Source organism: Rattus norvegicus, chromosome 8 (genome assembly GCF_036323735.1).
Source record: "Rattus norvegicus strain BN/NHsdMcwi chromosome 8, GRCr8, whole genome shotgun sequence".
Taxonomy (NCBI): Eukaryota; Metazoa; Chordata; class Mammalia; order Rodentia; family Muridae; genus Rattus; species Rattus norvegicus.
Genome location: NC_086026.1, coordinates 28,238,604 through 28,772,823, shown reverse-complemented (window position 1 = coordinate 28,772,823; position 534,220 = coordinate 28,238,604). Strand labels below are relative to the sequence as shown.

General features: G+C 49.5%; 19 protein-coding genes, 3 long non-coding RNA genes and 1 pseudogene across 102 annotated transcripts; 11 read left to right on the top strand and 12 right to left on the bottom strand.

Annotated features, from left to right (window-relative positions):
- Positions 1-2,452: 2,452 nt before the first annotated feature.
- On the top strand, positions 2,453-7,086 carry Epor (erythropoietin receptor). 6 transcript variants are annotated; one of them, XR_010053928.1, is made up of 8 exons: positions 2,453-2,698; positions 3,581-3,713; positions 4,074-4,249; positions 4,337-4,494; positions 5,121-5,274; positions 5,354-5,519; positions 6,124-6,211; positions 6,305-6,355. XR_010053928.1 is itself a non-coding variant. In NM_017002.2 (8 exons), the coding sequence occupies exons 1-8, from the start codon at positions 2,584-2,586 to the stop codon at positions 6,914-6,916; spliced, it is 1,524 nt and encodes a 507-aa protein (NP_058698.2). In that variant the 5' UTR covers positions 2,502-2,583; the 3' UTR covers positions 6,917-7,078. The 6 variants fall into 6 exon arrangements, 4 of the variants coding, with proteins under 4 accessions (XP_063120959.1, NP_058698.2, XP_063120960.1 ...); NM_017002.2 differs by having other exon boundaries at positions 2,502-2,698; positions 5,354-5,441; positions 6,305-7,078; XR_010053927.1 differs by having other exon boundaries at positions 5,121-5,519.
- A 456-nt stretch (positions 7,087-7,542) lies between these two features.
- On the bottom strand, positions 7,543-10,071 carry Swsap1 (SWIM-type zinc finger 7 associated protein 1). Its single transcript, NM_001108755.1, has 2 exons — positions 9,755-10,071; positions 7,543-9,184 (listed from the first exon to the last, which is right to left on the bottom strand). The coding sequence occupies exons 1-2, from the start codon at positions 9,767-9,769 to the stop codon at positions 8,591-8,593; spliced, it is 609 nt and encodes a 202-aa protein (NP_001102225.1). The 5' UTR covers positions 9,770-10,071; the 3' UTR covers positions 7,543-8,590.
- A 7,197-nt stretch (positions 10,072-17,268) lies between these two features.
- Positions 17,269-30,037, bottom strand: Plppr2 (phospholipid phosphatase related 2). Of its 7 annotated transcripts, none has more exons than XM_063265053.1 (10): positions 29,280-30,037; positions 27,934-28,103; positions 27,106-27,185; positions 25,557-25,810; positions 25,290-25,425; positions 22,464-22,735; positions 21,494-21,670; positions 19,312-19,434; positions 18,952-19,003; positions 17,269-18,561 (listed from the first exon to the last, which is right to left on the bottom strand). In XM_063265053.1, the coding sequence occupies exons 4-10, from the start codon at positions 25,749-25,751 to the stop codon at positions 18,218-18,220; spliced, it is 1,299 nt and encodes a 432-aa protein (XP_063121123.1). In that variant the 5' UTR covers positions 25,752-25,810; positions 27,106-27,185; positions 27,934-28,103; positions 29,280-30,037; the 3' UTR covers positions 17,269-18,217. The 7 variants fall into 7 exon arrangements, with proteins under 7 accessions (XP_063121123.1, XP_006242690.1, XP_063121124.1 ...); XM_006242628.5 differs by having other exon boundaries at positions 25,557-25,745; XM_063265054.1 differs by having other exon boundaries at positions 25,557-25,670.
- Positions 30,038-30,177: 140 nt separating this feature from the next.
- Ccdc159 (coiled-coil domain containing 159) lies at positions 30,178-38,836 on the bottom strand. Of its 15 annotated transcripts, none has more exons than XM_063265048.1 (13): positions 38,700-38,836; positions 36,949-37,052; positions 36,611-36,837; positions 34,873-34,906; positions 34,417-34,505; positions 34,259-34,340; positions 33,144-33,336; positions 32,516-32,583; positions 32,357-32,433; positions 31,891-32,012; positions 31,602-31,684; positions 30,836-30,934; positions 30,178-30,668 (listed from the first exon to the last, which is right to left on the bottom strand). In XM_063265048.1, the coding sequence occupies exons 1-13, from the start codon at positions 38,708-38,710 to the stop codon at positions 30,664-30,666; spliced, it is 1,194 nt and encodes a 397-aa protein (XP_063121118.1). In that variant the 5' UTR covers positions 38,711-38,836; the 3' UTR covers positions 30,178-30,663. The 15 variants fall into 15 exon arrangements, with proteins under 15 accessions (XP_063121118.1, XP_063121117.1, XP_063121119.1 ...); XM_063265047.1 differs by having other exon boundaries at positions 36,919-37,052; positions 38,703-38,832; XM_063265049.1 differs by having other exon boundaries at positions 38,703-38,832.
- Positions 38,837-38,915: 79 nt separating this feature from the next.
- On the top strand, positions 38,916-44,652 carry Tmem205 (transmembrane protein 205). Of its 2 annotated transcripts, none has more exons than NM_001106804.1 (4): positions 38,916-39,740; positions 40,066-40,174; positions 40,264-40,427; positions 44,308-44,652. In NM_001106804.1, the coding sequence occupies exons 2-4, from the start codon at positions 40,075-40,077 to the stop codon at positions 44,611-44,613; spliced, it is 570 nt and encodes a 189-aa protein (NP_001100274.1). In that variant the 5' UTR covers positions 38,916-39,740; positions 40,066-40,074; the 3' UTR covers positions 44,614-44,652. The 2 variants fall into 2 exon arrangements, with proteins under 2 accessions (NP_001100274.1, XP_006242683.1); XM_006242621.5 differs by having other exon boundaries at positions 39,103-39,128; positions 44,308-44,648.
- A 2,792-nt stretch (positions 44,653-47,444) lies between these two features.
- On the top strand, positions 47,445-58,118 carry Rab3d (RAB3D, member RAS oncogene family). 4 transcript variants are annotated; one of them, XM_006242594.5, is made up of 5 exons: positions 47,445-47,654; positions 49,680-49,943; positions 50,401-50,519; positions 50,611-50,735; positions 54,963-58,118. In XM_006242594.5, the coding sequence occupies exons 2-5, from the start codon at positions 49,716-49,718 to the stop codon at positions 55,148-55,150; spliced, it is 660 nt and encodes a 219-aa protein (XP_006242656.1). In that variant the 5' UTR covers positions 47,445-47,654; positions 49,680-49,715; the 3' UTR covers positions 55,151-58,118. The 4 variants fall into 4 exon arrangements, with proteins under 4 accessions (XP_006242656.1, XP_006242655.1, XP_017450911.1 ...); XM_006242593.3 differs by having other exon boundaries at positions 47,465-47,754; positions 49,705-49,943; XM_017595422.3 differs by having other exon boundaries at positions 47,472-47,754.
- A 36,378-nt stretch (positions 58,119-94,496) lies between these two features.
- Positions 94,497-96,608, top strand: LOC120094090 (uncharacterized). The gene is made up of 2 exons (XR_005487987.1): positions 94,497-94,696; positions 95,130-96,608. It is a non-coding gene; the product is annotated as an uncharacterized LOC120094090 (long non-coding RNA).
- Positions 96,609-102,082: 5,474 nt separating this feature from the next.
- Positions 102,083-154,301, top strand: Dock6 (dedicator of cytokinesis 6). 9 transcript variants are annotated; one of them, XM_039081850.1, is made up of 50 exons: positions 102,098-102,253; positions 107,729-107,816; positions 108,304-108,479; positions 109,537-109,605; positions 109,821-109,950; positions 110,911-111,123; positions 112,253-112,338; positions 113,535-113,601; positions 113,842-113,991; positions 115,897-115,977; positions 116,076-116,229; positions 116,348-116,475; positions 116,581-116,674; positions 116,895-117,057; positions 122,332-122,449; positions 122,536-122,606; positions 122,812-122,950; positions 123,059-123,160; positions 124,073-124,159; positions 124,377-124,608; positions 124,823-124,984; positions 125,562-125,725; positions 126,367-126,471; positions 129,913-130,005; positions 130,252-130,347; positions 130,686-130,826; positions 132,843-132,956; positions 133,067-133,237; positions 134,173-134,312; positions 134,401-134,570; positions 136,875-137,035; positions 137,349-137,561; positions 138,272-138,398; positions 138,729-138,813; positions 139,581-139,677; positions 139,818-139,952; positions 140,896-141,048; positions 141,307-141,465; positions 142,537-142,637; positions 143,854-144,046; positions 144,130-144,273; positions 149,569-149,700; positions 149,790-149,804; positions 151,384-151,509; positions 151,598-151,687; positions 151,884-152,120; positions 152,628-152,771; positions 152,863-152,969; positions 153,171-153,332; positions 154,060-154,301. In XM_039081850.1, exons 1-50 carry the CDS (start codon positions 102,210-102,212, stop codon positions 154,100-154,102), a joined length of 6,372 nt encoding a protein of 2,123 aa, XP_038937778.1. In that variant the 5' UTR covers positions 102,098-102,209; the 3' UTR covers positions 154,103-154,301. The 9 variants fall into 9 exon arrangements, with proteins under 9 accessions (XP_038937783.1, XP_038937782.1, XP_038937778.1 ...); NM_001394344.1 differs by having other exon boundaries at positions 102,176-102,253; positions 137,379-137,561; XM_039081852.1 differs by lacking the exon at positions 126,367-126,471.
- On the bottom strand, positions 118,243-120,269 carry Angptl8 (angiopoietin-like 8). Its single transcript, NM_001271710.1, has 4 exons — positions 119,952-120,269; positions 119,653-119,814; positions 118,639-118,748; positions 118,243-118,530 (listed from the first exon to the last, which is right to left on the bottom strand). Exons 1-4 carry the CDS (start codon positions 120,246-120,248, stop codon positions 118,503-118,505), a joined length of 597 nt encoding a protein of 198 aa, NP_001258639.1. The 5' UTR covers positions 120,249-120,269; the 3' UTR covers positions 118,243-118,502.
- Positions 154,302-155,611: 1,310 nt separating the features above from the next.
- On the top strand, positions 155,612-185,054 carry Kank2 (KN motif and ankyrin repeat domains 2). Of its 4 annotated transcripts, XM_063264709.1 has the most exons (14): positions 155,629-155,911; positions 156,548-156,758; positions 157,199-157,343; positions 158,171-158,285; positions 158,647-159,867; positions 171,797-171,946; positions 172,038-172,140; positions 172,585-172,821; positions 176,256-176,343; positions 177,190-177,409; positions 178,930-179,072; positions 181,489-181,689; positions 182,064-182,153; positions 182,891-185,053. In XM_063264709.1, exons 4-14 carry the CDS (start codon positions 158,249-158,251, stop codon positions 182,942-182,944), a joined length of 2,544 nt encoding a protein of 847 aa, XP_063120779.1. In that variant the 5' UTR covers positions 155,629-155,911; positions 156,548-156,758; positions 157,199-157,343; positions 158,171-158,248; the 3' UTR covers positions 182,945-185,053. The 4 variants fall into 4 exon arrangements, with proteins under 4 accessions (XP_006242651.1, XP_006242652.1, XP_063120779.1 ...); XM_006242589.5 differs by lacking the exon at positions 156,548-156,758 and having other exon boundaries at positions 155,612-155,911; XM_006242590.5 differs by lacking the exons at positions 156,548-156,758; positions 157,199-157,343 and having other exon boundaries at positions 155,621-155,911.
- A 6,288-nt stretch (positions 185,055-191,342) lies between these two features.
- Positions 191,343-196,415, top strand: Spc24 (SPC24 component of NDC80 kinetochore complex). Of its 3 annotated transcripts, none has more exons than XM_039082256.2 (4): positions 191,361-191,707; positions 194,674-194,818; positions 195,054-195,158; positions 196,117-196,415. In XM_039082256.2, exons 1-4 carry the CDS (start codon positions 191,548-191,550, stop codon positions 196,331-196,333), a joined length of 627 nt encoding a protein of 208 aa, XP_038938184.1. In that variant the 5' UTR covers positions 191,361-191,547; the 3' UTR covers positions 196,334-196,415. The 3 variants fall into 3 exon arrangements, 2 of the variants coding, with proteins under 2 accessions (XP_038938184.1, NP_001385801.1); NM_001398872.1 differs by having other exon boundaries at positions 191,525-191,707; positions 195,054-195,235; XR_010053991.1 differs by having other exon boundaries at positions 191,343-191,707; positions 194,674-195,158; positions 195,987-196,306.
- Positions 196,416-203,748: 7,333 nt separating this feature from the next.
- On the bottom strand, positions 203,749-226,633 carry Ldlr (low density lipoprotein receptor). The gene is made up of 18 exons (NM_175762.3): positions 226,413-226,633; positions 218,938-219,060; positions 218,299-218,421; positions 217,092-217,475; positions 215,731-215,853; positions 213,746-213,868; positions 213,111-213,230; positions 212,829-212,954; positions 212,311-212,482; positions 212,006-212,230; positions 210,021-210,139; positions 209,543-209,682; positions 208,723-208,864; positions 208,368-208,520; positions 206,297-206,524; positions 205,722-205,799; positions 204,705-204,862; positions 203,749-204,028 (listed from the first exon to the last, which is right to left on the bottom strand). Exons 1-18 carry the CDS (start codon positions 226,477-226,479, stop codon positions 203,993-203,995), a joined length of 2,640 nt encoding a protein of 879 aa, NP_786938.2. The 5' UTR covers positions 226,480-226,633; the 3' UTR covers positions 203,749-203,992.
- Positions 226,634-237,752: 11,119 nt separating this feature from the next.
- Smarca4 (SWI/SNF related, matrix associated, actin dependent regulator of chromatin, subfamily a, member 4) lies at positions 237,753-334,454 on the bottom strand. 11 transcript variants are annotated; one of them, XM_006242598.4, is made up of 35 exons: positions 328,712-334,454; positions 312,292-312,541; positions 310,497-310,629; positions 309,398-309,802; positions 309,035-309,133; positions 307,301-307,559; positions 305,936-306,062; positions 305,300-305,473; positions 303,186-303,359; positions 301,652-301,819; positions 301,500-301,550; positions 296,075-296,205; positions 295,912-295,969; positions 285,855-285,976; positions 282,850-283,000; positions 280,512-280,675; positions 275,754-275,820; positions 274,451-274,561; positions 272,930-273,172; positions 271,039-271,152; positions 270,414-270,521; positions 269,600-269,686; positions 267,826-267,872; positions 266,681-266,847; positions 264,412-264,575; positions 261,983-262,210; positions 261,610-261,708; positions 261,268-261,345; positions 260,528-260,746; positions 253,460-253,713; positions 240,985-241,093; positions 240,763-240,864; positions 239,991-240,123; positions 239,747-239,889; positions 237,756-238,189 (listed from the first exon to the last, which is right to left on the bottom strand). In XM_006242598.4, the coding sequence occupies exons 2-35, from the start codon at positions 312,511-312,513 to the stop codon at positions 238,157-238,159; spliced, it is 4,944 nt and encodes a 1,647-aa protein (XP_006242660.1). In that variant the 5' UTR covers positions 312,514-312,541; positions 328,712-334,454; the 3' UTR covers positions 237,756-238,156. The 11 variants fall into 11 exon arrangements, with proteins under 11 accessions (NP_599195.1, XP_006242660.1, XP_006242661.1 ...); XM_006242599.4 differs by having other exon boundaries at positions 240,985-241,090; XM_063264830.1 differs by having other exon boundaries at positions 253,460-253,723; positions 260,529-260,746.
- LOC134480145 (uncharacterized) lies at positions 249,530-251,522 on the top strand. Its single transcript, XR_010054327.1, has 2 exons — positions 249,530-250,159; positions 250,915-251,522. It is a non-coding gene; the product is annotated as an uncharacterized LOC134480145 (long non-coding RNA).
- A 14,030-nt stretch (positions 334,455-348,484) lies between the features above and the next one.
- Positions 348,485-351,454, bottom strand: Timm29 (translocase of inner mitochondrial membrane 29). Its single transcript, NM_001108129.1, has 2 exons — positions 351,105-351,454; positions 348,485-351,025 (listed from the first exon to the last, which is right to left on the bottom strand). The coding sequence occupies exons 1-2, from the start codon at positions 351,217-351,219 to the stop codon at positions 350,337-350,339; spliced, it is 804 nt and encodes a 267-aa protein (NP_001101599.1). The 5' UTR covers positions 351,220-351,454; the 3' UTR covers positions 348,485-350,336.
- Positions 351,369-355,570, top strand: Yipf2 (Yip1 domain family, member 2). The gene is made up of 10 exons (NM_001014208.1): positions 351,369-351,449; positions 351,591-351,651; positions 351,943-352,097; positions 352,181-352,261; positions 352,694-352,781; positions 353,767-353,883; positions 353,962-354,128; positions 354,209-354,391; positions 354,480-354,605; positions 354,684-355,570. The coding sequence occupies exons 2-9, from the start codon at positions 351,621-351,623 to the stop codon at positions 354,591-354,593; spliced, it is 936 nt and encodes a 311-aa protein (NP_001014230.1). The 5' UTR covers positions 351,369-351,449; positions 351,591-351,620; the 3' UTR covers positions 354,594-354,605; positions 354,684-355,570.
- Carm1 (coactivator-associated arginine methyltransferase 1) lies at positions 354,768-399,454 on the bottom strand. 2 transcript variants are annotated; one of them, NM_001030041.4, is made up of 16 exons: positions 399,155-399,454; positions 376,373-376,498; positions 371,539-371,645; positions 370,607-370,711; positions 366,519-366,629; positions 365,518-365,695; positions 362,823-362,913; positions 362,523-362,604; positions 357,983-358,068; positions 357,704-357,793; positions 357,223-357,360; positions 357,048-357,137; positions 356,863-356,975; positions 356,680-356,757; positions 356,333-356,401; positions 354,768-356,203 (listed from the first exon to the last, which is right to left on the bottom strand). In NM_001030041.4, exons 1-16 carry the CDS (start codon positions 399,375-399,377, stop codon positions 356,064-356,066), a joined length of 1,827 nt encoding a protein of 608 aa, NP_001025212.1. In that variant the 5' UTR covers positions 399,378-399,454; the 3' UTR covers positions 354,768-356,063. The 2 variants fall into 2 exon arrangements, with proteins under 2 accessions (NP_001025212.1, NP_001029260.1); NM_001034088.3 differs by lacking the exon at positions 356,333-356,401.
- Positions 399,455-401,017: 1,563 nt separating this feature from the next.
- Positions 401,018-435,195, bottom strand: C8h19orf38 (similar to human chromosome 19 open reading frame 38). 9 transcript variants are annotated; one of them, XM_039082180.2, is made up of 8 exons: positions 434,949-435,195; positions 427,508-428,114; positions 417,915-418,032; positions 415,777-416,097; positions 406,303-406,330; positions 405,700-405,743; positions 404,811-404,848; positions 401,018-401,637 (listed from the first exon to the last, which is right to left on the bottom strand). In XM_039082180.2, the coding sequence occupies exons 3-8, from the start codon at positions 417,985-417,987 to the stop codon at positions 401,521-401,523; spliced, it is 621 nt and encodes a 206-aa protein (XP_038938108.1). In that variant the 5' UTR covers positions 417,988-418,032; positions 427,508-428,114; positions 434,949-435,195; the 3' UTR covers positions 401,018-401,520. The 9 variants fall into 9 exon arrangements, with proteins under 9 accessions (XP_038938108.1, XP_063122246.1, XP_038938107.1 ...); XM_063266176.1 differs by lacking the exon at positions 427,508-428,114 and adding an exon at positions 410,304-410,393; XM_039082179.2 differs by lacking the exon at positions 434,949-435,195 and adding an exon at positions 410,304-410,393.
- On the bottom strand, positions 429,027-430,733 carry Pigx-ps1 (phosphatidylinositol glycan anchor biosynthesis, class X, pseudogene 1; annotated as a pseudogene).
- Tmed1 (transmembrane p24 trafficking protein 1) lies at positions 429,971-436,752 on the top strand. Of its 3 annotated transcripts, none has more exons than XM_008765940.4 (5): positions 429,971-434,364; positions 434,795-434,836; positions 434,960-435,057; positions 435,195-435,378; positions 435,891-436,752. In XM_008765940.4, the coding sequence occupies exons 1-5, from the start codon at positions 434,182-434,184 to the stop codon at positions 436,107-436,109; spliced, it is 726 nt and encodes a 241-aa protein (XP_008764162.1). In that variant the 5' UTR covers positions 429,971-434,181; the 3' UTR covers positions 436,110-436,752. The 3 variants fall into 3 exon arrangements, with proteins under 3 accessions (XP_008764162.1, XP_006242706.1, NP_001013450.1); XM_006242644.4 differs by having other exon boundaries at positions 434,732-434,836; NM_001013432.1 differs by lacking the exon at positions 434,795-434,836 and having other exon boundaries at positions 434,177-434,364.
- Dnm2 (dynamin 2) lies at positions 436,527-518,480 on the bottom strand. Of its 15 annotated transcripts, none has more exons than XM_006242614.5 (21): positions 517,967-518,480; positions 487,145-487,218; positions 478,682-478,831; positions 476,553-476,756; positions 473,881-473,979; positions 471,044-471,204; positions 469,721-469,863; positions 467,824-467,959; positions 466,266-466,333; positions 465,605-465,743; positions 463,105-463,191; positions 458,872-458,942; positions 455,231-455,282; positions 454,359-454,370; positions 450,774-450,887; positions 444,786-444,895; positions 442,742-442,853; positions 440,470-440,634; positions 439,577-439,809; positions 438,565-438,816; positions 436,527-436,886 (listed from the first exon to the last, which is right to left on the bottom strand). In XM_006242614.5, exons 1-21 carry the CDS (start codon positions 518,125-518,127, stop codon positions 436,847-436,849), a joined length of 2,583 nt encoding a protein of 860 aa, XP_006242676.1. In that variant the 5' UTR covers positions 518,128-518,480; the 3' UTR covers positions 436,527-436,846. The 15 variants fall into 15 exon arrangements, with proteins under 15 accessions (XP_006242676.1, XP_038936845.1, XP_038936846.1 ...); XM_039080917.2 differs by lacking the exon at positions 465,605-465,743 and adding an exon at positions 464,094-464,232; NM_013199.2 differs by lacking the exon at positions 436,527-436,886 and adding an exon at positions 437,142-437,950 and having other exon boundaries at positions 517,967-518,235.
- On the top strand, positions 478,828-479,567 carry LOC134480146 (uncharacterized). The gene is made up of 2 exons (XR_010054328.1): positions 478,828-478,979; positions 479,371-479,567. It is a non-coding gene; the product is annotated as an uncharacterized LOC134480146 (long non-coding RNA).
- Positions 518,481-522,840: 4,360 nt separating the features above from the next.
- On the bottom strand, positions 522,841-532,831 carry Qtrt1 (queuine tRNA-ribosyltransferase catalytic subunit 1). Of its 4 annotated transcripts, none has more exons than XM_039082069.2 (10): positions 529,788-532,831; positions 529,645-529,713; positions 529,415-529,553; positions 525,625-525,703; positions 525,377-525,492; positions 524,369-524,507; positions 523,970-524,045; positions 523,786-523,895; positions 523,624-523,711; positions 522,841-523,182 (listed from the first exon to the last, which is right to left on the bottom strand). In XM_039082069.2, the coding sequence occupies exons 1-10, from the start codon at positions 530,151-530,153 to the stop codon at positions 523,030-523,032; spliced, it is 1,335 nt and encodes a 444-aa protein (XP_038937997.1). In that variant the 5' UTR covers positions 530,154-532,831; the 3' UTR covers positions 522,841-523,029. The 4 variants fall into 4 exon arrangements, 3 of the variants coding, with proteins under 3 accessions (XP_038937997.1, XP_038937998.1, NP_071586.2); XM_039082070.2 differs by having other exon boundaries at positions 530,015-530,115; NM_022250.2 differs by having other exon boundaries at positions 522,846-523,182; positions 529,863-530,117.
- Between the last annotated feature and the right edge of the window lie 1,389 nt (positions 532,832-534,220).

The window sequence follows — 534,220 nt, the reverse complement described above, 5'->3', positions numbered from 1 at the left end:
CATGTGTGTATTATGTATGTGTTACATATACATGTATCTATACATGTATCTATACATGGGTCTTAGTTACTGTTCTATTGCTGTGAAGAGACCCCACAATCAAGGCAGCTCATAAAATAAGGCATTTAATTGGGGACTTGCTCACAGTTTCAGAGGGTGAGTCCATTATCATCATGGCGGGAAGCACGGTGCTGGAGCATTAGCTGAGAGCTTACCTCTGATCCTGAGGTTTACACAAGGGAGACTGGGCATGACATTGGCTTTCTTTTTTTTTTTTTTTTTTTTTTTTTTTTTTCCGGAGCTGGGGACCGATCGACATTGGCTTTCAAAACCTCAAAGCCAACCTACCAATGACACACCTCATCCAACAAGGCCACAACTTTTTTTAAAAAAAGATTTACGGGGTTGGGGATTTAGCTCAGTGGTAGAGTGCTTGCCTAGCAAGCGCAAGGCCCTGGGTTCGGTCCCCAGCTCCGAAAAAAAAAAAAGATTTACTTTTATTGTATGTGCATTGTATGTCTGTGTGAGAGTGTTGAATCACCTGGAGCTGGAGTTACAGTTTCGAGCTGCCATGTGGGTCCTGGGAATTGAACTCAGGTCCTCTGGGAGAGCAGCTACTGCTCTTTACCCCTGAGCCATCCCTCCAGCCCTTAGGGTCGTACCTTTTCTTAGTGCTTCCTAAGCAGTTCACCAACTAGGAACCAAACATTGAAATATATGAGCCTATAGAAGCCATTCTCATTGAAACCACTGTATCATATATGCATGTATGTATGTATGCATCTATCTGCCTACCTATCTGTCCATACATGTATCTATGCATGTATGCATATATGAACATATCCATGCATGTATCTATGTGTATGTGTATATCCAAATATGTGCCAATTCATCTATGTATGCATCCATGTATCTACCCACATGTCTTAGTCCACAAACATCATGACCAAGAAGCAAGTTGGGGAGGAAAGGGTTTATTCAGCTTACACTTCCACATTTCTGTTCATCACCAAAGGAAGTCAGGACTGGAACTCAAGCAGGTCAGGAAGCAGGAGCTGATGCAGAGGCCATGGAGGGATGTTTCTTACTGGTTTGCTTCCCCTGGCTTGCCCAACTTGCTCTCTTACAGAACCCAAGACCACCAGCCCAGGGATGGCGCCATCCACAATGGGCTGGGTCCTCCCACCTTGACCACTAGTTGAGAAAATGCCTTACAGCTGGGTCTCAAAGGCATTTCCACAACTGAGGCTCCTTTCTCTGTGATAACTCCAGCTTGTTTCAAGTTGACACACAAAACCAGCCAGTACAACCATGTATGTATGTATGTATGTATGTATGTATGTATGTATGCATGTATGTATGTATGTATGCATGCATGCATCCACTTATCTCTATTTTCATGAATCTGGGGATAAATCCAGGGCTTTCTATCAGTTAAGCGAGTGCTGTACCACTGAGCTGTGCCCTGTTCAGCTGTTTTTTTTTTTAAGGGTAAGAAGCACAGATCTGTGATCTCAGCTCTCAGGAGCCTGAGACAGGAGGATTGCCCCAGTTCCAAGTCAGTCTGGGCCATTCAGTGACACCCTGCATTGAAGAAAGCAAAACAACACTGGGGCTATAGGGTAGGCAAAGCACCTGCCCAGCGTGGTTGTGGCTCTGGGTTCCATTCCCAGCACCACACAGACTGAGCACGGTGGTGCATGGCTGTCAGCCCAACACCCAGGAAGTGGAGGCAGGAGGACCAGAAGTCTAAGATCATCCCTTAGTTATACAGGGAGTTTGAGGTCAGCCTGGAGTACAATGATACCTAGCTCAAAAAATCAGGACTGGTGAGACAGCCCAGCTGTCAAGGACTTCTCTGTCAATACCGAAGACCTATGCCCAATAGCAGAAACACACGTGGTAGGAGAGAGCTGACTCCCACAGGTGTTCTGTGCTGTCCATACGTGTGTGCCCTGCCGCGTTTGTGCATGCACACCCACGTGCACACAAATAAATGCAAAATTTAAAATCATAAATGATACTTCGTATTCCCAAACCCATATAATTCATAAACAGAAAACACCGTGGCACGCGTTTGTCACACTGCATGGCCTGTTCCACTCACTCACCAGTTGCTAGTGGTCTTTAGGATTCTCATTCTGAGCTGGGCTGGGGAAGAGATACTGGCTCGAGTGATAGCCTCACTTCCGTCTGTGACCTGCTGGCCGGCTGTACAATGGCCTAGATTCACAGACGCCCTGACAAGACCGTGAAGCAAAGTCACCTGTTCATGACCACATTAGCAAACCCACCCGAAACAAACCCTGCTGTCTGCCCCACCCCCTACACTGGTTTAGGCAGCGGCTGTGCCCAAGAGGGCCCCTGTTCCCTTGGAGGCCCGTAGCTTATCTGTCCCGGACTGCTAGCTGGCCCCGCCCCCTGGAGGGAGCTGCCACTTAGAAGCTCCTGGTCAGCTGTGTCCGGCAGCTGCTGCTGACCCAGCTGTGGACTAGGGCAAAGGAGAAAGAGGAAAGGGAAGGGGAGGTGGGGGGCAAAAGAGGGGGGCTGGAGCCCTGAGCTTCCTGAAGCTGGGGCTACATCATGGACCAACTCAGGGTGGCCCGCTGGCCTCGGGTTAGCCCCCTGTGTCTCCTACTTGCTGGGGCAGCCTGGGCATCCTCACCCAGCCTCCCGGACCCCAAGTTTGAGAGCAAAGGTAAGAGCTGTACATGGCACTTCCTCATTAAGTCCCAGAGGGCAATGACATGGCCTGAATTCCCAACCAGGGTCCCAGGGGCTAAATGTCCTTCTGAACCTTCAGAGGTACTAGGGGCCAAACTGGTGTCTGAATGGCCTTAAATTGCTAAGATTAAAGGCATGTGACGCTATGCCTGTATTGTTTTTGTTTTTGAGGTACGGTCTGTGTAGCCAAAGCTGCCCTCAGACTCATGTAACTGAGGTTGAGCTTGAATTCCAGATCCTCCTGCTCCCACCTCCAGTTGTGGGGATGACCTGCATGAGACATTCGTCTCTGTTGTGTGTTTTGAGGAGTCTGGGATGAGGTAGAAATCGCAGGGATAAGGTAGTACTGGGTCCGATCTCCTGGGGCAGGTGATCACGCTCACAAAGACTGCAATAGATCAGGTAGTACTAGAACAAGACGCGCTGCAGACGACTGTAAACACAGTTTGGCGGGCGGATGGTGCTCGATTCCTTGGACGGGTGGCTGGGAGACGGAAGGGGGGCGGGGGACACGGTTGGCGCTATCGGAGGGCAGCCGGGTGCCTGTAGGAACCGATAGGAGGCCGAGTTCTCTGCGCGCACACACACCCGCTAGGGCGGGGCCAGCACCGCTCAACTTGCAGGGTGAGTGGGCGTGCGCACACGGGTGGAACAGGGCAGGCGGGGTCGCTACTCTCCGTAGTTCTAGAGGCGCCACTTTTGCAAGACCCCTCGAAGGCCCTTTTGAAGAAGAGGGCGGGGCACTATAATTATCGGATCTGCACAGGCGACAGGAGGGAGGGTAAGGGGACTGTGGAAGATAGACCTGGACTCCCCTGATCCCCCTTCCCCCCACCATGACCACCCCCTTTTCTAGCCGCCCTGCTGGCATCCCGGGGCTCCGAAGAACTTCTATGCTTCACCCAGCGCTTGGAAGACTTGGTGTGTTTCTGGGAGGAAGCGGCGAACTCCGGGATGGGCTTCAACTACAGCTTCTCTTACCAGCTCGAGTGAGTACCCCAGGACTGGGTGGCCTTAGGAGGGGGTGGGTGTAGCAGAGCTTCCTGAATGTCATAGCCTGGAATGGTTCCCTCAGCCTGGAGACTAGGTTAAGGGTGGGAAACACCGGGAACGGAGGCGGGAATGGGAGCGGTACGGGTGGTGTGGAGGTCGCCCCCCGGTGGCCGGGGCTGGAATAATTCTCCATCAATGGGCTCCGGGATTATGTTGGAATTAGGACACTACCTAGTCGAGGTAATCAAAATGCTCTTGTCCCCACGATATGGGCCAAAGAAATCCGAAACTCTCCAGTCACCTCCTGCCCTCCCTACTTGTTCAACCTTTTCTCCCCGGTTCCCCCGGCCTCACAGAGGTGAATCAAGAAAGTCATGTCGCCTGCACCAGGCGCCCACCGTCCGCGGCTCCATGCGTTTCTGGTGTTCACTGCCGACCGCGGACACGTCGAGTTTTGTGCCACTGGAGCTGCAGGTGACCGAGGCCTCCGGATCTCCTCGCTACCACCGCATCATCCATATCAATGAAGTAGGTAGGTGAGAGGGGATGGGAGCGACATCGGCCGGGGGTGGGGACGCGACTGGGTCCCCGCCTACAGGATCCACTTCACTTTCTGCAGTGCTCCTGGACGCCCCCGCGGGGCTGCTGGCGCGCCGAGCAGAAGAGGGCAGCCACGTGGTGCTGCGGTGGCTGCCACCTCCCGGGGCTCCTATGACCACCCACATCCGCTACGAGGTGGACGTGTCAGCAGGCAACCGGGCTGGGGGGACACAAAGGGTGAGAACAGCCCCACCCAATCTTCCTGAGTCCTGGCCCAAAGTCCCACTCCTTCAAGTCCCTCTCACAGTGCCCAACATCCCATTGCTTTTTTAAACGGCTTTCTTGCCTGACATTTAGACATTTAAAAAATTATATTTATTTATTTGTGTGTGTTTGTGGGGGGTGCACAATTGCAACTGTGCACAAGGAGAGGTCAAAGGACAACTTCCACGAGTTTTCTATTCCCACCATTTGGGTCCACTGAACCATACATCGGAACTCACGATAGGTCACTGTGCCCCCCCCCCGCCCCCACTTTGCTCATGCCTCTGGGGCAACCCATCAGAGCCTCAGCCCCTCTTACAACCTGGTGCAAATTCTCAGACATCAAGGAGGCATTCTCTGTAAGGTGTCTGCCTCTGCCTTTACGTGGCCCAGGGACAGTTCCTGACTTTAGGGTCCTCTCTCTCTGATTGGCTTTGAGCCAAGAACCGGACTTAACAGTTGATACCGGTACTTGAGCCGCCCTGCCCCAATTACCCTTCCCATAATTAGGGTGCTGACTAGATGCCTCCGTGCAAGCCCTCAAATCCCCTCCTCACTGGATGTATTGGTTAGCTGTCTCCTGGCTCCACCGCCCCCAGGTGGAGGTCCTGGAAGGCCGCACTGAGTGTGTCCTGAGCAACCTGCGGGGCGGGACGCGCTACACCTTCGCTGTTCGAGCACGCATGGCCGAGCCGAGCTTCAGCGGATTCTGGAGCGCCTGGTCTGAGCCCGCGTCGCTACTGACTGCTAGCGGTGAGGCCACAGTTCCTCGGGGTGGAGGAGGAGCTGGGCCAAACACCAGGCAAACCTCCCTGACCTTCTTGCCTCCCAGACTTGGACCCTCTCATCTTGACGCTGTCTCTCATTCTCGTCCTCATCTCACTGTTGCTGACTGTGCTGGCCCTGCTGTCCCACCGCCGGTGAGCCCCTTACCTGAGCTCTAACTTACATCGTCCCCTGGGATCTCCCTCTCTAGAGAGAGCGAAGCTCAGATTGGGGTGAGCATTTGCGCAGAGTAACAAACACAGCCTGTCGGTACTAGAATGCAAGTGAGACCACACCCACTTGGAGCGTCACTCCAGCACCTGCTGGAGTTCCCTGGACCTTAGTGATGGCTCCTTCCTGCATTCCTTTGTGGGTTCCATTTCCCAATGTCGTCAGCTTTGTCAAGTCAACCAGAAAGTTTAATGGAAAAGATTTAAGCCAGTGGCTTTAATGATCTGACCAGTCAAGCTGAGGTATTTATAATTCCCTGTACACTCAAAGCTGTGCCCTTCCGGTTTTTCCATAAGTACACTTCCTGTTTGCCTTTCATGGCCTTATTTATTCATTGGGAAACATGCACACTATTTTGTTGGTTCTGGGATCCCATCCCCAGCCTCTAGAAAGGAATGATAGAGTGTGAGGAAGCATACACCAAACTCCTATGCATCCTTCAAAACCACCAGTTCCCCTTTGGTAGGGCCTTGCTAATGCCGCCTTCACAGGCTGTTGCCCATTCCTGCAGGGATGCTGGATGTCATTGTGGTGGTGGGGTTGAGAGGGCACAGGGGAGTGTCCAGTGTCACAGGCCCCTGGACTTGTTTCTAATGATTTCGACAGGGCTCTGCGGCAGAAGATCTGGCCTGGCATCCCAAGCCCAGAGAATGAGTTTGAGGGTCTCTTCACCACCCACAAGGGTAACTTCCAGGTAGGTAACCTGTTTGTCTTCTCTGTTCCTGGGGCTGCCTGCTGCCACATGCTGGAGCCCATGCCTCTGAGCCCACAGGCATTCTCTTTCCAGCTATGGCTGTTGCAACGCGATGGCTGTCTGTGGTGGAGCCCAAGTAGCCCCTTCCCTGAGGATCCACCTGCCCACCTAGAGGTCCTCTCAGAGCGACACTGGGGAGTGACTCAGGCTGGGGATGCAGGGGCAGAGGACAAGGGGCCCTTACTGGAGCCAGTGGGCAGTGAGCGGGCCCAGGACACCTACCTGGTATTGGATGAATGGTTGCTACCCCGGTGCCCATGCAGTGAGAACCTCTCTGGGCCTGGGGACAGTGTAGACCCTGCGACTATGGATGAAGGTTCAGAAACATCTTCCTGCCCCTCTGACTTGGCTTCAAAGCCCAGGCCAGAGGGCACCTCGCCTTCCAGCTTTGAGTACACCATCCTGGACCCCAGCTCTAAGCTCCTGTGCCCTCGGGCACTGCCTCCTGAGCTACCCCCCACTCCACCTCACCTGAAGTACCTGTACCTTGTGGTGTCCGATTCCGGCATCTCAACAGATTACAGCTCAGGGGGCTCCCAGGGAGTCCACGGGGACTCATCTGACGGCCCCTACTCCCACCCCTATGAGAATAGCCTTGTTCCAGACACAGAGCCTCTGCGGCCCAGCTACGTGGCCTGCTCCTAGGACTCCAGCCTACAGCCTGTAGTTCCTAAACCTACAACTTCTTGAAGAGGATGGCTGAGGCCATATTTAAAGCCCTGGCCCTCTGCCCAGGAAGTGACAGCCTTGCAATGTTAAGATGGATAGTTATGTCTGTATATAGAAATATATATATATTGATTTTTCTACTGTGACTTTGTCTTATTTGTGTATATATGATGTGAGTGTGGCTGTGTGTCTGCCTCCGTTCATGCCTGGAAGTTGATTCTCTCCTCTCACCTCAAGGGAAAGCACCTTGTTCCTGCCTTACTTCCTGTTTCAGGCCAGCTGCCTGTGCGCTTCTGTTAGTCTCTTCTGTCTGCCTTTGGGTTGCCACAAAGACTGCGGACTGCACCACAACCCTCCCTTCCGGGTACCCCGTCTTTGCCTGGACCTAGCCCATGGAAACAAAGAGTGAGCACTGAAATTTTGGATCTGGTGATATGAGGACAGACTATAATGGTCAGTGTACATTTCGCTAGCTGCTAATATATGCTGCTCCAAAACCTAATGCCTTCTCCATGGTTGGTAACACTACCCCTGTGGGACATGAACAGACGTCTACTTGACAGATAGAAAACCCACGTACACATACCACCAAAGTCCAATTTGGTGAACCAATAAAGTTTTACTGGAGTTATGCAGGAACATGGGTGAGGGATTATTCAGGGAAATGACTCAGACACATGCATAACCAAAGCTGACTCGGTGACAGAATTCCTAACCACTGAGCTCTCCCTCCAGTTCTCTAGTTTTTGTCCTTGTAGCCCTGGTTGGCCTGGAACTTGGCACATACACCAGGCTGGCCTTAAACACATACACACAGATCCACCTGCCTCTGCACTAGGATTAAAGGCCTGTGCCACACCACACCTGGCCCATTTTGGTTTTTGGAGACAGGATCTAGTGTAAGTCAGCATGGCTTCCAATACCTTATGTAGCCAAGGTTAGCCTTGCATTTGTGACCTCCCACCTCTACCTCCCAAAGCTGGCCTTACCATTTTGCACACCATGATGCTCAGCTTCCGTCAAATGACTTTAAAAATGTATGTCCTAAGAAAGCTAGATGTATGCATACTCTACATGGAACGAATCCACTCCCAACTGCACACCCTGAGTGCTGTGTAAGCTCATGTGTATGACTAGACCCTAACAGTCGGTAAGTCAACACACAGAGGTAACCGGGATACAGGCACCCATGGAATGTGCAAGAGGAGCCAAGAATAGGAGCATACACCATAGGCCCCACCCTCAAGAGATGAGGCTGGAGGATCAGGAGTTCAAGGACAGCCTCAGCTACGTATCTAGTTTGAGACTAGCCTGACTTACGAGAGAGCCATTCTGGGTAAAAAATGCAGCAGATAAAAAGAAATGAACTAGGAAATATGGCTGAATCTCATTAACAATGGTGAGTGGACAGAGGAAGGCTCCAGCGATCTTATTTGTCTTAAAGGTTTCATTATTAATTTAGTATTATTATTAGTGTGCAGGGCATGTGTGGAGGTGAGAGGACAACTTCCAGGAGTCCGTTCTATCTTTCTACCACGTGGGTCCTGAGAATCAGTCATCACGCTGGTGGCCAAGACCCTTGACCTCCTAAGTCATCTTGCCAGCCCCCAACAACAATGATGCTGGTTTATAAACAGGAAACCTACATTCTCAGGTCTTTGAATCTGCACCTGTCCCTGAGGTAAGTATTCCATCCAAGGGAAACCTGGGACTAGGGAGGTTGTCACACCCCAAAGTTAAAGACTGGCTTCCAGCACTTGAACAGTTTTGGTCTGGGCTGAGCTTAGAAGCCTGGGCAGGCCATGGGGTGATCTTCATCTCTCCACCAGGTAAGAAAGTCACTGACCACTCTGTCCTGGGGCTCAGCTTGCCTGTCTCTAGGCTAGCTCGAAGGCAGCAATGCTGTCCCAAGCCTAGGGCATCTGGCTGCAGCCGGCACTGTGCAGGAAAATAACGCTGAAGTAATGCCAGATGTGGGACATCACCATCGGCTTCTTTTTGGGTTTCAAGGGCCACCACAAGCCCACAGTTGCCACTGGCTCCAAGCCGGTGGCTGAAATAGGCAGCAGTATCCAGAAGCAATGCAGCCAAGTAGGCGGTGTCCTGTGTCCCTGGGTCCTCTGCTAAATATTCTTCCAGGCCATCCAGGAGTAGAAGGGATGGGACAGGCGCTGGGGCCTCATGGGCAGAGGCTAGCAGCTGGAGAAGCTCCTGAATTGAGGATGGGTACTGGAATCGAATCTTCTAGAAGATAGGAAAAGGCTAGATTTAATATAGGAGGTCAAAACTCTCTATTACGGCTACCTCACTTCTTCCATACTTTCTGGTCGAGGCTCTCATGGTCCATTTGGAAAGTTCCAGGATGAAGCACCAGCTCAAATATTCACCTTGTTACCCGCCCTTTTCCAGCACTTATCACTGCCCAAAAAAATTTTCTTTAATGCAGAATCTTATGTAGTCCAGGATGATCACAAACTCGTTTTGTGAACAAGGCTGGTCTGACACTTCTGACCTCCTAAGAACTGAATCCCAGGCATATATTACTAAGTCTGGTTAAAGAGATAGAAAGAACCCAGGGCTTCGCACATGTTTTTGTTGGTGGTTTTTGGGGGGGGGGGTTGTTTGTTTGTTTGTTTGTTTTTTGGCTTGGCACCCATGCTCAGCAACACCGCAGGACGGTCTTTCATTTAATCTTCAACTAAGCCGGCACTGTCCCGTCCCAGGTGCCTACTTCGCTTCTTCCACCCACCTCTCCCATATAGACTTTATGACGATTTAGCAGTAAATCTACGATCCACACTGCCATTTACCTACCGAACTGTCACTCATGAGCAACCTAGCCCGCCATTGGGTGACGCATAGCCAGGTCCAGCCCTCCGGTTACCTGGAGCCGCCAATGGTCTCGCGCTGCGGGTGTACTGAGAGGCAGGCTCTGAAGAGGCCTTCGCGTCAGGAAGAGGACGGGCCCGCGGCCTTCCCCTGCTGCCTCAAGAGCCGCGGCAAACAGCAGCGACGTCTGCGCAGAGCGCGGAGCGCCGAGCAACAGCAAGGGCGGCCCGGGGTTGCTATCCTCTCCGGGCCCTGCCGCGCGGCCCGCATTTAGTACCCGCCTCAGCGCCTCCGCCATTTGCTTAGTACCGCTGTCCAATCAGAAGCGAGATCTCATCTTGGGCCCGCCCACACCGAGGCCTCATTGGCTATAGTTCACTGTCTAGGTTCGTTGCTGGAGCTGTCGGCAAATGGTCAAAACAAGGAGAGTGGAGGAAATGGGTACTTGAGGGAATCTGCTGCAAGAAGCCGCGTGGTCCATTAAAAGGAAGGTCGAGCGAGGGTCCAAATGCGCTCCCCAGAGACGCTCAGGCTCTCGGTCGGAGCTGGAGAGAATGGCTCAGTTACGAGCACTGGCTGCTTCTCCAAAAGACCCACGTTCAGTTCCCACTACCTACTAGGTGACTCTCAGCCATCCATAACTACAGTTTGAGGGAATCCGACGCCCTCTTCTGGCCTCCGCTGCACGTGGCACACATTCTAATGGCCCTCCGGGTGCGCGCGCGCGCACACAAACACACACACACACACACACACACACACACACACACACACACACACACACACACACACACACACGTAAAAATAAATCTAAAAATAAAAAAGTAGAAGCCGCTCGGCGCACTTTTAATTCTAGCACTTGAATGGTGGAGGCAGGCGGATCTGAGTTCAAGACCAGACTACAGAAACCGTCTCTTTTAAAAAAGAAAAAAAGTAGGTCCCCTCAACAAATGTTGAGGTCTGCAACCAGCCTGAGCTACATGAGCACCTATCTTTAACAAAACACTAATAATAAAAATCAGACTCGGGGTTGGGGATTTAGTTCAGCGGTAGAGCACTTGCCTAGCAAGCGCAAGGCCCTGGGTTCGGTCCCCAGCTCCAAAAAAAAGAAAAAAAAACAAACAAAAAAACAAACCAGACTCTTAGCTTGCCCACCTGCAAAATAAATATTGTGATTCTATGTGATCATTACAATATGTTGGTGAGAAGATTTGCTAAGGTCACCGAAGGAAAGTTCACAGGTGGAAAGGGATAGCTGTCTGCTAGTCTCTGCATATTGGAATATGGGGGTGGTTTTTACGGGCTACAGACTCATAGATTTGGCCTTTTTTTTTTTTTTAAGGAGGGCCCCAGACATTTTAGCCTATGCCACCGCGATAAATTCATGCAAGGCTGAGGATGAAATTCAGGGTTTTGTACATGCCGAGCAAGCAGTCTAGAAACTCCCATGACACAGGGTGCATGTGCTCTGAGGACTAGTTCCGGGATGGGATTCAGTTCTTTCTCCCTCACCATGTATATTCCCTGGATGGCAGACCTTCAGGGCTCAGAATCCCCTAAGCCATCTCACTGATCCTGATTTTTGTTTTACTTTTTTTAATCTTTTTTTGTGGGGGCGTGTGCAGGATCGCCTGTGTCACCCTGAGTGTGTGGAGGTCAGTCCTTGCCTTCTATCTCATTTGCAATACTGTGTCTTGTTCATTGCTGCGTGTGCCAGACCCGATGGCCATCACAGCCGCAGCGCGAGACCCATGCTCCCTCTCGAGCTCCCTGTATGAGGGCTCTTGACAAGGTCTGTCATCTAACTTTCTCTTTGGTCTAGGGTCTTTTTTTTTTTTTTTTTTTTTTTTTTGGAGCTGGGGACGGAACCCAGGGCCTTGCGCTTGCTAGGCAAGCGCTCTACCACTGAGCTAAATCCCCAACCCCTAGGGTCTTCTTAATGCTTGCTTTTATTGACAGAAGAGAGAACATTTCTCAGGACTGGGAATGGGGAGGGAGAGGTAGAGGAAAAGGGAGAGGGAGAGGGAGGGAGGGAGGGAAGAAGAGAGGGAGGGAGGGGGAGAGAGAGAGAGAGAGAGAGAGAGAGAGAGAGAGAGAGAGAGAGAGAGAGAAATTGGAGAGAATAAGAGAACAAGGGCTTCATTCACAAGAGTCTATGACCATACTGGAGACGTGCGATCCTTGTTAAGTCACTGAATGGAGGAGGAAGAACTGAGGAACCAAGGTGAGTGATCCTGATTGCTCAGCCAGTCTCTTCACCCAAACTTGGCTCTAAAGCTGTCATTCAAGCCTGAGTTTCCCTGGAAACCTCGTCTCCTAGTAACTTCAAAGTGGTACGGTTGCCTGGAGACCCAGGAACAGGGCGGAACTGTGATTTACTGAGCTCACTCTCTCCCTCTGGGGACAGAAAACAGCTCCACAACATCCCCCAGTACTCCCACACACACAGCTGGGCACCTTCACCCTACACACACACATACACACACACACACACACACACACACACACCATGCACATACATACACCCTGCACACACACACACACACCATGCATATATACACACCCTGCACACACACATACCATACACACACACATACCATGCACATACATACACCCCATACACACACCACACACACAAACAACATGCACACACACATGTGCACACACACACGTGCGCGCGCGCGCACACACACACACACACACACACACACACACACACACACACACCAGGACACAGGTTAAGATGACTATGTGATTGGGATTCTGCTTACAAACGCACATACACCCTCAGCACAGTTATACTGTTCTAGAAAGTCTGGTGCTTCAGCCTCCAGCTCCCACCCCAGACACAGCCTGACACTGCAATTGCACAAGCCCCAGGTCACAGGAGCACACTCTCCAGAGGTCCTTTCCACGTCTTCCTCCTTGCCCTGGAGAGCTGGCTCTAAGGGCTCTCTCTGTCTAGCTCTGGGTTTGTTTATTTGTTTGTTTGTTTGTTTGACTGACTGGCTGGTTGCTGGTTGCTCTTCCTCCCTTTCTCTCAGCACACAAGGCCCTACATGTGCTAAGTGAACATTTGCACACCGAGCTAAACACAGCCCTGGCCCTATTTTGTTTTTTGTTTTTGTCCCCACTTAATTTTTTGTTTCTTTTTGTTTTATGGCTATAAAAGTTTGCCCGCATGCATTATGTGGTATTACGTGTACCACATGAGACTGGTGCCCTTAGAAGTCAAAACTGGGCCACCATGAGTGCTGGGGACTGCATCCAGGTCCCCTGCAAGAGCAGAGTGCACTGTTCTCCTCCAGCCTCCCTCCCTGTTTATTTTACTCCATATTTCTTTTTTCTTAAGCAGGGCTTCTTTCTGTAGCCCTGGCTGTCCTGGCACTTGCTCTGTCAGCTCAGAGATGCACCTGCCTCTGACCCCTGGGGGCTAGGATTAGAGGTGTGCACCACCACTGCCCATCTCTTTTTTTTAAATTTTTTTCCAAATGTATATGAGCATACTGTAGATACTGTGAACACACCAGAAGAGGGCATCAGATCCCATTATAGATGGTCATGAGCCACTATGTCGTTGCTGAGATTTGAACTCAGGACCCCTGTAAGTGACAGTCAGTGCTCTTAACCACTGAGACATCTCTCCAGCCCTTTTTTTTCTTTAATTTTTAAGATTTATTTATTTTATATATGTGAGTACACCATCGCTGTCTTCAGACACACCAGAAGAGGGCATCAGATCTCATTAGAGATGGTCGCAAGCCACCATGTGGTTGCTGGGATTTGAACTCAGGACCTCTGGAAGAGCAGTCAGTGCTCTTAACCACTGAGCCATCTCTCCAGCCCCCCTTTTCTTCTTTCTTTTGTTCTTTTCTTCTTTTCCTTTGAGTTATTTATTTGTATTTTATTCATATGGCTGGTTTTCTTACATGTATGCATAAATGTGTATCTGATGCCTGCAGAGGTCCGAAGCGTCAGATTCCCTGGAAGTGGAGTTGTGGACAGTTGTGGGTGCTTAGATTGAACCTGGGTCCTCTGTAGATGCAGCAAGCGATTTTAATCCCTGAACCAACTCTCCGGAATTTACATTTTAAAACTTTATTCATTCTTCTGTGTACCCATGTGTGGCCCTGTACCCGTGTGTGGCCGTGTACCCGTGTGTGGCTGTGGGTGCTGTAATGCTGCACAAGAAGCAGAGGGTGGCCTGTGTGAGTGGAAGTCAGTCCTCTCCTTCCACTGTGAGCCCTGAGACTTGAACCCAGGTTGCCAGGCCTGGTGGCAGGCCTTTTTATCTGCTGAGCTATCTCGTCGGCCCCCACTTTTTCTTTTTTAACTTCATTTGAGTCTCTGACTATCGCCTGCTTGTAGAGGCTTTGTTTGTAGAGGTGTCCAAAACTAATGTTCCTTCATTTGTTTTTTAAAGATTCATTTCCTTTAAAAGTTTGTGTGTGTGTGTGCATGTGTGTGTGCATGTGTGTGAGTGTGTGTGTGTGTGTGTGTGTGTGTGTGTAAGCAGTGTACTGTGTATGGACCTTGTGTCCCCAGAGGCCAGAAGAGGGCATCAGATCCCATGAAGCAGAGTTGTGGATGGTTGTGAGCTGCCCTATAGGTGCTTGGGATCAAACCCAGGGCTTCTGAAAATAAACCAACAGCCTCTCCAGAGCCTTAAATTCTTTCAGCCTCAGCATTACCATTGTTATTATTAGTGTGTATGCCTGTGTGTGTGTATGTTTGTGTCCATATGTGTGTGCCTGTGTGTATCCATATGTGTGTCCATATGTGTGTGCCTGTGTGTCCCTATGTGTGTCTTCGTGTGTATGTCTGTGTGTGTCCATATATGTGTGCCTGTGTGTGCATGTCTATGTGTGTCCATATGTGTGCCTTTGTGTGTGTCTATGTGTGCATGTCTGTGTGTCTGTGTATGTCTGTGTGTGTCCATGTGTGTGTCTTTGTGTGTGTCTGTGTGTGTGTCTGTGTGTGTGTATGTCTGTGTCTGGGTATGTCTGTGTCTGGGTATGTCTGTGCATGTGTCTGTGTGCATGTGTCTGTGCATGTGTCTGTGTGTATAAGTCTGTGCATGTGTCTGTGTGTATATGTCTGTGCATGTGTCTGTGTGTATGTGTCTGTGCATGTGTCTGTGTGCATGTGTCTGTGCATATGTCTTTGTGTATATATCTATGCATATGTCTTTGTGCATATCTCTGTGTGTCTGTGTTTGTGTGTCTGTGTGCACATGCACACACTTGGGCAGCTACTCCATGGCAAGCGTGTAGATGTCAGAGAACAACCTTGTCTATCTGGTTGTCTCCTTCCACTTTTCTCTGGGTTCTGGAGACCAAACTCAGGTCAACAGGCTTTGCCACAAGCACCCACGGTTGCTGAGCTCTCTCCCCTGCCTGGCTTTGTCTTTTGTCTCAGCCTCCAGGCTGGCCTGCAACTCACTGCATTGCTGAGAACAACCTTCAGTTTTGAATCCTGCTGCTTTCGTCTCCCAGGTGCTTGGAATACAAGCACACATCATCACGCCTGGCCACATGCATTGTATATGGGGGATGAAATATAGACAAATGATCTACCACTGAGCTTAACTCCCAGTCCTGGAGAGATTTATGGGTTAATTTGTACTGCCTACCTGGTTATCCACTTGGGATGTGCATCTAAACAAGAGTATGCCGCAACCCTCCTCAGCAGGCCAGTTCTCTTCCAAGCCTTTAAGATCTTCCGTTGACCTCCCACAGAGTCAGCACCAAGGACAGAGTCGCTCTAGCGCTGTCCGCGGTTCTGAACCAGATTCCCTCCCTAACAGGCCTTAAATGAAGTGTATGAGCTTTGCAAGCAGCCCTGGCGGGTCAAGATAGAGGTTCTATGATCATGGTGGAAACCCCGTGACCAGTGGTCAGTCCCTTCACCTCATCCTCCTCTGCTCTGTCAATCACAGAGCCCCAGACACACAAAGGTCCTAGTTCCTTCCTGGAAACATCAGGCATGGGTCTCAAGCCTCAGGACTGACTTACTGTCGCACATGTGGAGATTCTGTTTCCGTGTCAGAATTATCGCACGCACTCCTTTCCTGATGACAGGCTGGCTTCTAACACACAGCTTAGCCAAGGACCACTGCTTGTCTTCCTGCTCCTCCACCTCCCAAGTACTGAGATCATGGGCACGTGCCACCATCCGCTCTGAAAATGTTTCATTGCCTTTATTTACCTAGTGCATGGGACATGATACCATGTTGAGGTACGAGGACTACTTGCACGAGTTAGCTCTCTCTTCCCACCCAGTGGTTCTGAGGCAACAAACTCAGGTTTGGCGTGTCTTTACACATGGTGAGTCATCTCTCCAACCCCCCCCCATTTTTTAACTTAAAAAGAAACATTTAAACAAATTTTTCTTTTGCCTGTGTATGCCACGTGGATGTTGGTGCCTCAGGGGGTGGAGGAGAACATCAGATCCCTTGAACTTTAATCCAGTTGTGAGACATCCTACATGAGTGCAAAACCTCACTCACCCACGTCACCAGGACTCTTCTTCTTCTTCTTCTTCTTCTTCTTCTTCTTCTTCTTCTTCTTCTTCTTCTTCTTCTTCTTCTTCTTCTTCTTCTTCTTTTTTCCGGAGCTGGGGACTGAACCCAGGGCCTTGGGCTTGCTAGGCAAGCGCTCTACCACTGAGCTAAATCCCCAACCCCATCACCAGGACTCTTAAAAACATCATCATCACCACCACCATCACCATCACCACCATCATCACCATCACCATCGACACAATCATCACCACCACCAGCAGCAGCACCATTTTTAGGGAAGGAACAGGGAGGATTATCACATTGAACATATGAAGCTCCCTGTCCCTTCCTCTCACCCTGGGTTCTGGGGCTGGTACTCAGGTCATCAGATTCTGAGAGAAGTGTGTTCACCTGCTGAGCCATGCCCCAGGCTCCCACCCCACAGCTCTTACATCATCTTACCTCCCTGGCTGGAGTTTTCTATGGATCAAATATCAATACCTAACATTTCGGAGATCTTAAACCCAGGTATTGGGTATCCATCTGTAACCCCAGCACTCGGGAAGCCGAGGGAGGATGGTCATGGGTTACACACTGAGACCCTTCTCCAAATCAAGCGAATAGAAGTCTTACCTAAATGAACCTAGAGTCTTACCTAAATGAACCACGGGTTTCAGATTTGAGGCTTTTGTGGGAGGTGGTTAGCAGGGTCTCAGGTAACCCAAACTGACTTCTAACTTGCTATGTAGCCAAAAATGATCCTGAACTCCAGATCCCTCTGCTTCCTCCTCTCCGTGCTTTGTCTATAGCCATGTGTCACTGTACCACATTCATGAGATGCTGAGGACCTCACTGGACTCATGGCCACACTGCCTCTCCATATTTGTCCTTAGTTACAGGGGACGGCCCACCACACTCATATCCACTGCCGTCTAGAGCCGAGGTTACGGTCTCGTCCTTTTCCTAACACTCGGGGGAGGCAGGCAGAAGGCCAAACTTCTGTTACAAACAGGTCTTTATTAAAGATGAGGAGGGGGCAGGAAAGGGGGACAGTGTCTCATCTGCCCACTGCTTTTGGCTATTCAGGGTAGGGAAACCCCCTTCTGCTCCACCCATGCCCCCCAAGATGGCACAACTGCATGAGGCTGAGGCATGGGGGCAGTGTGAAGAAGAAGGTTGGGTTCCAAGAAAAGAAAGTCTTTTTCCACAGCCCTAATAAATAACAGAAGGTTTGGGGGGGGTGCCCTAGGCACAGCCAAGGGAGACAGCATCCGGAACTCCAAAACCTGTGAACTGGGGCAAGCCCTACATAAGTAGGGAGTTGGAGGGTATGAGATGGTGCACCTGGGGGAAGGGCTAGAAGGGAAGGGGTGCCGCAGGACCCTGCTGTGGGGGAGCCTGCCCCCCCCACCCTCCAGCTGGACTCCGTGTTCCCGGGGAGAGACTGGATAGCTCTCCTTGGCTTTGACTTGGCTTTGACACGGGCGGTCCCCCATTGACTGGAATCATTCCCACCCACTCTCGGCAATTCTGAACGCCAAGGGCTCTTATTGGCTGTTTAGACACTGAACACTGGCCAGAGTAGCACCCTCTTGCTTGAGGAAGCTAAGAAGTGAGAGGTTCCCATAAACTTTTGTAAACTTTTGGGTTGAATTCTGAGAACTCGGAGCTCTCACTGGATAGGCAATGGCTAGTTAGGTCAAGCTTCAGCCGTTAAAAGGGCAATCCTAGGGACATGGGCCCAACTGGTTATTTTTGCCCACCCAGATGTCCCAGAAGGCCAAAGAGCAGCCAAGAGATTCCCTGCCTTGAAGCGTCCCTTACAGCCATCTTCTGACGCTGGACCTGGCTGGTTTGGAGGGCAGGGGCCTTTAGCACTCACGTGCCACACGCACGTATGGCAGGGAGGAAACGGGGGACACTGGGTAGATTTTAGGTGGTGGATCTCACAGCAGGTGGTCGCGGCTGGCAAACAGATAGGGGCTGAAGTTGTCACGGTGGAAAGGGGAGGGATGGAGTCCACTGAGGGTGTACAGGTCCCGTAGCAGGGGCGTGGGGAGCAGCAGCTTCCGGCCCCGCCCACCTCCCCCACCTGGGCCCCCGGGTCCAGGGGAGGAAGGCGAGGGACCCTGGCTGGGAGTCGGTGCAGGAAGGGGCAGCGGCAGAGGCAGGGGTGTTGGCTCAGACCTCAGTCGAGGGCGGGGCACACGGGGCGAGGAGCACATCGCTGGTGCCCTGGAGGACACACAGCTGGGAATCAGGTGGCCACGGCGGGCACAGTTCTGCGGCTCTGAAAGTGACAGTCAGAGATCAAGAGATTAGCAAACCTGGGAGGGTAGTACAGAAGCCCAGGCCAGATGAGACCTCCTCTACCCACCTGAAAGAGCCCCCTGATTACCCTCCACCCTTTACCCCTAACACACACACACGCACGCACGCACGCACACGCACACACGCACGCACACACGCACACACACACGCACGCACAATGCACGCACACACACACGCACACGCACGCACAACGCACGCACACACACACGCACACACACGCACGCACACACGCACGCGCACACACGCACGCACACACACAGACACGCACACACACAGACACGCACACACACAGACACGCACGCAGACACGCACACGCACACACATAACCACACACAACCCCAACACTTACTGGATGGGGTGAGCCGTGCCGGTGTCGAATGCGGCCTGCAGGTCTCGGGTTCCTGGGACAAAAAGTAAGAGGGGAGGGGCTAGAGGATCCCAGGAGCCCACAACTTGGTCAAAAATGTCTGATCAGCCAGACGCCACCATGGTAAACACAACAGAGATCTCCAGATTATTGATGCAAATTTGAGAGGGAGAGAGGAGTGTAGCCTTCCATTCAGTAAGGTTGCTTTCATCCCCAGGGCCGTGTGGCTCCTCTACCCCCCATCTCCGCAGACAATGATACCTCTGGCTTGACTTCCTACCTCCATGGGCCTCCTCCACCCACCACCCTCTCCAGCACGGAGTAACTCCTGGGCCCCCTTACCTGGGCCACACTTAACTTTTCGAGGGGGCTGTCCATGGTGGGGGCCTGGCTGAGGTCCTCCCAGGGGGAGAGCCTTCGACCAGAGAGGGGTCGGCTCTGGAAATTGTGCACAACACAGGTGACCTGGACAAGATAGACAGGAGCAGGTTGAGGACTGAGACCAACAACACAAAATTATGAAAACACCCTCTCCATTTTTTGGGTAGAAACTGAGGCTCGAATTTCCAGACACATACAACCTTTCTTGACAATTTAATTTTTTTTTTCGGAGCTTTGGACCGAATCCAGGGCCTTGTGCATGCTAGGCAAGTGCTCTACCACTGAGCTAAATCCCCAACCCCGACAATTTTACTTTTTACTTTTGATTGTTTGGTTGGTTGGTTTTTTTTTTTTTTTTTTTGAAACGGGGTCTCTCTGTGGCTAACCTGGAACTCTCTGCGTAGACCTGGCCTGCCTAGACTCCGACAGAGATCCATCTGCACCTTCCCCAAAGTGCTGGGATGCATGCACCACAATGCATGTGTTTGACATTCGGGATACTGCAATGATCTGGCATGGATATTGACCTTTTAAAACATTTTTGAGACTTACCTTTTTTTCTGTCTATATGTATTTTGCATGTATGTCAGTGCACTACTGGTGCCCCTGGTGGCCAAGAAGGCCAGAAGAGGGCATTAGATTGGCCTGGAACCTGAGTTACAAATGGTTGTGAGCCACCATGAGAGTGCTGGGAATTGAACCTAGATCCTCTTCAAGAAAACCAGTGCTGAGCCATCTCTCCAGCCCTGAATATCAATTTTTTTTACTATCTCAAAAGTATTATTATATTTTATTATCACTACTCACTGCATGGGAGGATCACCCACAACACGCGGCATTTGTGGGGGTCAAATGAAAACCTCCTGCTCTTAGCTCCTTTTACCCATCGGGACCCAGGGTGGAATTTAGGCTCGAATGGCAACTGCCTTTACCAGCTGAGCTTTCTCACCAGCCTTTCCCCACATGTTTGTCTATGAGTGGCTAAGTCGTGGCTCACTCCATGAAGACCTGGGTCCCATCTTCAGCACCACAAAAACAGGTCATTGATGGGACATAGCTAATCTCAGCACTGGGGAGATGAGGCAGGAGGATGAGAAGAACAAAGTTATGCTTGAATGGATAGTTAGTTCAAGGATAGCCTGTGCTTCACGAGAGCCTGTCTTAAAAACAAAACAAAACAAAACAAAACAGTCTTGCCAGGAGTGGTGGTGCACAACCTTAGACCCTGTACTTGAATGGCAGAAGGACACAAATCTCTGTGAGGTCAAGGCTAGCTGGTCTACTCATTTGCATTCCGAGTCAGCCGGGCCTGCATAGTGAGACCCTATAGACCAAGACGCCCTCAAACTCAAGAAATCTGCCTGCTTTTGCTACCCAAGTGCTGGGATTAAAGGGGTGCCACCATTACTGGCCAAAATATACTTTACAAATGTATTTAGGGGTCTTGGAAGGTGGCTCAGTGGTTAAGAGCACTGACTGCTCTTGTGAAGGATCTGGGTTCTGTTTCCTGAACCCTCATGGCACCTCACGACAATCTGCAACTCCAGTTCCAGTACACTCTTCTAGCCTCTTCAGGCACCACACACACACACACACACACACACACGTTCATGTTCACACTCACACATGATGCTCATACACGCACATGCATTAGCACACATATCTAATGCAGGTGAAACACACAAAATTAAAACTAAATAAATCTTTAACGCATTTTTCTATTTTTAAATGTATGGGTGATATTCGTGCAGGTGCATGTGGGTGTGTATGCGAGACCAAGAGTACACACATGCAGGTGTGTCCATGTGTTTGTGGAGGTCACAGATTGGTATGTATGAAAGGTGGGGGTCAAACTCTGGTATCATTCCTCAGGAGTGGTCCACCTTGCTTTTTGATACGGAGGCTCTCACTGGCCTGGAGCTCCAGTGTAGGCTGGCCGGTCAGTGAGCCCCAGGAACCATCCTGCCTCTGCCTTCCTGCTACGGAGATGGCAAGAACACCACTTCTGCCTTTTTTATGGGTGCTAGAGAACGGAATCAGATCCTCAAAATAATACCCTTCAGCATCCTTAAGCAATTCTGCCTCTTGTGTCAGGGACCAGATGAGAGGTCTTCATAGAGAGACTGGTGGGAAGGGGACTTACCAAAAAGGTGGCTATGGCTGCTCCAGTCAGAAAGCCAGCCAGCACGTCCGACCAATGGTTGCGATACTCTGCCACGCGGACCACGCCCACCAGGAAGGCGGGGCACAGCAGGGCCAGGCAGAGGGAAGGTTTCACTAGGCGAGAACCCTTCACGCGAAACACTAGGGTCACGTACATCTGTGGGATCCAAACCGATCAGAGGATTAATCCATGCCTTTCGGACCAGAGCATGGGAGGCTTGAAAGAGTCAGCTCCCCCCACCCCCGGAATGGCGCAGGGCTCCGCAGAGGTGAAGAGGTAGCCACGCAAGCAGAGAAAGAAGGGGTGCTTGGAATTGGGATGACAGTGGATCTGTATGCAGGTAGTGTGGCCAAAGCGCCAGAAAGGACGAGTGAGGACCTACGGAATATGCTTCCCGAGACAAGGAAAGATGCTCGCTGCATTAAAGCATGAATACAGAACCAGGGTGTCCAATCAGCGCCAAAGAGGCAGGTTCGAGAGCTCCAGAAATGGCCTCAGAACCTCAGGGAGCCACAGAAATTATCTAGGGCGGGGAGACCGGTGGCATCAGTCATTCCAGAGGCCGGAAAATGGAAGAAAACAAAGCAACAAAGCGCGGGAATAGAGGAAGGCAAGAAACCGAACTCATTTTAAAGGACAAGGGGTGTGACCAAATCAGCAAAGGGGAGGGGCGAAGGCCCCAGGAAGCGGAGTCAAAGCCCACAGGCTTAGTCTTCTAGCCATAGTCCAAGGCCTTCAACTTCTTAGCAACTCCAAGGGCCGGAGTACCAAAGGGCAGCGTCCAGGACAACAGGGGAGTAGTGAGGGAACTAGGTAGGGCTGAGATGCAACACGAGAGTGTGGCCTCAACCTTAAGGCTCCATTTAGCGGGCATGACCTCCTTTCCAGACTTTCCCCGGGTCAAACCCCCTCCCCCTTCCAGACCCCTGGCAGCTCCCCAGGGCCTCACCGCTGTATAGGTGACGGCGTAGGCGCACAGGGCCGCATCCTTGCAGGGGAAGGCGCGGCGTGCGGCGGCCACCAAGCTGGGACTGCCTGCACAGGCGCTCTGGTCGGTGACGAAGCGGTCAGGCCCTGGCCGGTCAGGAGACGGTGGTGGGCAACCCAGGGCCGTGTAGTTGGGGCGACATACCGACAGGAAGTGAGGTGTGGGGTTACCGGTCACCACTTGTCCCGCATTTGCAAAGATGGTCGTGGTGAAGAGGCCAAAAGAGTACACCCCTGGTAATGGAGAAGAAGGAGGTCATGCCCCTTCCACTGGATTCCTCCCGAGTGTCCTACACGGCTCCATTAAGCCCCTTGTCTGTCTCTTTAAATTAAAACATAAACGGGGCTGGGGATTTAGCTCAGTGGTAGAGCGCTTGCCTAGGAAGCGCAAGGCCCTGGGTTCGGTCCCCAGCTCCGGAAAAAAAAGAACCACAAAAAAAAAAAAATTAAAACATAAACAACACAGGTGGCACTCGGGAGACAGAGGCAGGCAGATCTCTGGGCGACCTATCTGGTCTACACAGTGAGTTCCAGGACAGCCAGAGCAATACAGAGAAACCCTCTCTCGGGGAAAAAAATGTTTTAAACATTTATTAGGGGTATATTTGTATAGGCATCGTTATGCTTTGTGTGGAGGTCGGAGGACAGACAACCTGAGGTATTTAGTTCTCTTCTTCTACCACAGGCTATGGAAATCTAACTCAACGTTGTCAGGCCTGGCACCAGGCTCCTTTAGATCAGTTGCCCGTCTCCGTTGTCTTGCTGGGATGGTCACTCAAGCCAATTTGGAGCCCTGTGATGACTAGGCTGAAGTCCCCTTACCTTTGGTGCCACCACAGCCCCTCTCCGCCCCCACCTAGTATATATCTATAGTCTGTCTCTAAACAATATCCTATGTCTGGGCAGGCTCCATCACGGCTACTCTGGGACCCCTTAGCAGCATTGCATCATGAGTTTGGGACCTGCTAGAAAGACCTTATTGGAGTTTCTGGGATTTCTGCTCTCCTTCCCCTTCTCTTCCTCTTACATTTTTTTAAAAGAATTATGTTTATTTGTGTGTGCTTATGTGTGTGGAGGTCAGAGGACAACTTGGGCCAGACCTATATGTCTGTTCTTCTAGTATATAGGTTCTAGGGGTTGAACATCACCCACTGAATCTTCTGACCACCACGCTCCTTTCTCCAATGCTCCTCCCCTCCAGACAGAGTCTAGCAATGTGGCCCTGACTGGCCTTAAGCTACACACACACACACACACACACACACACACACACACACACACACACACGGCTAGGAATTTTCAACCTAGCTTGAACTTTTTAAAGATGATTTACTTATTCTTTTCATGTGTATGGATGTGTGCCTCTATGAGTTTGTGTGCACCACATGCATGGGGGTGGCCACGGAGGCCAGGGCCAGGCAAATCCCCTGGAACTGAGTCATGGCCAGTTATGAGCTGCCATGAGGGTTCTGGGACCTGAACTCTGGTCCTCTGCAAAAGCAAAAGGCACTCTCCACCACTGACCCAGCCCTTGGCCAGAACTTTGAATGTTGAGTTTATAGGAATGGGCCAACCCACACGGCTCTCTTCCTTTCTTTCTTTCTTTCTTTCTTTCTTTCTTTTGAGATACTGACTCACTTTGTAGCCCAGGCTAGCTTCCAAACTTGAGATCTTCCAGCCACAGCCTCCCAAGTACTGGGGTTACAGATGTGTACTGCCACACAGGCCGGAACGCTGTGTGTACACATGCATATGCATATTGTGGAGCTAAGAGGACAATTCCAGTTGCCATCTCTCTGACACCTTTACATCTGGTTTGAGATAGAGCTTCTCACAGGCCTGAAATTTTGCCAAGTAGGTCAGATTGGGTGGCCCGAAGCTTCTGTGACTCCACCTGTCTCCACCTCCCATCTTGCCATTCCTGGGACAACAGATGTGTGTCATCTCTGGCTTTTAAAAAAGATTTTCTTTTATTTATGTGTGTGTGTGTATGTGTGTGTGCGTGCGTGTGCACGTGCATGTACATGCATGCATGTGAATATCTATGTGCATGAATGCATGCATGCATGTATCTATGTCTGTACATGTCTATTTCTTTCTTTCTTTTTTTAAAGATTTATTTATTTATTGTATATAAGTACACTGTAGCTGTTCTCGTTACAGATGGTTGTGAGCCACCATGTGGTTGCTTGGATTTGAACTCAAGACCTCTGGAAGGGCAGTCAGTGCTCTTAACCACTGAGCCATCTCTCCAGCCCTTTTTTTTTTTTTTTTCCGGAGCTGGGGACCGAACCCAGGGCCTTGCACTTGCTAGGCAAGCGCTCTACCATTGAGCTAAATCCCCAACCCACATGTCTATTTCTTCGTGTATGTGTCTATGTATGTGTGCAGGCCTGTATCTATGTGAGGGTACATCCATGTATCTATAATGTATGTGTCTATGAATGCAGCCATGTGTGTGTGCAGGCATTTGTGTGTGTGTGTGTGTGTGCGCACGCGCACGTGCACATGTCTGTGTCTACTTATGTGTGTGCATATATGTATACGTGTGGGTGTGCACCATATCTTGAGTGCAGTCAGAGGACACGAACTGCTTCTCTCCTGTGACCACGTGGGCCTGGATAATCGAACTCACATCGAGCTTGGTGGCAAGCACCTTACCCACTGAGCCATCTTGGTTCACTGGCCTGAGATTCTTTTGAGGGTGGAACTGGACTATATTCCTTTGTCTCTGAACTCACCTCCCTCCCCAAGACCATTGGACCGACCCCCAGGCTGCATTTCTCACCCAGGAATCGGACCAGCCTCCGCAGTGGGGGACTGAAGCGGCAGCAGGCCCCGGACACAATGGTGCTTTCCCCACTGACAGGACTGGCGGAGGGTGGCGCAGGGAAGAAGGCACGGGCCAGTTCCCCCAGAAGGATCTGTGGACAAGACCAAGATGGCGTTTTCCTGGACTTCAAAGGCCAGGGCTCCACCAGCCCCAACCCGGCCTTCCTGCCTTGTTCGAGGTTTTACTCCCTGGCGTTCAGACTGGTGCCCCACACCATCTCACCGTGAGGGTGGGCCCAGCAGTGACCAGGGCATAGATGAGGGCGGGGGGTGCTCGGCTGGCAGCCTCGGGCCCAGGGTACGGCTTGGCATAAGCGCTGTCGTAGCAGAAGAAGCCCTGCGTGTGCACGGGGAAGGTGTCCGTGAACTCCAGGCGGTACGCAAGAAGGATGACGATGCCCAGCAACACAGACTGCATGCAGCCAGTCAGGGACCGGAGAGAAGCAAAGAGAGACAGGACAGGAGGAGGTCAGAGGCCTTGAGGTCAGAGACAGAGACAAGGAAATGGAGAGAGATGGAAGGGGAGGGAAATTGGAAGATGGATATTGAAATCAGAGGAGAGGAGGGAAGGAAAGAGTTAATACATTTTAAACTTCCCAACCACTGTGGCAATGTGCCCTGTTTTCTTGTTTCTGTTTTGTTTCTGTCCTGTTTTTGTTTTGTTTTTGAGACAAGGCTTCATTTAGCCAGTATAACTTAAAATTCACTATGGAATTGGGCCTGACTCCTGATCCTCCAACCTCTACCTCCCTAATGCTGGGGTTACAGCTGTAGGTCAGTACACCTTGTTTATTTAGGGTTGGGGATAGAACCCAGGGCTTTGTGCAGGCTAAGCAAGTCTCTGCTCACTGACCCACACCCTCGACCCCATTTTTTATTTATCTATTTATTTACCTATGATTCTTAGATGATCTCATTATGTGTCTGGGGCTGGCATGGAAATCACAGACGTTTTTGTTTTATTTGAAATAAGGTTTCCACAGCTGGCCTGGAACTCACTATGTAGACCAGGCTGGCCTGGAGTTGGCCAGAATACACCTGCCTTTGCCTGCCACCTGCTGTGATTAAAGGTGTGTGAGCACACCTGGTTTGTTTGTTTGAGACAGGATCCCATCCACAGTCCTAGCTGGCCTGACCATGTATAAGGCCTGGCCTTGAACTTGCAGAAATTCTGTGGCCTCTGCCTCCTTCTCCCGAATGTCAGAATTATAAGTCTGCATTACCATGGCTGTGCCCTGCGATTTTTTCTTCCTCTTTTTGTCTTTATCTTTTTTTTAAAAGACAGTCTCATGTAGCCCAGGCTGGCCTTAACTTCCCTGAAATCTTTCTCCTTCAGCCACCCAAATGCTGAGGTCACACATATGTGCCCCCATGCCCTGTTAATTACGCACATTGTAGAGATGAAGAAACTGAGGCCCAGGCATGCAAAGTTCCAAACTGTGAATGGATTGGGGCAAAATGGGGCCAGAACCAGAGAGGAATGCTTCTGATTCCAATCCTGCCACCACACCTCAAGAGAGACGGGTAGCAGCAGAAGTTCTGAGGTAATGGGGTGGAAGAGGTCCGACAGCCAGAGGCAGGAGTGACTAGAGCCAGGAAGGAATGTGGGGAGATTCATATATATATATATATATATATATATATATATATATATATATATATATATATATGAAAGAACTAGGCCAAGAGCAGGGAGACAGGCTAGGCAGGGACAGAGGGACAAAGGGACAGAGGGACAGAGCCCGTTCTCAGAGTGGCTCTGAGGTTCTCACCTCCACGAAGACAAAGCAGGGGATGATGGAGAAACTCCGCTTCAGGTGAGGTCTCCCTCCAGCCATGGTGACACCTGGGCCTGTGGAGGGAAAGGAACGGGAACTCTGGGGCCACATCACTGAGTAAATGAAGCTTCATAGAATTCTGGGTCTGCTCTTTAACCTGGCCACGCTCAGCAACCGGACCCCACCTTACTGGCCCCTGATCCTGCTCACTGGACTTCCCTGCCTCTTCCCAGGGCTCTGAGGTCTACCAGAGAGCTAGCCTTTTTTTTTTCTTACATGTATTACATGTATTACATGTGTTACATGTATTCTTTGTTGAGTCTCTGTGCACGTGTGCCACACAGCTCATGTGGAGGTCATGCTGGAGGTCAGATGGCAACCTGTACAAGTTGGTCTCTCAGAAGGTTCTACAGTGACCTCTTCTCTCTCTCTTCAATTAAAGAAATTCCACAGACCCCATTTATGGGAACCTCTATTCAGCCTTTAGAGAAGGGGACTCTCTCCTTGGTCCCCTCTGTCATATTTTAGGGAACTTCATCTTCTTTGCCCAGGAGATCCCATGCTTCTTACCCTCTCCCTTCTCCAAGTCTCTTCCACCATGGCCTCCACATCCCCCTCCCTGTCCCCATGGGCTGTGGTATCTGGTGTGGGCTGATAGCCAGATACTCCCTCTCTCCCAGCTGCTTCGCACCCCCCATCCTCCCAGGCCAGCTGCCTCTCCAGTCTCCTCTCACTACCCCTCCCCCACACCTAACTTCAGTTCCCAAAGCATCAGTAGCCAATACAGTCATGCCAGTGTGTACCCAGTGACTCCTGTCTCACCTGTGAAAGTGCCCTAGGGCTTCCGACAGGCATCCACCTCCACCACCACCAACTCACAGACACTCCTTGAGGTCAGCAGGGCAAGGACACTCATCTCCATTGCACCGATGTGGAAATTGAGGCCCAGGCAGGTGAGGGTGGGCACTGTACATCCAGGGCTCCATTGAGGCCTACTCCACAGAGTGACATGTTGGAGTGAGGGTCACCACAGGTCTCAGATGTACAGAGTCACCCATATGAGCACTCCCACACAAGATATAACCCAGGCAAGGCTTCCATCCCAAACACCACACACGGGGACATCTCAGAACATGACATCCCTCCATTTCACAGCAAGAGCCAAGCATACTGTGTGGGGTGCCTGTTTCATGCTGAGCAAACCAGATTTGCTCATTCACACAAATCCCCAGTACTTCTAAACACACACACACACACACACACACACACACACACACAGTTTGCATACGGCCTGTCATAGACACCCACACGGATGGAACATACTCCCTCAAACACGCAGTCAGAGAGGCACACAGAGAGACACCCCAGCCCCCCACAAATCCTTGCCCTGATACAGTCACCCCCATAGACTCAAGGCTGCTAACCACTTAGAATCACAGAGTCACTCCACACAATGAGACTCACAGAATGGGTCACAGAGTCACACCCCCAGTTACAAGGCGCTCAATGACAATCACACACATGAACACCCTCTCCACAGTCATAGGAGAGACAGCCTGCCACCCACAGCCTCAGCCACATGGTCAGGTAGGGATATATGTGACTTGCAGCACACACAAAAGGCACGTAAGAGCAGACACCTGCCAGATTGCAAAACAGTCACACAACATCAGAAGGAACACAACAGTAACTACAAAATGACAGACCACACAACTAGACACCAACACACACACACACACACACACACAACACACGGAGTACATGTTTTCTCTCTCTCTCTACACACACACACACACACACACACACACAGACATTCAAAATCAGTGGACACACCCGAACCCATCACAGCCAGACAACCACACAACCAGTTACACAACCACACACCGACAAGGGGCAGCTACACCATCATTCATCCACAGCCACCCTCGCAGCACTGTGGCCTGGCTCTTGAGGTCCCCGGTGGGGGGGGGTCCCCTTCTCCAGGTTCCCCTCCCCCAACCCCATCTAAAGCCCTAGATCACCGCCTCCCCTCCCCCTAGCTGCCCTCCCCTCCGCAATGGACCCGCAGGGAAGGGATCGGAAAGACCCACGTCCATGGTATGGTCCTGCGTGTCCAGGATGGGCAGCCCCCGGGCTAGAAAGAGGGGTCGCCCACGCTTCTCCCTCACCCTGTCTAGGCCGCCGCCGCCTGAACCCTCGCTCCCTCTAGACGGTCCCGGCGCCGCAGAACAGTCAGACAGATCGCTGGTCAGGCAGGCGGACAACGAGAAGAAGCCTGGACCGCCGGACTTGCCGCTCCGCGCAGACTCCGTGGCCGAGGCAGGGGCGGGGCCACAGGGTGCCTTATTTGCATAACCCAGTGGGGCGGGGGCAGGAGCCATCATTTGCATAACCCGTGGGGGGCGGGCCCAAGTCTCTTCTTCACCAGGTGGGCGGGGCCTTTGGGTCTCATTTGCATAACACAGAGGGGCGGGGAGTTGTGAGAATAACGGGGCAGGGCTATATGACGTTCATTTGCATAACTCAATGAGGCGGGGCAGGACGCGTTGGCAGAGATTTGAAGGGAAAAGAATGGAAATAGAGAGTAAGGACAAGGTAGGATAGGCTGAGGGAAAAGAGGAGCTCAGCCTCTTCAAAGAACACCCTCTGGCACACCTCTTCTCCATTTGGCATCCCAGATCCATTTTTGTGTTTGAGACAGGGTCTCACACAGATTAAGCTACCAGCTCAAGCTCCAGTTTTCTTTGTAGCCAAGATTAGCCTTGAACATTGGGTCCTCCTGCCTCATCTCCTTGCGTGCTGGAATTTCACACCTGTTCCACCACATCTGGTTTGAATGATGGGGTTGGAACGCAAAGCTTCCTGCATGCTAGGCAAGTATTGCCCTGATTTTGTGTTTTTAAGTTTTTTAAGTTGCATTTATTTGCTGGGCAGTGGTGGCCACACGCCTTTAATCCCAGCACTTGGGAAGCAGAGGCAGACAGATCTCTGTAAATTCAGTGCCAACCTGGTCTACCGAGAGAGTTCCAGGACAGCCAGGGCTAGAGAAACCCTGCCTTGGAAAAAAAGGTTTTAAGAACATTTATTTATTGGGGTGTGTGTCGGTGTGCATTTATAGGTTGGAGGACAACTTGCACGAGCCAGTTCTCTACCACCATGAGGGTCCCTAGGATCAAACTCAGGTCTTCAGACTTGGCAGTAAGTGCCTTTACCCAGTGAGCCATTTGGCAGGCCCACTTTGATTTTGAGACAAGGTCTTCTGTAGCTCAGGCTGGTCTCATACTTGGCTGTGTTAACTTTAAAGTGACCTTCCTTCCACCTACCTCCCTAGTGCTTGTATCACATACATGCCCAACTAATACACCCTAAATCTTGATCACTGTCCACACATCCTGAAAAGTGCCTCCTTTGAGATACCAGAGTTATCTGGGGTTGGCATGGGGAGGACCCCAGACTCTTGAACCAGCAGGTGCAAAAGTCCAGGGTGGACGAAGGTCTCAGCTAGTTTATTTTCTCTCTGGAGGGGTCTTCAGGGCAAGCAGTCCCAGCTGCTCAAGCTATGGGGAGAGAAGGTAGGTCGTGGTCTGGTTTGAACCAGGAGAACTCAGGGTTGCCAGCCAGGGACCAAATGCCCAGGTACAGTGCTAGCCTCAAGGCCTACACTGTGGGAATCACAAGTGGGCCAGATGGTAAGGGATGGAGAGGGGTTGAGTAGGGTCTGTACCGGGAGGGTAGGATCCGCTCTTGCTGAAAGGTCTCTCCCAGTCAGAATCGGAGTCCCAGGAGGGGCACTGAGAACTCTGGCACTGGTGTCCTTTCTGGCCTGTGGGAGAGACATGCCATCCTGGCCCTTCAGGTCCTCAATATGACCCTCTAGCAACTTCAGAATATGAGCTCCACATCTCTTGAGATGAAACCTCACTGATTTATCATCCAGACACACGCATCCCTTGGTTGACCCAAAGTAATACCAAATTATATCAATGATTCTCAGCACCCACAGGGTGGCTCACAAGCCTCTGACACCTTTTTCTGGCCTGAGGCACTAGGCACAGATCTATGGAAAACGCCCACAAACATAAAATAAAATACATCTAAAAAATTCCTATAGTGCCAGGAATGGTGGCTCACATCTGTAACTCCAGAATGGGGGGGTGGTGGATGTAGAGGGGATGGGAATTCAGGTCATTCTTGAATACATAGTGAGTTTAAATTAATCTGGGCTATGTGAGATTATATCTCAAAAACAGAAAGAAATTCTCACAGATCCTAAATGTGACCCCAAAGTAGCTTGCTCATGAAACACCCATGGATTTGAGGTCCTCTTTCACCCACCCCCTAATTTCTGGGGTTCTGCCTTCTTCGAAATCTCAACCAGTTCCTCAGCTTTCTAAGGTAGCCTTGGAACCCCAACCTATGTGACCCTCTTAAAGGTGGCCTCATACACGCGGGGCTGGGAGTGATCCCCCCCATTACATCCGGCTCCTCACCCCTGAGACTGGAAGCCTTTGGTCTGGTGCCCATGGACAAAGCAAGACAGTCGATGGAGCTCTGCAGACTGTGAACAGCAGACCTGTGGGGAGACAGAGAGACAGGGCCCCAAGAGATGTTGGGGTATCCGGGGTACCCCTGAATCCTCGCTAGGGCAAGGGCAGCTGTAGAAAGAATGATTCCTAGAAGTAGGAGGGATTAGAGCCAATTGAGTTCCAGACGCAGCCGGGAGAGAGGCAGGTCAGAGGAGGGTTAGGGGTCAGAGGTCACACCGGAAGCTAGCCTCACCATATGTCACTCAGCTCCTTCTGGAGGTCATCCTTCCAGCAACCACCGCTGTCTGCGGGCACCCCCTCAGCCTCTGGCCATGAAGATGAGTCACATGCCTGCTGCTTCATCTTGGTAAGAACCTGGTTCGGGAGGGGGTTTGGGGGAGCAAGTGATTAGACACGCAAGTAATGATGACCATAGGAAAAGGTAATCATGATGTAGCACATCAATTCCAGGCCGTATCGACAGTATGGAACCCTCAGGGAGCACAACTTTCCGATCCGGGAGGAATCGCAGCTATTACACCCGTTATATGGAGGGGCAAATCGAGCCCGGAGAGGCAAAGTGATTTGCCCATAGTCACACAGCATTAAGTAGCAGAGCTGGGCTTTGAATTCTGCCTCCTAGATCGAGTTCAGAGGTGGAAGCCGGAGGAAGCGCCTCTTGGCCCGCTGTCCCTCAGGCACTCGTTTTCTCAGCTCACCTTGCGGCACTTCACCTGTGTTTTCTGCATCTTCTGGATATTCAGGAGATTCTCTGAGATCTCGTCCTCCTGGTTCTCTGTTGGGGAAGAAGGCTCAGTGAACGGGGAAAGCAGGGTAGCCCCACATCCCTTCCAGGCTGTGCGCTTCCAGGAACTCACGGAGCTTCTGATAGATGAAAGTCACCTCTTCCCGCACCAGCTCCAGTTCCTCCCACAGGAACTTCTTGCTGAAGGGAGAGAGGAGCCTAAACCCAGACCCCGGGCCCATTCCCCAGGCCTCCATACCCTCCCACGCCCCCACTTCTCAGCACACCTACAGCCACAGGTTCCTCCCACCGCCCTAGCTCCTACTAGGGCATCAGGCTCTACCCACCACCTGAGGCCCAGCCCACAACCTCAAAATGGGTCCACAGCCCGAAGCTCCACCCAGTGCAAGGCTCCGCCCACAGCCCCAGGCTCCGCCCACAGCCCCACCTTTCAGTCTACTTTCTCTTTCCTGGATCTTCCCAGGGTTGTTTTCTCTTGACTTTACTCTCCAGTCTCTCGGCCTCCCTAGTCTTCTGATTCCCTGCCTCCTTCCCCATCCCACCTCCATCCCGCAGTCTCCCTAACCTTCTAGGTCCCTTAGCCTCCTCAACACCTACTCTCTAGCCATCTATATCCTCTGAGCGTCCTTTCCTGTCCCTGTGTTGTGTCCCCTAAGCCTTCCACTTCCTGCTCCATTAAGTTTCTTCAATGGTGGCCTGCTTTCTTGAAACCTCTACGCTGCCTTCCTGCCCACACCCACCTGTCCCGGATCTCCTGGGCCAACAGCTGCAGGCAGCGAGTGGTACGGGACCGTTGCAATTCCTCACCTTCCTTCAGTGTCTTCTGCAACCCCTGCAGGCCTTGAGCCAGGGCCCCATACAGCTCGTGTTGGGTCTGCTCTTTGCTCCACTTACGGCCATCCTCTCCTTGGCGACTCGTGGGGTTCAGCACTTCTGTAGAGATGGTGGGATATCCTTGGTCTTACTTGTGCGTACATGGGTCTATGTGCATGTGCATGTTCACGCATGTTCGCACAGGTGTGTGCACCGGTATACAGGCTGTGCATGAGGTAGGGAGGTAATTCCTCTCCACCTTGTCTTTTGACACGGGGTCTCTTACGGAACCCAAAGCTTGAAGGTTAGGGTAGACTGGCTAACAAGAGAGCCCAGGAGTCTTCTTGTCTCCAACTCTGAAGAACCCGGGATTAAGTGTGCCCCGCTGACCCCGGCTCCCCCCACCCCCAATCTGAGTTCTAGAGATGAAATCAGGTCCTCCTGCTTGCACGGCAAGCATCTTAATAACAAAGCTATCTCCCCAGCCCTAAAACAGTTTTAATTTTTAAAATTACTTATTTTTATTATATGTAGCTTGTGTTTGGTGGGCATTTTGCCTGGTACCATGGAGGTCAGAAGAAGGTGTCCTATTCTGGAACTGAAGTTATAGGTGGTTTTGGCTACTGCGTGGATACTGGGAACAGAACCTGGATCATCTGCTCGAGCAACCAGTGCTCTTACCTGAGAAGCCATCCCTCAGCCCGGGGCTTCTGTTCTTAGTTTTTATTTCCCAGACAGAATCTCCAGCCTGGGCTGACTTTCAACTCCCTAATTAGATAACCTTGAATGATCCTCTCCTAAGTGCTGGGATTGCAGGCACACACCACCTGGTCCACTTTTATTCGAGGCTGAAGATGGAACCCAAGACTTCATAAATGCTAGGCAAGTGTCCTACCAACTGGGGCCCCACCCCAAAAGGGGAACTGATGTGGGCCTGAGGCTAGCTTTGACCCCAGCCTTTTAAGCTGTTCCAGCCTTGACCTGGAACTTATTTTCCAGCCACCACAAATTTCCTCAGACCCTGGCTCCGTCTCACCCTCACCTTCGAGCTGCTGGATCTTGATCTGTTGCAGACAGCTCTCCTTCTCCAGCATGGTTACGGAGTGGTTCAGGAACTCGAAAGCCTGGAGGGACAGGAGGTGAGGTCCTGGAGTGGGGAGCAGGATGAGAACAGGGGTGCAGAAGGTGGAGAGGACTCACCTTGCTCTGAGCCTGCAGCTGGGTCCTGAGGGACTCCAGTTCACATCGCAAGAGCTTCTGAGAGTCAGGAATCAGCATGGTGTTCTTAACTGTGGGCAGAGGAAGGGTGAGAGCCATGGCTGAGGTAAGATCAGGGCAGAGATGGGAGTGACAGAGGAAGTAGAGGGGCAGGCCTAGGGCAGGAGACCTCCCCTGAAGCGTTGAATAAACATGGGCCTTAGTACTGGAGAAGAAGAAAGTGGAAAGTGGCCCCGCAAGGTGGCTCTGTATGTGGTGCTTGCCACTAGGACAGGTGACTTGAGCTTGATCCCAGGGACCCACAAGGTAGGACAGAGCCAACCCTGCTAAGTTGTCCCTGACCTTCAGTGTATGTGCCATGGCAGGGAGTAAGTATAGAAGTAAAAACTAAGTGGGGATAGGAACCCAAATGTCTTCCCCGTCCAGTTTCACGCTCACCTTTTACTTTGGAAGAGCTGGGCTCCAGGGATTTCTGGGGCAAGAGGAGAGCAGTGTGATAATGTGTTCTTAGATAGTTTACCTTATCGCAGCTCTACCCAGAGGGTAGGGCAGGAGTGGTTCTCCTGAGTTCCGGTTATCCCAAATCAGGCAAAACTGTGTCCATCCACGACCCCTACCCCCAAATTCATCATCTGCACATGCTCAGAAGTGCACTGTGCGCTTCATCTCTATGGCTATGGACTCTGGGTTGACCTCGACAGAAAGCAGATGCCAGGCTGTCCCTGGTTTGATGTTTCCCCTTTGGAGTACAGGACAACAACTACAGCAATGTCTATAATAAAAAACCGCCAGCACTTGCTTGACACACCACAAACTGTGTTTGTTTGTTTGTTTGTTTGAGACAGGGTTTCTCTGTGCAGCTCTGGCTGTCCTAGAACTCACTGTGTAGACCAGGGTGGCCTCAAACTCAGAGATCTGCCTGCCTCGGTCTCCCAAGGGCTGGGATTAAAGGTGTGCACCACCACCACCCAGCCACGAGCTGTGCTTAAACACAATGAGCCATATAGACACACAATTTGAGTCACTAGGATGAGTCTCACACAATAAGAAACCATATATGCAAGGCCCTGGGTTCAGTCCCCAGCTCCGAAAAAAAGAAGGAAAAAGAAAGAAAGAAAGAAACCATATAGATACAAAACCAAGAAAAACCAACCAATTAATCTAACAAACAAACAAACAAAAACCACAAAAATTCAGAAATCCTCTCATCTGACGAGATACACCAATGTACTGGTCTTTCAGAGACCTAAGACTTCATTCCAGCATTTCTGTTTTCTGAGGTTGAGGTGGCCTACAACCACTTAAAACTCCAGCTCCAGGATACCCAATGTGTTTTTCTGGCCTCCACAGACACCTTGCACTAAAGTACACACACACACACACACACACACACACACACACACACACACACACACACACACGGGAGGCAGTAGCTAGTGGATCTTTGTGAGTTTGAGGCCATCCTGGTCTACATAGTAAGTTTTGGAGTTTGTTGTTGTTGTTGTTGTTGTTGTTGTTGTTGTTGTTTTTAAAAAGGCATAATGTTCTTGAAGAAGACCCAATTATCTAGGTCAGAAGGTTCACAACTACCTACCTGAATTTCAGCTCTAAGGATATAATGCCCTCTTCTGGCCTCTCAAGGAATTGCACTCATGTGCACAAATACACACACACACACACACACACACACACACCTTCAAAAAAATGAAAATCAGGCCAGGCAGTGGTGGCGCACCCCTTTGATCCAAGCACTTAGAAAACAGAGGCAGGCACATCTTTGAGTTCCAGACCATCCTGTTCTACAGAATGAGCTCCAGGACAACCAGGGTTGCACAAAGAAACCCTGACTCAGAAAACAACTAACAAAGACATAATGTCTCCATCCTAGAATCCTAGCATTCAGGAGATACAGGCATAAGAAACAGGAGTCAAACCCAGCTTTGGCTACAGAGCAAATTCAGAGTCAGCTTGGGCTACAGCAGACACTGTCTCATGATGAACAAGCAAAGACGCGCAAGTAGGATTCCTCCGGGTCCTTCCACCCTCCTTCTGGAGGCGCTGTTCTAGGTGCTGAAACCGAGCGCAGTCCCTGACCTGGAGACCCTTCCCTATGCTCCACAGTAGTACACGGAAAGGTCATTCTTAGTTTAAAGGGGGTTCTCTGAGTAGGGGTAACCTTGACTATGCTGTGGTTCCTCTTCACAAGTTCCTGGTCATGACATTGGTCCTTGCTCAAGTCTGAGTTGGAATAGGATGTAGCCTCCTGAGGCTGAGGTGCTGAATCCCACTCCTTCTGCCAGGCCACAGACTTCACTGCTTGTTCAGAAGCAGTGTTTACGATCTCAGGCTCCAAGGTCGTGGACCAGTGGGTCATACAGTCCAAAGCCTTGTCTGAGGAGGACCCTATGGGGACAAAGTGTTTCTTCAGGGACAAGAGAAAGAGATGTGTAGTTGGCAGCCCCGCCCAGGCCCCTGAATGTCTACCAGGCTCTCCAAGAGGTGGTGAGTACTTGCCCCTCTCCTTAGCAGGCCAAGATGTGATGGAGAGTGAAGGAGATGAGCAGAGATGAGAAACACAGTAGTCAAAGTCCCGGGGTAGGCCAGCCAAAAGAGGGTCACTGCAGAAGGGGGATGGGAGGAGCTCTGAGACCAGTCTCTAACTCCCAATCCTTTTATTTTTAACTATATATTATTTTGAGACGGAGTCTCATGTAGTCCAAGCTGGCCTCCAATTCATTAGGTAACCAAGGATGATCTCAAACTCCTGATCCTCCATCTTCTACCTCCCTGGTGGCTAGGATGTGTCACTGTGTCCAGTTTATACAGTGCTAGGGACGGGACCCAGCTACACGCTAGGCAGGTGCTCTAACAGCTGAGAATCAGCCCCAGACACCTAACCTCTTTAAAGTCTCCACAAAGAGACTCCTCAGAGGTGTTCCAGCCAGAATCTTTTCAGTATTGGAGGAGTGGAAGTCAAATGGAAAAGGTAAACTCAAACATAGAGGTGGGGTTGGGTTATGAAATCAGACTTCCACATAAAGACATGAGGCCTTGGAGGGCTGGAGACAGGGCTCACAGAGTAAAGTGTTCGCTGCCATGCCTGGCAATATGAATGGATGCCGAATGATCAGCTTAAAGGTGGGAGGAGAGAAGAAACAACTCCATAAAGTCGTCCTCTGACATGTGTGCCATGACACATGCGCACTTAAGACATACCTCACGCACACACAAGAGTAACAATTGTTTATATTAGAATGGGACATAAAGCAGTCACTGCCTTTAATCCCAGCACTTGGGAGGCAGAGGCAAGCAAATCTCTCTGAGTTCGAGGCCAGCCTAGTCTACTTAGTGAGTTCCAGTCCAGTCAGGGCAAGAGACTCTGTCAGAAATGCCTTTTTTTGAAAAAAAAAAATGGCTTGGGGCTGAAGAGATGGCTCAGTGGTTAAGAGCACCGACTGCTCTTCCCGAGGTCCAGAGTTCAAATCCCAGCAACCACATGGTGGCTCACAACCATCTGCAATGAGATCCAATGCCCTCTTCTGGTGTGTCTGAAGACAGCTACAGTGTACTCATATATAATAAATAAATAAAATATTTTAAAAATGGCTTGAAAGTTGGTTTAGCTGCTTTTCCTGAGTACCCAAGTTCAATTTCCAGCACCCATATGATGGCTCACAACCTTCTGTGTCTCCAGTACCAGAGGACTTGATGCCCTCTTCTGACCTCTACAGGCACTGGGCACGAAAGCAGTGCCCAGACAAGCAAAACGTTAATACACAAAGACAAAATTTAAAACTCTGAAACAAACATAAAGGACAGGATGTGGCAGTCCATCCCTTTTAATCCCAGCACTCAGGGGATCCCCGAGTTTCAGGCCAGCCTTGTCTACAAAGCTAGTTCCAGGCCAGCCAGGGCTACACAGTGAATGGGGGGGGGGAATATATACTTTATTGGGCTACCCTGATTACAGATTTAGTCCAGCGCTTGGTAAACAAAAATTTGTTCTAGAATGTCACCTGAGGACCACAGATACCCTAGAAGATTAGAACCGGAACGAAAGAGGAATTTCAGAGCTTCACCAACAGAAGGTCCCCAACCGTGCCTGCCCTCTCCCAACCCCAATTGAATCTTCGGCTGTCCCCTTCTCCTGAGAATTCTTCGAGCGAGGGGGCGTAACCATTGCTATTAGCCCGGCCCCTTGTTCTGTCAATCTAACAGCAACAGTCTCCCAATCCCCTCTTCCATCCCCACCTACTACCGCATACCACCTGTTCATGCTCTCCCATCAGGGACCACGAAGCCAGTCCCCAGCTGTGACGCTGAAGTTTTGATCCCCCGAGGACACCATCGTTGGAAAACGCGGGGAGGCCAAAGGTGGAGTCACAGAGAAGGGCGTGGTCCTCCCTTAAGCCACGCCCGCCCTCTCCGGGTAAGCGCGGAGCTCATTGGCGCCTGAATTTCTTCGGTGTGACTGAAGTTCGGGGAGGCGAGATGATTCCCGAAGTCAACTGGGCAATCCCTAAGTGGGCGAGTCCAGAGGAGACGGAGCTGTGATTTTATTGGCTTCTGGCTGTCTGGGAGGTGGGGCGAGGCCTGAGGGGCGGAAGAAAACCTGGGAGGTCTCAGGCCAGCCGGAGCTGCACTGGAGCTGCTGGGGCTCTTGGTCCCTTCACCTGACCTCCGGTGCTCCAACGGTGGGATCAGATGGGGGGGGTCCGGGGGTGCTTTGGGATGTTTCTAGAATATCTCAGGTTTCCGGATGAGGGCTCTTGAATGTCTGCAGAGCTAGGGTAATCCCTGAAGACCTAGGAATGTGAACTTGAGCTGCTGGGATTCAAGCTTCTGGGGTACAGTGGACATTGGTGTGTAGAGAGAGCCTTTTGTTCTAGGATTTGGGTTTTGAGGCAAGGCGTCCTGTGTCTCTGGTTGGCCTCCACATCCTGACTCTCCTGTCTCTACTTTTGTGCTGGAATGACAGGAGAGAGCCAGAGCCTGTTTTATGAAGAGCTGAGGATGGAACGCAGGACTTCCTGCACGTGAGGCAAGCGCCTTGCCCCCTGAGCCACTAGCCCAGCTCCAGCCTGAGATGTTTGTTTACATATTGAGAGATAGCCTCACTGTATCTCAGGCAGTCCTCAAACTCAGTGATTTTCCTGCACCATCCTTTGATATATTGGGATTACAACTGTGAGTAACCAGGCCGTTTCTATGTTTTTAAACACTTTTTGGAATTGAATCTTTTTCTAACCTTGAGCTAGAAAACTGGCAATCCCCGTCTCCGACTTCCAAGTGTTGGGGATTTACAGGTATGAGTCTTCGTGGTGGGCTGAGATTTTTTATTATTATTATTATTACTATTATTTTGCAAGTATGGAGGAGAGAATGTGAGGCCAACACCAATGAAGTCCATGTTCTCAGAGCCACAATTCCAGCCCCAAGCCTGAGCCCAGATGGACTGGTTGGGCCTGAGATTTTCTAGGGACTATTTTGGTCTTGCAACTGCCTTTCTCAGACTATTTTCTCTCATCTTTGCACCAGTGTGAGGCTAGCCCTATGCACTCTGTACCAAGGCCTCAATGCTAGTGGGCAAAGGTTGAAGGTTAAGCTGAGTCACCGCTGCTTCCTTCCCAGGGCGGCAGAATGGAAGAAGGTGAGGACCCAGGAAGTCTGATTAAAGTGATCCACTTGCTGGTCTTGTCTGGTGTCTGGGGCATGCAGATGTGGGTGACCTTTGCCTCAGGTAGGGACCCTCCAACCTGTTATTTAGGACTGAATGGGAGGGGGATCCAGAAATGTCCTAACGGGTGATTGTGGCCCTCCGCCTCCCAGGCTTCCTGCTTTTCCGGAGCCTCCCGAGGCACACGTTTGGACTTGTGCAGAGCAAGCTCTTCCCAGTCTATTTTCACGTCTCCTTGGGTTGTGCCTTCATCAACCTCTGCATCTTGGCACCACAGCGGGCCTGGATCAACCTCACGCTGTGGGAAATCAGTCAGGTATGAGGATTTGAGGGTCCCCGAGAGAGAGAGAGAGAGAGAGAGAGAGAGAGAGAGAGAGAGAGAGAGAGAGTATGTTTGGATGTGTACATTTATATGCACATGATGTGTACAGTCATATATAGAGAGAGACCAGGGGTTGATGTTAGGTGTCTTCCTCTAACATATATATATATATATATATATATATATATATATATATATATATATATATATATGACTTCTTTTGAGACAGGCTCTCTCTATGTAGCCTTGGCTATCCTAGAATTCACTCTGTAGACCAGAATGGCCATGAACTCAGAGATCAGCCTGCCTCCGCCTCCTGAGTGCTAGGATTAAATGTGTGTGCCGCCACCACCCGGCTTATTTATTTATTTACTTATGTTCCTCTGAGACAGGGTCTCTACAAAGCCCTGGCTGTCCTGGAACTCACTTTGTAGACCAGGCTGGCATTGAACTCACAGAGATCCACCTGCTCCTGCCTCCCAAGCGCTGGGATTAAAAGTTTATACACCCCCCGCCCCACCCCCCACTTAGCTCGTTTATTTATTTATTTATTTGGAGACAGGGTCTCTCGTTGAGTCTGAAGCCCTCGATGATTTGGTCAGACAAGCCGGCAGGAAATCTCCAGGGAGCCCTCTAGCTTTGTCTCCCCAGCATTGAGATTACTGACCTGAGCCTCCACACCTGGCTTTTTAACATGGGTGTTGGGCGATTGGACTCAGGTCCTCATGCCTACATGGCAAACCCTCCCCCAACTGGATCTCTCCAGCCCTTTAGTTGATGCTGTTTTTCAGTGCTGGAGATAAAACCTAGAGTCTTGCATATGCTGGGCATGTGATCTGCAAGGGTATTGAACCCAGCATGTGGAAGGTGAGTTTGAACTTCTGATCCTCCTGGCTCCTGAAATCGCAGGCATGTTCTACTACCCATAGTTTTATGAAGCGTTGGGAATGAAGTGTATGCCAGATGGGTTCCTTACCAAATTAGCTCCATCGTCCGCGAAAATCTTTTTTAAGGTTTGTTTTTATTATTTTCCTTTTTCTCTGTTTCCCTGGCTGTCACTCAGAGGTCCACCTGCCTCTGTCTCCCGAGTGCTGGGATCAAAAGTGTCCGCCACTGCCACTGGGCCTTTATTACTCTCATTTATGTCTGTGTGTAAGTATGCACGCACGTGTGGGTACCCGCCAAGGCCAGAGGTGACAAATTCCCCTAGAAGTGTCATTCCAGTTAGCTGTGAGTGCTAGGAATGGAACTCAGCCTCTGCGAGTAGTATGCCCTCTTAACTGATGAGCTATCTCTACACCACTAAAGGGATAGCCCAGGCTAGCCTCAAACTTGTGATTCTTCTGCTTCCAGTTCTCCAGGGTAGCCTACTGGCAGAAATGCTTCTTTTTCCTAGCGAAGATGGAACTGGTCACTGGGTATCCTTGGATGGCGCACACATCCTGCATAGCTACCCCAGCAGCCAATCTTCTCTGTCCAGCCTTATCTTCCCCACTAGCTCCTATTTCCTCTCTGCCCAATAGCTGGGCCTCCTGCCAAAGCGGAGTGACTCAGCTGAGCCGAGGCGCTGACCTCCGTTCATTGTTTAAAAACTAGACAGACTGGGAATTTAAGTCTCCCCACTCCTGTCTATGCATTCCCTCGGCCACAGTGTAAGGAACAACGCCTCCCATCTCAGCTTTCTCCACCCTCTCTCCCTCTGCTCTCAAAGTGTTCAGATGTGGGCGGGCGAGACCTCATGTGTGTTTCGAAGGTAACCCATCAGTCTCACGGGGTGGTATACATATCCACATGTCACCCCAGGAGGCGGGAGGTTGCCAAAGTTCCAGGCCAGCCTGGACTATATAGTGAGACTCTGTATCAAACAACAACAAAAACTAGGCAAGTCTAGTGGTTCTTACCTTTACTTCCAGCATGCTGGAGGCAGAGACAGAATTTCTGTGAGTTCAAGACTAGCCTGGTCTACATAGAGAGTTCTAGGACAGTCAGGGCTGCAAAGAGAGACCCTGTCTCAAAACAAAAGCAAAACAAACAAAAACAAAAACAATTAAGTAAAAGTAAAAATTTAACTAAAAAGAACAAGGCTGATGTAATGGAGACACCTATATCCTCACTTGGGAGGTAGAGGTCAGGAGTTCAAGGCCAGGATCAGTTGCACAGGAAGTTTGAGACCAGCCCGAGCTACGGATATCCTGTCTCAACCTGTTCCCTCCAAAAGAATAATCTCCTAGAGATCAGAGAGGGTTAGGGGTAACTGGTATTCTCCAGGTGTTTAATTCATTTCCTGTTAGTCCAGTGTCCCTTCCGTGGGTCTGAGATGGCATCACAAAAGAGATTGGCCCCATTTTAGGCTGTGTGTTTGGGCATGGAGAATCAAAGGAAATTAATCTTGTCTGTCTCAATTTGGGGAGAGAGGATGGGTAATCCCATCCTAACTATTTGGGAGGCTTGAGCATGAGGATTACAAGTTTAGGTCAGCTTTGGCTACACAGAGAGTTCCACTCCAGCCCAAGCAACTTAGTGAGACCTCGTCTCGAACTGAAAACAGCGGAGGCTGGGGGATGACTCGGACAGAAGAGTGTTTGCTATGCAAACATAAGACCCAGGTTTGAATCCTCTGCATCCATTCAAATGACAAACACAGAGGTGGTACCCAACATGGGAGGAGGTGGGACTCAAGGGTGAAGACAGACAGGCTCCTGAAGCTCCTTGGCCAACCAGTCAGCATAGCTTCATGAGGCGGTTCCAGGACCAATGAGGGACAGACACTATCTTAAAAACTAAGGTGGGTGGGTTAGCAAGCTGTCAAGCCTGGTGACAATCTGAGGTTGATCCCTGAGGGTCTACATGGTGGAAGAAGAAATATGACTCCCTTAAACTGTGGTCCAGTCTGCACATACATACTATGGCTTACACACACACACACACACACACACACACACACACACACACACACACGCAAGTAAATAAATTCAATAAAATAAAAAACAGAAAATAAGGGGGTTGGGGATTTAGCTCAGTGGTAGAGCGCTTGCCTAGGAAGCGCAAGGCCCTGGGTTCGGTCCCCAGCTCTGAAAAAAAAAAACAGAAAATAAGAGCTTGAAGGGGCTCGAGACCCCATATGTACAACAATGCCAAGCAACCAGAGCTTCCAGGGACTAAACCACTACCCAAAGACTATACATGGACTACCCTGGACTCTGACCTCATAGGTAGCAATGAATATCCTGGTAAGAGCACCAGTGGAAGGGGAAGCCCTTGGTCCCGCCAAGACTGAACCCCCAGTGAATGTGATTATTGGGGGGCGGGCAGTAATGGGGGGAAGATGGGGAGGGGAACACCCATGTAGAAGGGGAGGGGGAGGAGTTAGGGGGATGTTGGCCTGGAAACTGGGAAAGGGAATAACATTTGAAATGTAAATAAGAAATACTCAAGTTAATAAAGAAAAAAAAAAAACAGAAAATAAGAAAACAGAAAGCCCAAAAGCATCTTCTGCCCTCTGCAAAAACACACACACCTGTGAGCAAGCATTGCACACACATGAACACACACCCCTGCGAGCACACCTTGCACACACATGAACAAGTGCATATACAATATCTGCACAAGAGGAAAGAGGGCAGGGCGTGTAGCTCAGCAGTGGGACACTTTCTCTTTGACCGAGGCCCCAGGATCAATCAGTTCTCAGCTCTTGTTTTGAAGAAGTTTTCAGTGTTTGGGGAACAGCAGCAGAACAGATGAGAAAAGGCTGTAGGTAGATTCTTTCCTAGGGACTGCTGTTTTCAGGAAACTCTGGACTGTGAGGATGCAGGCATGCTCTCTCGGGTCCCTAAGCTTCACCCCCCTCACCTTACCTCCCTGTCACTGTCCTCAGCTTACCCTACTGCTTCTGAGTCTCACACTGGCTACCATCAATGCTCGCTGGCTCGAGGCTCGCACCACAGCTACCATGTGGGCCCTGCAGAGTATAGAGAAAGAGCGAGGCCTGGGGACAGAGGTGCCAGGCAGCCTCCAGGGCCCTGACCCCTACCGCCAGCTGCGGGAGAAGGACCCCAAGTACAGTGCTCTCCGGCAGAAATTCTTCTACTACCATGGCCTGTCTTCCCTCTGCAACCTGGGGTGTCTGCTGAGCAATGGTCTCTGCCTTGTGGGCCTCGCCCTGGGGCTCAGGAGCCTCTAACATGGGCCCTGTGTTTCAATAAATGTTTCTTTGGAGATGGTTGTGGTCATTTTTTTCACCCCAGGAGAAGCCAGGGTGTGTGTGTGTGTGTGTGTGTGTGTGTGCTTGTATAGTACTCAGAGCCTCAAGTTGCCCCATTCCTGCTGCCTGACACATTGGAGTATGAGCTATTGAAGTTCCAGCATATCTCCTCTAATAGTGACCATATATTGTGTGCCTTCCATATACCTGGCTTAGTTCTAACCATTGCGTTCCTGTGTGTTACTACAGCAATAGCAGGCTCCCACCTCCCAGGCACAATCATGTTTCCTATCCTGCTGACACTGGGAGTGACATCATGACTTGCTTTGGCGGATGAGATGTGAGCAGAAGTGGCATGTCTTTATAAGAAGTGTTTACAGGCTAGTAAGATGGCTCAGCGCTTAAGAGCACTGACTGCTCTCCCAGAGGTCCTGAGTTCAATTCCCAGCAACCACATGGTGGCTCACAACCATCTGTAATGGGATCCAATGCCCTCTTGTGTGTCTGAAGACAGCGACAGTGTACTCACCATATACATAAAATAAATAAATCATTTTTTTTCCGGAGCTGGGGACCGAACCCAGGGCCTTGCGCTTCCTAGGCAAGCGCTCTACCACTGAGCTAAATCCCCAACCCCATAAATAAATCATTTTAAAAAGGTGTTTACAACACAGGATAGAACTTCATCTTTCCTCAGCCCATAGTATTCATCCCAAGATGTGAACCTAGGTGAGTGATATCCTGGAGGCTTTGGGGGCTGCTTGTTTCTCAGAATAACTCAGCTCTTCCTAGCTGATACACTCCAGCATAATTCATATGTTAAAGCTTCGGGGGGCAGCTTTTGTTCCCTTAGGCATCTGGGTGAGCAGAGAAGTTCGAGTTGCTGTGTGTGTGTGTGTCTCTGTGTGTCTGTGTATCTGTGTGTGTTTGTATGGTGTGTGTACAGTATGTGTATGGTATGTGTGTATGGTATGTACGTATGATGTGTGTGTCTGTGTGTGTGTATGGTATGTGTATGGTGTGTATGCATATGGGGTGTGTGTGTGTGTGTGTGTGTGTGTGTGTGTGTGTTTTGAGGCAGAGTCTCTAGCTCAGGCTAACCTGGAATCCTGTGACCCAGGTTGGCCTGAAACTCAAGAATTCTCCTGCCTCGGCCTCTCATATGCCAAAATTACAGGTGGTAGCTACTATATCAGTCTCTATATTTTTGTTTTGAGACAGGTTCTTACTGTGTATTCAATCCGATTTGAAACTTACTATGTGGCCCAGGCTAGCCTCAAATTCATGGCAGTCCTTCTGCTCAGCTTCCCAGGTTACTAGGGTTACAGGTATACACCATTTCACCCTAATAGATACAAATTGATTGTTTGTAGTGTGTGGAGGTCAGAGGACAACCCGTGTGAGTTGGTTCTCCCTGGAACCCTCTCCTCTCATCAGGGCTTAGTGGCAAGTGCCTTTACCCCCTCGTCCATTTTGATTTTTTTTTTAAACATTTATTTATTTATTATGTATACATCATACAGCTTTCTGCCTGCATGTATGCAACTACAGGCCAGAAGAGGGCACCAGACCTGATTATAGATGGTTGTGAGCCACCATGTGGTTGCTGAGAGTTGAACTCAGGACCTCAGGAAGAGCAGACAGTGCTCTTAACCACTGAGCCATCTCTCCAGCCCCCATTTTGATTTTTTTGAATTCCAAATCTTGACAAGTGGACTCAGGCAAATATCTATCTTTCTTTAATCCTCAGTTTCCTTATTTCTAAAACATGGTTTAACTCCCAAGGGCTCTTAAGAGTATTGAACAGCAGGATCTAGCACCCTTTAGACTCCCACAGGGGAGAGGGAGTATGCCTAAGATTCAGGAAGCCCCAGCACTGAAAAGAAAGCCGGCTGGGGGATAGAATGCCTGCTCAGTCTATGAGAAGCCTTGGGCTCCATCTCTAGCACCCTGTAAACCAGCATGGTTTTGTACAGCTTCAATCCCAGACCTTGGGAGGTAGAGCCAATCAGTTCACATTTATTCTTGGCTACATAGTTTGAGGCAAACCTGAATTTTTATTTTTTCGATTTTTAAATTTTCCTTTACGCGAGTGTCTTTTTACACGAGTGTGTTGTCTCTGCCTCTCTGCACCACGTGGGCTCTTGCAGCTTGATAAAGTAAGAAGGGGAGGGGTCAGGACTCCAGGAACTGGAGTTATGAGAGCCTCTTGAGCCAGTGTTTAGTGCTAAGACTCAAATTCATATCCCCAGCAAGAACAAGTACTTTTAACCGCCGAGCCATCTCTCCAGCCCCAAAATTAAAAGAAATAAAAACATGGTTACACAAGTCTTGTTATGAACCACTCGGCAAATGGAAAAATTAAGGTTGAGAGAGGTTAAATATGTCCGGAGTCACAGTCCTAGAAGTGGGATGTGGGGCTAGAACTCAAGCTGCTGAGGTTTTCCTCTTAACCATGCAGTACCTAGACGATATTTTCTACCTGTAGTTAGGCTATGATGGAACTTAATACCTCTTCCCGCTCCTCTGGGCACTAGCTCAGGACCATACAGTCGCACTCTCTGACCCCTACTACCCCGCACCCAGGCATCCCTGCCCCCACCACACTACCAGGTTCCACCGCCCTCGATTCCCCGCCCGCCTCTGACGCCTCTTGAGGTGGTCCCGCCCCTACCAGACCTCACCTCCGCCTGCAAGGCTAGCCCAAAACGCTAGTACTCTTGCAGCAATCCTGTCACCGACAGGCCACGCCCATCTCTTGGCTCCGCGGGCCGTGCCCCCACCCATAAGACCACGCCCACCTCCGGGCGCCAACTCTCACGACGCCCCGCCCCTTCTAGGCCCCACCCGCGCACCTCTCCGACTCTTGCCGCGGCCTCGCCCCCGCCACCTGGGCGGAGCCGGCGCGGGATCCGGGTGTCAGTGCTGGCAGCAGCGGCAGCTGTGGGGCGAGGGTCGCAGCCCTGTGCGGGCCATAGCAACTTCGTGGGCGGATCCTTGTGTGCGAGGCGGGACCCGAGGTGAGCCCAGGAGCGGGTGCACCAGCCAACCGGCCGATTCGCCTGTGCATTATGACAGGGCTGAACTGGGGTCCGCGCGAGCCTGGGTCCCACACCCCCAGTGAGTGCTGCTGGCTCTTCTGGGTTCCCCGCACCCCGCAAGCTCTGTGAACGGTGGCGGGGTGGGCGAGAAGCCCAGCCGAGGGGCGAGCGAGGGCTCCATATGGTGATGGGGGAGGCACTTGCTGGTGCACACAGTGCAGTGACAGTTCGGATGCCAGCCTTGAGGGCCTGGGGACCCTTAAATGGCCCGGAAGAGAAGCCTTGGTGGGGCGGGGGCCACCCTGGAGGCCCAGCCCGACGGACGCTTTGCAGTCCCTCCTCAAACCCGTTCTCCCGGAACACAGGGTGGGGTTGGTTGTGTTCTCCTTAGAAATGCACCAGGCAGAGAAAGAGAAAAAAACGAAGGCCGTTGAGAAATACTTTTGCTTGGGCTTCGGAGAGCGACTCTAAGCTAGACAGCTGGAGAAAGTGAAGCGGGGGCGGGGGATGGGGGAGAGCTTGGAAGGGCACCCTGGATTCGGATAAAACAGCATGCTGGAGTGTGGGAAGATATAAACAGCAGGATATAGGGTGGTGGGTTTTATGATCACTAAGTGGCTAGGGAAATTCTCTTGGATTTGGTGAATTTCAGTCCTGTCTTTGTGGACCATGGCTGGGGTGAGTCAGCTTTGGCCAAGAGGGAGGCCCAGCCTCTTTGACAAATAAAATGGCAGGTACCCACTTGGGAGTCTAACTGGGCCTTTAAACCTTATGCTATATTTTTAGAAATTCCCTTTACCCTGGGGGACAGGGAAAGGGTTAAAGTGGACTTGGAAAGGACATAACAGGCACTCCAGTGGCAGGCACCAGCTAAATTCAACATCCAGGCCCTGATGGAAGGGGCTCTGTCTAGTTGGCAGTCACCCCCCCCTCCGCCCCAGCTCCAGCTCACACCTGGCTATACCAGCTGCTTGCACTGGGCAAAGTCCAGCCTGGAGCCCTGCAACTTCCTCACCACCACGCCCCCGACCCCCAACTGGCCCTGAATTTTTACCGGTTACCTGGTCCTGCATCTGAAGGGAGAAGATCAGAACTTTCTACTATAAAGGTTCAACTTTTCTTTTCTTTTCTCTTTCTTTTCTGTCTGTCTGTCTTCCTTTCTTCCTTCCTTCCTCCCTCCCTTCCTTTCTTTCTCTTGAGACAGGTTCTCATATAGCCCACCCCAGTTTGGTACCAAACTTCCAATGTGGCACAGGATAGCTTTGAACTCCTGAGACTCTCTGTCTCTACTCTGTAGTGATGGAATTACAGGTGTGCACATCACACCTGGTCCTGGGTGCTGGGGCTGAAACCTGAGTTCAGTGCTCTACTAAGTCATCCCCAGCCTCAGCTTCACCTTTGTGTTAAGATTAAGCAGCAGCTACAGCTCTCTCGATGTGGCATTGGTCTGTCTTATGCACAGCTGTGTCTCTTCAGAGACCAGTGCCTGGTGCAGAGAAGGACTCGAAGAAGTTTGTTGGTGAATGTGACAAGAATCATTAAGAAGGGCACAGTGGTGCACGGCTGTAATCCCAACTCCAGAGGCCGGGATCCACCACATGGGGAGTTTGAGGCCAGCCTGAGCTACGTGAGACCTTTTCTCAAAGAATAAAAAAGGAGAAAATGAGTGGAGAGAATGCTCAGCTGTTAAGAGCGGGTCTTTCAGACAACCTGACTTAGAGTCTTAGAGCCCAGGTCAGGCAGTTTACAGCTGCCTTTAACTACAGCCCCAAGGTGGAGGAGATACCTGTCAACCCCATACCCTAGTCACATATGGAGCCCTAGTCTGGCTCCGTAGTCAGACCTTGTCTCCATAAATAAATTAATTAAGAATAAATAAAACTAGGGCTAGGGATGGCTTTGCAGGAAATGGCACTTGCTGCCCAGCCTGATGACCTGAGTTTGATCTCAGATAACCAATGGGCCCAGACCCACCCCTTACCGGAGTCCACTCTTTCACTGTAGGATTTCTGGCCTCCCCTCCAAACAGATCCCACCAAGATGGCATCCGCTAGTGAGCCCCCTGCCAGCCCACGGGACGCTGCCGACCAGAACTTTGACTACATGTTCAAACTGCTTTTGATCGGGAACAGCAGCGTAGGCAAGACCTCCTTCCTGTTCCGCTATGCCGATGACTCCTTCACCCCCGCCTTCGTGAGCACAGTGGGCATTGACTTCAAGGTCAAGACAGTCTACAGACATGACAAGAGGATCAAGCTGCAGATCTGGGTGGGCTGAGCAGCCCTGTACGGAGTGGGAGGGCAGTCGGTAGAAAATCAGACCCCGAGTAGTTCCCAGCAGACACAGAGAATAGCTTGGGGCAGGGAGGCGTCTTTTATCGCTGAGGGAAATCCACCAGCGTATGGAACATACCTCCCCTGGGTATCCTAAGGAGGGATGAGGTAGGCTGAAGGCACATGTTGGTTTGAAGTCCCAGTGACTATTAAGGAATAATTTGGAGCCATCTTGACTCCCATGAGGTTACCAGACTCAGGGTCATGTCTCCCCCTCAGACTGGGTCATGAGGGAAGACCAGTTTTCCTCCAATCAGATTGGACTGTGAGGGTGGGTCCCTATCTCCCCATCACACTGGGCCACAAGAGTAGACCTGTCCCTTTCAGGGTCCTGCAGAGTCAGGTGGGGAGCAGGTGACCCCTACCTAGCTGACTGACTGCTGTTTGCCCAGGACACAGCAGGCCAGGAGCGCTACCGGACAATCACCACGGCCTACTACCGTGGAGCCATGGGCTTCCTGCTGATGTATGACATCGCCAACCAGGAGTCCTTCACAGCTGTGCAGGACTGGTAAGTATTGACCAACCGCTGACCTGGCACGGGGCCATTGTTCTCCCCTTCCTGATCTCTAACCGCACTCTCGATGTCCACAACTCCACAGGGCTACGCAGATTAAAACCTATTCCTGGGACAACGCCCAGGTCATCCTTGTGGGGAACAAGTGTGACCTGGAGGATGAACGGGTCGTATCTGCTGAGGATGGCCAGAGGCTCGCTGGTGATCTTGGTTAGTGCCCAACCTGAGCCACAGGCCCGGTCTCCTGGCTCCATACCTTTGTCTTTACCCTTGAATCCCAGACCCACAGTGGTTACCTGAGGATCTGGCCGGGGGTGGGGGGGAGATTCCCATGTGTTGGGGCTGGGGAGATGGCTTAGTGGGTAATCGAGTAAGAATGCTTTTGTTGTGCAAACATGAGGCTCTGGTTTAGAGTCCCCAGCACCCGCATGAAAGGACACACAGACAGACAGACAGACAGACACACACACACACACACACACAGAGACACACAGACACACAGACACACACACACACACACACACACACACACACACACCCCTTCATGCCTATAACCCCAGCACTGGGATGAGGATCACTGGTACTTACTGGTTGCCCTGGTAGCTTTAGGTACTGTGAGAGATCCTTTCTCAATGGAATGTGTGACAGTGTGAGAGAGCAGACCCCCTGATGTCCTTTCTGCCTCCAGTAGAGACTCATACCTGCACACAAATGTGCACATACACCAAACACACAATCCAAGATAACCCACAAACATGCCCATACATCAGCCATGTTCTCTCACATGGGGGAATACATGCCCTGTCCTAGGAACCCAGTACCTTGACCCTGGTGACCTCTTCTCATTTTTTCTTCATTTCTATAATAAGTATTAATATACCATGGTTTTTATTTTTTGTTGTTGTTTTGAGGCAACATGTAATCCTTGTTGGCACAAAACTCAGTCATGTAGGTAAGGCTAGCCTCGACATCACACGGGACCCACTTGCCTCTGCCTCCGAAATGCTGGGATTCAAGGTGTGTACTTACACACCCAGCATCTAGTACCTATTTTCTATGCTCTCTGAAACAGGAGTGAAGTGATTCTGTGATTCTGCTTTTTTGGGTTTGTTTGTTTGGTTGGTTGGTTGGTTGGTTGGTTGGTTTGAAGAGCTGAACCCAGGGTATCTTAAGCAGGCACCCTATCACTGAGCAACACCACCAACCCAGGCTTTTATTTATTTATTTATTTATTTGTTTGTTTGTTTATTTATTTATTTATTTATTTGTTTGTTTGTTTATTTGGACAGCCTCACTAGCCCAGGCTGAACTTTGACCTCATGATCCTCAGATCGCTGGGACTGCAGGCTTCCCCCTAATTCATTTGTTGTAGGATTTGCCTGTGAACCTCCGAGTGTAGTGGGTCTCTCCTAAATTCTACATCACGGTTCCATGTTGCAGGAACTTGCGATGAAATTGCCCTGAGGTTGACCCCAGGATACATACCGAGACATTCTCTTAAGCAGAGAAACAAGGGCTGGAGAGATGGCTCAGCAGTTAGAACTTTTTCTGTTCTTGCAAAAGACGTAGGTTCAATTCCCAGCACCTGTGTGGCAGCTAACAAGGTATTGTGGTATGTACTTCTCATCCCGGCACTCAGGAAGCAGAGGCAGAAGCAGGAGGGAGGATCAGGTTCAAAGTCAACCTCAGCTACATAGTCCAGGCCACATGGGGCTCTGTGAGACCTTGTTAGAACCAAAGAAAAGACACTTAGAAGGCAGAGGTTCAAGGCTATCCTGGGCTGCATTGCAAGTTCTAGATCAGGCAAAGCTACAATAGTGAGGCTCTCTTCAAAAAAAAAAAAATCCCAAAACTGTTACAAAAGAAATATGAAGAATGCGGATGTGAGGGGAGGTTGGCACGTTGATAATAAGACACCAAATTTACCTGGGAAGACAGTAGAGCAACACAGATTTTACCAGGTACGTAAGAGCTGATTCATACACCCCATAATAGTCACCATTCAGTCACTTGGTGAGTGGCTTCTGAGCATTTACTCAGGGCTGCAGCTTAGCAGTAGAACACCTGCCCAGAGTTGCCCAGCGAGGGGCTGGGGGCATGGCTCCGGGGTAGAGAGAGCCTCTGTCTCCAATTGCCCAGTGAGGGGCTGGCTCCCTGGTAGAGAATCTGTCTTGCCCTGGTCTCCACTCCTGCACTGAACAATGCCCAATGCCTCCTCCATACAGGTTTTATATCAGGGACCAAGAGCTCCAGGAAGAATCACGCCCTCCTTGGCTGGTCCACTCTAGTAGCAGAGATGACTATAAAGTGGGAAGCATACACTCACCTAACCAGGGTTACACTTAATTCTAGAAATCAGACGGACTTTCTCACACTGAGCATCTTTTTTCCCTCCAGCTCCAGCTTTACAATATGTCCTTTCTGAGCTGGGGGTTGAGAGATGGCCTCAATATAGCCCAGGCTGGCTCTGAGCTTTCAACATTCTCCTGTCTCAGCCTTATGAGTCCTGGGATTACGAGTGTGTGCCATTATGCCTAGACACACACACACACACAACACACACACACACACACACACACACACACACCATCATATTGAAAATGTACTAATTTAATTTTTATGTCCCTTTAAAAGTTATCTATTATTAGTGTACAGCTCAGTGCATGTGCAAAGGACAACTTCAGGAGTAGCATTTTGCCTTCCCTGTGTGTTCCAGGGCTTGAACCCAGACAAGTGCTTTTGTGGGCTGAGCTATCTCACTGAGTCTCTCTTTGTTGATCCCAGGTCTGGAGGTCAAACCCAGGGCCTTATGCATGTTCCATGTACCAGGTACCGGGGATCTGAGCCCAGGCTCTCATTCTTGCGAGGCAAGCTCTTTACCATCTGGGCATCATCTCCCTGGCCCCCACAACACTGCTTTAAATACAGTTATCTCCACTTCACCGCTGGGGGCAGGTTTAGAGACAGTGTTTCTTGGGGTAGCCCTCGCTGTCCTAGAACCGGCTCTGTAGACCAGGCTGGCCTTGAACTCACAGAGATCCACCTGCCTCTGCCTCGTGAATGCTGGGATCAAAGGTGTGTAGCAGCACTGCCTGGCCTCTCTTTTTAAATGTGTGTGGGCGCTTTGCCTGCATGTATGTCAGTGCCTCATGTACTGCAGAGTCAGGTCCCCCAAAGCTGCAGTTACAGATGGTTGTGAGGTGCTACACAGGTGCCAGGAATCGAACCCAGGTTCTCCGGAAGAACATCCAGTGCTCTTGATGGTTCATCTGTCATCCTCCATTATTTCTCTCTCTCTCTCTCTCTCTCTCTCTCTCTCTCTCTCTCTCTCTCTCTCTCTCACACACACACACACACACACACACACACACACACACCTGTGGAGGTCTTGTAAATTTTGGAGATTAAACTCAAATCATCACCAGACTTGGTAACAAATACCTTTACCACTGAGCCATCTGTCTGTCTTCTGAAGAATCTTAACTGGGCATGGTGGTATAACCTGTAATCACTGCACTCTGACAGCAGAGGCAGGAGGATTGCTGAGTTGGAGACTCTATGAACTATTTCAACATTGCTACACAGTGAAATTTTTCTCAGAACTTTAAAAAGGTTGACAGAGGCTGGGAAAGACCCTAGAGTCTATATTCAAACAATCCGACCTGGCAGTGTACACGTCATCCCAAGGAGCTTTGGGCAAGCCAGCCAAGCCTGCTTGGTGAGTTTTAAGTCATTGAGAGACCCTGACTAGGAAAAACAGTGATGTCATCGAGGGACACACCCATGCACACATGTTCAGCCACACATACATGTGTACCCCACATGTGCATGCACACATGTGCATACACAACGTGCACACACATGTGCACCTCACATGTTCATCCACATGCATGTGCATCCACATACACACATGTGTACCCACCCACATACACATATGCATACACACATGTGTACCCCACACACATGTGTACCCATACACACACCCCGCACACGTGCATACATACATAAGCACCCTCTACATGTGCACTCACACATATGTGCACCCATACATATGTGCATCCATACACTCACACACTCATGCACTCATACAAACATGTGTGTACCTTACACATGTGCATCAACACACGTGTGTACATACATTGCATCCCATACACATGTGCATCAACACACATGTGCATCAACACTCATGTGAACCTGCCACACACATGCACACACAAACATGCATCCACACATGTACACACATATATGCATTCACACACATGTGTGCCCACAAAAACACACATGTGCACCAACACACATGTGCACCCTTCCCCCACACACACATCAGATCAGGCAGGAGTGAACTTAGAATGCGGGTTTGAACAACTCCACTTTCTAGGTCCAGTCCCTGGGGTCTGACATGACTGTGCAAACTGTCCCCACCTTCTTCCCATCCAGGTTTTGAGTTCTTCGAGGCCAGCGCCAAGGAGAACATCAACGTGAAGCAGGTGTTCGAGCGCCTGGTGGATATCATCTGTGACAAGATGAATGAGTCCCTGGAACCCAGCTCCAGCCCAGGCAGCAATGGGAAAGGCCCAGCCCTCGGGGATACCCCACCCCCTCAGCCGAGCAGCTGCGGCTGTTAGGTTCGGCCCTTGACCTCCCCACACCTGTCCTTCTTGCCTCTTCATGGGCAGCGGCCAAGGTGTGAGCTATGGGGACTGTCTCAAAGCTCAGGGCACCCCCTTGCCTCTGGTCCACGTACCCCTCCTCTTGCACAAGTTCAGCTCCCTTTCTCTCCATGTCAGAATGCTCAGACAGTCCTGGTTAGAGCCCACGCCCCGGGGCTCTGCTCAGCATTGTCTGGGGTTGGCACACCCACACAGGCATTCAATGGAGGTAGCTATAGGTGCCATGGCCTTTCCTGATGATGGAAGGATGTCCCATGCCTTCCGCCTCAGAACCATTTCCCAGGTGTGTGATCTACTCCTCTGTTGTTGGCTGAAGATGTCACCTGGTGTGGGTCGCTGTCCAACTTAGTCCTGGTAGCCTCTCCATCTCAGGTCCACCAGTTTGGCCTTGAAATCTGCCTATGAACTGGCCGCTGCCAAGGATACAGGCAGATCTGCCATCTCCATCTCTGCCTCTCTGGCATCGACTGGAAAGCCTGCTTTCCCGTTATAGAGGGATAGAGTCAGAGCCCCTGACACCCGGGACTCTCCAAAGTGCCTTCCAAGCTTCTCCTGAATCCATGCCACTCCCAGAATTAAATTTTGGATTATTCAGGGCCCTATCCATGGAGGCTGAGAATTGCCTCACCCTTTACAGTACAGCTTTCTGTCAGTTTACCTCAGAGCCAGGGAACTGAGGCTGCCCAGCCAGGTCCCCATCTGTCCCGTGTTTTAAGCAAGAGTTTTACAAACCTTACATCCTGTGTAGAAACGGAAGTGAAGAAAGCAACCCACAGAGGGCGTGCCCTTGCTAGTCGGTTTCTCATGGCAGGATTTGGGCTTCTCCACCCGAGGACTCATGTATAGACCCAGCGTTGGCATCATTGTCACCATCAGTTGGCCCAGGGACACTGGGGTTGTGGGGAAGGATTGGGGAGAAGGCATCAGTGGGCAACCCAGTGTTTTTGTTTGTACATCATGGGAGCAACAGGCCCTCCTGTGAGTTAGGGATGGGCTTCGGGTGTGATTGATGTCTCTACAAAGCTTGAGACTTAGCCCCTAGGATACTCGACTCACTCCAGCTAGGAAGTCTTTTGACTCACCGACCAAACTCCCCTAAACGCCATCTGACATGCTTGGTCCAGGTGACAGACGGTCGCTCAGAGTCACATACCCCTGATTCTGTATCAGTGTGTCCTCCTTCAGTCCCCAGAGCCAAAATCATTCTGCAGCCCTACTGAGCACAGCCTCTTCCTGGGGTGCGTACGACCTACGGTGCCTGCTTCAGGTCCAGATGTGTTTCTAGGCCTGCCAGTGGCTGTCTTCATACAAAGTGAGGGCGTCTGACTACTGGGAGGAAAGAGTCATTTTTTTTTATGTTGCTTTATCATTAAATAGTCAAAACAATGAAAATTATGTTCTTAAGGTTCCACAACATGCTGGGTATGGTGGAGGAAATGTTTGATCCCAGCACTTTGGAGGCAGAGTTTGAGGGTAGCCTGGTCTACAGAGCAAGTTCCAGAACATCTGGGGACAAAAGAGAAAACCTGTTTTGAAAAACAAGAGAGAGAGAGAGAGAGAGAGAGAGAGAGAGAGAGAGAGAGAGAACGCAACTAGGCTGGAACCAGCCCACTTGCCAGCATCTGCCTACTATTTTGCACAGGGTCCTGTCTTGAAGGCCCAGCACCACACAAACTAGGCACATGGTCCAGGGATGTCATCCTAGTAGAGGCAGGAGGATGGGAAGTTTGGGGTCACCTTTGATTACTATCTAGGATGTTTGAGGCCAGCCTGGAGCTGTAAGAGACTGTCACAGAAGAAAAGAAAGACCTGTCAAAGATTCTGTGGACCAGTCAGTCCATTGCTCCCAAGTTCCCAAGCACAGTGGTGGAGAGCCTGCCCTTAGTTAGCTAAAGCTCGTCCTATCAATTTGAGTCAACTAAATCACCTCTGACTGGATCATTGGACTTAGTCTCAGCTTCCTGTGGATTGATGAGGCTCTCTCGGTTCTACTCTGAATACCAACAGAGGAAACCACCTTGTGGTTTTCTTACAACTGGGGATTTGGCTGGCAGAATGGCTCATCTGAAGACACTTGCCACCAAGCCCGATGACCTGAGTTAGATCTCAGGATTTAAGCCACCCTCTCACCTTCACACACATTATGGCGAGCATAGGTGTGTGCAGTCAATGTCAAACAAAAAAACCTTTTGTGAAAACTGAATAATGTGGAAACTTTGTTATTTCTTCCTCCAATGAAGGGTGATCTGAACTTGTCGATTCTTCCATTAGGTCTTACCAAGGATGGGTGAGGGGGTCATTAAGTGAACAGAGGCTGTGGTCTGGGCAGATGGCCAAGAAGGACGGGAGCCTGTTGAGTTTATAGACAGGAATGCTTCTGCTCTGCAGGAAAAGGCCCAGGAGTAGCCAGCCTCCAGCACCTTATCCCTGTGTCCCCCGGGGAGGAATGACCATGGCAGCAGTGGTCTGACGGTCTGGGATTTTTAGGTTTGGTTTTTGTTTTTTCTTGTTCTTGTCTGTGGGTCTCATCATATAGACCAGGCTGGCCTTGAACTCACCAAGATCCATCTGCTTGTGCCTCCCTAGTGCTGGGATTAGAGGCATACATCCTTATGTCCGGCTGACATTTCTGTCTCCTACGTAGTGGAATTATAGGCTGCACCACACACTGTTTGACGCAGGGATATGGATGGAGCCCAGGACTTCCTGCATGCTAGGCAAACATTTTACCAACTGGGCTTGGCCTCATCCTGGCCTCTGTTTCCAAGTGATGATTCTGCTCCTGGCTCCCTGCTAGCAATTCTGAAACAAGACTGAGTCAACTCTGGTCTGGTGCTGCCTAAACTCCCCATTGTCCAGTCCAGGAAAGAATGTATACTTTTTTTTTTCTCAATGTAATAAAATAAAGGAAGCCATAAAGGAAGCCATTATGCCTGTATATTGCTTAAGTTCACTGCAAAGCCAACTGTTGTTTGTGGTGCAGAGTCCTCAGCAGATTTAGGGGTGTCTCTAGCTAGGCCCCGGCCACTACCTTGGCTCCAGAAAGTTTCAATTTGTGAAGATAGCTCAGTGAGTATTCTCCCAGTCTGGTGATCCAGTTCGATTCCTGGAACCCATGCATTAGAAGTCAGATTCCTACATGTTGTCCTCCTGTCTTAGGGTTTCTATTGCCGCAATGGAACACCAAGACCAAAAAGTAAGTTGGGGAGGAAAGGGTTTACTCAGCTTACACTTCTACATTGCAGTCCATCTTTGAAGGAGTCAGGGCAGGAACTCAGGCAGGACAGGAACCTGGAGGCAGGATCCGATGCAGAAGCCATGGAAGGTGCTGCTTACTGGCTTACTCATCATGATTTTGCTCAGCCTGCTTTCTTCTAGAACCCAGAACCACTAGCCCAGGGCTGGCACCATCCACAATGGGCTGGGCCCTCCCCCGTCAATCATTGATTAAGAAAATGCTCTACAGGTCTGCCTACTGCCTGATCTTATAGAGGCATTTTCTCAACTGAGGCTCCCTCCCCTCAGATTATTCTGACTTGTGTCAAGTTGACATAACACCAGCCAGGACACTTCTGACCTCTACATATATGTTGTGGTACATTTGCCCAACCCACCCCCAAAGATAAATGTATAAACCCCATTTAAGAGGTGTTTGCTTGGGGTTGGGGATTTAGCTCAGTGGTAGAGCGCTTGCCTAACAAGCGCAAGGCCCTGGATTCGGTCCCCAGCTCCGAAGGGAAAAAAAAAAAAAGAGGTGTTTGCTTGATGTCTATGTTTGTCCTGCTTATATGTATTATGTATGCTGCTTCTAATGCCCACAGAAGTCAGAAGAGGGCGTCCAGATGTCATGGAACTGGAGTGATGGATGGTTGTGAGACGACATTCGGGTGTTAGCCGTTGACCACAACTCCAGTTCTGTTTCTTCTGATCTCCACAGGCATCAGGCATGTGCACAGTGCACAAACATACATACCACCAAAACATGCATACACATACAATGAAATAAATATTTAACAACAGCAAAGAAGAAGAATAAGTGTGCCAGGCAGTGGTGGTGCACACCTTTAACCCCAGGACTCGGGATGCAGAGGCAGGTGGATCTCTGAGTTTGAGGCCAGCCTGGTCTACAGAGTGAGTTCCTAGACAGCTAGGGCTACACAGAGTAACACTGTCGAAAGAAAAAGGAAAAAAGAAAAAGAAAAAAGAAAAGGAAAGAAAGAGAGAGAAAGAAAGAAAGAAAGGAAGGAAGGAAGGAAGGAAGGAAGGGAGGAAGGAAGGAAGGAAGAGAAAAGAAAGAAAGAAAGAAAGAAAGAAAGAAAGAAAGAAAGAAAGAAAGAAAGGAAAGAAAAAAGAAAGCAAGCAGGCTGAACAAGCAGTGAGGAGCAAGCCAATAAGCAGCATCCCTCCATGGCCTCTGCTTCAGCTTCTGCCTCAAAGTCTTAAATTCCAGCCACATGGAATCACAGATCCTTCTGATCTCAGCACACACCACACTTTTGAGTGGGACAAAATGGCACCAAGCACCATCATGTGCCTGAGGACTGGGGGAGGTTAAGACAAGTCCCAGATCACAACGCTTCCTGTCCACAGGTACAATTTGTCCTAAGGCATATGGACTCAACTTCTTGGATAGAAACCATGGAACTTCTTCCTCTGTCCCTATGCTATTTTGGGCCTACCTCCCTAGGCATCATGTCCTCCTATATCCAAACTAACCCATCTAAGGTGTTTTGTCTTGTTTTTAATGGATGAAGCGGTCTACATTTAATCAGTGTTATGTGTGGATCCCACAGGGACTTACTTATTCCCTGACAAAGGATAGACTCACTTTACCATGGAGCTGACCTCATGAGCTGAAACTAACAACATGTTTTGTCACTATCTTGTTTAATGTCACCATCAAAAAAATGGTGTATATCATCGGACTTCACCACCATCTTGGTTACTGTACCAGCATGACATAAACCAAAATGGCAGCTGGGCCCTCAACGGTTTACCCCTTTTGTGTTAAGGAGGCATCATAGCACATGTCTGTTTTAGGCTTTTGTTTTATTGTCTTAATTTTGACACATTGCTCTACCTGATAAATTTACTGGCCCCTAAGAGAGACCTAAAAGTAGTCCCAGCCGCGTGCCTCCCACATGAGCCAGGAATCAAAGGAAGCTGACACTTTGAAATGGTCAGACTTGGGAGGCTCATTTGATCAAGCCAGAGCCAAGTCTTGGGAAAGCACAGAACTCAAAGAGAACTAAAAGAATAGGTGGTCGGGTACTGCCAGTGGGCAGCTACGACAGCTGTGGGCAAAGAGGAATCCTTGTGGCGTAGGGAGCCTGGGGATACAGGCGGTGCTAGGTCTCAGCGCCTGCTCTTTCTGCCGGAATCTCTGAGCCTGTTTTTCTCTAGGATACATGGGACTCCTCCACCTTTGCTGACCACTTGAGCCTGCCCCAGTGTGTCCTGTAAACCGAATGGTTTTCATGTTCTAATTCTTGTGACACAAACACACGGGAAAAGAACATTCTCCATGTGGAAAATTATACTAAAGCCTCCTCATCCACGTACTTGGACTTACGGGAAAACTTTAAAGCCGGGGCATTTGGCCTGAGTCCTGTCATGCTTGCCTCCTATCGAGACTGGAAGAAGTAATGGGGCTTGTCAGATAATCAATTTGAGGAACACGGTTCAAGGGAATATTTAAAGGATATATTGGGAACTTGACCCCCAATAGAGCCAAACCCTCCCTAACTTACACCCATTAAGTGTTTGCTGATTGCTTTGGCATGTGAGGCCCAGTATATAAAATCAGCCAGACAAAATACAGAGAGAATTGAGTAAGGTCACAGGTATTAAAGTGTCCACTATAGGAAATGGATGATCCAAACAGTCTGATTGTTCGTGGTCCCTAATGAAGGGGAGGACACAGGAGTCCGGGATCACATTGGCAAAGCAACTGACCTGATAGTGTCTCCTCTTCTCAAAGACCGAGAGCTAGAACTGTCCAGAGGACTCTCTTGAGGAGCCGAGGGAGCCCCGTCTTTTGTCTAACGCATGGGTACCGTCAGTAAAGACTCCCCCACTGTACCTTTTCCCAGTGGGATCCATCCATGAGCTTTAAGAAAGACATGGCTGAACCTGGTGATGGTGGCACACACATTTAATCCCAGCACTTGGGAGGCAGAGGCAGGCAGATCTCTGAGTTCAAGGCCAGCCCGGTCTATAGAGCGAGTTCCAGGACAAGCCAGGACTACACAGAGAAACCCTGTCTTGAAAACAACAAAAATCTAATAGTTTTCTTACACAGGTGTGGCCTAAGTGTAAGCTAGAGGGTGAAAGGTTATTATAGCAAAATAACAGAGTACCGTGCTGTCCTGCAACCTCATCTCCTTTAACTGCCTTCATTACAGTTAAACCCAAAATGACTGCGGGTACTGGTCACCCAAGTCTACTGAGGGAGGGAACCGGTGCAGACAATTCTGAAGGCAGATACCTCTGTTTGCTTATCTTCCTTGAGCATGGGTGCTAACTGCTACTCACCCATGATAAAGATAGTAGATGTGACCCTTCAAAAGAAATGTTGAGGGGTTGGGGATTTAGCTCAGCGGTAGAGCGCTTGCCTAGCGAGCGCAAGGCCCTGGGTTCGGTCCCCAGCTCCGGAAAAAAAAGAAAAAAAAAAAAAAAAGAAATGTTGATCCCTGTTCCCAGTACATAACACAATGGGTGGATGCTAAGACTCGTGTGAACAAACAGATACAGGTTGTAAGGACAGCAGGAACCTGTACTACTGTTTACTGGACTCAACAGCAGCAAGTCTCTTGTTCTGGGTCAACCACTGAAATATCAGTTACTGGCTTGCTCTTCATGGTTTGCTCAACCTGCCTTCTTTTCTTTTCTTTCTTTCTTTCTTTCTTTCTTTCTTTCTTTCTTTCCTTCCTTCCTTCCTTCTTTCCTTCCTTTTTTCTTTTTTTTTCGTTGAGACAGGGTTTTTCTGTATAGTTCTGGTTGTCCTGGAACTTGCTCTATAAACCACATTGGCCTCGAACTCGGGATCCACTTGTCCCTGCTTCCTGAGTGCTGGGCAAAGGTGGGCACCACCATGGCCCAGTGCCAATAGGAAACAGTTCCCAGGGATTCCTTAGCTGAGTTTTGATGAACGTTGTAAACGCCGTTTGATGTTGCTTTGCTGTGTTGGTTGCTCCTGTGTATCTGTTCCCCACACTCCTTCAAAAACAAAAGCAGAGTTATGGAAGTGACCCCACGTACTGTGAAAGACTGTCCTGTGTTTTCTGTAAGATTTACACAGGAACTTTCAAAGTCTCGTTTAGCAGTGTATACCCAGGTAATATTAACTCAGTGCATTATCTTATGCATGCAGTTGCTGTCCATCTGTCTTTTATTAAAGTGGTTTTGTGCTAGTCATGGTACCTACCTTTAATCTCACACCTTTAATCCAATGGTTAATGGAATTTGATTTGGACATTTTAAAGTACTTTCCAGACACCAGGAACTTACTTTCCTCCCCACATCTGAAACTTGGTCTATCTAAAAGCCCCTCTGGAGGAGGACCCCAAAACTGCTACACTGAACACCCCCAAATCATCCTGAACAAGGCAAATTGGACATCACCCCAATTCCACACTGGTAGTTAGGGTTAGCTCTTCAGAAGAAAGAGGGCCGACAGGCACAAGAAGTAGAAACTGGCTAGACAATGTAGGGTAAAAAGATTCCCAAAGTGACCAGTTTCTTTCTTGACTAAAAGCTAGAAATGTCCTTAGACTCTCGGCAGTGTAACTGACTTCACAACCATTCGGGGCTTGAAGTCAGCACATACCGAACCACCAGCCAAAACAAAACACAGACCTAATCCCTCAAAGCCCAAAGTTCTGGAAAACTCTCTAAATGCACAAACCTTGCTTGGGGGCTTCTATAGTTCTGCTTCTGGTTAACCAAAGAATGACAGCCCAGAATAGGGTTTTCATGCTGAAAAGCTCACCCTGAAAAAGGCTCGTGAACGCACCCAATCCTGAGTACCCAGTGTAGTCACTGGCCAGGAAAGACTAGGAAAGGCTTCTGCCAGCTCAAACCCGTCCCCAAGCACCCTTCTCTGGTGAATAGCTCACGGCAACAGCTTCATCCTTCGCAGAGGCCCAAGATGCCAAATGTGTTTTGGGAGCTCTGAGCTCTAATTCCGGTTACCTCTTTAGTGAGGCAGAAACTAAAGTAGCAATTGTGTTTAAAAAAAAAAAAAGCCTTTTCAAGGGAATAGAGTCTCTGGCCTAAATGCAGACCTAACATTCCATTGGGGCAGGGTCTCATTCTTGTAGCCCTTAAAAACTTCTCTAAAATCTACAAGGGGATGGAGAGGTGGCTCTGTGGTTAAGAGCTCTGGCTGCTCTTGCAGAGGACCTGGGTTTGATTCCCAGCATCCACGTGGTGGCTCACAACCACCAGTAACTCCAGTCCCAGGGATCTGATGCTCTCTTCTGACCTCCACAGATACCAGGCACACACACACACACACACACACACACACACACACACACACACACACACACAGTGCACAGACATACATTCAGGCAAACACCTGTAAACAAAATGATTAAATAAATCTCCAAACCCAGAACACACTGGGCTTACCCAGAATCCACTGGGCTTACTCCTGGCCTTGCAGCTTTGCACTTCATTAGTTTAGGAGTGGGAGAGGCAGAGAGAGTAAACAGGAAAGTGAGAAAAGAAACCAAATCGATCTCAAGGATGAGACTGTTTGAAAAAACATGGAAGGACAGAGGGATAGGCACTCTCCTGCATGACGTCCTGCATGTGAGGGAAACCGGTTAGTCTAGAGATAGATGAGGGGCTTGGGGTTGAGGGGGCTATGTGCTGGCCTGTGGTATCTCCTTCCTCAGATTGTTTGCTCGAGGGGAGATCGGCTGTCTCAGAAGACACTTCTCTCTGAGCTGACTGATGATGGTTGAGCAAGGCCAGCTGTAACCTCACGGGAATTCTGTTTTTTTATAATCAAGGTACTCTATCACACTCTACACCCCACAAGTAGATAAATGCAAGGAGATTTAAGTTTTTACAAACAGTTGTGAGTCATGGGACAAGGTGGACAATCTGATGTCACTCAGAAATCAGTTGGATTGGATCTCCTTTTTGGTATTTCCTTCTGTAGAGTACATTCCCCCATAAAAGTGAGGGGATGTCAAAACCAAGTGAGTGCCTGGCCTGGTGTTGAACCTGGGGCAGAGTCAGGTGGATATCTGTGAGTTTGAGGACAGCCCTGGCTACACAGTAGCCTGTCTCAAACAAAACAAAACAAACAAAAAACAAAATCAAACTACAGTAACACAAACACCCTAACACAATGCAAATGATGCTGTAATAACGCCAGGCTTTTTGAAGATGCAAACCATTGTTAGTGTGCACACTGGGAGATCGGGAGATGGGGACATGGGGATACCGGGGAAACCGGGAGATCGGAAGATACGGAGAATGCCTGGTGCCTTAGTTTTGCCACAGGAGGACCAACCTCAACGGAGCTTTAAAGATGTTTAACCACAGAAGAGCATTCTGACACACCCGGAGTTAGCCACAAAGATACAACGTGTCCCCTGTCCCACAGGATCAATCTTTTAAAAGCACCCACCCTCAGGCATTCATTTCATCCTCGCAAAACCTAGACTCACGCACACTGTTACACTTAGCTGTTCCAAGTTCATATCATCGCCAAGAATGAGCACAAAATAAAAACCAAAAAAGACAAAGGGACCGATAGCGGTTTTTTGGTATTTTATTATCAATTCCTCCTCAAAGAGCAGTGAGCGCCCCATAGAAATAAAAGAAGAGACTCAACCCCCAGCAGCCAGGTGGGATTGCTACAGTTTGTTCTCTGACCTCCATACGTGTGCAGTGGCACACAGTGCCCACCTCCCCACAGATTTTACAGAATTGTTTTTATGTGTATGGGGGGGGGGTGTGCGCGCGCCCCGTGTGCTGCCAGGATCAGAAGAGAGCATCAGACCCCTGGAAACCAGGGATGGTCCCTCGTCATTGGTCTAAAGCTGGGAAGATAAGAGGCGGAGAAGAGGCTCTGTTCTCTGAAACTTTTCGCTAATACTCTGTAACTAAGCCTCCATCTGAATCAATAACTCTTGCCTGGCACTTTGCCCCGCTCAAGGACTACATTTCCCAGAATCCACACAAGGATTTCCTATCAGACTGCGCCAATAGAAGACTCTCTTCGCTAACTTCCGTTAATGGTTACAAAATGGAATCGTGGGTGGGAGATGCATGTAAGAAGGAGAAATCTTGGAACGACTGTTCCCACGCCTTGTCTTCAGCTCCGCGGTTACAGCTGTGGAAAGATGTGTTCTTCTGTTTTCTTGTGTGAGATCCGTTATTTTGTTATTTTAGGCAGTGTCGGGGTAGAAATCTCGCTTCCCGACAAACCACACCAAACTAACGGTTCCACATGTAGAAATTTAATGAGAGAAGAAGAGTAGAAAAGGGGAGAAGTAAAGGCCGGCCATGAGCACGTGGAGGGAAGGGGGAAGGGGAATGGGGAGAGAAGGAACAAAGAGGAAGAGGGCAAGCAGCCGCTTTTATAGTGTCAGGCAGACTTGGCTTTTGCCAGCTAACTGTAGGGCAGAACATGACTGACTATTGCTAGGTAGCTGTGGGGGGTGGAGCTTAGACAGAATACCAACAGGCAGGGTCTTAATATGGGTCGAGGCTGTTCTGAAATTCACAATGTAGTCCAGGTTATCCTTAGAACTCTAGAGATCAGCTTGTTTCTGCCTCCCGAGTGGGCCACTACGCCAGTCTGTAACCCAGGATGACAAACTCCTGATTCTCCTGCCTCCCCTCCGGAATCCTAGGATTACTGGAGAATTCCATCATGCCTGGCTTTTGATCACATTTTCTTTTAAAATCATTATTACTTTCTTTACTGTATGTGACCACTTGTATTTGCACATCTCGTGATATGAGTTTAGATAGAGGTCAGAGAACAACTCTGACAGTCAGTTCTTTCTACCATGTGGATCCAGGAAAATTCAGCTCATTTGACTTGCAACAAGCAAACTTGCCAGCTGAACATCTTGCTGGCCCCTCTTTTGTGTGTGTGTGCAAGCATTGGGAGTGTATGTTTAAACACGGGAATGCAGAGGTCAGACACTGGTGTTTGCCATCTTCGTTTAGTTTACACCTTTCGCTTTTAAATTATTTCATTTTTTCATTTGGGGTTGGGGACAGCAGGTAAGCCACAGCACAGATGTGGAGGTGTGAAGAGACCCTGTTGGTGCTCCGTCCCTCTTATGGGTTCTAGGTGTCCCAAATCAGCTCATTGAGCTTGTATTGCGAGCATTTTACAGGATCGGACCTTGAATTTTTTTGCTGTTGTTGTTGTTTTTATTTTTTTTGAGACAGGGTTTCTGTGTAGTCCTGGCTATTCTAGAACTCAGTATGTAGTCCGGGTTAGCCTTGAACTCAGGGACCCAGCTGCCACCACCATGTCCATGTATGTCCTTGTGCTGGAATTACAGGACTTGCCACCACAATGGGCTTAAATGAGAAATTGATTTTCAGAAGGAAAGCCTGGGCTTCTGTTTAAAAATTAGATCTAGGCATAGTGGTGGAAACCTTTAATCCCAGCACTCAGGAGGCAGAAGCAGGTGGATCTCTGTGAGTTTGAGGCCAGCCTGGCTACACAGTGAGATCCTGTCTCAAAACTAACCATGTTGGGGGATAGTATAATATTTATTACTTGATCCACGTGAGCAAGACATACCATACTTCAGTTTTTTACAAGTCTAGGTAATATGTAAAAAATTAAAAAAAAAACAGGAAAAAAAGGTTTTTGTGGCTGTTTGCCTGTGTGTATGGTTCGTGCACCTGTGGGCAGAGGCAGGGGAGTGTCTTGCTCTATCACTCTCTGCCTTAGTCACTAGAAGGGAGTTTCGATGAATCTGGAGCCGGCAGTGTCTTGAGGTCCTTGTTTGTAATCCTGCCCAGGGCTGGGACTGACAGTGTGGCCCCAGTCTTTAAGGTGGTCATCTAGGGGGTGACTAGATCTGCGAGTAGGATAATCATTTCCCTCAGGGGCTGAGTTCTGGTGGGACTTGGATGACTTACAACAAGAGCAGCTTCTCGTAAAATGAAGCTGTCCCCTGTGCCATACTTTCTAAATACATCTCTCTGCCCTCCAGTTTTCTGCCCCAACCTTAAGCAAAAAGCTCTCACCAGAAGCCAAAACAGATCCAGGGACACCTAGCTGCCAGACCCTTATCCAAAAGAAACCCCTGGCTGGGAGTAGGGACATGGTGGGTGATTCATGTCCGTCATCCCAGCTCTTGGGAAGTGGAAACAGGAGGATGAGAAGGTTCGAGGTCATCATCAACTACATAGTGAGTTGGAGGTCTTCTTGGGATACAGGAGACCCAGCCCCACGCCCCAAAAAGCAAGAGTTCTAAAGCCAGTTGTGGCAGCACACAATGAGTAATCTCAGTACCAGGGAGGCTGAGGCAGGGGGGTTTGGTCACTGATAATGGTCTACACAGTAAGCCCATATCTCAAAATCCCCATACTCCAAAACACCAACAAAAATGTCTGCACCTCATGTCTGCAGTCTCTGTACTCAGGAGGCTGGAGCAGGATTGCCTTGGGTTTGAGGCCAACCTGGGCTACATATGGGGTTCCAGGCTGGCCTAGGCTATGGACTAAGACTGTCTCAAAAAGCAAGAAAAGAAGAGCTTGAGGATGTTACTCAGTTGGGAGGTCTCTTACCTAGCATGGGTAAGACCTGGGTTCCAGCCCCAGCCCCCTGTTAGCTGGAGTGGCAGTGCATGCTGTAAGTCCAGCGCTGGGGAGGTAAAGGCAGGAGAACCGGGAGTTCAGGATCATCCTAAGATAACTAAGGAGTTGAAATTGGAAAAGGAAAAACAGTCAGGTACATGCCTTTATTCCTAACACTCAGGAGGCAAAGGCAGGTAGATCTCTTTGGGTTCAAGGTCAGTCAGAGATAAATAGTGAGAGACCCTGTCTCTCAAAAAAAGAAAAAAAGAAAGGAAGGAAGAAAGGAAGAAAGAAAGAAAGAAAGAAAGAAAGAAAGAAAGAAAGAAAGGAAGAAAGAAAGGCTGAATGGAGTTGGCACACATCTTTAATCCCAGCGCTTTGGGAGGCAGAGGCCAGTGGATCTCTGAGTTTGTTTTGTTTCTGTGTGCTAGCCCACCACAGCCTGCACGCATTCAGGAGCAGAGGCCAGAGCATTGCACCCCTGGAACCAGAGCTGTGGGTGCTGTTGACCCTCTGACCACCATGTCCAAGAGAGATGTGGTCTCACCTCCTCAGGCACTGGGCCAGATGATGCCTCCACAGAGAAACCGGTCTAGCTTCCTTGATGCTCATATCTCTTTATTTCCAAGAAAATGTTTTCAGTGTTTTTACTTTGTTTTGAGACAAGGTGTTGGTGTCAAGTAGCCCAGGCTAGCCTAAAACTCACTACCAAGGATGACCTTGAACTCTGGTCCTCCTACAGAATGCCGGGATTATAGACATTTGCCACTATGCTAGGTTTATGTGATGGGGGTGGAGGGGTGGTTAGCCAGACCTAGCATACACCGACCCACTGAGCTTCATCTCCTGCTCATGGCATTGAGAGCTTTGAATTGAGACTTTTTTTTTCCTTTTTCTTTTTTTTTTTGGAGCTGGGGACCGAACCCAGGGCCTTGCGCTTGCTAGGCAAGTGCTCTACCACTGAGCTAAATCCCCAACCCTGAATTGAGACTTTTATTGTTGGGTTTGTTTGTTTGTGTTCGTTGTGTTTATAAAAGGGGGATATGTTTTATAGAGGTCTGAGGAAAGGGGGTGCCTCAGTGGGCTCTTGCTGAGGCATCCCTTCCCCTGAGGGACCAGCCGCACGATGGTATAGTATAGAATAGAGTTTATTCAGGACATGGGGAGGGGAGTTAAGAGGGCAGTAGGGCAGAGAAAGAGAGAGAGTAGAGTAGAGGCCAGCCATGTGCAGGTGGAGAGAATGGAGAGGGGAATGGGGAGAGAACAGGCAAAGGAGAGCAAAAGGAAGCAGGAGCAAGAGAAAGAGGAGGGTGCAGGCAGCCCCTTTTATAGTGTCAGGGAAACTTGGCTGTTGCCAGGTAACTGTGGGGGTGGAGCTTAGACAGAGTGCTAACAGTGTTGTCCTTTTTCTTTTTCTTGTTCTTTTTTTTTTTTTTTTTTTTTTTTGAGACAGGGTTTCTCTGTATAGTCCTGGCTGTCCTGGAACTCACTCTGTAGACCAGGTCAGCCTCGAACTCAGAATCACTTGCCTCTGTGTCCCTAGTGCTGGGATTAAAGGCACGTGCCGCCGCCGCCACCGCCGCCCAACTCAAACTGAGATTTTTATCTGTTTTCTCGTGACTCTTGGCTCCACCACAGCAGAGATTTCAGACTTTCACTCACTGTCATGTCTCTGGTGACCAGACACCATTCAGCATTTTCAGTGTACTTTTATGATTTGAGCTGGCAAGATAGCGTGGCGGGTAAAGAAGCTTGTGGTCAAAACTGATGATCTGGGGCTGGAGGGATGGCTTAGTGGTTAAGAACACTGACTGCGGGGCTGGGGATTTAGCTCAGTGGTTAGAGCGCTTACCTAGGAAGCGCAAGGCCCTGGGTTCGGTCCCCAGCTCCAAAAAAAAAAAAAAAAAAAAAAAAAAAAAAAGAACACTGACTGCTCTTCCAGAGGTCCTGAGTTCTATTCCTAGCAACCATATGGTGGCTCACAACTATCTGTAATGGGGTACAGTACCCTCTTCGGGTGTGTCTGAAGGGATCAACAGTGTACTCGCATACATTAAATAAATAAATCTTTAAAAAAAGTAAAAATAAAACTGATGATCTAAGTTTGATTCCTAGGATCCACATACTGGAAGGAGAGAACCAACTCTAACAAGTTGACCTCTGTCTGACCTCCACACATGCGCTGTATGGCATGTGGTGCACAAAATAAATCAATTGATATAATTTTCTTTAAATTCAGCTTATCCTAGAGACTGGTTTTTTTTGTTTGTTTGTTTGTTTTGTTTTTTTTTTTTGGTTCTTTTTTTCGGAGCTGGGGACCGAACCCAGGGCCTTGCGCTTCCTAGGCAAGTGCTCTACCACTGAGCTAAATCCCCAACCCCGAGACTGTTTTTTTTAAATATTTTTTTAAAGATTTATTTATTTATTATATATATAAGTACACTGTAGCTGTAGAGACTGAGTCTTAGCGGCACTGTTGCCGCCAGAAAGAAACCCTGCCTCACAGTGAAGCTCTGGGTCCTGGAGATTTTCAGAAGTTTGACAGAGCAGATAAGCCAGAGCTGTTAGCAGCTCAGGGACTCTGGGGCTCTCTGAAGCCAGCCCTTTGGACAGCCCTGGCCCTGTGGAAAAGGCGGGGCTCCGTGGTTCTTTCCTCTCTGAGCAGCCTGCTTCTCACTCCCTTCTCCCAGTCTGTGCTGGACAGTGGGTGTGGCCAGTCAACCGCATCCTTATAGGCTGTGTGATCTCTGACAAGTTAAGGTGCCTCTCTGTGACTACCCCAACCCTAGATGGGACCAATGCTGCGAGAGGTTTGTGAGAACTTCAAGGATTTACTGGAAATAAATCAGCTGTTCTTTCTTCTCTTTCTCCCTCCTGCTCTACTTTTTTGTCCCCCTGAAACAGGGTCTCACTGTGTATCCACTTTTGTCCTTCCTGGAACTAACTCACTCTGTAGACTAGGCTGGCCTCCAATTCACAGCGATCTGCTAGCCTTTGCTGCCTGAGTGCTGGGATTAAAGGCATAAGCCACAGTGCCTTGCTCTCTCCTTCCTTTTCTTCTTTCATTTTGTTTTAGTTTTAAATTATTTTATTATTACTCTGTGTGTGTGTGTGTGTGTGTGTGTGTGTGTGTGTGTGTGTGTATCCTCAGAGGCCAGAAGAGGGTATCTGTCTTGACCTGTCTTGGTTGGCTTTTTGTAAATGTAACATAAGTTAGAATTATCTGGAGAAAGGGAACTAAAATTGAGAAGATGCCTCCATCAAATGACCCATGGGCAAATCTGTGGGGCATTGTCTTGATAGATTATTAATGTGGGAGAGCCCATCTGGCTGTGGGCAGTAGCTCTACTGGGCTGGTGGCCCTGGGTGCTATAAACAAGCAGGCTGACCAAGCCATGAGAGCATGCCAGTAAGCAGCATCCCTCCATGGTCTCTGCATTAGCTCCTACCTCCAGGTTCTAGTCCTGTTCTCTCTCAGTGATGGAGTGTGAACTGAAGCCAAGTAAATCCTTTCCTTCCCAAGTCGCTTTTGTCTTGGTGTTTTATTTCAGCAATAGAAGCCCTAAGACAGAAATTAGTACCAGGAGTAGGGTATTTCTGTGACAAACCTGACCATGCTTTGGGAGGACTGTTGAAGGACTTTGGAATTTTGGGCCAGAAAAGCCATTGAGTGTTCAGAACTCTGCTGGCTATTTTTATGTTAATTTGCCACAAGCTGGAGTCTTCTGAGAGAAGGAAACCCTACTGGAGAAAATGCCTCAGTAGATCTGGCTGTAGGCAAGTCTATGAGCCATGTTTTTAGTGATTGCTGGGGGCGGGCCCAGTGTATTGTAAGTGGTGCAACCTCTGAGCTAGTGATCTTGGGTTCCATAAGAAAACAGGCTGTGCTCATTGCTGTCACACACCCAGCTCTCAGGAGGCAGGGGCAAGCAGATCTTTGGGTTAGAGGCCAGCCTGATCTACAGCCGGTCAACAGCAGATCTCCTCCATGGCCTCTTTGTTACCTTACTCCTGCCTCAGCGTTCCTGCTTTGACTCCCTCTGAAGTGGACTCTTACCTGGAAGTGTAAGCAAGTTGCATTTGGTCACGGTGTCTCATCACAGTGATAGAAACCCTAACTAAAACAAGAGATTAATGTGTGCCTATAGGAACCTAGAAGGAAATTCTGAGAGCAGCACACACCATGGAGGCTTCAGAGGGAAGTTTGAAGTCCCTTAAAGACTCTGTGAGGGACACACACATACACTGTCCCTGTTTTCAGACACACCAGAAGAGGGCATCAGATCCCATTACAGATGGTTGTGAGCCACCATGTGGTTGCTGGGATTTGAACTCAGGACCTCTGGGAGAGCAGTGAGTGCTCTTAACCGCTGAGCCATCTCTCCGGCCCTCATTCAACATTTTGAATTAAAAACCATGGTTCTGGTCAGCTGGAGATGAAAAAGTGACAACAAGACAAACCCACTAAACTGAAACCTTTTCTTTGCTAAAACCATGAATACTTTTCAGCTGGGGCTGAAGAATCAACAGTGACTAGGAAGAGACCAGCATCACTGAGGTGAAATCTGCTATTTCCTCTGGGTCAGCCCTCAGGAGCTGTGCCCCAGATGAAGACAAGGCTATACCTTGTGCTGCACCCAAGCTTGGTAATGTGAATGTTTCCCAGGCGGTACTGGTTCTGAAGGCATGAAGGTACTGGTTACGGAGAGCAGCTGACACTTGGCACTGTGAGAGGCCAGGAGCGGCCACTGTGAAGGTTTGGGCAGAGTTACAATAGAGAGCCCAGGACTGAAGGAGTCCTGGAGAGAAGTTGAGTATTATATGGCAGGGTTAGAACCCCTGAAGGAAGCATAGTAGAGGCTATTGAAGGTTCATCCCAGGTGCAGTGGGAACCCAAACAGTCTGGCGATGTCAGGACCATGGGCTGACCAACGACAGCAGTTGCTACGGAGTGAAGCTGACCTAAACCTGTGAGATGAGCTATGTGATTGTCTGATCCCGACAGGGGAGCTACATCAGCCCTTTGGAGTCTAGAAGATCATGAGTCTTAAGATAGTTGAGCTTAACGCTGTAGGATTTGGGTTTTGCTTTGACTTGGCTGTGACTACACTCTGGTTCCTCCCTCTTGAGTAAGAAAGAATGTAACTTTTTCTTCTTTACAGGCGCCCACAATTAAGATACTTGGATTTTCAGAGAGACTTTGAATACTTAAAAGGACTACTTCTAAAGTATCTGAATTTTGTAAAGGCTGAAACTTTTAAAAGTTGGATTATTTTTTTTAAAAAATCAGGGCAGTGGTGATGTACATCCTTAATTCCAACATTTGGAAGGCAAAGGCAGGCAGATTTTTGTGAGATTGAGGCCATCCTAGGCTACAGAGTGAGTTCCAGGACAGCCAAGGTTACATAGACTTGGTCTCAAAAGCAAAAAAAAAAAAAAAAAAAAAAAAATTGAAATGTTTTATGCTGTGATATTAATATAAGATCGGAGGGATAAGCAAGAAAGGAAGGGTTATGGTTTAATAGTATTGTGTCAGTGTGTTAAACTGACAAATGACATGTTTTTTTGTTTGTTTGTTTTTGTTTTTTTTCTTTTTTTCAGAGCTGGGGACCGAACCCAGGGCCTTGTGGTTGCTAAGCAAGCGCTCTACCACTGAGCTAAATCCCCAACCCCAGACAAATGACATGTTATCCTTGTTTGGTTTTGGCCAGCTTGACACAAGCTGGGGCCCTCTGGGAAGAGGGATCTCAGTTGAGAAAATGCCCTCATTGATTATCCTGTGGGCAAGCCTGTGGGGCATCTGCTTGGATTGATGATTGATTAGAGAGGGCCCAGCAAAGCCCGCTGTGGGTAGTATCATCTCTAGGAAGGTGGTCCTGGGTTAGATAAGACAGGCTGAACAAGCCATGAGGAGCAAGCCAGTACACAGCTCCCTCCCTCCAAGTCACTGCCTTGGCTTCCCTCAATGAGAGACTAGAAACTGTAAAGTGAAATAAAGCCTTTATCCCCACGTTGCTTTCAGTCAGTGTTTCAACCACGACAATAGAAACCTAGTTACAGTCAGTTCTGAGCTGCCAAGGGTGGGTGCTGGGATCTGAACTCAGTGTCATGATTGAGCACCAAGTGCTCCTAACCCCCCTGGGCTAACTACACAGCTTCTGAGTTTTTGTTTTTGTTTGAACAGGCTCACACAGAGCACAGGCTAGCTTAGAACGCTCTATGTAGCAGAGGATGACCTTAAACTCCGTGACTCTCCTGCCTTCACCTGCCAAGTGCTGGAGTTATAGGTGCGTTTGCTGGTTTAAGGGGTCCTAGGTACCAAAACAAAGGTCTCATGAACTCTAGGTGGGTACACTACCTACTGAGTTTATTTATTTTTATTTACTTGTTTGTTTACTTTAGATACCAAATCATTATATAGCCCAGGCTGGCCTCAGGCATGACTCCTGTTTCAACTTCCATAGCGCTGGAATTATGGGTATGTGCACCCCTCCTCTTCCTCCCCTCCTCCTCCCTCCCCCTCCTTTCCTTCTGCCCCTCCTTCCCCTCCTCTTCTCCCCCTTCTTCCCCTCCTTCTCTTCTGTCTCTCCTCCCCCTCCCCCTCCTCTACCCCTCCTCCCCTGCTGGCTCCCCTCCCCCTCCTCTTTTTCCCTCCTCCCCCTCCTCCTCTTCTGCCCCTCCTCCTCCTCTTCCTTCTCCTCCTTCCCTTCCTGAACCCAGGGCTTCACACTGCTGAGCACATATTCCTTTACTGAGCTACAATGTTACTTATTTCTGAGGCTCTTTACATATGAAAGGAGGGATTGTGGGAACCATAGTCAATACCTCATTCCTTTCTTTGTATTTTCCCAATCGTCTCTCAGTATGGTCTTGTGAGAAGGTTGCTACTCTCTTCTCAGCCCTATGGGTGAGGGAACTGGAGCTCAAAGAGGTTAGGATACCAGACAAAGGTGTGCCTGGAAGCCACTTGTAGAAGAGCCCTTCCCTTCACAGGCCCTGGCATGTCTTGCCTCTATAAGTTTGGGCTGGCTGAGGCTTGCTTTTCTCACTATGTAGAGGACCTCTTGGTGTGCACATAGTAGTTTTTTATTTGTTTGTTCATTGAGAGAGAGAGAGAGAAATAGAGAGAAGCAGAGAGGGACAGAGAGAGAGACAGAGACAGAGAGAGACAGAAAGAAAAAGAGAGAGAGCACAAGAGCTAGTGTGAGCAAGAGGGAAAGAGAAAGAGGGAGAGAGAACGCATCAGCGTATTTATGGAGGTCAGAAGACCACTTGCAGGAGTTGGTTCTCTTTCTATCATGTGAATCCTGGAGATCAAACAGCTCGTTGACCTTGGTGGCAAGTGGCTTACCTGGTAAGTCACCTCACCAATCCCTCATATAATAATTACTAATTGACTACCGAGTGTCGAGAACTAATCTGGGCTCTCCAGTTCCCAGCCCCATTGACCTACTTCCTCAAATCAGAAACCATCCTAAGGGGGTTGAGGATTTAGCCCAGTGGTAGAGCGCTTGCCTAGCAAGCGCAAGGCCCTGGGTTCGGTCCCTAGCTCCGAAAAAAAGAAAAAGAAAAAAAAAAAAAAAGAAAGAAACCATCCTAATAATGCCAGTCTTTTGTGAGTCCAGCACAAGATTAATCGTGGGTCATATCAGAGCTTTTTTGACTTAATTACCTCCCCAAGTCTCCAGAACTGACCACCAAACGTCTAAACCACGAGGCTCAGAGGAACACTTTTCATTTAAACCACAGCCAAATCCCACTCACATTAAAGGCAGTGGTAAAACTAGGCTCCAAGGCAGGTAAGCATAGAGAATGGCTTAGCAGCCTGGGACTCCGCTTGACTTGGGCTATGCACACAGTATTCTAACAATGCACTGATAACCTAGGAGCTTCACCTGCTCGTACCATGCACCCACTTCCCTTTCCTAATGATATACCCAGAAACCTGGGACAGCTAACTGCTTCAAGTTGATTGTCCATCCTACTCTGAACAATGACGTAGGGACATGGCAGTGTAGCTCAGTCAGTAAAGACACTTGCTGCTAAGGTTAAAGACCTGAGTTCAATCCCCAAGAGCCAATGGCAGGAGAGAACTGACTCCTGAAACTCGTTCTGTGGCCTCCAGACATGCCTTGACACGTGTATGCCCAGTTACACTGATAAATGTAATAATTAACACACACACATACAAAAGCAAATGATAGCTTACGGTTTTCATCCCTTGGTGGCCATCAAATAGAGTTTCTCAGGGTATCTGGGTGTTGGTCAACCCAGCCTGGACTGGTTCAGGTGCAGTAAGCTCGAGTGCATTTTTATGGAGAATTCCCTTTTTACCATTTCATGCATATTCATAAGAAGCTGTGCCGTATGAATAGGACCAGATGCCTCATGGGAAAGGGCATGCACAGCAGAGCCGATTTCCTTTAACCCAATCCTGTCAATCAAAATAAGGAGCCACAAGTGCTGAACCCCTTAGCAATCAAACCCCTTTCTCTCAGACCCCAGGAAAGGAAGCCCCAAATGATAACGATAACAAGGCCCTGATTGCTCTCACTTGTGTGGCCCTTAGACCTTCTTTTTGTTTAATTAAAAATTGTAAAACTTTTTTTAATTGTATAGGTATTTTGCCTAGCCGTGTGTATTGTAGCTTGTGGGTGCCTGGTGCCTACAGAGGGTGTCCAATCCCTTGGAACTGGAATTATGAAACATGTGGGTGTCAGGACTCAAGCCCAGGTCTTCTGCAAGAACATGTTCTCTTAACCACTGCTCCAGCCTTATGTCTCTGTTTCTGTGTTGTATTGAGTACACACACTCATGGTGCACATGCTATGGTGTGCATATGGAGGTCAGAGGGTAACTCGGGGATAACAGGTCTCTCTTCTTCCAATTGGGCCCAGGAATCAAGCTCAAGTTGTGTCTGGCTTGGTGGTGAGCCCCTTCACCCACTGAGCCATCTTGCCGGCCTTCCTCTCAGACTCACAGTGATCCTCCTGCCTCCACCTCCTCAGTGCTGGGATAATAGGTGCAATCACCCTGGCCAGCTAATGCTCCCTCTTATACAGTTGATAATCTCAGGGGTTTTGTCACCATATCAGGAAGCCGGCTTGGTAACCAGTGATATTATCAAAATGAACTGAACACCCAATGGGTTTCTCTCTCTCTCTCCCCCAAGCCCTTGGCCAGAGCTCCCACAGATCTCATAAGATCCTAGGGTCTCTAACAGGACGCACAATAAACCTCCTGGTGGAGGACATGTGAGGACACCTTGTGCCCATCCCACGCAGTTGGCAGTGTCTGTGGAGTTACAGCAGGTCCTGAGGATAGGTGTGGCCGGTTGTCACGTAAGAGGGAGAGCCAGTGAAATCTGTGCAGCTAGTCAGTCGGCCCACAACACTTCGGCTGCAAAGGAGAAGGAGCATTAGTGACTCCCCATGGAGCTCTGTGGGATGGCTCAGTGGCGAGAACATCTGTTGCACAAGCATGACTTGAGATCGAATCCCCAGCACCCTTGTAAAAAGCCAGGCAAGTCACGCATGCCCGTAACCCCAGTGCTGGGAGCCAGCGAAGGGCACTCATTGGGGTTGGTCAGCTGCCAGTCCTGAAGGTGGGGAGTTGGAGCAGGACAAATACAATCTTTGTTCTGTTTTGAGACAGGGTCTCACCGTGTAGCCCTGGCCGCATGGAGCTAGCTGGTGATCCCAACCAGGCTGGTCTGGATCTTAGAGTGATCCACCTGCCTCTGCCTTCTGGGTGCTGAGATTAAAGGTATGCAGCACCACGCCCAGCCTATATATTTTTATTTATATTTTTCATTTTTATCATTATTATTATCATTATATTATCATCATCATCATTATTATTATTACTATACTTTGTTCTACTACACAGGGGCATGGAGCAGGGACAACTTCAGGAGTCAGCTCTCTTCTCTCACCATGTGGGGTACATTGCCTGCCCTTTTACTAAAAAGCCGTCTTGCCAGCTTCGTTGAATCCTTTCAACCCACAGTTGCCTGAATCTGGACATGGAGTGCTTCAATACAGAGAACCCACCGGGGTTCATTTCTTTCTCACGGCGATGGCTCTCCACACTTGGTCAGGGACTTGGGATTGTCTGCTCAGAAGGCTGGGCAGTGCTACAGGCCCTAACCCTGCACAGGGTCCACCAGCAGGAAGCCCGGGGTCATCTCCACCTGAGCAAACAGTAAAGTTCAGGCCAGGCTACAGGAGGATCCCTTTTTTTTTAAAAAAAATGTGCTGGTGACTATTTATCTAACGTGTGGGTCTTCCTTGGTTCTGTCCACGGCACAACAAAATGATGATCAATTTCCCGTTACGTCTATTTCACTGGTACCTTACAAAGGGCACCACACACCCTCCCCACGGCAATGTTCCACTGCGCAGAGAAGTCACCAGGTTCACTGTAATTTCGATAATTCCTCCTCGGGGTCACCAGCCACATCTTGAACCTTCTAGGAGAGACCAGAAGCAGAAGCAGCAAAGGGAGTCTCCTGCCTCCTGTCCCTCCTCCCTCCTTCCCTCTCTCCCTCTTATGCTCCCTTCCTTCCTCTCCCTCCTTCTTGCCCCCTCTCCTCCCTCCTTCTCCCTCCTCCCTCTTTCCCTCTCTCCCTCCTCCCCTCCGTTCTTTCTCCCTCCCTCTTTCCCCCTCCCCTCCCTCTCTCCCTCTTATGCTCCCTTCCTTCTTCTCCCTCCCTCTTTCCCCCCTCCCCTCCCTCTCTTCCTCTCCCTCCTCCCCTCTCTCTCCTCCTCTTCTTTCCTTTCTTCTCCCTCCCTCCTTCCCTTCCTTCTCTCCCTGTTTCTTCATTTCTCTGAGACAGAGCCTCACAAACCTCAGGCTAGCCTGTGATGCACTGTGTACCCAAAGCTGACTTCGAACTTCTGACCCTCCTACTCCTACCTCTTGAGTGCTGGGGTTATTAAGGTTTATTTCTTGGGGCTAGAGTGAGAGTTTGAGTGATTCCTTGCTTACCTTCTCTCTCCCTTTCCTCATGGTTCTGGACTAGAATTGACTCATTCTGGCTGGAGAACAGAAGTCTGCAGCAAGCATACCTGGTCTGCCCGGTAACCTAGGAACCTGAATCACCTGTTCTTCCCTATCACCTGCAGGCCTGCCACGCCCCCAGTTTGGCTGCCACCCCGGGTTCCATCTTGTCATTCCAGCACTGAAGAAATAAACACAGAAGGATCCAGAGTTTGTAGTCAACCTAGCTACTTAGCGAGTAGCATAGCCTGGGCTACATGAGACTGAGTCTCAGAGAGAAAGAGGACAGGAATTGAACCCAGGATCTTTTGGATCTTGCTCTTAACGGCTAAGCCATCTCTCCAACCTCCAAGGATCTTTTTTTTAAAAGGGGAACTCACGATGCACCTCGAGTTGACCTGAAATTTAATATAGAAATCAGGCTGGCTTTGGACTCACAGAGACCCACTTGCCTTCACCTCCTAGTGCTGGATTAAAGGCGTGTGTCATGGTGGCTGACGTTTTCCCCATATCTTTTTTTTTTCTTTTTTTCAGAGCTGGGGACCGAACCCAGGGCCTTGTGCTTGCTAGGCAAGCGCTCTACCACTGAGCTAAATCCCCAGCCCCGTTTTCCCCATATCTTATGTGTGGGTGTTTGGTGGTGCTGTGTGCATGTGCACGGTGTGAATGCTGATGCTTGAAGATGCCAGAAGAGAACACTGGGTCCCCTGAAGCCAGAGTTACAGGTACTGCGTGCTCTCCTGTGGCTGTTCTGCAACACCAGTGGTTGCTCTTAGCGTCTGAGCGTCCCTCCAGCCCCAGGCTTTACTTTTTGAGGTAAAACTCTATCCAAAAATAACATTTTTCAATTTTCAGCTTAAGGAAATAGTCATAGCCATCTCTCTGTGGCAAAGGGTGTCTGCTACTATGGAATTTTATATTGTTTCACTACATAACCCAGGCTTGCTCATATGTAGGCTAGCCTTGCACTTCGGACCCTCCTGTCTCCACCCACTGAGTTCTGGAGTTACCAGCACAGCCCATAATACTTGGCTTTGTTACTAGGATTTGTTTTTGAGGTTTTTGTTTTGTTTTGAGACAGAGTCTCACTGTACAGACCAGGCAAGCCTTGCTCTCACAGAAATCCACCTGCCTCTGTCTCCCAAGTGCTGGGATTAAAGGTGTGTGCCTCCAAGCCCAGTCGTCACTGTATTTTTATAGGAAGAGGACATGGGGCTGTAGAGATGGCTGGACTATGAAAAATATTTGCTGTTCTTGCCAAAGACTTGAGCTCAGTTCCTAGTACCCACAGAAGACGGTTATAACGGCCTGCAACTCCAGCTCCAGAGGCATCTGTCTCTCTTCTGGCTTCTGCAGACACCACACACACACACGAATGCACACACGCACACACACACACACACACACACACACACACACGCATGCACACCTGCACACTGCAAAAACAAGTTGTTAAAGTGTGAGATAGAGCTGGGGGCTGGCTCACTGAGTAAGAACAAATGAGCAGTGCACACACTTGAACTCCTGCGCTCAGATTCCCAGCATCCACGTCAAAGCCAGGCTCTGCCTGCTCCTCTGTCCGGTAAGCTCAGTGCTGAGAGGAGGGGATGTCAGGAGGATCTCAGGGCTTGCCAGCCACCAGGCTGTACGCTCAGGGAGAGACCCTGCTTCAAGAGAATAAAGCGGAGAGTGATGGAGGAGGACACCCCACGCAAGTGGGAACACTCATGTACACAAATGCCGACTAGTGCAGAAAGATATTTTAAAAAATTTGTTTTGCTTTATGCATGCATTGCACATGCGTGTGCGTGTGAGAGTATGTGTGTGGGTGTGTCTGCACGTGAAGGACAGGTTTGTTCTCAGCACACAAAATAGTACACAAAAAAGACCACGAAGGACTGCAGTGCTCAGAAGTTCTCAGCACACACTGCTCTTGTGGAGGACATCAGTTAGCTCCCAGCACTCACCCAGAGCGCACTTGGCCTATAGCTCCAGGGCATGGGAAACCACCTTCTTCTTCTTCTTCTTCTTCTTCTTCTTCTTCTTCTTCTTCTTCTTCTTCTTCTTCTTCTTCTTCTTCTTCTTCTTCTTCTTCTTTTCTTCTTCTTCTTCAACTTCTTCTTTTCTTCTTCTTCAACTTCTCCTTTTCCTTCTTCTTCTCCTCCCCCTCCTCTTCTCCTCCTCTCCCTCCTCCTCCTCTCCCCCCTCCTCCTCTCCCTCCTCCTCCTCTGCCCCCCTCCTCCTTCTTCATTTTGATTTTGCTGTTTTGTTTTGTTTTGTTTGAGACAGGATTTCTCTTTGTAAATCGGGCTGGCCTCGTACTTGCAGAGATCAGCCTCCTGAGTGCTGGGATTAAAGGTGTGCACCACCACCGTCCAGGTAGACAGACTTTTCTACCAAAGGATTAGGTAAGACAAAGCCCTCTCCTTTGGAAAAAAAAATTGTCAAGAAGTCACTTGGCAGAAATTTGATTCCTCTAGGGTCAGTACTTTTGGAAATCAAAATATGTACTTGACTTTCAACTCTCCATAGATACCTTGCTGCTCCCTGTCAGCCAGCCTCAGAATGTGAGGCACAGCTCTGACCACTTAGGAGGCACAGGACATCTTTGTGTTTGGAATCTTGTCAACCTAAGCTAGACTGTGCACCCTGCTACAGAAGTAAAAGATTTACCTTGTCTTGCCGTTTTTCTTTTCTATTCTTTCTTTTCTTGTCCTACTTCACTGTGATAAAATACTCCAACTAAAAACAACCTGGGGAGGAAGGGGTTATTTCAGCTGACAGTCCATTCCTGCGGGAAGCCAAGGCTAGAAACTGGAGACAGGAAGTAAATGGATGCGGGGAGGGCACCAAGGAGGACCTGCTCAGGGATACACCCACCCACCGTGGGCTGGGCCTTCCCATGTCAGTCGTCAACCAAGAAAATACCCTCACAGACCAGTCTGACGAAGGCAGTTCCCCTACTCAGGCCTCTTCCTAGATGACTCCAGCTTCTGTCAAGGTGACAAGCAAGCAAACAACAGCACACCATACACACACACACACACACACACACACACACACACACACACACACAATCTTGGTTGTCAAATTCAATCATCTTTTCCAATGTACATCATTGGCTTACTTGTTTTTCTTTTCTTTTTTTCACAATTTATTTATTTTATGCACATGACTGTTTTGTCTTCAAGCATGCCTGCACACTAGAAGAGGGCACAGGATCCCATTATAGATGATTTTGAGCCACCATGTGGTTTCTGGGTATTGAACTTGGGTCCTCTGGAAGAGCAGTCAGTGCTCTTAACCTCTGAGCCATCTCTCCAGACCAACTTGCTTGTTCTTGAAACAGCATCTCATGTGGCTCAGGTTGGTGTCCAACTCAATGAGTAGGCCGGGATGACCTTGAACTCCTGAATCTCCTGCACACACCTCCGGCCTGAGTGCTGTGTGTGCCTCTGTGTCTGCTTTATGTGGTGGTGGGACACAGAACTTCCTGCAAGCTTGTCAAGCTCCCTCCTAGTCACATCCCAGCCTCCTGAACCGTCAGGAGATTCGATGGAAAGCCACGCCTGATCTGGGCTCCCCAAACTGTGTGATGATCTCCCAGCTCTGGGTCCCTTGGTGCCAGCACACTTATTTCTGTCATGTCTCACTCCCCGTCAACCTGCCCTACATCTTTTATTTATTTATTTATTTATTTATTTATTTATTTATTTATTTATTTTTTGGTTCTTTTTTTCCGGAGCTGGGGACTGAACCCAGGGCCTTGCGCTTCCTAGGTAAGCGCTCTACCACTGAGCTAAATCCCCAGCCCCAACCTGCCCTACATCTTACCTGCCCCCTCCAACCACCCTCTGGGAGCACAGATCCGGAAGGCAATTTAGATCAACTTATTTCGGTCTTGCAGGGAGAGGTCTATGCAGGGAGGGCTGCCAAGTTCCCGGGGCCTCGATTGTGACATACTTATCGCCGTGAAGCCATTGAATAAAGACAACAGTTTCTTCAAGAAAAAAATGAGGCATGTGTATTTCAGCCATGATGGCAGACCTGGGGGGCTCTGGTAGTTAAGTCAGCATTTTCCCTAAACCTCTGGGCTGCTGAGTCCTCACATGTCAGCAATCTTAGCAAGGTGCATTCAGTTGATTTGCTCAGTTTCCTAAGTACCAGGTCACCTCCGTGGGCTGCTTGGCTTAGCCTTAAACCTTAAACCTTTATCACACCACAATAGGAAGCTGGCTGGGCATGGCGGCAAACACCTTTAATGCCAGCAGGTGAATCTCTGTGAAGATGAGGCAGGCCAAGACTTGAAACACACACACACACACACACACACACACACACACCACAACTGTTGGAGAGATGGCTCAGGGGTCAGATCCCCCAGCATCTACTCCAATCTGCTCACAACTGCCTAAAACTTTTGATGCCTTCTTCTGCCCCCAGTGGGTCCCTACATTGACATGTAGCCAACAACTCACGCAGACACACATGCACAGACATAAAAATAAAAATTTGGAAAAGGCATAACAACACAGTTGGAAGCTGAGCGAGATTGACAGGAACACAGATGCTCCCCAAACAGCTGCTCAGCTCCTTCTCCAAACACAGGAGATAAGCTTCCTATATGTCACCAGGGCCACCTGGCCAAGTGCTTAGTACTTATCACCAGAGTGACTGACATCGCTGGGTGATCCTGCCACACTGCCCCTGAAGCCTGGTACACTAGATGCTCAAGGAACCAGAGCGCAATGAACGAGAACAGGGCTTTGAGGGGCGCACATTTTTTGTTAGTTTTGTTTTTTTAACTTAATGAAAACTTTAACCTGAAAAATAAATTCCAGATGGCCTGAAACTCGCCATGTAGACCAGGCTGGCCTCGAACTCACAGAGATCCACCTGCCTAGGCTTCCCGAGTGGTGTATGGGTGATGTACCCAGACAGCTGGCTTCATATTTTGCACCACCTCTGAAAATTTGCAGTGTCCTGCCTCCCCCGCGCGGCAGGTGGAGGGATATGTTTCTCCCTTCCACAAAGAATTCTGGGCGTGTGAATGCGGCATCGCTGTTGAATCCTCAGGATTTTAAATTTAAAGGATTTCCTTGACCTGCAAAATCACACTGACCTGATGGAGCAGCTGCGAGGGCGGAGTTCTGGAGCTGTCCCCTAGTGGCCGCTAGGGGACACTATTCCCACAGAAAACAATTGAAGCTCCCCCCCCCCCCCCCCCGCCCACGTACTTAGGGATAGAGAAGCAGGCTTCTGGGTAAGGTCTGCAAACACTGTCCCCTCGTGGCAGATGCGTGGGGTAGCAGTATCTTCAAGCACTGTTTTGTGTCGTGCTGGGCAAGCACACGTTGGTGGAGGGCTCCATGTCCACACTTGCCCTCTAAGTCCTCTCCTCCGCTCTCCTCTCCTCCTCTTCCTTCTCACCCCTCCCCTCCCCACTCTCTTCTTTAAGACTGGATCTCATAGCCCTTAGCCCGGGCTATCCTCAAACTCCATGTAGCCGAAGATGACTTCAAAACACTGGCTTATTAATACAACCTGTCTCTCTGTGTCCTTAGTACTGGGGCATGTGGAAGCCACGCTATGGGAGTCTCCCACAGCCTGAATTCCTGCTGGCCAAGTAGTCAAGGATGGCCCTGGACTCTATTCTTTTTTTTTTTCTTGTTTGTTTTTTTTTCTTTTCTTTTCTTTTTCTTTTTCTTTTTTTTTTTTTTTGAGATTATAATATTATTATATTTCTCTCTTCCCTTTCTCCCACTGGATCCTCCCACATACCCTTCCTTGCTCCCTTTCAAATTCATGGCCTCTCTTTTTATTGTCCTTATATTCATATATGCATATGTGTATACACATACACTCCTAAATATAATGATGTTACTCGTGTGTGTGTTTTCTGGGCTGATCATTGTTTTTGGATAACCGAATGCTGTGCTCCTCCCTGCGGCGGACTACTCCTCCCCCAATCGCCTGTCGTTCCTTGTGTAGGACTGACATGACACATGGCCCTCCTGGGCTTTCCTCTGTCCACGCCGAGATGTCTACTGGTGTTGTCCCTGTTCAGTTCACATTTAGGCAGTCATGCTGGTGATACATTGTGGGTGTGGCTTCTGATATTTCTAGAAGACACAACCTCACAGCAACCTCCCAACCCTCCTTGATCCTTACGCACAAGGGTGGGCTTTTGTCTGTCTGTCTGTCTGTCTGTCTGTCTTCCTTCGGTGCCATCCCTGCCCCTGCCCCACTAATACAAGGCTGTTTGTAAATGTATCCACTGAGACTGGGCTCCTCAACTCTGCAGTCTGATTGGTTGTGGGTTTTTTGTTTTTTGTTTTTTGTTTTTTTTTTTTGTAGTGGTCTGCATCTGTGGCAAAGCGAGGTTTCCTTGATGGGACCTGAGAGCCACAGTTAAAAGCGCAGATCTGGCATTAGGCTCCCCCAATGGTTTTTCAAAAAAAGACTTATTTATTTCTCATATACACGTGTTCTGTCCGTACGTATGTGTGCCAGTTAGGGCTTCCATTGTTATGAAGAGACACCATGACCCAGGCAAATCTTATAAAGGGGCTGGCTTACAGGTTCAGAGGTTCAGGCCATTGTCATCATGGAGGGAAGCATGGCAGCAGCAGGCAGGCATGGTGCAGGAGGAGCTGAGAATTCTACATCTTCATCCAAAGGAAGCCAGGAGCAGACTGTCTCATGGGCAGCTAGGAGCAGGGTATCACAGCCCATCCCCACAGTGACACACTTCCTCCAACAAGGCCATACCTCCCAATAGTGTGCCACTCTCTGGGCCCAGCATATTCAAACCACCACAGTATGTTTGTGCACCATATGTGTGCCTGGTGCCTTGGAGGTCAGACGAGGGAATAAGACCCCTTGGAACTGTACCTATGAACTATTACGAGCCATCATGTGGGTGCTGGGAACCAAACCCAGGTCCTTGTAAGAGCAACAGTTGATCCTAGCCACTGAGCCATGTCTCTAGTCCTGACCTTTTTTTTTTTTTTTTTTTTTTTTTCTGTAGACCAGGCTGGCCTTGAACCTGGAAATTCACCGGCCTCTGCCTCCCACTGAGGTTAAAGGTGTTTGCCACTACTACCTAGCTCCACTGACCTTAAACTCTTTTTCTTTTTTTTTTTTTTTTCGGGGCTGGGGACCGAACCCAGGACCTTGCGCTTCCTAGGTAAGCGCTCTACCACTGAGCCAAATCCCCAACCCCTGACCTTAAACTCTTGATCTTCTTTCCTCCATCTCGTACAGGATGCCTGATGAGGGACCTGAGAGGCCACGCCCACGGATCTGAGAGGCCACGCCTACTGACTTGAGAAGTCACGCCCACTTTCGGGGTCTGGTACACACTCAGCAAGCTTTCCATCAACTGAGCAGCATCACAGTCTTATCCTCTAACAGGGATGCAGCTCAGTTTGAGAGCATTTGTCTAGCACACATGAGACCCTCGATTAAATTTCTAGCTCCACAAAGAACTAAAATAAAATAAAATTCTACTTTCTCTTGAAGAATCAGGAAACCTTCAAAGGATGATGGAATCCACTATAAGGGAAAGGCCAACACGAACTTGAAACAGTTTCAAAAGTCAAACTTAACAAGGGCCATCCCTAGCTACATAGAGAATTGGAGGCTAGCCTGGGCTACATGAGAGCACTGCTGGAATAAGGAAGAAAAGAACGGGCTGGAGAGGTGGCCCGGTGTGCCAGGAGCTGAGTGGAGACCCCGGCATCCAAGTGGCCTAGGGGAAGGGGAGGGGACAAGAAGAATGCTGGGCCCTTGAGATTTGCTGACTACTCACTAGATTCAGGTTCACTGAGAGACTACCTCAAGGAAGCCAGGCCAAGAGAGAGAGAGAGAGAGAGAGAGAGAGAGAGAGAGAGAGAGCGAGCGAGAGCGAGCAGGGCCTCTAAAGTCCTCTGTCCTAATCCTGCTCTGGGAGCACACACGTGTGCACAGACTATCCACACACATGTGGGCACACACCACACAGACACAGAGGAGAAGCTGGGATCTGGTAGCATGGGGGTGGGGGTGGGGTGGGGGTGGTGTTTTGTTTTTTGAACCAGGGCTTCCCTATGTAGTCTTGGCTGTCCTGGAAATCACTCTAGATCAGACTGGCCTCAAACTCACAGAGATCTGCCTACCTCTGCCTCCTGGTCTGCACTCCTACCACATCCCAATTTTTTTTTTTTTAAAGATTTATTTATTTATTATATATAAGTACACGCTGTAGCTGTCTTCAGATACACCAGAAGAGGGCATCGGATCTCTTTACAGATGGCTGTGAGCCACCATGTGGTTGCTGGGAATTGAACTCATAACCTCTGGAAGAGCAGTCGGGTGCTCTTAACCGCTGAGCCATCTCTCCAGCCCACCACATCCCAATTTTACCTCACCCCAGTTTTAAAGATTAAAAAACAGGGCAACAAGCTTTCAAAGCCAGAGGCCTCTGAAGTTAGGAGATAAAAACAAAACATCTTGTTCTTATTTTTATTCATTTTATTTTATTAGGTATTTTTAGGCAGGGTCTCTACATAGCCCTGGCTATCCTGGTAGCCTCACTCTGTAGACCAGGTTGACTCCAACCCACAGAGATCCGCCTGCCTCTGCCTCCTGAGTGCTGGGACTAAAGGTGTGGCCACCGCGCTTGGTACCTTTTCTATTCTTAAGTTGCTTGTGTCAGGTGTTTTGTCACAGTGACAGCAAGTGGAGTAGCACAGTCCCCAGCCATGATTCTTTATATGAGTCAATCGTCTTTAAATGTTTTTAGTAGTGGATAGTAATTAATTACACATGATAATAAGATTCATTATGACACTCCTGTCAGTGTGTCAGTGGATTTGCTGTCACAGTGACCTTAGTGCCAACTTTATCCCTTCTTCACAGATTACTGAGGCACGAAGGGTCAGACACCTGCCCGAGGCTAAGGGGATCTTTGAAAGATCTCTCTCCACCCACCATGCTCGGCAGGCAAGGCCTCTACCCACTGAGCCACATCTCACATCTCCAGCTGCTTGACTTGTTTGTTTACCTCAGGAAAGGCTCGCCGTGATGCCAAGCTGGTCTTGAACTTTTTACCCTCTGGCCTCTAAATGCTTAGACAGCAGGTTTGCGGCTCCGGGCCTGGGCTTCGGCCTCTGCATTCCTAGGAAGTTTTCCTTGCAGCCCTCTCAACTGGGAGCACCTGCTGAGCCTGGCAGGGAGGATCATGGGAATTGGGATCACATCCTGGACCAAGCAAGTAAGAGATTATCTGGGGAAACAAACCAGTTCTGACCTGAAACTTAGCCAAATCTCTGAGGGGATCAAAGAAAACAATCAGCCCAGCAGAGGAATTTTCCTTGCTGGTGACCTGTGCGCTGCACTGTAGCTCTCCTTTGAAGAGAAGTGGGAAGGTCAATGGGAGAGTTTCTCAGGATGGTTAGGAACGAGCCAGGTGCTGCTGTGGCCTGGAATTCTCCCCCTTCTTTCCCTGGAGGCAGCCTCCGGAAAGTTGCTCCTGTAAAAGGGAGTCCCTGGCTGGGATGGTTATAAATGCCTGCCACCCAGTGCCACCCAGTGATACCCAATGCCACCCAGTGATACCCAATGCCACCCAGTGATACCCAATGCCACCCAGTGTCACCCAGTGCCACCCCGTGATACCCAGTGCCACCCAGTGATACCCAATACCGTTCAGTGATACCCAGTGCCACCTAGTGCCATCCAGTGCCACCCAGTGCCATCCAGTGATACCCAATACTGTTCAGTGATACCCAGTGCCATCCAGTGATACCCAGTGCCACCCAGTGATACCCAGTGCCACCCAGTGATACCCAGTGCCACCCAGTGCCACCCAGTGCCATCCAGTGATACCCAGTAGGGCCACCCAGTGCCACCCAGTGATACCCAGTGCCATCCAGTGCCATCCAGTGATACCCAGTAGGGCCACCCAGTGCCATCCAGTGCCACCCAGTGATACCCAATGCCACCCACTGTCACCCAGTGCCATCCAGTGCCATCCAGATCAGCAAGAATCTGAAGCGTGAAAAACCCTGTCTCAAAAACAAGCAAACAGGTATTTCAAAACTAAACTCACATCTGAACACCGCACACTGGAGTCAGGATGACAGGAAAGAGATCTCATGGGGCTCTGTATGCCTATAGGGTGTGAGATAAGAAACCATTAGACTACAGGCCACCTGGGCTGGTGAGTGGTAGAGCCCCTGCCTCCAGCCCCGGAGAGGAGCTGAGGGTGTGGCCTGACTGGAGAAGGCCGACCTGGCATTTGGGATACCTGAGTTCCGCTCCCAGCAATCAGCAACTGTATCCACAGATGGTGCCAGGGAGATGACTCAGTTCGCTTGACCTCAAACAGGAGAACCTGATCTTCATCTCCAGAGAACCACATTAAGGAAAAAACAGCCAGGTGAAGCAGCATGCAACTGTAACGTAAACACAGAGAAGCAAAGCAGGAGGACACACACACAGTCACACACTCACACTCATACACACACTCATACACACTCACATACACTTACACCCACACACAGACACTCACACACACTCTTACACATACACTCACACTCATACACACACTCATACACACTCACATACACTTACACCCACACACACTCACACACACTCTTACACATACACTCACACTCATACACACACTCATACACACTCACATACACTTACACCCACACACAGACACTCACACTCACACACACTCACATACACTCTTATACATACACAGTCACACTCACACTCACGCACACATACACTTACACACACACACTCACGTACACTCTTACACTCACATATGTTTACACTGACACTCACATTTACACTCACACTCACACACTCACATACACTCTTATACATACACAGTCACACTCACACTCATACACACATACACTTACATACACACTCACACTCACATAGACTCTTACACTCACATACATGTTTACACTGACACTCACATTTACACTCACACTCACATACACTTACATATACTCTTATACACACTCACACCCACATACATCTTCCTCACACAGGCACACACTCACACACTCATATACTTATCAGTATATTATCATAAGTATATTATCAGTCAGGCACAGTGGTGTACACCTTTAATCCCAGCACATGGGAGGCAGAGACAAGTGGATTTCTGTGAGTCTGAGCCCAGTCTGGTCTACATAGTGAGTTCTAGGACAGGCACAATACCCAGAGAGATCTTGATTCAAAAGGAGAAAAAGAAAGAAAGAAAATCTAATCTAATATATACATGTACACACACACACACACACACACACACACACACATCCTTAAATATCCATATTCATTCCAGTCATCCAAAGACACCAAAAATCTAGGATGACCAAATCTCTTATACAAACAGTGGAGGCCAGGAGCGCTGGTGCCCCTGCCATCCCAGCCAGTCTGGCTGCATTGGATGATTCTTCTAGACACTCCTTCCCCCTCTTCCTCTCTCTCCCTGCCCAGGGTGGCTTCCCTGGCCTCCTTCCTTGAGGCCAGTCTTGCCCACCTGAAAACAGCTTCCCAATAAACATGCATTTAGTATCATCTAAGAGAAAAAAGAAAAAGAAGAGAAGAGAAAGAAAGATCCTTCTAAACCACAACAACAACAACAACACAACCAAGGGCTGGGCATCTGGATCGATGTGGTCCATGGGCTGAGAGTGTACCAGGCATGCAGGAAAGCCTGAGTTCAGAGCCTCAGCGCCATCTCAAAAGTCAGGTGCAGGGCACAGGCCTGTAATCTCAGGGCTGGGGAGACAGAGGCAGGGGATTCCTGGAGCTGGAGGGCAGCCAGTCTGGCTGGTTTGTCAAACTTCAGGTTCAGAGAGAGAAAGGGGCCATGTGAGAGGGAGGGTCTTGGGGCATGGCTTGGTGGAAGAGCATTGGTTAGCACACGGTCCCATGGTGTCCCGTCCCAGAACTCAAGAGGTGGCAGCAGGAGGATCAAGAGTCCCAGGTTCCTCTGCTATGGAGCAAGTTCGAGGTCAGACTAGGCTAGAAACTCAGTCTCAAAAATAAATAAATCTCTAAACAATTGAAAAATAATAAAGTGGGAGGGGGTTAAGGAAGATACTATCTCTGATTTCCACCAGAAATAAACAAAGATTCGCACATTTGTACACGAATTAAGCAAGAATCTAAGGCACCAGGGGCTGAGTGTGGCACTGTGGTATAGCGTTTCTCTTTGAAATATATGCAGTCCCGAGCTGCACGCTCAGCACTGAAGAAGCTTTCTAACAGGGGCTGGCAAGATGGCTCAGTGGGTAAGGAAGTTTGCTGCCAAGACTGACCACCACATGGGGACACAGTCACACACACAGGACATAAATGATTTTAAAACTTTTTAAAATATACTTTTTGGGGTTTTTTTTTTCTTTTCTTTTCTTTTTTTCGGAGCTGGGGACCGAACCCAGGGCCTTGTGCTTGCTAGGCAAGCGCTCTACCACTGAGCTAAATCCCCAACCCCTGTTTTTTTTTTTTTAAGACAGGGTTTATTCATATAGTCCTGGCTGTCCTGGAACTCAATCTGTAGAACAGGCTGACCTAGAACTCACAGATCACCTGCCTCTGCCTCCAGAGTGCTGGGTTTAAAGGAGTGTGTCACCATACCAGGTTAAAAAGTACATTTAAGGGCTGGAGAGATGGCTCAGCAGTTAAAGAGCACTGACTGCTCTTCCAGAGGTCCTGAGTTCAATTCCCAGCAACCACATGGGGGCTCACAACCATCTGTAATGGGGTCTGATGCCCTCTTCTGGTGTGTCTGAAGACAGCGACAGTGTACTTATATATAATAAATAAATCTTTTTTAAAAAAGTACATTTGAGCTGGAGAGATGGCTCAGTGGTTAAGAGCACTGGTTGCTCTTCCAGAGGTCCTGAGTTCAATTCCCAGCAACCACATGGTGGCTCACAACCATCTGTAACGAGATCCGATGCACTCCTCTGGTGTGTCTGAAGACAGTGACAGTGTACTCGTCATATATAAAATGAATAAAGAAAATCTAAAAAAAAAATAAATAAATAATAAAACTGGCATAGTAATACTATAGGTCTCACACATACTTTCTTTCTTTCTTTTTTTTTTTTTTTTGGTTCTTTTTTTCGGAGCTGGGGACCAAACCCAGGGCCTTGCGCTTCCTAGGCAAGTGCTCTACTATTGAGCTAAATTCCCAACCCCTCACACATACTTTCTAAGAATTCAGGAAACCTGGGTGGTCTACAGTCCAGCATGACCATGTGGGAACAGTTTTATATTACAGGCAATATGGAGGAGAAGCACCTCTGAGTGTTTCGTGCAGGTACAACACCATTTCAATTTTTAATTTTAGCATTTTATTTCTTTATTGTAGAGGCTGCTCCTCTCTTTTCTGGGACCATGAGGGTCTCAGGAATTGAACTCAGGAAGTCAGGTCTGGTGACTTTTGTTTTTTTGTTTTTTTGTTTTTGTTTGTTTTGTTTTTGAGACATATATGACCCAGGCTGGTCTGGAATTCACTATGCAGCCCAGGCTGTCCTTGAGTTCTTGATCCGCCTACCTCAGCCTTCTGGGACTGACTAGTGCTGAGGTTTCTTCTCAGGCCAGCCACTAAGCTCTTCAGTAGAAGGGGGACGGCTTCACGCCTCCCTCCTCGGTTTCCCCTCCTGCAGAATGGACTCTCTCTCGGTGGCACCTTCCTCAGAGTTGAGGTTCTGTGGATCCTAAGGCATTCTGTGAAGTTCTTATGACCTAGGAACCACTCAGCACCTAGGAATCACGTCACTGACAGCTACCCTGGACAAGCCTTTCTCCCCACACTTCCCAGGAGCATTTTTGCCCCAAGCACCCCAACAACTGGTCAGGAAGCCTCCCCACTCAACTGGGACGATCACCGAGCCTCATAACAATTTTAATGTCAATTTTAATAAGTTATTTATTTGTTTTATTTGTGTGTGGACAGGCACACCTGCTGTGGTGTGTGTGTGTGTGTGTGTGTGTGTGTGTGTGTGTGTGTGTAGCCAGGGGCAGATGACAACTTGCAAGAGTCAGGCCTCTCCTCCCACCATTTGAAACCCAGAGATCAAACTCAGGTCACCAGGCTTGGCAGCAAGTGCCTTTTACCCAGTGGACCATTTTGTTGGCCCCGAATGCAGCCTTTTGTATCCAGCCTCCTGAAGTGACTGTAATGTCTTTAAGATTGACTAGCTGTCGACTGTAGCAATAAGTAGTTCTTTTTGTCTTCCTGAAGAATATTCCATGGTACGGACAGACCCTGGCTCAACATTCACTCCTGGACACACAATTGGCCGTTTCAAGTCCTTGGCAACGATGAATAAAGCTGCTATCTTCACTGTGGTTACATTCGTGCACAGTGGGTTTTCTGGCAGGGTGCAGGGCAGTGGTTAGCTGGAGGATAGTTTTATTAGAGTTCAAGAGAAAAGCAATTAGATGAACACACTGAGATCCAGCAGCCACTGGGAAAGGAGGAGAGCAAGAAGAAGGGGGAAGGGGTTGGGGATTTAGCTCAGTGGTAGAGCACTTGCCTAGCAAGCGCAAGGCCCTGGGTTCGGTCCCCAGCTCTGGAAAAAAAGAAAAGAAGAAGGGGGAAAGTCGTACCATGTGACTTAGGGCCCAAGAAAGCAGGCAGGGTGGGCCAGCATGAGGGCTTAGAGGATGAAGGTGCTTACCACCAAGCCTGGAGACCTGAGTTCAATACCCAGGACCCACACCATGGAAGGAGAGAATCCACTCCCACAAGCTGTTCTCTGACCTCCACACATGCCATGGCACATGTGTACATGTATGCCCCTCACACGCATACAAATAATTGAACACATTTGAAAAGAAAGCAATCAGGTTTGACAATGGTGGTCTGCAAGCATTTGCATGGTGCATGGAGGGGCAAAGGGGTCTTCAGAGAAAATAGTGAGAAAGTCCAGAGGGTCAAAAGGAACTTGCTTAGGATTTTGTTCACTGTGAAAAAATTTATATAAAAAGGGTGTGTCCTAATTTGCTTTCTTTCTTTTTTAAGATTTATTTATTTTATGTATATGAGCACACTGTAGCTGTCTTCAGACACACCAGAAGAGGGCATCAGATCTCATTACAGATGGTTGTGAGCCACCATGTGGTTGTTGGGAATTGAACTCAGGACCTCTGGAAGAACAGTCAGTGCCCTTAACCTCTGAGCCATCTCTCCACCCCCTCCTAATTTGCTTTCTATTGCACTGGTAAAGACCATGGCCAAAAGAAATTTGGGGTGGATGGGTGGAAGAAGAGTTTATTTCATATTATAACTCTCAGGGCACAGTCCTTCATGGAGAAAGTCAGGGTAGGAATTGACAGCAGGAGCCTAGAACTAGAAAGTGAAGCAGAGGCCTCTGGGAAATGCTCCTTCCTGGCTGTGTTTGTTTGAATTAAAAGGGCTCGGTTGTGGTTTGAATAAAAAATGGCCCCCATAGGCCTGTAGGGAGCAGCACTATTAGGAGATGTGGCTTTGTTGGAGGAAGTGAGTCACCGGGGATGGGCTTTGAGGTTTCAAAAGCTCAAACCAGGCCTAGTGTTTCATCGTCTCTTCCCCACTGCCTGTGGATCCAGATGAAGAACTTTCAGCCACTTCTGCAACCCCATGTCTACCTGTGAGCCACCATGCTTCCCGCCATGATGATAACGGACTGAACATCTGAACCTGTAAGCCAGCCCCAACTAAATGTTCTCCTTTATAAGAGTTGCAGTGGTCATGGTATCTCTTCACAGCAATAAAATCCCAAGACAGGAGTTGGTACCAAGAGTGGGATATTGCTGTAATAGGCCCAACCATGTGGCTTCTTCTTGGCAGAAAGTGAGTTTTGGAATATTGGATTCAACATCCTTTAACTGGGGCTTAATGGGCCATGCTGCTAAGAGTGTGGGAGACAGTGGTGCTGAGGGTGATTTGAACTGTGGGGGCTTGGCTTAAGAGGCTTCAGAGGAGAAGTGGAGTAAGTGGACTAGCGCCCTATTTTGTAATATTTTGGTGAAGAATGTGACTGTTTCTGCCCTTGTCTAAAAAAATATGCCTGAGTGTGGTGGTTTGAACAGGTATGGCTCCCACAGATTCATGTGTTTTAATGCTTGCCCATAGGGAATGGCACTATTAGGAGATGCGGTCTTGTTGGAGGAAGTGTGTTACTGTGGGGACAGGCTTTGAGGTCTCCTATGCCCAAGTTCCTCCTAACGTAGAAGCCAGTCTCCTCCTGACTGCCTTCAGATGAAGATGTAGAACTCTCAGCTCCTCCTGCACCAGGCCTGCCTGGATGCTGCCATGTTCCTGCCTTGATGATAATGGACTAAACCTCTGAACCTGTGAGCCAACCCCATAAATGTTGTCCTGTATAAGCCTGTCATAGCCATAGTGTCTGCTCACAGCAATGAAACCCTAACTAAGGCAGTGAGGCTAGATTCAAGAGTTAGAGGTGAGTGGCTTTGGCAAAAGACAATTCCAAACGTCATCTGAAAGCGTCACTTGTGCTGTGTGGCTATGAATGGCCTCTTATGCAGATTGATGGAAACGAGCAAACTGAGCAAGGAGAAGTAAAAATGTACAGCCTGAGAGAAAAGAGCTCCCAGAAGTGTAAACAGACTATGGAAAATCCTGGCGGGTAACGGGATAAAGGGAGCGGTGACCTCAGAGCAAAGCCCCACCCAGCCAAGCTTCCAACTTGTGAAAATAATTACAGAAAAGTGAAAAGGAATGAAAGGACAGGGCTGGGCGTGGTAGTGCAAACCTTTAATCCCAGCACTCAGGCAGAGGCTGGCCAAGTTCAAGATCAGCTGGGTCAACAGCTGAGTGCCGGGATACCCAAGCTTACGAAGTGAAGGAAAGCATTGGATGGAATCAGAAAGCTGGTGGAGATGTATTTGAACAAGGGGCCATGTTCCAGCCATAAAAGCATAGCAGCTCCAGCCACACGGTGCTGGCCTTAGAGTTTAGAGCACAGAAGAAAGAGGTTATAGAATCTCCCTCTGTGACTAAGGAAAGCCACTGAGGGCAGGTGTGTGGCTGGGTGTCCCTGCTGGGAGGCCAAGAGAGGCCATTTCGTAAAGCTATGAGGCTGAAGCCAGGATTGCGTTGGAGACCCCAAGAGTTTGGAGATGTCAGAACTATGGGATATTTGCTGAGGGAGTGGCCACAGGGAGTGGAACCAGCCCAAGAGACAGAAGTGTGGTGCCGTCAACGGAGTCGAAAGGAGTTGGAGATCTGAAGAGTGCCTTGACATCAGACATGGAGATGCAGAGTTTGGAGTTTGCCCCGATGGTTTTCAGTCTTTCCTTGGTCCAGTGTTTCCTCACTATGCCCCCTTTCCTCTGTTTTGGAAAGGTAGCCCTTGCGCCACTGTATGTTGGATGTATGGGACCTGCCTTTCATTTTGATTTTATAGGGGATGACAGTTAAGAGACTGCATGAATTTCTGAAGAGACTTTGAACTTTGGACTTTTAAACATTGGAGAAGCTGTGGTGGAGGATGAGGAATATTATAATGCAGTCTTGCATTATAATACGACCAGGCTATGGGGGGCTGAGCAGTGGAATAAAGTGGTTTGAATAAAAATGGCCTCCATAGGGAGTGGCACTATGAGTCGGTGTGACCTTGTTGGGGAAGGTGTGTCACTGGGTGGTGGGCTTTGAGGTCTTATAAAGCTCAAGTCAGGCCTAGTGGCTGACTGCCTCTTCCTGCTGCCTGTGAATTCAGATACAGAAACTCTCAGCTACCTTTCCAGCCCCAAGTCTACCAGCTTCCCACCCGCCGTGCCTCCTGCCATGACAATGGACTGAACCTCTGAACTGTAAGCCAGTCCCAATTAAATGTCTTCCTATATAAGAGTTGCCTTGGTCGGGGTGTCTCTTCAACACAATAGAACAGCGGCTTAGATATTGGCCTGTTCCTCATGGCTTGCTTAGCATGCCTTCTTATATGTCTCAGGACCACCAGGGTGTCACCATCCACAGTGGGCTGACCCTCTCACATCAATAATCAAGCAAAAAACAAACAAAAACAAATGCCACACAGACTTGTCTACAGGCCAGTCTAACGGAGGCATTTTTCCACTTGAGGTCCCTGCTTCCTAGATGACCCTGGCTTTTGCATGGCTGACAAAGAACTACCTAACACAAAGGGGTAGGAGGAAGGAAAGTCACACTTTAAAAAGCTTCTCATCATCAGGGCTGGAGCGCTGGCTCAGCAGTTAAGAGCACTGGATGCTCCTCCAGGGGACCCAGGTTGGTACTCAGCAACCACATGGCTGCTCACAACCGTCTGCAGCTCCGGTTGTAGGGGATCCAATGCACGCGGTGCACATGCATACATGCATGCATGCAGAACACACATGAAATAAAATAGGATAAAATAACCACGATCTGCCTGTGATGTGTGTGTGCTGTTGATATGTGTGATGTGCGACATTGATGTGTGTGGCGAGTGTTTGTGTGGGCACTTGATGTGGCTCATGTGTGGAGGCTGAAACAGCTACTCAGGGGTGGTTGTTGACTGTCCCCTTATACCTTTATATTTGTTCCAGAAGCAAACTCAGGTCACCTTTTTTTTTTTTTTTTGACACAGAGTTTCTCTGTGGTCCTGGCTGTCCTGGAACTCTGTAAACCAGGATGGCCTTGAACTCAGAGATCTGCCTGCCCCTGCAACCCAAGTGCTGGGACTCGAGGAGTGTGCCACCACTGCCTGGCTGGCTTACCAGTCTTAGATACAATTGGCTTTACCTGTGACGTCATCTCATGGACTCTTGTTTGATTTTTTTGAGACAGGGCTTCAAAAAATGCGAACTCTGGTCCTCTACCTAACACCAGCATACCAGGAAAACACATATATGTGACTGTGTGTTATAAATATGTGTAAGTGGGGTTGGGGATTTAGCTCAGTGGTAGAGCGCTTGCCTAGGAAGCTCAAGGCCCTGGGTTTGGTCCCCAGCTCCGAAAAAAAGAACCAAAATAAATAAATAAATAAATAAATAAATATGTGTAAGTATGTATTCGCATATGCATACACCATATATGCATAAATATATAATACATTATATACTATATACAATACATAAATATGTAACATAAAATACATGTGATATATATATATAAAAACACTTGGGCCTGTGGCTCAGTACCAGAGTATTCGTTTAGAACATCCTCGGTAATGAAAAAATTGGCAAGCATCGAATCCCAGGGCACCGCAGCACCAGAGACAGCCAAGCATCCGGTGACTAGGTCATCTGTCCAAAGAAAACAGGAAGCCTGGGACCTGCCCCTGTGGCCTCTCTTTGTGACTTCAAGTCCCGAAGGCAGCCTGGATACCCTGCCTGGCTTTGGCTTCCTTTCCTAACTCCGGAAGGAGCAAAGAAAACAATCTTGTGAGGCCCTGGTGGCTTTTGTCAGGGTGGCATACCTTTCTGGCCCTGCTGTGGCTTTGTGGGCTGAGGCCCGGCTCCCTCCTGCACCAGCTTCCCAAAGAGGATACTGAGGCCCTATGGGACCCAAGCCACCTTCGGCCAACTCGGGAATAGAATCCCAAATCTCTGCACTTGAGATTGTTGTCACGATAGAAGATGTACAATCATTAATTCATTAACTCATGCGTTCACCCATTCACTAACTCATCCATTCACTCAGTCACGAGTTCATTCACTTGCTTGCTCATCCATTCATTAATTTATCATTCTCTCTCTTTTTTTGTTGTTTTTTTTTTGTTTTTGTTTGTTTGTTTTTTGAGACAGGGTTTTTGCTGGGATTAAAGGCATGTGCCACCACGACCTGGCCATTTAATTTTTCAAAAAACTATTTATTTTTCTCCTTCTGAGGCTGGACATGGACTGAACTTGGGTTGTCCATCTTGCCAAGTGAGGGTTCTCACCCTCTGAGCCATCCTTCCTTTTTGAGACAGGGTCTCTTACTCTACCTGGCACTCACGGATTCAGCCAGGCTGAATGGCAGGTGAGCCCCAGGATCTTCCTGTGTCTGCCTCCCCAGTTCTGTCACTAGAGAGGCTTTTTTCTCAAGTGCTGAGACCTGAGCTCAGGTCCTCAGCGTTGAGCGGAACCTCCCCAGCCTCCTGCTGTTGTTTTGAGTCTCATGTAGCCCGGGCTGGTCTAGAACTCCCTCCTTAGTTGAAGCTGCCCTGAACTCCTGATCCCCATCTCTCTGCTTCTCGGTTCCGGTGTTGCAGACATGCGCCACCATGCCTGGTTTTCACATGAGTGTGTAGGACCTGAACTTGGTTCTTCAGGCTTGCACAGCAGGCACTTTACACACTGAACCATCTCCCTAGGCTCACTGGGACATAGTTTAATGCCACAACGATTCACACCACAAGCTCACAGGACAAATGAAGCAGGTCAGGAGCACATGAGAGCAGAGCCCAGAATTAGACATTTAGCAGCAGCTGTGCACCAGGTTCTAGGCACCCCAGAGACGTGGAGAATCCAGTCGCTAATGTCACAGTGGATGGAACAGTGTTCCAGGAATAGGAAGCAGTATTGTACAGCAGCACAGATGGAGAGGAAACTTAAGCCTCATGTAGCCCAGGCTGGCTTCAGACTCCCTCAATAGATAGCCAAGGCTGGCCTTAAATTCCAGATCCTCCTGCTTCCCCCTACCAAGTGCTGGGGTTAGATGTGTCCTGCCACACCCAGCAGAAGGTCTCCAACCCCTCATTTCTCACACAGACAGTGAACCCACCCACTTTTTACTGCCCCTCTCAACCCCACCTACATCCATCCCTGATCATGTCTCCTAGAAGGAAATAAGGTAGTCTCCTGCCCAGGTGTACCACCTACACCTCATCAAGTGGAGACCAAAGTCTCTCGAATGTGAGCAGCTACAGGAGCACCCCTGCCCCACCCAGCTGAGTCAGACCTGGCAGTGCCCTGCAGAGGTGTGGCCTTGACAATCGGGTCTGGCCGGGACCTGGGTGGTGCTGGGCACTATCTTTACCTGAAGGGATCTTTGAAACCACCCTTTCCGAAACCAAAGCCACTCTGAAAGTTCCCTGGCTCTGGTTAGGCCCTTATTAGCTTCTCCAGAGAATCAGGGCTCCAGAGGCCTGCTCCCACTACCCATGTCTGCATTGTGCAGAGACTCACCAGAAGCCCTCATTGAGCAGAAGAGAAAAATCAAGGCTCCAAAAGGTTGAAAAATTATACTATAGGTCACACAGCCAGGTCCAGATTGGGACCCAACTGCTTTCTTTTGGGGGTGGGCATCAAGCTCCTTGTGTCCAAATCTTAAATCTGGTGTGGATACGTTGTGTCCAAATCTTAAATCTGGCATGGATACATTGTGTCCCAATCTTAAATCTGACATGGATACATTAGGCAAATAGAGCAAGTCATGGGTTTCCCCATGTAAAAGAGAGCATGCTAGCACTCTCTAGAGGTAAAGGGTAGGGAATGAGCCCATAGCCTGTAAAAGGCCCTGGAGTAAGCGTGGGCTATACCCTAGTGTTTCCAAGGAATATTTAGGGGTCAGAGGCAGGAGATCAGGGTGGTGACAGCAGATTACACAGGGCCTGGAGGTTATGGGATGGACTTTGACCCAGGCCAGGTGGGCCACAGGGGGCTTTGAACAAGGAAGAATATGGTGAGAGACAGATGTCCCCAAGACCATGCACAATGAGAGCATCAGGGAGGGCCCAGCTCCATGTTCTCTACCTGGCCTGAGAGAAAGAGGCAGGGACCTGAGTGACATTGGATGGGGCCCAGCACAGAGGTGGGTGGAGTTAGATTCTGCATCTCCCAGGCCAAAGCAGCTGGACCAGGTGCATGGGCTCCTGACAGCTGTGTACACAGACCAAGGCAGATGGACATCTAGGGGCTGCCACTACCATCTAGGTTTCTTTTCTGTGGCTTTAAAAGCTGATACACATTTGCTGGGCAACTGGGGCAAGTCACTTTACCCTCTGCCCCAATTTCATCCTCTCTAGATGGGGCTTGTGCTAGCATCCATCCATAAGTGGGAAAAAGAACAGTATGTGAAAAAGCTCTGAGGCAGACATGTCCTGTGTTGCACAGCGGCCTACCCTCTCTAGACTGTGTGGACTGTGACCACTCAGAAGGCTGAAGCTTCTCAGGAGGTGTGGCTGCAGTAGACAGTTGGCATATCCAACGACATGCCAGGACTGAAAAATTCTAGGAAACTGTTGTTTTGAGAGGGTCATAGGGAAGATATTTAGGGCCACAAATTAATGAAGACCTCTCTAAAACTTCAGGTAGTCAGAAGTTTCCGGTCTGGCTCCCTCAGGTATCGATACCAGTTTTCTGAGTCATACTTCCTAGAGTGACACTCCTGAGCTTAGCTGGATTCACCCACCTCTCTAACCAACTCAGAGACTGGCATGGAGTCTTTCGAGCCCCTTCTGAGGCCTACTAAGCAAAAGCCTCCACACCTCTAGGCTCCAGTTTACCCATTTGTCAATAGTGGAAAACAACAGTTCTTCCCACCTATGTCCATTGCATGGCTATAAACAAAACCTTAGAAATTATTGTGTGCTGTTGATGTTGTTTTCTAGGTAGCGTGCCTCCGGGGAAAGCAGGGACCTAATATGTTTTGATGGTCAGTATTTTTCTCCCCAGCCCAACAGAAGACTCAGTTTCCCAATCTTGATCCCAGTGGAAGGGGAGCAGTCCCTTCCATACTCCACTCTTGCTCCATACCTACCCATGTCCTGCTCTGCCTGGTCCCCAACTCCCAATTCCCAACCCATCGCAGAGATGAGCCACTCACAAAGTCTCGCCCATCAAGGACCGCCCCTCACAAGCCACGCCCACAAAAGGTCCTCAGCTCTCCAGCCTTGTCCTGGTCCTCATCCCGGAGCAGACGTCCCGGATCACAGCCTGGCTCCATCCTCCTGTCAGCGCTGTCTCCTCCCCATCCCATGTGTTTCTGTCCTTCTCTCAGTGCTGGCCCGGCGCCATCCCAGAAAAGGCTCCGCCCTATCCTAGGGAAAGCCCCGCCCCTTCTAGGGAAGGCTCCTCCCTATCCTAGAGTTGGCCCAGTCTCGCCACCACGCCCCAGAAGACCTGGGGTCATCCCCTTGGCTCCCCGGCTGAGGCGGGCCGAAGCGCAGGCCCCGCCCCATCAACACAGGCTCCGCCTCCTCCGCGCGCCGGCTCCGCCCAGTCCGGCTTCCCAGACTCCGGAGGCTGCGGCGGGACGCGGGGCGTCATGGCGGCCTCGGAGCGCCGCGCCTTCGCTCACAAGATCAACAGGTAGCGAGAGTGGCCGCGGTCACGGCCGTTCTGGGAGGGACGGGCGAATGCTGGGGGCTGGCGGGCAGTGGGGGGCGTGCCGGGCTCCCCGAGGACTTCCCGGAGGAGGAAGCGCATCCCAGGTCGGTGCGGGCCGGGCTCGAGAGTGCTAGGCTGCATTCCAACCCTCCTGCGGTCTTTCCCTCCGCCATCCTGAGGAAATTCGCACCCCTCCCCCGCCCAGGGTCCCGGGACCCAGCTGTCTGGGAAGAAGAGGGAGCTGCTGGAGCTGGGGGACAGCTGGGGACAGCCTCTCAGTCTCCTGCCTCAGCCTCTCCCAGCACCGGCTGGGCGTGGAAGGGGGGCGCTGGGGACAGAACCAGCTGGTGGGCAGACAGGGGAGGGGATAGGCGACAGATGCTGGGGGATCCCTTTCCGTGGCCACTGGATTGTGAGAGAGGCTCAAATCTGGGATAGGCTAGTAATCATCTCTGGTACCCGATCCACTGGAGACCTGTCTGACCACCCTTAGGTGAGAGAAGCCACTCTGTGGGTCCCACCCTGATGGAGACTCGAGAAAGTTGCCCTATTCTTGGATTTTCCTGTGGTGGGACAAGCATAGATGTGTCAGTGGTGTGATGGGGGATCTATAAGACAGGAAGTAGGGGTAGGATCTCAATGGTCCACCTAGTATAGTTTAACACAGACCTAAAGGAGAGAAGCTCTCCTGCCCATCATTCAGGGAAGAAGCAAGTGTGAAGGCCCTGGGGCCACAGAGCGACCAATAGGAGCAGATTTAATAGGGCCTTGGAGACCAGAAGGACGACTTTGGCTGTGACCCCAAGTGAAGTAAGAGCCATAGAGAGTTCTGGGCAGAGGAGGGTTGTGACCTAGGGCAGAGCAGTTGGGCAGTTCTCTGTTTCCCCCTAGTACCTAAGTCCTAAGTTGCCTCCTAAGTCCTTATGCCTTTGGCTCAAGTGAGAAAGATAGGTCTTGTGCAGGGCCATAGCTGTGCAGCCCAGGGTAAGATCCTGGGTCTTAATGCAGTAAGGAAGCCCAAGACTTCCCAAGCAGCCCGTAGACAAGTCAACGCTTTTGCACACAGACCTGAATGTGTAATTCACCTATCCACTGAGTTCGCCCACGAATCCCAGTTGAACCAAACATCAGTGGACTGGATGGAGTCTTGGTTTTACTCTGTTGTGTTTTGTTAGTCTGAGATTGGGTCACGAAGCCCACGCTGACCTCAGATGCGTGATGTAGCCAAGACCGGCTGTGAACTCCTGGTCCTCTGACCCAGTGCTGGGCATACAGGCGTGCCACACTCAGTTTCTATAGTAGCCACATCTGCTGCTTTATTTTGTTTTGAGAACGGTTCTCACCCTCACCCTAGCCTGGAACTGACTGTATGATCCAAAGTGGCTTCAAAATCCCAGCAATCCTACCTTAGCTTTCTGAGTGCTGGGGATGACTACGTTTTAAAATTACATATCTTTTATTTTACTGTGTGTATACATGTGTATACCTGTGTGTGTGTGTGTGTGTGTGAGAGAGAGAGAGAGAGAGAGAGAGAGAGAGAGAGAGAGAGAGAGAGAGACAGGATGCTTGTGGGAGCCTTTTCTTTCTACTTGTGGTTTCCTGGGATTATACTCAGGTCATCAGCAAGTTACTACTGAGCCATCTTGCCAGCCTCCCTTGATCTTCTTTGAGGCAGGGCCACTCATTGGGACCTGAAACTGGAGTGCTAGAACTGTTCAGGGAGACCTTGGGGATCCTACAGTTTGTTATGTGAGTGTTGGAGATCTGGAATATATGCCCGTTGATCCCATTACAGATCCCATTACTTGATCCCATTACAGATGGCTATGAGCCACCATCTGGTTGCTGGGAATTGAACTCAAGAAGACTGGAAGAGCAGTCAGTGCTTTTTTTTTTTTTTAATGAATTATTTATTATATGTGAGTACTGTGGCTGACTTCAGACACTCCAGAAGAGGGCATTGATCCCATTACAGATGGTTGTGAGCCACCATGTGGTTGCTGGGATTTGAACTCAGGACCTCTGGAAGAGCAGTCAGTGCTCTTAACCGCTCTCCAGCCCCAGGTTCTGGCTTGACATCCTGACCATTATAACCATAGGCCGGGTTAACCTTGCCTGGTGGGATGAGCTCCACAGTTGCTACAGTATCTCTTGTTGCACTTGCCACCTGATCTGTGGAAACCCAGTCAATTCAACTCAGTGTGTTGCCTCTGTTAAGAAATACACTTATTATCACATGATGTGTGTGTACACATGCCTGGTGGGATGAGCTCCACAGTTGCTACAGTATCTCTTGTTGCACTTGCCACCTGATCTGTGGAAACCCAGTCAATTCAACTCAGTGTGTTGCCTCTGTTAAGAAATACACTTATTATCACATGATGTGTGTGTACACAGTATCACAGCGCAGGTGAGAGGTCGGAGGTCAACTTGAGGGTGATGCTTTCTTCCCCCTTTGCAGAGGTCAGAGCCAGGTTATCACACTTGGTGGTGAATGCCCTTACCTGCTGAGCCATTTTGCAGACCATCTCTGTTCTTAAAAATGTCTTCTGCCAGCAATGGTGGTGTATGCCTTTAATCCCAACACTGGGGAGGCAGAGGCAGGTGGATCTCTAAATCTGAGGTCAGCCTGGTCTAAAGATCACGTTCCAGGATGGCCAGGACTACACAGAACCCCCTGTGGGGAGGTGTCGTCTATCAGGCCACATCTGGGGGAGAAATATCAGCATAATGGTGCGTGCCTGTTATTCTAGCATGTAAGCCATGTGAAGGAGGAGGGTTGTGAACGCAAGCCCAGCCTGGGTTACATAGTGAAAGTTGGGCCAGCCTAGACTGTACAAGACCCCCTCTCAAAAGATGTTTGGGGGTTAGCAAGATAACAAAGTCAGTAACAGCCTTACAAGCATGAGGCCCAGAGTTTAGTACCTGACACCAGAGTATAAGCCAGCTAGGACTAGCAGTAACCCTGGGGCTCTGGGAGGATGGAGAATGGGGACTTCCGGCAGCAGAGGCTGGAGAATGGTGGCTGCCGGGAGCTTGAGGATGGGGAATGGTAGCTTCTGGGAACTCGATGACCGGCAGCGTGTCCTGGTGGAGAGCCCCAGGCCAGTCTCAGACAGTAAGATGGATGGTTCCCGAGTCGACCTCTGACCTCCATCTGCACATACACATCTTCACACACACACACACACACACACACACACACACACACACACACACACATTGGATGCACTTCTACCCAGTTACTCCCTAGTAATGGGGCACAAGGCCACTGTAGGAATTCAGAACGCGTACTCAGCATCTCCCGTGACTGGGGTTGCAGATCCGTCAGTTTTCCAAGGCCAATAGCAGTGTCCCACGCTCCCTAGCATTTTCTACAGCCAAAGAGAACAGCTGGGCTGGGGCCACATCCTGGCTCTGTCCTGGCATCTTTTAAAAAATAATTAACCCGGGGCTGGGGATTTAGCTCAGTGGTAGAGCACTTACCTAGGAAGCGCAAGGCCCTGGGTTCGGTCCCCAGCTCCGAAAAAAAGAACCAAAAAAAAAAAAATAATAATAATTAACCCACCGGCTCTGAGTGCCTCAGGCTTCAGGGGAGTCTGCTTGGAGGTTTGAATCTGAGCACAGAACCTTCACTTTCACTTTAATTTACTGTGGCTGGAGAGCTGGCTCGGGCTAAGGTAAGCTGACCCAGGTTCGGTTCCCAGCACCCACAGGTTGTCTCACAATCATCCATAACTCCAGTTCCAGCAGATCGCACATCCTTCGCTCTTCCAAGCTCCAAGGGCACCAGGCATACACATGGCGCCCGTACATCCACGCAGGCACAGCGCTCAACCACATAAAATAAACAACAAATCTAAGTTTACTTGTGTTGCTAGGGTCAGTGAGGGCCCAGCAGGTGAGGGGCTTGCCACCAAGTCTGACATCCTGAGTTTGATTCCCAGTCGTGGGAGGAGGAAAACAACTCTTGTCAATTGTCTTTTCCTTGGTTTTGGTTTTGCTCCTGTAAACCAGGGGCTTCAGGCATGCAAAGCAAGCACGTGACTGGTGCTACCCTCCAGAAACAACAACTGGTTTATTTTGCATGTGGAAGGGGCATGCAATGACACACATGTGGGGGGGGGGTGTCACAGTGGGACCCCAAATTCAGGTTTTTGGCTGTTTGATTTTTAAGACAGACTAGGACTGGGGTGGCTCGTCACAGCTCTTGATTAGTAAGTGTGAGGAGGGGTCCCTAGCACCCCAGAAACTTACTGAGAAAAGAGTTACTCAGGCCCACAAAAGATGTCCTACCTGTCCAAAAGCACACAGCGTCAGGGTGCCTTTCCAGTTCAGCTCATGTGGGTTGGTCAGTCCATGGGGAAGGCTGGGGTTCCATCCTGTGCCACAGAGGAGCCCTCTCCCACCCTCAGCTGTCCCTGGAGGGAGCAGCTCCCTAGAAGCTGGTGTGAACCAAGGCAGTTTCTCTTCCACAAGCCACTGTCTGCATGTTTCCCCGAAGGTTCTTGAGGTGAAAGGCTGAAGTTAGGGGTTGGAGGGCAGGGTTGAGGTGCAGCTTGTGCTGGAGCCCCTGCCGTGAATCCTCCAGTGAGGGGGTGTACCTCAGCCACAGGAGGCCAGAGGTCATCCTCAGCACTGCAAAACAAAGTAGCCTATTGAACAGCTAGAACCACCGCCTCATTAGCGTCCTCATCCTAGACTCCCCGAGAACCCACACTTATAGAATGCTTACTGAATGTCAGTAGGGAGGTCCTCTGGTCTCCCCTGACCCCTCTGAGGTCAGGGCAGCTGTGAGTGGGTAAACTGAGGCTGGGAGGCAGGAGCATTGTGCCAGACCTGGGGGTGCTGGATTGGTGTGCGTGGAGAAGCCATGAAATATGGGGGGAGCATGTGTCCCTCTGGACCTTGATGGGTCTAGGAAGGAGACAGTGGGGGAGGAACCTGTCACTCCCTCGGGCCTGGCACAGTGATATTTCCCTGTGTTTGGTGTAGGGACAGATTGGGAGTGCAGAGGGGCCTGCATCCTGTATCACCTGTTTGTTTAGTTGTGCGGTACTGTCCATGGAACTTAGGGTCAGCCCACTGCCACAGCACTACACCCAGCTCACTGTTGTTCTTAGTCTGTTTACATTTGTGTGTGTGTGTGTGTGTGTGTGTGTGTGTGTGTGTGTGTGTGTGACCCAAAGTAAGGGGACCCCTTTGGGAACTCAGTTTTCTCTCTCTCTGCCGTGTGAGTCTGGGGTGTTCGTGCTCAGGGGTCAGGGCAGTGCTTTATACCTGGGAGCCATCTCACACGCCTCTTTTATTGTTTTTTTTTTTCTTTTTGTTTTTAAGCCCTTGTTTTTATTTTTCCTTTCATCACTGGAGGTCTCTCCTACAAATAAAACTACCCTCATTCCCCCACCACACCATTCTGAGTTTCCTTGTTTCCCACACCCCCTCCTGTCTTCCCAGGACTGTGGCTGCTGAGGTCCGGAAGCAGGTGTCCCGGGAACGCAGCGGCTCGCCCCACTCCAGCCGACGCTCCAGTAGTTCTCTGGGGGTGAGTCCCTGTGCAGTGGCTGACAGTCGAGGGGTACACGCTGCTCTGACGCTGCTAGGACCAGTGGCCAGGGAGGAGGGGGTCCTTGTGTCCTTCACACATCTGTACAGATGCAGGGGTGTGTGTATGTTCCAAGGGTGGTCAGGGGGTGACACCAGCTTCCTGGACCACCCAGATGGGGCTCCAGGCTGGTGGCTGGAAGAGACTTCCTGCCTCAGGGGGAAGGGGTGGGGCCTCAGGAACTATCCCAGCCATTCCTTTTACCCTTAGAGTCTTTCCAGACACGAGGGTGTGATTTCCTTCCTGGAGTCCTTGGAGGGAGGCGGCAGGCCCCTAGCCAGCCTGCTGTGGAAAGTCTGAGTTCACCGACTCCCATAGACCCTCCACAGCCTCGGAGGCTCCCACCACCCCCACTGCAGGCTAATGTCAGCTGGGAGCGTATGTCCAACCCCTCACCGGGGCACCATGGCCACTGTACTCCAATCAGGTCCCTCTGACGGAGGTCATTGAACCCCTGGACTTTGAGGATGTGCTTCTGAGCCGGCCACCTGAAGTAGAGCCCGGTCCCCTCAGGGACATGATAGAGTTTCCAGCTGATGACCTAGAACTACTGAAGCAACCCCGAGAATGCCGGACCACAGAATCTGGGGTGCCAGAGGATGGGTGCGTTCTGCACACACACACAAACCCCACTCCCTCTCCCAGAGTCTCATATTCCCAGGTTCACCTTCAGGCTCTAGACACCTGTGTGGCCTTGGGCAAATCACTGTCCCTCTCTGAGCCTTCATTTCTGCATCTTTGATTAAAAGTATCTTTGTTATTGTTTGTGGATGTATGTTTGTAGTGTGTGTGTGTGCCTTGTGTGTATACTGCGTGTGCGTGTGTGTATGTGTGTGTGTATGTATTTGTATGTGTTCAGTTGATAGGTGTGCAGGTTCATGCACGCACCTGGACAGAGAACAAAGGTCACCTTCAGGGATTTTCCTCTTTCTTGTTTTTCCTAATATATTGAGGCAGAGCCTCTCACTTGAACCCAGAGCTCGCCAAGTTGGCTAGCCTTGCTAGCTGGCTTGCCGTAGGGGTTCCCCGCTTCTGCTTTCTGAGTTTGGGATCGGCGTGGGCCACCATGCCCACCTGCTTGGCAGGTGCGGAGGTCTGAAAGGTGGTCTTCATGCCTGCGTGGCGACCACACCACTGGCCTCCTATCTCTCCAGCGACAGCTTTCCACTTTTTAAAGATTTATTTTATTTCACACGGATGGGTGTTCCACCTGCTGTAATTCTGTGTATCACCCAAGTACCTGGAGTTGCCAGTGGTTGTGAGCCACCATGTTGATGCTGGGGACTGAACCTGGGTCCTCTGTAGGAGCAGCCAGTGCTCTTGACCGCTGATCCGTGTCTGCAGCCTCTTGGTTTTGTGTTTTGAGGCAGAGTCTCATATAGCCCAGACTAAGTCCTGAACATCCGGTTCCCCACCCCTGGGATGACAGTGTGTGGCCTCCTGGTTTATGCAGTGCTGAGACGGGAACCCAGGCCGTGGGATACATGAAGCCAGCTACCAAGCTTCCTCCTCAGTCTCACACTGTGTCCCAGCCTGGTCTGTAACTCACAGAAATCCTCCTGCCTCAGCGTCCTGAGCTCTGGTAGCTATAGTCCTTTTCTCCTAGGCCTTTGGAAATGTTCACCCTGCCTCTGTTTACCCTGCTTGTATTTTGCTGTAGAAAGTTGGACGCCCAGGTGAGGGCTGCGGTGGAGATGTACTCAGAGGACTGGGTCATTGTACGCAGAAGGTGGGTCTTACCCAGAGCAGCTCAGGGGAGAAGGAGGGTGGAAGGGCTGCACTATTTGTGGTTTGTTCCTCTGTTTATCCACCCACTATCCCTTTTGCGAGCAGTTGGGCATCTTTAGACAAAGGTAAAAGGGGGCGGTTCATCATTCCTGAGTCCCCAGCTCCACCCCCTGCTTAGCCCCACCTCCTGCTTAGCCCCGCCCCACTTCCTGCTAGGTACCAGCACCTGAGTACAGCATACAGTCCCATCACTACAGAGACACAGCGAGAGCGGCAGAAAGGCCTCACCTGCCAGGTCTTCGAGCAGGATACCCCTGGGGATGAGAGGACAGGTCCCGAGGATGTGGTAAGGGGCCGCTGAGTGACGGGGGTCACTGAAGGTCAGCCTTGATCCCAGTGAGTGAAGTAAGCTCCATTCAGGAGTGGAAAGCGTCACAATAGTGCACATTTACTGAGTGCTTAGTGTATACTGATGGCTGTCTGATTGTTCTCCTTTCATCCTGTGAGTGGGGCCACAGCCATTATTCCTCTTCACAGAGAAACTGAGGCACAGCAAAGCTACTAATGCTTATATTTTCATAGTCGGCATTTACTGAACACTTACTGTATACCAATAACCACTGGTTATTACTAGTGTGAATTCCTTTGTTGCTGTAGGATGTATTTCGGGACGTGTGGCTTTAGCTCAGTGGGAAAGTGTTTGTGCGGATGCTAGGCACAGATTTTATCCTCAGCTGGGGTAGGGGCCAGGAAGGGAGATAAAGAATAGAGAAGGAAACGAGATACAGGAGGGGAAGAAACTGAGGCTGGTAGACAGGGCAGAGACTCAGTCACAGAGCTGAACTGGATTTGAGTCAGGGCTGTGAGCAGAGTTGACTGTAGGAGGTCCTAGGTTAGCCGCACACTTGGATCTTCCCTGGCAACGGCGGCGAACAGAGTCTCAGAGAAGGCTGATTGGTCCAGCCCAGGGACCTTACTGGGAGCTAATCCTTGGGGCTGGACAGTGTGGCCATTTTTAGCTTAGCCTAAAGACAGAGACATTATTAGATGTGTTCTGATTGGCCAGAGGAGAGTCTCCTGTGAGATGGGGTAGCCTCCTATAGCAGAGGTAAAGAGCTCTCTACATAGAAGTACTCCAGAAGTTTCTGGAGAGGCCAGCCGGGCCCCCAGATGGCCCCTGTAGTGGTGACCCCCACCTGGCTTGCCCCTCAGCTTCTGTCCATATAGACTAGATGTGTACGTGAACACACTCAGGAGAACAGGTGCATGCAGTTGGTGCTCAGTACTTGCACATTCTCTCCTGTAGGATGACTCCCAGCACTGTTCTGGCTCCCCAGAGGACACCCCTCGAAGCAGTGGAGCCTCAGGCGTCTTCAGCCTGAGGAACCTGGCTGCAGACTCCCTACTGCCCACACTGCTTGAGCGGGCAGCCCCTGAGGACGTGGACCGGCGCAATGAAGCCCTCAGGAGGCAGCACCGGGCCCCCGCCCTGCTCACCTTGTACCCGGCACCTGATGAGGTGGGTGCTCTTTGGCTAGCTCACTGTCCCCAGACCAGAATCCAGCCATCGTTTATTGGCTGCTTCCTGTATACCCATCTTCAGCTAGTGACACTTTGTGGATCCTCGTTTGTCTGACCTCCACTTATTGAGCACCAAATGCTTGTCTCTACAGTTCTCCAGCCTTATACCCACTACACCTACTATCTACTTCTCCACTGAATCAGCCAGCGTGCTGACCACCTACCATACCTGCCTCCCTGTCTCTGCATTTGTCTAATGCATACTCTTATGTTTTGTTTAACCATTTATTGAGTGCTGGCTGTATACATGTATATTTATTTAGTCACTATTTACTGGGTATGTAGTGAATGGAGATATTCCTCGGCTATGAAGTTATTCCCCTATAAATGTATTTGAAGTTCAAAGTACATAAGTCAGAAATGCATTCACGCTTGCACAGTGCCTCATGCTTATCGTCCCAGCACTTAGGAGGTAAAAGGATCAGACGTTCAAAGTCAGCCCTGGCTCTATAGTGAGTTTAAGGCCAACCAGAACTACATGAAACTGTCTCTGAAAAAAGAAAGAAAGAGAGAGAGAGAGAGAGAGAGAGAGAGAGAGAGAGAGAAAAGAAAGGAAGGAAGCAAGGAAGGAAGGAAGAAAAGAAAACCGTGAGGTGGAAAACCTCTCTTATACAGGTGTGGACCGTCTCGTGTGTTGTATAGAAACTGTCCTGAAGTGAAGTGTGGCTGCTTGGTTACACACCCATAAATCCTCGCAAAGTCACACACTTGGAGACCTAACTGCTAAAAATCAGAGGCTTTGTGTACATGTTTGTCCAGCCAGCCTTTAGTGAGTGCTTTCCTTAAATGCTGATATTTATCCAAACAAATCTGTTGGCACTTACTGTATATGAGTGATTGAACCAGCAAAGCTATATGGCTGATACCAGGATTGTAGCTGAGCTGGGCGGAGAAGACATTCCAGGCAGAGATAACATACAGAAAGGCTCAGCAGCAAGTCATTGAGTGAAGCTCCACCAGGCTTGGGGAATGGGACTGGAGCTGGGGTTGGGTGCAGCCCATCTTGGGCTGGGCATCCTAGAGCCTCCCTGAAGGATACATCCCAGAGCCCCCCACCCGCCTTGCAGGATGAAGCTGTAGAACGCTGCAGCCACCCGGAGCCACCCCGAGAGCACTTCGGGCAGAGGATCCTGGTGAAATGTCTGTCACTCAAGTGAGTCAGAGGGTAGCCCTGTGTGTTTCCCTACTGTGAGGGCACCATGGGCTTTTCCTTCCCCTGTCAATAGGCAAAGGTGCCTACATATGCTGCCTCTGCTTCAGCACATGCTGACCCCGACACACACACACACACACACACACTCACACTCACACACACTCACTCACTCACACACACTCACTCACACACACTCACACACACTCACTCACTCACATACACTCACTCACACACACTCACTCACTCACACACACTCACTCACACACACTCACACACACTCACTCACTCACTCACACACACTCACTCAGCCAGCCCGCTCACTAATAGTCTGGTCCTCCAAGCTGTGCCTGTGCTTCTCTGGGTCCCAAGACCTCCTCCAAGTCTGCGATCCACTCGTGGTCCTGTGTCCTGTGAGCATTTGCTGAGCGACTACGTGAGCGCATAGCTTTCCCAGCTTCTGGGACTGAGGGCTGGAATGGAGTTCTGTTTCCTGCTCTGATCCAGACAGAAATGGGGTCCAGGAGGGGCCAGGCCAGGCTCTGAGTGCACTTCCTGTTCAGTTCCATTCCCACGCTCTTTGGGCTGACGCTGATGAGCCTTGGACTGGCTGGGTGGGAGCCAGGCTCCGCCCTTCCATCCACCCTGTGTCTCAGCAGGAGGGTGGGCAGACCAGAGACAGACTCTTGAGTTTTACAAGTGTTATGCTCTCAAGCAGGATTCCCATGTTGTTCTGTGCCTCAGTTTCCCTCCTACACTCATCTGACAGGAGGGGGAAGATATAAGTTAGTATAGGCCTGGGGCTGCCTAAAACAGTGGGGGCCAGGGTGTAGTTCAGAATTCCACCATTTCGGTGATAGAATGTTGCATGCACGAAGCCCTGGGTCCATCCACAGCACTGTGGAGACAGGGTGTGATCCAGCACTTGAGAGTCAGAGCAGCAGAATTGGGAATTTAAGGTCATTCTTGGGTACAAAGGGAGCTAGAAGCCAGCCTGGGCTAAATCAGACCCTGTCCCAAAGGGGAAAGAAATGAAAGAAAGAAAGAAAGAAAGAAAGAAAGAAAGAAAGAAAGAAAGAAAGAAAGAAAGAAAGAGAGAAAGAGAGAAAGAAAGAGAGAGAAAGAGAGAAAAGAAAGAAGCAGGCAGGCACAGAGTGTGTGACTAACAGCTCTCAAGAGCTGGCCCCCATTTCCCGTAGGTTTGAGATTGAAATCGAGCCCATCTTTGGCACCTTGGCCCTATATGATGTGCGGGAGAAGAAAAAGGTAGGTGCTCCTCCTCCTCTTCCTCTTTTCCTCCTCCTCCTTTCTTCTCACTCCCTCCTCCCTCCTTCCCTATCTCTTTTTCAGTCATCCCTCCCTCCTCTTTCCTCCCTCTCCCTCCTCCCTCCTCCCTCTCCCTCCTCTCTCTCCCTCCCCCTCCTCCTCTTCAGTCTTTCTCTCTTATTCCTTGGTGGGGTGGCTATGAAGCAGTGTCTCTCAGCTAGCTGCCTCTCATATCCCCAGATTTCAGAAAACTTCTACTTTGACCTAAACTCGGACTCCGTTAAGGGGCTGCTCCGGGCCCATGGCACCCACCCGGCCATCTCCACCTTGGCGCGCTCTGCCATCTTCTCCGTGACCTACCCCTCTCCTGACATCTTCCTGGTTGTCAAGGTGCCTACTGGGGCCCTGCAAAGGGGTGATGATCAGAGCCAGAGTTCAGTGGGATAGCACTTGAAGGCTGAGGCAGGGGGATTGTGAGTTTGAGGTTGCTTGGGCTGCTTATAGAAACTTTGTCTTAAAAGCAAGCAGGAACAGTTGAGTCTTCCTCTGTGGATGGGGTAGGAAAGGTGAACTGGTGCATTCTGGGATTTCTTCAGTCAAGTTAGGTTTCAACAATGGAACAGCTCAAGTACTCTCAGGCCAGCCTGCTGTACTGAGCAGCTGAATCAGATCCTGTCCCAAAAGGGAAAGGTCCTTGAAGTCTAGCTCCTCAACCTGAAGGTTGCAGTGGTCATCATTTTATAGGTGGGGAAACTGAGGCACAGAACAGTTGCTTGGGGTTCCACAACTCCTAAGGTGTTCATGACTGGAGTTCCGGCCCTGGGGTGCAGGGTCATGGCTTTAGTGTGAACTGACAGAAACATAACATGTGCCATGGCCAAAGGCATCTCAGCTTAGCTGCCAGGGAGGCTACAGCTTCTGCTGCTCAGAGGAACACCGTGGGGAGAAAGGAATGCACTTCAGGTTACACCTCTCAGGTTGTACTCCATGAAGGGAAGTCAGGTTACACACCTGGAGCCAAGCCTGAGGCAGAGGCTGTGGGGCAGGCAGTGTTGCTGCCGGCTGTGCCAACCTGCCTTCTTACACAGCCCAGGACGACACCACCCACAGTGATGCCTCCCACTTCATTCAGTCAAGAAATGCCTCACAGATGAGATTATAGGCCCAGTTGAAGAGAGGTGTTTTCTCCAGTAGAAGAATCCTCTTTCCAGATATCCCTGGCTGGTATCAGACTGACAAAAAGCAGAACAAAGTCTGAGTCCTGTGAGACTCAGTTTCAAAACAAAAATGGAGCCCAGTGTGACCCGGCAGTAGAGGACCTTCCTAGAATCCTCCAGTAAGGGCCTGGGCGTGTGGCTGGGTAAAGTGCTTAGCCAGCGTTTCGGAGGCCCCACTCCCAGTATAAGAAAGAAAAAGAGACCAGGCAGTGGTTGCACATACACTTGGGAAGCAGAGGCAGGCGGGCCAAACTTAGTGGGTTGAGGCCTTCCCCGTCTTACAAAGCCAGTCTGAGGCCAGGTGGGAGGACTACACAGTGTGGACATGCCTCAAAACAAGACGTGAACGGTGAGGGGGTGGTGAGGGAGGAAAGTAGAAACTGGCCTTAGCAGTTGAAATCACCCTGTGTTCAACTTCCAGCACCCATGCTGGGAGGATCCAGTGCCCTCTTCTGGCCACCATGGGCACTGTGCTTACACATGCACAATTAAAAACAAAAATAAAATCTGTTACAGAGAAAAAGAGCTGGTGTAGTGGCATACACCTTCAGTCCCAACACTGAGAAGGCAGAGGCAGGTGGATATCTGTGACTTTAAGGCAGGCCTGGTCTGTGTAGAGAGTTCCACAACAGCCAGACCTAGGTAGTGAAAGCCTGTCAAAAAAAAAAAAAAAAAAAAAAAAAAAGAAAGAAAAAGAAAAGAAAAAAAAAAGAGAGAGAGAGACAGAGACAGACAGAGACCGACAGACAAGCAGACAGACACACACACACACATGCACAGAGGGGGAGAGATGGGAATGTAGAGAAAACATGAACGGCTTACAGTGGGCTGCAGGGAAGAGGCTGAGACACATCAGAAAGTGGAGCTGCTGGCAGAATACGGGAATCAATCCTGAGGACCTTGGGAGCCATGCCAACTGTCAGTGTGGCCAAGCGCCTAGGTAGTGATGGGGATTTGTTAGAAGGTAGGAGTCCTAGGTTCATCCCTAGTCTTGAATGAAGTAGGTGTGGGTCGAGGAGGGTCCAGAAGACTGAAAGGGAGCTAGAGGAGTCCCTCTCTGGGCCCTTCTACCCTGCAGCTGGAAAAAGTGCTGCAGCAGGGGGACATCAGCGAGTGCTGCGAACCCTACATGGTGATGAAGGAGGCGGACACGGTGAAGGTATGTGTGAGTGGGCGGGACATGGTGGGAGCGCAGGTCCTGAGGGTGCCACACAAGGGAGGGCCTCTGAGCTGGGGGGCGTGTGCGTCTCCCCACAGAACAAAGAGAAGCTGGAGAAGCTGCGCCTGGCCGCGGAGCAGTTCTGCACCAGGCTGGGCCGCTACCGCATGCCCTTCGCCTGGACAGCGGTGCACCTGGCTAACATCGTGAGCAGCGTCGGGCCACAGGACCGGGATTCCGACTCCGAGGGCGGTGAGGGCGCGCGCCGCTTGCTGGCTCACCTTGGCATTCACCTGTCGCCCTCCCTCTGCCATCAGCACTCTGATCTCTAATTCCTGTTCTGCTCCGCCACCACGCTGTTGTCTCCTAGAACGCAGACCCACTTGGGCCGAACGCCGCCGTCGGGGGCCCCAGGATCGAAGCTATAGTGGGGATGATGCCTGCAGCTTCTCCAGCTTCCGCCCAGCCACGTTAACTGTCACCAACTTTTTTAAACAGGTGACCTTGGTATAGGACAAAGGCCTTGGGAGGAAAGGAACACGGGTTTTTTTCCTGTCTTGGGAACTTTCAGCCCCCTTACCTTGGGAACTCTGTATCTGGCAGGAGGCAGAACGGCTCAGTGATGAAGACCTTTTCAAGTTTTTGGCGGACATGCGGCGACCATCTTCCCTGCTGAGGCGATTACGACCTGTGACTGGTGTGTGGCAGTCCTATAAAGTAGAGCTGTTGCTCACATAGTCATTCAGCAACCATACTGAGGATAATGGGTACTGGAGACCCAACCCCGGGGCATGGATAGGCAGTGGAAGGAACAGGGCAGCTACTGGGCTTTAGTTCCTGATGGGTGCAGCCTGCAGAGGCCTTCAGGAAACAGGCAGAGCCCCCGCAGAAGTAAAAGCCAAGTCCTTTCTCCCCAGCTCAGCTCAAGATTGACATCTCCCCTGCACCCGAGAACCTACACTTCTGCCTGTCCCCTGAGTTACTTCATGTCAAGCCCTACCCTGACCCCAGGGGACGGCCCACCAAGGAGATCCTGGAGTTCCCTGCCCGTGAGGTCTACGCCCCCCATACCTGTTACAGGTACAGCCTGTGGGTTGGGTGGGGCCCCATTTATCCTGTACGTGCACACGTGCACAATTATGCTTGTGTATTCTCGTGTGTGGGGAGGTGCTCAGGCACATGAGTGTGTCTAAGAGTGGATGAAAGTCAGAGAGCCGTCTTGAGTGCTGTGCTGCTCCTCAGGCGTTGTCCGCCTGGTCTTAAAACCCTTCCTATCACTCTCTTCATTTTATTTGAGGGAAGGTACAGCATGCAGTCGGAGGAAAACTTGCAGCGTCAATTGTTTTCTACTGTATGGGTTTGAGAATGGGACTCACATTACCAAGTTGGTGGCGATGCCTTTGCCTCTGAATTTTCTCAGGATCCCTTCCTTTTTTCTTTAACTTTTACTGTCATTATTATTATTTGTTGAGACAGGGTCTCACCATATAGCTCTGGCTGTCCTAGAACTTACTGTGTTGACCAGGCTGGCTTCAGACTCATTACCTATGCCAAGACCTGGGATTAAAGGTGTGCATTGCCATGCCTGGCTTTTATTATTTTTAATTGTCTGTGTGTCTGTGTGTGGGGGCACATGCACCTGTGTGTGACAACATGCACCTGTGTGTGAGTACATGCACCTGTGTTTGAGTACATCCACCTGTGTGTGGGTACATGCACCTGTGTTTGAGTACAAGCACCTGTGTGTGAGTACATGCACCTGTGTTTGAGTACACCCACCTGTGTGTAAGTACATGCACCTGTGTGTGAGTACATGCACCTGTGTGTGAGTATACACACCTGTGTAGGGTGCATGCACCTGTATGAGGTATTGAGTAGACCAGAGGCTTAGGATCCCCAGGTTGCAGGTGGTTGTGAGCCACCAGATAGGAGTGATGGGAATCAAATATGGGTCCTCTACAAGAGCAGGGTGTGCTTTTAACTAGAGCCTTCTTCTCTCCAGCTCCCAGTATTTTTATTCTCAGAAAGTCTGTCACAGCCTGGAACTTGCCAAGGCTGGCTAAGATCCACCTGTCTCTGCCTCCATGAGCTCCTGATCCTCCTGCCTCTGCCTTTCTAATGTTGAGATGGCAGATGTGCACCACTCTGTCTGTGACTGTGGTTCTGTAGTTGGGACCCAGGGCTGTGCATGCTGGGCAGGTGCAATGTTGACTATGCACCCGCCCAAGATGCCCGGTGCTTGCAGAAACAGGCATGGACACTATGTTTATAGATTGCCTCTTTTTTATTGTGGGGTGTGGGGCATAAGGGAGCTCATGTCCTTCTCCAGCCTTCTCCACGGGGCTGTCTTCTGCCTTCCATCCCGCCTGCTTGCTTCTGTCTCTGCTCTGCCAGGAAGCGGGGTGCACCGGCCAAGTCTAGCTGATGGGCAGCCAGCTCTGTCGGCCCTGCTCATAGATAGGCCCGGTGGAGCGCATTCAGTGTTCCCTGCAGCACAACTGGTCCTCAGTGGCATCCAGGTAGTCTCAGGCTGGGAGGGCTGCCATGTGGAGTCTAGGGAGGGAGACAGAGCTCAGTCAAGGCCAGCGTTGGGTGGAGGTGCCCTTCAGTGGGCCTAGGCCACATCCACTAGCCACCCCAGAGTAAACCCACCAGGCTCACCTCTGCTGGATCTGCCGCAGCCACTGTTGCTGCTCTGCCATCTCACGCTGCTGTCGCTGCACGTGGCCAGTGAGAGCCCACAAGAGGTGGTTCTGCTTATCGGCTCGATCCTGTGGGTAGCATAGTGACCTTAGCTGGGAAGTCTGGGTCCACTCCCATCTCCTGACCACTACAGGTTTCTCTGCCATGTGACCCAGCAAACGTCCAAGACCCTCTGCCTCAGTTTCCCTATTTGTAAGGTGTGTCTAAGATAGGACTTGCTTCGTATAGTTTGTAGATGCACGTCAAACACTACTGATTGGGTTCTTTCTTCATGGCACCAGAAGCCAGAGCAATAAGCATCCATTGAGCACTTACTGTATCCATCCCTCTGCCTCTGAAACTCACCTTTGCTCTGAAATGACAGTCACTACTCTTACTTTACTTCAAAGTTTATCTAGCGTGTGTGCATGCCATAGCACAAATGTTGGAAGTCAGGACAACTGTTGGGAGCAGGTTCTTGCCTTCCCCCCTGGGGAGCCTGGGGCTCGGTCTCAGGCCATTGGCCTTGTCAGCCTGTACCTGTGAACTACCTTGCTGATCCTGCATTCATTCATTTACTTCTTCTGAGACTGGGTCTCATGTACCCCAAGCTTAACTCAGATGTCTGTCTAGCCAGAAACCACCCTGGACTCCTAACCCCACCCTTTATCCCCAAGTGCTGGGGTTGCGGGTGTAGCCCCCGTGCCCAGTTATCTTTCTGTTCTTTTTGAGACAGGATATCACCAGGTAGGCAGCTGGCCTAACTTTGTAGCCAAGGCTGGCTTTAACCTTCTCTTTCTCCTGCCCCTGCCTCTGGAGTTCTAGAACCACAGGCGAGCACCGCCATGTCTGGTTCTTACCCTTGCTTGCAAAGGTCACTTCCAGAAGGTCACTGAGGCTGGAACCACATATACAACTGGAGGGTCCTCTAGCCCAGGGTTCAGTGGTGGCTTCCTTCTGGGGAGCAGGGTTGTGCCCCTGGGAGCCCCTTACCTTTAAATTCTCAAATTCTTGGTGGGCTTGGCCTAGCCAGGCACCTCTCAGCTGCACTTGTAGTCTCCGTACACTGTTCCGCAGAGCATGCTGGGCCCGGGCCACTTCCCTCAGCGATCGGGCTGTGGCTTCTGCTCGAAGGTGTAAAGTGTCCTCTTCTGCCTGCTCAACAGATGGTGTGGCTTCAGTGAGGTCACTAGGTCAGCTTTGCTCACCCAGCACGTCACTTTCCTTTGTTCTGGGCTCAACTTTTCCTCAGACTCTTGTCTGCCCAGCAACACCCCAGCTCTTGTACTCACCTGAATCTCCGACAAGCTGGTGCGAAGCTCCCGTGTTGCATCCCGGCCCTGATTGACCTCTCTTCCCAGAAATTCCAGTGCTTGGTCAAAAAGGCCCAGGTTGCGCCCAGCTTCTGTCAGGCGAGCTTCCGTGGCTTTGTACACACCATTGAGGGCCTGACCTAGCTGTAGGGCCCCGTGAAAGAGCAGGGTCAACTCTTCATATTGGGCCGGCTCTGGACCACCGAGAGGGGCCACTGGGGCAGGTCGCACTGCTGTTGCTATGGCCCATAGGAGGCAGAGAATAGGCACAACCATGGTGGACAGTCTCGGGGGTATGGCTCCTGTGCTGCTGTGGCCACCTTTTATTTCCACAGGCTGCCGTTAACCCCCCCTGGTCAATGATTAACCAGCCTCTGTTGCACAAGGGCCTGGCAGAGGCTCAGCCATTGCATCAGGCTGATGTCTAAGCAGGCCATGCTGGAATCACGCTGCTGGAACTCAGGGCCAGCTGTGTGTGGGGGTAGTGGGTGAGCTCAGACGGGGATCTCGGCGCCAGGGTCTGTATGACTATAGCGCTCCGCCTTGAGCCTCAGTTTCCCATCTAAGTGCAGACACGGCCTCCATGAACCATGGCTCCCTTCACACCCGACACAGCAGGTCCAGTGTTGCTGGGCCACCCACAGGGCCATCGAGGGGCTCCAGCCCAACGGAGGTTTGGGTCTTGTGATTCCCATTTACATGGACTCCAGACACTGTGTCATCTGCCCTCCGTGTCTCCTTCCTGCAAACAGCTACTTTCAGGGGCACTGGGTGTGGCTGATAGCCTTGAGGGGAGGGGACCGAGAGTGACTTGACGCCTCCTTCCAAGGTCACTGAGCCTGACTCCCTGCATAGTCTGTGATCCCTGCTAGCTTCGATTTAACTTCCTAGAAGACTCAGGGCAAGTACGGCACCCCCATTTTCCCTACCTAGGGGTCCCATGTGTAGTACTAAGCATTTGTTGAACACCTACTATGCGCACTCCAAAAGAGTTGTAATTGGAACATTGCACTCTGGAGGCTGAGGCAGAAGGAACATGAATTCAAGGCCAGCCTGGGCTACAGAACTAGATCCTCTCTTATTTGGAGAAAACAAGGGCTGAGGTGAAGCTCAGAGGTAGGAGGCTTGCCCGGCACTCAGCATTCACAGAAAATGGCCGTGGAGTTGTCATTTGAGTCCAGTGTTTGGAATGGAGTTTGACACCCAGAGGGTGCCACATGCGTGTTCTGTGGTGACTGTCGTTGTTTTCAGTTGTTGGGACTGTGTTTCAAAAGCAGGGCAAATTCTCCCATTAAACAGCTGGAGCGGGGCTGGGGATTTAGCTCAGTGGTAGAGCGCTTACCTAGGAAGCGCAAGGCCCTGGGTTCGGTCCCCAGCTCCGAAAAAAAGAACCAAAAAAAAAAAAAAAAAACAGCTGGAGCAACTGAGGCCTACAGGGTTAGGGTTTGTGCAGTTACAGTTAGGGAAAAGAGGCAGCACCAGGACTGCAGCCCCAGGTTCTGGTCCTCTCTGTATCTGAAAGACAGACGCCATATATAACACCAGTGGGCCAACGTGCTAGTGTGGGCTGGGGAGGCCAGTCATGCCACCTGGCTACTGGTAGGAGCACCTTTTGTAAGGGTTTATTTACTGTTTTAATTATTTATTTATTGTCTGGGGGCAGGATTGAACACAGATGTCCATAGAGGTCAGAGGCATCAGGTCCCCTGGAGCAGGCTGCTGTGGTGCTGTGAACTGAACTCGGATCCTCTCTAAGAGCAGTTCCCTAACTGCCGAGCCACCTTTCCAGCCCCTGGGCTACCACTGTAGACCTCCCGCCCTCGGGGCTGGCCGGGGCTTGATTGATAGAGTGCTTGCCTAGTGTGCACAAAGCCGGGAGCTCCACCCCTAGTACCTGATATGCCAGGAATAGTGGGACATGCCTGTCACCCCAGCACTTTGGAGGTGGAGACGGGAAATCGAGACTTTAAAGTCATCCTTGGCTAAACAGCAAACTCAGATTTGCCCTGGGCAACAGGAGACCCTGTCTGGAATGTTCGTTGTTTGGCTTTTGTTTGTTCTGAGATAGGATTTCCCTTCATGTCTTTGGCTGCCCTAGAACTTGCTATGTAGACCAGAATGACCTTGAATTAGAAAATAAAAACCGAAACCCAGAAAACCTCTGGCCCTCAGAAGCCATCTGAGCCTGGCCTTGTCCCTCCCTGCATCCAGAGGCTTCACCTACCAACATCTGTTTGTCACCTGAGGTCACAGCCCACCCTGTTTCACATGTGTGCACATGCCTCACGACCATCTCTCCCATGACTGTGTCCCCAGCCCTCTAAAGGGCCCTCCATGCCTCCAATCCCTCCTCTTCCAGGAACCTGCTCTTCGTGTACCCACACAGTCTCAATTTCAGCAGTCGCCAGGGCTCTGTGCGTAACCTGGCCGTGCGCATCCAGTACATGGCAGGGGAAGACCAGAGCCAGGCCTTGCCGGTCAGTGGGGACCCTGCGGTGGAGGGAGGGCCTGGAGCAGCCATAGGTTTTCCCCAGTGGCTCCCTCATTGTCCCCATCCCCACAGGTCATCTTTGGGAAATCTAGCTGCAGCGAGTTCACCCGAGAGGCCTTCACACCAGTGGTCTATCATAACAAGTGAGCATGCAGGATTGGGTTCTGGAGGCATGGGCCGACCCTTGGAGACTCCGAGGGGGTCAGGGTGTCCAAGCATAGGGAGGGTAAGCATAAGCAGGAAGAGCAGAGGCTTAAGTTTCCGTGTGCAGATGAGGTAAGTTGAGGCAGAGAGTCATCCCGTAAAAGATCCCTAGCTGACCCCCAGCCCGTGGCCTTGTCTTACCAGGTCTCCTGAATTCTACGAGGAGTTCAAGCTACGACTTCCTGCCTGCGTGACCGAGAACCATCACCTCTTTTTTACCTTCTACCATGTTAGCTGCCAGCCCCGGCCAGGAACAGCCCTGGAGACACCTGTGGGCTTCACTGTGAGCCACAGTTACCCCAGAGCTTCCTCCCTGCCCCGTCCCCCAGGTCCCCCAGGTCCCCTAGGTCTCCAGTCGCACCTGAACCTCATCCATTCTTTGTTTCCCCAGTGGATTCCTCTGTTACAACATGGCCGCCTGAGGACTGGCCCCTTCTGCCTGCCCGTGTCCGTGGACCAGCCTCCCCCCAGCTATTCAGTCCTGACCCCAGATGTATGTGCCTGTACCCACAACTGATGCCTTCATTGCCCTCTGGCCTCAGCAGCCTCTTGCCTACCTCCCTTCAGTGCCCCTGAGAGCCTTACTGGCCACAATGGGTGCCTGTGGGTCCCTTGTGCCCCCTGCTACCCCAACAAGAATGTCTGTGGGCGGGCTACTGCATGCCGTGTGTCGCTATACTCCAGATTATCCCTCTCCTCTCTTTCTCTTTCCACCATGGTCCCCCAGCCTCTCTATTCCTTCCCTTGTGATTTTATTTTTATTTTATTCTTTTATTATTTTTGGGGTGGTCCTCATGTGCCATGGGACCTGTGTGAAAGTCAGAGATGGGTTTTGTGGGGTCCGTCCTCTCTGCCTGCCATGCAAGTTCTGGCTTAGAGTCAGCCGCAAGCTTTTACCCACTGGAACATCCTGACAAGGTCACACATAGCCCAGGCAGGCCTGGGATTCTGTATAGTCAAGGATGCCCTTGACCTCCTACACTTGCCCTGTCTCCCGAGTGTTAGGATGACTGGTGGGTACCACCATGCCTGGCTCTCCTGTTGCCATTTTGTCCATCTACCCCAGTACAAGGCTGCTACCATCCCTTTTCCCTTCTACCAGCTGATGAACAAGTCCTGTGGTCCCAAGCTCCTTCTTTTAATGCTCTTTCTACACCATTGCTTTCCTGGTCAATGATCACCCTGTGAACATACTCTGTTTTCTGTGGGTCTCCATTCCACCCCTAGGCTTCTCCCTTCATCCACTGGGAATGGATTCAGGGAGGGTACCCCGTTGCTCCCTTAGGCCGGGCTCCTCTCCTGGCCATGGTGTCGCAATGGCTAGTGCCATGGCCACGGCCTGCCTTGGTGGCCTGATGCATGGGGGAGGGTCAGCCTGTGTCCACCGTGCCTCTCCCTCCCACAGGTAGCACTGCCGGGCATGCGCTGGGTGGACGGTCACAAGGGCGTGTTCAGTGTGGAGCTCACAGCTGTGTCGTCTGTTCACCCCCAGGTACGGGGTGGGATGAGAACCCAGGCTCCCTGGCCTCTTCCCCTCCTGCTCACCCTGGAATTGAGCAAGACTTACTTGCAGCTGGCTGGGAAAGGTCTGGCCTCCAGCCATTAGACGTGACTTTAGTCCATCTGACCCAGACTGCTGACTAGGGGAGGGGAGACACTCCATTCTGCCTCCAGCTTTCTGCTCACTTCGTGCCCTCCTCTCTACTTAGGACCCCCACTTGGACAAGTTCTTCACCCTGGTGCATGTTCTAGAGGAAGGGATCTTTCCATTCCGGCTCAAGGAGACGGTGCTGAGCGAGGGCACCATGGAGCAGGAGCTGCGGGCCAGCCTGGCAGCCCTGCGCCTTGCCAGCCCGGAGCCCCTTGTGGCCTTTTCCCACCACGTCCTAGACAAGCTTGTCCGCTTGGTTGTGCGGCCACCGGTCATTTGTGGCCAGATGGGTGAGTTGCTGCCGTCTCTCCCCAACCCTGAGTTTCTTCCCATAGTTCATCGTCCTCTCGCCTCAGTTTCCCCATATGAAGGTGACCCCAGTGCAGGTCCTTTAAGATCCTAGATGGACCTGTGAGCCCTTATGTTCCCTTCCCTCCTCTGGAAAATGAATGGGGACCCGACAGGCCTTGGATTGTGGAACTTGACCTTTGTCCTGTCCGACAGTGAACCTAGGTCGTGGGGCCTTTGAAGCTATGGCTCATGTCGCCAGCCTTGTGCACCGGAACCTGGAGGCCGTCCAAGATTCCCGTGGTCACTGCCCACTGCTGGCTGCCTATGTCCACTATGCCTTTCGCCTTCCTGGCGGTGACCTCGGCCTGCCGGGGGGTGAGTGTTGATGGAGAACACTGGGCCACAGGAAATATTATGAGAAGAGCACACTGAGAACAGAGAACGACATGCACGAAGGGGATGGGATGGGGCAGCAATCACCTCATGGTGATTCACCTCACGTTCACCTCGTGAGGACAGAGAGCCCACTGCTCTTCAAAGTTCCACACCGTGACTTTGAGCAGTCACTAGATTGGGATTGGCTCAGTGGCATGCCTGAGGCACTGGGTTTAAATCCCAGCACCAGAAAGAATGAGCGGAAGGGGCAGAAAGGGACCGGAAAGGAGTCGGGGAGGAACTGGGCTGGGCTAAGCTCCTGGAAGCTGAAGGGTTGAGCCTGCGCAGGGCCTGGGTTTCATCCCCAGAATGGAAGAGGAGAAAGTTAGCTTTTTCCTGTTTGTACATAACGGATGACAGCTGTGAACACAGACACCAGGCTCTGTCCCAGAGTCTTCCCCAAGTCAAATGAAGCAGTAGCCATGTTCAATTCCTGACTTCACCCAGGGCTGCGCTTTGGGAAGGGACTGGTGTTGTCATAGCAGGTGTTGAGCTAACAGGCTCCCTCTCTCCACAGAGGTCCCTCCAGCAACTGTACAGGCTGCCACACTGGCCCGAGGCTCTGGCCGCCCCGCCAGCCTCTACCTGGCACGGTCTAAGAGCATTAGCAGCAGCAACCCTGACCTGGCTGTGGTCCCCGGCTCTGTAGACGATGAGGTGTCCCGCATCCTAGCCAGCAAGGTAGGGCAAGCCTCACAGGCCTGGCTGCAGGCTCGGTGCCGATGTAGGAAGGACCACCTGGAAGTCACTGCTCAGAAGGTGGAGTCCCAGCTGGGAGCCCAGATGGAGGCTCTCATAGCTGCAGGGCCCGTCAGGTGTTCTGCACTGACCAGCTGACTAGAGAATGGCGGGACGAGGCAACAGAGTGTACAGTGTACATGATTCAGCAGGTGTGCACGCACACATGCAGCCTGTGCACACTAATATGGAGGAGTGTGTACATGTCCCTTGCACAGATGTACACAGATGTATATGCATGTGTGGCTTATGTGTATATAATCAGTGATGTGTGCACACTGCACATACACATATAACCCATGCACACACATGTATGCACTTAGCCCATACACAAAGAAGTACATACGCATGGGCCTCATGCCCACACACATATATGACTACACATGTACATGCTCTCCATGCATAGATCCTCATGGGTTTGAACGCATGTGTAGTCCAGGCAGTTATACACAGCATAAGCACACTGCACTTGCCCAGGCATGTGCATGGCACATATGTGCTTCGGGGCAGTGTCCACACTGCTCTCCTGTACCTCCTTCCCTGTGCTTGGCCCAGGGTGTCAACCCTTCTCTCTGTGTCTTCAGGGCGTCGATCGCTCACACTCCTGGGTGAATTCTGCTTATGCTCCGGGAGGCAGCAAGGCTGTGCTGCGGAGGGTGCCCCCATACTGTGGGGCTGACCCCAGACAGGTGCTCTCACTACCCACCTCACATGTGTGTCACCGCCTTTGCATGAGTCCCCCACACCCTCAGCTGCAGTGAACTAATCCCTGGGGGCTGCCTGAGGGACAGCGAGGACCCCACATAACTGTCTGGGGCTGCCACACAGGCCTCTGCATGGTTTGGGGTGTGGCTCAGTGGCAGAGTTCTTCCACAGCAGACATGAGGTTCTGGGTTCTACCCCCAGCACCACCAAGAAGTAAAATTAAGATTAAGAAGGGAAGCCAGGTGTGGTGGTGCACACCTTTAATCCCAGCATTTGGGAGGCAGGGGCAGGCAGAGCCCTAAATTTAAGGCAAGCCTGGTCTACATGGTGAGTTGGAGGCCAGCCAGGGCTACACAGTGAGACCCTGATTTAACAAACAAACAAAAAACAGTGAGAGAAAAAACATAGACCTAGCCCCACCAGAGCCAGAAGACCCTGAGGTAGTGTATAAATGGATATAAATCACATGTAAATCTACCAACCTATAACTTCACTGCCCTGCATGGCTGTCCCCACTCTAACCCATCTCTGTTTTAGGGGACTTCTAACCATCCCCTGGCTTACAGAATTCTTAGAAGGGTGGTGAAGCCCTGGACCCCTGTAGCTCCCCAACTGTTCACATACAGTGGTTCCCCAACTTTGCCCTTTCCAGGGACCTAGTATGGGGAGGGGCTCTGCCTGCAGTGGGCCTGGCTCCAGCCTGCCCTGGTTTAGGCCTTGCCCTCTGCCCCAGCTGATTGGCCGCCTCTGAGTCTCTCCGGTTCTAAGATGAAGTTAGGTAGCACATCAAATTTTCAGCTGCCTGCCTGTAATCTCAACACTTGGGTGGTAGAGGCAGGAGTTCAAGGTCATCCTGTGCTACATAGGAGTTTCAAGGCAGCCTGGACTACATCATATCTGGTCTCAGCAAAACAAAGCAAACAACAGGACGCTCAGTAAAGTGCTCAGCACCATGGTCTGAAGCCTGGGCATCGGACTCGGTGCAGTCTCCTTAGGAAGAGCAATCCCTGGGCCGTAGTACGCATCCCCGAAATAGACACCCGTCCATCAAGTGAGCAGGCTCAGAAGTGCTGGTAGAGTTGCAGTTGACAGGCGGAAGCTGGAGCTCAGCGAGTAGAGTGCCAGCCTAGCGTGCACAGAGCCCTGGGTTCCATCCCTAGCACCACACAAAGCAAGCATGGTGGCACATGCCTGTAACCTTAGCCTTTGGAGACAGAGGTAGGTGGGTCAGTGGTTCAAAGTCATCTGTGGCTACATAGGGAGTTTGAGGTCAGCCTAGAAAATGTGAGCTTCTGTCCCAAAAGAAAAAACGATAGGAATGAAGTTCAGTGGTAAATCATATGCCTTCATGGTTGGTCCATATTGGGCTAGCAATGGGACCCAGGACTCAGAGTAAGCTAGGCAACTGCTCTCCCAGCCCACACCCAGCATTTGAGTCTACACGTCAGATGTGTTTATGTGCATGGGTGTTTTACCTGTGTCCATATCTATGCTGCACTTGCCTGGTGCCCTCTAAAGTCAAAATCAGATCCCCTGGAACTGGAGTTACAGACAGTTCTAAGTCACCATGTAGATGGTGGGAATTGAACCCAGGTCTCTGCAACAGCAGCCACTGCTCTTAACTGCTGAGCCGCAACTCCAGCTCCAACCCCTAGCATTCATCAGGGTTGCCCTCAATTTCCTCAAGGGTCAGTTAGGACTTAGTTGGAGAGCCAAGAGGAGGTGCTGAGGTAGAAGCAAGGTGCTGTCCCTGGTAGGAAGTGGTCTTTGTAGTGTGTGGCTAGACTCAGACATGCCGAGTAGCCAGTGTGTGCTGGGCCCCGGAGCCTGCAGGGCACTCAGGTGCCAGTGGCAAAGCCAGCCCCACCGTTGAGTCTCTTCTCCTGACCAGGAAGCCAGGCAAGGGACATGAATCCATTTCATAGAGAGGGTTGCTAAGGCCCTGTGAGGCCCTGGCGAGGCTGGGGCAGGAGGCCAGGCCTGTTGTCCAGGATGCTTAGCACATGCCATCTTCACTGTCTTACCTTCCTTCCGTGCGTGTCTGCTGTCTCTACGCACCTCCTCCATGCTCAGTACTCCACCTGTGAGCTCATCCATTTAACTCTTGAGCTCATCAGTCCACCATGTGCCTTCCCCTGTCTGCAGTGGTGCCCTGACTTTTGGCCCCGCCAGCCACAGCCCGTCCCCTCCCCGACCCCTCTCCCCACTCAGGCTCTGCTGTGCCCTCTGCACTCACCCATGTCCGCTCACCCCACCCCATCACCATCTTCATTGATAGTCTCGACTCCTTCTCTCCCACCTCCACCCTCTTTTCTCTCCCTATCCCCCGTGCTGGGGGCAGAGCCCGGAGCCTTGCACACGGAAGGCAAGTGCTCTGTGCCAGGCACAACCCCAGCCCTTGTTTTCATTGTTTGTTCCGTTTGGTTGTTGTGTTTTGAGACAAAGTCTTGCTCTGTAGCCCACAATGGCCTGGAAGTCACACCCTTCCTGCCTCTGCCTCCGGAGTGCGAGGTGACAGGTGTGCCCACCACATCCAGCCCCGTCTCCACTCAACACATCTGATTGTAACTGCTTCTGCAGCTCGTCACCACCGCTCCGTGTCCTCCCTCGGCACCCTGGTCATCCACGACCTCTGCATAGAGGCCCGCATCTCTTGCCATCTGCCTTTGTTGCTCATGTGCACCCCTCTCCCAATCAGCTCAGGACATTTTCTATTGCTAGAACAACGTACTCAAGACCGGGCCATAACAACAATAACTATTTACTTCACGACCCCAGAGCACAGGCCTGTCTTGCTGTATTTTGTGGTGAAGGATGGTCCATGGTGTCAGGCAGTGAGCTAACTCGGCTCCCTCTTCTCCCCCTTGCCCACTTTCGTCTCCCTCCCTCTTCTCTGCTGTCCTCCCTTCTTTCTTCCCTCCCTTCCTCCCTGCTTCCTTCCTTCCTCTTCCTTCCTTCCTTCCTTCCTTCCTTCCTTCCTTCCTTCCTCTTTGCTTTATTGTGAGACAAGGTCTCCCTTGACCTGGAACTCACAGTCCTCAGCGTCTTCAGAGGGTTGTGGGTGCATTCTCCTTGCTTGCCTTTCTCTTCTGAAGCCATTAATAGTACCAGGAGGTCCCACCTTCCTACCTCACCTAATGCTAGCCTCCTACAAAGGCAACCACCAAATGCCATCATGGCCAGCCTGGGCTACATGAGTCTCTGTCTCAAAAAAACCAAACACAAAATCTCTAATCCGTGAACAAGGTTTCTGGAGATGTATTCAAACCATAGCAGCTTCCTCCTGTGTTCATGCTGATCCAGACCCATCGCTTCTTCCCGTGCCCATGTGGACCGATCCTCCCTCCCTCCATGTTCTTCCTGTGTCCCATCCACATCACTAACTCACTTCACCATTCCATGCTCTCCATCCCATCCTGTCCTAGGCCATCGACCGCAACTCTAGCCGGGCCTCCTCTTACCTTGAGGCCTCTTCCTCGGCCCTGCCAGCCCCTCAGCTGAGACACACTGTGCAGAAGGTAGAGGGAACAGTAGGGTGGCTGATCTGATGTCTGCCCCACTGCCCCATGGGAAAGGGGTCCAGCGCTCCTCCCCACATCCAGAACCCAGCAGGGACTGGAATCCACCCTCATCCCATCCTGCATGGCCTCCTGCTGCTCTGACCCCCAACCAGGCTTCGGGCTGCATCCCCGAAGGGATGCCTTCCTAAGGGGTGTGTGGGTGGGGTGGCTTGTGACTCTTGGTGACCCTAGCCCTACCCACAGCTGCTGCACGAGGAGCTGGCTCTGCAGTGGGTGGTGAGTGGCAGCGCGGTTCGCGAGCTGGTCCTGCAGCACGCCTGGTTCTTCTTCCAGCTCATGGTGAGGACCGCCCCGTCCTGGGAGACCCTTGAGAAAAAGAGCCTTGAAACTGCAGCGGGAAACCCTAAGAAATGGCCCTGCCCACAGTCCTCAGTGCACCCGCTGGAGACAGGACCCCTTAAGCCCTCTGTTCTAAAGTTCCGCCCTTTCTGTCAAATCCAGATCACCCTTCCGCTACAACTACTTAGCTCAGAGCCACCCACACCCACTTCCTTGCCTGTAGAACCCCACCTGTGGGCACCAGGTTTCCCTCAAGCCCCATCAGTGTATCTGAAGCTCCTCCCACAGCCCTGAAGCACCGCCCACGTGACAGCCCTGCCCACTTGCCTCACTCCCAGGTAAAAAGTATGGAGCTACACTTGCTCCTGGGCCAGCGCCTGGACACTCCCCGGAAGCTGCGCTTCCCTGGGCGCTTCCTGGATGACATCGCGGCCCTGGTGGCTTCTGTGGGCCTGGAAGTCATCACCCGAGTCCATAAGGTGAGGAGGGCTCGAGGCCTCTTAGAGAAGCATGACCAATGCCGTGGTCAAGAATGCAGCAGGCCGCGTGGATCTGTTCATCCATGTCCTCTTCCTAGAGCACCTATGGTATTCATGACCCTGGCCGAATGTAGAAACATAGCCATAAGTAAAACAGATCAGGTTCTTGCCTTTGCAAAGCAGCTTCTTTAGAGGGAGAACTGGAAGATGAAATGGGTGAGGCCTGGGAGCTGCAGGCAGGAGGAGTGTCGAGCGCAAAGATCCTGAGGCAGGTTCGCAGCTGGGCAGTGAGCATGACTGGAGTGGAACAATCCAGGGACAAATACAAGTTGGCAAAGACCTGGAGGGTGGGGGGCACATCCTTAGCACAGTACCACTATACAGTAGGAGCATAATAAATAGATGTTGCATTTCTGAGACCCTGATGATGGTCAAGGCTCTAGGATCACCAATTCCAGTCCCCACAGGGATTAGGCAAGCAGCAGTCATGATCAGAGTGTTCTTAGGGAAGCATTTATTGATCGCCTGCTGTGTGCTACCATCAGGATCCTTAAATTTTACCAGTCATCCATGAAGAATTAATGTTATCTCCACTTCACTGAGAGGGAAACTGAGGCAGAACCTAGTGCCATACCACTGGGGAGGAAGAAGCAAAAGGGTTTGAATCCTAGTCACTTTTGTAGGGTTGTATGGAGGCCAGAGAGTAACTGTTTCCTCACACAGAAACAACCATTGCACTGCTCCATCCAACCCAGGTCCTGCAGAGGCAGCTCCTAGTTTCTTCCTTCTTGTTTTTTCATTTTGCCTTTTTGAGACAGGGTTTCTCTGTGTAGCCCAGGCTGTCCTGGAGCTTGTTCTGTAGCCCAGGCTGGCCTCAGTCCATCTGCCTTCACCACTGCCCCAGCCCCTGCCTCAGGAGTGTTGGAATTGAAGGCATTGGCCACCGTCACCCAGCAACTCTCCTGGATTTTAAAGAGAAATGTCACCTGGAGATTTGATAGGAATATTTCAGATTTGGAAAATCCTGCCCAAGTTACACAATCCCATTGACCTCTTGGCTGGTCCAGAGGTCCCAATCTTGGTGTCCTTGGAGTAGTCCCAGGCACTGACATTAGTGACACTGGTGATGGCACTGCCCATTACATTAGTTCACTCCTTTAGCATGTAGTGAGCACCAACTGTGTCTGGCTCCATATTCAGGGCAGCCCCAGCTAGGCATGGCGGTGCACGCCTGTGCTCCCTGCACTTGGAGATCAAGACAAGACAGTCACAAGTCTGATGGCCTGGGCTGTCTATGTAATGTCAACTTGTCACTTGTCTCCCTAAGACTCTTGGACAGCAGCCAGGACAATGTGTTTTCTTCACTGCTTTGGCACACAGTAGGTGCTCAATAGATGCCCGTTAAAGGTTTGATGACCGTGTACCAGTCGAGCACATTAATTTGCTGGAAGACATGATAGGCATTTAAACAGAACCGAAGTGTTTCTCTGCACATAAGTAGGCTGTGGGGCTTCCAGAGTTTGGTCCAGGCTCTCCCAGATCAGCCAGGGTTTCAAATAATGAAAGGGTGCTTTTCACCTCCTCTCTAATTTCATTGACCAGAATGTGGTCAACTAGCTCTCAGTTGCAAGGGAGCCTGGGAAATATATTCTGTTGAGCTCTGAAGTCAGGATGTAGAGGGTGAGTTACTCAGCTGTGGGTGGGAGGAGAAAGAGAAACGGATTGCAGGGCTGGGCGTGACATAGTAGTGCAGGCCTTTGATCCTAGCCCTAGGAGGCAGAGTCAGGTAGATCTCTGAGCGTGAAACCACCCTGGTTTACACAGAGAGTTCTAGAGCAGCTAAGGCTGCACAGTGAGAACCTGTGACGTGAACGTCTTGTGAGCGGGTGGAAGGGAGGATGCAGTCAGGAAGAGGACCTGGATCACAGAGCCAGGGCTTAAGGACTTCATGCAGAGGTGGCCTTGTGAGCCAGGCTGGACACTGTGAATATGGACTGACGGTCCCTGTGTCTCCAGGACATGGAGCTAGCTGAACGCCTCAACGCTAGCTTGGCCTTCTTCCTCAGTGATCTCCTGTCCATAGCGGACCGAGGCTACATCTTCAGCCTGGTACGCGCTCACTACAAGCAGGTAGGTGCGCGTGGCAGAATGGGTGGGGGCGAGGCGGATGACATGCCACAGGACCTGTGCAGTGTGGGCATGGTGATGCCGATGCCACCGGGTCATTGCCTCCCTTGCAGGTGGCCACTCGGCTGCAGTCTGCCCCCAACCCAGCTGCACTGCTCACACTACGAATGGACTTCACCCGCATCCTGTGTAGCCACGAGCACTACGTGACCCTTAACCTCCCCTGTTGCCCCCTGTCACCTCCAGCCTCCCCCTCCCCCTCGGTGTCCTCCACTACCTCCCAGGTAGGCGCCCTTCTCCCCTCAGCCTCTTTCCTTTCACCTTCAGTGACACACCTTCAACCTGTTATCTCCACCCCTGTTCTATTCCTTGTGGGCTGCTGGCCTGGTGGAACCTTAACCTTTGACCTTTGACCTCTGAGTCTTCACCCAGGACTTCTCAGAAATTTCCTAGGAAAAATGGCCCCTTCTGGTCCCAAATTCAATTCCTAGACTTGCATTCAATGTGCTGTTTCTCAGCCCTTTGAGTTCTGACTCCACGCCCTCCTACTTCGTGGATGGGTTACCCTGACCTCTCACCTCTGACCTTTGAAGATTTATTAATTTTTATTTTATGTGTATGACTTTCATCACATACGCCTAGTGCCAGTGGAGGTCAGAGAGGGCACTGGATGGTTGTAACCACCATGCGGATACTGGGAAATGAGCCCAGGTCCTCTGGAAGAGCAGCCAGTGCTCTCAACTGCTGAGCCGTCTCATCTCTCCAGTTCCTGACCTCTGACCTTTAACCCTACGCCCACCAACATGACTATTGCACTGACATTGTCAGCACACAATAAGTGAGCAGAATAATATCGTGATGACACTGTCGTGAGGTGTTCTCAGTTTACATTCGTGTTTATTTAATGGGAGGCATGTGATGGTGCAACGGTCAGAACAAGTTTCAGGATCCAATCTTCTCCATCCACCACGTGTGCCCTGGGGCTCAAATTCAGGCAGTTAGGCTGGATGAAGGAAGAGAGGCTTTCATGGCTGAGCCCCTGGCCAGCCCCTTCTGAGGCACTTTTAGGAGAGGAAAATGGGAAATACGAAGATTTCGGATCTATGTCTCTCCCATCTCAACCAGTCATCTCCAGCTCTTGATGCTATTTCCATGGTAGCCATGGTGGTGACCTTTCACCTCTGATCCTTGACCTGGGCATCCACTCTACCATCTGCAGAGCTCTACCTTCTCCAGCCAGGCCCCTGACCCGAAGGTGATCAGCATGTTCGAGCTGAGTGGGCCGTTCAGGCAGCAGCATTTCCTGTCCGGACTCCTGCTGACAGAGCTGGCCCTGGCCCTGGATCCAGAAGCTGAGGGGTGAGCACGGGGCCTGGGCACAGCCCAGGGACAGTGGCATGGGCCAGGAGCCATGTCTGCACCATGCTGAGCACCCGTCACTCCACAGGGCATCCCTTCTGCACAAGAAGGCCATTACTGCTGTGCACAACCTGCTGTGCAGCCATGATGTTGACTCCCGCTACACAGATGCTACGGTGAAGGCCAAGGTGGCCGAGCTGTACCTGCCTCTGCTCTCCCTCGCAAGGGATACCCTGCCACGACTGCACGGCTTTGCCGGTTAGAGGGCTGGGGAAGATGGGGTTTCATGGTCAGATCATGGGGTGTGTGTCAGCCTTAGAGTGAGCAGCCTAGGCCAGACTCCCCATGGCACCCGCATCAAGCCAGTCTCACCGGGAAAGTGAAGCAGTGTTGGTATCCATTATGATAGAGAACCACGCATTTAGAGAACTGTCCTGATATTGGCAGCCCATGTCCAGAGGCCTCCTGATGACGTGTGTTATTCTCTGAGGGGAAGGTGAGGGCTCAGTGGGAAACAGCAGGCAAGAGAACTATGCTCTCACCCATTCATAGCTGTGAGCAGCCCTGCACACCTCCCTCCTGGGGACAGCTTAGGGTACTGCTTGTGTGGCAGGACCTGTCAGTTCAGGCCTCTCACCTGTCTATACTTCTCTCTCTCCTCGGCCTCCAGTGACGATGTATGTTAGCAAGTATAACATGTCTGCTGTTTTCGAATGCTTTTTGTTCTGTTCTCTGCCTCATCTGGATAACAGTCTGTTGGTCTGTGTTTAAACTCACCAACTCTTCAATCAACACAATCTACTTAGTTCTTTGTTTCTTCATTTTTTTTTTTTTTTTGGTTCTTTTTTTCGGAGCTGGGGACCGAACTCAGGGCCTTGCGCTTCCTAGGCAAGCGCTCTACCACTGAGCTAAATCCCCAACCCCGTTTCTTCATTTTCTGTTGTGTGTATGTATGCACATGTGTGTACAAATGCATGTGTGTGTATATGTGTGCACACTAGTGTATATGTGTGTGCCTGTGTGTGTGTGTATGTGTGCATGCTAGTGTATATGTGTGTGCCTGTGTATGTATGTATGTGTGCATGCTAGTGTATATATGTGTGCATCTGTATGTATGTATGCGTGCTAGTGTATATGTGTGCATGTGTGTATGTGTGTATGTATGCATGCTAGTGTATATGTATGTATGTGTATGTGTGCATACTACTGTATATGTGTGTGCATGTGTATGTGTGCATGTGTGCATGATAGTGTATATGTGTGCGTGTGTGTATGTGTGCACACTAGTGTATATGTGTGTGCATGTGTATGTGTATATGTGTGCACGATAGTGTATATGTGTGTGCATGTGTGTGTGCATGTGTATGTGCCCACATGAATGAGCATGTACACAGGCACACTGCATATGCATATGTATGTATGCACATTAGTAAATATGTGTGCATGCACACTAGTGTATGTGTGTGCATGTGTATGTGTGCACATGGGTGAGCATGCACACAGGCACACTGCACGTGAAGTCCCAAGGTTGATTGATGGCAGGAGTCAGCCTTGACCACTCTCCACTGGGGCGGGTCCTCTTCAGTCAGACTTGGAGCTTGCTGACAAGGACCTGGCCATCTTGCTCTGGCTGGAACTACAAATGTGTTTTCAGTGTATGTCTGGCATTCTGTGAGCACTGGGCTCCTGAACACCACTCCTCATGCATACCTGGCAAAGGCTTAGCTATGAGCCACCTCCTAGACAAAATTCTTAATTTCAGACACTAATTTTTTAACTTGTAAAATGTCCAATTTGATTTAATTTTTTCATACTTTCAATTTCATTTCTTTTATTTTTGTCTTTTTTATATTCTTTCATGAGTATGACTTCTGCCTGTGTGTATGTCCATGTACAATGTGCCGGCCTGGTGCCCACAGAGGCCAGAGGATGTGTGGGTGCTGGAAACGGAACGCGAGTCCTTGGGAGGAGCAATCTGTGCTCTTCACCACTGAGCCGTCTTTCTGCTCGCTCGCACTCTTCTCTGTGCTACTTGGAATGTCCGTGCCGCTTGCCCATGTCTCCCTGTCTTCTCACATGTCTTGTAGCTTTGTGCTTTCCTTGGACATGTATATACATATATATACATGGGAGAACCATGGCTGGAGTGCTGCTGCCCTCCCATGAGGGTGCACTTTTTAGTGTCCGGGCAGACGGACATCTCCCATCTCCTCAGTCAAGCTGGAACCTGGTGCGGCCAGAATTTCACTTAGGTTCATTCTCTCTTCTGTCTGTCTGGGGCAGCCAAGTGTGTCATAGTGCACACACAGAAAACCAGCATTCAGGAGCCTGAGACACACTCCCAAGCCCTCACTGGGAGATTTTGTTGTTGTTTTTCAAGACGGGGTTTCTCTGTGTAGCTTTGGCTATCCTGGAGCTCACTCTGTAGACCAGGTGGGCCTTGAACTCAGAGATCTGCCTGCCTCTGCCTCCCAAGGGCTGGAAATAAAGCATGTGCCACTGCTCCTGCCCAAAGCGAGGTGCTCACCAGTGCCTCATTCTTGCCATCTGTTCTGCTCACAGAGGGCTCGGGGCAGCGGTCAAGACTGGCTTCCATGCTGGACTCAGACACAGAAGGTGAAGGGGACATTGGAGGCACCATCAACCCATCTGTGGCCATGGCCATCGCTGGGGGACCTCTGGCTCCTGGCTCGCGGACCAGCATTTCCCAGGGACCTTCAACAGTAAGTCCGAGGCTCGTGCCATAGATACCTTTGAAGGAAGCCCGTGTCCCTGGCTGGGACTGGAGCTCAGTTGCTAGCGTGCTCACCTGGCGTGCACCGAGTCCTGGGTTCTGTCCCTAGCAGCACATGGAATGGTACACACTTGTGATCGAAGCCCTGGGGAGACGGAGGTGGGAGGATCTGAAGTTTAACGTCATCTTCAGACTACGTCAAGAGTTGGACACCAGCCTGTGTCCCAAACAAAAAAAAGAGAGAAAGGAACGCGTGTCCTAAGATACAGTTGGCCACCGTTCCCCTTCTATAAGGAAAATAGAAATGGATTCTGTTCCCTCTGTGCACCCAGGCAGCTCGTTCAGGCTGTCCCCTCTCTGCTGAGTCCAGCCGGACCTTACTGGTGTGTGTGCTGTGGGTCTTGAAAAATGCAGAGCCTGCACTCCTGCAGCGCTGGGCTGCCGACCTGGCCCTGCCCCAGCTGGGACGCCTCCTCGACTTACTCTACCTCTGTCTGGCTGCCTTCGAGTACAAGGTGTGACTGGGTGGGTGAGCCTGGGGTGGGGTAGCGCAGCATTCCTCTAGAGCCCACTGCAGCAGGAGCCTAGTGGGAAGGGGCAGACTGTCTGGACACGGGCTTCTGTGAAATGAGGCTGAAGGGTGGACTGTGTCTATCCTCAGCTCTCGAGTAAGGTGTCACATGACTTCATCACCAGACTGTTGCCCTGGAGATGTGCTCAGTTATAGTGTATTGGGCTAGCATGTATAAGGTTCATCCATTCCCAGCATAGAAGAGAATGAGAAGCAGCAGTGGGGAGTCCACATAAGCCTCTTGTACCTAGCACTTGGGTGGAAGAGCAGGAGCAGGAGTTCAAGATCATTCTTGGCCACATAGTGAGTTCAAGACCAGCCTGGACTCCTCGAGGCTCTGTCTTAAAAATAAGGAAGTTAGAGAGGGAAGGAAGGAGCAAAGAAAGGCAAGCTACGAGGGGGTCTGGAGGCATAGCTTTTGGCTTTGTGGTTACTGGAGGAAGTGTGGTAGGATAGAAGGAAAGGAGGAAGGAAGGAAGGATGTTGGGAAGGGAGGAAGAGAATTTAGAGGTGGTGAGATTTTGGAGAGGAGACTGAGCTGTGCTTCTGGCAGAAGGCCCCAGAGATAGGAATTGCCCAAGGCGGAGGTGGGAGGCCTAGGCTGCCTCGGGTCCCAGCAGAAGGGACACGTCACCCAGTTCTCTGCTTCCCCAGGGGAAAAAAGCCTTCGAGCGGATCAACAGCCTCACGTTCAAGAAGTCCCTGGACATGAAAGCCCGGCTGGAGGAGGCCATCCTAGGCACCATCGGGGCTCGGCAGGAGATGGTGCGGCGGAGCCGGGGTGAGCTGACTGTGGAGAGCCGTGCGGCGGTCCCCGTCTGTAAACCCGGCGCTCGGGGGATGGAGGCAGGAAACCAGTTCAGGGCCAGGCCTCAGATGTAGGAGAGAAACAGTTCTTATCTCCCTGTCCTGTACATGGATGCGTGTGCTTCCCGTCTGTCTGCACAAGCTGTTTGTGTAGCTGTGGTTTCTGCTGGGCAACCCTGTCCTTAACTCAGCCCCACCCTGTTTAGCCCTCATGGTGTTTCCCTGCTGGGTGTGTTTCCTTGTGCTGACCTACGGTTGTCTATCTCTACCCATCTACGAACGAATGGACATTCGCGCGTGGCAGAGAGAAGTCCATTTGGAAACCAAGAGAATGTTCGCTGGCGTAAGAGCGTCACACACTGGAGACAGACCTCAGACCGCGTGGACAAGTAGGTTGAGTAGTAGATGAGTGTCGTTTGTTGCCACGATGAGCTGCCAGAGTGTCTTAGTCAGGGTTTCAGTGCTGCGGCAGACACCGTGACCAAGGCAGCTTTCATAAGGGAAGCTTCTACATCTTGACCCCCAAGAGCATAGGAGACCTCAAAGCCCACCCCCGCAGTGACACACTTTCTCCAGCAAGGCCACACTTCCTAATAGTGCCACTCCCCATGGGACAAGCATGCACACATTTGAGTCTATCCACCACACTGAGGCAGCCACTACAAACAAAGAAGGGTTTTCTCACAGGGGTGGTGGCGCAGATCTGTAATCTGAGTGCAGATAGCGGGTTCAAGGGCATACAGAGCCACACAGTGAGAACCCATCTCCAGAGAAAAAGAAAAAGAAAGTTGTCCCATGAAACCTCCCTTAGTCCCTTCCTAGGACACGCTCCTAATAACCAAAGACCGAGGAATAGCTAGCTAGTTCCGACCTCTCTTTTCTCTCTTTAAATGGGTCTATCAATCCACAGATCTCACCACTGAGCCATGCTGCCAGCCCCTCACTGGGGGATTCTAGGCAGGGAAGGATGGAGGGGCTCTACCACTGAGATCCTTTGGGAACGCACTCTGACCATGACATGTGGGCAAGGAATTCCTTGATTTAGACCAGTTTCTGGAGAGCTGCTCCCTCCAGGGACAGCTGAGGGTGGGAGAGCATTCCCCTGTGTCACTGGATCTGACTCAAGTGACATCACGGGCTCTCCCCTGCCCTCCAGGACCAAGGATGAAGTGGAACATGAAGCTCTGGTGGATGGAAACCTGGCAACAGAGGCCAGCCTGGTGGTTCTGGACATGTTGGAGATCATCGTGCAGGTGCGGCCTGTCCAGTGTCTGTTCTGACCTCCCTCCCACTTCCTCATGGAGGCCTAGGATCTCTGACCCCATAATCCCCCAGCTTCTCAGACCCCATTCCATCCATAGTCTCTTAATGCATGAATTTCTAACACATGAAGACAGTGATGCTGTCAGAGGCCCGTGAGAGCATCCTGGGTGCCGTGCTGAAAGTTGTCCTCTACAGTCTTGGGAGCGCCCAGAGTGCCCTCTTCCTACAGCACGGCCTGGCCACCCAGCGGGCACTGGTCTCCAAGGTGAGCACTCCTAAACTACAGCCATGGTTCACAGAGATGACGGTAGCTCATTTATTGAGCACCTACTATGTGCTGGACAGGGTCATGACACAAGGGCACCACAGCTGCAGTTCTGAGCTGAGATGTGAGCATGGCATGGTGGCTCACACCTGTCACTGCAGCACTTGGGAAGTGGAGGCAAGAGGACCTGAAGTTTCAGGACTTCCTTGTACATAGCAAGTGTAAGGCCAGCCCAGACTGCCTAGGATACTGTTGCGAAATAAGAACAACCAAAAAGAAAAAAAGAAAACTCTTGCAAAAATATAAACAGTGACCTGGCTTTGGGAGGTAGAACCAGGAGTTCAGGGACAGTCTTGGCTCTACATGGGGTGTAAACATCAGCCTAAACTACATAAAAGACCATCTCAAAAAACAGGATGAGATGGGCCAGCAAGGTCGCACGGCAGGTAAAGGCATGCAAGTCTGACAACCTGAGACCTGGCAGCCACAGTAGAAGAGAACTTATTCTCAAAAGTTGTCCTCTGACCTCCACAGACAGGTGGTGGCATACAAGCACAAGGGGAGAACTCTGGAGGAAGTCACCCAGTGTCACCTCCTGGCTGTTACATGCACATGACATACACCCATACACCACATATTCTCATTCTCTCCCTCTCTCTCTCTCTCTCTCTCTCTCTCTCTCTCTCTCTCTCTCTCTCTCTCTCTCACACACACACACACACACACACACACACACACACATACAAATAATTAATTAAAATGAAACTATAGACCATAGGTCAAAATGGCCAAGTCACTTGACAGGGTCAAAGCAAGGGCCTAAACCCAAATCTTACCATTGGCCAAAAGTGTGGCAGCCTGCCCTGCCCGGGCTCCATCTGGGAGCTGCTAGACCCTCCCATTTAGGAGGACTGAACAGCATCTTTCTGGGTCCTGGGGACAGTTTCCAGAGCTGCTTTTCGAGGAAGACACGGAGCTTTGTGCCGACCTCTGCCTGAGGCTTCTGCGACACTGTGGCAGCCGCATCAGCACCATCCGCACGCACGCCAGCGCCTCGCTCTACCTGCTTATGCGCCAGAACTTCGAAATTGGCCATGTATGGGGGGCACTGTCCCCACAAAGCCCATCCAGGGCTCCAGTTTCGGGGGCAGGGTGGAGCATTGCCACAGGATGGAGGGATGATCAGCATGTATCACCCAGTGTCACAGGCCAGGAGAAGGGATCCAAATGTGGGGAGCGTGGACGGGCAGAGGTAGCCACTTATGGCAGCCGAGAGGTCAGCAGGTCTAAAGAATCCTGGGGTGAGCCTGGGCCCTGAGGCTCTCAGGGCAACGCTACCTCCCTGTTCCATCAGAACTTTGCCCGTGTGAAGATGCTGGTGACCATGTCCCTGTCATCTCTTGTGGGGACAACTCAGAACTTTAGCGAAGAGCATTTGAGAAGATCCCTCAAAACCATCCTGACCTACGCAGAGGAGGACCTAGGGCTGAGGGACAGCACCTTCGCTGAGCAGGTGATGCCAATGGTGGCCTCCCCCGCTGTGGACAGTGTGTGGCTCGCCTTGTGTCCTTTTGTTTGTCTGTTTATTCTATTTATTGGCATTTGTATTTAAAACTGGTATTATGGGGCAAGGTCTCACGCTGTAGCCCAGGTTGGCCACAGACTGACAGCAATCCTCCTGCCTCTGTTACCTGAGTGCTGGGATTCTATGGATGATCCACCAAGACAAGCCTTTGTGTGTGTGTGTGTGTGTGTGTGTGTGTGTGTGTGTGTGTGTGTGTGTGTGTGTTTGAGATAAGTTTCCTCCCTCCCCTTCTCTCCCCATGACCCCCAAATCAAGGAGGCCTAGATCCCATTATGTAGCTGAGGGTGGCCTTGAACCTGTGACTCTTCTGCCCCTGTCTTCCATGTTCTGAGTAACTGGAATCTCCATCCCTCCAACTTCTTTGTCTTCTTGTGGACGTCTCAATCTTAGCCAAGGCTGACCTGGAACTCATTCTGTGGCAGTGATCCTCCCCAGAGTTGGTACTGCATGGAGTACTTGTGTGTACACCCAGCCTGTTGCTCTCCCGGCAACACAGTCACTGTGCCTATGCATGTGTACTTGTATGCACATGCATGTGGAGGGCAGAGGTCAACTGGTGTCTTCCTTGGTCTCTTGCCACCTTTTTTGTTGTGGCAGTGGGGCTTGTTTTTTTCAGATGAGTCCTTCTATGTACCTCTGGCAGTCTGGCTGTCTTGAATCTTACTGTATAGACCAGGCTATCCTCAAACTCACACAGATGGGCTTTCATCTTCCTGGGTGCTGTGGTTAAAGCATGTGCAGTCCTACTGGACCTGGAGCTCACAGGCACAGCTAGTGTGTCTGCCCAATGGTAACCTCCCCGCCTTCCCCGCCCCCAACACTAGGATTGTAGCCAAGCCTCGCCACGCTTGGCTTTTTGCTTGGGGGCTAGGGATCAAACGCAGGTCATTAGGCTGGCACAGGAAGCACTTTGCCCACTGAACCGTCTCCCCAGGCCCTCTCCCCCATCCAGCCCTGACCCCGCTGCCCTTGCTGACCCTGGGCATCCCTGTCCTGTAGGTTCAGGACCTCATGTTCAACCTGCACATGATCCTGACAGACACTGTGAAGATGAAGGAGCACCAGGAGGACCCCGAGATGCTCATGGACCTCATGTACAGGTGAGGGCCAGAGCCAGGCCGAGGCAGGCGGGAGAGCGGGCGAGCGCAGAGGCTGAGGGGCACGGAGAACAGACAGCGATGCACATGCACGTCGGTGCTCCAGCACTAGAGCGCACGCCCAGGGCAATCAACTTCTAAGGAGAAAAGCTTGGTCCAGGAAGTTGGCTCAGTAAAGATCCAGGCCTGCCACCAAGGCTGAGGCCCTTCAGGTTGTCAGCACACCTCCATACATGCACTATAACAGCACATACGTGCCCTCCTCTCCACACATATGTTCTACATACACGGGAGATAAAACAAGTGTAAAACAGGACCAGAGAGAGGGGGCGGGGGGGAGGGAGTGGGACATTTAAGCTCATGGTCCTGGAGGTTTTGATCTATAGCAGTTGGCCTGTAGCTGCTTTGGGCCTGTGAGTGGGCTCCACACTGCTGCAGGAGCTTGTGGTCCACAGAAGCCACTCAGCTCATGGTGAGGAGGCTAGGAGGCAGGAAGAGACAGTCCCACAGTGAGTGGAAGTGAAGAAAATAGGGAAATGAGTAGTGCCCATGACTCTGACGCAGCTGTCCATCTGTAACAGTTCATCTCTAACAGTGCTGAGAAGCCCTGGTGAGTGCTGGCCATCCCAGCACTTGGGCGGTGGGAGCAGGAGGAGGAGAGGTTTAAGGTCATTCTTGGCTACATCGGGAGTTGGGGGCAGGGTTCCAGTTTGTTTTTCTGTTTGTTCACTTGTTTGTTTTGTTTTTAATCTTGTAGATGGGGTTTCTCAGTGTAGCTTTGGCTATCCTGGAGCTCACTCTGTAGACCAGGTTAGCCTTGAACTCAGAGATCAGCCTGCCTCTGCCTCCCGAGTGCTGGGATTAAAGGTGTACAGTACCAAGCGGCTTTCTACTGCTGTTACAGACACTATGAAGAGATTTGGGGAGAAATGGTTTATGTGGTGCTTATGTCCCAATCACAGAGGAAGGAAGTCAGGGCAGGAACCGAAGCAGTGGCCAAGGAGGAGCACTGCTTACTGGCTTGCCCAGACCACCTGCCCAGAGGGGTCGTCACTCAGAGTGGGCTGGGCTGTCAGTCATTAATTAGGACAGCACCCCAAAGACTTGCCTACAGATGTTAGGGCTTGTTAGATGGACAGACAGGTAAATGGGTGCAGGGGAGGGTCGAGGCTGGACAAGCAGAGACAGGTGCTCACCCCCCTGCTGTCCTGGACCCCAGAATTGCCCGGGGCTACCAAGGCTCTCCAGACCTGCGGTTGACATGGCTGCAGAACATGGCCAGCAAACATGCGGAGCTGGGCAATCATGCAGAGGCTGCCCAATGCATGGTCCATGCCGCTGCCCTGGTGGCCGAATACCTGGCCCTCCTCGAGGACAGTCGCCACCTGCCTGTGGGCTGTGTGTCCTTCCAGGTGAGTACTCAGGGTGCCTGGGGGGTAGAGGAAGGCCTGTCTGGGTGAAAGGTGGCTCTGATGCCACCTCCTCTGCTCCCCAGAATGTCTCGTCCAACGTGCTGGAGGAATCTGCCATCTCTGATGACATCCTGTCGCCTGACGAGGAGGGCTTCTGCTCTGGGAAGAACTTCACGGACCTGGGTCTGGTGGGGCTGCTGGAGCAGGCAGCCGCCTACTTCACCATGGTGAGGCCCAGGGCTTCAGGACACAAGCTAGGACAATGTGGCACTGACAGACAGCTCACCAAACACTTTCCTGGCCAGGGATTCAGAGTGGGGAGTAAGAGGCAGTCATGCAGTCCTTTTGGGACACTGAGGCAGTAGGATTGGAGTCTGTGGCCAGCCTGGACTACAGAGCCATTTCTCCCCCAAACAGAACAAAATTCCCCTGGGCCAGGGCGGGGGCTGGAGCCGGGGCTAGTGCTTGGCCCGGGCTGGCATGCCCTGGGTTCTGTCCCCAGCCCCTATAAACCAAGCTTGATGTTGCACACCTATGATCCTAGCACTCACTAGGTAGAGGCAGGAGGATAAGAAGTTCCACGACTCCGCCACTACATAGCAAGTTCTAGGCCACTCTGGGTTATTGGGAGACACTGTCAAAAGAAAGAGGGAAGGAGGACATTCGAAGGAAAGAAAAGAAACACAGTGAGAAGAAAAACTGAAAGCTGGGCTTTCGCTCAACAGCAGTGGTATGCAGGATGCTCGCCTAACATGGAGCTCAGTGTCCAGCACCACCATGGGGTGGGCTAGAGGACAGAAACTGTCAACCTACGGGTGCCTTGAAAATGTGGGGCTAAGAGATGGCTCAATTGCTAATATGCTTGTCAGTCAAGCATGAGTTTGGGTCCCCAGAAAAAGCCGCGCATGACAGGGGAAGCACTGGGAGCCAGTGAGGATTCTGCGGGCTTGCTGGCCAGCTAGTCTCCCTCAAATGGCAAGCTTTAGGCTCAGTGAGGGACCCTGTTTCGGAAAATAAGGTGGAGTGCAGCAGAGGAAGACACCAGAGGCCAACCTCTGGCCTCCACATACCCTTGCGGTTGAGCTGAAGCCCCCAGGTTTTGTTTTTTCTTCTCTGTATGCACATACACACACATAAATCCCCCCAAAGAGCTGGGGTGTGGCTGAGCTGGGAGAGCAGTGGCCTAGCAGGCATGAAGCCCTAGGTTCCATCCTCGTACCTCAGGAACCCGGCACAGTGGTACACACCTCTCCTGCCCACACTCAGGAGGTAGAGGCAGGAGGATCAGAAGTTCAAGGTCAGCCTGGGCTCACAGAACCAACCCTGTTCAAAATGAGAGGAAAGCAGAGAATTGTGGCCTCAGAACTACTGTCACCTTTCTCTTCATAAACCCTCTCAAGTGGGCCTGTGTGTGCTTTCTTTCTCTGTTCTTTCCTCTCTTTCTTTCTTTCTTTCTTTCTTTCTTTCTTTCTTTTCTTTCTTTCTGTTGTAGGACTTTCAAGGGCACATAAAAGAAGATGGGAGTTTTGTTTCTGTTTGCTTTTTCCAGCCTTACTCTAGCTATGAAGCCAGCCTCCGGCCTCACTGCCTGGGCCTTCTTGGACAGTTACTGTTTCTGGGAATACTGTCTTGGCCAGTTAAGACGAGCTGGGGTCAGCCCAGTGGAGCACCAGGTTAGCCAGGGGCAGCTCCAGGTCCCATCCCAGTGCCACATAGCCTGCATGAGAGCCACATCCCAGTCACTTGGGAGGTTGAGGAAGGCTCAGGAGTCCAGGTCATCCTGAGGCTGAGTAGTGAGTTTGAGACCAGCCTGGGCTACATGAGACCCTGTCTCAAACGGAAGGGCAAAGCAGTGCAGCACAGTGACCCAGCACTTGCCTGGAGGGGCTCCATCCTACAGAAAAACAAAGTATCAAATCTGAGGCCTCAAACAAACCCAACGCGCATGCTTAACAAGACTGGGAAGATCCCCTTTCTTGATGAAATCTTAGAAGCTCCAGCTTCCTGCAGATCCCAGCTCTTGGCCCTGAGCCCCACAGGTGCCTTCCCACACCACCGCTGAAAGCCTTCGGAAACTGGGCACACTGGCACTGCCCACAGAGGCGGGGGCAGGACAGCGCTTAGCAGTAGAGCACATGGGGTAGCATGTGGGGTAACGGATGGATGCACACACTTATTTGTCTTTCCTTTTAAAATTTGTATTTATTTATGTGGGGGTGGGGTATGCAGTGTGCCTTGGCTCACTATAAAGTCAGAGACAACATGCCCAAATTGGTCCCCCACCCCCTCACCATGTGGGCTCTGGGAATCAAACTCAGGTCATCAGGCTTGGTGAGCATCCTTACCCACTGAGCTGTGCTGTGCTGTGTACAATTTTCAGGTCCCAGTCAAACTGAGTGGGAAATATAAAATCTGGCCGTGTGTTTTGTTGGGGAGGGGTGCTTTTCAAGTTTTTGTACCAGGTTTTCATGCCAACCCATAATGCACTTTGAGTATATCTCCTCCCATTTTACCCCCTTTTCATTTTTACGAGAAAGGCTTACAATAGCCCAGGCATTCCTCAGGCCCCCTATACAGTGGAGGATGGCCTTGAACTCTCAGTCCTCCAGACCACAGGGCTTGCAGACTTGGCCACCAGACATGGTACTTGCCTGCTTATCCTCTTCCCCCAATATGCACAGCCTCCCCCATTGTCAACACCCGGCGCTGGCTTGTATGTTGGTTCCAATCGATAAAGCTCCATGGACAGACACAATATTGCCCCACCCCCACCCCCACACAGTCCAGAGTTCAAAGCCAGGATCAGTCTGGGTTCTATACATAGTCTGAAGGCTTTAGCCCACATGCAGCAACACATTGTCCAGAGGCCACTTCCTCAGTCTCTCAATCTAAAAAAGCCTGAAGCAGGAAAATCAGTTACCACTTTCCTCCTTCCTGGGATTAAAACGACTCCTCCTCTTCCTCCTCCTCTCCCTCTTCTTCCTCTTCTTCCTCCCCTCCCCCTCCTCAGTGTAGTGGTTGGATAGAACCCAGGGTTTTATGCATGCTGCCAAAGTACTCTATAAACGTGTGTGTGTGTGTGTGTGTGTGTGTGTGTGTGTATGTGTGTGTATGTGTATGGCGTGTATGTGTATGTGTGTGTGTATGTGTATGGTGTTGTGTGTATGGTGTGTGTGTGTGGTGTGTATGCTGTGTGTGTGTGTGTATGGTGTGTGTGTGTGGTGTGTGTATGCTATGTGTGTATTGTGTGTGTGTATGGTGTGTGTGTGTATGGTGTGTGTGTGGTGTGTGTATGCTATGTGTGTATTGTGTGTGTATGTGTGTGTGTATGTGTGTGTGTGTGTGTATGGTGTTGTGTGTATGGTGTGTGTGTGTATGGTGTGTGTGTGTGTGGTGTGTGTATGCTATGTGTGTATTGTGTGTGTGTGTGTATGGTGTGTGTGTGTGGTGTGTGTATGCTATGTGTGTATTGTGTGTGTGTGTGTGTGTGTATGGTGTGTGTGTATTGTGTGTGGTGTGTATGCTGTGTGTGTATGCTGTGCGTGTGTGTGGTGTGTATATGCTATGTGTGTGTGTGTGTGGTGTGTGTGTATGGTGTGTGTGTGTATGGTGTGTGTGTATTGTGTGTGGTGTGTATGCTGTGCGTGTGTGTGGTGTGTATATGCTATGTGTGTGTGTGGTGTGTGTGTGTATGGTGTGTGTGTATGGTATGTATGTGTGTGTATGGTGTGTGTGTGTGTATGGTGTGTATGGTGTGTGTGTGTATGGTGTGTATGGTGTGTGTGTATGGTGAGTGTGTATGGTGTGTGTGTGTGTGGTGTGTGTGTGTATGGTGTGTGTGTGTGTATGGTGTGTATTGTGTGTGTGTGTATGGTGTGTGTGCCTGTGTGTGCGCACATGCATGTGTGTGCAGTGTGGTCAGGGGACAACCTGCAGGAGTCAGTCCTCTCCTACCATGTGGATTCCTGGGATTGAACTTAGGTCCTCAGGCTTAGTGGCAAGTGCCTTTTTCTGAGGCCCTACTTTCCTTTCTGTTGCTATGATAAACACCAGGACCAAAAACAGCCTGGGGTGGAAAGGGTTTATTTTACCTTAAATTTCCAGGGAACAGCCTATCTCTGAGGGACCTCAGGCAGGAACCTGGAACTGGGAGCTACTACGTTGACTAAACCATAGCTCACTGCTTCCTACATCAGTCGGGAATCACAAAAAAATGTCCTAAGGAGGTATTTTCTCAACCCAAAGTTCCTTCTCAGATTACCTTAGCTTGTGTCAAACCTAAGCAGCCCACCACGGTGCCCTTGAACATCTCTTACTTATGACAGTCTCAGTACATGACCCAAGTTGGCCTGGATCGATTGATTATCTATCTATCTATCTATCTATCTATCTATCTATCTATCTATCTATCTATCTATCTATCTTATTTCTTTCTTTCTTTCTTCCTTTCTTTCTTCCTTCCTCTCTTTCTTTCTTTCTTTCTTTCTTTCTTTCTTTCTTTCTTTCTTTCTTTCTTTCCTTCTGTTGTTGGGGGTTTGGGAGACATTTCTCTACATAGCCCTGTCTGTCCTGGAACTCCCTTTGTAGGCCAGGCTTCAAACTCAGAGGTCCGCCTGCCTCTGCCTCCCCAAATACTGGGATTAAAGGCGTGTGCCACCACAGCCCAGCTGAAATATTTTTAATTAAAAAATGATTTATTTTTGGGTTGGGGATTTAGCTCAGTGGTAGAGTGCTCACCTAGCAAGCGCAAGGCCCTGGGTTCAGTCCCCAGCTCCAAAAAAAAAGAAAAAAAAAAGATTTATTTTTACTTTACGTGTTTGAGTGGCTACCATGTATGTGTGGGGACCATCTATGTGCCTGGTACCTGTGGAGGTCAGAAGAGGGCACTGGATTCCCCGTAACTGGAGTTATAGACAGTTGTGAGCCCCCATGTGGGTGCTAGGAACCAAGCCCAGGTCCTCTGCAAGAGAAGCCAGTGCCCTTAACCACTGAGCCACCTCTCCACTCCTGGCTTTTTATTTTTTCTTTCTTTTCTTTTTTTTTTTTAAGATTTATTTTATATATATGCGTACACTGTAGCTGTCTTCAGACACAGCAGAAGAGGGCATCAGATCTCATTACAGATGGTTGTGAGCCACCATGTGGTTGCTGGGAATTGAACTCAGGACCTCTGGAAGAGCATTCAGTGAGCCGTCTCTCTCCAGCCCTATTTTTTATTTTCTTAAAACTAACTGTGTGGGAGGTGATGTAGCTCAGTGGTGGAGCCTCTTCCACAGTCTTAACCACCACAAACCTGGCCTCTCTTCCCACCTAGGAGGAGCTACTGCAGAACCACAGCTCTTGGGCCTTGGTAGATGTTTGGGAGAAAGTGTGCAGGCCACAGTGGGGTTCCTAACAAAGAAGACGTGTCCTTTCTGGGGTAGGGGTTGTCAGGGTATTGGGAGGTGGGGGGAGGGGCAACCTGCGGTTCAGAGTAGCACAGAATGTTTGGAGGCTCCTTACTCACTTCTCCTATTCCCCAGGGGGGTCTGTATGAAGCAGTGAACGAGGTCTACAAAAACCTCATCCCCATCCTTGAAGCCCACCGAGACTACAAGAAGCTGGCCGCAGTGCATGGGAAGCTACAGGAGGCCTTCACCAAAATCATGCACCAGGTGGGCCTAGGCCCTGCTGGGTCAGGATAGGTGCTCTCCAGCCCCCCACCCCACCCCCGCTCCCCTAATCTTGTCTCCTCTTCCCACAGAGCTCTGGCTGGGAGGTGAGTCTGAGGGAATCCTGATTCCTGGTGAACGGTGGTCAACAAACACTAGGGGGCACCAGAACGGCATGGCACCCCTCCGCAGGGGCCTGCGCTCAGTGGGTGATGACGCACAGCCCCCTACTTACTCCCTTCCCCCAAGTCCCCCCCATCTCAAGGGCACTGTGAGTCACCCAGCTGGGAGCTCTCCAGAGACACCCCTCCCTCCCTCGGGTAGGACTAGCTCAGTCACCACCAGGGCTGGGGGTGGGGGAGGAGTGGGGCTAGCTCTCCCCCTGTCTGATGCTTTTCTTCTGTCACTGTCTTAGGGCTCCCTCACTTTCTCTCCATCCCAGTCTCTCCAACTCCCGGCTCTGCCTGCCCGGGACAACTGCTCCTCATCTCTTAGGGTGCTCCCCACCAATCCCTCCTTCTCCTTTCTATTTTTAGGCATCTCTCAGTTGAGGGAGAATTTTCTGGCCAAAGATGGCAGGAACCTAGAGCCCTAGGCAGGCTGGGTGGGGGCAAGTGGGTAGGTCCCCGCCTCTCCTGCATCCTAGGTCTCCCTCTCCCTCTATAGAATGATTCTCATAGGGTGGTATAAGCAGGACCCAGGGGGGTACCTCTGACCCCAGACCTCTGACCTCTGACCTCTCCAATGACTGCATCTCTCTCTCTCTCTCTCTCTCTCTCTCTACCATCCCTCCGTTCTTGTGTCTGGCCACACGTCTGCCCCACCCTATCTGGATCGGCCTTGGTGAGTGAACTTGGAATGATCCCACCTCCTTCCCCATGGTTTGGGGGATGGTTTCTAGGGGTGAAAGGTCTTCCTTCCATATATGGGGCTATTAGCAAAGAGGAGAATGTTCTAGAACTAGAGCCCAGGGGTTGGGGATTTAGCTCAGTGGTAGAGCGCTTGCCTAGCAAGCACAAGGCCCTGGGTTCGGTCCCCAGCTCTGAAAAAAAAAAAAAAAAAAAAAGAAAAAGAACTAGAGCCCAGCATCCCAGGACAGGAGGCTGCTCAGTCACAGGGCACCTGCTGGACCTGGGTGTCATGGGTACCGAGGTACAAGCAAGCAACTCCGCCCTAATTTGGTATTGGAGCGTTGCTGATGAGTCAGCAGACGCTACAGAAACTCAAGTTTATGTTAAGCAAGGATGCTGACAGAAGACTGTCGGAGTTCGGAGGCTGAGACAGGAGGATAGCCTAGTCTACATAGTGAGTTCCAGGTCAGCCAGGGTTATGGAGAGAGATCCTATCTCAAATAAATAAACAAGCAAACATTTTTTAAGTAAAAAAATAAGTGGCTGTGGTCTTGTCACGGCCATAGGGCCCCAAGCTAATGCCTTGCAGAGAGGAGCTGGGGTGTTAGGTGTTAGGTGTTAGCCATGGAGTGCTTACCTAACATGTGGGTGGCTCTGGGTTCCCCTGTCATGTTCGTCTGTCTCACTGTCTCTGAGATCTCCGACAGGCTCCTGAGGTTCTTGGGATTCCCCACCCCAATCTTCTTTCCCTCTGTATCCCACCCTGAGTGTGTCTGGGGCAGAGGCCATCTGCAGAGATGCCTCCCTGCCAACACACTGGCCTCTCTCAGCCCAGCGTGTGTTTGGGACGTACTTCCGAGTGGGCTTCTATGGTGCACGATTTGGTGACCTGGATGAACAAGAGTTTGTGTACAAGGAACCGTCGATCACAAAGCTGGCAGAGATCTCACACCGGCTAGAGGCACGTCCTGGCACTGGGAGGTGGGACAGGCCATGCGGGTACAGTGGGGGCTGCCCTAACCGACCACGAGTCAACCCTGTGTCTCTAGGAGTTCTATACGGAGCGGTTCGGGGATGATGTGGTGGAGATCATCAAAGATTCCAACCCGGTAGATAAGCTCAAGCTGGACCCACAGAAGGTGAGAAACACTGTGCAGACACTGTGTGCAGGGTGGGGCAGGTCCTGATTCTCGGGAGGGTCCTGTATATCCAGTTCCAGGAAAGATCTGGACCTGTAGGTCCAAAGCCTTTAGACCTGAAGGGCCTGGGCCTCTGGCTGGAGCGGTGTGGGTGGACACCCACTTCCAGCCCCATGCATGGACCCGGTTACTCTAGGCCTACATCCAGATAACATACGTGGAGCCGCACTTTGACACTTATGAGCTCAAGGACCGGGTGACCTACTTTGACCGAAACTATGGGCTTCGGGCCTTCCTCTTCTGCACACCCTTCACGCCGGATGGGCGTGCGCACGGAGAGTTGGCAGAGCAGCACAAACGCAAGACGCTGCTGAGCACAGAGCATGCCTTTCCCTACATCAAGACACGCATCCGAGTGTGCCACCGTGAGGAGGTGGGACCCCAGACCTGGGCAAGAGTAGTGGGGAGGGCTTCACGCCTAGGGAGGGGAGGAGATGATTGGGGGACTCGAGGTCCAGTCCTGGGGGAGACTTTTCCAGGGAGGAAAAGGCAAAGAAGCCTCACAAACAGTGCAGGGACTCTGGATGCAGGAAGAAAGAGAGAGGGACTTAGCAGAATGGGCTTGGGAAATAAAAGGACCCCAGGCTGAGGCTCCAGATGCAAACCTCTACCACCAGGCCTGGAGAAGTGTGGAAATCTCAACTGTAGAGGCCCTAGGCTCAAGGGCAAACAGCTAGTGAACCAGACCAGAAACCCCAACTGGGTCGAGACCCACCAGGTAGCACAAATCCCCCAGCACTGTTCACAGCCTGGGACCCTCCCGGCCCCACAGTTTCAGCTATTTTGGGCTGGCTTGGAATAGGACGTTGCAAGCCCCAGCATGTGCACCCAGACATGCAGACAGCAGTACTCACAGTACACACCCCACTGACCCCCACAGACAGTGCTGACACCAGTGGAGGTGGCCATTGAAGACATGCAGAAGAAGACACGGGAGCTGGCCTTTGCCACCGAGCAGGATCCTCCAGATGCCAAGATGCTGCAGATGGTTCTGCAGGGCTCCGTGGGACCCACTGTAAACCAGGCATGGCTGGCATTGCGGGGGCGGGGGCGGGGGTGGGGATGCTGGCCACCATGGGCCTCCAGTTGCCCTCATGAATCTTCTCACCCAGTAGGGTCCCTTGGAAGTAGCCCAGGTATTTTTGTCAGAGATCCCAGAAGATCCCAAGCTCTTCCGACATCACAACAAACTACGGCTCTGCTTCAAGGATTTCTGCAAAAAGTACACTGGCTCTTATAACCCTGCCACCCTGACTCTCTCCTGTGCCCATCCTGACTCCATGTTTAAATTCACCGCCCCTGTTGTGGGTCTGTGCGTGATTGCCTCCAGACCCTTCACATGTATACCCTGAAGGAGTCCCTGGCCCCTCTTCTTGCTCTCTCTTGAGTGCCAGTCTCCAGTAGCCTCCTCTTCACCCCTCAGGTGTGAGGATGCACTAAGAAAGAACAAGGCCCTGATTGGACCAGACCAGAAGGAGTACCACCGGGAACTGGAACGCCACTACAGCCGCCTCCGGGAGGCACTGCAGCCTCTGCTCACGCAGCGTCTGCCCCAGCTGTTGGCACCAAGTTCCACCAGCCTCAGGTGCCCACCGTGGGGGCTGCCTCACACACATATACATGTGCACTGTGTGTGGTGTCCGAACTGGGTCACGACATTTCATCTATCCTGGTTTTCGGTTATTGTATTTGATTTAGTGGGGTGGGGCATGTACGGGTCAGTGCATGGAGATCACAAGACAGATTGCAGCCACAGTTCCCTTCCACTAAGTGGGTCCCAGGGATTGAACTCAGGTCAAGGCTTGGTAGCAAGTACCTTGACCCACTGAACCATCCTGTCTACTCTCCCCACCCACTCCTGATAGAAACAGACTCCTAGGCTATACACGGGGTTAGTACCCTGCCACTGAGCCATGTCCCCAGCTTTCAGCTGGCCATCTGAGACTCAGTTTCCACACCTATGAAATAGACGTGATTCTAGCACACTGTGAATCTTCTGGGGGTGGAAAGTAATACAAGTGACTAAAGGTGCTTGCAACCAAGCTCCAATACCTGGGTTTGAGTCCCCTGAAACCACAGGTAGAAGGAAAGAACCAGTTCTATTAAGTTATCTTCTGACCTCTACATTTGTGTGTGTGCACGCACGCACGCGCACGCGCGCACACACACACAAAGAGAGAGAGAAAGAGAGAGAGAGAGAGAACAGAAAAAGAGTCTACTCTTCTTGGATGGGATGTGTGCTGCTAGATGAGGAAGTGGGAAGACTGGAGCTGGGGGTCCCGCGGCCCTGCTAACCGGCCTTCTGCCTCCAGGAACTCCATCAACAGATCAAGTTTCCGGAAGACTGATCTCTGATGAAACAGCTAAAAGCCACACCCAGAAGACCAGCACCTACACCTCAGCTGCCTGTGCCTTTCTGGAGTCAAACCTACTCCCTCATCCATGGGGTGACCACAAAGTCCTTGGAGCTGGGCTCTGTCTGTCTGCACTGATGGATTTCTAAGCTTTGTTTTTATTTGTTTGTTTTTTAATTTAAAGTGAGTTTTATATACAACCTGTGTGGTGTGCTGACAGTTGACACGGTTCCTGCCCTAGGGTGTTGATGTTCATTCAGTCGGAGAAGAGAACACACACACACACAATGTAACATGTCCATGGGAAAGAGTGCTGTGTGTGTGTGTGTGTGTGTGTGTGTGTGTGTGTGTGCCTTTGGTCACGTGTGTACACCTGTGGTGAGGGCTTGCATGAGTGCATATTTCTGTCTCTACGTTATACTCTACTTATAGATCAGCCTGGCCTTGAACTCACAAAGATCCATCCACCTCTTGGCCTTTTCTTACTAAGTGAGGGAGAGATTAAAGGGGTGTGCTGGGCCCCTCACCTCATTTGTATTGTATTTTTTCTTACATTTATTTATTTATTTGTATCTATATGTCTGTGGGTGCATGAGTGCCATGGCACACATGAGGAGGTCAGAGGACAGTTTGCAGAAGTCAGTTCTCTCCTTCCACTGTGTAGATCCCAGGGATTGAACTCATACCCTCAGGCCTGGCAGCCGGCTCCTTTATCCCATGAGCCTCTCCTTGGTCATCCGCTTATTTTTTGAGACAGGACTCCTTGAACCTGGAGTTCATAGATCCAGCTAGGGTCACTGCCGGTAAACCCCAGAGAGCACCCAGAATTGGGCTTCAAGGTAAACTTTTGGGCCCAACTCTTATGTAGATGCTGGAATTCGAACTTAAGTCCTGATTCACACAGCCAAGCAATTTACCCACTGAGTCACAAGTGCCTTGTGCTAAGTAGATTCCAAGAAGCTCTTTTTCTTTCTTTTTTTTTTTTTTTTACTGTTGTTTGTTTTGAGACAGACTCTCCTAGTCCAGAATCGCTGTAGTAGAAGGTGGCCTCCTAGTACTACTGGCCCCACGACTTTGATGTGCTAGCCATTGTGTCTTCAGAAAGTCCTGTGCAAACAGAAGTTCACCTCTGGGCTAGGGTGTAGCGTAGCAGCAGAGATTATCTAACATTCGAAGAGTCCTGGGGTCCATCCCCAACCCCGCAAAGTCAATAAGCCACGCCCTGTGATTTGTGTCAGCTCTTGAGTAGAATGAAGGGAATTTTCTGAACACACTTATCAGGTAGATCATGTGATTGACCCCATTCTGCTGATGGGGAAACTGAGGCCCAGCTTCAATTTCAGGAGATAGGGATGGGCTGCAATCTCGGAGCTTGGGCCGGCGGTCACGCTACGGTGCACCCGGCCTGCAGCTGGAAGACTTCCAGCTGCCGGCGGCCAACGGGGGAGGGGTGACCTCCAGTCCTGGCCACCGCACCGCCCCGGAGCTGGGCCCCGGCCAGCTCCGCCCCCTGCAGCGCCCAGCTGCGAAGGGCGGGCACCAGGCTTGTAGAAGCCGGGACCCTGCCCCGAGGGCTTGTGGCCAGGAGTCGACTGAGACCCTAGGACGCGCTCAGGCCGCAGCGAAAGCGCGTGCACCCCTGCGACCACCCTTCAACTTCGCCCCCAGCCCCTGCGGCCCAGGCGCCTGGGAGGCTGGAGGGGCGTGGCTTTCTGCTGGGGGCGTGGCTACCGCGTTGGCTCCACAGGCTTGGGGCGACTGAGGCGGAGCGGGCAGGACGCTTGGGACGGCGGAGGCTGCAGCGCGCCAGGCGAGTGGGATCGGGGTGGCCTGGGGTCTGGGCTTCTCTAGAGGGACTATCGGGATTTCTAACCCACCTCCAACCCTAGGCTGCGAGCTCGCTCACTCTCTCTTAGCTGGTCCCTGCCAAGTCTTAACCATCTGCGCCCAAACTTTGCAAACCGGAGCGTCTGGGTCCCCGCGCTCCTGTCCCCTCCCCAGCCCTGACCTGGGCCCTGCTTCCCTTGCCCCTAACCCACCACTCTCCTTTTATCATTCCCTGCCTCGCTTCCTCTTCTCCGCCTCTTTCGTCTAGCTCTGTCCCCTTCCCTTCCCAAGTCCCCGCTCTCGCAGCTCCCGGTGGCCGGACCAGGCCCCTCAACGGCGGGAAGGCATCCGGCGTCCGGCCGAGCTGGGCCTGGCTGCTGGGCGGGTGTGGGGATCAGCAGATGTTTGCCATTAGACTGGGACCCCACAGGCCCCGCCCCTCCCCGCCCGGGGCGGGGTCCTCCTCACCCCTAACTTTGGGGGCGGAGAGAGTGAGGCAGGAAAACCCCCAGATTCACCCAGGCTGGTGGGGAGGTGCACTCTGGGGAGACCCTGTGGCCCTTCTCTGAAAACTCCCACCTGTTGATTCTCACAGCCTCCTTCCGCCTCTCTCATCCAGGGATCTTGTGGAGAGGGGGGGCCTCCTCTTCCGACTCCCGCCACAGAGTTACCAGCCTGAGCTTAGATAACTGCAGACCCTTAGACCTCAATCGCTGCGTCTGGAGAATAAAATGTGTGGAGTCTGGGGGCGCCTTGGGCGAATCTGCCCTGTTTTAGGCTCAAGTCACAGAGACCTGCCTGCCTCTGCTTCCCAAGTGCTGGGATTAAAGGCATGTGACACTACACTCAGCTTGCAAGATCTTTTCCCAAAAACATAAGCAGGGTTGGGGATGGAGAACGTGGGGTGTGAAGCCTGGGGTTCCAACCCACAATATATAGCTGAGTATGGTGGTGACACCAGCAAGGCCAGAACTTGGAAAGTAGAGGCAGGAGGATAAGATTTTAAAGTCATCCCCAGCCACATAGTGAGTTTGAGGCTAGCCTGGGCTACAGGGGACTGCCTCAAATAACCAAATAAAACAGTGTGATAATTATTCAGTTTATTCATTCCACCTTGGTGCCCCTATCCCAAGTTACCCCAATTCTGTTCCCTCTTTCTATGTCTCAAGTCCTCAAAATATATTTTGGACAGAATATATTTCCTGTCCTTGGAGGGACTGAGACTCCAGGCAGATGCCAATTTTAACTACAACTGGGAACTGCATTTCAGGTGCTCAAGCCAGCAAAGCAAGCGGAGACGTGGACAGACACAAACTGGAGGGACAGAGATATGGATGGGAACTGAAGCAGGGGAAAGGAGCATCCTAAGCCTGCCTTGATGCCCAGCAGGTGTCCCACCTAATCCATCCCCCCAGGTACCCACTGCCCTAACACCCACAGCTTAGAATGGTTCACTCTAGAGAGTGAGATGGGTGGAGGTGACTGCAGCAAAGTGGCTGCAGGGCAGATAACAGAAAGGACTGACCTTGGCTAACCTCCAGGACTGAAGTGGGCCCTGCAGAAGTCTTGATTACAACCCCCCTGCAGCCTGTTGGCACCCCGCTTTACTGCCACCTCTATGACTTTATAGTCTTCCACCCTACTCTATCCCTATGTACCCCACCAAAACCCAGACACATCCTGAGGGGGCAGGAAGTTCTATGTAGCTGGGCAGTGAAACTGTTTATTTTTAGAGAAAATTGTTTCCATAAAGAGGAAGGCTTCTCAGAACTTTTACCCTCACCACTTTGCGGACCCTCCACCGGCCTGGCCTGACTCTCTGCTTTGAGGTCGCTGAGGGGTCCCACCTCCATGTTCTGTCTCTCGCTCCCCCCGCCCTGCAACCCCCCCTGTGTCCCTGTTAGCACCCCCAGCCCTCCCCCCTCTTACCCTGCTCTCTCTGTGCACTTTCTAAGCTGGGCCAAGGGGAGGGGGCACAGGAAGGGTGGGGCCACCTGCCCTGGGGGCCATGTGAAGGCTGTGGGAACTGCTGGAGCCTGTCCAGGGCTGGACAGATGTGCACGCAGGGAGGTTTGGTTTCTTTGTTCTGGGGCTTTCTACAGTCAGGCAGGGGTAGGAAGGGGAGCTTGAGTGCTCAAGTATGTGAGAGGTGCCTGACCCGTACCTACGGGGTACCAGGCCATCTGTGAAGGGTGGGTGGCTTCTCCTTCCTTTTCCCTGAAGACTGCCCACCCCTCTGCAGGTTAGCCTCAGCTGTCCGAAGGCTGTTGGGGAGACTCGGTTCCCTGAGTGACATCTGAGGAGCAACTGCAGAGAGAGGATGGCCCAGGTCCTGCATGTGCCCGCCCCATTCCCAGGTCAGGGGCAGCTGGGGGGGGGGGTTTGAATGGGGAGGACGCTCTGACAATCTGGGTGCGGGTTTGGAGGGGCAGCCATAATATGAGGGCCTCAAGTGGGGCAACAGCTCAGACTGTGTGGCTTGACTGGGAAGGACAGCTCTAACCGTGACAGTCTTAGGGAGGGGACAGCACTAATGTGAGGTCTGAGTGAGAAAAGGACACCTTTGTCCTTGGCATCGATGGTTGGTATGGGCAGACAAGCTTTCTTGATCTCCGATGGGCCGCCAACGTTGGCAAATGCCACTTGTGTCCCTGGGCTATCAGCTGGGCAGAAAAGGGAGCAGCAGTATTTAAAGGCCTCGGCTTTCCCCAACTCCAGGAACCCCTGGCCAAGCCTCCTCAGCGGCCTTCCCCAACAAGGAGCCAGACCCGCCATACTCGGTGGAGACGCCCTATGGCTACCGCCTGGACCTGGACTTTCTTAAGTACGTGGATGACATTGAGAAGGGCCACACACTGCGCAGGGTGCCGGTGCAGCGCCGGCCACGCCTGGGCTCCCTGCCACGTGGCCCGGGCTCCTGGTGGACGTCCACAGAGTCGCTGTGCTCTGACGCCAGTGGGGACAGCCGGCACTCGGCCTACTCCTACTGTGGCCGCGGCTTCTACCCACAGTACGGAGCCTTGGAGACCCGCAGCGGCACCAACCCACGCGTGGAACGCACGCTGCTGGATGCGCGGCGCCGACTGGAGGACCAGGCGGCTGCCCCATCATCGGGTGGCCTGGGCTCTCTGACGCCCAGCGCTGCGGGCTCCACCAGCTCCCTGGCAGGCGTGGGCCTGCTGCCCCCCACACCTCGCAGCTCTGGCTTGTCCACCCCAGTGGCACCCAGCGCTGGTCACCTGGCCCACGTGCGCGAACAGATGGCTGGAGCCCTGCGCAAGCTGCGCCAGCTGGAGGAGCAGGTCAAGCTGATCCCCGTGCTCCAGGTCAAGCTGTCGGTGCTCCAGGAGGAAAAAAGACAGCTCACCGTGCAGCTCAAGAGCCAGAAGTTTCTAGGCCACCCCTCAGGGACAAGGAGCCGGAGCGAGCTCTGCCTGGACCTTCCGGAGGCCCCCGACGACCCTGCTGTGCTAGAGACTCGCTCGGTGGGCACCTGGGTTCGAGAAAGGGATTTGGGCATTCCAGATGGTGAAGCTGCCCTGGTAGCTAAAGTGGCCGTGTTGGAGACCCAGCTCAAAAAAGCGCTGCAGGAGCTGCGGGCGGCTCAGACCCAGCAGGTCGACCTCCAGCCCCAAGCCTGGCCACCACCAGACACCCAGGTCCGCGTGGACACCGTGCGAGTTGTGGAGGGTCCCCGGGAAGTGGAGGTGGCAGCCAGCACGGCAGCCGGGGCTCCTGCACAGCGAGCTCAGAGTCTGGAACCCTATGGAGCAGGGCTGAAGGCCCTGGCCACATCTGCGGAGAACACCCTTGTGTTCCGAAGTCATGAGGTGGTGGAGACCATGTGTCCCCTGCCCACAGCTTCCACCAGCAACATGCACACAGCCAAGAAGATCAGTATTACAGAACGGAATTGCACTGGTGCGGCCAGGATGGCAGGTGAGTGACGAATCAGGGGAGTCCCAGGAGGACCCCCTCCTCATCCTAACCTTCAGAGCCTCTCAGAGTGAGAGGGTTCCAGGATGGGTCTCGGAGCTGTAGGCACTGGGCAGAGAAATTTGGTGTCTTGGGCCTGGGGAGGTGGCCCAATTGGTAACGTGCTTGCTATGCAAGACCCTGAATTCTGATCTCAGGCCCCTGTGTAAAAATGCCAGGTGGGTTCATCCCTACTTGCAATCCCATCACGGGGAGACGGAGGCAGGAAGATAATGGGGGCCAGATTGGGTTACTTGGTGAGTTCTAGCCTGTGGTAGACCTTGTCTGAGACAACAAGACAGCCCAGTGAGATGGCTCAGTGGGGACGCTGAGCCGGATGACCTCCATTGTTCTGTCCCTGGAGTCCACATGGCAGGAAAGCAAACCTCACTCCTGCAAGTTGTCCTTTGAGCTCCACAGGTGTGCTGTGCCACACGTGTGCCCCAGCCCCATAAAAAGATGGACATACCTGAGGAACACCACCATCTGTTTACCTCTGAACTAAACACGTATGCAGACACAGTGCACGCACACACATGTACACAGGTACACGCGCACACACATGCATACATTCACATTCACGCTCATGCATGCACACGCATGCATGTCTGCACAATCCACACCTATGCATGTACACTCACGCCTGCGTGCACAGAGAAACTGAACATCTAGCACACTGCCTTGTTGTGTTGGGGTGTAAAAAAAAAAAAATCCCGTAAACATGAGTTGTTTGGAGGAGGTTCTCCAAGGCTGTTGGTTTCATAGAAAGTTCCCTCTTTTGAGTGAAGAGCTGGCAGGAATCAAGACACTAGAAAGAGTGTCTTGTTTGGGTTTCTGAGGGACAGCCTCGGGCATATCCGGGTCCAGGTGCTCAGGGGGTTCTGTGGTACCTCTAACTCACTGTTCTCTGGGGCCTTCAGATGAATGAGTCTGGAAGGGAGGTGTTCCCTCCCCTCCATAGGTCACACAACACCAGATAAAAATCCCAGGAGTGGCCCTCGATGTCGGAACAACCATTGAGCCTTGAGGGTAAAAGAGACCCTACCTACCCAAGCCCAGTGGCCTTCGGAAGAGGAAGGGGGTGTACCCGGAGAAAGTGCTGAGTCCTCATGCCAGGAAGGGCATATACTAATCGTTAGCTGCCCAGAAGCTGCCAGAGTGATTCACAGGATTAGTGACAGCTGTTCTGTCTTGGCACAGGCCTGGGGTGCCAGCTGCTGTGTTAAGTGTCTCACCAAGGGAGGCTGAGGAAGATGGCCCACAGCCAGATACCCCGGTGCGATCACTGTGTGACCCTAGCTGAACAACACCACCTCTCTGGGCCTCCATTTTCGTCCCTGTGGCTCGCTCTAATACAGATACACCCTTCCAGAACCCTTGGCAGTGAATGCATACAGTAAGCGCTCAAGCAGTGCCTCTTGCTGCTTCTGCTGACAGTTAGCAGGTTGACCTGATTTGTTTCCTTTAGGTTGCTTGGTTTTGAGTTTTCATTCCCTTTGGGGGTGTGCGACATTTGAGTGCTTGGTTTTGAGTGTTCTTACCCTCTGGGGCTATGTGGCATTTCAGACAGTCTTGCTGTGTTGTGAACTCCAGCCTTGAGCCCTTCCCTTCCCTTCCCTTTTCTCTCCATCTTCCCCTCATCCCCCTCCCAAATGCTGTGCCTCGGCTGGCTTACAGGGCATTTAATCCATGCCCAACTTCAGCTCTGCTTATAGTTGGGGAAACTGAGGCTTAGGGCCAGGAATCACCTAAGACTCATGGAACCCTGCATCCCCCCCCCAGATCCCGGTCATGTCGGCCGCAGCCCTGCTGACTCTAACGGGCACCGGCTGCAGGGCGAGGGCCCAGCTGTGCTTCCCTGTTGTTCCGGCCAGCTACGGAAACCACCACTCTGTTCTGTGTCCATCCAAACACCCAGCCCTGAGGTTCTGGCCCCCGGCCAGAGGCCCGCCCAGCACAGCCTTGGAATCTTTGAGAGGCACCCTCCATTCCAGACATGCCTCCCAGGGCAGTCATGGGGCCTTCTGCTCACAGGACATAGAGACAAAGCCATGTTCACTGCCTGTGGAAAGCTGCCACCCCGAAAGTCCTCCCTCATGTCTCACTGCACTCCCTGTTGCTGCATCTTGGCCTCGCTTAGATAGAGCGGGAGTATGTTCATTTATTTCATCTTGTTCTGAGGATACTTAGTGCTTATTGTCACAGGTACTAAGAACATACATAGCAAGAGATCATTCCTACCAATGTCCCTGCTCAGGGCCTACAAGATGGCTCAGCAGGTAAAGGTGCTTGCTGCCAAGGCTGATCTTGGACCCACATTTTGTTTGTTTGTTTATTTTTGAGGACAGGGTCTCACTGTATGTCTCACTGGTTGGCCTAGAGCTTGCCACAGAGACCACGCTGGCCTCTAGCTCACAGATACCACCTACCTGCCTCTGTCTCCCGAATTCTGGGAGTGAAGGCCCACAGCACTGTGCCTGACCCAGAGACTTACATATTGGAAAGAACCAACAACCAACACAAGCTGTCCTCTGATCTTCACACAGGCACCAAGCCGTGCCTCATACCCTCTCTCCCCCCACTAAGTAAATAAATACATAAATAATACTTTATTTTTAGAGACGGGGTCTCCTTATGTAGACAAGGCTACTCTCAAATTCACAGAAATCCACTTACCTCTGACTCCAGAGTATTGGAACTAAAGATGCATACACCTGGTTGGGGATTTAGCTCAGTGGTAGAGCACTTGCCTAGCAAGCACAAGGCCCTGGGTTCGGTCCCCAGCTCTGGAAAAAAAAAAAGATGCATACACCGACATGCACAGAAATAAGTGTAATTAAAAGGAAGGAAAAAAAAATCTTCAGAAAATATACGAGAGACAAAGTATCCACATGAGAAATATGTACTCAGATCAAACCCGAGGGAAACTGGCAGGGCTGGTGACAGCCCTCTGGGGACATGGCTGCCCCGTGCCCTCCTCTGTAATCCTGAGCATGCCTTTGAAGCTCTGCGTGGTCTAGGCGATAGCACCCAAACCTCCTCAAACTGCAACACTGTCTGTAAATCAGGTGTCCTGACCGATCACTGTGCGGGGGCGTGGCCCCGTTGGTAGAGCCCCTGCCTAGAATCCCCCAGTGAGGGACTGAGTGTGGCCTAGTGGTAGACAGTCGGCTCCCGGCTCTCTAGTGTCCTTTGAATATATTCAGGTGTGGTAACACAAGCTTATAAGTCCTGCACTCAGGAAGCTGAAACAGGAGAATCACCTCAGCTTCAAGGCCAGCCTGGGCTACAGAGTGAGTCTCAAAACAGCAAATGCTAAAATAGGAGGTGATGGAGAAGATCAGGCCTTGTGGGCAAAGAGGCGATGAGAGGCTCCAGGCCAGCATACAGGCTCTGGGATCAAGACGAGTTTGGGCTGATGAATGATCTAGAAGGGGGAAGACAAAGAGTTGAGGTGCTGGGGGAATCTAAGCATCCAAGGGTGAGTGCCACAGACTCCTGAGCTAGGACAGCACTGTCAGAAATATGAACATATGAAATATGGTGTTCAGATGACATCACCACATCATGTCCTCTGAGGTTGGTAGGCCTGGTGATAAATCATGGAGCACTCTTTGGAGGAATAGATAGGTGTGTGTGTGTGTGTGTGTGTGTGTGTGTGTGTGTGTGTGTGTCCTCTTTAGCATCCAGTGAGAGTTGTGTTTCTCAGCAGAGCTGGAAATTACTTTCTCCAGCTGAAGATTTGGGGAAGTCCCCACCTCCACAAACACAGACACATCCCCAGGTTTGAGAGAGGTAGGCAAGATGGACTGAAAGACTTGGAGTCAGTCACACGCACACACTAAAACAAATCTTACAGCCAAGTGTGGTGGCAACACTCCTCTAATCCCAGCATTCTGAAGGCAGAGACAAGTAGGTCTTTGAGTTTGAGGCTAGCCTGGTCTATGTAGTGAGCTCCGGGACAGCCACAAGGCCCTGACTTGAGCAACAAAAATGTGATTTCTTTGTAGAAGGATTGGAAAGTACGGAAAAATCTGGAATATCAGTAACCTAGGTATAGCTGCTTTCTAGATTTTTGTTTGTTCTGTTTTTCTGAGATAGGGTCCCGCTCTAGTCAGGCTAGCCTGGAACTCATGGTCACACTGTGGCCTCAGCTTCTGTGAGTGTTGGGATTATAGGCATGAGTGACCAGTACAGCTCCTGCCCTTGGCCGCCGCGCCAGCATTCTACCTTGGGCCATGCTGCAGCCCCGCTTCTGAATTTTTATTTTTATTTTTATTAATTTAGAGGCAGTGTCTCAGGTAGCCCAGGATAACCTTGAACTCCTGATCCCCAGTCCTCTTCCCCTTGAGTGCTATGCCGCCATGCCTGGTTCATAGGGTGCTGGGGATGGTACCCAGGGCTTAGAGCAGGCTCACACATGCTCTCCCGCCCCAGCCTCAGTCCTGTGTTTATTTCGTAGGAGTGTGTGTTTGAGACAGTTGGGTTTCGTAGCCCAGGCTGCCCTTGCTGCCTGCCTCCATCTGGCTTGCCAAAGCTGGGACCTAAGGCATAGCCAGTCTGAATCTTTTAAATGCATAAAAGAAAAACATGTTTTTAATATCTGGCACCACAGAGCTGGTGGAAATTATTGTTTTGATTGATTTTGTTTATTTTTTCAGCTGCCGTGGGACCCAGGGCCTGGTGCATCCTGGGAAGCATCTGCTCTTGGTCCAGGCCCTGACCCTGCACTTATTACGTTTTTCCTTGATTTTCCCTGGCCACATGAAAAGGCACTGAGCACAGTAGCACGTGAGCCTGCCAAGTGCATTCCTGCACTTGGGAGACTGAGGCAGGAGGATTGTTGTGAGTTCTAGGTAGTTCTAGGGTGACATAGCAAGATGCCACCTTGATAAAGAGAGAAGGGAAAGGAAAAGAAAGAAAATTGAGAGTAAACACAGTCTTGGGCCATCTTGGCTAGAGTGTGCTTGTCGAGTCGGAGGCAGAAGGATCATTGGTTAAAGGGTGCGAAAAATAAGAAAGAAAGCTTTGTAGTGGGGGCACATGCCTTCAACCCCAGCACTCAGGACGCAGAGGCAGGCAGATAGCTGAGTTTGGGCCAGCCTGGTCTACAGAGTGAGTTTCAGGATAGCCTGGGCTACACAGAAAAACCCTGTCATGCAGAAAACACAGAAAGATAAAGAAGGGGAGTCGTTCTTTTCACTTTTCCTGTGTGTACTGTGTTTTAAGAGAGAATTAAAGGGCAGCCTGGGGTACGTAAGTCCCTGCCTCAGAAATACAAATAAAGAAAAACCCGGGGCTGGAGAGCTGTCTGCAGTTAGGAGGCTGCTCTTGCAGAGGAACTGTTGCTTCTCGGCACCCACATCAGGAGGCTCACAAATACCTGTGACTCCCAATCCCTTGGAGCCTCCCCAGGCACACTCTTGATTAAAAATAAATCTTAGAAAACACAGATAGAGCTGTGTAACGGCACGGTTTGTGTAGTCTTACTGGGTCCAGCTCACCCACTTTTGAATTTCAGCCTTCATCCCAATCATTATGTATGTATTTATTCTTCTTCTGTATTGTCTTTTAGTTTTCTGAAACAGGGACTTCCCCATGTTCTGAAAGCCACCCCCAGCCTCCAACTCCCAGGTCTTCCTTCATCTGCCTCCCAGGCACTGGGGTCACAGATGTCACTGCCATGCTTGGTCGACATGTTTTACCCCTTTTGAATTACTTACAAACGTATTTATTTGTTCCGGGCGTGTGCTCGGGAGTGTGTGGATGTCCGAGCACAGCTTTGGGGAGACATCTGTCTCCTACAGTGTGGGTCCCAGCATCAAACTCAAGCCGGCCACTTAGCAGCAAGCTCCCTTCTTCACTGACCCATCTCGCCCGCCCCGTATTCTGCTTTTTGAAGATGATGTTCCTCTGTGCTTTCCTGGCTAGCTACCAAGTAATCCTCCTGCCTCACCCTCTCCATTCCCTGGGCCCTCAGGCATGTGCCACCACCCTGGGACTTCCCTACCCCTTTTAATTGCTTTGCTGCACCCCACCTTCAGCAGCCAGTTTAGATATTCCGTGTCCTTGAGAAACATGCCCTGTGCCTGCCGATTTCCTTAAATGGTCTTGTGTTTCAGAAAAACAAGATTCTCTCTCTCTGTTTCTTGTTTTTTTCCACTTAAATTTTTTCCCCTCCAGTTCTGGGACAGGGCTGGACATCTTGCTAGCCAGGCAAGAGCCACACTGCCGAGTGCCCACTCCCGTTTCCAATTTCATTATTTAATTACAGTCTATTACCTTTGCGGGGAGGGGGTGGAGTATGTGTGTGGTGGTTAGAGGGCATTTTGGGGGGATCCGTTCTCTTCCACATTGTGGGCCCTGAGGATCAAACTCAGGTCCCCGGGCTTGACAGCAAGCTCCCTTACCAGCTGAGCCACCTCACCAGCCCTGCGTCTAACTCTCCACGGGTCTGGGGATCCGAATCCAGGCTGTGGCTAACCTGCTGAGTCATCACACCAGCCCCTCTGTTTGCTTTGAGATAAAGTCTTACAGTTATGCAGGCTAGCCTCAAACTCACCTTAGCTGGGGCAGGCCTTTGACCCGTGTTCTCCGTGTTCTCCGGGACAACTCCCAGGCGGCAGACAGGCCTGGAGAAAGGGGGCGGGGGACGCTGAGCATTGCCTGTGGCAGTCAGCACTCAGCTTTGAGGTGGAATGTTTTTTTTTTTGTTTTTTTGTTTTTTTTTTCCGGGGCTGGGGACCCGAACCCAGGGCCTTGCGCTTCCTAGGTAAGCGCTCTACCACTGAGCTAAATCCCCAGCCCCGAGGTGGAATGTTTTATTTGCTCCGTTTGCTCCCCCGCTGGCCGACTTCGGGTTCTGAGGGGTCCATAGCTGCCCTGGGATCGTGGACACACAGCTGTGCCGAGGTTTGGGGATTTGAACTCCGATCCTAAGGCTTGCACTGCAGGTGCTGTGCCATCTCCCCCAGCCCTGGGGATTTAAAAAAACTGTTACATTTTTATTTATTGGGGGAAGGGGCATGTCAGAGGCTAACGTTTAGGGGTCAGGTTTGGCAGCAAATACCTTTACCCTATGAGCTCTCTTGCTGGCCCTAGAAAATATTTTTTCCTACTGATATTTTTTGACCTGAAGCTGTTTGAGTGCACAGGTGCAGAGCGCGGAGACACTTAGGTCTGCTGTTGCTGCTGCTGTTTTTGTTTCGCTTTGCTTTGCTTTCTCCAGAACAGGGTTTCTCTGTGTAGCCCTGGTTGTCCTGGAACTCGCTATGTAGACCAGGCTAGCCTTGAACTCAGAGATCTGCCTGCCTCTGCCTCCCAAGTGCTGTAACTAAAGTCGTCCATCACCATGTCCAGCCATTAACTGACGCATTTCAACATGTGCACACCCTGCTGGGGTTGGAAGGAAGCTTTGAAGCCTGGTTTGTTTGTCTGTCCTCTTCCTCTTCTTCACACGGGCTGTTGCACATAAATAGTGCATATACATATGGGCCACACTCGTTCATGTGCCTTTTGCCTCAGAGTCCTAGCCCTAGAGCCTGGGGTTACAGGAATGAGCCAGCACACAGATGGCGTCTGAGGGTTGTCACTGTCCCTGTTTTTATTCTTAAGGTGCATGGTGTATGTGGAGGAGGCAAGCTTGTCTACCAAAGGCATGCTAATGTCAGATGCTGGTCCCCTCACCGTCTTCTCTTGTTTGTTGCTGGTTCCCCAAGCTAGCCCAAGGGCTTCCAGGGGTTCTCCATCTCCATCTTGCCATAGGAACCCTGGAATTGCAGACTTCCACCACTGTGTCCAGCTTATGCATGGTGAACTCTTGTCATCAGACAAGTTCCCTTACCCAATGAGCTGTCCTGCCAGCCCCCAGCCCCCAGCATTTAAAATCTGGAGCTCTAAGCCAGGCACATTGGGGGCCTCCCTGCCATCCCAGCACCCCAGACTGAGGCAGGAGGCTCTTCAGCACAAGGCCAGCCTGGGCTATAGAGAAAGACCCACAAAACCACAACAGCCAAGTGCCTGAGGATGTAAAAGGTTGATAGAATGCAGACTCAGAATCCTGGGCGTGATGGGTTCTATCCCACATCTTGGGAGGTTGAGGCAGTGAGTTCAAGGCCAGTCTGGGCCACATGAAACTCTTGTCTCAAAAAAGACAATGAGCGAGCCAGGGCCACAGCTCAGTTAAGCATATCGTAATTGTGTACACAACTCAGGTTCCATCCCCAGGACCGCAAAACAATAATAATAAGTAAATAACTGAGAAGTTAGACGCGCCCGCACTGGCTCCTGGCTCCAAAAGTCAATTCAGTTCTCTGTCGGCTGGGGTCGCCACACCCTGGACTAGACTGCTTTTGGACACATTTGTAGCCAAGTGTCCCACCCCGCCCTGTCCTGTCCACACTCAGCCTGTGAGCAGAAAGCACTTTAAGTTCCTTGCATAACTTGAGTAGCGCCCAGGAACTTCAGGAAGCAATGACTTGCTTCTGATTTTAAAAAACAAAAAAGGTTAGTGGCAGTGCAGTGGCTCCTACCTTTAATCCTAGTACTTGGAAACTAGGGCGACCCTGAGTTTCAGGCCAGCCAGGGTTACACAGTGAGACCCTCTCTCCAAAAACAAAACATTGAATTTTTTTAAAAAAATGTAACCATCAAAGAGACCTTCGACTCTTGGCCCCTCCGCAGAGCTGCACCCATAGCTGGAAGTGGGTGCCGTAAGGAAGGAGGGACTAAGAGCTGCAGCAGGATGAGGAGGGCCACAGGCACCTCACTGAGTCCACACTCGAGGCCTGGGTACTGCGCGTCCTTGGAGACTGGGCCCAAGGAGTCACTTGTGTCGGCGTGGTGGCCATCTCAATACTCGTGAGGCAGAGGCCACACACTCCCTGATTATGGTGCCAGCCTGGTCACATAGTGAGTTCTAGGCCGCCAAGGCTGAGAGATGGCTCAGTGGTTAGTAGCACTGGCTGCTCTTGCAAAGGTCCAGGTTCAATTCCCAGCACCCACATGGTGGCTCACACCATCCGACTCTACAGAACTAATGGCTGTCCTTTCTCTTTTGTGCAGGCGCCAGGATGCACACGGTGCACAGACACATACGTGCACAGGCATGCATTCTGGCAAAACACTAGAAAAATCTTTAAAACTTAGAATGAATGGTGTGTGGAGTAAGCGTGCCCCCATACACGTGTGCGCCACATGTGTGTGGGAACCTGCATGGAGAGCGCACTGCTTCTTCACGTAAGTCAACCGGCCAGCCATGTCCGGTGGCAAATGCCTTTATCCTCTTGCTGATAAAGCTCTCTAGTGGCCACTCCGGCAGCAGGAAGGGCATTTACATGATCTGCAGTTGATCTGTCTCAGAGCTTTCTTTTTAATTGAGACAGTCTTGTTACATAGCCGTAACTGGCCTGGAGCTTGCTGTGTAGACCAAGCTGACGTCCGTCTCCCAGAGAGCCTCTGCCTCTGCCTCTCCGGTGCCGGGTTAGAGGCCTGCGCCACCGCACCCAACAAACCCTGCTTTTATGTTTTCCAAGTAAAGTTTCGGCAGAGTGGGGTATTGGTTTGATCGGTTGATTGATTGGGCTGTGGAGATTGGAATCCAAGGCCTCACATGCTAGACAAGTGATCTACCGCCAAGTCACACCCCAGCCCCTCACTGGGGATTCTAGGCAAGCACTCACTACCAAACTATGTCCTGAGTCCCCATTTTTAAATTAGTTTATAAATGCAAACTTTTCAAAGGTGTGGTGGGACATGCCCCTAACCCTAGCACTGAGGAGGCAGAGGCAGGAGGATCAAATCCAAGGACACCTGAGCTACGGAATGAGATGTGGGCCAGTGTAAGCTCGACAGGACGCTGGTCTTGGAGATAGGAATTTTAGTTGTAGTTTTTAAATGTTCTAGTGGCTCCTGTTCCCTTTTCCTGGTAACTAGAGTGACGCCTGCTTGGTATCAAGCAGGTCAAGATAGTCTGTCCCACAGATGGCTTAGGCAAGCAAGACACTGTGTGTGTGTGTGTGTGTGTGTTCTTTTTTTTTTTTCTTTTTTTATTTTATGTGAGTACACTATAGCTGTCTTCAGACACACCAGAAGAGGGCATCGGATCCCATCACAGATGGTTGTGAGCCACCATGTGGTTGCTGGGAATTGAACTCAGGACCTCTGGAAGAGCAGTCAGTGCTCTTAACTGTTGAGCCATTTCTCCAGCCCCCGTGTGTGTTCTTTAAAGAACCTACTAAAGGGGTTGGGGATTTAGCTCAGTGGTAGAGCGCTTGCCTAGCAAGCGCAAGGTCCTGGGTTCGGTCCCCAGCTCCGAAAAAAAGAAAAAAAAAAAAAAAAAGAACCTACTAAAGTCAAAAGCTATGCATGCATGTATGTGCACACATTTTCACACACTCACAGAATCTTACATACATGCGCATGTGTGCACACATACACAGATCCAATCATATACCCACAACCACACATACTCACATTCATTCACACAGTCACTCACATACAATCACACACACACACACACACACACACACACACACACACACAGATAAAGAAACACCAGGAAGGAATGGGGTTGCACACCTTGGAGCCCTGCACTTGGGCAATGGAGACAGAAGAATTCCTACAAGTTCTAGCCAGCCCAGGCTACTTAGTAATGCCATGAGTTAAAAGATGCTTTTTAGGGGGCAGGGATGATCCTGGGGCACAGCCTACTGCCTAGGGCACACATCTCTTACATATGAAGTTTGCATCTCTCCTGACCACCACACTCTTGCTGCAATTGCATTTTTTTTCTCTAGAAAACACTCAGGGTGACACAGAGTGTGAGAATTGAGTCTGAAGGCAGGACTGTGAGGCCCCCGAGAGCTCTGTCACCCGCAGGATGCCACTGGACAATTCTGTATTGTGTTGCCTAGGATTTCAGTTCCCTGGGCCTCAGTTTCCTCCCTCTATAATCAGACCCCTTCCGGGGTTGGAAGCTTGAAGGTGTCGCATAAGGACTAGCTCACCTGTGAGAAAGGACCGCATGGCACATGGCCGTCATGCCTCTCAGGCGATTTGTGGGGTGCATTGTATGGGCTGTGGGAGTCAGAGGATGCCTCTGGTAGTTCTCACATGCATCTAACTTGGATTTTATTTAATATTTATTTATTTATTATGTATACAGTGTTCTCTCTGCATGTATTCCTACACACCAGAAAAGGGGACCAGATCCCATTACAGATGGTTGTAAGCTACCGTGTGGGTGATTGGATTTGAACTCAGGACCTCTAGAACTCACTTAGTACAACAAGCTGTCCTGGAACGGCTCAGTAGACCAGGCTGAGCCATCTCTCCACACCAGCCAACTCTTGTTTCTTTACTGTTCGTTTGTTTTTGAAAGATGTATTTACGTATATGTCTATGGAAAATGAGCGCTTTATCTGCATGTACATCTGCACGCCAGAAGAGGAGATCCCATTTCAGATGGCTGTGAAATACCATGTAGTTGCTGGGAATTGAACTCAGGACCTCTGGAAGAGTAGCTGTGCTCTTAACTGCTGCTGTCTCTCCAGCACCCCCGTTTGTTTGTTTTTTGAGACTGGATCTACTCTCTAACCCAGACTATCCTCCCATTTGTAGTAATCCTCCTGCCTCCATACCTGAGTGCTGGAATTACATGTATACACCACCAGCCCACCCAGTTTGCATGGTGCTGGGGATAGACCCAGAAATTCGAGAGTGCTAGGCAAGTGGTCTACCATCAAGTCCAGCATTGTGCTTTTTAGAGATAACAGCTTACTCTGTAGCTCAGACTAGCCCTCCTGCCTATACCCAATGACACTAGGCCTGGACCAGCACATTAGGCCTTTTTCATTTTCCTGATCTTCTGAGATGCCACCTCTTGTCATCCCAGACCCTCCACCATCTCCTGCAGAGCCTTCCCCCTCTAGTCCATACCCTGCTGCAGAGCCTGAGAACCCTGCCCCAGCTGCCCAGGACACCACGGACAGGGAGCTCACCAGGCCTGTGGCATCGCAGGACTCACAAGCGGCCGAGGGAGCAGGTAAGCAGACAATCTGTGAGGGACACAGGACCCCAGTCATCCTCAGTGGACTCGGGATCACAGGCCACTTACGCCACATGGCCTCTCTTAGGCGGAGCCTCCTTGGGAGTCCAATCAGCCTTGAAGAGGAAAGAGGTCCCTGCAGACCCTGACGTCCACCAGAGGAACCTTCAGTTTGTGGGCATCAATGGCGGGTGAGTGGATCTCCAGTGCCCGCTGACTCCAAGTCGTTCATACTGTAGCACTGATGGGTAGGAACCGGGGCCTGAGCTTGCTGCTGTGAGAGCCACACTCAGCCTGGTCCTCACTGTTGATGCCTTCATGAAAGCATAAGGAATATAGGGTGAGGAAACTGAGGTAAAGAAATGCGTGCACCTTGCTGGGACCTGATCTGTGGCTCTGGAGCCTATGCAGGTCTAGTGGGGGCTGTGACGGGTGCCGCGTGGCACGGTTAGAAATGGAGACCATGGGCTCTGGAATCCCGAGTGAGGGGCTGGAGTGTGGATTTCAGACAAGTGCTCACTAACATGTGACTTGCTTTACCCCCAATATAAAATGTGGAGAAGCCGAGAACCCGAGAGATCACAACCAATCCCTCCTACACCATCACCATCGGTGTCCTTCCTGTCCACCCTTAGGTATGAGTCCTCCTCGGAAGACTCCAGCACAGCAGAGAACTCGGAACACGAGAGCACAGAGAACGAGGCCCCAGAGCCTCCGGTGAGGGTTCTGAGCACAGCTGAAGGCCCTCAGCTCAGGCCTCTGGGGCCTGCAGTGGGCAAGACCAGTCAGGACGAGCGTCAGCTCTCTCAGGAATCCCAGCGTGTGCCCGAAGCCAAGGTGGCCCCAGGACCTGACCCCGAGGAGGAGATTCGGTCAGTTCTCTGGGTCGGATGGCATCAGACAGGGTGATGGGTAGCTGGTCTGCCGCCTGGGACCCAGCTCTGCAGGCCTCCTCCTCTCAGACAGGGATTCCTGTCAGTCACTCACTATGAGCATCTCACCTGACCTTCTGAACGTTTTTCTTGTCCTTTTGAGACTGTCTCACTTTGTAGCCCTGGCTGGCCTGGAACTCACTAAGCAGACTATGTGAGCCTCAAACTCAGAGCTCTGCCTGCCTCTGCCTCATGGGTACATGTCATATGTGTGCACATGTGTTTGGGGATGTATGTGGGTATGTATGCGTGGGAAGACTCCTGGGCAGTGTTTCTTCTTTATCTTTCATTTTATGTGTGTATGTGAGATGTGCATATGTGTACCGTGTGTGCATGTGTGTGCATGTGTGTGCACATGGGACCATGCCTTTGTGTCTGTGTGTGATGCGGGTGCACGTGTTTGTGTAGGTATATGTGCACGTGTGTGTGCATGGGAATGCCCCCAAGACTGGCATTCGGTGTCTTTGGCCATCACTGTGCACTATATCGATTCACTCAGTATCTCTCCCTGACCCCGGCTTACTGTGCAACGCAGTTTAGCTTGCTGACTTGTTCTGCAGATCGCCTATGGAAGACACAGGCCTGCTGGGCTTGCAGCTCCTTGCCACATACCCACCCAGAATTTCTGTGGGTTCTAGGAATGTGGATTCCTGCAAGGCCTTGTCTACTGAGCCATCTTCCCAACCCCTCCCTTTTTATTTTGAGATATAAGGTCTTATTAAGTTGCCCAGGCTAACCTTGAACTCACTCTGTAGCACAGGCTACCTTGAATTTGTAGTCCTACTACCTCCAGTTCCTGTGTGTTAGGATTACAGACAGGTGTAACCAGCCTAGTTTATGGGGTGCTAGGGCTGGAACCCAGGGCCTCAGGCCTATTAGGCAGTCTAACAACTGAACTTCATCTCATGCCCATTTCCAGCCCTCAAGTCCACCAGCCATGGCAATGAACATGCTCTCAGGAGCTATCCTGAGACACATGAGAACATGTCTCAAAAACAGGGAGAGGGCTCAGAGGGTGGTTCACCAGTTAAAAGCATGAACTGCTCTTCTGGAGGACCTAGGTTCAATTCTCAGCATCCATATGTGTCGTAAGACAAAACTTTCTCTGGGAAGACACATTAAACGGCAGCGAGGAAGCCCATGACAGACATACCACCAAAGTCCAATTTGGTCAACCAGTGAGTTTTATTGGGGTCACTTACAGGAATATGGGGAGGTTACTTAAAGGGTCAGAAGTGACTCAGAGACAGCTGCATCAGCAAGGTGCACCCCAGAATGAACGACAGCTCACAAAGCTGGGAACCTGGAACACACTTCATAGCCTGCAGGCAGCTCAACAGTTTGGAGAGTGTTTGTTCTGAGGTACTCTGGTCTAAACCTCCTCTAGGCAGCTTGGCTGGTCTGAGAGTCTTCTCCACAGCCCAGCTTCCCTTCCTCTGTGGGGACTCTCAGCTTTCATTGTTTACTGTGGAAGGAAGAGGCCTAGTGAACCTGGTCGGTTTCAGGGACTTCCTGAAGCTACTCTGAGTTGTTTACTTCCTGCTTAAGGAGCATCCTTCAGAATGGTATGCTTTAGTCTTGGAGGAAACTGTTAACCCACAATGTGATAGCTCACAATCATGTGTAACTCTAGTTCCAGGAGATCCAAACCCTCTTCTGGCCTCTTCCAATAGGGCACACATGGTGCACAGACAGACACACAGACAAAATACTCATACACATAAAATAACAATGAATAAATCTTTTTTTAGTTTATAATCTGATAACATTTCTCCCTTTCTCCTCCCATGTATGCTATTCTGTTCTCTTTCAAATTCTTGGCCTCTATTTTCTTTTTACTAATTGTTACTGCGTGCATCTAGGCATATACCTATATATTCCTAAAGTTCAGTCTGCGTGATGCTACCTGTATGTGTATTTTCAGGATCGACCAAAACTAAATCTTTTAAAAGATAATGATGATGACACCTTTAATCCCACAGCTTGGGAGGCAGAGGCGAACAGATCTCTGAGTTCCAGGGCAGCCAGGGCTACATAGAAAAACGCTGTTTAAAAAAAAAAAATCCAGGGGTTGGGGATTTAGCTCAGTGGTAGAGCGCTTGCCTAGCAAGCGCAAGGCCATGGGTTCGGTCCCCAGCTCCAAAAAAAAAAAGAAAGAAAGAAAGAAAGAAAGAAAGAAAGAAAGAAAGAAGAAAAAAATCCAAAACAGTGATGATGATGGTGGTAGTGGTGAGGAGGAGGAAGAGGATGATAAAATGAGGGGCCCCCCTGTCGGGTAGCTCCTTACTGCCTATAACTGCAGCTCCAAGGACTGCTACCCTGTCACCTCCACAGGAGCCTGCAGTCAGGTACACAGACACACAGATAGCAACATACAGTTTTTAGATTTTTGCTTTAGTTAGGGTTTTACTGCTGTGAATAGACACTGTGACCAAGGCAACTCTTTTAAGGACAACATTTCATTGGGGCTGCCTTACAGGTTCAGAGGTTCAGTCCATTGTCATCAAGGCGGGAGCATGGCAACGTCCAGGCAGGAATGGTGTAGGAGGAGCTGAGAGTTCTACATCTTCAAACTGAAGGCCACTAGGAGAAGACCGACTCCCAGGCAGCTAGGACGAGGGTCTTAAAGCCCACCCCCACAGTGACACACCCACTCCAACAAGCCCACACCTCCCAATAGTGCCACTCCCTGGGCTAAGCATATTCAATCCATGACAGATATGTTTATTTTACTTATGCATAAGAGTGTTTTGCCTGCGTATAGGTATGTGGACCACATGCATGCTTGGTGCCCACAGATGTCAAAAAGGGATCCCTGGGACTGGAGTTACAAACAGTTCTGAGCCTCCCTGTGAGTGCTAGGAACCAAACCCAGGCCTTTTAAAAAGTGCTTTTAATTACTGAGCCATCTCTCCACCCCCTTAAACATAAAAGTAAATAAAGGAGCTGGAGAGATGGCTCAGCAGCTGTGAGCACGGCCTGCTCTTCCAGAGGACCCAGGTTCAATTCCCATCACCCACATGGTAGTTCACAGCTGTTTGTAACATTAGTCCAGGGGATCTGACATCCTCACACAGACCTATGTACAGGTAAAACACCAATGCACGTAAAAATAAATTTTAAAAAATTATTTAAAAAAATTCCAGGCAGTGATGATGCACACCTTTAATCTCAGGAGGCAGGGGCAGGCACATCTCTGAGTTCGAGGCCAGCCTGGTCTACAGAGCAAGTTCTAAAACAGCCAGAGCTACACAGAGAAACCCTGTCTCAAAAAACAAAAACATAAAATAAATAAAGAGCTCTAAAAGATTAACAAATGAGTAAACTTTCAGAAAGTAAAGCAACGTAAGCTCACCCCTGTCTGTTTCTGGCAGGATGGATCTGAGCCCTGACCTCATATCAGCATGCTTGGCCCTGGAGAAATACTTGGAGAACCCCAATGCCCTCACGGAGCGAGAACTGGTACGAAGGACCCTGGGCACACTCTCCTACCACACCGCGATGCAGGATGTCTCTGCACCTACTCAGAGGCGACCCAGACACGAAGGGTGTAGCTTGGTGGTGGGTGGGGCTGAGTCCCAAGATTGTGGTGGGGTCCACTGCTACCCGGAGACACCTGGCTTCATGTTCTTGTTTTTGGGATGTTCAGGAGATATTTTCATTTTAGGAGCTGTGTTAGAGTCTGTGGGGACAAGCAAACATTTTAGGGGCTGTCTCTAATTATCTTGGAATGTAGGCAAGCATACACTACATTCCAGGGTCCTACCCTCTATCACGTCACTGGCCCTGTGGCTGAGTCAAGGACAACATTGTTTTGTTTGTTTGTTTTCATTTTGCTCATTTTGAGGTCTCATGTAGCCCAGGCTGGCCTTGAACTACATGTGGCTGAGGATGACCCTGAACTCCTGATCCTGCCTCCGACTCCCAAGTGCTAGGATTATACGTCCACGCCACCTCACTGAATTTGTTTGTTTTCTGAGATAGGGTTTTCTCACTAGGGTAGCTGGATGTCTGTGTATGCCTGGCCTGAAACTCCTGTATAAGTCAGGCTGGCCTTGAACTCACAGAGATCCTCCTGCCTCTTCTTCACGTGTTTGTGTTCAGACAAGTTCTCAGTGTGTAGCCCCGATTTGACTTGAACTCTGGATTTTCTTTCCTTGGACTCCTGAGTGCTGGGATTAGATAGGCGCTACCTTGGCCAGTCACAGGAGCTGCTGTTTGGGGACTCCCTCTTCTGTTCTTGTATCTTTGTGCAGAAGGGGATGGGGATCCCAATCCTCACTCTGTCCTCCTGCCGTCTCTATGCAGAAAGTGGCTTATACCACGGTGCTTCAGGAGTGGCTGCGCCTGGCCTGCCGCAGTGATGCACACCCTGAGCTTGTACGGCGACATCTGGTCACCTTCAGGGCCATGTCTGCCCGGCTGCTGGACTATGTGGTCAACATCGCTGACAGCAATGGTAACACTGCCCTGCACTACTCCGTGTCACATGCCAACTTCCCTGTGGTTCGGCAGTTGCTGGACAGCGGTAAGCCTCCAGGGAGGACCAGCCTGGTGGTCTGATGGGGGAGGCATAGGTTCCCAAGCTCATGAGAGAGTGGTTGCCTTCCTGTTCTAAAAGTCCCTGCTCCCTTCACAGTTTGATGGAGGGTTGGTGGTCAGGGATTGCAGTGTCCCAGTCTGATGGGGAGGCACCATGTTTTCCAAGTCTGAGGGAGCTTCCACTCACTTGATGTAATAGAAGCAATGCACCTTCTAAGTTGGATGGGGCAGAGTGTCCCCTTCATTGACTGATGAAGGAGGCTTTGCCCTGATGAAGATACTCTGTCTCCTAGAGGATTGTAGCCAGTCTGGTGGAACTCAGTCTTCTTAGCAGTACGATGAATTCCCACTAGACACTAGGATGCAGGTATCAGCAATGAACGGTACCTGTGTAATGGATACTTTCACTGTTATGGATACTCTGTTTCCAAAGCCCTTGTGTGAGGGGAGGCCTAGGCCTCTGGGCTGACATGGTATTCAGTCAGACAAGAAGAAACCTGTCTTCCCTGGTCTGATGGAGTAGACAGAAGCTCCCAGTCTGAGGGAGGCAGAGCTTAGGGAGCGCCAGGATACAAAGACTGGTTATAAAAAGAAAGAAAAGAAAAATCTGGCAGCTGAGGAAATGGGCAGTAGAGAAAGTGCTTTTCCTGTCAGCATAGCCATGGTTCCGGTCTCCAATGCCTAAGAAAAGAAAACAAAAAGCAAATCTAGGCACGGGGTGGAGTCAGGTGCCTATGACATGACCCTTGGGAGGGAGGAGGTGTAGACCAGAGAGTCTCTGGAGTTTGCTAGCTGCCAGCAACAATTCAGTGACAGATCTCCTGTCAAGAATAAGGTGGAGAGCAGTGAAGGAAGGTGCCTGTCACTGACCTCTGACCTACACACACACACACACACACACACACACACACAGAGGCAGCAAGATGGCTGAGTGGGTAATAACACTCCTGACAACCTGAGTTCGATCCCTGGACCCACACAGTGGCTGGAGAGAGACAGCTGTTGCAAGCTGGCCCCTGATTTCCACAAGATGTCAGGGCAGGTACTCCCACCCCAACCAAATAAATAGAAGTAAGAGGTAGATTAGGCAGCTGCAGAGATGGCTCAATGGTTAGAAGTGGGTAATGCTCTCCCAGTGTAGCTACCAGCTCCCACAACTGTCTATAATCTACCTACGACACCCTCTTAGAGACTCCAGGGACGCTTGGACTCTGGTGCACATATATGTGCATATACACAGACACACAAGTTGAAACATAGTAAATCTCTTTTTAAAGTAATTTTTTTTTTAAGAGAGACCAGACAAACAAAACGAAACATAAACGGAGGTACCTGGCTCCCGGAGACACTCTGTGGTTTCCACAGCACATGAACAGTCCACAGAGACCTACTCAGCTATGCCTAGACAGAGGGAGGGGCACAATCCCCAGTGCTCACCGTGGCGGGCCAGCCTTTAGTCTGATGGCAGAGGCTCATGCCCACCCTTCCCCTCCCCTCCCCACACAGGCGTGTGTCAGGTGGACAAGCTAAACCGTGCTGGCTACAGCCCGATAATGCTCACTGCTTTGGCCACCCTGAAGACCCAGGATGACATTGACACCATCCTTCAACTCTTCCGCCTTGGGAATGTCAACGCCAAAGCCAGCCAGGTACGGGCCTGCAGTGGGCCTTTGTTTACTTAATTCATTTACTGGGGATGGGCGTAGGCCTGGGTACTCTTTTTGAGACTCGAAGGTGGGCCCCAGGTCATCAGACTTGATGGCAAGTTCCTTTATCCACGGAGCCACCTCACCTGCTCCCTAACCTCCTTTATGGACTCCAGGCTGAGGGCCAAGCCTGGTCTATAATTAGGTATTGAGACTCAAAGCAGCAGGATTATTTCTTCAAGACTCGAGGCAAGGAGTTGATGTCTGAACCTGATTGACTCAGCCTTAGAGCAAGCTCCAGATAACTGGCATATGATGTGTGTGTGTGTGTGTGTGTGTGTGTGTGTGTGTGTGTGTGTGTGTGTTTGGTCCAGAGGACCAGCATTTTAAGACATGTTTCCCACTAAATCTAGGGCTCACACAGACTAAGATCCCCCTGCCTCTGCCTCCCTGGCACTGGGATTACAAGCTACATCCCAACCCGGCTGTGCATGGGCTTTCTCTGGATGGAACTTGGGTCTATTACCTACTTGATATAACGTCTCTTCGCCTCTCTTTTTGAAACAGTGTCTGTTACAGAGTACCCCAGGGTGGCCTCGAACTCACAGAAATCCGCTTGCCTCTGACTCCATAGTGCTGGGATTAAAGGCATGAGCCATCGTGCCTGGCCCCTATTTACCTCTATTTATTTATTTATTTGGTTGCTTGCTTTGGTTTTTTGAAACAATGTTTCTCTGTGTAGCCCTGTCTGGTTTGGAACTCACTCTGTAGTCCAAACTGACCTTAAACTCTAAAGAGATCCCCCTGCCTCTGCCTTCTGAGTGCTGGGACTATAGGCACAAGTCACCACGTTCTGCTAAACCTTATTATTTATTATTGTTGGAAGACTAATGATTGAGCCCCACACATGTGAGGTAAGTGCCACGCTATCTACAGGGCCCACCTCCCTCTTCTTCCTCTGTTTTTTTTTTTAAGATTTATTTATTATTTATTTTTTATTTGTTTTGTTTATGTAGCCCTAGCTGCTATGTAGATCAGGCTAGCCTACAATTCAGAGATCCCCCTGCCTCTGCCTCAAGTGCTGGCATTAAAGATGGCACACACGCTGTCTGTGTTTTGCCTGCTTGTATGTGTCCCTAAGAGGGCATTGGATCCCCTGGGACTAGAGCAGCAGGTGATTGAGAACCACAGTGTGGGTGCAGGGGACCAAACCTCTGCCAGAGCAATGGGTGCTCTGAGCCCGAGCCACCTCTCTGGCCCACAGCTCTCTTCTTATGTGTAATTTGAGGAAAGATTCCACTGAGTTACCCAGGCTGGCCTGAACTGTGTCAACAGACCTTGAGCATGAGGCCCTGTGGTACCAGACCCCCACCTCTTCACTTCCCTTCCCCTCATCCCACCTCTGTCTACAGAGGTGACACGTGCCTGTAATCCCAGCACGTGACAGAGGCAGTAACACAGGGGTCAGTGTCACCTTCAGCCACAGCAGGTTCTGGGCCAGCCTGGGCTACGTGAAACCCGATATTAAATAATATTAATAATAATATTGATGATGAAGAAGGCCCTGCACTCACTGGTACACTCTCTATCCCAGGGCCCTGCTTGCTCTGGACTTACTGGGCATGTCTTATAAATGGAGTTACAGTTCCCTAAATGTGAATCAAACCGTTAAACCTCTGAACTGTCAGCAGACTAAGACAAAAGTGTCACAGGTTCCAGTCCATTCTGGGGGCTCTGCAGTGAGGCTCTGTGACACCAAAATAAACACACACACACACACACACACACACACACACACACACACACATACACACACACACACACTGTCTGTGATTTTTTTTTTTTTTGCGTCTAGCTTTACCCTCAATGTTTTTAGAAGTTAGAGAGCATCCATCAATATTCTGAATAACGTTTCTTGTCATGGCTGAGTAGTATCCTGATGTATGACTTGACAAGGTTTGCTTTGTCTCTTCATCCTGTGGTGATCACCATTTTTTTTTCTTTTTTTCGGAGCTGGGGACGGAACCCCAGCTTGTTAGGCAAGCGCTCTACCGCTGAGCTAAATCCCCAACCCCGATCACCAATTTTTTAACCACTTGGGTGTAACTACTATGTAGAAATATCTCGGCTGGATATGTTTTTTTTGTTGTTGTTGTTTACTTTTTTATTCACTTTTGACAAGTTTTTACATAATTGTCCACCTATGAGTTGGGAGCTCGTGGTAGGTGGCTAGAACCAGGCTAGCCCTTCTGAAGAAGACCAGTTTATACTGAGACCTGAGGGAAGAGAAGAAGCCAGGTGGGCCCAGTCTGTGCACCCAGTCAATGTCAGAGGGGAGCCGCGGGACATCCGGGAACATCAAGAGCAGAGGTATGATGCCACCAGGCCTCTGTACTACAGCCCTATTCTGTTGTCTCAGGCAGGACAGACGGCCCTGATGCTGGCGGTCAGCCACGGGCGGGTGGATGTGGTGAAAGCGCTGTTGGCCTGTGAGGTGGATGTTAACATGCAGGATGAGGACGGCTCCACGGCCCTGATGTGTGCGTGTGAGCACGGACACAAGGAGATCACCGGGCTCCTGCTGGCTGTGCCTAGCTGTGACATCTCACTCACCGACCGCGTGAGTCCCCACCCAGTGCTCCCTGGTGCTCCCTTGGAGGGTGGCTGCTCCTCAGTGCTCCCTGGTGCTCCTCGGTGCTCCCCCGGAGGGTGGCTGCTCCTCGGTGCTCCTCGGTGCTCCCCCGGAGGGTGGCTGCTCCTCGGTGCTCCCTGGTGCTCCCTTGGAGGGTGGCTGCTCCTCAGTGCTCCTCGGTGCTCCCCCGGAGGGTGGCTGCTCCTCGGTGCTCCCTTGGAGGGTGGCTGCTCCTCAGTGCTCCTCGGTGCTCCCCCGGAGGGTGGCTGCTCCTCGGTGCTCCCCCAGAGGGTGGCTGCTCCTCGGTGCTCCCCCGGAGGGTGGCTGCTCACGGGGCTTCTTTAGAGCTGTATGTTTTACAGGATGGAAGCACAGCGCTGATGGTAGCCCTCGACGCTGGGCAGAGCGAGATCGCATCTATGCTGTACTCACGCATGAACATCAAGTGCTCCGTGAGTCCTCTTCCCGGCACAAGAGGGTGGGATTCAAAGGAGCTTTGGGATCAGATAAGCTAGGAGGTTCCACCCCAGCCAGTGCTAAAGAGTTAAGTTTGAGGCCAGCCTGGGCAGCTAGGTAAGACTTAATCTCAAAATGAAGAAAGAGGACGGCTGGAGCTCAGTGTAGAGCCTCTACCCAGAATCCCCCAGTGAGGGGCTGTGGTATAACTTAGAACCCTCCGCATTAGCATTCGATTGCCTCAAACAGTATTTTGGGTTTTGTTTGCTTTTCAAGGTAAGTATACGTGAGTGTATTACGATCCTCCTCCAGCTGGGTTGTGAGTTTGGGCAAGCCTGGACTACATTGTCAGATCCTATCATATATGTGGAGGGGAAGTGGGCCACTGCCTCAGTAAACTAAATGGCTGGGATCCCGTGACAGACTTTCTCAAGCCCCTCCAATCTCCAGAGCCTCCGCTCTTGCCCTTCCACAGCTTGGATCGCCCTTCTCCCAAGGGTGCCCTGCTTGACCTGGTGCAGGGGTCAGGGAAGAAGTCTCCCTCTCTCCTCCCCGGGCTCCACTTTGATTCCTTCCCATGCATTCTCCCTGCAAGCACAGGGTGACAGCCTGTCACTGTATCTGCTGTGTTGGAAGGCAGGAGCTGCCCTCTTTCCCTTAGCATCCGCAGCAGATCTCCTCAGAGGGATTTAAAAGTATGCCAAGAAAGAATTCTGCCTCTCCTCACTTACAGTTCGCTCCCATGTCAGACTACGAGAGTCCGGCTTCGTCTTCAGCTGAAGAGTGAATACAGGGAACCAGTGAGTCCCCAGGACCCACCAGCCACAAGCCATGGCAAACCGTCCGTCCTCAATCCCTGTCCCTTTCTGCCTTGGCATTCCTCAGCCCTGTTCTCCACAGCAAACCCCCTGCACTTCCCTAAGGGAGCTCTGACATCTACCAGACTCCAGCCTTTCCCAGCACCGTGGGTTCAAAGCCAGAAAGCCAAGCTACATTCTCCTCCCAGTTGGCGCCAGTTGGCGACGCCCGGGTGTGGGTTTCTTATGAAGAACAGAGAGAACAATCAGCCGGCAATTATGGGAGGAGTGGGGGCAAGAGGGGAAAATACTGTATTCTTGAGTCATTGTTAGGGGATGGGAGGGGTCAGAATTCAGTTGCTAAATTTGAATGTCACTGGAATGTTACAGTGTCCTTTGTCTCAACACTACAGCAGGTCTCCACAAAGCCCGCTCAACACCCTTTGTCACCTCTTTTCATTGTCTAGTGTACAATAGGGTTTTGTCCACTGCCCTCCACCTCTAGACGGTTTCTTTAGGGCCAGGGGTGTCTCTCAAAATAAGACTCTGTCATCACTTAGCCATCTGCCTCCCGCCAGAAAGCAGTGTTTTCCTTTCACTGTCACACACACACACACACACACACACACACACACACGTACACACACATGCATGCACACACGGGGCTTGTCACCCTGCAGCTGATGTTCTTGCTGTGACTTGGAAATGACTACTTACAAGGAGAGGTTATGCAGACCTCCCTATTCCCCACAGGGAGGGCTTGGGACAGGAGAATGCTCCTAGAAAACCTTTCAAACCTACATACAGACACAAAAAGAAAAAAATTTCGGAGCGGCTCCCAGCATCCCAGGCAGAGCCTCCCTCCTCAGAGCGTAAACAGAGGATGTGATACTGACCAAGAACGGGCTCTCGCTCGGAAGCCCATGTGTTCCTGATTAAGAGCTGGCTGGCCTCAGAGCACTCCCAGAACTAAGCTTAAAGTGCCAGGCTTTGCCGAAATCCAAAGGGACAAATGAGTAGTTTTATGTTTGTGTGTTTGTTTTTAATGCCCTAGAGCTCCTGCTGGTGACAGGGTACAGACAGGCTGCACTTTTCTCTTACTGGGTTTCCTTTCTGTCCCCAGAATCTCAGCGTGGTTCATAGGGGGGTTGGATCTTGTTGTTTTTCCTTGTTTCTTTTCTAGATGTGCCTTGTGATGGGGAGGACATGTCCTCTCAAGTCTCCCTGTGTTATCCAGGTCACAGCTGGACCCACTGGGCCTTGGAGCCAAACCTCAGGAGGGCAGAGTTGAGGCTCATGAACTAAAGGAAAGTGTTCGTTTCTCTTCTAGACAAGTAGGTCTCTTGGTTTGATGGAGTCTTACTCCGCTTGACTTTTGTAGGAGGGGTTTGACTAAGGCATAGAGGCTTGGTTGGCATGAGAAAATAAGATGGATGGGTGGATGGATGGATGGACGGACAGACGGATGGATGGATGGGTGGGTGGACAGACAGACGGATGGACAGACGGATGGATGGGTGGATGGATGGATGGATGGATGAGTGGCTGGATACATGACTAGATGGATGGCTACTTAATGGATGGGTAGATGAGTCCGTGGACAGATGAATGAGGAGTGGTTGGATGAATAAATGAGCAATGGATGAGAGACTAGGCGGGGCTGGTGGACGGATGTCATGATGGAGTCTTTGCACGTGTATAAAACAGAAAACCAAACTGTAGGACAGCCGCTGGTGTCTCCGGACGCTCACAGCCTAGGGTACATTCATAAGGCTGTGCTCTGAGCTGAGCCCCGAGTTCCAGCCTTGTAGCCAGCAAGGGAGTTTATTTAAGGTTCTGGAAGCATCAGCTATGACCCCAAAGCACACACTCCTCAGAAAAGCCCCTGTCTGTTTCTGCCACTGCTGCTTTCTGTGTCTCTGTGAGGGGGCCACCAGGGCCAAACACCGGTCTCTCCTCTCCTTTCCTGTATACTCATGTTGTATTTCTACTCCGTGACCACGGTACGTCCATGAAGACAGTGTTACACGTAAATGAAGTATTCTTTTCTTGTAATCATGTTTTAGAAAGTAAAGGGACTTAATAAAGCTGCAAACAAGCGTTGCGTGTCTATTTTTCCCCCTGTTTTTAGGCTAGCCTTGAACTTCTCATCCTTCTGCCCTCTCTTCCCTTCTCATATACTTGATGTCAGCAGTGTAAACCGATGTGCCGTGCTTGCTAGGCTAACTGAACCACAGCCCCACCCTCTGCATTGTGTTGTCTCTTCCCATACTTTGTGTGTTGTAGCTCTGGGAACTGCACACAGAGAAGTGCGGTGCCACTGAGCCACGCCCCCAGCTCTTTTTTTTTTTTTTTTTTTTAAATTCTGGGATAAAGGGAGTTTATGGGGGAAGGGAGAGGAGGGAGGAAGACCTGGGGAGGGGTGAACAGTCTTCCTGCCTACCCTCAGCTATCTACTGAGTACCAGGGAAGCCTGGTCTATTGCGGACCCTGTCTCAAAAGACAGAACAAACAACAGAAATGTAAATAAATCCTGGTATTTATGTAAAAATATTCCAAGATTTGAAAAAAAATATCTGAAGTTCATAACATTCGTCTCCACAAAAACCTTGCCGTTCCTGTGGTGGTGGTGATGGTGTTTTGTTTTTGAGGCACGGTCTCATGAACCCCACGTTGCCCCATCCTCACTACAAAGGTAAGGATGACCTTGAACTCCTGATCCTTCTGCTGCCATCTCCCAAGTGCGGGGTTATAGGGCTGCACCTCCACTGGGCTTTCTTCCCTCTGAGGATGAAAGCCCGGGCCTTGAGCATTCTAGGCAAGCACTGTGCTTGCTCAGTGCCAGCCGCAGCCTGAATCTCCTGTTGCTTAACTTGTGCTTTTGCGCAGCAGTTGTGTGCACAGGGACAGTGCCACGCACGCACGTGGCAGGAAGCCTCTGGGGACCCACAGTCCAGCCTTCTCCAAGCAGCAAGACCTTCTACCAGCTCCACTAAATTCTGGGAACGGATACTCAGGCCCTCCAAAAGGGCAGCATGCCACACGATCTTAACCACTGAGCCATCTCTCCAGCCCCTCTATTGATTCATTTATTTTGGTTACTCTAAACAGGGTCTCGTAGTCCGGGCTGGCCTGGAACTGCTGCCCCTTCTGCCTCAGTCCCAAGCATAGGCTTACAGGCAAGCCTGGACCACCAGCCGTGTATTCCGGGCTCCTGCTGATTAGTGTTTTTGGTTTTTGGTTTATTTTGTTTCATTTTGTTTTTCAAGACAGGGCTTTTCAATGTAACCCTGGCTGTCCTGGAACTCAACTCTGTAGTCCTTGAAGTCAAAGAGATCCTCCTGCCTCTGCCTGCTGACTACTCTAGGTACTCACAGAAGAAGGCATGAGGAGACCTGCTCAGTCCCCTTACTCCCTTGGGATATGATCTCTCACTGAACCTTGGAGCTAGGCTGGCGGCCAGGAAGACCCAGTGAGACTCTTTCCTCAGTATCTGCACTATATGGTACAACCATGTCTGGCTCCCTCATTGGTACTGGAGATTTGAACTCAGGTCCTTGTGCTTGCACATTGAGTCCTCACCCAGAGCCCTAGTATTTTACCTTGAAGTCCAGGATGACCTTGAACTGCTCCCACCTCTGAGCTCTGGGACTTCAGGTCTGTACCACCACAGTTTAAGAACCTTTAGATTTATTTAGTTTATTGGTGCGTGAGTGCTTTGTCTGTGTGCATGTGTGTGCATCACACATGTGTGAGCAGGGAATTGAACTCAAGTCCTCTTCAAGAACAACCAAGCTGGGGTTGGGGATTTAGCTCAGTGGTAGAGCGCTTGCCTAGCAAGCCCAAGGCCCTGGGTTCGGTCCCCAGCTCCGAAAAAAGAAAAGAAAAAGAAAAAAAAAAAAAGACGCCAACTCCGTGTGCTCAGGTCTTTGGTAAGAACAAGTGCTTTTAACCACTGAGCCATCTCTCTCTAGCCTGTAAAATTTTTATGAAACGGAGAAAAAAATCCACATGTATATATAATTGGACACAGTCCACATATCATTGAATTGACTTTCATTTTTCTTTTGGTGCTGAAAGCGAGTGACACACAAGGCCTCACACAAGCTAGATATGGGCTCTACCCAGAGACCCAGCTCCATCACCTGCACCATTTCGAAGTACCTAGTTCAGTGGCACTTAGCACGTTCACTGTGTTGTGTAACCATCTCCAAAACTACTCTGCTTGCAAAATCAAAACTCTGTCCCCACTGAACACTAACCCCATCCCCCAGACCCAGCCACTGAAGCCACAGCATCTAAGGGCCTCCAGGTGTCTGTGTGTCTGTGTGTCTGTGTCTGTGTGTGTGTGTCTATGTGTCTCTGTGTGTGTCTATGTGTCTCTGTGTTTGTGTGTGTCTCTCTGTGTGTCTATGTGTTTCTGTGTGTCTGTGTGTGTGTCTGTGTGTGTGTGTCTGTGTGTGTGTCTATGTGTCTGTGTGTGTGTGTCTGTGTGCCTGTGTGCCTGTGTGTGTCTGTGTGTGTGTCTATGTGTCTCTGTGTGTGTGTGTCTATGTGTGTGTGTCTGTGTGTGTGTGTGTCTGTGTGTGTGTGTCACCTCAGAGATTGACATAGGTGTTTGCAGACACATTTATTTCAACCTCTTCTCTACTTCTATCTTGAGACACCGTCTCCTACTGAGCAGGAAGCTCTCTGTTTCGGTAGAACTGAATGAACAAGCTGCCTGTCTCCCACCCCTGGCATTTGGGGTGCAGGTCTATGTTTCTTGCTTGGTTATTTGTTTGAGACAGAATTTCTCTGTGTAATCCTGGCTGTCATAGAACTCAGGTTAGCCTCAAACTCACAAGTATTCTCCTGCCTTTGCTGTTTTCCTGCCTCAGCCAGTTCTGAGGCATTCACACTGGGGTCTCTTTATTTAGACTGGAGCTTGGACTCACCACTGACCCTGACACAGCAGAACGGGAGGTTGAAGCCCCAAGTCCAGTTTCAAACAAGCATTTATAGGGGCTACAGAGGCAAGCAAACAAATTAAGGGGGTCTCTAGCCTGTCACACATTTGATTGGGGGGGCTATTGTGGGATTTTGTTGCCCTTTAAAATAATTGGCTGGTGCTGGGAGTCAAACCATAAACGTTACTTCTGTTTTCCTCCTGATTGGTAGTTGTCAGGGAGTGACTTGGAGGTGCAGGCTTGTTAGTTAACTTGAATCCAACCTTAGGTCAGGTTGGAGTCTGAACCCAAGATGGAGTTGGTTTGGTCTCTCACCTTTATTTATCCCACAAGAGCTGGGATTAAAGGCATGCATGTCCGCTCTGCCTGGATTTGATATGGGGCTGGAGACTTGAACTTGGGTCCTCCTGCCTGCACATCATACACGTTTTCCACTGAGCCACCTCTTTAGTCCTTGTGCTGTTTCTATTGTCCCTATAAGATTCTTTCTCTGTGTGTGCATGTGTCTGCATATGCAGGTCTCCATGGAGGCCAGAAGAGGGGAAGGGATCCCTTGGAGCTGGAGTTACAAGTGTCTGTGACCCACCCAACAAGGGAGCTGGGATTTGAACCCCATGCTTCCTGATTGAACAAAAAGTGCTCTTAACCACTGAGCCATCTCCCCAGCACTTTCTGTTCTGTTTGTTGTTTGCTGTTTTATTGCTTTGGGTTTGGTTGTTTTTTTGTTTTTTTGTTTTTTTGTTTTTTTTTTTTTTTTTTGGTTCTTTTTTTCGGAGCTGGGGACCGAACCCAGGGCCTTGCGCTTCCTAGGTAAGCGCTCTACCACTGAGCTAAATCCCCAGCCCCTGGGTTTGGTTTTGAGACAGGGTCTCACTATGTAATCCTGCCTGGCCCCAAACTCCCAACGAAAACCAAGCTGACCTTGAACTCACAGAGATCTGCCTGCCTGAGCTTCCTAGCTGAGATTAAGTAAACGTGCACCACGGTGGCTGGCCTTTTATTCTGGTTGGCTGCTTGTTTTTTGAGAGCAGGTCTTGTGAAGCCCAAGCTAACACTGAACTTATGAAGTAACTGAGGATGCCCTTGAACTCCTAATGCTCCTGCCTCTACCTCCCAAGTGTTGGGATTGCAGATCTGTCTGTGCCACCACTCCCAAATCATGCAGCACTAGGAAGCGTCCTGCGTGCCAGGTAAGCTCTCTACAAGCATCCCACACCTCCTGTTTTGAGACAGGATCTCCTATAGCTCAAGTCGTCTTCAACTCAGCTCCTAGCTGAGGCTGATCTTGAGTCTGATTTCACTCGGACCCCGGGACGGAGCTCAGTACTAGGCAAGTGCTCTGTTGTTCCCCACACCTCAGCCATGTTTCTCTGTCTGCTAAGGCACCTGCTCTCTGTCCAGTTCTCCCTCTACACTTTGCGGCCTCAATGGGTGGGCGTCAGCCCTTCTGTGTCCCCAGTAATCAGTACTTTCCTTCCAAGGTCTTTTCAGCTATGTGCCTCTTGCTGGACAGAAGCTCTGGCCAGGACTGGGAGGTGGCACACCCTTTGCTCCTAGATGGGAGGTGGGTGGCACTTTGGGCACTTATGTCTGCTAGGTCTTGCTCAATCCCAGTAGTTACCTCCTGACCCTGCCCTGCTGATAAGAACAGGCTATCTTTAGCCCCAGGGTTTAGAAAGATCTGCTAGGAAGCTGCCAAGGTCACAGGCACAAGTTGCATAGCTAGAAACTGAACTCTGGGTCCCCACCCCCAGTGCCTTCACTCAGGCCACCTGGGTGCTAAGCTAGCACTTTCTCACTAACCCAAGGCCCGGGCTCCCATTAAAAAAAAAAAAAAAAAAACTTGCACTGTTATGCAATTTACTGACTTCAAAGAAGGTGGTTGGCCTGACAGAGTCACCCAGCAGCAGCCAGGTGGAGATGAGGCAGTTTCTACTGTGAGAGCTCAGGGGCCCAGCTCTCATCCAACCAGATCGCCAACTGCCCTCCCTGCCCACCCTTCCACCATCGCTCCCCAATTTTCACAGTCTCTTGTTTTTGTTTATTTGATCGCTTCAGATTTTCAAAAATCCTCTTTATTATTAGTGGGGAGGTGGGCACAGGGTGCCACCAAGGCAAATGCTGGTCAGAGAGCAGATTATGGGAGTCAGTACCAGTGTCTGTCTGGGTGTGGGCATTTAAGGAGACAGGGTTCAAGCTGTAGTTCAGGCTGGTCTGGAACTCACTCTGAACTGGAGGCTGGAATCCCATGAATGGCAAGTTCTCTTCCTTAGCCTCCAGAGTGCTAAGGGGCCAGGTATGAACCCCATACTTATCTTCGGGGTTCGTTGCTTGTGGTGCAGGCTGGCCTGGGATTCCCCTCCATCCTCAGCTCCCACCACCCGAGTACTAGCAAGTACCCGAGTACTTTATTTTGTTTTTTTGTTGTTGTTGTTGTTTGTTTGTTTCGGAGCTGGGGACCGAACCCAGAGCCTTACGCTTCCTAGGCAAGCGCTCTACCACTGAGCTAAACCCCCAACCCACCCAAGTACTTTAAAATTCTTAAAGATTTTATTTTATTATTGGCTTATTTTATTTTCTGAGACAGATCTGTTCATATAATCCTGGCTCTCCTAGAGCTCTATCTGTAGACCAGGCTGGCCTCAAACTCAGAGATCTGCCCGCCTCTGCCTACCCAGTGCTGGGATTAAAAGTGCACACTACCACACCAGGCCCCTATTGAAACATTTCAAAAACACAGAAGGAGGAGCCTGGGAAATGTAGCTGTGATAAGCAGCATTGGCTGTTCTCGTAGAGGATGAGGGTTTGGTTCGAGCACCCACATGATGGCTCCCAACCATCCGTATCTAGTTCCAAGTGGTCAGACGCCCTTTTATGACCTCTGCTGGCACCAGGCAAGTACCTGGTTCACATACATAGATGTAGGCAAAACTCTTTCCCGTACACATAAAGATAAATAAGTCTAAAACAATATAGAAACGTGACGATCGTGGTGGCACGAGCCTGTAACCTAACCACTAGGAGCAGAGGTAGATAGACCTCTAAGCTTGGTCTACAACAAAGAGCTTCAGGACAGCCAGGACGACACAGTCTCAACAGCTCACACATATCCCAACTTGCTTCCCCACACCCCCACTTCCACACCCCCCCAAAAAAAAACCCTAATAAATCCCGTTTTTATGTGTAGTTAAAATATTTCTAAAGTGAACTTTAAAAAAAAAAAAAAACCCAAGCAAAGACAATAAGCCATCTGCTGCTTCGCTCCTAAAGCAGTGCCTGCTACCTGCAAACTTCTCTAGGATCACACAACTTTCCAGTCTACGCATGCGCAACAGACTCGTACTGAAGCAGCCTCTTCCCGGGCTCAGAGCGGGAGAATTGACGCACGCGTACTGGGCCAAACGCGGACTGGCCACTCGTGGCACGCCCTCCCTACGATGATTGGTCCTCACACCTGAGTGACAGAAGGCGTTTCTTAGGTTCTCCACAAAATGGCCGCTCCTTCCGAAGCTCTCTGTCCACTCGCTGATTGAGTCCTGCAGAAGACGGACGTAGGAACGATCCAATGAGTCTTAGGCTCTCTGGGAATGGGGCAGGGGCCACGGTGAGACAAATTTGCGCGGGCTCGGACTAGGCGGTCAGTCATGGCGGCTTTCCGTGACATGGAGGAGGTGAGCTACGGGCTACTGAGCCTGCTGGCGGCCAACCGCGCCGAGGCGCAGCAGCGGCGGCTGCTCGGGCGTCATGAGCAGATGGTGGAGCGACTGCTGGAGATGCAGGACGGCGCCGACCGGCAGCTTCGGGGTGAGGGCCGGGGCCCAGCGCTCCAGCCCTGGGGGACTTCTCGGTTGGAGCTAGCACTCCTGGACCTCAGTTTCCCCACCTGACATTAGCCATCGCCCAGAGGCGTCCAGATAAGTGGTAGAGCTCACAATGCGCGACTCTACACGATCTTACTCCGTAGCTCAGGAAGGTTTGGAAGTCAATTACGATCCATCCCTCAACCCCACCCTTGCTCTCCACTCTTGAGGGTCTTCCGAGGGGGAGCGTCGGTTTCTCCACTCGTGAAACCGTTGTCATGATAGTGGATGTCATCTAGGGACTTAGAAGTAAATCTAGGGGTTAGCGGGGCCCGACCCTTTATGAACTTTCCAAGACTCAGTCTTAAATGTAGTTCTGGCTAGTGTAGAACTCTATAGCTGAGAAATTCAAAGAACCTTTGCTGTCAGCTCATCAGTGCCGTGGTTACAGGTATGAGCAGTCTCCCATCTCAGTGTCCTTCACTGTCAAAGGTTGGGAACTTTTTAAAAATGTTCATGCCTTCCCAATAGATTGTTGTGAGCAGAGCCTGCTGTAAGCTTGGCCTTGGGTGACTGCAGGGAAAAGCCCGTGGAGGCTGGAATCCTACTAGAGAGGAGACAGGATAAACATTTACACTGCAGTGATGGATTGAGGAGACAAGTCCTTTCTGTTATGAGGAGCGGTGACATGGCAGGACTGGGCAGGGCTTTCTGCAAAGATAGTGGGGAAACCTGGAGGAGTTGAGGTAGCAGGGATATGGTAAGGGTTTTAAAACATTTGCTGCCAGGCGGTGGTGGTGCACCCCTTTAACCCCAGCAGGCTCAGGACAGACAGAAGAGCTCTTTTTTTTTTAAAGAGTATTCATTTTAATTTATATACTGCAGTTGTCTTCAGACACACCAGAAGAGGGCATCAGATCCCATTCCAGATGGTTGTGAGCCACCATGTGGTTGCTGGGATTTGAACTCAGGACCTCTGGAAGAGCAGTCAGTGCTCTTAATCACTGGGCCATCTCTCCAGAGAATTCTGTCTTAAATAAATAAATAAATAAATAAATAAATAGAAATAAATAAGGACAGACAGAAGAGCTCTGTCTCAGACAGACAGACAGGCATGCTGTGAAGAGCTAGAGAGTCATGACTCAGCAGTTAAGAGCACATACAGTTCTGGTCTGTATAGCAAACCCCAGGCCATGCAGGCTGCACACAAGTCCCACCTGCAAGTAAGGGAAGGGAACCCATAGTTTTATCCAGGATACTTGGTGAACATCACCCAGACATTCACCTTATACAGAACAGAACAGCCATGCAAGAGAGCTGGGAGGGGGTGGCCAGAGAAGGGGTGGGAGATCACGTCTGCACTGGAGGTCCTTCCTCGGTCCTGCTCAAAAACTGCCAGGAACAGGGGCATAAAGGAAGTGTTTCGCCAGTGCCCGAGACAGCAGCCGGGGAAAGTGCCTGAGATACCAGCTGGAGCTCAGCAACTAGGAGAGCACAGTTCTTCCAGAGAACCTGAGTTTGTTCCCAGCGCCCATGTCAGGCAGTTCCCAACCACCTGGGACATCATTTTCACAGAGATGTGACACTTCTGGTCTCCGTGGACATCATGCGCACAATTGCATACAGCTAAGAGTAAGGATTAAAGTAAGCTTTTGAAAACCCAAGCAAGAGGGGCAATGGCTGTGGTTCAGTTGGTGGAGCGGTTGACTGGCATGCATGAAGCCCTGGGTTCCATGCCCAGAGCTGCATTAGACAGGCATGGCAGAAGGGACCTGTCAAACCAGTGTTCCAGAGACGAGCAAGAGGGTCAGGAATGAGACTGGAAGGAATTCAAAGCAGCCTAGTGACAAACACAAGACCCATGTCAAAGGAACAAAAGTATAACAGGAACTGCTAGGACTTGGAGCAAGCAGTAATAATGAAGTAAGATCTGGGGGCCGTCGAGATGGCTCAGTGGGTAGAGGCCTTAGCTGTCGAACCTGGCCATCTTAAGTCTGATTCCTCAGAGCCGTGCAGGGATTGCGCTGACTCCTGCAGCTTGGCATCTGATCTCTACACGCAAACATGCTGCTTTTTATTTGAACAAGTCTTGGTTGCTTGAACATATAATCATAAAGTTTGAGATACCGGAGCAAGAGGTTGCTGAGAATTCAAGGTTAAGCTCAGTTATGTAGAATTTCTGGCCAGTATCGGCTACAGAGAAATCCTATGTCACCCTTCCCCCGTTCTGCCCCACAAATTTTTTTGAGAGGGGTTCTTGCCTAGTATGTGTGAGGGAGGCTCTAAATTAAAACCCAGTGCCATAAAATAATTAAAATTAAGTAACTCAATGGCTATACATTGTGACCTGCTTCTCTAGAGTAACTTGGGAGAATAAAACAGAAGGATCCTTTGAGTCCAAGAGTTTGTTTGTGGCCAACTTGGACATCATAGTGAAATTCTCATCTCATCATTCAACCTTCCTCTCCAAAAACCATAAAGATTATAACAAAAGCTGGTAAGAGAGCTGTACACGGACCCTCCCAGCATTTGGGAAGTAAGAGGCCAATCTGGGCTACCTAAAACTACTTCCCAAACAAAAGACACCAAGTGCTGCTTTGGTAGGCAAAATGCCTGCCTAGCACCCAGAAAGTCTTGGCTTCCACCCCCAGCACCACACAGATTGGGCATGGTGGATAACTTAGGGGCGCCCCCTCCCTCTACCAAGTGGGTCCCAGAAATGGAACTCAGCACCTTGTCTGCTGTTACTGAGTTGCTGGGGGCCTTGGCACAGGGTCTCTGAGTTTCACCTAAGCCGGAGAACTCTGCACCCTCCTGCCTCTGCCTCCTGAGTCCTGGGTTACACTCTCAGTGTTGCCTGTGTCCAGCAGAGCAGGGGCCAGGCCCAGAGGCTGGGAAGCGCTCAGGCTTGGAGCAGAGTTCTGGGCAGAAGACAGAACAAGAAAGACACCCACTTCTGTCCCATTGCAGAGACTCTGGCTGTGGAGGAGGAAGTGGCTCAGAGCCTTCTTGAACTGAAGGAATGTACGCGCCTGGGAGGCACCGAGCTCCAGCAGCTGGAAGTGGAGCTCCAGAAGGCCAGCAAGGAGGATTCCTGTCTGCAGGCCAGGCTCTGATATCCTTCACTGTGCCCAGCAGCCTCTGTCAGAGTGCACTTGGGTTAGGCTGCAGCTCAGTGCTGAAACACCCTGCCTGGGATACCCCAGTGAGAGATGGGAGTGTGGCTCAGTGGTAAAGCCCTTCCTAGAATCCCCCAGTGAGGGGCTGGGATGTGCTCGGGTAGAGCCTGCCTAGCATCGGATCTTGAGGTGATTGTCCTAGCTCTCAGCCTTGCCCTTAACTGACTGCACTCAGCTCACCGCAGAGCTGCAGGAGCTCAGGGAGATGGAGGAAGATCTCCAGCGACAGGAGAGAGACGTGGATGAAGACAACACTGTCACCATCCCCTCTGCAGTGTATGTGGCGCAGCTCTACCACCAAATTAGTAAAATAGAGTGGGATTATGAGTGCGAGCCCGGGATGGTCAAGGGCAGTATCCTTTGAGAAGTCGGTGTGGGCTGGGGGGGGCACCTGGGGAAAATGGGTACACCCTCCTCCTTTCTCCATGACCATCCCAGCTCTGCGAAGGCAGAGGTTGGTGATCTCATGGGAGATTGAGGTAACCTGGTCAGCAAAGGAGAGACAGACAGTAAGCACAGACTTCTGGACATCTGTGCCCAGGAGTAGAAAGTGGGCTCGTGGAGAGATATTGATCCGTTGTACTCATGGGGTGTCATTCCCCACATCCAAATGCAGACAGTGTCTCCACAGATGACAGGTAGAGGGAGCCCAGTTTATCTGTGACTGCACAGTATGGAAGATGCGAACGTAGCGCCTTTGCTCAGCATATAGGTGACCTGGAACCTATGTGAGCTCCAGACCAGCCGCAAGGCCTTGCTGGACCTCCCCGTTCTGTCTCAAGTGCTGGGACTGTAGGTGTTTGCCATCACGTCCAGCAAATAGACCATTTTTTTCCCCCCGGAGCTGGGGACCAAACCCAAGGGCCTTGCGCTTGCTAGGCAAGTGCTCTACCACTGAGCTAAATCCCCAACCCCACAAATAGACCATTTTTAATTAAAAAGAAGTGGGGGTGGCTAGGCAGAGGGATCGGTGAGTAGGGGCTCTTGCCACCGAGCCTGATGATTGGAATTCCATCTCCGGGACCCACTTGGTAGGAGAACACCAGCTACACATTGTCCTTAGCGCACAGGGACACTGACATGTTTGCACTCACACACCCACAGAAACAAACAAACATAAAAAGGAACCAGCCTGGTACCCAGCACTTGAGAAGCCGAGGCAGGAGGAATCACAGTTCAAGGTTAGTGACAAACTGGGAAGACTGGATATACTTTCCTTTCATCTTGCCCTCAGTTCACCACGGCCCCAGCGTGGCCCAGCCTATCCACTTGGACAGTGCGCAGCTCTCACAGAAGTTCATCAGCGACTACCTCTGGAGCCTGGTGGACACTGCATGGTAGCCAGAGCCTTGACCTTGCATAGAATTGAGGTTGAAGGGGCCAAGAAAGGGATCACTGTAAAATTAAATTCTATATGTAAACGAGTTCGTCAATTTATTCGCTTGCTTTGAGACAGTGTCTCGTTGAGTCCAGGCCGGCCTGGGACGTCTTCTTTATTTTTTTATTACATTAAAAATCATTACTTTTACTGTATGAATGTTTTGCCTGCATGTATGACTGTTAGCTATGTGTTCCAATGAGGTCAGAAGAGGGCATCAGATCCCCTGAAACTGGAGTTATGCGTGGTTGTGAGCTCCCATGTGGTTGCTGGGAATCAAACCTGGGTCTTCTGCAAGAGCAGCCAGTGCTCTTAACAGCCACAACGTCTCTCCAGCCCCTGTCCACCTTCTTTCTTTGAGGCAGGGTTTGAACTCCCAAGGATCTGCTTTCTCCACCTCCCCCAGCAGTTTACCCAAGTTTTGGGTTTGGCCTCAGGTCCTCCTGTGTCAGCAGTCAGCTAGCAGCTACCTCACCCCTCTTCCCCATTTATGAGGTCCTGACACCAAGTTCTTCACTGGGAGATTCTCGGGTTGGGCCCAACTCCTGAGCCACATCTAGAGCCCGGTCACTCCACCTCACCTAGTGACAGCTGTCTGAAGTCTTAGCTTTTGGGGACACCATCCCTGACCTCACTGGATTCTGGGAGTGTCCTGACAACAGGAAGTGTCCTGAGCCATGACTGAGTGTCCTGGGGGAAGGTCACACCACTAACGGCTACTGGACTAGCATTAGCCCACATTGCCTGCTGAGTCACTGCCGTGGACTCGTCTTTTCATACCAGTGTGGAACAGTTGCAGGATAGAGTACTCACCCAGCCCGGGTGTTCTTTCCTCTGGCTCTACACAGTGACCTGCAGACCTGGTGCCTGGCAGAGACGGCCATGGGGTTCAGGGCTGCCAAATAGCCAAGCCAGGGGACTGGAGGTGGCTCATGGATAAAGGTGCTTGCCACCAAGTCTGATGGCCTGAGGCCTCATAGGACCCTAGGGCCCATATTTGCCCTTAACAGCACCTCCTCTCTTCCAGGGGACCTGGGTTCAATTCCTACCACCCATAGAGTTCAATGCCTTTAACTCTGATTCAGGAGGTTAGATGCCTCTGACTGTGTCAGGCTCTAGGCACACACATAGTGGGTGTATATATATGTGAAACACTCAAAATACACAAATCTTAAACAACAACAAAAAAACCCAACAGCAGCAGGAACCAACAATGAGGCTTCACTCTGGTCCCTGTGGAAAGGAACTACCTTGCTTTGCACAGGAATGGTGAGTGCCTGGCTGCTTGAACCCCTGAACCTCCTAGCAGTTGGACCTGCCTGCGTCTACCCTGCTCCCTTCACTGGAGGAGCACCAGGGGCTGACTCCAGGGCCCAGTGAGTGAGGATTGTGTCCCAGCGTCCTGGAGAGCCCCCAGCTCTGCATGCCTAGGCTCTGAGTCACTACCTAGCACTGGCTGGCTGCCCGGGACATCCTGGGGCCAGGCCACAGCCTCCTGCCCAAATTCCTACCCACAGCCTGGCTTGCTCTTTCTAAGAGAACCAGACACTCATTTTTAGGACCAGCCAGAAGGAAGAGCAATCATGAGTCTAGTTTACAGATGAGGTAAACTGAGGGACAGTTCCACCTGGCCATTTCCCTAAAGTCCCAAGGCATCATATGAAGTTCAGGGGTTGAGCCATTCACCTGTGCTCTACTGCCACCAATGGGCAGTGGCACCTACAGCCACGTGCCCCCTGAGGTACATAATGTCTTCCTTTGAGGTGTCACCAGGATGAGGTGGTTTGTCAGGACAGTGGTGAGAGCGCCCAACGGGTAGCCAGCCTATTTTTCCAGTCTTTCTATCTCCTCTTTCTGTCTGGGTCAGCTGTGGTTAGAGCATCTCCACCAGGCAGCCTCACTAAGCAGGAAGGATGCATAGGCCAAGGAACTGAGCAGGAGGGCCCAGGGACAGCCAAATTGGAAGGCCGTCTCCTGACTCAAGAGCTGGGCTGGTGTTGGGGACAGAGGATCCGTTGTGGGTTATGGATATGACCACACTTGGGGACTGAAGCCTACAGGTGACTCACCTCAACCTGTGACCTGCTTTGTTGTTCCGGCCGCTCTCACCTCTGTCTCAGGACCTCTTAACAGCCCTTTTTACTGTGTCTGTATGGAGAGACACAGTATGGAGGGAGGTAAGTGCAGGCCATAGCGTGTGTTCATGCTTGTGCAGAGTGAGAGGGTCAGTTTTCTCACCTTGATGAGGTTTCCAGGGATAAAACTCAGATCACCAGGTTTGTGTGACAAGCTCCCTCAGAGCCATAGCCCAGTCCCCCAGTGGCTGAATGTCCTGCCCACTCGGAGCTATGCCTGGCTGCACATTGTCTGGAAAATGAAACTAAACCTGGGCTGGAGATTGTCTCAGGTTTCGCACCTGGTAGCTGCCTGAGCTCCCAGATGTGGGTGGGGGGAGGGAGGGAGGGGGGAGGGGAGTGGGAGGCTCTCAGTCTCCACCAAGGGATGAGGCCATGGATGAGGCCATCACACCCAGCGATAAGGAGTTGCAGGGGATAAAATGCTGTGGGAGGTAGAGGTCTAAAGGGCCTCAGCACAGGGACAAGGGTGGGAGGGTGGAGGTGGTGACACAGAATAACAGCATCAAAGCTGAGAGAAGGCCAAGCGTTGGGACCAAGCAACCTCAGAAGGCACCTTGATCAATCTGGGTCTGCAGTCCACAGTATAGGGGAAGATTTTCCAGATGGCCAGCGGCTTGTCTGAGTAAGAGACTGATCTAATCAAACCCCAAGTTTCTCCCATACACTCCCTAAGACAGCCAGGCCAAAGAGAGGGTCAAGGAGGGAGGCAGGAAGGGGAGGGTGTTGTTCCTCCAGGGCAGGTAGCAAATGCCAATAGGGGTCTCAGACAAGACAGGGGAAGTGTAGGGAAACTTTCCCAGGTAGGCTAACTGGGGGTGATGTTCCTGAGAACTTAATCTCAGAAAACCACACTGGGGGGAGGTGGAGCATCGCGCTGGCTGCTGAGCAGAGCCTCCCCCCCCACCGCCTCCCTCCCGCTGGGCTCCAAGCTGACTCACCACAGACAGCTGTGGTCTGTGATACTATGAGTTGGACGACAGCCTGGGGGGCTGGTGGTCAGCGGGGAACAGCAGTCTATGTGTCAGAAATCAGCTTCTGCCCGGCATTCTTGTCCTGGACAGAACTGAGTCCACAGAGACAAGACAAGCAAGACCACCCTTACTTGCCCACCCTGGGTCAGATAGATACTGCACACATTGGGGTACCCATCCAGGTCTTTCACTGATCGCCATTCTGAGCCCAGAGAACTTCAGGCAAAGACAGGAAAGGAGAACCCTGACTCAAGTGCCTCCCTTATTAGGCAGGCACTGCACAGTGAGTAAAACGCCAGCCCTTCGTGTATGTTGGTACGTAAGGTGTTTGTTTTTGAGACACAGTCATCGACCCCAGGTTGGTCTTAAACTCACTATGTAGGGAAGGATGACTTTGAACTCCTGATCTTCCTGCCTCCACCCCCCCCCTGCCCCCCAGTAATAGGGTGACGGGTATGAGTGAGCATGCTTGGCTTTTTGGGGCCCTGAGGGGAAAAAAAAACTGAAGCCAAGGATCAGAAACTCCATCACCGGGCTGGAGAGATGGCTCAGCGGTTAAGAGCACTGACTGTTCTTCCAGAGGTCCTGAGTTCAATTCCCAGCAACCACATGGTGGCTTACAACCATCTGCAATGGGATTTGATGTCCCTTTCTGTTGTGTCTGAAGACAGCTACAGTGTACTCATATACATGAAATAAATAAAATAAATCTTAAAAAAAAAAAAAAAAAGAAAGAAAGAAACTCTAACTCCAATGAGTGGTGGAACGCGACTTTAATCCCACACTCTGGATCTGTAGTGGTAAGCAGATCCCAAATTTGAGGCCAGCCTGGTCTACAGAGCGAGTTCTGAGACAGCCAAAGCCAACAGAAAAACCCTGTTCTTGGAAGAAGAAAAAGTCAGCCCATCACCTTCCATGACGACACCCCATGGGAGCCCCACACCTGCTCTCCAGTGTGTGTTAAATCCCAAGCCATGGGAATCCGCCATGCTGTGTGTCACATATGCCAGCAACAGGACTCGGTGCAGCGGTCCTTGAAGGCCTGTGCAGTGCAGTCAGAGGCTTTCCAGGCCACTTCTGAGCATTCTCTCCCACAGGCGGTTTGGCTCTTGCCCCAAACAAAGGGCAGAAGGAATGGCAGATGCGCCATCCTGTGGTTGGAGAGGAGATGACAGGTCTGGGCAGAGGTCCCACCACAATCTGGCAGAAGGTGGGATTACCCAGCAAAGCTAAGGCTCTGAAGTGCACAGGGTCACAGGCTGAGCCAGTTGCTTCTCTAGTGCGTCTCCATTGCCGTTCCATTTCCCAGACTCTTTCCCGGAATTTCTCTTATTGGGCTCAACAATGGGACTCGAGTGGGAGATGGGTAGAGGTCCTTTTCCTCCTCCACTCGCTCCAGCAAGATTTCCTAAGGCTGCAGCGTGTTTCCCTGCAGCAGTTCTCTCAGGGTGTTGGCATTTAGTCTAGGCTCCGCCCCACAGTTGCCTAGCAACAGCCAGGTGTGCCTGACTCATTATAAGAGGGTCCGCTCGCTCGCTAGCTCTTGTTCTCTCCTCTTGCCCTCTCCCCCAACCCTTCTCCCCATTCCCCTCCCTCTCCACGTGCTCATGACCGGCTTCTATGCCCCTCTCCTCTCTCCTCCACATCTTCACCACAAACACTTGGAAGGCAGAGGCAGGTGAGTTTAGTCTGCGTTCTCTCTTCGGATGAAATAAACCAAGTCAAGCCTAATTAAAGTTTATATGGCAGGTTGGTCGGATCTTCTTCTCTGGCAGGTTCACTGATGTCCCAGGCGGAGGTCAGGGAAGTCCCCTTGTAGACAGGCAAGGGTGGGGCAGAGAAAAAGGTGCACAAGACATTCAAGAGCCGCTGGGGGAGAGGAAGCCCCGCCCCTGGGCTGGAAAGTTCAGGGTAGAGTGTGGGGTTATGCCAGCCATGCCCTGTAACAGGTAGGGACCGAGGGATGCTGGGAGAACCTGGAGGCCAGGTCTGCTTTGATTTAAATAGGCACCTCAGCCACTTGTCCTGGGTCTCAAACCCAACGTGGGCTATACTGTGAGATCCTGCCTCAAAAACTACCAAATAGGGGCTGGAGAGATGGCTCAGCCGTTAAGAACGCTGACTGCTCTTCCAGAGGTCCTGAGTTCAATTCCCAGCAACCACATGGTGGCTCACAACCATTTGTAATGAGGTCTGATGCCCTCTTCTGGCCTGTAGGCGTACATGCAGGCAGAAAGCTGTATGATGTATACATAATAAATATTAAAAAAAACAAAAACATGACTCAAACAGAAAGCTTTGACTGACAGGCTCAGCAGCTGAGGATGCTCCCTTTGTAACCAGGGCCACAGTGCACACTCCAGAACAGCTTAGCAAGACTGGGGTCCTCTGAACACTTGTAACCCCAACTCTGAGCAGAGCAGAGCCAGGCAGGACCTTGTTGGCTTTAGACAAAGCTGAGGGAGCCTGCGGTTCAGCCCCTGTCTCAAAGGAATAGTTGGGAGTTTTGGGACACCCAATGCCCATTTCTGGCATCCACAGATATACATGTGCACATCTGCTTACAGACTGACAGACAGACAGACAGACAGACAGACAGACACACACACACACACACACACACACAAACACGAGTAAAAGTGTTCTTGGCACAAGCCTGAGTTCCTGAACCTGGGTGAACATAGAGAAGTGACTTCACAAAGCTGTCCTCCAAGCCTCCAGACGCCTCCTCTGAATGCCACACCTCCCATGTACGCACACATCAAGATGACAAAGTTTTCAAAAAGGAATTTAATCCATCACAGCAAGACATTCTCAGCCTATAAAAACATCCGAACAAGGGTTTCAAAGCAGTTCCCACCCCCAAAGCAACACACACAGGACAGGCCTGAGATCAGTTCATTCAAATAATCTTTGTACGCAGAGCATCCCAGAGTATCACCCCAGCCTAACCTGGAGAAACGTCACCGACAAGTGCAGCAGTCAGGGTCAGCAAAATAAATAGAGTTAATATATATGTGTGCTATCCTTGAATATACAGTGAAGACCGGGCCCGGTGCCATAGCACAGAGCTCCTTACAAGTGTCCTAGTGGCTGGACAGTGGGCACCCCAGGAACCCAAGCAAGGTCCCCACTGTCTTTTTAGGTCACCCGTGTGACAAATCCACGGCCATTTCTAAGTATTCTTCCAAGTTCCCCCAAATAGCCTGGATTATGGGATTTCTTTTGGTTTTTAGATGTATAAGGTCTCACTATGTAGCCCAGGCTGGCTTGGATCTCAGTTGTGTGTTTGCCTCTGCCTCTTGTGGATTAAAGCAAAGTGCTACCACATCTGGCTGGCTGATTAGGGCTGAAAAACCATGCATGTCTGTCTGTCTGTCATCCGTCCGTCTCTCTGTCCATGTCCCTCCCTCCTTTCCTTTATGTCAGCCAGGCTGGCCTTCTATTCCTGGCAACCCACCTGCCTTAGGCTCCCAGTGCTGGGATGACAGGTATACCCCACCACGCCCAGCCAAGCCACGAAAGAGAGTCTCTTGTGAGAAAGACGCGTTGAGTCACTGTTACCAGAGGAGCGGAACAACTCTGCAGTTCAGTCAGAAACTGCCAGGCAGAGGTTTAACGTAAACAAACAAACAAACAAACAAACAAAAAACAAACGAGGCCCTGAGATCTGCCCAGCACCGGAGAAGGCAATGGGTGCTTGGGGCCTGGCAATTGTCTTCTGTAGTGAGTGATTCGGGGCCACCTCTGGCCCGAGGTTCCATCCAACACACCACCAAACAGTGCAACCTAGGAGTACAGACGCGGGCCACGTGGGTGCCCAACGGGAAAAGTGCGCAGAGAGACGTGAAGTGCAAATCTCCCATGGACAGTAGGGGCTGGGCATGAGACGGAAGTCTCAATGGCCACCCCTGAGCAGGACACTTACACGGCACAGGCCAGGACTCCTGAGCAAGGCAAGCAGATGTCTCAGGCACTTCATAAATATTAAGGGGGAATGGCGGCTCAGGCTTGTCCCTCCAGGAACGGGTGACGTTTTGGCAAAGGCATGAGGAGTCATCAGTCATTGGCAGCTGCTGACCCCAAGATCAGTACCAAATGTCACAAGTCACTTTCCTGGCTTCTGCCGGGGGTGGCAGAGTCAGGCTCTCGGGGTGAAAGTCAACGCAGGTAGTCCTGAGTTTAGGGATTGGCTAAGGTCCCTGGGACCCTGTCACTAGTACCTGCTGTCTCATATTCAGAACAACACCCTCCTTCTGGCTGGGTCTCTTCTTCCTCGGCGTTAGTGTTGAAAAGAGGAGAATTCCAAAGCTGCTGGGGCACCCTCTTTGTCTTCCAAGGAAAGAAAGATCAGAATAAAAAAAAAAAAATACCAGGCAGAATTCCCATCTGGAGCATGGCCAGTAGCCTTTTCTGTCCCCAGACAATAAATATATAAAACAGGACCCAGGGCAGACAGGCCGCTGAGCTTGGCCCCAGCCCAGTTTTGCTCTTATCTTGCTTTGAGCAACACAGAGACCACTGAGGTGGAAGGACCAGTGCAGGGCGGGGAGGTGTGAGAAAGCGTCCTTCCTGCCTAAGGGTGGCAGCGGATCCCGGAAAGAGATGGCTCCCCTCAGCTGTTCATGCCACATCATCCTCCAGGCTGACCATCTGTCTCTGTCAGCAAACCGGAAACACAGGAAGCAGTCAGACCAACAGGACTACACACACGGCCAGAACCCACCCTTCTCTCCTGCTTCGGAGTCCCCCACCTTCTGTCCCCTGCACAGCCACCAGAAGTGGCTGAACACCTAAGACTAGGTAAATGCTCTTGTGAAGAACTTGCCTAAGGTGCGTGTAGGGTGTTTGGTCTATACTAAAGTCACATGTGTGCCTGAAGCCTAGGAAGGCCAGAAGGTATCAGATCCTCTGGAACTGCAGTTGTAGACAGTTGTGGGCCACCATGTGACGGGACTTGAACCCAGGTCCTCTGGGAGAGCAGTCAGTGTTCTTAACCACTGAGCCATCTCTCCAGCCCTTCCCTCGTGCTTCTTAATTAAGCACATTATGCCCAATCTTACCACAATTTGAAATCTTTGCAGTGGACTGATGCCTCTGTTATCCAACCCCCACTGAGGAGATCTCTCCCGCTCCACACCCACAGAAGATGGAGAATGGACTCCATGCTACCCTGTCTCCTGTGAGTCGTGCCCTAAGCCCTCACAGGGGTCCCTAGGCAGATTCTACCACTGAGCTGTGCATGCCCCTGGTTTAGGCTTCCTCTGCTGCTTCCACCCCACCTAACTCCTGTCCTTGTTTGACGTCTCCTCTCCCCCACAGAAGGTGCACTCACCGAGGGGTAGGTATAGCCATCCTGGCTGCGGCAAATGTGGATCTCGTCCTCCGTGGTCTTCTGGTAGACTGGGTTGTCAAAGTTTATGCTGTTAATGTTCCTCAGCCGCCAGTTCCTCCACAGGAGGATGGCTCCGAAGACAAGGAGGGCCACCAGTGCTGCGGGGGGAGAGGGCTTGGTCAGGGGGTGCCCAGGAGGCCCTGTGCCAGCAAAACCACCGGGAATTGCCATCCTGGCCCCTTGTGTGAGAGTGATGTGCTCTGAATGTAAAATTCTCCTCGCCTATCACACAAAGAAAAAACCAAGGGAGGGTGGTGGTATAGCAGCCACCGGAAGCCTGGCACCTCAGGGATGAGGCAGGAGGATGCCGGCTTCTGAACCAGCCCGGGCTCCATAGCCTGACCCTGGTTCTATCTTCTCTGATTCTCTGTCAACTTCGCTCTGTTTGTTCTGTTTTTTGAGACAAAGTCTCACTGTGTAGCCCTGGCTGTCCTGAGACTCTCTGTAGACCAGGCTGGCCTCAAACTCATTGACCCTCTTCCGCTGCCCCCTGTGTGCTGAGATTTAAGACACGGAGCGCCATGATTTTTATTTTCACACAGAATCACAATTACTTTTTGAGACAGAAACCCACTGTCTACCTCCCTTGCTGGTCTAAAAGTCTGTATGCTGGTCTCAAAACAACCTCAGTTCTGCCTGCGAGGTTAAAGTGTGCAACCACCGGGCTGGGGATTTAGCTCAGTGGTAGAGCGCTTACCTAGGAAGCACAAGGCCCTGGGTTCGGTCCCCAGCTCCGAAAAAAAGAACCAAAAAAAAAAAAAAAAAAAAGAAGAAGAAGAAGTGTGCAACCACCAGGGGCACTTGATCTATTTGTAATGAATGAAAAGGGGGATTAGAGGCCTGCAGGGCACCCCGAAGGCAGGGCACCTCACAGGCAGGCAGAACAGTGCTGCGGCCCAGTTGGCTAAGCATGGAGTCAGGAGCCCCTGCAAGGTCAGCAGTGCAGACAACACTTACCAATGGGGAGGAAGATGGACAAGAACCCCACACCGTGCCGCTGCACCTCGTCCCCTCTGCCAGCCATGTCACCTTGGACTGCAGTAAGGAGAAGGGTAAAGTGAGGAAGCTCAAAGACAGACATCAGAGAGGGGGTGTGGCAGGACATGTCACATGTCTATTGTCTGACATGTGCCTGACATGTCTATTGTCCTGCTAAAGTTCTGGGGGACCTAGGGGTGTGACCAAGGTTCCTACAATGTCATGTGCACTGAGTCTGGCGGAAGCCGGCCTCCAGTGTCCACAGGGGACAGTTCCGGGATCCCTAGAGATGCCAGACATTTGCACAAAAACTCCCCACACAAACACTTATCACAGCGGGACCAGTAAGAAGGCTCAGTGAGTAAAGGAGCTTGCTGCCCAGCTTGCTGCCCTGAGTTTGATCCCAAGACACACAAGGAAGAAGGACAGAATAGATTGCCACAAGTTGTGCTTTGACACCACAGGCAGAGTGGCCAATTCCCCAACCTCACTGAATACATCACTGTAATTTTAAAAGGTCAATCAAACGAAGGGTGGGCCTGTTGGGCTGTTACCTTGGGAGGACACTGTCACCGACTCCACTGTGCTGAGCTCTGGGGTATCCCCAGGCTGCCTAGAGGTGCTGGTAGCTGAGGGATCCTCCTTGTGCCTAGTAGCTGAGGGATCCTCCTTGTGCCTAGTAGCTGAGGGATCCTCCTTGCGCTTCAGTGACACAGCAGCTGATGTGGTGACCACAGGCCCAATGGTGGATGTCCCCTGGGTGGTCGGTACAGTGTCGACTTCTGATGGGGCAATAAGTGTGTCGTGAGTACCAGGGACCGGGTGCCACCGACACCTCTGCTCTGGGCGGAACGCATATCACCAAGTTCCTCAGCATCAGGAATTGAGCGAGAGCAACGGGTCAGCAGCTGGTGACACTGCTCCTTGAATTAGTCCCGAGGTTTATTCCAGGAGGACCTCAAACCTGTGATTCCCCTGCCTCAGTCTCCAGATTATCCTATTCTTGCAAAGGTTGAGTATACTTTGGTCCCCGAGATGGTGAGGATGACCCCAAAAATCCATGCTGGAAACTTAACCACGCAAGTCTTACTGCTGAGAGATTTTATTTTATTATCTTTTTTTTTTTTTTTTCAGAGCTAGGGACCGAACCCAGGGCCTTGCGCTTGCTAGGCAAGCGCTCTACCACTGAGCTAAATCCCCAACCCTTATTTTATTATCTTTGTTTGTTTCTGAGACACAGCCACACCATAGAGCCCTGGCTGTCCTAGAACTCACTGTATAGACTGGGCTGGCCTCAGAGATCTGCCTGCCTCTGCTGCTGCATGCTGGGATTTAAGGTCATCGGCAGTCAGAACAAAGCCTGGTAGTCAATCTTTCCTTCCACCAAGCAGGTTCTAAGGGATCAAATGTCGGGAAACAGTTCATTCAGGAGCTGTCTCCGGGGCCCCTCGTGTCTGTCACGAGCTGTCTGTCTGTCTCAGGGGCCCCTCCTGGGTATGATACTTGGCGGTGAAACCTTGCGGAGGTGATTAAGAGTGAGTGAGGGCCAACCTGGCAGTGGTGACACACCATTAGTTCCAGCAGTTCAGAGGATCTCTGAGTGCGAGGCCAGCCTGGGCTAAAGAGTAAGTTCCAGGACAGCAAGGGTTACGCAGAGGAACCCTGTCTTTTTTTTTTTTTTTCTAAAGATTTATTTATTGTGTATAGAGTTCTGTCTGAATTGTACACTTGCACACCAGAAGAGGGCATCAGATCCCATTACAGATGGTTGTGAACCACCATGTGGTTGCTGGGATCTGAACTCAGGACCTCTGGAAGAGCAGGCAGTGCTCTTAACCACTGAGCCATCTCTCCAGCCCAGGAACCTTGTCTTAAAAAAACACAATGACAACAAAAAAGTAGACAAGGTGGTGAGGGTGGGCCTGAGGACAATGCAGACGGGAGGCATTACAAGACAGAGGTCTGGGAGTGTGGCTGGGGCAGAGCGCTTGCCCGGCGTGCCGTGCGCTGGGTTCAGTTACAGCAATGCATAAACCCGGGACAGTGAGCATCTCTGCAATTCCAGCACTCAGGCGGTCAGAAAAGATCTTCCTCAGGCTACATAGTACTTGAGACCAGCCTGGGCTACGTGAAGGACAAGAGAGGGCCTGAGTTCAGTCCCTAGGACCCACATGACAGAGGGAGAACTGACTCCTATGAGTTGTCCTGACACACGCACGCACGCACGCACGCCTTTCTGCCAAAAATAATTGTCCTTTAAATCAACGAGAACAACTGTCTCCCAGATGCTGGAATCATGCTCTGAAACCTCTAATGTCCAAAACCAGGAGTCACATAAACTATGCTTTATAAATTAGCCAGCCTCAGTCAGTCTGATCTAGCAACAGAAAACAGACAACTCCAAACTGAGCCCTTCTCAGATGATATCAGCAAAAAGGGGTCTTCTTACTCCATACCCTGCTAAAGTCAGACTACGTCCACACAGAGCTTAGAGACAACCGGATCCCAGAGGGAACCTTGGTCTAAGGGTACTTAGAGAACCTCATTCATGGGTCCCAAGACATTTCGTGTCTGGTCAGCCTCGGCAGGCCCATGCACACACACCTCTGGGGACTTGTCCCCTACCTGGGAGGCAGCTCCTCATGTCCTTGGCCAGTAGCATACCATCAGGGCAAGCGCAGGTGAACTTGGGTGAGTGGGCACTGATCTGAGGGGCAGGCAGGCACATGTACTGGCAGCCACCGTTGGGGAGAACCGTTGCCTCACACCAGTTTACCCCTGGGAGGAAGAAGAGAGAAGTTCATAGAGAACGAACCGATAATGTCTGACGACTGGGATAGTCTAGAAAAATTCCAGAGCAATGGACATTTTTATTACCAGGTACAGGAAGGGTGTTGAACCCATCTTCAAATAAGCCAAACGAATATAAGTTCTGGGATCGTGGCAGAGAAACTTATCTGAGTGCAGGGGCAGAGCTCACCTCTAGGCTGCGTGACGTTGTGAAACAGGACAATGTCCTCCGGGGACATGAGGTTTTTAGCCACCAAATTCACATCTGAACCCGTGAGGCGGTTGGCACTGAAAATGGCTTCATTTAAGACATCTGTCCAATACACTTTGTCCTACACAGGTGGTATATATGGAAGAGAACAGAGCCAGTCACCCCCTGCAGTAGCACACACCACCATCCACCCCCCAAAATCTCTGGGGTTCTCATAAGCAAGGCTGGCTGTGGTAGAAATGTGGAGAAACAAACATAAAGTCTCCCATCCTAACCATTTCCTATGTATATGCTGTATGTGCATACACGTGTTCATGTGCTTTTGCACATGTGTGTGGGGTGCGTGTGAAGGCCACAGTCTTTCTCAGTCAATTTCAGCCTTAATTTTTTTTTTTTTTTGAGTCAGATTTTCTTCAGAACTAGCTCTGCCGACCAGGCTGGTCTCAAATTCAGAGCTCTGCCTGCATCTGCTTCCCCGAGTACTGGGATTGAAAGTGTGCACCACCACCCAACTCTCCACGGTAATTTTTGAGACAGTCTCTCAGTGACCTGAGGCTCACTGAGGCCACACTGGCTGGCTGGTGAGCACTGGCATTTTCCAGTCTCGTCAAGAACTCTGGGTTCCACTCCTAGCACCACAAAATAAATAAATAAAAATAAACAAAACAGTTCCACGAAGTAGCTGTAATTCTAATACCCCTCTCTAGAGCTCTAGGCAAGAGCTTTTACCCAGTCTTGGCTTGAACGGACAAGACAAACCTATGGCGGGACCAAACTCCCTCACAGTCCCGGGGTTCACCTCATAGATGGCCAAGGAGAAGGGGTGAGCTAGCTGCTTCTCATCCTCCAAAATGGTTTTCCGACCACCCCCATTGACATCGATGCTGGAGATGGAGTGGAGTTTGGAATCAACCCAATAGAGGCGGCCACTGGGAAGATCTAAAACATAAAGAAATACGGAGAGGCCAGAGTCAGAATAAGATTATTCAATTCGCCTAAATATTCCAGTATGTTCTTGAAGATTCTTAAATGTTCCAGAAAGTTTCAAAACATGCCAGAGAAAATTCAGGGCACTCCATTAGTGTAAAGGGTACAGCTTTGGGGGCGCACTCTAGCTATGTATGAGCCTGAAGGCCACACTGTAGCTTCTGCCTTAACCCAGTAACCCCTCCAGTGGTACAGGAAGGGGGTACTGTCAACCAGGTATTCTCAACTATGTACTTTGTTCTCTTCATTGTGCCCACCCCAGCAGGCTAGACCACCCCTCAGATGATTACCTAGTGTGATGCCATTTGGCCACTGGATGTCCTCGGTCACCAGAGAGTAGATGTCTACACCATTCAAACCCCCTTTCTTGATCTTGGCAGGTGTCCCCCAATCTGTCCAGTACATGAAGCTGGAAAAGACAACAGGAGATGAGGCCTCTCGGGTGGCAGGCTACCGCTAATGTCGACAAGAGTTGGTTCTCAATTTGGAACCACACCTCTTTGTTCGTGACTGATGAGGATCGAACCCAGAGCCTCAGGCTTACAAGGCAGCCACATTTTCTCTTCAGACTCCACCCTTCTACCAACTACAGCTTCTCTGGGGTTCTCCCAGGCCAGGGCTGCCACCTGGATGGTCAGCCCCTCTCTGGAAGGCCAGAGTTAAGCCAGATGTGGTAATGTACACCAGTAACCCCAGTCCTTTCAGAGGTATTAGAACAACGCAAAATACAAGGTATGCCTGAAGCAGACACACTATGAAACTACTCCTATGTGGACACGGATGTGGCCATAAAGGGGCAGAACATATGAGGTGGAGATGGGAGGTGGGGTGAGCCTCCCAACAGATACTGTCCAGAGATGCTCTGGGGGGGGGGGGGTTGAGCAGTCAGCAGAGAGATCTTATAGACCCGTCTGATCTCCGTGGTCAGGGGGAGGAGGAGGGAGCCTGTATATCGTGTGATATAAGTGGACCACAGAACAGGGTCTCAGCGATGCCCTCCGTGGGGCCAGCAAGATGACTTGGCCACTCAAGGCACCACTGTCAAGCCTGACAACCTGCGTTCAATCTCTGGAACTTACAAGAGAAAGGCAAGAAGTGACTCCTGAAAGTTCTTTAGAAGCCTGTCCTAGCCTGGAACATTTAGGTACAAAATTAAGTGGCTAGCATCAAAAGTGGTGCACCACTAAGCCCAGTTTGTTTGTTTCTTTCTCACACTGGGGGTGGAACCCAGAGCCTCCTGCAAGTTAGGAAGGTCCACCAGCAGTGTGTGCCACCGCCAGGCCAGGACACTGTTTTTGACAGTGTCAACTCACTAGTTGGTTTCCAGCACGTTTTAACTTAGACCCTCCCCCTCTGTGGCTGGAATGCATGACCATGTGGGCTTTTCTGTGCTTCTGAGGCAGAATCCACATCCCCATCACCTTCATTTTATTTAACATTTATTTACCCATCGTATGAACACACGCATGTGTGTACTCACGCACCACTTTGGGAGGGGGTGTCCCCAGGATTAAACACAGGTTGTCAGGTTTGAAGGCTTTTTTAATCCACTGAGCTAGGCTTGGCTTTCTTTTTAAGATTTTATTTTGCAAGGCAGTGGTGGTCATACCTTATATCCCAGCACTTGCGAGGCAGAGGCAGGCAGAGTTTGAGGGCAGCCTGGTCTACAGAGCTAGTTTCAGGATAGCCGGGTCTACACAGAGAAACCCTGTCTCTCTGTAGCCACCACATCCAACCCATACACACACACACACACACACACACACACACACACACACGAAAAGATTTCATTTTTTTTTTCCCCAGAGCTGGGGACGGAACCCAGGGCCTTACGCTTGCTAGGCAAACGCTCTACCACTGAGCTAAATCCCCAACACCCAAGATTTCATTTTTAATTGTGTTTATGTATCTGTGTACCTGTGTGCCATGCCTGATGAGGCCAGAGGCATCAGTCCCACCCCCACCCCATCCATCCCTTGCTAAGTCTCTTCTTTGATTTTTATTTTATTTTATTTATTTATTTTATTTATTTATTTTTTTATTTATTTTTTTGAGATAGGAGTTCTCTTTGTAACCTGAGCTAGCCTGTAACTCAGCCTCCTCAGGGCTGGGATTTCAGGTTGGAGGCCCCTGCTTCCTTGGTCTTTCACTGACACCCCCGGCCTCTACTTCACTGTCATCTCTGCAGCTTGGGGGACCATTTCACATTCCCCTGAGGCCAGCTCTGGCTGGACCCCACCTTGGGCCATCCTCTTGTTCAGCTGAGGACACTCACCCATGCACAGGGTCCACTACGATGGCTCTGGGTCTGGACCCTTTCTCTCGGAACAGAGTTCTCCTCCTGACACCCTTGGTGTCAGCCACGGAAACAGTGCCCGGAACTGAATCCGTCCAGTAGATGTTGCCATGGATCCAGTCTACCGCCAGCCCGTCAGGGGCGTGCAGGTCCCCACTGATGATGGCATCATAGGACAAGCTGGTGCCCTGGTCCATCACGGCGCTGAGGCGGAGGAAAGGGATCTCATCAGAGCCTGGGGTCTGGGCCTAGGGGACGGGGTGTCAAAGGGTGATGGGGCTCACCTGTAGATCTTTCTCTGGGACAGGTCAGACCAGTAAATTCTATTGTTGGCCACCTCAGTGTCCAGCGCCACCACATTCTTCAGGTTGGGGATCAGGCTGGTATACTCGCTGCGGTCCAGGGTCATCTTACGTACCTCATGGCGGTTGGTGAAGAGCAGAAACCCTATGGAACCTGGAAAACCACACAGGACAACAGTGAGGGGATGAAAGCCAAGGCTTCGCCGACGCCAGGCAAGAACTCCGCCTACCGTGTCCCTGGAACCCGTTTCTCTAGTCAGAGTAACTAGGGAGGTTAAAGAGGCTCAGGTCACACTTTGTACCTCTTCCCATCTGTCTGGATGTGAAGCGGGATAGGCAGAGTTTGAGCAAGGATAAATATGGGTGAAGGCCCCGTGTTTCCAGGTCCCCACTGTGCAGCTCCCCACCAGCCAGAATCCTAGAGAGCTACCATTCCCAACTTAACCGTTCTGAACCCCAAAAAGGAGCACCCATCCCCACCTCGGCCTCCTAGTGCTCACCCACAGCCTTGCAGACCCTGGTGTGAGGGTCCATGTGGAAGCCGGCCCGACACTCGCACTTGAAGCTGCCCTCCAGGTTCACACAGAGCTGGCTGCAGGTGTCTGGCTCCTGACACTCGTCAATATCTGTGTATCAACAGAGAAAGGGTTTTCTCTAGGGGAGAGGAACCCTTTCTACAGGGCAACAGGAGAACAAAACATGTATCCTCCAGTGGCTGAGGGAACGCATGTTCATGAGGGAGGCACGGGTTCGATGGGTGGCTGGATGAACCGCAGACTCACCTTCACACTGGTGGCCGTCCACCAACCGGAAACCGCTGGGACATAGGCACTCATAGCCAATCTTGAGGTCCTTGCAGATGTGGGAACAGCCACCATTGTTGTCCAAGCACTCGTTGGTCTCTGCGCGAGGTTGGAAAAGCACCTTAGACTAGAACAGCCACTGGAAACACTATGACATTGCACTGTCTCTGAAAAGCACTCCGAAGGTCATTCATTACTTTTATTTTTAATCATGTGTGTGAGTGTGTCCGCATGTGGTTATGAGAACATGAATGCGGATGTCCTCAGAAGCCAGAGGCACTGGAGGCCAGGAGATGGATCCTCTGTAGTTAGAGTTATTCTGAGCCTCCTGACTTAGCTGCCGAGAACTGAACATGAGTCATCTGGAAGAACAGCCAGCGCTCTTAATTGCTGGGCCATCTCCAGCCCAAGAACATATAGTGCGAGGGCTCTGAATCAGGTCCTCATCTCCCGGTGCCCCTCCCCTCATGCCTGTCCTGCCCTGGATGACAGGAAGTGGGCCTTGTGAATGCTGTGGGGGTGCTGGCTGGGCTCACAGTCCCACAGTGACTACATGCTGATGCCATGCTGGGCTCCCCAAACACCCCCACTCTGCCCAGCTCCCCAACACTCACTGCACTCCTTGATGGGCTCATCCGACCAGTCACGACAGTCCCGGGCGGAGTTGCACACCTTGTCCAAGCTGATGCACTCCCCACTGTGGCACTTGAATTTGTTAGGGCCATCGCACTGGGTCACTGAGAGAGGCAAAGAGAACGGTCAGGAGGGCCTAAGCCACGGGCTTTGCCTGCTGTCTGTAAGATAACCCTTCAGAGCTGGAATACGGGACTCCCTGGCACAACCCCTGCCTCCTGGTGAGGGTCTGGGGGCAGGTGACGGGGAGGTCTGCCCGAAGTCTCACTTTGTAGCCTTACTGGCCTTGAACAGTGTCCAGGACACTGGAATTTAAGGAGACCCTCCTGCCTCAGCTCCCAAACACTGGGATCACAGAGTTGTCCCCCCATGACTGCGGCAAGGAATTTCCTGGTAGTGTTTTGTTTTCTCTCTGTGTGTACAGGAGAGCCAAGCCCTTGTGTGGGTAGACAAGGGCTCTGTCACTGAGCCAAGCCCCTGGGTACAGGTCGCTGGGGGCTAGGAAGTTAATGTTTAACAGAACAGAGTTTGTTTAGACTCTGCACGATCAAACAAGTCTTGGAGAGGGAGTTCAGCGATGGCTGCAGACATGTGAATTTATGGTCAAATTGGGATTCTTAGGTTGAATCGGGTTTCTTAGCAAGAGGTCTCAGTATGGTCCAGGCTGGCCGCAGCTTTGTGTGCTTCCTGCCTCAGGCTCCGGACTGCTCGGATCATAGGCCTGTACCACCATGCCCAGCATGGCACCGTGCAGACACCATGCCCAGCATGGCACCGTGCAGTTAAAAAGCAACAAGTAACTCTTATCCTAGCAATGGGAAGCCCTGAGTTCAACGCAAAAGAACAAATGGCAGGGCTGGAGAGATGGCTCAGCGGTTAAGAGCACTGACTGCTCTTCCAGAGGTCCTGAGTTCAATTCCCAGCAACCACATGGTGGTTCGCAACTATCTGTAATGAGACCTGATGCCCTCTTCTGGTGTGTCTGAAGACAGTACTCATATACATTAAATAAATAAATCTAAAAAAAAAAAAAAAAAAAAAAAAGAACAGCAAAAACCTAACATTAAAAAGAAAAAGTGTTGGTGTTTGTTTGTTTGGAGTGAGAGCTGCTCTCAAATTCAGTGTGTAAGCAAGGCCAGCCTTGACCTCCTGCCTGCACCTCCCAAATGCTGGGGTTACAGGTATGTGCCACCACCCTAACCCTAACCCTAAGAGGCGAGGGCTCGACCAATGGCTCAGCCCAAACTACATCATTTATGTTATGAGCATTTCTTCCAACTTGCAGGTCAGTGAGGTGGGAAAAGTGTCACTAGGCCAGATGACGCGAGTTTGATCTTGGGACACTCATGGTAGCAGGAAGGAAACAGCTCTCCTCAGCTCTGGAATGTTCTTTTCACAGAATGGGACTGTACGTACATCACTAGGGTCTCAAGGGGAAAACGGCTTCTACTGGGAATGTGGCTCCTTTGGTAGAAGCTGATATGTAGCAGGCAGGAAGCCCTGGGTTTGATCCCCTGCATAAACTGAACCTAGCAGTGGACGTCCATGATCCCAGCACTCGGGAGCTGGGGGCAGGAAGATAATGAATTCAAGACTAGCCTCAGCTATATAAGGAGTTTGAGACCAGCCTGGACTACATGAGAGCCCGTCTCAGAAATAAACAAATAGAAGTACTGAAGCAGGGGATCCCATATTGCAATCTAGCTAAGTAGAAGCAGGTTCAGAGGGGGCAAGTAACAGGTGGAGCTCTGTGAGTTCGAGGCCAGCCCGCTCTACAGAGCGAGTTCCAGGACAGCCAGGACCTCACAGAGAAACCCTGTCTCGAAAAACAAACAAACAAAAAGAAAATACGCTTCCTAGGGGCCTGACCCCCACTCCCTCACCCAAGACCAACAGTACCCCAACTTTACAGCAAGGCACTGAGAAGGGAGAAGAGGAAGAGGAGCCGGCGAGGAACCAAGTTTACCATTGATGCAGCCAAGCTCGTCGCTCATGTCTTTGCAGTCATGTTCACGGTCACACTGGCGGCTACCGTGAATACAGGAGCCATCTGCACACTGGAATTCGTCAGGTCGGCAGGTGGTCACCGCTGTGGAGGACAGGGTGACCATCACAAGAAGCACGGATAAGCTGCTCTGCTTAACTGCAGCTATAGGGCTGGCAAGCAAAAGCAATTACCAGCAAACCCAAAGGCTGAGCCAATCTCTGGAGTCTTCACAGTGGATGGTGAGGACTCACAGTTGCCCTATGACCTCTGTATGTGTTGCCACACACATGTATCATGTACACTAATAATTTTGTCTTTAAATAAATCATCCAGGGGATTGAAACCTGGGACTCATGAATGTGTGGCATGGTGGTTTGAAGGAGAACAGTCCTGATTGGGTCCTAAGTTTAAAAATCCTTGGCCCCCAGTTGGTAGAACTGTTTGGGAAGGATTAGCAGGTGTGGCCTCATTGGAGGAGGCGTGTCCCTGGGAACAGGCTGTGAGATTTCAAAGGATTCTCACCCTTCCCAGTTAGCACTGTCTCCGCCTCACGCTTGTGGATCAGATGTAAGCTCTCAACTACAGCTATGACACCATGCCCGCCTGCCTGCTGCCACGCTCCCACCATGGCGGTCATGAACTCACCCTTGAAACTGTAAACCTCACCAAATTCTCTCTCCTCTAAGTTGCCTTGGTCACTGCCCGTAGCCACAGAAAACTAAGACACTTACTAAGTGAGCCACAGATTTGGCCCTCTTAAAATTCATTGTTCCAAAGAAAGAAAAAAATATATTTTTTTTAAACTTATCTTTGGTTGGTTTTTTAAAACAAAATCATTTCCTTTGGTTTTTGGAGACAGGTTCTCTCTACAAGGCCCTGGCTTTCCTGGAATTCAGTATGTAGACTAGGCTGGCCTTCAACTCACAGAGATCAACCTGCTCCTAAAGGTGTGTGCCACCAGACCCAGCCTTTATCTTTGGTTAATTTTTAAAAATTTATTGCACAGTATGTGTGCACATGCGGGTATGTGCTCCTGTAATTCTGGCTCCTTCTCCTCCTCCTCCCCGAGTCTGGGTCTCTCAATGAACTGGGAGCCAGGCTGGTAGCCAGCTCCGGTCTCCACATCCCACAAGCACTGGAATCACAGGCTCGAGCATGGCTGTCTGCAGGAGATTTGAACTCAGGACTTCATGCTCTGGAGACAGGTGTTCTACCCACCCAAACAGCCCCTTACCCAAAACAAAACTTCCTCTCTGGGCAGTCTGGCTATTTCTAAGCCCCAAAGCCCCGCATACAGGGCCTGGAGAGCCATCATCCATCCCTCCTCCCCAGGGCCTTACCGCAGTTCTCCTCGTCCGACTTGTCCTTGCAGTCAGCCGCACCGTCACAGACCCAGCTGCGATGGATACACTCACTACTGCCACAGTGGAACTCGAGGGAGGAGCAGGGGCTGCTGACCACCTCAGCGGCCGTGTCTCGGCCCCCGCAGTTCTGCGGCCACTCATCGGAGCCATCGTCACAGTCCCGGTCCCCGTCGCAGGCCCACAGGCTGGGGATGCAGGAAGAGGAGTTGCAGCGGAAGTGAGCAGGGCCACAAGTGGTGGCCGCACAGTGGGCCTCGTCAGAGCCATCCAGGCAATCCCAGTCTTGGTCACACACAAACTGCCGGGAGATGCACTTGCCATCCTGGCAGCGGAACTCATCCAGGGAGCACGTCTTGGGGGCTGTGGGGGTGCACAGAGAGGAGAGCGCCCTGTCATGCTATGGCTCATACCACCACACACCAGCCTACTCACAGACAGGACCCTGTGCCTCAAAAAAACATGGTGGTAGTAGGCAAAGGCCCAGAAAGCTACAACACACCTGTCTCTGCCTCAGTTTCCCTCACACGGTAAAGTATCAAGCCACTCCTGTACCAACGAGCCCCTCTTTGGGGTGGAGATTCTAGGCAGGGGTTGATCCACATCTTAGCACTTTAGGTTGTGCTGTGAACTGCTTACCTTGCTAAATATATAAATTCCACTATTGAGGGTATGTAGGTATGGGGAAACCCACATTACATGGAGATAACATTCAGGGTTTGGCACTCTCACGTCCCAAGTCTGCCCTGTGGATCGGCACATAAGAGGTATGACATCATGACGCACAGCTGATAAACACATTGGCGGCTAGTACGTCAGCTCTGATTGGACTCCGAACACAGCTCAGCCTTCCCGCCAATGTGGGCACTTAAGGCAGGGAGGCAGCCTACAAGTGGGCTCCCTGGCGACAGTCATCAGAGCTTCCCCCTCCATAAATGCTTCTGATGTCCACGGAGGAGGCATCATCTCTCAAGGTGGGATTTAAGCCATAGGAGCAAGCACACACCAGAACTCAGGTGGAGTCCACTCGGGAACGACTGTTACATCCCAGGGCCCCTAGGGGACTCTTTAGTGCAAGATGGGCCAGCATGCATGCACACACACACACACACACACACACACATGCGCGCGCGCACGCGCGCGCGCACACACACGCCACATCCAGGGTGGTCTGAGCGTCACTTACAGCAGTCTAGTTCATCCGAGCCATTTTCACAGTCGGTCCGCCCATCACATCTCCAGGAGTCAGGAATGCATCGGCTGACGCGGCCTCCACAGCTGAACTCACCGGATCGACAGGTGACAGACACTAGGGATAAAGAGGAGCCATCACTCAAAAGGAACACAATTTAGTTAGGCCAGGTCCATCTCTTGCGTGTGTGTGTGTGTGTGCGTGTGTGTGTGTGTGTGTGTGGCGGTCACAGGACATACAGGACATTCTTTCCTTCTACCATATGAATTCCAGGGATCAAACTCATATCATGAAGGCTGACCCCAAGTGCCTGCTCTCATCTTAACAGCCCCTAAAAGCAATTCCACACAGCACTGTTAATGGACTGTTGTGCCTGCTGCAAGGCATAGCATGAGGCTAGGTGTGAAACTTTCCAAATCCATCATCACAGCATACAAAATGCTTTGGATTTTGAATATTTGGATTAGGGATGGTCACTCTGAGCCTTCTTCAAATTGAGGATTGAACTTAGGGTTGCTGGACTGCTCTGGCACGATATAAACTAGGAGAGCGCTGGGGGAAAAAGCCCCTGACTAGAACGGGAAGGGCCATGGGTTCTGTCTCTACAAACACCCACAATCAGAGGCGACTTACTGCATGTCTCAGGGGACTCATCGGAGCCATCCGGGCACTCGCGGCTGCCGTCACACACCCACTTGCTGACGATGCATTTTCCGTCTCTACACTGGAACTCGTTCTTGCCACATGAATCTTCTGCTGCAAGAGCGAAAGGGAAGGAAGGGTGTGGTCATCAGCACAGCAAAGATGGCCACATCAGCTAACCGGGGAAGGCAGCAGAGGTAGCCAATGTACCCGAGAGGGCAGCTGAGGATCAACAAATAAACACAAAGAGGAAATCCATCAGGTGTTAGGACCGACTTCTGGGCTGTTGAATAAAGTATGAAAACGTATCGGGCTTAATTGGTTATTTTTAAAACTTATTTTGAGACGGGTTTCCACCGTGTAGTTTTGGCTGGCCTTGAACTTTATATAGAACAGGATGGTTTTGGTCTCACAGGAATCTGCCTGCCGCTGCCTCCTGAGTGTTGAGATTAAAGTACGGGTCACCTGAGCCCCTGATATGCTGGTACAGTCGAGGCACAAAAGTTGTACCAAGTAAACAGCTATCAGATCCTCATGAGAGGGAACCTGTATCTGACACGCCACCATGGCCGAGAACCTGAGATTAGAAAGGGATGGACCTAGCGGGAGAAGCAAGTACATTCTGCTAAAGGAACCCAGCAGCGGAATGACCTCCGAGAGGATTTGTATATGCTCAGCCCAGGGAGAGGCACTATTAGGTGTGGCCTTGTTGGAGTGCATGTGTGGCTTTAATAACTTCCTCCCAGCTGCCTGAGAGTCAGACTTCTAGCAGCCTTCGGATGAAGATGTAGAACTCTCAGCTCCTCCTGCACCATGCCTGCCTGGATGCTGCCATGTTCCCACCTTGATGCTAATGGACTGAACCTCTGAACCTGTAAGCCAGCCCCAGTGAAATGTCCTTATGAGACTCGCCCTAGTCATGGTGTCTGTTCACAGCACCCCAATGACATTCCGCTACACTCAGAGATCAGTGCCTTGCTCAGCCATCAGCAGAGAAGCGCCCTCCTGCAGTGGATGGGAGCACACACAGAGACTCACAGCCGTGTTGGGATGACCCACAACCACTGCATTTATTGGCTATGAAAAAGTATGTCCCTGTGCTGTTAACTGTTAATTGCTGGGTAAGTGGAACACTTAGTACTAAATAGGACTAAATCTCTCGCCTCAGGGCTCCGGGAACCCTTCTGCCGAATGAGGAGGCGGAACAGTTGCGAGAGCCAGAGGGTTGGAGGAGACGGATAAAGCAAGGCCTTCCAGATACAGCTGGACTGACACACGTGAACTCACAGACACTGTGGCAGCATGCGCAGATCAACACATAGGTCCAAGCCTGACAGGGTTCCAGCCCTGTGAGGGTAGCTGGACGTGAGAGCCCGACCCTAACTCAGAAGCTATCTTTGGACCTTTCTCAGTTTTTTCCCCTTAACTTTACTGGTCTTTTGTTTGTATTTTATGGTTTCCGATTAATGGTGTGTTTTTATAGACTTCACATGTATGTGTCTTGAATGGGCGTGCTTCTTTTGCTTTCTTTTTCTTTCCTGCTCCTTTTGTTTTATTCTTATTTATTTATTTATAATATTTACTTTGCGTGTGTGTGTGTGTGTGTGTGTGTGTGTGTGTGTGTGTGTACACTGTAGCTGACTTCAGACACACCAGAAGAGGGCATCAGATCCCATTACAGATGGTTGTGAGCCACCATGTGGTTGCTGGGAATTGAACTCAGGACCTCTGGAAGAGCAGTCATCAGTGCTCTTAGCCACTGAGCCATCTCTCCAGCCCTCTTTTTAAGTTTTAATGTTATTTATTTATTTACATCCCAAACGGTATCCTTTCCCAGTCCCTCACCTCCCAGACTCCCTCCCCCAAACCCCTTCCCCTTCTCCTCTGAGAGGGCAGGGCCCCACCCTGGTGCTCTCCTGGTTTTGTTGTTTTCTGAAGCAGAGTTTCTCTGTGTAGCTCTTTGACTGTCCTGAAACTGACCAGACTGGCCTTGAACTCAGAGACCCATGTGTGTCTGCCGCCACCCGGTGAGCCACTCACCACTGTCCAGCTTCAAGAATCTGAAACTTCATTAACTGAAATTCCACACTCCAGGGGTCCCCTCTGCTGTTCCCGTGACCCCCTCTCAAGTCCCAGTACCCTGCTTGGCTACACTGTAATTCTTTCTGTGTTTTGTTTTGTTTTCCTTAAACAGTGTAGCACTGAGTACCTCCGGCTGGCCTGGGCCTCTCAAGGCTGTGAGTAGCACTAGCTGCGGACCTGAACAGGTGACTCACTCACCCAGCATCTGGCCAGGAAAGGAAGTGACTCATCCACTTCTCTCTGATGGCAGATGGTGCTGAGCAAGGCCACTAGAATTCCAGGAGTGGCTGCATCATTACCAAAGGAAGTTCAGAGGGGCACTGGCAGAGAGGAGTCACCCCATCAGCCGAAAGCCTGGTGACTGATCAACACTCTCACTTGAATGACACACAAACCGGGATGTGGGTGTGGAAATACCAGCCGTACCCAAAGCCAGTGGGGCTCTGGTGGCAGAGACCTTCCCAGCGTGCACAAAGCCAGGTTAACATCCCCAGCAATGCATCAACCTGGCAAGGGGTACAACCCTGCTATGCCTGTCACTCAGGAGCTGGAGGCGGGAGTATCACTACCATTTTGAAAGCAACCAAAGTTCCATGGTGAGACGCTGTCTCTAGAATAAAAAACAAACAAAAAATTACAAATGTCTGAGGGTGCACGCCCTAGACTAACGGCAAATTGAACGTCAGCCTGGGTTGCACAGGACAGACCCCATCTCAAGCAAACAAAAGAAATAAAGAATTCGGGGTTGGGGATTTAGCTCAGCGGTAGAGCGCTTGCCTAGCAAGCACAAGGCCCTGGGTTCGGTCCCCAGCTCCGGAAAAAAAAAGAAAAGAAAAGAAAAAAAAAAAAAAGAAAGAAAGAAGGCCTGTAGGGTGGCTCAGTGGTTAAGGACTGGCCACCACTCATCTGAGCTTGATGAATGGAGATCCCGCTCTGTCCCTTGTCCCCTGAAGCCCATACATACACAAAACAGAGAAACAGATGTCTTGTAAAGATTTAAAAGCAAGCCAGGGGGGTTGAGGATTTAGCTCAGTGGTAGAGCTCTTGCCTAGCAAGCTCAAGGCCCTGGGTTCAGTCCTCAGCTCCAAAAAAAAAAAAAAAAAAAAAAAAAAAAAAAAAAAAGCAAGCCAGGTGTGCTTGGCTTTAACCCCAGCACTTGGGAGGCAGGATCTCTGTGAGATCCTGATCTACATAGCGCGTTCCAGGGCAGCCAGGGTGATGGACAAACGAATCAAGTAAAGGCCAGTCAACACGCACACACTCTGGAGCCTTGGCCTCAGCTCTCGAACGTCATGAATGACGAATCCTGAACAAGGCCACAGAAACTGCAGAGGGGGGCAGTAGTGCAATGTGGAGTTTTGGATTCTTTGAAAAACACAGAAATAGTCTAGGAATATGTTTCATTTTAATCCCATGGAGTTCCTTGGAGCAAGTCCCCCCATCCTTTTTTCTCTTCTATCTAGTGTTAGGGGGTTTTAAGGGTGGAGAAGGGTGGGAAAAAAAGAACGTACAAAGTAGCAAATGCCAGCTACAGAAATTACTCCATCCTGCTTCCCACACACAAATAAGGTGCTCAGTGCTTTCTAGGTGCCCTCTCTCTCTCTCCTGATGGAATGACAGGGGTGTGAGCGCCAAGCTAAGGACAGATGTCATGCAAAAAAACAAAACAAAACAAAACAAAACAAAACAAGCCGTGGCTGGTGCCACACTTTTAATCCCAGCATTTGGGAGGCAGAGGCAGGAGGATCTCCGTGAGTTTGAGGCCAGCCTAGTCTACAGAGTGAGTTCCAGGACAGCCAGGGCTACGCAGAGAATCTCTGTCTCAAAAGGCAAAAGGAAACAAAAAGATAATAAACCAAAAATAAAGGAAGTTAAAATACCGTCAACAAGGGGTTGGGGATTTAGGTCAGTGGTAGAGCGCTTGCCTAGCGAGCGCAAGGCCCTGGGTTCGGTCCCCAGCTCCGAAAAAAAGAAAAAAAAAATACTGTCAACAAAAGTGCTTGTCTAACACACAGGGTACTTTGGGCTCCACCCACACCAACGAAGAGCAAACCAGGTGTGTTAGCTTTCACCTGTAATCCCAGCATTCCAGAGGCTGGGGCAGGAGGGCTACAGTGAGTTCAAGACCAGCCTGAGCTACACGGTAACTTCCATGCCAGCTGGGCTATATAGGGAGAGCCTTCTAAAATATAACAGTGGGTCATGCTGGGGATGTTTCCTAGTGAGAAGTAGAGAGTATGCAGGGATTAATGTAGGGAAAGCCCTCTACTAGGAGGCAGTGACTGGGTCCGGCTAATGCACAAAAGGGCACAGCCTCACACAGAATATTTCATTTATGTAAACTTCGGGCTCACAGGTTCCGCACACACTCTGCTGTCCTTAAAGCTCTGTTAGGTCTTGACCCCAGGTTACACTTTGAACAATTTAAACAAGAGGCAGGAGACCACAAATCTAGTCCCTTGGGCAGGTGAGAGTTACAAGCAAAAACACTGCCAGAATTGTTTTGAAATACAGTGTTCTTTTCTAAAGGCTGTCATCCTGGGTCATCCTGCCCAAATGCCAAAATTCTCCTTCTGATAAAGACTTAACGGTGGACCAGGACTTAATGACAGTTGTCACCCTAAGTCCCCCCAAGAGCTGTCCATCAGAGGCGTGTTTTTTGATGTCGGGAGGGGCCTAATGGCTGGTTCTAAGTCAGGGCTTTCTCCTGTTGTTATGGGAACGAAGCCCAACTGGAGGTCAATCCTGGTGAACAAACATTTACAAAAGTGTTTTCATAGCAACCCTAAACATGAGGGGCGGCACCAGCAGTTCCAACCCACCAACGAACCGGCTGTGTCCATTCTACCGTGGGTAATGCCATCGGCTAAGCAGGGTGTGAGTAAAATAAATCCTCCGTAGCATCCATGGTGGCTCAGGAGCAAAAGTGCTCGCCGGCCTCCTCACCAGCAAGCCTAACATGAGTTAGGGACCGCCAACCCCTGTCGTCTCCATAAGCAACCAAAGCTGATTTGCCCCACATGCCCAGAGGGTGCAGATGCTGCTGACAGAATTAACGCATCAAAAGCTTGGTCAAAGGAGCCAAGCATAGAGGTGGCCAGAGTCTTATCAGGACCAAGCAGGGAGATAAGAACCCTGAGCGGTCAGAGTCAGGAGCATTGCCCTCCGGGTTTGTAATTTCAGGGATGCTCAGGTAAGAGGCTCCCAGGGCTCAGGAGTCAGAGGCAGGGCGCTACCCTGTACAGTGAGACTCTACTTAAAAAAAAAAAAAAAAAAAAAAAAAAGGCCAGCCTGGGCTACATAGTGAATTCAAGGACAGCCTGGGCTACAGAGTGAGATACTGTCTCTCCAAAAATAAATAATCAAAAAGAACAAGAGGGAAAAAAAATCCAACCCTATTCAGTGGTTTACCAGTTTTACTCAGCAAGGAATGTGACAGACAAATGAAGCTGAAGCACCACTGTGAGCTAACAGTGCGTGCTACAGACCTCTGGCATATCTGACACCCCTCACACGGCTGCGGGCTCTGTGTGTGTGGAGGCCAGAGTTCCCAGTCGAATGTTTTCCTTAGTGTTCCTCCTCCTCACCCTGCACCCAGAGCTCACCCTCAAGTCCAGGGATCCTCCAGAGTGGTCATTTCAGGCTGCCCCACACATGGCCATGTCACCAACTGACTGAGCCACCACCCCAGCCCCCAGATCTGCTCTTGAGCCATCTAAAGATGTGTTCACAACAGATCTTAAAACAGACAAACCGTCCAGTTAATGCACTGAAGCTTAACCTAGAGCAAGCCGTAGTGTGGCTGCCCGGAGCATGAGAGGGAGGCCAGCACCCAGTGAGGCCAGCACGGGCCCCTCTGGCTTTCCTGTGAGACAGGAAACTTCAGCTCTTGCTCAAGACTTTGTAAAATAATTTCCTCTCTTCCTTTTTGTTAAAGAGAGCAATGACAGGCGAAATGGAAGCTGAGCAGGATATCTGGTCTACCCTTGTTTGCAATTATAGCAGGATGGCTGAGTGTTTGCCTCAGTGTTCAATTACAGCTCGCTCTCTCTCTCTCTCTCTCTCTCTCTCTCTCTCTCTCTCTCTCTCTCTCTCTCTCTCTCTCTCTCTCTCTCTCCAGGGGTTCACTTCACTGTATAGCCCTGGCTGTCCTACAACTCACAGGGCTCCACCTGCCTCTGACTTTCCGGTGCTGGGATTAAAGGTGTGCCCCAGGATCCCCAGCTCCGCCAGGCTGTCTCAAGGAAGCATCCCCAGGATTGACAGTCACACACAGCTAGCTAACTCCTTCCAAGCTCCTGCCTGGATCCCATGCATGGCCCCAGGTTCTATCCATGGTATCCCCAAATCTAGGTGCTATGGCACATACCTGTCACCCCAACACTCCCAAACTGAGGAAGAAGAATTAGGAGCTTAAAGTCATTCTAGACCGTATAGTGACTTATAGGCCATCCTAGGCTACATGAGACCCTGTCTATAAAGTAAGGGAGAGGTGGAGCATTTGTCCCAGTGTGCAAGGATCTGAGTTTAATCCCCAGTGCTGCAAAGAAGTCGTGGGTGAGATTATAACACCATCTAACTTCCTGTCCAAATTCCAGCACTTCTCCTAAAACTAAAGTCCACTTGATGGGGCAGCCCAATTCAACACATTCAGAGAGTGGGAACAAACCAGGCCAGCAACAGTCCTCGCCAGATCCCTGGCTCTCCTTGACTGATGGTCCCGGCTACCAGGGTCTGGGTTGCCAGAGGCACAACTATGAAGCTGACCAGAGAAGTGTGGACAAGGTAGTGAGTGACTCACACAGGGGAACCGGGGCGGCCAGGATGTGTAGCCCCACCCGACCCCGGAGACTCAGGCAAGCCACGCCCCTGCACCTCATCTTCTTCTTCCATTGGGCGAGGGGAGTGGCTCGAGTCTCGCCTGTTCCGGCTTTACCCAATAGGAGCTCGGGGGTGCGGTGGGAGGTGGGGTTAGGGCGGAGTTTTAGGGCACCCGGCAGCAGCGGGGTTTGAGCGCATCTGTGTAGACCCCTCAAGTCCTATACCTACGACTAGTGACCCCAAAGTTGAACAGCTGAGCCTGTCTCTCCCCAGTCCTTTAAAACGAATGATGGGAGCCCTCCTCTTGGACTCCCTCACACATAGCTCTGAAGAACACCGCTAACTCGAGAGAGCACCTACCCGTCTCCCCCCAAACCTACTCTGACCCCCTACAACTCTGGCATCCTATTTCCAGAACAGCTCCCTCCAGCCACGTGGGAAGGACATCATCCCAAGTTCGCATGAGTGATTCTATTTCTCGTCCAAAAAGAAAACCACTCGGGGCTCCCCGAGTTCAGAGCGGCTGGCCCTGGCCCTCGGCAGGCTCCTGGAATAAGCCTTACCTGCAACTCCAGCAGCAGCCAGGAGCAGGGCGATGGCCCAGCGTAGCATCAGATCCGCGGTGCTCATCCTCAGCCTCTGCGTCGCGTCCCCACTCGGATCACAGACCCGAAATGTTCCCGCTGCAAACACAGGATCACGGGTCCCACGGTGTCTCAGCTGCAAAACCTGGGTGGCAAGCCCCACGGTATGCGGGCTGCAATCCTACGCCGCACTGGGTCAACTGGTGACTGACTACACGCGCAGAGCCAGAGTCATTCTCAGCCCTAGGGACGAGGTTTCCAGAGGGGGAGGAGTCTGCAGTGGGGTGATTTTCAAAAATCTACTCCTCACTGTGCGGGGAGGAGCTTGGAACGGCCGATGTGACATAGGATCTTTAACCCCTGAAGCTCCCTTAGCCTTGGGAAGTTCCTCGAGTTCCTCCTTCAGAATTTCACCAGTTCCCAGATGCTTAGCTGTGGACTCAGCTCTCACTGTTCAAAGGACGACCCACATCCTTCCACACCCTGGGTCGCCTTCTGACGTTTTCCTTTCCACCTCCAAAGGAAAACAGAAGTATGGGACCCCCCAGCCCCCACCCCGGAGCCCCCAACTCGTGTGCGCGCACATACACACAGACTCCTTGCAGCATTTACTCTCCTTTCTAGGAACGGGCACATAGATTTTTGACCCAAGTACAGTTGCAGGTTTTAGATGGTTATTCGGATCCGACCATAAATAGCACTCAGAGAGGAATGTAAGTAAAATCAACCAGAAGTGCTACCAAAACATGAGTTGGGTCAGTGGGTAAAGGCGCAAGGGCCTCAGATTCCAAACCTAGCTCCCAGCAAAAGACACTGGGGCTAGTGAGCTGGCTTAGTGCACACAGCCAAGCCTGAGGACCTGAGTTCAAACCCGAGGACCCACAGGAGAGGCGAGAACTCTTTCTGTGACCTGAGAACAGGACAGGCTGGACTGGGTTGGTAGAGTATCTTCGTGGGTTCCATCCCCAGCATCACATAAACCGGGCCTGTTGTCACAAGTGTGTGGTCTCAACACTCTTAGGGAGGAGGCTAGCCTTGGCTACACAGATAGTTGAAGACAGAAACCAAAAAGATGTAAGAAGCTTCTTTTGTGAGTTGATTTCTCTCATTTTTTATTTTTGAGACAGGGTCACTCTATTATCTAGCTCTGGCTATCCTGGAACCCACTATGAAGGCCAGGCTGTCCTCGAACACAGAGCGATCCATCTGCCTGTCAAGGCATGTGCCACCACCTGCCCAGTTTATCTCTTCCTCTCCTGGGTTTTGGGGTGCTTGTGTGTTCACATGTATATGTGTAGGCCAGAGTTCAATGTCAGGTGTTCGCCTCAGTTGCCTTCCACCTAATTAAAAACCATCGTATTGTATTGTGTGTGTGTGCTCATGTGCTCATGCCTGGCAGAAGTCAACAGGTCAGTTTTCTCCTTCCACGGCGGTCTCAGTCCCAGCCTAACTCGCATGGCCACACGTGGCAGCTCCCTCGCTTGGCAACAGGAGACTCACTATTAATAACCCACAACTCGTGGGTTCAGTGATCTCCTTTCTTGGCCTCCTGAGCAGCTGGGACTGCAGCATGAGCAGTTTGGGACTCCCCACCCCTGCTGTGCCCTCCTTAGAGTCACTGGGAAGGAATCTCTTCCCAGAAGTCGAGCTGTGTGCTGGGCTGGGCAGAGCTGGTCAGCACCTTCCATGAGGTCTTGGAAGGGCTGCTTCTCTGCAGTGCTCTGGCCAGAGCTGGTCCTAGCCAGTTTCCTCAGATCCACACCTGCCTGCCAGATCTCCAAGCCTCTGCCTGTCCCGGCTGCTGGGTAATGGCCTCAAGTCAGATACTGGAAACAACCCACGCTGCTCCCAGCTAAAAGAGCTGTAACTTCCTGATGGCTATGGTGTGTGTGTGTGTGTGTGTGTGTGTGTGTGTGTGTGTGTGTGTGTGGTGTGCATTCTGTATGTGTATGTATGTGGTATGTGTGTATGCTATGTGTGTGGTGTATGGTGTGTATGGTGTGTGTAGTGTATTTGTATGGTTTGTGTGTGTATGGTGTGTGTTGTAGGGTGTGTATGTGTGTGTGTGGTATATGTGTGTGCTATATGTGTGTATGTGTGTAGTGTACATGTGTGTCCCAGACCATCCTAATGTGCTCACTGTTGGAATAAGGCAGTCTCAGCCTGTCGGGGTTGGAATCTGCGTCTCTGACTCATTTCTCCTTCACCCACCACCTGTGCTCTCTCCTGAACCGCCCTGGGCAGCAGTTGCTCCAGAAAGTTTCTGCTTCTGTTTTTCTTCCATTCGCTTTCCCATCATTAGCTTGAGAGAGTCTGGAACATGACCAGAAGTGTTTGGTGCCGTTTTCCACCCCGAAGCCACACCAGGAATGGATCTGGCAGTCATTTCTGAGGTCCTCCACCTTTCACCTCCTTCCCTCCACCCCATCCCTTTCCTCTTCCTCCTATTCCCCTCCACCCCATCCCTTTCCTCTTCCTCCTATTCCCCTCCCCCTCATCATCCCCCTTCTTCCTCCTTCTCAACTCTAGAAAACACCTGCCCTTTTCTGCCCAGAGCAAGAAATGCACGTCATTTGGATTTTAATTATTTGGTTTGAAATTTGTGTGTGTGTGTGTGTGTGTGTGTGTGTGTGTGTGTGTGTTTGCACGGGCCTGTGCACGAGGCAGCCAGAATTCTACACCAAACTTTCCTTGTTATCTGTCCACCTATCTTTAAAGTTAGTCTAAACCCAGAACTCACTGATTGGATAAACTAAATGACTGGCTAGCAAGCCACAAGAATGCCCTGGTCTCTGCAGGTGTGAGCACACTCCCTGCAGGGTCACACCTCCCACCCCACCCCACCCCACCCCAACCCGCCCCACCCCACCCCACCCCACCCCGCCCCACCCCACCCCCACCTGGCTCTTTTCTCTGGACGATGTGTGTCTATCCCAGGTCCCCAAGCTTGCACAGCAGACACTATACCAACCAACAGAGCCATCTTTGCTGCTAGTTTTGTCAATTGGACAAAAGCTAAAATCATCTGAGAGGAGGGAACATTAACTGAGAAAAATGCCTTCCTAAGAACCAGCTGTAAAGCATTTTCTTTTTCTTTTTTTTTTTTCCTTTTTTTTTTTTTTCGGAGCTGGGACCGAACCCAGGGCCTTGCGCTTGCTAGTCAAGCGCTCTACCACTGAGCTAAATCCCCAACCCCAAGCATTTTCTTTTTTTTTTTTTTCCGGAGCTGGGGACCGAACCCAGGGCCTTGCGCTTCCTAGGCAAGCGCTCTACCACTGAGCTAAATCCCCAACCCCGCCCAAGCATTTTCTTAATTCGAGATTGATGGGGAAGGTCCAGCCGACTGTGGGTGGGGCCATCCCGGGCCTGGGGTTCCGGGTTCTATATGAGCCATGAGGCGCAAGCCACTAAACAGCGCCCCTCCCCAGCTTCTGCTTCCACTCTTGCATCAGCTCCTCCCTGGGTTCCCACCCAGTGTGAGTTCCTGCTTTGGCTTCCCCTATGGCTTTTCCTCCCAAAGCTGTCTTTGTTCCTCCCCTCCTTTCATCTGTTTTATGACAACAATAGTAACCCTAAGACTGTCATCGGTCTAGTCCCAGGGTTTTTGTGTTTTTGCTATGTTTTTGTGGTGGTGGTGGTGGTGTTCTTTTGTTTTTTGAAACAGAGTCTCTATGTAACCAGACTGACTTGGAACTCACAGAGGTTCCCCTGACTCTGCCTCCCAAGTGCTAGATCATGCCTAGACCACTTTGATTTTTTTTTTTTTTTTCCGGAGCTGGGGACCGAACCCAGGGCCTTGCACTTGCTAGGCAAGCGCTCTACCACTGAGCTAAATCCCCAACCTAATTTTATCTTTTTGAGGCAGGGTTTCTCTCTGTATTGCTGCTTGCTCTGTAACTCCTAAAGCACTCGCTGCTTCTTTCTTCTGGTGCTGGGATTAAGCACCTGCATCTCCACGCTAGTCCTCCCCTTGTGTTCTATGAAATAGTCTCTCCCCAGCCTGGGCGTCAGTGAGGCTGGCTGGTCAGTTTGCCCCAGAGATCTACATGTGCACCTCTATTGAGGCGTCCTACTGGGTGTATTTATATCTAGGCCCAAGGCTTGTACGGTCATACTCTACCCCCTGAGCTGTCTCCTTAGCTCCTTGCTTGCTTTTTTTTTTTAAAGATTTATTTATTTATTTTATATACGAGTACACTGTAGCTGTCTTTTGACACACCAGAAGAGGGCATCGGATCCCATTACAGATGGGTGTGAGCTACCATGTGGTTGCTGGGATTTGAACTCAGGACCTCTGGAAGAGCAGTCGGTACTCTTAACCACTGAGCCATCTCTCCAGCCCTTGCTTGCTTTTCTGAGACAGGATCTTCGTGTGCTGTGTGTGTGAGGGATATTCCTGTGTATATGTGAGGCTGTACACACCTGTGTACCCAGAGAAGCCAAAAGAAGATACTAAGTGTCCTGTTCTGTCTGGTTTTCTGAAAGAGTTCCAGTACAGCAGTGGCCTCAGAGAAATCCTATCTTAAAAAATAAAAAAGGGGGCTGGAGAGATGGCTCCGTGATTAAGAGCACTGACTGCTCTTCTAAAGGTCCTGAGTTCAAATCCCAGCAACCACATGGTGGCTCACAACCATCTGTAATGGGATCTGATGCCCTCTTCTGGTGTGTCTGAAGTCAGCTGCAGTGTACTCATATATAATAAATAATAAATCTTTAAAAAAAGAAGGAAAGGGGGTTGGGGATTTAGCTCAGTGGTAGAGCGCTTGCCTAGCAAGCGCAAGGCCCTGGGTTCCGTCCCCAGCTCTGAAAAAAAGAAAAAAAAAAAAAGAAGAAGGAAAGAAAGAAAGAAAGAAAGAATAGAAAGTGGCCTTCTCTGATGCTCTCCTCTTACTCTCTCGAGACAGATCTTAACTAAGCTTGGAGCTAGGCTGGTAGGCAGCAAGTCCCAACATTCTCCTGCCTCAGCTCCCACATTACTGGGTGTGTGTGTGTGTGTGTGTGTGTGTCTGCCTTTTCACATGGGTGGTGGGTATTTGAACTCATGATGCCACAGCACACACTCTGACCCATTGAGCCATCTACCTAGCCCCAAGACGGGTTCCTCCTAAGTAGCTTGAGATGGTTTCAAAGTCCACAACCCTGCTTAGCCTGCCCCGTGCTAGGGTGGCGGGCGCATGGTGCCATGTTTAGCTCTCTTTTTAAATTTCTTCTTGGGCTAGGTGTGGGGGCACATGCAGAAGCAAGTGGAGGCCAGCCCGGTCTACAGAATGAGTTCCAGTACAGCCAGGGCTACATAGAAAAACACTGACTCAAAACAAAAACAAAAAAAGTAAATAAAAATAACCAAAAATCTGAAAAAAGTAATATAAATAATTTTTTATTCTAAGTGGTGGGATTAAAGGCTTCTTCCACTACACCCATCTATGATTCTTCATATTTAAATTTTTTTATGAGGGTTGGAGAGATGTCTCAGCAGTTAAGAGCACTGGCTGCTCTTCCAGAGGACCGGGGTTCAATTCCCAGCACCCACATAGCAGCTGACAACTGTCTGTAGCTCCAGTTCCAGAAAAATCCAACACCCTCACACAGATATACATGCAGGTGAAACACCAATTCACATAAATAAATAAAACAATTTATTAAAAAACTATTTTATGTGTATGATTATCTTGGCTGAATGTGGGTGTGCCTGCTGGGTATATGCCTGGTGCCCTCAGAGGTCAGAAAAGGGTAGTAGGTCTCCTGGAGCGGGAGTTGTAAACAGTTGTGGGTGCTGGGTATTGAACCTGGGTCTTCCGGAAGAGCAGCCAGTGCTCTTAACTGCTGAGTCAGCTCTCCTGCCTGGTTTTAGTGGGCTTTCTTTACTCTGCATCCCGGCCTGGCTTTGGAGGCTGAAGCAATACTGCAGCTTCAGACTTCTGAGCAGATGAACCGGGCATGGCCACCTTGGGTGACAATGTAACAAGTTGCTCATGGCTATTACTGTGTGTGAAGAACCAAACGCCACAGCATGTGGGGGGTCAGGGAACAGCTTTATGAAGTTGGCGCCTTTTCTCCTTCCATTTTATGTGGGTTCCAGGGACCAAGGCTTGTGCGGCAGCACCTTGATCTGTGGAACATGGACGCAAAAGCAGCTGTGAGCTGATGGGGGTCTGGCCTCACAGAGGTGAGGTCAAAGGGGAGAGATGACTCAGAGTCAGGCCAGGCCCCAGGGTCCTGGCTTTCTTCTGCATTTCTGCCTCTGTGGAGATAAGGATTTTTCCCCCTTAGGGTAGAGGGCGGGGGAGGAACTTCCTGGGACCTGAGAGGTCAGGGAGCGTTAGCTGGAGGGAGAAGTGAGGGGCTCTTTCTGCCTGGATGCGGGCAAAGGCGATTTGAGGAAGGAAGGGTTTACTCTGGCTCACTGTTGAGGCGAGTCTGGGAGAGGACATGATGGCAGGAACGTGAGGTAAATGCTGCTTCTCAGTTGCCTTTTCCTTTCTATTCAGTCCAGGACCCCAACTCACAGGATGGTGCCACCCACGTTAGGATCTGTAAAGAGATCCGATGCCCTCTTCTGGTGTATCTGAAGACAGCTACAGTGTACTCATATATAATAAATAATAAATAAAAAAATTTATTTATTTAATGTATATGAGTACACTGTTGATGTCTTCAGACACACCAGAAGAGGGCATCAGCAGATCTCATTACTGATGGCTGTGAGCCACCATGTGGCTGCTGGGATTTGAACTCAGGACCTCTGGAGGAGCAGTCAGTGCTTCTCAACCGCTGAGCCGTCTCTCTAGCCCCAACTTTTATTACTTCTAAAGAAAATATATTTTGGTGTCTTCTCAACATTCCCCTCTTCTCCGCTTACATGGACCAAGGCTTATGTATAGAGATCAGAATACGACCTGTGGGAATCAGTTTTCATTTCCCACCATGTGGGTCCCGGAGATTACCTCAGGTGGTCAAAGTTGGCAGCAAGCCTCTTTACCTGTCTTAGGTATCTTGCCAGCCCCATTACTGTCTTTGAGACAGGGTCTCACTATGGAGTCCTGGCTGGTTTGTAACTATGTAACCCAGGCTAGCTTCAAACTCACAGAGATCCACCTGCTCTGCCTTCTGAGTGATGGCTTTAGAGTCACCTTGTCAAGCCCAGAGTGCTTTTCCCCCCTTTTTTAAGATTTATTTATTTATTATATATAAGTACACTGTAGCTGTCTTCAGATACACCAGAAGAGGACATCGGATCTCTTTACAGATGGTTGTGAGCCACCATGTGGTTGCTGGGAATTGAACTCAGGACCTCTGGAAGAGCAGTCAGTGCTCTTAACCACTGAGCCATCTCTCCAGCCCCCCCCCCTTTTTAAATAATAATTTTTCTTGTTTTTATAACGTGTATGGATGTTTTGTCCGCATGGATGTCTGCAGGGTTTCTCTGTGTAGCCCTGGCTGTCCCGAACTTGCTTACTCTATTGACAGGGCTGGCCTCAAACTCATGACATTCACCTGCCTGTGCCTCCTAAGTGCTGGGATTAAAGGTTCGTGCCACCACAGCTGGGCTGAGAATTTTGCTTTAATCAAAGACTTGTGTTGGGTGTGTGTGCGCGTGTGATGAGGCCGATGGGTATCAGAGGACAGGTTTACGTAATGCTGGAGTGGATCCCAGGTTTTCATGCAGGAAGATGAATGCTTTAAACACTGGATGGCACACCGGCCTTGCTGACCTGCATTGAGCAGTTTGTTCCTTCTGTGACAGTGATGAAACCTGCTGGGATTCAATGGAGACTTCCCTACAGTTTGGATGTGAGCTTTGGTGGAGTATGTGTCATCGGTGACATGGACAGAGTCCCTCAGACTCTGGAATCTGGAAGGCTCAGGCACTGAGTGGGGCCAGCATAGAGGAGGAAAAGGCCACCATTGGGCAGCAGGGGTGGGGCAGGGAGGGCCTGTCACCAACTTCAGGCAAAGGGCAGCTTAGGACTAGTACCCTGACCTGTCATCCCACATGGCCCATGTCCCTGTGACACCTGGCTGTGCACGTGGTGCTCAATCCAAAGTATGCTGGCCTGTGTTGGGTCACTCCACTTTGCCCTAAGCCCGATTCCAGCTTCTTGCCTCTCAGATGAGAAAGGTCTCACGTCCTGGCACCGCAGAATGGCCATTCAGTTGTCCAGTCGGCAGCACAGCTGGATGTACGGCTGTTTATAGTGAAACTCAGACACAGGAGCTGCTTCCTCACACTGAAGCAGCGCTCCAGCCTGCCTGCCTGCCTTCCTTTCCTTCTTTCTGGTTTTTCTAGACAGGGTTTCTCTGTCTAACCCAGGCTGTCCTGGTACTCAGCTCTGTAGATCAGGCTGGCCTTAGACTCAGAGATCTGCCTGTGTCTGCCTCCTGGGAGCCGGGACTAAAGGCCTGCACCACAAGTTCCACCAGCTCTCTCCTGACAGCAGAGATCAAAGGTCACATAGAACCTGTTAATTTTGGACTTTTTTGCTGTTTATAATGAAGTATATTATTATAACCACTCTTTGGCCTATTTTACCTCCCCTGTAAAGGACTCACTTTTACATGTATGCACATATGTATTTAATGCGTGTAGAGGAGAAACTTAAGGGGGTCGATTGTCCCCTCACCAACTGGGCAGCCCTGGGGACCAAACCCTGGTGTCAGTGTGCTGTCTCTTCACACCAGCTTGCCCCACTAAACTAAAATTAAAAAACCATTCACTTACTCATTTTATTTTATGTGAGTTAGTCTCCATGTGTACCATGTGCATGCCTGGGACCCAAGGCCAGAGGCTTCAGTTCTCATGAAACTCGAGTTAGAGGCAGTGATGAGCTGTCATGTGAGCTCTGCAAATGACCTGGGTCCTCTGTGGGAAAGGCAAATGCTCTTAGCTACGGAGCCCTCTCTCCAATCCAAGACCCATATTTTACATTCCATTAGAGATTGTGTTCATAGTTCAAGAACACCCAGACCGAGGGGCTGGGGATTTAGCTCAGTGGTAGAGCGCTTACCTAGGAAGCGCAAGGCCCTGGGTTCGGTCCCCAGCTCCGGGAAAAAAAAGAACCAAAAAAAAAAAAAAAAAAAAAAGAACACCCAGACCAACTCATATACATTAAATAAAAACAAAGTTTTTTTGAATTGTGGTCTAGCAAGCTGGCATAAAGGCACAGAACAGCTGACAATAGATTCAACCTGACTCCTTCCTCTACTTGGACTCTGCAAATCAAACTCAATCTGTGAGGCTTGGCAGTAAGCACATACCTGCTGGGACAAGTTCTCATCATAGTCCTGGCTGTCCACACACTTGCTGTGTGCAGTAAGTGACCCTTGAATGCAGAGATCTTCCCACCTCTGCAGGATTGAAAGCGTGCATCACCAAGACTGGCTCTGGGGCTCACTTTTGGTTTATGGCTCTGCTATGTGTATCTTATATACTATGTGCACGCACTGTCCAGAGGCCAGAAGTGGGCACAGGATCCCCCAGGTCTGGAGTTACAGATGGTTGTGAGCCTGTGTGGGTGTTGGGAATTGAACCTGGATCCTCTGGAAGAGCACCCAGTGACTGCTGAGTCGCCTCTCCAGTCCCTATTAATGCTTTATTTTTTCACCCAAGACAGTTTCTCTGTGTAGCCCAGGCTGTCCTGGAACTTACTGTGTAGACCAGAACGGCCTTGGACCCAGAGATCTGCCTGCTTCTGCCTCCTGAGTGCTGGGATTTAAGCTAGGACTCATTTTTAAACTGGTTTCTCAATCCAGAATACCACAGAACAAAAGAATTGGCAAATTGTTTCTCTAAACATTCAAGATAATTATTCCAGAGCATTCAAATCAGCGCTAGCCAGGTGTGGTACAGGCCTGTAATCTCACAGCATTTGGGATCATCATGAGATATCAGCCAGCTGCAGCTACATACAAGGTCACCCTGGGCTGCATGCTGGCCTCAGAACAATTTAAAGCAGCCAGAACACGGAGGCCTGCTGGTCTACACAGTTCCAGGAAAGCCAGGGCTACACAGAGAATCCCTATCTCGAAAAACTAAATAACTAAAATAAATGAATATACCTGCCTTTGCTTCCTGAGATTAAAGGTGTGCTGGGTTCAAAGACATGGCTGTACTGAATTAGTTCCCCAGAACTAATTTTTCATTAATTTTTTTTGAGACAGGGCCTATGTATGAATTCTATGAGTCCTGGAATTCACTACGTAGGCCTTGAAATCAGAGACCTTTCAGTCTCTGCAGCCACTGGTGCTCTTGGATTTTTCCCTCCCAGAAAGTCTCCTGTGAGGTGTGTTGTACAGTTTGTCTCTGTGGTACTCCTTGGTCCCAGACTTCCAGGGCCTTTCCCTTCCGAGATGTAAGACTCTGGGGAAAACTTCCCACTCTGGAGTGGAACAGAACACTTCCCCTGGGGCACGGATGGGTAGACTGAGCAGTAATGGAGCCGGAAGGCAAAAGGGCTGCAGCCAGAACCAAGGCAAGTCTTCCTTTAAAAGAATACAACTTTGGTCCTCAGCTCCGGAAAAAAAAAAAAAGAACACAACTTTTTGGATGGGAGAAATGGCTCAGTGGTTAAGAGCACCAACTGCTGTTGCTGTCACAAAGGACCACCGTTTGGTTCCCAGCACCCACACCAAGTCATGTGTGCTTCCAGTTCCAGATCCAATGCCCTCTCTCTTGATCTCTGCAGGCTCTAGAAACATACTTGGTGCACATATATACACACATGCAAAACTTCACACATAAAATGTCCAACACACACACACACACACACACACACACTCAAATGTGAAGGCATGTGCATGGCGTTAAGAGGGTAATAGTGGGTGTTGGCTCTGGTTCACTTGAAGCAGCGTCTCAGTCACTGCCTGGCATGCTAGGTGGACAGCAGCCAGGGGTTCTTCCCTGTGCCTCCCTCATAGCACAGGACTGCTGAACTACATCAGAGCCTGAGCTTGCGCTGGTGGCTTTGTGCTAGAGGTACTTTCACCTATGGTGGGACTTCCCCAAACGATGGACAGACAGCCTCCGTGTGTGTGTGTGTGTGTGTGTGTGTGTGTACACACGTATGTACATTTGCACATGAAGGCCAGAGGTGGATGTTAGGCATAATCTTTGATTGCTTTCCACCCTATACTGAGGTGGAGGCTCTCACTTGGATCCACAGCTTACCGACTTGGGATGTGTGGGTGGTAGGGATGCAAATCCTAACCTGTACCCCTGGCAAGGCCAGTACTTTGCCATTAAGCTAGACCCAGTTCCTAAAGGTCTTTCTTCTCTGAGGCCCCAGGCCCTACTACTGACAACAAGGAGTCCAGGGAGGCCAGTGATGGTTTGTCATTGGTTTAATTTATTACTGTCTGACTCCAGTGACACTGACATACCCGCGGGGCCTGTGAGCCTCCCGGAGAGTCGGCCCTGTCCAGTAAGATACAGTACAAGGAGTGGACGGCACGCGCATGCATCCACACTGAGCTACAGTGACTGGGGCCTGGGGAGGTGGATGGTGCTCCCAGGAGGTCCCCTCTCTAGACAGTTAATGCTGGTAGAGACTCGAGGCCAGACCAGGGCCAACAGACAGGCCTATACTTCTCTGCCTAAAAATGTGGAAGGTTGCATGTGTACAGTTCTCCAAGTTCGAAACTACATCTGGTGCTACCCATCACTGCTAAGGGTTACTCCATCTTGGCCGGGACGAGCGCCTCGGGGTCAGAACTCAGGAATGTCTGGTTCAGTCTTCCTCGCTGCCACTTCCTGAGCGGTCCTGAAAGAACAGGGCATATATCGTTTGTGAGTAGGGTGCTCCTAGGTGCTCTCTGATGCCACAGTGTTTTCAATGTTGTGGAAGGACCTTGGATCTTAAGGGATAAATTATCTTAAGGCTGCAAAAAGAAAGCTGCATCAAAACTTGGACCCTGCTTTGTGCCATGATAGTTCGGTTAACACTGGGCCTGTTCTATGGGACAAATAGGCTTGGGGGTGAAGGACAGGCCACCATGGAACGCCACAGCCAGCTCATTACAGCCATTCTTGAGAATGAACATGTTGTCTTCTGACTGCCACTTTGGTATCTGTCTAATAGAGCTCAGATTGGCCTCACACTTGCTAGGCAGCCAAGGGTGGTCATTACCTCCTGATCATCTTGCTTCTCCCTCCCGAGTCCTGGGACCAGAGGTGCTCAGGTGCTCACCACTATGCCCACAGCTGCTATTTTAGTACACTTTAGTTTGAGGGCTGGAGAGACTGCTCAGTAGTTAAGAACTGGCTGTTCTTATAAAGGACATGAATTCCTTCCCAAAAACCCACACAGTGGCTCCCAACACCCTGGAACTCTAGTTCTAGGAGGTCCAATGCTCTTTTCTTGCCTCCATGATCACTAGGCATACATCCATTCATGCAGGCAAAATATCTATATACAAAGACAACAGTTAAACCCCAAATAAATAAACAAGAAAGCCCTTAAAAGAAAAATTAAGAGTCTCTATATAGCCCTGGCTGGCCTGGAACTTGCTATGTGTACCATGCCGGGTCTAAAACACAGACAGTTCCCTGCCTCTGCCTCTGACTGCTGTGAATGAAGGTGTTGGACTATGATGGTCATATTTGGCTTATTTTATTTTATTTTTACTTATGTAGTGTATGGACATATGTCTGTGTGCATGCAGTGCCAAGGAGGTCAGAGGCCCGGGATGTCCTGGTGCCTGAGTTACAGGCAGTTGTGAACCACCCACGTGAGTGCTGGGAACTGAACTGATCTTCCACAAAAGCAGTAATGCTCTTAAGGACTGAGCCATCTCTCTAGCCCCTCCCCATTTTTGTAAAATTATTTTGATGTGTGTATTTTTTTTGCATGTATGTTGTGTGTCATGTGTGCCTGGTGTCCACAGAAACCTTAAGAGGGTACTGGACCCCCTGGGACAGGAATTATAGATGACTATGAGTCTCTACGTGTGTGCTGGGAATTGAACCTGGGTTCTCTGGATGAGCAGCCAGTGCTTTAACCCCGAGCCATTTCTGCAGCCTTCTTTATTTTTAATTCACTGATCTTTTGTGTAAACCGCCCCATATAAGACAGAGCAGAAGCCTGTGGACCCAGCCTGTGTCCCATGGCAGAGTAGAGCAGAAGGCTTCCAGTATCCGGTGGCCCTGCCTTCCTCAGACATAGACACAGACCCATCCTGGCCTGTCCTGCCTAGCTACTCTGCTGGCTGCACCAGGTACCCAGAGCCTAGGTTACAGAACGCTGAGCCTCAGTTTACCCATCTTTAGAGTGGCCTGGATCTGGGACTGGCTAGGGTGAGAATGGCTACAATGCTCTTACCTCCTCCTGCTCCTCATCACTGTCATCGTCACTCACGACAGGCTTGGCCCGGGACCCCCGGCTTGGCCGCCGCCTGCCCCCCTTGAGTCGGTCCTGGGCCTTCTCCTTTCGACCCAGCTTGATCTTTACCTTGACAGAGCGGGCTGTGGGGCGGTAAGGAAGCCAACTGTTAAGTAAGGCACTGGTGGGGGCATCTTGGTCAGTGGTGGCTCCTGCAGCAGCTCTGCCCTCCCCCCTTACTCACACTCAGACTCAGAGCCTTCCTCCTCGCCCTCTTCTTCCTCCTCGCTTTCCTCGCCTTCACTGTCATCCTCCTTCTCGATTTTCTGCCGCACGCTGGTGAAGACAGACTGCAGGACGATGGAGTCCTCGTAGATCTGCAAGGACACAGAGCCTGTGAGCCTCCTGGAGCTGCTGCTCAGCTGGGCCACCCCACAACCTTCCCCAGATGACAAACGCCCTGAAGGGGGGAGGGGCTGGGAGGGCTGTGCTGGCCGGTTTCCCTCATTCAGTCTACTTTTCAAGGACCTGATGTCTACAAAGAGAAATGGTGCTAGAAACATGAAATCCTGTGGGCATGGTGTTTGCTTGACCCAATAAAGCAAAACCAATCTCCTGGAAGCCACCCCTCCCAGATGTGGGAGGAATATGCCAGAAGCAGGATGGGGACCACTGCCAGCTACTTAGTCACAGAAAGGACACCTAGTACAGGGCGCCTTTCAAGAGCGTTGAGAGAACTAGAGATAACACAACTGCAACGTGGGCTAGAGAGGAAGCTCGGCAGCACGAAGCTCCCGCAGATGCAGGCTGCATTCTCATCACCCACTCAGTGGTCCACGGCTCCTGTAACACTCCACTGCACCCACCCTCCTCAGTCACACATGTAGTGCAGAGACCCTGCGGGGCAGCAATGTGCGGCCCTAGACTACTGCTCTCGGCAACAGTGCAACAGCCCCAACTGTGCAAGTTAGGCACACAAACCCCTCCAGCTGCAGGGAGAGCAGTGGGACGCTCACCAGGGAGCCCTCGAGGTTGAAGGTCTGAGCATTCTGGCACAGCAACATCACGTCCTTCTCCAGGTCATTGAGGCTGCGGTACTTGTGGTTTCGGATGCGTTCCTGTGGGGAGAGAAGGAGGGAGGGAGGCCTAACTCTGGGCACCATGGCCTCCTGCCCACCCATGTTGTCACTTTGACCTGGCCGTCCTCCCACAGCCCCAGATTCTCAGCACCCACGCACCTTGATCTTCTTGAAGTCCACAGGTTTCCGGATGAGCTCATAGTACTCAGGAAGTTCCTTGCGAGAGGGGAGCTGAATGAACACCTCACTGAGCTGACGTCCACTACTGCTGCAAGGTGACATAGTGTGTGTCACTCCCGGGCATTAGTCCATCACCCCAGAGACACACTGTATTACTACACAAGGGCAGAGGATGCGAATTTAAAGACCTGGTAGTTCCTCATCTTTCTGAGAAAGTGTTTTACTATGCAGAACAGACTGGGCTCAAACTCAAAAGAGCAGCCTGTCTCCATCCAACTGCCGGGATTGAAGGCTAGCACTCCATGTTTGCTCTGGGACTTATTTGAGTATCTGAGGTCTTTTGACTGTTAGTACATCCCTGACAGATAACAAGGTCCACTGGTAGCATGTGTGTGAAGTCCAGTGACATCTCTAAGTCCAGCCGTGGAAGCAGTGCACACTGCCATCCTCATGAGGGTGCACATACCCAGGCCACTCTTCTTACCATTAACAGTTTCACTCTGTAGACCAGGCTGGCCTGAGTTCACAGAGATCCACCTGTCTCTGCCTCCTGAGTGCTGGGATAAAGGCTTCTGCCACCACAGCCATCCCATCCAACTTTCTTTCTTTTTTTGTTCTGTTTCCTGTACTACAGAAACCACACTTACTTGACCATGAAGAACATGACAGGTACCTTCCTGACGTTACAATCCCCGCGGAGCCAGGGCATTGGGAACAAACCCCAAGAGGGAAGAGGATGGACACAGCTGTGTCCTCGGCTCTCCACAGGGACAGCTGCTACTTCCCACAAGGATGGAGTGTGTTTGGGGCTACCTTGGCAGCGGTCCTGGCCCGTTCCTACAGTCCTCATCTTAATGGTTCCCGTGGTAAGCAATGTAAGCAGGCTTTGCACCTAAGGAGCAGGTAGAGCCACCACCAGCAGAGCAAGCGAACCAGGCTTCCTAGGCTCTCTGAGTGGCTGGTGCAAGGGGCCAGGATGTACCTGTCCCCTGGTCAGTCACCTGACCTACAATCGTCCAGTGCCTCAAAGTTCCCAAATGGCAGGACAAGCGGGTGAATAGAGAAGAGGAAGCTATGGCCACTGGGGTCAAGAGGCTGGGCTCTGAGGGCAGGAGGGGTCCTTGCGGCAGTGAGTCCTGACTCTCGTTCTTTCTCAGGTGGCCCAGGGTGGACTCTTGACTGGCTGTGTAGTCGAGAATGACCTCGACCTTCACTCTCCCTCTTCTTTTAAGTCCTAAAGTCAGTCGGGTGCTGGGGGCACACATTTTTAGTCCCAGCACTTGGGAGGCAGAGACCCCTGGATCTCTGAGTCTGGGGACAGCCTAGTCTACAGAGTGAGTTCCACAACACCCAGGGCTATCCAGAGCCTGCCCCAAAATACCAAACCAACCACAAAAAACAAAGTATTTCCCTAAATTCAAAACAGGCTGAGGTCATGGTGTACACCCTTCATTTTAATGCTCGAGAAGCAGAGGCAGAGGCAGAGGACTCCTGTGAGTTTTGAGGCTAGCATGGTCTACATAGGCAGTTTCAAGCCAGCCAGCCAATGCTACATAGTGACACCTTATCTCAAAAATCCAACCAACCAAATATCATGTTCCAGTGGACTCCATACTATTAGTCTATGGTCAGCACAAATTGGTCTTGGTGGATTATAAAGAAAAAAAAAAAAGGGGAAAAAGTTAGGAGGTAGAGGCAGACAATGAGTTAGTGTGAGAAGTAGGCAGTAAATATAATAAAAACCCAGAAAAGTACATATACATTTTCAAGGGAAATTCTAAATGGCTGGACCTGATAGAACTCATCAGCAGAGTGTTTGCCTAAGACCCTGGGTTCCACCCCAGCACCACAAAAAACCAAAACAAAACAAAACACCCAAAAAAAACCAAAACCAAAATCAAAACCAAAACAAACAGACAAAAAACAAAACAAACCAAGCAAAATGACCTAGCAGACCATTCACCAGGCCCCATCCAGGTATTCTCAACACAGCTCATTTCTGGAAACGGTGACATTGGAGTTTTGTAGGCTTGTCATGGAGGCTCTGACTCCTGAGGCCATCAGGAACAGGCCAGTCAAGTGCCTACTACAGGCTGCTTCTGATCTTGTGCTCTTCTCCGTTTATGTAGGCCACAAGGCCCCGAGGTGGACTCGGGAGCCCCTTGGTCACAGATCTGACAGACAGGAGGTTTTGTTCCTGCCTGGCACACCCTCGGAGGGGCTGCCACTGCACCCCAGCATCTGCTCACGTCTGCTGCTAGCACTGTGCTGAGAAAGCTAACGTGCTTGAGTGGCATCAGCATCTCTCTGCTCTTCACTGTGGATGTGACAGGACTACATCCTGTCTTGACTTTCCTCTCTACGAGGACAGAACGTCTCTGAACTGTGAGGTAAGGTAAACTCTTTCTTCCTCAGTTTCCTCTTGACAGGGCATTCTATCAAACGACAGAAATGAAACCAGGCCAGTGGTGACAAAAGCTGCTGTAGCCATTATCCTGGAATTTCATGGGAGTGGCTGTCCACCTAACCTTCCCATTATTAATACAGTTTCCCTCATGCTGTAGTAACCCCAAACTGTAAAATTATTTCGTTGCTACTTCAGCAATGCAATTTTGCTACTGTTATGAATTGCAATGTAAGTACCCGGTATGTGGTTCCCAAAGGGTCACGACCCACAGGTTGGGAAACAGCGATCTAGAGAAACCTGCCTGGCACACCCTTGGAGCGACTTAGTATGCTCTGCCCAGCACTTGGTGATATCTTTCATGGCTAAGTCCTGTTGTCAACCTGACATTTACTGCCATCTATCTGATCCTGGAACCCTGGCTGTACACAGGAGCAACGCTGACCAAGTTCTGGGTCTTCTAAAGATTTTTTTGTTTCTCTAAATATCCTTGTCTGGCCTGCAACTCACTATGTAGCCCAGGCTGGCCTCAAAGTTTCAGAGTTCTTTCTGCCCACGAAGCCCATTTCTTCTAGAAAGTTCCAAAGCAGCGGCTGGAGGTCATGGCTGACAGTGCATGCTGGGCCATTCATGTCTGTGCTATCACACGGTGCGCAGCGCCACCTTGCCTCCTGAGATGAGTGGTGAAGGATGCTGATGGCAGTTGTATTTGGATAGAAAATTCTGGGTTGAACAAGTCAAGTCGCAGTCAGCTAAGGCGCTGAGATGGTAAGGAGCTCTGGCACAGCAGATGCCGTCAGTACTTTGTACACTGTGATGCAATGCTATACCAGTTCCCTCCCAGTCCTCAGGCCCATCTGCCAAGTGTCACCCAGTGAGAGGTGAACACACCACAGCCTGTCATACTTCAACAGCCTCCCAAGCTCTTTCAAATGTAACCTCCCTGAGCCGGCTGGCCCAGAGTGCTCCAAACTTCACTCACACATTTCTCGTGACGTTGGTGCTGAACCAGCCTTACATATAGAAATCAATGCTTAGCACAGAGCTACACCCAAAGGCCTATAATCCTGTCATCTCTGTGTCCCAGAGTGGCTCTGGATAACGGGATTGGCTCAGATTGGTCTCTTCAAGCGCTCTGAGGCCTGCCCAGTCTAGCCTTCTTCCACTGATGTAGCTTCACAGGTGACATGTCCTGCTACTGCTAACAGGCACCAGGACTGTGTCTATTCAGTATTAAGAAGTCAGAAGTCGGGGCTGGAGAGATGGCTCAGTGGTTAAGAGCACTGACTGCTCTTCCCGAGGTCCTGAGTTCAAATCCCAGTAACCACATAGTGGCTCACAACCATCTGTAATGATAAACGATGCCCTCATCTGGTGTGTTTGAAGACAGCTACAGTGTACTCACATACATAGAATAAATCTTAAAAAAAAAAAAAAAAAAAAAAAAAGTCAGCAGTCGAGGCCTGGTGTGGTAGCACACACCTTTAATTCTACTACTTCCAGTGCTTGGGAGGGTCTCAGGAATTTACGAGGCCAGCCTGGTTTACATCATAATGAAAGCCTGTCTCAAAAACAAACAAACAAACAAACAAACAAACAAACAAACAAACCGCTAGATAGTGGTGATGAATGCCTTTAACCCCACTGGTCTACTGAGAGAATTTCAGGACAGCCAGGGATACGTAAAGAAACCGTATCAAGAAAAAACAAGAAGCCAGCAGCTGTGGACACTCAGATTTAGGGGCCCGGCTTTCTGCAACACTGTGATGGTTGAGCATGTGTTCATTCAAGCTCTGCTCTGGATTGGGTATGCTGTGGCTAGCTGTCAGAGCAATGGAGATACCATGAGGACAACACATATTAGGGAAGAAGCCCTTGGTCACAGGAAACTCTCCCAGGCACTCAGCTGGCAGCAGATGGATGGGCCAGCACCCTTTCCCAGTCATGGTCAGAACCTGGCTTTGCTCAGGGGCCGGGAGGGGGCTTGTTTGACACGCTCATTTTAAACCCTTTCCTTCTCTTTACATTACGGTGTTTGGGCCGAACAGATCTTAAGTCATTTATAGGGTCTTACTGTCCTGTTGCAGGAGCATTGCACAGAGACATGTGTACTTGGAGAATGTTCCCACCACTCTTCACATCACCAAGTTAGAACTGGTCACCCTGACACGATGTTCTCCCCAGTTGTCAGCATTCCCACCCTGTCTGCCTGCTTGTCCCCCCATGCGCAGCAGCAGGCTTCAGAGTCACACACTCACTGCTGTTCACAACTTAGTCATGTGAACAGTCTGATGAGATAGGCACAAAGGAGAAAAGACAGACCCAGGTGACTGAGGGGCCTGCACTGTCCTTGCAAACCAACTTATAACAAAGACAATCTACTGTAGAACTAACTCCCTGCAGACTCTGTGCCTACCCACGCCCTTTGTGGACGAGCTCTGACAAATGCTTCTGTGGATGAGAACAGAAGGGAATGGAACCTGAAACTCTCAGGGCCTGGATGGTGTGACCAAGCTATGAGAACCTGCTGTCAGCCGGGACACAGGAGTGAGGGTGGCGGCCATAGCTTCCTGGTTGGGTTTCACTGCTTTAGTAATAGCTAACGACCTGGGGGCAACAGTTGGGGACAGAGTCACTGCTGTTTCCTCATGCACTCTGCTAGAGCAGACTGCCTCCACTCACTCCCTGTCGTGTTTCATCACAACAGAAAGGGATGCAATCTAGAGCCCAGGGTTCAATTACTGAGGCCCTGCCAGAGAAGTCCTTGAATTGGTTTACAAGCCCCCTTGGGAGTCAGCAGCCTGGATGGGGCCCCTAACTGTGTTGCCACCACATGGACAGGGCATTCCTCCACACCAGCTCAGCTGTTAGAAATAATTACTGTCAAAGTCTGTTCCTTTCTTTCTTTTTTTTTTTTTTTGTTAAAGGTTTATTTATTTATTAAAGTACCCTGTAGCTGCCTTCAGACACACCAGAAGAGGGCATCAGATCTCATTACAGATGGTTGTGAGCCACCATGTGGTTGCTGGGTTTTGAACTCAGGACCTCTGGATGAGCAGTCAGTGCTCTTAACCACTGAGCCGTCTCTCCAGCCCCCCCCCCCTTTTTTTTGAGGACAAGGTTTCTCTATGTGGCCCTGGTTATCCTGAAACTTACTCTCTGTAAACCAGGCTGCTGAATTCAAGTGATCCATCTACTATCCCTTCCTTCTGAGTGCTGGGATTAAAGGCATGCACCACCACCACCACCACCAAATCACCAATTCTTTGATCACGTGACAGAATCTCACGTGTCCCAGACTATCCTGGAATTAACTTCTGATCTAATTGCATTAACTTCCTGGATGTATGTTGGGGCAATGGTTGTGCACTTCCAGTGCTGGGATGGAACCCAGGCCCTGTGTACACTAGGCAAACATTCTGGCATCAGTGCACAGACCAGTCCTGGAAACAAAGTTCTTATTATGGTCTTATGTTGGTCAACAATGGGATCTGAGCCTAAGGTTTAAGAAGCCTGGAAGACCCTATGTGGAGTCCAGTGCTGCACCAGACACAATTTCCAACACCTCCATTTGGTGAAGAGATCCTGAATATGGCACTAGAGAAGCCAGGCTGAAATGGAACAGGTGACTACAGGTTCAACAGGTCCAGAGTAATGGCAAGAAATCATCTGGGGACTAGGGAGTAGATTCAAGTGGACAGCAAGCTAGCTGAGGCTAGAGGCAGATGGAGGATGCCCAAGGACTGTCTGCAGTACTGGGTGGTCTTGGCCCAGACTGAATTTGTCAGGAAACAATCCATTTGTAGCAACCTCAGTGTCAAAGGACACCTCAACCTTCATTCTGAGGCACCAGGAACCTAGGAGCCAGGGGGTAGTGGGTATTTTGGTCTAGGAGAACAAATGGGATGGGGAGTTTGGGGTAATGATGTGGAGATCATGCCTCAGAAGGGTGGCTTACACAGCACATGCAGAGGGATGGAATGGGATGGGAGGTCTTCCCAGGGATACAGATGCTGCTGACTCTAGGAGACAGCCAGGAGGCAAAGGGTCTAGCACCCCAGACTCAGCACAGCTCCCCGTCATAGTCCTGCCTGCCTGTGAGCTATGGACTCATCATTGCTCTCATCCTCAGCTGCCTGCTTTCCTTGGTGTGTAAATGTCTGACCCAGGGCAAGAACCTGAAGATGAAATCTGTCTCATAACCAGAACAGGTGGAGCTTTAAGTAGATTCAAAGGTGAGCCTTAGGTGGAGAGACAAGGAACTAGGTCAGGGCGCCCCAACTGAGTTGCACAGTGAACTCTGCCTGTGGCCTGGCCTGCAGCTCGCTCCGCCTTCCTCTGGCCAAAGTCTGCTGCAGCTTCTGGGCCAGGTGCTAAGCAGATGGATTTGGCCACAGACTTGGAACCACCTAGCAGCATGCCCAGATGTCATTCAAAGGTTGACAGAGTGAAAAGCCCAGAGCTAATTTAATTTGCCCATCTGTCCTGAGGGTTGTCTCATGGCCCCTTTACTTGGGAGAGCAGATTTGATTGTAGGAGTACCTCAGGCACAGAGCCACGGCTTGTCTGCAGGCATCTTCTCCCTTCCCCCAGCAGTGCCTCTCTCTGCTAAAAAACATCTGCCTGCTGCCTCTATACACTGAGCACAGGCTAGAAGACACTGGGGTCTGCTGAGAAGCCACAGGCAGTGCTGCAATCCCTGGTTTATTCCTGGGCCTCAAACTTCTCCCTACCCAGCGGCCTGACCACTCAGCTTGTTTCTTCATTTGGAAACGGAGGCATAGGGTTAGAACATAATTCTAAAATTTACAACTTTCAACCTTCCAGAAGGTGGAGACAGATACGCTTCACCTGGCAGTGTGGATGCTTGTCCACCACCTTGGAGTGTCAAGTACTGACACCATCCATGGCCTGTTGTCCTACAACGGCATGGCAAAGGGTACAACTTGAGTCATCATGACTTCAGTACAATGGAAGCAAGGGCTCTGGAAGGTCTGCAACCTGGGGACAGTTGAGGGGTCCAAAGCCCTTGTTTGCCTGGGCCAGTTGGCCATGATGGCGCCCTCTAGTGCTCTGAAATCTGTCCCTATGCATTTGAAAGGTTCTCTTGGTGCCCTTGTTTTAGGACAAGGTATATACCCCAACTCCTGAGTCCATTCTGAATGTTTGTTTGTTTGTTTTAAAGATTTATTTATTTATATGAGTGCTCTACCTGCATGTGTGCCTGCATGACAGAAGGGGACATCAGATCCCATTACAGATGGTTGTGAGCCACCATGTGGTTGCTGAGATTTGAACTCAGGACCTCTGGATGAGCAGTCAGTGCTCTTAAATGCTGAGCCATCTCTCCATGTTTTGATTTCAAAGTAAAACCTTCTATTTCCCATCTCACTTGCACAATATGGCCTTTGGCTGGGGATGGTGCTCAGGGCTACGTGTGCATAGCACAGCTTTACTATTGGGCTAGCAGCTCTCTAACATGGACAGAAGACTGCTTCAAATAGGTGGGTAGCCAGAACCCTTATAGATCTCAGTGAGTTCAAGGCCAGTCTGGTCTACAGAGTGAGCTCCAGGGCTATGCAGAGAAATCCTGTGGGGTAGGGTTGCGGGTGGGGAGGAGAGAAGCAGTTCCAGGTTTAACTAGGCTTGCTGCATATCTGAGTAGACGGCTTTCGGAAGCAATCTGAAAAGATCCCAATCTGTAACCCCAATGGTTAGAAGGCCGAGGCAGTTGGACTGCCTTAAAGTTGAGACCAATTTAGGCTATAAATAAAGCAAGTGCTTGCCTCAAAAACAATAAAGGGGATTGGGGGAGGGGCTGGAGAGATGGCTCAGAGGTTAAGAGCACTGTCTGCTCTTCCAGAGGTCCTGAGTTCAATTCCTAGCACTCACATGATGGCTCACAACCATCTGTAATGGGGATCTGATGCCCTCTTCTGCCCTGCAGGACAATATACAGGCAGAAGACTATATACATAATAAATAAATCTTTAAAAAAAAAAAGGAAAACAACAAAAGGTCCAAATGTTTTTCTTGAATATTTCATTTGATGGTGCAGAGTGACCCAGGTTCAAAATTCCCAGCACCTACATGGTGGCTCACAATCACCTATAACTCCAGTTCTAGATGATCTTATACATTCTTCTGGTCTCCGCCAGGCACACACATGGTGCACAGACATACACGCAGGCAAACATTCATGTACATTAAAAAAAACAAATAAAAAACCAAAAGTTTGATGCTCACCAAGGTTACACAGCCAGCTCCTGTCTAAAATAAGAAGCAAAACCGAAGTTTGATGCTACAGTGTTATTTTCTCCATGTTCTCTCTAGCTACCACCTTACAACAAGGTAAGCCTCACTGGACCTGGCTTGTGAATACTGCCTGCCATGTCAGAAGCCAGTGCTGGCTCAGAACCTTCTGGATGACGCGTATGGCCTCTGTCCTTAGGTGCTGCAACGTGATCTATGAGCCCTTGAAATGCCACTCTGGGCAGGAGGTAGGGCTGTGATTTAAGCTGGTGCGTCTGGGTCAGGCTGACCAGCAGAGGCGGTGGATACAGAGGTCAGTCATGGGAGTGGCCAGCTGTGAGTACGCAAGAGAGTCCCAAGCAAACCCCCGGTGCCCAGGCATCCTTGGCTGTATCACCAACATTTGCATGGGAACACCAGGAAGGGGGAGAGGTGAGAAGATCCTCCTTGAGCAATTGCAAGCAGGACTTCCTGGAAGCTGCTGCTACTGAGGACAAGGTACCATTGCTCCGTGACCTTCCGTTTATTATCAGAATTATGGATGTTCTGTTAGTTATGTCCCTTGGCCATTTTCATCTCCACCTCTCTACCACAATGAAGCCAGACTTTTACTTAAGTTCGCTTCGCTTGCCTTCCAAGTATCAAATTTAGTTGTGTCAAAAGTATGTACAAGGGGCTGGGGATTTAGCTCAGTGGTAGAGCGCTTACCTAGGAAGCGCAAGGCCCTGGGTTCGGTCCCCAGCTCCGAAAAAAAGAACCAAAAAAAAAAAAAAAAAAGTATGTACAAAATGAGTCACTGTTGTACCTAACATCATTTTTAAAATTTTTAACAAAGTAAGGTAGGTATCTGACCAGAAAAATGAGGCAAGGCTGTCTTTCCTCAGGTGACATGTGACTATGGCTATTAGAAACCCATGCTAGAGTGACAGGACCTGATTCCAACGAAACCAAAGCTCATCACCCCCTCAGAGACTTCCTGTGATGATCCTTCGCTCTGTAGAGTATGGCTTCCTTGATACTGTCCATTTTAGTTAAGGTCACACAGAAACCAAGTATCAAGCCCCAAGACATCTGGTCCCCCAGGGTTCAATATGAGCACAGTCACTGTCCCACTAGGTGCACAGCATCAGCTCTCACTTTTACTACATATAAGGAGTCTGGGCCCTGCAATAGAGCCATCTTGAGAAACCAACTTGGAGAGAGAGTGTTCATCTTTCTAACTGCACTGTGATCATGTCCTCTGTGCTCTGCAGACTGTTCTGTTCATGCTCGGTGAGTCATCTGTTACATCCCGGACAATGACATGAGGTGAAGGAAGCATTCAGCACAAATGACAAAACGGCTCCTCTGAAAGTAACCGGGGCCTTGGCACTTGGTTCTTCATGAAAGCAACAAATCTTTCACAGGTACTGCTCCAGATACACCACATCCAGTGAGTGCACACACTGTCGGTGACCTGCTCACATCCAGGAAGAAAGGTCCAGCACTCAGGCCCCACAGGAGGGCACTGCAGCTCACTGCCTAGCACAGTGGATGGGTCCGGAACAGCACCCACGCTGAAGTACAGTGCTCTGTAGGTAAAGGCCTGCTAGACATCAGCAGTAGCTGTGCCCAGAACTCTCACACAGAGGATATTACAGCGGCCAGGACTTCACTCCCTGTCCAAGCCTTCCTGTCCAGAAGATGGAAACCCTGCTGCCGTGGACATGGGCTGGGCTCTTGGGCAGAGCGACTATCAGAGGGGATGCATGCTGAGCTCGGCTCAGGGTGAGGCACAGTTGCTGCACAACCTTGCTATTAACTGCCAAAATTTTGGATATCTTGAATGTCTTTCAATTCTTTAATTAAAAAATTAATGTAATGGCTCAGTATGTTTTTAAACACTTATTGTGTGGGAGCTTACAGCACAAGTACACACATGGAAGTCAGAAGACAACTTGTCAACCCTTGTCTACCATGTGGATCCCAGGTAGCAAGTTCAGGCCACTGGGCTTGGTGGCAAGTGCCTTTACCCATCAAGGTATTGTTTTGTTGTTTTCTGAGACGGGTTTTCACTATGTAGTTCAGACTAGCCTCAAACTTGTGATCATCCTGCCTCAGCCTCACTCCCAACTCCAAGACTGGGCACCAGCACAGAGTCACTCTGGCTTCGGTGTGCACTTCCTGAGATTGCGCTGTGTGCAGGAATCCTGGCACTCCTTCCCATGGTGGCTGGGTCACAAGGAACCCCCTCAGGAGGTAGGTCTGCACGCCTCGTACCCATGTTTATATCAACTTATCTTTTCACAGTATGGCAAGAATCCGCATTATCGAAAAGGCTCATCCTGTGGGGACCTGATTTTCTGAACTCTAGCTTCCCAGCCATTAATGATAGATGGATTCTGGATCCAACTGAAGGGACGATGGAAGATGGAAGGGTCTTTGCTGGTGGTTTCTTTTAAACTACTGTTTTACCCTTAAAACATCTTTACCATTTTAAAGGAAAAGATGCTCATGATATGTAAGAGGGGTCAAGGGTTGTCTTCTCAAGTGGCTATCCCAAACCTCAGGAGGGCTCACTTCAAAAGCCATCTCGTTTTCCCTCTGACCGTCAAGTTTCCCTCACTTTAGTTTGTTTCTCTTAAGAACACTGTAGGAACAGGCAAACATGTAAAAGAACACAGCCAAACTCACAAAGACGTAATAGAACAAATAAGCCAGAGGCCAGTTATTTCCAATGGATTTTTACAACTCTACCTCTAAAACAAGTATTGAAAGAAGTCACTCTCCCAACACAGTAGTCCCCCACCTACTTTCTGTGTGGAATCTGCCTGAGGTGAAAGCAGCAAATTGGAGTTGACACTTGTTTTTAAACCACTCTTGCTACATTTTCAGATCAGCTGAGGATCTGTGCCAGAACGGACTTGAGGCAGGGAACAAGTGGGTCCTGGGGGTCAACTGCAGGCCACCATTCTTGGTGGCAGGCAATAGAGCTATTTACGTTCCAATTTGCACTCACTGGTTTAGGTGCCATAACCACCCTAAAACTGTTTCACTTGCTGACTCTTCCCAGATGTATGTGCCAAGACTCACAACTTGCTATAACTCTTTTCTCTGGATGACAAAACCCTTTCGTAATTTGCTTACTGAGTCACAGAAAATTGTCACCATAAAAACTCCATTAAGGGGCAAGCCTCAGCCAATGTGTGCTGGAAAGGTAAACTAAGACAGCAAGCACTGGAAAGATGAGCAAATCCCAGGTTTCATGCTTCCCACCTTAGGCTAGTCAAGGCCTGTGTGGGAACCACACAGCATCACTCACAGTGTGATGCCAGCTTTGGCACAGCTGAAAACATGTGCTGCCTCATGTGTGGCCACTCCAGGAGTAAGTAGAACATGGTGAGATCCACAAACCCTCAACTTCTAAATGACCCTTGACACAGGGAGAGAAAGAACTACAGAAATGGAGCAGCAAGTACAAAGGCAGCAGTCATTGTCTACACAGCCACAACTAAGCACCCATCACCATACCAACAGGTGCATCTGCTGCTGCTGCAGGGCTCGCTCCTTCAGACCAGTCCCTCCTCAGACAGAGCACCTGTCACAGGCTACCTTTGCTGACACCTACAGTGCCTCTTTATCCTGCCACCTGCTCTTTGCCTGTCACTGTGGAAGATACCTATGGGAATCCCTGCTTCAGACCATAAGCCACCCTAGGACAGGCAGGAAAAAACAGACCTTCAGTGTGGCTGAGCACCAGGTCTTGCTCTCTGCTTCTCAATCACCCCCAGGAACCCTTCCGCCACTGCCTCAGCTTACCTGTCTTTGTACTTGATCACAGCGTCCACGATCTTCTTCATCTTCTTGGTGAGGTTAGGTGGGTTTGGGGACAGCTTCTCGGCAGGTGGCCGCCCACGTTTCTTCTGCTTTTTGCTCTCCTCGTCCTTGTCACGGCTGCGGGTGCTGGTGGTCGGGGTGGAGGAGCCGGCCTCGCTGTCTCGCTTACGCTTACGTGAAGATTTCTTCTGCCGGACCTCCTCTTCGATCTCCTCCAGCGTGCCCTCCTCGATAGCCTTCAGGGTCAATAGTGGTAAAATAGGACAGCCAGCACCCAGGTCGACAAAGAGAGGCCGTGATACGCACTCTTGGGGCCCGGCTAGGGAGGGAGGAAGCCCCACACTGACATCCTTCCAGCATGGCTGGCTCAGGACACAATATCTACTGGGAATCCTGACTTGTTTCCTGAAGGTAGCAAAGGCTGGTGCTCCTTTACTTTGATGCTCCACCCAGCGTCCATTCAGAAGACTGACCACACAGGATCATAAATGGACCAGGTAAAAGCCCAGCCACATCAATACAGATACCCAGAAGACCTTGCTCCAGGCTCTGTCACCATCTAAAATTCATTTATATTCATGGATTGATTGACTGATTTTGTGTGTGTGTGTGTGTGTGTGTGTGTGTGTGTACGTACATGTGTACACATATAGTTGTAGGAGTGGAGGTCCTATGGAAACTGATTCTATCGTGTGGCCCCTAGGGACTGAATTCAGGTCAGACATGGTGGTAACAGCCTTTAACTGCTGAGCTACCTCACTAGTGCCCCAGCTAGTTTTTGAAATTGTGATGAGCTATTTTAGATGTTGATTAGTATGGAGTTACAAGTGCCCACAGAGCCTAGCAGCCATCACTCTCAGCACCCTTACTCAGGCCAGTATGTGAGCCTCAGTGCAGCTTACACAGCTCAAGCTCACGGTGTTAAATGTTATCTCCTGTCACTTCTACTAATATTATTGCTGCTTATTTATTTGTTTTGATTCAGGGTTTCATGTAGCTCAGGCAGGTCTTGAACACCTGATCTGCCTGCCTCAATGCTCCCACTTCTGGGTAAGGCATGCAGCATCACGTCCATTCTTGTCCTTCTCTACAGTGTCATTGTCTTCCTTTTCTCACTCTTTGTGGTGCTGAGGATGGGATTCAGGTGACAGGTAGCAGCTTGGCAGTGTCCTGATGCACAGCCCATCTGCTGTGGATTGTTCAGTCCCGTAGCTAGCTGCACTAATTTAATTCCAACCAGTCCTTGAACACTTTAAAGTGTTTGTGTGTGTAAGATTTATTTATGGGGTCTGGGGAGAAGGCTCAGTAGTTAAGAGCACTGGCTCCTCTTCAATTTCTAGCATCCACATGGCAGCTCCCAGTGGTCTATAATCTCAATTCCAGAGGACCTGACACCCTTACACAGACATACAGAGGAAAACACCAATGCACACTAAAAGAAAGAAGACATTTAAAAAAGAAAAAAAAAAAAGATTTATACTACTCTTTTGTGTGTGTGAGAGAGAGATCCTATAGAGACCAAAACAGGGAGTCGTTAGATTGTCTGGAGCTGGAGTTAATGGTAGTTATGATATGGGTGCAGGGAGCTGTAGTGGGTAACTCTGAAAGAATCTAAGCCCTTATCACTGAGCCACCTCTCCAGCCTTGTCCTGCTGTGAGTAAGACCCAACTCCTTACACAGGCTTGCCAAGGCCCTGGCCCCAGTTACAAGCTCCACACCCTTCCATTGCTGCTAGAGCTGGGGAGACTGTCAGCCGACTCTCCTGAAATCAGCTTCCTCATGGTGAAAGTACTGAGGTGAAGGACACATTAAACAACAATAGTTAACTTAAAAGAATCCTCTAAGAGAACCTGGGATCAGGGGAAGAACCTAGATCCAAAACACCTAGCAGTTCAATGTTTCACACCTAAGGCTCTGAAGACAGTCACACAACATGTATGGTCTGGCCAAATCTCACCAGAAAGTGACAACTGAGCTTCAAGCTGAAGCAGGATAGAGAGGGGCAGCATCTGGATCAAGAAAGCAGCATTCGGGACATGTAGTAGTAGAAGAGACACAACTGTGGGCTCCTCTGCACACACAGGAATAAGCAACTGTTCCCCAAATTCATATTTACTCAGAAGTGCAAAAAGTGCGTGCCTTATATAGACATGAGGTCCATGTCATCAGTTGCTGATTTTGTTTTGGCAGGAGCAGTACTGACTGAATTCTGGACCTCAAACATGCTGTCCTAGCACAGAGCAGCAGCTCCAGCTCTCGCTTTATAATTTAATTACATGTGGGAATCAGATCTCCTGGAGCTGGAGCTGGAGGTGGTTGAGGGCCGCCTGATGTGAGTGTTGGCAACTGAACTTGGGTCCCTCTGTAATAGCAGGATATCCTCTTAACCACTGAGCCATTTCTCATGCCCTCCAGCCTCTTGTCTTGGGGAGGGTAGCTATTAGTAAGAACTGTTGGAGCCACAGAAACTAAAAGAGCCAAGGATATTGTCCAGGGTCTCTGAGGGAACAGGACCCTGCTGGCAAATTGCCTTCAGTATCCTGGTTCTCCGCAAATGTTTCATAATTACATTGAGTGGCCCAATCATGGTACTTTATCTAAGCAGTCTGAGAAAGAGAAGACAGGCCTGGGTAGTGGTCAGGTGAGCCAGAAGATCTGGGCACCCAGAATGACCAGCCTGAAGAGTGTCACTAATCACATGTCCACTAGCACGATGGGAGAGGACCAGCTTTAGAGGTTTCATTAATGTAAACTAAATGTTTTAAAAAGCAAGGTCTCCAGTAATCCAGGGCAGCCTTGAATTTTAGATTTCGTACCTCTTCCTCACAAGTGCTAGGGTAACAGGCATGTGCTACTATACCATACCTGACTTTATAACTGCAAATTTATTACAATTTAAGATGTGCTCCCTGTGAAAAATGTTCTCTTCAGCAAATGCTGCCAGGACAGCTGGATGTGCACATATAGCATTCATTTTAGACCCCATTCTCATACTATAGAAAACGTAAAACAAATCACAGAACTTAATGTATGAAATAAAATATGAGGACTGGGAGATATCTCAGTAGGAAAGCCACTGCTGTGCAAGCTAAGGACCTGAATTTAGCTCTCTAGTGCTCACATAAACGCCAGGAACGGTGGCATGCATCCTTAGCCCTGGCATGGGTATAAAGAGATGTCCTGGGCTGGAGAGATGGCTCAGCGGTTAAGAGCACTGACTGCTCTTCCAGAGGTCCTGAGTTCTATTCCCAGCAACCACATGGTGGCTCACAACCATCTGAAATGAGATCTGATGCCCTCTTCTGGTGTGTCTGAAGACAGCAACAATATACAAATAAATAAACAAACAAATAAATAAATAATTAACAAAGAAAGAAAGAAAGAAAGAAAGAAAGAAAGAGAGAAAGGAAGAAAGAAAGAAAGAGATGTCCTTGAGTTTAATGTCCAACCAGTTTAGCCAATAGTTAACACCAAAAGGGCCAGAGAGAAGGCTCAGTGGTTGAAAGCACATGCTGCTCTTCCAGAGGACCTGGGTTCTATTTCCCACACGACCATCTCTAACTCTAGTTTCAGGAGGTCTGAAGCCCTCTTATGGCCTCTGTAGGCACAGATATACAGGCAGGCAAAGCCCCCACATACCTAAAGTAAGTCTCTAGGGAAAAAAATACCACGAGACACTTGTGAAGTAATATTTTTTAAAGATGTATTTTTTTAAATAAGATTTTTTTTTTAGAATTATTTATTTATGTAGATGAGTACACTGCAGCTGTCTTCAGACACACCAGAAGAGGGCATCAGATCCCATTACAGATGGTTGTGAGCCAACATGTGGTTGCTAGGAATTGAACCAAGGTCCTTTGCAACAAGTCTTGTTGGTTAACATTCAGCCAATTCTCTAGCCCCGAAGTGTTCTACTTTTAATAGAAGTAAAACTACAAAACAAAAGGCAAAGCCAGGCCACTGGGGCACATCTTTAGTCCCAACACTTGGGAGAGGGAGGCAGGAAGATCACCATGAGTTTGAACACAGCCTTGGGAACATAACTATCAGGCCAGCTAGGGCTGAAACAGCAGACTACCCCATAAAGTATAAAGAAAATCAAGACAGAAAATAGGGATAAATCTTTGTACCTAGAATTTGGCAAGTTTTAAATATGCATCAAAGCATAAATAAGATAAATAGCACCAGGATGGCTCATAAGAGCTCACCACCAAGCCCCAGATGGCATGATGGAAGAGAACAGTCTCCTGCAAATCCTCTGACTTCCACATGGCATGGTATGTGTGCTGGCACTCATACCCAAATATGTACATACAAAACGGTCATAAATAACTTTAAGGGGAGGGGCAGGAGAGTGACTCAGGGGTTAATAGCTCAGACTACTTCTGCAGCGAATCTATTTCAATTCTTAGCATCCATGTCAGGTGGCTTAGAACCTCTACCCCTGCCCTGCAACTCCATCTTCAGGGGTCAGATGCCCTCTTCTAAACTTACTGGCTGTGAGCATGGACAAACGTACACAAATAAAAAACAAAATAAATATAAATAATATATAAATAATATAATAAATAAAGAAGAAAAAGGAAGAGGAGGTTAAAAGGAAAACAGAGGGCTGAAGAGATGGCTCAGTGGTTAAGAGCACTGACTGCTCTCCCAGAGGTCCTGAGTTCAAATCCCAGCAACCACATGGTGGCTCACAACCATCTGTAATGAGATTTGATGCCCTCTTCTGGTACGTCTGAAGACAGTGACAGTGTACTTATATACATTAAATAACTCTTTAAAAAAAAAAAAAAAGGAAAGCAGAGAAGGGGGATCTACCTCTAAGTGTATTTATGATAAGCAACTTTAAAGATATATTGGGGCTGGCAAAATGGCTAAGCAAAGGTAGCTTGTCGCGAATCTGATGACCTGAGTTTGGTCTCCATGATGTACATAGTAAAAGGTCAGACGTGCCTCTTATCAAGTTGTTCTTTGACCTCCACATATGCCATGGCTTTGGTGCACCGCTCCACAGCCCCCACATATGCACATTTCAAATAAATAGAAACATAATTTAAAATTTTTAAAAAGAGAAAGTAGGCACTACTGTGTATTTATAGTTCCAGCTACTCATGAGGCTGAGGCAGGAGGACTGCTTGAGCCCAGGAGCTGGAAACTAAAATGGGCAATGCAGTAAGACTATCTTTTCAAAGAAACACAAACAAACTTTTCCAGAAGATACAGGAATGGGCAAGAAACAAAAAAAACACACAGCCAAGGCAAGCTGTGACAGGCGTTAGTGAGGCCTGGCACCCATGTGGCTGGCCATTTGTTCTACTGATACCACTCCCAGGTACCCATAAGGCAAGCACCCACGGTCACTGTATATTACCCAAGACAGTCCCTCAAAGGAGGCAGCCCAAACACCCACCACCTGGTGAACAGAAAGATAACGAAGTGCACTCCAGAACGCTGCACCAAGGTGCTATGCTCACAACGGTTACATGAGTGGAAGGGTAGCGTGTTGCTTGTGTGTAATGAGAGGACTTGGACGGGTGGGTAGAACACAGCAAGAGAAAAAGGCTGGAGAGATGGCTCAGTGGTTAAGAGCACTGACTGCTCTTTCAAAGGTACTGAGTTCAATTCCTAGCAACCACATGGTGGCTCACAACCGTCTGTAATGGAATCCGATGCCTTCTTCTGGTGCTGACAGTGTGCTCACATACATGTAATAAATAAATCTTTAAAAAAATATTGAAAAAAAAAAAAAAGAGTGCAAGGACAGCCTGGGCTACACAAAACATGAAAGTATGCCAATTGGTCAACTAAAAACATCTAAGTAGTGCTCACTGGTGGCACACACACCAAAACTGGAATAAAGAGGCTTAGTATGGCCCCGGCCAAGGATGACACACAAATCTGCGAATATTCCGTATTTAAAAACAAAACTTGCTAAGGGCACTAGTGGCCACCAGTGTAATACAATAGAGGAGTGACAGAAGCAAGCAGGAAGAGTGGGGCTTTGGGGGATGATGCGGCTGCTCTAACCTGATAGGAAGGCTGCCTGACTCTAGCAATGGACCTTCAAAGGGATCTATGAGTGACATGGACATCCCACCTCAGAAACCTGTACACAAAACTCAGCAATGTGACGACTTGAATAAAGCCTCCTAGTGCTTTGTAAATGTAAATCAGGGGACAAGTCCTTTAGGCGTGCCTTACCACACAAAGGACTATCTTCCTGGAGTTCCTGTCCTAGGTTCTGGAGAATTCTGAGGAGTGCCCCTTCCAAGGTTTCTTTGACTTCATAGCAGGTTCTTTTCTTTGACAAGGTCTTGTCATGTAACCCAGGTTGGCCTTGAACTCTTGCCTCAACCTCAGAATTAGAGATTTCACTATCACTCTGGCTTCTCTGATGTGCTCTAGATGAGGCTCTTCTGAGCTCCCAGGACTACCTGGCCACACAGCAGGACCACACAGATCACTCTTGGATTGCCACCTGCCTTCTTATAATAGCTACTTCTGGGCTGTGCTCACAACATGACCTTAGGGCTAGATTGGGGATCACTAACACCAATGCAGGCCCTGATGCCAGACCTCAGGTACTCTTCAGCTGTGATCTCACTCACCATCTGCAATGCTGGCTGGACAGCTGCTATGTGCTCTCCCCTCTGTGTGCCTAGGGGCAGGCAGCTTAGCTGTAGGCAGGGACCTGAAACCTCAGTCCTCTCCAAAGCCAGGCTGGGAGCCTCGCTCCTTGCTACCCCCAGGGGAATTTGCTGATCATTTTTATAAGGCTCTCTCATCAGTTAATCTCATAAAAAAGGTAAGCACCTACTAAGAGAGCTCACAAGAGCTGGAAGCATACTAATTGCTGGCTCCTTCTAGTGACAGCTATAGAGATAGAAGCTAATCATCCTATGTCCTGTTGAAAGCCATTCAGTGGTGGATACAGCCTACAGTCAACAATGTGGGAGGGTATCAGTTTGGATGAGCCAACAAGGCCAGCCTCTACTCCCAACCACGCCTGGCACAGTCTGCGGCGCACAGCCCTCTCAGGCATGTACCTTGAGCCACTGCTTCTCTGTCAGTGAGTCGCTGTAGTCTACCTCCTTGCGGTGGCGAGAACCACGGCCGAACATCTTTTCCTCTTCCTCTTCACATGTCAGCCGCTCTACCTCTGCATCATCCTTGATGATCCAGGATGGAAGCTCATCCTCTTCCATCAGGCGTGGCTTCCGCTTGGGGTTGCGGGCTTCTTCACGCCGGCGGTCCAAGTCCATGCGCTATGATGTGGGTGGTGGGCAGAGGGTGGAAGCAGTTAGCACAGTAAACAAGAGCCCTCAGAATGGGCCTCGCAGGGACGCTAGGTGGTGAAGAGTTACACAGCAGTGCTTCACTCTGGGGATTGACCCAGCCTGGATGCTACAGCGGACCTTGGGGTAGGAGGTTGGACCGTGGAACACAAGAATGTCCACAGGGCAGCCTTAGTGGAAAATACCAGGCCTTCTGAGTTCAGATGGAACTGAAAAAGCTCCATCTAAATTTCACACTAATACCTAGCGGCATGGGGGAATATCTGTAGCCCAGGCCCTAGATAGCCCCTCAACTCCTCTATAAAGGGAGGGAGCCTTTGGGCAAGCAGCCCAGATTCTACAGAAATGGCAGTGTGGTATCCCTCGCTATCCCTACAACATGAGGGTCAGCTGGAGGTTTTAGGAAGCTGTTTGAAGAGGAACATCCGCTCCAGTAGCCACAGAAATGCCATTATCATCACTGTCTGTGTGGTCCCAGTCCCGGTGCTCACCATGAAGAGGTCAAATTCTTCTTCGTGCCGGGCAATCATCTGGTTGACGGTCTCATCATCAGGCACCTCATCTTCCTCCTACAAGATTGCAAAGCTTTAGTCTGACTGTGGTGGGGCTGGGTTGGGTGGTGGCCAGGCTCGAAGGCGAGCGGCGGAATCCGTCCAAAGATGAGTTGATGAGCTGAAGGTCCCAGGCTGGCTGCGGTGGAGGAGCCCACGCGTCAGCAAGAGGCACACACATTCGCACAAGCACACGCACGTTTCGTGGGGTTAGGCCCTTGCTGGCCAGTCTCAGCAAGAAGCTGAGTTGAGTGGGCGTGGAGACTGAACTACCCCTCTCACCTTTAGAGGTGGCTCCTCCAAGTCGGGGTTGACGCCCGCTGGCGGAGGGGCAGTGTGGGCGAAGCTGGCACTGCCGCTGCCCGTGCTGCAGTGTCTGCTCTGTGGATAAATACAGGACTTCAGTCTCCAGGGCTGTCAATGCGGCCGTCTGTCACCAGCAGTTTAGAAAAAAACCCACTTCAAAGGGAAAGCAAGTGCGCATCCTCTTTCTGCTCAGCCCACACTCCCTTTACTCCAAAGGGATGCAAAAAAATAAAAATAAAAAACCAAAAAACCAAAAACAAAAACCAAGAGTGCAAAAAAGGTACAAAACCGAAAACGAAAGCCTCATGCATCCACCACTCACGCTTGGCCAGGCTGGCGCCATGCTCACCTCGTCCTGCTCCTCGTGCTCCAGGATGGCCTGCAGGAAGGCACGCCTCTCATGGCTGGAAGACTTCTGGTCAAACATGCCTGCCTGGATGACCTTCTGATCCACATTGAGTTTGTATTTAGCAGCAGCCAGTATCTTCTCTTCCACACTGTTGACGGTGCACAGGCGAAGCACACGCACCTCATTCTGCTGCCCAATCCGATGGGCACGATCCTGTGCTTGCAGGTCCTTGAGAGAGGAGGTAGGTCAGTCTAGGGATTCTAGACATCTACCTTAGCCTTGGCCTGCAGCTTCATAAGCCAGAAACCCCAAGTGGACCTGTGACTTGTCCCTAGGAGCCTGGAGGGGACTTGTACCCATAACAGACATCTGCTTTCCTGGGACCCAATGAACCCCCACCCCTCTTGTATTTTAGTGTAAGTTTGTGTTTGTGTGTGTGTGTGTGTGTGTGTGTGTGTGTGTGTGTGTGTGTGTAAGTACCCACTGGGCACAGGACAGGGTGTTAGAGAACCTGGAACTGGAGCTGCTGGGTGCATCTTGGTGCTCTGCACGTGTATCTGCTGAGTCACCTCTCCAGCCCGGGATACTTTTTTTTTTTTTTTTTTTTTTTTTTTTTTGAGGAAGACTCCTAGGGCAACACTCTAGGGAGCCATTGTCACAGCTCCACAGCATGGCCATGTCCCAGCTGTGGGCTTTGGCACTGCTGTGCATCCTGGGCCCAAGCCAAACACTTATGAACCTACTACTGATCACAGAAGCTCTCTCAGCTTCAGGACACATAGAGCAGATGGGTGTGAGGAGGATGGAATACGGAATAGAGCAGTCAGTTCCTGACAGTGTGGCAGTGAGGCTGCCAATGGAATTTCTGCCATTTCTAGCAGAGACTGTCTGGAATTCTCTTTGGGCCAGGAGCTGTGTAGGCAGGCTGAGTGTCAACAATGTTCTTCAACTTGAGACTCATACCTGATCATAGGAACAAAAGGACTTGTTTGACAGTTGGTCTGAGTACATCAGGATGCCTGCTGTCATGGCTGGCACTGATGCTGTGCTCCTGCTGGCCCTGCACTGGCCTCTGCTTGACTGCTATTACCTAACCACCTCTTAGGAAATGGCCCATCAGTAGCATCTGGGCAGGAACTACACTGATATTCATTACAGTGACCACCTAGGCCACTGGCCATCAAATGTGCCAGGCTGGAGCAAGGACATGCCAGAGATTGTCAGTGAGTGGCCAGCATGTGAAGATAATTCCTCATTACTGTGGCAGCCACTCATTTTAGTTAGAGCTGATCTGACAAGCAGTGTCTCTTAGCCTTCCTAACGCTGAGACCCTTTCATACAGTTCCTCATGTGGTAACCCCCAACCATAACATTACATTTGTTGCTACTTTAGAAAATTAATTTTAATACCCGTCATGAATTATACTGTAAATGTCTGTGTTTTCTGATGGTCTTAGGTGGGCCCCAAGGTGTTGCAACTCACAGGTTGAGAAACCGTTGGCCTAGAGGGACCTTGTAAAAGTGCCCCAAGAGCAAAAAACTAAATTTCTTTGAGACTAATGGTCATTGGATAAACAGAAACACTTGCCCATTAGGCTGGAAGAAAAAAATGTCTCGGATCTGCTAGACTCTGGAACACCTTGAGGCAGAGGAACAGTCAAATAGCTTTCTTTACTATTGTCTCCTCTGGAGAGGTGGTGGGCAATGAATGATTGCTAAATGGGACAGGAACATACCAGTACACAGCAAACACGTCATCAGTGTGTGCCTGGCTGACGCAGAATGATGGTCAGAGTGGGGACCAGCTCACCTTATGTCTTAGCATGTGCTTTACAAACGAAACCCATACAGTATAACCAAATGAGACAGTGCAAATCTGCTACTCAGCTTCAAACTGCTAAATGTACGAGTCAGCACACCACAACAGCTTCGGTAGAGGGGCCTTAGGGCAAATGTGGCCAGGAACCAAGAAGAGGTAATAAACAGAGCTTGCAAGGGCCTGGTTCTGCTGAGTAGGAGTGTGTGGGTCTTAGGACAGGTCTGGAAGGGCTGCACCCCCATGACGAGTAATCGTCAACACTGTAGATAGACTAGCTTGTTTGCTACTTTTTTCTCAGCTGTGAAATCCAAGAACCATATTATTGTAACGTTAAGGATGGAGCCTGGAGCCTCATGTGGGTGAGACAAAGGCTCTATCCCTGAGTTGACTACTGCCCACATATACCAAGAAATAAAAAGACGATCATTGGAAAAATAGCTCCTCAAACCAGGGTGAGGTCACTTTCACTTTGAAAAGACGGAGGGAAACATGACCACTGTGGAACGTGGTCACAAATGTACTTCTCACGGCTCCCAGGACAGTGAGAACATCAGGGAGGAAGTAGACACTAAGACAGGAGATGTCTCCTCTCCTCTGCCAGTGCATTTACCTGGTGAGGATTCCAGTCACTGTCAAAGATGATCACAGTGTCAGCTGACTGCAGATTCAGGCCCAGCCCCCCAGCACGGGTACTGAGTAGGAAAATGAAATACTCAGAGCCAGGCTCATTAAAGGTTTTCAACAGCATGCCCCGGTCTTCTGCTTTTGTGGTTCCTGATAGGCACAGGAGAAGAGGGTTAGAAGGGTGACAGGGATGGGAGATCCAAAGGAGCTTGTATCCTGGCATCAGGGATGGTGTCGCAGGTCTCAAGCACCAGAGATGTACTTTATGGAGTGTAAAGGGTTAACCAGACAGCGACCTGGAGGTACAGCTTGTTTTTACTGAATGCTACCATGATCAGGAGATTAAAAGGGGGTAGGGGGTGGGTCACAGACCAGCTGTCTCTGTACGACACAAGGCACTGGAAGAAGAAGATGCTGGCAGGCTCCTGGGCTGCCATCTTTAGGTGCAATGCTTCTTGACACTTGTTCACTCTGTCCTACATGAGGAGAAACACCACACAACTAATAAGGCTGATGCCATACTCTGACGAGGAGCACAGTATCTCAGCATCAGTGGCCTAGCATGATGAAATGAACCACTAGCTACAGGGTTGGCACACACCCTTAACTCTCTTGTAGTAAGTTTGGCTAGTTTTAAGAAAAATCTATACAGAAGAGCTATAACCACCACAGCCTTCCTTGGGCTCCTAGCTCACAGAGGGTAATAGGCCTACATCTCATACTTGCCACACTGTGTTCCTTGACCTTCTGCCCTGCTCCTGGAGCAGCTATGCCATCAGTCTCCTTAGCGACACATGCAATACACACAGCAGAAACCAAATAGATAAAAGTCCTTAGGCTCCTTCTCAAGAAGACAGGGACCTGCATAAAGTAGGACCTGGTATTCACAAGGACAGGAGAGGCAGCTGAAGAGGTCCAGCCATTTGAACCTCAACAGTGTTTGGCCAGCACTGAGATATGTGAACATATAGAACAAGATATTGGTTTAGCGGGATTGGGGATTTAGCTCAGTGGTAGAGCGCTTGCCTAGCAAGCACAAGGCCCTGGGTTAGGTCCCCAGCTCTGGGGGGGGGGGGGTGGGGGGGGGGGAGATACTGGTTTAGCAAAGGTGGCCCTGGAGCATTCTAAGGAGAGGCTAGGGCCAGAGGGATGTATAGGAGTTCTGGTCAGCATGTTCTAGAAGCTCCACAGAATCAGACAAAAAGATAAAGCAATCAAGCACAGATTGTTAGTCCCTGAAACATCTTTAAGATGCAGTACAAAATTAAAAGGTTCAGGGCTAGAGAGATGGCTCAGCGGTGAAGAGCACTGACTGCTCTTCTAGAGGTCCTGAGTTCAAATCCCAGCAACATGGTGGCTCACAACCATCTGTAATGAGGTCTGATGTCCTCTTCTGGTGTGTCTGAAGACAGTTACAATGTACTCATATATAATAAGTAAATAAATCTTTAAAAAAAATGAAAAAGTCCAGGGTACAGGGAGATGGGTCAGAGGCAGAGGTCTATAGTAAGACACACCTAGCAAGCCCAATACAGGCTCTGCAAGGAAAACAGAAAGCTGTTAACTAAGTCTTGTTGGTTCTGAGGTCCTTAACAATGTTGGCAATGGGACACTAACTTCAGGGCTTCCTCGATTACTTGTTCTGTTAACAATGCTGGCCCCCTGAAGTATCTTTTGGAGAGCAAGGAAGGTGGAAAGACATACTGTGGCAATTGGTACACAGAGCCTCTGGGGCAGCGCAGGACCTTGCCTGCAAGCAGGTCAGGGTCCTGTTGCAACTGATTGTCATTCAGCTCTGGGCCAAGCCTGTTAGAGGCCTTAGCAAAGCAGTGCAGGGCAACAGGTGGCTGGGAGCTGGGTGAAAGATTGGTATTTCTGTTGCTAACACTGGGCAGTGGTAGAGCCACTGTAAGGATGAGGCCAAGAACGGAGGAGAGCTGCATGTGGGTGCATCTCTACTGGACAGAGAACTCTCAAGGTTCCCTTTTAGCAGGGTTCTTAAGTTCGTGGCCATGTGACAACGATGTATGTAACTGAAGCTGAAATGGCACTGTCAGAACCCGTAACACATACTCCAGCACTCCAGTGAAGACTTGAGCAAACAGGAGACTAAACACCTTCAGTTCAGGCCTCCCCCAGGTTCTCCTCCTTGTTCCAGGAAGCTAGGATGTTCTCAGATTCAGTGTATATACCGGACTCCATTCCAGATAACCAGGTCAGGAAGGAAGACCTCACACACACTGTCGTCTACTCACCGTCAAGCCTGAGGTATTTGAAGCCACGGTATGCAAAGTAGTCTTCCATGATGGTCATGAGGGAGGTCATTTGGCAGAAGAGTAGCACTTTATGGTTTGTTGCACGGAGTTTGGGTAGAATTCTATCAAGAAGTTCAAATTTCCCTGAGGCACGATATAGGTCCAATCTAGTCCATGGAGGGAAGAAGAGAAACATTGAGTCCCTCCTTCACAGGCCTGTGAGGTCACAGATATGTGTGCTACATCTAGGATGCTGGGCAAACTCAAGGAAAGAAGTGGCTTCCCAAGCAGACCTGCCCACAGCTACACACAGCTGAGGTCACTCCTGGCAAGGGGTAGTGCCAGGGACCACATATCTACATGCCATCTTACCAGATCACATGGAGAATAAAAATGTGAGATCAGACATGATGGCCAGTGGGCTGGGGAGTTAAGTATTTGTCCCGTAAGCTTACTGATCTGAGTTCAGGCCCTAAAACCTATGTAAAGGCAGAAAGAAATGACTCCACAAAGGAACAGAGCTGAGGTGAAGCTGCTCTGAGGATGGTGGGTCTACCTGCCACCATAAGGTTAGGACAGCTCACACTATGGTAAAGAATCTGCATAGGATAGTGAAGCACTTGTCAAGGACAGAGAGTGAGGCCCTGGGCCCAATCTCCAGTGCAGCAAAAAACACTGCCACCATCTAATCATGTCCTTCCAGATCAAACTGAAGGGCTGGAGATGAGGCCTAACCAAGAATGTCAGAAAAAGGCACACAGGGATATTCTAGAGATGGCATCTAAGGTCAGCACCATGAGCTGGTGTCCGAGCACATGGAGGGCTGAGGCACAAGGGCCCCAACTGTTTCAGGAGGAAGATGACACAGTTACATAAAAGCCTAGGTCACACATTGTGACCATGTCCCACCCGAGAGAAAGAAGTAAAGCCTGCATTGAAGCTGCAGGAAAGGTGGTCCCAGGGCATCAAGTGTAGAGTGGGTGGACTGAGGCTCAGGCAGAACAGAAGCTGCCTGGCATTACACTATGGGCAGTGGAGCTAAGGTCTGGAGGCCTCGGCTAGCAGATAAATGCTAACCATACCAACCAAGACTACAACCCCCTCAGCAGACTGCTACCCATTCTCAGAGCTGGGAAGCTTCTCACCCTTGCACGATGCCACCGGTGAACCCCAGGTGCTCAGAGAAGGACTCCTGCAACAGGACAAGAGATGGATCAGTGCCAAGGCAAGAAGGAACTGCCCAGTCAACCCATTTTCCAGACAGCTACTGCAGAGGACTGAGAGGTATCTGTGGCCTACAGTGGCACAGAGTACAGATGTGGATGTCCAGCTTGGACTCAGTGCACCAATGCCAACCCTCATGCTTTTGCTGTGAAGGGTAGGAAGAAGGCTAGGTGACATTAGGCACCAATGTGAACATCTCCGACTACCCTGAAATGGAACGCCAAAGCATCAGAGGTCTTGAATGACCTTGAAACTGTACACTAAGAATACAAACATATGCTTGCTTTTGGGGAGCAAAAGACTGAGGTATGGACTTGACTGATGTCATCTATGCAGCACTTCATAACCTGGGGTAGGAAGCCCTGACAGACATTTGTGACCTCAGCTCTGGGAATATTTCCCCAAGGAGGCGCCCCCAAATCCACAGAAAAGACCTACAAAGTGACTTGTTTAAAGAAATGTTTATCATGTATACAGTGTTCTGTCTACATGTATGTCTGTAGGCCAGATCTCATTACAAATGGTCATGAGCTACCAGGAGGTTGCTGGGAATTGAACTCAGGACCTCTAGAAGAAAAGCAGGTTCTCTTAACCTTTGAGCCATTTCTTCAGCCCAGAGGTGACTCTTGAGCAAACAGTTTTAGAGACTTTCATTTTCAGTCCCATGATGGGTCTGCTAAGCACCAGTGAACTGGGCCCACTCCAAATCTGAACATGTGTTTCCTTGTCAAAGGCCTAGGTAACACTGCCCAGTGCTGACGGATGTGCATCCCCCCCGCTCCCCGCCTAAATACTAGCAAAAGGAAATTTTAACAGATACAGATGTAAAGACAGTGGCTAGTAAAAATACCTTAACCCTTTTTAGTTAGCATGTTTCAAGACCGGTTTCCCTTTCTCTGTGTGGCCCTGGCTGTCCTAGAACTTTCTCTGTAGAGCAGGTTGGCCTTTAACTCCGAGATTCACCTGCCTCTGCCTCCTGGACCATGCCTGCTGCCTTTTTTGTTGTTTTGTTGATATGGGGTCCACCTACTTAGCCTTGGCTGTCCTGGAACTCAAAGAGGTCCACCCTGGTCTGCCTCCTGAGTTCTGGGACTAAAGTAGTAGTTCACTATGCCCAGCTCCTTAGCCATTCTTTTTTTTTTTTTTTTTTAAAGATTTATTTATTTATTATATATGAGTACACTGTAGCTGTCTTCAAATACACCAGAAGAGGGCATCAGATCTCTTTACAGATGGTTGTGAGCCACCATGTGGTTGCTGGGAATTGAACTCAGGACCTCTGGAAGAGTAGTCGGGTGCTCTTAACCACTGAGCCATCTCTCCAGCCCCTCCTTAGCCATTCTTAAGAACATCCCAAGGACTGAGTAGACTGATACCTTTGTCCCTCAAGGCCCTGCTGTACTCATGATGACCTAAGTTGGATTCCTGGCACTTAGGTAGAAGCCAAGCTTGCTGACAGATGTGGAGAAAAACAGATCTGTGGAGCTCATTAGCCATCATGTCTAAAAAGTTAATGAGCTCCAAGTTTAACAAAAGATATTATCTACAAAACGTAGGCAGAGGTTAGTAGAGGGTATCAACCTCTGGCCTACACATATGTGCACACACACATATGCGCACACACATGCCCGCAGGCATCAGGGACAAGCGCCCAGCTCTGCCACCAGGAGCCAGGTCACTGGGCTGTGGCCTTACCTCAATGTGCTGGAACATGTAGGGGTGGTTGCAGATCTTGCGCAGCTGCATGATAGTGTTCATCAGCGTCTTGGTGCCACCTTTGCCCTGCAGAAGCACAAGAGATGGTCCAAAATGGAGTCCTGCCTTTGGGCAAGATGGAGGTGAGCAGGGGACTGGGCAGGGTGGTGGTTATCTTTGTGACAGTTGGGAGAGGCAGGTGTCTCTGAGAAGTCCTAAGAGACAAGCTGGCACAGGGATGAACGTAAGCAAATGTGGCAGCCAGGGGAGGGCAAGCACACCCACTCTCTGCAGCTACACATGGAAGGGTGTGGTGGTCTGTACCAGAACAGAAGCAAAGAGCACAGTGCTTCAATGCACAGGTAAGAAAGGGGCTGAACAACAGAGGCACGCTGAAGGCTATGGCTGGGGTGCTGGGTACAGACTGCAGGGACAGGCCCAGGCCTGCTTAAAGGAGGTGAAGGATGACACTCTTGAGTGCTCCCAGTAATAGCAAGAGGAAGGGCAAAGAGGCCATGACGGATAAGGTGGCTCTTCAGCTGCTGGGTAAGTGGAGCTCCAACTCTGGATCAGTTAGCCCTGTGTCTCCTGCTGTCATGAGGAAGGCAGTGTCTCAAACAAGGGAACTCCAGAAAACAGCCCAATAAGCATCCTCAAACCAGCATTCCAGACATGGCTGTCTGAAGGCCCGAGGGTCCAGGGCCAGGTATGGTCTCCTGGGAAGAGTGCGCACTCCTCTGAATCCCTGCTGTTCTTGATTTACCCTCCTCCTTTCAGACAATCGTCAAATAGGGAAGAAGAACCTGGAACCAACCTTCTTGTCCTTCTCAGAGCCGTCAGTCAACAGCACACCTTTGGCCTGCATGTGACGGTAGAGCACACGCTGCAGGGCTGACATGTCACATTTGATGACATATTCTACCTGTGGAGAAAAGAACACTCTCAGGCCATATAAGCTTAGACTGGGCTGCCTGTGCCAAGTGGATGGAGTCTTGTGACCAGCACTGATTAGGACATTGGGGTATGAGGGAGGAGCTCTCAAAGTGGGGAGATCTGGGAAGAAGAAGAGATTCTGGGCTACAGTGGGTAAGTTGCCCACATTCTGGAAGGCTTTCCAAGGCTTGTCAGAAAACAGATGGTGAAGTGAGCCAGAGAGGCAAGCCAAGTGTGGGTGCACAGAGCAGCGGGTGCACACCACTGACACTGCTCGGTAGATCCAACCTGAGCCCTAGCCTCTATCTGGGGACACAAGTCTGGGGAAGGACACAGCAAGTGTGAGTGTGACAGGGCTCGGCTCTGCACCAGGCCCTGGCTTGGCTGCACTGTGGTGTCAGTCACCAATCCCATTCTGTGGAGCAGGTCCAGGGAAGGATCAACTGACTGTGCTCAACCTGGGAATAGCCCTGCAAATGGCACCTGTGGCTTCTGCCAACACCAACCTTCTCAGGGAGCTGGGCTTCAACTTCCTTCTTGAGACGCCGCAGCAGGAAGGGCCGTAGCACCTTGTGTAGACGACGAATAATGAGGATGGTCTCCTCCTCATTCAGGTCCACCTGGGAGCCAGACAGTAAGTACATCGTTAATACTTCCTCCAAGACAGGGAGGCAGGCACGGGAAGTGCAACTGAGTCATGGATAGCAGCTATATCACTTGGTACCTGTGTGCCCTCTGGAGAAGAGGAAGATCCTCACCCTTGGGAAACTGAAAATCTGCTGCCTTTTGTGTAATTTATGAAATACCTAGGACTGGAGAAATGGCTCAGTGGTTAAGGGCACTGACTGCTCTTCCAGAGGTCGAGTTCAAATCCCAGCAACCACATGGTGGCTCACAACCATCTGTAATGAGATCTGGTGCCCTCTTCTGGCATGTCTGAAGACAGCGATAGTGTACTCATAAATGATAAATAAATGAATTAAAAAAAAAAAAAAAAAAAAAAAAGAAATGCCTAATGGCCAGGTACCATGCTTACATTATGCCTGAGCTCCACTCCAAGAACACATATGACAGTTGGCTGCTGGGTCTCTCTTATGTATTACCAATTTGGTACTTACAACCACAGCATCAGCTGACTAAAGTCAGGCAACTTGGGGCATTATAAGCTTGTCTGATCAATGCCAAAGAATGCTGTGACACCAGGGGCCACACCTTCGTCTCTCGACCTCAGAGGAATTATTGCCTAAGAAACATTGCTTATCCAGGGCACTGCTCTTCGGCTTCAAGGCTACATTCCTCAGCATTTAAAATGGTTTTTCTTTCCTTATTTGTGTTTGGGGGTGGAGACACCCAGAGGAGTCACAGCTGGTTCAGATTCTACTTTGTGTGTCCTGGGACTCAAACTGAAGACATCAGGATCGGTGGTAAGTGCTTTTAGCTGCTGAGCTGGCTTGTTAGCCAAGGATCTACTTATTACTGTTGACTGGTTGGTTTTTCCATGCAGGTTTTCACTGTATGAAGCCCTGGCTGGCCTCAAACTCTGAGATTTGCCTGCCTCTGTGTCATCAAGCCCAACTCCTAGAACTCTACTGAAGTGAAAACCAGGAAGGAGAGGCAACTAAGATGGCATAGGCCTGAGCTTTTCAGCTGTGCTCTGGTCATCCCTTTTAGAGCTTCGGCCTAGAGGAAGAGAAACAAATATATAGCTTTGGGCCGTAGCTCTGGGAACGGAGCCTCAGAGAAGAGCCTCCTTCGTTATATGGGTTGAAAAACAAACAAACAAACAAACAAACAAAAAAAAAAAAAAAAACCCAGAAATGATGGCCCTTTTACAAGGGCTGTTTGCCTCAGCATGGTTCCAGGGAGGACGGGGAACTTGTGGATAAGAGCAATGGACATCTGTCTAAGACCTGAGGAGGCATGAAGGGGAACAAATACCAAGGCTCAAAGGCTGACTGTTTAATCCCTTCACAATGCATATGGCTTGCTTCAAAACCCACCAACACCAGTACTGTGGACTAGAAGCTCAGATTCTTCACCAGGGAGACCTCACACAATATGGAGAACATGGCCTTTGGACAGAGTCCCACCACATAGCACCTGTACAAGATGATAACTGAAGAGCTCTTTATAAACAATGTCATAGCCTGGCCTCACAGATGTATTAACTAAACTTTCTCAGCCCCTTGATACTCGCAATGGCGAGACCTGATCCTTGTGAAGGATCCCTAGTTCCCACAGAGACATCTGGTTTCTGCCCTGCTGAAGTCTGGGGTGCTGCTTGCTCTGACAGCACACTCTGCTGCTATGTGGCCAGTGGGCACTCATGGTCAGTCCCAGGGTGGCTGAGCCGGGGATGGCTCCTCAGAGGCCACTTTCCACCCCAAACAAACTCACCTTCTCTCCAGTCATGGCAAAGGGTGCATTGAACCACTGTTCGAAGGTGCTGCAGCTCTTGAAGATAGTGGGGAGCAGGAAGTTCAGCAGTGCCCAGAGCTCAGGTAGCTTGTTCTGCAGTGGCGTGCCTGTGAGAAGCAGGCGCCGAGGGGCCACGTAGTGTGTATTAAGGACCTGTGTCAATTTGCAGTGGTGGTTCTTCATGCGGTGGCCTTCATCCACAATCATGTACTTCCAGCGGATCTGCAAGGCCAAGAAAAGGTGGTGAAAGGAGGTAGCAGGCCTGCAAAGTGAGCAGCATGTCCAGCAGTAACCACCAGACACACACTCCCTAACACATGGAGACAGATGGGTGAGGAGCTGAGCTACAATACACTGGCTTTCCAAACAACAGGAAATAGTGCTCAGCACCTCGTCCCCAGGGAGGCACCTGGAACATTGGCCACAAGCAGCCATGCTTATGTAGCAGGTGGCATACAAGCAATCTGAATATGACTTCCAGGAAGGGGCAGTGCCAGGCTTTTCCTCACCAGAGTCTGCCAGTGACCCCAACGACAAGGAGAACAATGTTAGGCTTCAGGTAGGAGCCCCAAGGAGAATTCTGTCAGTTCTCCTAAGGCCATAAGGACTTCCATCTCTCAGAACAGGCATTTATGTCGATGTGAATCACTGCCAGCAAGCAAGGGTGTTTTCAGGGCCCCATGCGTGGCTCGGGGGTGGATGTGGTTTTGTACTGCAGTAGAAGTCGTGTCATGTAGATGGATGGCCTATATGTAAAGACTGTGCTGGGCCAACTCCTTGGACCTCGGTACACTCATCTGTCAGCCTAGGCCCTGCAGTGAGTGCACACATTATAGGCACTGTGCAGGAAAATGTCACCATGGGAGAGGGCCTGATCCTCAGCTGACCTCTTTAACTAACACTCTGTTGGAACACCAGCCCAGGGGGCCCAGTCCTGCCCCTCAGCTTCCATCCCAGTCCACGACAGGAAAACAAGCATGGGCAGAGGAATTGGGTAACTTCATGCTACTTACAGCTCTCAACAGCATCAGGCAAGGCCATGGCCTCCATGGACAGGGGCCCCATTCCAGCCCAGCACCCACTCACTGCTCATCGTCAATTGCTTCCCCAAGAGTCCTCCAGAACCCAGTCAATGTTCCCTGGGCCCAACTCCAGGGAGAGGCCCACCATAACATACAAAGCCTTGCCTCAATCTGATAGGTCACTCATGATCAGGAGACACTGTGATGAGTCTCTCTGCACAGAGGTCCTGGGAGATGGGTGAGGGACACTTATTCAGGTCCTGTGGGGGATCCTAACCTGAATTGGGGCCCACTCAGGATGCTGAGGGAGCCAGGGCATAGCCTTCCTTATACAAGTGCATACCAGCTATGTTTTTTTATACATGTAGACAAAATACTTAGGCTATGCAAGGGGCTATGACATAGGTAAGACATCAGGCATTGAGATCTGTAGACAGCCTGAGCCCTAGGCCTGCTGTGTTTCCATGAGGACACCTACCTTGGCCAGGATATGTTTGTCTTTGATGATATACTCGTAGGTGGTCAATAAGACATTGAACTTGCCGCTGCGAAGCTGGGGGACAAAAGCTCGTCTGGCAGCTGGAGAGCCCTGTAGAGACAGGATGTAAAGAGTTTTGACTTGGGGTTGGGGATTTGGCTCAGTGGTAGAGCGTTTGCCTAGCAAGCGCAAGGCCCTGGGTTCGGTCCCCAGCTCCGGAAAAAAAAAAATAAATAAATAAAAGAAAAAAAGTTTTGACTTATGAATAGTACTCTTGAAGGATAAAGCTGGGTCTTGCCAGAGGCAGCCCAGGATGATGCTGGGCAAGGCTGTTAGCATGTGCTGACCAAGCCACATAGAACACCAGCTGCAGCAGAGTAGTGGGCACAGGACACCCTTAGCCACATTCCTAGGCTCTGATCAACTTCCCTCTTCCTAGGTCCCAAACCATTACCCTGGAAGATAGGGCCCCCTCTTTCACCTGGCCAACAGCCAACATACTCACTTTGGCCTTCTCACTGCCTGATCCTTCCTCATTTCTAGTCTCCAGTCTCCTCCATGACTACTTTCTAACATATCAAGCTCTTGCACATAGCAACAATGTCCTTATATCACAGGCACAGGATAAAGAGCCTGAGGGGGTTGGGGATTTAGCTCAGTGGTAGAGCGCTTGCCTAGCAAGCGCAAGGCCCTGGGTTCGGGCCCCAGCTCTGAAAAAAAAAAGAAAGAAAAAAAGAAAAAAAAAAAAAGAAAGGAAAAAAAAAGAGCCTGAGGCAGAAGTAAATGGTGGTATGTATGCATTGGTGGACTGGTACCCTGTCCACCTCAGTTTCCAGTGCCCATACCAAGGGCTGCAAGCCCCTTCCTAATGCATTGAGCATCTATCTGCGTTGGGCCTGATGCTTGGCACAAGCCTGGCTAGGTACTCAGGACACCAGAATCATGTCACCAATGGTCTATATTCACTCTGTCCTCATACAGAAATGGGTTTAAACCACAGTTCTAATAAGACAATCCTCCAGTAAACATGTCCATGTCTGTTAAGTATACTAAGATATATACTATTGAGACAATGCTCACAAATAAAACATTTGATTTTGACTTAAAATAAAAAGTATGCCTCAAAATAAGAAACTACCCATTCTACGTTACTACTAAGACCACTTGTGCACCAAATAAGCACCAGGCCTAGGAGTCTTGTGCCTCTAACACACCCTGGCTTCTCTTTTCATGCACCTTCCCCTCCTTTGGTCAAGACTGTCTGCTAACAAGTTGGAGGACACTTCTTTAGCCTGTGACATACCTTGTAGGAAACCTTCACCACAGAGGGGGCCCACTTGTCAAATTCATATGCCCAGTTTGACAGCGTCCTGAAGGGAAAGGAAGGGATAGTCAGGTTCTACACTAGGCAATAGTGAAGCCAACAGGCCTGGTCTTTAGAACTGCCACAGTAAACTCCATGTGTCCAATGGGAGCTTTGTGCACAGGAGTGGAGAGGGTTGCAAGTGGCAGCAGCCAAAGAGGAAAGACACCCTGCTCCAGGTGGGAAGAATAGACACACACACAGATATGTACTGGGAGAGCTGGCCCAGGGCAGAGCCAGGAGTGGGTCTTAGGCAGCCAGCCCTAGTGGAGATTCACAGGCACCTTGGTGAGTGAATATGTAAGACACTACAGATGTGCTAAGCCATGTGGCTGGCCTCCCAGTGACAGCGAGGGATTTAACACATGGGAATACAGGGGACATGGTGATCCTGTGACCACCTGAGACTGAAAATGGAAGCTACAGATGACCCAGAAGGAATAGAAGAGGAGAAAAGAGGTAAGCAGGGGGGGTTGCGGATTTAGCTCAGTGGTAGAGCGCTTGCCTAGGAAGCGCAAGGCCCTGGGTTCGGTCCCCAGCTCCGAAAAAAAGAAAAAAAAAAAAAAAAAAAAAAAAAAGAGGTAAGCAGGGGCCAAGAACACAGAAGAAGGTCCAGAGAGCCCAGACCTTTCTCAGGACAGGTCTTGAGGACCTTGGAGAATCCTGGAGCTGCGAAGGGCAGAGAAGCAGCCATAGCTCAAGATAGAGCTTCCTCCCCACTCTTGATTTTCTTCCCAGAAACTCCACTCCTAGACTTTCTCGCTACTGCTTAGCAGAGTCCCACCTAATGGTAGTTCAAGTTGCTGACATCACACTGGCAAAGGTTAGTTAACATAGATCCTTTACTCTGCCATCCTGGCAACCAGGGGAGATGACAGAGACAGTATAGTCACTTTGAACCCATAAGGCAAGTAGCCTACAGATGGCTGTCACTAAGAGGAAACGAGAACACTTAAAGGCGTTGGTGGCATATGCCTTTAATCCCAGCACTCAAGGGGCAGACACAGGCAGATCTGAGTTTGAGGCCAGCCTGGTCTACAGAGTGAGTTCCAGATCAGCCAGGGCCACACAAAAAAATTCCGTCTTTAAAAAGAAAAAAATTAATTAAAAAAGGAATGAAAAAAAGAAAATAACAGAATACTTCAGGAGCTTGGATACCTAAAAGCACTGGGAGCTCCTGGCCCTAGACTATGCCCAGCTCTGGAGCTGCCCCTCAGGGAGTAGCAGCAGAGGCCTGGCTGAGCACTTGGTATTATTGCCATTGCAGAGAAGGAAGGCTTGAGGGATACGGAAGACTTGCAGCAAGCCGGCATGTCATGTTTAGCTTGGGGATCAGGGCAGGTACAAGACTATAAGGCAGGCAAAGAACTCACATGGGAACAGCAGAGCCGCAGGCAGGATAGGAGAGCTGGGTATTGAACACTAAGACTCCCTAGGGCATAGGGAGTGCTTCTAGCCAGGAGGGGTGGGATGGACAGCATGAACATGTCTGGACGGGAATCATGAGAAGAGACTGTAGGTCGGCCCAGTGTTTGAATGAGCTTACATATTTGAATAGTTGGCCTCAATAGCTGGAACTGTTGGGGAAGGACTAGAAGATGTGGTCTGTTGAAATAGTGTTGTATTTCAAAAGCCACCCTATTTCCAGTGTCGTTCTGTGCCCTGTGCTTGTGGATTAGTATATGAGCTCTCAGGTGTTCCTGTCACCATGCTGTTGCTCTGCCACCATAAACTCTAACCCCCTACAGTCCTAAGCCAGTTCATAAGTTGCCTTGGTCATGGTGCTTAGTCACAGCAACAGTAATTAAGTAATTAAGACAGGTTCTCTGTACAAGCTGTGAGCTTCAGACAAAGCAGCCAGCCTGGGAATCAAATGCTTGTTGTGACACAAAAGACTGCTGCTGAGGACACCAGAAGACAGACAGCCAAACCAGAGGAAGGTGTCTGATCTCCTCCTTTACCTACAGTTCCATGCAGCTGAAGTGGTCTCATTTAGTTATTGGGAACTGAACTCTGGTCCCGAGTCTTCTCTCTATCCTCTTCTTTTGTGTTTCTTGCAAAGGGGCCTCATTCTATATTCCAGACATGCTTGGAACATCTTGCTGCCCAGGTTGGCCTCAATCCTGTAGAAAGCCTTCTGCCTCAGCCTCATGAGTACACAGTATAGTTTCTAACACTGGGCTCCTTAGGGAATGAGCTGATCCAGAATTGGGGCAGGAACTGGAAAGAGGTGCCAGGGGAAAGCAGCTGGACAAAAGCAAGAAGTGCTCTAACTTCAGGCGGAACTTGGATAGGGATGGCAGCTAAGAGCCCAAATTAGATCAATGGGAAAATGTGTGGAATGCTAAAAGGGAAGGACTTCATCCACAGCCCCAAGCACTCAATACAACAACACAGTAGAAAAAACCACAAGCATCCAGCAGTGAACCTGCCGGAGTAGTACGTCAGAGTTGCTATGGGCACGATGTGGACACAGAAGGAGAAAGAGGGTACCTCACTTCCACAGCTACAGGACTACAGCTCTACAGTCATGAGCAAACCTTAAGAATGGAGCAGGAGCTTGAGAAATATACGTCAGCACCGGCCTGGAACGTGGTGCAGCAGCAGAACACTGGCCCAGCATTCCAAAACCCTGACTCCATACCCAACACCAAACATAAAATAGTGAAGAGGCTTTCAGAAAGTTGAGGCAGAATCTTGACCTCAAGGCCACCCAGGGATAAATACAGGTAACAATCAAAATGTGTCAAAGTCAAAATTATGGCAATAAGGAGGACCCATGAGAAGCTGCAGGCCATAAAGGAGCCATAACAGCCACTAAGCTGGGCAGAGCAGTGAGCACAGTGCAAAGCTAGTGGAAGTAGCTGAGAGTAAGCTGCATCGGCCCTCAACGGTGCTGCACCTAAGGAACAAAAGATAAACCACGGGCAAGAAGGAACCATGGTGGCTGCGATGTGTACAGTAACAGAAGAAATTGGGCATTAGCTAGAGCTGGGAGGCCACCACTAAACACTTAAAGGGGAATCCAAGCCAGGAATGGTGGTACACACCTGCAATTCTAACACTTGCAGGCAGAGGTAGGGTTCAAGGCCAGCCTGGTCTACAAAGCAAGTTCCAGGACAGCTAAGGCTATATCAAAACAAAACAACCCCAAACAACAAAAAACCAGGAAGACAGAAACAACTAACCTGGACCCATGGGGCTCTGAGAGACTGAATCACTTAGCAAAGAACATCCTGGGCCTAGACCTCCCCACACATAGGTATTGGATATACAGCTTGGTTTTCGTGTGGGTACTCAAAAACTGGGGTCGGGGCTAGCCCAAAAGCGCCTGCATGTGGGATCTGCTCTGGCTGGACTGCCTTGTCTGGTCTCAGTGGTAGAGGATGTGCCCAGCCTTGCAGAGACTTGAATGCCAGGATGGGGGTATCCCCAAGGTGGCAGTGCCACTCAGAGAAGGGGATGGGGTTTGGGGAAAAAGTGGGGGTAGGGAGTGATAGAGGGCAGTGAGTGGGATGTAAAGTGAGTAAGTAAAAAATAAATTTTAAAAAAAGAAAAGGAGGGGTGGGGATTTAGCTCAGTGGTAGAGCGCTGTAGAGCGCAAGGCCCTGGGTTCGGTCCCCAACTCCGAAAAAAAAAAAAAAAAAGAAAAAAAAAAAAGAAAAGAAAAAAGAAAAGGAAACTCTCAGTTTATAGGCTTTTGTTGACTCATGGAGAGGGTGGAACACAACCCCAAGAGACTTCAGATAAACCGTAACCTGGAAACAAACGTCGTGCCTAGGCCTCAGATGTGACAGGCTTGCAAGGACTGAGATTTGGGACTAATGGCTCTGGTAGTGAGCTTAGAGACTGCTCTAGGATGAGGCCCAGGCACAGAGACAGCAGGAACAGATAACCCCTAAGCAAGAAACTGACCCGGCCAGAAATATAACCTGGGTTATACCAATGAGAGCCAGCATGGGGAGGGCTGAGGCAGATGGACTTTTTTTTTTTTTAAATCCAACAGATTTCCAGAACTGCTGAAAGCAAGAGGCCATTGGAACCAAGAAGTAGTGAGTGGGATACTTTGCAAGATGCCACACACACACAGGTGTGGGCACCTGTGCTATGTATACCAAGCTGAAATATGACACAAGAGGACATTGGGCCCTATGCAGGGCACAATGACTACAAGAGAATACAACAGTCTTTGCTTAACAGAGCCAAAAGTAGCCCTACCAACTGTCCCAGTAGGAGCAAGGAGCCATTAAAGAAATCTGTAAGAGTGACTCATAGAATATGAGTGAGCTCCACACTCCTGCTCCTCCAAGGTAGAGGCAGACAGCAACGGGTTGATGTGTCTCCCAAATGCAGACATGACTGAAGCAATGTCTCATCCTTAAGAAACAACCAAGTAGGGGTTGGCGATTTAGCTCAGTGGTAGAGCGCTTGCCTAGGAAGCGCAAGGCCCTGGGTTTGGTCCCCAGCTCCGGAAAAAAAGAACCAAAAAAAAAAAAAAAAAAAAGAAAGAAACAACCAAGTAAAGACAGACAGATGGTAGCCACGATGTGAAGACCATGTGAAAAGAAATGGAAGGTGGTCACAGAGAGGCTCTAGACTAACCCTATGCCATACTCTATAGACAATCCACTTCTGTCCTGCAGGAAAAAGAAACCCATATAGCAACCAGGCTGGGAATGGAGTTGTGCTTATACATACGAGAGAGGAACGATGATGAGGAAGGGCCCATTGATGCGCTTGTGCTCCATGAGGTACGTGATGAGTGCAATGGTTTGGATGGTCTTCCCCAGCCCCATCTCATCAGCCAGGATGCCGTTCAGGTTGTTGTTGTACAGGGACACCAGCCACTCCAGACCCTTGATCTGAAAGGGCAAAAGGGTCAGGACCAAGTTCACACAACCAATATGCTACCTGTGGCTACCCTACAAGCTACTATGCCTGGACTACCCTATTTTTCCTGGTGTGCTTATGCCCAGCCACACTTACTATGAAAACACTGGGGACCATGCTAAGAATGACTTTATTTGGGGTTGGGGATTTAGCTCAGTGGTAGAGCACATGCCTAGCAAGTGCAAGGCCCTGGGTTCGGTCCTCAGCTCCGGGAAAAAAAATAAAAAATAAAAGGGCTAAGAATGACTTTATGTAATATTTTTGTTTTACTTGTTTATTTTTTATGAAAGTCATGTAAATAGCATTACTATCACCTGACCATAATGTAAAAGCAATCAAAAGACTACGGCTACATGTTTCATGACATGTTCCCAGTAGCAACACCTTTAAACTGCTGCCGTCCCCACGTCCCGCCTCTCCACCTCTGCCAGCTGGAACACGCTCTCCTGTTTTCTTGCCTTTGCTATAGATTGTGTCTCTTCTGCACCATGTTCTGTACGCATACAAACAGTAGCCCAATCCTCACTGCACATTCAGTCACTCACAAAACTCTCTCAATTCCAGATCTCCGAGTGTCTGAAGATATGGCTGGTGGGCTCACTATTACATGCTGGCTCTGACCAAAGCATAACATGGTGGAAGTCATAGAAACCACACAAATGAGATGCCACCTCAGAAACTGACCTACTTTTTAACTAAATATATTTTAATTGTTTTAGACTAATTTATCTCATTATTCTGAGTATTTGGCCTGTAGGTGCCACAGATGTGTCTGGTGCCCATGGAGGATGTAAGAAGGCATTAGATAGGACACTCTTAGACTGCAATTAGAGATTTGAGTCACCACAGTGGGTGCTGAGAATCAAACCCAGGCTTAAGAAAGGCTTTAGTGCACAGATTAAGCAGAGGAAGGAGAGCTCAGAAGACAGGCGTGTTAGGCAAGGAGACCCGAATGGCTCTCAAGTATAGGGTCACCTAAAACGCCTGTTTTTAGTGAGTATAATGTACAGGTCATGTATGCCTGTACATATGTATGTGGAGGCTAGGTGTTCTTTATCAGTGTTCCTTGATTACTCCCAATTTCTTCAACATTTACTGAGGCAGGATCTCTCATTGAACCCAGAGCTCTATAATCTGGTTAAGTCTAGCTAGCCAGCTTGCCTGGAGATGCTGTCTTCACCTCGAGTACTAGGATTAACCGAAGTCATATCACCGCCTCGCTTCCACGTGAGATCTGAACTATGGCTCGCTCGCTCTATCTATCTATCTATCTATCTATCTATCTATCTATCTATCTATCTATCTATCTATCTATCTATCTATCTATCTATGTGAGACAGGGTTTCTCTGTATAGCTCTGGCCATCCTGGAACTCACTGTATATACCGGGCTGTCCTGGAACTCAAGAGATCCGCCTACCTCTGCCTCTTGAGTGCTGAAATTAAAAGTGTGCACCACCACTGCCCAGCTCAGATTTCTTTTTTTAATGGAGGACTTTCCAAAGCATGGGAGCTTTCCAACTGAATATAACAAGGAAAGAAAGTTTGTACATTCTCTTTACAGAGTCCTCAAGAGAAGAGACAGGACTGTAAGACATGGAAAAAGGACATTTCCCAGCCAATCTGGGAGCAAAGCCATGTGTGGTCTTTTCACCCTCATAGAAAACCCTCCCATGGGAAGGACCATTCCTCTGCTCCCAGAAGGAAGTCAGAGTTCCAGGTAATTTCAGATCTAACTCATGTTGCAAAGTGTCTCTGAGGGCCATGCCTGTACAGAGAGGCTGTGTGAGGGTGCCTAAGTCCTCTGTGCATACAATGCCCCCGTGCCTGGCACCTGGCAGCTTACTCAGGTTTTAATGCCTTCTGGTGGCCAGCATAGCTGACCACAGCTGCTTTACATAAGGCAACTATCTGGGTGCAGTGTCATACACCTTTTATCAGGCAGAGACAGATGAATCTTTGCTGAGTTTGAGGCCAGTTTGGTCTACGTAGCAAGTTTGAAGCCATTCTAGAATACACAGTGAAGACCCTGTCTCAGAGGAGACAAAACCAAAACCAGATGGGAAAATTGTGGCTCTTCAGGAAAAGTAAGTGTTGCCTAAGTCCAACCACCAGCCATCCAGCCTCCCAACTGCCTCTTGTCTTACCTGGTACTGTTTGAGGACACCGTTGACCATGAGGGCTGACTGCTTATCTACTCTCTCTGTCACTGCATGGGCCACAGCATAGTAGGACTGCAGACCACGAGCAAGGGCCTGGGACACGCCGTACTCATCGTCCACATCCTGCTTGGCGTTCCTGGAGGGAACACATGTGGTATGAGGACACAGGCACTGTCTGAGACAATGTACTGCCACTAGCTTGCATTGGCGACCTCTGCCTGTGACTTATAAACTGCAGAGGATATACGGGAATCACAGCACAGGGGGCAGTCGATTCTAACCCGAGAAGGACCAGACGATCATCCCCGAGACCACACGGGCCCCAAGCCCATCAACAAGGGCTAGTGTGGGTCCTGCCACTGCCCGTGACAGAATGCCCTGGTGTTAAAGAGCAGCTGCTCACCTAGCACTGAGCTGCACAGACACAGCACTGTCCTTACACTGGACACGTCTGAGACACAGCCTAAGCTCACTTGGCTGCTGTTTTTTAAGATTATCTTGATCTTGAGACATGGTCTCAATATGCAGCCCTGGTAGACTTTGAATCTGCCATTCTCGTGTGCGTGTGTGTGTGTGTGTGTGTGTGTGTGGGTGGGTGTGTGTGGGTGGGTGTGTGTGTGTAGGGGTGTAGCCATGCCACCACAGATATGTGGGAGGGAGTCAAAGCTGGTTCTTTGCTTCTTCCATGTGGGCTTGGGGGACCAAATTCAGGTTATCAGGCTTGGCATCAGCCACCACTGCCAGCAGAGCCAGCTCACTGGCCTTTACTTCCTACTTTGTTCTCTAAAGCCAGGGTCTCACTCTTGTAGCAGTGAATGGTCTAGAACCAGCCACATAGACCACAGGCCTTGAATCCTGCCTCTGCCTCCTAAGCACTGGAATTACAGGAATCTACTTCATTCCTGGCTCAATAATTATTTTTCTTTTTCTTTTTTTATTATGTATATGAATACACTGTAGCTATCTTCAGACACACCAGAAGAGGGCATCAGATCCCATCATAGATGGTTGTGAGCCACCATGTGGTTGCTGGGATTTGAACTCAGGACCTCTGGAAGAGCAGTCAGTGCTTTTAACCACTGAGCCATCTCTCCAGCCCTCTTTTTCTTTTTTTAAAGATCTGATTTTTAATTATGTGTCTGTGTGGCAGAGGGGACTGTGTTTATGAGTAAAGATTTCCTCAAAGGTCAAAAGGTAGTATTGAGCTACCATTACAGACAATTGTGAACCAGTTAGTACTGGGACTAGGAACCAAAACCAGGCCCTCTGCAAGTGTGGCATATACTGAGCCATCTCTCTAGACCCTTACTTTCTTTTTTTCCCAGACAGGGTTTCTTGGTGTAGCCCTGACTGTCCTGAAACTCACTCTGTAGACCACGCTGGCCTCGAACTCAGAAATCTGCCTAGCTCTGACTCCCAAATGCTGGGATTAAAGGCGTGCACAATTACCGCCCAGCAAAACCTCTCTTTTCCTCACAATTATAAATTTAGTGGTGTATAAGGGATATATACATGGTGTTTTGAGGATTGGCAGTGCCTTTACAAGAGAAGCCATCTCAACGGCTGTTTATTTCCCACGTAAAAAGTCATTTAAACTGCGTGGCATGGTTGCATTCACATAGAACTCCTGCATTCAGGAAGTAAAATAATTTCAGGAGTGAAACCAGCCTCGGCTGTAGGATGAGATCCAATCTTAACATTAAAAAATAAGGGGTTGGGGATTTAGCTCAGTGGTAGAGCTCTTGCCTAGCAAGTGCAAGGCCCTGGGTTCGGTCCCCAGCTCCGAAAAAAAAAAAAATTAAAAAATAAATAAAACAAAGTCAGGCATAGGGGCACATGTCTATGATCTCAGCACTCAAATATTTGCTGATATGTATGTATGTGTACTATGTGTCTGTCTGGTAGCCATGGAAGTCAGAGGGTCCCCTGGAGCTAGAGTTATAGGTGGCTGGAGTCACCAGGTAGGTGCTGGGAACTGAATCCAGGGTTCCAGGGCCTCAGCAAAGGCAGTAAGTGCTCTTAACCTTATTAAACTATCTCTCTAGACCCTGAGATTGATTTTATTTTATTGCTGTTCTTTGAGAGAGGGTTTCTCTGTATAGCCCATATGTCCTGGAACTCACTCTATAGACTAGGCTGACATTGGATTGCTGGGATTAAAGGCATGGGCCACCACCAGGTTGAACATTCTTATGTGTTAGAGATTTTGGAGTTTTTCAGTTGGTAGAGTATCCACAGTGATCTTCATTTCACAATTCCCAATCAGAAAATAATAACTGCTGTGAAAACTGAAACATTTGGAATTTGGAGTATTTCAGATTTAAGTAACTCAAGTCTTTTATCGTATTTCTCTATAATGGTCTCCCATAAACTTCTTAGCACAAAGATCAAATCAACACATTAATTTTAAGTTGTGGTTTCCAGAGCAAAATGTCTGCATGCACAACACTGGGGTGAGCAGAAAACAAAGAGCAGACAGAGCATGAGGCTCTAATACTGCCGTACAAGATGGGAGCAACTGTCTACATCTGCAGATGCTTGGTGAGAAGCCACGCACACCACAATGCTTGGATGTATGTGTGCAAACAAAAAGGAAAAAGAATGCAGCTACTCTCTCTGGACGTGGACACAGTACCAGACACAGGTTTCTTGGAGGAAACAGTGGGAGGTCCCTGGGAACAAGGGCAGATGGGCGGACCTGTGTTGTTGGCTGTACTTCAAAAGCTTATGATGAGCAAGGAATCATTTTCTATGTCAATCACTACAGAGACTAATGATGGCTTTAGGAAACAAATATGGCCCTTTGGTGGCTGTGTCAGTACTGGGAATGCCACCTAGGGAGAGGACAATAATCTCAAGTCTGAAGCCATCTGGGACTGTACAGTAAGACAGACACAAAGCACAAAGAGAAGTGAGTGGCTGGGGCTTTGGCCACTTGTTCTGGTGCCACTTTAGAGAGCTTCAGATGAGGACACATGGGGACCCCTTACTCAATAATGTGTCGAGCGTCCACCTCAGAGACATCATCGCTGTCTGGGTCTGGAATCTTCTTCTTTTCTTCCACAGGCAGTGTAGGGGGCTGTGCGGGCTGAGGCTGCTCCTCTTCCTCCTCCTACCAAGAGAGGTGCCATGTCACCTTGGTTCCCTAGTGTTTCCTAGCAGTCCCAGGGAAGAGCCGCTCGCTCCCAGTGCAGTGGTGTCTGCCTCTTACTGTGCTTCCCATTGAATTGCCCCATACATGCCTTGAGCTTCCCTAGCAGACTGCACGGTCTTGGCAAGGGCGTCTTAGGCCATCTCTGTAGCTGCTGATCTCCAAAGCAGCCGCCACACCTTTGCACTCTACCAACTCAAACAGCTCTCAGTTCCACAGCTGACGTCGCTAAGACACTTGCTTTTGCTCATCTAGAGACAACAGGCATCTTAGCTTACACAGCCTTTCCAGTAAACTGACTGAAGGTTATTTCCTCAAAGGTCCTCCGTGTGTTTATTGAGCAGGTGACATTGGAATTCTGCAGATCATGTTCAACAAATACACAGTAATGATTTCCCAGTACTGAGCACTCTTGTTCTCCTACATGAACCTTGCAGGTCCATCATAGATTCTTATCAACTATCATAGAATTGCTAGAGAGATTTTAAAATTCTGTATGTAACTGCCACATGCCTCTAACCCCGGGTTATCAGAGACCTGAGGAACACAGATTATAATTTGAGTAATCAAGACAATGTAGTTGGATCTTGTCTTGAATAAAAGTTAAGAACCAGGGATACAGCTCAGTGAGAAAGTGCATGTGGCAAGGTTCAACCCCAATGGTACAAGATGTGTTTTTCATAGCTATTTGTTAAACAGTTCTAATCAAACTCTGACAAAGCTTTCCCTGCACCGTGCAACACAATTGCAGATCACTGTGAACAAGGAGGTCACTCCCTCAAACAAATGCAGAGAAGCAGCAGCTATTTAATGAATTACAGCACGGCTAGAATTAGACAGGCGTGGGACAGACACTGAAGATCGTCTTTCCAGAAGATAAAACTCAACAAAATTGAGAAAAATGACTATTCAAGCTGCAAGAGATAGGGAGGGCACGGCACATTCATCTTGGAAATGCTGCTATCTTCTGGGAAAAAGCAGACTGCAGTTGATTTCTCTAGAGGCACTGCAGTCCAGCCACCCACAGCATGAAGTCTACTGTGTTGGGGGCCATGGAAGCAGACAGGGCTGGCAGGTTCTGTAACCAGTCTTGTAGAAATAAAGCTATTCTCAAAGCAAAACACTAGTCTCTATATTTGACTACTGAAACAATAGACTCCAAAGAAATGGCGATATTCCCAGAAATCTCATGCTAGAAGGAAACAGGACCAGCCACAAGATCGACTTGTCTCTTAGAAAGAGATCTAAAACAATTCTAATAATTGACTGATCACCTGACAGGATGAGACTAAAACCCAGGCAATGACGGGTCAGTGGGATAGGACCACACCTTGATAGGCTCTGATCGATGAGCACAACTTTGGTCCTTTAAACTCTGGTCGCACGTCAGGATCCTGGAGACAGATTTGAGGGGGTTCCTAGTTCTGTTGTCCCTCTTCTGAATGTGGCCACATTGAATAAATCCTCCTCTCCTTTTCAGTTTTAACATGGTTCTTTTTTTTTTTTTTTTTTTGGTTCTTTTTTTCGGAGCTGGGGACCGAACACAGGGCCTTGCGCTTCCTAGGTAAGCGCTCTACCACTGAGCTAAATCCCCAGCCCCTAACATGGTTCTTTTAATTGGCATATTGAGAATGGGAGGCCAGAACCAACTTGAAGTACAGGTTATGACACCAAGTTTGAGAACATTTCAAACATTTGGCAGCAGTGGTGGCCCTGCCTACCTCAGGGCAAAAATGGTATCAATCTCAGCCAAGTAGTACATGCTACTACTACTATTAGTGAAGATGAGACTGGGGGAGCTGTACACATGCAGAGAACAAAAGGGCCCTGCGAATACACTATCTTAGGCAGACATGAAAACAGCCTTTATCTGGAACGAACTTCCTTGTACAGAGCCACAACAGGACACATATGGCTCACTGGCTTGGCTGTTAGCCTATTTTCTGCCACACTGTTAAAGGATCCATCACTCTTAAATGGCAGCTAAATAGGGTCTTTTCATAGGGAACCAGGGCTGAACTAGGAAGATAAACTGAGCCAAGTCAAAAGTGTCAATGCCCACCATGAAGAGAAAGAAGTCCCTAGGAAGAACTCGAGGTGCCACTCCTTTGACATCTGCCACTCTGCTGCTTAGCCTGGGACAACCTGGCAGCAACTAGAGACACCGTGGGAAAAGATACCATCTGAGGTGATAGCAGACTGGCCTGTGGCCATGTCTGTGGGTGTGTTTTCTTGATTACTGATTGATGTGGGAAGGCTCAGCCATTGTGGGTCATGTCACCCTGAGGACAGGTGGCATGGAGGTGGTGCTGAACGGTAACCTGGAAGCAAGCCAGTAAACAGGGATCCTGCTTTAGTCCTCTGAGCTCCCATCCTGAATTCCCTCAGTAATGGGTTGTGGCCTAGGAGTTGTAAGATCAAATAAACCCTTTCCTCCTCAACTTGCTTAGGTCATGGTGTTTGCTACAGCAACACAGAATCCTAACTAAGATAGCTATAGTCCTGGATGGGGAGGGGTCATAAGCCTTCAAAAGAGCTAACTGGGAGACCTCCGAGTTTGAGGCCAGTCTGGTCTAAATACACAGTTCTAAGCCATCCAGGGATACATAGTGAAACCCTATTTCAAAAAAACAAAATAAAATAGAATAAACAAAGAACTAAATAAAAAAGAAAGAAAGAAAGGAAGGAAGAAAGGAAGGAAGGAAGAAAGAAAGAAAGAAAAGGGCACTCAGCTGCTTCTGCCTTTTCGGATGTTGAAGGTGTTCCAAGCAGGAGTATCCATAATGTGTGTACAGAGCTATTGAGGAGTTCAAGTCCATAAACACGGAATCACAAAGCACAACCAGATTATCTGTCCACAGACACGGTGGACGCACAGCAAGAAGAATAAATATCAAGACAGCTTTGTGTGGATTCTACTGAAAAACCAAAGACAGATAATAGATAATCTATAAGGCAAAAAGAGATAAACAAAACTATCAAGTAACAAAGAAGGTGGTAACAGGTGACTGAAATCTCATCTGAAACAACAGGCCAATACGGAAGGTGCAAAAAGTCCTGAGTAGTTAAGAGCATATACTGCTGCCCTTGCAGAAGAACCAGGTTTGCTTCCCAGCACCCATGCCACACAGCTCACAATGGCCTGTAGCTTCAGCTCCAGGGGATGAGCTATCCTCTTTTGGCTTCTGCAGGTAGTGCCTGGACGTAAGAGACAAACAAGCATACAGAGAAACAAAACCAAACTGAAGTAAAAGAGCCACTAAGGTTAGATTCACGTGTTCAAACTGCCAAAAGGGGAGGAGAGGGACAAAGAAAGAGGAACGTTAACTAAGTCTGACACATTCAACTAAAACTGTTCTCCCAAAATACAAAAATACCCCAGAAGAACAGACTGAGGAGCACCTGTTGCTGGTAGACATATGGACTTTTATGACATTTTTCTAAGAGGGCTGGGGTATGGTTCAGCAGTAGAGCACCTGCCTGTCTGCATAAAGACCTGGGGCCAATCCCCAGCAAAACTGTAAAAAAGAACTGAACAAACTGACTATCACCCAACACATGCTACCAGATCATTTAAATCTATGCAGAGAAACATTCCCTGAAGAGACTACAGCAATGGCTCTAAGGTCAGCAGTGCCTGCTGCACACTGATGACAGCTTGTCATGCAAAAACATGCAACTCCAGAAATCTGATACTCTCTTCAGGACTCTGCATGCACACACATGCATACAATCACACAGACACACAATAAAACAAATCTTTGGAGAACGCCAAAAGAGCATCAGAAATGGCACATATACACATTAATGCAAACTGCTATAAAAATACATTCACTTACTACTCTCTATACTAACATCTTCCAAATGGTTCAGAGTGCATAATGCATTAAGTTGAAGAATCTCGATGTCAGCACTCAGGAAGTGGAGGAAGGATGATCCTGGGTTCATAATCATTGGGGGTGTCGTACTCCCTGTGGCTAAACCATTAGGACCCTATCTCAAACATCCAACTGAGCTGGCAGTGGTGCACACGTCTTTAATTCCCGCATTAGGAGGCAGAGGCATGATCACAGAGTGAAGACAGAAAAACCCTGTCTCTAAAAACAAACAAGCAAACAAAACCAACTTTAAAATATGTAATGGAGGGCTGGAGAGATGGCTCAGTTGTTAAGAGCACTGACTCCTCTTCCAGAGGTCTTGAGTTCAATTCCCAGCAACCACATGGTGGCTCACAACCATCTGTAATGGGATCTGATGCCCTCTTCTGGTGTGTCTGAAGACAGCTACAATGTACTTATATACAAAAAATAAATACATTTAAAAAATATACAATGGAGTAAGATGCCTACTGTATCTATGTGATCATAAAGAAATTACTACATAAATGTATGGCACCAACAAACATTTACAGAAAAGGTAAGTCAGCAAACTGAAGAACAAAACCCACCATACCAAACCAAACACAACAAAAATCATTTTAACAGAAAAAGACTGTACATGGGAAAGGATGAAAAGAAGAAAAAAAAAAAGGAAAAAAAGAAAGGAAGGGAGACAGGGTAAAGCCACACTTCTGGCTGGAGGATTGCTATGAGGTCAAGGCAGCCTGGAATACAGAGCAAAAGTTCCTCAAATGCTCACCTCTGCACACATTCATGCACAGAAAAATGAAGGAAAAACAAATTAATAACCAATAGCATAGTGACACTGTAAATGCTACACTATCCTATAATCCAAGTATTATTTCTGGAGTCCAGGGCAAGAGAGATCTGACTCCTGAAAGATATCCTCACATCTCCTCACTGCACACACGCCTACCCTCACTCACTCACTCACACATACACACACACATGTGATAACAGACTTTAGAAGAAGTTTTAAAAGAGTATTTCAGATTGGACGACAACAAAATTAAATTAAAATATTAGGATTCTAGGTTTGGATCCCCTCTGTACATCATGTGTACACTTTCGTTTTCAATAAAACACTCCTGAGTATAAAATAGTGGCTGGAGCTAGGGCTCAGTGGTATAAAAGAGTACTTCCCTTGATTATGTGAGACCCTAATTTCAACACCTAATTTTAAAAAAAACAAACAAAAACAAAAACAACAAACAACAACAACAACAACAAAAACACCACAAAAACCAAAAACCAAAAACCACTGGAGCAGGTGGATCTCTGAGTTCAAGACCAGCTTGGGCAACAAAGTCAGTTCTAGGACAGTGAGAGTTACATAGTAAAAAGAACTTGTCTCAAAAATATCAAAACAAAAAACACCCCCCCCCCCGCCCAGCGAAAAATAAACAACAAACCAAACTCATTAAATTTACTTAGTTCACTACTGCTTATCTAGCAAGTACACTGCTCAGGTTTTGGGGGGGGGTTAAAAAAGTAACATTTATGAAGCCAGGTGTCATGGCACACAGCACACAACTATAACTACCAATGCTTGGGAGGACCACGCAGGAAGATTTAGAGTTTGAGGCCATCCAGGCCTAACAGTTCAAGGCAAGCCTGAGTAATATATAGTAAGGAAAAAAAATCTCAGAACCAAAGTTTATGAGATGTAGCCTAAGCATGAATAGTGCAAAACATATAGGTTTTGGGCTTAAGGAGATGGCTCATCTGTTAATAAGAGCACATGCTGCTCTTCCAAAGGATGTGAGTATAAATCCCAGTACCTATGTCAGGAGCTCATAACTGCCTGCAACTACAGCTTCAATGGACTCAATACCCTTTTCTGGCCCCTGCTGACAGCAGCCAACATAAGATATACACACATGAATAAAATCAGTAAGTTTAAAACCAACATCATTTAGGTTTAAACACTATTCATATCCAAAACCAAAAGCCTTATGTACTGGCTAGTTTTGTATATCAACTTGATACAAGCTGGAGTTATCACAGAAAAGGGAGCCTCACTTGTGGACATGCCTTTATGAGATCCATCTGTAAGGAATTTTCTCAATTACTGATCAAGGTGGGAGGACCCAAACCACTGTGGGTGGTGCCATCCCTGGGCTGGTGGTCCTGGGTGCTATAAGAAAGCAAGCTGAGTAAGCCAGCAGAAGCAAGCCAATTAAGTAACATCCCTCCATGGCCTCTGCAACAGCTCCTGCTTCCTGACCTGCTTGAGTTCTAGTCCTGACTTCCTTTGGTGATGACTAGCAACTTGGAAGTGTAAGCTGAATAAACTTTTCCTCCCCAACTTGCTTCTTGGTCATGATGTTTGTGCAGGAACAGAAACCCTGACAAGACAAATTGGTACCAGAAGTGGGGCATTCCTGTGACAACTTGACCATGTTTTGGGGAGGACTGTGGAAGAACTTTGGAATTTTGAGCTAAAGAGCTATTGGGATGTTAAGAGCTTCTGTAGGAGCTTGGAAGATAAGTTGAGAACAGTGCAGAAGATGGAAGCCTGGCTTGTGAAATTTCAGAGAGAAGATTAAAGACTCTTATCAGGGTCATGTTGTTTTTCATTGTGATGATTCTGTGGTTTTGGTTATCTGGGGCTGAAGAATCAGCTGTGATTAACAAGATACCAGAACTACTAAAATGACTATTGATGCTGGTTAGCTGGAGCTAAGAAATTAGCAGTGATTAAGAAAAGACCCGCATCATTGAGGTGAAATCTTCTGGGAAGTGTTTGAGAGCACAAAGAGGCTATGTTCCAGAGAGAGCCAAGGTTGTACCTTGTACTGTGGCTGGACTTGGTAATGTGTAAGAGTCACTCGGGTGGTACTAGTTTTGAAGGCACGAAGGGATCATGAATAGCAGCTGAGGCTCAGCACTGTGAGAGGCCATGGAAGGCCATTGGTGAAGGTGCAGCCTCAGTTGCAATTGATGGCCCAGGACTGACTGAAGGGGTCATGCAAAGGAGTTGAGGCTTGGCACCATGAAGAGAGCCTGTAAGAGGCTATTGGGGAAGCCTAGTTGCAGCAGAAGACAGCATTTTGGAGATGCTAGTACCATGAGATGACCACCAAGAACAGCAGCAGCAGTGGAGTACAGGCATCTGAAGCCTAGAAGACAAGATGTGTGCTGCAAAGGGTAGAGCTGGAGAAGTGAACCAAGCTCTTGGAGGAACCTAGAAGATCCTGAATGGATCCTAGACATTGGATGGTTGGAGTTTGATTTTGCTTTAGATTGTGACTGTGCCCTGATATTTTTCCCTCTTGAAGTTAGAAAGTATTTTAGTGGAGTCCACAGATAAGAGACTTTGAATTTTAAAAAGACTTTGAATTTTAAAATGGATTGACTGTGTGACTCTTAAAGTTATTTAGATCTTGGGGATGAATAAGAAAGTAAGGATTGAGGCTTAATAATGATGTATTTGTGTATCAAGTTGACAAGGAGTCAATAGTACTGGCTGGTTTTGTGTGTCAACTTGACACAAGCTGGAGTTATCACAGAAAAAGGAGCCTCAGTTGTGGAAATGCCTTTGAGATCCAGCTGTAAGGCATTTTCTCAATTACTGATCAAGGTAGGAGGACCCAGCCCACAGTGGGTGGTGCCGTCCCTGGGCTTGTGGTCTTGGGTTCTATAAGAGAGCAAACTGAGGAGGCCAGGGGAAGCAAGCCAGTAAGTAACATCCCTCCATGGCCTCTGCAACAGCTCCTGCTTCCTGACCTGCTTGAGTTCTAGTCCTGACTTCTTTGGTGATGACCAGCAACTTGGACGTGTAAGCTGAATAAGCCCTTTCCTCCTCAACTTGCTTTTTGGTCATGATGTTTGTACAGGAAAAGAAACCCTGACTAAGACACCTTACTTCAATAATTTAAGCCTAGATCAATCAACGAAATGAGACAAATCACTAAAGTACCAAAATCAAGAATACCGGAGTGATCACTATGACCCTACAGAAAGATAAAGCAATAAGAAATCATAGAACACATGTTGGGAGCTGGGGAGATGGCTACGTGAGTGAACCACCTGCAAACAAGTGTGAGGACCCGAGTTCAATCCCCAGAAGCAACATACCACCAGGTGCAGTATTGTATGTCTGTAATCCCAGTGCTTCCACGGTGAGATAGGAGGCAGAGAAAGAAGAATCCCTAGAAGCTTGTGGGCCAGCTTGCCTGAAGTATGGCAGTAAACAGAGCTCCAGGCTCATCAAGGTAGAAGTAAGAAAGGACATCTCAAGCTGTCCTCTGACTTCTATACACACACACACACACACACACACACACACACACACACACACACACACACACACACACACGAGTGAGAACCAAGCAGACTGGGAAAGGATATTTACAAATTACACACTGGGTCAGAGGGGTGCATCGAGAATAAGTAAGGGCTGAGAGCTCCTTAGGACGGCAGCCCAATTAAGACCAGGCAAGACTCGAACAGACCTCCACTGAGGAAGATGCTGGATGGCGCACATGTGCACATGAAGATGCTTGACAAACTACTTACTAGGATAATGCAAATGAAAACCAAATGAGATGCCACCACACATCCACTAAAATGGCCATAAGCAAAAGAACAGACAATACCAAGTGTTGGTGAGAACGTGAAGAAACTGGAGCCTGTGAAATGGTAACAGCCACTTTGGAGAACAGTTGGGCAGTCTTAGAAAGTAAACATAAACTTACCACGTGACCCAGCAATTCCACGCCTAGGCATCTACCCAAGAAAAATGAAAACATATGTCCAGACAAACCATGTTTCCAAATGTTCACAACATAATTATTCATAGTAAAACCAGAAATAATAGTGTCAACTGATGGTGGACAGGTAAACAAAATGTGGTATATTAATACAATGGAACACAAAGCAGCAATAAAAAGGAGTTCTTAATACGTACAACACATGAAAGAACCTCAATAACATGCCACGTATTGGCACTCTGACTCATCTGCGCATGTCTACAATGGCTAACGTGGAGATGGGAAGCAGAGTGGTGAGTGGTGTGGGGTGCACTGCTGTAGTCCTAGTACTCCTAACTCGAGTTAGAGGATACTGAGTTTGAAGCTAGCCTGGACTATACAGAAAGACTCATCCAACAAGAAATAAAAACAAACCAAAACACCAGTTGTGTGGCTTCCTGGGTGTACAGGGGAGGGACAGCAGACAGCCACTTATAGCTTACAGGTTACTTTCTGGTTGACTACAGCATCCTAACACTGGTGTGAGGGGCTGATCCATGTGAACTAAGAAACATCTACACTTTCCAGTTTAGATTTCAATGAAGCTGCTTAAATTAGAACAAAGTGTTCCTGCAGGGCATGGCAAGGAGCAGGTATAACTCTAGCATTCAGAATGATAGGAGGATGCATGTCTGAGCTTCAAGCCAGAATGTGCAAAACAGCAAGACTCTATCTGAAACAAACAGGTTAAATATATATAAAACTGACTCTTAAGGAGAGAGGTGGCCTTAAGACTCCAGTGGTCATAAAAACCACAAGTCCTCTTTCTAAAGCAGCAACTCAACAGGGAAGGCTTGAGTAGATGGCATTCCATCAGCCTAATGTGGGGAGAGGAAGGGGAACGCAGAGCCCAGGGAGAAAGGGATGCAGGCAGGAGCCATCAAGAGGCACGAGCAAGAGAACACTGGGTGGTGGCCGCATATACAGGGCACGCATTCATGACTTAAATCACAGCACTGATGAAGAATGGGCAAAAGCAGCAGAATGTTCAGAGGAGGGATGCTCAGCGCCTGAAATGTGGCCAGTGCAACTGAGGAAATGACTGAAACTCGACTGTCCTAAATGGGAACAGCCCACGAGTCAGCAGAGCTCTGCAGCACCACTTCCAGGCAAGCCCCGGGCCTTGGCTGCCCTGCCAGACCATGCCCAGCCAGCACACAGGGCACAAGGGCACAGCCCACAGCGTGACAGCCACAAACAAGGTGGAAATCCCAAAAACAGTTACGATAAAGTAGCCTCTTACCTCCTCCTCCTCTTCAGAGCCACTTTCTTCACTATCTGATCTGGGAGCTACTTCATACCTAGGAAAAACAGCAGTCTTTGGATGCAGCTCTGCCTGGTGTGCCACCCAAATGCAAGTACCACTGCCCAGATGCCAAGTCCCACGGAGGAGGCATTTAACTTACCCTGGGTTCATCTCAAGCCAGGCTTCCAGCTGCCCGGCTTTTGGGGCATCTGTGCCAGTGAGGATCTTGCCACTCTCCACATGGATCACCTTCACAGGGAGGTCACTCATCTGGCTGGTCTCATCCAGAGGCTGAAAGAGAATGACTGCCATGAGCCAAGACTCCCCATTTCCCACCCTGCCACCCAAATGCAGAGATCACCAGGAAGAGACTGGTCTGATCCACAGCATCAAAGACGAGGGGAGAAGATGAGACGCAGCACATCACTCTACCAAGGTAAAGAGAACCAAAGCACGGTACTTTCTCTACCCTAGAATTTGGATTAAAATGCTCGGGCTGAGTCTCAGTTATCTTGTATTTTTAAAAAAATTTTTTTTTGCTTGTATATATTTCTGTTCATTAAGTGGGTGCCTGGTGCCCCAAGAGGAACGCCAGAAGAGGGCATCAGATCCCCTAAAACTTGAATTATAGACAGTCGGTAGCTGCCACATGCATGCTGGGAATTAAGCCCAAGTCCTCTACAAGATCAGTCAATGCTCTCAACTGCTAAGCCATCTCTCTAGCCCCTCATCTCAATTGTCCACAGCCACACAACTATAACTGAAGAGTGTGTGAGGCTGGGGACCAAGAACTTAGAAGAGTGAATGCTACAATGCTGACTCAGCCCCATTCCCTAACGCTCACTTCTCTGAGGCAAGACCACATGGCTTAGAAAAGCGGCTGTGCTTCAGGCACAATGGCTGAGACAGGGTGCCAGCCTCAGCTAGACAGGAAGACTTTGTCTCAAATGATAAAAATAAACAAAATACTATAAACTCCACAGTGGCTTTGTGCTATAATATAGCAACCCACATTCTTTTACAATAATTCAAGAGAACACCTAGTTCTGGCTAGTGTTTTGTCAATACAACAGAAGCTACAGCCATCTGAGAAGAGAACTCAATGAGAAAATGCCTCCCTGGTATGTCCTATGGGCAAGCCTGTGAGCATGGTCAGCACTGATGACTGATAGAGGAAGCCCACTGCGGACGGTGCCAGTCTTGGGCACCATGACAAAGTAGGCTTCCTCCAGGCTTTGCATTGCTTGCTTCACCCGAGCGCTTGCCTTAAATTGCTGTCTTAGCTCCCTTGGTTATGTGTATGTAAGCTGAGATGAAATGACCATTTCCCTCTCCAACTTGCTTTTGGTTGTGGTGTTTTATCAAAGCGATTGAAACCTTTAGACAATATCCCATTTAAATCCCCCGGAATGGCTAGTTCCAGAATTGTCACCACAGTATGCTTGGGGCCAGCCTAAGATATGAGTCTGCCACTGCTGATAGCTTCCTGAAATGCTTGGGAGGAAGCACTTGCCTCAGAGAACAGGACTAAGTCAAGTCCCCTGGGGCCGTAATGGAAGCAAGACTGATGATGCCTGTGGGGTTAGCTTAGTTCAGCTGTACACCAAGTGCTTAAGAGTGTACAAAGCTCCAGCTTCCATTCCTGGCAGAAACCTAAAAGCTAGGGAAAGGACACAGCGATTTTTCATGCTTTTTCCTTTTCCCTGTCATGAGAACATAGACAGCATGTGCGATGCTCCAAAACTCAGGAAGAGAGTCCTCTCCCAAGCACCCAGCACTCGGGCACCTGAATTTTGCTGTTTCTATCTCTAGAACTGTACAGAATGCTGTTCATGCCCCCAGTAGTAACCAATAGTACTTGGCTACTGCAGCCTGAGCTGAGCAAGACATCAACTATATAGGGCACAACACACTCATAAAAGAACAGGGCAAAAGACCCTGAAAGGATGTGGATATAAAAGGCTGACATGGTATCAAAGTTCATGAAGTGGACATGGGCATGGGGCATGCCTGTCATCCTAGCCCTCAGGAGGCTGAGGAAGGCCGGAGGTTGTGAGTTCAGGGCCAGACTAGACTATATAACAAGAATCTTATATTAAAAACAACAGCCAGGCACAGTGATGTATGCCCTTAATCCCAGTATTGGGAGGTGGCGACAGGTGGATCTCTGTAAATTTGAGGTCAGTCTGGTCTACATCAAGTTCTGAAATAGCTCCACACAGAAAAACCCTACCATAAAAGGGGTGGTGCGGGGGGCGGGGGGGGGGGGCCCTGGAGAGATGGCTCAGAGTCCTCTTCCAGAGGACCTGGGTTCAATTCCCAGCACCCACATGGCAGCTTACAACTGTCTGTAACTCCAGTTCCAGGGAACCAACAATCTAACATAGACATACATGCATGCAAAACAATGCTGCACACTGAATAGATTAGAAACAAACAAACAAACAAGAAGCCACTCAGGGGCCAGAGAGATGGTTCAGTAGTTAAGAGTACTGTTGATCTTGTAGGATCACTTCCCAGCACCCACATGGCAACTTACAACCATCCATTATTCCAAGGACATGACATCTTCTCTGGACTCTGGGGAATAAGGCACGCACATGGTACAAAGAGATAGGCATAGGCAAAACACTCAAAAATATTAAGGAAATAATTAATTAATTAAAACGGTTTGTCAACACGGTGGCCTAGCACCCAGGAGGCAGAAGCAGGCAGATTTCTATAAGATTGAGACCTAGTCTATCTACATAATGAGTTTCATGAGTAACCAGGCATGGTTACTCAGTGGACCTTGTCTCAAAAGGACTAATTAATTGGTTAATTAAAAATTTTAATTAGGGGTTGGGGATTTGGCTCAGTGGCAGAGCACTTGCCTAGGAAGTGCAAGGCCCTGGGTTCGGTCCCCAGCTCCGAAAAAAACAACCAAAAAAAAAAATTTTTTTTAATTAAAAAAGAGAAGAGCAATACAGTAGTCTACCCATACCTGTACTGCCATAACACTGTAGTGGAAGACAAGGGGATCAGATATTCAAGGTCATCTTTGGCCAGTAGAGATTGCAGGGTGAGCCTAGGCTAATGAGAACCAGCTTTGGGTTAGGGATTTAGCTCAGAAGTAGAGCACTTGCCTAGCAAGCACAAGCCCCAGGGTTCAGTCCTCAGCTCCGGAAAAAAAAGAAAGACAAAATAACAAAGAGATCCAACTTCAACAGAAGATAAGGGTAGAGTGGTTGCTTCACAAGCACCTGAGTTTGATGTACAACAAAAGTCAGGCCACTAGTGATGTCAGTACTGGAGGCAGACACAGGGGCTCTCAGGGACTTGCTGGCCAATCTCCAGCCAAGCTGTTGTGTTCTAGGTTATAAAAATACTGTCTCAAAGGCAGTGGATTGAGTTTCTTAGGACAAAACTCAAAAGTTGCCTTTTAGCCTACACATGTACAACAGAAAAAACAAACAAAAGAATCCAAAATGAACATTACGCAGAGGTCCTCAGTGAGGCATTTTCCTGAAATCAGCCTACCATTGCACTGAACATGCAAGTACAGAGAAACAAAAGGTTCTTCTATTACATCTTCATAGAGAGCTTGTCCAAACACCCAGGAATGAAAAGCATCCAAATTTGTCTGTGGAGGAGACCCCAAAGCCTAGGACAGTGGTTCTCAACCTGGGGGTTGAACGATCCTTTTACAGGGCTGCCCACAACCATTAGGAAACAGAGATATTTACATCGCAATTCGTAACTGTTGCAAAATTACAATTAAAATGAACCAACAAAAATATTATGGTCAGGGGTTAACTACAACATAATGAACCGTATCAAAGGGTCACAGCATTAGGAAGCTTGAGAACCACTAGAGAAACCTCGAATGTTAATCACACAGGCTTATTGATTCAAGGGAAGGAATGAAAAAATCTTATCAGCACAGAAGCTAAAGCAAATACTCTTTCTCGCCTGCTGCTGACCTTCGCACTGTCTGTGTGACCAGAGACTTTTCGTGCATCGGGCCCTCCCCCAAACCCTTATGAATTTATTTTTCTCAGTCAATCAATAGAGCCTATCTTTATGGACTTTACAAGTAGTTCTGATGTAGTCACGTCTGATCTGTCTCAGGGAGACTTATGTATGCTTTGTTGTACACGTGGGACTGAGTTAAATTGTTAAATTATCCCCAGAATAACTTTGCTGTACTGCGCTGTGCTGTGCTGTGCTGTGCTGTGCTTAAATATGCCTAAAATAAACCACTGAGGTCAGAATCCTTAAGTTTGAACCAACATGGACTACTGAGACGTGTTGAGAGCCAAACTGCCTTCTTGTCCCCTGATCATCACTCTGCTGGCTGTGAAGGTCAGAGAGCCCTGCATGTCTACATGGCCCAACAGTGTGCTTGACTAAAGAGTATTTTTGAGTTTTACCACCAAACACATGCCTTTCTAATAACTGGGGAATAGCAACTTCTCAGGGAACAGGACAGTAGGCATGTATGGGATCTATCTTAGAAAGGTATGAACTAGCAGAAATCCTGGGGCCTGCATAGAAAACACACAGGAGGCAATACACTAGTTGTGAGGCAGAGTTTCTATCTGAGAAGGACTTCAAGGTTCCTTTCAAACAATGTTTTATACTTCCATAATTATCTTTTGAAAAACAGGATACTGCTATATGCCCTTGAACTTAGGGTGAACTTTCACTTTTGACCTCACATGCTACATTTCCAGGCAGATGTCACCACGTCTGCCTTCTGCTGTTTCTTTTGTCACTGAGTGCTGGAATGTAGTAGTAGACAGGCACCTCCTTACTAGGCAGAAGGTGATGGGTTTGACCCATAGCCAGTCACTACCATCTCCCCAGCACACATATAATGAGTGCACCGAATAAGACTGTCTGTCTTGAGGAAGTGAAAAAAGTAAGTATAGTGTCCTCTCTCCAAGTAGACAACACTGCCTGCTGACTTTCTGCAAGAGCATACTAATAAAAGCCCACGAGTAAACTGACTGAATGACAAAAATCAGGAGGAAGGCACAAGGGAGAGGTCCGACAAGAGACTCTGAAACACACTCCCAACCAAAGGTCTGGGAGCAAAGGCTGAGGCGTAGCTGAGAATTCCCACAAGAGCATTGCACAGGCCTGCAGAATGGATGTCCCGTGTGCCCTAGAACTAAACAAATGTACAAACCCATGACAGCTGCTGGAAGTGGACTACAGATCATCTGAGCACAACACACGGCTGCAGTCCCAGCTGCCTAGGAAGTGCCTAATGCACATTTAAGTGCAGGCATGTGCAGACACAAAAATATAATTAAAACACAAAAAACCAACTAAGTGGATCCATCCACAGTGTCCACACTTGTAAGTCCATTATGGGAGGTGGAAGCAAGACAATCAGAAGTCCCAGGTCAGCCCTGGGCTGGCAAAATGACTTATTGGGTAAATATATATGAATGGCACCCCAGAAAGAAAGAGAAAACCTTCATCACTGCCCCCACTACATAAAAATGTGATTTAAAATATTTTTAAAGAAACAAACCAAAAGAAACACGTATCACAGGGCCAGCTAACATTTCTGTAAGAAATACCCTATATCTCACCTCACCGTCGGGTCCAATGGCAGGTGTCTGCCCTTCAGCATTTTCTGCCTTCTGCAAATAAAGAGAGCAAGGTCAGACTGACCGTACAGGCCCAGGCCTCTAAGTGTGCAGCCATTCCAAGGGGTGCCTGTGCTTAGTCAGACCCAACGAACCTTCTTTTTCTTTTTCTTCTTCTTCTCCTTGGCTACCTGGGCAGCTTTGTGCTGCCGCACCAGCTCTGTGAGGTTGGCCACATACTCATCTGTCTGCTGCAGGAGGTAGGCCAGGCGCTTGTCCTTCTTCTGGTCAATGAGCTTGCGGTAGCCCTCCTCGTCTTCAGCCTACAAAACCAAGGCAGGGTGAAACACAGTCTTGTGGGTGTGTGTGTGAGGACTGCAGAAGCTCACTCATGACTACTACTGTACCACTGCCTGACACCATGCTGAATCTCAAGGGCACTGCCAGACAATGCAGGTCTTTTCATGAGCCATTCACACAGGGCAGCAGTGGCACAGGCCTTTACTCCTAGCACTCAAGAGGCAGATGAATCTCGGTGAGTTCGAGAGCAGCCTCAGTCTGGTCTACAGAGTGAGTTCCAGGACAGCCAGAGCTACACAGAGAAATCCTGTCTCAAAAACAAACAAACCCAAAGGGAATTCTAGACTCTCTCTCTAAAAACGTGTCACAAATCTCAACCTTTGTACCTGATCTGGGCCCTGTCACCAAGAATCTCAACCCCCTCTTTCTACTTGATCTGGGCCCATCTCCACAAACCTCAGCCTTGAATCCCTTATATCCTTTTACGAACAAATAAAAGCTGGAGCTGAGCAGAATGTGTGCCTGTAATCCCAGCACCTGGGAAGCAGCAGCGGGTGAATCTTAGAAGAGTTTAAGCAGAACCTGGTTTATACAGCGGTTAGCCAGGTATACTGAAACCCTGTCTCAACTAAAGCAAAACCTACTACATAACAGATGGATTCCCTGGGCACTCTTTCAGTAATCTAGTTCTCTCTTGATGGCCTGCAAAGTCCCACCTGATGCAACCTTGCAAGCTCTAGGACCCAGTGTCCTGTTGTCCAGCACCATGAGGTCTAAGGCCCCGGAGGCCACTGGCTATACCTTACATTGGTGTCCTACTTCCTTGCCCTTCTCTCCTTCTCGGACTCTCTCTTCTCCCTCCCATGCTCTGCCCTGTGCAATGAACTCACCCCCAGCTTCTATCCAAGTCAGTCTAACATGCCCAGTCCTAGGCCTGCCACATCGTTCCTACCCAATTATACTAGATCTGTTTTGCTGTTTTGTTCCTTCAAGGGCAAATAGGAGCTCCAGGAAGATAGGAATTATTCTGCTCCCTCTGGGTCTCCACTATACCTGCTAGGGGCAAACCCGGAGCGGGTAAGAGTATCTGTCCAGTTAGCAGCTCCCTCAAGATGAAATGCCAGTGAGATTCATCTGGATAGTCTTCATTGTACGTTCTGTGGCACCCATGAGGCCCAGAGCAGAAGGGAGTCAGAGCTGGCCTACATTATAGCCAGAGGAATAAAGGTGAAGGCCCAGACCCCCGCCTCCCAAATCCATGTGTCACTTCCTTTAGCTCCACGTCTAAGCCAAGCATAGAGCATCTATGTACAACCCTGGGGTGAATAACCCAACATTTGCCACATCCAGCACACACAAGGGATCAAGAGCAAGAAAACTGGTGTGTACCATAAGCCTTCGCATCCGTTCCTTCTCGATGCGCTCATTTTCTTTCTTTTGCTCCCGCTCAGTGTTGGCATGGTAGGTGGCCACAGCCTTGGTGAGTTTCTGGAGTTTGCCTGTGACTGATCTGTGATACTCCCTGAAGTCCTTGGCATGCTGCAGAATGCTGTTGAGGTACTCCTGCAGAGAGACGATATTGAGGGCTGAGGCAAAACTGCACCCACAGCTGTTTACAGACAAAGGAGCACTGGGAACCCACTCAGTGGCATACACAGTTTCCCTAGCATATACAGTTCCTCAAGGGAAAAGGGCACTGTCCACATAATGAGGCTACCGTGTCACCTTTGTTCATGACAAACTCTGCTGCTAGCCCCTGTGCAATGACAAGGGCCCTGGATACAACAGTTGGAGTACCAAGTGAGCCTGTCCTTTTTTGTTGGGGAAGAATGAAAGACAAGGTCTCACTATATAATTCTGGCTGTCCTGGAATTCACTGTGTGGACCAGACTAGCCTCAAACTCAGAGATCTGCCGCCTCAGTCTCTTGGGTGCTGGGGTCAAAGGTGTACGCCATTTCACCTGGCTCAAGTGAACCACTCTTGCCAGAGGCAACTTGACCCTATCAAGTTCTAAACATGTTTCCTATTCCCACCCTGTGTATAGCTGTGCCCCTTTGAGGAACTTATCCTGACATAGCAGTGACTCCAGGACTGCCAGGGTAATTTTTAATTATGAAATGTAAAAAACTAGCCCCAAGGCTGGGTGTGGGGTGGTACACACCTATACTCCTAGCACTTGGGAGGTAGAGACAGGAGGATCACTGAGTTCCAAGCCATCCTGAGCTAAGAGTGAGAACCTGCCTCAAGAAAGTAAAGAAGTTATGGTGTGTCCCAAACAGGGGTATATTGACAACATTTATAGTATTTAATGGTAAATACTGCATAGATGAATCATAGATCAATGTATTTGAATTCTAGTGAAATGGTAGGCAGTTAACTTTTCCAGAATCACCCTAAGAGCTCTGGTATTTAACGATTCATTAATATGCACATACATAAAGAAAATGGAATGGTAACTACCAAAATGTTAACCATGATTAATACTGAGCATTGATTTTTTTGTTTTCTTATGTGTGGAGCTAGAAATTGAGCCTATGATTGTGTGGTGTGTGGTGGGCAAGTATTCCATCAATGAAATACATCTTGGGCTCAGGCTGCCCGTAGACCTGTATTTCTGCCTTCATTTCAGAATAAATACACCACATCCTGGAATAAACAGTCATTGTTTTTAAAATGTGTAAACTGTACATGAGCAACCGAGCCCAGCATGGCGATGCCTGTAATCCTAGCCTGCAGGACGTTGAGGTACAAGGATTACGGGGTCTGAGGCCAGTCTGGGTTATACAGAGAGGACCACAACCGTCAGAGCTCCTTACCAAGACTCTGTTTCAGAAAACAAAAAACACAAACACACAAGGCTGGAAGATGCCTGAGTGGTTAAGAGCATTTTTTGCTCTTGCAGAGAACATGGGTTCAATTCCCAGCATCTACATAGTAGCTAACCACCATCTTTAACTCCAACTCCAGGGAATATGATGCTATTGTCTTCTGACCTCCTTAGGTACTGGGCATGCAGGTGAGGTACAAGTAAAAAATAAACAAAACAAATGAATACATGAGCAGACTGAGTCATGAACAAGCCTATCTGACAACAGACTTTCATGTCCCTGATGGACTTTGTAAAAATCACAGTCTCTTGTGGTTTCCCCTTGCTCAGAGCAAAAGCCCAAACATTGTCTGTGGCTCACTTTGCCAACTACCTCGTCCTCACTTCTAGATGACACATGGGAGCATGTTCCAGCCCCAGCCCCTCCTCAGCACTGTACCCTTGCTCAAGTCTCTCTGCTCAGCCTCCTCACAGAAACCTCACTGAGCTCCGTCTGTCCAAGGTGGATTCTTCTTTAAGGTCCCCGCTCCTCTTCTCCCACCTCTTGAAGCTGCCTGATATGATCCCTGCTCCTCTTCTCTTACCGTTTGGTCTGTGCACTGGCACACTGCTGTGCCCAGGACACTCTGGCTTGCAGGGAGACTCAGCAGAGTACACCCTGCAAGGCAAACACACCTGGTGCTTCTGACGACGCTTGCGTTCCTGTTCAATCTTCTGCTGCTTCTCCAGCTTCTCAGTGATGCGGGCCTCCCGCAGTGACTGCCGTTTGCTGCGCTTATAAGCCTTGGCATTGAGGGCTGTCTCTAGGGCTGTGTCTCTTCGCATGCACACCACCACCTCCTGGCGCAGCTTTTAGGGTGGAAAATGAGACACTGGCATTAAGGCATGATGGGTTTGTGCTGTCTGTGGAGATGCTCAGAGTGATGAGCACATGCTGGGCAGATGATCCTACAACAAACTGTCTGGGATGCAGAGGATGCTTGGGAGACAGCAGGTAGAACAAGCAAGGAACAGAACATAAGAGATCAGGACTTTTCTACACCCACACATACAGTTCCTGAGGGGATGTGTAAAAGCACAGTACCCTCAGGAAGAGACTCACCAAGCCTTAGCTGCCAACTGCAACCTCAGGAGCCCATACCCATGTAGGCACAGACTATGCATGGCTGGGTCGTGCCAAAGCATGAGCCATGACAGTAAACTAACTCTCCCAGAGTCCTGACTGCTCCAACCATGCAGGTATCCCAGATAACACCCCTCAAAGCATTCTTGGAGCCCAGCATCCCCACTGACCCAGGCCCACAGACCCACCTGCCTCTGGAAGTTCAGCAACCTAAGGGCCTTGAGTTCGATGGTTGCTTTGGTTCGAAGGTCCCCAGCCAGGGACCCAGGGAGGTTTTCAAGTTCCTGAATTCTGTGTGCGATTCGAGCCTGCAGCCTGGGCAAAGATAGGGAAAGAAAGGTGGTGAGGACTATTTGTCTACAAGAAGTCACCTGGTCTCTATCTTTAAAGCCAGAGTCTATAAACAGTCTGTCCTTCAAAGGAGGGGACTCTTCAAAAAAAGGACATCAGTTACCACACAGAACCTCACAAGCGGCTTCAGAGTGCTTTTGAGAACAGGCCTGCTGGGACCACAGCGAGCCTGAGACTTGACAACTCTCCTGGCTAGATTTTATTGTCAAGATGACACAACCCTGAATCATCTGCAAAGTGGGGACCTCAAATGCAAAAGTTGCTTGAGCAGACGGCCAGCCCAATGTGGAAGCATGAAAAAATTTTTTTTCTTTTCCGAGACAAGATTTCTCTACGTAGCCCTGGCTGTCCTGGAACTTGCTTATAAGAACAGGCTGGCCTCAAACTCATGAAGATCTACCTGCCTCTGCTTCCTGAGAGCTGGGACCAAAGGCATACACCGCCGTGCCTTGCCCTGACAGCACGATTCTGAGGAAGGTAGCTCTGAACTATATAGAAAAGCTGGCTGTGCATGAGTTGGAGAACAAGAGCAGTGTTCCTCCCCAGCCTGTGCTTCAGGTCCTGACTTAAGTTACTTCCCTCAGTAATGGACTGTTATCTGGAAATCCATGGGGAGATAAACCCTTTCCTCTCTAGATTGCTTTGGTGTTTCACCACAGCAATAGAAAAGTAAACTAGAACAGTGACTTAGCCAGGTGCTAATCCCATAAGGGCAGTGAGAGTTGGCCTATGGCATTAGGCAGCTCAGCTTCAGCATGAGACCCAGGGCTATGGAAATCTGCAAAGCCCATGGGCAGCATCAATGTTTTATCTACAGGTTAACCCTCCCAGTAACCTATGTGGAAAAAGTTCCCTACTTTACCTTCCTATAGTTATTTATGGAGCACCTACTGTGTGCCAAGGCAGTTTCTCATATGGAATCTTAGCTGAACAGGGGTCAAAAAAGTTGTCTGCTCTCTTGTGGCTCACAGTCCCATTAGAAAGGATACAGCAGTAAGCACTGGCAGCAATGCCAGAGTACAAGTACAAGGCAGAGAGGGAGTGGGTCCAGGAACCACAGAAATGGCCACCACCTCACTTGATGGCTAGAAGGTGTGACGCAGCCTGTGCAAAGGCTCTAGAAGGGACTGAGCCTAAGAAGACCACAGAGCATTCCCTTGTACCTCGCAATCACACTGGCAGTGTAGCACTTGGGTGCTCACCTGTACTCCCGCTCCTGTAGGATCTCCACAGGGTCCAGGCCCCGGGGCTTCTGGATGGGGGTGATGCGGCTCTGCTTCTGGTGCAATGGCACCAATGGAGCAGGCTGGGCTGGCTGCCCTGGGGACTGTGTTTGTGGTGGCATTACAGGTGAGGCAGCAGGCGGGACAGCAGGAGGTGCAGGTGAAGGGCGGCCTGTTGGTTGCGGGGGAATCAGCTTCTGTGGGGTGCTTGTGGGGGCAGCAGCATTGGCCATGGGTCCTGGAGAGGCAAGTGGAGTATGCTGCTTGACCTCTGGGCCCCCAGGACTGCCCTTCCAGCCACCTCTCACCTAGGCCAGAACCCAGACACTCCTACCCTCCAGGTCAGTTCTCCCATAGCTCTGCCCTAACCGCAAGTGTTTGGATGTTCTGTCTGGCTTCACAGCGACAGCAGGCCCCCATCTTTCCTCTATGCAAGCTCGCCCCTCCCCTTTAGCAGCTTCACCTCTGACGTTTCAATTGCCCTTGGTCAATGGCAGTCTAAAAATATTAAATGGAAAATTCCAGGAACAAATGATTACTGTCTTAATAGTGTGCTGTTCTGAATAGCTACACTCAAATTCTACTTCTGCATAGTAACTGCTTCCTCACAGCAGCATCGCAAGGGCAGGTTCGGTGCACGCTGTCCTCAGACCGTTTCCTCAGACCGATGAGTTTTTTTTTTTTTTTCTTTTTTTCTTTTTTTCGGAGCTGGGGACCGAACCCAGGGCCTTGTGCTTGCTCGGCAAGCACTCTACCACTGAGCTAAATCCCTAACCGGGCTGATGAGTTTTATCATTACTTCTTGTTACTCTGCTTGATAAACAGTGTGTGAAGGAAACAAACAGCATGCGTGGGGTTTGCTGCTTTCTCCATGTCACGTATCTACTGAGGGTCTTGGATAGTTTCTCTCTCAGAGAATGACTCTAGTTCACATCCAAACAAAGTAGATTTCAATAAGTAATGATTCACCTCAGACCAAGAAGATAGTCAAGGTCCACTGTTACAACTCAAATGAAGACCTTGAAATATCCAAATGAACTTTCCAGAGATACGTCTCAGAGGACATGGCCAAGGTCACATGCAGTTAGCAAAGTTGGCAGGATACTGAACTATTTTGCCATCTATCTACCTCCATGGGGGTGTTCTCTAGAGAAAGGGACATGCTAGACCCCATCTCCCCAAGCTCAGGAGCCCCTTATCCTGAGTAAGCTTGCCTGTAGTCACAGCTATAACCAGCCATCACCTTGAGTCCCATAGTAGACACATCCCCTGCAGGAGACTGCAGGATTCCTACCCATAGGACAAGGAAGATAAGAAGTACCCTGTGGACCCCAGCTGAACCCCAGAGAATTCCACCGAAAAATCTGAGGTTTCTAGGGTGAAAAACTGTAGCCTAGGGCTGGAGAGATGGCTCAGTGGTTAAGAGCATGGACTGCTCTTCCAGAGGTCCTGAGTTCAAATTCTAGCAACCACATGGGGACTTACAACAACCATCTTTAATGAGATCCGATGCCCTCTTCTGGTGTGTCTGAAGTGACGAATATATGATAAATAAATAAATCTTAAAATAACAAAACAAAAAACCCAAAACGAACGAACAAACAAACAAAAAAACAAAACAAAACAAAAAACTGTAGCCTAACTTCTGGAGTCCTGCATAGTTCAGGTTCATGACAAGAAGTAGAGCATGTCACCAATAGAAAAGAAACTTACCTTCAGGCCATGGCTTGGGAGGCCCTCCAGGAGGCTGACCAGGCATCCCGGGGGGCACACCTGAGGGTCCTGGAGGAGGCATGTTGGGCCCTCCCATACCTATATTAAAGGAAAGAAAGCACCATAAATACAACTATGTTCAAAGCTGCTGGCCTACTCTCATATCAGCTCAGGGAACATACCCACCCACCACAATAATTATTGGCCAGAGTGATGAATAAATGGCATTTAGGTAGACATAACCGCCCACCCCCCACCCATCACAGCAGTCCTAGGTACCACTAGCTGGGAGCCAGGGTTGCCTGCTATTATCATACACATTAAGCATTCTCCCCACTCCAGCGGCAGGGATATAGGTCTTACCATGGGGTCTACTGTAATTCGGAGGGGCTGGTCCTGGACCTGGGCCAGGGCCAGGGCCAGGGCCGGGTCCAGGTCCTGTGGCAGACACTGAAGGTGGAGGTAGTGTTGGCATCTGCTGCTGCATTCCAGGCATCGGCCGCTTGCCTTGAACGGCCATCTGCAGGTGGTCGGGCAATGGCTGGCCCCTGGCCAACATCTTATAGGCCATTATCTGAGCTCTGAGTTGATGCAGCTGGTTCTGGTTAAATGGGGTTGGGCCTCTGTTTTGCTGCCCCAAGGCCTGGGGGTCAGAACCATCTAGTGGGGCCCCTCCTGGCCCAGAGGACATCTGAGGGCCTGAAGATGGGCCGCTGGCCGGGACAGGACTGGAGGCATGTTCAGAGCCACCTAAGGGTGAGGGGTAACCTGCAGGGAAAGACTAGTTCAGTGGTCACTCAGCAGCATGCATCTATAACAGCTAAATCACATCACATTACCTGGCATCCCTGGAGAGGTAACTAGGCAACATCATTCTCCTGAGTCAAACAAGAAGCACCCAGAGGTAGGTGGCTGACTGAGAGCCTCAGCCCAGCAGCTAATGTGGTCATGACACAAGCTAATGAGCTTGGATACATGCTTCAGTGGGGTACAGTTAATCAATTCAAAAGGTAAAAACTGCAAACCAGGCCCCATCAAGCCTGCCCTCTGTCCAGGTCAACTTCTCCATTGTCATTCCTATGAATCCTAGGACCCAGTACCTTACTTACTGCCCCTAGTGACGGGGGGACTCAACAAGTCATCTACAGTATCAATCATCCCCATGTAGAAAAGCCATCTTGCCTAAAGCAGTGGCCTAAGGCACCACTGGAGTTGCTAGCCCCAGCTCCATCATGCTAATCCCTGACCTCAAACAACATGCTAACCAATCATTTCTGTCCCACCTGTTCAGTATTCGAGACTGCTCCAAGGCAAGAGGGCTATATAGAGAACTAGCCACACGTCACCAGGGAGGCCAACCCATAGCTCAGTTGTACTAGCTGTCCTTGAAATCTCCACTAAAGAAAGCAGATTCTGAGCTCCAGGCACATGAACATGAAACAAAAACCAGCCCAAACTGTACCTTGAGAATGCTGGTCCATGGGACTAGGCGGAGGTCCCATACCTGTGTGGGCCCCTGATCGCATGCCCATCCCTTTCATTTGGTTGTATCGTGGGTCATCAGGCATGCCCTTCTCGTGCATGGACTCCATAGGCTGTAAGATGTACAAGGAGACAGGTCAGCCAAGGACAAGAGGCAGCTGCGCAAAGCTCAAGAGGCAAAGCTGAGAAAGAAGACCACAGAGGTCCACCCAAGGGGGCCAGAGGGCTAGCTCTGAGGCACACTCACCTTCTGGGTGTCAGGACAGACACAAAACCAAGCTACTGGAAAAGGTAACTACTTAGGCAGTGGAGGCATGGAGCTGTCTTTCAAGCCAGTGAGAACCACAAAGAAAGATGTCCTGGTCTCTTGCACTTTGTGCCAAGGAGACTTGCTGCAAACCTAGGGCTGAAGCCCTCACCCTTGGAGACTATAAATCAAGCAAACTACAAAAAGGTCTGCTGCATATTTAGACTGGACTACAGTGAGACTCCCCACTGTCCTCAAGGCCTCAGCAGCTGCCAGCTTAGGAAGGAAGGATGCAGAACTGTCCCACCACTGAGACAGCACAATGTTAGCAGGATGCTGCCATATGGCACCTGTGGGAGTAGGCATGCCTCCCAGGGAAACGGCTAGCGCGGCCACTGGGAGAGATTAATACCTAAGACCCTTCTGTCAGCTAGGACTGGTTATCGAGCACTGTGCTCAGCAAAAACTCACAGGCCAGCATGTGATGAAGGAGAGTGATACCAAAGCCACACTTAGTATAGCTGTAACAAAGGAAGCTGAGACGGGGCATGAGGGCAGCTTCCTGTGGGGCCACTACTCTGTGCAGGCTCCCCAAGATTGTTTATGCTGAGCAACAGGGTTGCCTACAGCGTAGAAGAGGTTCGGTGAGGTGTTACCCACCAGGACTCCAGGACATAGATTTCTAGATACATGGTAGGTGTCCAATGGGCAGTAGCATGTGTGAGCAATGCTAGGATAAGGAGCACAGGGAAAAGAGATGTAGTTTGTGGCACATGGAGGACCCTGTAAACCAGACAGTGGGCTCATACATGTGACCCAGAGCTTCCTTTATAGGGAGAAAGGAGCAAGATAAGTGCTCTAAGATGACAGAATAGTTCGGGAACTGGGAAGCCAGAGATGGAGGTGTCTCAGAAGCAGAGTACAAGGACAACCCAGGCAGAGGAATGAGAGAGGCGTGTGAAGGAGCGCCTTCCTCATTTGTGGATAGGGAACACAACCTAAACTAGGAAGCCTACAGGGGTAGGAAGCAAACACAGGAGCAACCCTGCAGGGAAGAGGAGCAACTGACAGCGCCACTATGGTAAACCCTCCTGCTGTCTTCAACTACATCTTCTTACACCCCAGCCTCTGTGGGCCCAGACAAATGCTGACATTACTCCCAGCCAGTCCTAAGAGGAAGACCAAGGCCTCAGGACAGGAGAGCTGCTTGGCAGACTGAATACTCTCCATGTATGTAGGCCACCAGTACAGCCAGAAGAGCCTCCTTGGAGGAACTTGGGAATTCCTTATAACAAGGTACAAGGAGTATGGGGAATGTAGGGTGGAATGGCTGCTCAGCCTCCTGGCTCAGGAGAACAGCCTGATCCCTTTGTTCAGAGGAATATACTTTAGGGTAGGAATCTGAACCAATCCAAGTCACCTCCATAAAGACCTCTCCTCTAATGTAGGGAGGCTCCTGCAGCTTTGTATGAGACACAAAGGCAAGTCTCAGGAACAGAGTACAGGATTGAGATCACGGGATGCCTACCTTGTGCATTTGATGCATGTTGTCCTGGGGGTACCCTCCAGGCCCCTGGGTGGGCATGGGATGTCCTGCTGAAGGAGGTCCTGGGCTTGGCCCCATCATGCTGTGGGCAGAACCTGGTGAGGGGCCAGGGCTAGGACCCAGCATTGCACCAGGTGAAGGACCAGGGCCTGGGGAAGGACCAGGCCGAGGGGTTCCACCCAGGGGTGGGTCTGGAGTAGACATCTTTTCAGAAGCTACAGGCAGTGGTCTCCTGTTGGAAAGAAATTCTGGTCATCCTAGAATCTGGGACATGGGTTCGGTTATGTCAAGAACAGCAAAGAAGGGCCCAAAGGCCAGTCAGTTCACCCAGCCCACAGTGCCCCATCTTGCAGGTCTTATAACAAACTTTTGTTCCAAACCTTTTATTCTTCTTGGAGAAAACAATGCTACCTCAGGAAAAGAAATCAGCTCAGAAAGCAGAAGATGACGGTGCAGGCCCACCACTCCAGTAATAGGGAGGCAGAGGATCTTTTTTTTTTTTTTTTTTTTCTCTTCTTCTTCTTTCTTTTTTTCGGAGCTGGGGACCGCTGAGCTAAATCCCCAACCCTGCAGAGGATCTTTTTTTTTTTTTTTTTGGTTCTTTTTTTGGAGCTGGGGACCGAACCCAGGGCCTTGCGCTTGCTAGGCAAGCACTCTACCACTGAGTGCAGAGGATCTTTTAATTTGAGTTCAGCCTGGTCTACACAAGTTCCAGGCCAGTGAGGACTACATAAAGAGACCCTGTCTCACTCCCTACCACCATCACTGAATTACTTCTGGGTATTAACCCAGCCTTATCTAAATATCACATGGTAGTTAAAGTAACAGACTGGTGAAACTGACCTCATGGGTGTGGTCAATGACCATGCTTGGAAGCTACACTGTGGTCAGAGGGAGAATATCCTCCCATTACCTCCAAGATCAACTAGGTCCTCAGGGGACTGTGGGCAACTCTCAAATCGTCCTTTAACTGTGTAGTCAGCTGTTCTCTTGTTCATGAAGGTCATGGAGACAGGACTAACAGACACAGACAGACAGACAAAGACAGACAGACACACAGAGACAGACAGACAGACAGACACACACACACTATCAATGAGCTCTAATCAGTGTCCAGTCCACAAAGAAGGTCAATGCGAAGAGAAACTCCCTCCATACTTCCAAGAAAAGCCACAGTCAAGCCCTTTAACTTGTCTTTACAGAGATAAACAACTGGTAAAAGAAAGGCTGGAGGAGTCAAAGGTTCTCTTAGGAACCATGACCTTAACTGGCCTTGTCAGTTAAGAAAGAAAATGAGTCCAGGCATGATGGCACACACTTTTAATCCTAGCAGTGGAAGGCAGAGGCAAGTGGATCTCTGTGAGTTTGAAACCATCTGGTCTACACAGACTTACTTCCAGACCAGCCAGGTCTCAAACAACAAACAAAAGAACAAAAACAAGAATGAGGACAAGAAGAAACAAAGAAAGAAAAGAAAAAGAGAAAAATCTGCCCATATATAAGACTTTAAACCTTGATTCACTGAAGCATCTACCTACAGCTAAGAGACAAGTTGGCTATTCTTTTAACCTAAAAGTTAAATGATAGCTAAACTACTTACCTCTCCTGCTCTAGAAGTCATCTGGGAGGAAGGAACATCACATGGTTCTAGCCCCTAACACACAGCTATCAAAGTCTCTGAAAGCCTATCTTGAATCATTACTCTAGATCACCTTAGGAACCCCAGAAAAACCAGGAGCCAATGGCTACTATGAGCCCATCAAAAGATTCTAATGGGGAGCAGGAGAATGTGTTTAACAAGGTGGAAGCAAGGGGCCAGAAGTTCAAGGTCAACCTTGACTACATAGTGATCTCCAGGTTCATCCTGGGTTACATACAGTATCTCAAAAACAAAAATAAGCCTGGTGTGGTGGCTCATACCCTTAATCATAACACTTAGAAGGCAAACAGGAACATGTGAGTTCAAAGCTAGCTGGTCTACATAGAGAGTTTCTGAACAGCCAGGGCAACACAGAGACCTCATCTCAAAACAAAATAACAAGTAAACAAGACAGACAGACAGACAGACAGACAGAGAGCGAGCGAGCGCGAGAGAGCTCAATCAACCAACCAATTGGATCAGTGGACTCTCCCAGGGTGAGGACATGGATGAGACCTACCCTTCTTCAGGCCATCTTTCTGATCACAATACAAAGAGCTGAGGAATAGAGTGTTAGTCTGCCCTTCAAATCCCTTAAGGCTTACTGACCTTAAGAGAAAGACCAAGACTCAAACATGAAATTCTACTCCATAAATTCAACAGAAATAAACTCTTGAGCTGAAGAGATAGCTCAGTGGTTAAGAGCACTGGCTGCTCTTTCAGAGGTCCTTAGTTTAATTCCCAGCAACCACATGGTGGCTCACAACCATGCTCTGATGCCCTTTTCTGGAGTGTCTGAAGACAGCAACAGGGTGTGCACATACATAAAATAAATAAAATGTTTAAAAAAAAGAAAAAAAAAAAGAAAAGAAAAGAAGTAAACTCTTAGCAAATGACACAGCCTTTCCAGAGAAGGCCATGACATGAAGATACCATTAAAATTTGGGGCTGGGAGCAGCTTACTGGTTAAAGTACCTGTCCTACACATAGGAATCCAAGCTTTGATCCTCAGCACTCTTGAACAAGCTGAACACAACAGTGCCCATTTATAACCCTAGCTATAGGAGTACTACTGGCTGGTCAGTCTAGCGGGGTCACACGTTCCAGATTCAGTAGGAGACTGCTTCAAAGAACAAGGGAACTAAGGAAAGAGAGTACCTACACACACCAACCACACAGAGAGCTACAGCAAGAGCCTATCTCAAAAATGGGGGTTGGGGTGAAGGGGCTGGCAAAACAATTCAACAGGTAAGGACACTGGCTGCCAAGCCTAATCTGAGTTCAAATTACAGGTCCCACACGGTAAAAGAAGAAAACTGAGTTTTACAGACTGTCTTCTTCAAGACGTGTGCCATGACAACACACAACCCCAGGGACTAGCACATACTCAAATAAAGGAATGTATGTTGTGTGTGGAAGCCAGAGAATAACCTTGGGTATCTGACATTTGAGACAGGATCTACATACACAGTACATAGATTAAAAAAAAAAAAAAAACACAGACAAAAATAAAAATAGAATATAAAGGGCTGAAGAAGTGGCTCTGCGGTTACGGATGTTTGCTGCTCAAGTGGGTGTGGTGGCTCATGTCCTTCATCTCAGCACTCAGGTGGCACTCAGATGGGTCTCTGTGAGCTCAAGATCAGCCTGGTCTACATAGCAGGTTCCAGGATAGCCAGAGGTACACAATAGAGACCCAGTCTCAAAAAAAGAGAAAAAAGGAAAAAATAAAGAAAAAAAGGGGGGGCTGGCTACAGAAATGCAGAAATGGCTCACAGGTTAAGAGCTCTGCTCTTCCAGAGTCCTGAGTGCAATTCCCAGTAACAACATGGTTCATAACCATCTATATAATGAGATCTGGTGCCCTCTTCTGGCTGCAGGCATACATGCAGGCAGAACACTGTCTATAAAATAAATAAATTTTTATAAAAGAAAAAGTGATAGCTGCTCCTCTGTAAGACCTGAGTTTTGTTCGCAGCACCCATACTGGGTGGCTGACAGCCCTGTAACTGCAGCTCTAGAGTATCCAATATCCTCTCCTGGCTTCCACGGACATTCAACTCAAGCACGTGCACATACACATACAATGAGAAATAAAAAAACAAATATATATATTTGTGTGTGTGTTTATATATGTACGTACACACACACACACACACTTTTTTTTGTAATGTTTTTAGACAAGGTCTTACTATACAGATCAGACCATCCTGGAACTCAAGCAATCCACCTGGATTAAAATCATATGCCATGGGGTTGGGGATTTAGCTCAGTGGTAGAGCGCTTGCCTAGCAAGTGCAAGGCCCTGGGTTCGGTCCCCAGCTCCGAAAAAAGAAAATAAAAAAAAAAAAATCATATGCCATGATACCCATTCTATACAGTAGTAGAATCTCTCTCTCTCTCTCTCTCTCTCTCTCTCTCTCAGGGCTCAATGTGTGATTGAGTGGAACAGCACATGAATAGCATACATGAAGTCCTAGGTTTACCCCAGGACAATAAAAGATCTCTCAAAGGTGAATGGCATTTCTAATGACACCCACGATTATCCTCTAGCCTCCACATGCACATACATGCCCTTATGCTAAACCATAAAGAGAACTGTGAGGGCTCATGAGATGGCTCACACACATATACATAATACAAACATATGTGTACTCAACAACAACAAAATTAATCCATGGGAAAGTAATTTCTTTGTAGCTATCCAGTCCAAAAGCATTATAACAACTCTGTAGTCTGAGACAGGGTCTGAGATACAATTCCCATATCTAAATCACTTTCCTGATGATGCCATATTCTTTTTTTTTTTTTCGGAGCTGAGTACAGAACCCAGGGCCTTGCGCTTGCTAGGCAAGCGCTCTACCACTGAGCTAAATCCCCAACCCCCGTAATATATTCTTATCACTAAGAAAAACAGAAACAAAAAACAGAAATCAAAAGTCATTTGTGATCCCAAACCTTGCCTTCATTTGGTTGAAGAAAACACTGTATCTCAGGCAGAGAAATCAGATCAGAGTACGGTGGCGCAGGCCTATCATGTTACCACAATCCCAAGGATTGACCACTGTAGTGGGCGAAGGGGCTGGTGGTTCCTCAGGGTATCTAGGCCAAAAAGCTGCCTGGGCCTCCTGGAGTACCCTTCAAAACAGTATTTCTCAGCACTTAATGGGCCTGCTTTTCTACAGTTTATTTCCCTATGGTTGATTTTATCAATTAAGTCTTCAAAACAGGAACGTGAAACCCTGCTAGGCCAGCCAGGGCTACATGGTAAGACTTTCTCTCAAAGACAAAGAAGCCCACTGGCTATGCAAGCACTGAAGCTCTGAACTCCATTCCTCAGCACCCATGTACAAAACAGGGCATGGTTGTGTTTGCCTGTAATCCCAGGACTGGGACATGAAGACAATCCTTCAACCAAAACAAGTTTCAGGTCCAGGGAGAAACCCTGCACCAAAGAAGATCAGAGCTCTTGAGGTTTCACAGACATTTGATATTAGCCTGGGAAACTGTCTTCAAAAAACAAAAACAAAACAAAAGAAAACTGTAAAACTTTTTTAATCTGAAAGGAGGAAACAGTTTTCTAGATAGAAGATTAAAAGTCCAAACTGCTGCTGGGGCTGGAGAGATGGTTCCAAGGTAAGAACAAGAGCACTGGCTGCTCTTCCAAAGGAACTAGGTTCAATTCCCAGCACCCACACGACAAGGAACAATTGTTCTAGGCGATCCAATATTATCTTCTGGCCTCCACACACAGGCACCAGTAACAAAAGTGGTGCACAGATACACCATGCAGACAAAACACTTAGGGACATTGGTTTTTAAAGTCTAAACTATTTCCATTCGGTTTTAAGGCTAGTCAGAAGAAAAAGCAGAGTAGGTGGGTGGGAGACGAGCAGGTAGATCTGATTTCAATGCCAGCCTGGTCTACAGAGCTAGTTCTAGGATAGCCAGAGAGCTACACAAAGACACCCTGTCGCAAAAAAAAAGGGGCTGCCGACTAGGAACCTGAGTCCAGTGAACAAAGCTATAGGTGCCTGCTACCTGCAAAAGCTTTAATCTTATCGGATCCTCTACTTCCTAGGCAGCTAGAGATAAAGCTGAGGCAAACCTGCAAGCATCACCAGAAAACAGTAGTTCAGCATCTCCTTACAACCCCAAAGCCAGTACAAGCCAACGCCCCTGTCAATGAGCTGAAAGCAAGGGCATTTGACTGCTATGGCCTCTGCTCAACAGTACTCCTGAACTGACTTCATTTTGTTTTTTAAGAAATTATCTCAGGGGGCTGGGGATTTAGCTCAGTGGTAGAGCGCTTACCTAGGAAGCGCAAGGCTCTGGGTTCGGTCCCCAGCTCCGAAAAAAAGAACCAAAAAAAAAAAAAAAAAAAAAAAAAGAAATTATCTCAGGCTTGATCTCTAGATTCTGCTGCCCTTAACTTCCCATTGATAAGGTCACACAGGAGCCCCAGCACCCAGCTTAGTATCGCCTTTAAGGACAAAGCCTGTTATCATAGCCTTTAATCACAACACATGGAACAGCAGTAGGCAGATCTCGAATTAAAAGGCCAGGCCAGCCTGGTCTACATATTGAGACAGATGTCCAGGAAAGCAAATGTTCCACAGACTCTGTCTCAAAAAGAAAAAAAAAAAAGATCAACTTTTGAAGGTTCATTCGTTACTCATGTTCCTGATAAAACACCATGACTATAAAAGACAATTTAAGGAAAAGAGACTATATTCTGGTTTAAGGCTCTAAAGAACTAAGAGTCCATCATGTCTTTGTGGAAGTATAGCAGCAAGTGGCAGGCACAGCAGCAAGAACAGGGGGCTGTGAGGTCCTATCTTCAGTCACAAGCAAAAAGAAGAAAAAGTAGGGTAAGGCTGTTATGTACACTCTTAATCCCGACCTAACTGAGCTACTTCCTCTAGCAAGGCCGTCCGAGACAGCACCACCAACGGGGGCTCAAATGCTTGAGATTATGAGAACCAAGACCATTTATTTAAACCACTACATAAAGTACAAGAGGCTCTTAAGAGTGTCACTTGGAGGCTGGAGCAACAGCTCTTCAAGGAGGCCAGAGCTCAGTTCCCAATGAATACAAATCCAATGTCCTACAACTCCTATTTCAGGAGCTCTGACACCCTTCTGGTTTCCCTGGGTATCTACACACATGATACATGCATACAAATATAAATAAAAAAAAACAGGGGTTGGGGATTTAGCTCAGTGGTAGAGCACTTGCCTAGCAACCGCAAGGCCCTGGGTTCAGTCCCCAGCTCCGAAAAAAAGAAAAAAGAAAAAAAAAAAAAGAAGAAAAAAAAGAAAAAAAAAAAACAACCTAAAAACAAAAACAGCACTTGCTCTTCTAGCTGCTGCCTCTGAAACATCAGGCTGCAGAAAAGCCAGCAAGTGAGCAGAGCCACCATCAGCTAGGCAGTCTACCAACACTGGGGAAGAACAAGGGAGCTCTGCACAGGGAACAGAAAGGAGTGCATCTAGGTAGGCAGCTTCACTACTGAAACTCAGGGGTTGGGAGGGGGTTCAGTGAGCAAAGAACTCCCTCTGAAAGCACCAAGGCTGAGTAAAGCACCATGTGAACACTAACTGCCTGTGGCCACCACAACAAGGGGCTAAACCAACCAATGCACTCTGTTTTCAAAAGCTCAAAATACAAGGCAAACAGCAATTAAGGACGATGTTCATTGTTACCTTTGGGCCACCAAACACATGCCTACACACAAGGTTTTAAAAAAAAAGCCAAGGGCTGGAGGGATGGCTCATCGGTCAAGAGCACCACTGGCTGCTCTTCCAGAGGTCCTGAGTTCAAATCCCAGCAACCACACAGTGGCTCATAACCATCTGTAATGGGATCTGATGCCCTCTTCTGGTGTCAGAAGAAAGCAACAATGGACGTATGTACACACGTACACATGTACATATACACACACACACACAAATTGGACTTAGAAATTGTGTGTGTTGCTGAGCAGCGGTGATGCATACTTTTAATCTCAGCATAGGCAGAGACAGAGGCAGGGACAAACTCTTTGAATTTGAGACTAGGCTGTTGACAGAGATAGTTCTAAGACAGCCACGGATACACAAAGAAACCGGTCAAAAGAAAAGAAAGAGAGCTAGGAAGGGAAGGAGGGAAGAACGGAGTGAGTGGGTGGGTGGGTGAGTGAGTGAGTGAATGGGTGAAAAGAAATTGTGCATGGATTCTGGGATCTTGTACCCTTCTATTTTCATTCACTTGAAAATCACTTAAGATCTCAGCACTGTGCGCTGGAGAGATGGCTCTGTGGATAAGAGATGGGCTGTTCTTAGGGTCCAGGTTCAAATCCCAGCACCTACAATCACAACTATCTGTTAATTCCAGGTTCCAGAGGATCAGACACCCTCACACAGACATACATGGAGGCAGAACACCAATATAATTTTAATAATAATAAAAAAAGGATCTCAGTACCACAGGCCCTGAGAGTCAGATAGACCTCACCATCCTCAGGGAGTTTTATGAATTCAACAGTGATTTGGGGGGCTACAAGGATATAGCCCACTTAGCCTTTCTACCCCTGGGATGAGCTTTTCACCACTGGCTAGACTGTGCCTAGTCCCCACATCTGCAGTAAGGTTACACAAATCTGTTCTGTCCATATCCTTTCTCTTGTTTAAGGTTGGTTCCACCCCAGTAGGCCTCTCACTAGCTCCCACTAGCCTAGTGTATACACAAATAACGTAGGTGGGAGAAGTTCCCACCAGGGGCACAGAAGACGATGAATGACAGAGAAGCAGGGAGCAACAGCAGAACAATACCTACAGAGGTCACCGAACCTCTCACAGGCAGAGGGTGTACTGGGAAGTAAACAGCATCACACATGTCCACCTGGATTCCAGATTAAATTCCAAGGGCACAGTGGGATGATGGCCCACAGTGCAATTCTCCTGAGACTTTTAGGACACACGCAAGAAGCACATCAGATGTCCTTGACTGACGCCTCCCACTGTCACAGGTGATGCAGCAACTGTCATGTAGCCACCTGCTTCCTGAGCCAATGAGGCATACCCAGCTGGCAAAACAACTTAAAACTGACAGTCACCACAGTTGAAAATGAATGCACTGCTTGTTTTTCTGTTGCTGAACTTGAGAATTTTGTTTGTGTTTTTGAGATACAGACTTACTATGTAACCCCAGCTGATCTGGAACTATATAGATAAGGCTGACCTCGAATTCATCTACCTCTGCCTATCTTTGTCTCTTGCTCTGGGATTAAAAGCATGCACGACTACACCCAGCTAAACCCTGGATTTTTTTGATCCTCATGCCTCTACCTCCCAAGTGCTGGGTTCACAGGCATACACTACCATGCTGGTTTCTGCAGTATGGAACCCAGGACTTCATATATGTATGTCAGGCAAGCTCTCTACAAACCAAGCTACACCCCAGGCAATTTTAACCACATTCACTGGTGAACACACGGGGCAAAAGACAAGCTGTTAGCAGACTATGGTGGCACACACACTAACCTTAGCACATAGGAGGGTGAGCCAGAAGCATCCAAACGCCAAGGCTAACAGGAGCTTCATTTGAGTTCCAGGCCAGCGAGATAGATAAGAAGATCTAAACAGTTCCTATCCTACCCCTCAAAAAAAAGTCAAACAGTAAGTATATCCCACACCCGTCATCCTAGCACTTGGGAAGTAAAGGGTGGTGTTCAGAATCATTCTCGGGCACAAAATGAGTTTGAAGCCAGCTTGGGCTGCCTGAATTCATCTCATAAGCTCTAGAAACCAGCTTGGGGTACAAATGGCAGGAAGGGATCAGGGCTGGTCTGTTTGCTAACATCCACTTGCTTATTTCTGTATATATCGCCTTCCGGGAGGAAAACAAAGGGAAGCCAACAACAGCCCCTTCTTTCATGCAGCTATGGAAATGTCAACCCCTAGACAAAGTCTCCCAACTCCACATACAGAAAACTTCATAGCAGCAGCTGCAGGTACACAGCAAACAGCAAACTCACTAGTTACCTTAATGAGCTTAACACTTCTGCTAAGATATGACATCAGTAAGATCTCGTGGCCTTGACTGACAGATCCTTGACATATCCCAGACAATACTGCCACTTTTATTCAGAGCTTTTAAACATTCAGTGTGTAGTGTGACTGACTGAACCCAGGAGTAAAAATGCTAAGCAAATGCTCCACCACTGAGCCACACTGCCATTCCATTTTCTGTATTTTAGGGTCTGAAGAGATGGTTCAGCATTTATTGTTTTTATAAAGAATAGAGCTCACCCCAGCACACATGCAGGATAGCTCACACCACCTGTAACCCCAGCACACATGCAGGACAGCTCACAACACCTGTAACCCCAGCACACATGCAGGACAGCTCACAACACCTGTAACCCCAGCACACATGCAGGACAGCTCACAACACCTGTAACCCCAGCACACATGCAGGATAGCTCACACCACCTGTAACCCCAGCACACATGCAGGACAGCTCACAACACCTGTAACCCCAGCACACATGCAGGACAGCTCACAACACCTGTAACCCCAGCACACATGCAGGACAGCTCACAACACCTGTAACCCCAGCACACTTGCAGGACAGCTCACAACACCTGTAACCCCAGCACACATGCAGGACAGCTCACAACACCTGTAACCCCAGCACACATGCAGGACCAACACCTGTAACCCCAGCACACATGCAGCACAGCTCACAACACCTGTATGTAACCCCAGCACACATGCAGCACAGCTCACACTACCTGTAACTTCAAATCCAGCCAGAGGACTCAACTCCTGACTTCTCTGGCTTCCACAGGTACCTACATGCATATATCTACACAGGTACACATCATTTTTAGATGCTATTATTTTTAATTATGTGTATCTGTGTGTCTGTGTAGTGGGTATACACACATAAGCACAAGTGTCCAAGAAAATCAAAGATATCAGATCCTCCTGGAGCTGGAGTTGTAGAAATTAGGTAGTTATGGGACACCCAACATGAATGCTGGAAACCAAGTTTGATCTTCTGAAAGAAAAGTATGCAATCTTTCCAGCAGAGCCATCTCTCCAGCCCACTTTAAAAAAAATCATTTATTTATTTATGTTTATGAAAACGACTAAACTGAGACATTTTGTTAAGTAACAGTAAATATCAAAGAACAGCTTCATACCAGGCAGGGGTGGTGCACAGGGGAGGAAGAGGCAGATGGATCGCTGTGCATCTGAGGCCAACCTGATCTACAGAGTAAGTTTCAGGACAGCCAGGGCTACACAGAGAAACCTTGTCTCAAAAAAAAAAAAAATCAAACAGGAACAAACAAAAACAGTTTCACACATGTTTCCATTGTTGTAATTATTGTTTCACATCTGTGGGTGTTTTGCTTGCATGGGTATCTGTGTAGTTCCTATGTGCAGTGCCCATAGAGGCTAGAAGGTGGCACTGGATCTCTGCAGGAATGGAGTGACAGACTGCTATGAACCACCATGTGTCTGCTAGGAATGGAACCTGGGTCCTCTCAAAGAGCTGACAGTACTGTCCTAGAACTCCATCTGTAGACCAGGCTGTCCTCAAACTCATAAGAGAGCCATCTGTCTCTGCCTCCTGAGTGCTGTGATCAAAGGCACCACCACCCAGCTGAGCTGCCAGTACTCTTGACCACTAAGCCATTTCTTCATCCCTCCAGACCCATGTTTTCTATGGACTGTGTCTGTGCTTGTGTTGACTGGAGATAGACTTTAGGGCCTAGTGCATACTAAGCTACCACTAAGCTAGATCCCGGCCCCAAATTCTTGGTTAAAAACAAAATAAATCAAAAATCATTGAACTCTCAAGTATTTTTCAATGCTACTACAGCTTATGAAAGCACAGAACCCTTGCTAGCCACTCAGTGAGATGCTATGTTCACCTTGTGATGAAGTCGAAAATGAAACAGCAAGTGTGAGCCAAGTGTGGTATCCAAGCCTGTAAACCCAGTCCTGAGAGGCTGAGACAAGAGGATTGTCATGAGTTTGAGGCCAGCCTGGAATATGTGGTAAGACCCTATCAAAAAGGAAAAAAACAGTAATAGGTCACCTTCAACTATATAGCAAATTCCAGGCCAACCTAGGCTATGCAAGAGCCTGTCTCAAAACAATAATTAGGGTAAGGTGATGGCAATACACACCTCTCATTCCAGCACTTGGGAGGCAGAGGCAGAAGGTTCTCAAGGAGTTCAAGGCCAGCCTGGTCTACAGATCAAGTTCTAGGATAGACAGGGCTACACAAAGAAACACTGTCTTAAAACAAACAAAAAGTTAGGAGCAATCAAGATGGCTCAAGGTTAAAAGCATGTGCTGGCTGGTCTTATGCCAACAACACATAACTAGAGTTATCTGAAAGGAGGGAACCTTAATTGAGAAAATGATTCCATATGATCTGGCCCTAAGGCATTTTCTTAATAAAGATTGTGGGGAGGATCCAACCCACCCAGGGCGGGGCCATCCCTGGGCTGGTAGTCCTGGGTCTTTTAAGAAAGCCAACTGAGCAAGACATGGAGAGCACCCCAGTAAGCAGCACCCCTCCATGACTTCTGCGTCAGCTCCTGCATCCAGCCATATTCCTGCCCTGTTTGAGTTCCAATACTGACTTCTGATGAACAGAAACGTGGAAGTGTAAGCCAAAGAAACCCATTTTCCCCCAACTTGCTTTTTGTTTCAATGCAGCAATAAAAACCCTAATTTAGTCAGGACACTTGCAACTTCACCCAATGATCTGAGTTTGAACCTTATAACTCACTTGATTGAAGAACCAGTTCCTGAAAGTTGACCTCTGACCTCCGACCATTTTACACACACACACACACACACACACACACACACACACACACACACACACAATGTAAAACAAGGCAGTCTTGAGCACTGGCTGTGGTGGAGCACTCAGGAGGCAGAGGCAGGTGGAACTCTGTGAGTTTTAGGCCAGCCTGGTCTAAGAATGAGTTCCAAGTCAGCCCTGCTACACAATGAGACCCATGTTTTTTTGTCTTTTTGGTTTTTTTTTTTTTTTTTAAAGCAAAAACAAAAACATGCCAGCCATTTTTGCCTATTCTCTATGCTGGCATCCCTTTCTGCAAAAGCAGTGTATTACAAAACATCTCACTTCCAGTAATTTCTTGCTTTACTAGGATCTTGTTTCCCACAGTGGAAAGACAGAGTGATGTCCTCCTCTCCCTTTTACATGCGCACATACAAAATAAACTTGCTAAAATTAAATACGCCCTAGAAAAGACTGACAATCAATAAACGAGCTAATAAAATAAAAACAAAATTCTTTCTTGAACTACAAATGGACAGTAAATATTTTAAAAGTGTTCAACATGAGATCCGGGAGGAAGGTTCAGAGGTTAAGAGCCCTTGCTGCTGTCGCAAAGGACCCAAGTTCAGTTCCTGGCCCCCAATCTACCACGAACGTAACAAACAATGAAAGACTAACCTAATGGTAAAGCACTCCCCACTGCTGTGAAGACACCAGAGCCAAGGTGTTATATCCAGGCTCCTGCTCACAGTTCCTGAAGCTGAGTCTGTGAGCTTCACAGCAGCAAGCAGGCAGGCAGGCAGGCAGGCAGGCAGGCAGGCAGGCTGGCTCCCGTAGCAATAGATGATAGCTCACATCTGATATACAAGGGGGCAGCACAGAGAGACTGGGCCTGACATAGGCTTTTGGCTCTCAAGCTCACCCCCACTGAAACACCTCCTCTAAGAAAGACACATATTTTAATCCTTCCTAAAACCAGTTCTGCCAGGCTTTCAAATATATGAGCCTATGAGGGCTATTCTCATTCAAACCACCACAGCTATACTATGGAAACTCTGGGTGGTCCCCAGCACCACAAAAAAGAACTACTAGAAATGAACCCAGAATATTAACTGTAACAAAGAGTGCCCATGCCAGGCAGTAGTGGCTCACACCTTTAATCCCAGAACTCTGGAGGCAGAGGCAGGCAGATGGGAGACCAGCCTGGGCTACGCGCAGAGAAACCCTATCTCGAAAAACAAACAAACAAACAAACAAAAAACAAATGGTGTTCACTATAGTTAGCAGATTCGCTCGTCACTTTATTCAAGCCTATCACCAGGTACAGTGACATCCCAGTGTACTTGTTTTACAGGTGAGTGCCAGGACTCAGGGGGCTGCATAGGAATCAGAGAACACTGAAGAGCTAGCACGCTTGACAGCAAGAAGGATCAGCAGAGAAAAGCATCTGCTACCAATATGATGACCTGCAATTCAATCTCCAGGACACACGTGGTAGGAGAAAATCCACTCCTGAAAGTTGTCCTCTGACCTCCATATATCACACAAAATTAAACAAAAATTTTTAAGTTCAAAAAAAAAAAAAAAAAAAAAAAACCACCTTTCACATCCAGCCACAAACAAACCACCAAACCAGGACCCCAGACTTCACCAGTGACTTCATCACTTTCAAAGCAGTGACATCTGGGGCTAGAAGAGCAATGGCCTGGAAAGTTCAAGGCCAAACAGCAGCAACAAATATTTATTGCTTTGGATCTTGTACCAATCGCCCAAGTTCATCCTCCCCAGGACCCTCCTGTCCTGTCTCACTACTGCCTGCTCCAACTGCACTGTTGCAGACCAGACAGACAGAGCAACAGTTCTGCAGGCACCATTCCATTCTCAGCGTGTGGGGTGGGGAGACACATCTTCCCTAATTGTAAATGAAGGGTCCTCCTCCATGCAGCTTCTAGACTTATGCCCACCACTGCTCCCTCAGGCAACCACTCTGTCCTGTCACATGATAGGTTGTGAGGCTAAATGATTGGGGAGAATATATCATGTCTAACATGCAGAAGGCCATGGATTCCAGGCCCAACAACACCCAAAATGAACAAACAACAACAAAAATATCCCACATTCATAAAAATAAAAAGATCAAAACCATGCTTGGGTACTGGCTTGTGGTAGAACATTTCCCTAGCATGTACAGGATCAACTTTGATCAGCACCACAAAAATTCAACACACTTAGAGCTTAGGCAGGAGAAACGAATCAACAGGTAAAGTACCCCACAGAAAACTGACCACCTGAGTTCAATCCCAGGAACCCACATGATAGAGGGGAGAACTGACCCCTGAAAGTTGTTCTCTGACCTCCACACACAAATAAATAAGGAACTGCAACACTTTAATGAATCCCAGCACTCCCGGAGGCGGAGGCAGAGGCAGAGAGATCTCTGAGTTCAGCTAGAAGCCAGCCTGGTCTACAAAGCAAGTACCAGGAGAGTCAGGGCTACACAGAGAAACCCTGACTCATAAAATAAACAAATAAAATCTATTTAATTAAAAAACAAAACAAAACACAAATGGGCCCAACGGCATGGCTAAGCAAGAGTTTAATCCCAGCACTCAGAGGGCAGAGGCAGGCAGAGCTGTGTGAGTTTGAGGCCAGCCTGATAACAGAGTTTCAGGACAACCAAAGCTACACAGTGAGACCAGAAAGGGGGAGGGGAGGAGGTCAAAACAAACCAAGTACTTCTTTATGAACCAATACTCATGCAGGCCAAGGAGTAATGGTTCCATTACAGCCCATTCCCCTACTAAGACATGTAACACAAAGTAGGAATTCAACTATCTGCTGGACCAGTCAATAACAGTACAGGAAGCCTGGCTGAATATGCTATCCCAGCACTTGGGAGGTGGATGGAGGCAGGAAGATGAGGATGAGCAATTCAAGCCCAGCCTGGTCTACATAAGAAGGTGGAGGGCAGCCTTGGTTATAAGATCCTGTCTTCAAAATCAGAATGATGATGATGATGCAGGAGCTATTTTTTCCCAATCCTATCAGTGAAAGTGATTCCCTTGTACAAAGGAGGAAACCAAGAGGTTTGGAGAGATTTAGCGATTTCGCCTAAGGCCACACAGCTAGCTGACAGACAACGCTGGGCATCAAACTCAAAGCCTGTCTGTCAATTCAAACAAAAAATTTGTTTCCAGTTCCTGAGGAGTCACTGGAGGTAAAGAGGATCAAGAAGATGCCCCTCCGACCCGCACAAAACAATTGCCTTCGAGGTTTTAAAATAAAAAGCCCTATCTGAAAAACTGGGAAGAGCCAAGAGACTCAAAAGAAAAACAATGCGGCCGTGAGCAAACGTTCCCAGGCATCTTTCACTTTTTAGGCAAACATTTTGAAGCCACGGAAGAAATTTAAAATCTGCAATAATGAAATTTATCAAAAAGTAAAAAAAAAAAAAAAGTGAGGTCTGAGGACCGAAGAGGGCTCATGACTGTGCCCAAGCTACACAGGGCATCAATATCTGAGGTAAAATGTTGCTCCCGACGCCCGACCACAGGGCATTAGAATCGCACAAACGAGGCCAGAGAAGCCCAAGACACCTAGCCACTGTTCAAAGTTAAGATTCACAGAAATTAAAGTGGGGGGGACCTGGATCTCTGGAACGCCAAAAGGAAGGAGCTTTGTCCCAAGACCCCACGAGAACGCGCGCGCGGCCTTCACACAGGCCAGAGTCACCCGCCTCGCCGGCCACAGAGCCTGGAAGCAGCCGCGGTCTCGCTGCACTGCGGCCTGAGCAGCGCGCGCAAGGCTTCTTGACCCTCAGGCGCCGCCGTACCCCGACCCCGCTCTGGTCGCCCAGCTGCCCCCTCCCCCTCCCGGCGCCTCGGCTTCATTCAAACCGTCTTCCCCAAGCCCCGGGAGTCTCGTTCCGCCCGGGAGTCTCCATTCCTTACCTGGAGGTACCGGCGCCGTAACCTTCCTGGCGCCGCCCCCAACCCTCCACGAGGGGTCGGGGACAGAGTGGGCGTCTCGCTTCTCCTCACGAAACAAAGAAGCCGTCGCCGCCGCTGCCAAGCTAGTGGGAAAGCCTCGCGCGCGTGCCCGCTCGGCTTCGGCTGGCCGCCCCCCCCAGCACACACGCAGCCCGCGCGCCCGCTATGCGCGCCCCCGCCTCCCTTTCTACCCAGTCCACTTCCCCTGCTTCCGCTGCCCGTCCGGCCTCGTGCGCGCGCCAGCCCACCCTTCCGCTCTCTGTGCGCATGCTCAGCCATTCGTTGTGCGCATGCGCACTGGTCCTTTGAGGTAGTGAGAAGATGGGCGGGTCCAGAGGCCGCACGAGATCCTGGTGCACCGCCCATATTGGGGGGCTCTGGGCGGCTCTGCGCAAGCGCACACTTATGTTCAAGACACGAAATTGGGCCTCAAGCCGAAGGGCATGCGCAGAGGTGGCGGCACTGCGGCGACGCTTAGATGTTGGGGGAGGGTACTGGGTCGTCCAGATGGGAGATAGTAATGATGAAAGGGAAGTTCTTAGGCTCGGAAATGAGCACCCTGGGAGGAAAGTGAAGCCGAGAGGTGGCCAGACTGCCCAAGGACGGGACAGAACCCACGCGGGGGTAAGGGCAGGCCTGGGAAACGCTTTGATCCTGGCTCTGGCACGGCCCTGCCTGCTCTGCAAGGCTCTGTCCTGGCCACATTTCCTGCAGAACCTGTTGAGGCCCAGTAATTAGCTTTCCAAATATTTATTGAGCTGCCATCGGCTACTAGCCATCCTCTGGTTCATAAACCAGATGAATAAGTAAAAGCACAGGGTGTGAGGTAGAAACAGCAATGGTCACAATTTTCCTTATGATTTCGAAGAAAGCCATTAGCTTTGGAGAAATGAGCGTATAATTCTGTCCAAATGTGGAGATTCCAGGCCTCTGGTTGGTTTTAAAAGTATTTGGTGGTGGTTGGGGATTTAGCTCAGTGGTAGAGCGCTTGCTAGGTCCTGGGTTCGGTCCCCAGCTCCAAAAAAAAAAAAAGAAAAAAAAGTATTTGGTGGTAGCGGGGCAGGGTTCTGGAGGCAGAAGCAGGTGGATCTCTGGGGGGTTTTGTTTGTTTGTTTGTTTGTTTAAGATTTATTCATTTATTATGTATAAGTACACTGTAGCTGTCTTCAGATACACCAGAAGAGGGCATCGGATCTCTTTACAGATGGTTGTGAGGCACCATGTGGTTGCTGGGAATTGAACTCAGGACCTCTGGAAGAGCAGTCGGGGCTCTTAACCACTGAGCCATCTCTCCAGCCCCCAAGACCAAGTTTCTTTAAGACCTGGCACTTGCTCTCAAGACTAGACTGGCCTCGAACTCAGAGATCTTCCTTCTTCCTTCCTGAGTGCTGCATGAATGTACCAATCCAGCTTGGTCTTCTACATAGTAAGGTTTCAGGGCAGCCATGGATACAAAGTGAGACTTTTAAACAAAGAAACAAAAAGCAGTTTTCTGTCACAAAGTAGAACAAAGAATGTTTCAGGCCATTAAATAGCTGGCAGTGATCCCCCTGCCACTGCCTCCAAAATGCTAGGAAAACAGACCCAAGCTATCAACACTGGCAAACACATGGTATTTTTGGTTGGTTGGGGGGGTTTTTTGCTTTTGTTTTTCAGGACAGAGTTTGTCTGTGTTGCTTTGGCTGACCTGGAACTGGATCTTGAGACCAGGATGAACTCAAACTGAGACCTACCTGCCTCTGCCCCCCAAGTCTGGGACAAAAGGCATGCACCACCACATCCAGCTCGGTTTTGTTTTGTTTTTAAGGACTTATTTATTTTGTGTATGTGAGTACATACTCACTGTCTTCAGACATATCAGAAGAGGGCATCTGATCCCATTACAGATGGTTGTGAGCCACCATGTAGTTTCTGGGAATTGAACTCAGGACCTCTGGAAGAGCAGCCAGTGCTTTTTTTTTTTTTTTTTTTTTTTTTTTAGATTTTTTTTAAAATGTTCTTTTTTTTAAAGATTTATTCATTTATTATATATAAGTACACTGTAGCTGTCTTTAGACGCACCAGAAGAGGGCATCGGATCTCTTTACAAATGGTTGTGAGCCACCATGTGGTTGCTGGGAATTGAACTCAGGACCTCTGGAAGAGCAGTAGGGTGCTCTTAACCGCTGAGCCATCTCTCCAGCCCTGCAGTTTTGGTTTAAGGTTTATTTTCAGACAGGGTTTGGTGGCATTTGTCCTTAATCTCAGCAAGCTTATGTGGCCAACTTTATCCACATAGTGAGTTCCAGGCCAGCTAAAGTTACATAATGAGATTTTTCTCAAAAAAAAAAAAAAAAAATTTTTTTTTGGTGCCTGGTAAGATGGCTCAGCAGTTAAGAGGAATTGCTTTTGCCGAGGACCCACATTCTGTTCCCAACACCTTGGGAGTACCTATGCAAGCAGAACTGCTCTCAACTCAGGAGCACTAGGATTACAGACAGCACCATGTCCAAATTGCATACTAGAATTTTTTTTTATCTCCAGAGTGCTGTGATTGAAGGCATGTGCTACCACTATCTGCCATACTAGATTTTTAATTTTTTATTATGTATATAAAATTTTATTATATATTATATCTGTTTTTCAAGACAGGGTTTCTCTGTGTAGCCCTTCAGCAGGCTGACCTGAAATTCAGAGATTTGCTTGCTGCTGCCTCCTGAGTGCTGGAAATAAGGTGTGCACCATCACACCTGGCTAGATTTCTTTTTAAGTATCATCTATGGGCTGGAAGGCTAGGAGTATAACTCTTGCTTGTAGTGTATGACAAGCATGCACGAAAGCTGGGTTCTATCGCCAACACTGTGAACTAGGCATAGAGGTACATTCCTGTTGTCTCAGAAGTAGAAATGCAGAGGCTTGAGGATCAGTAGTTCAAGGTCATCCTCAGTCAGTGAATTTGAGGCCAGCTGGGCTACATCAGACTGCTTCAAAGGGTAAGAGAAGAGAAAAGTGGGTGGGAGGGGAGTGGCGATAAAGACCAGGCTGCCTGGCTATTGAGTGAACAACTCTGCCAAACACTTACCCTGCATCAACAAATTGGGCCTTTTCCATTCCAGATAGGAATGTACCAGGAAAATCATAAGCAAGAGTCCAGATAGATACAGAAGCTGGACTGGGAATAAACCAGACTGCATTTTTAGCACACAGTCTGCTGGATCCCACATCAGGTCTTGTGCCCTCCATCTGTAAAACAGAAGCAATAACTTTTCCTAGGAACCTCAGGACCAAGCCAACTGACAGCTTTCTAAACCTTATTTTTTTTTCTTTTTTCTTTTTTTCGGAGCTGGGGACCGAACCCAGGGCCTTGCGCTTGCTAGGCAAGCGCCCTACCACTGAGCTAAATCCCCAACCCCCTAAACCTTATTGTTGATGAAGTGGACAAGTGGAGTCTGGACATTTTCGTTGTCCTGGTTGGTTTTGTGAACTTGAAACAAACTTGAGTCACCATGGAAAAGGAAATCTCGGTTGACCAGCTGTTTCCGTTAGAGTGGGCTGTGGTCTTGTGTTTGAATGAATGCCTTGACTAATGATTGACATGGGATGGCCAGCCCACTGTGGGCTTCAGCTCTGTAAGAAAGCTAGTGAGTAAAGCAGTAAGCAACATTCTCCATGGGTTCTGCCTCTAGGTTCCTGCCTTTGGTTCCTGCACTGACTTCTCCCAATGGTGGACGTGTAAGCTGAAATAAAGTTTTTCCTCCCCAGCTTGCCAAAAGCCTATCACAGCTACAGAAAAGTAATAAAAACAATGTTTCCTTTTTCATTCAACTTTTTAATTTTTTAAAATTCTATGGGATTAAAAACGTGCCAGTACTTCCGAGGTAAAATGGTTTTTTGTTGGTTTTTTTTTTTTTTTAATTTATATCAATGGCACACACCTTTAATTTCCTAGCACTCGAGGCAAGCAGATATTTGTGAGTTTGAGAGCAGCCTGCGTGTGTGTGTGTGTGTGTGTGTGTGTGTGTGTGTGTGTGTGTGCGCGCGCGCGCGTGCGTGCACATAAGTGCAAGTGCCCACAGAGGCTAGAAAAGTTGGCTCCTACTGCAGCTGGAATTATAGACAATTGTCAGCCACCTGGTGTGGTCACTGGGCATTGAACCCTGGTTCTCTGCAAGAGTTTTTTTGTTGTTTGGGTGTTTTGGGGGGTGGGAGGGTTGGTTTTTGTTTGTTTTTTTTTTTCAAGGCAGGGTTTCTTTGCCTACCCCTGGCTGTTCTGGAACTTGCTCATTAGACAAGGCTGGCCTCAGTCTGAAGAACATGCTGGCCTGGAATTCAAAGAGCCACCTGCCTTTGCCTCCCAAGTACTAGAACTAAAGGCATCCCCCACCACATTGGTTGGGGGTTTGGAGACAGGGTCTCATTATGCTGTCCTGGTTGACCTCTCAAGTGCTAGGATTAAAGGCATGTGCCACCACTGCCTGGCTCACCTTGGGATTTTTTTAAAAAATATGTTTTGTGTGTGTGTGTGCGCGCACCATGATGCTTATGTTGAGTTCAGAAAAATTTGCTGAAGCCAGTTTTCTCCTACCCTGTGGGCTGGAATTTTTAAGTAGCTGAGGGTGGCCTTGAACTCCTGATCCACTTTCCACAAAATTTTGAAGTGCTAGGAGGGCAGGTACGAGCGCCATACCTGACTTAGCTTACCTTCTGACTATCCCATTGTGTCACCTACTTATGGGATGGCCATAACTAGAGCGACCTATCAAGCAGCACAAGGGGTTTGTTCCTGGTTAATTTTAAGAGAAAGACTTCTCACTGTCCAGGCTGAACTCAAACTATGGCCGCACTCAGCCTCCTGCATGCTGGAATTACACTGCCAAGCCCTACTGCTACCACATGGGAACTCACGGATTCCCACGCTCATGGTGAGCAGACCCTGGAGTGTGACCCCAGTGTCATGGAACCCACCAGCGATACCATCCACCCTTATTCTCTCTTTGGTCTCATCTGGCTTTCCTTGTACATTCTCCTTCCTTTCTTCCCATAGCCTCATTCTGCTTTGGGGATGAAAATGCACCTTCAGCACATGTGGCGATCAGGAGACAATTTAGGGGAGTCCATGTTTTCCATCTGCTGTATTTCACCATCTGGGAATCCAAATTAGGTCATTAGGTTGGTGGCAAGTCTTTATCCTCTGGGCCTTTTGCCCTCTCCCATTTTTTTTTTTTTGTTTATTTGTTTGAAATGGAGTCTTATATGGCCTAGAATGGCATTGAACAACTTGCCAAAAATGACCTTGAACTTCTAACCCTCTTAAGTGCTAGGATTATAGGTACACACCACCATCCCTAGTTTATTCAGTTCTGAGAATCAAACCATCAGCTTCCTGCGTGTAGGCCACTGAACCACAGCCTCTGGAACCAGGGTGAAGAACCCAGTGTGAAGCCTAGTGGGTGGGGTCTGTGAGACTCAGTTAAAATAGGTTATGTAACCACCTGAAACCATGACTCACCAAAGCCACTGATGGCTGGAGAGATGGCTCAGTAGCTAAGAGCACTGGCTGCTCTTCCAGAGGTCACCCACATGGACGCTCCCAACCATCTACAACTGCAGTCCTACAGGATCGGATTCCTTGTTCTGTATGCAGATTTACATGCAAACAAAATACCCATATACAAAAAAATACATTAATCTTGAGCCAGGCGGTAGTAGTCTATGCCTTTATTCCCAGCACTCTGGAAGCAGAGGCAAGAGAGGAGGATTTCTTGAGTTCAAGGCCAGCTTGGTCTACAGAGGTGAGTCCCAGGACAGCCAGGGCTACTCAGGGAAACCATATCTCAGAAAAATAACCAACCGAGCAAACAAGACAAACACTCATATGCAGGAGGAGGACCACAAGCTTGAGTCCACTTGGTGGGCACAGAGAGTTCCAGGCCAGTCGGAGCGACGTTAGTACATCTGTCCTGTCAGAAGGGTGATGAGAGCCAGGCCTCGTGCATCTGTGACTTTCTCCCGTCTTTCTTCCTGTCTTCTTCCTGCCTGTCTCTTGCTCCCCCCTTCCTTCTTTTCACTCTTTTCTTTTTTTTTGAAGAAGGTGTTTTGTTGTTGTTGGTTGTTTAGGCCTTTGAGACAGGGTTTCTCTGTGTAGCCCTGGCTGTCCTGGAACTTGCTCTGTAGACCAGGCTGGCCTCTAACTCAGATCTGTGCTGGAACTAAAGTTGTATGCCACCATCACCCCACAAGGAGGACATTTTGGAACAGATTTACATCATCTGTAAAGAAGACCAGGCTCTCAGCCCCACTCTGGTTGGCCTCTCACAGGCATGATCCACCATAAATAGAAAAAGTACAGTCATCCAGACAGTGGGATATGATCTATCCTCCCTTAGAAAAGAGGAAATTCTGACATATCCTATCTTACAGTGTTAATATGTCCCTCAGTGAAAACATGCCTAGCATGTTTGAAGCTCTGGGCTCAAATCTAAGTACGAACAAAACAGAAATGTCCTCTATAGTCTCCTATGTTGAACATTTTGTCCCCAAGTGGTGAAAGTTTTATGCGGTTGTGAAAACTTTATAAGGTGGAGCCCAGCTGAAAGGAGGCGGTGCTGGCAAGTCCTAAGTCACCTTGACACATAAAGCAGACTTACCTGAGAGGAAGGACTTAAAAAAAAAAAAAGTATTTATTTTATGTATATGAGTACCCTATCGATGTCTTCAGACACACCAGAAGAGGGCATCAGATCCCATTACAGATGGTTGTGAGCCACCATGTGGTTGCTGGGATTTGAACTCAGGACCTCTGGAAGAGCAGTCGGGTGCTTTTAACCGCTGAGCCACCTCTCCAGCCCAAAAGGAAGGACTTAATTGAGGAACACCTCCATAAGACCTGGCTGTAGAACATTTTCTTAATTTGTTACTGATGGGGGGCGAAGGTCCATCCCATTGTGGGTGGTTCCATCCCTGGACTGGTGGTCCCGGGTTCTATAAGGAAACAGGGTGATGAAGCCATGGGGAGCAAGTCGCTAAGCCGCACTCCACCTCAGCCTCCATCCACATCAGCTACTCCTTTCAGGTCCCCGCCCTGTGTGAGTTCCTGCTCTGGCTTCCTCCAGTGATGGACTACTTACTATCTGGAATTGTAAGCCAAATAAACCCTTTCCTTCCCAACTTGCTTTCGCTCATGTGTTTCATCAGAGTAATAAAAATCCTGAAACAGGGCTAGAGAGATGGCTCAGCGGTTAAGAGCTCTGACTGCTCTTCCAGAGGTCCTGAGTTCAATTCCCAGCAACCACATGGGACATCTCACAACCATCTGTAAGAGATCCGATGCCCTCTTCTGGTGTATCTGAAGACAGCTACAGTGTACTTATATATAATAAATGAATAAATCTTAAAAAAAAAATCCTGAAACAGCTGGACAGTGGTGGTACCTGACCTTAATCCCAGCACTCAAGAGGCAGAGGCAGGCAATCTGGTCTACAGAGTGAGTTCCAGGATAGCCAGAGCTACACAGAGAAACCACATTTTGAGAAGTTAAAAAAAAGGGGTTGGGGATTTAGCTCAGTGGTAGAGCGCTTGCCTAGCAACCGCAAGGCCCTGGGTTTGGTCCCCAGCTCCGAAAAAAAGAAAGAAAAAAGAAAAAAGCTCTATGGGCTGAAGAGATAGCCAGTGGTTAAGAGCACTGACTGTTCTTCCAGAGGTACTGAGTTCAAATCCCAGAAACCACATGGTGGCTCACAACCATCTGTAATGGGATCTGATGCTCTTTTATGTGTCTGAATACAGCTGCAGTGCACTTATATATAATAAATCTTTTTTAAAAAGAAAAAGGAAAAAGCCCTAAGACACTACCACAGAGGAGCATGTGACCTCACTATTGTTGGGGGCAGCTTACAAGAGGATTTCCGGGGCTTCCTTGGTAGCAGTGTAGATCTAGGCTAAGAGAGACCCTGTTTCAAGAAATAAATGATGTGACAGAGGAGAAAAACTGATGTTCTCCACTGAATTCTACCAGGGTCCATACACCACACTAATCACACACACACACACACACACACACACACACACACACACACACACACCCCTCTCAAGGCTCCAGACTCTAGCCCTTTCTATATTTCCATATTATAGCACATATAATCCACATCAGAGCTCAGGCCTTACAGAGCATGCTCTGTCTGTTGCCCCCATGTCTCATCAGTGCAGGGGGCCAATCTTTCCATCTACATCTTGCTGCTTTCTCTACTACTTGTGGAAATTTATTGTTACTATTTTTTAAATATTTTTTCCTTTTTTTAAGATTTATTTATTTTATATATGTGAGTACACTGTAGCTGTCTTCAGACCCATCAGAAGAGAGCACCAGATCCCATTACAGATGGTTGTGAGCCATCATGTATGTGGTTGCTGGGAATTGAACTCATGACCTCTGGAAGAGCTCTTAAGTCAGTGCTCTTAACCACTGAGCCATTTCTCCAGCCCTTATTGTTATTATTAATGTTGTTGCTGTTACTTTGACACAGTGTTTATGTAGATCTGGCTAGCTTACAACTTACTATTTAGACCAGGCTGACCCCAAATTCACAGTGATCCACCTGCCTCTGCTTCCTGAATGCTGAAATTAAAGGTGTACATCCCCACACACCCAGCCTTTCTCTAGGTGAAATATTAAGACAGACCTGGTCTTCCCCAGGACAGAACACCAATGACAGACCACAATGGAGTTCGTCTGAAGTCCCAGTTGGGAAATCAAGTTGATTTGACTTATATAGTGTAGGTGAGGAGTGACTTACAGGAATGTGAGGGAACCCACAAGATCCCCATCATGGATGACAACCACTTCATAGCTGCATGGACAGAGCCTCACTTCTGCTACCCTCGAGCGCCTACCACGACTCTGAGCCCATATGCAGCCGGGACAGGTTACATACTGCTAGTTGGGAGGTGCAGGAAAAGAGTGGCTGAAATCTCATGGAGGGACCCGATGGCTCTCCACAGCACCTCCTGTGGGAGCAAAGGAAAATGGGTTATAAGTAGTCACAGCTGCTGGGCCTTTGTCCATCTCTTCTCTCCTGCTGCTGCTTCCTCTCTTTCTCCTCCTCCTCTTTTTCTTCTTCCTACTCTTCCTCTCCTATTCCTCCCTCCTCTCTACATAGCCCTGGTTGTCCCAGAACCCACTCTGTAGACCAGGCTGGCCTTGAGCTCAGAGACCTCTGCCTGCCTCTGCCTCCAAAGTGCTGGGATTAACGGTGTGTGCTACAGCTGCTTTAGAAACATGCGCTTCTAAAATGATTTTCAAATCTGGGTGGTGGGGGCTGGAGAGATGGCTCAGAGGTTAAGAGCACTGTCTGTTCTTCCAGAGGTCCTGAGTTCAATTCCCAGCAACCACATGGTGGCTCACAACCACCTATAATCAGGTCTGGTGCCCTCTTCTGGCCTGTAGTTGCATACATGTAGGCAGAAAGCTGTATGATGTGTACATAATAAATAAGTTTAAAAAAAAAAATCTGGGTGGTGGTGGTGCATGCCTTTAATCTCAGCACCGAGGAGGCAGAGACAGGTGGATCTCTGTGAGTTCAAGTCCACCCTGGTCAACAGAGTGAGTTCCAGGACAGCCAGGGCTGTTTCACAGAGAAACTGTCTCAGTAGTTTTTCTTACTTATTTACTTATTCTTTTGGGAAATAGTGCAGTGAGATTATTACAGCCTATTTATGTGGAGGTCAGTGAACAACTCGCCAATAATCCTGACACGGCAGAAATTAGATCTTTTCTTCTACCATGTGGGTCCCAGGAAATGAACTTTGGTCCTCAGGTTTGGAAGCAAGGAGTTTTACAAACTGAGCCATTTCACTATTACCTCTCTCCCCCTTTCTCCCCTAATAAGTTGATGTCCTGGCTGTCATAAGGACAACAGGAGAGGGCTTGGCCCTTGCTCTCTAATCCACATTTGACAGATCCTTCCTGATTGGTCTTTGTTCTACACCTTATTTGCATACACACATATAACCAATCAGGATCCACTTGGTCTAGATGACACGGTGCAGAGCCTCTGAACTTTCAGACTTTTCTGTTGTGAATTGGTTCTAATGCTCTTTGTGTTAATTTAGCTCCCCAAATTACACGGGAACCACACGGCAGCCTGCAAGTAATGAGGGTCCCTGCCCCCAGGTGGCTTTGGTTGGTGAATAAAGTTGCCGGTGGCCAATGGCTGAGCAGAGAGACAGGACTTTAGATTTCTCAGGCAAGGGAACCATGGGAAGAAGAGGTTTTTGTTTTCAGTACAGCCATGCCAGGGAAGCAGGAGGATCAGGTGGGAGAGCTGCAGAAGACAGCGTGACAGTCATGTAAGAGCTGGGGAAGAGCAGCCCCAATGGCCTCTCCCCAACTGGGTCTGGGGTAGCAGAGCTGGAATCTAGATGTTAGTAATAATTCAGGAGTATCAGAGGGGAGGCTTTAGCAACGTGGAAGTTTGGGAGTGGCCCAACCATTGAGCCACTTAAGGCATGTTAAAAATAAGGCCGTGTGGGTTGGGGATTTAGCTCAGTGGGCCCTGGGTTCGGTCCCCAGCTCCAAAAAAAAGAAAAGGAAAAAAAAAAATAAGGCCGTGTGTGTGTGTGTGTGTGTGTGTGTGTGTGTGTGTGTGTGTAACCCACAACGGTGAGGCAGTGAGAAACGTGCACACCCACAAGGGAACTTAGAGCAGATTAACCGACTACCACCACACGGTTCAGATCTCTGAGCCTAACTACAGATGAGGATTCTCTCCTGCTAGACCAGGGAGTGGGCCTGATCCTTCCTATCCCTAAACTTGCTAATGGCATGTACAATGGTCCCCAACTCCATATTTAAGGAGATGGCCGATATGGCCGATTCTCCTGTGTCCAACTGTATGCAGGGAAGGGTGAACACACGAGAGAACTTTATTTACATAGGAATACCAGCTCACACTGGATAGGGTCAGTGTATAACCATAACACCCCAGACAACAGAAGACCAGAACTTCCTGGTCAGCTCGGGATACCAACCCAGGGCGGGTGACATGTGCTGCAGCTAGGTACTCCAGTAAACCATCAGTGGCAACCGAGGGCAGGTCTTACTATTTCATGGGGCAGGAGAGAGCAAGCCACTCCCTGTCCATAGGACTGAATCCCCAAGTGTAGTCAGGCTCATGGCCTCTGAACCTTGTGATCCTGATTGGTCACACGTATGCATGTAAGTGAGGTGTAAAACAAAAAACCATCAGCGAAGACTTGTCAAATGTGGCAGCAAAGGACAAGGGTCAAGCCTTCTCTTGGCTTTCTTATTGCAGAGAGTCCTCAGCCTAGAGAGGGTGGCAACAGCTGGGACTTTGAAGCAGTTTCCAGGGACCCAAGTATCAAACCCAGGGCTGCAACTGTGACCCCTGCCTGAAGCTATGCTGTCAGAGCTGTCTCACCTGAATGGCTTCCAGAGACCATTGTCAGGGCTAGCAACTTCCTGCCAAGGCAGAGGACCTGAGTGTGGACCCTAGAATCCACATGGTGGAAAAATAACCAACTCCTCCAACCTGCACACATGTGGCCACACACATGAATATTGTTGAAATATCCCTTCTGCAGGAAAAGGGCCCCTGGAAGAGTGAGAACTAGGAAGGGGTGGGCTTCTGAACTTCTACTAAGAGCACTGTGCATGAGGTCTATGGAGGCCAGGAGGTAGAATATGGTGTGTGAATGAAAACACCCCACATAGGTTCATGTTGAATGCTGTTTGGTGGAACTTCTTGGTGAGGATTGAGAGGTGTGGCCTTGTCAGAGTAGGCTTTGACATTTCAAAGGCTCACACCCACACCATTCCCAGGCAGTGGCTCTCAGCCTGTGCTGCAGTGCTGTGCTCGCCTGCTGCCTGCTCTCCACTCTGACGGCCATGGACTCTGTCCTCCGGTACTATGAGCTCATATTCAATGCTTTCTTTTATAGGTTTGCCTTGGTCATGGTTTAACTAAGACACTGGGTAAGCCTGACACCTTGAGTTCAGATCCCCAGAACTCAAGTAACCCTGGACAGAGTAGTACAGTTGGCGTGCACAGCACACCAAAGGGGACATGGCAGACAAAGACAAAGGAAAGTTTCCGAGAGTCTGCGTGCCAGTTAGCATGACTGACACACAGAGGTATGTGTGTCACTGAGAGATCCTGTCTCAGGGTTAAAGGCATTTGCTGCCAAGGCTGACCATCTGAGTTCAATCCCTAGAACCCACATGTGGAAGGAGAGAATACACTTCAGAAAAGTGCCCTCTGATCTCTACACAAGTGCATATACACATAAATACATAATTCACAAATGTATTAAAATTTAAGCTGGGCAGTGGTGGCTCATACCTTTAATCCCAGAGCTGAGGAGGCAGAAACAGGCAGATCTCTGAGTTAGAGGTTAGCCTGATCTACAGAGTGAATTCCAGGACAGCCAGGGCTACACAGAGAAACCTGTTTTTTTGTTTGTTTGTTTTGCTTTTTTTTTTCTTTTCTTTTTTTCGGAGCTGGGGACCGAACCCAGGGCCTTGTGCTCACTAGGCAAGCGCTCTACCACTGAGCTAAATCCCCAACCCTGCTTTTTTATTTTTTTGAGGGGAGGGGGTGAGCAGCTCCCCCCCTTTTTTTTTTCCCCGGATCTGGGGACCGAACCCAGGGCCTTGTGCTCACTAGGCAAGTGCTCTACCGCTGAGCTAAATCCCCAAGCCCTTTTTTTTTATTTTTTGAGGGGAGGGGGTGAGCAGCTCCCCCCTTTTTTTTTCCCGGATCTGGGGACCGAACCCAGGGCCTTGCGCTTGCTAGGCAAGTGCTCTACCGCTGAGCTAAATCCCCAAGCCCTTTTTTTTTTTTATTTTTTTAATGCTCATCAGTTAAAAGCACTGACTGCTCTTCCAGAGGTCCTGAGTTCAATTCCGCAACCACATGGTGGCTCACAACCATCTGTAATGAGGTCTGATGCCCTCTTCTGGTGTGTCTGAGAACAATGACAGTGTACTCACATAAAATGTTAAAGAGAGGGAGGGAGGGTGGGAGAGAAGGAGGGGGACACACACAGAAACACACATACATGTGGGGGTGGGGAGAGGGTGGGAGAGAAGGAGGGGGACACAGAGACACACATACATGTGGGGGTGGGGAGAGGGTGAGAGAGAAGGAGGGGGTCACACAGACATACATACATGTGGGGGTGGGGAGAAAGTGGGAGAGGAGGGGAACACGCACACACACACAGACAGAAACACAGACATGTTCAAGGTCACCCCTGAGTACAGGGTATATACTTTATGAGCCAGTCTCAGCAACATAAGCCTCTGTCTAAAAAGAAAAAGTAAACTTTGTTTTGTCTTTTTTTATTTTTAAAGACAGGGTCTCACTATGTAGCCCTGGCTGTCCTGGACCTCACTCTATAGACCCAGGGTGGCTTCAAACTCACGCAGACTCTTCTGCCTCTGCCTCCTGAGTGCTAGGATCAAAGGCGTGTGCCACTATGTCAGACTTGCATTTTTATGATTATCCTTTTGGTCACCAGTTTTGAAATGTGCTGTTATTGATCCAGAACATTGTGTGGAGCACCCTGTAAGTGCTCTTTAGGTCCTTGTGGTTCCAAGCTGCCACAAACTGGAGCACCTCCAACAGCCGTCAACCCAGACCATTGCAACTTCAGCCTTGAGCCACTCTGATTAATGGCTAGTGGTGTTTTCTCTTCCTTAATTCTTTTTTTTTTTTTTGAGACAGGGTATCAATGTGTGGCCTTAAAATCACAGAAATACACCTGCTTCTGCTTCTCAGACTATATATCTCAAGTTTTGTTCTTTTTTTCAAGACAGACTCTCAGCATCTCAGGATGGCCTGTAATTCACTATATAGTCTTGATGATCCTCCTGCCTCCACCTCCTGTGTGCTAAGATACAGGTGTATACCAGCACCATGTTTAGTTTGAAGTACCGGATGAATATATGCTAGGCAAACTGTGTGTGTGTGTGTGTGTGTGTGTGTGTGTGTGTGTGTGTGTGTGTGTGTGTGTGTGTGTGTGTGTGTGTGTGTATCAAAGAAGCTAGTCTACCTTAATCCCCTTCACCTGCTCTGCTGAGTCTTTCTCACCGCAAAACAGAAAAGCCCTAGCTGGACATGTCTGGGGCCTCTGGCGCCCTCTGGTGTTCATTTGTCAGAACAAGCACATGCCACTGTCTGGAAGAGCAAGCCACGGGACATGCGGGCAGTGGCATACACACTTATTTTTCGATAAAAAGAAAGGGCTGGAGCTATGGCACAGTGGATAAAGTGCATGCTGCACAAGCATAAGGACTGGGGTTGACCTCTGGGACCACAGGAGAAGCTGGAGATACCAGTGTCCCAGGCTGTAGTCCCATCATTGGGGAGGCGCAGGTTCTCACAGAACTCAGGACCACAACCACACACAATGAGCTGGGCCCTATTTCACTGGTTACTAATTTAGAAAGTCCCCTACAGTCCTGCCTGCCTACCTGCCTCCTCTCAGATGATGCTAGCCTGTGCCAAGTTGACATAAAACCACCCAGCACACTTGCTCTCGGAAAGGACCCAGATTCAGTTCCCAACTCTTTTTTTTTAAATTTATTTTATTTAACTACACTGTAGCTGTCTTCAGACACACCAGATGAGGGCAGGTTGTGAGCCAACATGTGGTTGCTGAGATTTGAACTCAGGACCCTTTGGAAGAGCAATCAGTGCTCTTAACCACTGAGCCACCTCTCGGTCCAGCTCCCAACTCTATATGGTTGCTCACAACCACCTCTAACTCCAGCTCCAAAGGATCGAGCACCCTCTTCAGTCCTCCAATGGCACTACACACGTTTCACAAGCAAACATCCATAAACTAAACTAAAAATAAAACCTTTTTTTTTTTTAAAGATTTATTTATTAGCTGTCTTCAGACACACGAGAAGAGGGCATCAGCTCTCATTACAGATGGTTGTGAGTCACCATGTGGTTCCTGGGGTTTGAACTCAGGACCTCTGGAAGAGCAGTCAGTGCTTTTTTTTTTTTTTTTTTTTTTTTTTTTGGTTCTTTTTTTCGGAGCTGGGGACCGAACCCAGGGCCTTGCGCTTCCTAGGTAAGCGCTCTACCACTGAGCTAAATCCCCAGCCCCAGCAGTCAGTGCTCTTAACCACTGAGTCATCTCTCCAGCCCAAAATAAAACCTTCAAGTAATTATCCACGCACCCCACCCCAGGTATGTTGTGTGTGCATGTGTGTGCTCAGACGCATCATAGTCTGTGTGTGAGGTCAGAGGATAATTTTCTGTTGTGTTTTTCCAGAGTTTCTTTGTGTAGTCTTGACTGTCCCGAACTAGTTCTGTACACCAGGCTAGCATCAAACTCTCAGAGATCTACCTTCCTCAGCCTCCTGAGTTGCTGGGATCAAGTGTGTGCCATCACTGCCTAGCTTCTTCCACTTAAAAAAAACATTTTTTAAAACCTTTGTCTCTTCAGGCCCCTCTCCTTCCATTTTGTGGGTGCTCTAGGGTCATGTGTGGTGGTCGACATGTTTGTTTATTGCATTGGATCTCCTTGTGTAGCTCTGGCTGACCTGGAACTCACAGAAATCGTATTGTTTCTGGCACCAGAATGGAAGCTAGGGCCTTGGGTATACTAGGCAAGGGCTCCCAGTGACATCATCAGCACCACCATGTCATAGCTCAAGTTAGCTTTAAACCTGTAGTGATGCTCCTGACTCAGCCTTCTTGGCTGGGATAACAGGTACAAGCCACCATTCCTAGCTTTATACTTCATTATTTAGAAAATAATAGCAGGAAATAACCTGTCAAAGTCTTTCCTAGTCTCCTTTCTTCTTGAGTGTTTTGTTTTGAGATAGGGTCTCATTTAGCCCAGGCTGGCCTTAAAATGGAGCACTACACAGTTGAGGGTGGCCTTAGTCTCTGTGCTCTCAGAGAAAAGTGCTAAGATTACAGATTGTACATGACCTATTAGCAGTGCTCAGGCTGGAGCCTGGGGCTCCCCACATGCTAGGTGAGCACAACTGAACTCCAGCTACTCCTATCACACCATTCCATCCCTGGTTGCTTGGCTCCCTGGGTGCAGAACCTGCAACAAGAGCTGTGTTTGCCAGGGAATCAAACCTAGAAGGGGGCAGGTGGCTGGCTGAGAACTATAGATCTCAATCATGAAGGCTTTAACCGAGAGCACGCCTGGATGACAGACTGCATACCTGGAGACTTGGCTGGCTTAGGGTAATGGAGTTTAAGGACTGTTTCCCCTCCAGGGCCTACCCATCACCCTGAGAGGTATCTTCCTGGAGTCCAGGCTGCAGTCTACAGAAGCTGAGTGGAACAGATAGCTCAGGTCCTGATGTTGCCTTTTGCAAATCAGGCAAGACTCATGATCTAGGAACAGATGTGGCCCTTCCCCATGGCACCAACTTCTGCCACCACATGCCATTCCTGAATGTCAGTAAATGGAGGAAGCAGCTCCTGTCTGCTGTGCTTCACAGAATAGAAGCTTCTGGGGCTTCACCAGTGATTCTTGTGAGCATCAGCTAGCCCTGAACAAAGCAGGTCCATCTCTGGTCCACATGTGAGTTCCAGGACAGTCAGGGCTCTATAGTGAGATCTCATTTCGGAGGGGCTGTTGGCTCAGCTGTTAAGGAGCATTTGTTGCTTTTTTTTTCCCAAGATTTATTCATTTATTATATATGAGTACACTGTAGCTGTCTTCAGACACACCAGAAGAGGGCATCGGATCTCTTTACAGATGGTTGTGAGGCACCATGTGGTTGCTGGGAATTGAACTCAGGACCTCTGGAAGAGCAGTCGGTGCTCTTAACCACTGAACCATCTCTCCAGCCCAATTTGTTGTCTTGAAGAGGATCCAGGCTTCACACACATGCGCATGCACATGCACACACACTTAACTTTATTAGAATGACTTACAGGCTGTGGTCCAACTAGTCCAACGATGGCTGTTCATCAATGAAATGTCTAAGAATTCAGCATCTGTGCAGGCCACAAAGCTGTTGTCTTAGCTGGTCTTGGGAGTATACACTGGAATCCCAGAGAAGGAACCTCTAATGCAATGATGAAATGGACGTGCCAACCAGGAGGGGGGCAAGCTGGCAAGGAACAAAAGCTTTCTTCTTCTTTCGGCTACCACAGGAGGTTTAACTCAAAGGTGTAATTTTCCACCTCAAAAGATCCAGATCAAAAGTTGGTCTTCCCACTTCAAATGATTTAAGGGGAAAAAAAAAAAAAACCTCTCAGGGGTGTACCTAGCCCCTTAGGATCCAGTTAATTCCAGATGTAGTCAAGTTGAAAGCCAAGAAGAGCTATTACAGCTAGTCTAATAGAAACGGTGAAAAGCTGTATGCAGGTCATGCCTGTTACCCCAGGACTCAGGAAGTGGAGACAGAGTAAAGAGTTCAAGGCTAGAGGTAAGGGGATGGAGAAATGGCTCAGAGGTTAAGAGCACTGACTGCTCTTCCAGAGGTCCTGAGTTCAATTCCCAGAAACCACATTGTGGCTCACAACCATCTGTAATGAGATCTAATGCCCTCTTCTGGTGTCTGAAGACAGCTACAGTGTATTCACATACATAAATTTTAAAAATTACACAGAGCTGGGGTAAAGGGCTCAGTGGTAAGAACTTGCTTCTCTTGCAGAGGGCCTGGGTTCAGTCATAGCAGCCACATGGCAGCTCAGGACCACCTGTAACTTCAGACATAGGTGAATCTGATGCCCTCCTCTGACCTTTCTGAGCATTGCACTTATGTACCACATAAGTTGTCGAGGTTACAGGACAGCTTCTGGGGATCAGCCTTTTTGTTGCTGTTTGAGACAGGGTCTTACAATGTAGCTCCAGCTGTCCTGGAACTCAGAGATCCACCTGCCTCTACCTCCCAAGCCTGAGATTGAAGAGGTGCATCACCATGCCTGGCAATTACATCTGTTTGGCTTGTACATGCACAGGCTTCATGCTTTCAACTCACAGGAGAGAGGCTGTATCATCTGAAACTGGAACTAATGGACGGCTGGAAGCCACCATGCGAATACTGGGAACCAACCCCAGGTCCTCTGATCTCCAGGTCCTTTCAAACAAGGTTTACTTGCGGCAAGGACGACATTATTTGACTCTGTTTAGCAAGGAGGCGCTGGGATGTGACCAACAGAGTACTCGCCTTACTGTGTTCCATACTGTTTGGGGAGGGTTGCCCCCCCATAAAGTATGGCTAGACAGGTTAGGATCAGAGACAATAGGCACACCTCTGGCAGGGCACACTTGTCAAGGCTAGAGGACAACTTCTGGGCATCAGTCAGTGTGCAAACTAAGTTACAGGGCTGGGAGCTGAGTGACTGTCATAGCCTCATTTTGTGCATTCCACGTCGACATCTAAGACGAAGTCTCACTAGGTAGACCAGCTAGCCTTGAACTCAGAAATAAGCCCACTTTGTCTCCAGGAATGCTGGGATAAAAGGCATGTGCCCCGTCTGCCCCCAACTCTCTTTTGGAGACAGGGTCTCTCACTGAACTTGAATTCAGCTAGACTTGTGGCAGGCAAGCTCTTGGCACTCACCTGGCTCAGGCCCCCCAGTGGTGGGTTGAATGTGTGCAGCTGTGCCCTGCTGTTCATGTGGGTCCTGGGTATCTGAATTTAGGGACCCATTGCTTGTATTTCACCTGCAATACTTCCCTTACCTGAATGCTGATCTCCCCCCCATCTTTAAAATTGAGATGCATGACTTCTTGGTTATCCCCTACAAGGCTGAGGGAACACTGGAAGGACAGAAAAACAGAAGAGCTGGAAGAGGAGAGTATTTCGAAACACTAACTTTCACCCAAGACCCGGCTTTTGTACTTAAAAAATTATTTGCACGTGTGTACAGGAACATGCTTACACACATGTGTAGAGGTCAGAAAATAATCTGCTGGAATTAATTTCCTCCTTCCATCAAGTGGGTCTTGAGGGTCAGATTCAGGCCATCAGGTTTTATGGCAATAAAGTGCCTTTGGATTGAGCCATCTTATAGCCCCTAGCTGCTGTGGTGATCACCTGTACAAGATTTCCACAAGACTGGAAGGGCCCTCTCCACTATGGGGATTTGTGTGTCAGTAACAGTTGCTGAAGGAAGGAAGGAAGGGAGGAAGGGAGGAAGGAAGGAAGGGAGGAAGGGAGGAAGGAAGGGAGGAAGGGAGGAAGGGAGGAAGGGAGGGAGGAAGGAAGGGAGGAAGGGAGGAAGGAGAGAAATTTCCTCACTGGTATGGTTAGTGACTGGAAACAGTTCCATGAGGTTGTAATCATGTTTAAATCCACACACATAACATTCAAATGTAAGTGCTGGCTCTAGGGAGGTAAAGGCGAGGTCTAGGTTAGTTCAGGGCCAGCCTGATCTATATTGTTCTAGGCCAGCCAGGATTACACATTGAGTCAGTCTCAACCAACCCCCCCCACACTCACACACACACACACACACACACACACACACACACACACACACACACACACATACTCTGGTGCTAATTGGGAAGGGAGGAAGCATATAAGTGGGAGTGGATTTCAAGAAACAGCAATGGGGTGAATAAAAACACTTTGCACACACATAAGAAATGCTTTAGTAGGGGTTGGGGATTTAGCTCAGTGGTAGAGCTCTTGCCTAACAAGTTCAAGGCCCTGGGTTTGGTCCGGAAAAAAAAGAAAAAAAAAAAAAAAAAAAAAGAAATGCTTTAGTAAATGCTTTAGTGAATCTTATGAACCGCCACTAATATACACTAATTAACACATTGTAATTCACACGTGGATTTTTTTTTTTTTTTGGAACCCATATTGCATTCTAATTTGTTTTGTGTGTGTGGAGGTCACAGGACAACTTGGAGGTGTTAGTTCTTTCTTTCTATTGTGTGAGTTCCAGAACATGGACTCAGGTGGTTGGGGCTGTCTTCCCTGGCTGAGCCACCTCACCAGTCAGGAAGACTTGAATTAACATCATCCTCTGGCCAGGAGACTTGGACTCAGGCACTATTGTATGCAGGAGGTGGAGGCACACACCTTTAATCCTCCCACTCAGGAAGCTAAGACTGTGGGGGAATCTCTTGAGTTCTAGGGCAGCCAAGTCTCCAAAGAGAAACTCTGTCTTGAAAAACCAACCAACCAAAAAGAACTACCATATATTCAATACACCTGATAATGAATGAAAGAGGCAAAACACACTACCAGGGCTGGGGGAAACTCAGTGTAGAGTACATACTTAGTCTGTGTGAAGCCCTCCCACCATAAACAAATCCAAGACTCCAAGACAAAGATGACTGCTTCATCTCCCGCTTTTATTGACTAGTCACAGTCCACCTGATATGGGCAGTTTTGCTTCCCTAATAGTTTAGCTTGAAAGGTAATTACCAGAACTTTGCTAGGTCCAACATATATGCCCCACCCTGTTCCTCTCCAACCGTTTCCAGGGTCCCTGCAGTATGGCATGTGACTACATGTATGTTCTGGGATTGGAACATATTCCAGCTTTCCACAATGCTTGCAATCACTGCCACACACACATACAGTAGAATTTGTTTGCCTCTGTGTCTATCTCCTGCATTGACAGTAATATACAACGTTACTAATTAAGACAAGCTAGGTCAAAGGTCCTCAAGGACTACATAAGGAGATTATCAAACAAAACAAAAACTCCAAGAGGACTGGGGGTACAGTGCTTGCCTACTATGTACAAGCCCCTGGATTTACTGCCTAGCACAAGTACCCAACAATAACAAACCACGTCACAGAGACATTTACTTCATGTGGAAAGTGCAGGCAATAGGACCCATCGTTCAGTCATCCTGTGCTACACAGTGAGTTTGAGGCTGGTCTGGGCTGTGAGACCACTTCTCAGAAACAAAGCAAACCAAACCCAAAAAATCCAATTTAAGAAGCAGACAAATCTCTGGGAGTTTAAGGGAAGATTGTTCTTCATAGCCAGTTCTGGGGAAGCCAGTGCAACAAACCAACCAAAAAGCACAACAAAAAACCCAACACACACATTTTAGCTACAACTGAAAAGGAAACCCCGAGGCCGGCATGCTGGCACATGGTGAAAAGGGAACCCCGAGGCCGGCATGCTGGCACATGGCTTTAGTCCCAATCTTGGACTACACTGTTGTGTACACTGTTGTGCACTAGAGCTGATACAGGAGTAGTCAGGGCCAGACTGGGCATATGGGAGCCTCAAAAAGCAACCAAATAAACAAAATCCCAAAAACCAAAAGCCCATTTTTGTTCTGTTTTTGCAGTGCTGGAAATGCAAGCCAGGAACCCAGGCATGCTAGGCAAATGCTCTACCCTTGAAGTCCATCCCCAGCAACAACAGGCTACACAGCAAAGGTTCCTTATTAGTAGATCTTGCAGCGGTAAGCACAAGGTCAAATGCTTCATGTTCGAAAGCAGTCTTTCAGCTCTTCTGTATCTCTAAGACCAGTAAGGCTCCCAATTAGCTTCGGCAAACAGGACAGACAGAGCTAGAACGTCCCACAAAATCACAACGAGGGTCATTTATCTCTACCCATCTCACCAACTGCACCATCTGTGGCCAACAGTTTGCCTGCGCCTGGGGGCACCCTTCGTTTTTCACCTGGAAACATCGGACTGAACTAGTGAATTAGCCTCGCTCAAAGCTAGCCGATCCTTTTTCTCCTTCTGTAACACCTGCTCCTCCCACAGCGCCTGGTCCACCTGATCGACGGTGAGTATGATCGGCTTGTATTTCTCTTCGAACAGCCTCTCATTGGCCTCTGAGTGCAGCTGGTGAGGCCCGACGACGCGCAGGTGCGCAGGCAGGTGGAGAAACTCGTCGTCGTTGATGTCGCAATCATGCATGCGGTTCTTCAGGACCCACCAGCGGCCTACGAACCCCACGTCGAGGACCCGACCGGGGAAGTCGACCCAGCGTGGCTGCAGGTAGCGGCAGCGGGCCTGGTAGAGGCTGGCCTGGGCGTCGAAGGGCGCTTCGTAAACCAACGAGCAGAACCCCAGGTTCACGTGACGCAGCCGCCCGCGGCCCCTCAGCCACAGCAGGCGCTGCAAGAACTCTTCCGAGTGGCGGTTGCGCGTGGCCGGCGCCAACAGCAAGAGAGAACTTGATGCGTCAAGCAAGGCCTCCTCGAATGCCGCCTCACTGGGCGCCAGCGCACAGCACGCAGCAGCGCCGCCAAGCAGCCCCACGTACAGGGCCGCGCGGCCGGGTCGAGCTCGCGCAGCAGCCGCCGCGTCTCCGCACGCCTCGGCGTAATCCCGAAGCAGCGCGCGGGACCAGGTGCCTGAGGGGAAAGAAGCGCTGCAGTGACAATGATTCAGCCACTTGGGCCACCCACCCTGCAGCCTTCTGCCACTACTCACCCAGTCGCGTCCACAACCCTGGCTTAACCGCCACTGTCGTGGTACCACTTGCCTCTCCTCCCGCTTCACTGCGTCCACGGGACCAGAATCTCTTCAGAGCTGCTGTCATCATCATTTTCCGGCGGTTCCTCAGTCGAGGGGAAACACATAGTGCCGGAATGAAAAGGGCTGGAGAGTAGATCCTGCGCAAGCGCAAGATACAGGAAGTAGTTTCCCACTGGAAGACAATAGGAAACGGACTAGTGCCGGATGTTGCCGTTGCGTCGAGAAGGGTGGGCTCTGACGGGTAGGCGAGCGGCGCGCACGCGCACGGAGCAAGAGCCACGCCAGCTTAGGTAGCTTCAGGTGAGGAAGGTGGGGTGCTTCTGCAGGGCCCTAGCTTGGAGCTGAAGCTTCATTACTCCGTGTGTTAGGCTCCATGCAGGAGTCCAGACGGAAGCATTAGTCTTGGGGAGGGCTGTGGGACTGATGCGGTTCTGTCCACAGAGTGTGATGCAGTGACGCCTCCAAAGAACCATGGCAGCAGCCGACGATCTGGCCTTCCACGGTGAGTGGAGCCCGGAAGTGGTCAGAGCTCCTAGCCCTGTCCTAGGCTAGAACCCTAAGCAGTTGGGTCCCAGACCTCAGGTTCATCCTGCACTCAATTCCCGCTCCTTCCATGAACTCAAAAGGCAAATCACCGCCTCCAACTCTGCACAGGACCTAAATTGAACACCATCTTAGTAGACGAGCAGATCTACAGTCCATCAAAACCGAACCCAGCCCTTAGGGGAGGGTGGTGAGGCAGTCACAGCCCTTTCAGACTCCAAACACCTGTGCCCATATTCCCTCTCCGTAGAGTTCGAGGAAGCTGCAAATCTTCTGGCAGAAACCCCAGATGCAGCAACCACGAGCCAAAGTGATAAGCTGACCTCACAAGAGCATGTGGCTGTGGTTGTGGGTTCAGGCATTGGCTATGGAGCCGAAGGAGAGGAAGAGGATGACAAAACATCAGTGAGTCTCCTAGGCCCCGATATACTCTGCCTCTGTCCTTACTCTGACTAAGCAGGCAGGTTCTGAAAGCCTTTGTCTTATAGCTTCTACAGGATGAAAAGCCACAGCCAAGATTCTGGACGTTTGACTACTATCAGAGCTTTTTTGATGTAGACACCTCCCAGGTGAGGCCTTGGACATTGGTGGTGACGACTTGGAGTTTCTTGGGGTTCAGCCACTATTCTTGGGGACTGAATTTGGATGGGATGGGTATAGTGGGACTGGAAAGCAAAAACTAGGTTACAAAGTAGATGTGGATGGTATGTGTCTTAAAGGCAGTATGTTTCCCAGTCAGACCAACCTCTAATAATAAACCAGGTCCTCTGAGAGGGTACATCCTGGAAATTAGGAGGGAGACCATCTAGAACAGGGAGACTGTCCTTACTTTGTCTGGGAGGAGAGGCTGCAGGAAGCTGAGAGCAAGGTGGCAGGCCTGAAATCCACCTTCACAGTGGGTGACGTGTTCCAGCTTGTTCAGGTAGGATGTGCTGGCAAGACAGTGGATGCCTCTCAGAATGCAGGGGTTCTCATTTTGGACCCTTGGTTTTGTTCTCTAGGTCTTGGACAGGATCAAAGGTTCCCTGCTGCCCCATCCTGGCCACAACTTTGTGCGTCACCATCTTAGAAATCGTCCTGACTTATATGGTAAGTGGGTCTATGTTTGAATCAATGGAGTATTATTCAACATGGGACTGTGCCTGGTCCTGAACAGGGCAGTCATGCACAAAGAGCAGACTTGTGTTTAGTTGAGGGAGACACCAAGAAGGGAAGCAGAAGGTGGTAGGTCTGGCTAACTCAGAGGGTGAGTGGCATTGCTGTCTGGTATAGGGAAGTCAGCAAGGTCCCTGAGTAGGGTCGGCAAATGAGTTATGCTGGCATTGGTGGTGAGAGGCTTAGAAGAGGACCCAGAAAGCTTCTAGGTCCCATGGTGGAAACAAGTGAGTTGCGCATAGTGGCATAGGTCATTGCAGTGGAAGAAGCTGGGAAGTCATGAGTAGGGGATGAGTACATGAGTCCCATATAGTGGTGGGAAGGGATCTTACTGAAGGATTTCAGGATCTCCTCTGGCATTGGAAAGCCAACAAGAGCAGGCAGGGCACAGACATTACATTGGAGGCTGTGAGGAAGAGTGGTTGTTGGTCCTAGAGTATGCCCACAACCTAGAGGACTGAGAAAGGCTGGAGTAGCTTTCTACCCAGTTAACCAACACAGTTGCCATGGGTGGACAGGAAAAGCTGGACAGGTACGAGGAGCAGATCAAGTGTCTAGAGGCCCAGGTCATATGTATGAATTTTCAAAAAATAAGCATGTAAACCCAGGGCCCTGGGGCAGTTTGGGAGTGACACATAAAGATGGAATGCATGAAGCCTCTGGACAAGATCCTGCCCACAGTGGAGAACCACCAAGCCTCTTCTACCTATCTACAGACAGTTTTGTCAGAGAAAAGAGCTAAGTGCTTGAGGCATTTTAGAAGGTATTTCCAGAAAGAGAGGATCAGCCCAGCTGCAGCACTTGTGAGCAGTGACTTAGAGAGTCAAATGGAGTCTGGGGTCTTAGCAGAACACTTATGTAGGACATAGACACCTTTCCCAGGAAGAATGTGCCTGGGACTCCATTTCCCCCTTTGCAGGCCCCTTCTGGATTTGTGCCACCCTGGCCTTCGTCCTGGCGGTTACTGGCAATCTCACTTTGGTGCTTGCACAGAGACGGGACCCCTCCATTCACTATAGCCCCCAGTTCCACAAGGGTAAGCAGAGCGGGTGGGCTCAGCTCTTGGATGCCAGGGTCCAAGGGCATGCAGTGACTGCCCACATTGCATCTCTAGTGACTATAGCAGGCATAACCATCTACTGCTATGCGTGGCTAGTGCCGCTGGCACTGTGGGGCTTTCTCCGGTGGCGCCAGGGCACGAGGGAACGCATGGGGCTGTACACCTTCCTGGAGACTGTGTGTGTCTACGGCTACTCACTCTTTGTCTTCATCCCAACTGTGGTGAGTATGGCTTGGCTCTGGGAAATGCTAGGAGCTACGTGGACCACCAGTGTGGTCATCAGCTGTATTTGTCACATTAGGTCCTGTGGCTTATCCCAGTGCAGTGGCTCCAGTGGCTCTTTGGAGCCCTGGCCCTAGCCCTGTCAGCTGCTGGGCTGGTGTTCACACTGTGGCCTGTTGTCCGAGAGGATACACGGCTGGTGGCCGCGGCACTACTGTCTATTGTGGTGCTGCTTCACGCCCTCTTGGCTCTAGGCTGTAAGGTAGGTCCAGGTGGTCTTCCCTCACCAGGGCTGTGGAGTGGGCTTTGCGGCCACCCAGCTGTACATTCATTCTGAGGTCTCTCTGCAGCTCTACTTCTTCCAGCCTCTGCCTCTGGACCATGTGGTACCAGCACCCCAAGCCATACCTCCATCTCCCAACGTCCTGCTGCCCAGTTCAGTCCAGCCTATGACGACCTTCTAAGAAGGCCCACAGGTGAGGGACCAGTTTCGGCTGAGGGTGCACCCTCCTCCTGGGACCATTCCTAGGAGTCTAGGAGTCTTTCTTTTTCAGGCCAAACTCAATGGGGAGACTACTGCCCTCCGATGAAGATTGGAGGATTCTTGGACCCTGGAGACTTCCTGCTATTTTGCAGGCTTTTCTTACAAAGCAAACACTTTTATTTTCTATGCAAAGGTGATCCAGAGAATTTATATAAAGGTGGGGAGGGGCAGCCAAGCAGGGAGTATTACTGATGGACAGGAGAGAGCCTGGTTTCCCAGTCGCCTGAGGGCCCTTTGATTCCCTGACAGGTCAGGAGGGTGGCACAGAGCAGCTCCAGCCTTTGCCAGAGGGTACCTGTGGTGGGCAGGAGCCCAGCTTGAGCTGTGGCCATTAAGGTGGGGACTCTAGGGCAAGGGGACAGGGGAAGAGACTGGAAACTGCCTGTGCTTATTAGTCACCCTTCCTTGTTTGCTTTTATTTTCGTCTGGGGAGAGGTCCCTGCTAGGCCCCTTCCCAGGGATGCTGTCTTGAGAGGAGTTGAGTGGAACATGAATGTGGAGGGAACACACAGGCCTATGCTAGCTATCAGGACAGAATGCCTTCCTTGTGATAGATCTTTGAGGTCTCTTGTTTGCCACAGTAGCCCAGGGTTACTCACTCTGAGCTGCCTGTTCCAGCTTTTGACGGAGGGGACCTTCAAGGCTCAGGACAGGACAGTAGCAGAAAGCAGGGGCTAGGCCTTTGGACAGCTGGGTGGTTTGTACATTCAAGTTTGAGGTGAACCCTTTGGTGGGAGGGGGCTTCGCCCACCCTGAAGGCTCGGCAGGGCCACCCCTCACCTAGAACCTCTGGGCCTAGGGACAGGGCTGCTGGCTTGGCCCGGCCAGCCGGGTTTCTCAGAGGGTCTGTGGGTTGACACTGGTTCTTTTCGTAAAAAAATAAAATTAAAAAAAGCAGCATGTCACGCCCATGGTGACCATGTGGCCTGGTAGTTGAAGGAGAGGTCCAGCTGGCTGTGCTGCCACCCCAGGTGAGGGGAGGTGCAAGGACGGGTTGTGGGGTGGGTGCTGCCAGGTCTGTGGTGGCAGCTGCTGGCCTCCTCCTGCCTGGTCAGGTGCAGCTGTGGGGTGGGGGTGGGATTTGCCTCTTCCAGCAGATGTCAAAGCCAGGTCAGAGTGGAGATACAGAACAGGATGAGGGCTGCCCCAACAGGATCTCATGTAAAGTATGGCAGCAACACTCGCTCGGGACCAAAGATTGGGCTGGGGGTACTTGAGGGCAGCGGCGACATCGTGTACAAAAGTGTCCAAGTTCCCATAGCAAAGAGGGCTGTGACCGGGTGTTCACGCTTCTCCAGAACAAGGGGGACAGCCACCGGCTGTGCCGGGCCTGGACTTCATTTGGTTTCCTGGTGCTGTCAGTGCGCAGTGCTGTCGCGGCTGGAGGCACCTAACTCCCATAGTGCATGGTGTTGGTCGGGATGGACATGGGCGAGGCCATAGAGATGGCAGGGCCACCCATGGTGAACTGGTTGTTGACTGCATAGTGGGCACTGGAGCTACCGCCGCCTCCCTGGGCACCTGAGGAGCCTGTGGGGCAGGTCATGGGCACTGAGGAGCCAGCATGACCCCTGAGCCTGCCTGGCCCCCACTGGTAGCTTGAACGTGTGCGCAGGCCAGGCGGGAGGTCCCCCGCCCACGGCCCCGCTACCCTGTTACCTTGGACAATGCCCGTGCTCATTATGGAGCCCATCCGGGAGTGGGTGTGATTGACAATCCCTGTGTTGGCTGCGCAGCGACAGGGAGGAAAGAGGGAGGGAGGGAGATGTCACCGCCCCCAGCCTGCCCGGCCCACTCCACTTTCATGGATGGTGTGGGAAGGGCAGGTGGAGGGGTGATAGATGAAGGTAGAGAGGCAGGCACATGTGTGGGGCTAGAGTCCCCAGAAAGAGGAAGAGGTGACTATGACAGCGACAGTGGTGGCAGAGAACCAAGCACTGGTTTAGCTGGCCACTGGCATATCCCAGTCCTCCCCTGACAGGCCATAGACCCCAGGGGACACTCACCTAAGGGAATCAGGTTGTTGTGACCCACGCTGGAGCCGCCAGCAATAACACTGCTCAGGTCGTAGGCAGTAGGCATTCCTAATCAGAAAGTAGGGGTCAGGGGTGGGGCAGGCTCTGGGGACGTGGGGTCTAGACTGCCACCAAGGGCCTGCAGCCATGCCTGGAGATAACGTTCAGACTCACCAGCCACAGCCACCCCGCTGCTGAGATTGTAGGTGCTTCCCGTATTCCACATATTCTCCGAGGGAGACGTGTAGTGTGAGCCAGGCGGGGGTGATGGGGTTGTACCTGTGTACCTATGGCAGAGATTAACTGTGGGCAGGGCTGTGGGACTCCTGGTGCCCTCTCCCCACTAAAACCCTGTATACCTGAAGAAGGGGTTCTTTAGATCCAGCAGGTTACTGGATTTGGAGCCTGTCTGGTCCACCTGTGCCACAATACTGATGTCATAGCTCTGTCTGGGGAAATAGAGAGGGTGGCCGTGAGGCAGCTGGGCTGATAGACCTCTGTGCCTATCCAGTCTAGATGGGTGGCAGGGTGCACCTTTTGTTGGCAATAAGCAGACATGTCCCTGAGAGCGTGTCCCCGGCCTTGGCAAACAACGGTGACTGGAAGAGGCACCGGACCTGGTACCAGTGGGTCAGGGGCTCTGTTGGGGCTGTGGAGAGCCACACGGTCATTCTGTCAAGAAGAGATGGATGCACTTCACTGGGTTGGCACCACCACTTGTGCCACTACCCACATTGTCCACAAGGGCCTTCCCTGAATGGTCCTCTGGGGTCTCAGGGCTAAGACTGGCTGGACTCTAGGCCCACAGCCATGGGGTCGCTACTCACCCTGACACCCTTGTACTGAGACAAACGCACTTAAGGGATGGTTACTCAGGGTAGCTGCTGAGGAAATGACAACCACACCCCTCCCCCATGGTTCTTCCTGGGGTTTAGATGAGAAGAACCTAAGGAGTTAGGACATAGCCAAGTCTGGAGGCCATAGGTGCTAGGATTCCTAGCAGTGCCATACTTACATGGAGCCAATGAAAGCAACATCGAACCAGAAGGCCAAGCCGTGGACCAGCCCTGAATGCAGCATGTGGAATTTGAATGGGATTTCTATCCTGCAAGGCAAAGGGCATGGGCTTGCTGTAGGGGCCCGCCTGACAGTGAGGAAAGTGGGAACGCTAGCTGAGTGACAGCAGCTGGCCATGAGTGACCAGGGAGTTGACAGTACATGACTGTGCGGAGAGCAGGGGTTGGGGTGGGGTACAGGTAGCAGCAGCCATCAGTGCTCAAGGGATGAAGGCTACCTGTGCAAATCGCCTTCTTTGGCTTCTAGGAAGTTCACTGTGTACTTGACAGATTTGGCCATCAGGATCCGGATGTCAAATGTGTCCTGTAAGACAACAGATATGACCAGCTTGTGCTGCAGAACCCTAGGCCTGGCAACAGCACTAACTTCTGCTATCTTACTAAAACCAGCTTGCCTTTCTCAGACACGCTAGGCACAGCACCGGGGACAGCAATTAGATTGCACTCCTCAGAATGTCACAATAATGGGCAGGTGGATCTCTTTAACTTTGAAGCCACCCTGGTCTATATAGTGAGTTCTAGGCCAGCCAGGGCTACAGAGAGAAAAACAAGGAGAAGCTGACTGGCACTGCTGGAGAGAAAAGCACTGGCCACTACTCTCTTCCAGAGGACCCAAGTTCAAGTCTCACCCACAGCTCACAGCCTCTGGAATTCCAGTTCCAGGGGAACTGATGCCTCCTTATGACCCTGGACTCTAGGCATAGCAGTGGGAGAGGCTCAGGTCCTTAAGCCTGAATAGCAATCAGCACTTTAGCAACTGCGCTGTCTTCCCACTCAAGCCTCATCCTCTTGATCATCTTGCCAGTGTCCTGAGAGCTGGGATTCCAGGTGTGTGCAGCAAGACAGGGCAGGCCTTTTTCTTTTTTACTGTTAAAAGAGATTGAACCCTGGGCCTTCCACATGTGAGACATGCACTCTGCACTGAGCCCTAGCAACCTTAGGATGGTAACGAAATCACAGTGGCAATACCTAAATTCCTACCTACTCAGCAAGTGGTGGCACCTACTCATTTGAGCCTGGGTTAAGCAATATGTGAAGATCTCATTTGGACAACAAAGCCAGGAGCCTGGACTAGTGACCCAATGCCTTTAATCCCAGCACTCTGGAAGCGGAGCCATGCTGGTTTCTGAGTTTGAGGCCAGCCTTGACTTTATGGTGAATTCCAAGCCAGACATGGCCACACAGTGAGATGCTTTTTCCAAAAACCAAAGGGCCACTCAGCTGGAGCAGCAGGTAAAGGTACCTGCTGCACACACGGCCTGCTACCTAGGTTCAATCCAGGTACCCACATACAATGAAGAGAACCAACATACATGTGGCCAAGCAACACACAGAAATGTAAAAAGCCTAAGTAAAAGAGGAATCCAGCATCAGTGAGACATGCTTGGACTCTGAGCACTTGGGAGGCCAAGGTGAACAAATTGGAAGTTTAAGGCCAGGCTGGGCTACACAGGTCGAAGTCAGTGCGACTCCAACCGAAGAAGAAAACAGAAGAGAAAGCTAAAGAACAAATAAAACAGTGAAAGAGAAAGGGACTGGAAGACTGAGTACTCGAGAATATTAAAATGGGGAAGATAGAGTTTGAGATTCATCCCCCAGATGTGGTAACTGGAGGCCAGTCTACAGTAGGAAGTGATGGTCTCCAAAGGACAAAAAAGGGCTAAAGTGGCTGACTACTGTACATACAACTAGAACCTAGAGGAGGAGACAGAAGTTGCACTGCAACTGGTTTCTCAGACTAGTGACAGAAGGAAAGACATTAAGGGGTCAGGGAGCTTGAATAAGCTTCAAACAGACTAAGCGTAGGAATGAAGACTTTCATGTACTCAGGAGGCAGAAGCAGGTGGATCTCTGAGTTTGAGCCACTCTGGTCTACAGAACAAGTTCTAGGACAGTCAGGGCTGCACAGAAGAACCCTGCTTTTAAGAAAAAAGGGCCCAGAGAAACTTGTATATGTGCTGTTTCCTTAGGTAGTAAGGTGCACCAGGTTTACAGTAGAAGAGAAAGACAGAAGACAGCGTCCTTGCATTGGTACTGGGCAGAAGCAGACTTCAGGCAAATGATAATAGGAAGGTTCCAGAGTGACGAACCGAGTAAGCCAGCAGGATGTTCTCATTCTAGTCCTGTGTGCACTCAATACAACAGTTTTAAAGCATGAAACAGTCAGGCTGAAATGGAGGAAAATGGGAAAAATATCCCTATCAAAATAATGCCCAAACAGGCTGGAGAGATGGCTCAGCGGTTAAGAGCACTGACTGTTCTTCCTGAGGTCCTGAGTTCAATTCCCAGCAACCCCATGGTGGCTCACAACCATCTGTAATGGGATCCGATGTCCTCTTCTGGTGTGTCTGCAGACAGTGTACTCACATAAAATCTTAAAAAATAAAATAATGCCAAAACAGTAAAAACTAATTCACAGTCCGGTCCACATCAAGAAAAAAAAATTAGTAGTGCAGCCAGGCATGTGGAAAGATCTTTATGATTTCAAGGACAACTGAGGTCTTCATAGTGAGATGCAGCCTTAAGGAAAATGAGTCCTGACCCAGATAATTAACAAATATAACCTAGCTGACATGCATATATGGCTGTACCAAACAAGACTGACTTCCTTCTCTTTTTCCTTTTTGAGACAGGATTTCACTATGTAGTCTAGCTGCCCTGAAACTCACTGTGTAGACCAGGCTGACTTTGAACTCTGAGATCCTCTTGCCTCTGCCTTCCCAAGTACTGGGATAAAAGGTGTGCTCCACCACATCCAGCTGAAATCCATTTCTTTTTTTTTTTTTTAATAAGGTGTTTTTTTTTTTTTGATTTATTTTATTTATTATATATATAAGTACACTGTAGCTGTCTTCAGACACACCAGAAGAGGGCATCAGATCTCTTTGCAGATGGTTGTGAGCCACCATGTGGTTGCTGGGAATTGAACTCATGACCTCTGGAAGAGCAGTTGGGTGCTCTTAACCACTGAGCCATCTCTCCAGCCCTGAAATCCATTTCTTAAGACCACACACTAGACTTTGAGCATGTCTCAATTATCCAAGGTCTGAAGTATCAGTGTATGTTCTTTGATGACCAATGAAGGCACCTAGAATACCAATTATGCTATACTGAGGTAAAGTGAAAAAACACACACCTGTAAGCATACGTTCTAGAATTCCTGTTATATGTGGATGGGTATTTTTTTTTTCTGCATGTATGTCTATGTATCACATGCCTGTCTGGTAATCTTGGAGACCAGAAAAGGTGTACGATCCCATAGAAATGGAGTCACACAGTCAGTTATGAGCTGCCACATGGGTACTGGGAATTGAATCTAGGTCCTCTGAAAGCGTAACTGCTGCTTTTATCCATTGAGCCACCTCTCCAGCCTCTGGAAAACAATCAGTGCTTCTACAGGAAGAGTGCTGTGCCACCAGGAGCTCTTTCTGTTCAACATTAGTTTTTCTTGGTGCAAGTAAACCTCTTGAGTTTCAGGCCAGCTAGGGCACATACTCAGAGCCTGTCTCAAATAAATACAATTTTATTTTTTTAAAACAAATTATTCATTTAATGTCATTTAAATTTTGAACTTTAGGTATGAGTATGTAATTCAAATCCCTAGAACTGGAGTTTCCGATGGCTGTGAGCCACCATGGAGGTGCTAAGAACTGAACCTGGATCCTCTGCAAGAGCAAAAAAATGCTCCTAACCGCTAAGTCACCTCTCCAGACTCCAGCTTATTTATTTTTATTTTCTGTATGTTTTCTCTGCAGTGTAAGTACATGATGTACATGCAATGCATGGGGATGCCAAAAGAGAGCATCTGATCCCCTGGAACTGGAAACACCATATTGGGAACAAAACCTGTCTCTATAAGACCACTAGTACTCTTACTTTTATTCTTTAAAATTAATCAATGTCAAAACTATTTTGTGTGTCTGGAGAGTCAGCTTAGTGGTTAAGAGCACTGGCTGTTCTCATAGGACTTGGTTCAATTCTCAGCACTCATAATGGTGACTTACAGCCCCTAGAACTCCAGTTCCAGCGGATCTAATGCCTGGCCTCTGTGAGCACTGTACACATGTAGCACATAGACATAAATGCAGACAAAACTTACTCTTTCGTTATATTTGTGGATATTTTATCTAGATATTTTATGTCCGAATAGCACATAAGTGTCTGTGCCCCATTATGGATCCCCACCACAAATGGTTGTGAGCTACCATGGGAACTAGCAATTGAACCGAGGTCTACTGGTGTCTTCTGGAAGAATAGCCAGTGCCTTTAACCAGAGACATCTCGCTAAACTCCAATTTTTTTTTCTCTTTAATTTCATTTCTTTGTGTGTGTGTGAGTGTTCAGTGCAAGTGCACTCAGAGGCCCTTGGAGCTGGAGTTACAGGCCATTGTGAGCAATCTGATGTGGGTACTGCAATCCAGTATCAGGTCCTCTGCAGGAGCAGTAGGCGCTTGTAATTTTGAGCCATCTCTCCCTCTCCATTCCTCATCCAGCTTGGGTCTCCTGATCCCATGCCTCCACCTGCATGCAGGGGCTTTAAGTGTCGACTATAAGGCTTTTTTAGATTCTTGTTCTTGATACTGAACATCTATCATTCAATCAAACATGTTTGCTACAAAGCCAGCTTCCTGTTGCATGTGCTTTGCAGAGTGAGTAAGGGCTGAGAGAAGCAGGGGTTTCTAGATTCCAGAGCTTGCATGAGGCCGTGGTGAAGCATGGACCTTTTCAGTCCAGCAGTGCTCTGAACATGCTACTCACCACCACAGGTTGCCGGAAGTACTCATCCACAGCGGCACCTCGGAGGGCTGACAGGTCCACTCCATGGAAGGATGGCTGGTACCTGTGGAAATCCACAACCCCACCCACAGGGTCACCAGCAGTAAGAAAGGCAGGTGGATCCACTTGCTTTATTAGCTGGCCCTTGTCTAGCCCATGTTCTTCAGATCCTACTGAGGAGGAGCAGAAAAAAAAGAGAAGAGACAGAGCCCACCCAAGGACTGGGTCCATCCCCAAGCCGGAAGGCTCCATGGCCTGGCCAGGACACTAGGGCATACTCACCAGAAGTTGGCTTTGGTGAACTGTTCCATGTAGAGCTGTTCATCAGTGAAGGGTGCAAGGTGAACATCACCAATGGTGGGGAACATGTTGCCTGGAATTGGGAGCAGGGAAGAGTGCTCTTGTCAGGACAGTATATCCAGTAAGGTTGTGAAGAACTTCCAGAGGACCTTGAGATCTCCAATCATGGACCTGTCCATCTGTCCATCCATTCATCCATGCTACAGTGTGTAACATTGTTTGTCCATGGCTTCTTAAAGTATGTGAAGTAAAGAATAGCCAGAATCCAACCCAAGATGGCTTACTGCTTTATTTTGTGGTGCTGGGGATGGAACTCGGGTGACTCTGAGTTTAAATCTCAGATATAATCCCCCCCCCCCTTACAGTGGCTTTGGGGGAAGGTGGTGGAAAGAAGGGAGGATAAAGTTTCATGTAGCCCAAGCAAGCCTTCAACTCCTGACTGAGCCAGCTTCCACCCAAGTGTTGGAATTACAGGTGTACCTTTGTGCACTAGCTTGCTTGTCTTTTTGAGATGGAGTCCTGCTGCCTCAGGTTCCTAGATACTAAGATCTTCAATGTGTGCTATCATATCCAACCTAATTCTGAGAAGTCAGGGGCTTTTTTACTTAGTGCTTTTGATTTTCAGCCATGACTAGCATACCAGTTCAAATTCCCTACATAGAGCTAAGGCATTAGGGTTCGTTCGTCTACTACCGGCTCCCATGGTCATCAGTGTATCTGCTGGCATCAGCCTGGCCCTCATCCATTCCAGGAAGTAAGTGGGCCTAATCCTACGTTCCAGTGCTAACACTGGGAAACAAGAAGGAGCCTACTAAAGCCTCTTGGTGCCCAGCAGGCCTGGTCTGCTTCAAAAAAAGTGAGAGGAAACCCTAGGCTGTTTGGAGGTTTAGCTGCATCACCTTAGCCAGGGCTGTCCAGGTTGTGGATCAAACAGCAGGTTTAGCAAGTGACTGAATTTATGTAGAGGGTCCTCCTCTGAGACTCATGAGAAAGCAAATGGGACTAAGTTGGCAGCCATAAGAAGCAGATATGAGGAGTCTGAGACTTCAGAGGATGAAAACATGGCCTATAGATGGGCCTCCCTCCCTCGCTCTTCAGGGAGTTGGGAAGGTCCTGAGGTCCTCACAATTCACACTAGGTTAATATGCCCAAATGTGGCTAATACGATGTCAAAGGTAGATGGGACAGCATGTAAGGAATCCACCATTTCTGGCTCCTATATACTGGAATGCTACCTTTAATTCTCACAGGGACTTCTGAGGGCTTGAAAGTCACCACAGGGGGCTGGAGAGATGGCTCAGTGGTTAAGAGCACTGACTGCTCTTCCTGAGGTCCTGAGTTCAAATCCCAGCAACCACATGGTGGCTCACAACCATCTGTAATGAGATCTGATGCCCTCTTCTGGTGTGTCTGAAGGCAGCTACAGTGTACTCATATACAATAAAATAAAATCTTAAAAAAAAAAAAAAAAAGTCACCACAGGGCCAGAGGGGAGAAAAAGAAGACCCAAGACAGTTGGTGGGCAGCCTAGAGTTGCACACTTACACACATGGAGAATTGTGGCCACCTCCTAGCTACAGAAACTGAGCCAATATTGACTCCAAGGCAGAGAAGTCATGGGAGCCACATATTCACTAAGATTTACTAGCACCACCTGCTCTACCCAAAGCTACTGCTAGAGCAGGGTCCCTGAGCTCCCACATACACATACACATCCGTACCTGAGAAGAATGACAGACACATTCCAGACCTCATCAGAAAAACCGGAGCACTACTATGTTCAGAGTACACACCCAGTATGGACTAGTAAGTGCAAACATGCCATGTGTGCAGGCATAACTAGAGGTGTGGACAGGTTAGCCAGAACATGGAAGGGAAATGACAGACACACATCTACATGCCTTGACACATATAATACACCCCCACACAACAGTCACGCTGAGATCCCTACACACCTACACACATACCTACCACCCTAGATTGTTAACATGCAAACACACACATCCTTAAATACCAGTAAACCCTCCCACACCACACCCCCAAACCCTCAAACATACAAACATACCTATATTACCCATAGACTCTCACCACCCACAAACCCTCACAAGAATGCCTTCACACAAGAACACACACCTCCATGTGACCAACACATACAGATGCGCGCGCACACGCGCACACACACACACCCCACCTCTATCCTCAGGCTTGTATACACCCCAACCTGCCCACTTCCTAGCTCTTAGGGAAGCAGACTTGGCACATCACCCTTGACAAGGTTCCAGTTTGGGGATTACCAACCATGGGATAGCACCAGCGACAGACCTGAGTTCCAGCCCATCCCTGGATGCCCATGTCTGTCCTTTGAGAAGAAGCTCTATGGCAAGCATACACAAGAGGTGCCAGAGGCTTTCTGTGGGTATACAGTGGGCTTGTCAATGCCTGATGGGGTGCGTGGACTCTTGTTTGGTGTCTGGGGCTCCAGAAGCCATAGCCAACAGGTAGGGTTAGGATAGGAAGCAGGGACCTAGCTCTCTGTATAGAGAGCACTGACAGATAAACAGGGTACACAGCCCCCTATAGGCTGCTGGTAGCAGTGGGTTCTTGCCCAGAGGGACCAATGGCTCTGGTTGAAAGTCTAAGCTCCACTGTTCAATGCTCCTGAGCATGGGACACTCACCGCTGGGCTTCAGGTACTTTTTGGCATGGAGGTAGCTCTCAAGCATACGTTCGTTGAAGAGCATGTAGCCCATGGGCTCTGAGATGATAATGTCCACTTGCTCAGGCAATGAGACCTCCTCTACTTTGCCAGGGATGACCACGATGCGGTCTGTCAGATTGTTACTCTTCACCAGGACCTGTAGGAAGTGGGAGAAGGCTCCCTGTGCGTGCTTGGCATAGGCCCTGCTCAACCCTTCGGCTCTCCCAGGCGCCAGCGTCCCTTCTGCTGTGGGAAGTGCTTATTCCTAGAGCTGGCAACTTGTCTTTCACACATAATGGGCATGGTAGAGTGATGTATGTCCAGTGGGGCTAACATGTTACAAGAAGGAAGAGGCAGTCTCAAAGGAGACTGAACGAGCACCAAAGGTCTGTGAAGGAGCTGCAGTAAGGTGCACAGCTCCAGGAAACACCCAAGCGCAAGCTGGCAGCGCCCCGTCTATATGAGCTGTAGGCTGTGGGAGGGGAGCCAAGCTCATGCATGTGTCTACAGAACAGTGAAAAGGACCTAGAAGACTCTCTGTCTGGTAAAGGACCAGAGTAGTAGAGAGCCAGGATTAAGGAAACACAGCTTTCCACTCTTCTGCAGCTTTTCAATTCTGAATGTGAAAATGAAGTTTTCCATTGAAAACAAGGAGGGAGGGGGAGTGGCAAGATGACAAAACAAAATGTCATGGTGCTCTGACAGGCTAATTCTCAGGACAGTTTAGGTGTATGACCCAGAATTCACACCAGGGGGCTGCTCTGTTGCCACTCTGGCCCTGAGTGTATCCTTGTGGATGTCTGGATCAGTGGTTAGTCACTGTTGATTTGCTACCCCAGTCTCAGTGCCCACCCCTGCCCCACCCCAGCGGTAACCACTTGGTTCTAGAGACAAAGACCAGCAGTGATGTCCCCAGGTTTCCCGGGGGTTTTCAATGGGTACAAATGGGAAGGAAGGCTTAGAGCCCTGCAGACACTGACCTCGGCATGCTGAGCCATGGTGCTGGCTTCCACTGCGTAAATTTTCCTGGCTCCTGCTTGAGCAGCAAAGAATGACAGGATCCCAGAGCCACAGCCCACATCTAGAACGATCTGAGGAAATGGTACATGAGGCTACAGATGAGCCAGCCACCACACTGTTCATCACAGACAGTAACAGCAGAACTACTGTCTATCAGCAAAGTACTTTCAGAGGGCTGGAGAGATGATTACTCTCACAGAGGACCCAGGTTCAATTCTTGTCACTCACTCACAGCTTACAACCATCTGTAACTGCAGTTTCAGGAGATCTGATATCCTCTTCTGGCCTCCACAGGCATTGAATGCACACGGTGCACATATACACAATAAAGTTAAGTACAATAAAAATAAACCTTAAATGTTAGTGCACTTGCTGCCAAGTCCAATAAGGTGGGCTCCAAGCTCTGGGACCCACATGGTGGGAGGACATGACTAATTCTTCTCAGCTGTCTTCTCATCACTACACACATTTTTTTTTCCCCCGGAGCTGGGGACCGAACCCAGGGCCTAGCAAGCGCTCTACCACTGAGCTAAATCCCCAACCCCACTACACACATTCTCAAAAAATAAAGGTACTTTGAAACCATTTTTAAAGTTTTAATTACTAACAAAACAAAACAAAAACAAAAAAACAAACAAAAAAAACCAAAAACCCAAAACAAACAAAAAGCATTGCTGTAAAAACATGCCTATAACCCCAGCACTGAGAAGGTTGGGGCAGGAGGACCAGCAATTCAAGACCAGCTTGGATTAACACAGTGAGACCCTGTCTGAAGATTAAAACATGGCTGGCCTGGGAAGCACTGGAAGAATGTCCATGGTGCCAGAAACTCACCATCCTTGCCCACCCACCTACTGAGAAGCTGCCCCTTGCAGGCTTGGGGTCGGCATAGAGATAAAGCCTAGGAAGAAGAGCCTGGTCTTTATGCTCAGCCCCAGTCCCACAGCCTGAAGATGACTGGAGCACTCTGGCTTCCAAGAGAATGTGGGGATAGGCTTTTGGGGGCGTTGTGTCCTGTGCTGATGCTAACTCCAACCCCCAGAAGCAGCCTTGGCTGGGGCAGATGAATGGCCCAGAGGTGAGAGCCAACTGAGATAGGGCAGGAGTTTGGCATAATGCTTCAGGGTGTGGCTGTGTGGAGTTGCTTCCACTGAGCAGAACAAGGAGAGATGTTTCTGGGTGTAGGTGTAACACTGTGCCAGGACCTAAACAGGTGCCATCCCTGGGAGAGCTGAAATGTCACCAAAAGAGCATATGCTCTGAAGGCCCCAGGCCCTGCCTGGACTCAAACCAAGAAAAAAAACAGTAGTGGTTGAGTGAATTTGGTCAGGAGGCCTGTGAGAATGCTCCAGAGAGAACTCCTTTAGGGCTTAGAGCGCCTGGGGTAAAACATAACTAATGCCCGCCCAGATGAGGAAAATCCAGAGCAGAGCCCATACATGCTGATCAGAAGCTAGGTATAGAGGTGCACACCCATACTCTTGGTACTGAGTGGGCTCACACAGGAGGACTGTGAGTTAAAGGATAGCCCAAGATCATAGTGAGAGGCAGTCTTAAAAGGAACAGAATGAAAACACAAGCTCTGAGTTCCTCAAAAGGGTAAACAAAGCCACAGGATAAGAAGGGAACTGTTTCCTCTGTGGAACACAGAGACACTAGATGGTGCATGGTGCTGAATGTCTGTAATTCAAGCACTTGGCAAGTGGAAATAGTAAGTCCAAGGCAAGTCTGGGCTCTCAGACAACCCTATCTTAATTTACCCTCTACACCATAAAAGAGAGAAGAAAAAAAAAGGACCCCAAAGATGTCCCTACATTCACAATGGGATCATATCCTTATGAGGCAAAACTGCATTCAATCTGCCTTACCTAACATCTCAGCCTTGCCTGGCTGGAGCGACACATGTTCAAAACAGATACACCCACAGCTGGGCCAAATCATTCAACAGAAAGCCTGATTATCTCACACAATTGACTATAAGACCTGAGGTTCTGCCAGAGCCTGACAAATACAAAGGTGGATGCTCACAGCTAACCACTGGACTAAGAACTGGGTCCCCAATGGAAGAGTTAAGAGAAAGGACTGGAAAAGCTCAAGGGGTTAGCAACCCTATAAGAAGAACAACAACATCAATCAACCAGAACCCCCCCCCCCCCCCGAGCTCCTGGGGATAAACCACCAAACAATCAGTACACACAGAGTGATCCATGGCTCCAGGTGCGTATGTAGCATAGGATGGCATTGTCTGGCATCAATAGGAGAAGCCCTTGGTCCTGTGAAGGCTCCATTCTCCAGTGTAGGGGAATGTCAGGGTGGTGAGGTGGGAGTGAATGGGTTGGTGGGAGGGGAAGTACCCTCATAGAAACAGGGGGAGGGGTCATAGGAGAGAGAGGTTCCAAAGGGGAATCCAGGAAAGGGGATAACATTTGAAATGTAAATACCTAAAATATCCAATTAAAAAAAAAAAAAAAAAAAGACCAAAAAGACTGCATATTCACTGGGAAATAGCAACAGCTCCCCAAGCCCCATTTTATTTAAGTCTCACACAGTTCAGGATGGCCTTGTCCTAACTTCCTCCTACTTCAGCCTCTCATGTGTTGGGACTTTAGGTAAGCACCTGGGACCTGGGCTGAATAGCAGTGAAATATGGGGAGTAGATGGTATTGGGGATAAGGTCAACAGGCCCTCGGGAGGCCAAGGTAGGAAGACTAAGTTTAAATGCATTGGACAACACAATGGGGCATTGTATTACAACTGTTCCCCACCCCACACACAAGAGCCGTCAGAAGTGTTCTACCCTACCTTATGTTTGGAAGAGGGGTGCTAAAAAGATCAAGACTATGTGGACAGGTCTTGCTGGATTTTCTCACCAAGCCAATTAGCACGCCATCAACAGTGGTGGCAGAAAAGGCCTGGGGTCTAAGTTCAGACAGATGGGCAGAGCAGGGGCCATAAGCTCCAGGAAGTAGTGAGGCAGGCCCCTCCCCTCTCCGACTGTTCCCAGTGTCTTCATCCCATCCTTTGGAATCCTCTCTGATCAGCTGGCAAGCATGCTTCCCTGAACTCTTGGGAGCTGCTTGGGTAAATAGCTGTCGGGGTACCCCACCTCAGGGCCTTCTGTCAGAAGACTGGGAAAGGCATCTTGGGCAGGCTGGCTGGCCCGTGACATTTAAAGTTGAGGGTAGAGCTTTATGGGTTAAACACCCCATGCTGTGGGCTCTCCACTCTTGCTCTAAGTAGATGAGATGAGAACTGAAGCGGCTGAGAGGAGGCTGGGGTATACTCCCACTGCGGAGCTCAACCGCTTCCCAAAGGTGCCAGCTGACTCAGCTTTCCCCCCTCCCTTTTCTCGAGAAACAGATTTGCTGTGTAGCTCTGATTGCCAATTTAGAGGTATGCCTGCCTCTTCCTAGATCAAAGGTGATGCTGCTGCACCCAGTTTTACAACACAGGCATTCAAACATCAACTTCTTTATCTAAAACTGTCTTATTTTTCTGCAATGCTACAAGGGAAGTCAGAGTTTTCTTCATGCTAGGTAAGTGCTCCCAATTTTATAGTTAGTGACCTTCTTGGCAACCTCTCCTGACTGCTGGAATTAGAGCTAGGTTCTATGTAAAACTGGTATTTGTCTAGTATGCTGCAATATAGCTGAGGCAGAAAAAGTACGACCAAAGTCATGTTAGAAGGGACAGAAGTACTCTCTATAAGAAGGGAAAGAATCAACATGATTTTAACTAAAAGAAAATGAACGGGGGATGGTGGTGCACACACCTTTAATCTAAGTCTCAGGAGGAGGAGGCAAGCCAATCTCCGTGAGTTTACAGCCAGCCTGATTTACAAGGTGAGCTCCAGGACAGCCAGAAGTACACAGAGAAACCTTGTCATGACTCCTCCCACCCCCACCACACCCCCCCAAAAAAGAAAGAAGAGGCTGACTTAGGACAACAGATACAAAGGAGGTAACAGAGGTGGGAGGAAGTAGGCCTCCCCCAGCCCCTCAGGCACCTGCAGACTCGGCTCAGCAAGCTTCCCGTTCTGAGAGCTCACCTTGTCCTTGAAGTCGGTGTGGTTCTGCAGGATTGCACGCTGGTAGGTGCCTGTTCGCACATAGTCCTGCATCATGTTCTGCTGCTGGGACAGGTAGCCATAAAACTGGAACAGAGACACACCAATAGCACACAACTCACGGCATGACAGACTGCCACAACCCTGGCTGCCCTAAGATGGAGGGAGGGCCTGCCAGCATAAACCTCCCTTGGGAGGCCATGTACCCTCTGCCAGCCTGAACCCAACTGACAAGAGCCAGCTGCTCCAGAAGTGGGAGCAGGGGAACAGTCCCCAAGAGGAACACTTCCACTATCATCATGGCTGAAGGACACAGCTAGATGCCACCCAAGAGATCACGAAAGTTGTCATGGGTGGGATTCCAATATCTGGGGGCCAACTGTCCTATTTTAGGGCCCCAAAGAAGAAGAGGAATGGATGGAACAAAACCCTAGAGCTCAGAGCGCCAGGCAGGTGATGTGCGGTGTCTCTCTGTAAGACAACAGGCGATCAGGAGGCAGCGTGGCACCTGGCAGGGCCACAGGCTTGGGCATCAGGCAGACCTGGCTTTCCCATCGTGGCTCTGTTGCATAAGAGCTGTGTGACTTGGAGCAAAGTCACTTAACCTCTCTGAGCCTCAGTTTTCTCATCTGTAAAATGGGGACAATAACAGTTGTTGGGAAAGTCCAGTGCTTCTGGGCATGTAAGATTGCTTACACAGAGCCTTACACTCACCAAGGGTTTAGGACATGGCTATAGATCAGTCATTACTCTAAACACCTGTAGACCTGGGCTTCACAGATGAGGAAACTGAGGCCTAGCAAGTGGTAGACACCTGCTGAGGCTACACAGCTAGTAAGGGACAGAGCCAGGATGAGCACCCATGAGGGCCTACCCTGTGCTGTGTGACCTCTTGTGGGAAAGTGCCAACTCACCTGGAAGTACTGCACAGCTGAGGACTCCTCTGTTCGCTCACTGAACACAGAGCGCTCCAGTGTGTGGCCCCGGCAGGTTTTCAGGATGTTGTAGAAAGAACAGAAATCTGGAAAGGGGGAGCCAGATCACTGGGAGGCCAGCACTATACCCTCTGGGAGAATCCCCTGGGCCTGGGCATTTGTTCTTCCTGATTGTCTCTCCTGCCTTGTCTACCTCCACCTTCTTTCCCCTATGTACAGTGTTCCAATGTGGAGAAGAAAAGAAAATGAGCCTGCCAGCCACTCTGACAGGAGGGCATGACTGCAGGTGGCATGTGGTGAGGACAGGCCTGGGCACTCCTCCCAGACAACATCCCATGAAGTATGGAGAGCACAGGGTATCAATCAACCCTTAGGAACCAGCTCCATATCTGCCTGGAGCTTCCAGTAATCTCTGGGATAGCACTGGACACAAGGGTCACCATCTCAAGGTTGGAGGAAGCAGGAGAGTCCCATGGACACCAAAAAGCATGTGGCTGCTCACCACCCTTCCCTGGGACACAGTGTTAGTAAATTCTTTGAACTGATTCACACAAAAGTTACTCAAAGGCAGGAATCGGAGATGGGCTCAATGGGCCCATGCCTAGCTGGAACTAGGAAGTTGATAGTTGCAGGGAGAATCGGCATTCTCCTGGGATAGGTGGGCCATGCTGTGGTGGATGGCCCACCCATAAGCATATGGACAGCAGAAACTGAGCTGAGTGGACTGTGTATACTGAAGGGGGGGCAGCAGGATGGAGGATGGCTCTGGCTCTGGGAGTAGTTAGGGGTGAGTATGAAAAATACATTGTATGAATGTGTGAAATTCTCAAAGAATAAAAGTACATTTAAAAAAAAGGTACTGAGGAACTTAGAAAATGGCCATCAAATTATAGACCTAACAAAAAAGAAAAAAAAAACCCAGAGAACGGGCTCAATGGGTAAAGTCCTTGCTGGACAAGTCAGGACTGGAATCCAGATCCCTAGGACTCACACTCATGCGTGTGCTGGCCCAGCTGTAATCTCAATGCACCAACGCACAAGAGATGAAGATGGATCCTTGCAGCACAGGCTAGCTTGCCCAGCACAGCAAGAGTTCAAGCGAGGGGTTGGGGATTTAGCTCAGTGGTAGAGCGCTTGCCTAGGAAGCGCAAGGCCCTGGGTTCGGTCCCCAGCTCCGAAAAATAGAACCAAAAAAAAAAAAAAAAAAAAAAGAAAAAAGAGTTCAAGCGAGAGGCCCTCTCAATAAATGAGGAAGGGTTTCTGGCCTCCATACTCATACCAACATACATGCACATGGTGCCTTAATGTGTGTACTCCCATACACACAAACATACATCTACACACATCATATACACGGAGTCATGCAAATTAACTAATAACTAATTAAAAGCCAACTAGGTGGACTGGAGAGATGGCTCAGAGCACTGACTGCTCTTCCAGAGGTCCCAAGTTCAATTCCCAGCAACCACACGATGGCTCACAACCATCTGTAATGGGATCTCATACCCTCTTCTGGTGTGTCTGAAGATAGCGACAGTGTACTCATATACATAATACATAAATCCTTAAAAAAAAAAGCTAGTAGGCCTGACTGAAGCCCCAACACTGAGGCTGTGGCGGGAGAACTGCACCTGCAAGGCTATCCTGGACTGCAGTGACACGCCATCTCAACCATCCCTACACAACAGAGTCGGCCACTCCTGTAGCGAAGCTTTCCTCAACATGATGAGCTAAGAGTCCCTGAGACTGTGTACTGACTAGCTAGGCCCCAGGCCATACACACAGGCCACATTACCACATTACCTCCAGGGTTATCTATATACTTACCCATTTACTTACTCATTCATTTATTTACTTATTTATTTACCTGACTATGGTTGTTTTGGCTGCATGTATGTGTGTACTGCTCAGGTGAGAAGTCCCTGAGAGGGCTCTGAGTCCTCTGAGACTGGAGTAACAGACTGCTGTGAGCTGCTGTGTAGGCAATGGGAACTGAACTTGGGTCCTCAGGAAGAACTCTTAACTAGGAGCCTCTCTCCAAATGTCCTCCCCCCAATCTATGTTATGTGTATGTGAGTTTTGCCTGCATGTGTGTATTTGCATCATTTGCATGACTGGTGCACACAGAAACCAGAAAGAGGTTTCAGATCTTCTCAAACTGGAGTTACACATAGTTGTGCACTGCTGTGTGGAAGAGCAGCCCAGTGCATTTACCTGCTGAGCCACCTCTCTTGCCCCTGTGTGCAGATCTATGATCTAACTATGGGTGAGACTCCCTGGTGGTAATGTCTCCAGCATCTCCTTAGCTGGGTGACATGCTCCTTTAATCATAGCACTCTGGAAACAAAGGCAAACTGAGATCCAGTTTGAGGCCAGCCTGGGCTACACAGAGAAACCCTGCCTCAAAGAAACAAATAAAAATCAAAACAATCCCCTCCACACACACAAAACCCCAAAACCAAAGTTTTTCCTTACTCCTGTGTATGCTGTGTGTGAGAAGACATTCCATGCAGGGATGTGAGGTCAGAGGACAGTTTAAAGAGGTGGTTCTTCCTTCTACTTTTATATGGTTTCTAGGGATTGAATCCAGGTCATTAGGTTGTGCAACAAACTATTCGTTAAACCATCTCTCCAGATACTAACTCTTTTCTTAACAATGAATTTGGGAATTGGGAGGATTACCTGGTGGGTAAAGTACTTGTCATGCAAGAATGAAGATCTAAGTTCAGAACCCCAAAAGTCACATAAAAATCTGATGCAGTAGCACTGTCTTTTACTCTAAATGCAGAAATAAGAAAATCCGCAAACTTGTGGGTCAGCTAACCTGGTGTGTGCAATGGTAAACATTAAGAGATCTCATCTCAAATATGGCAGTTGACGGCTGACAACCTGGAGCTCTCCTCACCTGGATCTCGGCACAAGCACATCTACATTCACACCCATGTATGCAAATTAAACTAGTCAACTTTGAATTGGGATTCCAGCAGACCCTTCTTCCCTGTTAAGAATACATTTTATGAGCTATGCTGTCCTATTAATGTAGAACTGCGTTTATTTAGCTCAGTTTACAACTCTTGTGTGATGAAAAGTTGTTTTTTGGTTTTTTTTTTTTTTTTTTTTGATAGACAAACATGTAACCCAGGCCAGCCATGAACTTGCTATGAAGCTGAGGATAGCCTTCCTGCCTCCACCTCCTGAGTACTGTGCAGGCCTGTGCTGGATGGACATGGAGCTAGGGCTTCAAGCAGGTCAGGGAAGGTCTAATCCACTGAAATTTAAACTCAAATTTAAAACAATTCTTTTCAATTTTCTTGGAAGGTATCTCTTGCAGCACAGGCTCCGTTTCAGACAGCATCGACGAAGCTGACCTTATGATCCTGATGTTTCTGCCTCAACTCCCTAAGTGTTACGGTTACAAGGAAAAGGAAGGAAAGGGGAGAGGAAGGGAAAGGGGTAAAGAAAAGGGACAGGAAGTCTGAGGATGCCTGTGCAACAGCTCTCTACTACAGGTAACCTCTTGCTCCTACAGTGAAGGCTCTGGGGAAAGCAGCCCCTCCCTGCAACAACCACCAGGCTCACCAAGCCCTCTACTAACCAAGACCTGTCACAGGCCTGGTCATAGCTTCCAAGGCCCCAGAGCTTTGCTCACCTGAGTTTCAACAAGCCATCCTGAGCAACTGCACGTGTCCCTCCCTCTCATGCCTAACAACAGGCCTGCTCAGAGCCCCCAGCAGCTTCCCTAATGAGAGTGGGACCTCTAGCCACGTCTTGGGCCCATCTTACCCCTCTTTAAGATCCAACCTACAGCCTGCCCAAAGCCAGACACAGCTGGAAAAGCTGGTCTCAGGCTTAATTCAACCACTTTCTGAAAGGCTTGGGTATGGCAAGAGTGTCAGATCGGCCCTTTGGAGAAAAGGACAAGGAACTGAGACTCAGAGCATCCACAGCCGCCAATGAGGGCGTCTGTTTAAAAGTACATCTTACTGAGGATGTGTCTCTTCATCGGGCTGGTTTCTCCTCCTTTGTTTTTGGAGCAAGGGTCTTGCTATGAAGCTGCTCAGGTCACTTTCAAACTCTTGTGCTCGGGGGCTGGAGAGATGGCTCAGCAGTTAAGAGCACTGACTGCTCTTCCTGAGGTCCTGAGTTCAATTCCCAGCAACCACATGGTGGCTCACAACCATCTGTAATAGGATCTGATGTCCTCTTCTGGTGTGTCTCAAGACAGTGATTAGTGTACTTACATACATAAAAATAAATAAATCTTAAAAAAAAAAAAAAAAAAAACCAACTCTTGTGCTCAATTGATCCTCCCAGCCTAGCTTTCTGAGAGGCTGAGACAATGAACAGGTGCACTACACCTGGTCACAACTCTAACTTACTTTTGTCTTTAAGCAGAAATCCTTCCTTCTGCCTCAGCCCCTCAGCAGCTGGGACTACACGTGTATTCCAAGGCACTGAGCATATGCCAGTGTACAGTGTGTGTGTGTGGGAGAGGGGGGGCTATGCATGTGGAGGGAAGATGTCAACTCTAGGTGTCAGGTGTCATTCCTTAGGAATCCCCCACCTTGTTTTTTGAGATATTCTCTCCCTCTCCCCTGGAAGTCTAATAAGACAAGGCCTGCTGGTTAGTGAGCTACAGGGATTCACCTGTCTCCATCTCCCTCACTCTGAGATTACCAGCCTGTACTACTAAGCCTAGCTTAGTGGTGCTGAGCACTGAGTTCAGGCCCTCATGTTTGTATGGCAACACTTTTATTAACTGACCATCTCTCCATCTCCTGGGCTGGATCCACCATGGAGCCAAAACACATACCGTGGGGTGTGGCGAACTGGATGAGGACGCTGTTGCAGCCCAGTGTGATGATGAAGGACTGCCTGCCCACACGGCTGCACTCTGTCTCTCGGGACACTGAGCACTTGAACACACACACATCTTCATCTGCAAGAGAGAGTGGGATGATGGCATGAGTGATGGAGCCCTGGTGACTGCCTTGCTTTAGCGGTGTCCCTGCCCCCCATCCTTTTGGCATCTCTATATTCTTCTGAAATGCCTCATAACCACATTGAAGTGCTATGGGTGCTGTGCCTACCTGTGTCTCTTTAGTAAAGAGGAGCTTAGGGACCCCTGTGTTGCAGGGACACAGCTAGGGTCCTCAGGAGCTCAGTGTCCAGTAAGTAGATGAAGAAAACATGTCCCAGGGGAAGACCTGGGCACCCAGAGCCATCCTGTCCCTGTGTGAACTAAGACAGATGCTGAGAACATGGCCCATCCTTAAGAATGGTCAATTTGGGGGCTGGAGAGATGGCTCAACAGTTAAGACTGCTCTCCCAGAGGTCCTGAGTTCAAATCCTAGCAACCACATGGTGGCTCATAACCATCTGTAATGGGATCCGATGCCCTCTTCTGGTGTGTCTGGAGACAGGGACAGGGTACTTATATATAATAAACAAATAAATCTTTAAAAAAAAAAAAAAGAATGGCCAATATCAGGTGCAAGAACTACTGACAAGTATTATAGAATGAAGGAAATAGGGGTTGGGGATTTAGCTCAGTGGTAGAGCGCTTGCCTAGCAAGCGCAAGGCCCTGGGTTCGGTCCCCAGCTCCGGAAAAAAAAAAAAAAAAAAAAAGAAAAGAATGAAGGAAATAACAGGAAAGACAGCTATTTAGTGCCCAGTGAACCCAGGCCTAGATCCATTACATCACATTGATGGTGTGAAATGAGACACCGGCTCTGTGGGCTTCCAAGAACACTGCCCCACCCCTTTTTGAGACAGGGGCTCAAGTAGCCCAGGTTAACTTGTAACTATGCAGCTCAGCATGACCTTGAACTCTGGTCTTTCACCCTATCAATTGCTGGATTCACAGGTGTATTATACCTGTGTCCCTGGTTTATGTGGTGCTGGGATAGAGTCCAAGACTGTGCGTGTCAGGTGAGTGTCCACCAACTGAGCTACAGCTACAGCCCCAGAGCAGCCATATTCCTACCACATGAATGCAGTGCAGCAGTCAGTGAACTCACAGAGCAGCATGACTGCTCGCACATGGCTCACCAAATCAGCAGCAAGACGGAATGTTGACAAAAACATGGCTGAAGATGTATTTCCGAGCACCTGGAATAGCCAAAATAGGATGGAAAAGGGAGAGGGAGAGGAAGAGGAGGAGGAAGGAAGGAAGGACAGATGGACGGATGGACTAGAGAGATGACTCAGTGGTTAAGAGCACTGACTGCTCTTCAAGAGGTCCAGAGTTCAATTCCCAGCAACCACATGGTGGCACACAGTCATCTGTAACGGGACCCTATGTCCTCTTCTATTAACTGACCATCTCTCCATCCCCTGGGCTGGATCTACCATGGAGCCAAAACACATACCGTGGGGTGTGTCTGAAGACAGCGACAGTGTACTCACATAAATAAAATAAATAAATCTTTTAGTGGTGCGCATCTTTTTTTTTTTTTTTTTGGTTCTTTTTTTCGGAGCTGGGGACCGAACCCAGGGCCTTGCGCTTCCTAGGCAAGCGCTCTACCACTGAGCTAAATCCCCAACCCCAATAAATCTTTTAAAAATTATAATTTAAAAACTGTACATTTATAGAGAGGCTGAAGCATGCCTGCTTGGACCTAGAAGTTTAGGACTAGCCTAAGCCACATAACAGGAGCATATCTCAAAAACAAAATAAAACGACCCAGGTACACAGTACACGCTTGTGTCTTAGAACTCTAACACCTGAAATCAGGACAATTTTGAATTCCAGGCCATCCTGGCAAGCACAAAGCCCTGGAGTCTATCACAGCAGTAAACAACAAAAAATGAAAATAAATAACCCCAACGACTCTGAGATGTCACTGTCCACAGTGTCTACAAAATGCCCACAAATGAATCGACAGTAGCATGAAGCGATTGAGTGGAGAGATGTGGAGAATGAAGCCCAGCAAACATCACTGTCAAAGAACACAGTAACCGCCTGACACAGCAGCTCCACACCCAGCGTGTCCCCACAAGCATGGCAGGCAGGGCTTCAAACAAACACTTGTGTGCAACAGTCAGGTATCGGGGCTGTTGTAAGCAGTCCAGTCAGTCATGAGGCTGAGGCCAAAACGCTTGCAGCAGCTTGGCTAACCTGGACAGCACAGCAAGATCTCAAAGAAGGAAAAGAATATGGGGTTTAGTTGGCAGGGTGCTTACCTAGAATGTACTAGGCATCTAATTACCTAGAAAGCCCTAGACTCCATTCCTAAACTACATAAAACAGTAGGAGTGGTGCATGGTGATGAGGAAAAAAACCTTTGGAAGGTATAGGCAGGAAGATCAGAAGGTATAAGGAAATATACAGACAGACAGAGACAGAGACAGAGAGAGACAGAGGGCTATAGTCAAAACTAAACTCAACTCAAAGTCCATCAACTGATCAACAGATAAAATCAGATAACGGTATTATTTAAACACAGAGAGAAACAAAGTCAAGACTTGCTACAACCTGGAACACTACCAGAAATACTGTGTCAAAAGAAGGGGCAGCCGCAAAGGCTGTACACGAAATACTGCATTCAATCAAACAGCAGGAAGGTGTACCCGAAGTAGCTGGCATACACTTTTAGTTCACTGCCAGGGCTCAGCAGGGAGCAAGAGCTTCCTGGTGTGGGGTTTCCTTTGGGGTGATGACAGGGTTTTGGAGATAGCTAAAGGTCACGGTTACATAACACCAAATAAGCTCACTGCCCCTGAGTTGTACTTTAAAATGGTTCATGTTAGCTTAAGGGGCCGTCACTTCAATAAAGAAAATTGAGCCCGGGGTTGGGGATTTAGCTCAGTGGTAGAGCGCTTGCCTAGGAAGCGCAAGGCCCTGGGTTCGGTCCCCAGCTCCAAAAAAAAAAAGAAAGAAAGAAAATTGAGCCCTATCTGACAGTACAGTGATGGGGACCTTCGGTACTCACAGGGGCTATGGCTACCCTGTTGTTCTGTCTAGCCCAGGGAAAAGCCAGGCTCTAGGAGCAGGTGTCACCTCCTAGGAGCAGGGTCTGCCTGAGGGTGTGTTGGTTGTCTAATGCCCCAGACACAGGGACCCAGACTTGGTCCCTTGTGGAGTAGAAGGTAAAGGTGATCTTTGGGCTCAGTCTGGGTAATAAGACCCTGGAATGCCCATTGCCCTATGTGTGCCTCTGCAGCCTGGCACCAAGCAGGCAGCTATAGCACTAGCACTGTGGTGGGTGGCAACAGGGACAGGGCTGGGGCACAGATGAAGGCGTCTGAGTTTTCAGAGCATCCCAGCTGGCCCCTCAGGCCTTTCCTCCAGGCAGAGGAGGGAGGCACCAGGAACCTTTCTGACACACCCATGCAAATAACAAACCACCCACACCAAAGTCCCAGCTTCAGGAGACCTGGAGGACAAACTTGACTGTGAAGTATTTTCCTGGCACAAGCAAAGTCCTGGGTTCCATCTCCAGAACTAAAAAAACAAAACAAAAGCAAACAAATGTCCCTTTAGAAGAGCCCCAGCCCTGTGCAGCAGCTTCCTCCACACCACACATCCAACACTCTAGATCCAAAGGCAAGGCTCTGGTCTGGCTGGGCCTTTGCACAGACTGGCCTTCCTTCCCATCTCCCAGCTACTTTCCAGAGATGGCCCAGGGCAATCCTGTGGCTAGATAGAGAAGACATCCCATACCTTCAGGATGGAGCTGTATCCTGTCCTCTAAGGAGCACCTGAAGCCTGGGTGAGGCACTAGCATTAAAGTGTCTCTGTAACCTTAGGCCTGCTACTGATCAGGGAAATGCCAGTAGACACTTCAAGCACTAACTATCCCCTGACAATGTCAATGCAGCCACTGATGAGGGCGCTACAGCAGGAGCTTTCCCTTAAGAGCCCCAGGTTTCTGAAAAGTTCCAATGTATGATCTGCCACAAACCAACCCAGCCTTCTCCACTGTTGCCTCAGGAACCAGCATACCAGAGGCTATGAAATGTGGAGCAGAAAGAGATACAGGATGGGACAACCCAATAAGGGGCTCAGACGGTGGCTCACTCCTCTAAGTCCACCATTTAGGAGGCTAAGACAGGAGGACTGAGGTAGGTTCAACATCAGCCTGGGCTGCATTAAGTGAGATCCAGGCTACTGTGGACTACAGAGTGAGATCCCATCTCAAAAAATGTGTCACATTTTTTTGAGGTGGAGAGGAGGTGGCGGCTAAGCATGGTGGTGCATGTTTTTAATCCCAGCACTCAGAACATGAGTGTTGTTGTAAAAAATGAGGGTAAATGGATCTCTGTGAATTCGAGGCTAGCCTGGTCTACATAATGAAGTCCAGGTCAGCTAAGGCTACATAGACCATGACTCAAAGAAACAAACCCAAAACACATACACAAAAATAACAGGGAGGAAAGAGTGGTGAGCCGGTTCAGTGGTTAAGATCAATTGCTGCAACAGCATAAGGATCTGAGTTCGAATCTTCAGCACCCAGGGAAAAGGTCAGGTGTGGCCACATGTATGCCTGGAACCTCAGCTGGCCAGGTTCAATATCAAGGAAATAGGTAGGGTGCTAGAGCAGGACACTCCATGTCCTCCTCTGGTTTCCATGCCTCTGAATGCACACCAACAGTAACACAAGCCTGCCTTCCCCCGGCCCCCGCTTCTCTCTCTCTCTCTCTCTCTCTCTCTCTCTCTCTCTCTCTCTCTCACACACACACACACACACACACACACACACACACACACACACACACACACACACACAAAGGGTTGAGCTGGATAAGCTGAGAGTGACATCAGAGTTATGATTCCTTCGTCCAGAGTCCCTAAGAGGCACTGCAGGTTACGGGATGGTAACACCCCTCGCCTGGTCAGTGAGTCTCCAATGAGTCTCAGAAAGAGCCCAGAGACTGGGTCCTGAGCTCAGGGGTTTGCCTGAGCTCAGGGGTTTAAACAATGCTGAGGACACCAGTCTGGGCATCAGAGTCTGATCTTTTCAAGTTCTGTGGCCAAGAAACAAAAAGCCTAGGATGACAAGGGACAGCTGCACAGGGCAAATGGGGCATAAACAAATTTCCCATAACAGGAAGACCTTCAAGGCAGTCTGTGTTGCTCCCTACAAAAAATTTCCTCGGGGTTGGGGATTTAGCTCAGTGGTAGAGCACTTGCCTAGGAAGCGCAAGGCCCTGGGTTTGGTCCCCAGCTCGGATAAAAAGAACCAAAAAAAAAAAAAAATTCCTCATCTATCCATACCATAACCCCCTAACTTCTGCCATGAGACAGCCAGCTAACACTTTACAACCCACCCCCCACCCCCATTTAGTCATTCTGTCACCAATTTGAAGAAACAAGTTAAAGATCTTATTCTACAGTGAAATCGACTCTGGTGAATATGGTCAGTTACTGCTCCTGACCAATGTGTTAGGACTTGAAAGAATCCTGGAATAGCCACATTTCTCTACAGAAGAGCCAGATGGTAAATATTACAGCTATTCTAGGAGTGTAACTCAATGCTAAAACTCCTGTTGAGCATGTGTTCAGCACTGGGCCGCATCACCAGCACTATTATTTAAAAAGAAAGAAAGAAGGAAAGAAGGAAGGAAGGAAGGAAAGAAAGCTTTCTGTAAGGATGATGTGTCACAATGACTCATCCAGCCCGCAGTACTTCAATAAGTAAACAAATAACCATGGCTGTGTCAATACAACTTTATTGACACAGCCAGGCAGAGCGCCAGGCTTACTTCACAGGACTGTCATGTCTAACATTACAGGTATACTGTTAAGCCCTCTCTGCTCACTTCCTCATTTGCTCACCAGACATAGGTAATAAGGACATCAACTTCCATCACAAACATGAGGGACTCATGGCACTTGCTATGCAAGCCAGGGTATGCACCAATCCAGCTTGAATAGGAGACCAGGAAAACCCCCTCAATGAGTGCAGGGAGCTTGTAGAGCAATGGTTCTCCACCTTCTAATGCTGTGACCCTTTAATACAGCTCTTCATGTTGTAGTGACCCCAATCACACAATTATTTTCATTGCTATTTCAAAACTGTAATTTTGCTACTGTTATTAATTATAATGTAAATATTTTACGGGACAGAAATTTGGCAAGGGGGTCAAGACCCAGAGATTGAGAACCACTGCTATAGGAAGAAGGCTGCCAAGCTGAGGGGTAAGAAGATGATGCCTATACGGCTCCAGAACCCAGAGGCTCCCATAGCCATGGGCATCACCAGGAGGATCCTCCAAGCTAGGAAACATGGAAGGATCTGAGTGGATGTAGATGCAAACTACCCTATTCCCTACCTGCCAGAAAATCCCTCTAACACACGCCATAGCCCTGCGGCCTCCCCAGGACAGCAGGATCTAGGGATGCTAAGGCCCAGGAGCTCCTGAGCAGTGGGTTCCAAGGAACACACCAGGCCTCTGTAACTACCTACTAGTCATTCCTTTCTAACTCAGCCCAACCACTGGGCTTTCCTTCACTTAACATCATCCCCACTGTGCATACATAGGAGGCACAGGTGGCAGGACCACTTGAACTCATGAGTTCAAAACCTACTTTTGATTTGCACAAGGAGAGGAAGGGGGACAAGGACAACAGGGTGACACTAAAAAGTAGCTACTAGTCAAGGTTGGACAAAGGGTCACCACACCTCACACCTCCCTTCCCAGCAGGAGGCTATTACTGCCATCAGTGGAGGACAACTAAAGCTGCCAATCTCGGGCACTTGTTCAGAGCGAGGCACACACTGAACCAAGTACAAAGTCTTTCCTTAGTCACCTAACAAGGCTCTTCACTTTACTCTTCCAGAAGACCCATTCCACAGAGAGAGGAGGGCTGGGGAAAATAACCCGCCTCCCGGGGTTACAGGCTCCACCCCTCCCACCAACCTCTTTCAAGAAGGTGATGAAACTCTGAGGCCTCTCCTAGCCTCAGGCAGTGCACCAAGCAGAGGGATCCAGTTGTGAACAAAGGGACTGGTCTTGTTTCCCATGCTAAGAGCTAATGAGAAGACAAGAAAGCAGGAGGAAGTGGCTGGGTGCTGGAAGGGAACCAGCAGGCTGACGACAGGGATGTGGGTGTAAGTTGTATTACAGCCTCCTACCTCCAACCCCTGCAGTAACTGGCTCCAAGTCACTGGCCACCAAAGGTTTCTCCTCAATCTTGTATGGCTAGATCATTATGAGGCCACCTAGATGGAAAAGGGCTAAAATGAACTCTGACCTAAGAGGCTCACTGTCCAGCTGCAACCCTGGGTCTTGTCTTGTTTCTCATCTCTTGGAAAAGGGGCGACGACATTATCATTCCTGCTGATCAGCATTGAGTTCCTTGGTGCAAGTCTGATTTTTGCCTTAGGATAGCTAATTTCTTCTTGTTTCTTTTTTCTTTTTCTTTTTTTTTTCTTTTTTTTTTTTTTTTAGGAGCTGGGGACCGAACCCAGGGCCTTGCGTTTGCTAGGCAAGCGCTCTACCGCTGAGCTAAATCCCCAACCCCTCTTCTTGTTTCTTATTTGCCCAGGACTATTTAACAAGCTGTGACCAATAGCAACCAATCAAACAATCCACTCTGCCTCCCTAGGCCCTAGCATGCATTCATTCATATACATACATACATACATACATACATACATACATACATACATACATACATATCTCCTCTGAAAAGTCCCCAGAATTCCAAATGTCACACAATCACGGAACCTATCTGCAGCTGGCAAAATCATGCATGAGGCAAAACATGGTCAGCTGCTGTGGACAACCTGAAGCAGCCCTATGTCCGATTCCTGAGATTAAAATGAAAATATTCTTGTAATATTTGCGTTTCTTTTAAAGAAACCAAAATTCCCAAACTGTCACTACAACTCCCAAGGAAAGCCAGGCAGCCTATGAGGGTTGGTGTTGAAAGTAAGCTGTTCACCGTCTATCTGTGAAGAAGCAGGTACAAAGGGATGAAAGGCCCTCTGCTGTGTGATGGCAGCAAAAGTGACCATCATCACTGCTTAATACAGAAGCAGTCATGATGGCTGTCACCAGTGCAGATCACCCAGTCGTGGAGAGGCTGGCCCAAGACCTCAGCCAGATCTTCCTCCTGTTGTAACCTAAGGCAGATGATCTGCTGTCATCATCAGAGAGGTGGGAAGCAGCTGTGACCACAGTCTGCTTGCCCTGGGGCATCTGAGGACTATGAGGTCACCCTAGGCTCTTCTATCCTTGCCAGGTGAAGCGCTGACACTTCTCTGGCCCTTAGACCAGAACTTCCTTTGCCTTCCTTATCCTACACAGCAAACATGCACAAAGAAAACCTCAGATATAGTTTAAAGAAGTCCAGGGCACCACAAAAGCTAATACCTACTACATGAATGAACAAATGAATGGCCAACTAAAAGTGGGTTTTGACTTCTGGCAGTGCACACCTTTAATCCCAGCACTCCAAGGTAGAGGAAGGTGGCTCTCTGAGCTTGAGGCCAGCCTGATCTATATATCAAGAGTTGAGGGTTCCAGGACAGAGAGAGTAAAACTGAGCTGGGAGATGAGTCAAGTCAGTACACTATCTGTCATGAAAGCACAAAAACTTGAGTTCAAATCCAGAACCCACATTAAAAAACAAGGGTGGACCAGGTGATGGTGGCTAATGCTTTAATATCAGCAGTAATTCCTGCACTCAGGAGATAGACAGGCAGGTCTCTGAGATCAAGGCCAGCCTAGTCTACAGACTAAGTTCCAGGATATCTGGGGCTACACGGAGAAACCCTGTCTAGAAAAACAAACAGGGTTTGGGGATTTAGCTCAGTGGTAGAGCGCTTGCCTGGCAAGCCCAAGGCCCTGAGTTCGGTCTCCAACTCCAAAAAAAAAAAGAAAAGAAAAAGAAAAACAAACAATCAAGAGTGGCCTAGAGAGATGCTCAGTCGTTAAGAGCACTGGCTGTGCTTCCAGAGGATTGAAGTTCAGTTCCTATTACCCACATAGCAGTCCAAAACTGGTTGTAACTCCAATTCCGGGGTATCTGACACCCTCTTGTGATTTCATGGGCATTGCACACATATGGTACACAAACAAAGAGGCAAAACACTACTGCATATAAAAGTAATTCTTTTTAGAAAACCAAAATTATGGGCTGGAGAGATGGCCCAGCAGTTAAGAGCACTGGCTGCTCTTCCAGAGGACCCGGACTCAATTCCCAGCCACCACATGGAAGCTCACGACACACAAACAAAACATCAACGCACGTTGTAATCTTAGTTAGGGTTTTACTGCTGTGAACAGACACCATGACCAAGCCAACTCTAATAAGGACAACGTTTAATTGGGGCTGCCTTACAGGTTCAGAGGTTTAGTTCATTGTCATCAAGGCAGGAGCATGGCAGCCATCTAGCTAGGCATGGTGCAGGAGGAGCTAAGAGTTTTACATCTTGTTCTGAAGGCTGCTAGCAGAAGACTGACTTCCAGGCAACTAGGATGAGGGTCTTAAAGCCCACACCCACAGTGACACACCCACTCCAATAAGGCCACACCTACTCGAATAGGACCATACCTTCTAATATATGCCACTCCCTGAGCTGAGCATAAACAAACCATCACATATGTAAAATAAAAAATAAATTAAAAAAAGAAAAGAAAAAATGGTGTGGTAGTAAACATTTGCAATCCCAGTGCTACGGAGGCAGGGATTCAGTAGGTGAGATTTTGGGAGAGAAATGAAACCCCAAAGTTGTCCTCTGACCTCCACATGCATGCCATAGCACCAGTTTACAAACACAATCATTATTAATATTTTTTTTTCCGGAGCTGGGGACCGAGCCCAGGGCCTTGCGATGGCTAGGCAAGCGCTCTACCACTGAGCTAAATCCCCAACAATATTTTTTAACTAACTAAAAGTGTGTGGCAACTGAAGAACATCACTGGAGGTCACACTCTGGCCTCCCTCTCACACATACACACACACACACACACACACACACACTACACATATACATACACACGCACATACACATACGCACACACACACTATACACACACACACTACACACATACATATACACATACGCATACGCACACAAACATACACACACACACACTACACATATACATACACACGCACATACACATACGCACACAAACACACACTATACACACACCCATACTACACACACACACTACACACATACATATACACATACGCATACGCACACAAACATACACACACACACTACACATATACATACACACGCACATACACATACGCACACAAACACACACTATACACACACCCATACTACACACACACACTACACACATACATATACACATACGCATACGCACATAAACACTACACACACCCATACACACACACAAACATACACACACACACATACACATACGCACACAAACACACACTATACACACACCCATACTACACACACACACTACACACATACATATACACATACACATACGCACATAAACACTACACATACCCATACACACACACAAACATACACACACACAAACATACATACATACACACACACACACACACACACACACACACACACACACACACGGGTGGAAGGAGAAGGCTAATGTGGAAACACAAGTCCAATAAACACTGTGGCTGCCCCAGGAAGGGAAGACTTTTCCATCTAGCCTTCCACTGAGCTCTATGCAGACAGTGAACACTAATCCAGCCTGGCCATGGCCAGGGATGATTTGGATGGATGCCCACATGAGTGTACATGGCAGGAAGTGTAGACAAGACAAATGGCACAAAGGTGTGCCTATGTTCTTGAGTGACTGACTCAAGGATGGTCACAGTGCACAGGGAAGACAGGTCTGGTTTTCATGAGACACCCTCCCAAGTTGGCAGAATTTCTACCTGGACACAGAAGATAACCAGGCATTCAGCACTGGCTGCTGTGAGACATGACTCTGGACCCTGATGCATTGGGGGCATACACAATGGCGGCTCTGCTCCTCCACACACGGTTCTCCCAGAGCCAATAGCACCCACTCCCCTGTCCCCAATGGGTGTGGAGGTGGGTTGGGCTGAGCTGTAGCAGGTCATGTTGCCCCAGGCAGCCCACTCCAGGCTGCATTCCAGGCAGTTGTCACCTGGGAAAGTGTATCCAGAACCGACATAATGGCCAAAGGCCAGACTAGCTCTGGAGTCAATCAGAGCAAACTTAAAACTTTAATTGTCTAGAAAAATCAAACCAGTCCCAGTCTAGAGTGTTGTCATGAGGATGAACACAGCCTCTGCCTGTGGGCAAACTGCAAGGTGTGGTACCACAGAGCACCCAACTCAGCACAGAGGGCTGAGACAGTGAGTGGGAAGAAGGGGCCCCAGAAAAAATTCTAGGCATAGCAAAGGTAAAGGTAACAGATGTGTCTTCACCCCTCACTATAGTTCCCAGCATATCCATCAAAGGGTGCCTCCTAGACTTAGCGTACCGGGAAGGCCCACATGGCCAGAGGGCTGACACAGGAGTTGGTTTCACACACCACTTGTAATCTCTTAGGAGGGATGTGTAGGTAGAGTGTAAGGCTTTGTGCATGCCAGGTTCCTCACTTGGGGTGGGGTTGGGGTATTCCTAAGCAGGGGCTTTACCACTAAGCTAGGGCCAAGCTCCTGAAGGAATTTAGGTGGCGCTCTACTGTTGGTTTTTCCAACAGTAAATTCAATACAGCCCCAGGGCTGACTCTGCGTTAGCGAATGTGAGCCCCATGGCACCTGTAACACTGGGCAGGAATTACATCACAGCACCCATGAGGTCTTTAGTGGACAAGATACTTGCAGAGGCTGGGTGGGAGGAAGCATGTGGGAAAGTAGCAGAAAGGACTTCAGGGACCTCAATGGATAGCCCACAGTGGCCACAGACAGATTAAACTGCCAGAGGCAGAAGCTACACAGCCCACCACAGAGAGGTGGGAGTCAGTATGGAACAGCAGTTTCTATCAGCCATAGGCCAGAGTCCTCCTCTCTGGGAGAAGCAGATGTCCTGGGGCTGCTGGGCAGCCAGAAAGGCTTCCCATTAGGCCCTGAGGACTCCATGAACACAGGATGTCTGAGTTAGAGGGGCCACATCCCACCCAAGCTCAAAGGCTGCTTCTCCAGATAGAGGCTAGAGGGAGCCCACTGTAGTGGCAATGGGACATAGCAGTACAGCCAACACAGGCGCTTTGCTAGAGGAATTCTGAAAGTGCCTTGGCCAGTCTCTGCTGTGGAACAAGGATGGGACCTCAGGGAAGACCTGCTCTAAAGCAGAGGTGTAGGTGACTTGTAGCATCAGAGCCTGGGGAGTGGAAGGAAGAGGGTGGGGAGAAGCACGAATGCTGTAAGCTGTGGAATCCAACACAATGTCCTTCACCTCCTGCATGCATAAAACCAAGGAGGGGAAAGTCACAGCTACTGGGACTTCTTGGGAGTCAGGCTAACCATCGAGGATGTTCAGACAGTGAGAGGCAATCAGTGGGGCCTGAGGAAATGGTTCAGAGGATATTGATATTTGTGGATAACCTGAATTCAAATCCCTAGCGCCTATGAAGAGCTGCCATGGCTGTGAATACCTATAACCCAACACTGGCAAGCAGAGCCAGGTGAATTCCAGGTGCTTACTGACTAGCTGTGTAACAGAATCCATGAGCTTCATTCAAGTGAAATGACAAGCCCTGTCTCAATGTGAAGAGCAATGGAAGACGTCTCCTGGATGTTCCTCCTCCTCTGGAATCTGTTGGTACCCATGGGTACCTATACTTGAACACACACACCACACGAGTCGGTGGTGCTGGGGAATTGGCTAAGTCAGTAAAGCACTCTCCACACAAGTGTGAGGACGTGTGTTTAAATCTCAGAACTCATGTAAAGCTGGACACAAGTGTCCCCAGCTGTAATCCCAGTGCTCCTAACAGAGAAGGGAGGTGGATACGAGGGAATTCTCCTAGCTCATAGGCCAGCTAGCCTCAGGTATATAAAGCTGCAAATGAGGGAGCCTGCCTCAAATAAGGCGGAAAGTGGGGACCAAGACTTAAGGTAGTTTTCTCTCTCTCTGTCTCTCTGTCTCTGTCTCTGTCTGTCTGTCTGTCTGTCTGTGTGTGAGAGAGAGAGAGAGCGAGAGAGCGAGAGAGCGAGAGCGAGAGAGCAAGAGAGCGAGAGCGAGCACCAGGCAGTGGTAGTGCATGTAATCCCAGTACTTGGAAGATGGAGGCACAGGCAGATTGATGAGTTCTAGGCTAGCCTGGTCTACAAGGAGTTTCAGCACAGCCAGGGATACAGAGAAACACTGTCTCAAAAAGCCAGAAAGAAAAGAAAGGGACAGTTAGTGATTTCCGTAAAGCACATGGTCAGCCAGGCACACTGGCTACACTTAACATTATTAGCTAGGGTCTTGGTGCCTCAATAAGGAAGGGTACAAATCTTTACCCAGACTCAGGGTGAAGGATACAGAAGTATCCCTCAAGGGCACATGACAGAAACCTCAGAGTCCCAGAAGGACCCTCCATCTTCCTTTCCAGTCCCTCAATGGTCTGGAAGACCACCCTCTCCCACCCACCGACATCTGTCTTTGATTATTTCTATAATAAGAGCATACTCCACTAGAGGCATCTGGGCAACATCTCTCAGTCTCATCTAGTCTGTACTAATGTTTCTAGAATCCAAACCATTCTGCAGGTGCATGCATACAATGAAAAAGAACCCCACCTTGGGGAACACAATTAGCTGAAGCAACAGCCAATAGTACTGAAGAAAAACAGCTTTGATGGAGTAGCTTGCCAATATAATGAATGGCTTTAACAAGGTAGGAACTCTCAGACTGAATGCAAGTACGGCCTGGAAAACCAGTGTGAGCAGTTTATTGGGTTTTTTTTAATATTTATTTTTATTTTATGTGTATGGGTATTTTGCCTACATGTATGGCTATGAAACAGGTGAGTGCCCAGTGCCTGTTGCCCAGAAGAGGGCACCAGATCCCCTGAAACTTAAGTTGTAAAACAGTTGTGAGCTGCCATGTGGGTGCTTGGAAACTGACCCCAGGTCTTCTGGAAGAGCAGTCAGTACTCTTAACCACTAAGTCATCCTTTTAGCGGCCACTGCTCCTCCCCACCCCACCTCCCAAGTACTTCTTAAAACGTTGGCCAATGCCACCGCTGGCTGCTATAGAGTCTTACCTCATTGTGGGCTTATGTCCATTATTTACTAATTACACTACCCAGGGCCTTTTTTTTTTTTTTTTTTTTTTTCCGGAGCTGGGGACCGAACCCAGGGCCTTGCGCTTCCTAGGCAAGCGCTCTACCACTGAGCTAAATCCCCAACCCTACCCAGGGCCTTAAAATCCCTGTCACTAGAGAACTTAGCCAAGGTCACAAGGTCATGACTGCCACTCAGGTCCTCAGCAGCTTCTATCCCAGTGTCAGGACACAGAGGACAGGTTCCTGCTGTGACAGGAACCCCAAGAAAGAAGACCCCAGCATGCTAGACAACTGAAGCAGTGCTACTCATTCTAGAGAGCCTTCCAGTCCTCCGCCCTTCTGACCTTCCAGCTCTGGCTAGACTAGCCTTTCCTCTTAGCTGCCATACTTCTCAACTGCCTCTTGGTCCCTGTACCTGGCAGGGACGGGGGGGTGGGGGGTGGGGGTTCCTTGTCCACACCCTCCCTGCATGACTTGGCATGATGGTGAGTCTGGATACAAATGTACACCCTGGCTAAAGTCATCTTCAGCCAGCTGGCCCTCCCCAACAAGCCTTGAGATCCAAGGACAAAGGGGCAGTGATCTGAGCCCCACCCTACCTCTCTGTAGGAAGGTCACTCTTACCATAGAAGCTCCGGTCCACCTGCTGCCCTTGGCCATGCTCAACCTAGCAGCTCACTCCCTCCTAGGGCAGGTCTGTGGGGAGGCTCAGACAGACTCCACCCTAACACTCGACCCTTGTCAGCTTGCCCTCTGACAATCCTCCAAGGACAAAGGCACAAATCCCATTGCACAGCAGTCAAAGAAATGTTAAGAATAATGACCAGAAGAAACCTGACAGTGAGCTCCACTGTGCTGTGGTCTTCCTCCAGGCAACTGTAAAGCTCCTCTAGCAGAGGCCCAGTGACAAGCCTCCCTCCAGTTTTAGAAAGGGATTCCTGACTGACCTCTAACCTCTGAGAGAACAAGCAATGTTGAATTTGCTTGTTTGTTGCAGGGCTGGGAACAGAAGCCAGAACTTCCAACATGCCAGGCAGGCACCTAACCCCTAAGCTCCAGGCCCAGCTGGGACATACAAACCTAAGTGAGTTCTGAGCATTACCTCACACCCCCATGATGCCCAGAGTAGTGATTTTTGCTTGTGGAAAGCAGGAGCTCGGAAAAGCAGTTCACTCTCAGGCACATGTCCTCCTTGGGGTAATGAATGAAACACGGACTACAACAATAATGGCTGCACCTCTACAGACAGCACCATCACCTTGCCCTCTAGAATTCTGCTCATGCACGTTCCCTGGGACTCCATGGTAGGCTCTGGGGCTGCTGGCCTCTCTTGCCTTTCAAAATTTCAGCCCTTTCCTGATCTATGAGCCCTAACTCATATGAATTCTTCTCAAAGTCTGCAGGAGGGTCTGCCCAGGAGCTCACAGGAATAGTAAGGCCAGTTACAGGGATTCAGATGTGATAATCAGACTCTCAGGCCAAATTCTTAGATGTATTCCTGTCTCCGCACCGGTCCTGAGAGTCGCAGCTGTCATCCATCATCTCTGCAGGTGGAGGGCAAGTGAAGCTCACAGCATCTGAGATCTTGTCTGAGATCATAGCTACTGACGTCTGATCTCATACCCCAGCAAACTGGGTTCAGTCTTGGAACCCCAAGGGTGGGAGTGTGGCTCAGCTGTATAGCACTTGCCGACACCTGCATGTATAAGGCCCTTGAGCACCACCCCCAGGCACTGCAATGAACACAAACATAATCTTAAGGGGGCTCTGTACAGGCCAGGTAGTCCCAACCTCAACTCTCCTCTAGCTGGGAACGCCCCTCCACTCACCCCATTTCCTAAGAGTCTTGTTCCCCAGGTTTCCAGCAGATGCCAAGTATGCAGCAGATGCCTGGGGCAGGAACTGTAGCTGCCAGAGGGTCTCCTGAACTGCCCCCACTTGCTAAACCAAGCTGATCTCTGGTGGAGTCATATCCTGGGGGAACACCCTGCTGTCCCCCATCTTGGCACCCATGGAAGGCTCAGTGTTTCCCATTCACAATCTCACCAGGTTCTGAGACCATGAGAGTGGCTGAGGCACAGACGCAAGAGATATATATTATACCCTAGCTACCTCTAGGACATACTCCAACAAGCTCAAGTGCATCTATGCAGAGAAATGTGTGATGTGACTATGTAAGTTGTATACATAGAGGTTATAAAGACCTCCACATGGCAGCTCAAGGAAAATTCCATAAACACACAAGTCAGGTCATGGCAAACTGTCCAATGACAGGAAAACCAAATTACACCATCCATGTCCAAATCACAGATGAGGGCAATGGTTCTCAACCTGTGGGTCATGACCCCTTTGGGGGTTACATATCAGATATTTACATTATGATTCACAACAGTAGCAAAATTAGTTACAAAGTAGTAACAAAATAACTTTATGATTGGAGTCACCACTTGCAGCATTAGGTAGGTTGAGAACCACTGGCTGAAGGGCTTTGGGTCTGGGTGTGGCCCAGGTAGAGGTGAAGAGGACAAGGGCTGGAGGGCAGGAATCTGGAGACCACAGCTCTTGGCAGAGAGCTCAAACTCAGCTGACTGAAGGGAAGGGCTGGGCCTAATGAGGAAATATTATGCACACATAGGAAAGGACATCTGGGCTCAAAATGCTACTCTATGGGAGGTACCTAGTCAGAGCAGCTTGGTGAGGTTGGGGATGTTGTAAAGAGAAGGAAGGCGGGGTTGGGGATTTAGCTCAGCGGTAGAGCGCTTGCCTAGCGAGCGCAAGGCCCTGGGTTCGGTCCCCAGCTCCGGAAAAAAAAAAAAAGAACCCCAAAAAAAAAAAAAAAAAAAAAGAGAAGGAAGGCATCACACCTCAGTGGACTCAAAGCATGTAGACGGGGGCTGACACAACAACTGTTCAGTAGCACAAAGTCAGATTTTCATGTGAAATCTTCTCAGAAATAAATGGAATCTTCTCAAGGCTTTGCGTCTGCTGGGCAAGTAAGGAGCTTACTCTGCCTGTGCTGCTCATTCTTACACCCCAGGGCTGACATCTTTTGCTGTTAAAGAACCACAAGTAAATACTGCTGGTTGTTTGGGGGTTTTGTTTCTTTGTGGGACTTTTTGTTTTTGTTTTTAAAACATATTTCTCTGCATAGCCCTGGCTATCCTAGAACTCAGTCTGTAGACCAGGCTGGCCTCAAACTCAGAGACCCGCCTGAGCCTCTTCCTCCTGAGTGCTGAGATTAAAGGCGTGCACCACTACAACTGGCCAACAATACAGGTTTTAGAGAACAAGATGGTCTTTTCTGACTACTTTTTGTGGACTAGTGATTATTCTTTTGCCAACCCCTACAAACTATACACGCTTCTAGTCCTGACTATATAAAAATAGGCCATAGGCTACATTTTGCCAAGAGGCCCAGGTTTATGCTGTTCAAGCACTTGAGTTGGGCAACAGGAGCTCATGCAGAGCCTGATATAAGGTAAATCCAAAATAAATGATGACATAAGGCAGGTGACAGAAGATGACTTTGTGGTATTACTAACTTTGCAACTTTATCCTAGCTATTCTTTTAAACTTCACCCTATCTTGACAATAAAGCAGACTAATGAATGCCTGGGCTCATAACAAATGCTCAGGAAATACAGAGGGAAATCGCAATGGCCCCCAGTCCTGTGACTCCACAGTCTAGCTGTACTACAAGTCTGCCTTTGGACTCGCTATGTAGCCTAGGCGTGCCCCAGTCTCCCTAGTGCTGAGATTACAGGAGTTCAGCAGCATACCTAGTTAACACAGGGATTATGCAAGACTGTTTTATGCATGTTAGGCAAACACTATAACAACTGAGTGACAGCCCAACAGAGGTTTCTCCAGCCTTTCTACCCTGGATGCTCCTCACCAAAATGACATCAGCCTTTTCTTATCAGACAGGGTCTGTGCAAGGTGTCTATTCCCTAAGAGGTTGGGAGCATGCAGGACATCATCTGAATTCATTCTTGCTGCTGATCAAAACAGAAAAATGTCCTGGCCTCTCTAGATGGGATGGTGCCAGGCTGAGCAACTGCAAGTTCACTCTGCTCTCCTCCTTGCCAGCCCAGACTGGGCTTTTCTGAGAAGCAGTGTCCTTCCAGGGTGGTAGCCTCTATTCCTGTAGAGGCTATGCCAATACTTCTTCAAGACTGGGGAAATTCCCATGCTATGGACAGTGGTCTGGTTTTGGTAGCTGCCTGCCATGTGGTCAATCTCATGGAAAACAGACAGCCAGTGCCTTCAAATGGCTACAGAGTTGGAAAGGGTATGTACTCTGTAGAGGGACCAGAATGGGCCCTTCTGCAGCTGCTTACCACATCTCCCAATGAAAGGCACACTGGCAGACAAATGGATGCCCAGGAATCTCTCTCCCATCATGGCATACAAAACCTAAGGGGGCATCCTAGAAAACCAGCTCTTCCTTATGCTCCCCTGATGGCATGGCTGGGGCTAAGACTCAGTGGGTAGAAAGTCTGCCTACCATACACAAAGCCCTGGATACCATCCTCAGCACTGTATAAACCAGCACAGTGCTGCTTGTTTCTAATCCCAGGCCTGGAGAGATGGAGGCAGGAAGATTAGAAAGTCAAGGTCATCCGCTATACTGCAAATTTGATGCCAGTTTGAGCAACATAAACACTGTTTCAAAATATCAGTAACAATAGTAATACAAAATAAAATACCATCTGAAAAATGTTCTGTTCAGTATGGATAGGATTTAAATACAATGTATTCATATGTGAAATTACGAAGAATATGTGATTTTAGAAATGCACTGTTGACAAACACTTGCTACAAATGCCCTGCTCCAGACTCTCTTCTCTTCCTCATACACTTCAGCCCACCAGAGGGACTGCAGGCTATAGCACAGACATGTCATAAGGCTAAAGACTACATAGCTGACTAAGCACCACCCATCAAGACTCCTGAGTTCCTCCTCACAGTACCCACAGAGACTGATACACAAACTCAGGCACTAGATTCCTTCTGGTACTGACAAACCTGCCTTATAGCCCATGAACAAATTTTTTTTTTTTTTTTTTGGTTCTTTTTTTCGGAGCTGGGGACCGAACCCAGGGCCTTGCGCTTCCTAGGCAAGTGCTCTACCACTGAGCTAAATCCCCAACCCCATGAACAAATTTAGATCCTGGGGTCTGGAATCACAGGTGGCTGAAACAGTTGTGTCTTTTGGCCAAAGCATTGGGACCCCAAGAAGACTCTACATGAGGCCATCTCAAAGCAAAGCAAAAATTGGAAACAAGCACACAGAGACAATGAGAAGCCAAGAAATGAGGAATAGCTGGAGTCTGGCTAACCAAGTAGTAGTACCTGGAGACACTAGAACCTACAAGAGAGGAAGCAGTCTTCCCTCCACACCCAGAGGGAAAGTGGCCTTGGAGACACCTTGATTCAGAGTTGTGGCCAGGAAATGAGAGAGACTATAACAGCTCTAAGCCACCAAACTTGTGATCATTTGCTACAGAGACCCTTGAAAAATCAATACACCCAGTTTAGCCTGCCTTCAGAACCCAAATTTAATCACAGCCCAAAGTCAGGCATGGTGGTAAGTCTGTTATCCCAGCAGGAGGGAAGCAGAAGTGGCATGATGTTTAAGGCCACTTTAGGCTACACAGCAAGTAGAAGGCCAGCTTGGAAAGCCTAAGATGGCCTCAAAAATGGCTCAATGGGTAAGAGCATTTGCCACCAACTCTGATGAGTTGACCCATACGGTGGAAAGAGAACAAATTCCTATAAGTTGTCATCTTAATATCGTCATGCTCACTGTGGCAAAAGACACCCACTTACACACACACTTACATACACACAAATAAATAAACGTAATAAAAATGGGGCAAATCTTCACCCCAATGTTACATTAGCCTAGAGCAGTGGTTCTCACCTGTGGGTGGAGACCCCTTTGAGGGTTGTCAGAAATCCTGCATATCAGATTTTACATTACAATTCGTAACAGTAGCAAGATTGCAGTTATTAAGTAGCAATTGAATAATTTAAGGTTGGAGATCACCATAAGGAACCGTTAAAGGATCATAGCATTAAGAAGGTTGAGAACAGGGGCTGGGGATTTAGCTCAGTGGTAGAGCGCTTACCTAGGAAGCGCAAGGCCCTGGGTTCGGTCCCCAGCTCCGAAAAAAAAGAACCAAAAAAAAAAAAAAAAAAAAAAAAAGGTTGAGAACAACTGGCCCAGAGGGCAAAATTCTTTCTGGCCCCCAAAAATGTATCTGGGACTAAGGACTTTGAGAAACGTGAACTTTCTCTTCAACATTATTTCATTTATACATAGTACATATAGTAATATATAGACATGCATATTATATACATATGTATATGTACTTCTGTATAACTTTCAACATTGTCATTATTTTGGGGAAAGAATCAGACTCTCAAGTAGCAAAGTCTAGTTTGAACTTCTGCTCTGCTGTTCACCTCATTGTGCTCTCATTTCTGAAGACAACACCTCACTTTGTAGCCAAGCTGCTCTTAAACCGAGACCCTCCTACAGCCAGGCATGGTAGCATATGCCTGTAGTCCCAGCATTTGTGAGGCAGAGGAAGGAGGAGCTCTGAGGCCAACCTGATCTAAACAAATAGCTCCAGAACAGCCAGGACTACATAGAAGGACCCTGTCACAAAAACAACAAAACCGGAACACTGACCTCCTGCCCAGTCTCTCTAATGCAGCAGCACAGGCTTGTGCCACCACACCTGGTGCTTCTGGGTTGTCTTTGGTTCTGGTGGTGCTGGGGATCTAACCTGAGGTCTCAAACCTGCTATACCTATGAAAATACATGAGCTATACCCATGGAAATCTTTACTTTTACATCACTGCTGGGAATAGAACCCACATCCTCCCCCATGCTAACCCCCTAGCCCACTTAGGTAATTACAGCAAAAACAAGAACGCAAACTGTGAAGTCTCCTCACAGTCTCCTCTGTAATAAAATCAGCTTCTAATAGAGGAAGCTGGGTGTTAGGGACTATGTAGGAAATAACAATTCTGTAAATAAAGTCTATAAAAACAGTGTTTTTATCAAGTTCATTTAAACAACCCAAGCTACCTAGAACTTTGACTTGGTCATTCAGACAGGATTTGTCCATCTAAATCTAAAATCTTGGATTTGCCACCCAAGCTATACTCAAACTTTGAATCCTCCTGCTTCAGCCTACAAAGTACTGGGACCACAGGCTTGTCCAATACACCCAGCTTCAGCTTCCCAGAACACTTTACAGGTTAAGCCCTGCTACCCTGAGCTAGCCAAATACACTGGCTTGCTTAGGGGTCTGAAGTCCTAAAGAGTTTCTTTCCTTACTCTGTGAAATTCCCCTTTCTCTCATGTGGTCAGAGGCCCAGGCTCTGCCCAAGCCCCCAAAAGTGCCCCACACTTGGGAATCAGACACTTCTTTCTCCTGTGTTACAAAGTCAAGGCATAAAGAGGAGAACCAGTGTGAACAGACTGCTACACACATTTCCCTTCCCACCACCCCATTACCAAGGAGAGGAAAAATTCCCACAGGTCAAAATTGATCCAGTCTTCCTTGGTGGCCCCTTAAGAGCATCAGTGAACGAAACCCTGGGAGACAAAGACCAATGAAACACAAGAGCAAATCCGTCTGAGGAATCCGTCACAAGAAAGAGTAACAAGAAAAGAATAAAAGCTGGAGGGGTGCGCTTCCAAAACACACTAGTGATTTCCCCCCTTATTTTCCCCACTGAAATGTCAGTTTTTGAAGCAGCTTCCAGTAATGTCACCAGCTTCTCACGTTCTTAAAAAAGACAGGAGGCGCGTGGCGAGGGAGGTGGCTTGTTACCTCTTGACTTCTAAAGCCGGCCATCAGCAAGCCGGCCTTCCTCTCTTCCACGTTTCCATGGGGGATGGGCTTGGGAATCTCTATCAGGAAGGGCTCTGTCCTGAGTCCTAAAGTTTACCCACCCTGGTGGGTGTGTGGGTGGGGGATCCCGAATCCCAAGTCCTCCTCCACAAGGGCGGCACCCAGTCTTCCCGGTGTTACACACTGAAAGCCACTTTTCAAATGTCCGTGTAGAGGATGTCCCCTGAGATGAGATCCACAAACCACACCCGCTAAAGAGCCCTCCCAATCACTCCCCCTCTCCAGTCCCCTCTCCAGTCCCCCCAGAATCCTCGGGGCCCCACTTCCTGCCACGCGCCCCCACCCCCACCCGCTGCAAATCTCAGGCCCGCGACTCTTGTTTCCCGCGCCCCTCTTCGGGCTCCAAGGTCCCCGCGCACACCCTCTCTGCCATCTCACCCGCGGGCAGCGGGAGCCGCGTGTACAAGATCGGCCCGAGTACCCCCCCCCGCCTCCCCCCTCCCCAGGCGCCCGCGCTGCCGGCCTCGTGCGCCGCCGTCCCCAGGGTGTCCCCAGCACTCACGGCTGTAGAGGGCGATGCCCGCCGCGTCTGGTCCGGCGCGCACCTCGAGGCGCAGCGCCTGCTGCTCCGCGTGCCGCTGGATCTCGCCGTTCGCGTCGCCGATAGTGAGGAGGCGGGCGCCGGGGAACACCGACACTGTCGCGCAGGGCCCCGCGCCGCCCGGGCCCGCCACCCCAGCGCTCCCCGCACCCGGCCCCACCGCCGTCGCTGCCGCCGCTGCCATCTTAGGTCCGGCTCCAGGCCCCGCTGCCACCACCGCCACCGCCACCGCCGCACCCGGGCCCAGGCCGCCGCCGCCGCCGCCGCCGCCGCGCAGGCCGAGGCCGAGGCCGAGCCTGGCAGCGCGCCGCCTGCCGGCCACGCGACGCCTCGCCGCCGCCGCCGCCACGGGCCGGCTCGGTGGCGCAGCGCCCCCTCCTGGCGCCTGAGGGAGCCGGACGAGCGCAAGCACGACGGGGGTGGGGCCGGCCCCACCCCGCGGGAACGGTCGCTGCTTTGTGAGGTGGCTTAGCCGCCCCGGCACGCCGGGTGAAGGCGCCTACGTCGGGAGGCGGTGCTTCGTCCTATGACACGCCCCTAGGGGTGCTAAGCTCCGCCCCGAGGCCGCGTTTTGCGAACAGAGGCGCTTTGTGCCACAGCGAACAGTCCTGGAGGGCTGGGCAGGGCATGCGTCAGGAGGCGGTGCTTAGCCTTCCGGGCACGCCCCCAGAATGATCAGGTGGCCCCACCCCACCCCCATCTCCAGGCTGGCGACCCGTGAACCACAGCGCTTTGTACCACCTGGTGTTTCAGGAGGCGGTCCTTGGCCTCTCGGACACGCCTCTGGGGCCAGACCCGCCCTCAGGCCGGCAGCACGCGAACGACCATGCTTTGTGCCACTGTGAGGGTAGCTCAAGAAAGGCGGAGGGGCGTGAGTCTGAGAACTAAAAGGAAACGCCTCCTCGAGGGCTGAGCTCCGCCCCTAGGCCAGCGTACTGCGTACTACCCTAATACGCATGGGAGTGAGGCATTCTCCAGAAGGAGGCGCTCTGCTACTTTATAAACTGGGGCTGGCTCCGCCCCAGAAGGGACGGTTATTAGCCAAATACTGGCGGAGCTCTGCATCTACGAACCCTCCCTCGGAGAGGTCGGATAGCCAGTGTCCCGCGAAGAACCTCTCCTGAGCCTAAAGGAAAGAGAACTGTTTCCAAACCAGGGTGATTCGGCCACGCCCCCAAGTTAAGGTTCCGCCTTGTAAGTTCCCAGGTAAGCTCTGCCTTGCTTTCTTCCCACTGGTAAGGAAAGACCCTGGATAGGTGGGGACAGGCTTGCAAGGCTTGCCGTGGCCCCTCCCCGTGCTGCTCTAGTGTAAAGGCTTTTCAAGCCGCACTCCAGACCTTGGTCTTCCGACTGAACTTCAAGGACATTCTTCAGCTTCTCCTCTAGGACCTCTCCTTTTCTCCATTTAACTCTCAGGAACTCTCAGATCCCCCAGTAGTGGCTAGTCACTGTGTTCAATAGTGCTATCCGCCGTTCACTTTTACTGGGCCCTCTCAGACCGCTAATTTACTGATCCTCTCCTGAGCCTCGGAAGGACTTGCAAAGATCCAACCCTTTCCCAAGTCATCCCTCCCATCTAATGGTGCAAGCACATAATCTCAGGCGGCCTGAGCCACAAAGTGAAACTGCCATTTTAAGACTACCCTATCAGGCAGTAGTGACACATACCTTTAATCCCAGCGCTCAAGAGGCAGAGGCAGGTGACCTCTGAGTTCCAGGCCAACATAATCTACAGAGCGAGTTCTAGGACAGCCAAGGCTACACAGAACAGCCCTGTCTCAAAAATTCAAACAAAACAAACAAAAAACATAGCAAAGTCAGGAGTTGTGGCAGGTACTTTAATCCCAACACTCTGGAGGCAGAGGCAGGTGGATCTCTATTGTGGGCCAGCCTGGTCTACACAGTAACTTCCAGTTCAGGCAGGACTACACAGTGAGACCTTATCTGAAAACAACAGCAACAAAAATATACACATCTCTCCCCCAAATAAAACACCCAGTCTGGAAGTCAATTGCAGTTGGGGAACCACAGGAAAGTCCGTACAGAATGTAACCTCTTAGGCCTGGCTGGGTGTCCTGATTCAAGAGTGACCCTTCTTTACAGAGGCTTCTGGCTTTCTGTCTTGCCCCTAGGCTGATACCCCAACTAATTGTCTTCTATGAGGAAGGTCACAACACCAGGTGTCTCCTTCCTTTGGCCAGTTGTTCCATAAGAAAGCTGTGGCTTGACTCCTCCCTACTGCCGAGTCTCCAGACAGATGGCCAGCTTCTGCAGCCTGGGGCTGTGGGAAGGAAAGAACTGGATAAAGGGGTCCTCATTCTTCAGCCTCATTGGCAGGCCCGGAAAGTGCTGAACTCAGGGGGCTCTGGAGAGAACGATGCAGAGGTAGGCCTCTTCCGAGGCCCTGAGTCCAGGGTTACCATTGAGTCTTCTTGAGTCATTTTCTTTGTTCATGGAAGAAAAGAAAGGAAAATTAAAACAAACAAACGAACCTGGGAGTTCCTCCTGTTCCAAGCTCTCAGGTCCCTTCCCATGTCCTCCCACCAACCTTCAGTGACTGTGTTTTCTGCAGAAGAGGGGGGACCAGAGGCCAGGGCTCAAATCCCACTTTCATAACTTCCTAGCATCCTGACCTCACTTGAGTGACAACCCATCTGTACCTCGGTTTCAAATGACAGTATCCATCTCTTAGGGCCCTGTGAGGCTTGAGAGAGGTCCATGAAGTGGCTGGCACCTTCGTACCCACCCATCTGGGTTCCCCTAAAACCTTTCCAAATCAGTTGGGCTTAGGGCCCCTCAGAGCTTTGGTTCTCCCTAACCAGTGACCCCCATAAGATCCCTGTCTAGCCACAGTGTCTCTGTTTGTAAAGAATACACAGCAGGGTATGCAGAGGTAGGCAGACTTCTGTGAACTGGAAGCCAGCCTGATCTACATAGTGGGTTTCAGGCCAGCCAGGGCTGCACAGCCTGTCTTTAAAAAAAGAAAGGAAAGCAGGTAAGGGTGATGGACGCCTTTAATTCCAGCACTTGGGAGGCAGAGGCAGGCAGAGCTCTGAGTTCAAGGCCAGCCTCCACAAAGTTCCAGGACAGTAATAGTTATACAGAAAAACTCTGACTCAAAAAACAAACAAAAAAGAAAAAGAAAAGAAAGAAAGAAAGGAGGCCAGATACAATAGCCACACCTTTAATCCCAGCACTTGGAACATGAAGGTAGGAGGATCTCTGTGAGTTTCTTGCCAGCCTGGTCTACATATTAAGTTCCAGGGCAGCCAGGACTACTTAGATGGATCTTGTCTGAAAACAAAAACTAAACAAGCAAACAGACTAAACAGAGTCTGGAGCGACAGCTCCACAGTTAAGAGCACTGGCTGCTCTTCCAGAGGACCGGGGTTCAATTCCCAGCACCCACATGGCAGATCACACCTGCCTATAACCCCAGTTCCAGGGCTTCTGAGACACTCACACCTAGTTGCAGTCAAAATACCAATGAACATGAAAAATAAAAACCCAATAGAATAATGAAGTGACCTCCTCCCCATAAAGCTTTCCAAATCATTGGATGTCAGGCTCTGAGAGATGGGCAGTAAACAGGTGCTTAGCTGCCCACCACTTTGTAGTCATTCTCCAACATCAAAGCTTTCTGTTCTAGAAGCTTTTATTTATTGTTAATGTATGAGTATGAGTATTTTCCTAAATCTGTTCTAAATGTAGCTATGGGTAGAACTAGGGATTCACTGGAACTAGACTTACAGTTCCAGGCCAGTCACAGCTACCTAATGAGACCATTTCTGAAGAAGAAAGAAGAAAGGAAAGAAAAAAAAACTAAAACCAAAAGCAAGAACTGAGATATCTGTATAAGTGTGTTCACAAACGCCAGAAGGTGGGAGCATTCCAAGTGTCCGTCAATAAACATGAATCAGCAACGTGTGGCCTATCATGCTCTGGACTAGTAGTCAGCCTTGAAAAGGAAGACAATTCAGACGCAAATTCAAAGTTAACATCATGGGGTGAACTTAAGGTTACAATGTGAAGTGGAACCAGGTAGCACAAAAGGAGAAATATTGTATTCATATGGGAATAAGCACAAAAGGAGAAATATTGTATTCATATGGGAATATGCAAATGGACAAAAGCAGGAAATAGGGCTTGAGGCTTTGGGTACATGCCCAGTCCAAGATTGTATGCGCGCGCGCGTGTGTGTGTGTGTGTGTGTGTGTGTGTGTGTGTGTGTGTGTTTTATACAGCCCTGGGGCAATGGACATGGCTACTACATATTGAGACTGTTTCAAGCAAAAGCAAGTGAACCGTGACTCATTTGTCAACTCCCCTAGCATGCAGGAAGCCCTGGGTTACATCCCTAGCACCACATAGAGTGGTGCCCACCTGTAATCGCAGCACTTGGGAGAGGGCTGCAAGATGATGCAGGAGCATCCTCAGCAACATAGTGAGTTTGTTACCAGCCTGTCTGGAAATAACATATTCAAACCAAACCAAGCAACAGCGATAAAAAAGCCTTAGGGGCTGGATAGTCCTGAGTGGTCCAGCTCCCAAGTGTTGGGATGACATACATTGGCCACCATGCCTAGCCATCTGAGCTGGACAGTTTAGTCTAAGCTGGAGCCACAACTGATGTAAATGTAGCACTTCAAACACACTAGGCTCTCTCTGCCAGTGCAGTTGTATGGCTAGCTTTTGTTTTGGTTTTGTTGACTTTTTGAAACAATGTTTCTCCATGTATCCATGGGTGTCCTGGAATTCAGTGTGTAGACCAGGACTAACCTTAAACTCAGAGATCCACCTGTCTCTGTGCTAGGATAAAGGTCTGTACTACTCTGTGCTCTGCATTGTTTTTTTGTTTTGTTTTGTTGTTGTTGTTGTTGCTTTTAAGCTAGGGGGACCCAGGCTGGTGAGATGGCACTGCAGCTCAGGGCACTTGTTGCCAAACCTAATGACCTGAATTTGATTCCTCACATGGAAGGAGAGAACCAACTCCAAGTTGACCTTTGACCTCCACATGTATGCTGTGGCACTCCCCCCACCACATACACAAAAGAAAATGGGGGGGACCTCTGTAGCCCAGGGTGACCTGTAACTCACCATATAGCCCAGGCTAGTCCCCCAGTCCTTCTCTCCACCTCCCAAATTCTGGAATTCCAAGTGTAAGCCCCATACTGACTTAAAAATAACCTTTTCTTGGGGTTGGGGATTTAGCTCAGTGGTAGAGCGCTTGCCTAGCAAGCACAAGGCCCTGGGTTCGGTCCCCAGCTCCAAAAAAAAAAAAGAAAAAAAGAAAAAAAATAACCTTTTCTTGTTGTCAGAAGGAGACCAGTGCATATCAGTGTGTCACGAGATTCCACATCAGCCCCTGAATATGCCACCAGGTCATCCCAGACTTCTCACCATCCTCAAGGGTTGAATCCAACCCAGTGACAATACAGCTCTGTGATCCCCTAGTTTTTCATAGCCAACCCAACCCAGGCTTATGAGCAAGTCCTAGTCCTGTGACCCTGGGCTTCTTCCTACCCTCAGGTTCAGAGTCTGAGAATTCCCAGTGGCACAACTCCCTTCCCTTCTCAGCTGGTTGTCATCAGGAAACTTTACAAAAAGAGTAACTCACCGTGGAGATGGCAAACAGAGAGTTATCAAAGGACATGTCTGAAACAGAGAGCAAAGTCAGCATGTGCATGGTGGGTCCATTGCCCTGCAGCCACCAGGTCCTTGCCCATAGTCCCACAATTAACCCTGCAGTAGGACTTGGGGTTCATGTTCCAGCATCCTCTCCAGATTCTTTCCACCATTTAGAGGCAGGAGCACAGGTCTCACTGTGTAGAACACGCTGGGGGCCAGTGAGATGGCTCAGTGGATGAAGGCACTTGCAGCTAAATTTGTCACCTTGAATTCAATCCCAAGGATCCACTTAATAGAAAGAAAGAATTGGCTCCTACAAGCTGTTCTCTGACACACAAGCACTATGCCATGCTGGCTTCTGCATGCGCAGACATCAAATACAAACAGATAATCAAATGCTGCTGATCACTGAAGTGTGTTCATAGTATGGCTGGTGTCCAGGTACAGCACAGAACTTATCTAGGGACTCCAGGAAGGTCCCTGGAGGGGGGCATACACACAGAAGGTGGAGAGTGGAGCGAGGGCATTCACATTGAAGGTGGAGAGTGGAGCGAGGGCATTCACACTGAAGGTGGAGAGTGGAGCGGGGGGCATTCACACTGAAGGTGGAGAGTGGAGCGAGGGCATTCACACTGAAGGTGGGAGTGGAGTGGGGGCATTCACACTGAAGGTGGAAAGTGAGTGTTCTAGGCGGTGGGTAGAGCCAATGTGGAGGATAGAAACAAAAACAGGAAATGAGAACCCAACAGAAACAATGGGGACCATGTTTGGACCCCAAAAGCAATGAGAGGCCACAGAAAGATCTGAGCAGCAACAGAAATTTGAAGCTTGGTTCACCCAGGGAAGCATCAGGGACATGGACAACAAACAGGACGGACCTGTGTTGGTGAAGTTGATCTGAGCCCAGCAGGATTCACGCTCTCTGCAAAGGGATTCAGAAGAAAAGATGCCTCGTGAAATCGGACACTTGTTCTAGAATATCCCTGCTAGCAAGACCTGACATGGCCTGCTTTCGGCACCCGCACGTCTCCTGCCCACAGCAAATGCCTGCCCACTGAAAGCACTCAGCCCTCATTTGCAGAGCTGTCACACTGGGTGGCAACTCTCTGGCCATGAGGAGGCAGGGACAGCTCCAGGGAAAGTCTAACATTGACCAGTCCCAGTGAGAGTCCCAAAGGCTGCCACTGCAAGATACCTAGATTTCTGGGACAATACTGCGGGAGCCAGCAGTGTGCTGGAGGTGAGGCAGCGGTGCAGCCTGGCTGCATGTGACTGAGCTTCGCATGTGGGAAATGGGTTTAATCTGAACCACTGAGAAGCAGCAGTGAACACAAGTTTTATAGCATCTTAATATAAAGCACTGCTCAATAAATAATCCATGCTCCATGTATCTGTCAGCCCTCCCACCAGAGGGCACTGTGGGAAATGAGGCATTTGCCCAGCTAGCAAAGTGCTCAATGATCACCCAGGGAGCATCTCACCTCTGCATCTGTAAGTTTTTGGCCTTAGCTAGAAGAAAGATGAACAGGCATTGGTTAGATGGTTCTGGATCAGGTAGCAGCTAAGAAATGTTGACACCCATGAAATCAAATGTTCCCTTGAACCCTGTGTGACTCAGCCTTGGCTCATCTATGGAGATCTGCCACTAAGTACAAAAGCTGCTATAAACAGATCTTTCTCAGTTCTTTTCTTTTCTTGGCAGAAAGAAAACATCCGGTGTAGCCCTGGGTGTTCTGGTTCATAGTCACACTATGGAGACTAGCTGGACTGTTCGTAGAGATCTATCTGCCTGCTGAGTACAGGGATTAAAGGCACGACCACGTTCAGTCCTGTGTATCTCAGGCTGGCCTGAACTCAGCATGTAGTCAAGGCTGGCTTAGTATTCCTAGTCCTCCTACATCTACCTCCTAAATGCTGCAAGTATGGTGTGTGCCATCTGTTTCTTTGAGACAGGGTCCAGCCCAGGTTGGTCTCTAACCACCAATCCTCTTATGTCTTCATCAGCCTCTTGAGTTCTGGCTTAACAGGTCTGTATGACTACTTCATCCAGTAGGTTTTGGGTTTGTGAAAAGTATTTACTCTGTGTGTGTGTGTGTGTGCTTGCATGAGTGTGGGTACACACACCATAGGGCATATGTAGAGGTGGAGTCAGCGGTCCTACCATCTGAGCCCCAGGGATTGAGTTTGGCAGTAAGCATCTTTGTCTGCTGAGCAATCTTGTTGGCCTTTATTTCTGTGCTTGACTTACAAGAAATGTATGTTCATTAAAAAAATAAACAAGGGGGGTTGGGGATTTAGCTCAGTGGTAGAGCACTTGCCTAGCAAGCGCAAGGCCCTGGGTTCGGTCCCCAGCTCTGAAAAAAAAAAGAAAGAAAAAAGAAATAAACAAGGGCTGGAGAGATGGCTCAGCAGTTAAGAGCCCCGACTGCTCTTCCAGAGGTCCTGAGTTCAATTCCCAGTAACCACATGGTGGCTCACAACCATCTGTAATGAGATCCGATGCCCTCTTCTGGTGTGTCTGAAGACAGTGACAGTGTACTCACATACATAAAATAAATAAATTAAAAAAAAAATAGGGGGTTGGGGATTTAGCTCAGTGGTAGAGCACTTGCCTCAGAAGCACAAGGCCCTGGGTTCGGTCCCCAGCTCCGAAAAAAAAGAACCAAAAAAAAATAAAATAAAATAAAATAAACGGATTGGGGATTTAGCTCAGCAGTAGAGCGCTTGCCTAGCGAGCACAAGGCCCTGGGTTCGGTCCCCAGCTCCGAAAAAAAGAAAAAAGAAAAAGAAGAAAAACAAACAAACAAACAAACAAACTTGAAGCTACCAAATGTGGTGCCTCCCTGTCATAATCGCTGCAAACTGAGAGCAGAGCCAAGAGGATTATCTGTGGCTCACGGCCAACCTGATCTACATTGGAGGTGGGGCCTCCAGACCAGCCTGGTCTGTGTAGTAAAATCCAAGCAAAACCTTCAAACCCGTATAAACATGTAAAATTGTTTTTCTTTAAAATTGTGAATTTCCTGCTGGACAATTTCCAACATGTGTCTGTGGTCCCAGCATTAGAGAGGTGGAGGCAAGAGGACCAGAAGTTCAAAACCACCTTCAGTTAGATGGCCAGCTTGAGGCCGCCTGGGCTACATGAGACCTGTCAAAATCAGGGTTTGGGGGGAGTCTGTGAGATGGCTCTTTAGGTAAAGATAATTGCCAATTGCCACCAAGGTTGATGGCCTGAGTTGGCTCCTGGGGACCTACAAAGTGTAAAAGACTCCTGAAACCTCCACCCAGGAGGAAGAGGGGAGTGGAAATGTTTCGAAAGGGGTTTCCTTGATGCTGGAGTGGACAGAGAACTCCTGTCTAAGTGGAGAGTTTAGAGCAGTATCCTCAACCTCAGCCTCCAAAAATATTTACATTATGACTCATAACAGCAGCAAAATTAGTTATGAAGTAACAATGGAAATAATTCATGTAATGTAACAAACATGGGTGTCAACATAAAATAATGTAGACTGTATTTTTTTGTGTGTGTTCTTTTTTTTCTTTTTCTTCTTCTTTTTCTTTTTCCTTTTTCCTTTTTTTTTTTTTTTTTTTTTGAGCTGGGGACCGAACTCAGGGCCTTGCGCTTGCTAGGCAAGTGCTCTACCACTGAGCTAAATCCCCAACCCCAACATAGACTGTATTAAAGGGTCGCAGCATTAAGAAATTTGAGGGGCTGGGGATTTAGCTCAGTGGTAGAGCGCTTACCTAGGAAGCGCAAGGCCCTGGGTTCGGTTCCCAGCTCCGAAAAAAAAGAACCAAAAAAAAAAAGAAAGAAATTTGAGAAACGGGCACCAATGGGAGGAGAAGCCTTTGGTCCTGCCAAGGCTGGACCCCCAAATGTAGGGGAATGTCAGGGCAGGGAGGCAGGAAGGGGTGGGTGTTGGGGAGGGGGAACTCCCTTATAGAAGAAGGGGGAGGGGGAATGGGATAGGGGGCTTATGGATGGGAAACCAGGAAAGGGAATAACATTTGGAGTGTAAATTTAAAAAAATCCAAAAAAAAAAAAAAGTTTGTGAAACACTGGTTGAGAATGAAAGTTCTGGAAACAGATGAAGAAGATCTCCAACACAAATGGGAATAAATGTACTTTTGTTCCTGAGACAGCATCTCACATAGCCCAGGCTAGTCTGGAATTTGCTATTTAGTGAGGCTGACATTGAACTTAGTCCCCTGCCTTCAGCTAGTTGAGTGCTGGGATGTGCCCACTGTGCCTTGTGCAGCAGAGCTGAACCTCCACAGATCTTGCTGCCTCAGGGTGTGATCTAGAAAGTCTAGTCTCCCTTGAGTACCCAGGGATTCATGTGTCAGTCTCTCCTCCCTCCACCTGTCACCTCACTGATGATGCACCCCGCAACGCACACACAACTGCTGAGTTCTGGTGAGAGAATTCCCTAAACTGACTGTCTCTGTGCCCCTGCAAACATCAATGACAAAACCAGTCCTGGTGAGGGAGAAAGAGTCCTGGCTAAGAGCACTGGCTGTTTTCCAGAAGCCCCAGGCTCATTACCCGGCACCCACATGTGTAGGAGGTACAGAGATTCTACACATGCTCACAAATGAGCACTAGGGGAACTAGGAATGTTAAACACACAGGGTTGTTCCTTCAAAGAAAGGGGGGGGGCATACATAACCTGTTATCAGACCAGAAGGCCAGATGTGGTACATAGCCTGGTGACCATTTGCCCTTTGTGGCTGAGCCCACACCAGATCTTCCCTCAGACCCTTATGTATGAGCCTATTTTTCTCAGCCAATCTACAGAATCTATGTTTTCAGAAGGTATCACATGCAGTCAATCTGTAGAACCCATCTTACTAGAAGATGTTGCATGTACTTTATGAAATTTTTCTCAAGTCTTATGCTTTACTGTGCACACGGGATTGAGCTAATTATCACCAGGGAAAAAAGTCACCAAATTGTGCCATGCTTAATATACCTAAAATAACCTACTTCAGATCCAAAGTTTGAACCAGCACCAGCTACTTCGTCATGTTGAACTGAATTGCCGTCTTGCCTCCAAATCATTACTCTACTGACCATAGTGCTCTCAGACACCCCACCACCACATCCTCACCCCCATACTCCCCATCCCCACACCTCGCACACCCAGCAGGCCGCAGCCATCTGTAACTCCAACTCCAGGGCATTTGATGTCCAGTTTGGCCTTTGACACTCCCACAAAGGAAAGAAAAATCCAGGCATGAACAGAGTTTAGCATCAACCTCGATGACAGGATGGGGAGAGGGAGAGGAAAGGAGCCGGGTAGCACAGTGCCTGAACTCTGAGGGTAGAAGCAGGGCAGTGGATCTCTATGGTTTCCAGATCAGCCTGGACCACAGCACACAGTGGGTCTCAGGGCAGCTCCATAGTGAGACCCTGCCTCAAACAACTGTTAGCAGGTTTGAGGCTGTCAGGGGCCTGGTTTGCCTCCTGCCCACTGATTACCTTTCCTCACCAGCACTGCGATGACCACCAGCCCTGAGAGGAGGACAGCGCCAGCCAGGCTCAGGGAGAGCGCCAGGATCCAGGTGGGGACTAGAGAGAAAAGAAAGAGAATGGGGCAGGTGAAGGAGCTACAAGGACAGGGAAAAGGCATCTGGGGGTGCCTTTCTGGAGCCCCACCCTCACCCAACAGACACCTCAGCCAAGCATCTCAGGTATAGGTGGGCTGGGAATTTAACAAGCCTGGCATGTAGGCGCTTAACAGCCAATGAGGACTTCTGCTGGACCAGTAAGAAAGTTTACTCCTGGGGTTGGGGATTTAGCTCAGTGGTAGAGCGCTTGCCTAGCAAGCGCAAGGCCCTGGGTTCAGTCCCCAGCTCCGAATAAAAGAAAAAAGAAAAAAAAAAAAAAAGAAAGTTTACTCCTTCTGGGGAGGTAGCCCCATCCCAAAACCAGATTACCAAGCATCTGGGAAGTTAAGGAGAATGATTGTGAGTTCAAGGTTATCATGAACTAGAGAAGTCAAAGCCATCATAGGATGCAGAATGACCTACACACACTGGAAAAGCAAACCAAAATGAGAGGGGCGGAGACAGAGAGAACACTTGACTAATGTAAAGAAGGTTCTAGATTCCATTCCCAGTACCATTACACACAAACACATATACATACACACCATAGTTTGTGCATGGAAGTCAGTCATACCTGAGGGTAAGTGCCTTTCCCACTAAAACATCTAGGTGGCCTGACAAATGATTATATGTATGTGTGTATGTATACGTGTGTGTATGTATATGTATATATATATACATATATATACTTTGATATATAGATATATACTAAAAATGGTGATTGAAGCTGGACATAGTGGCTCAAGTGTCACACTCATAATCCTAACATATGGGAAGCTGAGGCAGGAGAATTGCTGAGTTTAATGCCAAGGCTGTGTAGCAAGACCTTGCCTAAACAAAAGACATGAAAGTAGAAAGAGCAGAAGGGAGAGCAGTAGGAAAGATGAAGGGAATTGGGGCGTGGGGGAGAAGGTGACAGAACAAATGAACAAAATACATATGTGCCCTAGGAAGCACAAGGCCCTGGGTTCGGTCCCCAGCTCCGAAAAAAAAGAACCAAAAAAAAAAAAATACATATGTGCATGTGACAGTGCCATGACGAAACCCATTGCTGTGTATAGCTAATACATGCTGGTGAAAACACTTTGCATGTTTATTTCTATGCACAGGGGCTGAGAGGAGGCTTTTGCATCCTGGTTCCCACAGAGCCCAGAAGAGGCTGTCCATCCCCCTCGAGCTGGGTCACAGGCAGCTGTGAACTGACTGATGCATGTGCTGGAAGCTAAACTTGGATCCTTTCAGAGGGAGAACAGTCAGTGCTCTTAATGCTGAGCCATCTCTCTAGCCTCCAGGAAAACATCTCTAAAAAGAGCTCTATAAAACCATAGCCCTGGAGCTGGAGAGATGCATCAGTGGTTAAGAGCACCAGCTGCTCTTCCAGAGGTCCTGAGTTCAAATCCCAGCAACCACATGGTAGTTCACAACCATCTGAAATGAGATCTCATGCCCTCTTCTGGTGTGTCTGAACACAACTACAATGTACTCAGATAAATAACTAAAAATTAAAAAAAAAATCATAACCCTTAGGAGTCTGAGGTAGGAGAATTACATTGATTTTGAGGCAAGTCTGAGTCCTTATCTCAAAAAACAAAATAAGAAATTTTAGGCTGGCTAGTTTTATGTCAGCTTAGCATAAGGTAGAGTCATCCGAAAGGAAGGAACCTTAATTGAGGAAAATGCCTCCATAAGATCAGGCTGTAAGTCATTTCCCCTTCTAAATTACTTATTTTATGTACATTGTTGATTTGCCTGCATGTATTTCTGTGTGAGGGTGTTGGGGCTTCTGGAACCAGAATTACAGTTATGAGCTGCCAAGTGGGTGCTGGGAATTGAACCCACATCCTCTGGAAGAGCAGCCAATGCTCTTAATCTCTGAGCCAACTCTCCAGCCCTATAAGTAATTTCTTTTAATTAATGATTGATGGGGAGGGTCCAGCCTACTGTGGGTGTGGCCATCCCTGGGCTGGAGGTCCTGCGTTCTATAAGAAAGCAGGCTGAGGGAGCCACAAAGAGCATGTTAATAGGCAGCACCCCTCCATGGCCAGTGCATCAGCTCCTGCCTCCAGGATCCTGCCCTGTCTGAATTCCTGCCCTGACTTCCTTCAGTGATGGACTGCAATGTGGAAGTGTAAGCTGAATAAACCATTTCTTTCCTAACTTGCTTTTGGTCATGGGATAGAAACAGTAAGACAGTGGGTTAGTGGTTAAAGCACTTCCTACCAAACTTGTTAACCTGAATTCAGTTCCCACATGATGGAAGGAGAGAACAGATTCTCACAGGTTGTCCCCTGACATGTGCAAACACAAACACACACACACACACACACACACACACACACACACACACACACACACACATGCAATTTTTAAAAAGAAATTTTGGAGGCAGTAGAGATACCTAAGTGGCTAAGAGCACTGGCTGCTCTTCCAGAGGACCCAGGTTGAGCACCCACACTGCAGCTCACAACCATCTCCAATGCCAGACCCAAAGGCTAAGCCCCCTCTTCTGGCCTCTCTGGACATTGCGAACACGTGGTACATAGACAGTAAATACCTGCAGGAGAGCTACCCACACACATGCAATGTAAATGAACCAATCCATTGATTCATTGCTAATTGTGGGAGTTGTTTAAAAGGCTTGTTTCTCTATGACTAGGATTGGCATCGGAGCCCCAAGATGCAGATCTAGAAGTGCAGGTCAGGATTATATCACCATGAAGGGGGCAAGGTGTCCTCTTTTTTTGTTTTTGGTTCTTTTTTTTCCCCCGGAGCTGGGGACAGAACCCAGGGCCTTGCGCTTCCTAGGCAAGCGCTCTACCACTGAGCTAAATCCCCAACCCCGCAAGGTGTCCTTAAAACAAGTCAAGGAAGGAAAGCAAGAAGGACACGAAGTTCCTGCCCTCTGGTTTTTGTTTGTTAGTGAGACCCTGTCTCACTAGGTCTGCCTTTTAGCTCTGTCCGTGTCTGAATCCACAGTGAGCTGCCTTCAGTGAGCCGTCAAAACCTTTTTGTGGGGGAAACCAGTTTCTTTTTCATTTCTTTGCTCCCTTCCCCTTCCAGTAGGGACTCGAGTGCTCCAGGCAGCCCTCAAAGTTGCCGCAGATCTTGACCTCATGATGCCCTTGCTTCTAATAGGATGACAGCATGTGCCCCTAGCTGGGAAAACGCAGGGCTTTGCAAAGGCCTGGCATTGCTCTAGCACTGGAGCCACCCCACCCCACCCCACCCCCACCAAGTTTGTTTTGTTTTTGAGACAAGGCTTTACTATACAGCTCTGACTTGCCTGCAACTTTCTATGTGGACCAGGCTGGCTCTGAGCTTACCTCTGCCCTCTGAGCACTGGGGTTAAAGGTCTTCACCACCAAGCGTAGCTCCCTTGCTCCCCGCCCCCTTTTTCTTTCTTTCTTTCTTTCTTTTTTTTTTTTTTTTTTTTTTTTTTTTTTTTTTTTTTTGGTGCTGGGGACCGAACCCAGGGCCTTGCGCTTGCTAGGCAAGCGCTCTACCACTGAGCCAAATTCCCAACCCCTTGCCCCCTTTTTTCTTTTGTTTCTGCTTTTGCTTTTTGATTTTTGGAGATAAGGTTTCTCTGTGTAACAGCCCTGGCTGTCCTGGAGCTTGCCCTGTAGACCAGGCTGCCCTTGAACTTAAACCTGTCTTGCCTCCTGAGTGCTGGGCTTAAAAGCTGTGCTACCTCACCCACTTTCCATGTTTTCTTTTAATTAATTGATTACTTCTTTAGTTTATGTCATACCAGTAGTTATCTTGTAGCTCCAGTCTGGGTACTAAAGAGTGGATGACAGCCAGGCAGTGATGGCCCGTGCCTTTAATCCCAGCACTCTAGAGGCAGAGGCAGGTGGATTTTTCTAAGTTTGAGGTCAGCCTGGTGTACAGAACGAGTTCCAAGACAGCCAGGGCTACACTGTGAAGCCCTTTCTCAGGGGAAAAAAAAGACAAATGACATTCTCCCCGGCCATACAGCGGGCTCTGAAGACTACTAGGACCTCATTCCTCAGGATGGAGCTCCACAACAGCATGGGACACATGCGACATCCCAGTACTAAGGAGGCAAAAGCAGGAGGACCAGGGTCATGGCCATCCGAGGCAGCACAGGGAGTTGCAGGCCAGCCCAGGCCACGTGAGTCTCTCAATTGTTTTGTTTAAAGGAAAGAATGGTCATTTCGCAAGTTCTTGTCTGCAAAGGACTCGGATTCCTTTCCCAGGACTGAGGCAGTGGGGTGGGCTATCTGGGGACCTGGTGGGGCAGGACGTCTTGATCTGGGGAGCAGGTCTTGTCGTTCACCCTCTGTGGCATGAGGGTCACTGTCTTCTTTTGGCTCCTGGTAAGAAATGGGAGCTCAGGCAGGGAGGGCAGCTCCATCTTCCCAGCCCACAGACCCAGTGGGCAGCAGTGTCCATTGCACGATGAGGTGGGGAAGGGGCTTTGACTACATCCAGGAGGCCTCCTCCTCACTCAAGGATGACCTTAGGTTTCCAATCCTCCTGCCTCCCCCTCCCCAGTGCTGGGATTACAGAGGCCCATCCTAACACCTGGGTCTTCTGTTTGTTTAGTGAGATCGAGTCTTCTATGTAGACCAGACTGGTCTCCAACTCACAGGAGCTCTTCTGCCTCAGCTTCCAGACTGCTGGATACATGTTTGTGCCATATGCCTGACCTTGCTCTTTAAAACAATTTTGGAATTACAGACTTCTTTATGTTGGGCATGGGGAGGCAGTGTGCATGGGGCACAGCATGTGTGTAGAGCGGAGGTCAGAGGACAGCTTTTGGGAGTTGATTCCTTCCTTACAGAATCTAAGGGGTGAACTCAGGCCAAGCCATCAGGGATGGCAGCAAGCCGCCTCAGCATATGCATGGCACCCTCTGGTTTTGTCTGTTCCAGGGGCTCGGATGCCTTTCACTTACTACAGAGATACTAAACAGGCTCTATCTACTCAGCTCACCCTAGGCGCATCCCCAGGGCTCCAGACCCGTAAGGCAAACCCATCTCTTTATCTAGAAAAGGACATAGGTAAGAGGCCTCCCTGGGCCCTGCATGGTCAGATGAGTAGCTGATGTCTGCTGTGGCCCACAGGTCCCTACGTCCCTGCCCTACCACACTCTGGCTCTTCATTGATCACTGAGTTTCTGCCCTCCTGGGGTCATCTACAAACACACACAGGCAAGTTCAGCCCCAGGGCCTTGGCATACCTGTTTCCTGCTGTAAGTCCTGGGTGTCAGATGGCTACTTCTCTTCCTTCAGATCAATGGACTTCTCTGTAGACTTGCACTTGCTACAAAGTATCCCAGGGAAGTGTAGGGCAACATGACCAGGATGCTACAGTCTTACCTGGGAAGGAGACCTGCACCTCCTGGCTGAAGTCGGACAGCTGGGGCTCACTGTGCTCTCCCAGCACACCATACTGACAGCGGAAGTTGCCCCCTGCAGCCTCATTGCTGCCACCACTGCCACTACCAGTCACATTGAATGTGACACTGTGCTGATCTGAGGGGGCTTGTAGGAGCTGGACCGCCTCTCCCCCTCGGAACAGGGTGAAGTTGGCCCCGAGGATGTCCTTGGGGGCTGTGCATGAGAGGTAGATGGGATCCTCACGGCTGCTTGGGAAGGGGGGCACCAGGAAGATAGACGGTGCAGGGATGGCCAAGGAGCCTGTAACGAAGAATGACACCCTGAGATGGCTGTGTTCTCCAGACTTGTGCATACATGTGTGTACCTACATGTGCACACGTGTGTGCTGGAGAATCAAACCATCCTGATGCCTTAGGAGCTGTACCCCCAGGGTCTGACCCTCAATGTTTGTATCGGGGACACTAGTGACCCCCAACTATTCACCACTGTTAGTAGATTGGGTACCTGGTATATGTGCATGTCATTAAGTCATCATGTCATTGACAGTGGCGGTAATTATTAAACAATAACAGAATGATGCATACTCAGCAATACTATGCATCAGACTCGCTGTGGTTGCCAGGAACCAGGCAATCTTTTTCTATAGAAATGAACAGAAGCCGGGCTAGAGAGATTGCTCAGTAGTTAGAAGCATGGGCTGCTCTTCCAGGGGTTATATGATTCCCAGCACCCACAGGGCAGCTTACAACTCAGTCTGCAACTCAGGTCCAAAGGGATTTGATGCCATCTTCTGACCTCCAGAGATACCAGGCCTGCACACAGTGCTCAGACACACATGCAAACAAATCGCTCACATACAGAGAAGAGAATGAGAAGTACTGGCCTCAGGAAAGTGCAAGCAGGGTGTGGGGTGTTAGGAAGGCGACTTGTGAACTGGGGTGACCTCAGAGGACTTCCCAGAAGAGGTGCCATATAAGCTGACCACATGCTAGCATAGGACTGCTATGAAGATTGAGGAAGAACCTTCCGGCCTGAAGAAACGCTGTGGAGCCCAGGAAGTTGAACTGAGCACACAAATGACCTGGGGGCATGGCTCAATGGCTGAGCCCCTGCCTAGAATCCCCTAGCAAGGGGCTGGTGGTGTGGCTCAGTGGTAGAACTACTGCCAAGCATGTGTGAGGCCCCACATTCATCCACAAGACCAGAAGAGAAAATCCAGGAGGTGAGTTCATGTTGTTTAGTGAGGGGTGAGTAAAGGAGAGAGAGTAAGACAGGAGGGCAGAGAAATTTGTCTTACTCCTTGGTGTTGTCTAGAGAGTAGGTGGAAGTGGAGTGGGTCTTATAGAAAACAGTCTCTGTTGGACCAGTCTGTTGCCTAGTTGGCACAATTTCCTGATGAGAAAGTCAGAGTCAATCCATTTTGTCTTTTTGAAAATGTATTTTATATGAGTGATTTTCCTGCATGTATATCTAGGTATTCTGTAGTCCCTGTGGAGGTCAAAAGGGTGTTAAATCCCTTTGGACCCAAGTTACAGAAAGTTGTGTTCTGCCACGTGGGTGATGGAAATCGAACCCAGGCTTTTGGACAAGTTAAGTAGGTATGTGGATATTTATGCGTAAATCAGAGGACAGCTTACAAGGGCTGGTTCTCTCCTCTTACCATGTGAACGCCAGGGAAACCCCAGGTCATTAGGCTGGACAGCAAGTGCCACCAGCCCCTCTTTAAACAAACAAACAAACCACACACACACACACACACACACACACACCCCAGGCAGGCACTCTACCTTTGTGTTTTGTCACAGCCCCTGATCAGGAAGCCTGCAGATGACACTCCACAGAGCTTGTGAGCTACCCTCTCCTGATGTCACAACTCCCCAAGTCCTGCACTCTGAGTGCCTCAGGCCTCGGCCAAGGGGGCCATGGTGTTTCTACAGAACTTGTCTCCAGAGGACACAAGAAAGCTCAGATGAAGGCTGTAGCCAGGCAGTATCCCAGGCTCTGGGTTGAATCTGGGGGGATCAGTCTCCTCTCACGATTGGAAAGGGCAGCCCCACTGTGCTTTCTGCCCCTCTGGGCAGCTAGATCCTTCCCCCAAGGGCAAGTTTCAGACTCACCAGATGCAAACAGCAGAATGGTCCAGGGCATCTCTCCTCCCATGTACGTCTGGGAAAGCATCTCTCCTCCCATGTACGTCTGGGAAAGCTGGCCGAGGCCACGGGGATCTGGGGCTCCCTGCCAGCCCGAGACCACAGTGGAGAAAGGAGAAGTGAGTGTTGGTTTATACTGTTCCCTCGGTGGCAGGAAGTTGCACACATGCTTGGGCACCAAGAGAGACTCTCCTGTCCCCACCCCTTCCCCAAACACACAGACAACCACCCAATTAGTGCCCTGCAGCCCCATTGGCTACAGTTTTGTACCTTGCAGTGGGAAAATGTGTGTTTGCTTTCTCCCTTCAACCCCAAGAACCTTGGTAGTGTTGGTGGGCTGTGAGGGAAACTTCTACCCAAGATACACCAACACAAGGCAAAACCAAATGACCTGGTGGCATCTAGGGGTCAAGACTCAACCTGAGTGTCCTCAGGCAAGATCTGAGTACTATGATATCTCAGCTGCTCTAGAGAGGGGATGAGAGAGTAATGGATATTAATTAGATCAGGAAAGTCTGAGAGCAAATGCAACAGTGTAGCCAAACGGCCTGCTCCTAGCCTGAGAATACTTGTCTAGAATCCCCCAGTGAGGAGCTGGGGCAGGGGGGCATGGCTCTGTGGGAGAGTGCTAGTCTAGTTTCAGTAGCTGCATGCCTAGTGGTTTTCAGCTTTGGATAAAGGCTTCAAGGTTTCCTCCGGTAGTTGAAGGAATACCAGTGCAGAAGACAAGAAACTGGGCTGGGTAAATTCCGATACAATTCATACACTTTGAAGTTAACGATATTTAGTTTCCCATTCCATTGTAAAATGTGCCTGAAAGTCTACACCAGGGTGGAGAGTTTGATCACTGTGGTGTTTTAAAAGAGAAATGTCTTACCATAGTCTGCGGCATTGGTGGCATAGCCTTGCTGGAGGAAATACACCACTCACAGCAGGCTCTGAGAGTTCAGACCACTGTCCTTCCCAGTTTGTTTCCTATCTGAGGTTCAAGACGGCTTGCTCCCAGCTGCTGTTCTAGCCAGCATCTGTTCCACCATCATGGAGGAACCATAAGAGGAATAAACCCTTCTATACGTTGTCTTTATCAGAGTAACAGGAAGTTACTGATAGTTTCCAGGGAAAAAATGGCTAGAGAGGTGGCCCAGTGGTTAGGAACACTGGCCGCATTCCTCCAAAGAACCTAGGTTTGATTCCCAGCACCCACATGGCGGCTTATAATCAGCAGTAACTCTGGTTCCAGGGATCTAGTGCCCTCTTCTGAGTCCTCAGGCACTACACATAAGTTGTAATGGAGGCGAAAGAGCCATAAACAAACCTCAAAAAGAGCACATCTCGGCTAGACCCTAGAGCAATGGCTCAGACATTAAAGGCAAGGCTCACAACCAAAACAAAAATATAAGAAGCCATCTCAGGCTCAGCTCAAGGGCAGTCTGAGCTACACACACACACACACACACACACACACACACACACACACACTTCATTTAATCTTTTTTTTTTTTTTGATACAGAATTTCTCTGTGTATCTCTGGCTGTCCAACTGAGACTTTGTCTCAAAAATAAAACAAAACAAAAGGAAACAACAGGACAACCAGTTGTCATGCCTTTAATCCCAGCACTCCAGAAGCAGGGAGGCAGATCCCTGTTTGATGCACCGTCTATACTGTGAGTTCAAGGACAGCCAGAGCTACATAGTGAGACCCTGGGTTTTTGTTTGTTTGTTTCTTAAAAGAAAAAAAGAAGAAAAGGCAAGCAGCCAACAAACATAAAAGTCTCTAGAGCAGGCCTTTTGCATTTGAGACAGCATCTCATACAGTCCAGGCTGGCTTTAAACTAATTATATCGTCAGAATAACCTTGAACTAACTCACTCTCTGTGTGTCTGTGTCTATGTCTGCCTCTCTCTCTCTCTCTCTCTCTCTCTCTCTCTCTCTCTCTCTCTCTCTCTCTCTCTCCACCCCCTTCTTCCCTTGAGACAGGGTTTCTCTATGTAGCCCTGGCTGTTTTGAAACTCACTGTGTAGACCAAGCTAGTCTCAAACTCAGAGATCCACCTGCCTCTGCCTCCCCAGTGAGGGAGATTAAAGGCACCACTACCACCCAGCTGACCTGGAACTCTTGATACTCTTTTTTTTTTTTAAAGATTTATTCATTTATTATATATAAGTCCACTGTAACTGTCTTCAGACACACACGAGGTACAGACGAGGGCATCAGATCTCCCCACAGATGGCCGTGAGCCACCATGTGGTTGCAGGGAATTGAACTCAGGACCTCTGGAAGAGCAGACGGTGCTCCCAACCACTGAGCCATCTCTCCAGCCCGATACTCTTATTTAAAAAAAAAAAATGGGGGTTGGGGATTTGGCTCAGTGGTAGAGCGCTTGCCTAGCAAGTGCAAGGCCCTGGGTTCGGTCCCCAGCTCCAAAAAAAAAAAAAAAAAAAAAAAAAAATCCATGAAAAGAACAAAAGACAAATATGGGGACAAAAGAACCCCAAACTAGTACTTAGAAAAGATTAGCAAGCCAGGCAGTGATGGTGCACAGCTTTATTCTCAGCACTAGGGAGGTAGAGGCAGGTGGATCTCTGAGATAGAGGCCAGCCTGGTCTATGGACCAAGTTCAGGACAGCCAGGGCTACAAAGAGAGACCCTGTCTCTAACCCCTTCTCCTCCCTCCCCCCCCAAAAAAAAGAAAAAAAGAAAAGATTAATAAAAGTTAACCATAAAAAAAGAAATTAAAAGCTGGAGGATTGGCTCAGTGGTTAAGAGCACTGACTGTTCTTCCAGAGGTCCTGAGTTCAAATCCCAGCAACCACATGGTGGCTCACAACCATCTGTAATGGGATCTGATGCCCTCTTCTGGTGTCTGAAGACAGCTACAGTGTTCTTTTATATAAAATAAGTAAAAAACAAAAAAAAACAAAAAAAAAAAACTTAAAAAAGAAAGAACCGGAGAACCCAGGTTCGATTCCTGGCATGCACATAGTGGCTCCTAACCATCTGTAACTTCAGTTCCAGGGACACTGATGTGATGCCCTATTCTGGCCTCTGAGTATACCAGGTATGCATGCTGTCCATGGATGTCCATGCAGGCAAAATACCCATACATACAATAATTAACCTTATTTTTTTAAGATTCATATTTTTGGAAGAGCAGTCAGTGCTTTTAACTGCTGAGCCATCTCTTCAGCCCCATAAAAATTAATCTTAAAGGGGTTGGGGATTTAGCTCAGTGGTAGAGCGCTTGCCTAGGAAGCGCAAGGCCCTGGGTTCGGTCCCCAGCTCCCAAAAAAAAAAAAAAATTAATCTTAAAAGGCTGCTGTGATGGCTTAGTAGGCAAAGGTGGTTGCCACTGAGCCAGGTGACCAAGTCCCATCCATGGAGCCCAAGGTGAGAGAGAGGATGAGTCCTACAGATTGTTTTCTGACCCCCATGTGGGTATTAGGGCATACATGTGTCATAAAACATAGACCCATATATACACACATGCAAATTAAATGGAACAAAAATTTAAATCCCTAACAAGACTAATTAATCAAGGCAACAGAAAAAAAATGTATTCAGGAATAAAATACCATCACAACTTGGAAAGATAATATGGGAGCAAGTTTATGCACACCATTTTAGGTTTCTGTAGCTACAATAAGATAGCACGAGTAAAAGCATCTTGGGTGGAAAAGCCTAATTTTCTTGCACTTTGCTTTTTGTCTTCCACCATCCTTTTCATCAAAGGAAGTCAGGACAGGAGCTCAAGCAGGACATGAAGCAGAAACAGATGCAGAGGCCGTGGAGGGGTGCTGCTGACAGGCTTGATCCCCATGGCTTGCTCAGCCTGCTTTCTTATAGCACCCAGGACCCCCAGCCCAGGGATGGCCCCACCCACAGTGGGCTGTGTCCTCCCCCATCAGTCATCAATCAAGAAACTGTATAATAGGCTTTCCCACAGGTCAGTCTGGTGCGGGCATTTTTCATTGAGGATCCTTCTTCCAAAGTGACCCCTGATTATTTCTGCCCTTTCCCCACACCATAATGCATATGATAATTTATGCTTTCAACATGGGGCTGGAGAGATGGCTCAGTGGTTAAGAACACTAGAGGCTCTTCCAAAGGATCAGAGTTCAATTTCCAGCACCCACGATGACTTACAACTTTAGTTTAAAGTTGCAGGATATTTGATTACACTGTGAGCTCCAAGATTTTGACCTGGAAAAACCCTGTTGTGGTGTGGCCTAGCCTAGCACACCCTTTAAGTCCAAGGTCAACCCCAGGTCAAGAAGCAGAGTAAACAACAGTCTGACCCAGTGAAGATAGAAATAAGAACAAAAACAAAAACAAAACAGGAAAGAGAAAGGAAGGGCTTTGAGTTGCAGGGTATTTAAGACAAAAGGGAAGAGCTTTTTCTTTCTGGGATGTCAGTAGAGTAGGAAGGTCAGCTGGGCGCTGCTCTGCCTCTCTGAGCTAGCATCTGGCTCTGAGTGTCTTCATTGGTGAAAATCGGAGGGTCGTGTTTGTTTGTTCGTTTGATAACAAAGTAATGTCCTCTGACCTCAGCAGGCACCAGGCATGCACATGGTACACAGACATGTATGCAGGCAAAGCATCCATACACATAAACAAAGTAAATATTAAAAAGGACATGGCGGCACAGGCCCCCAATCCCAGCATTAAGGAGTCAGATCTCTGTGAGTTTGAAGACAGCCTGGTCTACAGAGAGTTCCATGTCAGGCAGGGCTACATAGTGAGTCTCCGTTTTAAGAAATTATATGTATATGCATGCATGCATACATACATAATGTATATGGAGAGCAAGTCAGTCTGGGCCAGTAAGCTGGCTTCTTGGGTAGAGTAAAACCCAACAGGTTTGACAACCTGTGTTTGATCCCTGGGCATCACACGGTGGCAGAAAAAGACCAAACTCCCAAGAGCTGTCTGTGTTCTGTACACAAAACAAAGCAAAATACTAGAACATCATCAACTGACAGGATGTAGAATTACCCAGAAGAACTGAGCTCAGGCACCCCTCTGAGAGAGGTTCTAGACTGGGTAAACTGTGGGCAGTACTAGCCTATGGCTGGAATCCTGCCATGCCTAACAAAGAAATGGGGTGTGGCGTGGGGGGTGCTGAGTGCCAGAATTTCTCCCTCCCTCCTCAGAGCTCCTGCCACCCTGTCTCCTCTGCCTGGAGGCACTGCACCCTGGACTGTGTACAACAACAAACACTTCCTCCTTAAGGTGCTTCCGCTAGGCATTTGAACGCAGCAGCAAGAAAAGCAAGGAAGGCAATATATACAAAAACATTTAAATGCCAGCAAAAGAAACAGTCCAAGTTTGAAATGCGCCCAAGATGGGAGTAAAGGTTTCTTTAAAGCAGACATACAAAAAAAGGAACGAGAGGAGGAATAGGAAGGACGAATCCACCCCCTCTATCATACTGAATGCCTATAATCAAGCACTTGAAAAGTGGAGGCAGGAGGCGTTGAGAACCTAAAGCAATAAGAGGTCTTGAGGGGCCTTTCATGAAGCTGTGAAAGTGAAGCCTGAATTTTGAGTTGCCAAGGAGAGCTGCACACAGGGAACCAGCCTCAGAGACAGGCATATGTTGGAGGTACAAAGCTGGAAGGGTGGGGCTCTCAGCCCCCTGACATCAGACATGAAGCTACAGAATTTGGAGTTTTCATTACTCGGCTTTAGGACTTGGTTTGGTTCCATATTTCCTCACCGTGCTCTCGTTTGTCCCTTTTAGATGGTAGTTTATGTCCTGTGTCATCATATGGTGGATATATGTCATTTGATTTTTTTTTATCTTATAGGGGATTAGAGTTAAGAGATTGCCTCGAGTCTCAGAAGAGAGTTGAACTTCAAACTTCTAAAGTCTTTTAAAAGTCCCTACTTCTATTTCATGTGTGTGAGTGTTTTGTCTGCATGCCTGTCTGTGTATCACATGCATGCAGGGAGTGCCGGAGGACATCACAGTTCCCTGGAACTGGAGTTACAGAGGTTGTTAGCCACCATGATGAGTCCTCTGCAAGGGTGGGTATCCAGTGCTCTTAACTGCTGAGGCCCTGCCCCCTTAAGCAGGCCCAAGACTGTGATAGATTTGGGGAGGACTTTTGAAGTTGGACTGAATGTATTTTTGTATTATGGTATGGCTGCCAGCCTAGGGGGCAGGGAGAAGAATGTGGTGGTTTGAATGAGACTGGTCCCATAGACCCATATTTGCATGCTTAGTCCTAAATTGGTGGAACTGTTTGGGAAGGATTAGCATGGGCGGTCCTGGAGAAAGGTCACTGGTATTTCCAAAGCCTCTCAGGATCCCCAGTGCACTCTCTCTGCCTTTTACTTGGGTTTCCAGATGTCTGCTCTCAGCTCTTCCTGCTGCAGTGCCTCTGTTCTGCTACAGTGGACTCTAGCTCTCTGGAACACTGTGTAGCCTTTTTTGTATGAGTTGCCTTGGTCCTAATACTTTATCACAACAACAGAAAAGTAAGTAATGTAACTTCTTTCACCACTGGGGTTCCATCTTTCTTTTTATAGGTTTATTTTCCCTTTTCTTTCTGTTTTCTTCTGAGACTGAGTTTCACTAGGCAGAGGAGGCTAGGCTCAAACTCAGAGATCTGCCTACCTTTGTCTCCCAGGGAGCATGGCTGTATGCTATCATCCAGGCCTTATTCATATAACTCGGATTTATTATTTTATGTGTGATGGTATTTAGCTTGCATGTATGTGCGTGGACCTCCTGTGTGTGGTGCCTGAGGATTCAGAAGAGGGTCTTGGGTCCCCTGGGACTAGAGTTAGTTGTGGGTCACCGTGTGGGTGCTGAGAACAGTCCCCCAGGACCTCTGTAAGAGAAGCTAGCAAGTACTTAGCCACTGAGCTGCCTCTTCAGGGCCATGAGTCTGCCTTTCACTAGTGTGATGCCCACTGTTGTGATTCATGTTGATTTAAATTCTATATCTGGGGTTGTTTGTTGGTTCTCTGTGTGGCCCTGGCTGTCCTGGCACTTTCTCTACAGACCAGGCTGGCCTCAAACTCAGAGATGAACCTGCCTCTGCCTCCCAAGTGCTGGGAATTTTAGTGTCTACTTTCAGTTTTATTTCTAAGTGTAAATGCCAAGTTCTGCTAAGTCTGTCATAACTTTTGGAAGAATTCCCAGAGTGTCTGTTGCCTTTCCCAATAGTGGGAACTGCAGGTTCCTACTATCACCAGCTCACTAACATTCAGTTTCTGTTTCATGGCCTCTCTAGTTCCCTAATGACTCCTGAGTGAAGATCCTTTCCTGTATTTGTTGGGTTTTCAGACAGAGTCTGGGGTAGCCCCAGGTTGGCCTCAAACTAGCTATGCAGGGACTCCCTGACCACACACTGCCAGGCCTTGTCGGTTCTCCTTAATCACAGAGGAAGGCTCCACAAGAAGTGTTGTGACAGGAGACAGAGGAAATCAGGGTTCTCTAGAGGAGCAGAACTTTGAAAGAGCAAACCTACACACTTATAGAGAGGAAATGCAATACAACGGCTTACAGGATACTGTCCCAGTAGTTAAACAGTGGCTGTCCATCTACCGTAGACTGGCCAAGAATCCAGTCGCCGATCATTTAGTTCCCAAGGCTGGATGTCTCAGCTGGGCTTCAGTCCAGCCTGAATTCGTGGAGAAGTAGGCTCTAATGCCAATGAAGGAATGGATCTTTAGTGAGAGCACCAGTTAAAGAGCAGAAGCGCCCTCCTTCCTTGTCCTTTATGCTGGCTGTCAGCAGATGTGGCCCAGATCAAAGGTGGATCCTCCCATCTCAAACAATTTATTCACAAAATCCGTTCGGGTTTTAGTTAATTTCAAATATTGTCAAAATTGACCACCAAAAAATAGGCATCGCTAAATGGAGAGATGGCTCAGTGGTTAAGAGCACTGACTGCTCTTCCAGAGATCCTGAGTTCAATTCCCAGCAACCACATGGTGGCTCGCAACCATCTGTAAGCACGACCATCACAATGCACTCTTCTGGTGTGTCTGAAGACAGCTGCGGTGTAATCACATAAATAAAAATAAATCTTTAAAAAAATAACCGGGGTTGGGGATTTGGCTCAGTGGTAGAGCGCTTGCCTAGCAAGCACAAGGCCCTGGGTTCGGTCCCCAGCTCCGAAAAAAAAAATAGAAAAAAAAAATAACCATCGCACATGAAGAGTCACAGTTGTGAACGGGGAGTCACAATGGTGAGGGGGAGTCACAATGGGGAAGGGGGAGTTGAAGCCGACACCCACCCTTAGAAGCATGAAGTAGACAGGCAATCCTTGGTAAGCAGGAATCACAGGCAAGTCTTTTATCCTATCAGCCAGAATATTTTGGGGGGATGAAGGGAGGGGGAGCTATACCTCAGAGGTAGAAGCCCGTGTGGCATACAGGAGGTCTGGGTCCCACCCCCAACATCCCAGAAACGAGGCATGGTGTCTAGCATCTGTAACTACAGTCCTTACGATGCTGGAGCAGATTAGTCCTGTCATTCTTTGCTAGGATAGGGTCATTGAGCCTCAGCTACAACAGACCCTGTTTCAGGACAGCTGTGGTGTGTGCACACAGCCCCAGTTACCTACAGCAGAGAACGCAGCACTGCTCTGTGTAGATGAACACAGAACATGACTCTGGCTGACAGAAGCCAGACCAAGGAACCACATGGATAAGGTCCTTCCCTCTCTCCTTGGTTCTCTTGGGGGTGGGGAGATGGCGAGATGACTCCTGGGATGAAGCCATTTGCCACCCACCAAGCCTGACTACCTGAAGTGGACCCCCAGCCCCACACAGTGGAAGGACAGAGACTCCCACAAGCCGTCCAGTCCTGCTTGTAGGTGTGCTCCGGCACAGCCACAGGTTTCCTTGGGACCCTTCCCACACTCACAAGGTTCTTCTCAATTCTTCTTCATCAGTCCACATTCACTGTGCTCAAACAATAAATGTGAGTCAAGTCTTTCTCTCTTTTATAAAATGGCTTTAATTCTGTTTATTCCACAGGGAGCCTCCTCATGATGATGTGGGGTGTCTGAGTGACTGAAGTGTGTGCATACTCTAACCCTATGATGGCTGCCAGGCAGCTCACAGCCATGCAGTGGGATCTGATGTACATGCAGACAGAACGCTCATGTGCATAAATACATCTTTTTTAAAAAACAAACAGGCAGATAAGCAAAAAAAAAAACAAAATAAAACAAAACCAACATAAAGAAAAATCAGATGAAATACACACAAACCATTAAAACACAACATCAAAAGTCATAACACCCAGTAAGGGGAAATACCCAATCAAATCAACGAGCCCCACCCCCCAAAAAAACTCCTCTAAAAACACCATTGAATTCATTGTTTTGAACATTTACCGCTAGGCATGGGGCCTACCCTTACTTGTGGTTTGTGTACTCAGTAAGACCCCATTGGAGAAAACTAATTTTTCCTTTGTGATCAATTGACACTTGCAGGTAGCTTCTAGGTTAGTGTCTAGTTAGGGTTTCCATTGCTGTGAACAGATACCACGACAAAGGCAAGTCTTATAAAGGACAACATTCAATTGGGGCTGGCTTACAGGTTCAGACGTTCAGTCCATTATCATCAAGGCAGGAGTATGGCAGCGTCTAGGCAGACATGGCGCTGAAGGGAACCAGGAGAAAACTGGCCCCTTCAGGCAGCTAGGAGGAAGCTCTCTTGCCCAGTGGGCAGAGCCTGAGGCTAAGAGAAGACCTCCAAAGCCCACCCCCACCCCCACAATGACACACTTCCTCCAAGGCCACAGCTCCTAATGGTGCGGCTCCCTTGGCTAAGCATTTCCAAACCTCCACAGTTAGGGGTGGGGCTTGTGTCTACCCGCCTTTCTCAGGGTTAAGACCCATCTAGCTTGAGCCCGTGTAGGCCGGGTACATGCTGCCACAGTTTCTGATCAAGTGTGTCAGTCCTGCTGTGTCCAGGAAACCTTACTTCCTTGGCATCCTCCAACACTTGACTGTTCCTTTTGCCTCTTCTTCCACATAGTTCTCTAAGCCCGGAGGTGGGTATTTGATGGAGACATCCATTTAGGATTAAGCATTCCAAGGTTTCTTATTCTCTGCACATTGTCTAGGTGTGGGTCGCTGTACCTGTTCCCATCTACTGCAGACAGAAGCTTCTCACAATGGCTCATCAAGACACGGAGTGGTCTGTGTAGGGAAAGATTACCATTTTACTGCTACATGCCGTTAGCAGGATATAGTCTTTGGTTCTCCCTTAAGCCTGTGGCCTATCTGCTCTCATGTTCTTGGCCACCAAAGCAGTAATACACGTATCCCATCTCCTGGGCGGGCCTTAACTCCAACCATAAAGTAGTTGGTTACAATGCTGGGCCACCACTGCACCAGCATAGCTGGCAGGCAGGTCACCACTTAGATGGATTTGTGGCTGAGTTGGCGCTCGCCTTTCTCCTGCACGTAGAGTACCATCCAACACCCTGAACACCAGTCAGTAGGGCTGAAGGCTCTAGGAGGCACCGGCATGTTCAGCGAGATGTACGTTGTCTTCCAGGCTTCACCATCAGTTTGTGAAGAGCAGCCAATTGCTTTGGCAATGACCGAGGTTGTTTGGGAGTTCGCACGGGGCTCCCTTTGGCCAACAACTCGATCAGATGTAACAGATTCCTGGCATGGAGGTTTTACCTGGTGGCGAGATGTCTGGTTGGAGCTTTGTCTCCCCGTATTTGGTGACTGGATTTAGATTTCTTGCATACATGTATATATTTTAAGAGGCTTCTGCCGTAGGTTTCCATATGAAGCCTCACATGGCTGTTAGTGCTATCCCCTCCCTCCATTCCCACCCTTAGCCCCTCTACCCCTCCAGTTCTGGTGTCTCCTGCCTCATCCCTCCACAACTATGCATTTTCTTTCCACTTCCTTCCTTGGGAAGTCCTCTCCTCCTACCTTCTCCTCCCGACCTCTACGGTTAAACGGTTGCAGCAAGCTTCAAAGTTAACATACAGACATACTTATCTTTCTGGGTCTGGATTACTTCACCTTGGCTTCCATCCAGTTAGCCATGAATTTCATGATTTCTTTCTCTTTTTTTCAAATGAGTAGGTCTCATTTATTCGGTAGAAAACACCTAACTGCATAAAATAGGGAAAAATGGCCGTATTTGAAAACAAAGGGTCAGAGTAGAATGCAGAGCTGTAAGGAGCAGCGTCACGGAACACACTGAAGAGGTTTGTGTGGCAGTCCCACTGGGGCCTGTGCTGTCAGATTCTGAAGTACTGATTTGTACTGCGTGTTTTCCCACTGGGGAGATCTCACTCTTCAAAGCACAAGGAGAAGCTATGTCTCACTGAGCCTAGCGTTTCAAAACTGGTTACTGTTACTCTTGGTCATAGTACATCAGTAAGTCAGGGTCCACAATGAGGGTGTCTCCATCCTTCCTTTGTGGCCGGTGATCACGATAGTGCACAGGTAGAAAGGCCTGGAAACAGTCGATGCACTGTGCATCTGGCCGGGCATAAATGGGGACTACAGACTCTCTGGACAAATAGTTGGGGGCTTCTATATTTAAACTTCCTGACACTATCACTGCCACTGGTCTGTTTCTCTCGTAGTGAAGCCAACTCGTACGGATCCACAGAATCCTGTTGGAATGCAGTGTTTAACTAAGAGCGGCAGGTCCGGAGTTGGGGATTTGGCTCAGTGGTAGAGCGCTTGCCTAGGAAGCGCAAGGCCCTGGGTTCGGTCCCCAGCTCCGAAAAAAAGAACCAAAAAAAGAAAAAAGAGCGGCAGGTCCACAAGTCCTCAATGCCTTCTCCAAACTTCACTTTTACTAAAAGGTCTCTGTGGAAACCATCTTTCAAAAATTCTTGCCTCAAAATAATTTAAGAACAAGTGGCCCTTACACCTTTACCAGCGCTGAAGGGAGCGTCGCTGATGTCTGAGGTGATCCTGCCGACCAGCCCAGCTGCCCAGAGGAGCAGCCAGGACACTGGAACCCACCTTCCCCAGTGACCTGGACAGAACGCTGCTTGCGCTCCCACCCTAGGACCCCCCTATAACTCCGTGATTTCATTCTTTTAAACAGCTGAATAATATTCGGTTGTGTAAATTTTCACTATCAAGTCAGCTGTTGATGGACATCTAGGCTGTTTCTGTTTCTGGCATAGAAACTGTAGAGCGGCAGTGAACGCCGATGAGCAAGGGTCATTTTCCTCCCTGTTTTTTGAGACAGGGTTTGTCTGTGTTGCCCCGGCTGTCCTGGAATTCACTTTGCAGTCAAGGATGGTCTCGAACTCCGGTCCTCCTGCCGGACTCTAGAGTGCTGGGATCAGAGCAGTTCTGCCCCACACCCAGCTGTGTGTTGGTTTTGTATCCTGCTATGTTGCTGCAGGTGTTTATCAGCTGAGGTTTCCTGCGGGGGGTTTTAGAGTCCTTTATGTATAAGATCACAGTATCTGCAAATAAAGATACTTTGATTCTTCCTTTTCTATTTGTGTCCACTCGGTCTCCTGTTATCTTACAGCTCTAGCTAAACTTCAACTACCACTAAGTGGTGGCAGCTCATGCTTTTAATCCCGGTATTTAGGAGGGAGAGGCAGGCAGATTTCAGTGAGTTATAGGCCAGCCTGGTCTAGAGTTCCAGGACAGTCAGGGCTACAAAGAGAAACCCTGCGTAGATAAAAAGAGAGACTTCGAGTATTATATTAAATAGATACGGAGAGAGTGGACAGCCTTGGTCGGTTTCTGATGTTAGTGGAATGTTCTGCATTTCTGTGTAGGTTGATGTTGGTCGCTGTAAGTCACCTTTATCATTACGAGGTGTGTTCCTTGGATCTCTAGTCTTTCCAGGACTTTTATCACAAAAGAATGCTGGATTATCAGAGGATTTTTCTGCATTTACTGAAACGATCAGATGGGTTTTTTGTCTTCCAGTTTGTTTATCTGGTAGATTAGATTTATCAATTTACATTTGTTGAACTATCACTGAATCTCTGGGATAAAGAAGTCAACTTGATCATGATGGATCGATTATTTTTTGATGTGATCTTGGACTTTGTTTGCAGTATTTAATGAATATTTTTGCCTATATAAGGAAAATTGGTCTATAATTCTTTCTTTGTTGAGTCTTCGTGTGGCTTAGACACCAGAAAAATTGGAACCCCGGAGAAAGATTTAGGCAATGTTTCTTCTGTTTTTATTTTGTGAAATAAATTTGAGCAGCATTGGTGTTAATTCTTCTTTGAAGGTCTGGTAGAATTTTGCACTGAAACCATCTGGCATTGGACATCTTTTGGTCAGGAGACTTAATTCCTGCTTCTAGTTCATTAGGGATTATAGGTCTGCGTATTAGGGTCACTGTTGCTGTGTGAATGGACACCATGTCCACAGCAATCTTGCTTTGTCTGTCTGTTCCTAAGATTTATTTATTTTATGTTTTGGGTACTTGTCTGTGTGTACATTCAAACACCACAAGATGGCGTCAGACAGTTGGGAGCCACCATGTGGTGGCTGGGAATTGAACTCAGGACCTCTGGAAGAGCAGTCAGTGCTCTTAACCGCTGAGCCATCTCTCTAGCCCCTGATCTTTTAATCAACAGACGGGGGTAGGAGGGAGACAGAGAGAGAGAGAGAGAGAGAGAGAGAGAGAGAGAGAGAGAGAGAGAGAGAGAGAGAGAGGGGGAGGGAGAGACAGAGAGAGACAGAGAGAGACAGAGAGAGACAGAGAGAGACAGAGACAGAGACTGGGGCCTGGGTAGGTTTGAAATTTCCAAGCCACCAGTGACACACTACCTCAACATCCAATCCTTTCCAAACAGTTCATAAAGCTGGAGACTAAGCAGGCAAGTATATGAGCCTATTGGGCCATTCCCCATTCAAACCACCACATTCTATTTAAATTTCCTCTATTTAACTTTGATGGTGGTATGTATCAAGAAATTACCCATTTCATTTATATTTTCCAATTTGGTGGAATCCAGATTTTTAAAGTATGTTAAAGGTTGAGATTTGAGCCAGGCATCCGTGCTCTGGAGCCTGCACTCCTGACCCTGTCTGTATGTGTTCAGATCCACCTCACTTATTTCTGTTGCTGGGATGAAAGACCCTGACCAAAAGAAACTTAGGGGACACAGGTCTGTTATAGCTCACAATCCCAGAGTGACAGGAACTTCTGACAGCTAACTACATCACATCTAGTCACGAGCAGAGCTCTGAGTCCATGCATGCTCACACGCATGCTTATAAACATACTCAGGCACATGCTCACTCCCACCCTCCCACTCATGTCTTACACAGTTCAGGATCCAAACCCAGGGAATTCCCACAGTGGGCAGGTCTCATTTAGCACAATGAGCGTAGTCACCACAGTCTAACTGGCTCTAGGCAACCTGACTGAAACTTTCATCTCAGCTGATTCCAGATTGTGTTAACAAAATTAATTATCACATTGTTTTCTTCTGACCCAGGATTACATCACTAACATTCGAGGTTTGTTGGTGCTTGTGTGTTTGTTTTGTGAACAACTAGAGTTGTTCCTGGATTTGAATTTAGGACCTTTCCCATGCTATGTGAAATGTTCTACCACCAAGCTATGTCCCCCTTAATTTTGTTTTAATTTATTGAGACAGGGTTTTTCTGTGTAGCCCTTGCTAACCCAGAACCAACTATGCAGACCAGGCTGGCTTCAAACCCAGAGATTCACCTGCCTCCTTTTCCCGAGTGCTTGGATTAAAGGTGTGATTTCTTTTCTTTTTTTTTTTAAAGATTTATTTATTTTATGTATGTGAGTACACTGTAGCTGCCTTCAGACACACCAGAAGAGGGCATCTCATTACAGATGGTTGTCAGCCACCATGTGGTTTCTGGGATTTGAACTCAGGACCTCTAAAAGAGCAGTCAAGTGCTCTTAACCACTGAGCCATCTCTCCAGCCCAAAGGTGTGATTTCTTTTTATCGTCTTGTATTTTGTGTGTTCCAGTTTTGTTCCCACTGCTGTGATATAATTCCTTACCAAAATCAACTTGGGGAAGAAGCAGGCCGTTTAGCCCACAAGTCCCAATCACAGATGCTCAGTGAGGGAGTCAGGGCAGGAACTGGGGTACAGCGGCTTGCCGGCTTGCTCAGCTGCCTTTCTTGTACAGCTCATGCCCACCTGCCTAGGGAAAGTACCATCTGTGCTGGGCTAGACCTTCCAGCATCAATTAGCAAAGAAGAAGATGCCCACAAGGCAGTTCCTCAAGTGAGACTCAATTTGCCAGATTAGTTTGTGTTGAGTGGACAAGAACTAGCCACACAATGTTTTGTCTGTGAGTATGTGTGTACATGGAGGTCAGAGAACACTTGTGGGAGTCAATTCTGTCCTTCCACTATTGTAGTACATGGGGACTGAACTAAGGTCAGCACCAAGTGTCTCTATTCCCGGAGTCATTCGAAGCCCAAATAGATCCCTCGATTTTTGCTGGTCTGGAACTATGTAGTTCCATACCAGTTCGAGAGGATGGCCTCTCTTTCCCAGCTCCTGACTCAGCCTACCAAGTACTGTAATTACTGCATGTGTCAGCACAGATACACTTGGACCTGTTGACCCAAAGGTTTGAGGCACATTGTTTGCAGGGTGAGCCAGTATTCTATTCACTATCTAATATTCCATCACCCTCAACTTAAGAGACCAAACCCCTTATAAGGGATGGTGTAAGGTGTAAAGGGAAATCAGGGATAGCATTGATTCTGGGGAGGCTATGCTCAGACCCATCGCCAGAATCCCAATTTTGGAGTACTAGCACCCAAGCTATATTACAGCTCGAAGCGCCCTTCACACAAGTCATGACCAGAATCCAGCTTAGCCGCCGTCCTCGGCCCGCTCCGCCTACACTTGACTGACCAATGGGCGACATGCACCTTCAATAGGGGACGGCCGACAGCAGGCGGTGCAACGGAAGGACCCGCAAACCTCCCCATTTAGTCATCTTAATTTTTGCCTGTAAGGAAGTGCTTCGCCATTTTTAGGTCTGTCGTTTCCCCCACCAAATCCAGTGTTTAATAGCAGACCTGAAGAAGTCTCAAGAAATCTGCAGTAGCCTTAGAATGCTTTCTAGCAGATTAGGCAATTAACCCGGGCAGCTCGCCTCTCTAGGGCCCTTCACTCAGCATTCCGCGGCTTTGGGGTCGAACAGAATCTGAAGCCAATGGGCTTTGCCGAAATGAGAAGTGGGCAGAGCCAATCCTTAAAGGATCCACGCCCCGTGAGTAGAGGGTGACCCGGATGATGGCGGCCGGCGCGGCCGTAGCACTGGCCCTGTGGCTACTCCTGCCAGCAGTAGGAGTGGGAGAGGCGGGGCCGCCGCCCATCCAGGACGGCGAGTTCACGTTTCTGCTTCCCGCCGGGAGGAAGCAGTGTTTCTATCAGTCCGCACCGGCCAATGCTAGTCTTGAGACCGAGTACCAGGTGAGAGGGTCCCGGCTCGGAATAGAGCAGTAATGGGGGCGTGGCCAACAGGCGGGAGGGGCGGGGCAGGGGTGTGGCCAGAATGCTTCAGCTCTTGCTGTGAAGGGGCATGGTCTGCTCCAAGCTTTTTGGGTCCTGGTGGCTGTTTGGTAGGTACTACTAAGCAGCCAGGTAGATGCCCACCTTGGATTGCTCAAGGCGGTGGCGGGGTGGCTTGATGAAAGACCTCACCAGGAGGCGTCTCAGGGACCTGGAAGGGACCTTGTAGGTGTGGATGTGGATCTTCAGATAGGCCTTTGGGAAAATCCAAATAGCTTGCTGGGCAAAACAAAATAAAACGCTTGCTGCTAAACCATGATGGTCTCAGTTTGATAACTCTAGGGTAGAAGTGGAGAACCGACTCCTACAAGTAGCCCTCCAATCTCCACAGGCACTACTCCTCTACCCCAAGCAAAGAAATGGGATTTTTGTGGTTAGTTTTTTTTTTCCTTTTTCTTCTTCATGGGTCTTTCCCGGTTCGGTTTGACCCAGGCCTTCTGTGTCAGATAGGCTTGACTCAAAGCTGCCCGTTCCCCAATTCTTACCTGCTCTTCAGGTGATCGGAGGTGCTGGGCTGGACGTGGACTTCACCTTGGAGAGCCCTCAGGGTGTGCTGTTGGTCAGCGAGTCTCGAAAAGCTGATGGGGTGCACACGTGAGTGAAGTCCTGCCCTGCCTTGGTTCCGTTACAGCCCCGCAGCTCCCCAGTGGCCTCAGGTTACCATCCTACTGGTTCCACAGACCAGCTGGCTGGCCACTCCAGGGTCATGTCTGTCTCATCTGTCTGCCCAGGGTGGAGCCTACTGAGGCCGGAGACTACAGGCTGTGCTTTGATAACTCCTTCAGCACCATCTCAGAGAAGCTTGTGTTCTTTGAGCTCATCTTTGACAGCTTCCAAGATGAGGAGGAGGTAGAAGGTTGGGCTGAGGCTGTAGAGCCAGAGGAAATGCTTGATGTGAAAATGGAAGACATCAAGGTGAGTGGAGTGTCATGGTGCGTGCTTATAATCCAAGTTCTGAGGAGGCTGAGGCAGGACTTCAATGAGTTGAAGACCAACCTTATTTACATAGCAAGATCCCATCTCGAAAAATCGAAAGAAAGGGCTGGATAGTTCAGTTGGTGGAGCACTTACCTGGGACTCTCCCACACCCAGCACTGCACAAACTGGGTATGGGTTGCTCATGGTCAAGAGGATCACAAGTTCAGGGTCATCCTGGGCAGCTTTGGACTGGTGAGCTGGCTCAGTAGGCAAAGGCAATTGGCACCAAGTCTGACTACTGGGACCCACATGATAGAAGGAGAGAACTGATTCCTGCAAGATAGCCTCTGACCTCCACTTCTAACCCATAGCGAAACCAGGAAACACCAAGGGGTAAAAAAGCAAAAGGAGGCCGGGCATGTAGATGAACAGATAGCCAGAGCCAGTGCATGGTGGGGGTGGGGATTCAGACTCAGCGGCCTGGCCTTTTCCTCTCTGTGCCCTGGCAGGAATCCATAGAGACCATGAGGACCCGGCTGGAACGGAGCATCCAGATGCTCACTCTGCTCCGAGCCTTTGAGGCTCGTGATCGTAATCTTCAAGAAGATAACCTCGAGCGGGTCAACTTCTGGTCAGCTGCCAATGTGGCTGTGCTGCTGCTGGTGGCCGTCCTGCAGGTCTGCACACTGAAGCGCTTCTTCCATGACAAGTGCCCTGTGCCCACGTAGCCCCAGCCACAGAGGATGACGGAAACAGGAGGGCATGGGTGTGTGACTTGCTGGACACCTCCCGGACTCAGATGAGACACTGCACAGTTGGGTCCTTAGCAGTGGCCCCATGTGTGTCCCTTCCTCAGTGACCAGGGAGTGCCAATGGCTCGTAGACCCCTGGGGGGGGGGTGGCTCAGCAACAGTGCCTGTTTCGTGGAAGGTGGACATGTTGGGCGCTGCAGTATGGGGACATGTTACCCTGGCTTTCTCCTGAAATTGTGCCTTAGCTTCAGTCTTCCAGCCATTAGGATGGGGTCAGGCTGTGGAGCTGCCCCTGCCCTCCAACTAGACCCCCAGCTTGTGTCTCTGCTTTGCTCCTGGGGGTAAGCCTTCTTTACTAGGGCCTGGGAAGGAGACACGTCGGCAGCACACGTCTTGCCAGGACAGTCACTTTTATTGGAAAGGAAGGAGCCCTGGTCCCTTGGCCCAGAGGGCCAAGCTAGTTGATGGTTTGGTTGAGAACTGTAGAGTGGACCCCTTCCTTCTCTCTGGGTGCAGCACCTCAGACAAGGCTGAGGTGCCAGAGCTGGCCTATGAGCCTAAGGGACAAGGGCATTCGTCCTGGGCACTGGAGTCAATAAATTATGGTCAGAAAAGTTAACAGTGCCTGTGACTGGGGCTCAGGGATGTCAGCTTGGGACAGACCTAGCCTCAAGCCAGGGGCAGCCAGGAAGGAGGGGGCACTCCCACGAAGCTCAGAAGAAAGGTCGGGCAGGAGCCGATGGAGGTGGTCGCCTGGCACGAAAGAAAAAGATCGTAAAGCAAAGTTGAATCGTGTCCCTGTAGAGCTAGTGGGGGACTTGCAAGTGGGCCATAGCACCACTTGAGTGGTCGGTAGAACTCCTGTTTCCTGTGAGCACTGTGTAAGGCCTGGTGGTGATGGGGATGAGAGGGGTTCAGAACAGATGACACAAGACTCCATGTAAATGAGTGAAATGAGAGGGTGTTCAGTCTCCTGAGCTGGGACACACACAAAAGGCCCACACACATAGCCACGAGAGGGCTTCCCTTTATTTTAGTTTATTAATAGGATATACAGAGGCAGGCACTTAACAGTGGTCAATCCAAGCGTTGGGAGCAGAATCTGTACAGAGGCACCAGGGCCCACCCTGTAGGAGACATCTGGTTGGAAGCCAAGAGGTCCTGATGTCTCCAGAGTTCTTACAGCCCAAACCACAACAGGGGCTGAGGAGAGAGGCAGGCCAGAGCTGAGGCACTCCAGGCCTGGAAGGCACAAAGGCACCTCTGGGTGTGGAGACTGGGCTGGGCTCAGGCTGTGTGGTTAATGTGGCCAAAGAAGCTATATATATATATACAACTTGAGCCAGGTGGGTGGCCAGCACTGGACCTCCTGGGCCTGGCTCACTCCTGAGGAGTCCTTAGGGAAAGGTGGACAGTTCTGTACCTCAGAAAGAGCAAAGGCTTACAGTATGGAGGAGCCCATGTAGAGTTCCCCACCACTAGCCTAGACCTTTCTTTCCAGATGGTCCCAAGGGTGCAGTTTCTGTTCTGCTAACCAGAGCTCCCCCTTGCCCCAAAGTGCAAAGCCCCCAAGTTCTGTTTGTTTGGGCCTCCTTCCCACCCTCTCCCTCCTTATCATGTGCACTAGGGCTAGGGAGGAGAGGGCAGGCTTGCCCACGGGGAGCCTGGTCCCAGCATGGGGGGCAGTAGCAGGGCCCAGACCACTGTAGGTACACGAGGACCCCCCCAGAACACTGTCCCCTGCAGCCTAGTCGAGCAGGGACGGCTCGGCTGGGCGGATAATGGTGGGCCGGCTGGGCGCAGCAGGCGCTCTTCTGCTGCAAAGAAAGTAAAGACAGGGAGGCGGAGGGTAGTGAGGCCAGAAGCAGGGTGAGGATGGGGACCCAGCCCTTCCAGCCACCCCAAGGTGCTCCCAGAGTCAGGGTACAAAGCAGTATGTCAGATCCAGATATTTTCCTAGTATCCCCATGTGCTTGCTTGGGTTTTATCGGCAAGTTCTCTGCCTTGGGAAGAGCTAGTCCCCTCCTTCCACCAAGAGGGATCTGGAGACAGCGCAGGTCATCAGGCTTGGTAGCAAGTGCTTGTACCAGATGTGCCACCTTGTCTGCCTCTCTGATCTCAGAACTGGAGACTAGAACCTGGCTCACTAGACACTGCTAACGTCAGCAGGGTCAACAGTGGTGTGGTGCTCAGGGCTAGTCAGACATGTAACCTGCTGCTTGGAAGACAGGCCAGGAGCCCAGGCATAAGCTGATCCACTGCTCTGTGGCACTGGCTAAGTAAGCAGGGGTTGGCCCCTTTGGGGCTGTTTCTCAAGGCACAAGCAGAAGTGCCTGTTCTATTTTATGTCCTATTGGGGCTACATGGGAAGTCATCAGAAGCGGGGAGAGTCACCACAAAGGGACCCCAGGATGCAGGTTGTAGGCCTTACCTGGGCACTCCTGGAGGGATCCCAGGGGGAATCCGTGCTGGCCGAGACGGTATCTGAGGTGGCGCAGAGAAGGGGTCATTGTTGGCAAACACATTCTGTGGTCCAGGCCGGGATGGGATGGGGGGTGCCGAGAAGGAGGATGTGGCCCCCACAGGCATAGGAATGAGGGGAGGCCCCGGTGTGGGGCCCCGCACTGCGGGTGGGCGGCCCGGCGGGTGCACACTGGACACAGGTCTGCGCTGTGGAGTGGGGCTGTAGAGGGAGGAAAGGCTGTAATCTGGAGAAGGATATGGTGTGCGGTGTGCATTGGCCACAAGAATGAGGTGGGGGCAGGGGCGCTGGGCACCCACCCCTCTGAGCTATACCACTCCATGTTGCTGGGGTTCCTGTATACCTGGCAGCAAACTTCCGAGGGGCAGCTGTGCAGACTGCACTTGGCCTTCTGATGCACTTACAGCCCAGCACCCTTTCCAGTGTCTGTCACCTCTCCACATCTACATCTGCCTACCCTGTTTTCCACTGGACCTGGGGACCTGAATCAGGTCTGGGCTCTTCCTCTTCTGAGAGCCCACAGGGTCCTTGGTACTTGGTCTGTGGCTGCCTTTGTGTCTCTGGCCCATCTTTCCTATCTTGAGGCCAATGGCATCCTAGGTTCTACTGGCCTTCTAAGATTGCCCTGTACCTTCTCTCTGTTCTAGGAGGCTGGCTCTGTGGTAACTGTCCCCTGGGATTCTTGCTCTTGTTTTCCACTTGGACTGAACCCATGGAGAAACCATTAGAAGATCCAAGGGTTGGTGGGGAATTGGGGTGTGCGGTTTTCTCCTCCAGAGACCTAGCTCAGGTTGGCACTTGGACACCATGGTGCCCTGTGGCTCTAAGCAGAACAGGTGCTCAGGCCTGTGTGTACGTGTTGTGCCATTCAACTCCTGTCCCTGTCCAAACTCCAGCTGTGACCTATCTCCTAATGGCATGGGGGAATAGGAAGGGTAGGAGGACAAACTGCCCTGCAGACCTGTGGCTGCTGGTGTTCTGGAGCCAAGTATCATCGACAGGTGGGGGCACAGGCGTGGACACGGTGCTGGTGCTGATGTCCCCAATGATGTTGAGCGCTTCCTTGAGTGCATGGTACATGCGCAGCATATCGTCCCGCCGCTGAGCCTGCTCAGCTGACTCCTCCATGAGGCTGCTCTGGTCTGCTGATGAGTACAGGTAGGCTAGCAGCTCATGGTGGATGAAGGCCTTTGTCTGAGGACAATGGTGGGAAAGGTCAGACCCCTACACTAGCCAGTAAATCAGAAGCCATTGAGGTCGGAAAAGCATCCATCACAGACTGAGGGTTGAGTTTAGCCACAGAGCCTGTGCCTAAAATTCATCTGTCAGTCAGAAGCAGGGACACAGCTCAGCTATAGAGCCCCGCCTAGAATCTCCCAGCGAAGGAGCAGAGGTGCTGTCATCCAGAGCTTGCTTAATGTCTGCCATGCCTTGGGTTCAATCTCCAACACCACAGCAACCAACCAACCAACCAACCAACCAACAACAACACACCAAAAAACCAAAAACACCCCTGCCAAAACAAAAAAGCTATTAAACAAGCCAAAGCCAACTTGTTCTAATTTTGCACAGCTTTTTAAAATTAGGGGTTTGTCTCTAAGTTAACAGTATGTAGTGTGTGTGTGTGTGTGTGTGTGTGTGTGTGTGTGTGTGTGTGTAGTGTGTGTGTGTGTGCACCCTGTGAAAGCTCCCCTGTGTGTCTGGCTGTGTGTCTGAGGATGACGGTTAACATCTGACTCCCCTCCTTCCACCTTCTGGTGCTGGGCTGACTGGCAGGCTGCAAAATCCCAGGAGCTGATTCCCAGCCGCCCAGCCTCGGCCAGGACCTTTGGTGACTTGGAACCTGCCACTCACGTTGTTGATCATGAGGTGCATGATGGTCTTTGGCATGAGGTCCCGGATGGACTTGTTGATGATGGCCACATAGGAGTCCACCAAGTTGCGGATGGTCTCCACCTGCCGCTCCAGCTGCGGGTCCATGGAGAAGGTGTTCTCTTGTGCTCCATCCTCGTTCTCTGCCTGCAGGGGACACAGACAGGGTGAGGTCACTGTGGCGGGACAACTTTGTGGTTAGGTCCTGACTCTTAGAACTGTGTGCCCACCCTGCTGACAAATGACCCACTTGAGTGTGCACCAGATGGCCCCATTAGACCTTGTGGTCTATGCTGGGGAAACACTGGCTAGAGCCATGCTGAACTTTTTCCCAGGGGATGAGAACACATTGTCCCTTCAGGTGGCCACGATCTGTAGTGATCTCACCCCAAGGACAGGAGGACAAAAGAAAACAAGGCAGATGAATCCTAAGTCTACTTGCCACCCAGGCCATGGTTCTCTTGGAGGGCTTTCTGGACCCTAATGGCAAGCCACACCTACTTTATTTGCTTGCTTCAGTGGGTACCAGCTATACGCCCTTTGAGGTCTTAGGGTGCTCTGGTTTGAACATGGGATGTCCCTAGGGTCCAGAAGTTGGTACTGTCTCAGCTGATGGTACTGTACTTTTAAGATTTATTTTTATGTGTTCATTGGTGTGGTGCATGTATATAGAGTGTGTGTGAGTGTGTGTGTGTGTGTGTGTGTGTGTGTGTGTGTGTGTGTGCGCGCGCGCACGTGCGCAGATGTCCAGAGGCCAGAAGATCACCCAGAACTGGAGTTACAGACAGCTGTGAATTGTCATGTGGGTGGTGGGGAATGAACTTGGGTCCTCTGGAAGAGCAGCCATGGCTTTTATCTGCAGAGCCATCCTTTTACAACCATACTACTGTTATTTGTGAAGCTCTGGAAACTTCAGGTTTTGCTTAGTTGGGGGAAGCAGGTCATGTAGTTTGTATCCCCAGGAATACCCTGGCCCCAGCCCTTTCACGTCTTCCCCCCGCTTCTTGCCTCTTGCACCTCAATACCACTGCCACGATAAACAGCCTACACATGGGGCCAGGCAGCTACGGACTGAGCCCTCTAAAACCGGGAGCCAAATTGAACACATCTGTCCCTCAGCGTTGCAGCAGGCATTTACTGATTTGTCTGCATGCATGTACCTCATGTGCACATTCTCCTTACAGGCCGTCCACCGTAACCGTGTGCGTGCAGTGTAGCCCAACACTCACAGTGAGTCTTTCCTTGACTTCATCTGCACCTCAAAATTTTCATTTTAGTTTACTCTGTCTGTCTGTCTGTCTGTCTTGTCTGTCTGTCTGTCTGTCTATGAATGAATGATTGGAAGGTTCTCTCTATGTAGCTCTGGCTACCCTAGAGACTATTACATAGTCAAAGCTGGTTGTGAACTGCGATTAAAGGTGTGCACCAACATGCCAGGACCTGTTTTAAGATTTCCAGAACTACATTTTATACCAGGTGTAGTAGCCCAAGCCTCACAGCCTTCCGGAGGCAGAAGCACACAGAGCTGTCTGAGTTTAAGGCCAGCCTGGGTCTACATAGTGAATTGTGGGCCAGCCAGGGCCACACAGAGAGACAGCCTAAAAACAAAACACGTTTTGTACATGTATAACACGTGTACATGTGTGAACACGTGTGACATGATACATGCGTGGAGGCCAGAAAAGAACCTGTGGGAATGAGTTATCTTTCACCACGTGGGTTTTGGGGACCAAACTCATGTCATCAGGCTTGGTGGCAAGCACCTCTAGTCCCTTAACCATCTTGCTGGCCTGCTTTTTGAGGCAGGGACTTTCATTGGATTTGAAGCTCATGGACTTTTCTAGGCTGCTTGGTTAAGTGGGCTCTGGGACTCCATACTCCCTTTTTACCCAGTGTGTCCACGAAGCAAGGCTTACAGGCACACGCGTCTGTGTCTTTTAGATTTACTCTGAGACAAGGCCTCTCAGGAGGGCCTGGGGCTCTCTGGTGATGTGGCTGGAGAGCTACTGAGCTGCAGGACTACAGTGCACACCACCACACAAGGCTGCTGTTTGAGTTCTAGGGCTCAAACTCAGGCCCTCATGCTTGTGTGGCAAGCACTTTATCACCTAAGCCATTCCCATAGACTGGCAGTTTGTACCATAGCAAAGAAACCTGACTTGACACACATGGCCTAGAAATCACAGGTCCCTCTCCCTCCATGAGGGTCAGCTTATCCTTTGGTATGTCTCTAAGCAGGGAAGGCAGCCCTCACCTGGTCCTTCTCTGGGTAGACCCCAGCTCGCAGGAACGAAGCCTTCCAGCTGTCCACATCTTCCTGGGAGTCACAAGCCAGTTCGATCTGTCGCAGGTCCTTGTAGACGTTCCTGGAGTGAGTGGTAAAAGGGATTTGATTGGTCACTAAGATCATGGGTACAGGGGTCTCTGTCTGATCTGGGTACAAAGGTCGTTCTGGTACCTTCCCCAGTTTGTTAAAAGGTTTCTGGGTGTATCTGCCAGGTATATTATAGCACCAAATACCATAAATGTGTGTGTGTGTGTGTGTGTGTGTGTGTGTGTGTGTGTCTGTGTGTCTGTGTGTCTGTGTGTCTGTGTGTGTGTCCGTACATATATACACGGACACGGACACACACTACCATCAGATCAAGAGTATACTAGTGTTGGTAGTTTAGGGTCTTGCTATACATCCAAAGCCAACCTGGTATCTGAACGCAGTCTCTTCCTCTCTGTGACATTTGGCTTTAATTATCAACATAACCCAGGAGGAGCATTTCCATAGGGACTGTCTGCAAAGGGTCTGTCTGTGGGCATGCCAGTGGAGGATGTCTCAAGTTAATGACAGATGTGGGAACCTCAGCCCAGTGCAAGTGGCATTGTGCATTCCCTAGGCAGAGGGAGAAAGAACCAAGCACCAGCAAAAATGAGCTGATGAAAGGTCCCCACTGCCACCACTACATGTTGCTCGCTCTTTCTCTCTTTCTCTCTTTCTCTTTCTCTCTCTCTCTCTCTCTCTCTCTCTCCTTCCTTCCTTCCTTCCTTCCTTCCTTCCTTCCTTCCTTCCTCTTCCTTCCTTCCTTTTAGGTCTCCCTATGTAGCCTTTGCTATCTTAGAATTTGCTATGTAGGGCTGGAGAGATGGCTCAGCAGTTAAAAGCATTGACTGCTCTCCCCGAGATCCTGAGTTCAATTCCCAGCAACCACATACATAAAATAACTAAATTAAAAAAAACCCTGCTGTGTAAACTAGGCTGGCCTCCAACCCACAGAGGTCCACCTGCCTGCTCAGATGAAGCCATACATCACCACACCAGGCCTCCTGACAACTCGCTATCCCTTTTCGATTACAGAATTTTTTTAGCCCTGGCTGTCCTGAAACTTTCTCTGCAGACCAGGCTATACTCAAACTCAAAAGGTCCACCTATACCTGAGTGCTGGGATTAAAGGCATGAGCCACCATGCCAGCTCTCCTTGTTCTGCAGGGATGGCTACCCACCAGCCCCATGCTGGGCATATCTTATGATACCCTGCTCTAGCTTTGAGCTCCCACTGAGGTGTAGAGACACTCAGTGGAGACACTGAGAAGTCTGCAGGAAGAGCACAGCAACAATATCTACCAGAATTTCCCATGGCAGCAGAAATATACCCAACCTCTGTTGTCTGCTGGTGCGGTATGTACATGCGTGCATTTGTATGTAGAGGTTAGCGCTCAGCACCAGCCTTCCTCACTGTCTGTCTCACTGGCCCAAAGCTCACAGACTTGCCTAGACTGGCTAGCGGGTCAGTGAGCACCAAGGATCCTGCTCTTTCTGCCTCCCCCAGCACTATGCCAGTCTTTTCCTTGTAGATGTGTATGGGTGAACTGTGTGTGGGAGGGTTGTGCGTGGGAGGGCCGTGTGTGTGAGGCCTATGTGTGGAAGGTCATATCGGGGAGGGCTGTGTATGTGAGGGTCATATGTGTGAGGTCTATGTGTGTGAGGCCTGTGTATGTGAGGGTCGTGTGTGGGAGGGCTATATAGGAGGGCTGTGTATGGGAGTGTTGTATGGGGGAGGGCCGTGTGTGTGAGGGTCCTGTGTGTGAGGCCTGTGTATGAGGGTCGTGCGCACGAGGGCTGTGTGTGAGGACTGCACTGAGGTCCTCACACTTATTTCATCCATTTCAGTTGTCTGTGTCCACGTTGCCTCGCCCTCACCCCACACAGAAACCCCTGGGACAGTTCCCAAGGGCATCCCTTCCTAGAAGGCGAGGCCTGGTGAAGGCACTGCTGCCACTCAGCTCTCCTGGGGCCCACAGGCTCTCACCTCTGCTCTGTGTTGAAGATGGCAAACACATGCTTGTTGGACATGAAGCCCTTCTCCACATCCCGTATTTTGAGGTTGTCTAGTGGCAGCATGTACTTCTTTTCTTTTTCCTGAGGAGAGAGTGCAGAAGTCTCACCTGGGCTACCAGGGAAGAGCCAGCAACAACCTGACAGCCACTGCCAACCCTGGCACTTGGTGTGTTGAGAGCCGACACCCCCATGTTTACGTGAACATTTCCTTAACGTTATCTTTTATCCTAGGAGCTTTGTATGTAAGGACTCTGTCAGAATGTTCCTGTCCCAACACCCTGTATTGGCCCCTCCTGCCTTCCTAAGGTCTTTGTGCAGAAGGTACCTCGGACTGACCCCATCCCACCCTACTGTAGACACTGTGACTAATGACGTAGGCAGACTGCCTACCACCTGGCTGGTCCAGCAGCTGCCAGAGAGATCCAGAACACACCTGCAGTGGCTGCTTGAACTGCTCAGTCTAACTACATGCGCAATGTGAACACTCTTGGTTCCCAGTCGGCCCTCCCCAGTATCGAGTGATGGCAGCAATCCACTCACAGGGAGGGAGACTACAGCACAGGCTATCCCAGACCAGAACTGGGGAGCTGAGCCTGAGCACCAATGTCACAGAAGTGTCAGTGGCTTTGTGAGTCACTGTTGCTCTACTCCACCCTTGGAATCAAGCCCGGGGTTCATGCATGCCTGACAAGCACTGTAGCAACCTCAGCCTCCTCTTTCTTTCTGTCCATGGCGGGGATGGAGCCCGGGGCCTCTCATAGGCAAGTACAACTGCTGAACTGCACGGAGGCACTCCTAATTTTGAGACAGGGCTCATTCATTTGCCCAGGCCTTCCATGAAGTTGTATTCCTCCTGCCTCCAAGGAGCCATATTGACAGGCCTATGACACTTTCCCTTTTGTGTCTGCTGTCTGTCCAGAGCTGGAGTCACTGTGTAACCTAAGAATGGCTGTAGATAAGAACTCAGCTTCTGGGGATTTTCTGCACCTCACTTTTCTTTCTTTTTTTTTTCTTTTTTCTTTTTCTTTTTTTCGGAGCTGGGGACTGAACCCAGGGCCTTACGCTTGCTAGGCAAGTGCTCTACCGCTGAGTTAAATCCCCAACCCCCACACTTTTCTTTTTAAAGAACCAAGACTCATATAGCCCAGGCTAGCACCCAACTCCCCATACAGCTGAAGATGACCTTGAATTCCTAATCCTCCTGCATCTGCCTAAGTGCTGTAAGGAGTTACAGCTCGAACACCCAGTTCTCACAGTACTAGGAAAAGCTCTAACAATTGAGCTGTCACCTGGACATGTCCTGTCTGTGTGGTGTGTGCAACATGTTGGGAGAGAAAAGGCCTTCATGGAGAAGTAAGATGATGTCTATTTCTGCGAGACAAGCTCTTTCACTAAACCTGGTGGCCAACAAGCCTCAGCATCCTCCTGTCCTTGCCCAGTCCACTGCTGAGGATACAGGCACCCACAGCACCCCATAGGTGTGCAGGCCACAGTGTAAGCACCCTTCCCCACAAAGCACTCTCCCCAGGCTCACCTAGAGATCTCTCATAATTCTCTCATGTTTCTGGCCATTGCATTAACAGAAAGCCACAGAATGCAGCTGTTTGGAATATCACTTTTGAATTCACCAGCAGAACATGGCCAGCTTGAACACTATAACTCCTGTGTTAAACTTTTGCTCTGCCTTTCCAGGCTGCCTTAGAACAAGGTGCTTCTCTTCTCTGAGCCCGTTCCCCACCTGTCTGAGACCTGCTGAGTCTCACCCTTGTGGAGGGTGGCACAGTTGAGGCCCCAGGTTTCCAGCTGACTCTTGGACTGACTCCCAGTCAGCATCAGTGGGTCTGACTGTCTGAATAGAGCAGAGGCAGAAAGGCCGTGACCATGGAGGGCAGAACACCCACACAAAAACAACACACGCTGAGAGCCCAGACAGGGAGGGTAGCCTTGAAGTCTGCCTTGTTATAAGAAACAAAGCTGGGATTTTGGGGGTCCCTGAAGGAGCTTTGGTTTTCAGAGGGGGATAAGTTCCCAGAAGCAACTCTGTGGCCCCCACCTATGGTGTCATGAGACAGAAAGCTTCCTGCCAGCAAGTTAGGGCCAAGTAACTGAGTTATAGACACCCAGGCCTACCAAATCTGGAGCTGTTATGTGATTCTGCCCAGGATTGGGGAGCTGCCATCACACACACACACACACACACACACACACACACACACACACACACACACACACACACACGCATGTGCTTGCTCGCAGAGCACAAGACCACACGAGGACACGAGGACCTCTTTCTGTGGCAGCACAGGCCATCGGCCCAAACCATCCACCAGCCTGCTTTTGGATTTCCTGAAAACTCCCAACTTTCTCCAGATGTGAGCAAGTGGTCTTGGCTTTGCCACATCCAAAGAGTCCAGGATGCATGGATGAATGGAGGATCTTGGGAGGAGCAGAGACTCCTTTCGCTTGCACAGTGGCTGCACGGAGAGACTGAATAGCCAACCCTGCCATCCCAGTGTTCCTCGTGTTCAGGAGACCAAGACATGTACAGTAGTCAGCACATTGGTTAGGCTGGGCTTGGGTCAGCAGTGACAGTGGGAACAGACCATCTAAGGTGAGTGCCATCTCTGTCCCCACTGGGGTGGAGATACCTATGGAAGGTTCTGGAAAGAGGAGGAGGGTGGAAAAAGTAGACCCAGAACTCAGAGAGCCCTGGGGTTGGGGAGGGATGTCCTCAGGTGAACTGGGCCTTTCTCCTTGTTTCCAACTATCATTTTTTTCTTCTTGTTTATTCCTAAAATAAAGAAAAGGCACTTTCTGATCTTTATAAAAAGTTCGTCTACAAAAATGGTCTGGTTCTCAGGGGTGGCTGCTACCTGCCAGGACCCTTAAAGGTGTCAGGGTCTCCACAGCCCTAGACCGCACGCAGTGTGCTTCGTCTTCAGCATACAGAGGGCTGCTTTCATATCCGTGGGTGGTGTGGCCCTGCTACTGGCCTTGTCCACAGTGAGGCCCACGTGCCTGCTTTCTGTCCCCAGATGAGGGGAAATGCAATGGCCATTCCAGCACAAAGGACAGAAGCTCGTAACACTGGTCAGCTAGGCCCAGGGCCGCACCCCTCGGCAGGCAATGACCCATCCATTATGGAACCCTGGAGACACACACACACACACACACACACACACACACACACACACACAGAGTCTTCCCAGCTTACAGGTTGCTTTTCTTAAAGAGTGCTGGAGCTGGAACCAGAAACTGGGGTACCTCACTCTGGGGGACACAATCCCAGACTCTTTGATATGCTAGGCAGAAATGCAGGCAGAAACCCATCCATATACTTACAAATTAACACATACCAGAAAGAAACAAAACAAAACATAAAACCTTTGGGAACAGCGACATGTCTCGGTGGGTAAATCAGCTTCACAACAAACCTCATGACCTGGGTTTGATCCCAGGAGCCCACATGGTGGAAAGAAGCAACTCCCACAAGTTGTCCTCTGACCTCCACGTGTGCACGACACATGCATACCTGCAGCACACACATATAAAGTAAGTGAATGGATGAATGAATGGATAAATGGATGGATGAAAAATGAATGAATGAATGAATAAATGTAAAGCTTAAGAAATGGGAGAAGAGGGGTTAGGGATTTAGCTCAGTGGTAGAGCGTTTGCCTAGCAAGCGTAAGGCCCTGGGTTTGGTCCCTAGCTCCGAAAAAAAGAAAAAAAAAGAAATGGGAGAAGAGGTGAAAGGTCAACCTTACCGCACCACCAGCTACAGAGGAGCAACAAGATTCCACAATGGCCACTCTGAGGTGCGTAAGGCAGGGGAGGCAGCAACTATGCTAGGTCTGGTCCCACAACTATCTCCAATCCAGACCCCATGGCTGCAGTTTTAGGGGCTTCCAGACACCCCAGAAATATCTGTGGTAGCTCTTTTGAGCTCAAACCTGAGTTTGGATGAGTCCCTCAGGCTCTAGACTTATCCAGAAGCAAGCATGTGTCCTTCTCATGTGGAAAAGGGAAACCAGGCTTCATTTCCAAACACCCTCTGAGTAAAGACACCTGTCCTGGGCATGGGAGTGGCCTAAACTCAGGGCAGAGGTGTCTTTCAGGTCAGCCAGTGCATGTCCATAGCCACCACAAACTGTCCCCCACACAAAGACCCTTCTGTACTCTGTGACATGAGGCTAGCCACCTTTCAAGGCCTCAGTTTCTCCACCTAGCCATGACGCTGCGGATTCCAAGGAGGGCTTGAGAACTTTCTGAGGGAGATGAGGACTTGTAAGATGGCTCACTGGTAAAAAGCAGCCAAGCCCGCTGGCCTGAGTGCACCCCCAGGCCCACATGGTGGGAAGAGAACAGACTCCTGGGAGTTGTGCTGAGACTTCCACACATGAACTCTGGCACAACTGTGCCATACACTCAGATAAATAGATGCAATACATTTAAAAGTCCATAAAGATAGGGAGGAGCATGTCTTCTGCATGGAGCCCTGTGTGGCTTCGCCCAGTCAGTGAGCCTGGCACAGGGTGAGGCCTCATGGGCATGCAAGCTTTCTTTCATCTTTTTTCCCTAAGACAGGGTTTCTCTGCATAGCCCTGGCTGTCCTGGAATTCCTTGCAGACCAGGTTGGCTTTGATCCTCCTGCCTTCGCCTCCTGAGTGCTCGGTTGAAAGTCATGCACCACCATGCCCAGCAGGCCTGTGACTTTCTGAAGTGTCACCTGCCTCCTCCGTTTTGCAGCTGACCCCAGTCCTACCTATTCTGTCTCCAGTGTAGGTCACCTTCACCTTTACCTCCTAAAGCCCAGAGCATTGCCAGAGAAGCCTGGGCTCCGTGGTTGGTGCTTCCTTGGCATGTATGGAGCCCTGGGCTCCGCCCTTACCTCATTAACTGAGTAGTGTGCTGCATGCCTGTCATCCAGCACAGGGAGGCTGAACCAGGATTATAGTTCAGGGCCATCCTTGGCTACAGCGTTTAAAAAGGAAAAAGCTGGGCTATGGTGGCACACCTCTTTAATCTCAGCACCATCTACATACAGTACCAAGACAGTCTGGTCTAAGCAAGACAGCCTGGTCTACGCAGAGAAACCCTGTCTCAAAAAAATACAAAACAACAACAGAACAACAAACACTAGAACAGAGAAGTCTGGCCTTCAGTGACACTTACACCATTTCAGGGCCAGGGCGCTGGCCAGCTTCTAAGAAGGGGATATAGAATGTACACAGACAGGTTTCCAGTCACATATGCTACCATGCTGAGTCCTAGTATCCCTTTGGTGCACTGGTGATGGGGGTCTCTCCTACATGGTGGCTGGAAGACCCTACAGAGGTGACTGTTGGTATAAACCACCAGAGTGCATGTTGGGAGCCTGGCCTGTGTGAGGCCTGGGGCTAGGATGCCCCCTCAGCTCCCATACAGTGGCAGAGAACTTAGGTCAGGGTCTCTTTCAGAGGGAAAGAAGAGTGCTGGTGATAAGGTTCCACTGTAACCCAGGCTACTCTGAATTAGCTCTGCAGGGAATGATGGCTGAGCACCTGAGCCCCCTGAGTGTTGGCATCATAGACATGCACCGCCATGTCTGCAGCACTGTGTCTGTCTCGCCTGCTGGGAACATGAGCACACGCGGTACCTTCCTTTTCTCTTAGCCTTTGGGATTCCTGCCAGGTCTCCTGTGGCAGGATGAACTCCTTACCAGTTGGATGGTGTCACCCCCCCCCCCCGCCTTGTTTGAGGCAGGCACTTCCTGCATAACCAGGACAGGCCTGGAACTTCCACATATTCCAAGCTGCCTACATCCTTCCTCATGCTGGGATCTCAGCATGTCACCATGCCTGATTGTAAACTCCTTTCTCAAGTGACAAAGGACAGGAATGAGTGCTGGCCAGGGGAGTCAGTTTGGGGACCATGTCCCTCTCCTACCTATTCAGCCACCCTTGTCCCCCATGCTCACCTCTTCATCCTTGTACCAAGACAACGACTCAGCAGTCAGCACGAACCAGTACTCCTTGGAACCGCCTTTCATCAAGCTGATGTTGTTGATGGTCAACCAGCCCCTGCGGATCACCTGGTGGGGAGGACTCAGCTTAGCAGGGAGGACAGCCCTGCCACTCCATCCATCCCTCCTCCCCAGTAAGGACAGAAGCCTGGTTCTGAGGATCCATATTTCTTTGGGTCCAACAAGGTAGGCAGAGATGGCTCACTGGAGAGCACACAGCAGGGGGATAGCTGTACTTCTTTCATGGGACTGACCCTCAAAGGTGTCTCACACTAGCTCTTCTGTGTGTAGGTGACCAGCGCTAGGGAGGAAGTCCCAGCCAGAGGGCTGGCCAGAGGACCACTAGACCCTGAAGGGTCAACAGAGTGGGACTGTTTCAGCTAGCTGGAAGTCAGCCCAGGGGGCACACTTTTCTATGAGTGACAACTCAGGGATCTCGGTTGGGAGCCAATCCATGGAAAGGGCTCGTTGGGCCATAGCTGTCATCCGATGGGGAACAGAAGCCAGGTCAGCCTGGGAACTCACCTGACTGCTAGGTACAGGCAGACTGAGGGGGCCACATTTTCAGATTCCCATGATCCCTGGGACACGGAGGCACATGCAGACCTGAATCCCCCACCCCCTGACCTGGGGACTCTGGGCACAGCAGGAAGCACGCAGAGCTGGCAACAGGGATGCCTGGGACTGAGGCAGCAACAGACGGGCCAGGCTGCAGAGCATGTGCCGGGTATAGCCATGGACAGGCGGGGAGGCTGGTATTGGGTCGGTCAGGTAGGATGGCCCAGAAGAATCCAATATAGGGTCTCTGGGGAGCCAGTCTGGGGCCCAGAGTTGAGGCTCCCCTTTCCCTGTCCTGTTTGGCTCCAGAGCTGCCAAACCTAAACAGGGTCTGTGTCTACCTACAGAGGGCATGTCTGGGCTCCAGGCTGCAGGCCATGAAGGCTACAGCAACAGCCAAAGGTTCAGTCAAGAACAACTAAGCTGCCACTTGACGTCCCTCATTAAAGTAGTGGGTAAGAATCTCTCTCTCCCTGGGACGTCAAGAGACTAGAGAATCCTGGAGATGCCTGGAGCCCCAGGAGGGCATAGTGTCCACGTTACAAACAGTGACTGACTTGTACAGGGCCATTCTGAATGGCCTGGGCTCAGCTACAGAGGTTCCCAGCATTCCAGGAGCACCCTGACTCCAGGCCACCTAGGTTGGTAAGGAATGATCGCTTAATTCTGGAACATCACCCAGGCCGAGGTGAATGGGGCCCTTTAGCTGGGTTCTGTCCGGCCAAGGATGGGTGGCCTGGCCCATTCAGCCAGTCTTGGCCCAGCTCTTAGAGCTTATTGGATTTAGCCTCACTCATATGTCAACCAAGGGAGAGAAACTTGGGCCCAAGCTACCATTGTACCCCCAAGAAAAGTAATCCCACAGAGTGGGGTCTCTGTACCACCTTGTAACAGCTGTGCTACTCTGTCCCTTGGAGGTCTGGCCCAGCTGCCTCTACTAAGGATACATGGGCTGCTAAAAGGCCCCCAAGGCACCCTTCCCTTCCAGCCCCCTGCCTGTGTGGGCACCCTTCCCTTCCAGCCCCCTGCCTGTGTGGGCACCCTTCTCTTCCAGCCCCCTGCCTGTGTGGGCACCCTTCCCTTCCAGCCCCCTGCCTGTGTGGGCACCCTTCCCTTCCAGCCCCCTGCCTGTGTGGGCACCCCAGTGTAGTCCGAGACAATACCCGGTCCTATGAGTACAGACATAGACTGATCCCCGGGAACCATGAAGGCTGTACCTCCTTATCTCCAAGGCAGATTGCGAACCTAGGGTCACAGCCTTAAGGAGCTGGGGTGAGGAACCAGGGGAGAGGTGTGGCAACAGCAAAGGCAGCTAGGGTTCGCATTTCTGGCATACACAGTAACAGGCATGCAGGCATGCAGAACAGAAAGGACCCATCCCAGTGGCTTTAGCAGAAAGTGGCAGCAAGGTGGGCTCAGCAGGAGCCATGATGGTTTCCTCTCTGGGTGAAGATCACTTGGAAGACCAGGTATAGCTCAGGCGACCAAGGCTACAACCAGCCATGCCATGGTCTTGAGGCTGCACATGGCTTGTGGCCAGGAGAATGGAGTAAGGTAGGAACCGTGGCCACTTAGAAGTGGAACTTGACTGCTCTACTCCAGGCCTGAAGCTGATCTGGTCCTACATCCTTTTCTCTAACATTGGCCCAGCCTGCTTTTGCCAGGACCCAGGTGTACCAAGGATCTGCCACTCACACAGCAGTGGCTCGACTTTGGCAAAAGCTCAAAACTCCCACGAATATCTCTGCAGAGAGTGCTGGTGGCAGCAGGAGAATATTCTGGAGAATGGGTTCTGCCTGAGCTTGGGGTGAAGCTGCTTGTAGGGAGCAGCGCCACACAGACTGAGCTTTCAGCAGGGCCGGACCTCGCACCCTTCTGACAACCCCAGCTCCCAACCCTTGTGCAAAAGGAAGATGATTTGCCCGCAGTTAGGATGGCAAACACGATATACAACTGACTGGTGGGAGCTGCTGAGAAGACTATGTCAACAATTCTGAGCACAGCGGAAAAAGGTGCTGGGATAACTCAGTGATGTCTGTCCCAGACAATGGATAAGAACAGTGGGAGAGTGGAACTGACCATTCACACCAATCACTCTAGCTGCCGTGAAGGCGGTAGGCTAGAGGGAACCTGAATACTCATGTCTATCGTGAGTACAGGAGGAGGATAGCCCATGGAAAATTAAAAAATCAGGCACAACAGCTAGAGAATGGGGAGTCAATGGCATGCATATTAAGAAAGAATGCCAGGGGCTGGAGAGATGGCTCAGCAGTTAAGAGCTCTGACTGCTCTTCCAGAGGTCCTGAGTTCAATTCCCAGCAACCACATGCTGGCTCACAACCATCTGTAATGGGATCCGATGCCCTATTCTGGTGTGTCTGAAGACAGCTACAGTGTGCTTATATACATAAAATAAATAAATAAATCTTTAAAAAAAAAAAAAAAGAAAGAAAGAATGCCAGGATTGATTAGCAATGTCTGTCATGGGCTCACTGTTGAGGAAAATCTTAGGGAAGAATGTTGGTTCATTTAGTCATGCCTGCCCCAGACTCAGAAAGGCAAATTTCCCCAGGTGGTAAAACATGGCTGGTCTGGTCAGTCAATGATGTCTGCAGGAAGAGAGGAAGGATGAGGGCTGGCAGCAGCAAGAATGAATCCCAGCAGATCCTGAGCAAAATCTTCCATGTTCAGGAAGCTGAGTGGGGATGGAGGCAATGTGGGAACTGCGGATTTGCCATCTTAGAACTACAGGACACCAAGAGAACCTGCTAGGACCCACCAGAGGGGTGTGCTGCCCAGAAAGGTGCAAGGGTTAGTACTTTTGTGAGAGCATCAGATCCCCAGGACAATTCGAGGTGGGTGACAGCAGTGACGTGTAGCTTCTGGGTTAGTGCACTTTTAGTTCTTTGAGCAGAAGGTGAAGGCAGGCCTCCTTTACCACTAGGCTCTCTAAGTGAGCTGCCACACTAAGCAGGTACTTACCAAGATCTCCCCCTTTGAGAATGTAAAGTTAGGGTTGTGGGTCAATCAAGGGAGAGCAGGAGAGATGGAAGGGACGTGAAGGGACAGAGAGGAAGCAGAGAAAGCACAAGGGCAGGAGAAGGAAGAGCAGAGGAACAAAAAACAGCAAAAGAAAAAATTACATGCTATTAATTATATTCATGGTGTTAATATTTAATTCATTATCTTCTTCAAAACAAAAAAAGCAACCACATATGTACTACCTATGGCAAGCACACATACAAAAAGAAAACTCAAAATCATGCATTTGTTACATTTCTCCCCAATCTGGTTCTAAATCGTGCAAGGTACAATAGCACAGCACCCCACCCCCACCCCAGCCTGACATAGGAAGGGAATTGGGGGACAGTGGTAGAAACTGGACAGAAAAAAAGCCCAACCAGACATGTAGTACTGGCATTTATGAAGCCATCTGTAAGTGTGCAAAGCCTCTGAAGCTGGGGTGGGTTATAAAGAAAACCCGGGGTTCCCCGGGGGTGGGGTCAGGCCACCCCAATCTTCCCTGAGCTGCCTGTGGCACCTTCCCTGGTTTCTACCTACCTGCCTCCATTCCTGGGGCCAAGCGTTAGAAAACACAATTTGCTTGCATACGGCTCAGGGTCACTGTTACACATGTCCTGCTCTGAGGGTCGAGTAGTAACTTTCACATTAGAAGTCAGATGAGGCCTTTGTGTTAGGAATTTGCCCCAAGCTCCCACAGCTATGTGGCCCAGAGGCTGACAGCATGAGTGCCTAGTGCTGAGGTGTCGGTCCCATATGGAATGCTATGGAGCTAAGTATGCTCCTGCCTTCAGAACTTCAGAAGGGAGTGAGAGCAGAGACTGGGGAGCTACCTGGTTAGGTATGGCCCTCTTCTTGTTCAGCTGCGTGCTCCTCTGCTGGGCACTGTAACAGAAGCAGAGAAGGCACATTCAGAGGAGATGTGGGAGGGAGGTAAAGAGAGGCCCTGGTGGCCGGGGCTCAGGTTCTTTCCCTAGGGGCCCACTGACCCACTAAGGGCAGAGGCAAGGACATGGCTCCTGTACATAGACACCAGCGAGAGCGCATGAAATAAGAGAAGTGTGTCTGACAAACCCTGGTTTCTAGAACCCTTTCACAGCCACTCCAGAAGCACCAGCTATTTCCCACAAGTCACTGAAAGTTAGAGCGCCAGAGAAGAGTTGTGAGATGCAGGGGAATGGGACAGGGAGCTGGTTCCAGGGGACCCTGAACACAACATACCTGAGGCTTCTTTATGTTCTCTTCCCACCACTGACCCTTCATCAGTCCTGAAGTCCTGGGCTTACACTGGCCAAACGGCTGGCTAGAAGAACCTGACTCAAGCCCATTATGGGAGGTTCCTGCATGTCCCCTCAGCAGCAGTCACTCTGCGCCTCCCCTTTTTAAACAGGGATGCAGCAGACCAAATACAAGGCTTGCATGTGCATGCTGGGCTAGCTTCCTCTCTCCCCCTCTTCCTCACTACGTAGCCCTGGCTGTCCTAGATCTCAATGTAGACCAGGCTGGACAGTTACTGACAGGCAAGTAACTGCCTCAGCCTCCCAAGTGCTGGGGCTGTACACTATGGGGTTTATGAACTGCTCTGAGGTAGGGCCTCTGGGTTCCTGGCTGCCCTCATATGCAGTATGTGAAGTGCTGGGGAGTGCGTGCTTGGGGCTAAGCACTGTGCAGTCAGTGCTCTAGGCAGGCCACACCATCCTTCCCTATAGCTACCCACCACTCTCCTCGTTGCTTCTGAGCCATACTCTGCTCTAACCCAATTAATGTTCTCACCGCCTCAAAGCAACTGTGTCCTGCCACTCGCTTCTCTCTTGTGCTTTCATTTTCTTCTTTTTTAAGAAGATGTGTATGTGTGTGTGTGGGGGGGGTGCAAGTCTATGTGTGTGTGTGTGGGTACGTGTGTGTGTGGGGGGTGCAAGTCTATGCATGTGTGTGTGTGTATGTGTGTGTGGGGGGGTACGTGTGTATGTGTGTTGGGGGGTACGTGTGTATGCATTGTGTGTGTGTGTATGTCAGTGTGTGCCTGCCTGCATGAGTTTATGTGCACCGCACATGTGCAGGTGTGCCTGGAGGCCCAGAGTGGCAGGTGGTCGTGAGCCACCTGATGGGTTCTGGGAACAGAACCCAGTTCCTCTGCAGGAGCAGCCAGTGTTCAGCTTACTGCTCTAGCTGGAAACTGCAGAAAGATACAAATAGCAACACACGTGGTTTCATCACAGCTGCTCTGCTCTGAGGTTTTGCCTACCACTCAAAGGGAGTGCAAGCCAGAGACCCAGGACTGGAGGCTAAGGCAGAGGATCGAGAGTCTGCATCTGGGCTGGGCTAGCTAAGGAGCTCAAGTGTGTTTAGAAACAGGCGCTTTACTCGTAAACTTCCCCTTGGTGCTCTTCTAACACTACTATCCCAGGCTCCATTTTTTTTATCTTTATTCTTGGGAGGGCATAGCGCTGTGCTCATGGGTGTCCAGCTGTTCACGAACCTTCACTTGCTAAGGCACTTTTTTTTTTTTTTTTGATGGAGGGAGGGTTTCCTGTGTTCCTGGCTGGCTTCTACTTCAGATATATAACCAAGGATGATGACTTTGGACCAACTGTCCTGTTGTGGGTCCCTTGTGGTGGGATGATGGGTGTGGGCTATCACACCCCTTTGATTTGGTGCTGGACTTCATGCATGCTAAGCAAGTGCTCTACCAACAGCGCCACGCCAGCAGCCCCAATGGGGCTTCTCCTCTGGGCTGTCTGTAATGATCCATACTGACGAAGGTGTGGCTGGCTAAGCCATCATTTACAGCATGGTGACAAGGGCCCTGATGTGCTGTAAGTGCTTTGTGCCTCCCTTTAATAGCAGCCAAGGTGGTGATGCCTCTCCCTGGCCCTAACCAGAGGCTCTGGGCACCATGTCAGGGAATGTAAACTCATCTCCTCAGGCTTCGGGCTCTTAATGGTGAGGGGCATGTTGTCTGTATCCTGCCTTACTGGCTGGTGTCCTGCCTCTTGGTCTTCCTGTCCAGTGCAGGCTCCCTGCCTGCCCCTGCATGATTTCTTTGGGAGGATCTCCCCAGGCCTCACCCATCATGCTTTTGTTCTATTTTCCACTACTCCCCAGTCTGTGGGCCCTCCAAGGGCAGGCTCTATGGTGTCTTACCCAGTGTCCTCTTCACAAGGCCTGGCTGGGGCCCTGGTTGAGAGAATGGCTGTTGTAATTCAAGGGCTTCTGGAACATCCCCCACAGGTTTGAGGCTCCCCAGGGAGGACGCCCCGGGTCACACACCAGGGAAAAAGGCACACAGCAGGCAATACCCACCCTGTGACCAGCTCCTCAGTATAGAAACAGCTGGGTAAGTGGGAAGGCCCCGGAATCCAGAGAAAGAAGTGGAGTGGTCAAAGGAAAAACAGGAGAGATTGTGAGAAGGAACTGTGGATGAAGTGTGAGAAGCAGACACATTGAGATGAGGAAACTGATAGCAACCAATGGGGGTGGGGGGATATTCCGCTGTCCGTGCACGGCCTGGGAGAGCAGGGCTAAAGAGGCTGCCTTCCCCAGCCCTTGGATGCAGCCCACCCCAGGGAAGAAATTACCAGCTAAGGGCCTTAGGTTACATGTGCTCAGGGAGGGGCTTCTCATTAATCAATCATTCATTCATTTCATTCATCTGCCATGTGTCCACTCAGAACAGACGATCCATCTGCCCAGAGACAACAGACAGTTCAAGCCTTGTGCCCAGCAGGCCCTCCCACTTAGGAAGTCTCCAAAAACCCTAAGGTCAGGCCCCACAGCCACCCTCAGGACTTCCAAGAGCCTTGAGCAGACCTATCTTAACAGTGAGTCTTTGCACAGGGACTTCCTGTGGGCAGGTAGACCTGGCCTGAAAGTACACCAGTAGTGTAGATGGATACAAGAGAGATGTCTTTTGGTGCGCGGCAGTGTCCTATTGACCAAAGCTAAGAAAACCTGCATGAGCCACCAGAACACCCCCAGTAGCACCCAAGTTTGCCCAGCTGGTCCAGAGCTGATGATTGACTCAGGACCAATACAACCAGGTATGGTATCTGTTGTATTGGTCCTGTGGTCTCATCCAGGATCTTGTGCATGCTCACAATGGAGACATCCCAGCCCCAGTTTCTAGTTTTAAATCTACAGTGTGTATGTATATATGTACAGTCTGTGAAAGGCAGAGCCTGAAAGGGGCTCTGACTATGAAAAGCTCTGAGAAGTCCTGCAGGGATGAACCTGCCTGGCCTTCCTCTTCCTGGAGAATGGCCACAGAACACACATTTTGTCCCTGTGATGTCCACAGACAACATGCTAGGTGAGAACACTGTGACGGAGGTCACAGTTAGCACAGAAAAGCTTCAAAGCATTCCTAGATGGCTCTACCCTTTGCCCAGCATCCCCACCAGTTAGATGAAGATTTTGGTCTTGGTGCTGGGGGTAGAAATAGGTGCTGCCCCTGTGACAATGGCTGTATACGTACTTGGCAAATCCAATGAAGTCTTCATGGTTTGTGTTGATGTAGGACTGCTCAATGTCAATCAGAAGAAGGATCTAGAGGAAAGTAGGGTGTGTGACTATAAAGTACAGAACAGCAGGACGGCATAGTGCTTTATGTATGTGCACACACCCACACCCATACACACCCACCAGAGGGCAGCAGACACAACTGCTGCCTTCCCAGTTCTCCCAGACGGGAGTGCAGCAGGAAGGCTAAGTCACCAAGACAAGGTTAGATCTGCAGGTGGAAATGAGCCCCACAGAAGTCTGGGCTAAGGAGACAGTGCCTGGTAGCTCAATGTGATAGGCCTGGGTACAGCCTTAGGACTGGTCACGAGAACCACTGTCTTCCTTAGGCCACTGACTAGCCTGTGACCCGGGGCCTAATGTCATTAAGTTATGAAATTGGATTGGAATCCATTCTCTTCTTTTTCCTTTTATTGGTACTGCCGAGGTTGGAAGTCAGGATTTATAAATGTTAGAAGAACTAAACTTGAGCCAGCTTCAAATCACAATGCATATGGCTTCAGACTAGTCTTTGGGATCTCGTTAGTGCCACTTCAAACTGAAAAGCACATGCATGCATGCAAGCACACCCGCGTGACAATATGTGGCTTTACTGTCTTTCCTTCCTTCCTTCTTTTTTTCTTTCTTTCTTTTTTTTTTTTTTTTTGGTTTTTGAGACAGGATTTCTCTGTGTAGCCCTGGCTACCCTTGAACTCAAAAGATCTGCCTGACTCTGCATCCCAAGTGCTGGGATTAATGATGTGCACCAACATGCTAGCTTATGTGTGGCTCTGTTTTCAAACATACTAATATAAAATTAAGAGTATGGCTGAGGGGCTGGAGAGATGGCTCAGTGGTTAAGAGCACTGACTGTTCTTCCAAAGGTCCTGAGTTCAATTCCCAGCAACCACATGGTGACCCACAACCATCTGTAATGTAATCTGATGCCCTCTTCTGGTGTGTCTGAAGACAGCTATGGTGTACTCATATACATAAAATAAATAAGTAAATCTTTAAAAAAAAAAAAAAGTATGGCTGAGGGCTGGAGGAAGGGCTCAGTGGTTAGAAGCATCTGTTGTTTGAGAGGACCCAGGTTCAATTTCCAGCTCCCACATGGTGGCTCCCATGTGTCTGTAACTCTGGTTCCAGGGAATATGATGCCCTCTTCTGGCCTCCACAAGCACCCGATATGCGCTCTCTCTCTCTGTCTGTCTGTCTATCTATCTATCTATCTATCTATCTATCTATCTATCCATCCATCCATCCATCCATCCATCCATCCATCCATCCATCCATCCATCCATCTATCTGATCCACCTGCTTCTGCCTCCTGAGTGCTGGGATCAAAGGTGTGCACCACTATGCATGGCTAATAAATCTTAGAAAACAAAGAAACTCAGTACCGCACATACTAGAAACCCAATCGCATTTGCAGGGCCTCAGCATGTGTGCACATGCCCATACCTGAGAAGCTGTATTCTCAAATCTGGCAGACAGAGATGCTTTTGGATAGTGCACTGCCAACCTCATTACAGCCCTGTCTGCTAGGACACTGAAGTTGCTCCACGGACTCTACTGACTCAGGCAGCTTTCCACCCTTATTCCTATTAAGAACGGGCCAGGCTGCCTGGGCAGAGGGACTCTGGTTCCTCAAAAGGTTTCCACTGGCTCAAGGCCAGATACTCCCTCGTCAGTGTGCCTCTAGGTCCTCAGTAATAACCAAGGCTATGTACACAGACCTAGGAGGTTGTTGGGGAGGGCAGCATTTTGTGCCTGAAGCTCCTGAATGCTGTCTCCCCACAGCTCTTATCTGAAGCCTGGTAGTGTCCATAATGGGTACCAGGGGCTGTGTGCACAGAAGAAGAGCAGCAGCCGCCTCAGGAGTGGTGACGGACACCAACCAGAAGTGCTCGTGCTTCTGGTGGTGCATTATTTTTGACTGTTTTCTAGGGATAGGGTTTCACAGAGCTCAGGATAGCCTCTAACTCATCAAAGAGCCGAGAAAGACCTTCACCTCGTGATCCTCCTGCCTCTAGCTCCTGAGCACTCAAATCACTGCAAGGTTCCTGAGGTGTTGGCGACAGAGCCCAGTGCTTTGCGTGTGCTGGAAGCACTCTGCCCTGGTCTCATTTTGATGACATAATCAATATAATATGCCTCATAATATAACCCAGTCTGTCTGGCCTTGAACTCTTGATCATCCTATTTCAGTCTCCCCATACTGCGATGACAGGCGCCTGCACCAAACCCCTATCTGCCAGGCCATGGATGCTATGGGGTTACAGAGTGTCTAAGAGGCCCAGTGCTAAATGAAGACTTAAAGACAAAGGAGCCAGTTTCTTCACCATAGCGCACACAATAGGACACTGTAGTAGTTTAGATTTAAGCACCGGTAATGAGGCCCCATAGTTAGATTTATTATTTTTACTGCATATGCACAAGGCCTGCATATATGTCTGTTCCAATTTTGCATGCCTAGTGCTTGCAACACCAGGAGGAGGTATGGGGTCCCCTGGAAGTGGAGTCCTAGATGATTGTGAGGTACCATGTGAATCTGGGTCTGCTGACCACGTAACCACTGAGGCATGGCTCCAGGCCCCCACCTGAAGGATTAATGATGGCCCAGGGTATGAAAATGGACAGCTGAGAGTCTACTGCAGAAGAGGCTGCAAGGCTCCAGATAACCCGGTATTCCTCCAGCAGGTAAGGGCAGCTCTAAAAAGATACAGTATATTCACAGTAGAAAATGTCCCAACAACGGAGAAAGTCAATCACTGCCACCACAGGTGACACATGGCCCTGAACATTGGGCCAGAGCCAGACAGAAATCAGAGTCACAAAGAGTCTCCCCCAAAGCACTATGGGGAAGTCATGGCCATGGTGAAGAAGAGACCACCTTGGTCTTTAGAAAATAAGAAAGATTGAGCTGCATGCCTAGAACAATCTACTCTGTAGCTGCACAGAGACATTAATACCACCTGAACAGTCATGGTGGAAGATTGCTCAATGCATGATGGGTAGGTAGGCCAGGATATAGGCTGGACAATGGGGATGGTGGCCACAGATGATGATGATGATGATGACGATGACGATGATGATGTCATTGTCATCGTCGTCATCATCATCATCATCATTTTTGGCATTCTCTTTTTGGGGTGTGGTATGGGGGAGCAACAGAAAGTCTCATGTAGCTCAGGCTGGTCTTGAACTCAGTTATGTAGTTAAGGGATGACATGACTTCTTCCTGCCTTTGGTTCCCAAGTTAGGATGACAACTGTGCACCACCACACCCTGGTTTATTTGACAGGGTGTTGGAGAGGGAAACAAGGCTTCACACATGGGAGGCAAGTGTTATACTAGCCACGACACGGTCCTAGGTCTCAGAATGGATCTTTGGGGCTGGTGAGATGGCTCAGCAGATAAAGACGCTTGCCTTGGAAGGCTAATTATTCCCCCCACCTCCACCCTTGAACTTCCACATAAAAGAGAAAGGGAGAATCACTCCCCAGAGATGTCGTCTGGCCCCCACATACATGCTGGTGAAAACATACTTGAAATGAATAGCCATAATTAGAAACCAACAAGCCTCACGTGTAAGCATGTCACTGTACAGTTATCCTTGTATTAGCCAAAGGCTGGTTTCTCTGTCCCCATTTCTGCTTGTGATCCTGGCATGGCATTGTAGTGCCCATTCTAAGTATCTCCTATCTCAAAGTTGTGTGAATACAGCTGTCCTTTTATTCTGTTTTCTCAATGAAAGCTGATCTGCAAATGGCTGAGCAGTGAGACTATCTGGCTGGGCTCCTGGCCTCAGCCAGGGGAAGGGTAAAGAAAGAGCAGGGTCTTGGTGATGAGGCACCCTAGGAGCACGCCTGCGGCAGAGAGTACCAGACCAATCTCCACATGCAAAGAGCTTGGAGATTTTGGCTGGGAGGCGGCTCGATTAGCTTCAGGGATTAGAACAGACTGATAACTAACCACTGAGCTGCTGTGCCACATAGCTTGATTAAGTAAATCTTCATCTCTGACTGATTTATGTGGACCGCTGCTAAGTTAAAAAAAAAAATATCACTTTTAAAATTGCACTAACTCGGTCCCCAGCTCCAAAAAAAAGAACCAAAAAAAAAAAAAATTGCACTAACATCACAAAACTAAACTCTCAAAAATTGCTAGATATGGACAGACAGAAAACAGTGAGCAGGTACAATACCTGGTCCTTGGTTCTCCCTTCTCGCTCCCTGATGTAGGTGGTGACAATGCGTTCGGTCTCCTCTCGAAGGCGGGGGTAGGAACTGAGCTGGGGAGTAAGCAGAAGGGCTGAGCTGACCAGGCCTTCGTGGTCAGGCCAGGGGGACACAAGGATGAGACAGGAAGAGGAGGAAAGGGGAGGGGCTGCCAGTGCCCACTCTGCCCTGGTCTCCCAGCTCCTGCAGCTCCTGCAGCTGGGAGACCAGGGCAGGCGGTCAGGGGCGTGTGAGTGGGAGAGGCGAGAGGGCGCCATGCCGCATGCCGAGAGCTGCTTGCAAAGCCAGGACAGCTTGGCGGTGGAGAGCAGTGGAGAGGGTGAGTGGCACACTTGCTACCCAGAGGTGCCAGGCAGCCCCTCCCGCCCAGCGCTAAGTAAAGGCAGGACAAACTGATGGCCCTCACTGAGCATTCAAATGAGCATGGTGCCCTGCTCCAGGATAAAAGGGATAGCATCAGGGTCACTGAGCTCAGGGAAGCCTCTACTGGAAACTGTATCCTGATCTTCCTGAATTTGGCAACCATGTGGCCAATCCTCATACCCCTCCTTTTCACCTGGGGTACTGAGTGACCCGAACCACAACTGTTGGTCTTCCCCAGGAGGGGAGAGATGCTGCTAAACGCACCCTAGTGCAGGAACACATCGGAGGACATGGTGGTGGCAAGAGATGAGGTCTAGGAGTGAAAACTGCTTCACAAATGTGACTATGCTTGGACATGTCAAAGGTTCCTCCACTGACCCCAAAACTGATGGTGGGGCTGTGTGTGGTGATCCTCCCTACTCAGTCTGCCATGCGAAGTTGGAGATGGCTGTTGGGATGGGCATAGAGGACTGCTGTGCCCAGCAGGGGTTCCCCTCCAGGCAGGACTGTCCCAATGCTCAGGGCAGACACCAATGAAGAAATGATAGGTGGGAATTGATGAGGTGGGGACAGGAGGAGCAAGACCTGTTACCTTCTCAGCACACTTTTTAATGACCGTGGCTAGCTCCGACACCACCAGGTCAACACACTTCAAACTCGGCTCTTTGAGCTTTACAAGTTGTTTTTTCACGATGGCTTCAAAGGCCATGTCGGGGGTGAAGAGCCCCGTCCTGGTCATGCGGAGGAGGGCGGGACGAGGTTGAGAGACACCCAGGGGTAGTGCAGGCCACACGCACAAATGCACACACAGGACGGGAGATGGGGAGAGAGAGAGAGAGAGAAGAAAGGAGAGTGAGCTGGTTAGTGCATGCGCAGAGAAGCCTGCGCCCATGTCTGTCTTGGCAGCTGCTTGGGATCAGCACGGCCTAGGGGAGCACAGGGCAGGCCTACAGTTCAAGGCTAAGTGCTACAGGACTGTCATCATAGGGCCAAAGGTGTGTGAGCAAATCTCAAATTGTGACAAATTGTGACCTGTGACAATGACCCCCTAGGATACCAATCAGTAGCCCCTCTCGGTTTCAGTTTTTGAAATGGTCTTGTAGCACAGGCTAGCCTCCAACTTAGTATATGACTAAGGATGACCTCGAACTTCTATCTTCCTACTTCCAACTCCTGGACCCAGTTCTGGGATTGCAGGTATAGCCACCACATCTGGACTATGGGATGCTAAGTATGAAACCCCAAGCTTTGTGCAGCCAGACAAGCACTCTACAAACTCAGGGTAACCCCAGCCCTTGCCTGTTGGCTTATTTTGCTCTGTTGCCCACTGGAGAAACTGAGGAAGCAAATGGGGACTTTTCTTGAGTAGAACAGGCAGCGTAAGCAGAGGTTCTCTGCCATTCAGAGCTGGGCATGCCAAGGTTGTACAAGCAGACACCTCTCCTTCCCTCAAGCACCCCAGCTGCTTGGCAGGGGTATGCTGTCCCAGGGTACGACCCTCCCAGAGGAGCCTGGTGCTTTGGGCCAAATAGAGGCAGTTGCCCATGGAGAGTGGGACACAGGTATTGATGACCACGAGGACTGAGTGTGGAGTTACCTGGGGGGTGTGGGGATGGAACAAGGACAGCACAGGGCACAGCGAAAGCTGGCAGAACCACTGTGGACCCCAAGGAGCTCTGTGAAGCCGGGCACTGAGCTCCTCAGTGTGCCACCAGTGTATATGTTCTTCCCAGTGCCATGGGAACAGAGGAGTGACCCACTCCAAAGAAGCCAGGCACTGGTCACTTGTCAAGGGGGACAACAGGGAGGCTTAAGGAGCCTTGGCCTCCAACAGCTGAAGAGGGAGCCCCAATCTGCTCCCCTAGCAAGCAGCAAAGCAACACAGCCAGATGACACCCCCACTCCACCGTGTGCATGCTGGGCTTGGTATCAGGACCCCAGGAGACCGTCACCAGTCTAGCTGGTTCTAAGAAGCCCAGCATTCCCCCACCCCCTCCTGAGTGGGTCCAGACTGACACATTCCCATCCCTGTTGGATTCTTGGAAATGAGGTAACCTGGGGCCTGATACCAAGCCTGCGGCCCCACGTCTGCGGGTGCGGTACCTTGCTGGTGCATTGCCTAACTGTACTGATTAGCTCCTGGATAACCAGGTCCACGCATTTCAGACAGGGCTCTTTCAGCTTGACCACCTGCTTTTTCACAATGGCCTCGAACGCCAAATCCGGCGTGAAGAGCCCAGTTCTAAAAACGTCCAGACCCAGTGGGGAAGCAGGGAGAGATAAGTCAGAGAGAAACAAAGGGTGTGGTCAGCCACTTTCTAAGCATGGCTAGATCCCTGACAAGGAAGACTATATCATCAAAGCTGGGGGGCAGGATACCTGAGAGCCCCCAACTGGGGAGTCCTCAGGGTAACCCAAGGATCTTGGGATGCTAGAGAACGGGGCATACTTCATTGATTGCAATTAAGGGGGGACACCAAGTGACCCATGATAAAAAAGGGACCTGTAAGCATGACTCAAGTCTGGCCCCACCAACCTCTGATCACTACAGATTTCACAGGGAATAAGCTCATGTGTCCTAGGGGACACAAGGAGTCAAGAAAGCCAGGACAGTCACAGAGCCAAAACACACAAGACTAAGACGTTTATACAGTTCTGAAAACTAGCCATGAACCTTCTAAAAGCCTCACTAGTCAGGGACTCAAAAGGTCTGGGGCCCACATGAATGGAAAGAAAGAGATTATGGGTCCCCCGTGGAACTTGCCTGACTCCGTGGATGTTCTTAATGGCGTAGCTGATCTCTCTTCGGAGGTCTTTCTCGTCAAACTCCATCTGAGAAGAAATGAACCACATGTATGCATCAGTTCCCAGGGCCGCCTCACAGCAAGACCAACGGACACTTGGGTTCCTGTGCATGACCTGTGCATGACCGTATTCTCAAAGATGACCTAGCGGCTCAAAACTAAAGACAACTGAAGGTCACAGAGATGACTCAGTACAAAAGGGTACCTGCCACTGAGCCTGCAGACCCGAGTGCGTCCGGGTGTACTGGACTGAAAGATGGCTTAGCAGTAGGAACACTGGCTGCTTTGACAAAGGGCCCAGGCTCCGTTCCCAGCACTCACATAATGGCTCACAACTGTCCATAACTCCAATTCCATGGGACCCGGGGCCTTCCTGCGGTCACTGCAGGCAATGAGGCATGTATGTGCTACACTCAGGATACATCAGGCAAAATACTCATACACATAAGTAATAAACTAAACTCTGTCCAGCCAGCAGACCTAACCTGCTGGTTAAGTTGCAGGTAGGTCAGACATCCTGTCTCGGAAAATAAGGCTGAGAGGGCTGCAGTTCTCACGCTGGTTGATGCTTGCCACACATGTATTGAGCCCTGGCCTCCAGCCACAGCACAGAGTAAGCTGGATGTAGCTGGCACACACATCAGAAGGTCAAGATGAAGCGTGACTACACGGCCACTACACAGCCAACTTAGGTTACAATGAGACTTGCGTGGTGGCTGAGTAGTGGTGGCTGTGCCCACATTTAATTCCAGCACTAGGGAAGCAGAGGCAAGGAGTCTCTAGGTTTGAGGCCAGCCTGGTCTACAGAGTGAGTTCCAGGACAACTAGGGCTAACTCAGAGAAACCCAACTGAGGGAAGCCTGGAGGCTGTTCTCTGGTCTCCATACTAGCACACATGTACCTATGTGAGAGCCACGGCCTCAAAGGAAAAGGACTCAAGTACAGTTTGCTTTACTTTTCTGTTTTGATTTTGTTTCCTTTTTTGAGACAGAGTCTTTGCAGGCCATGTATCTTCAAATTCAGTCTCCTCTTGCCTCAACTTACACATCTCTGCAGTTACTGGTGTAAGCCCAGCATCCTGCATGGTTTTTAAAGTTATATTTGTGTACATTGTAAGTGTGCTGTAAGGCAGGCCTGAGATTCATGAAGTGTGTGGCGGTCAGAGGACAACCTGCAGTTGGTTCTCCGCTTCTGCCTGCAGATCAAACTCAGGAAGTCAGGCAGAGCAGAGGGCACCTTCACCTGCTGTGCTACTTGATGGCCCTCACGTATCCTCCCCCTTATTCCCCACCCACATTGGGAAAAACCTGGACTTTCCACTGTTCTGCTCAGAGCTTCTACGTTATGAGATCTTGGAAGACAGAGACCACGGGGACATGTCCTTCATACCAAGTTTGCTGACAGCAGCCGCTGACAGGATGCAGGAGCTCATGACATCATGGTTTGGAAGAAAGTTTAAGGCCAAGATGGAGACCAAGCATGGGGGTGTCTGACTCAAGCTCCAGGCCGAGCCCCTACCTTCACCAGCTCAAAGGGAAAGCGCTCGTGGAAGATGCGATTGATGCGGGCGCCCCCAGACAGCTCCAGGGTGTCGACTTGATCTCCAGAGCCTTCGATTCGCTTCTCAAAGTCCACTCCAAACTGCTGGACCATCCTTAAGAAAGAAAAGGCAAAAGGTCAAGACCGAGTTTTCTGCACAGCTCTGCAAGTATAAGAATCGTGTGATAAGCTCTGTTTCCTACACAGGTTTTAAGTTACATTTATTTATTAGAGGAAGGCATGGCACAGTACGTGAGTGGGGGCAGAGGGCACTGGTGAGAATCAGTTCTCTCCTTCCTCCATGTGGGTCTTGGGGAAAAAACTCGGTTTAGGCAGCAAGCCTGTTTGCCTGCTGAGCTAACTTGTCAGTCCTGTGGCGAATTTTCTTGTCTCTCATGGTTTGTTATTTTTATAGACAAGGTCTTGCTGTGTAACCCGGCTGGCGTTGAACTAAAGACCTTCTGCCTAGGCCTCCAGTGTCCTAGCATGACAGGTCTGTATGCCACAATGTCTGGCCATTTTTCTTTCCTTTTAAATATCACTGTTTAACAGCCAATGTGTAAAATAGCAAGGCTCCCTTGGTAAGCGCTGGACACTATCCTGGTTGTTCTCAAGGACTCTACAGAACTGTCACTGCTAAAATTCTAGACGGAACTCTGAGGTCACAGCTTCCCCAGGGCTCATCTTGATTTACTGCATGGCTGCATGTCAAGACAGCTGTCCAGGCCAGGCAAGGAGCATCTGCACTTTCTGCCACCTCCCTCTCTCTCCTGGCTGCATAGGAGCTCCACATAGACGGGCTGGGAAGTCTTGATTAAGTGGTACTGCACTGTGTGCCTCAGCTTGAATGTATGCGGGGCTGGCTAACAGGGTGAGCACTGGAGGGCTTGGCAACTGCAAAGGGCAGCACATCAACAGTTCATGGAACCATAAAATAGAAGAAGAAAATATTTTGGGGGTAGGGGTGGTCCTAGGATGGCGCAGTGTGTAGAGGTACTTGTCATGGAGTCTGATGGCCACAGTTTGATCTCTTGGAACTAATGATGCAAGGAAGGACATGATTCCCGAATGTCACCCTTGACCTCCATGCTCTGGGATGTACAACCTTCCCTCCCAAGAAAGAAAAGGCTGCAAGTAATTCACTTCGGACTCCTCCTGTCACAGACTGTTTTTTAAAGTAATGCTGGCCTTGAACTCCTGAGCTCAAATGACCCTTTGCCTTCAGCCTACAAAGTTTGTGCCATGCCACCATACCCAGCTGATCAGAGCGTGTGCGTGTGTAGGTGTAGGCAGGCTAAATGTGATTGTCCACTGTCTTCCTAAATCTCTCTCTACTGAATTTCCCACTGAATATGACTTGGCTGGATAATCTGACCAGTGAGTGGGGAGCAGTCTGTCTCCCCAACTCCTGTACTTGGATTAGAGGTACACGCCCCCAGACTCGGAGGAAGTGGATTCTCTCCTTCCACTATGTCCGTCTAGAGACGGAGCTTAGGCCCTCAGACTTGCTCATCCATGTTCTCAGCTCAGCGAGTTTTGATTTATCTTCCTGCCTCCCCCTCCTAAGACCCAGGATGATGTCTTGATAACATGTGCTCAGCTGTGCCACAGCCATAGCCAACTCCAGCAATGCATGCAGCACAACACACAGTGGTAACTAAACTGTCATCAACACAGAATGGTCACTTATTGAAACAATGTGACTCTCCCCCATTTTTTGTAATGCAAGAGCACAGTTTCAGGGCATGAACCCTACAGAGGAGAATGTCATGTTAAACATCTAGAGACTGGAACCCCAATCTCAGGAGCAGCTTAGGACAGCGCCTGAATGGAGAGGAGAACGACTGGGCCAGGCCACAGGAAGGGGAGTACACACTGCAGCAGGGCTTTGGTCTTGCGTGTGGGGTCGTCAGGCCGGAAATTCTTGTACTCTTCCACTTCCTTCTCCAGGGACAGCAGTTGGCTCTGCAGCTTGCTGCGCAGGGTTGGCAGTGACTCCCGGATGTGGTTGGTCAGTTGCTGTAGAAAGGTAAGGGTCAGACAGGCTAGCACAGGCCCAGAGGCTAGGAAAGAACACAATCCACCCTCAGCCCAGAATACTCAGAGTCCAAGCTATACAGCTCTGAGGAGGGTTTTCCTTCCTGCCCCTCACACTTTGACCTATGGCTTTAGGCCCCTTCCTGCAAGACACACTGCCCCACCCCTGGTGCCCCGTTCTAGAGATGCTGCTCTGAGCTTCACTTTGCAATGATCCCAGCTACAGCTGACACTGGACTAGGAATGTATCTGTGGCTCATTTACCTTCCCTGAGGACAATAGCTTTTGCACACAGTGCCTCAGGCCCCAAACCACGATAAAGAAGTCTTTACTGTTGCTTTATGACTCAGGTAGACGCTCATTCATCCCACATTATACAACTGAGAATGACTTTGACTTTCTCATCTCCCGAGTGCTGGGATTACGGATACACCACCACATGGGATTTATTTGGTACTGGAGATGAAGCCCAGGGCTTCCACACCTGAGGCTGGCACTCTGCTGCTGAGCCACACGCCCACAGCCCCAGCCCCTCACTGGGGGATTCTAGGCAGGAGCTCTGCTGCTGAGACACACGCCCACAGCCCCAGCCCCTCACTGGGGGATTCTAGGCTGGCGCTCTGCCCCTGCCGCATTTACCGGTTTTTACCGTTTCATCGCTGTGAGAAAGGAGACATGAAGTATGTGGCAATCAGTGAATACTGTTTCCTTCCACACAAGATTTGTACCTTGTCCTGGACACACATGCCTAGGAAATATAAGGGCAGCCATTCTTCCTTAATGGGCAAGAGGAAGAAGGCATGGAAAAGCTCGGCTAGGTTTTGTGCTCAAAGGCTGTGCAGGGTGAGACTGCAGGAGTTCAGACTGCAGTGACCGCCTGCTTAGCTGCAGTCACCAGCCTTGACTGACCCTGCTTCGTGAAAGACCACCTCAGGACATCTTTAGACTTCCGGGCACGTGACTGAGTTACTGCAGGGTGCTTAAGGCAACAGTGGCACTAATACATCAAACGGTCATCACGTACCAGCTTATGACACACACAGTCCTCAACAGGGCTTCAGTGAAAACCCCGTAGGCTAAGAATACAAGATGGCTGACAGCCTGGTTACTAGAGACTGAGACAGGCACAAAGCTACGTGATAGCCTCAAACCTTCGCCATACCTGGTTCAGTGTTTTCTGCAAGTGTGGGGTACCCATGCGGTCAGCCATGTGCCGGTAGGCTGGGTGGGAGAGGAAGAATTTCCTCTCAGCTGCCAGAGCTGCCCGGATGTCCTTTCTGCCCTCGATGTCTTTCTGGCTGCGGTTAACCACGCCGATGTAGCCTAAAGAGAGAAGAAGGTCAAGCGGGAAGGACACAGTGCTACGGATCTGTGCTGAGCTGGCACAGAAAGGGGCTGGTCCAATAATCACTCACAGGAAAGGGCACAGGGCAGCACTGAGCCCCACCAGGGATGTGAATGGCATGGAAGGCAGCTGAGGAAAGCAACATGGAGTGTGTAAGAAGGTGAACTTCAAGGGCAGGCCTGAGTGGGCTAGGGGTGCAGTTTGACAGGGACAGCCAGGGCAGCACGTACACAGCCCTGGCTTCCAGGACAGGCTGGGAAGACAGCTAGTTGTGCAGTAGGCCCTCGATCCTCATTCATGCTGGGCAGTGTTTCTATTACTGGACACTAGAGTTGTCTGGAAGAGGAACCTGACTGAGGAACTGCCTCCATCAGACTGACCAGGAGGCAGTTCCCTCTCTAGTGAGTGATGTGGGGGCACCCAGCGCACTGTGTGCCACTCCTGGACTGGTGGTCCTAGGTGAGTAAAGAAGCAGGGTAAAGCTGGCCATGGTGGTGCACGCCTTTAATCCTAGCACTTGGGAGGTAGAGGCAGGCAGATCTCTTGAAGCCAGCCTGATCTACAGAGTGAGCCAAAGTTATACAGAGAAACACCTCCCCATCCCCCAAATGAAAGCAGGCTGAGCAGGTCATGGAGAAATAAGCAATAAGCAGCATTCCTCTGAAGCCTACTCTTTAATTCCTGACTCCAGGTTCCTGACTGGCTTCCTTCCATGATGGGGCTCTGACCTGAAAGCCAAATGAAGCTTTTCCTTCCCCAGCTGCTCTAAGTGGCGAAGTCCATCACAGTGATATAGCACACGAATCCCCAACTTCAGCCTGCGGCCCCTAAGGGGACTGCACCCACACTCACTATCACAGTCAGTTAAAAAAGTTATTAAATTAAATAAAAATAAACTTAAAAATGCAAGAAAATATTCTAAAACAAAAACATCGTCATCAACCCTGGGGGAGATCAAGGTAAAGGGGACAGAGTTTAATCTCATCATATTAAAAGCCACTACTGCCAGCAAAATGGCTCAGCAGAAAAATGGGCAGCTAAGCTTGATGACCTGAGTTTGACCTTCCAGAACTCACACGATAGACAGAGAACAAACTCTAAAAGTTGCCTCCAACCTCCATACCTGAGCTGCGGAGCTGCGGAGCTCTCCCACCTCACCTGACAAACACCATGTATAAACCCACACCCACATGCAGATAATGAAGGAAAATAACCCTGCAGTCAGGCTTGGTGGCCGCGCTTGAGAAGTTGGACGGAGGAGGATCAAGTTCGAGGTGGTCCTGGGTCAGGCCATGACAATCACTAGACACACACAGTCTTCAAAACAAAGACATGTATATGAATAGCTTCAGAAATGAAAATTAATATACAATAAGTACACATGCGTATGTGGGTAAGTAAGCCAGGTGTGCTGGCACACACATAAATCAGCTAAGGCTGAGGCAAGAGGGTCAAGTCCAGCTGGTCTCCAACAACAATAAACAAAATGAACACCACATACACAATAATGAAACAAGATGGGGTGCTCGGGGCAAGGTGACACAGTGGGGGGGGGTTGGGGAGAGAGACAGAGGTCATGAGGTTCCCTCCGGGCATCTCGGTCTGCAGAGTAAGGGGGAGATGATGTGGGAGAACCCTTTTGAGTGCTGTAAAGTTTTCTGTGGTGCTGGGGGCCAGTACACACAACACACATGTTCCCTGCAGTAGTGGCTCCGGCTCCCAGTGGGAGGGACCCTGAAGCCACAGGAAGCAGAAGTGAGGAAGAGAGCCTGAGGTCACAGGATGAGGCTCGACCAAGTCGCTCTTGGGAAGACAAAGGGAGACAGGAGACCAGGTGACTGGCTACCAGACAGAGGAAGGGGTGGATGAGGCCCTCAAGTCCAAATGGATAGATTCTTACTTAGTCCATCAGTGCCTGTGGGTGCTGAGCTCCTCTAAGGAGGAGGCCTGACGGATCTGGCAGCAGCCACAGCTAGGCGAAGGACAGGGTCAGGAGAATTCATCCCTCAGCCTCCACTAGCTAGGGAGGTGTTTCTTGGTCCCCACTCCTTACAGTGAAAAAAGTTTTCAAAAACATTCTCAAAAATGGAGGTTGGAAGACAGATGGAGTCAGTACCCCCTTCCTTCTTAATGTGAATTCCAGAAGGCAGACTCAGGGTCTCGGCACTTTACCTTGAGCTGACTTCAAACTCATGACCCTTCTACCTCAGGCTTTTGAATGCTGGATTAACAGATGTGTGTCCGTGCCTGGCTGTCTATTCTTCAACACCTACACACCAGCACGCTACATAGGAAAGTGACAGCTCAGGGTCCTTCAATGAGCAGAATCAGCAGCAGGACATGTTGCTTTGTGTGGGAAGCTGGGAAATGAGCCTGGTTCCTAGCTATGCTGGGCAAGGGCTATACCACTGAGATTCATTCCCAGGACCTAGACCTAAACCTATTTCTGAAGAAACATTTTGTATTTGTTTGTTTGAAACAAGGTGTCCTGTAGCCCAGGCTGCCATCAGAGTGCTGGGATCACAGCAAGCACCAGGCATGGCTGTGTCCTTGCTTCTTAGTGTTCCAGAAACAGCTGTAATGTAGACCCACTGTCCAGAGGAGAATCACAAAAGACACACCCACGCTCAGTGGCCCACCCCAGCCCTACCTACCTCTTCTCAAGGGCAGGAGCTTGTTCTCCAGGACATCCCTGGCATCTGTGCCTTCATCCATCAGGTCTAGCTTGGTGATGACACCAATGGTCCGCAGGCCTGAAAGAGTCCACAAGTCAGCAGGGATGATGAGGAAGGGACCCTGGGGCCCTCTGACAGGCCAAGAGACAAGAGCCATGGTGTCTTTTTGCCTGGACACCTGTTGGCAGAGTGTAAAATGACAGGTATAGCCCCAGGGACTCCCATCAAGTGTCAAGCGCTTTTTCAATGAACACTAGCAAGAGCCTACGAGGGCCTCAGCAGAACCAATGAACATCATGGAAACAGGATCTCCCCTGCCCATTCTCAACATCACACTTGAACCTGAGCAACGGTTTCCAGGGCCCCTTGTTACCTGGTTCAATTACCATGCCAAGGACATCAACGTTCTCCCCAGGTCAACCAGAGTCAGCACATCCCACAGCAGAGCTACGCCAAACCCATGTGCTTCTCAGCCTCCCCACTACTCCCTAATCCCTATGGCCAAGGCTTTTGTAGTTTGGGGTCCTGACCACAATTCACCCGAGCAGTTTATGAGCTGAGCTTCCAAGCCAGGGTAGGGGCCAGTGTACTCCACGGACCAGTCTTGCTTTAGCATTCAGAAACCTTGGGTCCTACCCTGTACCAGCTGAGCTGTAGAGCACTTGCCAAGGAGCCTGGGCTCTTTCCGAAGCACCTGGTCAGCTACACTGAGCCTGCATGGAGACACACCACTGTGATCTCAGCAATCGGGCGGTAGAGAGGAGGACCAGAAGCTTAAGGTTACCTTCAGCTAAACAGTTTGAAGCCAATCTGGACCACAGAGGACCCCGCCTAACTAGCAAGAACAGCCGTCACATCAGGACACAGGCACCAGCTTGGATACACATGTGAATGTGTGCCTGCATGCACATGTGCAAGACACACAGAGGCTGAGGAGGCCCACAGAAGGTGGGTATCGACTTGGACATCACAGGTGTCTACATTAGCTGGCACTACTGTGAAGGGGGTGTGCCTATAAGAATTCATACAGCGAATAGGGAAGAGGTCACACTAGAGAGAGAAATGAGTGGGGCGGGGCCTGAGACATGGACACCAAATGAAACCGTCTGTTGATAAGAAGAGATACAGGGAGGCTAAGGAGTGGGTCAGTATACAGTGGGGCCTGCCCACAGAGTAACATACTATCACTATAGTATAAAGTAGGGCCAGGCGTGTGGCTTGCACCTGCAATCCTCACACGTGGGAGGCGGAAGCAGGTAGAACCTGATACTGAGACTATCTCGGTCTACAAGTCCAGGGTAGCCAGGGCTACATCCTGAAACCACGACTGAAAAATAAAAGTCGCAATCGCCAAGAGCAACAACCACAAACAGAGGCACAGACAAAAATAAGGAAGGACGTCCACTTAAAAGTAAGTTTACACGTAAGAAAAACTTTGGAAGGAAGTGTGGCCAGGGTTATCTATGTGGAAGAGGGGAGGTTTGTGGGCTCCTGATTTCCCACGGTAACTTTTCTGTAAAAACGATGAGTACTTGCAAAGGCAAAAAAGGAAAAAAGGACAAAAATGGCTGTAGGAGGCCAGTGTGCTCACAAATGGTGACCACCTTAGCCCATTCTGTACTGCCCTGCTAATGCTTTGTCACAGGCATAGGTGTGGACAGCGGGCAGCATGACTGGATGGGCAGGAGGCTCCTGAGAAGGAGGACTTGCAGCCCTATGCTTCCAGCTCACCCTGCCGTCTCAAGGGTCTCCTCCACTCATGACCTCAACTCTCCACCAGGTTGTGTGCGCCCTTCTCTACTTTTCTAGGTTTTATTTCTTCCTTTCTTTGAGAGAGGTTCTCATAGAGCCCGGACTGGCCTCTAAATGCCTATGATGAACTCTTGGAGTTCGCCTCTGGAGTCCTAGAATTCCAGGTGTGAAGCACCACACCAGTGTCATGCAGTGCTGGGGTCCTCCACACTAACAGGCACACCACCTACTGAGCTATTCCAGGTCCAGATGGAGTGAACACTGTAGAGTGGTCAGAGTTGAACTCACGGGGATCCACCTGCTTTGCCTATCAAGTGCTAGAATTAAATGAATGTGCTGCCACGCTCAGGAGAAAGTGCTCTTAACAAATAAGCTGTCAGATTGAACCCAGATCCTCATTCATGCTGGGCACTTCTAAGTGAGCAACCCTCACTGAGGTACTCTGTGCAGACTATAATTTGGGTTTTAAATGTCTCCTTGAAGCTTTCAGGTCATTGGGGTCACTTGGAGCATCACCTTGTAGGATCCCTTGTCCTTTTCTTATTCTGTGTTGCTCCCAATGTGCACAGTGAAGTGTTATCCACTCACAGGCCCAATAGCAGAAACCACTAATCACAAGAGGGTGCTCTGAAACACTGAGCCTAACTAGCCCTGAATGCTCTTTAAGACAGGGTCTCTGTCACCGTGTTGGCTATAGTGATGAAAAGCTGACTACGACAGCCACACGCCAGACTCTAGGGCAGGCGGAGTAGACCCCATCAACACTCAAGGAAGAGCGAAGCTATTTCAAGTGTCGCAAGGCATCTCAGGAGGCCTTTCTAACACAACCCTGTGACATAGCACACCAGGGAGGGGACCTAGCACTACTGGAAGTGGCTGCTGCCCCAGGCTGGAGTTACCTTGGGGGTCCACCTCCTTGGCCAGCTTGAGGGCATCCGAGTTGGCCAAGTCCATGTTGGCAGGTGTGACGGCAAGAATGAGGCTGCTCTCCCGGCTGATAAACTGCAGGATCATGTCCTTGATCTGGTACTCGATGTCTGGTGGCTGGTCCCCCACTGGCACCTTAGTGATGCCTGGGAGGTCGATGAGGGTCAAGTTCAACACTGAGGGAAGATCAAGAGGCAAAGGTGGTCAGAGCCCAGTTAGGAGTTCAGGTCCACACACAGCCAGTGGACACCAGCAAGTTCCCAAGGGGAGTCACATCTCGGGGCCACTCCTAACACTCCTACTAGAACACACTTCACTGTGTACTTTCTGTATTTGGTGAGTACCCTCCTGGGCACACACGTGTGGAGGTCAGAGGTCACACAACTATCTCCCACAATTGTTTTCTACCATATTCTGGGTAGGGGACCGAACCCAGGGCCTTCCGCTTGCTAGGCAAGCGCTCTACCACTGAGCTAAATCCCCAACCCCTTCTACCATATTCTTTTAAAGATTTAATACATATTTAATGAGACAGAGAGAGAGAGAGAGAGAGAGAGAGAGAGAGAGAGAGAGAAGAGTTAGAGAGAGGAGAGTGTGTGTGTTTATGCATATGTATGTGTATGTATGTGTATGCGTGCGTGTATCAAGAAGTGGAAGTCAGAGAATCCATGGTAGTCGGCTGTCTCCTTCTATCTACCCTGTGGGTTCTGGGGACTGACCCTGGCTGTCAGGCTTGCAGCAGGCACCTTTGCCACTGCACTACATTGCTGGCGTCTACACCTTACCTGAGAAAGAGTTTCCTCACTATGTCCAGAGCTAGCAACACAGCTACACTGTGTAACTACTGAGAACAGAGACTGATCATCTGCTCAGACCTCCAGAGTTCCGTAATTAAGACACACAGTGCTGTGCTCTGCATGGCTGCTGTAGAAAATGTAAGTCTTCTTCCTTGTGCAGCAAGCACTCTACTCACCAAGCCATGCGCTTTCCTCTCACACCTTCTTTATTTCTGAGGCAAGGTCTACGTGTGTAGCCCAGACTGGCCTGGAACTCACCATGTAGCTCAGGCTATAAGCTCAGGTGGTCCAGTCTCACCTAGCGTCCACAGAGCCCTGCTCTCTAGTCTAGCACAACGGAAGCCATGCCTGAGTGCACAAGTCTACTACTACAGCACCGGGAAGCAGGAACAGAGGATAGGAATTCAAGGACAACTGGGCCTTCTGAGGAGTTTGAAACTAGTCTGGGCTACATGGCTGTGTTTTGAAAGAGACAGAAAATAAATAGGTCAGCGACGTAGCTCAGTGGGTAGATTCCTGCCACTAAGCCTGATGTCCTGAGTTCCATCCTGGGACCTGCATGGAGACAGGAGAAAACTGACTTCTGCAAATTGTCCTCTGACCTCCACATGTGCACCACATAATGTGACACCACATGACATGACACCACATACGCAAACAAAGAGAAGAAAATGTAAAGAAATACATTAAAGAAAATGTAGCTGAGTGATTACCAACACTGATTCTTTCAGAAGACCTGGGTTCAACTCCCTGTACCAACATGGTGGCATATAATCACTGATAACTCCAGTTCATGGGGCTGACACTCTCTCTGACTTCCTTAGGTACCAGGCACATATATGGTATGTAAATACATACATCCAGGCAAAACACGTTCATTTAAATAAGAACTTTTAAAAATTAAAACAGAATATTTTACAGAAGTTTAGCGGAGGCTAGCCTCAAATACGGTCTGTGTCTTAGCCTACTGAATGCTGGGATTACAGGTCTACACAGCAGACACAGCACCATGCCTGGCTCATTTTTATTTGAAATGTGGGGATTGACTCCATGCATGCTACACAAGTGCCTGACCACTGAGCCCCAGTCTGGTCCTCCTTCGCTGGCTTTTGTTTGAGATGCGGTCTTTCTCTGTCCTCTGTCCTCCAGCACCCCAGAGCTGAGACTACAGGCATGTGCCCACGCCCATGCTTGCCCACCCCATCCAAGGCCTTCTGAGTCAGGACGCTGTCTCAGATGCTCAGGAAGCTCCTACTGGACAGAACAGGGTTCCAGCTCCCCTGGGTCCCCACCAAGCTTCCTACCGTGTGGTGAATAGACCCGAAGGTTGATGGGCACCGGGGAGATGCCTTTGTTGGTGCCTGTGACCCGGTCAGTCTCTGCTTCGATCTCCTGCCGGACTTCATCAAAGTCTGTAAACTTTTTGGACTTGCAGTGCAAAAACTCCGCATATTCTGACATGGGAAAAAAGATGTTCAAGGTGAGAAAGAGGGAAAGGAGAGAACACACAGGAACACGCAGTGTACCAAGCAGAAGAAACGCAACCACTTCAGTTCCTACAGAACTTGAGGAACATGGCATTCATTTCTCCTCTTAAATTGGGTAAGTTTATGTTTTGAGAGAGTCTCCCCATGGATGCTGGCCTTGTACTCCTTCTGTCTTTGCTAGGATTAAAAGTGTATGCCACTGGGTCTGTTTCTGTGTATGAAGTATTCACGCACATGGGCCTGGGATGACCAGAGGTCAGCTGCTACTGCTCTCCAAGTTGGGTTTGTTTTGTTTTGTTTTGTTTTTTTGCCAGTGCATCTGAATAGGGCCTAAGGCTCATTAGCTAGGTTAGTCTGGCTGGCCATGAAACTGCATCAGCCCTTCCATCTCAACCACACAGCACTGGGGGTGACAAGTGTGCACCCCAACACCTGACTTTTACAAGACTGCTGAGTCACACTTTGTTACTACCTCTTTACCGACAGACTTTTTCTTTTTGATAAAGGAATTTGGTCCCAGGCTGATCTGGAGCTCAGTGTGTGGTCTGGACTGGAGTGAGAATGGAGATCCCACTGCCTCAGTACCCAAACTGAGAAGAGCTGGGTACTGCAGCATGCACCTGCAAACCTGGTACTGAAGAGGCTGAGGAAGGATAATGAGATAAACTGGGCCGCACAGGAGATCCTGTCCGACAAAAGACAACGATGTTTGTGTTTGAACTGCAGGCATCAGCTGCCAGGCTGGGATCTAGATGCTTGAATTTGCTAAGTTAAAGCCGGGGAGGTGCCAACTCTTGTCTCAAAGGGCTGCAAGAGCACACTCTGGTTGACACTGAGGCAGCAGGGTCTTCTGCAGGGAGAAGGAGCCAGGATGGATGCCGTGTGGAGCATCTGAGAAACAATCACTGGGTAACCAATTACAGGACCACAGGACAAGCTACTGCCAATAGGGGCAAGCACTGAGCGTGCTTGGGGTCAGAAGGCCTAGTCACAAAGACGCCACAAGCAGAGATGGCCCAGCAGCTCAGCGGGCAGAGCCATGGCAGTCATGCAGGGAGCCTGGGGCACCCCAGTACAGCATAAATAAAGCAGTGTGATGACAAGGACCTGTCATCACAGGGATGTGGAGGCAGAGGGATTAGGACCAGCAAGGGATCAGCTTGGGCTATTGTGAGACCATCTCAAGAAAAAAAAAGCATGTGGCTAGAGATGACTCAGAAGTTTGTTGTACAAACTCGAGGATGGAAATGTAGGTCCCAGCACCCACAACCAGGCATCCCATGAATGCATTTAACCCTCAGCCCAAAAGGGCATGGGGAAGAGGAGGTTTGCTGGGGCTTGCTGGCCTCCAGCCCAGCAAGGACAAAACAAGTCCAGCATGGTGGTGCACACCTTTAATCCCACTGCTCAGGAGGTAGAGACAAGGAGAATCACTATGAATTCAAGGCAGGCCAAGGCTATACTGATTCAAATAATACAAGCAGACCCAGAGACCCTGCCTCGGAGGAACAAGTGGAGAGGGATGAAGAGGACACCTGACATCCTCCCTCCTCAAGCCTCTGCAGCAGGCAGGTGCACATCAGCACAACAGCATACACTCACACAGACACACAAACACAATGGAATCTGAGGCCAGGGAGGACATGGGGTTGACTCAAGCTCAGTGGTGTGCCGGGACTCGGTAGGTCAGATGACCTCGTAGAGGTAGTGACTCTCAAACCCAGTGACCTCAGCAGGACCAGTCTGTGTCTAGCATGGGTGCTGGCCATCCAGATGCAGGGCCAATGAGGGTGTGGACAGAGGCTCTGGGACTCCCCCTCTGCCCACACATAATCAGCTGACCCACTTCCCAAGGGCAGCCGCGTGCTCTGGCCCTCCAGGGGACAAGCGGAAACACTCTTCCTGCAGCTGCCACTAAAAATGGATCAGTCGCCCAGCCCCCACAGAACCTCAGTTCTCTACCGGATCAAGGCAGTCAGCAAGTGAGAGATGGTGGCAGCATAAGATAGCAGAGCCAGGGCCAAGTCCAGGGCTGGTGGCTCCTTCCCTTCTCCCCCTCCCTGTTTGCCACTTGCTCTGCCTTGGCCTCCTTCTCCATCTGCATTATATTCATGGGACTGGAACCTGCTAGCAGCAGCAGCACCCAGGCACCCAGGCTTTGATACAGTTGTTAGATTAATCAGCCCTGGAAGGCCCTACCTGGGCCTCAACTTTCTTGATCAGCAGAACAGACATCCCAACCAAATCTGTGTGAAGACAGAGAGTGGCAGCCAACATCTCTGCCATTAATGAGCAGAGGGTCCCAAGGCGCAACGTGGAAAGTGCTGGGGGTAAAAGGCTCTGTCATCTCCCTGTCTTAACACGAGAGAATACAGAGAGGGCATGCCATTCATATAAGCCACACAACACCTTTGGCAGGTCCTAACAAAAATGCCCGCTTTAAGCTCACTGGGGAAGCTCATACCTACAGGGGCAGTTAGAAGCCAAAGGCAGGGTTATGAGTTAGGGGCCAGCCTGGCTATACAGTGAAACCTTGCCTTAAAAAGAACCCCTCAAGCTGAAGACTCAGTCAGTGAAGTGCTTGCCATGCAAGCATGAGGACCTGCATTTGATTGACAGAACTTATGAAAGTAAGACAGACATGGTAGTGCGTGCTTTAACCCCAGTGCTGGGGAGGCAGAGTGCTCGCTGGCCAGTCAGCCACTTTAATCAGCTATTCCAAAGCAGAAAGAGGCCCTGCGGGCTGGAGAGATGGCTCAGCGGTTAAGAGCACCCGACTGCTCTTCCAGAGGTCATGAGTTCAATTCCCAGCAACCACATGGTGGCTCACAACCATCTGTAAAGAGATCCGATGCCCTCTTCTGGTGTATCTGAAGACAGCTACAGTGTACCTATATATAATAAATGAGTAAATCTTTAAAAAAAAAGAAAGAAAGAAAGAAAGAGACCCTGCCTGTTAATACACATGCTCAATGTTAAATAAAAAGTGTGCTGGATGCTTTAGGCTGGGCTGCCTGACAGTTGGTCATCAGTAGCCTAGGCCACGCCTCTTAAGTCACTGCTAGCTCTGCTCATCCAGGTCCCCATGTTCCCTGTTGACAAAGCCAGTTCCTCTGGTCCCTGGGCCAACACTGCAGCATTCTGATAGCCACACATCCATTGGCAGCAGAGTGGATTCTCCCTGACCCTTCCCTGGACAGTGAACCAAACAAGGCTCTCCCCAGGGGCCTCTTAGCAGGCTACACAGACCCCAGCCCAAGTCCTGGTCCACAGCAGGGATAAAGGAAGAAACCAAAGGTGAGTCTGGGTCAGCAGACATTCTGCTAACCCTGGTGGGCCAGCCACTTTCTTACCAGAGGTTTCCCAAAGGCAGCCCTACTGTGTGCCCAGATGAGCTGGAAGGAAGGGGGTTTCTAAAGAGCTTCTACCTGCCTGCATGGATGTGACTATAAATGGCTGGGTTTGATTCACTACACTCTCCAGCACCTTGTTCTGCTTCTTTTTTTTTTTTAAAGATTTGTTCATTTATTATATATAAGTACACTGTAGCTGTCTTCAGATACACCAGAAGAGGGCATCAGATCTCTTTACAGATGGTTGTGAGCCACCATGTGGTTGCTGGGAATTGAACTCAGGACCTCTGGAAGAATAGTCGGGTGCTTTTAACCGCTGAGCCATCTCTCCAGCCCCTTGTTTTGCTTCTTAAGCATATATTTAGGTGTTGGAAGATGGAGGCAGGAGGATCAGGACTTTACTCACAGCCTAGCAAAGAGCAAAACCATGGTGACTGACTCCATGAGGTCTGCCTTCTTCAGATTTGGCACAGGCATGAATATCTGGACAAGAATGCCTGTGGGCTCAGACACATGTCAGAAACCCTTGGACACACCCAACAACCAAACAAGATCTGTGAACCTTGAGGGTTCGCCTGAATTGAAGGCCAGCCTAGGCTAGGCAGTTAAGTTCCAGTATCAAACAAACCAAGAGGGCACTGGAGAGTTGGCTCACAGGGGACTGTGACTGTAACTCCTGCCATATCAAGAGGACCCAACACCTCTGGACTCTACATGTACACTGCACCTTAAAATAATAGATCTAGAAAATAGGATAGGGGATAAGATTCATTTTGGTAGAGAACCTTTGATCCCAGCACCACATAAACCCTGTGTAGCGCCACACTCAGGTAACCGCAGCACAGAGAGGTAGGGATGGGTCAGAGGCTCAAGTTCACCTTCAGCCACACTGAGTTTGAGGCTGGCCTACCCAACACTCTGTCTCAAAAATAAAACAAACAAGACAACAACCTGATGGATTTGTGCATGAAGGACTTTTCAGAGCCTTACAACGAGCATTAGCACACATTTACTACTCCTGTTTAGCCTACACATCTTCAGATTTGAGACAAGTAGGGACTGCCACCTGGTCTTTTTTTTTTTTTTTTTTTTTTCTTTTTTTCAGAGCTGGGGACCGAACCCAGGGCCTTGCGGTTGCTAGGCAAGCGCTCTACCACTGAGCTAAATCCCCAACCCCTTGTTTTTTTTTTTTTTTTTTTTCTTTTGCCACCTGGTCTAAGATACACTGTTACTACAATAGTTACAATGAGGCAGTCATTTCAACTAGCCCCCAACTTGAGTCACATCTGCTCCAAGCTCAGCTTTTTTCTTAGACCCAGAAAACACACCCGAGCATGGTTTTGTCTGCTCCTGATGGATGCCCAGACCTCAGGGCCTGGAAAACAGAAGGTCAGAAAGGGCCTGCCATGATCAAACAGCACAGGGAGGAGGTACTGAGTAAGAAACAGAGGGCAGATCCACTCACTTTCTACCCCTTAGCCCATGCAGACAGAGCAATGATGAGAGACACAAGAAGAGCACAAAAGGGTGTCAGGCAAGAATGGACAGCAAAGTATTTTGGCATTCCCCTGCCTCAGTGTATTTGCTTTTCCAGTGGGGAAGAGACACAGTGAGAACACAGCTAGACATAGGGAGGTACACCTGAAATTCCAGAACATCGGAGGTAGAGCCAAGAGGGTCAGGACTTACAAGGCTAGCTTCAAATATAAGCAAATTCAAGGCCAGCTTGAGCAACATCAGATTCAGTCTCAAACAAAATTTAATTCAAGAGAGCATAGTTTTGTCTAACAAGTGGCCCTGTGGAACATGGTGAGGGACGGAAGGGAGAACAGAGGAGCCTGAGGGGGCAGCGAGGAGGCATGGCTGTCTCTGGAGATGAAGAGGGGCTGGACTCTGGCAGGCTCTGGCCATGTCCTGACATTTCTTTTACGGTCCATTGATCCTAGACCAAGCAAGGTCAAGGCAAAGGCTGGGGATGGGAGGGAAAACCCCTGTACTGAGTTTAGCAGATGATTCTGGGCAAGGGCCATCCATGGGCCACTAGGCTTCCTGGTGCCTGTGGCTTTAGGTAATTTTTAAACAGCACCAGCTACTAGTCAAGGCTCAACAGACCAGCCTGAACAAGAAGACCCAAGACACTTGGGTGTCTGAAGTACTAAAGGGGAGGGCCCATGCCTGGCATCACAGGCCCCATCTTTAGACTCTGAGCCTTTCAGGAGCAGACAGCTCTTCCCCAAAGCCCTGGCTTGGCAGCTTAGGTCCCAAACTTCAGTGTGAGGAACTTGTAATCTCTAGGACTCAGATATACCTCCCTTTCTGGCCTCTCTCCCTCTGCACACAGTACTGCTCTCTAAACAACCCAGATACATCCTCTTCGGTCAGATGAGCATGGTGAAATGCATCTCTGCAGCATCTGCTAGGCCAGAGGCCAGGGCAGCCTGGTGACAACAACACAAGGGCTACCTCTCCAATGTCCTACCGAGGCCATGCAAAATATGGGCATCTGCCTGAAGCAAGGGGACTAGCAATGCCACCATTAGGCAAAGGGTCAGAGGCATTCAAGCTTAGGGGACAGAGGACAGAACATGGATCCAAGAGGATCCATGTCCCCATCTCCTCAACTGTCACCTTGACCTAAGCAGCCAAGCCTCCTCCCATGTGACCCACTCTGACACTAGTCTAAGGTCCCCTCTTACCATAGCTATACAGGTCTGATCATATCCCCTAGATCAGTTTCAGCCAAGATCTAAGCAGCAGCCTCAGGCAAGGGGTGGGCAAGTCTGGGCTCCCTCGAAGGCGGAGAAGATCCGGGGCTGATTTGACCCTTTATACAGGCCAGCTCTGGGCAGGTAGTCCCAGCTTAGTGGTTCCTTTCATGGTCTTCTCCCCAACCCTACCCCAGACCCAAAGAACCTTAGGATTCCAGTAGACTTTGGCAACGAAGGAATCTCAAAACAAACCAGGCCTGCTAGTCACCAGCACCCCAATGTTCCCTGCACATGCCAGTGAGGGCTTGGGTGTGCTGTTCCAGCTACTCAGGAGGCTTCAAATAGAGAATCAAAAGTTTAAGGCCTATCTGGAATACAATGAGTTCAAATCCTGCCTGGGCTACAAAGTGAGTCTGCCTCAAAAGAAGACGTGAAAGACTACAGTTGGGGGATGGGCTGTAGCTCAGCGGAGTGCTCATCTTGTTTGTATGGATTCCAGGGCTCCACCCCCACCCATAGACCATGCAGGGAGGACATACTTATGACCCCAGTTCCCAGGACCTGTACAGCAGGAAGATCAGGAGCTTAAGGTACAGATACAAGTGGAGATCAGCCTGAGCTAGCAATTCCTAACAAACAAACAGGTTAGGAGGGATACAGATAGCTCAGAGACTTGCCTACCACGTGCAAGGCCTGGGGATCTGATGCCCTCTACAGGGAAAACATTAATACAATTAAAAATATATAAAAAATTTTCAAAATAAGTAAGACTACAGTGAAGTCAAGTATGGTTGCTCACTGGCACTGGCATGCCAGCACTCAGAGGCTAGCCTGGGCACCAGATGCCAAAGGAGCAACCAACCCTGCCGTCTAGCTGAAGCCAGCACTGCTCATCAGGAGCCTGGCACACGACTGCCTGGTCTTCCATTGCCTCCCCTCTGTAGGCAAGGTGCCCATGAAGGGAGGCCAGTACAGGAGCCTGGGAAAGCTTGTCTTCCTCTCTGTTCATGGTGCAGGTTTTCCCAGGGTGGCCAGGGACCAGGAGCAGCAACAGTGCCAGCTGGTAGCCCATGAAACAGTACAAAAATAAGCCATGCAGTGGTGGTGCATGTCTTTAATGCCAGTACTTGGAGGCAGACGCAGGTGGATCTCTATGAGTTCGAGGACAGCCTAGTCCTCAGAGTGAGTTCCAGGACAGCCAGGGCTACACAGAGACCCTGCCTTAAAAAGCCCAAAACAAAATGTGTAAAACAGGGATTTCTAAGGTGAGGTGGAAACCCTGAAGGCAATGAGAGCAAACACAAGAATAGGTGCCTGGTTGGAAGCCTGATCCAAGAGGCAGCAGCCCATCCTGTGGTCAGTCATAAGGCAAAACCCACAAGGGGCACAGTACACCAAACCACCAGGCCTTACTGGAGCCTTTCCTAGCCAAACCGGCAGAATCTGGGTGAAGAAAAAACTGCAGGGCCTTGGAATGTCAGGTCACTTAGACTTAGTTGAGGATCTCACGTCAGAGGCCCACTAAAAATGCAGGAACCTGGCTGTGCCTCAGTTTCCCATCTGAAAACTCAGTAACAGGACATATGGGGAGCAAATGGCAGCATGAGAATAGGGACTGGGCCTCAAGTACCAGGCACAGTGGTTCTTCCAATTGGCCCTGGTCTGTGACTGCAAAGAAGTGGTTACCAGGCAAGACTTCTCAAAAAGAAGAAAAAAAGAATCAGAAAGTGACTGCAGGCACCAGGTAGCCTGGCCCTGCTTGGGAACTAAGGGCTGCAGAAGGGTGCTCTTCAAGCTGTCTCTCAGCTCCCCTGTACTTGAGAGACCTGCAGTTCAAATCCAAACAACCCAGGAGCGCTGATTGCTCCTCAGGCTCTACTATCCTCAGGTACCAAGTCCCCATTCATCTGAAGGCAGAGGTGGCCTCTTCACAGGACTTGTTTGTTGCTGCTGATTGGAGACAGGGTCTTCTGTAGCCCAGGATGGTCCTGAACTGTCTATGCGTCACAGGATGACCTGGGATTACAGGTATGCCTCTCCATACCAGATTGGGATGGCGTGGGGGATGGAAGCAGGGCTTCCCACATGCTAGGCAAGCTGTCCTTGAGCTATGCTACCACTGCGTTCTTTGCTTTACTTATTTTTTCTTTATTTTATTTTATTTTTTGTTTGTTTTCACTCTGTCTTGGTTTTGGATTTGACATATCTATTTCTCATACCTGTTTTGGAAAAGATGAGCTGCAGAATGAGAGGCCTCCGGGTGACAATTCCTGATCCTCGTGGAAGGAAGTCCCTGGGAGAAGAGAAAGCAGCAGAAGTGACTCACAGTCCTGCTAGTGAGGCAGGAAGTGTGACCACAGGCAGTAAGCAACTGTCTCTTACAAGCCTTAGCAAATACACCAACCCCAGCTGGGCCCCTGGGCTATGCAGAGTCTGTGGCCCTAAGGTTTGAGGGTCCCTAAATAGGAAGACACAGAGCTGTGTTCACAGAATGTTCTGGAGCCCTAGCACTTCCACTAGGCCCTCCTTGCACTGTATTTCAGACAGGATCAAGTTCAAGGCCAGCCTGAGCTAAAACAACCACCAGTCACCCCAGCACCCTGAAAGCTGAGGCAGGCCAGATAGGACTACATAGCAAGAAGCTGTTCCAAAAAAAATAAATAAAATAAAACAAGGGCTGGGGTGTGGCTCAGTTGGTAGAGTGCTTGCCTAGCACACACAAGACCCTAGGTTGGATTCCCAGCGCTGAAGAAAATGGCCGTGGTGGCTAATGCTTGTACCAGCAAATGGAGAGGCCAGCATCAGCATTGTCGCATGGCTGGCCGACAGTTTATTCCTGCGTGCTCTCCCTAATTAGGTGTTAAAATGAGTACAGCTGCTGGATGCTGGTTCACGCCTTTAGCCCCAGCACTCAGGCAGAGGCAGGCGGATCTCTGAGTTACAGGCCAGTCTGGTCTACAGAGTGAGTTCCAGGCCAGCCAGGGCTACACAGAGAAACCTGTGTCAAAACCAGAAAAGATAGAAGAGTGGGGGAGGGAAGAGAGAGAAGAATACGGCTATCTTAGAGACCCCATGCACACTTCTCAGGCATGTAGCCCAGGCTACATTAGCACACAGACACAGACTTGAACCTGATCTTTTGTGATAGGAATCAGGGCAAAGGCTTTTCTTGGAGGAACAGGCAGGAAGACCCATGATGGAACTTTCTAGGAAGGCAAAAAGTCAGCATCAATGCCGATCTGTACAGTGATTAGCAGTTTGTTTGTTGTTAAAGTTATCAGAACAATCGCTGTGTATTTAAGATGCTTACATAACTCTCAAGAAAGGTCACTAGCAGGGCATAGGAGACAGGAGGATCAAAAAGTTTGTGACCAGCCTCAGTTATGTAGAGAGCTCAAGGCTAGCCTGGGCTACATAAGACCATCTGCAAAAACAAAACAAGTCATGTCTAAAGAATTTGCAGATCAGTCTGTATAAGATGGCAGCACACAGTGCAGCATGTGAGGCCCAGGTTCAGGACTTTACATGGCACAAGAACGTGGGCTGATGGCTCCCAGAGACACGTAAGAATCTGAGGGGAAGGAGGGAACTCAGAAGCAGGAGACTCAGAATGTCAAGGTTGTCCTTGGCTCCAACACAGGTGCCAGGTCAGCCTGGGCTACAGCTCAACAGTACATACCTGCCTAGCATGGGCACTGCAATAGAAGGAACTGAAGACAGGAGAAGGGGGAAGTCCACTGCTAGCAAGGTTGATCCTGAGCTTAATGCCCAGAACTGACATGGTGGAAAGAGAAAGCCACCCCACAAGCTGTCCTCTGACCTCCACTCAGGCACCATGATATGCACAGGAGCACACACAGATACATATGTGCACACACAATAAACTAGAGGTAACTGTTAAACAAAGCGTCACAGCTCAGCGGGAGGCTGGGGAGGGGGTGGGTCAATACTGATAGCCCATCCAGAAGCTTGGGCAGTCAAACACATAAAAGAAAAAGAGTCTTTTATCTTCTCAAAGGAACTTCCTCCTGGGTGGACCAAGTAGGGAGGATTTGTTTTGATTTTAAAGAAAACACAAATGAACTACAATAGAGGCCACGGAGCTAGGCGCCATAGGGAGGAGTCACCACTTGTCCTCATCATTGCTGGCTATGGCACAGGCTGGTCCGTGCGTTTAAGGTCATACCTGGCTACATAGTGAGTTATGGACCAGCCTGAGTTGAGACCCTGTCTCAGAAGTCCTAAACTAAATTGATTCACTAACTTACCAGTCAAATGTTCCGTAGGCACTGTGCCTGCTCTGTAGGCAGTGTGGAGCAGTCACAAGGGTGTGACAAGTGAGAAGCAGAGCACTCTGAAGAAACCTAACAGTGGCAGCTAAGATTCCACCAGAGAGCTCAGCTGCCCCAATCTCACAGAACTGAGTGAGGTGCAGAGACGGGGCTCTGCCTAAGGCTTCCATGCACCAGCAACGACAGCAACAGACTGAACCACAAGAGGTCCAAAGGAAGACTGACCACCAGGCCCTACAATCTCAGCTCCGAGCCTACAATGCAGCCTCTCAGTCGGTTAATCTGTCCCTGAACCACCACTCCCTCCTCCAGGACCAGAAAGCACAGTGTTGCAAGTGACTTTACACTAAGTGACTCTGAGATGAGAGACATCCACAGGACAATGGTGATGCCTCAGACATCACCAGTCTGTCCCAGACAAGGGACATAGATAGTTTCAATGGTGACGGCTGTGATGCCCAGAACAAGCTCCAGTTCTCACAAGGAAAGGCTGAGGCCTTGGTGGCCAACAGGGAAGGCAACAAAGAAGGCAGAAGCTAAATAAGAGACAACCAGTCATGGCACAGGGCAGACTGGGGGCCAGCAGCCCAGAACTGATGTAATGCTGTTTCCCTGAACCCTGGAACCAAGTGCACAGCTCCCAAGCTACCTCGCTTAAATGTCTCAGGGACTGGATGGAGAAAGATCTGGTTAAGAGGGTTTCTATAGCTCAGGGAAATGGCTAGGGGGTAAAGACATCTGCTGCCAAATCTGAAGACCTAAGTTTCACATAAAAGGACAGAACTAACCCTGGAAAGTTGTCCTTTAGCCTCCATTCCCACCCATACCAAGAATATCCTCCATACGCGCGCACACACACACACACACACACACACACACACACACACACACACACACGATAAGTATGATTAAAAATCTGACTCTTTTTTTCTCTTATTAAAAAAAAACAGTTGTCTGAGCCAGGTGATGGTGGTGTACACACCTTTAATCCTAGCAATTGGGAAGCAGAGGCAGGGGCAGAGGCAGGTGAATCTTTGAGTTTGAGGCCAGCCTGGTCTACAAAGTTTCAGGATAGCTAGAGTTACAGAAAGACCCTGTCTCAAATAAAAAAATTAAAAAAAAAAAGAAAGAAAAAAAGAAGAAAAGAAAAAGAGAAAAGAGAAAAAAAGGAAAAGAAAACGGGCTAGAGAGATGGCTCAGCAGTTAAGAGCACTGGCTGCTCTTCCTGAGGTCCTGAGTTCAATTCCCAGCAACCACATGGTGTCTCACAACCATCTGTAATGAGATTGGATGCCCTCTTCTAGCATCATGCAGGTATAGCACTCATACACATAAAATAAATAAAAATAAATTTTAAAAGGGGGTGGGAGGTTGGAGCAATGACTCAGCAATTAAGACCTCTAACTGCTCTTCCAGAGGACCCAGGTTCAATTCCCAGCACCTAACATGGTGGTTAACGGCCATCTCTAACTTAGGGGATCTCAAGCACCAGGTCTATTTCCTGGCCAGACAGCAGAGCACACACTGTGGCCTACCAGGCAGCTCTCCTACATACGCCAACCGTCCTTAGCTGGCAACAGAGATGGCCTCCACTTTATCTAGTTCTTCCTTCCCTAGGCCACCTGCCTCCCACAGGCATAGGTGCCTTCTTTGCTGTTGCTAGGACATTTCCTATGTGTCCTGGCCGCCCTAACATTCTAGTCCCACTTAGCCACTTCTGAGCTGTATGACTTGGGTCTACTTCCTTCACTCTCAGGTAAATTCTGCCGACTGTGGGGCATGGGGAGAACTCTGGCTCAAAGACAGTCACATCTCTCTATGTAAGTGCATGATCAGTTCCCCAGCCCAGGATCCACCCTTCTGTGTCTCCAGGCCTGGTACAGGGAAAGCACATGGTAGGTGGTCAGTTAGTGTAAAGTGTTGCATTACTTCTCATTCCCACACGGAGCTACCCACTTCTGTTTCCTTCCTTTCTTTTTTTCTCTTCTGGCAGAGTGACTCATGCAGACCAGGCTGGCCTCAAATGCTATGTAGCAGAAGATGGTCTATAACTCCTAATCTTCCTGTTTCTACTTCCCAAGTGCCAGGATCACAAGTGTACACCACCATGTCTAGTTTATGTGTGCTGATGGACCCCCGAGGCTTTCACGAATGCTAGACTCTCTTGTTAGACTGTCTCTCTCTGTCTCTGTCTCTGTCTCTCTCTCTCTCTCTCCTAAACACAGATATCCAGAAAGCTCGTCTACAAAGGTCAATACAATCCAGGTCTCTGGACTATCAAGGTTTTTCCTAGAGGCTCTCTGAACCCTTGACCTCCGAGGAGCTCTCTGCCAAGCAACCCTTCCCTAGGGAACTGCCCACCTAGTAAATAGTCAAGAGGCTGTCGTTTGAGCCTATTCTTCCTTCCCACTCCTGTCAGCTTAGCCTTAGATAGAAAGATGGACGTTGGCTCTGTAACAGACCAGAGCTCCTGCATTGGTCAAGTCACCAGCAGCTTGAACGGTGTCTTATAAATCAATGTTGGCTGTTACGATTCAGTGTGTGTTGGAAAGACAGAGGGCAAACGTCTCTGTGGGCATCGGCTCAGTCAGTTACTGATGGCAGAGGAGGACTAGTGACAGGGACCACTGTCAACTGCTTCTCTTCAGAGCCTATAGGACTCTCTGCCTTGGGGACCCCCTTGGAAGATGAGAAAGGCTCCTGGGAGGGGACAGGAAAGAGGCAGCACAAAGGCTGATCCAAAAGCCAGGTCTGTTTACTTTTCTCTGTACAGAGTGGAGAAGGTGGGGACAGCTATGTGAACCAACACCTGGAGGGGTCTCCAGAGAGGCAAGTCAAACACAGCAGGGAAGGATGAGCCTACCAGTTGCAGTACTTGAGAAACCTGGCAGGATGTAGGTAAATGCCCTGGGTGGAGACCCCTTCCTCATCTCCATAATTCTCAAAGCCTGAAACTCTCAGAGCCTGAAGCTACGAAAGTGAGGTCATGTGGCATAAGTTCCACCTCCTACCTCTGACAAGCTGACTAGGGCCTCTGGTGATGGTGGGAGTGTCTCTTCTCAAGTGACAGGGAGAGGCCTTCCTGTTGTCCGCTAAGCTCTGCAGGGCCTGCTCCTGCCATCTTCATCCCTCCCGGCCCACACAGACTCCATTTCCCCGTTACAGGCCAAATCTGACCGACCGACAATTCCCACTTCAGCTGCTTCCCCCTACCTCTCTTCCCTACCCCATGCTCCCATCCCAGTAGCAGCCACACCATGGCAGGACCAAGACTGCTCTCTCCGCAGTCTCCCCTTCTACTGACCTAGAATTGGGAACACAACAGGTCCTACATCAGGTGGGATGAAGGACTGGCTCTGCCATTTCACAGACAAGGACACTGAAGCTCAGGTGGCAGTGGTGGCGATCTGGCACCTGCTCGGCCATGTGAGCTCAGGTCTGGTGCTGCTTACTACACTACCCAGCTTCCGTCCAGCAGTTCCTCCCTAGCCAGGAATCCAGCAGGACCCAGATCAGTCCCGCCCTTGGCACTTAGGCCTAGTGCCACCTGCTCATGGTCATATCTGAGAGCCAGCTTGGGCGGGGAGCCAGAGCAGGAAATAGCTAGAGTGACTTGGTGGCTGTGATTCTGGAACTCCTCAGGGCCCAGATGTAATCCATAACTTGGATTACTTCTAGAACCTTCCGGGACAATCTGGTGAGTTGGGCCATCTCTGTTCCCTCCGCTTCCTTGTTGGTTAAGTAGGTACAATGAACCTGCCCCAAAGGGAAGTTACAATTATAAAATTCTTGCCACAGTATCCCAAAATATAGCATTCTTTAGGGCTAGGGAGATGGCTTGGTCAGTAAAGTGTCCACCACACAACCTTTTTTTTTTTTTTTTTTTTTTTTTTTTGGTTCTTTTTTTCCGGAGCTGGGGACCGAACCCAGGGCCTTGCGCTTCCTAGGTAAGTGCTCTACCACTGAGCTAAATCCCCAGCCCCGTCCACCACACAACCTTGAGGGAAAACCCAGGTGTGGATCCCCCGTACACACAAAAACACGCAGTGATGCACATCTCCCAGCACTTGGGAGATGAAGAAAGGTCCCTGGGGCTTATGGGGCTCACTAACCAGCCAGCCTAGCGGAAAGTGATGAACTTCAGGCTCCATTAAAGGCCCCAGTCTAAAAACCTACGGTGGACAGTACCTACCATCAATTTCTGGCAGTGCACACCCGTATCCACACCCACACCGGTGACAGCACCCGTCCTATACAACCAAAGTAAACTTGGAGCAACCCGTAATCACTCCTCTGTGTGTAACTTTCAGGGGATCCCACATGTTCCCCAAGGGCCTGAGAGGCCTTGGCATTACTCAACAATCACCCCCTACTCCTCCATCTGTTCCAGGGAGCTGGATTGGTAGGAGGGGAAGTGGGCATACTCCTGCCTCAGGGCCTTTGTTTACCCTCACACAGTGACCTTCCTTATGACAACTGGTTTCCTATATGCACTGAGGGAGGGCTCAGCTAAGATGTCCCCTTCTCAGAGAGGTCTAGCTGCTTCCTGGTGAGCCAACACCCACCCTGCCCTGCCTGATTTCTTTTTCCTCAAAGAGATGTCCTCATCAGCCTGCACTTTCTAGTTTATCTACTTTTCAAATGATCAGCTACAGCTGGACGCAAACACCTCCAGAGTAGACAGGAGATGGGTGTCATTCTTCTTGGAGCTCTGCACCCACCAGCACACAGATACAGGACATAGACCTCACAGTCAAAGACCAGTCACTGCCTACATGAGGTAACAATGACAGATAGCAAGATGTCCAAGAGAAAGCCAATACTGACCTATAAGTTCACCCAGCAGGAGATCTGAGAAACAACCGATCTGAGAAACAGTCCAGGACCAGGTGCCCTCCAGAGTGTGGAACACAGAGTAGGCTCTAGGTGGAGGAAGTCCCCTCCATGTTTGGGATGTTTCTGTGTTTGATGGTTTGTTTTATCTGAGGTAGGATCTCAAGTAGCTCAGGCTTTGAAGCCTCTCTGAAGCTGAGTAAGACCGTGAATTCCTGATCTCCTGCCTCTACAAGTGCTGGAATCGAGGGTATGGCACTGTGTATGGCTGGCGGACGGAGCCCAGAGATTTGTGCATGCTGGGTAAGCATGACCGCTAAGCACAGCCTCAGAGGGTTCATCTGCTTGCATCTTTCTGTGGAGAGACAGCTGGATTGAAGAGGTCATCCTTGGACTCAGAATAGCACGGTGTCTGCTTTCCTGGGTGTGGTGGCCCTCACGTGATCCCACCACACCCAGGATGACAGGTAGATCTGGAGTTCAAGGTTATCCTCAGTTATATAGTAAGCTCAAGGCTAGCCTGGGCTCCACAAGACCCTGCCTTAAAAGAGTAGGAGAACACAGAGTGGATGTATATATCTGAGATTTCTTGCTCTCAGGAGGCAGGATTACTGTTAGTTAAAGACCAACCTGACTCTATGAGATTTTGTCTCAAACAAAACAAAGCAAAAATTATGTTTCAGTCTCCAAGGTGATGTGAATTCCAGGTTTTTGCAGTTCAATTTATAACTTTGTAACAGGTAAATATCTGACCATCCAGTTGTGTCAAATAGCTAAAAACATTTTCAAGAAGGACAGGGAAGCTGTCTGAACCATGGAGCCATGGATCTCAACTCAGCCCTTCCAGTCTTGTGATGTCTCAGACCTGTTAGTGGACGAGTCCATTCTAGCCCTGCCCTGTGTTGGTTCTGGGACGTTGGCAGAAGATGTTCATATCTTGGGCCAGATGCTGTGCTCTGTAAGGTAAGGGAGGAATTGAGAGTGATCACCATCTCTGTGGCAGCTCCTGTGTGTTAGATGGCTGGCTCATGTGGACTCCCAACTTGATGGGCCCAAATGTTCCCTAGGAAGGAAGGGAAGACAGGCAGCCTCTAGTCTACCAGAACACTCCATAGCCATTCACCTCACAGGATGACCCTTTTGCAGACCCCTCTGACAGCTGCCCATGACCCACTCACTCATTGTCTCTGGATCTTTTTCCTTCAGCAGCAGTCACTGAAGTAAGCTGTCAGCTCCAAAAGGACAGGGAAGCTTGTCGTCTGTGTTTAACCATGTCCCAGTACTGTCTGGCAGTCAGTGGGCAAGGTGCTGGCCTGAGTTCCATCACCAGAGCTTCATGAAATAAATATGGCAGCACACATAGTTCATCCCAGCACTTAGACAGAGGCAGGAAGATCAGAAGTGCCAGGTCATCCTTGGCTACGTACTGAGTTTGAGGCCAGCCTAGGCAACATGAAACCATTCCCAAGGAAAACACCTGCTTAAATGGCTTGTGCAGGGCACACACATCCCACAGGAGCTGGGTTGACTGTGGACAAGGGACTCTTGCTGTACTCCCAAGAGTCTTTTTCTGCCCCCATTTTATCTTTTGGTTGTTTAAAGTCTTGATATGTAGCTCCAGCTGACCTGACCCCTTAATCCCCGACTTGGTATCCTGTGCTAGAACCGTGTGCTTTCTCTACTCACATATGGTGGGTACAGAAACCGAGGCTTGGGGTTAAAGCGACTCAGCGACACTGAGCACTGAGGCCCCCACCTAAGCTGCTGCGATCCTGCCTGCAGCTCCAGCACTGTCTGCACATCCCTAGCACATCTGGGAGCCAGGGTAAAAAGAGACCAGTGAACTCTGAACACAGGAAGGCCACTGCAGTGTCCTCCTGGTGCCGATTAAGAATGTGGGTGGCCACGGCAGAGTCTGCAGCCTGACAGTTCAGTCAGACTCTCCATGTGTGACCAGCACAAGGACATCACTGTCCAGTGACTCCATCTGCAAATGGGGTCCTAACACTTGGCCATGCCCTGAGGACACCAGCAGAAGCAGACAGAGGAAGAATAGGAAGCTAGGTGTCTGCCACATGGAGAGTGCTGTCACAAAGGCAATGATGTGTGTATGTGTGTGGGGGTGTCAGCCCTAAGAACTACAAGAAACACAAGCCCTTCTTCTTGGCACCTCTGTGAGGACATCAGCTTAACCTTTCCTGTCAGGTGACTCAACACCAACTTAATCCACTTCCTCCTCAATAGTCACCTGCTTCCTTCAGATCCCTCAGCACGCACAAGCCTGGCGACAGGCTCTGTCCTCAGGCAATATCAGGAGAATGACAACTAGAAACAACCAGAAGTCCAAGTAAGACTGTGACTAGAGTTAGTGGGTGTGGCAAAGTCAAGGAATACCACGTGATATGAAAAGAACTGGGCAGGGGAATTAGGTAATTCAAAAGGTCTGGATGTCAACACTCCACTTTTTTTTGGCTTGTGTGTGGGTGATAGGCATTCGTGAGAGTGAATGGTGGGACTCAAGGCTGATGTCGGTGTCTCCTCCCATGGCCCTTCACCTTATTTACTGAGGTGGTGTCTCTCATAAATGCGGAGCCAGTAGACCTGCTAGTCTAACTAATCAGCTTCTTCCAGGGACTTCCCAATTTGCTTCCCTCCTAATGGAAGCAGGCAACACCTACCCAGCTATTCATGTGAGTTCTGCAGACCCAGAAGTCTCTGGCTTGCACGGACAGTAATAACCCTTTTGGTAATTGCACAAATAGCCAGAAAGGGTAACACGCACCTAGGATCCCTGTACTCCAGAGGAATATGGCAAAAACATTAGAAATTCCAGATTAGCCTAGGTTATATAGAGACAGCCTGTCACAAAAAAGGTGGGTGGGACTAAGCTGGAGAAATGACTCAGTAGTTAAGAGGACCCAGGTTTGATTCACAGCACCCAAAACCACCTGTAACTCTAGTTCCAAGGGAACCCAGCTCACTCTATTGGTCTCCGCAGACACAGACATGCATGTGGTACACATACATATATGCAGGCAAAAAGTCATACACATAAAATTTTAAAATGCCGTTTTGGCAGGAGCGAGGTTCTAGACAGGGTTTCTCTGTGTAGCTCTGGCTGTCCTGAGACTCTCTTCATAGACGAAGCTGTCCTCAAACTCAGAGATCCGCCTGCCTCTCCCTCCTGAGTGCTGTGATTAAAGGCAAGTGCCACCAAGGCCCAGCTTAACAAATCTTTTTTTTTTTTTTAAAGAAACAAATAAGGTGCACACCTTTTATCATAGCACCAAGAAAATATAGGCAGGTGGATCTCTCTGAGTTCAAGGCCAGTGGTTAACATGGTAAGTTCCAGGTCAGCCAGAAGGAAGCAGTGAGGCCCTGTCTATCGCCCACCCCAAGACCCTGCCAATAAAAAGGAAAGAAACATGAATGAAGGATGAGTAGAGACATCAAGAGTGTTCAGAGTGACTGCCACCCAAAGCAACAAGGCAAACAGGCTTGTGCCCAAACCCTCCAGCAGCCCACTCAATGGGCTTGGTCTAGTTTTCCTCCTTTCCCTTCAAGATGGGCTAGAACTCAGGGCCTCTCTCACACTAAACTGTTATCTGCCCATTCAACCATCTTCCCAACCCTCAAAGGCACACAGAATGCTCTCCAGAAGAGACTGCATGTTCAGCCATGGCAGAGAACAGCAAAGGCTTGAAGAGAGGGAAGTATGTTCCCTAACTTCAGCAGACAGCCAAGTAAGAACTTAGTAAGAACTTAACACAGGTCATCAGCAGTGCTGTGCCTGATGTCCCCAGGGGCATTAAAAGCAAACAGACCAAAGCCTCAAGGCCTGGGCTCCAAAGATAAAATGTTCCCCTAGGACACAAGGAGACCTCAATCCCACCCTAGTCTCACATAAGCCAGGCATGGCAGTGCACACCTGCAAGCCCAGCACTGGGGAGGTAGGAGAAGCAGGAGTTCAGGGTCATCTTTGCATAGACACTGAATTTGAGGCCAACTTGGTTGTTTTTTAAAAAGTAAGAGAGGTGGGGAGTGCAGAGAGGGGGAGGAAAGAACCAAGATTTCCCAAAGAAAAAAGACTCAAAATACTAAGATTTAGAATAAATGTAGTAATATCACAACCAACCAAAAGCCATAAAAAGGAAGAGGGGCTGTCAAGATGGCTCAGCGGGTAAAGAAGATTGCTGTGCAAGGCAGGAGACCTGAACGTGAGTCAGAAACAATGCCAAGGTGGAGAGGTGACTCCAAAGCTACCTTCTGTCCTTTGTGTACCTACACTCCTACATACCACACACACACTCACACACACTCTCCTACACACCACACACACACTCGCACTCACATTCCTACACAACACACACACACATTCACACTCACACTCATACACACCACACACACTCACACTCATACACACCACACACTCCTACACACCACACACACTCACACACACACACCCCACACACACTCACACACACTCTCTCAAACCCCCACACATCACACACACACATACATTCTCACACACTAACACAAATACACTCTCACACATACCACACACACTCTCTCACAACCACAAACACACTACTCATAGACTCACTCACACACAAATAATGAACTAGTATTTGTAAACATTTGTTTATTTTTGAGACAGGGCCTCACTCTGTAGCCCTAGCTATCCTGGAGTCCACTCTGTAGACCAGGTTGATCGTGAACTCACAGAGATCCACCTATTTCTGACTCCATCACACCCAGCTAAGATCTGTTTATTTTTATTTTGTGTGTATGAGAGTCAACCTGCACGTAGGAATGCATGCAGTGCCCTCAGAGGCCAGGTGAAGATGTCAGACCCCCAGGAACTAGAGTTACAGAGGACTGTGAGCTGCCAAGTGGGTAGTGGGAAGAGAGCCCAGTCCTCTGCAAGGACAAGTGCCATTAACCATCTCTCCAGTTTCATAAATATCATCTTAAAAAGACTAAAAGGGCAGCATGGAAAACGAAAAAATTACAAAGGAATCAAATGGCTGACAGTGGTGAAGTCTCTGGAGACGGAAAGGGAATAAAGGGCCTGAATCAGTGTTCTAAAGCTTCCCCCAAAAAGCCCAGAGCCAACAACTTCATGATGAATTCTAAGAAACACTGAAAAGAGAACGAACATCAACTCTTCAGAAACTCTTCCACAGAATGGACTGGAGGGTACACTTCTGAGCTCACTCTGCAAGGCCAGCATTCTTCGTGCTACTCAGGAAGTCAGACGGAAGCATAAGAAAGTTCCCCTCCTCCTAGAAGCTCTGAGTGTAAATGCAATTTCTGAGCCAGATGCGCCAGGGAGGCCCTGGACATGTTATAGGCTACAGCTGCTGCCCTTGGTCGCCCAGCAGAGCTAAATGGTTAGCCCCTCCTCTGAAGACAGCACACTCTGACGGAGAGCTCTTCCCTGCTGACTCGTGGCAAGTGTTGGAGGTGCTGAGAAAGGAAGCCATCAATGTCCTTCCTGCCTGTGGCCCACAAGCTCCCATAACAACCTGTCTGGAAAGATAAGTCCATTGGTACAGCAATGACATCAGGATTATTATGGGGTAAACTAACCACACGAGAGAGGTCCACTGTATGGGAAGAAACTCGATGCTGGCTCTGTAAAGCTGGCCGAAGGCTCATGGCTAGAGAGCTGCATGATTTGGGGGAGAACTTATCACAGGTTTGGGTTTTTTGGGGGGGGCTTGTTTGTTTAACTAGGGTCTCTTTATGTAGTCTTGGAACCGGAATTGTAAATCAGAGTGGCCATGAACTCAGAGATCTCATGCCTGTGTCCTGAGTGCTGGGATTAAAGGCATGCTCCACCACACCCAGCTACTACTGGAACTACTACTGTTGTTTAACTGGCAAACGACTCTAAGTGCTCGAGTTTATAACTATTGATTCCCACTGCTCTCAGCCTCTCCCAGCAAAGTTTCTGTAGTAAGCAGCACGTCATGTGGCCATCACAGCTGATGTTCATGGAGGAGTGACTGCAGGGTGCTCAGAACAGACCTGAACAGGATAGCTGTACCAATACCTCCAAAGTTCAAGAGACATTTGAAATCAGGAACAGAGAGGTGTTACGAAGCCAGGCATATACCTCTAATCCCAGCACTCAAGAGGCAGGTAGATCTTTGTGAGGCCTATATAGGGAGTCTGGAACAGCCAAATCTACATAGAGAGATTGTGCATCAAAAACAACAACCACCACCAAGGTTGTGGTGCATGTCTTTAATCTGATCTATAGAACAAGTTCCAGGACAGGCAAGACTACACAAAGAAACTCTGCCTTCAAAAACTAAAATAAATGAATAAATAAATAAATAGCAAATAAAATAAAGATTTTAAGAACCAGAGGACATGGAAGAGCGCTGAGAAACATCGTCATCTGGACAGGACACACCTGTAGTCACGTGCTGGTCCTGCACAGGATTCAGCCTGTCCACATTCCATTATGATCTGAGGAGGGGCTCATGAGGCTGCTCCCTCACTGAGGGGCTACCGGCAGTGAAAGGGTTCTGGGAGGCAATGTCATGAGCAGTAAGTCGCGCACGCGCGCGCACACACACGCGCGCGCACACACGCGCGCGCACACACACGCGCGCACACACGCGCGCACACACACACGTATGCACACATACGCCTTTGCAAACAAACATAACTAAATCAGTGGGAGGAGGAGGGTAGGGGCAAAGGGAGATAAAAAAGACTGCCTCTGCTAATTCATATTCATTGTCTCTCTCTCTCTCTCCCTGAAACAGGGTCTCTCTTCATACTCTGGCTATCCTGTAACTCATTATGTAGAGCAGGTTGGCCTTGAACTCATAAAGATCTGTCAGCTTCTACCTCTGGAGTGGTGGAATTAAAGGTCTGCACCACCATACCCAGCTCTTTTCTATTGCCGTGACAAAACATTATGAGAAAGGCAATTTAGAAAAGAAAGCATTTAAGCTGGGCTCATGGTACCAAAGGGTTAGGCTATGAGCGTCATGGTGGGGAACAAGGCAGCAGGCAGCCAGCTATAGCTGAGGTTATTATGCTGAGAGTCATCACACAAGGTTCTTAATTCTTAACTATGTTCTAAGCCTACCTCCCTAAGGCGGCTCAGATAGATCTTTCTTAGCTGAGGGTCAGGTCCAATCTCTAACAGAAATCTGATTCAAGGGTCAGGCTCCTGAGGAAACTCTCCAACCGCACAACAGATCAAAGCGTTGTCTCTCCAGATGTGCAGAGCAGAGCACTGCCGTTGGTCTCTGCTGATTTACTGTCCGGTGGCTTCATGGGATTCTAGGACCGTGTCTGGTTATCCTGAGCGAGTGATGTCCCTGGGTTCTGGTTATCAGGTGCAGCCTTGGTGCAGTGGGATCCTGACTGAGCCTGTCTAAAAGGTATTTTTTTACTGTGCTCATTACACTCAGTGACCCACGTCTTCCAACAAGGCCACACCTCCTAAACCTTCCCAAACTGTTCTACCAAACGGGAACCAAGTATTTAAGCATATGAGCCTATGGGATAGTCTCAAACACCACAATGGCCAAGCATTCAATATTTAAATGAATGAAATTGCCCAAGATTTTTTTTTTTTAACCTCACAAAGAAACAAAGTCTAAGCTGACCACAGACGTGCTCCCAAATGCTCAGGAAGCTGAAGCAGGACAGTCACATGTTTGTGGACAACCTGGGCTATCCAGCCAGAACTTGCCTCAAAGACAAAATATGAGACAGGTTCCTAAGGCCCCTATTCACAGCCTAAGAAGCCATTGTCTATTGAGGCTGCTAAGGGGAAAAGGGTGTTTTTTTCTTTAGTGATATGGTTACTGTTAGGCTGCACACGCTCCAGTAAATGGCCCACATACCCACGCACATGTGAGCAGTGCTACCTATCCTCACTAAGTCATTTCAGAACAAAGAAAACGAGGGAGTGAAATTTGGAGGGATGTGCTAAAGGGCTCTGGGGAAATTAGAGGAAGTGGGTATGGCCTGGCCTGGACCACACACCTCTAATTCCAGCTCTGGGGGAGGGTAAAGGCAGGGGAATCTCTCTTGAGTTTGAGGCCAGCCTGGTCTAAATATTGAGTCTCAGGCTAACACAGCTACACAGTGAGACTCTCTCCAAAAAGTAACATAATTAAGGGCCGGCACTATGGCTTAGTTGGTAAAGGGCTTACCTGGAATACAAGAAGTTCCAGGTTCTATTCCTAGCACCAGATAAATAGGGTGTGGTGACAATGTCACCTGGCACTGGAGACTTGGAGGCCAAGACTAGCCTATATAATGAGATCCCATCTCAACAAAACAAAAAGGAGGGCTAAGGATGGAACTCAGTGCAGAGTGCTTGTGTAACACACATGAGGATCAATCTCCAATCCCCCAGAATAAGAAAATAAAAATACTGTAAAGGCCTGGAGCTTGGTATGGCATGGCAGAACGGTGGACTCTTGAAACCATTAGAGAAGTCCAGCTATACCACTCCTGCGAGTCCAAACAATACACAGACACTTTGTACCACAAAAGCTTGGCTCTGAATGAGCTGGTGTGCCCAAGCTCAGGGGAGTGAGTAGGATGTGCTATGCTCACACAGGACTATGCAGAGCTGGAGCCGGCTGGAACTCACCAGGAAGTGGGTAGTCCATCTCAGGAAGGCCATCTGCTCCTCTTAACTATGGCCCTACTGCTCTTGAGACAGGGTCTCACACCATAGCCCAGGTTGAACTCTTGGCAATGCTCCTGCCTCAGTGGCCTTGCCTCAGCACTGAGTTTTGTCTTCAAGGCAAAAACACTGGTTCCTTTGTAGGTGTGTGGCAGGGCAATGGGAGAGCTGCTTTCTGCCTCGGCTTAACTGTCTTTCTGGAAAGTGCGTCATGGACTTCACAATCCACCAGGCTTAAGTCCTGCTAGGGGTTTTGTGGATTCGGATTGTGAAACCATTCTCACTGATTCCAGGACATTTTAATCTTCACCGAGCTTTTTGTCCACCAAGCACTGGCTCCCCTGCCACCTCCTGTAACCACAACTCTTTCTGCCTCGGGGAACTAGCCTGTTCTTCCACGTGGCCTCTGTGCCTGGCTGCTCCTGTCTTCCTTTCTCTTATGTCTGTGGTGGATGGTTGTTGTTGTCTGTCTGCTGTTAGTTTTAAAAGGCCTTGCTGTACGCGGTACTGTGCTCTGGAAAGGTATTTGGGCATTGATTACCGCCCTTCATTAGTTGTCATGCCTCACCCACACCCATGACTTCATGTCCCTGTAGAAACTACGGGTGGCAGAGCCAGGCTTGAGCTGGTAGAGCACTCGCCTAGCACATGGGAGCCCCAGGCTCCATCTTCAGCACTCCTTGAAGCAGATGTGGCTGGTGCCAGGTCACCCCAGCACCAGGAAAGGAAAGGCAAAAAGATCAGACGTTTAAGGCTCCTCTAGATTTGAGGCCCGCCTGGGCAACATGGGACCCTGACTCCAAAACCTGATTGCTGTGCATACAAACCCCAGACAGACCTTGGCCTGGGCTTCCTTTAGCCAATCCTCATTTGCCTGTCCTGAAGCCTTGTCCCCTCCTTCTGCTGTGTAAGTTCAGTGTCTCACTGTGACCCAGCTCCACAGAGCACTAAACACATTGGTTTTGCCTACAGGGTGGGGCCCAGGTCACAGTGTGGCAAAGAGCACACCTGTCTCCTTTGCTGAGTGACTCTTGGTGACTAAAGCAAAGGTGGGTGTAAGGTGACACAGGGAGATAACCCAGGTACCAGCAAAGCAGGGGCACACCCCGGAAGAGAAGCCCTACGTCAGACAGACAGGGCATATAAATGCTTCTAAGGGAAATTACAAGGGGACTGAGGACACAGTAGGAGAAGGTCCTGGGATTGCCCTGGGGAGGAGACATTTCCCTGGAAGGCTGAAGGAGTCAGGAAGTGAGGTGCAGGGCTGCCTGAGGGACGAACAGTGGTCAGGGAGTGCAGACAGGATGGGGATGGCCAGGTGGAGGATAATCAAGGCTCACAGGGCTAAAAAAGAATAAAGAAAGGTTTTATGTAATGGCTCAGCAGTAAGGTGCTATCTGTCAAGTCTTGAAGACACAGAGGAAGGAGAGAACCAAGTCTTAAAAGTTGTTTTCTCACCACTAACGCGCATACACACACACACACACACACACACACACACACACACACACACACACACTCACTCACGCACATCTCATGTTTTTAAGTTTGAATGAATGCTACATGCCTTTTAATCTCAACAATTGGGAGGCAGAGGCAGGAGGATCCATGGAGGCCAGCCTGGTCTACATAGAAAGCTCCAGAACAACCAGAGCTACATATAGAGACCCTGTCTCATGACAATACAAAACAACAAAAATAAAGGGAACGTGACACTAATAAAGGACCTGACCAGGTGGTGGTGGAGCCCACCTTTCATCTTAGCCCTCGGAAGGCAGAGGCAGGTGGCTTCTGAGTTCGAGGCCAGCCTGGTCTGCAGAATGAGTTCCAGGACAGCCAGGGTTACAGAGAAACCCCATCCTGGAAAAAATCCACAAATGCATCTGTAGTAAACAAGCACTGATGTTCTCTGAGTGGCTATTTTCTAACCAATACACTAAACGCATTTCCAACATTACTGGCATCAGTACTGGAGCACAGGCCTGCACCACCACAGGCCTGGGGGGTTTGGGCAGGTTCCTTCTGTGGGGGTTGTGGGGAGTCAAATGGACAAGAGTGAGGCAGCAGGCAATGTAGAAGTCTGAGCAGCTGATGAAACAGCACAGCAACTAAAACTAACAGGAGGCTGGGATGCACAAACAGGAGAATTCCCACTGGGGTCACCTGATCTGTCATTCACAGCACTGAACAGGAGAGCCTGCCTCAAACAAGGTGAAGGCCAGAACCTACACCTTACCCACACCTGGAACTACATCCTCTGATACTATATCCACAAACAGTGCACACAAAGCGTAAAAATGAATAAAGTAAAACCCTGCCTCCCTGGGACTGAGGCTCACTTGGCCAATGGTCGCCTGGCACACATAGTCCAGAGCTCTGTCCACAGCATCACACAGACAAGTGCTGGTTGCATGCTTGTCATGCTAGCACTTAGGAGGTAGAGTGAGGAGCACCAGGAGCCCAAGGTCACCCTCAGACATGAGATGAGCCGGAGGCCAGCCTGGGACAGGATAGGCTTCAACAGGTCTTATAAACAGCCTTTTTTATTTCCTTTTGTGTGTGTGTGTGTGTGTGTGTGTGTGTGTGTGTGTGTGTGTGTGTGCTATAGATAGAATCCTGGTCTGGTCTATGGTTGGCTAGGTCTCCATCACTGAGCTACAGTCTTAGCCTTTTATTTTGTTTAGTAGAAATCCACAACATAGCTGGGGTTCGGAGCCCATACCTTTAAGCCCAGTTCTTGGAGACCAATGTTTAAAGCCAGCCTGGTCTACATAGTAAGTTCTAAGACAGCCAGAGTTGCTTAGTGAGACTCTAAGATAGAGGATGGATGGATAGACAGACATACAGACAGACAGATAGTGGATGGATGGGTAGTGGATGGATGGACAGACAGGTAAAGCGATCCACAGCTGATTGTAAAGGGGCATTAAGAGCTGGGCATGGTGCTGTCCCTCTAGTACCAGCACCAAGCGGAGGCAGAAGAGGCTCAAGTTCCAGGTCAGTGTGAGAAGCAAAGTAAGAATTCTCAAAGAACGGGCTGGGGATTTAGCTCAGTGGTAGAGCGCTTGCCTAGGAAGCGCAAGGCCCTGGGTTCGTCCCCAGCTCCGAAAAAAAGAACCAAAAAAAAAAAAAAAAAAAAATTCTCAAAGAACAAACAAATAGAAACAAAATTAATGTTTAAAGGACCTGGAACATCCAAAACAACTGAGAAAAAGAACAAAGCGTTCTCACAGCGCCTGATTTCAACACTGAGCAAAGAGCTGCAGTCATAAACAGATGTGGCTTGTGCAGATGTGGGAACCACTGGGCAGTGCTCCAGCAGCATCCAAAAAGGACTATGCCTATCTGACCAAGGCCATCCACTGCAACAGAAGACTGTACAATGCTTTGCAAAAAATATTAAAAAAAACTCTTCAACTTTTCAACTTACACTTTATAATCTATACAAAATGCAGGAGACAGCAGGAAATGGGCTTCAACAATAGACCGCCTATCTAGAATGCCCCAATGAGAGGCTGGGGGTGTGGCTCTGCCTACAGTCTTTTTCTCTACCCCCTAATTAGGGGCTGGAAAGCCGACTCAGCAGGAGGGCACTTGCCTGAAATCCATCAGTGAGAAACTAGGGGTATCATTTAATGGTGGAACTCATGCCTAGAATCCCCCATGGAGGCACTGAGGGCGTGGCTCAGTGGTAGAGCCCCTCCTAGAATCCCTGTGGAGAGGGGATAGGGTCTGGTGTCAGTGATAAAGGCCTTGCCTAGTATATATGAGGCCATGAGTTGCAATCCCCAGACCTGAAAAATCAAAATGAAGGTTGGGGAGATGGCTCAGCAGGCAAAGCACTTGCATGCAGACCTAAGGACCCAGGTCCAGACCCCAGTGCTAACACAGTTACAAGCTTGTGGTATCTGCTGGTGACGCCAGTGTGTGGGGGGAAGAAACACTAGCTAGCCAGATTAGCAGATTTAGACAAGCTCTATTTAAGTGAAAGATTCTTCCACAGTACTTAAGGGAGACCTGTGACACCAATCTCTGACCTCTACACACAAGTACCCACATGTGCATGCAAACTCACACATGCACTCATATCCTCATACACAAAACCTTTAAGGCCTGTATACTTACAAAGGATAAAGAACAAAACCAGTAACTTTCAAGTAAGAAAACATGGCAGATACCACGTCCACCAGACCACAACCCTCTCTCCCTGGTAATGTCCTGCTGGCCCACATTATGAAGTCCTACAGGAATGGATACAGTGGACCTAAGTAGCTTCTTACCCAAAATGAAGGAACTCACAGTCGCTGTGAGAAAGGCCAGATAAGAGGAAGAAGTTACTGTTGGCCGTGTTCTATCAAACCCAAGGTCGTGAGAGCCTAGGACAGCCTGAGCAGAGAAGGGAAGCAGCTGCACATGCGATCCTGCGTCAGCAGGGCAACGGCAGCATGTGACAGGTGCCTTTCATCAACAGTGACAGTGACAGTGACACTCTTAACAGAGCCTGCAGTAGGGAGAGGCTAAGAAAACAGACATGAGCAACCTGCCCTATATATTTTTAAACCGCATTTTATTGATTTGTTTCTTTGCCTGGAGGTGGGATTGCTATGGCCTTTATCAGAGGACAACTTTTAGGAGTCTGTTCTCTTCTCAGGAGTCTGTCTCAGGGATGCAACCCAGGCTTAGCAGCAAGCACCTTTCCCCCACTGAGCCACCTGGTCAGTCCCTCTGTCCTATCTTTATAACTCTCCTGTAGCCAGTGCACACACTTTTACTCCCAGCACTCGGGAGACAGAGGCAGGGAGGTCTCTGAGTCTGGAGCCAGCCTGGTCTACAAACAGCAAGGCTACACAGGAAAACACTGTCTCTAGCAACCCAAACAAATACAATAATGACTTTACTATGACCTTAAAGGGAGAAGGCAGCCCCTGGTAGAGCCCCAGAGCCATCCCCAGTGTTGGGAGAAACTATAAAGCCCAAGGTGGGGCTGGAGAGATGGCTCAGTGGTTAAGAGCACTGACTGCTCTTCCAGAGGTCCTGAGTTCAATTCCCAGCAACCACATGGTGGCTCACAACCATCTGTAATGGGATCTGATGCCCTCTTCTGGTGTGTCTGAAGACAGCTGCAGTGTACTTATATATAATAAATAAATAAATAATAAATAAATAAATAAATAAATAAATAAATAAATAAAAAATAAATAAGCCCGAGGTGACAGCACTGGCCCACAATCCCAGCACTCGGTCAGGAGGCCAGAACTACAGAGAAAGATCTTGTCTAAAACAACCCAGGCAATCCAGGCTTGTGGGTGCATGAAGCCCTGGGTTTCATCCCTAGTAGCACATAATCCAGGAACCGTGGTCATTCCCATCATCCTAGCACTCAGAAGGTAGAGGCAGAAGGGTTGGAAGTTTGAGGCCAGCCTGGAGTACACAAAACTTTTAAAAATCAACTTTTTAAAAATTCAGGCATGTTTGTGTTGAAACAACCCGCAATCCCAGCACTCGAGGCTGAAGCAAGTTGTTAGAGAAGAGAAACATCTAGGCCTGGTGCGCCAGCAGCCTCAGCACAGGAGGGCGACAGCAGGAAGCAAAGATTAGCACAGGCCCCGCCTCAACTGTGCAGTTAGTTTAGCTTGAGGTTACCAAGGGGACATGAGATCTCAAGAAAACTTTAAAGGAAAAAAGTGTAAGACTCGGTTCTCACCACATGCCACAGCAAACCCCATGTAGATAGATCCTTCCCTAGAAAACAACTTGTAGCCAACTCCTTGACAGCCTATGCTAGACAGTGTCCCCTGGCAGTGCCACCAAGGCAAAGGCTACAGAAACCAGGCTTCCTTCCGCTTGGTTGAGTGGAAAGTCAACATTGCAAAATGATGGCCAAGGGGACCTAAACCACAGGAAGACTGGGCTGAGGAGGGCTCCAGATACTGGTCACAGGCTCCTGGTCTTGATCTCTGCTTGGCTTTACTAGGCCAAGAGGACTTTAGCAACCATGAAGTCCCTCTCAGCACAGTGGCACAGGCTGAGTGCCAGCACTAATAGTGGACACAGAAGGCTCAGGAATTCAAGGCCAACCTCACCACTGCAGGTTCCTTGCAGCCAGGGGCTGCTGGGGCAGGCATCGCAGGCCAGGAGGCTACCACGATCTACAGCAGCAGTCTTCAGTCTGTGAGTCACAATATTCTGGAGGTCAAGCAACCCTTTCACAGGGGTCACAGATCAGATATCCTGCATACCAGATATTTATTCTAAAATTCTTTTTTTTTTTTTTTTGGTTCTTTTTTTCGGAGCTGGGGACCGAACCCAGGGCCTTGCGCTTCCTAGGTAAGCGCTCTACCACTGAGCTAAATCCCCAGCCCTATTCTAAAATTCTTAACAGTAACAAAAAATTAGTTATGAACTAGTGACAAAAGGCACTTTATGGTTGGATCATCTTAAGATTGAGAACAACTACTACAGAAAAACCTCATCTATCAGTACAAAAGACAGACACCCCTGGGCCAGGACAGAGTTGTGTACTGAAGACATCTCTGGGGTTTTCATTGGGGATGGCCTGTCTATGCCAGGGTGTATCACTCAGCAAGCAGCCTCACACTAGGACAGTGTCAGCCTGCTCTACACACATGGAAGTCTGGGAAAGTGTTAGGAGCAATCTCTTGGGTACCTCCTCCTTCACTAGGGAATAAGAATTTTCCTAGAGAGCCTTGCACACCGGTGGATCACAGTCGGACTTCACCTCAGCTTTTCTACAGGAGAAAGACAGAGATGACCCAGGTACAGTGATACTGCCTGTGACCCAGCATTAAGGAGGCTAAGGCAAGGGCTTTGCAGGTTTGAATCCAGCCTGAGCTGTACAGCAAAATTCTGTATCAAAAATAAAACCAATCAATCAATAAATCAATCAATCAATCATAGAGGAGATCATCATCCCCGTGGAGAAAGCACTTGCTGGCCAAACATGAGTTCAATTCCTCAGACAGGAAAACCTGAGCATGGCGATGTGTCTATAATCCTAATCCAAGGAGGGGAAGGGCACAGACAATGAGATCAGGTTCCCTGTGAGACCCTATCTCAAAAGATTACAATTAAGGGTCTGGAGAGATGGCTCAGTAGCTAAGAACAGGCTGCTCTGGCAGAGAAACAGGGCTCAATTCCCAGTCACCACATGATGGATCACAACCATCTGTAACCCCAATTCCAGGGGATCCAATGTCCTCTTCCTTGGGTACCAGACATGCACATGAAACAGAAAGAAACACTCATACACACATAAAAAAAAAAAACCAAAAAAAAAAAAAACCAAAAAAAAAATCTTTTTAAGTGAAACAGCCCTGGCCTCCATCATCCCCCTCCACACAGGTGCACACAAAGACACATACACAAATACCAATATAACAGTAACAACAGGACTGGGAACAGGCTGGCCATAAGCCAGCAGAGTGCTTGCCTAGCATGCGTCAAGCCCTGAGTTCCACACCCAGCTCCACACAAACCGGGTACCGGGTACTTATAAGCCCAGCACCCAGGTGGTGGACATAAGGATGCAGAGTTCAAGGTCATCCCAAGTTACATGTGGAATTCAAGACCAAAATGGCATATATGATGCACAGTCTTGAAGAGAGAGAGGATATCGTGAGAGTGAGATGGCTGAGAACCCATGGTGGAGGAAAGGGAGGAAGCAGGTAAAAGAGGCACAAGCAGTGAGGTACGAGCCAGGGTCTGCAGGTTCTCAGGCGTCGTTGGCTTCTACAATTGGAAGCTGAAGTGGCACATGGGACATAGAGACAAGAGGGGAGCCTCTGAGGGAGTCCAAAGGTACTTGTCTAACTCCAACTGTAAAGCGGCAGCCACCACCAGGGTGAGGGCCACATAGCTCGTACCAGCCACTTACCCTTCCTTCCCCACTCACATCACACACGACAAGGGTCCCTACCATGAAGTGTATTTAGAGCCCTGGAACAAAGAGGGCAAAAAGAGCTTTGATGTCTGTCACCAAAAGATCTGCACACAGACACAGAGCACTTTACAGCCAGTATGAGGAAAAGAATGGGCTGGACAGCCAGCAACACAAAAGCACATGGTCAGCAAGTCATTCCTTTGCTTCACCTCAGCAAGAAGACAGTTGCCTCCTCCAAGATGCTCTCCCTGCCTGCCACTTCAGCTTCCTACAAATAGGAAAGCCTTAAGGGAAGCCACACCCAAAGCCTCCACAGACAGAACTCCGGACCTTAGCACCTGGGAATTTTGCCAAAGACTTTACTCCAGGTTCAGGAGGAAGACTGGAAAATCTAAGTTAGGGGAATCTATCGGGAGGCAAAGCAAGCCTCAGGGTAAGGCCCATGAGAGAAGCCAAGAGGCTGGTTTCATAATACCCACTCCAAGGAAGTTTTACTAGTGAGAGGGATCACACACAGGCCTCAAGGTGGGTAAGGCTGTAGATAACAGCCCATTGAGGGAGCTATTCCTCTCAATGGCATGACCTCCTCAGCCTCACAATGCTGCCTCAGTTCCCCTCACTCAACACAAACACGAGTGGCCAGGATGTTCCAAGCTACAATTGGAAACTAACATGGAAAGCTTTCTAGAAGTGACCAGACCAGAAAGCTAGTTGTGGAGGGCTGGAGAGATGGTTCAGAGGTTAAGAGCACTGCTGTTCTTCTAGAAGATTGGGGTTCAATTCCTAGAACCCATAAGGCAGCTCACAGCTTTCCCTAACTCCTGTTCCAGGGGATCCAACACCCTCACGCAGATATACATACAGTCAAATCATCAATGTACATTAGAAATAAATAAAAATAAAAAAAGTATTAAGCTAGCTGTGGGCTCAGTGGTTAAGTGCTGGCTACACAAGAAATCCAGAGTTTGGATCCCTAGAACCCACATAAATGCTAGGCAGACTTCATAGCCCACTTCTAATTCCAGCCTAGAAAGACAAGACAATGGATTGATGCCCAGAACAAACTGGCTAGCCAGACTAGCTGTATCAGTGAGCTCAGGGTTTGATTGAGAGGCCATCTCAATGGATGCAGTAGGAAATACCAGGCCTCCATGGCACTCATGCTCACACATGAAAACATGCATACACACACATGCATACCACACACATCTGAAAAAATCAGAAAGTTGTTTTTGTGGACTTTGTTGTTATACTGTTTTTCCCTTTGGTTTGTTTGGGGTTTCTGAGACAGGTCTTCTGTAGCTCAGGCTGGCCTTCCACTTGTCTGGGTAGAAGAGGCTAGCCTTAAACTTCTATCTTCCTCCTGCACCTCTCAGGTGCTGGGATTACAGCCAGCTTTGAAGAAAAAACAAGATTGTTTTTGTTTTGTTTTTATTTGCTTGTTTCCTGAGATAAGGTCTGACTCTGAGCCCCAAACTGACCTTGAAATATGGCTAATCCTCCAGTCACAGCCTCTCAAATGCAGGGATAACAGGAGTGAGCTCCCTCACTCAGCTTGGGAAACTAGTTGTCTATGTAGGCGGAGTGGTCAGGGGTCTACGGTGAAGCCAAGGGGTCAGCCTAGAAGCAGCAGGTATACTCCTCTGAGAAAGGTGCCTCCAGTACAGACGCGCCCCAGTGGTGGCCCCAGGAAGCTACTGGTTCCCACTCTGACAGGTGGTGTCCCGAGCCCCATGTATCTCAGGCCATTCTAAATCTGCGTCAAGCAATCAGCTAACCCGGTGTGTGCAGGGTGCTCTACCTGTGTTTCCTCTGTGTGGACACTGCTCTGTCCCACCAGGCTCCAGTTCAACTGAGGGGCATCCACATGGCGGTGGGTTCCAAAACCAATCTTTCACTTCTGACTCCATCTATCTATCGCCAGACTTCTCATTCTTCCAGAATGTTCTTTGTTTACCTGCCCACCCATTTTTCTGTCTAGTTAGGTCCAGGTCCCTGTCACGTCTCCAGCATCTGGTCCATTAGGCCCAACTTAAGGCTTGACAGTGAAGACACACACCTGACAACCTTAAAGGAACCTGGCCTTCATGACAACGTTACCCTCCTTCTCCAGTCTGTTTCCCAACCTGTAACTGAGGACAGTATAAAAGCAGCAACTGGGGGTTGGGGATTTAGCTTAGTGGTAGAGCACCTGCCTAGCAAACGCAAGGCCCTGGGTTCGGTCCCCAGCTCCGAAAAAAAAAAAAAAAAAAAGAAAAAAAAAAAAAAGCAGCAACTGTCTCCCAAGGACTTGGGTGGGACTCAGCTGGTGGACTGGGTCAGTTGCCTAGCAGATAGCAAGCCCTGGGTTCCATCTCAGCACGGAATAAACCAGAATGTTGGTACACATCTGAAATTCCAGCACATGGACACAGAAAGACTGGGAGTTTAAAGTCATCTTCAGCTACTTAGGAAATTCCAGACTAGCCTGGGCTACATGAGACCCCATCTCAAAGAAACAAGAGGAGGTGTGAGGAAGACACTCAGTAGTCATGAGCACTGACTGCTCTTGCAGAGGACAAGGGTTCAATTCCTAGTGACATGACAGTTCACAACTTCTGCAACTCCAGTTCCAGAGGGTCCAATACCCTTCAGTCTTCAAGGGCACTGCACATGTGTAGTACATATAAATTCATGCAAGCAAGCATACACACACGCACACACTCACATGCATACACACACACATGCACGCTTACACACAAGTGCACACATGCACACAGTGGGGTGCAGAGTAGATCTTAAAGAGAAACTAAACGGAAGCAAAGTGCTCATCTAGCCTCTGGCTGAAGCTGAGGCTGGCCTCCCAGAAACCTCACACACACCTTCTTAGTGTAGCATCAGGCTCAGGAGAGGCATGACAACGTCCTCCATTCGCTCAGTTTGCACAGAGGCCATGTGAGTAGTTCATTACTGCCTGTATTTTCTCCAAAAACATTGACACTTTAATAAGGGCCTAATTACAGCTAGCACTTGGCCCCTCCCCTGTAAATTAGGGTTCAGCAGATGCCCAAGTTTCTCCCGGCAACCAAGGAGCCTGTCATTTCAGCATTTGTATTCAAACCTGGTACAGCCTAGACCAGCTGCAGCTCAGAGCAACTGCAAGAGTGTGAGCAATGGGCTTCCCTTAGGTGACCAGCTCTTCCCCAGCTCTAGAAATGTTTAGTCAAGTCCAGTGTGGTGGAATAGGCCTGCCATTGCGGCACTCGGGAAAGGGGGGCAAGGAATCTCAAACTTGGGGACAGCCTGTGCTACCTAGCAAAAACACTGTATTAAAAACAGATGAAAAGGCAGGTAGTGGTGGCAAATCAAACCTTTAATCCTAATTCTCAGGAGGCAGAGGCAGACTGGTCTCTGTGAGTTCAAGGCTAGCCTGATCTACAGAGTTTCAGAACAGCCAGGGTTACACAGAGAAACCCTGTTTCAAAAAATAAAACAACGACAACAAGAATACTGGTGAGATGCTCCCTGCATAAAGACACCTGCTGCCAAGCCTGATGATCCCTGGGACCCACAAAGGAGGGAACCAAGTCCTGCAAGCTGTCCTCTGACCTCCACATGCATATGAACACATGTGCACATGTACCTGTGCACATGTGAAGCAGCCCACCCAAGCGTCCCCTGGAGGCAGACGGTGTGCCCCCAGGCCACTTTCCCCATCCGCTCCCTGATCCCCAGGAGAGAAGTGGCCTGTGCCAAGCCCCACACCAATTCTTTTTAAGTCTCTTCCCACTGTCCCAGTTTCCTGACACTCTTGGGTATATTGCTGGCTCAGAACCTTTATACTGGCTGTTTCCACATCCTGGGATGCCTTTCCCAACTTCTGCTTCCAAAGGAGTAAGAGTGGCCCTGAGTGGAAGACCCACTGAGTTACGCATTAAGTCAGCTTCCCCAGGGTGAGGGTCTCAGTCTTCCTTTGTAACTTCTGGGAGCCTTAGTACATGACAGCAGACATCATACTACTGCCCTGTACTGCCTGGACTATATGCAGCCCCCGTCTTATAGCAGAGAAACCTGGGGTCTAGCCGGCACACTTACCATGCACAAAGTTCTCAGTTCCATCCCCAGTACTATATAAACCGAAGCATGGTGGTACACACCTGCAATGCCAAAACTCAGAAGGTGAAGGCAGGAGATCTAGAGTTCTGGGTTATCCTCAGCTATACAACCATTTCAAAGCCAGCCCAAGATTCAGCCCTTGGCAAAAGCCAGAAATCATAAATACACACCTGTCACTCGAGCACTGTGAAGACCTGGACAGACACATCCCTAGGGCTGGCTGGCCAGTCAGTCTAGACTAAGCAACAAGCCCCAAGTTCCAAGGAACTGAGACAATGTCTCAAAAGTAGATGGCTCCTGAGGAACCATGCCTAAGGCTGCCCTCTGACCTCCGCACACTCATACTCACATATCTGTGCATAGACACACACAAAGGAACCTAGGACCTAGAATCAATCCCCTTGACTGAAGGCACACAAGTCAATTATGGTTGACCCATGCTTGGAGCCTCAGGCCTCCATGTCATTATCATTACTCTCTAGAACCTTCGTGTAGTTTCGGGCTCTGTAGACATCTGGACCTCATGCGAAACCTGTTACATTTCAAGTCCTTGGCCTCCAGGGTTAGCAATCTGTATGCAAACCTCGGCAAGGGGCTGGGCCAACTCAGACGTCCTAGAGTACACTAATGTTCTTAGAAAAATCTAAGGCGGCACTGACAGGAAGCAGGCTGAGCTGTCCCTAGGTGCTTGGCACACTCTCTCCTTTGCTCCTGGCTGACAGCCAGATGTCCACTGATGGACATTCAAGAACAGCAGAAGGAGGAAACAGCAGTAGGGTCAGAATAGACTCTCAGTTCTGACTGTTTAGTAAAATTCACATCAGGAAATAGAGAATGGGACTGAGTGGGACCCTCTTACCGAGGCCGCATAATGCAGGTACATTATGGCATTCTAGAGTAATCACTATGTCTTAAGCCAGACATAGTGGTGCATACCTGATCCCAGCACTTGAAAAATGAAATCTGAAAACTGCTGCTACAATTCTGGGGGCCAACCTGTGCTATACAGTAAGTTCCAGGTCAGCCTGGACTACAGTATGAGACTGTTTCAAAACAAACAAACAAACCAACAACAACAAAAAAAAAAACCAGGAAGGGTGCTGTACACCTTTAATCCCAGCACTCAGGGGGCAGAAGCAGGTGTGTTCAAGGCCAGCCTGTCTATGTTGTGAGATGCTATTTAAAAAACGAATCAATAGCTGGGCTTGGTGGCACTTGCCTTTAATCTCGTCAACTGAGGTAGAGGCCAGCCTGGTGTACAAAGGGGGTTTCAGGACAGCCAGGGTTCAGTTACACAGAGAAACACTGTCTTAAAAACAAAACAAAACAAACATGGATATGTGCATATGCATATACATAAAATGTTTATTTCAGCACCTAAAGCCACAGTCATAGAAAGATCTCTGAGTATGAAGCAATCAAAGAAAACATAAATATCGATAATATTTGTTATCAATTGGTGCTGGGAACTGACCCCAAGGTCTTATTCATGCTAGGTAAGTTCTCTATGTCTGAGCTTAGCCCACAGCTCTCTCTTGGCCTTTTTTTTTTTTTTTTTTTTTTTTTTTTTGAGACAAGGACTAACAATGGAGGCCAGATTGACCTCAAACTCAAGAAATCTGCCTCAGACTCCCACGTCCCTAAGGTCACAGGTTCAGCCTAAATAAACACTTCCAACAACCCAGTCCCTGCAGCCTTGCATCAACTTTGAAGGTTTTTGAGACAGGGTCTGACTATGTATCCCTGGCTGCCCTAGAACTCTATGTAGAGTGAGCTAGCCTCAAATTTAGGGATGCCCTGCCTCCACAAGACTGGTAACAAAAACACACAACACAGGGTGTGTGTGTGTGTGTGTGTGTCTGTCTGTCTGTCTGTCTGTCTGTCTGTCTCCGTCCCAATGTTAGGGTGAGGCAGAGAGTGGTGGATCACTGGAACTCACTGGCCAACCAGACTAGCTGATCAGTGAGCTTCATGCTCAGTGAGGGACCATGTCTCTAAAATTTAAGATGGGAGGACAAACGCCTAATGACCAGAGTTTGATTCCCCAGGACCCACAGAGAATTGGAAGGACTTTACAAAGATTATGTCCCCTGACTCCACAAGTGCACTCTGGCACACACTTGGACACACACACACACACACACACACAATGATAATGTCCACAGCAAAGCAAATGTTATCACTGGGCACACACTGCAGCATCATACATGGAGCACTTCCTGGAATGGAGAAGTGCTGCTGTGTGCAAGGCAGAGGGGGAGGGACAGGAGTAAATCAACATCCCTTCTTCACTCACTTCCTGGATCCTACAAACAGCTGCGAGTGGAATTTGCCCACTGGACAGATGGAAGAAGCTGAGGCTCCCAGAGCTGTCTGGAGAGCATTCCAACTGGGAGGCTTTAGCTTAGAAGTCATCTGACGGGTTTGGGGATCCTGGGCCAGGAAAGAACCCTACAGAATGTTTCTTCCCAAGTTCCCTGAGTTCTGTCACTCAGAGAGGATGGACAGGCAGGGGTGCCTGGGCGGTAATGGAGAACAGACTAATGGATGGATTCACTTGGAAGACAAGAGTCAGTCGGCCCAAGAGAACCAGATAACAAGAGGCTACCAAAGTTCAGCAGGTCAGATGGCAGAGGCCCACTCAAGTAAATAAGGGGCACAGATGGGCATTCGCACACGAGAGGTCACCTCAGATGGCTAGCCAGACAACGGTGGACCTCAGAGTGGGTCTGGACAGATGGGACAACCAAATGGTGCCCGTAGGAAGCCTGTTCAGAACGGATAACCAGCTAACCAGACAAGAGAGAAGGCTCCAGATAAATAACTGGCCAGACAGACCCCAGGGGTCATCCCCCATGGATGGCTGGGTGGCAAGTGTTATCTTCAACAGCACACACACTAAGACTTCCAGGCAGCAGGAGAAAAGAGGAGTGGATCACCACAGATCACAGGCAAAGCGATGTCAGAGTTACCCAGCGATAGCCGGAACTAGATGCACCAAGAGAGGTTTGCATTGACCGTCTTGCCCCAAACACCACCCACGATCATCGACTAGTACCAGACCTGGATCTCCATCTCCAGTCTCTGAGAAAAGTCATGGAGACTCTTGCCCCAGACCTTACCCAATGCCACCGGTCCTGAGGCGTCCGCGAGCCGCAGTTCCGCCATTCCCCGCCCGCCCTCCGCGCCCTAGGCCGCCGCCCGCCCTCCCAGCCGGAGCCCCAGAACCGCCGCCGGCGCGCTCGCTCACCGGCCCACGAAGTTCTCGAGCACCGAACTCTTGCCGGCGCTCTGGCCGCCCACCACGGCGATCTGCGGCAGGTCCAGGTGGCAGCTCTGACCGATGGAGCTGAAGGCGTCCTGCAGCTTGTTAACCAGCGGGATGAGCTCTTCCATCCCGCGGTTGCCCATGGTGCCCGCCTCCGCCCCGCGGATCCCCCGACTACGACTCGCGGTCCCGATGCGTCTGTGGCCGTTGCTTCCTCCTGCTCTGCTCTGCCAGCCCGCCCGGGCTCCCCTTCGCCGCGACGCCCGCTCCCGGCTCGGCCTCACAGTCACCGCCTCATCCGGTTCTCAGGCGACACCCGACCCGAGCAACCTCCCCTCCCGGCCTCCGGGGTGGAGCCCGCAGCCCTAATGCTATATCTAATTGGTCAATAGCACTGCCACTCAAGAACGTGAGCCAATAAAAAAGGCACGAGGAAGGGTTAATTTCACAAGTTCACTGGGTAATAAAACCGTCACTCTTAAATGAAAGCCAATAGAAATCGAGCCGGGTTGTCAGACCGGGAAGGCGGGGTCTCTGGGAAAGACATTGAGGCCTCAGCTCACGGATGCGCGTTGGCTTATTGGTCACACAAAACGTCAACCTGCCAATAGTGTAAGGAATCAATCCTTCTACACTGGATTGTCACTTGACACTAGTTAATTCCGTAAAAATTTCTCATTGGTTGATATAAATATCACTTCTCTACTCCAACCAATAAGAGAAAAGAAGAGCCGTAATCTTTTTATACAGTTTCTATACAGTTTCTGTATGCTGGCTACAAACTCTCGATGTTCCCCCTGTGTCCACCACCCGGTCTTGCTAGGATACACGTTACTAGCGTCCCAATCCTGACTGACAACCGCGTCATAAAAATTCTTTCAGCTTTCCTGGCATTTTTTAACACTTTGTGATATTCTTTTAAAGCAAAGGGCCACAGTACTCAGGGAGGCGAACATCGTGGATAAGGTTCAGTGATTGTCACACCTGAATTCTGAGGCTGTAGTGAAAACTTGTATTTTAGAAAGCCTCACAACTCCTAGCTCTGAAAGAATCCCAATGCCAGTGAAGATAAGTGGACACTTCTGCCTCACAGAAAAGTACTCTCGTCTTCTCATGCCTGTATCTGTATATTACTAAGGATTGAGTCTACGGTTTCATGAAGCTAAGCAAATGTTTTACCAGTGGCTACAACTCTAGGGTTATTTTTACTTTATTTTATTTTTTGCTCCAAGAGCGATGGCTCAGTGGTTAAGAGTACTCGCTGCCTTTGGAGCAGACTCAAGTTTGGTTCCCAGCACCCACATGACAGCTCACAACCATCAGTGAGTCCAGTTCCAGGAATCTGACACCCTCTTCTGGCCTCCATTAGTATCAGACACAGACATGACACACATACCTACATGCAAGCAAACACACCGATGTACAGTTTTTTAAAAATTCACATAACATTTAATTTTTTAGAATTATCTATTTATGTATAGGAGTACACTGTAGCTGTCTTCAGACACACCAAGAGAGGGTGCCAAATCCCATAACAGATGGCTGTGAGCCACCATGTGGTTCCTGGGAATTGAACTCAGGACCTCTGGAAGAGCAATCTGTGCTCTTAACCACTGAGCCATCTCTCCAGCCCAACATTTCATTTAAAGGATTTACTTTTTTATGTGCACCAGATACGTGCCTGGTACCCATAGAAGTCAGGAAGCATCAGATCCCCTAGATCGGGAATTCTGGATGGTTGTGAACCGCAATGTGGGTGAGCAACAACTGTTCTTAACCGCTGAGCTATCGCTTCAACCCCAAACTCTTGTTTTGTGTTCATGGTGTTTCGCCTTGTTTTGTTCTCCATATTCATGTAGACCAAGAAAACCAAAGGAGGGCATCAGATCTTCCCAGAACTGGAGGTACAGTTTCAAGCTGCCATGTGGGTGCTCAGACCTGAACTCAGGTCCTGTGCAAGAGCAACAAGTGCTCTAACCTGCTGAACCAAAATTCCAGCCCTCTTATTTTAACTATGTTTGTTTATGTTGGGTGCGGTACAGACACTTGAGAGGAGAATAGGGCATGGGATGCCCTGAAGCGGTCGTCAGTCATCTGATTATGGGCGCTAAGAACCAAACTGTAGTCCTCTCCAACAGCAACCACAGCTCCAGCCCCTGTTGTTTCTGTCACTTGTGTGCTTGTGGTATGCTGCCCTGTGCATATGGAGGGCAGATTTGACGTTAGGGAAGGCCACTTTCAGTTTTTGAAGCAGGATTTCTCAGCCAAGAGCTGGTCAATTCAGCAGGGCTGGCTGCTGGCTGACCTTCCCAGAGCTGGAATTACACAAGCTCACCACCATGCTTGAGTTTTTATGAGGGACCTGTGGATGTCACCCACCATCTGTATAGATGCCCATCCACCCACCCCCAAGCCATGGTAAGTCAGAAGCCAATATTCCACTTGTTTCCATGTTTCTTCAACTTTTCTACACCCTACATTCTTTAGTTACCAAGTGTAATTTGGAGATCCACTCTCTAATGCAAGAATGGAGGAATACACTATTTTGCAGGCAAAATCGGAGGTTCTGGAGTGTACTTTGGGGGGAATGGTGCTGACAGAGCCTCATTCGGCAGAGCCTTGACTCGAGGCTGTGTAGTGGAGGATGGTCTTGGACTTAGATCTTCCTGCCATGACGCTGCAGTGTTGAGAGTACAGGCAGGAGCCACCAGACCCAGTTCATCAGGGACACAGAGTTTCTCTTCATGCCAGGATCCCAGCATCTGCCCCAGAAGAGTCTTTTCCTTCTAGGAGGGTTGTGTTTGTTTTCATGAGACATAGTCTGTGTAGCTTGGGATGATCTTTACCTACTATGTATCCCAGGCTGGCCTGAAATGCCTGATCCTCTGGCCCCAGTGTCTTGAATATAGGGGTTTCAGCCCTGCCACCAGGCCAGAGTGGAACAGCTAATTGGTAATAATTTGATGCCTCTGGGCACACGTGTACTTGAATAGGAGTCAGTGAGGAGGCAGAAGGAGCGTACACTCTGGAAAGCAGCTGACAGGAGGTGGTACAGGGGTCATGCTGGAGCAGTGAGTGAGACGATGACAGAGGGGGACCCTTTAAAAACAAGAAAGAAAAAAGAAAGAAAAAGACCAGAGCATTAAAGCTCCTCCTTGTTTGCCTTGTTGGCCAGAGGAATAAGATATGTGTGTAAGCCAGTGGGAAACTTTAGGAGAACTAGGTAACATCAACTGATAAGCCATTGTTTAAGGAACAGGACTTAGTCCCAGGTCCCAAATATATGGGTTTATGGTTGGTAGGCTTGGTGTCACATACTTTATCAGTGCTGCAAGAACCTGGAAAAATACTAATTATACACAGAAGGAGTTGGCTGAATATTATGTGGAAACAATAAAAAAAGAAAAAAGGTATAGGGTTGGGTGTGTGCCTCTGTGGATCTGTGCTTGTCTGGGATGCTCTGGGCTCCATCCCCGGCACATGAACCAGGAGTGGTGGTGCACACCTATGATGCCAGCCTAGGGAGCAGAGGCCAGGTAATGGTAGAGATTCAAGGTCATCCTTAAGAATACAGCAAGCGGGTTGGGGATTTAGCTCAGTGGTAGAGCACTTCCCTAGCAAGCACAAGGCCCTGGGTTCAGTCCCCACCTCCGAAAAAAAAGAAAAGGAGAAAAAAAAAAGAATACAGCAAGCTGGGCTGGAGAGATGGCTCAGCGTTTAAGAGCACCCGACTACTCTTCCAGAGGTCCTGAGTTCAATTCCCAGCAACCACATGATGGCTCACAACCATCTGTAAAGAGATCTGATGCCCTCTTCTGGTGTATCTGAAGACAGCTACAGTGTACTTATATATAATAAATGAATAAATCTTTAAAAAAAGAAAAAGAATACAGCAAGCTGTCTGATGGGTAGTCACACCCCTATACCCCAATACTGGAGACGCTGAGCCAGGCACGTCTCTGTGGGTTCAAGACCAACCAGGTCTACACTGAGAGTTCTAGCTGGGGCTAGTTAGAGCCTGTCTCAAGAAGAAAAGCAAAGGGTGGCAGGCAGGGTAACTAGATCATAGGTGAGGGGCAGAGCATAGTCAGGCATGCTTGGCCTTGGGTTTGATCCCTGTCACATGCCATGGTGTGACGTCTGCTAATTCACATCTATTATTAAGGAGAGTACAGAGTGCTAGGCAGCCAAGTTTGTGCTACAGGATTAAGAGTAGAGCAGAGGGCTGGAGGGATGGCTCAGTGGTTAAGAGCACTGACTGCTCTTCCAGAGGTCCTGAGTTCAATTCTCAACAACCACATGGTGGTTCACAACCATCTGTAATGGGACCTGATGCCCTCTTCTGGTGTGTCTTAAGATAGCTACAGTATACTCATATATAATAAATAATTTTTTTTTTTTTTTTAAGACTAGAGCAGAAAGGCAAGCTGCCATTCTCTACTGGTGACCTTGGGCAAAGCTGCTTCCTCTCCCTGGGCCAGGTAGGCACCTGACAACCAGGGAAGAATGAGAGTGATATCTTTCAGGGTAGCTGGGAGAGCCTGACCTAGACAAACCCCCCAGTTTGAGAACACATTCCAAAGCTGGGCTGTGCTCAGGGGTTCCCAGTTACCCCACAGTTTCTATGACTACTTTTTTGTTTTATTTTCATTGAGAAAGGGTATTACACTGTACCCTAGGCAGGCTATGAAAAATAAGTTGGCCTTAAACTTGCAGCTAACCTTTCCAGAGCTAGGATTATAGCTCTGGGGTCACAAGTCCTTGGGGCCATCTCCCAGACCCTCCTGGCTCTGCCTCTCTTTCTTTGTCCTGGGATCATACCCTCCAGGCCTCTGCACATATATCCAAGCATGGGCACACCTCCACTCTCTGGTTTACTTCTTACCGAGAATCGAGAAATCCAACTACAATGAGGAAGAAAGAAGACAGGGAGATCTTAAAAGATACAAGATCTTAAATGAAAACAAAAAGTAGTAACAAAATCTTTTGTAAAAAAGAGTCCTTCAATATTCCCTGTACCCCAGCGTCCTTCCCCAGCAACCAGGTCATGTGAGTGTGATTCCCACAGAGGCCAGTGCTTCAATGGCCCAGGCAGGACAGAGGCTGTGGTCCCCATACATGGTCCGCATGAAGTTCCGCACGAAGTCGGGAAAGCGCTGTTCCAAGATACTGCTGCGCGCGGCGCTCAGGAGCTGCAGCTGCAGGGCAATAAAAGCATCAGCTAGGACGTGGGCCACCAGCAATCCCAAGAGCACCCCCAAGGGCAGGGGGGAGCATCAGCTAGGGTGCGGGCCACCAGCAATCCCAAGAGCACCCCCAAGGGCAGGGGGGAGCATCAGTAGGGTGCGGGCCACCAGCAGTCTCAAGAGCAACCCGAAGGCACCAGGCTTGCAAAGAGGCTCAACCACATCAAGAGCCAGAGGCAAAGGGAGCCACCTTAGAGGCCCTACCCACACCACACCCTCCAGATGAATCTCACCCACAGGGCCCTTACTGCATTCTTATTACACCCCCAAAGGAGACCCTCAGACCCACACCTTCAATAAAAAGGGGCCGTGCTACCCCCCATCATAGCCTCACCCGACTCTGCCCTGGGAGCCAAGGCCCTCCCTGCCCCACACCATGTCCATCCAGGTCACCTGATAGGCAATGTTGTGCACGGTGAGGTGGTGCAGCGCTGCGGTGTTGTCACTGTGCAGCAGGGTGTGCAAGAAGGCGCGGCTGTGCCTGTGGGTCACACAGTTGGTGGCCGTATCCTGCCTGCCCTCTCCCCTCTCCAATCCCTAACTTCCAAGACCTACGTCTGGCAGGTGGCACAGGGACACTCGGGGTTTATGGGGCTGAAGTCCTTGGCGTACTGCTGCTTCTTCAACTGCAGGTTCCCAGTGGGCACAAGGGCGGATCCAAAACGCTGGGGGACAGGGAAAGTCAAGGTCATGAGGGGTACAGACTCCTAGCCCTTCCAGCCCCCTACCCGGGACTTACCGCTGTCCGTGTGGGGTATACACAGTCGAACATGTCACATCCAAGGGCCACGCAGACCACCAAATCGGTGGCATAGCTGGGTGCAGCCGTGGGATGGGAAGAGAAGCAGAGTCCACCTGAAGAGAGGGCTTCCAGGACTCCCTCTGCCCTCTCTCTAAGAGCCATGTGTCCTCTTTTGTCTGATTCTGTACTGATATTGTGTTTCCTGTAGCCTAGGCTGGCCCAATACTCCCTACATAGCTGAGGATGCCCCGGAACATTATTTACTCCAGGAAGTGGCTTATGTGACCACTTCATTAATTCCCCAGCAACACCATACCCTTCTTCCCATGAGGATCCCTCAAAAGGGAAAGGGGACCCCAGGATGGGCTCCCCACACCAGGGCTCGCCCCAACATACCCAACCCCCATCAGGTAGCGTGGCTTGTCCTTAGGCAGCATGGAGGTGCTCAATGCCACCATCTTCCAGAACTGCTCCTTGCTCTCTCCTCCGCTCAGACCTCCGATGGCAAAGCCCGGCACATCCCTCTTGGTCATCTCTGAAAGGACAGATGACCCTGGCTTAGGAGGACTTAGGATTTTGTGACATTACAAAAGGCTAAACCCAACTCCTGTCCCGAGACTCAACTTCCTGTGTTACAATGCAACACAGCTGCTAACTTACAAGGCCATGAGACAAACATTTAGATACACACCCTGGAATACCTACAGCCCAGGAGGCTGAGGAGGGAGAATGAGGAATTCAAGGCCACCCTGAACTACAGGAGTGTGACTAGGTCATTAGCAGCTCATTACTCAGACTCCCTGGGTCCCTGCTCAGCTGCACATCATCCGAGTGAGGTGACGCATGTCAGTGACGTGGAGGCAGGAGGATCATCCTCTGCTACACAGGAAAGTCCAGACCAGCCTGGGCTACACAAAAGCCTGTCGTATGTCAATGTAATATTTCAACAGATCTGTGAGAGGAGCCAGCGGGCGGGAAGGAGCTGCCAAACCTCATGACCTGGGTTCCACCCCAGAACCCATGTGGTGGAAGGAGAGAACTGAACCCAAACTCACACTGTCTCTTACACATACACTGTGAGGGAGGGTGAATGGGAAGAGAGAGGGAAAGAGGGAGAGGGGAAGGAAGAGAGGGAGAGGGGAAGGAAGAGAGGGAGAGAGGGAGAGGGAGAGGGAGAGAGAGAGAGAGAGAGAGAGAGAGAGAGAGAGAATGATAAAATTAGAAAACTAAGACCCAACCTGGAATCGGTATTTGGCTCCATTACTTCCATTTTCTGGACCTGCCCTACTGCACGAGGCTCAGGGCCTTCATCTCCTGCATTCACACCTTTGCCAGTTAACGGTTATGGCCACAGCATCATTCTGTACCCAGACCAGCCCCACCCTTGCCAGTACCTGACTCTACCTTTCAGGCAAGTGGTCCGAAGATCAGCATTCAGTCCGCCCTGGATGATGGCAAAGAGGTTCTGCTTGTCCTGACGCTTATGGGCTGCGATGCATCTGTCCAGCCAGCGGACTGACCTGCAGGAGGGTTCATCACAGAACCTCAAGTGGCTAGGGAGAAGGACAGGGGCCACAGGGCCCAAATCCCTCCTTCGTGTGCACACGCGCGCGCGCGCACACACACACACACACACACACACACACACACACCTGTGCATGGCCTCCTCCACTCGAGGGCCTGTCACCGTGCTGCTCACCACATCGTCCAACTGCATGATGATGTCCGAGCCTGGGAGTGGGAAGGTGCGCTCTGGTGAGGAAGAGGACACGGAGGACCCTCCCAGGGACCACCTCTGTAATCATCCTAATATGGCTGCACAGAAGCCAGGAACCTTCTCGTTCTCTTTTGTATAAATAACCTTACGGACCAGTGAGATAGATCAGCAGGCAACGGTGCTTTCTTCCAGTCCCAACTCTCCAAGTTCAATCCCTAGGACCCACACGGTGGAAAGAGGGAACCGATTCCTGCATGTTGTCACTCTGGATCCCAGACTCTTCCCCAGCTCCCACTCCTCCGCCCCTACTGAAATCGTGTGCCTACAGCAATGGTCTAACACACACAAGGCCACAGACTCCATCCCCAAAACCGCAGGAAGTGGGTGCGCTGGCTCTGTCCCAGCATTCGGGAGGTGGAAGCAGAGGAATCAAGAGTCTAAGGTTGGGGGTCACTGGTTAAGAGTGCTCACTGTTCTTCCAGAGAGCCTGGTTCAGTTCCCAGATCCCACATGACAACTTGCTGTGAGTTGTCATATGATTGTATCGGAGAATCCAATACCCTCTTCTAGGCTCTGTGCCACATGAGGTACACAGATATACATGCAGGCAAAATACCCACACAAAATCAAATAGCTAGACATGGTTGGTGCACACAATTAATCCGAAGAGGCAGGAGGAGCTCTGAGTTCAAGGCCAATGTAGCCTACCTAGCAAGATCTAGGCAGTCAAGGCTAAATAGGGAGACTCAATTGTTAGATTTCCAACCCAGGACCCCCAACCCTAACCCTGTTAATATACAGGCAATTTCACTGGCCTGCTCTCAGGGACCTAGCAACTGCTAAAGGGACCTGCCAAGGCCAGGTGCACAAGGTGTGTGCAGCTGATAAAAGCACCCACCCGGCACCCCAGCATCCCTCCTCTCTCTGTCTTGCTCTGTCTCTCTGTCTCTGTCTCTCTGTCTCTGTCTCTCTTTGTCTCTGTCTCTGTCTCTGTCTCTCTCTCTCTCTCTCTGTGTGCTCCCCCGTTCTGTCTCCTGGTCAGGGACAAACATCCCTCAAATCCCCCCCACTGCAAAAAGCTGTCTTCTAATAAACCTGTTTTTATGTTTTTAATTCAGCTTGAATTGGCTTATTTCATTGGCAGAGAAAAACTGTCTCAAATCCAACAACAACAAAAAGAAAAATACAATCTTTAAAAATGTATTTTTTTTTTAGAAAAATAGAATTCAAGGTCATTCTTGGTTCCCTCTGAGACCCTGTCTGAGACAAGATGGAGGCAAGGACTGGCACCAAAGCTGACCTCTGTGTCCTGCTCTTGCTTTATGGCACGAGTGCACACACCAATACAAATAAAGCATGGCCACCCTTTGCATAATGCTTCCTGCTAACGATGATTCTGAAACCCAAAGACTTCCCCAAATGAAAGGTCTGGGGCCCTGAGGCCAAGACTCAGCAGCAGAGCCCCAGCTTGGCACACGCGAGGACCTGGGTTACATGCCCAGTTAGACAGAAGAGATAGATAGTTAGATAAATGGATAGATAGACAGGTACACAGATGGATGGATGGATGGATGGATGGATGGATACAAGGACTAAAGGATGAATATAGACTATCCCAGTTTAATTTCACTTGAGAGAAAAGCCACGAGGGATTTCCTAGATCACATGGGCTGGGGGCCATATCTGAGAGAGGGCCCAGCCCTCCATGAGCAGTACTACCTCTAGGCAAGTAATGTTGGACTAAATAAAAAAGCGTTGGGCTGAGGCTTGGACTTTGTGGCTGAGAGCACTCGCTGTCCTTCCAGAGGACCCAGGTTTGGTTCCCAGCACCCAGGTAAGTCAGTACCGCCTGTAACTTCAGGCGTAGAAAATGTACTCCCTCTGGCCTCCTCAGACATCTGCACTCCCATGTATATACAACACATAACAAAATAATAAAAATCAATCTTAATAGAAACTAGCTAACTAAGCATGAGCCTGCAAGGAAGCTAGGGAGAAGTATTTCTCATTGCTTCTGCTCCAGGGACCTGCTTTGGTTTCCCTCGATGATCAACTGCGTAAGCCCAGTAAAAGGCAGCTTAGGTCAGGCTGTTTTATCACACAGAGGGCTTTTGACTCACCAGGTCTAGTGAGAAGAAGCAAAGGCCAGGCTGCACAGCAAAGCTTTGTTCTTTCCCAAAAAACAAACAAACAAAAGAGAAGGCAGAGCCAGGTGTGTTTCCCTGAGCATGCCTGTTCCCGTAGCGGGAAGCAAGAGAGTCCCCAGCTTCAGCGTAGCCAGCACAGCATAGGGAGAGCCTGTATTTAGGTGCAAGAACTCAGGCCAGGGCTCTGGGGTAGAGCTCTGGCGGATTAGCATGTGGCTCAGTGGTAGCCCCTTGCCCAGAATCCCTCAGTGAGGGGCCATATGTAAGAAGAAATAAACCCTTTCCTCACCAAGTTGTTTTTGCTCCTGCTGTTATCACGGCAATCTTATCCTGCTATCAGAAGATACAGGGACCCAGGACAACTCTTGTCGCACAAGCTGCTCTGGCAACACCGGAGGATTCGTAAGAAGACTTTAGGATAAAGCCCATACCCAGCCAGCACCAGGCCTTAAGCCCCGACAGATCATTCTACTTGTACGTATGGAAGTGGGGAAGAGTTGGAGCTTATGTTCCAAGGCTCCAGCCCCAAGTACGATCTATAACATAACCTGTCCTGGACTGTAGACGCAGCTCAATGAATGGCATGCTTGTGTAGTGTACAGAAAGCCCTGGGCCTGATCCCCGACTCACTATAAAACCGGGCACACCTCTTCTGGTGTGTCTGAGGACAGCTACAGTGTACTCATATATATGAATAAATTAATCTTTAAAAAAAAAAAAAAACGGGCACAGTGGCATTTGGCTGTAATCCCACCACTCTGGAGGTGGGAAGGAAGAGAACTGGGGGTTCAAAGTCAACTTCAGTTAAAGAGGGAGTCTAAGTCAGCATGGACTATGTAGGTCTCTGTCTCAAAAAAAAAAAAAAAAAAAAAAGATAAAATAAAACAAACTACATAGATGGAAATAAGAGACCCAAAGCATGCCTGTCTCATCTTGTTGCCACCAATATTTTATTAAACTCAATTTGTTACTAGGAACACTAACAGCTTGGTGTGGTGGCACCTGTCTAAAAGGCCAACACTCCAGAGGAAAAGCAAAAGCAGGTATACCTCTGTTTGAGGCCAGCCTGGTCTACCAGTCTACATAGAGAGTTCTAGACCAGCTGAAGCTAAACAGTGAGACCCTCTCCAAAATAACTAGCAATAAGTAAACGATAAAATACACGCACATAAACACGCACACCACATAAACACATAAAACAAACCCACAAATAAAAGGGTAACTCCGTATCCAGCACTGTGCTTACACTCCTGACATTTGTTCTCTTGTCTGGTCAAGAGATGGAGACAGCTTCTAAACAGTGTAACCCAAGCAGGCCTAGAAGTAGCGACAATTTTCTGCTAGCTAGGCAGCCGACACGTGCTTTTTGTTTTTTAATGTGTTTCCTTTGTTTGCTGTGGTGGGGATCTAGTTCAGGACTTTGGCAAGGCACTCTAATCACCTGAGGCACATGCCCAACATGGGACCTATTCTTTATTCTTATTTTCACTGGGCTAAAGAGTCCAAATTCACGTGGCATCCGAGGACCTGTCTAAGCCACAGACAACCTAAAGGGGCGGTGCCCCAGGGTTCTCTTACCCAGAGCGTTCTGGATCTCCACCGACCTCTCTGGGCTCAAAAGTGTCTCTTCTCCATCATAGGGCGAGCGGAAGCGGACGCCCTCCTCCGTCACCTCGGACAAGGAGATGAGAGACACCATCTGGAAGCCGCCGCTATCCTGGGGAGAGCCCGCCGCAAAGCTGTCAGGAGATCGAGCCTGGGGATCTCTCACCTGAACGCAGCGCCCAAGGGCGGCAATCCCAACTCACCGTCAGCAGATTGTGGGGCCAATTCATGAAACCGTGAAGACCGTGAGCTTTCTGGATCAGCTCCGGACCCTGTGATGGAGAAAAAGTTAGGCCGTAACCCGACTCCACGGCCAGGTCTGGGTGAGCCCCAGCAGTGTGCTTACTAGAATGACATTTCCTGAGGCGTGTCCCGGCAAGGCGGCCCCCTCACCGCCCACCCCCGGATCGAATCCACACACCGGCCTCAACCCCAGATGGTAGGTGTTGCCCAAGCAGATGCGGCAGCCCAGGGAGTCCAGCTGCTCCGCGGTGATACCCTTCATGGTGGCCTGTGTACCCACAGGCATGAACACAGGGGTGGCTACCGTTCCATGCGGCAGCCGCAGCTCACCGGCCCGAGCTCTGGAGCGACTGCACTCAGCGACTAGCCGCATGATTCGTGGAGCGGACTCAAGCGAACCTGGGCTGCCTACCGCCGCCATTTTCAGTTCCGGAACCACGTGGGCTGACACCACAGTGGACAGAGCCATGTTGCCCGGAATCACGTGATCTGGGAGGTATCAGGAACCATGGCAACTGACGCCTACACCCTCCACACTGGATGTACTACTTCCAGATCCCATTGCTGACACTTTCCCTCTATAACGAAAACGGTTCTAAAGCCCAGTGCCATTGCTCAGTGAGTGAAGATACACGGCGCCAAGCCCGATGACCTGAGTTTCTGGGATCTACAAGACAGCCATTCAAATTCGTATGGGCGGACATACAATAAATGTATTTTAAAACACTTCAAGACATGTTTTTCTGTTGTATAAAATACAACAGTCCAATATGCTCCCAAGATTTGGGAGGCTGAGGCAAAAGGATTGTGTGGAGTTAGAGATCAACACAGCACAGTGAGTTTCCTGCCAGCTTGGGTTACAGAGAGATCCCATCTCACAAAAAGAAAAAAAAAAAAAGATTGAACAGAGCAGGTTATTGCACTCCTTTGAGTTTGGGGCTAGTCTACACTGCCTTGCAAGCTCCAGGACTGTTAAGGCTATATTATAGGCTACCTCCAAAACAAAACATGGCATTGTAGGGCGCTACTGCAATCCCACAGCCAGGAAGTAAAGATGAGTGTCAAAATTTCAAAACCATCCTCTACCATATAGTGATTTCAAGGCTTGCCTCAAAAAGTGTGTGTGTACTGGAGAGATGGCTGGGCAGTTAAGAGCACTGAATGCTCTTCCAGAGGAAATGGATTCAAATCCCCAGCAACCACGTGGAAGCTCACAACTGTCTGTAATGCCAAGATCTGACACCCTCACATGAACACACGTGCAGGCAAAACACCGATGCACGTAAAATTATTTTAAAAAAAATCAAAATAAGGACTAATGAGTTAGCAGGTAAGAGCATGTCCCCAGAGGACATCGGATACCTAGCACACACAGCCCCCTGTAACTCCAGTTCCAGGGGATCTGATGTCCTCCTTTGATCAGGCAGGTACACACACATTCAGGCAAAATACTTACATACACATAATAAATCTTTATAAACAAGCGCTTCCTGCCTGGCATGCACAAGGCTCTGGGTTGAGTCCTCTGCACACATACTCACATACACACGGCAGAAAGATAGATGTATTTGTGTCTTCATACATGTAGTCCCTAACACCAGTCTCTGTCATTCTGTGTTCATTCAAGGACCCAGCATGTAGTCTCAGTCATTTTTTGTCAAAGGATTCCTATCATTACAAAAGAAACCTAAAGCCCAGAACCTGGACCCTCACAATTATTCAATGGTGTGTGTGTGTGTGTGTGTGTGTGTGTGTGTGTGTGTGTGTGTGTACACTCATGTGTCCCCGGTGCACTGAACAGAGATAAAGTCAAGTGATTTACTGTCAATGTAAACTATATCTGTCACCTCTGCCGGCAGAGGGCACCATTGTCCCACATTTCCAAAGAGTTGCTATACAGAACCTGCTATTCATGGGCAAAGGTACTGGGTAGACCCTTAATAGTCTCTTGCCCTGTGATAAAGGGTAAATGATACCAATTTCCAGAGGCTTTAGGGGTGAGCTTAGTCAGAATGCCTCAAAACACCAAACTGAGGTGTCACTGCTCAGTGATACAGCACTTTCTGAGCAATATTCAAGGCCCTTGTGCTTGTGTGTGAGCAGAGGCCAAAGGATGGCTAATTTTTCTGCTCTGTGGCTCTCCACTTTAATCCGCTGAGGCAGTCTCTCACTGAAGCTCAAAGTAGCTTGGCAGATAACAAGTCCCAGAGATCCTCATCCCCACTCTTCCACACACACAGTGCTGGTGTTACAGGTCACAGCCCTGTTTTAGAATTTTTACATTTGTGTGTGTGGGTATGTCGCTGTGGATACTTGCCACAACATCCATGTGGAGGTGGAGATGGCAACAGTGTACTCACATAAATAAAAAAATTTTTTTATTTTATTGTGTATGAGTACACTGTAGCTGCCTTCAGACACACCAGAAGAGGGCACCAGATCCCTATTGCAGATGGTTGTGAGCCACCATATGGTTACTAGGATTTGAACTCAGGACCTCTGTTAGAGCAGTGGTGCTCTTAACTGCTGAACCATCTCTCCAGCCCAATACAATAAAATCTTAAAAAAGAAAAAAATTATAAAAAAAATCTTCTAAAAGAAAAAAAGAGTAAGAGAGAGCAAGAGTTTTTCTGTTGTTTTTCAAGACAAGATTTCACTGTGTAGCACTGGCTGTCCTAGTACTCACTTTGCAGCCCTGGCTGGCCTTGAACTCAGATATCCGCCTGCCCTCACTGGGTCTTTTTTCTTTTCTTTTTTAAAGATTTATTCATTTTATTTATATGAATACACTATAGCTGTCTTCAGACACACCAGAACAAGGTATTGGATCCCATTGCAGATGCTTGTGAGCCACCATGTGGTTGCTGGGAATTGAACTCAGGACCTCTGGAAGAGCAGTCAGTGCTCTTAACTGCTGAGCCATCTCTTCAGTCCCTATTGACAGGGTCTTAACATGTAGCCCACCTGCCTGTCTCCTGGATGCTGGCATTAAAGGCCTGTGCCTCCAAACCCAGCACCCTATATGCTATTGATTCATCCACTAGCCTAGGCTGGCTTGCAAGAAAACACAAAGGATCTACTTGTCTCTACCTCCCAGTATTAGGGTCAAAGAGGAAGATCATTGCTATGGTCTGACATGGGCTGGGGCTCTACTCAGGATCATATGATTGGTTATATGGACTGACCTTTCCACCCCTAGAGAGGTGACTATCTTAAGGATGAGTAGACTTCTCTGAGTCTAGATTTTTATTTCTTTTCTTTCTCCTTTTAGTGTTTTGCAGCCTATTCTGCCCTCAAGATTCTTCTGCTCAAGTGAACTCATTAGCCTCCAATGCTTCAGAAGCATAGAACAAACAAGGACTGGGCTGGTGGAAGGCCCCTCAGCTTAAAGTAAGACCTGAAGGCTGGTGCAGACTGGAGAGGGCTCTTGAGCAGCGAACTCCAAGAGTGGCTGGTGGAACTGAAGGGAAAGGATGGAAGCAGATATCACTGCAAGAAGTCTGGATTGGAGGCTGCAAGCTTTGCCGCTGGGGTAAATATACACGGGAGGAGTGTGTGAGAGCTGGGGGGTGTCCTGAGTCCTCCCCTGCAATTAACACAAGCAGGAACTCCGCTTCAGCACAAAGGACAGCGCCAGGATAGTTGCCTGGAGATTGGAGAAGCCTCTGCACATTCAAGAGGCGGGGCTGAGCGCGCACTGCTTTCAGAAGCTTGGGGACTCTGTAAGAAAGCTGGCGCAGTTCCCAGTGTGGCAAAGTCCAGGAGTTGCCTAGGAAATCCTGAGGAAGGGACTGGGTTGGAAGGGGTGCTGTGTGCCCACACTGTGCTCTGGGAGCTCTCCATGCACTTACCTTTTTTGCCTAGCCACAGGTGGTCTGTGCTCTCAGACTGTGTTCTTTCTTACCAAGAAGTCCTGTGGCTGTCCACGGAAACCTCTAAATAGGGATTAGGGGGCTGGCATGAGAAAGCATAGGTCTGGAGTTTAGACAGACAGGCAGGGACTAGATAGAATTCTGGATACAGATAGAAGCTGAGAACTTTCTGGAATGTAAAATTAGGGTTCCAGAACCAATGGTAAAATGGTGGCTTAAGGACCATGGATTCGGGAGGGCACTGTAGGAACCTCTAGAGCCTTTAAGCTTGTTTAGTCAGTCAGGGTAGAGGTATTCCACGGTACCCTACAATGCCTAAATACCACAGCGGCTGGGCTTGGATGGCATTTTTGGGGCAGTGGAAAGGCCTGGGCCAAGAAATCATAATCACCATCGCTCTGAATATCCCACCTTACAACAGGAATACAGGCCCTGTCCTTTCAAAAAGGCCCACCTCTGAGTTCTTCAAACCAACTTAGGTCTCCTTCGAATCCCAGAGACTTTCAATTTCAGAACGTTCCAGAATTTCAGCACCTCCTGGCCTACAGTCTCTCTTCTTGTCTCCCAATGCCACTGACCTTGCTCCATAACTCAGAGGGGCTCATCCATGTCTTCCCAGGTCAGAACCTTCAAGTGCCTCATTCCACAGCCCTTAGGACAAGGG

Bases quoted from the DNA above. Each gene is read 5' to 3' on its own strand.
- Tmem205 (NM_001106804.1), top strand. From the start codon at position 40,075: ATGGAAGAAGGTGAGGACCCAGGAAGTCTGATTAAAGTGATCCACTTG. The intron at 40,175-40,263 runs GTAGGGACCCTC...TCCGCCTCCCAG, and splicing joins GTGGGTGACCTTTGCCTCAG to GCTTCCTGCTTTTCCGGAGC. The intron at 40,428-44,307 runs GTATGAGGATTT...CACTGTCCTCAG, and splicing joins CGCTGTGGGAAATCAGTCAG to CTTACCCTACTGCTTCTGAG.
- Epor (XM_063264889.1), top strand. From the start codon at position 2,584: ATGGACCAACTCAGGGTGGCCCGCTGGCCTCGGGTTAGCCCCCTGTGT. The intron at 4,250-4,336 runs GTAGGTGAGAGG...CACTTTCTGCAG, and splicing joins CATCCATATCAATGAAGTAG to TGCTCCTGGACGCCCCCGCG. The intron at 5,442-6,123 runs GTGAGCCCCTTA...TGATTTCGACAG, and splicing joins GCCCTGCTGTCCCACCGCCG to GGCTCTGCGGCAGAAGATCT.
- Plppr2 (XM_006242628.5), bottom strand. From the start codon at position 27,171: ATGGCTGGAGGGAGACCTCACCTGAAGCGGAGTTTCTCCATCATCCCC. The intron at 22,736-25,289 runs GTGAGAAATGCA...CTCCATTACCAG, and splicing joins GAGGCTGGTCCGATTCCTGG to GGGTGTACTCTTTTGGCCTC. The intron at 19,435-21,493 runs GTAAGTCCCCTT...TATCTTGTCCAG, and splicing joins CAGCCATAGCCACCTTTTTG to GTCACCTGTGTTGTGCACAA.
- Dnm2 (XM_006242608.5), bottom strand. From the start codon at position 518,127: ATGGGCAACCGCGGGATGGAAGAGCTCATCCCGCTGGTTAACAAGCTG. The intron at 469,864-471,043 runs GTATGGCGAAGG...ACCTTTCTACAG, and splicing joins TGCAGAAAACACTGAACCAG to CAACTGACCAACCACATCCG. The intron at 464,233-466,265 runs GCAAGTTCCACG...CCGCATGACCAG, and splicing joins AAGAACATCCACGGAGTCAG to GACGGGGCTCTTCACCCCCG.
- C8h19orf38 (XM_063266176.1), bottom strand. From the start codon at position 417,987: ATGGGAGGAGAGATGCTTTCCCAGACGTACATGGGAGGAGAGATGCCC. The intron at 406,331-410,303 runs GTAATCAGTGGG...TCTTTCTTCTAG, and splicing joins CGCAGTGCTGGTGAGGAAAG to CTAAGGCCAAAAACTTACAG. The intron at 404,849-405,699 runs GTCCGTCCTGTT...TCTCTGTTTCAG, and splicing joins GATCAACTTCACCAACACAG to ACATGTCCTTTGATAACTCT.
- Dock6 (XM_039081850.1), top strand. From the start codon at position 102,210: ATGGCGGCCTCGGAGCGCCGCGCCTTCGCTCACAAGATCAACAG. The intron at 113,992-115,896 runs GTGCCTACTGGG...TCTACCCTGCAG, and splicing joins ACATCTTCCTGGTTGTCAAG to CTGGAAAAAGTGCTGCAGCA. The intron at 141,466-142,536 runs GTGATGCCAATG...CCTGTCCTGTAG, and splicing joins ACAGCACCTTCGCTGAGCAG to GTTCAGGACCTCATGTTCAA.
- Carm1 (NM_001030041.4), bottom strand. From the start codon at position 399,377: ATGGCAGCGGCGGCAGCGACGGCGGTGGGGCCGGGTGCGGGGAGCGCT. The intron at 362,914-365,517 runs GTGAGTGTCCCA...TCCCAATTCCAG, and splicing joins AAAGTACCTGAAGCCCAGCG to GCAACATGTTCCCCACCATT. The intron at 357,794-357,982 runs GTAGCCTTCATC...TTTGCCTTGCAG, and splicing joins AAAGAAGGCGATTTGCACAG to GATAGAAATCCCATTCAAAT.
- Tmed1 (XM_006242644.4), top strand. From the start codon at position 434,182: ATGATGGCGGCCGGCGCGGCCGTAGCACTGGCCCTGTGGCTACTCCTG. The intron at 434,837-434,959 runs GTTAGTTTTTTT...CCTGCTCTTCAG, and splicing joins AAAGAAATGGGATTTTTGTG to GTGATCGGAGGTGCTGGGCT. The intron at 435,058-435,194 runs GTGAGTGAAGTC...CTGTCTGCCCAG, and splicing joins AAAGCTGATGGGGTGCACAC to GGTGGAGCCTACTGAGGCCG.
- Angptl8 (NM_001271710.1), bottom strand. From the start codon at position 120,248: ATGGTTGTGCCTATTCTCTGCCTCCTATGGGCCATAGCAACAGCAGTG. The intron at 119,815-119,951 runs GTGAGTACAAGA...TCTGTTGAGCAG, and splicing joins CCAGCTTGTCGGAGATTCAG to GCAGAAGAGGACACTTTACA. The intron at 118,749-119,652 runs GTAAGGGGCTCC...TGCTACCCACAG, and splicing joins AAGAATTTGAGAATTTAAAG to GATCGAGCCGATAAGCAGAA.
- Yipf2 (NM_001014208.1), top strand. From the start codon at position 351,621: ATGGCAGCAGCCGACGATCTGGCCTTCCACG. The intron at 351,652-351,942 runs GTGAGTGGAGCC...CCCTCTCCGTAG, and splicing joins CGACGATCTGGCCTTCCACG to AGTTCGAGGAAGCTGCAAAT. The intron at 354,392-354,479 runs GTAGGTCCAGGT...GTCTCTCTGCAG, and splicing joins TCTTGGCTCTAGGCTGTAAG to CTCTACTTCTTCCAGCCTCT.
- Smarca4 (XM_063264830.1), bottom strand. From the start codon at position 312,513: ATGTCTACTCCAGACCCACCCCTGGGTGGAACCCCTCGGCCTGGTCCT. The intron at 309,803-310,496 runs GTACAGTTTGGG...CTTTCCCTGCAG, and splicing joins CATGGACCAGCATTCTCAAG to GTTACCCCTCACCCTTAGGT. The intron at 274,562-275,753 runs GTATGTCACAGG...CTGTCTCTACAG, and splicing joins TGGTGAAGGTTTCCTACAAG to GGCTCTCCAGCTGCCAGACG.
- Ldlr (NM_175762.3), bottom strand. From the start codon at position 226,479: ATGAGCACCGCGGATCTGATGCTACGCTGGGCCATCGCCCTGCTCCTG. The intron at 215,854-217,091 runs GTAAGGCCCTGG...TGTCCTCCACAG, and splicing joins GTCGGACGAGGAGAACTGCG to CGGTGACCACCTGCCGACCT. The intron at 206,525-208,367 runs GTAGGGGACAAG...TTGCCCCATCAG, and splicing joins CATGAGGAGCTGCCTCCCAG to AAGTCGACACTGTACCGACC.
- Timm29 (NM_001108129.1), bottom strand. From the start codon at position 351,219: ATGATGATGACAGCAGCTCTGAAGAGATTCTGGTCCCGTGGACGCAGT. The intron at 351,026-351,104 runs GTGAGTAGTGGC...CTTTCCCCTCAG, and splicing joins AGGGTTGTGGACGCGACTGG to GCACCTGGTCCCGCGCGCTG.
- Qtrt1 (XM_039082069.2), bottom strand. From the start codon at position 530,153: ATGGCTCTGTCCACTGTGGTGTCAGCCCACGTGGTTCCGGAACTGAAA. The intron at 525,704-529,414 runs GTAAGAGAACCC...TCCCACTCCCAG, and splicing joins GGAGATCCAGAACGCTCTGG to GCTCGGACATCATCATGCAG. The intron at 523,712-523,785 runs GTAGGTCTTGGA...TGTGACCCACAG, and splicing joins CCCTGTGCCACCTGCCAGAC to GCACAGCCGCGCCTTCTTGC.
- Rab3d (XM_006242593.3), top strand. From the start codon at position 47,706: ATGACAGGGCTGAACTGGGGTCCGCGCGAGCCTGGGTCCCACACCCCC. The intron at 50,520-50,610 runs GTAAGTATTGAC...ACAACTCCACAG, and splicing joins TTCACAGCTGTGCAGGACTG to GGCTACGCAGATTAAAACCT. The intron at 50,736-54,962 runs GTTAGTGCCCAA...CTTCCCATCCAG, and splicing joins GAGGCTCGCTGGTGATCTTG to GTTTTGAGTTCTTCGAGGCC.
- Kank2 (XM_006242589.5), top strand. From the start codon at position 158,249: ATGGCCCAGGTCCTGCATGTGCCCGCCCCATTCCCAG. The intron at 171,947-172,037 runs GTAAGCAGACAA...GGCCTCTCTTAG, and splicing joins ACAAGCGGCCGAGGGAGCAG to GCGGAGCCTCCTTGGGAGTC. The intron at 181,690-182,063 runs GTGAGTCCCCAC...TATGTTTTACAG, and splicing joins ACATCTCACTCACCGACCGC to GATGGAAGCACAGCGCTGAT.
- Spc24 (XM_039082256.2), top strand. From the start codon at position 191,548: ATGGCGGCTTTCCGTGACATGGAGGAGGTGAGCTACGGGCTACTGAGC. The intron at 191,708-194,673 runs GTGAGGGCCGGG...GTCCCATTGCAG, and splicing joins CGCCGACCGGCAGCTTCGGG to AGACTCTGGCTGTGGAGGAG. The intron at 194,819-195,053 runs ATATCCTTCACT...AACTGACTGCAC, and splicing joins TGTCTGCAGGCCAGGCTCTG to TCAGCTCACCGCAGAGCTGC.
- Ccdc159 (XM_006242678.5), bottom strand. The intron at 34,506-34,872 runs GTGAGCGTGAAA...CTCTGCCCACAG, and splicing joins CAGCTCTTCCAAAGTAAAAG to TTAAGAACACCATGCTGATT. The intron at 33,337-34,258 runs GTGAGGGTGAGA...CCATCTCTACAG, and splicing joins CAAGATCCAGCAGCTCGAAG to AAGTGCTGAACCCCACGAGT.